The sequence below is a fragment of the Mustela putorius genome, unplaced genomic scaffold (genome assembly GCF_011764305.1).
Source record: "Mustela putorius furo isolate JIRA1106 unplaced genomic scaffold, ASM1176430v1.1 tig00003870_pilon_pilon_pilon, whole genome shotgun sequence".
Lineage (NCBI taxonomy): Eukaryota > Metazoa > Chordata > Mammalia > Carnivora > Mustelidae > Mustela > Mustela putorius.
In genome coordinates this window covers 2,038,615-2,526,201 of record NW_025422022.1, presented here as the reverse complement: position 1 = coordinate 2,526,201, position 487,587 = coordinate 2,038,615, and the positions used below count along the sequence as shown (strand labels likewise).

Genomic DNA, 487,587 nt, shown 5'->3' with positions numbered 1-487,587 from the left:
AAACATCACCTAATAACGTGAACAGCAGTCCCTTCCACTCAGGGGCATCCGGCCCAGTGAACTAGAGGTGACGGTATGGAAAGGCCCACTGAACCCGAGGTCCGTAAGTGGAAATATTGGGGATCAAGGCGAATGCCTGTCTGTCTGAGGGCATCAGTTTCCAAATATTCGGGCAATGCCCCCTTTGGGAATCTGCACTGTGGTTCCTGAGATAGAAGCAAGGAGTGTTCCGCTAACTAGTGTGTTTTATAAAAGCCAGTTCTGTAAACATGCTTGTAAAAATCAAAGCATGACCCATTTATTTGAAAAGGAAATAGGCACTAGAGGTAATCAGTGACAGCCAAATCAGAGTGGGATGTATTTTCTGTGCATGCAAAACTGTCTCTCACCACCCAAATCTATTTGTTTCCTGATTTGGATAATGAAAGTCAGACCCCGAGCTTGAGTCAGAAGGGACAGCACGTATTCCAAATGAATTTGGTTCCTTCATTTAAGACAGTGAAGAACAAGAGTTTTTGTAACAAAGATCTTATCTATCATCTGACTTTAGTTGGGGCGCCTGACTGGCTCGGTCAGTAAAGCATCTGACTCTTAATCTTAGGGTCATGTGTTCAAGGCCCAAGTTGGGTGTAGAACTTACTTAAAAAAAACAAAACAAAAAAAACAACTGAACCATTAAATTCAAGTGTAAAAAAAATAGTCATCTGACCTTATTTGACTCAATCTTAAACTCGATAGTGAAAGTTTGGATAGCAAGGATACCTGCAATGGTATATGTTAACATGTATACAAATCGCTTCTCAAACTCAAGGGGCCATAAATGTCACGTTCACTTATATTTCCAGATAAAATCAAGTCTGGTTCTTAGTTGCTCATGAGAGATGAGAGAATGAGCAAGTTCTAGGGCTCATGGCTCCTTCCCCTTTCCTTGGGTTACGTACAGCAGGACCTTAGGGTCTGCAGAGCCCAAGGGGACAACGAGGGAGAGAACTGTTTTTTTTTTTTTTTTAAATGATTCTATTTTTTTTTACTTAATCTCTACACCTAGTATAGGGCTTGAACCCCAAAACAAGAGTCTCATGCTATGGGGCGCCTGGGTGGCTCAGTCAGTTAAGCATATGCCTCTGGCTCAAGTCATGATCCCAGCCAGGGTCCTGGGATTGAGTCCCACATTGGGCTCGCCGCTCAGTTGGGAGCATGCTTCTCCCTCTGCCTGCCACTCCCTCTGCTTGTACGCTCTCTCTCTCTGTGTGTGCCAAATAAGTCTTTAAAAAAAAAAAAAAAGTTGTATGCTCCACCAACAGAGCCAGCCAGGCACCCTGAGAAAGCTGTTCTTGAGTGTGATTTGGTTGCTATCAAACACCTGCCCCAACACTTATTATGGGCTGCCCTTTGGGAAGCTATATACAACCTTCTTAAAACTCAGTATTTGCATTTGAAAAATGGAATGGATTATAATTCTAACACAATTAGAGGTCATTCGCTAATAATTACTACTCTAAGAGATTATAAATATCATATGAATATTTTCTACTACTAGTACATCCTCCTCCTCATAAAAATAATACTCATTCGAAGAGTTGCATCAAATTCCATTGTATGAGCATAAAACATTTATGTATCCCATTCCTCATAAAGGATATTCAAGTGAGAAGAATAAACAGGATGTTAAAATGACATTTTTGTCCAAGACCCTACCTATCCTATCGCTCTATTTCTATGTAGATATATATTTCTTATCTATATATTTATCAAATGCCAAAGTAAACTGTGAGGCTGATCATCCTGAGTGTTATCTTTCATTGCATAACAAATTACTCCAAAACTTAGTGGCTTAAAATCCCAGCATTTATTATGTCATGGTTTCTGGAACACAAACCCAGGTCTGGCTTGGCTGGGTCCTCTGGCTAGGGGTCTCTAATTGGCTACAGTTAAAATGTTGGCCAGGCTTCCGTCTTCCCACAGCTGGACAGGGACAGAATTTCCTCCAAGCTCAATCATGTGGGCGCGGGCGGGATTTACTCCTCTTGGATCGGTAGCCTGAGGGCCTCGGCTCCTCACGGGCTGTTGGTGGAAATCGCCCTCAGTTTCTCTGCTCATGGGCTACTCCTCACAGCACCTCCCAATCTGGCAGCTGGCTTCTCCAGAGGGAAGAAGATGAGGGAGTAAGAGGACAAGTGTGTGCAAGACAGAAGTCACAATCTTTCATAGCTAGATTTCAGAAGTGACACCCCAGCACATTGGCCATAATCTGTTTGTTAAAAATAAGGCACTTGGTCCATCCCACACAGAAGAAGAGGGGATTACACAAGAGTCTGAGTATTGGGAGCTGGGGTCATTGGGAGTCGATTTAGAAACTGCCTTCCATACTCACACTTAGGGCTTGCAGAGATGAATAACTCAGAGTCAGGTACCTGCTTGTTAAATTCCACGTCCTCATCGAGAATGTAAGAGGGTCAGATTCTATCATTTACTGAGCAGTGTCAAAATCTCCTACAATGGTTTTGTACTTGTCCTTTTTTTTTTCTTTTTGTAGTAGAGCTGTCGATTTTTGCTTTATGTGTTTTGAGGATAGGTTAAGTAGGGCACAAAAATTTGGTGTTTTAACTTCCGGTAGAACTCAGTCTGCTGTTATTATAAAGTAATACTTTTTTCTAACATGCTTTTTGCTTTAATAGTATTTTGATAATATGGTTATGGCAGGGTTTTGTTGAAGTTGTTGTTTGGTGTTTGCTCATTATGTATTTTCTACCTCTTTATTTTGAGCTTTTCTGTTTTTGACGTGTTTTTGTAAACATATATGTGTTTCCAGATATTTTTACATATTCAGTCCATTTTCATTTAATCTATTAGTATTTTGAGCAAAATTCATGTCAACTATGTTTATTATTCATCCATTTTCATTCCTTTCTTATTTTGGATCATTTAAGTATTTTTCCAATTTCTCCCTATGTTAGTTTAGAGGATGTATACTCTTTTAAAAAAAAAATGAGATAGAATTAAAATACCATAAAATTAACCATTTAAAAGTATGGTAGTCCATGATTTTTAGTATATTCACAAGGTTATGCAAACATCACCACTAATTCCAGATTGTTTCCATCAACCCAAAAGAAAACCAGGTACTTGTTAGCAGTCACTTTCTGTTCTTTTTCCCCTCCTCCACTTCCAGTTCCCTGGCAACCACTAATTTACTTTCTGTTTCTATGGATTTGTCTATTCTGGACATTTCATATAAATGGAATCATACAGTATGTGGCCTTTTGTTTCTGGCTCCTTTCCTCTATTTAGCATAATGTTTTCTAGGTTCAATACCATTGTAGAATGTATCAATACTTCCTTTATTTTTGTTGCCAATTAACAGTTCATAATTTGGATGTATCATATTTTGTTTATTCATTCACTAGTTGATGAACATTTGGGCTTTTTCCACTCTTTGGTTATTATGAATAACGGCACTATGAAGATTTGTATACACTGTTTGGTTGAAAACTTGTTTTCAATTCTTTTGGGTATATAACTAGGAGTACATTTAACTGCAGAGTTACATAGTAACTCTATGTTTAACTTTTTGTGGAGCTGCCAAGCTGTTTTGCGTTGTGGTTGCACCAATTTGCATTTCTACTAGCAACGTAGGAAGAGTCCAATTTTTCCATAGTTTCCTTGATATTTGTTATTTTCCATTATAGCCATCCTGGTGTTTTAAAGTGGCATCTCATTGTAGTTTTGATTTTTATTTCTGTAATGATTAATGATATTAGTATCATCTTTTCATGTACTTATTGGCCATTTGTATATCTTTGGTGAAATGTCTATTCAGATCTTTTTTTTTTTTTTTTTTAAGTCTTCCTATTGTTAAGTTGCAAGATTTTTTGTTTATTTTCTGGGCACTAGACCCTTATCACACACATAATTTGAAAATGCTTTCTCTCCATTTTATGAGTTGTTTTTTCACTTTCTTGATAGTGTCCTTTGAAGTACAAAGGTTTAACAAAATTTTAAAAATGTAATCTAATTTATTGTTTTCTTTGGTTGTCTGTACTTTTAATGTCATATCTGAAAAATCATTGCCTAATTCAAGATCATGAAATTACACCTATGTTTTCTTCTAAGTTTTATACTTGCAGGTCCTACACTTAAATTTTGGTCCATTTTGAGTTAATTTTTGTATATGATGAGTCCAACTTGATTCTTTGACATGTGGATATCCAATTGTCTCAGAACAATTTGTTGAAAAGACTTATTTTCCATTGGATGATCTTGGCACCCTCATTGAAAATCAATTGCTTATAGATGTATGGGTTTATTTCTGGGCTTTCAATTCTATTTCATTGATCTGTGTGTGTATCCGTAGGCCAGTATCACCCTGTCTTCATTACTGTAGCTTTGTAGTAAGTTTTGAAATTGGGAAGTGTGAGCCCTCCCGATTTGTCTTCACTTTCAAGATTGAATTGGCTATTCTGTGTCCTTTGCATTTCTATATGAATTTTAGGACTAGCTTGTCCATTTTTCATGCAAAAAAGGAGGTTGTAATTTTTTATAGGGATCTCAATAAATCTGTAGATAAATTTAATTTATCCATTTTAACAAGGTATCTTCCAGTACATGAATGCTTTTTATTTAGGTCTTCTTTAATTTTTTTTAAAGGTTTTATTTATTTGAGGGGGAGAGTGAGAGAGAGCACAAGAACAGGGTGAAGGGCAGAGGGAGAGGCAGGCTTCCCATTGAGCAGGGAGCCCAAGGCAGGACTCAATCCCAGGACCCTGAGATCATGATCTGAGCCAAAGGCAGACGATTGACCAGCTGAGCCTCCCAGGCACCCTAGGTCTTCTTTAATTTCTTTCATTAGTGTTTCATAGTTTCCAGTGTACAGGTTTGCACTTCTTTGATTAATTTATTCCTAAGTATTTTATTATTTTTATTCTATTATGAATGAAATTAATTTTATTTTCAGATTTAGTGATAGTGTATGGAAATACAACTGATTTTTGTGTATGTATCTCATATCCTGCAACCTTACTGAGCTTATTAGTTCTAAGAGGTTTTTTGGTGAATTTCTTATTGTTTTCTATATATAAGATCATGTTATATGCAAATAAACAGATTTACTTCTTCTGCTACCACCTGGATGTCTTTTATTTCTTTTTCTTGTCTAATTGTTCTGGCTAGAACTTTTGAGTACAGTGTTGAATATAAGTGGCAAAGGCAAACATCTTTGTCTTGTTCCTGATTTTAGGGTGAAAGTTTTCAATTGCATCATTAAGTATGATGTTAACTGTGGGTTTCTATAGATGTCCTTTATCAAGCTGAGGAAATTCCCTTCTGTTTTTTTTTATTGTGATGGCTGTTGGATTTTAAAAATGCTTTCCTGCATTTATTGAGATGATCATATAATTTTATTCTTTATCTGTCTATCTATCTATCATCTATCTATTTTGAACCAAAGTTGCTGTCATGAACCCACTTGGTGATGGTGTATCATTTTTATACAGTGCCAGATTATTTTGTTGAGAATATTTGCATCTATATTGTAAGGGACAGTGATCTATAGTTTTCTTTTTTTAAGATTTTATTTATTTATTTGACAGAGAGAGATCACAAGTAGATGGAGAGAGAGGCAGGCAGAGAGAGAGAGAGGGAAGCAGGCTCCGTGCTGAGCAGAGAGCCCGATATGGGACTTGATCCCAGGACCCTGAGATTGTGACCTGAGCCGAAGGCAGCGGCTTAACCCACTGAGCCATCCAGGCGCCCTAGTTTTCTTGAGATATCTTTGTATGGTTTTGGTATTAGAACTGACCACATGGAATATGTTAGAAAGTGTTCCCTCTTATTCTATTTTTTGCAAGCATTTGTGAAGGATTGATATTGATGACTTTTTAAGCATTTGATAGAATGAATGAATGAAGCCTGGTCCTGTTTTTTTCTTGGTGGGAAGCTTTTTGATTACTGAACCCATCTCTTTGCTTGTTATAGGTGTGTATGCAGGTTTTCTATTTCTTCTTAAGTCAGTTTCAGTAGTTTCCATCTTCTAGGAATTAATTCACCTCATATAGTTTACCTGGTATTTTGGCATACCATTGTTCACAGTATTCCCTTATAATTCTTTTTATTTCTATAAGGTTGATTGTACTGTCTCTTTTTTACTCCTGGTTTTAGTAATTTGGATATTCTCTCTTTTTCCCTTGGTCAGTCTCATTAAGCTTTTCAAATAAATTTCCTTGATTTTTTTCTATTGTTTTTACATTCCCCATTTCATTTATATCTGCTCTAATCATTTATATTTCCTTCATTCTGTTTGCTGTGAGTTTAGTTCGCTCTTCTTTTTCTAGTTTCTTAAGGTAGAATGTTAGGTTATTGATTTGGTATCTATTTTTCTATTTTTAAAATATAGGTGTTTTGTTATTATGTTTTGTTACATTGGGTTTTCAATTTCATTCATCTCTGAATCTTTTCTAATTTCTCTTGCAAAAGTTTGTTTTAAGAATGTGAGGTTTAGGGTGCCTGAGTGGCTCAGTGGGTTAAGCCACTTCCTTCGGCTCAGGTCATGATCTCGGGGTCCTGGGATTGAGTCCCGTATTGGGCTCTCTGCTCAGCAGGGGGCCTGCTTCCCTTCCTCTCTCTGCCTGTCTCTCTGCCTACTTGTGATCTCTCTGTCAAATAAATAAATAAATTCTTAAAAAAAAAAAAGAATGTGAGGTTTACAAAGAGGTAAAGGATCTGTACTCGAGGAACAAGAGAACACTCATGAAAGAAATTGAAGAAGACACAAAAAGATGGAAGACCATTCCATGCTCTTGGATCAGAAGAATAAACATTGTTAAAATGTCTATACTGCCTAGAGCAATCTACACTTTTAATGCCATTCTGATCAAAATTCCACCGGTATTTTTCAAAGAGGTGGAGCACATAATCCTAAAATTTGTATGGAATCAGAAGAGACCTCAAATCGCTAAGGAAATGTTGAAAAACAAAAATAAAACTGGGGGCATCACGTTACCTGATTTCAAGCTTTACTACAAAGCTGTGATCACCAAGACAGCATGGTACTGGCATAAAAACAGACACATAGACAGACCAGTGGAACAGAGTAGAGAGCCCAGATATGGACCCGCAACTCTATGGGCAAATAATCTTCAACAAAACAGGAAAAAATATGCAGTGGAAAAAAGACAGTCTCTTCAATAAATGGTGCTGGGAAAACTGGACAGCTATATGTAGAAGAATGAAACTCGACCATTCTCTTAAACCTTACACAAAGATAAACTCAAAATGGATAAAAGACCTCAACGTGAGACAGGAATCCATCAGAATCCTAGAGGAGAACATAGGCAGTAACCTCTTCGATATCAGCCATAGCAACATCTTTCAAGATATGTCTCCAAAGGCAAAGGAAACAAAAGCGAAGATGAACTTTTGGGACTTCATCAAGATCAAAAGCTTCTGCACAGCAAAGGAAACAGTCAACAAAACAAAGAGGCGACCCACAGAATGGGAGAAGATATTTGCAAATGACAGTACAGACAAAAGGTTGATATCCAGGATCTAGAAAGAACTTCTCAAACTCAACACACACAAAACTGATAATCATATCAAAAAATGGGCAGAAGACACGAATAGACACTTCTCCAATCAAGACATACAAATGGCTATCAGACACATGAAAAAATGTTCATCATCACTAGCCATTAGGGAGATTCAAATTAAAACCACATTGAGACACCACCTTACACCAGTTAGAATGGCCAAAATTAGCAAGACAGGAAACAATGGGTTTTGGAGAGCATGTGGAGAAAGGGGAACTCTTTTAACACTATTGGTGGGAATGCAAGTTGGTGCAGCTACTTTGGAGAACAGTGTGGAGATTCCTCAAGAAATTAAAAATAGAGCTTCCCTATGACCCTGCCATTGCATTACTGGGTATTTACCCCAAAGGTACAGATGTAGTGAAAAGAAGGGCCATCTGTACCCCAATGTTTATAGCAGCAATGGCCACAGTTGCCAAACTGTGGAAAGAACCAAGATGCCCTTCAACGGACGAATGGATAAGGAAGATGTGATCCATATACACTATGGAGTATTACGCCTCCATCAGAAAGGATGAATACCCAACTTTTGTATCAACATGGACGGGACTGGAAGAGATTATGCTGAGTGAAATAAGTCAAGCAGAGGGAGTCAGTTATCATATGGTTTCACTTATTTGTGGAGCATAACAAATAGCATGGAGGACATGGGGAGTTAGAGAGGAGAAGGGATTTGAGGGACATTGGAAGGGGAGATGAATCATGAGAGACTATGGACTCTGAAAAACAACCTGAGGGTTTTGAAGGTGCGGGGGGGTGGGTGGGAGGTTGGGGGAACCAGGTGGTGGGTATTGGGGAGGGCACGTATTGCATGGAGCACTGGGTGTGATGCAAAAACAATGGATACTGTTATGCTGAAAAGAAGTTAAAAAAAAAAAAAGAATGTGAGGTTTAATTTCCACATTTTTCTATTTTCTAAATTTGTCACTGATCTCTAACTCCACTGTGGTTGAAGGATTCACTTTCTATGATTTGAATCCTCTTAAATTCACTGAGACTTGTTTTATTGTCTAGCCTATGTTCTGTTCTGGAAAATATTCCTTGTGCCTTTGAGAAGAATATGTATTCTGCTGCTGGGTGGAGGGTTCTATAGATGTGTGTGTTAGGTGTACATTTTTAAACTGAAGTGCAATTGACATGCAGTATCTTATTAATTTCAGTTATATATCATAGTGATTCAGTATTTTTATATATTATGAAATGATCCCCACAATAATTCTAGTTACCTATATAGTCTATATTGTTGTTCAGGTGTTCTATTCCCTTGTAATCTTATGTCTAGTTGTTTTATCCAGGATATTTCACATGGGTGATTATATATATAGTAGTATGTAGTCTATATGCATATTGGTATAGATACACATTGCCTAGTTTTAGAATACAATGTAAAATTAGGAAAATAGGAATTAATGTCAAAACTCATTATACCTTAGCTTTTATTTTTAAAAATGCTTGTATTAAAGAACTTACTAGTCATCTAAGGACATGAAATGGCTCTAAGATCATAATGTTGGCTTTTAACTCAAGTTTTCTACCTCACCAAAAAAGTAACTTTTCAACCAAGGCTCAAATCCATTTTCAGCGTCTTCAGAGATACTGTCAGGAATGTTCTGGGGAACAGGGAGGAGTTTCCTGGGATATAGTCAGGCCTGCCTCTGTTGCCAAATACGGAGGATGTTTATTTCTAGATGCCAGCATTGAAGGCTTTGTGGACTGGTCTAGCTCCTCCAGATGCAGAAATAGTTTGTAAACCACCAAAACTCTCTAGGTTGGGCAAGCCTCGACTGGAAAAAGCCCTCAATCCCAAGCTGCCAACAGCCTAACCCACCCACTGTGGCCCACTGCCACCCCCAGAATCACGTCCATGAGATGCCAGAATGCATTGAGTTCTCCAGGCCACGCTCCTACCCATCACCACTCACAGGCACAGACAAAATTAAGTGACCTGGGTCAAATACCCCAGATGCATGGATGCAGGGATGGTGATTTTTTTCATGTACATCCAAGCACTAAGAATTTTTAAGCTTTCTGAGTGATTCTAATGTGCAACAAAGTTTGATAAGTACCGCCCTACACTACCTGTAGCCAGTGTCCATTTCAAGTTGATTTTGGCCGGTGAAGGTGTTGAGGAAGGCAGGCTGGAAGACAGCCATGGAGTGTGAAGAGCTCTAGTGACTCCTGGATGCCATGTCACTTATGCGCTGTCCTTACAAGAAAGTCACCTGACACCTTTAGTCTCGGTCTCCTTGTGTACGAACAGACGCATGCCACGTCACAGATCCTCTCCAACTGTCCAGCCCTGGGCTTTACTCCAGGGCAAAGGCCTCCTGCAGGTTTGCATCTGGCCAGAGTCTCTATTCCTGAGGGCTAGCACCTGGCGTCTTTGGGAGGCCTCTGGAGTTCCTCTAGGGCATGAAAGGCCTGGACTGGGAAAGGTGGTTATGGGAGAACAGAACGATCAGTAACAGAGAGGCCACCACCTGGACTAGTTGGATTTAGGGAAAGCAGATGAGACTGAGCTTCCTGAGAGCAGTAACAGACTCAGCTGACAGAGTCCCACAGCCCCAAGCTGTCCTGTCCCTAAGGTATGTGTTTGTATTTGGTTAAGTGCCAATTCTCCTGCAGCGTACATAATTTCCTTCCTCTGGAGAATAACATTTGTTCCTATTAGCAGAAGTGAGTAAGTCCTGTAGGAGTGGGTTAAAACCTCCGTGGTGTGGCCAAGGGAGAGAGTTGGTCATGGAGGCTGGCCCTTGGCCCACTGGGCTCTTGTTTTGCCCAGAGACCTGGGTTACCCCTCCTTCACTCCCAACCAAGCAAAGAGGCCAAGGAGTGGTATAGGAGCAGCCTGGCCAGCAGGCCTCCAGGCTTCTCTCCTCTTACATCACGGGCACAATTTCCTTCAAACATCTTTGAAGTCCAGTGTTCCTTTGTTCCTGGTCATCAGGACACCTTTAGTCTCAGTCTTCAGGATACCTGGTCTTCAGAGTCGCCAGAAATTACATCAGCCTACCAAAAGATTTTCTTGAGAGCTCTCATTTTATAGTGACTGCATATTTATAGTACTTTAATCCTCTCTGGAAATGGGAGTTCTCTCAAAAAACCCATGAGCTGAAACCCAAAGGTGTTTGAACAGCGCCTGGCACATCCGGCAATGTACGTGCTGTTTCACTATTAGCACAGCCGAGGAATGGAGACCAGGAAGGGTCGGCCCTGGTCAGAGGCTTTCCCGCCTTTCACCTCTACCTGCCAAGGGCTGAGCAGTATCTAAACCTAGCAGCTGGGATGCACTGGGGAAGAGGACCCCAGAAGCAGAAAGGAGCCTGGTTTTTGAGCATATCCTTTTGACTTCTTAAGCACACAATGGGTGTTTTTGATGTTAAGTTGCTCTACAACATGCTTCGTTCACCAAAGGTTTATAAATACTTTATTCTTTTTATACAGCTGGGTATTCATTGTATTGTGTGACCGAATTGTTTACTCCAACCCTACTGATGAATGTGTATGCCATTTCCAGCTTTCCACTGTTAGGGAAAACCCGGGGATCAATTTAATTGTCTATGTATCTTTGTTCTCATACATCCTGCAAGAATTCAGTCCTTATGATGAATCCTTATACATGGAATTGCTAGATTCTGTACAATTCTCCTCTGAAGGTGAACCAATTTAGACTTCCACCAAACTGAAAGACAGCATTTCCTGCCACCGTCACTAACGCTGGGCATGAACATCAGGATTTAAAGTATCAGTTCTTCCTCCTGGTTGGGCTCTATTCATAAACCAGAAGTTGGAACATGAAAGTTTTGCTTCAGAGAAGAAGGCATGTGGCCAATATGGCCTGGAGAAGGCAAAATCCAGGATGGTATAGTCAGAGCCCCAATTTAAGGAGAACCCAACTGAATCAGTTCCCTGTTTGTAAATTCCAGGAAACAGACAGTATGGGTTGCTGCCAGGATGCCTGTTTGGCCACATTGTCCTGGGCTGGAAGCCAGATCCCACTGGAGGTGAAGTATTTCATACTTCAGGTTCTCTACGAAACAGAAATGAAAACACATACGTTGTAGGTTTGGACAAAGAAAGAAGTTAAAACTCCCTTAATATTAAGTTAATCACCGAAGCTTACATGTGATACAATGTAAAGTTCAGAAATAGGCAGAAGTAGGTAACGTCATTGGGAATACGCTTCTCTGACAGAGGAGTGAGAAGATGGACACAAAGTTCAGAAAATGGCAGCCTGGAGGGGAGTACGGGGGCGGCGCTTGTCAGACTCGAGTTCCTCGCCAGTTACAGTCCAGCAGGCGCTCCTTACTCTCCAAACTCTAGAGAAGCCGTGTGCCCCCGTGCGTTATACCTCATGAGAAAGACTGAACGTCCCCTGAGAAACTTCAAGAGTGAAGAATGAGGCGAACATTTCAAATGTGTTAAGAAATATTAGTTTTATTTAACCAGTTTTCACAGCTGAATATTTATTCTATAAAAACTTTACAGATTGTACAGTTTATTATATATATAGTTCAAACTACGGAACGAAAAAGTAGGTCCCACAGATGCAAAAATACTGCACCAACCAATCCAGGGTAAAGGCAGATTTACACACTGTACAGCTCTCCACATGGCCGGGAGGTGGTCGGTTCTAAGTATAAACTTCCAAACTGTACAAAAATAAGGTTTTGATTTTATTTCATTCTTCATACATTCAATATGATTGCAAGCTCAGAAGCCTAACTAATAATAGGCGTCTGTAATCGGGAGTCAGTCCCCACTCCTGAAAGGAATGTGAATGTCTATTTACACAGGGCACTCTTGGACACCACACTGTACTCCGCATCATGCGTAGACATGAGAGCAGAGACCAGGAACATGGAATATTGAATATAAGGTAGTTCTTTTTTTTTTTTTCTTTTTAAAGGAGTTTCTGCATTTAATAGTGTGCCAAAAGAATTTTAACTTATTAAATAAAATATATTCTAAGTGAACCTAAAAATTACACTTTATAAACATAAAAATACTTTTTTTTTGGTGTAATACATCAATCGTATCTGCAGATAGAAAACCAAAACTGTATATAAAGTAGTATTTCTCACCCAGCAACAAGAAGCACTTATGTAGTTATTTTTTCAAAAGGGTCAGAAAAACTCTTTAAACTCCACTAAGACTAACTTATAACTTAGATATTCATACTCAAGCTATTCAGTGATTCACTAATACTGTAAAACAAGCTTTCTTCCGGAAAGACAGTGGTTTCTTGGTGTTAACTGGGGACTTATTAAAAAGGAAGAATCAATGGATTTTCCAGCACGAATCCTAAGCGTACTTTAGTTGAGGGGTATGTTCGTCAGCGGGTTTTTCATCAAAATACTTATTCTACTAGATAAGTTTTGCTTTTGACTCGGGACATTTAATCTCTGAGGTATCTGTACCTTTCTGGAGACAAAGGCACGTCTCAGATCTTTCTGTATCTCTGAATGGGGGAGGAGAGAGGAGGCTAGCTAATACCTCTTTAGATTCTGTGTTCTAGAAGGAAAAAATCAGGAAAACAAACATTATTCCAGACCTCTCTGCCACCCAAAACCAGCAAAACACACTTCGCTTCTTTTTTATACAGTACTAGCTAAAGATAACAAAAATTAGAGCTTTGAAGAGCAGTCTAGAGCTCACCATTATACTTTTATACTTGTGTGTATATGAAGTATAAAATAATGACGTTTGGACAAAGGAGTTTTATAGTTATTTATTTTAAAGTTACAGTACTTAAAAACTCCTTGATAATAAATAGCCTGGAAGTCGCAAGTCCTGCTTCCAAGCGTGCGCTGAGAGTGAACTTGCATCAGGCCGTGAGGAGGGAGGAGGGCAACCTGGCGCCACCGAAGTCTCGCTCTGCAGTTCCCGTGACCCCAGCAGCCACCGCCCATCAGAACTCATCGATCTTCCGCTGCAGGTACTTGAGCATGGAGTCCATGCCCTGCGCCGAGCCCCAGATCTTCTTCAGCACCTCGCACTCCCGCTCGTTGGCCTGCTCCAGCTCCAGCTTCATGTTACAGCGCACGAGGGCCTTTGACTCTTCCAGCACCTGCAGCGGATGAGCAGCAGCGGGTTAGCAAGATCGCGTGTCCGCAAGCACCAGCCCACCTGTCCCCAGAGTCACGGAGGCAGTTATCCACCTTGAGGAATTCCCTGTTGAAATCAGGCTACAGACATTCCCTCACGACACTCGTCAGGCCTGAGATAGGGCTGGGCTGTGTGCCGTGTATCGGGCGGATTCTCAACCGCTCAGCCGCTGAGCTCTCCAGGGAGAGCCGTGCTGCTGGCAGCCCAGCCTCCCCGCCCCTGCCCCGCCGAGACCGACTGACCGGGCCCGGGTCCCGTGCTGGGCACGGACCCTTGGGATGCTCTGTGCAAACTCTATGAACACCCGCCGAGGGGATTTTCTAACCAGGCTTTAATCTTAATGACAGGGAGAGTCTAGATGGGAGTCATGTCAGTTAATCCTCGGTACCATTCATCTTCTAATTTGCTAAATGCAATTCTGATACCGGACAGAATGTCATCCAGCACAGTTGTCAAACGGAAGCTTAATATCCACTGTGGGGGCCTGGTGGGGGGCAAACATAACTTATAGGAAAGAGCTTTGGAAACAGGAAAGAACTATACAGATGGTTCTGGTAGAGTTTTACAGGACACTGAGGAATCCGTCAATCTCTGAAACGTATTCCTTTCACTCAGGCCTCTGCAGCCTAGAGGACGAGGTGAGCCCGTCCAGAGTGGCGGCGCCAGGGTTAGCTCCGCTGCCTTTCCCATGCAGGTGGCTGAGCCGGGAGCAGAGCAGGAGGACGCCGGAAAAACCGCCACACGGGGGAGCTCTCTGGAAGACAGGCCATGGCGGGGAGAAAGGTCATATATGTAAGAGAATGAATTCCACCTACAACTGGGTTACAGGAGGCAAGCTCCTTGATGCGGACCATGACTTCTTGGGTGAAGGTGCCAGGCCAAAACACCTGCGAGACCAGGCCTTTGCCGCACGCCTCTTGTGCTGTCAGCTTCCGTCCACTGAGCAACATTTCATTCGCCTGAAAGGAAGAAGAGTTGATACTGGTTTGAGATGCGAGGCGGAGGCAGGCAGGAAAGACCCGACCTGAAAATTCATCTAAAAAATTCAAATCGAGGACGGGTATGGGAAAGTGCAGGCCGCCCCGGGGACTCGCTGGGCTTCCTCCAGGCTTCCAGCTAATGGGCACTGTTCTGGAGCCTGTGCACGAAGAAGAAACCCAACAAGGCACAATCAGTTATGCAGATGAGAAGTAACATACTGACTGGGAATTAAAAAAAAAAAAAAAGTAATACAGAATCACAGGGGCAAAAGCAAGCAATCTCACTTAGAGAAGGTCTATTTGTTGTGAGCTTGAAGTTCCTGGCACGTCCCTCTCCAGCTGCAGCCTCCTTGCCAGCGGCAGCCATTCCCACATGCGAAGTCACTCAGTACCCAAAACAGTATCCTGGGAAACTGAGGCATCAGCAAAGCTAGACAATTTATAGTTTTAGGGATCCAAATCAGTCACAGAATTACTACTCAAGATTTTCTCTCTCAGAGGCCAATGGTGAGTTCTTCTCAATAAATACAGACAATGTTCGAAGGACAGTGACTATTTCTGCTCAAGTCGAACTCAGAAGGCCACATTTTACCACTTGGACATTAAAGTAAGAAACTATTCAACACCCGAAGGCATCCAAAATGAGCACTACTGTAGTCTCCTTAGAAGGGTCTGACTATAGTTACTTCAAATGAGTCAGTGGAGGAAATTAACACTTATTTTTATTCAAGAGAAAGTATATAATGCATGTGTGTGTATGTATATATATGGACCTGACTTTAACTTTGTCTTGGATTCCGTATCAGTTAAGGTCTCAACACTATGTGCACAGAGTTTAGCTCATTCAAATCACAGGCTCATAGATATCAAAATAGGGAGAAAACCCATATTACAAGGAAACTTTGTGCCGTTCTGAGGTGACAATTTCCTGTCTGCAGTCTATCTTGCTAACCTTCCCGAATACTCTGATGGTCATGGTGAAGACTTGATCATAATTTACTGCTACTGAGGTAAAGTACACTCTTAGAGGAGAACTCTTTTCTTAAAGGTAAACTAGAGGCAAACTAAAGCCTCCTATAAATGCATCGAGATGTTTACTGCACATGAAACGCACAGCGTGGACGACACCCAAAGAAGAAGAGCTGGCAAAGGAACTGTCTGCCTGACTTGCTGTCCTTTCAACACAGGCGAGGATGGAGAACAGCGTGAAGAGCTGCGTCCCCACAAGGACTAAAGTCCTTCACACTCATGATTTCTTTTGGCGCCAACGTGGACCTGTTACTTGTGTCAAGTCTTGGGCAAAGTCACAAATATTTGAAGAGATCAGAGATGTTCTATTTGAAATCCCCCGTACGAACATCCTCTTCTTAGTGAAAAAGAGGTCTAAAATAAACAAGCCGAAGTCAGAGGCCTGACTTCGCCTTACTAATAGCTGTTGAGATTGTTCTTAAGAGGAAGGACCTAACTGTGATGAGAGAGGGTGACAGGAGTGCTGCCAGAAGGGCCTGGTGGGAAGTGCTCTAGTTTTCCTAGTTTGTGCTTCTCTCACGCTTGACACACAGCAGGCCACACCACAAGGACATCATTTAAATGAAGATTAAGTATGTTTTCAAGACCAGCTTGAACCACAGGGTCTTAGCTCGAGTTGTGGATGCGAACATGTGCCTGTGGAGAGTGTGGTGTGGCGAAGAGCAAGTCTCCACGTGTTCCCTCTCCAGCCCCTCTGTGGGCCTGTGCCCCCATCCTGTCACTTCTCTCAATGGTTCTCTTGGCCCTCTGGAGGTAGAACAGAGCCCTGGCATGGTTCCCTTCCTCCCTTCTCCCTTTCCATGATTCCCACATAGCTGTGCTAGCCAACTGGGCCATCGAGTAGTCTCCTGCCGCGCGGTGACCCGTCATTGCCGCTACGCTGTCCTTTCAGAGCCGGGCTAACTCTGTGGCTGTAGTCCCTGGAGAGTCTTTCCCGACTTAGTCTTCTCTGCTCCTGACGGCTGGATGGGCAGAAGTGGACCTGGAAGTGGACCTGATCGTGGTCGTTAGTACTCATGTAAGTGCAGGCAGTGAGCTGGCTTAACGGACAGCAGTAATACCGTAAGTTTAGTCAAATTGAACACACTCGGTTTGAATGAGCATGTTCTCATCTGCTCCATTTCCAGTAGTTTTTTAAAAAGATTTTACTTATTTGACGGAGAGAGGAGGAACACACGCCGGGGGAGTGGGAGAGAGAGAAGCAGGCTTCCTGCCGAGCAGGGAGCCTGATGCAGAGCTCGATCCCGGGACCCTGGGATCATGACCTGAGACGAAAGCAGATGCTTAGTGATGGAGCTACCCAGGCGCCCCTATTTCCAGTAGTTTTAACATGAGAGGTTTCTAACTTGTACCCAAGGAACAGATTTGCAAAGATATGGTCATTGGAAATTTACAGGCTGCCCTTTTGTTCCAAGATGGTCAACCATTTTTAAAGTTATAGACGAGTGAGAAATGCCAGAGAAAAGAAGAGTTTTCTTTCAGCCAAAAGACCACATTAAGAGGTGTGGTGAGGAAACCTGACTGGCTTGGGTGGGAGGGTTTGGGGAGAGAGCGCACACACAAGCAGAGGGAGGGGGAAGCAGACTCCCTGCTGAGGAAGAAGCCCAATGGGGGACTCAATTCCAAGATCCTGGCATTATGACCTGAGGCCCAAGGCAGACGCTGACCCTCTGACCCACGCAGGCGCCCCGGGTTGGGGAGCTCTGAACCTCATGAAGGCAGCATCTCCGCCACTTGCTCCCTCAGGTCAGGCTCTCCACTCCCAAACCTGGGGTAGCCCTGCGTCAGGCTGCCCCAACGGAAACTCATGCACCCCAGAAGCTCCCCAAGGGGACTTGGCACCGGGGGCGTCACTTCCAATGAACGCTGTCACGGCATGCCTCCCCAGCAGCATTCACTTGCTTTCCGCAGACAGGTTTTAGTCCAGCGCTCTGCACTTTCTGAGTCAACTTTAACCTCTCTGCTCTTGTTTCAGGGCAGGGTTTCCCGGCCGGGCACCCAGCCCGCCTCCACGGTGACAGCCGGTGTCCGTGCAGCAGCGTGAGCCTGCAGGGGTGGGAGGCGGGACACGGCACCCTGGGGGAGAAGAATAAGCAGGAACTGACGTGTTTTCAAGAGCTGCCCAGGGAGGGAAAGCAGCCGTTCGCCTCGTCATGGCTTCCCACTCTTCAGTGTTCTGAGGGCGATGGGCTCAGGGGCAGCTTCTGGCCCAAGGACTCCCATTTCAGGACGTCTTTGCCCCAGATGGGCTCGAATGTCCATTTGCCCCAGTCTGCTCCTCCCGGGTATCCGTGTCAACATCCGACCTCTCCTTGGACCGGTCACTTCAGCTCCCTCTAGAGGAAGGACTCAGGCTGCACAGAGAAGGCTTTCACTGACGGCAAGGAGTCTTCACTGCCGGAGGGGGGAGTGGCTGTCAGGGAGCAATCTGTTCCACGGTGAAAACTCAGAGTGAACTTGAAGTAATTTTCCTGGTAACGACTCTACCACCAGAACCAGGTAGCAGTACCTGCTACTGTGGTGCGGCGTGGTGCACACAAGACCCAGGACCCAGACGGGGCCCCACCTCTTCATCCGTGACACACGGAGCAGCACCCCGGGGTGGACACCCGGACACCTCGGCCCAGGAACGCTTGTTGCCCCGCGGCCAGGAGTGCCAGTCGCAGGGGCCTTCTGGGACGGCTCCTCGGTGCAGCCGCATCCCACAGAGCAGGCTCTGAACGCAGCGGGGCCCACGTATGCCCCAGGGCTCCCTGTGGGCTCAGGGGGAGTCGTGCCAGGGCGTTACCACAGCTCACCCTTGCCCTCCGCCACTCCTGCCTTCTCCCTGCCCCGCCACAGAGGCGGACTCTGTGTCCTGGGTGCCCAAATCCCTCTCAGCCTCTGCTTCTAGAGAAACTAACTTTGTCAGGGGTGGGAATGGGAGAGAAAGAGGTGATGAGATGGCTTTGGGAGCAAGATTGCTCCCTGGCTGGCTGGTAGAGAGCACCCCTCACAGGCTGGGGGGTGCCCCGAGCCCATGGCCCTGGTGGTGGTTCAAGTGCAAAACCCCTCAGGGATGAGGGCTCAGGAACTGCTATTTGCGCTGACGCGGGCAGAGGGGCTCCTGGGTAGCAAGAAGGCAGAGAGCACAGACCCAGACCCAGGACTTACTAGTGTGAGGAGCCCAGCCCTAGAAAGGTGAATCGCCCGCCAAGGAGGATCTGTTCTCTCTAACATTAGCATCTTCTAGGACACCTTACAAGACCCAAACCGGAAAACTACCATCAACACAGTACTAGGAGTCAACCACAGACTGCCTGCAAAGTTTGCGGATTTTCCTAAGACAGTCCTTCCTCTGATCCTGAAGTGAGTCAGAGAGCCCTGCTTCTGCACGGCACTGTCAGCCCCCGTCCCTTCCAGTGTGGGGCAGCGCCTAGGTCTTCCAGTGAGTTCTCTGACCCATGGCACTTGGGCAGGGCCCTGCACAGTGTCTGCAGACCATGCCACAGCCCGGGCTTGTCTGGTGCTCCATCCGCACCAGACGGAGGTGATGCCCACAGGGCAGGATTCGCGTGGAGCGACGCCACGTGGCTCTCGCTGCAGCAGGTCAGGGGCCAACAACAGGGCCTGTTTCCGGGGACTCTGACCACTCAGTAAGGTGATGCCTGCCAGGCTTCTCTACTGTAAAGTTACTATTTTTCCCACCATAAATAATGCGAGGATGTAAATATCCATTTTCTCTTCATACTTTTACCTGCTAACTTTAAGATCTAGGCAGTTCTTGCCTGTAATGATTACCAGTGGCTAATCCTTCTCTTCTACATCTTTCCCTGGGAAGCATAGCTCCCCTCAATGTGTATGAAGAGGTGGGTACGAGGGGCCAAGGGGTGGACTGTGGTGGACATGGGGCTGTGCCACTGAGGTCTGTCCAAGGGAGGTCTTGCTGTCCCAGCTGCTGGGAGTGCTGTCAGCAGCCAGTCTTCAGCTCCTTTGGGGATCGCCCTCTGTTGCATAGAGGGCGCCCCATCCACGGTCACAGCACTCCTCCTGGGCAGCCCACACTTGGCGTTGAGGGACATAGAGGAAGCAGCCATTTTAGTCCACTATGGGACAACTGTGACAGGCCATACATGCTCCAGAGCTCTCCCCGTGGCCCGAGCTTTGGTGAGCCTGTCTTCCTGTCCAAGCCCCCTCGCGCTGCCATCCTGCCAACAGGTGAGGATTACTGACTATTTCTCCACCATGACAAACTCTTGTGAAGACCCTAACCCCAGACACCACCTACTTCATGGAGTAAGAAATGCAATCTGTGTAACTGCTTGAAAAAAATCAAAAGCTGCACACACACACTCTTACTATGGATGGATTAAACAGTTAAAAAAAAAAAAAAAAAAAAAAGCTCCACAGTGAGATGGGAAGAGTTCTCTTATCCTAACCAAATTAGCTCCTTCATTGCTTTCTCTTAAGAGTGCTGCTCTTAGGTTATTAGGTCAACGACCTTTTGATGGCACACTCTGTTGTTTGAGTTACAAACTGGGTATTTACTAATAATGGATATCAGTGTCAATTACACAGAGAGAGACTGCTTGCTGAGTAAGGTCCTTCTCTAGGAAATGATGCAACCCAGTGTCAATAAATGTTCTACGAACCAAAATATGAAAACCTCTTATGATTTCATGACTTGAAAATACAAGTTGATGAAGAGAACTGAACTACAAGAGCATCTGAAAGGAAGGTCCCCACAAAATGACAATGACCAAACTGCATTTCTTCAGGAAGTTTTCTAGAGTAATTAAAAAAAAAACAATAGAGGTACTCACAGACGCTCCTCCCATAATCTTGGGAAACATAACGGTGGAACAGCCATCTGGACTCTGTCCGAAGGTAGTATAGGGTGTTTGAAACCAAGCCTTTTCATTGGCCCAAACCACATCACAAAGAGGCAATATGGAGGCTCCTAGTCCAATGGCTGGGCCATTTACTGCTACAATTATAGGCTTCTTAAACTGAATGAAAGTATTCACGAAGTTTCTAAAATAAAAAAATAAATGGGAAATTACTCAAAACATTGTGTATTTGAGCAACAGAAAAATCTACTATTACAGATACACCATACCAAGAGGTAAGCTCTATAAATATCAGTGTAAGCGGAGATTCCTTGAAGGCCTTCTCCTAGAAGCGAGCCATGGTCTTATTTACTGTATGCTGTAAAGTCCCGACGATATCCTGGATGCTACGCGACAGCGGCTACAGGACCTGCGTGAAGACTACAGGTCCAGTCAGAGGATGCTCCTGGATCTGCAGCTGGTCTTGGGGTCTAGGACATTTTTTCTCCACAACTTTTCTTCCCTTTAAGACATAAGAAGCCCGAAAAGCACTGTGGGCTTCCGATGACTAATCTAGAAGCTTTCGCAAAGAAAACCTGGCACAGGGCCTACCAAGACTGCCTGGTGTTGTGCAAAGACTAGGAGGCTGGAGTTATGACCCATGGGGTCAGGGTCTGGACTTGGTATGTGATTTCAGACAACTTGGAAACACCAGAGATTTCCTGAGTTTGTCCAGAGTTAGATGGAAAGACTTGGGGGTATAGAAACAAGAAACTTCCAGGCTGGTTTAAGACTGGAGACCCAAGGAAGCACAGCAAGCAGCAGAGACAGCGCATGCTTATCCCACTGTGCGCTGTGGATGATGAATACAGCAGGACTGCAAAGGAGAGCAAGCCTGGGGTAGGGCAGCCTTCACAGAGGATGTGGATTTCCAAACCGAGCCAGCGTGATTTCTGGATATGTTTTAGGATCAGATCAGAAAAGTAGCTGCTTTTCAATTCAGGGTAGGTTAGTGCCGCACCGTCCTGGGAATGCGCATCTTCTCCTACCACTGGAGTCTAATTTTGTGTTCGGAGATGGCTGCTTGTTGGATTTAACATGGTGAGGAAAAAGACAAGCACGCACCAAAAAAACCCAGAAGATAATTCCTTGAAGGCCGTCGGAGTTCTAGCTCAGAATCCCAGAATTCTAAACTGGAACCCCATCTTTAGTTCCAGAAGGAACAATCTGGTTGCTCGCTACAACTCAGCAATTTCAAAGCCACAGCAAATCTCTTTAGATGATCTCTGGAAATCCTGGCTTAACATCTTAAGTGGTCTCCCCATCTCCCCAGACAGGGACACGAGGGATCATATATTTTTTGCAGGGGGCAGGTTAGGGAGGCCTGGGGCGTGTGTGCGTGCATGTGCAAAGAACAGAAGAGAGGATACATGGCAGAACTGGGGAGCTTGCAGGCTGAGCTCCTCGGAGGATTCTCCAAGGAGCCCTGCAGCCTGTGCAGACCTCAGCCCGGCCCCCAAGGTCCCCCAAGGTTCCTGGGATCTTTACATTGAGTAAGAACTGACTCCTTCAAATGAATGAGCTGCACAAGGACTTTCTAAATGAGAGCCTGAGGCGTTGTTAGAAACATCATACTGCGTTTTAATGATACAAAGGGAGCCAGACCACCTTTTAAATAGGTTCTTGAAATAATGTAGACAATTTACACTAAGCTGCTTCGCTTGTGCCACCTTTTGAGGATTTGGGGGGTCAATGACATGATGGAAATATATTTTCTATGCTCAGTTACTGATGACTCTTGAAAAGGTCTCCATGAGGCAGAGCAGATGTTTTCAAAATCTGTCCCCGGGTGCCCTGGAGTCACGTGCTTTCATCTGCCTCATGGGAAGAGGGGCCCGGGAGGAACCAGGCTAGTGCTAACAGCATCTGGATCCGTGACTGGGATGGCAGAACAATATGAAAGAAATGAGCAAATCTTGCAGTAAGAGAATGACTTTATAGAGAAATGGTCAAAGGAATCAGTCACTCCACAAGGGAAGTGTTCCTTCGCATGTTATAGGTTTGTATAAAAGAAAAAAAAAGTTTTTAAAGTAGATACTGCAAAATCAAAGCCCGGAGAATTGTTTGAAGCTGACTCCTCACCTGCATCACAAGTTAATTTTATTTTTGCCTAGAATAATAGCTTCACCTGAAACCAGTGGCCGCTTCTGGGAGGGGTAGGGATTCACTGGCTTGCTCACAAAGATCATCTTCCCCTTTCAGAGGACACAGCCAAACATTCAGCTACGTAAGCTCTGAGATGTCAGCTAGGAGCCTGGCCTATAGAAAAATTTCTTTTTTTTAAAAACAACAACAAACTTCATAGAAATGCTTTTTTTGTTTAGTAGAAACTTTGCAGAGCCACAAAGGCTTGGCCACGCTGTGGCCAGAGACAGGGAGGTGGGGGCTGCCTTTGGGCCCTGGGATGCTGCTCAGGAGCCTGGCCTTCAAGGAGGGCCAGTCCGTGGCTTTTAGGGGAGGAAAGCAAGTCTATTTTAGAACTTCAAATCAAAGTGCATGGGTGCAACACATTGAATTTAAATTTTAGCTCTCTGGGAACTGTGTGTGAGCGGAGCTATAATAAAGGCTGTGGTGGGTATGGCAGGGAAGGGGAGAGGTTTATTTGTCATAAAATCAGTTTAAAAAGATTTCTAATTAAACAAAAGCAAACTTCTAACCACTCTTCTGAAGAATGTTCATTACTTCATGGACATCACCAAAAAAGAAAATCACCTAAGAACAATAGTAGGAACTGTCCGGAGGAAAACGAGGCCAGAGGGTCTGCAATTTCAATGGCTAGTTCACGGCCAGTTTTCAGGGAGTTCTCCCCTCACTCTGAATGTCTGGCCAGGACTGAATGGGGAGAGGTCAGGTGCTCCTCAGCTTCACTGTCTCCCTCATCTCTGCTCCTCTCACTCGGCGGGGAAGAAGATGCCTGCCTCCTGCGGCGGGGAGGCTCCCAGGCCTTCAGACACTAAGCGGCAGCGACTGGCTCTCACAGACCTCAAAAGCTTAATGTTATAAATGGATTTACAAGTCTTTTTGTTTTTATCCCTAATGAGCTGAATGTTTTTCTTACAACAAATCTGCAAACTGGTTATGACCAGCAGTCCTGGTAATGGAATTAGCTGTAGCAGACACTTGATAATCAGACTCAAACCTCATCTTCCTATTTCCCACTTTTGATAGGGGAAACGTGCTACAGTGACGTTCTTTGCCCCCAAGTTTTAAGAAAGTCAAGAGAAGACACACAGAAACAACAAATAGACAGCTTTATGTGTAAAGCAGATCTTACACATATAAAAATTAATTTAAATGCAAATGAGCAAGAGCAAAGGTTAAGTGAATCTGGTATAACTTATTATTTTCATATCTTACATGAAGAAAAATTCACACTGATAAAAAATATATTCATTTAAAGTAGAACAAGTGGGTTTCCCGAAAGCAGGATTTGGCTTTTTTGTAGAAAAGCTATTTTGTAGGGGGCGAGGAGAGTGACAGGGGAGAGGGAGGGTCTGGACAAGTAACAGGAGTGGGTAGCTAACCGAAATAAACACCCAAAGTCACCTAAAGTTTCCACAAATGCGGTCTCTCCATCCATCTTTCCTCTGTGGTTTCTAACACCAACAATGCAAGCCTCAGCCACTGCTGAGGGTAATTCAACTTGGGAGGAGTAGGCTGGCCTAGGGTTGAGCCACAGAAATTTAGGAGTGGAGCTTAGGGGAGCATCTCCAGGGAGAAAGGAGCCAGAATGCAGAAGGCACTGGCAGACGAATCTGATTCTTATAGCAGAGCTTGCCCAAATCAACAGTGCTGTGTGTAAAGTCATATGAGCTTATGGAAAACCTACAAAGTCACCGCCTGAGGCACAACAGTTTGTATTTAAAAAGTGAAAATTAAACCTACGAATTTCATCCCGAAAGGATGGGATGGGTTAACAATCAGGAATATCTACACATTGTCTTAGAAGTACTGACTGTCAAGTGATTGTGTGTATTGATCAAGCACTTTAATTTGAAATGCAGTAATAAGATGGTCTTATCCAGTAAACTACAAGCTTGAGATTATTTAGGTGACCAGAGATGATAATTAAAACAGATTGTAAAATTTCAAGCTATTTTTGAAAAAAACAAAAAAAAAACCCAAAAAACCCAAAAAAACCCAAAAACAAACCCCAAAAAAACCCCCCCAAAAACCCCAAAAAACCAATGATCATATAACCTAAAAAGTGGTAATGTTTAAAAAGACAAAAGAACCCGATATGCGTGCATATGTCTGTAAACACTGATAAAACATATTCATTTTAAAAACTGTTAAAAAAGGCCAAGGCAATGGCCTGAAACTCCAAGGTATGGGGTTCCAGTACTCCTCTGATGGGCTGATTAGGGCAGCAACTCATCCGAATCACCATGGGAAATATATCAGAGAGAAGCCCTGCCCCACTCTGCGCCCACCAAGGCACAGCTTCCACTAGTTGGGGACCATCCACCTTTAAGGATGGTCTGGGGGACCAGGAAGCCCTGTGTCCCCAAGGTCAAGGCATAGGGTCTCAGCCATGCAGAGCCCAATAACCATCCAATGAAGTTCAACTTCAACTTCCCAGGTATGTGGGGATTTGGAGAAGATCCGATCAAGTTTACTTTGCACAGCTGTGCATCTAAGTTCCTGTCCTTCGGTACCTCATCGAGGCAAACACACACAAAGGGTTCTTAGGGGTCACTCCGGGATATGTCATTTTCGGGAGGTGGGAAGGGCAGTGCAATGGTCTTCCGGTTGGTGACTGGGTTTCATTCACTTCAAATAAAATCAATTTCTGGGGGTGCCTGGGTGGCTCAGTGGGTTAAGCCGCTGCCTTTGGCTCAGGTCATGATCTCAGGGTCCTGGGATCGAGTCCCGCATCGGGCTCTCTGCTCAGCGAGGAGCCTGCTTCCTCCTCTCTCTCTCTCTGCCTACTTGTGATCTCTCTCTGTCAAATAAATAAATAAAATCTTAAAAAAAAAATAAAATCAATTTCTGAATAATCAGATATTTTTAAATTATACTTAACAGTGATTAGCACGAGAAGGGAGGATTATGGAAAGAGAATATGTACCTGGGTATGCTTACAGCAGAGTTAGGTGATTCTAGGGAAGCTTTTTGCAATGTTATAATACAGCAGTGGAAATTCCCCTTTTTTCAGGTTCCCCTTTTCTCACAGAAAAAATGGAAATCTCTAAAGTCACATTGTTAAATGGAAAGGGCAAGTTGCAAGAGAACACACAGTATAATTCCATTTATTTAACAGAACTAAAAGTCTATATTAGCTCTAATATGTATGGAATGCATATTTGACAGTGTTTAGAAAAAGGCTGGGAAGACATAAATGAACGGTGGGTCCCTGGGGGAGGGGAGAACGTGAGAGAAAGGGAACTCTTACTTTTCACTCCACATGATCGAGTTTTATGGGCAGCTGGAACTTGGGATGAACTTGAACAAGAATGTGTATGACTTGAACTAAAACAAACTTTCATGTGCTATTATGGAATCAGCTTGTCATAAAGCCTAGCCAATTTCTTTCAGAGTGAAGCAAATGATAAGTTATTATGTGAAAAAGAATGCATCTTTATTTAAGAGCTGAAGACAGGGCGCGCTCATAGTACAAATAATGGAAACTCTGGCTATATGCTATTGTACACGCTAATGATTAGAACATTCCCTGAGTGCTCACTGGGTTTGAGCCAGCCTTGAAATCAGTTATTTGCTCAAGGCAAGTAGTAATTTATGCCAGACCCACAGAAAAGACAGATGATTTAATTAATTTTGATACTAGTGTCTCTCAGTGGAGGAGGCATGCATTTTACTCACAAGGCTTGCTGGAGCCTGTTCCACCAGGATGGGGATGCTCTGAGCAAGACACTCAAACCAACCGTTAAAAAAACACCGTTTGGGCATACCTGATAGCTTCCGCCATTTTAGTGCTTTCTCTTTTCCTGTCATCTGTTAAACGCCGGATAAAATAAATAAAGTCGAGACCGCAACAGAAGACGCTGCCCACCGCGCTGAGCAGCACGAGTTTGCTATCGTCGGCGGCAGCTGTGCTGAGGGCACTCTGGACTTCTTTCATGACCTGGAAGTCACCAGAAGATACAGTGGCAAAGAGGATTTCTGATACGGAATCCGAAAAGCATTTGTTCCTAGACCTTCTGGACCCAGAGAAAGTACAGTCTAAACCTGATACTGTTTCCCTAGATCTATCACAGTTTAAAATAATTCACAAACTTCTTTTCTGTAAGCAGAGACTGGGAATGTGGGACGGGGTAAGTTACAGGACTAATTATGAGGAGAGTATAACTAGAAAGACACTCAAATCCGAGTTACCTAGTATTCTAGTCGTTGGGACTCTCAGCAGATGAGGCACTTTACACAGGATATCCACTTGGCATTTCTACAGTTTGGACAGCAGGTGGCACATTCAACCAGTTGAAAGAAACTAGGATTCCCTACTTTTTTTTTTTTTCCCCCCTTTAACACCAGCCTACTACGCTTGGGACAGAAACCCCGGAAGTTTGGTGCATATAAGCACATTAGCACGGAGGCATTTTAGAAGGGCACAAGAGCACTGAAAATGAGCTCTAGGAGACATTTATAAATAACCAATGAAGGGACTTGCAGTTTAAAGATGTCCCAGGGACCCCTGAAACGGTCTGTCATGAGACCCTGGCCAGACATACACATTTCTTGTCTGGAAATGAAGCTGCTCACAAGTGGAAAACAACTACCAGAATGTAGAATTTTAAGAAGGCACAGCAGGAGTTCCAATAATTCCCATCTTAGACGGTTTCGTGTTTCTGAACCCATCTCCCGGGACCCCTGAAAGCCAGCTTTGCCAGGTACTCCCGGCAACGTACAGAGCCCAAGTCCCTGGAGCGGGAACCACGTTCCACGAGCATCGATGGTGACACCCTCCGAAGGGCCTGGGACCCCGGCTGTTTTAACCTTGTCTGAACAAAACCAAACAGAACAGCCCCACTCTGCAGCAAGGGGGCGAACCCCACGCGCGCGCGGCCCAGTGGCACTCGCAGGTGCAGTGGGGTCCAGAGCAAGACCGCCCCGCCTCACCCCTGCTTCCTATCGTCCAGTGGGGGGCTGTGCAATGGTCCAGAAGGCGAGTTACAAAGGGCACAACGAGCACCGAGACGGCAAAGCAGGCCCCAGATACAGGGGCGTGGAGAAACATGAAGCACAAGTCAGCCCGAGGAGCGTCTCTCACCTCTGGGTTTAGTGAGTTATTCTCTGATGACTTTGTTGACAACAAGATGTGGGTGAAGCCATCCTGCTTCCTGACGACAATATCTCTGTATCTGTAGGCACTTTCTGTTTGCCTCACACTGAAACGCAACCGCTTGTCAAAAGGCTGGTCTCTTCTGTCGTCAATAAACTTCCTTTTCCCGGCTGTCACTCCTGTAACAGATGTCTGTATGCTGGTTGTTCCGTTGGCTGTTAACGCATCCATAAACGGGGACGAACCTGCCAAGAGTTTGAAATCACAGTGGTCTGTGATGTCCAGCTACGAAGTCCCTCCCCGCTGTCGTCTCTGAATCGGGTAAAAGCGCCCATTATGAACCCATGACTTAATGTAGTAAAAGCAAAGCTGTTAAAAAGTCTACTTCTATTTTGTATTTTTAAAAGATTTTATTTATTCATTTGAGAGAGATAGAGAGATAGGACGAGAGAGAGAGAGCTTGCACAAGTTGGGGGTAGAGGCAGAGGGAGAGGGAGAAGCAGGCTTTCTGCAGAGCAGGCAGCCCAACGCAGGGCTCGATCCTAGGACTCCAGTACGACCTGAGCCGAAGGCAGACGCTTAACGACTGAGCCACCCAGGTACCCCTAAAAAGTTTGCTTTTAAAGGCATTTGCTTTCCTTCAAAGTCTGACAAGCAAATCACCCTCTTGCTTATCTTGCCTAAAAAATAAAGAAAGAAAGTACTTGCTGAAAAGAAGCTATGAAACTTGAGACCTCTCAAGAATGGGATTAAAAAAGAATGGGTCTCATGAAGAGTCCCTGTTCCAAGCTTGAGAAGTTGAAGGAAAAAAGGAAATTGGTTCAAGAAAACATTATTTGAGCCAAAGCTATCTGCCCTTCAGTTGACATTTCTTTTTCTGAATGCAGGACTGATGTGTCCAGATATGTGACCACCTGTTTCTGCTGGTCCGTGGGTGGTGAGGCTGTGGCCACCACGGCAGAGCCTCCACCTCCACTCCGTGTGGGGGCACTCAGCCTTTCAGGAGTTCTTTCTTCTGATGCCCTGGGATGTGACGGCTCTCTGCGCACCCGTCCCAGGTCCACATTTTCAAACAGGCTTCTAAGTACAATTTCAAAACAATTCTCTTTCCTGCCTCATACACTGTTCTGCTTATTTTCCCTCCTATGTCAGTTCCTCAGCATCAAAGTGGACGCTGTGTCTGAAACATATGGTCTCCTGAACTTAGTATTTCTTAAACTAAAGGCAAGAGATTCATTTAATGCTCTCCTAGAATTATCAGGTTACGTCAGAGTAAGAATTCAAGTATTAATAAATAATTACAGTCCTATTCATACGAATTGTCTGAATATTATCTCACCTGGTGATCAATATATAGAGCCTTCGGATAGGAGAAGAAAGGGAAAGAAATGGAAGAAAACTGGATCAAACTTTACTAACAACATTAGCAGAGGTTCTTGGAGGGGAGAACAGGAATGACCAGGTCAGAAATATTTCCTCTACAATGAAAGAAGATAAGCCAAGGCCACCAGAAAAGACTCAGGAATGGACATCGGGAGAAGTCAAATATCTCCTTGGTAAAACAACAGGACTTTCAATTGGTAGAAATACTTCAGAGGTTTTTAAAAAAAAAATTCAATTTTTTAAAATTTTGAAGAGGCTATATAATATGTGCATATATATGGTTCAAGAATCTACAAATGCAAGAAGATCTATGTAAGAGGCCTCCCACTAACCCTGCTCTCCATCTGCCCAAGACCCCCACGCTCCAGTTAGCTAGAAAAACCCGTGTCTGGTTTCCTAGTATCCTTCCATATTGATGTATACACAAGCAAGCAAGAATAAAAAGATTTCCAACCCCCTTCAAAAAACACAAGTGGTAGTTCACTGACATAGTATTTTGTCCTATCCTGCTTTTATTATTTGACAGTATCTTAGAACTTGTCTTAGTGGGTCAGTTTCCTTGTTCTTTTCTAAGGCTGTGTACCAGTCTGCTGAACGGATGTTCTAAAATCCACTTTACCGATCCATACTGCAGGACATGCTAACATTACCTTGGCCGCCCTCATTCCAATGCTGGCAAGTATTTCCAATTGAAAGAGCATTTGATAAGCTGCTGTTACGAGGAACACAGGGTGTCCTAAATCTTTCTGAGGAGGCTAGCAAGGATCTTTTTTAACTTTCAACCTGTCCTCCATCAGAACCTTCCCGATCTGTGTTCTCTCTGTCCACCATCCTCGACACACTCCACTGTAGCTAGAGGCAACAGGACCAGATAACTTCTTGAGTAAACAGGGAAATGGCTCACAGATGACCCTGAAACCATTAAGCCTGGGTGCCCAGGAGATGGGGCACCACAGCGGAGTCTCATGTAGCCAGAAGCTTCATTTTATCCACAGATATTATTTAGGTGTAGATGCTCCAGAGATCAGAGTGGGGGCTGGAGAAGTCGGGTGGAGATGGGTCCTTGGGGGCTGGCGCCCAGAAGTGATGGCTGAATCGAGAAGCAGGAGCTCCAAACAGGAAGCATGAGGAGCGAGCCTGCTGCTGAGCCACGTGCAGGACCAGGAGGCAGTGGGGAAGCAGGAAGGCAGTGAGAGGCTCCCCTCAAAGGAAGGGGAAGCTGCTGTGGCCATAAGGACGTGTCGTAGTAGCATATGCCCCAGTGAGGTGGAGGAGAAATGAGAAGGGGCAGTGGGAGGGGAGGTTAGAAGCCATTAATAAACTCGGGCAAGCAGTGTCACTGCAGTGCTAAGGGTAAGGGTAAAAAAGCCAGGCTGCAGGATACAATGAAAGACAGATAAAAGTTGTTAAATAAGAAAGCATACATATTCAAGTCACAAATCCGTTATCATGCTGTTTTAAGGAGCGCAGAGCTACAATGGCCAGATGAGAAGATGTGGACTGGAGGCCTGGACTGCAGACAACCATGACTTCCCTGCCTGAACAGAGCCCACAGGGGAGCAGTCCCGGGCAGAGGCGCAAGGTGGAGGCTGCCTGACTCAGAGGTGAAGGGTGATGTGACAAAAGCAAAATGAGTGGGGACGGGCTGGAGGCTGCGGTGTGCCCAGGAGGAGGGGTTCTTGGACATGACACAGGCCAGCGTGCTTGGAACAACAGGTGAGAGTGTCCAGGATCTTGAACAGTTACTAACCCCGAACTGAATTAATGGGCACACACATTAATCAGAACACAGTGAGAAGGACCCAGCAACGCAGGGGAAGGGCTGGGGGGCTGCATTCCGCCAGGACAAAGCCTGCTGATTTTGGACTGGCCCCTTGCCCCCTCAACTGCTCCTGCTTTCCTCAGTCTCTTTTCTTTCTCTGTTTAAAAGGCACACATTCCTTAACTCTAGAGGCAGATTTCTTGGTGTCTTCTTTCCACAGAAGCGGGATTTCCAAGCTATGGGATCCATGTTGCCTTCATATGCTTCACAAAAAGCGCATTCTTTTCTTTGAGGCAACAGGTTCTTCGGAGCTATCCGTGGTTCTGCAAATGTGGAAATGGACTGGTGCTGGCTCATGCTGACCAAGATTATTGGACTTGGCCTTCATCTCCCTGTTCAAACTGCCCTGACTCACTGGTGCCATTATAGTCCCTGCTGATTTCAGGCCCTGCGATCTTGCCAGGGCCTCAACTACCACACTCACCCCAGCAGGGCTCCTGCGACCCTCAGTTATCTCCCTCTGAGGTGTGTGACATCTTACTGTGCCCTTTGTGGGTAGAGAAGTGTTCACAGCAGGACTGAGTCTCCAGATCAGACTGCCAGCATTAGCTGGGTCCTGACAGCCACTCCCCTCCCCCCATTGTCATTTGTGTCCCCTAGCCCCTCACTCATGACAACCCACCCATGGCAGTCGTTCAGTCATTCCGGGTTTGTGCTCACCTCAAAGCCTTTGTACTTGCTCCTCCCTCTGCCTAGAATGTCCTTCCCTAGAGCCTCCAATGGCTGGTTCCTCCTGCTCACCTGGACAGCCGCAGATGAGCCTCTGTGGAGCGCCCCTCTGATGTGGGCTCCTCCCGGCACCAATCATGTCACCTCGTCTGTTCTCCTCACAGCCCTCCTCACCAAAGGAATGTCTTCCTCAGCTGATGTTTTATTCCTGGTGTCGATGTTGTTGCCGTACTCCACTGAGCTCCGTGACAGCAGGGTCCCTGTCTGTCTCATTTGCTAATGTACCCTCAGAGCTTGGAACACTCAATATTCACTGAAGAAATGAAGGGAAGGGCCCTTCAGGTCTCATCAGCCCAGCTCCCTCCATGCAGGGATGAGAAGCTAAGTGGCCTGCCCAGCGTCACACGGCTGATCACCTGGTGCCAATCTGGGGACACTCTAGGGCAGAATCAACTGCTAATGACCAACCTAAAAGGTAAACACTGAGATTTCGAAAAAAATATCCTCCACAAGGAAAACTGTGGGAAAATTTACTGTGACTCCCTAGACCAACTGCTCTGAAGACAAAGAGGGAGCAAATGTTCTCAGTGAGCAGCGGACGGCTCCTTCAGGACCTGGGTTCAGAGACCACTAACTGCCTTCCTAGGATTTATTTGTTCCAGCAGGGAACAAACCCATTTCAGTGCCTCTCCTAATAAATGGTATTCTTTTTTTTTTTTTTTTTTTAAGATTTTATTTATTTATTTGTCAGAGAGAAAAACACAGCAAGAGAGGGAGCACAAGCAGGGAGAGGGAGAAGCAGGCCTCCTGCTGAGCAAGAAGCCAGATGTGGGGCCGGATCCCAGGACGCTGGGATCATGACCTGAGCTAAAGGCAGACACTTAACAACTGAGCAGCCCAGGCACCCCTAAATGGTATTCTTTTAACATGTTTGCGCTCAAAAGAATCCCTGCAAACATGTGTTTGTTAATCTGTTAGAATTCACTGCTTCAAAAATCATGTCTCTAAAAACGAAATGTGCCTCCTGCTTCCAAACGTAAGAAACAGCAGCCATTTCCTTACTTGCCAGCAAGAAGTAGAAAACTGAAAAAACAAACAAAAAACACCCCCCCCAAACAAAACAACAACAACAACAAAAAACCCCACCCAATAACTGTTTCAGACACTGGACAACAGGCAGGGCAGAGGCCTGTTTCCAGCATGAAGAGGACGGAGCACGGTGAGCCCAACAATGTCCCAGGCTTTCTGCCTGGAGGCCATTTCCACACTGTAGGTGCAGGCAAGGGACACTGAGAGCAGCCTAGCAAAAGTCCTAAAATCAGGAAGAGCCCAGGAGGCTCTAATTAGTGGGGTGGGGTACTGAAAAGGAGGGAGCCACACAGAAAGCTCCAGAACTGCCTAGGAGATCCCCTCGAGTCTTTCCTGAACACCAATCTGAGTATGCACGAGGCGAAATGCCACAAGACTTGGCAGACAACAACTTTCGAGGAAAAAATTACCTATAAGCCATATAATTGCCAGAGTGCACACGGGGCTGGGAGCCGGCACCAGCCAGGGTGGGAGAGACTTTACTGAACAGCCGGGGCGCTGGGTTGAGACCCCGGAACAGGCACATACTATTAGTAGAACTCATCCAGCTCCAGAACAAAGGATACTCTGGAACTACACTAACAACCCTTAAAAATAAGCATTGAAAGGATCAAACTGATTTGCAAGTAAGAACTGGCTGTCAGAACAAAACTATTTTGTTTTATTTTAAAAGATTTTATTTATTTATTTGACAGGGAGAAAGAGTGGGCACACAAGCAGGAGGAGTGGGAGAAGGAGGAGGAGACATGCCGCTGAGCAGGAGCCCTATGTGGGGCTCAATTCCAGGACCCCAAGATTATGACCTGAGTTGAAAGCAGATGCTTAAAGACTGAGCCACCCAGGCACTCCCAAAACTAACAGTTTCAAAAGCATAAAAACCAGGACCAAAATATAAATGTCCCAACATTTAGGAGCCAAATAATTAGACATAAAAACAAGCAGAAAAATCGGATCTATGCTCGAGATCAAATGAATTTAATAGAAAGAGATCTACAACTGAGGGGTGAGTGAGTAACAGAAAAGGACATCTCCTAAACTGTTATAAATTCACCTCAGTGATAAATCAGCTCAAGTGTGCTCAAGAATTTAAAAGACAACATGAACACAGGAATTTCATTAGTATGTGAGACGCCACCTTGAGACCCACCGCCAGATTCCATCCAGAATGAAGCACAGAGAAAAAAGAAAAACCAGAGTAGAACCCAGGTGCCCTGAAGGATGACAGCAAACAATCCAGCATATGTAAAATCGGAGGCCAAGAAACAGGGTGTGCATGTGTGTAAAAAAATGTGCAGAAATAATGGCTAAAAGTTTTCCCTATCTGATGAATACCAGAAGCTTACAGACCCAAGAAGCTTAATATCCATCAGGATAAGCACAAGGAAAACAAACGTAAGGTACATCATAACGTGTAAAAGCTAATGATAAAGAGAAAATCTTCAAAGTAGCGAAAGAGAGAAAAAGACCTAACAGGCAGAGTAACATAACAACCACCGCAAGTTTATCTGTGAAAGCGGAGCCGACAGTGGAAAAGGCACAGCATCTTCAAGTGCAGGAAATAGGGGCGCCTGCGTGATCAGCGGAATAAGCATCTGCCTGGCTCAGGTCATGGTCTTGGGGTCCTGGGATGGAGTCCCACGTTAGAATCCTTGCTCAGGGGGCGCCTGGGTGGCTCAGTAGGTTAAGGCCTCTGCCTTTGGCTCAGGTCATGATCCCAGGGTGCTGGGATCAAGCCCCGCATTGGGCTCTCTGCTCCGCAGGGAGCCTGCTTCCCTCTCTCTCTGCCTGCCTCTCTGTCAAATAAATAAATAAATTAAATCTTTTAAAAAAAAAAAAAAAAAAAGAATCCTTGCTCAGTAGGGAGTCTGCTTCTCCTTCACCCCCTGCCTCTCCCCACCGCTCATGCGCTTTCTCTTTCAAATAGAACCAAGTGCAGGAAGTAAAAAATAAGCATATAGCACACATGTAGCATATTCTGTCCTTCAGAAACGAAAGAGAAATAAAAACTTTTCCAGGCAAAAGTGGAGAAAATTGGTAGCCAGGAGACCTGCACTACAAGAAATGGTAAAGGAAGTTTTCCAAAGCAAAACAGAGCGCAGGCAGAAGCTTGGACACACACGGAAGAATGTGGAGCACCAGAAGTGGTAAACACACAGGTAAAAGTAAACCCACACAGACCGCAGGTTACATTTAATAAATGAGAGTAGGAGGCGACAACTGGCCTCCTCACAAACCACACCCACCTAACCAGAATGAGTAAAAACCACTCTGTGTGCACTACGTAAATATAGTGTCCTCAAGAAATGGACAACTCTCTGGAAAAATATGAATTCTCAAGACTGATCTCGGATGCAACAGAAACAAGGAGAAAGAATAACTGAGTAAAGATAAAAGAAAGAACAACGCTGGAAAGTGCTTTGGTGCTGGGCATGGTAGGAGCCATGGAGTACAGAGGAAAGTGGCTTCAAAGCTCGGAGGAGAGGAAATCTACCAAATTCATTTCATGAAGAGAATTTAACTCTGATGTCAGGGCTGGACACTGATGACACAAAACAAAACCACATGTCAATTTTACTTTAACCACATGCCCATTTTATTAACACCAAATATTGTAAAGCAATCTATCTTTTCTTGAGTTTAATTTTAACAGACTTCCAGCTGCAACCTCGGTAGCTAAGATTTGGCTGGAAGACAAGCTAAGACATCTCTGAAGAGAACGGTGAGTGATGCGCACCTTGCTAATTGTATATATTTAGAGCTATTCAGGGCATGGCTTTAGTGCAGAAGATGACCAATTAGAATTAACCTACGTCTAGTTCCTGTGATGACAATCTTACGGCACGAAAGAGAAAGAGAAGTCGGTATGGATCATTCAGTTAAGTGGTGATGAAAAACCAGGCAATTTAAACTGTCGATTTATGTCTTTACTCAAAATAAAACACAGACACACAGAACAGATGAGCACAGAAAAATTCATTTGAGGGAATAAAAAAACACCAAAACACAAAAAACTGATCTCACAAATAAAAAATGAGACCATCTTTTCTACCTACAGATTAGGGAAATTTTTTTTTTTTAAAGATTTTATTTATTTGAGATAGAGAGCGCGTGCACAGGAGAGAGCATGAACAGGAGCGGGGTGCGGGGGCAGAGGGAGGGGAGAGAGAAGCTCCCCGTGGAGCAGGGAGTCCAATGTGGGACTCAATCCCAGGACCCTGGGATCATGAACCGAGCTGAAGACAGATGCTCAACTGAATGAGCCACCCAGGCACCCTAGGAGACCTTTTTAAATATGGCAGTTAGATCAGGACTGGTGGAGAGCACCAGTAAATGGATATACTTTTACAGAGCATTTTTATAAGGTGTGTCGATCCACCTCTGAACTTTTAATTCCACTTTTAGAATTCTAACAGAAGAAAAAGAAATTAAGATGAGGGCATGTTTTTACATATAAAAGCTATTCAAATTATTTTTAAAATAGAGAAGCTGTAAAGAGCGCTAACTTTAATAGTTAGGAAATGGTTCAATGACCAAGGAGAAACACATCCCTCCCCCAACACAGCACTGGGATGTTCGTGAAGACTGTTAAGATCCAGGTCCGTAAGGGTGTTCTGGAAGCTACCATTTACATTACAGGCTACATATGCCAAGCTTTTAACATAAATCTAATTTAATACATTGGGGGACATCTGAAAGCGGGGCTGTATCTGCAGATTTCTCAAGCTTGTGTTCTTTTACTTCGTTATTCCCAAAAGTATACAGCACAGAAATGAAAATGAATGCTACCTAAAGGTATATGTAAGTGTAATCAACAATCTTTACATGCAAATACACAAGAATGTTAGTAATGGTTCTTCCTTCGTAATAGAGATATGGGTGATTTTTAGATTCTTGGTATTTTGTAAATTTCCACAATACACTACTGACATTAGGATGGGAACTACTTAAAAACAGACTATAGCAACCAAAATCCAAACAAATATTTCTGGGATATTATTTTTAAATAGGTAAAGATTTATTAGTATTTCTCTAAGCATATTATAGTTTAGAGCTGTTTAATCAAAAGTTGGTAAATGTGATATGCTAAGGCTACAGTATGGGTCTGAGTCACAAGTAAAGTTCTAAACCAGCTGTTACTTTCTTTAGTCTACAGTTTCAGAGGAAACACTACAGTGTCTACAGAATTTAACCCTCCTTTACAGTTTAATGTTTCAAAACACTGTCCCCTACACTTACTAACCTTAACCTTATGTAACCATACAAATGCCTTATCACTTAATTCAGATTATATAATCTGCACACTGAATTCATTAACAGGAAACTTTCCCAATGAACGTGGAAGTAAAAGGGAGGCTTTAAACATCCGTATCCCCTTTTTTCCATAACACATTAAATGAATAAACACCTTATACATAATTATTAAAGTCTCTTTGCTCCAATTCCTTCAAATTCAGGTCCCTGTCTGTAGGATCTCTGACTCTAAGGCCATACAAGTCTGAGCGGTCTCGTAAAAGACAGTAACGTATGGTCAGGCTGCAATAAAGTTTTGCTCCAACACAACTGATATATTAGGAACAACAGTGAGCACACTGCAAATTTCACCTTCTGTTTATGCCTGATTTTTTGTGGAGCCTGTTGAATGCACAAGCACAACTCAGGTGACTCTAGCTCGGCAGGAACACACAGAACACACTTCCACCAGCCCCCTGGCTTTCTGTGTGCTTTCAAGATGCCCCTTCCGCTGCCTCACAGTAACCCTTCCCACACCCCCTCCCACCAGCAAACTGCATGTCTCTTACATGATAAAGTAACACCTTTATCATAGTATTTATGTTTTTCTTAACCATTTAATAGGTCAAACTGCAGTACCACTTTCATTAGGGTCCTTCCTATTTTTAAATATGCTAATGACACAGTTTGTGAGTGCTGGGCTCCTATCCATTTCCCACCTGAGCCCGGTGGTTTTTAGGGCATGATTTCACATGGTGTGGTGATTTTTGGGAAAGCACACTCGCATTATAGCAGAACTGGCTGTAAGTTTTCTCTCCACTGCTCAGTATCAAAGTCATTCTTTTTGCCTCAGTCAAGAAAGAACTTATTCACAGCCACGTTTTAGACCTGGGCTTAAAAATAAAACCAACAATTTGCTTCAAGAGGCCACACATAAACCAACAAGCAACTGCCCAGTGGGGAATTCGATGGAAATGCGCACCATCAAACTCCATATTCAGAGATCTTTGGTATTCATGAGTCCAATTCTTCCAGGAGGAACTTCCGATGCCCAGCAGGGGCTCTATCCAAATGTTCCCTCAAAGTGCTTGGACACTGTTGTCCCCACCCCAAAGGAGGGCATCTACCACAGCAAAGGGCCCCAAGACTGCCGGAGCTGAAGGAAGATTCTCCAGCTGGGGAGAGTGAGGTATTGTGTGTCTGTGTTCCAAAGCCCTTAAAACTGGGCTCTGCTTTCTCTGTGCGATCTACTCCTTTGTTCTCCACAGCACGTTGCTCCCCAATTCCACCCCCCCACAAATCTGTCTTCAGAGCTTCCTGCTCACTTTCAAGCCAATTACACCCCTTTTTGTTTCAAAGAGCAACCCCGACACCACAATCCTCCCCAGGAAACCTGTGTTTAAGGACACCCCAGCCGACCTCCACAGTGGAGGAACTCTTCCTCCCCTGCAGATCACATCTGGGTCCACGGCCACATCTTTCCTGTCCCACTGTCACTTAGCGGGAACATCTAGTCCTCACTTGTCAGCCTGCAGGAGGGTTAGGGGAGTGAAAACGGTCTTTTGAATCTGTCAACAATTGTCCTCCTGGGACTCGCAGCCTAACTAGACTCTCCCCGGCAGGTCCCTCCCCCACAGGACAGGTCCCCTACTGCTGGAGGGATGCGTCTGATGACCACCTGCAGCTCTGGATTTGGGACTCCCAGAGACGGAGTGCGAGCTCACTTTATATCACCACTGAGGCCCCTGAATACTGTGCTTGGGGGTGCTTATTTTATTTTATTTTTTAAGATTTTATTTATTTATCAGAGAGAAGGAGGGGGAGAGAGCGAGCACAGGCAGACAGAATGGCAAGCAGAGGCAGAGGGAGAAGCAGGCTCCCTGCTGAGCAAGGAGCCCGATGTGGGACTCGATCCCAGGACGCTGGGATCATGACCTGAGCCGAAGGCAGCTGCTTAACCAACTGAGCCACCCAGGTGTCCCCGGGGGTGCTTATTTTTGTACACTGTATTAGGACAAACCCTAATTTAGAAATGTAAATTAGCCACTGAAGGCATGGAGCCTCTTCATCACATACATTTAATATAATCAAATTGAAATATAAGAATCGGTATCATTAAGAGTAAGTCTGGGGGCGCCTGGGTAGTTCATCAGTTAAGCGTCTGACTCTTGGTTTCAGCTCAGGTGACATTCTCAGGGTTGTGAGACTGAGCCCCGTGATGGACTCTGCTTCTGCCTCTCCCTTTGCCCCTCCCCCAGCTTGTGCTTGCTCTGTCTCAAACACATCTGTGTGTGTGTGTCTGTGTTTAAACATTTAAAAAAATTTGTCAGTAAGAGAAAGAGGGACAGAGCATAAGTGGTGGGGGTTGGGGGTGGTTGGGGAAAGGCAGGCAGAGGGAGAAGCAGACTCCCCGCTAAGCAAGGAGTCTGATGTGGGACTCAATCCCAGGACACTGGGATCATGATCCAAGCCAAAAGCAGACACCCAACTGATTGAGCCACCCAAGCATTCCTCAATAAATAAAATGTTAAACAAAAAAGGGCAAGTCTGTTCATTTTTTTCCTTTCTTTTAAGATTTTATTTATTTATTTGACAGAGAGAGTATAAGCAGGGGGAGCAGCACAGGGAGACAAGCAGACTCCCCGCTGAGCAGGGAGCCCCATGTGGGGCTCAATCCCAGGATCCTGGGATCATGACCTGAGCCAAAGGCAGATGCTTAATGCTGCAGATCTGTCCAATTTCTGCTGCACACACATCTCCCCTGTCCCCTATTCATTCCCAGTGTTTGGCTATGCTGGGGATGCGCTGGGCATCCATACCAACCGGGCCCCGGCCATGTGTTCTAGTTATTAGGTATTGCAGCTCCAGCCTCTGGACCCCAAAAGATGGTAACAAGTAGCACAGCAAACGGGAGGAAGGCCAGACTGTTCTTGGTGACTAGTACCACACTTTCCATAAATGTGCTGAAAACCACAGCAATGTTCTGCCAGATGAGCTGCTTGCCTGGGCCAGGCGAAACTGCCAGAATCTTCCATGATCCTAATGCCTGAGGCAGACGCCTTCTTACTCCAGCTGTTGCAGGAATTATCGTCCACGCTGGGTCTAGACAAGAAGGTCCCTTTCTCCTAATCATTTCAGTATGGCTGCCCTATACCTAGACTGATCATCACTTCTGGGGTTCTTTGTTGAGGGGTAGACAGGCGGGTGGGTACTGTGTGACCTTCCCCCCCTTCTACACAATGGGGCTTTGCAAGTTCTGGGACACGAAATCCATCTTGTGCCTAACGAATCAGTATTCACGTGTTTAGAAAAGAGTAGGAGACACCAGAGACTGCGGCCTAGAAGCAACCCGGAGCCAGCTGATAAAATGTGTGCCTTACCTCGGGCTGCACTGGACAAGTCTGGGAAGGCTGCCCAGACTGCCGAGACCCTGCTAAGCAGCAGCCATCCAGACAGAAAGCATGGGCAGTGCTTCTGGCCCTCACAAGGGGTCTCCCTCACAGCCCCAACCTGGATGTGGTGTCGCCTGTTGAACCCTCCGGCACATGTCACACTGGGCTATGAGGAGCTGACTCCCCCGAGGAGGCCACCTCTGGGCCTGGACCCCAGCCTAGCACGTGACTCTTGGGTAGCCTCTGATAAGTGAAAATATCTGAGATGCAAGCGCACACCCATTTGATCTACAGGCCTTCCGCTCTCTCAATAGTGAGGCCAAGGTCTCCCCTCCCCGGCCCAGTGCCACCCTGTGTGGCAAGACACTGGGTCACAGGCCTCTGGGGGTCCCGTCTTCCCTCACTTGGCAATGGGAAGAAGGGCAGAGGCATTCTCATCCTGCACACTCACAGCCTGTTTGCGAACCCCTCATCAGCCCTTCCCCTGCATTGCTCTCTCGACTCGCCTGATTTTTATAGTGATTATTTTATATCTTGACCACTCCATCAGCCTCACTGCTCTGCTGGTTTCTAGTTTTGTGACCGTACACTAGCCACGGCCATCTCTTATGGCCACAATAGCTTTCCTCACACCCCAAGAACCTCATAACCCAAACTTAAATCAAAACTTATCAGGTGAACAATTAAGGTTTTCCTTAAGCTGAGGCTCTTCTGCACCTCTGACATCACCTCCTAAGAACTAATCAGGCACTCTGCTCCAGGTTCCATCACGACCATTTTCATCCTAGCTATTTTTTACAAAGATTTTGTTTATCTATTTGACAGAGAGAGAGAGAGAGAGAGAGAGAAGGAGAATGAGAGAGAGTGCACAAGTAGGGGGAGCATTAGGCAGAGGAAAGGGAGAAGCAGGCTTCCCGCTGAGCAAGGAGACCAAAGAGGGACTGGATACCAGGACCCTGGGATCATGACCTGAGCTGAAGGCGGATGCTTAGCCACCCAGGCGCCCCATCATCCCAGCTCTTTAATATGAGCTAGAGCCACGCTAGTGGCCGAGCGGGCTCCAGAACTTTGTACTGTGAGGCTACTGGCACAGTACTAGCACTCAGAAAAACACATTCCGAATAATAACTCATTCTCTAAAGAGCAAGAGGATACTTAAGAATGGAGGCTGCATAAGAGGCATTTTAGTCCGTGAAGCATACAAATTATCTCCCTGAAACTACTAAGTAACTCACGAATGCTAGAAATATACTCAAAGCAGATGAATGAATGGAAAACTGTGAAATGAATTAGTTAACAAAGCTGAGAGTACGCAGAATTAGGAAGCATTCTGAAAATCAACAGAAAAAAGAACATAAGCTATGGTTTCTTCAATTAAAATCATCCTGAGCAATAATTAACTTCCAGAAAGAACCAACCTAAAAATATTAGGTATGAAAAAGCAATGAGGAGACTTAAAAGGAAATACTATTTTGAGATAAAAAGTAGCAATTAATGAGACTACGTAACTTTAAATAATGTTAATGTCAATTTTCTAAAACCTATAAAGGATCAGCCTGATTAAACCAAGTAATTATGAAGCAGGATATTCACAACACTATAGTCTTCAATATGGGAATTACACTGTTTTGCCATTGGTAGCAGGGGTTCTCAACATGACTATGAAGTAGAATCATGAAGCAGGTTTTTAAAAACATGCTCCTCGGACCACATTCCCAGCTCCCAAGGGTTTCCGGGAGTGGAGCACTGGTGCGTTTCCCGTCTGACGTTGATGCACACTGAGGGCTGAGGACCTCGACTGTCCGGGTAATGGGTTTGCTGTCTTCCACTGATGTAGCATCATGATGGATACTATGGTCTGAAACAGGATATTCAGGGTAACCCAAAGGAAAGTGTATAAGTCAGAAGATGGAGACTGAATTAGCAGTGATATTTCCTCGAAATCAGAGGAAATGGGTCATTTAAAGTCTAAATAATGGAAACAAATAAGGAAATGGGAAACAAAGAAAAATAGTATGTGATACAGGAAGTAAAGAACACTGGGAAGGACACAGGGAGATGCTAAAACAGATGAAGAAGGACATTAGCAATGTAGAGAAACTCAAAATACTCAAAGATACTCCGCATGACTGGTTTTTCTCCAATAATGAATTTAGCGAGTAAGTCAGAGGAAACAGTAAAAACTCAGGATCTGGAAACCAAAGAGGAGTTTTCAGGTGCTGGTCAGTATCGACAAGATCATACTGCTTTCCTCTTTAAAGACTGCATTTCAGGAAACATGCTCACAATTTCACAGTTCGGTAACCTCAAATAGCCTAATGGTCGGTTCTTATATTACTCATACTTATAATTTTTCAGTTAGTATCATCTAGAAAAGGTAAAATATCCACATTCCAATTAATTGTCTTCTCTCAAAATGGATTTCTTACTCACTGACCACTGTTTCTAACTTTTCTCTTATTCTTCACCAAAAGTGAGAAGGTAAACCCAGCGATCAATCATAGTAGTCTCTCAGAAGAGGTAAGCAGAGGTCAGAGAAATAAATGGAGGCAGAGGGACTTTGGGGGCTGCAATATGGGGCATGTCACTAAATCCCCCCTTTACGAGATGAAAACCCAAAATCCAGAGGGCTTAACAGCCGTCCTGAGTCACTGAGTGGTGAGTAGGCAGAAAGCTCAGATCACACTGAGCTCTGTGCACTATGTGCACAGATGTGGTCTCCACCATGCCTCCCTGGCTGCTGCCAGAAAGACACACATGTGGAAAGATAAAGAGTGTGGGTAAATGATGTACATGAGTGATTAGTGACAATGACTGTCTTAAATGTCTTCCAGAAGGTGAGAAACATTTCCAGTAATGTTGTTTAAGACTTCACAGAGTTGGCTTTTAACTGGCTCGAGTACTTTTGCACTTAGTAAGTGCTCAATAAATAGGTGTTGAAGATAACTTGTAAAAAAAAAACCTAGAATACGGCATATTCGGGTACCATGCTATTAGAGAAATGGATGGCCAGATACAAATTCAAAGGTCTCTAATGAAGGGCTGCGTTAAAAAAACCAAGATGGAAAAGAACTGGCTGAAATCAGCCTTTTAAGGGTTGTACCAAGTTAAAAAGAAAATGGACTGAATGCTGGAGGCAGCGGAGGAGGCTGATAGGGGATGGGGATCAACAGCTCACCTACCTGTCTTGAACACCTAAACATCCAGCCTAGGAAAAGAGGAATAGGAAAGGCTTTCCAAGGGGCCAGAAAATGTACTCCAAACCAGTTGGAAAAGAAAAGAAAAGAAAAGAAAAAAAAGGAAAAGAAAAGAAAAGAAAGGACTGTTATTGTAACTCCCAACACATGTCTGATCAACTACTTGTTCCGTTGTAAGGCCTCATCCTAGAGTTGTCAGGTTACTCCCGGCACCCACCTGGGAGGAATTTTCTCCCTCAAAAACAGGGAGAAAATTGTGCAGTGAGTCTTGTTATATGGGCAGAAGGATGAATTAGTACGTAGTCACCACTAATGTTCCTCGTCCTGCAGAAAGTATGCTGGGGAAGTGACAGCCCTCACGGTGCTTACAACACACTCATGCCTGAGCGTATCCTGTCTACCTTCAAGCTGGAATCTAGGTTATCTGCTAACTTTGCCAACAACAGGACTGCCTGAGGTCAGCCACGGCTCTTCAGAGAACAAGTCAGGGATATAGCATGCCAGTTTGATTATCAAAAGAAAAAAATACCCACCATGTACACAAGGTAAAAGCTGACCTAGAATTTGGTGAAGAAACTGGCTTTGCCATTTCACTTGGACGACTCCTGCCGGGGGGCTGTTGGGGGGCAGCGGCTTTGCCATGATAGGCTCTGCCTGCAGTGCTCTCACCTACTCACAGGGCACCCCCACGACACCCGGAAGCAGTTCTGTCTCCACAGGTCCTCCGTGGACTTTGTGCTGCAGAAAATGACATGCCACAGACTCTCTGGAGCTCCTGCAGACACAGAGCCCCATGCGGAGCCCCCTCCAGTAGGTCAGAGGACTACCTACGACTCCCTTCCGCTTCCACCACTTGGCTGTCATGAGAGAGGAGCGCCTACTAAAACAAACCTCTCAACTGTAACTTACCACCTCAAAATTCTTACTACCCAGCCAAGCATGGGGAGGGGAATTCTAATACCTCAGAAATAGCCAAGCCCTGGGGCACCTGGGTGGCTCAGTGGGTTAAAGCCTCTGCCTTCAGCTCGGGTCATGATCCCAGGGTCCTGGGATCGAGACCCACATCAGGCTCTCTGCTCAGCGGGGAGCCTGCTTCCTCCTCTCTCTCTCTCTTTGCCTGCCTCTCTGCCTACTTGTGATCTCTGTCTGTCAAATAAATAAATAAATAATCTTTAAAAAAAAAAAAATAAAAGAAAAGAAAAGAAATAGCCAAACCCTTAATTTTGCTTTCACGTATCTCTCCGTACCTTTTGCAGAAGTCTTGAATTTTAGCAAAATAGAATTTAATATGATTTTATAAATCATGGATATATTAAAAATTTACCATTTTAACTATGTTTACGGGCATTAAAGTGTATATTCATTCACACTCTTGGTCCAACGATCACTACTATCCATCTCCAGAATGCCTTCCACCTTCCCAAACCAAAACTCTGAACTCATTAAACAAGAACTCTCCATTCACCAACAACCATCACTCTACTTTTTATGTCAATGAATGTGACTACTCTAGATACTGCCTACATATGAAATCATATGCATTTGTCCTTTGTGCCTGACTTACTTCAGTGAGTATGTCTTCAAGGTCCGCACATGTTGTAGCATGTGTTAGGACGTCATTTCTAAGGCTGAGTAAGATTCCATTGTATATATAAGCCGCATTTTGTTTATTTATTCATTCATCAATGGATATTTCTCAGTTGTTTCCAATCTTTTGGCGACTGTGAATAATACTATGAAGATGAATGTACTAATATTTGAGTCTCTACTTTCAATCCTTTGGAGAGTCCACCTAGAGATGGAATTGATAATTCTATGGATTATAGAGAAATACCTATATCTGTTGATACAGAAGTGGATCATTGATCATTTCATGTTTTTTGAAATTGTATTTAATATTTCCCCTAAATTAGTTAGAATGTGTTTAATTAGTAATTGTAATTCAACTCTTGGAGAAGATACAACTCATGGATTGGTGGTGATTACTTCCACTTTGGTGCTATTTTTTGTTTGTTTTGCTTTCCTGAGATTAGAAACCAGAGAAGATCAGGAAGTAAAATCCTTTAAATGTCGAAGAGGGTTTAATATAATCAAAGCCACATTGCATAAAGATCCACAGCCAATTCTGAGGCTTGGAGACAAACCCTCATAAAATACATCATTTGTTTCTTTTTAACAGAAACTGTTTTCTACTAGCCAACCTTGCAGCTTAAATGTACCTATAGGGGGTCATGTGGTTCCCTGAGGTTAGGATCCAGGCTTCATCAGGCTTCTGCCTCTGGTTCTGAGCACTGGGTCAACTCAGTTTGCTGAATGACAGTCTGACAGTAGGAGAATAAAAAGAATTTAGGGATTTTTGTTCTTTAGAACAGAAACACTTCAACAAGCAATATCACTGTAAACCATGCCAACATCTACAATTAATTCAGAGTATAACTAGAGACAATCAACTGTCCTTGTCCATGTTTTAAAGTTCTGAGTTATAAAGGTCAGTATTATATGTATTATTATATGTAGAAAAACCCTCTGTCAGTTTTAATCTTCATTTTGAGTTGTGTTGAGCTCCTCAGAGAGCATTGATCTCTAAAGGGAATCTAAATCTAGAAAAGAAATGAAGTCCTTAACAGACCAAAGGAAATTTAGGCATCCATCTTTATGCAGCTCTTCAACACATACAGTAATAATATACAAAGCTATCAGCAACCAACATTTTAGAATCAAAGTTAAGAACACTGAGGAAACAGAAATCCTTAAAAATGAAGTATATTATTTGAAGAGGTTAATGGAAAACTTTATTCAAGCATGAGCAATCTTTAATTACAAATGTAAATTCAAGCTATTAAGTTTAGTTTTACTATGACACACCAAAACAAAAAATAGAAAATTACTAGCAATATAAATCCTATTATTCTAACTAATCATATCAGGGTAAGTTCAAAAATAAATCCAGTAAGAAAGGTGATACTTTAAATTTAGTATATTTTATTTCCTCATTAACAGCTCTGACAATAAGTCAAATATTGGAAAGAAAAAATTTACTGAAAATCTGTACACTATAATGTCACCTTAAAGTACCAAAAAAAAGAAGAGAAAATAATGAGATTCACCTTCCTCTTTAGTGCTGAGAATAAAGGAGGACTGGAAAGAAGAACAAAATATGAGAAGGATAACAACTATCTAGAAGGTATAATTCTTCAATAGTGAAATCTTATTACTTGTTACATCTACAAGAATTTTATTTCCTGCAATATTTGACATAGGACTTATTTAGACAATATTTGACAATAGACAATATTTGACATCTGCCTTATTCGACATAGGACTGAATTCTCTCTAACAATTTTCCTCATAATGTTTACCTTGACTTTTAAAAACAACTAGTTTCTGCAACTACTGCTTTAGGAAGATAATGAATCAATTACAATCTAATTTTTCTATTTCATTTTAATAGTGCATGACTATGGACTCTGAAAAACAATCTGAGGAGTTTGAAGTGGTGGGGGGGTAGAGGTTGGGGTACCAGGTGGTGGGTATTATAGAGGGCAGGGATTGCATGGAGCACTGGGTGTGGTGAAAAAATAATGAATACTGTTATGCTGAAAATAAATAAATTAATTAAAAAATAGTGCATGGCCATTAATTTCAAATCCTATGTACTAAAGGAACATACTATCTTGCTTAGATACCTGTAGAGTATAACAAAATTTCTATTCCAAATAAAAGGAACTGTTCTACTTCTACTTCATTTTGCATCTTCCTACAACAGCCTAGGAAGAACTGAGTTAAAAAAAAAAATCAATAGATATCTTCCTCTATGAGAGGAGCAAAAGCATGGTTCCCTATGACTCAGGCATAGAGAGACAACTGAAGCTTACAGAAGGACACATTGAGAAAAACCTTCCAGCAACTATAGCCAAGGCAAAACCCAAACCCAGCTCAATTCCTCAGTAGAATGACTCAATTCCCATACTAGCTGCCTGAGAAGAACCACGCTCATTTCTAGGTGTACAAATGATTTATTTCAGTCTCTCCTTTTTACAAGATGTCCAGCGTTCAATAACACATTATAAAGTACAGAAAGATCAAGTAAAAAATTATAACTCACAGTCAAGAAACAAAGCAATCAAGAGAAATAGACTTGGAGATAACCCAGATAATGGTACTATCATACAAGGACATTAAAATAACTAAGATACATGTAAAAGAATCTACTAGAGAAGGTGGACAACTTGCATGAACAAATGGGACATTCCAGCAAAGACACAGAAACTTTAAGAAAAAGTCAAGTGCTAAAACTAGAAATAACAAACCCTGGAGAAGGGAAGAATCTGATTTCCAGAGCTGCCATGTTGTTTTGAAAGTCCTGTTTTTAACAAGTCACAAGACATGCAAAGATACAAGAAAACATGACCCATACCAAGCAGTCAAAAGACACAGACACTGAGGAAGCCGAGACATTGAATTAACGAAGATATTAATCAGCTATTTCAAATATGTTCAAGAAATAAAGAAGATAGTATCAAAGGACCTAAAGGGAGATATGACAAAAATGTCTCACCAAATAGTATCAATAGACTATTTTAGAAAATAGAAATGCTTGAGTTGAGAAGTACTATAACAGGAAAAAAAAAATCACTAGAGTAGCTCAATAGCAGATTTGGGTCAGCAGAAGAAATAATCACCAAACCTGAAGAAAGGTCAATTGAGATTATCTAGTCTAAGGAATGGTTAAAAAAAAATGATGAAAAAGAACGGAACCTCAGAGACCTCTGGGTCTCTGGGATATCATTAAGTATACGAACACACCATTATGGGAGTCTTGAAAGGGGATGACAAAGGCAGAAAAAAAATATTTGAAGAAGTAATTGCCTGAAACTTCCAAAATGTGATGGAGAACATTAATCTGTATATCCAAGAAGTTCAAGGAATTCCAAATAAATAAACTGAAAGAGATCCTCACCTGGACAAATCATAATAAAAATGCTGAAATATAAAGACAATAAAATAATCTTGAAAGCAGGAATAGAGAACCAACATGTCAGGTTCAAGGACCCTTGATAAGATTAACAGCTTGATTCTCAGTGGAAATTATGGAGGTCAGAAGGCAGTGGGATGAAATAAAGTACAAAAAGAAAAATACTGTCAATTAAGAATCTGATATCTAGCATAATTAATACTTGAAAGTGAAGGAGAAATTAAGACATTCCCAGATAAACAAAAACAGAGATTCAGTAGCTAGTTGACCTATTTTACAATAAATACATATATACATACTGACTAAAGGGAGTCCTTCAGGCTAAAATGAGCGAACACTAGACAGCAACTGAAATCCACACAAAGAAATAAGACACTGACAAAATTAACTAAAAAGGGGGGTGCCTGGGTGGCTCAGTTGGTTAAGCCACTGCCTTCAGCTCAGGTGATGATCCCAGAGTCCTGGGATTGAGTCCCGCACTGGGCTCCCAGTTTTAGTCTGATTCTCCCTCTGACCTTCTCCCCTCTCATGCTCTCTCTCACTTTCTCAAATAAATAAATAAATAAATAAAATCTTTAAAAAAAAATAAAATGAAATAAAAGGGTATATATGTTTTATTAAAAAAAAATACCATTTTATTTATTTATTTGACAGAGAGAGATCACAAGTAGGCAGAGAGGCAGGCAGAGAGAGAGGAAGGGAAGCAGTCTCCCCGCTGAGCAGAGAGCCCGATGTGGGACTCGATCCCAGGACCCTGAGATCATGACCTGAGCCGAAGGCAGCGGCTTAACCCACTGAGCCACCCAGGCGCCCCGACAGGTTATATATGTTTCAGTCACAATTCTCTTTGTCTTATCTAATTTAAAAGACAAGTACATAAAGCAATAATAATAAATCTGTGTTGATGAGTGTATTAAGTAAAATGATGGATTTTGTATGACAAGAACAGCATAAATGAGAGAAGACATAACAATGATATGCAAGATTAAAGTTTTTATATACAACTGAATTTAACATTTTCATAGATTAAAATGTAAATTATAATCTCCAGGGCAACAACTAAGAAAAAGAGCTAAAAATATATTGTAAAAAAACAATGAAGGAATTAAAACGGTACATTAGACAATACCTATTTAACGTGACTAATGGAAGGCAATAATGGAGTAACAAAGGGAGAAAAAAGGTGTAGGCTAACAGTAATTACAAACACTCAATTTGAAAGGCAGAGATTGGCAGTATGGATAAAAATACCTGATTTAACTCTATGCTGTCTATATAAGAAACACTTTATATACAGACACAAACAGGTTAAAAGATTGGGAAAGACACATGGTGTATAAACAATAATCAAGCGAGACCTGGAATTCCACTTTAAAACAAGTAGTTAGGTGTGCCTGGGTGGCTCAGTCAGTTAAGCATCTGCCTTCAGCTCAGATCACCATCCTGGAGTCCTGAGAACTGAGCCCTGAGTTGGGCTCCCTGCTCAGCAGGAAGTCTGCTTCTCCTACTCCCTCTTGCTCACTCTTTCTCACAAAAACAAACCAACCCCAATAGTTACAAGAGAAAAGGAAGGCTATTTTGTAACAATAAAGTGTGAACTCATCAAGAAGACATAACAATTATGAACTTACGTGTACCTAACAAGAAAGCCCTCAAATGAAGCAAATATAACCTAAGTGAAGGAAAAGCAGACCATTAAACAATAATCAGTGAAGTCTTTAATATCCCACTTTCAATATGGATACTGAACTAGAAAGGACAGAACATCACTATGAATCAACTAGACCTAAAAGACATCTGAAGAATAACCTACTCAACAACTGTATGACCTGTGAACACGATGGAATGAAATTAGAAATCAGTAACAGGAGGAAATTTGGTAAACCCTCCCATCAAAAAAGAAGATCTCAAACTACTAAGCCTAAACACCCAACCTAGGAAACTAAAAGTCAAAAAAGTAAAAAACATAAAGCAAGCAGAAAGAGGGAAACAATAAAATCCAGAGCACAAATTAGTGAAATATACATTTGAAAAGCAAGAGCAAAAATCAAAGAACCCAAAAGTTGGTTCTTTGAAAAAAAAAAAAATCAACAAATTCAATGAACGTTTTAGACTGACCAGGAAAAGAAAAATTGGTTTACTATAATCAGGAATGAAAGTGTGAACAACACCTATGATCTTACAAAAATAAAGAGGATTATAAGGGAATACTATGAATAATTATATGTCAACAGATTAGAAACCCTACATCAAATAGACAAATTTCTAGAACAATATAAATTACTGAAACTGACTCAAGAAGAAATAGAAAATTTGAAAAGACTTGTTAACAAGATATTAAAGGAATAGTAATAATAAAAAAAAACTTCCACAAGGAAAAGCTTCACTGGTGAAGTCTACCAAACATATAAAGAATTAAAACCAATCCTTCATAAACTTTTCCAATAAAACAGAAGAGGAGAAAACACCTCCACACTTATTTTATGAAGCCATCGTGATACCAAAACCTCACAAGGGTAATAAAAGAAAACTACAGACCAATAACCCTTATGAATATAGATTCAACATCCCCCAACAAAATATTAGCAAGCTGAATCTGGCAGCATACACAATTGATTTATGTAACATGACCAAGTTGGGGGGCACCTGGGTGGCTCAGTGAGTTAAAGCCTCTGCTTTCAGCTCAGGTCATGATGCCAGGGTCCTGGGATCGAGCCCCGCATCGGGCTCTCTACTTGGCAAGGAGCCTGCTTCCCTTCCTCTCTCTCTGCCTGCCTCTGCCTCTCTGCCTACTTGTGATCTCTGTCAAATAAATAAAAATTAAAAAAAAAAAAAAAAAAGATTCTCCTTTCAAACAAAACAAAACACGACCAAGTGGGATTTATCTAGGAAGGCAAGGTTGGATCAATACATGAAAATCAATCAATGTAATAAACCACATGAAAGGAAGAGAGGACAAAACCACATGATCATTTCAAACAATACAGAAAAGGTGTATAATAAAATTCAATACCCTTTCATGATAAACACTAAAAAACCTAGGAATAGAAGGGAACTTCCTCTATCTGATAATAGGTATCTGTGAAAAATCCATAGCAACCATCATACCTAATAATGAAAAACTGAAGGCTTTCCCTGTAAGATCAGGAACAAGAAAAAGATGTTCAGTCTAGTCACTTCTATTCAGTGTTGAATTGGAGGTCCTAGCCAGGGCACTTAGGTAAGAAAATGAGATAAAAGATCAGAAAGGAAGAGGTAAACTATTTATTTGCAGATGAGATATAACTATAAATACAGAAAAATCCAAAGGAATTTATACACACACACACACAATTATTAGAACAGATGAGTTGAACAAGATGACAGATACAAGACCAATATACAGAAATTGATTGTATTTCTCACATAGTAGCAGTAAGAAACAAAATGAAATAAAAAAATTTACATTTACAATGGCATCAAAAAGAATAAAATATGTAGGCATAAATTTAACCAAAGAAGTGCAAGATCTGTATACTGAAAATAACAAAAGCTCACTGAAGAAACTGAAGATCTAAATGAATGAAAAGACATCCCATATTCCTGCATTAGAAGATTTAACACTGTTAAGGTGACAGTTCTCCCAAAATTGATCAATGCAAACCCCAGCTGACTTTTAATAGTAATGGACAAGCTGAATCTAAAATTCATAGGGAATTGCAAAGAACCCAGAATAGCAAATGTTCCTGGAAAGGAACAAAGCAGGACTCATACTTCCTGATTCCAAACTTCACTACAAAGCTACAGTAATCAAGGCAATGTAGTACTGATATGTAACAGACATATAGATCATTGGAATAGAATTAAGAGTCCAGAAATAAACTCATGTATTTGTGTTAACTGGTATCTGACAAGGACACCAAGGCCATTCAATGTAGGGAAGAATACTCTTTTCAATTATTAGTTTTGGAACAACAGAACAGCCCTATGCAAAAGAATGAAGGTGGATCTGTGTACCGTATACCATATATAAAAACTAACACAAAATGGATCAAAGACCTAAATGAAAGGGCAACATCTATAAAACTCTTAGAAGATGGGTATAAATCTTCCTGACCTTGGATTAGGAAAGAGCTTCTTAGCTATGACACGAAAAGCACAAGCAGCAAAAGAAAAAAATAAAAACAGTAGATATAATCGAAATTAAAAATATTTTTGCTTCAAAAAAAAATTTTGCTTCAAAAGACACTATCAAGAAAGTGAAAGACAACCAACAGAATGTGAGAAATGTTTGCAAATCACATCTCATAATGTCTTGTAATATCCAGACTATATAATGAGCTTGTACAGCTCAACAATTAAAAGACAAAAAAAGAAAACAAAAACCCAACTTAAATAATGGGCAAAGGATCTAAACAGACATATCTCCAAAGATATGCAAATGGAAATAAGTACATGAAAAGATGCTCAATATCATTACTCATTATGGAAACACATACCAAAACCACAATGAGATACCACCTCACACCCACTACGATGCCTATAAAAAAAAAAAAAAAAAAAAAAAAAAAAAGAACAGCTATAAAAACAATGACAAGGGTTGATAAGAATGCAGAGAAACTGGGACCCCTCCTTCATGGATGGTGGAAATGTAAAATGGTATAGATGCTTTGGATAAGTTTGGCAGTTCCCCAATTATTAAACACAGAGTTACTATATCAGCCTGTTATTCCACTCCTATGTATAGTCCCAAGAGAAATGAAAACATATGCCCACGCAAAATCATGTATCCAAATGTTCATAGCAGCATTATTCTCAACAGTTACAATGTGGAAGTAACCCAAAAGCCCATCAACTGATGGATATAAGTAAACTGTGGTATGTCCATACAATAGGATATTATTCAGTCATAAAAAGAAATAGTGTACTGATTCATGCTATGTGGACGAGCTTTGAAAACATTATGGTAGGTAAGAACACAGACAATAAATCCACTTATCTGCTTTCATTTATATGAATTGTCTCAAATAGGAAAACTCAAAGAGGCAGTAAGTAAACGAGTAGTTACCTGCTATCTGGGAGGAAGGTGGAAAGTAAAGTGACTGCTGTGGGTTTCTTTTTTGGAGTGATGAGAATGTTCTGGAATTAAAAATGTGGATAGTGCACAACTTTCTCATTTTTCGTAAATGTCACAAAAAAGCATCTATCAAATAGCAGAACCCCAATAGACAGTTGTTGATACAAATAATACGAGCGTTTGCATTTTGCTATGTAAGGTATCAGAAGATTTAAAACAGTGAAACTTTAAAAAAGTCTAAATAGATTACTATTACATGATGGGAAACCAAATTAGAGGTCAAAGTCAACAGTGAACTAGGAGGCTGTATCTGTAACACTGTCTTAGTAAAACAAATCCAGTCACATATAAAAAGTATAAAATATCATGACTAACTTGGGTTCATTGCAGGAATGCAAGGGTGACCTGGTGTTTTGGGGGGGACAAGGAAGAGAACCTGATGTAAATTCACCTCCTTAATGGAATAAATGCGAAAAAACAAAATCTCAAAAGATTATCTATACGCCTTTGCCATGTAACTTTATGCTTTTCCTCCCATTGTGGACTGGCTGACTGTCGCCATCGGTGAATCTGGAAATAGAGATTTGAGATGGGCTTTGAACAGGAGGGTTGCTCTCTTGCATCTCTGATACTGCTGTGACAGTATGATTAGTCTGGCCTGCTGGAGGAAGAAAGACTCATTCTGAACCACCCAGTTTTTCAAGCTGAGGCCATTCAAGATCAGATGAGGATTTTAAATATTTAGCCTTATGTGAAGCAGTATAACTTGGGGTCCTGAGTTGGATTATTTCCAGTCCTTTCCTAGCTCTGTCATTAACTAGCTATGTGTCCTTGAGCAACTTGCCAACTCTGCCCATCAACATATGGGAATGGTAATGGCAGCGATGGCACAGGGCTTTTACGCAATCAAATCACCAATGTTTGTAAAGCACTTACAACAGTCCCTGACATGCATTAACCAGTCAACAGACACATGCTACAATTATTACATGCAGATATTCTAGTTTGCTCCTTTCAAATCTCCTTAAGAACTGAGGCTGTATCTCATCTTCTGACTCTTTTTCAGAACATATATGCTCATCTTTTATAACTCTAAAATTTAAAAAATATTTTTAAGGGACTACTCCTGTATTTTTATCTTTGGATTACACCTTTAGAAATGAGTCAAATTCAATACTAGCATGTCCCTATAATAAAAAAAGTAGGGCCTAAAGACAATAGGTCCAACGGAAATTCAGGTGTGTAAATAATGTTATATGCCATTGAGGTTTTGAGACAGTTTGCTACACAGCTGTATTATAGCGATGGATAATTGATATGCCTGATACACAGTACTTAAAATCTCTATAGCAAACATTCTTAATGATGAAATCTTGCAATTGTCTTTCAGACATTAGGACAAAGAGAACAAGCATAACAAGAAGACAACATTTAAAAGACATCATTTATAATAACATCAAAAATATATTAAAAAAACCTTGAAGGAATCCATCTAACATAAGACATGTAATAAGGTCTCTAACACAGAAAGTTATAACTACTCTAACTCACACAAAAACAAAAAAATTCATTTTTTTGTGAAGATGCCAATTTCCCTAAGTGATCTGACTGAATGTAATCTCAATCAAAATTCCAGTAGGATTCTTCCTGGGGAGTAGAAAAGGAAAAGCTAACTCCACACTGTACAGTGACCTGGAAAGGGACAAGAGTCACCAAGACACTGCAAGAAAACCAAGTAGTAGGGCTTTCGCTACTAGAGGTCTAAAACACTTAAAGACAACATAATTAACACAATGCAGAATTGGAGTAAGAACAGGTAACAGAATGGAACCCAGAACAAAGTGACCTGTATACAGAGAAACCCTGGGTTTATGCCGAAGGTGGCAAAAGCAGCAAGTCCTTTACATACACCAGGGCAAATTACAGATCTAAAAGTGAAAGCTTCAAGAAGACAACTTAAGAGAATGAGTTTGGTGATTAGGGAGGTTTTGTTAAACAACATGAGGAATAAAAGAAAAGACGGATAAACTGGAGTACACTAAATTAAGAACTCTGTTCATCAAAAGACCATCAGAGAATTAAACAAAATCAAGCAAAGACTGGAAATAGATCTTCGCAACACTCTGACAAAGAGATCGTATCAGAGACTGGTGCAGAGTATATGGGACTTGTCTTCAGAATACGTTTGGAACTTAGACACATCGGTAAGAAGCAACCATGGAAAGGCCATCATGCATCCCATTCATGCAGATGAGAGACTGCAGCAAAAACACGGGAGGGAGTCTCCGGTATTTGCAAGATAGTTAGGGGTGAGTGTCCTAGTTGGAGGGTATCAAATTATCCTTCTAAAGTGGCTGGTGGGGGAGGAGATGGGAAAGAACTCCAGCCAACAGGCTAGATCAGGGGACGGCAAATGTGGGTGCACGGTCCAAATCTGGGCTTCTGTCTTGGTAAACAAAGCTACACAGGAACACAGCTACACTCATTGTTTACATGCTGTCTGTGGCAACTTTCCTCAGCCACAGGGTAGTGACGAATAGTTGTAACAGAGACCGTATGGCCCCAAAGCCTAAAATACTCACCCTCTGGCCCTTTATAAAAAAAAAGTGCGCCGACACCCAGGCTACACTGTCCTCAGGTCCGGTGGCATCATCATAGAAAGGAAGTGGAGAGAGAGAGTTCCCTGGAAGACTTGAAGGACACAACAGTCTAGCTCTTAGCAGGATTTTAAAGCAAAGATTATTTTTTAAAGTCTGAATTTGTTTTGCCAATGGGTAACAAGACTTTGTTCTCTGTTAAAAGCAGAAAGTGTGGGGCAGGAGTCAAGATGGCGGAGGAGGAGGAGTCTAGGATGACATCAGGTAGCAGGAGATCAGCTAGATTATCAAACCATTCCAAATACCTACAAATCCAAAAGGGGATTGAAGAGAAGAGGAGCAGCAATTCTAGAAATAGAAAACTGACCACTTTCTGAAAGGTAGGACCTACTGGAGAAGTGAATCCAAAGTGAAGGGAAGATAGACTGTGGGGAGAGGGTCTGGCTCCTGGAAAGTGGCAGAGCAACAGAGCACAAAATCAAAACTCTTAGAAGTCTGCTCCACTAAGGGACATCGTTCCAGAGGCTAAGCTGGGGTGAAGTCCATGTGGTAACAGCATCGTCTCAGGTCCCATGGGGTCACAGAAGGAGGTGGGGTCTGAGTATCCCAGAGCTCCCAGGTATTAAGAGCAGAGAAGCCAGCTACAGAAACAGAGCTGAGGAATGAGCTCTCAACTTGGGGTTACCTTAAACTGTGATCCGTGGCACAGGCAGGCCACTGCTCTGTGAACAGAGACCCCCACAAGATCTGGGGAGACTGCCATGAAGAACGCAGGGATCTGCTGGGTTTGGAGACTCCAAGTGGGGCTGTGTGCCAGAGACAGAGATGCTTGGTCACAGGCTGGGTGAGCTCAGAGCACAGCCAGAGGCCAGGGAGACGGGAGTGATTGAGTGCTTTTCTCTGAGGGTGCACTGAGGAGTGGGGCTCCGAGCTCTCGGATCCTCCGGGTCAGAGATTGGGAGGCCACCATTTTGATTGCCGCCCTCCATAACTCTATGGAAAGCATTCAGGGAACAAAAGCTCTTGAAAGCAAACCGGAGCAGATTACTTAGCCCAGCCCCTGGTAAGGAGGTACAATTCCGCCTGGGGCAAAGACACTTGAGAATCACTACAACAGGCCCCTCCCCCAGAAAATCAGGAAGAAATCCAGCCAGGACCTACCAAGTTCACTTACCAAGGAGAACAGCAGAATTCCATAGGAGGAGAAGGCAAAGCATGGAATTCATGGCTTTCTCCCCATGATTCTTCATTCTTCAGTCTTGCAAAATTAATTAATTTTTTTAATTTTATTTTTTCTTATGTTAAAATTTTGTTAACTTTTACTCTTTTCTCTTTTAAGGTTTTTAAACTAGTTTATCTTAATAATACCTTTCATAAAAAATCTTTTGAACTTTTATGATTATAGTCATATTTTATCCTTCATTGTATCTAACTTTATTTTTTGTATACACATAGGGCTTTTCTTCTAAAAAATCTAACTTTATTTTTTGTATACACATAGGGTTTTTCTTCTAAAAAACTTCTAATAGATCAAAATATACCCTAAATCTAACACAGGGCTATGTTCTAGTCTTCAGTCTGAGCAAATTCTCTCCACTTTCTTTTTCTTTATTCTCCCAACTTATCAACTCCTTTTTTAGAAATTTTAAAAAAAAGTTTTCATCCTTATAGTCATATTCCATTCCTTCATCATGTTTACCCTTATTTTGTGTGTGTGTGTGTGTGTGTGTGTGTGTGTATACATAAAAGTATTTCATTCCTTAAAATTTTGGGAGGTAGTTTCTAATAGACCAAATACTCCCAAAATTAAGTGGGAGACTGTTCTAATAACCAGTCTGATATATATATTTTCTTTTTTATATTTTTGCTTTATTTTTTTTTCTCTGAACTTCTTTTTACCCCCTTTCTTCCCCCCATGACTTGGGGTCTCTTCTGATTTGGTTAAAGCACATTTTCCTAGGGTCTTTGCCACCCTTTCAGTACTTTTATTCTCTCCTTCATATATTCTTATCTGGATAAAATGACAAGGTGGAAAAACTCACCACAAAAAAAAGGACAAGAGGCAGTACTGAACAGTAGGGGCCTGATCAATACAGACATTGGTAATAGGACAGATCTAGAGTTCAGAATGACGATTCTCAAGGTGCTAGCTGGGCTCAAAAAAGGCATGGAAGCTCAGTTGTTAAGCTTCCGCCTGTGGCTCAGGGCATGATCCTAGGGTCCTGGGACAGAGCCCTGAATCGGGCTCCCTGCTCAGCAGGAAGCCTGCTTCTCTCTCTCCCTCTCTCCCTGCTTGTGTTCCCACTCTTTGTGCTTCTGTCAAATAAATAAAATCTTAAAAAAAATAATAATAAATGGGGGCTCTTACTGCTAGGATAAATGAGGCAGAAGAGAGAATTAGTGATATAGAAGACCAAATGACAGAGAATAAAAAAGCTGAGCAAAAGAGAGACAAACAACTATTGTACCACGAGGGAGAATTTGAGAGATAAGTGATATCATAAGATGAAACAACATTAGAATAATTGGGATTCCAGAAGAAGAGGGAAGCAGAAGGTATATGGGAGAGAACTATTGTAGAGAATTTCCCTAATATGGCAAAGAGAACAAGCATCAAAATCCAGGAGGCGCAGAAAAGCCCCCTCAAAAATCAGTAAGAATAGGTCCACACCCTGTCATCTAATAGTAAAACTTAAAAGTCTTAGTTACAAAGAGAAAATCCTGAAAGCAGCCCAGGAAAAGAAGTCTGTATCATACAATGGTAAAAATATTAGATTGGCAGTAGACTTATCCACAGAGACCTGGCAGGCCATAAAGAACTGGCATGATACATTCAGAGCACTAAATGAGAAAAACATGCAGCCAAGAATACCATAGCCAGCTAGGCTGTCACTGAAAATAGAAGGAGAGACAAAAAGCTTTCAAGACAAACAAAAACTAAGAGTTTGTAAACACCAAACTAGCTCTACAGGAAATATTGAAAGAAGTCCTCTAAGCAAAGAGAGAACCCAAAAGTAGTAGATCATAAAGGAACAGAGACAATATACAGTAACAGTCACCTTACAGGCAATACAATGCACTAAATTCATATCCCTCAATAGTTACCCTGAATGTAAATGGGCTAAATGCCCCAATCAAAAGACACAGCGTATCAGAATGGATAAAAAACCAAAACCCATCAATATGCTATCTACAAGAAACTCATTTTAGACCCAAAGACACCTCCAGATTTAAAGTAAGGGGGTGGAAAACAATTTGCCATGCTAATGGACATCAAAAGAAAGCTGGGGTGGCAATCCTTATATGAGAGCAATTAGATTTTAAGCCAAAGACTATAATAAGAGATGAGGAAGGACACTATATCATACTCAAAGGGTCTAACAAGAAGAGCTAACAATTTCAAATATCTATGCCTGTAACATGGGAGCAGCCAACTATATATAAACCAATTAATAACAGAAATCAAAGAAACACATTGACAATAATACAATAATAGTAGGGGACTTTAATGATCTGTCTGAAATGGACAGATCATTCAAGCAAAAGATCAACAAGAAAATAATGCACTAAATGACATACTGGACCAGATGGACATCACAGATATATTCGGAACATTCCATCACAAAGCAACAGAATACACATTCTTCTCTAGTGCACATGGAACATTCTACAGAGTAGATGATATCCTGGGTCATGAATCAGATCTCAACTGGTATCAAAAGATTGGGATCATTCTCTGTATATTTTTAGACCACAATGCTCTGAAGCTAGAACTCAATCACAAGAGGACATTTGGAAGATGAACAAATACATGGCAACTAAAGAGCATCCTTCTAAAGAATGAATGGGTCAAATTAAAGAAGAATTGAAAAAATTCATGATATCAAATGATAATGAAAACAAAATGATTCAAAATCTGTGGGACACAGCAAAGGCAGTGCTGAGGGGAAAATATATAATGATACAAGCCTTTCTCAAGAAACAAGAAAGGTCTCAAATACACAACCTAACCCTACACCTAAAGTAGATGGAGAAAGAACAGCAAAGAAAGCCTAAACTCAGCAGGAGAAGAGAAATAATAAAGATTAGAGCAGAAGTCAATGAAATAGAAACCAAAAAAACAAGAGAACAAATCAACAAAACCAGAAGCTGGTCCTTTGAAAGAATTAGTAAGATTGATAAACCCCAAGCCAGACTTATCAAAATGAAAAGAGAGAGGACTCAAATAAATAAAATCATGAATGAAAGAGGAGACACCAAAACTGACACCAAAGAAATACAAACAATTGTAAGAACATATTATGAGCAACCATATGCCAGCAAATTTGACAATCAGGAAGAAATGGATGTATTCCTAGAGACATATAAACTACCACAACCAAACCAGGAAGAAAGAGAAAACCTGAACAGACCCATAACCAGTAAGGAGATTGAAACAGTCATCAAAAATCTCCCAACAAACAAGAGCCCAGGACCAGATGGCTTCCCAGGGGGAATTCTACCAAACATTTAAAGAATTAATTCCTATTCTCCTGAAACGGTTCCAAAAAATAGAAATGGAAGGAAAACTTCCAAACTCGTTTTATGAGGCCAGCATTACTTTGATCCCCAAACCAGACAAAGACCCCGTCAAAAAAGAGAATTACAGACCAATATCCTTGATGAACACATGTGAAAATTCTCGCCAAAATACTAGCCAATAGTATCCAACAGTACATTAAAAGGATTATTCACCATGATCAAGTGGGATTTATTCCAGGGCTGCAAGGCTGGTTCAACATCCGCAAATCAATCAATGTGATAGAATACATTAATAAAAGAAAGAACAAGAACTATATGATACTCTCAATAGATGCTGAAAAAGCATTGGACAAAGGACAGCACCCTTTCCTGATCAAAACTCTTCAAAGTGTAGGGATAGAGGGTACATACCTCAATATCATCAAAGCCATCTATGAAAAACCCACCAAAAATATCATTCTCAATGGAGAAAAACTGAGAGCTTTTCTGTTAAGGTCAGGAACATGGTAGGGATGTCCATTATCATCACTGCTATTCAACATAGTACTAGAAGTCCTAGCCTCAGCAATCAGACAACAAAAAGGAATTAAAGGCATCCAAATAGGCAAAGAAGATGTCAAACTATCACTCTTTGCAGATGATATGATACTCTATGTGGAAAATCCAAAAGACTCCACTCCAAATCTGCTAGAACTTGTACAGGAATTCAGTAAAGTGTCAGGATAGAAAATCAATGCACAGAAGTCAGTTGCATTTCTTTACACCAACAACAGGACAGAGGAAAATAGAAATTAAGGAGTTGAGCCCATTTACAATTGCACCCAAAACCATAAGGTACCTAGGAATAAACCTAACCAAAGAGGCAAAGAATGTATACTCAGAAAACTATAAAGTACTCATGAAAGAAATGGAAAAACGTTTCATGCTCATGGATTGGAAGAACAAATACTGTGAAAATGTCTATGCTACCTAAAACAATCTACATGTTTAACGTAATCCGTATCAAAATCCCATCCATTTTTTTCAAAGAAATGGAACAAATAATCCTAAAATTTATATGGAACCAGAAAGGACCTCGAGGGCACCTGGGTGGCTCAGTGGGTTAAGCCGCTGCCTTTGGCTCAGGTCATGATCCCAGGGTCCTGGGATTGAGTCCCACATTGGGCTCTCTGCTCAGCAGGGAGCCTGCTTCTCCCCACCCCCCTCTCTGCCTACCTGTGATCTCTGTCTGTCAAATAAATAAATAAAATCTTAAAAAAAAAAAAAAAGAGATAAAAGAAAAAAAGAAAAGACCTCAAATAGCCAGAGGAATATTGAAAAAGAAAACCAAAGGTGGCGGCATCACAATTCCAGACTTCAAGCTCTATTACAAAACTGTCACGTCAAGACAGTATGGTACTGGCACAAAAGCAGACACATAGATCAATGGAACAGAATAGAAAGCCCAGAACTAGACCCTCAACTCTATGATCAACTAATCTTCGACAAAACAGGAAAGAACGTCCAATGGAAAAAAGACAGTCTCCTCAACAAATGGTGTTGGGAAAATTGGACAGCCACATGCAGAAAAATGGAACTGGACCATTTCCTTATACCACACATGAAAATAGACTCAAAATGGATGAAGGACCTCAATGTGAGAAAGAAATCCATCAAAATCCTTGAGGAGAACACAGGCAGCAACCTCTTTGACCTCAGCCTCAGCAACTTCTTCCTAGGAACATCACCAAAGGCAAGGGAAGCAAGGGCAAAAATGAGCTATTGGGACTTCATCAAGATCCAAAGCTTTTGCACAGCAAAGGAAACAGTCAACAAAACCAAAAGACAACTGACAGAATGGGAGAAGATATTTGCAAACGACATATCAGATAAAGGGGTAGTATCCAAAATCTATAAAGAACTTATCAAACTCAACACCCAACGAACAAATAATCCAATCAAGAAATGGGGAGAGGACATGAACAGACATTTCAGCAAAGAAGACATCCAGATGGCCAAGAGACACATGAAAAAGTGCTCCACATCACTCGGCATCAGGGAAATACAAATGAAAACCACAATAAGATATCACCTCACACCAGTCAGAATGGCTAAAATTAACAAGTCAGGAAATGACAGATGCTGGTGAGGATGTGGGGAAAGGGGAACCCTTCTATACTGTTGTTGGGAATCCAAGATGGTGCAACCACTGTGGACAACAGCATGGAGGTTCCTCAAAAAGTTGAAAATAGAGCTACCTTATGACCCAGAAATTGCCCCACTGGGTATTTATTCTAAAGATACAAATGTTGTGATCCGAAGGGGCACGTGCACCCAAATGTTTATAGCAGCAATGTCCACAACAGCCAAACTATGGAAAGAACCTAGATGTCCACCAACAGATAAATGGATAAAGAAGATGTGGTATATGTATACAATGGAATACTATGCAGCCATCAAAAGAAATGAAATCTTGCCATTTGCGATGATGTGGATGGAACTAGAGGATATTATGCTTGGCGAAATAAGTCAATCCAAGAAAGACAATTATCATATGATCTCCCTGATATGAGGAAGCTGAGAGGCAACATGGGGGGCTTAGCAGGTAGGAAAAGAATAAATGAATCAAGATGTGATCAGGAGGGAGACAAACCATAAGAGACTCTTAATCTCACAAAACAAACTGAGGGTTGCTGGTGGGAGGGGATAGGGAGAGGGTGTTGGGGTTATGGACACTGGGGAAGGTATTTGCTATGGTGAGTGCTGGGAAGTACGTAAACCTGGCGATTCACAGACCTGTACCCCTAGGGCTAATAATATATTATATGTTAATAGAAAAAAAAAGCAGAAACTGTGGTTATGTCATAGAATCAGTAAAGCTATCAACGTAGACCTAGAATGAGGGCTTTTATTTAAAAACTATTAACTTAAGGGGCACCTGGGTGGCTCAGTGGGTTAAAGCCTCTGCCTTCAGCTCAGGTCATGATCCTAGGGTCCTGGGATGGAGCCCCACATTGGGCTCTCTGCTCAGCAGGGAGCCTGCTTCCCTTACTCTCTCTCTCCTGCATCTCTGCCTACTTGTGATCTCTGCCAAATAAATAAATAAATAAATAAATCTATCTTAAAAAACAAAAAAACCCAAAAACCAAAAAAAACTATTAACTTAAAAAGGGATTATGGGCCTAGTTTATTGAAAGCACAGCTGCTCTAAGATTGATCTCTTTTCTTAATCAAAGCAAGCAAATACAATCAGGTACCAGTAATATTACTGAGGGATGAACCACCTTCAGTTCAACAGAGAATTCAATAATCTATATTTTGATATGATGCTGTCTGTACTTTGTCCTCATGCCTACCTGAGGGGCAGGTATAACGTTCATGTTCAGAACAACTCCCTGTCCCCTTTTCAGTCCCAGAGCAACAACGTTACTTCTTTTCACACACTCCACGAGTATTTCTCATCCCTCCCTACTTTTTTCAACAACCTGGGCTCCCCTCAGTTGTCCTCTTCATTATATTTGAAACTTTAATGTACTTGAAAACCATTAGCATGATTAAAAACAACTGAAATTAATGTTAATTTTTGGAGAAAAACTGTATCTTGAAAACCATATAATTTTGACTGATATCAGTGTGAACACTGGGTCTGCGTATTTTCCACAAACTTAAAAACGAGGGACCCCCCCCCAAAAAAAACCTGGTTCAAAATCAAATGTGTTTTTGCTGCTTCTCCCCACACCACTCCCAACAAGATTCTGATGTTTCTGGAGTGGAGTAAGTCCTATGCTCTCAGAATAACGAAGACTAACCTCACACTCTTCACGATTCCTATAAATCTTCTCAAAAGCTCCTTCCCCATATCTCAAGATGTTTTCCACATTACCATCTATCTTCAGAGATTTCACCACCTACATGTCCATTCCAACAATCTTCTAATATATCGTACCTTTCCCGAAGCCTACTTCAAAGAGGCGGGCTTCCCTTCTGTACACACAGAGAGAAGACAAATCAAATCAGTAATTGCTTCTCTCTCCATACTAACAGGCATGTCATCTTTGAAGATAAATCCACTGCCTGAAAACTGAAACTAAGAGTCTGTCTGATGTCTGAAAGAGGCTCTCCCACTCTTGATTAGAAACTAATTCTTAGTAAGGCCTTGTAAGCAATTTGGCACACACCAGCAAAACTCACAGAGCTGCCTCTAAAGTCCACCTTGATGGAGTCCTTTGATGGTAAAGTTCTGAAATCAACAAATTTGAGATATTTATATCTGTCATGTGAGATTTAAAAAACTGATTTAGGTTTTATTTTCACATGAAAAGCACACAATCTAAACAATATTTTAAAAACTATGCCGACTTTAACTGAGAAGCAAGACAGGTGGCCACCAGATTCCAAAGGCCCTCCCTTGTCTCACAGCATCTCCCCTGACTTTAAGCAGTGCCACATTTTTGGAAAGGATAATATCAGTCCTACTTGATAGTTTCCAAAAAGCCAACACTTATAGTTAAAGCAACATTTCATTCATAAACAGAGCAGTATAGTTACTTTCAATTCTCTGTGGCAACAGGAGACCTGCATAACGCTAGGAGCCTGAAAACAGGAAAATAAAGAGCCTTCTTGTTACTCACCCGTTGGTTTTATGCACACCAAGGAGAAGGATGTTGGCAGTGTTAAAATACAGGCACACCTCGTTTTATTGTGCTTTGCTTCACTGTGCTTCTCAGACATTGTGTTTTTTTGGTACAAATTGGACCAAATTGGCAACTCTGGGTTAAGCAAGTCTATCGGTGCCATTTTTCTGACAGCATTTGCTCACGTCATGTCTGTGTGTCACATTTTGGGAATTCTCATCATATTTCAAACTTTCTCATTATTATTACATTTGTTAGAGTGATCAGTGATTATGGCTCACTGAAAGCTCAGATGTTCAGATGATGGTTAACATTTCTCAGCCACGAAGTATTTTTAAAGTACACACATTGTGTTTTAGACATAACGCTACTGCATTAACAGACTAGACTATAGTGTAAACACAACTTTTGCATGCACTCAGAAATCAAAAAGTTCACGGGGCTTGCTTTACTGGGACTCTTCTCTGTGGTCAGGCACTACCTCCACAGGGTCTCTGAGGTGTGCCCATATATCATCTCCTGTGGTGCCAGTATGTTTTTACAAACTAGTCTGGTTGTTTACAGACTAGTTTACAAACTAGTCTGGTTGTTTCAATTTGCCCATTCAAGTCCGATACGCTTCTGTTTTGCTCTGTTTCTTATACACCATCTTATTTACCAACATCTCTTTAAAGGCTTGTCCCATCAGGATGACCCTGGAAGTCCCAGTTTCTGGCCTCCTGGTCCCAAATGCTAATCTGAGCTTCTTGTTCCCCGCAGCATACGGCCCTGCTAAGTTATAAGGACCAGAAAAGTGAAGGCTGTGGGGATGCTTCCTCCTCTTTTAAGATCCTGAGACTGTTCCTGCACCTTCCACCTATCACCCTGCCCTGCTCTCTTCGTTGCAGACCTCGAACGTCCGGCCTCTTAATCATCTGGAGAGAAACTTCTCTCCTTCGTTACCTGAGGATGGGCAGGCCGATGGCAGGTCATCTTTGCTCGGTTTGGAAAACCAAGGGTAGCAGGCAGCCATTCCCTTTCAAAGAGGCTTTCTCTTCCAAGGACGAAGCTAAGAACAGCGTTTTAATTAGAGATCCAAAGGACGCAGCTGACAACAGCCTTTTAATTAGAGAAAGGGCTCCAAGTAGCTCCTCCCCACGCCTCCAAAATACACTGAAAACACCTGCTTTGGACACCATCTTGGTCTGATTACCACCCAACCCCATTTCCCTGTAAGAAAGTAGCCTTTCCCTATAGACAGGTTGTCTCATACTTCTGGGCTCCCGTGTAAAGAGGAGAGGGGGCAGGTCAGCGCACTCTCCCAGGAACAGGGGCTGCTCTAAAACAGGATTTTTATTAGTGTTGCTAACCTTGAGGTGGCAGGAGGTTCCTGCAAGAAACTGTGAATCTGGACCCACCCCAGCTGGGGTCCCTCTACCTTCTTGCTCAGAGCACTTTGTCCAAGGTGTCAGAGGACCTCTTTAAGACCTAGTTCTGTCATTCACTAGCTCTGAGACCTTAAGCAGTTTGCTCTTCCTTATCAGTAAACAAGGGACAGTAATGTTTGCAATATCTACTCCCTTATCGGTAAAAAAGGGACAGTAATGTTTGCAACATCAACATCACTCAAAATACTCAAAAGTGATTCAAATCATACAAATGTCAGATACTATTACTATTATTATTGATACCTAATGCTCTTCTATAGAACAGGCAAAGGACAGAGACGTGATGCCCTTCACTGGAGAGCACTCTGGGAATGGCTGTTTAACTTGTCACACATCTGTGCTAGCACAGCTGGGCCTCTGACACTGTGCTATGTGAGTACATTTCTGATCTTCATAGGTATTTCTGGTTCATACCACTTTCCGTTCAATGCAAAGAAACTGAAGGGCTTCACCATACTCCTTAAAACCACATACTTATGCACATACAAATATGACCACGAACTGAAAGACACAATCGCTGCTTTTGAAAAACCACCATGAACAAGAACAGATAAAACAACACCGGACATCTACCCGTCTTCAGCTGAGGTCAGTGATGGAGAGGATGACTGAATTCTCAGCACAAGCTGAGATCCTTCTTCTGTTACCTTGGGAGGCGGCTATGGTTGGGATTTAGGATTTGTTTCTTTCCACCACAGTGATTTTATGACACAGTGAAATGGAACCTAGATACAGATGTTGCTTGGTTTTTCAAAATGTAATGACCAAAAACCAAAGCAAAACGCCAGGGCAGACACAGTGTCTTCTCTGGAAGCCCCTCCTCTAGATTCAGGCCAATCTGGTAGGTGCTTTTTGAACATAGAGCCAAAGGCAGGATATGGATGGTGGAAAGTCCATTTGCTCCACGGTACACTTCCCGTGCTGCTTCTGCTGGGAGAGTGTTTTTCATGTTTACATCTTACCATGAGCTCCTCAGAGGAAGGGAGACTAGCCCAGCATGCCTGCCGTTTAACTCAGGTGCCGAGGGTATGAGTCCAGAAACCCCTCTTTGTGCAGCTGGATGTCTGAATGGCATATCACCTCACAAGGTCAGTGTTGAAAGCAAAGGACTCATTTTTCCGCCATCTCTCTCTCCACACAATAACATCACTAACTCTTTAAGGTCTTTGATGATATGGACTGTTGGTGTCTTTTTAATACTATTTGCATAAGCACTATATTTTGCATATGCCACTCTGCTAAAAGGAAAGCTTTAAAAAATGACATTTAAAAGCAACTCTGAAATAATTCTTAAGTAATAAGGAATAGTGCCAAAGACTCTATCACACTGCAGAGGTAATTTCTATTATTTATAGTTAGCGATCAATGTCAAAATGTCAAATGTCAAATGTCAAATGTTCACATCATGTTTCTACCTCAACCCCTTCTCCATACTGAAAAAAGTCTAACCATCTTCCCCTGTCCTACAAAGCCCTACATGATTTGGCCCCTGATGACCAGCTCTTTCAACCAGCACTTTTGCTCTCTTCCTTTGATGAACAGGATGCTCCTTCTGTCATAAGTATGCCCTGCAGAAAACAGATAACCCTCATGGCCTCACACAGATGACGATGGGTCGGAGCCGTCCGAGTACACGAGAGGTGGCCCTGCTATCCAGTTACTCCCGGAAAGAATGGGTCAGATCAAATTCTCCAAAAACGAAGCCAGTGTTTTTCGTAATGGTCTGAGGGGAAAAAAATCTCCAAATTGGAAACAGGCTGAAGGCTAAAACAGCATGCCCACGTATTCAAGGTCATGCTGGAGCATCATGAGATGTGTCCACCAAAGATTATGGCCTCCTCTTGGGCTATGAGCTTTTGTTCGACTTAGGAATTTGGTATTGATTAGGATATTCTATAACTCTTGTGAGGGTAGAGATGTTAATTTTTGAAAATGCACAGTGATATCCAGTGAACAGCAGTGCTTAGAGACACAAAGGACAACTGCTCAGGAGAGACGAGAAGACCAGAAGTTAGCTTTATGGCCCTGAAGGATATTCACTGGTTTTGTACTTCACCCCGTGACTAGTCTGGCACTCTTTCAGGGACTCCAGTCAGTCTCCTGAATTTTCTTTGAACCAATTTCGCCATTATTTTGATTCCTGAAACAAGTATTTCATACACAGTCATTCGGTATTTATGAGTCATGTGTTTACTTTTTGAAAATCTTAGTCTGACAGATGTCCCATAACAGCTATCGGTTTAAAACTAACAATGTTATATATGGTAAGTTAATACAACTGGGACTTTACTTAAGAAGTTCTTTTTTTTTAAACCAGGCTCTACGCCCAGTGTGGAACCTAAAGTAGGGCTTGAACTCATGACCCTGAGATTAAGACTGAGCTGAGACCAAGAGTCTGCTGCTTAACTGACTGAGCCACCCAGATGTCCCAAGAAGTTACTTAAATTTAAATGGATCTTAACATTATGGATTCCTTCCTGAGAATTTTTTGTCTAAGATGGGTTTTTGGAAACACTATCCTGACACGGAACACTGAGGCTGCGAGCTATCATTTTTCTCTAGAACAGCTATCCACATTGCATGGGTTTATGCCTTCAGTCACAAAGATCATCCTTTAAGAAATAACCCCACGAACCCTACATTTACTGTGCAGAGGGGGACATTCACCAAGGCAGGCAAAACTCTCAGGTCTCACAACTGTGCCTCGTTGTACTTTGACCCACGTGTGTGCGCGCATGAGTACAAGTGTGTCTCCTTTGCCTGTTCATTCTCAGGACATGCTGCCGGGCAGCTTGAAGCCACAACTGTGGCCCACTGACCGTGTTCAGCATCTGCACGCATTCTCCCACATTCCCACACTCTTGGCTTCATCTTGTTCTCGTTTCCATTGGTCTTGATGCCTTCACTTGGAAAAAAAAAACCTGTGCTTCCAACCTGCAAACTGTCTTAGGTCTGTTTTCAAGTTGTGTATAAATCACCACCATCCTTCTACTATTGCTTCTTGCTCCTTTGCTCAGGCTTTTCCACTTAGACCACCTCTCCCAGTACTGCTGCCATTGAACAAAACCCTACTAATCCTCCCAGGCCCCCGGAGACGCCACCAAGACCTCTTCACCAAGACTGTATTCATCTCAGCCGGACACACTCCCTCAAGTGACTTACAGGCATTTGTATACGTTGCCTTATGGGACAGCTGCTGTAACTGGCTGCTCCTCATTCCAGCAAACACAGACAGCTCTGGGAGGACAGAGGCTGGCCACATGCAAGTCACCAGTCGGACCTCCCAATACTCAGCACACAGTATGCAGGGTGCTTGCTTGATCCATCAGGTTGAGGGAAGAAAGCAGAAGGTACAAAGGTAAATGGTCATTAAATGCAGAGCATTCTTTCCTTAATGAGCACCTCCTCTGGCAGGAAGACAGACAAGAAAATCCAAATGACCATTTAACAAACCTGAGCAGGAAGCCATTGTCTGATGCTGTTCTGGATGCTGAAGATATGGGGCTGAATAAGTATACAGAATGTCTGACCTCCAGCAATTCACATTAATTAACACACTAAGTACGCAAGTAGATGCGTACTGTGGATGATGCTAGAAAGTCACAGCACACAGATGGTCTACTTTGGAGGTGGGGGAAGGAGTGTGGGAGAAGATCAAAGAAGGCTTCTTGGAGGAAGGGCCGGTGGGGGCGGGGGCTGAGGCCAGGAGGATGAGAAATCAACCAGACAACAAAACAGAAACCCTGAAGAAGGAGAGAGCTTAGCAAAGTCCAGAACCTGGAGGAAGCCTAGTGCACCTAAAGTGGATGCAGTGAAGGGGCAAGCCAAGCAGGGCCCACAGATCACAGTAAGAAGTCCCAATCTGAGCTCCAGGACATGAGGAAGCCACAAACGATATTTTAGCAGGACATTAATATATGAATTAGATCTCCAAAAATCCTTCCAGTGACTAACTGAAAAATGATTGAAAAAAGACAAGAAAGATGTTGGGGTCACCTGGGTGGCTCAGCTGATTAAGTGTGTAACTCTTGGTGTCGGCTCAGGTCCCAGTCTCAGGGCCATGAGACTGTGTGCTGTATCTGGCTCTGTGCTCAGAGCAGAGTCTGCTTGAGAGTCTTTCTGTCCCTCTGCCCTTCCCCCGCTAAAATAAATAAATCTTTAAAAGGAAAAAAAAAAGATGTTGGTCACTTAGGCTAGGTGGTGGCAATGGCCAGAGGTCAGGGAAAGAGACAGACGCAGGTGCACGAAGTGGGCACAGTGGCGGTAGTGTGGTGCTAAGGATGAGGGAGGGGGCAGCCACGGCCGATCTGGGATCTGTGGCTCTCGGCTTGAGTTGTTAGAGATGGAGGTAGCTCTCACTGAGGCGGGAAGATGGGAGTTCCCTGTTGTGCCTGCCAGGATGGGGGATGCCAGTAATTAACTCAACTGTTTCCAATGCTCACTGTTTATCAGGCACATGATGAAATTTATCACTTTAAAAAAGCCTATTACAAGGACACAAGAAATGACATGATAAATGTATCTTCTTTCCCTTGTGTATACTTGGTTCTTCTCCCTTTCTTGATGGGTTCCTTTACAAGATGATAGGTTCCTCTCACTCTCACAGAACCAGAAGACAAATGTTTTCGGTTGACTGAGGGTGCCTCTCATAGCCTGGGGTCATGAGGAGTGGGGTGTGTCTGGGATGGTAAGTTTGCTCATGAATTCTCAAATCTTCACCTCTGTGCACAGGCACAGCTATCTGAGCCCACATCTATCGTTTAAAGCACAGAACCCTTTGTGGATTAATCAGGTGAGCAGGACCCAGTAAAGAATGGGGCATCTAGACAAGACACAGAATGTGACCACATGCCCTGAAAGGCGGTCCCCTAAAGAGAGGGTCATGGTATTAATTAAAGACACACAGCACATTTCTGTGTGGATGTAAAGGCTGCTGGCTGGAGGATTACAGTGGGTTAAAATGTCAAAGGGCTATGTGTGGGCTCCTGGTGGCCTTGTCAGAAGTAAAGTTTCACTTTTTTATGGATGGAGAGGAAAAAAATGAGGAAAGACTGTGGTTAGCTCACAGGTCAGGCACTGTCTTTTAAGTAATAGCTTAAAAGCAAGAAAGGGTTTTATGCTTCAGAAATCAGATCCTGCCACCTTGGGGAGCCAAGGACGAAGTGCAGCCGGCCCACAATTCCAGCGCGTCCCACGTGCAGTGGCCACCACGGGAAGGCAGCACCTGAAGTTGTGCGATGCTGGCCACGGTGCACCAGCCTCAAGAGCTGCCCCCAGGGCTCCGCCGGGTGCTGTCACGAAGCAGCTAGCTCAGTCCGCAAAGTGAAGAGGCCAAGCAAACCAGACCAGAATTAAGTATCTCCTAAAGCAAACTTCCAAGACAAACACCCAGTGTTAGTCCAGATTAGTGCCTCTCAGGCTGGGGACGGAGGACATATTACGAGTCTATGCAGTGAACAACACCTTTTAATTCCCATGCTTTTGCCCTCATGATCTTCTGTGAGGACGGACGGCCTCCCCTGTGGCTTTTAGGCTCTGTTCCCATCAGGTGCAATCAGGCTGTTGCCAAGGATCGCCTTCCTCAGCTCTGATTCTGAGCCAGCCTTCCAGACAATCCCGGGGGAGGGGTTACATCACCTCTGCCAGAGAGCCCAGGTACTCATCCCCAACACACAGCCAGGACTGAGAGCTGCGGGGACCCGTCACAACATTACTCCAACATGGCAGAAGTTGTTTTCTCAAGGGTGCTCCAAGTGTTCGGCATTTAGAGGGGTCCATATACCATGCATACTTAAGAATGGTGGCCACTGGCCCCCCTGACAACAGGCAGGGGCGTATGCGTGTCTTTTCAACTGTGGATACCTACCAGGGTGGCGGGGGACTCAGAGCTCAAGGCAGAGCCACACCACAGCATGGACTACTCACTTGACAAAGACTTTCTGGCTGCAGATTAGAATCACATGCTGAAAAGCATGGGCTCAAGAGAGAACATTTAACACATCATTTTCCAGAGGAGGACAAAAGCTACTCAAAGGTCAAGATAGAGAACTAACCTCAACACAATACACTTGAACTATAAAGCAAAAACCTGAAAGCCAGAACTTGCTAAGTTACATAAAGACAATACTAAAAAAAAAAAAAAAGACAGTAATCTTAAAATCCAGTTTTGAGCAAGGACTACTGATCCTTGCTCTACTGATCCTACTTCAAAACTGTCCTCGAGGGGCACCTGGGTGGCTCAGTGGGTTAAGCCGCTGCCTTTGGCTCAGGTCATGATCTCAGAGTCCTGGGATCGAGTCCCGCATCGGGCTCTCTGCTCGGCAGAGAGCCTGCTTCCCTCTCTCTCTCTCTGGCTGCCTCTCCGTCTACTTGTGATTTCTCTCTGTCAAATTAATAAATAAAATCTTAAAAAAAAAAAAAAAAAACCTGTCCTCGAGCCAAGTTCCAGTAGTCAGCTTTTCTTTCAATTCTTTCAGAAATCAAGGAAACAGACACCAGAACTGCCATAGCTTTTTCTGCATTTTATAGCAGCCCCTGCTCTCTGTGTAGGGTATCATGGGGACACCTCGTTCCTTTGGGAATCAGGCTCGCAGGGGCCATCATCTTACTTCCTTGAGCCCCCATTTCTGTTGTGGACTGGTTATACTCAGTAACCCGAGCGACCCTGGAAATCATGGCAGAGTGCCACGCGAGGCAGTCACAGGATTAGCCAGATGAAAGCAGCACGAAACCCCCGAAAACCCCAGGTGCAACTGCTCATTAAATGCCTATCAGAAAATCCTTTGTGAAAACGGGATTACTCTGCAAGTGGAAACATTCACTAGAGCAACCCCTCCCCTTCCCCAAACAAAACAAAAATCAGACTGAGACTCCTCTTAATGCCACTCTCCCTCGCTTGCTGTTATAAAGCTGTGGCCGTCCTGTCCCATTGAGTGAGCTTCGCCTGAAACACCAGAGCACACACCTGTGATGGGAAAAGAGGGCATATGTCTCACTTCCCCTTCCAAGTCTGTAAAACAATCCGAATTCTTGGAATCAGAGATAGTGTCTCCAAAGCCACACTCTGGATAAGATGACACCTGTACCAAAGCAGGTGCTGGCTGTGTGGCCCCGTCCTTTCCCCTACGGCCCCAACGCTTGAGCCGTTGCTGGGAAGACACGAGGTGGCGACGCTGGCAGAGCTCGCTTGGCTCTCTGGCCACAGGGCAGTCAAACAGCGGGAGCCTCCGTGATCCTGCTGCCAGTGCTCATGTTATGTTTGCAGAGAGTTCCTACAAAACCAAACTGTCCTTTAACGTTTCCAGGGAATGCCAAGGATAAGAAATGGCTACCAAGCTGTGCTGAAAGTGTCATTCAAAGAAAAAAGAGCTACAATTATGATACTAACACAGAATACATAATTTAAAACTGTATCAGTGAGATGAAAAGTCATCTGTCCAGTTTTAAGGGGTGCAAGTAACAACGTGTGTTACATTTCATAAAGGGCCCCCTGCAAATCCATGTGACAGGCAGAGTGTCATTTACTGAATAAAATGCAGAACCTCCCTCCATTAGCAACATAAAACTTAATTAAAATGAGGGTTTGCCTTCCCATATATCATGTCATCTTACTATTTGACTTTAAAATTTAATTAGAACCAATGAAGTTTTTTTTTTTTTTTTTTTTTTTTTAAGGCTCCAACCACCTTAGAGACACAGGATTCCCAGGACAGTGACTGTCTGACACTAGAAACAGTCCTGTGAGTCTGAGAACAGAGGTCTTCAGCCTCAGGTGTCTGACGTGTAGAAGCCAGCACTGGGGAAGCGGCAGCTCCTCAGCACGGAGTGTGGGTTGGGTCTCTACATCCCGCAGCTCTCACCCCACGGGGGCCAATGGCCTCACCAGTTTTAATCATCAGAAACAGATGTCGTGACCTCCCCCTCTACTACTTCAAAATGATCCAGGGACTCGTCGTTCCTTGCAGACTGCTTCTTAACCCACCCTCCCTCGGAATTCGGCATGCCACTACAGAAAAGGTACTGAGACACTGCCCCCCTTGGTGACAGAGGACGCTTTTCAGAAATCGCTAAGCCCGTAAGGGGACAGCCCAGGTCTGTCTCCAGAGGGGAGAGGTCAGCCCTCAGAGGTGCATCACCTCCCAACGCTTGACTGGTGACCAGCCCTGATGTGTGGGACACTGAGCTGGCCAAGAGTGATGAAGACAGTTCTGTAGGTCACCATGGACTCCAGAAGGCTTAATATTCTTAGTCAAGTCTCAAGGGGACTGGAGAGGATAAAAACTCAGGTTAGTATCCCAATCATTTAAACTGACTTCATGAAAAGGTTGTGATACACATCATTCTTACAACCATGATCACAAGGCTATTATTCTTATCCAGTGTTTACTTCTGAAATTCAGGTAATGCTGGGCTGGGTGGTGCGTCTCGGGCTGGCAGGGGCACAGAGGATGACCTGGGGACTGAGGAGACCTGCTTGGGATTATTGTCGCTATCTCAGTGCTCAGGCTTTGTGACCATTCCTTCCCAGCACAGAGGTGGAGGGGACTGTTTGCAGCCTCACTCCAAGGGGCTGAGGAGGTTCCAAGTACAAGCTGTGTCTTTATGATGGGAACAGATTTGCATCTTTTCCCTGACACCACACTTCCCTCCCCTAGCTGCACACATATAAATAAGGATGGAAACTGCAGAAAGAAATTAGAGATGGCCATGATGGAGGTAACTGGGTAGAAAGGAGGTTGTTTTAAGGTATTTTAAGAACCCAGTACATTCCTACTAAAAAATATTTTAAGCACAGTCAACTCTCAAGTAATGAAGTAGGAAGGGCAGACCAGAGGCTACCATAAATAAACCTGAGGATAAAGTGTCATCTTCCCAAAAGTGGGGATGGAGGGCGGTGGCATGGAGAACGGAAGAGCAAATACACGGTTCAGAAAATAACCCGGAGGAAAAAATACCTTGGAGGTTAAGATTTAAAGCGTTTTCCTAATATTTCATATTTTGAATGCCCTGGTAGAGTCTGTTTATGGTCCTAGACCTAGAGGCAATTATATCAGATCCTCAGCACTAGGGGAGATGGGTATTGACTACATGAGGGTAGTTACTTTTTTATAGTTTATCTCATTAGGTGTCATCATTTCAGCAAAAACAGATCTGCACAAGGATTAGTTTACTATAATCTCCTTATCAATAGTCTGGTGCACAGTCTGCCTTAAGACATGCTGCCCATAACATTTGGGTTGGACCTTTAGCACCGCGGCCTGACCGAGAGTATGGTACGGCTCCGTCCGTTCTGGACCTTTTCACCCATTTTGCCAGTGTAGCTACTTTTGGTCAACGGCAACGCCATTCGAATGTGTCCCCAGAGTCAGAGACAAAGGCTCTCCCCCCAACACCGGTCCTCCCAGGCTATGAGCTCCTGGAAGGCGGGGGCTGTCGTTCCTTGTGCTCTGAATGATCAACGTCCAGCACAGAACCTGGCACACTGTAAATGCTCACTGTGTGCATGATAAAGAGGCAGGGAGCTTCCAGAAACTCCCCCATGCAGAGGCAGCTGTCAGGGCATGGATGGAATGCAGTCACTCAGAGGTTCAAAGCAAGGTTCAAAACATGCCTTCAAACCAGAGGAGAAATGGTGTCAGGAACTGAGAAGTCACCCAAGGCCGCTGATCAGGAGCCCATGGCATGCCTGGAGCCATGTAAGGGGAGCAAGCACAGCTGTAGGGGCCGAAGCCGTGGATGTGGGAGAGGCGGGCTGACCCAAGAGCCCTAGGGACCCAGCTCCTGGGAGAAGGTGAATTAGAAGCCTTCCTGTCCCCTGAGTGCATAGATAATGGCAAGCAGTTATATGCATTTTACATTAGACAGTGTGTTCTGTTATCACTGCATTTGTTCATGAACCTGAATGAGTTCCTTAACTAGATTTTGCCCAGATAAAACAATATGGTATTAATCTTAATACACAGTTAAAATGCTAACTCTGAAGTTTAAGGACATCAGTAAAACAGTAATTATGCAGATACATTAGGATAAGACACAAAGGAACAGAAAGCTTTATCCACTTCCCCCATTTGGGGGCAAGGCAGGGAGGAGAAACCCTGGGGACAGGGCTGTAATGAGGAGCGGATCAGGGCACCCGGCTGGTTCAGCTGGTGGAGCGCGGGACGAGATCTTGGGGTCGTTGAGTTCAAGCCCCATGGTGGGGATAGAGATTACTTTCAGGAAAGTTAAAAATAAATAAATAAATAAATAAATAAAGAGGAGCATGTCAACTCAAAAGGACGTGTGGAAGTAGAGCAGCTCAGGGGAACGGGGAGGCCTGCTGACCTTGACTGATTGGGAAGAAGGACCCTAAGTGCTTAGGCAGCATGGGGACACCCAGGGCAGCAGGAACCCCCAGCGGATGTCGCTTGGCCCCAGCTGCTGCGGCTGCTGTTAGCGTCCTCCCGAAGGCCCAGTGCCCCCAATAAATATCCCTGTGTGTATGGTGGCATGGCAAGCAGTCTTGGGGGTTGTGCCTCTTAAAGGGAGTCAGAAGAACAGCCACAAAAGCGAACGAGAAAACCAACAGCCAGAGAGGTGTAAGGTGTACAAAGAACAGCAGTGCTCCAGAAACAAGTCTCTCAAAATCAAAGACAATGCAAGAAGTATTGGGGGGAGGATGTAAAGTGTGGTAGCAAAGTCACATGGTACAGCTGCTACAGGAAACAGGATGGGGGCTCCTCCAAATTAAAGACAGAACTGTCACAGGAGCCTGCAATTCCACCTGTGGGTATTTATCTGAAAGAAGTCCAAGCTGGATTGGGAAGAGACAGTTACACGCCCACATTCACGGCAGCATCATTCACAACAGCCAAGAGGTAGAAGCAACCCAATGGCGGCTGACAGATGAGCACAAAGAAAACGTGGTATAGACGCACCATCGACTACTACGCAGCCTTCAGAGAGGGGGAACTCCTGCACCTGGCTTCAACATGGTGAAGCTCCAGGACATTGTGAAGTGACACAAGCTGATCTAATGTAGTCAAAATTGCAGAAGCAGAAAGAAGAATGGTGTTTGCCAGGCTGTGGGGAAGATGGGAGGGAGCATTAGTATTTAAGAGGCAGAGTTTCAACTGTCAGGTGAAAACACATTAGAGCTTTGCAGCACAGCAGTGTGAATGCACTTGTAATGTTTCTCAACTATGCATTCAAAGATGTTTAAGGGATGCCTGGGTGGTTCAGTGGGTTGGCCCTCTACCTTCAGTTCAGGTCATGATCTTGGGGTCCTGGGATCGAGCCCCACATCCGGCTCTCTGCTTGGCGGGGAGCCTGCTTCCCCCTTCTCTCCGTCTGCCTCTTTGCCTACTTGTGATATCTCGGACAAATTAAAAAAAAAATCTTTAAAGATGTTTAAGACAGTGACCTTAGGGCATATGTGCTTGCTGCTACAACTAAAACGAAAGCAAGAACAACATGGTGCTCCTATTAAATGTGGCAGGGAGTGGCCTGGGGGTGACCACGGTGTGGGGACCGAGAGCCCCTGCAGAATGACAGGAGCCACACTGGGGTGGGTGGGAAAGGAAAAAAGCAAACAATCCTGGACAAAATACCGCACAGGTGTGGCCTAAAAGGAAAATCGGAATCAGGGTGGAAACAAGCAGAACCCTGAAGAAAAGGTGTTCCTGAATCCTAGTCCCTTTCTGGCTTTCAGCTTGGCATGATCAGTAAAACGGGCATTCACTACTCCCGGCTCGTGATCAGCAACACAAGGATGGAGTGAACCCAGGGACAAAGTAAACGCTAGCTGCTACCAGGATGAGCAATGGGGCTGTCATGGCTTCCATGCGGAGCCCAGTCCTCTGGGGTGACAGCGAGCACTGGGGTGAGAAGGGCCAGGACCCTGAAGTCTGTCTCTGGGGAATAGTGACATAGGACCAAGAGGTCGGTGAAGCAGACAGTACGGTGGCCGGGGGTGGGGGTGGGGGTGGAAAACATGGGCTTCAGCGGGACAGGCTGTTTATCTGGGTCTGAGAGAGGCTGCCTCCTGCCCCCCTCGCCCTGGCCTTGAAGCACAGAGACCGGATGCTCTCCACTCTAGAGACCGGGAGGGAAGGTGGAGGACCAGTGAGCAGGGCAGGTGTCTGGGTTCAGGGAGGGCAGGAAGGTGAACGGGGAATCCCCCATCAGGAACTTGAGGAAGTACACAGCTCTGAGCGCTGCAGGGGTGCTATTAAGTTGGGGGCAGATGAGAAAGGAGAAGTCAGTTCAACTGGGAAAAATCACGGGGAAAGGCTGCAGGGCTCCCTTAGAGGCTGTAGCTCGGGAATGACAATGAAGAACTGCACAGAATCACACAGCGAGGTTATTTCCATCTCAAAATGACCAAGAACCTAAGGCACGGGAAAGGTTCTACTAGTCTGAGGCCCATTCTAGTGACACGAGCTCTGGTAGTGGGTGAGGGGCCCTACTTATTATCGTAAAGTTGCCTCCTGGATATTGTCATATAGAGCAAAATTATTCACTGGTATTTTTAAGAGATGTTCTGCATCATTAACCTACAGATGTTTTCTTGAGTTCTTCCAGCTCAAAGAATTACATGTCATTCCATATCTGCAAGCAGGCTCAAAACTTGCCCTGGCTCTTACTTCCTCAGCAATTCCTCTCAATTACCCCCCACAAACTTTGTTCCTTTTCCACAAGGAGCCTTTTTAGAAGACAAACACTAATGATGAAAGTGAAGTGAAGAAAACTCCAAAAACTCACTAGCTCACACACAAATGTTAAGCACCTAGTATAGGTAAACAATGAGACCAGACAATGGAGAAGATTCTAAACAAGATTACAGTGTTTGCCACAATGCTTTCCCACTCTACCATCCTAATTTTTATTGAATTTGTTCTGGACCTTTCTCTGGATCTCCTCTGCCAGATTTTACTTTTTTGGAGATTCCCTTGAAGAATCAGTGCTCCTCTACCTAGCCTGCGAGGCCAAGCTACTTAAGACTCTGCCCAGAGCGAAAGTACCATGAGGAACAGGACTCTGAAGGGTCTTCTTTTAAGAAGGTCCCTAATGAACGGATTCGAACACAGCCTTTCCTCGTTTGTAGTGAAAAATGTGACTGCCTTGTCAAAGGCAACATACCAAATTAGGAGGAAACAGACATGGTGCCTAGCACACCCCGAACCCCCTCAAAAGGCTCACAGCTCTGAAGGAAGAAGAGCACATAATGACACACAAGTAGAAAAATGTAAAGGTGAACACAGAGTTCAGTCTCATAGTTAAGCAACATCGGGGTGTACTGGGAGAAGATTATGTAGGTTTCAGAGGCCTGCCCAAAAGCTAAAACACGAACTGAAGTTATTATTCACTTACTATTCCACATTTAACAATCACAATATTCTGTAACTTAGGAAAGCATTGCTAGGTTCCAAGTGTACTCAGTAATCTTAATCGTGTCAAGACTGTCAAGAGCTCAGTCCGCTCCTACTATTAACAGCCTTGGGTTTTGCTTGGGTAACCAGAGTCTGGAAGAAGCTCATCTCCTCTCTTGGCACTTCTGCCTAGTTTGCTGTGAGGGCTGGGATGCCAGCTAGAACTGCAGACAGCACTGCCTTCCCTGTGGGCAGATTTGCCTAAATAAAGCCAAGAGAGCCCAGAGGTGGAGAGAGGGGGCAGGCAACGGATTCGCCTGAGCCAACAGATGGCATTTGTGTTTGCTTGTTTGTTGAGGCCAATCTGAGTTCAGTTTCACTCGAGAGAGAGTCTCGACTAACAGAGTACTAGCAACACTAGGAATGAGGCTTATAAATAATCCCTTTCCCCAAAGTGACACAGACAACTGACATCAGAAGCAGGTTATCATGAGGACCCTACTGTTCTACCAACTCTGCTCTTCCCCAACCAGGCTCATCTATAAAACAAGTGTTCTCTGAAAGAGGAAGAATAATGTTAGAGGAACTGGAGTCAGAACAAAAGCCACAGAACAGCTTGGGATAAGACCGGACGGCTCATACACTGTATAGTACATAGCTGCTCTTGTTCCTAAAATACAGGATGCTAGTCTAGAAGGCTAGCACCCTGCTAAGGATAACAGCAATAAAAATGGGAATGCATAAGACAAATGGGATTTTGTTCTTTTTTTAAAGATTTTATTTATTTGAAATTCAGCAAGTTAGCGAGAGACGGCCTGAGCAGGGGGAGAGGACAGGAGGGAAGCAGCTCCCCACTAAGCAGAAAGCCCAGCACAGGGGCTGGATCCCAGGACCCTGGGGTCATGACCTGAGATGAAGGCAGATGATTAACAGACTGAGCTGCCCAGATGCCCCAAAACAAATGAGGTATTCATCCCCCACCAGTAGGTGCCAACAAGAGCAAATATTTTCAAAAAAGGAATTTCACTTGCATTGTTGACTTGTTTTTATTCTGCCCTTGTGCCAGTTAGTTGTAAAGTTCAAGAGGAGGAGGAACTGTAATCAGATTCTTCTCTGACATATGACCTAAAGAACTCAAATTTCTTTAAAATTATAAAACTCACAAGTTAATAAAATACACTTTGGTAGATTAAAACCCGAGCAGGAACCATAAAATTAATACAAATTAATCTGAGGGCTTCTCATTAAACTGTTGTAAATCCTCTGAGGCACAGACTCGACGGCACTATTCGTCCTAATCCCTGGCATGAAAGTCGTCTGTCCTGGAGCGGGTGTTGGGAAAACCAAAGTCTGGGAGCTCTTCTGAAATGCCCGGTTGGAAGGACGTGCTCCCCAGCCCCAATGCACGAGATCAGCGTGGGCCCTGGGCTAGGACTACCCGCAAATTCAGAGTCTTCACGTTTTGAAAAAGTTGGAACGACTCTGTCCCCCTCTCAAGAGGCAAGAGAATCTATAAAGGGAATTAACAGAAAAATAAATGCAAACAATTCTAACCTGTGGAACCAGAACTCTCACATTTTAAAATTAAAACGAGATACCATCTTCTACTTGAAATATCTGACAGATATTTAAAAGTTGATTAAGAGTAATAGGTAAATGGGCACTCACAATGTTTACAGCTTGTTTAGAGAGCAATTTGGCAACATCTAGCAAAATCTTTATTATAGCCTTGAACTCTTGTTGGGCAGGGGTCCAGCAAGCATTCACACAGGTGGGGAGGGGGGTGCGTGTATGAATACGTAGGCATGTAAGCAGGTGGGCACAGACACAAGCCTGGAGGAGGGGAAGGCAGTGAGGCCGAATGTAAACAAGTGGTGGGCCCGGGGGGAAGCCTATGGGCTCCTCTTGTAGCGGCTTCGCAACTTCTTCATAAATACGAACTCGCATCCAAAAAGACAAAAATCAAGTTTAAAACTTCAAAAGAAGGGAGGTAGAGATCTGTGTCTTAAAATAGAAAGCTCTCCGTGACATGTTAAAGAAAAGGGGAAGATACCAGAACCATGTACATAGTAGGATTCCGTATCAGAGTGTAAATATGCACAAGGTCTGAAAGGACACCTTCAAACTACAACGTTCCCTCTGCGGAAGGGAAAGGTATTCTTAAGGGAGGAGGTAACAGTAAACTTGCCTATTTTGCTCAATGTACTTCTAAGTTACTTGCATAAATTCACCGTTTTTATATTTATGGATTACTCAGGTACATTAACATTTCTGCTGTTGCAACACCGATAAAATGTACTCATCTGTGTCGGAAAAACTCTAATGTCTACAGCTGAGGTTCTCCCATAATGGATGCACCCAGACACAGGCCCTGTGCTGGCAGGTGGGTCTAACAGAAACGGCGATCTGTCATGCCTGAGGCCACTGCTAGCATCCTAAGGGCAGGGCTGGGGATGCTCAGCCAGTACCCGTCCAGCCCCAAATGCCAAAGTGCCCCCTGTTGAGAGGTACGTGCAATCACCGGGGAGCAGGTAGCTCTATGATACGTACTCAAACAATGAACAGCCACAGAATTTTACAGGAACGATGTAGGGCTATTAGTGTAGATATGAAACTATATCCAAGATATGTCAAAATTAAAAATAAGAGCCTAAGTTGGAGAACCATATGACAAGTATGAGCTCACTGATGTGTTTAAAAGACAGGCATGTTTATAAAATTTCTGGAAGGAAAGAACTATTAACAGCTGTTATTTCTCTCTGGAGAGGAAGAGGAGGTGGAGCTTGGGGGGTGCTTCTATTTTTCTTTTTTTTCTCTGAGATGCTTTAATTAATTTATAATGTTTTCCTGTCATTTAAAATTTCTAATTATAAATATTAAACCAAATTACAAAAGCCTGAAGACAGGTTTAAATCAAGATATCCTAAGGCTAATAAGCAACCTTACGAGACAATAGGAGCACCATAAAAATCTAAAATATACTATAAATAGTATTTAGCAGTGTTTTTATTTATTTCCCACCTTGCTCTAGAACCAAATTTAAAATAAAGCATGGCAACAGGGGGTCGTTGCGACACTTTGGCGAGCACCACAGGCCCTGGGAAGGCTTGTGAAACAGGCTGCTGAGCTCAGCAGACATTCCAATCTAGGAGGCATAGGGGGCCCGGGGACCTGCATTTCTAATAGGCCCCCCAGAGTTCCTGTGGCGGCTCCTCTGGACACCATGCTCGGAGAATCACTGGTAATGGAAAAAATACTCAAGAGAGTGGAAACGAAAAGAGAAAACTAAACAGTCAAGGTTCTGAAGTAGGTTCGCTGGGTCACCACTTCCCCAGGTCCTGATCACCCTTCAACAATGCCCTCAAACCTTGAACCCCAGGGGCTGGTGTGCCCTCCTGTTGGGATGTGCCCTGGTCAGGAGCCGGCTGGCTTTTTTCCTCTAAACTTCTTAGGCCCGCTGAACTTGTTATCATATTTAATCCATTTTTACATAAGATCGGAGATACGATTACAAAAGGTGAGCTGAGGCCTCAAGGGAAATGATGTCTAACGCTCTGGAAAGTCTCTAAGTGAAAATAATTGTCAAATCAGATACAAGTGAGAAAATGAGAAAAATGAAAAAAACATCCCAGGCCTGTGCACTTGGACTTGTAAGAATCCAAGTTTCTGCTCCACTTCAGTGAGAGGTGCAGCAGCAACGGCAGACGGTGTGGTACAGAAGCACTTCCCACACCCCGCCACTCTAACCAATGGACCCACACCCTAAGGAAAGGGCTTGACTCAGTAAGCAAACGGCAAAGCAAAGTACCTCTTTCTTAAAAGGCCTTGGCTCTACATCAGCGGCAAAGAGAAGCACATTTTTAACTTTTAAAATGAAATGACTGTGGTTGGTATGTCCTCCAAGACTCCTGGAGGTGACTAACTCCTCACGCTCATGGACTGCTGCTGCTAGACGAGCGCCTCTTCTCCAAGAGCTCTGTGCCTAAGACGCCACTAGATGCGCTAGCACAAGAGTTCTGTGGCCCAGTGAGCTCCCTCTGGAAGAAGGAACAGTTTTGTCTAGACCACCCCATCATTCTACCTGACGCATTCTAGTCAATGCTTTGTGGGGCACGGAGTTGCAATCCGCTTGCCTCAAAACTTGATGCCCCTATGGTTCAATTTTAGGTTCTGTAATCTATGTATAGGTAGATTTGTTCCCGGTGAGGTAAGACACGGAAGCCATCCAGCATGGAACCCATTTCACAGGAGGCACCAGTAAACAAACATCTGCCTGTGCCCAACGCCAAGTCCTTCGAAGAGACTGCTTGCAAGGGACAGCTTCAACTGTCCCCTCTTTCCCGGTAGACTTCTCCTGTTGGGGCCTGCTGAGCAGCCTCCGCCAGTGGTCTCCCGATCTCTTAATTTTCCCTGGAGCTAAATTCTAATCTCAGCACATAAATCACACATGGCCCCAGGGGACCACAGGCCTCTTCTGTGGGTGGAACACCAGCTTCCCTGATAATAGCAGGGAAGGGAGAGAGACCGTCAGCTTCATATTCTCACCGAGGGGAATTTACACTCCAGCTCCTCAGAAGAAACCAAATCTTCCCGAACAATTTCTCCCAGGGGCCTCCTTGGATGGAAATGCTCACAGGATCGAAGACTTGTGGTATGTTTAAGTACTTCTTCACTTTCTCCCTGTATATGATGGTTTTAGCTTAATCTCCAGCAGCAACCCCACCTGGTAACACTGATGGGGTTTAGACCTCACTTTGTGTTAACTGTTTTCTCAAGGGTCATACTGGTCAAACGCTGAGCATTTATATATTTGAATTCATAAAAGAACAAAGTAACAACAATCCAGTTGTGAAAAGCAGTTGCTTCTTTTGTAGGATTAATTTGTTAGGCTTAAATTAAAAGAGCAAGAAAATACTATCATTAACTTATTAACAAAGAACAGTAGAAAGAAGATAGTCACACCTAACTTTAAAATTTTTCCTATTTCTGAGTGAAACAATATAGTCATCTTTTAAACCTTTGTTTCATACTTAAAACAGTTATAAACCAAATATACATATGGTTATCCTGTAAAAGCAACCGTGTGTGTTAAAATTCTTCAGAAACATTTACTCTCTTGGTTAACAGATATTTAAATATCTGTTGTGTTTGGTTTCAAAAGTATCCCTCGTACACACATGATTAATGTTTTGAATAAGATGATTCATTTCCCAGTGACTCCACGGGTATCGGTTCAATTAGTTTTAAAAAAACAAATCAGTTTTCTTATGTAGCTCTAAAATTAATGTGGAAAGTAAAAACAAATAACTACTTTAAGAAATTATGAGTGTGGACCAACAGCCTGACACAGCTTCAGTACTGTTCTCTTAGGAAAGAAACACCCCAAGGGCTAGGCTAGTAATAGGTTTTCTTGAATGTTCCTGTACTTCTGGTCTCCGTACCTTGCCATTTCAATATCGTTTTCCCCCTCACACCGAGTGTGACCCAGCCACAGGGCTACAAAGAACTCCAATCCTTCTCTTCAGTGAGCACCCATTCTACTGGAACTATTCCCTCCACAAACACTGGCAGAGCACTACTATGCACAGGCACTGCCCCAGAACAGTGGATTTAGCCTTGGAGAAACAAAGTCCCTTCTTGAAGCTTACTTTCCCAAGGAGAGAACAAAGCATCTTTCTACAAAGGACAAGGGTGAGGAAAAGCCAAGGCATTAATCCACCTAAGCATTTGCCTGTAGGTGGCCATGCTGTCTAAGACACCACTGGCTTTTGCCATCATATTTCATTCAGAAAGGACACTCCAAGGGGAGGTCCAGAGGGAAGAGATGGTCCTTTTCCCTTTTAATCTGCAAGCCTGACTTAGATCATGGCCATGTCACTTACCGCTGTCCTAAAGACCTTCCTGAGGGGCTTCTGGTTTTCTCATCGAAGCAGATAAGAGTAGTCTCAACAGCAGGGCCAGGAGAGGAAGGAGGTCACGAGGGCCTTGCCAATACAGTGTTACTCTCATCCCAATCAATCAATCTAACTCTACAGAACAAGATGAAATAATTCAAGAATTTTTGCTTACATGTTCCTGGTGGTTTTAACCAAAGCCACCTTTACGGACATTAAAATTTTTTTTCAAAATGGGGAGAATAATAAAAAAGGAAATCACTAACTCCTTATTTAAATCAAAGGCATTATTCTCCTTTTATAACAAAGCTGGAAGCTCTGCTGAGGGCAACCAAGCCTGCATAGCTGTGGTGAAGACAAAATGTGGAAACTCTGGGGTCAAAAAATTTTGAAAATCATGCCCCCACACCACCCTTAACAGTGTATGTACACACAATGTTTGTGGACAAAGGGGAACCACAGATCTTCTGAAGCCTTTTGTGTTTCCTTATTTTCCTAAAATACTGCCCTGGGACTACGACTTCCTAGAGCAAGGATTAGCAAACCCTTTCTGTAAAGGGTCAGACTGCCAATTTTTTCAGCTTTGCAGGCTATACAGTTTCTTTCATAATGATTCAACTCTGTCTTGTAACTAGAAAGCAGTGACAGACCGTAAGTCAATGAATGAGAATGTGGCTGTACTTCAATGAAACTTTACTTATGGAGGGGCTCCTGGGTGGCTCAGTTGGTGAAGCCTCTGACTCCTGATTTTGGCTCAGGTCATGATCTCAGGGCTGTGGGATGGAGCCAGATTGGGCTCCACGCTGGGCTAAGATTCTCTCTCTCCATCTGCCCCTCCCCCGTCTCTCTCTCTCTCTCTCTCCAAAAACAAAAAACAGTCTCTCTCTCTCCTCTCTCTAAAAAAAGGAAAAGAAAACAAAACTCAACTCTAAAAAACTTCAGATACAGAAAGTTGATTTCTTATATATTTTCAACATGTCATTACATAGATTACATAGGATTGCTCTTGAGTTTTTTCAAACATTAGAAAGTGTCAAAACCATTCTTAGCTTGCAGGCTGCACAGAAACAGGCCGTGCGCTGGGTTTGGCCCCAGTGAGCAGCTGCCCTGCCCTTATCCGCTGCACAGAGCCCAGCAGCCCAGCAGAGCACCGGGTCCTGAGTCATCAACAGAGAAGGAGATGCTCCTCGTGTACGGAGGCAGCAAGCAAAGGCCAGAACCGGGAGGAGGATGTAAGAAACGTGTTCTGATTCACCTCTGCCTTCAGTTCTCTCTGAGCACCAGTCTTTGTGGACTCCACTTCCCTCGCTGCGGCACAGAGCACGCACTCAGATGGCTAACAGAGTCTCTTCCGCCTCCGAGCCTCTACGATCCTTCATTGACAGGGATGTGAAAGAAAACTCTATCTCTGAGCAGGCCAACCACTCAGGAAGTGAACTCAGTAAACAAGATGATACAAGCTCCAGGTGAGGGCGAAACTTTTAGAGCAAGGAAGAAAAGCGGCATTTGGGTAAAGCGTGTTATCTGAACAACACTAGCCAGACTGCAACTTACTGTCTCAAGGGAAACCCAGATTTCAGTTTAGATCCCTCCCTCATTGTTGCTACAAGATCTAAACCAAAACTCATTGATGTGCCAGAGCAAGATGGTCAGGGCAGTGTCTCAGGTGAACAGTTCTCCTTAAGGGAAGGGCTCCCCCTCCAAACTGACATCATTTCCCTTTGTTGCATTTGACTCTACTAAGAGGGAGTTGGCGGAGACACACAGATAAGGCGCAGTTACAATCCTGAAACAGAGGACGCAGGGACGGGGGTTCCTGAAGCAGAAGGCAGAGTGGGAGTTCCGGGGGACCCTGAGGGGCAGGGAAGGCTTTATGCGCTTGGCAGAGAGCGAGGGAGCAGAGATGGGGTGAGAGCCAAGCAGAGACTCAAGAGCAAGCCTGCTAACTAGAGTGGCGGTGGTCGGGTCAGACCGCTGATGGGGATACCCATCGGCATCCCACCCCCATCCAAGAACTACAGAAGATGGACAGAAGCCATCAACAGGCAGGAAGAAGGGAGACCAGTGAGAAAGCTATGGCAGGTAAGAAATGACCAGGGCCCAAGGTGAGGGGAAGCTAGTGGGGCTCACATCCGAGAAACCTGTAACAGAATTCTGTAAACATTGGTGGCTAGCCGAGGCATGAGGACAGCTGGGGAAGGGAGCGGTGTGTGCTAACCCCAGCTGTGCAATCTTAGCAGCTGGGCGGCCACGGTACAGTCAGGCAAGCTGCAGAACCCAGGAGCAGGAGCAGAAACCCAACAGAAACCACCACCTCTGCTGAGTGGACTCCTACTCTGAAAAAGGGACAGTGGGATCTCAACAGTTGATGATTACAGACAAACAAATGCAAGTCCTGTAGGTTCTGTTACATGACTGGTACCTTCCCTCGAAAGGCATTTCTGGTTATCTAAACGTGTCAGCAAAATAAGGCTTGTGACTTCTAATCAATACAGGTCACCTTTAGAAAATTCAGATGAACCCTTAACGTGAGACTCAGCGTCTTGGATGTATAAAGGTTCACAGAGAAACTTGCCATAAAGGAACATACCAAGCATAGCAGATTTCGAGTGAGGAGACACTGCTTAAGCAAGTTGGTGTGGTGGGACAGTTTGTGGATACAAGTTAAACAGAGACAGCTAGCGGTGACTGAAGAGAGAAATGCCAAAGGCTTCAAGTAAAGAGAGAGGCTGCACCAGCTCTCAGAGGTGCTGGTCCACAGACTCCCCACACTTGCATCAGCCTGCCCTCCAGAGCAAGACCAACATGTACAGAAGGGTGCCTACACAACTTGAGAACATCAACAGCATGCTGGGAAATAGCCCGTGGCCATCGACAGGGATGCTGCCCGCTGAGCAGCTCACCTGGACACTCACCTTTTCCGTTAACAGCTAATCCCGTGGCCATGGCTGCAGTCACGGGGCCAGACACCTGAGGCACTAATGGGTGTATTCGGGGCCTGCTCCCCATTCTAGCTCGCTCTGCACCAGGGCCCAATAAGGCTCCGACTGGCTTTTCGGCTGCCACTTCTGGGGCTACTGTGTCCTCCTGACCCTGTTCGACGGGGTCCAGTTTCTCAGGGCTCTCATTCTGAAAGCCGTCCACTGCGGTCCTGCTCTTAATGGGGCTCTTAGGCACAAGTATCTTTATACCTGATTTTGCTAGGTCCATATTCTTCCGGTTTGAGAGAGATGGAGCTGTGTTTTTCCTGAACTTCTGGCTGGCACCAAATAATGGACTGTTTTTGGACTCGTGGTCTTTGCCAATCACTAGTGACTTAGGAGAGGTCTTAGAAAAGTTGCTGTTGGTGGATCTGGAGATCTGTTTCCTGGCATTGTTCGGAGAGGTCCTATTTGTTCTGGTTAGTGTGCTTTCTTTCTGCTTTTCGGTGTGGCGTCTGTTAAAATCATGAATGTATTCCTCACAGTTCACAAGGTGCTGCTCTGGTTCCCAAGTGTCGTCCTCACTGTCATAGCCTTTCCACCGAACCAGGTATTCTATCTTCCCTTTTTTGTTTTTCCTTTTGTCAACGATCCTTTCAACCTGTTTAGAAACAGAAAAGAAAGAGGTGTCAACGTATTATCTGGAAAAAAGGGGGGGGCAAGTTTCATAAGGAAGCATCAGAAATAATAAAAACCACAACAGAAAAGGAAAATGACCATCTCTTTCCTAAGCCGAATCATCTGAAAAGAGCACAGGAACGGGACACTGGGGATTTTAGCAATTTCCTTGAAATTAAGTCAGACAAGATGCTAAAATTTTATGCCCAGAATACATGGACGTATACTAGGTAGCCCATTTTTCTGTGATTCAAAGGGGGCTCTGTTCTTATTTTTAACCTCAGACCCTGACCACCTGAGTTGGTTTTCAGTTACAGCTGGAACAGGACTTAATCATCTGTAGCCTTCCACCTGGTCATCCTCAGGGTACCCAGGCCAGGCCGTCCTCCAGCACAGCTTGGCTGTAAACACAGCTAGCTGCACAGGGCTCGGAGCCTCCCGACGTGCGGAACCGGCTCATGGAAGAAACGGTCAGTACTGAGAGTATCACTGAGAAGCACTCGGTTACAAGTGAGAGAGGTGCATAGAGCACGTGATGCTGGATCAGTAACAAAATGGTCTGGAATGATCAGCTACTGACCTCCGAATATTGGTTTGAACTATATTACACTAACATCTTCAAAGGGAGATGCGGCTAATCTTTCAATGTGATGATCAATACATCCCATACCTAATTTATGAATTCACACTGGTTTATGAATTTGCCACTGAAGATAGTTATTACTGTGACAAATTCTGCTCCCTTCACATTAAGTGTAAACGGGAGATCTTTGATGATTCAGGTGAACAAAATCTATTTGACATAATATCCCCATGTTATGGGGAAATACTCAGAATCTGCTGGAACCTCTCTATAGTTATTAACATAAAAACCACTGCTTCCCCGGCAGCAGCATGCATCTCTGTACCTTGTAGGGAGAGGCCTACAGCCACAGAGCAGCTCTTTAATTAAGGATGCAATGTCTACGCCCATCAATTACCAAGAACATCAATAAATATCTGGCAAAGCCACAGGTCAGGTCAGATGACATAATGGTATACCTGGTTCTCCAACATTCCAAAATAACAGAGGCTAATTTAGGGTACGACAATAGACACTTTTGGAGAACAGGAGAACAATTTACCTCATCATTTCCCCTACTCTCAAAATCTACCCTTATCAAAAACTTTCCAATATTTCTACCTGGGACATGGGGAATTAAAGCCCTTAACTATAGAAAAGTTTAAAATTAAATACACATTATTGCTTCCGTGCAAAAAGGATTAGGGGTAAAGAAAGGACTTGTTTCAGCAGGTGGCAGATTTCATGCCTAACAGATCTTTACAGAGATAAGTAATAATCTACAGAGATTATCAGTTAATAACTAATGTTGGACCTGCATATGTAAGTCCACACAGTCCAGAATATAGCACGGCAAGCTCTGAAAGTGATTTTTTTTTTCCCTGCTCCTTTGCTTTGAAAAGTTTTACATAAGGGCTTAAGTATTTCAATGTAAGTAAAAGATGTATTTCTGGAAAATTCCACCTGAATCAATTTCACAGCAGAAACAGTTTAAAAGTTTTAAAGACAAGGGGTAAAGAGATACTCTCCTAAGAGGAAACTACATTTTAATACTCATTTTCTTTCTAACTCCATTTCCGTTCCAGAAGCATGAAGTACAGCTGAACAACACGGGAGTCAGGGACCCCAACCCCCACCTCCAAGGCAGTAAAAAAATCTGCATATAGTTTTGACTCCCCCTAGGACAGCTACGGATATCCTGTTGACTGGAAGCCTTACCAATAACATCCACAATTAACACATATTTTGTATAGGTATTATATACTGTATTCTTACAATAAAGGAAGCTGGAGAAAATATTAAAATGTTACTAAGAAAGTTTTAAGTATGAGAAAATACATTCATAGTACTGTGTAGTAATTATCAGAAAAAAATCTGTGGATAGGAGAATGTGTGTAGTTCAAAACCCATGTTGTTCAAGGGTCAACTAAACCATACTACACCAGAGCACCCAATTTTCCTTTCCTCCATTTTCTTAAAGCTGGAGAGAGAGCTAGTAAGGGAGGGTGACATTCCTGCTCCTCTTGTCCTTTCACTGGTGTTTCCTCTCTAGGGCTGTAACCCTTGGGAGCCTTCCTTTGCCAGCCCCCAGCAGGCCTGCCCCTCTCTCAGCGGCTAGGGTAGGCTAGCTTCGATGTCTTATGTATACGGAGTGGTCAGACTTCGTGTAGACACCGAAGGTAGCCAGTAACAGGGAACTGGGGTTCGCAAACTTTAGGTAAAGGGGCACATAGGCCATATGGGCTCCCAACCACTGAATTTTTGTCAGTGTAGCACAAAAACAGCCACAAACAACATGTTAAGGAGGAGACATTAAAAGCAAAACAGTTCTATTTATGGACACTAAAATTATGTTTTATAATTTACTGGTCTCATGAAATATTAAGCTTTTGATTTTTCCCAACTATTTAAAAGGGTAAAAACCATTCTTTGAATTAAATAGGACGGACATTCAAGTTGCAGACTGCTGTCCTACTAATTCTCAGGGGGAATATGGTTTTGCAAACTGGCAAGACACATACAAGACACATACAGCAACCATGACTTTTAAGTGGCAGGTCTACAAGAGTCACTCCAGGCACTAGATGCAGGGTTGGGAGGTTTAGGTCAATGACTACAGTCTTCTAATACCAACTCAGACTAAACTGGGTACATGACACCCTCTCCCCACCATTCAAGGACACATGTCCTTCTTCCCCCCTTTGAAAGCTTAAAGGAAAAGTCCTATTGATTCTAAGTCTGAGTGGCTAACATAAGTTAGTCTCCCACAAAAAGGCATCATCACCCAGATTTAAAAATATTTGACCATACTATTAAGCCTAAAATTACTTCCAGAGCGCTTTTATGGGATTGAGGGAGGAAAACCTTGATCACAAGAGAAAAACATAAATAAATTTTCTTCAGGTTTTCAGTCCCTTCCTCTTAGGTTCTTTCTCTCCCTGCTAACATAGCTGTTTCTGAAAACTTGTCTCAGTGAACCTCTTTTCAAACTATATGCTCAGGTATCCACCTCTAGTTACAGAATTGCAATGCAATGAATTTTATAGGAAACAAACTTAACACAGAAGTATAGAACTGCAGACAAGTTCTACAAGACCCTTAAAAGCCCAGGACAAAATGAAGAAAAGAACAGCACGGAAATCTTACGCACATTACCTAGATTGTTTTGCTATGTTACCCACAATCACAAGTGCAGTGAAATTCTGGCAAATCTGAATCACAATAGCTTTGACTACCTGTGGTACAGTAAACTGACCAAAATTCTTTTTGTTAGGATTTCCTTCTAAAACTCAATCTAAATAGCCAAGATGTTACACAAATAAAACAAGGCTTTCCTTAACATTACAGTGTCCTCTGGTGGTTTGCAAAGCAGTGAAATTAATCAAAAGATCATTCCAAAGACCTAATTCACTTCACCTACCTCAGAGCACATCCTGGTATCTGTGGTCCCAGGCATGTGCTGAAATGTGCTATAGAGTTGCAGGAGCCAGAAAAGGATGGACAAAGGTTCCCTGACACAGGAACAAAAACCCACAGAGAAGCCCAAACTGGTTAAAGAGCTGAAGATAAGTAGGAAGAAAGAGTAAATCTGCTATTGCTACATTAAATACCAAACAGCCTAGAAATTATATCAGGGCAAGGCATGAAATGTATCAGCTTATAAGAAAAGACCAAAGTTGCAAAATACTCACAGTAGGAAAAGCTTGGCACATTGTATCATCATCGATAACCTTGTCAGCGAGATGCTGCTTGCTAATACTTGCTATGATTCCTCCCAGCCAGAACAGTGGGAGCAGGCTGCCAGGATAACTTTAAAACCACAAGAAATGCTGAAAGTTTTCTCAGGTTTGGGTCTTAGACCAATGACTGGAAAATTTGGAACAACAGAGCATCACTATGGAAAAAATGAATAAAAAACCCTGCTTTTATCAAAGAATTCTAGCAGTTCTTTGAAAAGTAACAGCTCTTCATACGAGGAAGATATGGGTTTCACCAGCTATTTGAGAGCTGTGTGTACTATAAAGAACTGGAAAAAGTTGCCTGAATTACTAAGAATGTTTGTTAACTATTAAAAGCACAGGCAGCTCCACTGCAAGGAGTAATATAAACATAAATATTTGACAACACTGTAAAGAAACCAAAAGCTGTTAGAAAATGGGGGCTGGGGGAATGGATTCTTTAAACAACGGAACCCAAAGGCTTTTGCACTCCCCAGTCTGCTGCTGGTAGGACTCATGCAGAAAGTGCAGTCTTCCAGGCTTTGGGAGTCAGAAGGCAGAGTCAGGAGACAACAGAGCACTAGAAATCTGTGGCGATCACAGACAGGAAGGCCCCACAGAAGGGGGAGTCCTCCAAAACAATATTATAAACCCTCTCAAATCACAGGTGGATTCCTGAGCTACCACAGGCTAGAGGAAAACAACTGTGTGTCGGGGACACCCAAGTCCACCTCCAGGTTTGAGAATTCACTAGAAGTCAGAGGACTCAGCATGCGGTCTCACTCATGGCTATGATTTAACACAGCGAAAGGACACTAAGCAAAATGAGCAAAGGGAAAAGCATATGGGGGAAAGTCTGAGGGAAACTGAGCACAGGCTTGCAAGGGTCCTCTCCCAGGGGAATCACACCAGCTGCGATTCATTCCTCCAGCAATAAGTTGTCACAACACATGCAAAATGCTGTCTACCAGAGAAGCTCATTAAGGACTTCCTGCCCAGAATCTTTTTATTAGGGGCTGGCCACAGGGGCATGGATCAAAATTCCAGATTCTTGGAAGGAAAGCAGGTGTTCAGCATAAACCATACCAATGGACGTCACAATCAAACCTAAAAAAAGACAAAAAAACAAAAAACCACCACCACCACCACCACCACACCAAGAAAGAGGGTAACACCAACTAGCCAGAGAGTAGAGGGTAGGAGGTGAAGGCATTACAGACAGAGCCACAAGCATGGGCACCAGGAGACAAAGGAAATATATTAAAAGCACTGAAGGAAAAATCTGTCAACTCAGATTCTTAATCTAAAAAATACGTATTTCAAAAGGAAAGGTAGAGTTCCACCCCTACCCAAATTTAATTGGATCAGACTGCTAAGCAACTGAGGCACCAGATGTTGTAAAACCAAAACAAAACAAAAACAAGGGAGTGGCTAACCAGTATCCGTTGATTCCAACAGGCTAGGTGTAACACCAAATAAAGGTAGCAGCTTAGAGAACCAGAGAAGGAGAGTCAAGGAGAGCCTTATGAAACCCCCCTTTTTTTCCAGGACTTGCTCAAGACTGTGCCCACCGAGAAGCCCCTGGAAGTCTTCAGAGAGTAGGGGTAATGGATTTCACTAAAATAGTTTAGCCAAGTCACAAAACAAACCACCAAGCAAGTAACAACAAAAGTAAATCCCAGAGACGGGGAAGACAAACCAATATATGAACCTGCTGCAATTTATAACCCACCATGTCCAGTTTTCAAAAAAATCACAAGTCATGAAAACACACAGGAACAAGTGGCCTAGACACCAGGGAAAACAGGCTAGTGGAAACTGCTTGGGAAAGAGAGATACCAGGTACAGCCAACAAAGACTTCAGATAAGAATACCATGCTTATAGAAGTAAAGTATGAAGACAGTATCACCGTAAAGAATATCATTATCGAACTAGATGCAAAAAGAACCAAATGGAAACTCTGGAGTTGAAATGTACAAAGACTGAAAGAATTAAAAAAAGAAAAAGAGGATGTGGGTCTGGGGCAGAGGGAGGAGGAGAGAGAGAATTTTAAACAGGCTCCATGCCCAGTGCAGAGCCTGACATGGAGTTGGAGCTTACTGACCCTGACGTCATGACCTAAGCCGATATCAAGAGTCACTCAGCTACACTGAACCACCCAGGGGCCCCTAAGAGGAAAAGTTTGTTAATTATCGGTACTCAACAGATTTGAATTGGTAGAAAAATCAACCAACCTGAAAAGAAAAAAAAAAAAAAAAAAGATGGAAATTATGTAATACAAAAAGAGAAAATAGAATAAAGAAAGGAAACAGAGCCAAAGAAATGTGAGATATGCATCTGTACACCGGTTGTACAATGGGGAACACAAGGAGACGAAGATGCAGAAAAATATTGTAAAAATGACTGAAAACTTCCCCCAAGTTTAGGATAAAAAATGCAGAGATCCGGGGCACCTGGGTGGCTCAGTTGGTTAAATGACTGCCTTCGGCTCAGGTCATGATCCCGGAGTCCTGGGATCGAGTCCCATATAGCGCTCCCAGCTCCATGGGGAGTCTGCTTCTCCCTTTGACCTCACCTCTCATGCTCTCTCTCTGCGTCTCTCTCTCTCTCAAATAAATAAATAAAGTTTTTAAAAAATGCAGAGATCCAAAAATACAGGTTATAGTTAAAATACCAAAAGTCAGGGTAAAGAGAAAACCTGGAAGCAGCAAGAGGAAAGTAACTCCTCAGTTGCAAGGGAATTCTAGTAAGATTAACAGCTAACTTCTTACCAGACATAATGGAAGAAAAAGGCAGTGGGACAACATTCAAGGTACCAAAAGAAAGCGATGTCAGCGAAGATTATATCCAGCAATGCTATCTTTCAAAAATGAAAACAGAAAAGGGTCCATAGTGTGTGATTCTAACTGTATGACAATTCTGGAAAAGGCGGCACCATCAAGACTGCAAGAAGATGGAGGTTTGTCTGGGTTGGTGTGGAAAGAGGGATGACTAGGTGAAGCACAGAAGAGTTTGAGGGAAGTGAAATTATTCTCTATGATACAATAACGGTGGATAAATGTCATTGAAGGTTTGTGAAAACCCACAGAATGTACAACACCAAGAGTGAACCCTAAGGTAAACTACGGACTTTGTGTGATAGGACTTGTCAGTGCAGGATCATCAACTGTAACAAATGCATCACTCCGGTCAGGGATGTCCGTGTAGTGGGGCAGGAAGTACAAGGGAACACTCTGTTCCTTCTGCTCAATTTTGCTGGGAATATTAAAACTGCTGTAAAAAAAAATAAGTCTACAAACTACCCCCCTCTCCCAAAATGAAAACAAAATAAAGACGCTCACAGATAAATAAAAGCAAAATTTGTTGCCTGAAGAACTGCTTTACAAAAAATGCCTAAGGAAGCTCTTTGGGCTGTAAACAGATAAACCAGAATTCACACACAAAAACCCAAAGAGAACTGGTAAAGATAATTACATAATTCTAAAAGTTTAAGATGCGTATTTTTCTGCATTCTTCTTACTTAAAAAGCAACTGTATAAAACAACACATACACAGTTGTGCTGCTGGGTCTGTAACATACAGAAATTTAGAACTGTTACAAGCATATCTAATCAAAGTGAACAAAACACAGGAAGCTGACAAAAGAGTAACAAGAGAAATGACAATTCAGTAGTAAGAGCTGGAGACTTCAATTTCCACACTCAGTAATGGATAGAGTAAACATTAGACCAACACGGTAAGAGAAGTCCAGAACACCACCATATATAAGCAAGACCCAGCAGACATCTCCAGGGAACACTCTATCCAATAACAGCAGAATATGATTCTTCTTAAGCACACATGGAACATTCTGCCAGCCTATAATGTGAGCCTCAATAAATTTGAAGGGACTCAAGTCATACAAAGCCTTTTTTTCTTAAGATCTTATTTATTTGACAGAGAGAGATAGCCAAGAGTGGGAATACAAACAGGAGGAATGGGAGAAGGACAAGCGGGTTTCCCGCCAAGGCAGGGAGGCTGATGCGGGGCTCGATCCCAGGAGCCCAGGATCATAACCTGAGCTGAAGGCAGATGCTTAACTGAGCCATGCAGGTGCCCTGAATTTATAGAAAGTCTCATTGCCAATAAAATGGAGTGAAAATGAAAATTAACAGAAAAGCCTGAGAATTTCACCACTGTGGGGCAAAAAAGAAATCATAACGGAAATTAGAAAATCCCTAAAGAGAAATACAAAAACGACATACAGAGATGAAAAGGAAAATTTATAGTTATAATTGCTTACATTGAAAAGCAAAATTTCAAATCAATAGCCTGACCATCCATCTTAAGACACTGAAAGGGGTGCCTGTGTGGCTTAGTCAGTTAAGGGTCAGACTCCTGATTTCGGATCAGGTCATGGTCTCAGGGTTCTGGGACTGACCTGGTGCCAGCTCCTTGCTCAGCATGTCTGTCTGTCCCTCTCCCTCGGCTCTTCCTCCTATCAAATAAATGAAATCTTAAAAAAAAAAAAAAAAAAAGAGAGAGAGAGATACTGGAAAAGAGCAAACCAAAGCATGCAAAAGGAAGAAAATAACGAGTATTAGAGTATAAGTTCATAGAACAAAGAATAGAAAAGCAATATTAAGGGGAGGAGAAAGAAAGAAGTCTAGAAGATATAGTGGAACAAGTTCTTCATGAAAATTTTCCAAATCTCGTGAATGGAACCAGCGCTCATGTACTAGAGGCCTAACGGCTTCCCCCCAAGATTACAGATTCTCGAAAGTCCTTGAGACACCTAATAGTAAGAATGAAGAACTATAATTGTAGGCAGAACCTCTTGAAAGCAGCTAGGACAAAGAAGCTCCTTACGTACAGAGGAAAGCCCATCAGAATAACGTCAGACCTGTCCACAGAGACCTGGCAAGCCAGAAAGGGCTGGCAAGATATATTCAGGGCACTGAATGAGAAGAACATGCAGCCAAGAATACTTTATCCAGCAAGATTGACATTCGAAATGGATGGAGAGATAAAGAGTTTCCAGGACCGGCAAGGCTTAAAAGACTATGCAACCACCAAGCCAACACTGCAGGAAATAGTAAGGGGGCTTCTTTAAAGGAGGAAAAAGCCCAAGACTAGCACCAAACAGAAATATAGAGACAATCTACAGAAAGAAAGACTTCAAAGGTAACACGATGTCAATAAAAACGCATCTATCAATAATCACCCTCAATGTGAATGGCCTAAATGCGCCCATAAAACGGCACAGGGTTGCAGACTGGATAAAACGACAGGACCCATCCATATGTTGTCTACAAGAGACCCATTTTGAACCTAAAGATACACCCAGACTGAAAGTGAAGGGATGGAGAAGCATCTTTCATGCCAATGGGCCTCAAAAAAAGGCTGGGGTAGTGATTCTCATATCAGACAAATTAGCTTTTAAACTAAAGACTGTAGTCAGAGATCCAGAAGGACACTACATCATTCTTAAAGGGACTATCCATCAAAATGATCTAACAATTGTAAATATCTATGCCCCCAACATGGGAGCAGCCAATTACATAAGAAAACTGTTAATCAAGATAAAGAGTCATACTGATATGAATACACTAATCGTTGGAGATCTTAACACGCCTCTCTCAGAAACAGACAGATCATCGAAGCAGAAAATCAATAAAGAAACAAGAGCGTTGAATGACACATTGGACCAGAGGGGCCTCATAGATATATACAGAACATTCCACCCTAAAACAACAGAATACTCATTCTTCTCAAGTGCACATGGAACTTTCTCCAGAACAGACCACATACTGGGTCACAAATCAGGACTCAACCGATACCAAAAGACTGAGATTATTCCCTGCACAGTCTCAGATCACAATGCTTTGAAACTGGAGCTCAATCACAAGGAAGAGTTCCGAAGGAACTCAAACACCTGGAAGCTAAAGACCACCTTGCTTAAGAATGCTTGGATCAACCAGGAGATCAAGGAAGAACTGAAACAATTCATGGAAACCAATGGCAATGAAGACACTTCGATCCAAAACCTATGGGATACAGCAAAGGCGGTTCTTAGGGGGAAATACATAGCCATCCAAGCCTCCCTCAAAAAAATTGAAAAATCCAGAACACAGCAGCTGTCTCTACACCTTAAAGAACTGGAGAATCAACAACAAATCAAACCAACTCCACACATAAGAAGGGAAATAATCAATGTTAGAGCTGAGATCGATGAGGTAGAAACCAGAGATACAGTAGAACGTATCAATGAAACTAGAAGCTGTTTTTTTTTAAAGAATCAATAAGATCGATAAACCACTGGCGACACTAATCCAAAAGAAAAGAGAGAAAGCTCAAATACATAAAATTATGAATGAAAAGGGAGAGATCACAACGAACACCAAGGAAGTATAAACAATCATCAGAAGTTATTATCAACAGTTATATGCCAATAAGCTAAGCAACCTAGATGAAATGGATGCATTCCTGGAAAACTATAAACTCCCGTAATTGAATCAGGAAGAAATCGACAACCTGAATAGACCAATATCTAGTAACGAGATTGAAGTGGTGATCAAAAACCTCCCACAAAACAAGAGCCCAGGACCTGATGGATTCCCCAGAGAATTCTACAAAACTTTCAAAGAAGAAATAACACCTATTCTCCTGAAGCTGTTTCAAAAAATTGAAGAAGGAAAACTTCCTGACTCTTTCTATGAAGCCAGCATTACCCTGATCCCCAAACCAGGCAAAGACCCTACCAAAAAGGAGAATTTCAGACCAGTATCACTGATGAATATGGATGCTAAGATTCTCAACAAGATCCTAGCAAACAGGATCCAACAGCACATTAAAAAGATTATCCACTATGACCAGGTGGGATTCATCCCTGGGCTACAAGGATGGTTCAACATTCGCAAATCAATCAATGTGATAGAACAAATCAATAAGAGAAGAGAGAAGTACCACATGGTGCTCTCAATTGATGCAGAAAAAGCATTTGACAAAATCCAGCATCCGTTCCTGATTAAAACGCTTCAAAGTATAGGGATAGAGGGAACATTCCTGAACTTCATCAAATCTATCTATGAAAGACCCACAGCAAATATCATCCTCAATGGGAAAAAGCTTGCAGCCTTCCCATTGAGATCAGGAACACGACAAGGATGCCCACTCTCACCACTCTTGTTCAACATAGTATTAGAAGTCCTAGCAAGAGCAATCAGACAACAAAGGGAAATAAAAGGTATCCCAACTGGCATTGAGGAAGGCAAACTCTCTCTCCTTGCAAAGGACATGATTCTTTATATAGAAAACCCAAGATTCCACCCCGAAACTACTAGAACTCATACAGCAATTCAGCAACGTGGCAGGATACAAAGTAAATGTACAGAAATCAGTGGCTTTCTTATACACTAACAATGAAAATACAGAAAGGGAAATTAGAGAATCGATTCCATTTACTATAGCACCAAGAACCATAAGATACCTGGGAATAAACCTAACCAAAGAGGTAAAGTATCTGTACTCGAGGAACTACAGAACACTCATGAAAGAAATTGAAGAAGACACAAAAAGATGGAAGACCATTCCATGCTCTTGGATTGGAAGAATAAACATTGTTAAAATGTCTATACTGCCTAGAGCAATCTATACTTTTAATGCTATTCTGATCAAAATTCCACCATTATTCTTCAAAGAGCTGGAGCAAATAATCCTAAAATTTGTATGGAATCAGAAGAGATCCCGAATCGCTAAGGAAATGTTGAAAAACTAAAATAAAACTGGGGGCATCACGTTACCTGATTTCAAGCTTTAGTACAAAGCTGTGTTCACCAAGACAGCATGGTACTGGCATAAAAACAGACACATAGACAGACCAGTGGAACAGAGTAGAGAGCCCAGATATGGACCCTCAACTCTATGGTCAAATAATCTTTGACAAAACAGGAAAAAATATACCATGGAAAAAAGAGAGTCTCTTCAATAAATGGTGCTGGGAAAACTGGGCAGCTATATGTAGAAGAATGAAACTCGACCATTCTCTTACACCGTACACAAAGATAAGCTCAAAATGGATAAAAGACCTCAATGTGAGACAGGAATCCATCAGAATCCTAAAGGAGAACATAGGCAGTAATCTCTTCGATATTAGCCTCAGCAACTTCTTTCAAGATATGTCTCCAAAGGCAAAGGAAACAAAAGCGAAAATGAACTTTTGGGACTTCATCAAAATCAAAAGCTTCTGCACAGCAAAGGAAACAGTCAACAAAACAAAGAGGCAACCCATGGAATGGGAGAAGATATTTGCAAATGACAGTACAGACAAAAGGTTGATATCCAGGATCTATAATGAACTCCTCAAATTCAATACACACAAAATAGACAATCATATCAAAAAATGGGCAGAAGGTATGGACAGACACTTCTCCAATAAAGACATACAAATGGCTATCAGACACATGAAAAAATGTTCATCATCTCTAGCCATCAGGGAGATTCAAATTAAAACTACATTGAGATAGCACCTTACACCAGTTAGAATGGCCAAAATTAGCAAGACAGGAAACAACATATGTTGGAGAGGATGTGGAGAAAGGGGAACCCTCTTCCACTGTTGGTGGGAATGCAAGTTGGTGCAGCCTCTTTGGAGAACAATATGGAGATTCCTCAAGTAATTAAAAATAGAACTTCCCTATGACCCTGCCATTGCACTCCTGGGTATTTGCCCCAAAGATACAGAAGTTGTGAAAAGAAGGGCCATCTGTATCCCAATGTTTCTAGCAGCAATGGCCACGGTCGCCAAACTGTGGAAAGAACCAAGATGCCCTTCAACAGACGAATGGATAAGGAAGATGTGGTCCATATACACTATAGAGTATTATGCCTCCATCAGAAAGGATGAATACCCAACTTTTGTATCAACATGGACGGGACTGGAAGAGGTTATGCTGAGTGAAATAAGTCAAGCAGAGAGAGTCCATTATCATATGGTTTCACTTATTTGTGGAGCATAACAAAAAGCATGGAGGACATGGGGAGTTAGAGAGAAGGGGGTTGGGGTAAATTGGAAGGGGAGATGAATCATGAGAGACTATGGACTCTGAAAAACAATCTGAGGGGTTTGACGTGGCGGGGGGGGGGGGGTGGGAGGTCGGGGTACCAGGTGGTGGGTATTATAGAGGGCACGGATTGCATGGAGCACTGGGTGTGGTGAAAAAATAATGATACTGTTATGCTGAAAATAAATACATGAAAAAAAAAGCAATATTAAAAATAAATTCAACAAAACCAAGTTTCCTTGAAAAGATCAACAAAACTGACCAAACTTTAGTTATATTAATCAAGAAAATAGAGAACATTCAAATTACTACAATCAGGAATGAAAGAGGGAACAACCAATAGTACAGAAATAAAAAGAATTATAATACCATGAGCAACTGTGTGCCAACAATTTAGTTAACTTCGATGAAATGAGCAATTCCAGGAAAGTCAGAAACTCCTGAAACGGACTTAAAAAAACCTGAATAGATTTATAACAAATAAGAAGACTGAATTTATAAAACAAAAAAACAAAAAACAAAACAAAACAAAAACAAAATCTTCCCACAAAGAAAAAAGCACAGGACTGGATTGCTTCTCTGCTGCATTCTACCAAATTTTTAAAGGAAAGATGAAGACCAACTTTTCCAATAATTAGAAGATAGAATACTTCACAACTCATTGTATGAGGCCAGTATTACCTTGATAACAAATCCAAGACATAATAAGAAAGTTAGAGATCAGTATCTTTTATAAATTTAGATGCAGAAATTCTCAGCAAGATACTAACAGTTTAATCCAGCAATATGTTAAAAAAAAAAAAAAGATCATGGTCAAGAAGGATTTATCCCAGAAATGTAAGGTTGACTTAACATCTGAAAATCAATTAATTAATGTAATTTACTATATATTAATAGAATAAAGAGGGAAAAAATCACATTTCTTTTTTTCTTAATCTCATTTTAATAGATGCAGAAAAAGCACTTGAGAAATTTTTATATGTCTTCATGACACTCAAGAAACTAGAAATAGCAGAAACTTTCACAACCTGATCAAGGCATCAACAAAAACCACGTAGCTAACATCACACATGATGGTGGAAGACTAAATGCTTTCCCCACTAAGATCAGAAACTAGACAGGGATGTCTGCTCTTGCCACTTCTACACGACACTGTACTAGAGTTCTACCCATGTAATCAGTAAAGAAATAAAAAAGCATCCAGACTGAAAAGGAAGAAGTTATCTCTACTTGCAAGTGACGTGCTCTATGTAGAATAACGTTAAGGAGTCCAATAAAAACTATTAGAACTAACAAGTTCAGCAAGATCACAGAATACAAAAATCAATATGCAAAAATAAATTGTACACAGTGTACTGAATGCACTGTATACAGTAGCAATGACCAAACCAAATATGAAGTTAAGAAAACAGGTCCATTTATAATAGAATCAAAAAAGAAAAAATACTTAGAAATAAATTTAACAAAAACATACAAGTCTGTTACACAGAAACATTCAATTTATAAAACATTGTTAAAACAAAAAAATAATTAAATGGAAAAGAACTGCATGTTCATGGATCAGGATAAATAACAATATCACTATTATGCTATTTCCCAAACTGACCTAAAGATTCAATGCAATCTCTACTAAAATTCCAGCTGACTTCTTTGCAGAAAGTGGCATGCTAATCCTAAACTCCTTATGGAATTGCAAGGGACTCAGAATAGCTCTTCAAAAGAACAACAATCTTGAAAAAGAACAACAAAGTTAGACTCACACTTCTGGATGTCAAAACTTAATACAAAACTACAGTAATCAAAAAGTGTGTGAAACCGGCCTACAGACAGACAAAGAGACCAATGCAACAGAAAAGAGAGCCCAGAAATAAACCCTTGTATAACGATTTTGTATAATGGTCAAATGGTTTTCTACGAGCGTGCCAAGACAATTCAATAATGGAAAAGAAGTCTTGGACAAATAATGCGGGGACAACTAGATTTCCACAGCAAAAGGATCAAGTTGGGACTCTTACCTCACACCATATAAAAATTTACCTCAAATGGATCCAAGATCTACATGTAAGAGTTAAAATTATTAAACTGTTAGAATACATATGTGCAAATCATTATGCCCCTGGATTAGTCAATGGTTTTTCAGATATGACACCAAAAGAGAAAGCAACAAAAGAATAAATTGAACGTCAATAATGAAATACTTCTGTGCTTCAGAGAGAGTGAAAAGACAATGCATAGAATGGGAGAACTTCTTTTGCAAATTATATCTAGTAAGAGACTTTTATTGAGACTATGAAAAGTTTTATAGCTCAACAGCAAAAAGATAAGCCAGTTTAACAATGACAAAGGATTAAATAGAGATTTCTCCAAAGAAGATATATAAGTGGCCAATAAGCACATGAAAAGATGCGCAACATCATGAGCCACTAGGGAAATGGGTATCATAACCACAAGGAGATACCATTTCCTACCCACTAGGATGACTATGTAAAAAAGGTAAGTGCTGGCAAGTATGTAGAGGAAATGAATCTAATATGCTGTTTGTGGGGGGTGTAAAACGGCGCAGCCATTTTGTAAAAACAATCTGTCAGCTCCCTGAAAAGTTAAATATACAGTTACCACATGACCTAGCAATTTCATTTTTAGGTATCTATCCAAGAGAAAGAAAACTTCTGTCCCCAGCAAAACTTGTATATAAAAGTTTATAGCAGCATTATTTGTAAGAGTAAAAAGGTACAAATAACCCAAAAGTCCATTAACTTATGACCGGATAAACCAAATAGTTTATATATGCCTACACAAGGGAATATTATTCAGCTGTAAAATAAATAAAGTCCTTATCATATACTGCAATATGGATGAACCTTGAAAACATTATGCTATAATAAAAGAAGCCTGTCACAAAAGACCATAAAATTATATGATTTCATTTCTAAGAAGTGTCCAGAACAGGTGATTTTATAGAGACAGAAAACAAATTAGTGGTTGCTTAGGGCTGGCGTGGGGGCAAGAGTGGGGAGAGAAGGCCACGGAGCTGGGGGATAGAAGCAGGTGATAGCCAGTGGATAGAGGTTTCTTTTTGAAGTGATGAAAATGCTCTAAAGTTGACTGTGGTAGTGGAGGGAACACTGTACAAACCAACAGCCACTCAACTGTATAATTTCAACGGGCGAACTGTTTGGTATGTGAATTAATCTCATAAAAGTTGTCTAAAGAAAGGCAGCCATAAAATAGACATTTTCAGAGAAACGAGAGCTAGAAGAAATTTTTTTGCAACAGACCTCCGACAACTAAGAAGAGTTTTTACCTGAAATTTTACCTATTTGTAACCTACCAAGCTAGCTTTTGCCATTTTCATGAATGCTGGTATAGACAAGACTCATCAGAGAAAGACTTTCTCACTAAGAGTGACAGCAATTGTCAGGGTATCAGTCTTTGCTTGTACCAGTTACCTGAGCCCAAACTCCTATACAGCAAAAGAAAGGGCCAGGTCACAACTGCTCATCAGAGGGCAGGCAGGGCAGGAGAGCAACTCTCAGCTTGGGAAACCAAAATCTTTGAGCAACCAGTTAGGATGCCTGGCCTATCTTGATCATCCAGAGCTGTGAGGAAATCTTCCCTAAGGTCTGAAGGGAGACACTATCTTTGTCTCCAAGACTGTTGGCTATACGAACATTATTGAACAGAGTCCAGGACAAATGCACAGTCTCTGTTCCCAAGACATACAGAACTGCAGAGGAAAATGCATATGGAGATCCCTTGAGGACTGTCCCCCAACAGTATCCACCCCTTGTATTCACACTGTGTTGGCCTCTGGCAAATTTTCCTGCATGTACCACTCCATCAGCTGCTGTGAGCAATCTGACCATTAAAGGCTGGGACCAAATCCATTCACTTTGTCTCATACAACATTTAATTAAAGCTACTATCTGCAGGACTCCAGGCATCAGAATGAGCTACCCTGCAATCCTGTCTTTAACCATGCCTCCAGTGTCCTGGACCCAGCTGGCTGAACAAATCCCATAAACTATCAGGATCTATCTCAGAAAGCCAGATGGCTTTCCCCTTAAGTTTCTGAATTGATTTTCTTGCTCTGGGGCATTAATACAGGTACAACAGGATGCATTAGTAATTGCACAGGCTCTGTCTTGGCCCACAAAGAGGAAACCCAGAGCAACTCCAGCGTCCAACACCCCTGAGCGGTGAGTTGAGGCTGAATATCTTTCTAGCCAAGGCATTTTTACTGCTCACTTCAGAGAAAGGCAAGAACAAATCTCTTACTGCCCGTTCTATGGCTCCCATAGTTGGGCTAACTGTTCGCAGGCTACATGCACAGGAAGGTGATGATCCCTCCAGCAACCTGCTCTGAGTACTCATGAGTACTTGAGTAGCCTCATTTTGGAGATCTCCACTGTCTTAAGAAGGCTCTACGACCTACTGGCTGTTTTTCCCTAAACACTTCAAGGTCTTCTGTGACCACCCTCGGAGTGCAGGTCACCATGTTTGTGGGAGAGAAACATGCTAGTTTCGGGATTTCATACAAACACAGTCCCCAGTGGTATGTATGCTGGTTCTGCCAAGTGTGTTACAGTGACTGGGGTTCCCCCAGATGGCTCTTCTACCATGGGGGCACAGATGGAAAGTGCCTCCAACTCAGCTTTCCAGCTGGCTAAGTTCTAGTAACTGTCTTGTCCTTGCTTTTGGAGGGTCTGCCTGAGAACAGTCCGTCCGACTTGTCCAGTTTGTCTCGTCCACCAGATGGCAGTCATCTGCCCTCCAGGAACGGTGGTGACTGCTGTAAGAACGGAGGTGAGCTGACATCTCAAGGTGTCACTAGCTGTCTCAGCAGCTTCTCATAGACTTCTCACTGTGGTGACAAGGAAGGCACCAATTCATCATCAGAATGTTCTGGCCAGGGAAGGCAGATCCAAAAGTTACATTTAAGTCCCTTGCAAAAATTTGGGAGAGCCACACCAAAGCTTTTCCATTACTGAGGATGACTCTAGGGGTGGTTCTGAGGGACAAGGGTCTTTAACATCCTTCCCTTTCCAGTGCTTCCAGAGATGTAAAGTGCTCTCTCCCCAAGTGTCAGCACTGGTGCCTTCCCTCCAATACCACATGTTCCCATTACAGCACCTGCCTGCCAATCACACCTTACCCACCCCCAGTCCTCTGTAAGGAAGGGCTGGGTGCTGGAGAAGTGAGGGCATTTTTATGCAGCTTACAAAGAGCAATCATGTCTTTCCACGTTGGCCAATGTGGGCCCTGCTGGGAACTCAGTGGGCAGATGACTAAACTAAGTGGTCATTATCCTAGTAACCTAGGCTCTCCCTATCAGTCCAGCAAGACATTTCAGGTAACTAGAGCAAAATTAAATTCAAATTCCCTAAGTCCCCACTGGCTGAGCTGTCACCCCGGGCAGTCTGCGGTTGCTGTTATGGGAAAAAAGATACCCAGGAATGATCGGGATGGAATCCAGATTTTTCAAAATGGGTGTACAGAAAATGTCTCACAATTTTTGTCCTAATCCTAACCCAGGAAGCAGCTACAAGGAAATGATCCCTTCCTGGGGAAAGCTGCATTCAGTGAGCCAACTGCTTTGCTCTGTGCAGGAGGGGGGGATGAGATGAAGGAGGCAGCGTCAGAAACCTCTTTGCAGGGGTTTCTGTGGAGGCCATGCCAGTGCTCCATGATGCCATACGCCATCGGTGGATGGCAGGGAGCACGAAAGGCCCACCGAACACCACCTATCACTAAGTGGCATCTGAGACAAAGGTGCATCATGGCCAGGCTGCATGTGGTCTGGAAGGTTTGGAAACATGGCACAGGTTAGTTTCAGAGGTCACTATGGTATGGCCAGCATGGGGTGGTCAGACTAGAACAGCAGCACTGCAGCCTGAAAGTGTGAACAATGGGGAGGTACCTGTCAGCTGTGAGTAGGGCCCAAAGGCCTCCTGTAAGTCCGTCTGCTCGGGGGCCGGTGGGACAAGGGCCCACATGATGTGGCTCCCCTCTGTCAGGGAAAGTGGGTCAGCTTTGAGCAGGAACCAGACACTGGACACGCAGTGGTCAAGTGCGCACGAGAAACAGGAAAGTCTTTACAAGGAGTTCTGCCTGTGACGGCGGACGTGCTGTCACGTCCGGTACAAGGACAGCCTGGACGGTGCGGGCTCAACAGCTGACTCCAGCTGGTCTCAGAGAGCAGGCACTTACCAGGGCCATCTACATGACTGCTCAAAATGGTCCAGAATTTTCCAAGGGGCAGACAGAAGGCCAGGCCCAAGGCCCAGGAGTCCTTGCAAATCTCGCAGGGCTCGCCGAGGGGAGCAGGGAGCCGAGCATGGAGCACCACCCTGAGGCGCCTGACGGGCAGAGCAACCCCTGCCCGCCTCAAGAGCACAGGTGAGGAGGGCGAGGTGCAGCAGCGGGTCCTGACAATGGCTTTTAGCTCAGCTGAACCACTAGGGAACCAGGTCTGGCATCTCAGGGGACTCTGCGAATCAAGGGTTCCATTGGGCCAGAGGCTCAGCTTAGAGTGCAGGAGAGGGGGATACAGATTCCTCCCACCTTTCATATAAAGCTAACATGCCACCAGGACTGGGCATCTAGTTCAAGGTGGCATTTCCACTTAACAATTGAGGCCTGCTGGGCCCCTCCCCTTGGGTTAGTCAGTGACTCCAAATTTACCACCTCCAAATGAGAGCACTGGGCCTGGGAGTCACAAGACCTCCATGGGACAGGCATTCAATTTCCACAAGAGCCTGGTAGCAAGGTAAGAATAAGCTAATAATATCTAGCTGCTTTTCAAAAGGGGTGTGCCTGCAGCCAAGACAGCTGCGGGCCTCTGGACAGCTTCCAACACAACCTGCTAGACTTGGCCTCCAAGGATGCTGATTTGCAAATTGGCCTACATAGAGGGCCAAGGAGAGTAATGCCCAAGTGAGGCACACACTGTCTCCAACAGCCAAAGCCCAACAAAGTGCTGGACTCCCTTTTTCATGTGGGAGCTAAGGAGAGAAAAATTATTGTCAAGTACATACGGGGTTCCAGACCACGAGTCTGCCCACAGAGTCCTGACGACCTCTCCATAGCAAGGAGACCTCTCAATTTTGTTGGGGGTGAATCAGCCACTCCTGCTGGTGATGAGACCGCAGACAGGGCTTTGGAGATCAAGGCTTCTAACATGCCTACCAACAGGACACAACTTAGAGAGTGAAAGCTGTGATTTCAGAGGGCAGGGGCACTGTGTCTAAACCCTAACCCACCGCCAAAGGCATACTGTGATCTACACACAGCTCTTTCTGATTGGGAGAGTTCTCCCTGAAACTGGACAGGGACGTCCAAAGCACATAATAACGCATCAACTCCTACCACACACTCAGATATAGAGCAACACTACACTGAACTGACCCAATGGGCTCAACACCCAGGAGGTCACGTTAACTTCTTTCCCCACTCCACAAAGCTTGGCCAAAGCGCATCAGCTGATGCAGATACCACCTACTCCTGCAAGACGGACAGGATGGTGACTTGGGTAGCTTTACTCGGAAGAGTCACAACAGTTTGAGCTCCTCCCCTGTCCAAAGTTCCCTAGAATGCCAGGATGGCTGTGTATGACCTGCAGTCCCCTTTGGGGACAGGGAGGGCTCAGCCAGACCCCTAAACATTTTTCCCTAAAGCAGCTGGGGTCAAAGTAGAGGTGGAGGGAGGGTCAGGTGCTGCACCAGTGAATAAGCACATTCACCTTCCACTTAAGTGGCACAGTGGCTGCTCCTGGCTCAACCACACTTCCAGTGTTTTCGGTCCACTGTAATGAAGCCCTTAGCAGGTGGCAAGGCCATTACCGACCTCACTGATTTCAGCAGTCTCATCCAGCTGGGGCCACAGAGTTTGCACATTTTGGCTGATTCAGGCCTGATGTGCGCAGCAGCAACTTCACGGCGTGTGACTAAACTATGGGTATTTGATGCTCCACTGTCCTGACATCTCACATGGTTTTAGCAGAAAGGCCAGGGGGGAATTTTCCAGGCAGTAGGGCTAACAGCAACAATTTATCTCAAACTCTGAGGGTTTCTCATTCTCTAGTGCGTCAACCTTCATCAGTGCTGGAAATCCAATCTGGGGATGCCAAAGCCCGACAAACACTAGTCACTGCTTCATCAGTGTTTTCTCACTGGTATTTGTCTCTGGGAAATCTCTCTGAGATGGCCAAACCTCCCTCCTGGCAGCCAGGACACACTGGGAAAAAAAAAACCCCAGCCTTTTATTGTCATGTCCCAGTGGACCTGAGGTTGGCATGACACAGTGTTGGAGAAAAGGGGCAGCAAGGCTGCCCGGCTCTTCCTGCTTTAACAAGTCCCAACCCCCCACCTCCCAAGGGAACCAGCCGAAGTCGTAACAATCTGCCTGCTTTCTGCCCATTGTGGTTTGACTTTCCCACCTTTAGCTGTCTGAGAAGGGCCAGAACCATCTGCCCACCAAACCAATGAGCACGTCCTCCTGCCCGGGGAGGAGGTACCATACATAACCAAAGCAGCCTTTGGCAGCCGTGTTCAAACACGACCACTCAGTCAGGAGTCAGCCTGCAAGCAGCTCACACTTCCCTTTCACTATCATGCAATAGAGAAGGCCATTTGCTTCCAGGCTGAGGATGTGGTCAACATGTCAAGCTAACGGATCTTCCTGGATCTTCCTCCAATCTCCTCAGTTGACCCACGAGGCTTTCCTTCTCCCCTTTAAGAAAACCACAGCCTTCTCCGCTTGCAACAGCTATCAACCATGACCAGTCTGTGATTTTACCCTATTTGCAAGCTAACCAGTGAGCCTGCCAGTTTCACGGATGTGGCAAAAGGCAAGGGACTCGGAGTCATAGATGACAGGACTCTGGCTACTCACAGCAACTGGAACAGAGTACTAGCATCTTCTTCCACAGTTCCTGGAGCCCCAGTTCCCTCCTGAGGACACACGAGGGCCATACAATGGATTATGGTAGAGGAGAGGACACTGAGCTTAGGAAGCTGAATTTTTTAGGACGGTCAGTGAGTGTGCTTGTCCCAGCTCCTGGCAGGAGAAACTACTGCTGTCCTCTAGACAGACATCCTTAAATGATGTTCAAAGCAGCGGGTAAGGGAGGGGCAGGGACCGGATGAAGGTGGCGGAAAGGTGTAAGATAAAGAAGTACTGGTGCATTAATGTACAACATGACTATAGCAATACTGCTGTATGGTATATTTGAGATTTTATTTATTTATTTGTCACAGAGAGAGAGCAAGCGAGCACAGGCAGAGTGGCATAGGGAGAAGCAGGCTCCCCATAGAACAAGGAGCCCGATGTGGGACTCGATCCCAGGAGGCTGGGATCATGACCTGAGCCGAAGGCAGCCGCTTAACGAACTGAGCCACCCAGGCGCCCCTGTATGGTATATTTGAAAGTTGCAAAGAGAGTAGATCCTAAAAGTTCTCACCACAAGGAAAATAATTTTTTTCTCCTTTTTTGCATCTACATGAAATGAAGGCTGTTAACTTACTGTGGTAATAATTTTGGATGTATGTAAGGGCATTATGGCTGCACTTTAAACTTATACACTGCTGTGTGTCAATTCTATCTCAATAAAACTAAAAGAAAAAAATGTTCATGAATTAAAACAAGTACTGTTAAACAATTTTCTCAAATGCATCTACAGATTCAGACAATCCCAATAATGATCCCAGCAAACTTGTGTGTGTAAACTGCCAAAAAGATTTTAACACTCACACGGAAAGGCAACAAACCTGAAAAGAAACCCTAGGAAATCTTGAATGAAAAAAAAAAAAAAGTAGCCATAAGGCATCACTTCAAGACCCATCACCATAAAGCAAAAGATTTCAAAGAGTATGGTCCCAGACCCAGGGTCTAGAGAGAGATCAATGAAACAGGGGACGGCAAGGAAGCTGGAAGGAGACTCACTGACAGGTCATGGCCACAGGATTCGTTCATTTACTTATGGTGAGAAAGGTTTGCAAAGCAACCTATTTGGTTGAGACCTTTTAGTAACCAGTGCTGGGACAGTGGCTATTCATAGGTTAAAAAAAAAAAAAAAGTGAATCACAATCATTATCACGACCTTAATACACAGAAATTGATTCAAGATGTATTATAGGCTTAATTATAAAAGCTATAGGATGTCAACTTTCCAACTTGGGGAAAGGCAAAGCTTCTGTGGGTGACAGAAAAGCACTAACATGGAAGAAAGAAAACTGATAAACCAGACTTCATCAAGACACAATATTGACAAAATGCATAAAACAATCCACATACTGGGATATACTATCCATTAAAGATACCTTCAAGGACTATGTCCTGATGTCTAAGAAAAACTTCCTAGCATTCAATAATGACAAAATAGAATTAAGAAGTGGGAAAAAGATCTGGGCACACATTCCCAAAAGAAGATACATGAATGGTCAATAAACACATTGAAAAGTGATGAATATAATTGTTCCTGAGGAAAATACAAATTTAAAAAAAGGTGAATACAAATACAAATACAAATTAAAAAAAAATACTACTACACATCCACTAAAATGGCTAACACATCAATGATGAGCAACTGAGATATTCACCCACTGTCAGGAGGATTTTCAAAAGGTACAGCCATTTTGGTAAAAGGTCTGACAGCATTTTATAAAACTAAACAAATACCTACCCTATGATCCAGTAATTCCAATCCTAATTACTTACTCAAAAGGAATGAAAACATATGTCTACAAAAAGATTTGTACAAAGCTATTTATAGCAGCCCTGTTCTAATGGCCTCAAACCAGAGACGGCCCAAAGTTCCAACAAGTAACCGGACACAGTGTGGTAAGTACAGACAACACCACCTAACAACAAAACCAATTAGCTAGTGATACACGCAAGAACATGGCTGAGCCTCAGAAACATGCCCAATGAGAAAATCTTGCTCAAGAGAATACTCGTTGCGTAATTCCATTTAAATGGAAATTCTTGAACAAGCCCCCCAAAACCCTACACCACGTTACACAAAAAAAATGAAAGCAAAATCAAAGGTTGGTAGGGAACGGACTGTGAGGGGGCATCAGTGAACTTCTTGGAATGACAGCTTTCTAGCCGGATAAACACTTCTGCAGTGCACACATATATATGTGCCTTTGTTAAGCTCAGCAACTGGTATCCTAAGATGTGCATCACCTTGTTAGAAAATTTTATACCAAAAGAAAAATCCTATGAACAATATGGATTCTAGTTAATGAGATGCATGCTAATGAAGTTTTTTATGGGGAAGTGCCCTGAAGTCAGTGTTTAAAGTATGTCAACCAAAGAGATGAGGGATGGAGATTGGGTTGAAAAATAGAATGTTTTTCCATGTTCTTCCATGAACTGGGCATATGAATGTTCACTATAAAATTCTTTCAACTTCGATGTTTAAAATTTTTCATAATTAAAAATGGTGAGGAGAAGTCAATGTTTATTTTAGATTTTAAAAACTCAGAAATAAAGAAATCTACAGTCAACTACTAGGGAAAATAAATGAATTAAATAAAGTCACAGGATTAAAATTTTTAAAAATCAAGTGAATATCAAAAAAGTTTTAAAAAATCTGATCAATTTTTATATAATAGTAGTAAATGTTTAGAAAATGAAGAAATTTGGGGGTATTTACCCCAAAGATACAGATGTAGTGAAAAGAAGGGCCATCTGTACCCCAATGTTTATAGCAGCAATGGCCACGGTCACCAAACTGTGGAAAGAACCAAGATGCCCTTCAACGGATGAATGGATAAGGAAGATGTAGTCCATATACACTATGGAGTATTATGCCTCCATCAGAAAGGATGAATACCCAACTTTTGTAGCAACATGGACGGGACTGGAAGAGATTATGCTGAGTGAAATAAGTCAAACAGAGAGAGTCAGTTATCATATGGTTTCACTTATTTGTGGAGCATAACATGTCCTCCTCTTGGAGGACAAGAGGAGATGGAGAGGAGAAGGGAGTTGAGGGAAATTGGAAGGGGAGGTGAACCATGAGAGACTATGGCCTCTGAAAAACAACCTGAGGGTTCTGAAGGGGCGGGGGGGTGGGAGGTTGGGGGTACCAGGTGGTGGTGGGTATTAAGGAGTGCACGGATTGCATGAAGCACCGGGTGTGGTGCAAAAACAATGAATACTGTTATGCTGAAGAGAAATAAAAAATTAAAAAGAAAGAAATTGAAGAAATGTTAAATCTCCATTTTTATTAGAATCAAAAAGCAAAATATTAGGACGGCCCTACTCTGCTGGAGTGTGGAACTTGTCACGACCACTCTGGAAACTGGTGGTTCCCACCTCAGCAATTCTCTTCCTGGATATTCACCCAAGAGAGCCAGAACACAGGTTCACAAAAGCCTTACACGACAATGTGCACAGCAGCTTTATCATCACAGCCGGTAAGCAGATCAGCCCCGCACCCATCAACAGGAAAGCGGATTCACAAAATCAAGTATAGTCACACCACACGGACTGCCACTTCCAATAAAATAGCCCTACTCTGATTTGTGCAACAATTTGTCTGAATCCCAAAATGATCATGCCGCAAAGGACACGAGACGCAATGGGCTCTGCCCTCCATGATTCCCAGAAGAAGCAAAACCTACCTGTGGATCTGTGGCCAGCTGGGGCGGGGGCAGGGGCCATGGTGGGGTGCTAAGCGAGGGTGGGAGGAGAGGCCTGGGGGCACAAGGACATTGATGTGGACGTGTTCTATCTCTAGCAGGACGGCAGTGGCACAGGAGTACACGTCTGTTTTTCAAATGCATCTAGCTGCACATTTACGCCTTTACTGTGTGGGAGTCACACCTCACTGAACAAACTTTAGAGGAAAAAACCTAGGCAGCTCTCAGCCTGGGATGCATCAGGGAGTAAAGAGCTGCTTGTGGCAGGTAACATCTGAAACTGCTGCTGGGCTTTCAGAGACCCACAGGGTCCTCACACGCAGAGCCGCCTGCCCTGAGCACAGCCCCAGAGTGCAGGAGGCCCTGCCCAGCCCAGTTCCAAGGTGGCCAGCAGGAGTGGGTCTGACCGAAGCTCTGAGAACACATGACTAGATGGACTGACAGATATAAAAAGAACCATCATCAAATAAAACTGACAAGCTATGAGAAGCATGGATGAAGAGGCTATTAATCTTATTGCAGAAAAAGCCCTTTCCAATCCGTAAGGTCAGCACTGTGACAGAGCAGGAGCAGAACCGTGAGCAAGCAACTCGGGGAAGGAAACACAATCGGCCATAAGCTAGGACAACGTTTAACCTCACCCAAGTAAGATGTCGCCTGTCTGTCAGGTGCACGAGGGTGTGAAGAAGCTACTTTCTGACCTGCTGAGGGGGTGCATGCATTATTTCGTGGAGGGCAACTCAACAATGAACACCAAGAAGGGTTCAAAACAGTCTTATGCGGCACACGGGGATTTAGTGAAGGAATAAACTCAAGGAAATAATTTGAAGAAATGCTCCCAGATGCTTGTGAGCACACACTGGGGAGCAGATGAAGTGAATTCTGCAGGCTGCGGGCTCTGTGATGGCACCCCTGGAGAAGGTGCCTACTCAAGGGCTTCTAGCAGGTTCTCAGAGCCCTGCTCACAGGACGATGGGGACCTGCAGGCCCATTGACTTCTTTTCAACAAGGACACTGAATTCACTCAGCTCTGAATTCTTTCAACAATGACTCGTAGAATCCTGTGTTAGGAGGTCTTCATCAATTTATTCTTGAGATAGGTTGGTAGAATTAAGGTATAGGAATTTTCAGTGGCCATGTTTCCAAAGGGTTAAATGATAAGTTAATTTTCTGAGCAAAAACAAAGAAGAAATGCATGACTTGTTACTAGCAAATGTGGATTTCCACCTGCCCCATGAAAAGTGCACGGAAGAGTATCATTACTATCCATATTTTCCTAACCCTCCCATAAGTACACCAGATTCTCAAGCACTGTAATGCCTCTGTGTGTGTGTGTGTGTGTGTGTATATCTATACATGAAGGTGGGTGGAGACCATATATACCATCCTCTTCCTCAACGTGAGATTCAGAATTCTATCTGCATACAGAGTAAAGGGATTCCTTTTACTGGAAGTAGAAACACTCCCCATATCTATCCATTTTTTCTTATGTGACTTACACAAGTAAAAATGGATGAAATTTTTTTAAAAGATTAAGCCATTTGGAAATCTTACCAATAAGTTACACTTCTGGTGTTTTGTTCTGAATAAGAGTAGGATAGTATCTGGTACAAAATAAAGCCACTTGCTTCTTGCTTCTTGCATACTTGACAAACAAATTACAAATTGAATCAAATCTATATGTGTGCATTGTATAAACAAGGGTGAATCTGAACTTCTCCTGCACAGCTGCTACAACTGAAAAACTATGAAGACATATTCATAACAACCGTATTATTCTTCAGATACCTCAAAATAGAATAAAGCATTTGTTGTTTTCACTGACAACACAAACCAAAAATGCTAAAGAGGGAGCTTGAAGAAATAATAAAGAAATTCCTGTTCTGAATCAGAATGTTTGCTGCTATGCTTTACTGTCTGGCTTTATTAAATGAATAGAGACAAAGACGAAACTGTTTAGGAACTGAAGATAGATAAACCAAGATTTCTGAGGTTGAGAGTCTGGTCCTATTTTCATAGCAAAAGAGCAAAGTTAGAAACTACAAAGACAAGCCTCCACATATTTTAAATTATAAAAACCCTGCCAAAGTGTGCACTTTTACACCTTAAATGTTCTACCCAAAAGCCAAACTTAAATGCCAAGACATGCCAAAATTAAGTTAAATACATCTGAAATATGCCAGGCACACAGTAAAAGTAACATCTGTGACAGAGTTCACCGATGCAGTTTGATGAAAACGCTTTCTCTTAAACTACAAGTGGATTCATCAAGAGGGTGCCTTCTGTTGAAAACCTCCCAAGTCCTCTGCTAACCAGAGGAATAAAACCCACTCTGGGATGAAATGCAGCAAAACTGTTCTATAGCCCACAAAAGGCTACTAAAACTACACACGAATCCTCTTGCACACACATACTCAGACCAATGAAAAATAAATAAAGCGTTTAGGAAGCAGAATATAATTGCTTTGGCCCAAACCCCAAATCTCAGCTCCTGCACAGAGATCCCAGGTGCTGTTATGGAAGTCGTGCTCCAATTCCACAGTGCAGGCTCCCAGCAGCATCTGTCATAATGCCAGTGAGGAATTCGGGGTCAGTGTGGGAAGGTAATGGGAACTTCGTTTTCTTCCATTGGCATGAAAGCTACAGACAGCATGACCCAGACCGGGGTATCGAGTACTTTTTGTGAGAAAGTACCCCTTCATATTTCCTCCAAAGCCCGTCTAGGTAATACTATTTAAGGGTAGAAGGAAGCAACACTGCCAAATGTAATTTCTACACAAGCTACAAACTATCATGGAAGTAGTAGTCACATTTGTGGATTCTACGTTGGGACAAACGAGCTTTGAGATCTGCCAAATAAGAGATTCTGATCTCGAGACCCTGATAGTCTGGCCAGAGGCCCCTGAACCAGATGGATTCTAAAATCCAGTTCCACTATCCGTCAATCCAATCCAGGCCACCAACACATATGGAGACCTTCCATCACCCTGTTTCTTTTGCTGAGGATACAGGAGGAAACAAAAACAGTATTTCTATTATCTTTCATTCAAGTGAAAAAGTCAAACTACATAAGTAGATATGGAATATACTACACATATGTAAGTGCTAAGAAGAGAAAGCCACAGGAAGAGGACAGAGTGATGGCAGAGAGGTTGCTTAGGAGGAGGAGAGCCACGGCAGTCCGAGTGACGGACAGCAAGGCTATTGGCTGAGTTAACAAGGGACGAATGAAGACAAGGTCAGAAAGGCTCGAGCTGGGGGTGGAGGGTGTCTCGTAGCAAGTCTCTGTCTGGGGTTTGCTCTCAGTAAGTTGGGAGCCATGGAAAGGTTTTGGGTGGAAGAATGCTTTCTATTTTACATTTCAGAATCATGGCTCCAGCAACTCTGTGGAATCAGAAGAACGACTGGGAGGCTACTGTGATAATCCGAGTGAGAGAAGGTGTCCCGTGGACTAGAGTGGTGAAACGGTACAGCTGGTGAGTAGCTGCTGCATCTGGAGTCTATTTTAAAGGAGTGCTAGTAAGACTTCCTGATGGGCTGAATGCAAGATGTGAAAAAACATGAAGAGGGAAGGCTAACCAAGATACCTGGGGCCTGAGTAAACGAAAAGGTGGAGCTGACATTTACTGGGATGTGAGAAGACAGAAGTGTTCACTTAAAGACATTCAGAGGAGATGAGGAACAGGCCACTTGATTTAGATTATTTGGAATGCACACTCAAGAAAGAAATTTGCAATGTTTAGGCATTGAAAGTCATTAAATCCAATTGAGAAGGGGGTAAAGATAAAGTAAAGATGGAAAACAAAGAAAAGGGAAGGAGTTTGAGGAGTGGGCCCTGAGACACTCACATTTAGAAGACAGAATAAGAGAGTCCAGCAGAGATTACCAAGAAAGAATAAAGGAGCGATGTTGGAAGAGAACCAACGAAGTGGTTCCCAGAAGCCAAGTATTTTAAGGAGGAGTCAGCTGATCACATCCACTGATCTTAATGGATCAAATTAGACCTGGAAGAATGGGACTTCCTGCTCTGGAGGAAAGAAAAGGTTGACAAATCCTTTCCACAGAAAGAACAACTATAAAACCTGAAAGTTGTCAAAATCCACCATTTTAGGCCTCTGGGAATCCAACAAAAGCAAACAACTTTGACTGAAGAGCATAGACCCATGAAGAACTGCTGAACTCTGGGTCACAAGAGAGGAAGTCAGTGGCCTTGCTGCCTGGAGCTGCTTCTGCCACAGCTCAGACAGCATGGTAGCTCTGCCACTGTGGGGCTGGCCTTGAAAGGCTGCAGTGTGGCTATCAAGGGGGCTGACGATGCAAAGAGCAGAAAACCCATGCCAGGAAAAGGTTGCAGCTCTCCTCGCCAGAGGCTAGGGTCCTGGCTATGGTGACAGAGTGGAGGAACTGCCAGAAATTTAAAGTGAGATTCTGGAAATGAGATCGCTCCACATGCTCACATCCAGTAGACACTTGAGAGAACTAACACAGACTCAAACCTAGGGCAGCCCTGAAAGTTGTCTGAACTATGAATGTAACACCCAAACCAAAACCAAACATAAATATGATGCAGAGGGTGGAAGCCTTATGGGCTCGAGTTGTCTGGCCCAAAACTTGGCTCACAGATAAACTATGCAGACAGAGGACTGACTCCTAGAAAGTCTGGCCAAAAAAATAAAGATAAGAATTGGAATGGAGATAGCTGAGCAGAGCAATCAGTGGCCACACAATGTGGGGTTGACAAGATTGCTCAGGTTACATCCAGGCAACTGGCTTCTCTCTCTCTCTCTCCTCTCTCTCTCTCTCTCTCTCACACACACACACACACACACACACACCCAAAACTGAAACAACAAAAATTCCCAGAAAAAAATTAAAACCCTGAAACAAATGTAAAACACCAGGAGAGTATGAGTCAGACTCAGGTAAAAACTGCCAAAGCAAATGGTCTCTCAGTTTACCCATAATTTGGATTTAGTAGATAAATACTTCAAGTTGATTAAAATACATTTAAAAAGTTGGAAGAAAACCGTGTTTAAAGAACTGAAAGAAAACATGATGAAAATGACTCAAATAGCAAAAAACAAATAAACAGACTATCAAATAAAACAAAAATTCTCGAGTTGAAAAACACAATTGAAATGAAAAATTCACTAACAAATTTGAGATGGGAGAAGGATGAGAGATCAAACAGACTTTATCCAAACTGAAGAAGAAAGAGGAAAAAAGATGAAAGAAAAAGAGACACAGAGAGGGATGGTGCATAAAAATATTTTTAAAATAATGGCTGAAAACATCCCAAATATGATGAAAAGCAATTACTTATGGATTCAAGCTCAACAGAGCCCAATTAGAATCAATTAAGGAACTCTTTAGAGATATATCAGTGGAAGCTAAAGACCAAAAAAAACAAGTTAACATGTGTAGGGGAGTAATAATACAATTAATGGGTAGCTTTTCATCGGTAACAATGGTATGCAGAAAACAGGGTAATGACACATTCACTATAAGGAAACCAAGAATTCTATATCCAGCTAAATTATCTTCCAAAAATGAAAGCAAAATAAAGATATTCCCAAATAAATGATACCAAGAAAATCCACTGCTGTCAGAACTGCCTGAAAAATACTACAGAAAGTCTTACCGGTTGAAAGGAAGAAGACTCCAGACAGAAATGCAAAACCAGGAAAAGAAAGGAATAGCACTGAAAATATTAAGTATGTGCGTAAATGTAAAAGACTGGTTAAAAACTGTTTCTTTTTGGGACGCCTGAGTGGCTCAGTGGGTTAAGCTGCTGCCTTTGGCTCAGGTCATGATCCCAGGGCCCTGGGATCGAGTCCCATACTGAGCTCCTTGCTCAGCAGGGAGCCTGCTTCTCTCTCTCCCTCTGCCTGCCACTCTGCCTGCCTGTGCATGCACTCTCTCTCTGACAAAGAAATAAATAAAATCTTTTAAAAAAATTGTTTCTTTCCTCTACTCAAATTTCTTTAAAGAAGAAAGAAGACTGTATAAAGCAAAAATTATAGTACTATACCCACCTAACAAATTAAATACAATACATATGACTATAATAGCACAAAGGAAGGGGGAAGAAAATGGAGATATACTGGAGTACAGGTGATACGCTGATTGGAATTCAGGTCGTATTAAACTTAAGTAGATTGTGGTAAGTTAAAATACAAATAATAATCTTTAGTACAATCATCAAGAAAATAATCCAAAGACATAGTTTTAAAGATCATAGAGATTATATGGTAGAGGCAAAAAAAAGTGTTTAACATAAGAGAAAATAGGAAAAGAGAAACAAAAACAAAACAATGAGATGAACAGAAAACTAGCAGATTGATAAACTAAATCCAGCCAAATGAATCATTACATGAAATATGAAAAAATTAGACACTCTCAACAAAGAGCAGAGGTTATCAGACCAGATTTTTTTCAAGACTTTATTTATTTATTTGACAGAGAGAGAGAGAAAGAGGTCACAAGTAGGCAGAGAGGAAGGCAGAGAGAGAGGGGGAAGCAGGCTCCCTGCTGAGCAGAGAGCCCGATTTGGGGCTTGATCCCAGGACCCTGGGATCACAACCTGAGCCAAAGGCAGAGGCTTGACCCAATGAGCCACCCAGGTGCCCAAGACCAGATTTTTTTTAAAAAAGCAACTCTATATTATCTATAAGAGATTCACTTTAGATTCAAAGAAAAAAGAGCTTACAAGTAAAAGGGTGGAGAAAAACATACCATGCCTACAGTAACAGTATGAGAGTGACCATATTCATATTAGACAAAACAGACTTTTAACTGAGAAATATTACTGGAGACTAGATGGAACACTTTATAATGATAAAAAGGTCAATATTTCAGGAAGATATAACTATGAATGTATGTGTTCCATATGAAGCAAAAATGGATATAAATGAAAGAGGAAATAGATAATTCTACATTTACAGTTAGAGATTTTAATATCCAACTACCAACAACTGACAAAATGAAACAGAAAATCAGCAATGATGTAGAAAACTTAAAAGCTATCAACCAGAGTTATCTGACATTTACAGAAATTTCCACCCAGGAACAAAAGGATACACCTTCTTTCCAAGTGCACGCAAAACACTGACCGTAACAGACCATGTTTGAGGGCACATGACAAGTTGTAATAAATCCGAAAGGAGTCAAGAGATAGAGATCTTTACCTAAGACATAAGAGTCAAACTGTTGAAAGCTAAAGACCAAAAAATCTTGTTCACAGACCACAAGGGATTAAATTAGAAATCAGCGATTTTGGAAATTTTCCAAAACTGGACATCAAACAACACACTTCTAAAAATGGGTCAAAGAAAAAAGTACAGGGAAATCAAAGTATTTGGAATTAAAAGAATATGGGAAGCATATAAAAACTTATGAGATACAACTTAGAGGAAATTTTATAGCTTTAAACACCTATTCAGAAAAGAATTTAATAAAGTTAAAAAAAATCAATAATCTAAGATTTCCACCTTCCAAAACAAGAACAGAAGAGAAAATTAGGCCCAAGGCAAGCACAAGGCAGTAAATAATAAAGATCTGAGCAGAAATCAATGCAACAGCAAAAACAAGAACAAGCAAGGAAAAAATCAATGAAACCAAAAGTTGGTTCTTCAAACAGATCAACAAAACTGATAAACCTTTAACTAGACTAACCAAAAAAGAAGAAAGAGAACACAAATAAGTAATATCAGAAATGAAAGAGGGGGCACTACTATCTGCCTGGCAGAAATATAAATAAAGGACCACAAAGGAAGTATTAGGTATTATGAACAACGCTGCCAACAAATTAGGCAACTTAGATGAAACAGAGAATTCCAGGAAAATATAAATGATCACAACTGACTCTAGAAGAAAGAAAAAATCCATATAGATTTAGAAGTAAAAAAGTAGATTTAGTAATTAAAAGTCTTCCCACAAAGAAAAGTATAGGCTCAGATGGCTTCACTTATGATCTGCATAAAATAAAACTGCATAAACAAAACAAAACAAAACAAAACAAAATCCTTTAAGAACACTGTCCTAGAATCGGAAAGACCACGTCCCAACTCCTTCTGTAAGGACAGTACTACTGAAGAGTAAAGCCAAAGACTTCATAAAAACAAAACTAAACAAAAAGCATCCCCTACAGAAGTCTTCCTTATAAGCACAGACACAAAAATCCCAAACCAAATTCACCAACATATAAATAGGACTGTATACCAAGTCCATGCAAAATTTATCCCCCAAATGCATGTAGGTCAGTTCCAACCTGAAAATCAACTACTGCAATACACAATACTAATGGAATATATAAGTAAAGCTGTGTGATTGTCTTAATGGCCATAGATAAAGCATTTGACAAGAAACAGGCTTAAGACTAAACTCTCAACAAAGCAGAAGTAGAAGGGAACTTTTTAACTTGATAAGGAAGTCTACAAAACCCAGCTAATACCACACTTAATGTGGAAGGCTGAAGATACTCCCCTCAACATGCCAGGAACTAAAACCAAGATATTCATTCTGACCACTCCTATTTTCACTGCAGGCTCTACACAGCACAAAAGAGGCAAGCACATACAGATGGAAAGAAATAAAGAAAACCATCTCTATTTGTAGACGATATTATTGTGCAGGAAAAAACTAAGAAATCTACAAAATAACTATGAGAATAAATGAGTTTAGCAAGGCTGAAGAATGTAAGATCAATATATAAAAATCGGTTATTTTTTGTAGACGATATTATTGTGCAGGAAAAAACTAAGAAATCTACAAAATAACTGAGAATAAATGAGTTTAGCAAGGCTGAAGAATATAAGATCAATATATAAAAATCGATTGTATTTCTATATGCTAGCAATGGACAATCCAAAAATGAAAATAAGCAATCCCGTTCAAAATACCAAAAAGAATAAAATACTTAGAAATCAACTTAATGAAAGGTCAAGAACTCTACAGTGAAACCTTCAAAACACTACTGAGAGAAATTAAAGAAGATCTAAATCAATGCGGACTATGGGAGCTGGACAGGTCTGTAAAGTGATGGGTCCTACCGTGCCCAGTAGAAAAGGGACAACCAGTACTCTGGGCGCATCTTCAAAGAGTGGAAGCTGGGAGAGGGAAGGGTTTAAGGTTGAGGATTGTGGTGAAATGTCAAATACTTCCTATGCACATACAACATGGGATGGGGTCATTATGTTGCTGAAATCTGTCACTAGTCACTAGCTCCATTTTCTCAATCAACACAGTTTCCTCACCCTCACCAGCAAACTACTATTTTAGACTCTGACTGGTATAGAATGCTAACTTGTTTTAATTTGCACTTCCCCAATAACTGATGAGAACAGAATTCTTATAAAACGTTATTTTCTATTCTGGTTTCCTTTTCTGTGAAGCCCTATTCACATATTTTGCCCATTTTGTGGATTATCTTTTTCAATTTGTTTTAGTGGCCTTTATGAGATGTTTTGTTGTTGTTGTTGTTGTTTTACTTTGACTAAAGTCAATTGTTTCTTTATAGTTTTTGGTTTTGATATCTTGCTTAAAAAATTCATTCCCTCCCCAAGGTCATAAAGATAGTCTTTAATACACATAAAAATGGCTTCTTTACAGTGTGAGACAGGAAATCTAATTTGGTTTCTCACAAGTTTCTACATGACTCACTTTTATGTCCTACTATTTGCTTCCAACACCAATATCATATTGTCTAAAATGGCCTTATAATAAGTGTTTGGTTCATTAAGTCATTCTACCTTGTTCTATTTGAAAACTACCTTGGCTATTCCTGGCACCATGTTCTCCCATATAAATTAGAAGATCAACTAGTATCACACAATTATAACTTTAAAAAGGGGGTAGGATGGGGAGAAGGCAGCAAAAAACAATAATAAAACACCTGACTCTGGGATTTTCATAAAAATGATCCCAAATTCATAGATTTATTTGGGAGAACTGGACATTACGGTAACAATCATTCCCATCCACAAGCATGGAACTTCTTCCTTTATTTGGTTCTTCTTAATTTCCTCCAATAAAGCTTTATAATCCTCTCCATAAAGACCCTGCATATTTTAAGTCTGTGGTTATAGTGTTGGTGTTACCGTAAATCTTTCAATATATTCAAATTCATACTCTGATATAGGTACACAGTTGACTACCTGTTTATCTTGTGTCTACCCTTACTGAACTCTTAAATTCTAAAAATCTGTCTACTGTTTCTATGCAGACAATCATATTTATGCATAAGGATAGCTTTGTTTCTTGCTTTCCAGGGCTTCTACCTTTATTTGTTCCCAATTCTAAAAATTAGGATACTTCCAACATGCTATTATTACTATGTTTAAAGTAAGGTTGGGTACATAATCTTTATTGCTAATTTCCTAAGAGTTTTTGTCAAGAAAGAGTGGTAGATTTTTTTTAAAAGATTTTATTTATTTATTTGACAGAGAGAGATCACAAATAAGCAGAGAGGCAGGCAGAGAGAGAAGGAGAAGCTGGCTCCCTGCTGAGCAGAAGACCCAATGTGAGGCTTGATCTCAGGACCCTGAAATCATGACCTGAGCCGAAGGCAGAGGCTTTACCCACTGAGCCACCCAGTGCCCCAAGAAAGGGTGGTAGATTTTTAAAGAAGTGTTTAACCTATTGAGATGCTACTGACTGAGATTACATTAAATTTTCAAGTGTTGAACCATCTTTGCATCTTGAAATACATTCAACTGGGTCTTGATCTTTCCTTAATATACTGCTGAATTTTTAAATTCATACTTTAGAAAATTTTCTGTGTTCACAGATATGATAACACGTGAATCTAAAAATCAACCTTAATATCACTATGAGTGGAACAACCTGACATCATGTGCCTCCTGATATGATACAACAGGAAGGATGCAGAATTATTTCTTACATATTCTTGCCAAAGTGATTTACGCAAGTCGAACATGCCTCTAAATATGTAGTTATCAGTTTGTAGTACATATAAGGGGGTAGAAAAGAAGTTAGATGATACAACAAGGACACAACCTGGAACACCATACTTGGGAAACTGCACAACATAAATGACCTGGTTCCTTCAATAAATGAGTATGATGAAGGAAAAAGAGACAGGGAAAATTAAAAAATACGAGCCTTCTCAACCAAACCAAATGCAAAGTACAGTCATAATCTGAATTCCAATTAAGACAAACCAACTATAAAAATGGCATTTTAAAGTCAATCTTTAGTCAATGTTGTTGGTACAGTAACAGTATGATAATTGTGTTCTTAAATCCTTATAGGTTAAGAGATATTTACTGAAGTATTTATGTGAGAAATGACAAATCTTGGATTTCCTTTAAAAGATCCCAGAAATGACAAACAAAACTAACCAAAAAGGTATAAGTGAGGAGCTACAGACAAAACATGAGCGGCAAAATATTCTAATTGTTGACCGCGGGTTTGTGTGCCTTTGGAGAAAAGAGTTTCAAAATATGCAGAGAAGACAAAGCTGATGTAATGTCAGATCTGCGATCAGGGGAAATTAAGTGACTCCCCCATAAGTAATGAGTCAATCGAGCAGAGAGAGTTTGGAAAGGTTACAAGATTTGCATATTTAGTTTTGTTTGAGCTAGTGAACCCTGCCTTTAATAAGTAGGTATATTCTTTTAAAATAGGAGACCTATTCTTGGATGATGAATGACGGATGATGGGTTCACTAATCTTAAACTGTTTGTGATACAATTTGAAACTTCTCATAATAAACAGTCTAAAATGGAAAGAAAAACCAGACCAGAGGGTCAATCCAATCTCTGTTCTCTGGAAATATCTAACCTAAATGTAGAGACTCCATTCTTTTGAAGTTTTGGTTGAACACATTAGTGAACTCCCTGGGCCTGGTATTAGGGTGGAGTGGGAGGTGTACAGATGGTTGTGACTGAATTTCTTCATGGTTTCCATACTCTTCCTGAGTCCATTTCAAGTTATACATATTGTCTAGGAAATTCTAAAGCATTACAGTTTCTCACACTTGTTGGCACACACCTGTCCTGTAGTTTTCTATATTAAAACCACCTGTAGACATAACCTCCTGATTCTTACTGCTGTTTACTCATTTTTCTCATCCTTTATATACTCAATCACATGCCATGTCTTCAAAGCACTAATTTTTGGACTGTTATTCTTGTTTTGGGGTTAGTTTCTATTCTTATTTTTATCATCCCTATGTTTTTCTTTGACTTTCATTTTGCTGTTCTTTAACTTGTTAAGTTGGGTACGTCACTCAGTTTCCACAGTTTTTGATCACTATTTATTTCTATGTGTTCCCTTATTTCCATTGTGATTTCCTCATTGACTTGTCAGTTATTTAGATAATTTTTAAATTTTTGAAAAGCACAAAATTAGAAATGTGGTTTCTAATATAATAAATGTTTCAAAGTTATATTTAATAAACTACTTAATAAATTATGAGAGCACATGGTATGATGTTCATTGGTTCCTATTTGCTGCTTTGTGGCTTACTATGTGCGCAGCTTTTGAATATGTCTCTTGTATTTTTTTTTTCAAGATTTTTATTTATTTATTTGACAGAGAGAGATCACAGGTAGGCAGAGAGGCAGGCAGAGAGAGAGAGGAGGAAGCAGGCTCCCCACTTGAGCAGATAGCCCGATGTGGGACTCAATCCCAAGACCCTGAGATCATGACCTGAGCTGAAGGCAGCCCACTGAGCCACCCAGGTGCCCCGTCTCTTGTATTTTAAAAGACTCTCTACTTATTAACGCAGAGCTCAACCGACAGTATAGAATGCAAATCTTCTAATCTTCCCAATTTCTCTCTGTTCAATCTACTAGTCACTTAGGAGTCATTTAACAATTCCCACTGACGGTAGATATAAAATTACATCAGCTTTGTCTTCCATATTTTGAAGCTCTGTTACCAAAGAAAAGCAAGTTTAAAATTACTGTAACTTCATGGAGAATTGTTCTTTTTAATCACTGCTATATAATGACTATCTTATGTCTGTCCCTTTCTTGCCTTAAAGTTGTATTTTCCAATCTGACAAGCTCTGACTTTTGACACAATCCTTTTTTACTTACTGAGATTATGAATATATTTGTATTTATAGCTATTTTGACCACGTCATTCTATTGGCCCTTGCTTTTCCTATCATTCTTTCCCCCTTCTTTCCTATATTGTGTATTTTTTAAATAGTTACATTTAAAGCTTATCTGTTTTATTAAAATCTAAAGTTAATTCCTCCCTGAGTAATAAAAGGGCAGAAGACATTAGTTCTGATCACCTATCTTCTTTCTCGCTGCTACACATTTTAGTTGTAACTAACTTATTATGACCTAATTTATCAACATGACTATTACCGTTTTATACAGTGTGTTTTCCTGTTATTCCCAATTTCTTTCCTCACTGATCACTTATATTTCATGCCTTTCTGGGTGAGTAACTTCTTTATGAAGAATATCTTTTGATGATCTTCCTAGTGAGAATCTACTGGCGTAAAACTTTCAGGACTTGCTTGTTGAAAGCGCCCATTTCATTCTGCTGCCTGAACGATGGTTTGCATGAGTAAAGCAGGGCAGGTTGGCAGCAGTGCTCTGTTCCGGCTTGTGGCTACTGACTTCGTGCTGTCAGTGTCTGTGCTCAGCGTCCCGGCTGGTCTTTCTGAGGGCATCATTCCCAGTGCTTTTTTTTCCCCTCTCTGTTTTTTCAAGATCATCTCCTTTGCCTTTCATGTTCTGCAGTTTACTCTGTCAGAGCCTAGGCTCAACAGGCTTTTAGTGCTTCAATCCAAGAACTTAAAAAAAAAAAAGTAATAATAATGAGGAACACCTGAGTGGCTCAGTCCATTAAGTGCTCAGGTCAGGATCTCAGGATCCTAGGACTGAGCCGTGCCCTGAGCTCCCCACTTGGCAGAGTCTGCTTGAGGACTCCCCCTCTGCCTCTCCCTCTCTAAAATAAATAAATAAATTAAAAAAAAATCAGTAGTGACAAACCATAAGTGACTCTTAATCTCACAAAACAAACTGAGGGTTACTGGGAAGAGGGGGTTGGGAGAAGGGGGATGGGGTTATGGACATTGGGGAGGGTATGTGCTATGGTGAGTGCTGTGAAGTGTGTAAACCTGGCGATTCACATACCTGTACCCGGGGGTTAAAAATATATGTTTATAAAAAATAAAAAAATAAAAAAAATCAGTAATGATATCTTCTGGGCCATTATCTTTTCCAGTATTATTTCTCTGGTCCCTCAGTTCACTTTTCTGAAAAACATCTTTGACTTAAGTTGGACCTTCTCTGGCTTGAGACAAGGCCTTGGGGGGCCTGCATGAGGCAAGGAATTAGGATCTGAGTTTATCCCAATACAGACATTAAAAACCAATTCAGTTTGAGATTGGCTTCTGTGTTAAAAATCTGTTTCACAGACCTATAAATACTTGCAGAAGTGTATTGTTTTCCGGACTAATTTAGGTGTTTGTGGCACGAAATGGCTTTCTGAGAACAACAAAACCTCACGCTTATGAGAAGTATCATTTGCACCAGGAAGCTGTTGCATCGAAGCTGGGGTCATTTGTAGAAGAATGCCACTACATGCAAATATCAAGCAGTACCTAGTGGCTGCTAATTCCTTTGAGAGGATCATCCTTTATGAACACAAAATTGACTTTCTAATCCCAAAAGCGTAAGGAATTACTTCACTCTTTTTTCTATTTTCGTCATGAAGTAGGGAAAGATGTTTTTATTCAAAGCAGTCTATCTGTAAAGATGTCTTGCTCAAACCAACAGATACTGACTGGCTGAGAACTGCTGCGTCTTATAGCACCAAGTCAGATCAGACAGTTGCCACAGATAATCTAAAAAATTACTGCCACGGAATTTCTCTTTCAAGCTATAATGATAAGTGATCTAGGAATTATAAACCAGGGATGAATGAATTAGGTTAACAGTCCTGATCCGAAAACTTTGTCTACTGAGCCTGACAGTACATATTCACTTGTATTAACTGGACTGCCCCCCAAAGTAGAAAACTTTGAGATCTTTATTAGATCACATTTATAAGTTGACTTAGTTACATGAGAATAGAGTATAATAGAGTATTATAGTATAGTATAATAGAGTATTACATAGTATATAGAGTATTATAATACTCATTATTATTATATTGTGCATTTTAAGTTTAAATGGCCAGAGTAAAAATAATTGGGGTAAGCTGTCACCATACAGATCTTGTTCATGTCTTAATTGTGGGCTTAAAGCCTACTTTATATGCTTAAACCAAAATCGGAATAAACTCACCCCTCGACACACACGTCCCAAACTAGAACACTTACTATTCAAAGCTAACATGTACAGACGACACCAGGAAATCAGATGTAATTTCAGGGAAGGGGAACTTTTCATTTCCCATCTTACAGTTTTTTTCTCCCCCAAATCAAAGGATAATTAACATCACTGTTATATCAGCCTATTGTGTTTTGCTTAATATGAGACATTATGAGACTGATGCACTATCTACTGCGCTAACGAGGCACCTTAACCTGAGATATGAAAAAAACAACAAGGACCAGGCACAGACACAGACCTGCTTGGTAACTCAAGGAGGGCCATCCAGCACTCTGACAGTTCTTTTTGTCTCTGGTTCCTCAGAGTTTCCTTACTTTCTTGTTTACCACCAGGATTATGGAAGGCTTGTTGTGATTTAATAGGAAATACATACCTCATGTTCACTGCTGGATTTTAAGAGATGGTCACGTCAACTTAACCAGACTCAGGCACCTGTAACCCAGGTGCTTACAGTTTGTTGAGCGGAGGGACAAAGTTGCTCACGGACAGAAACATACAAAGGAGCCACTCTGCACTGAGCAGTTAAAGAGATAGCTCTCCAACAGCACATGGCAACAAACCCAACTCAACAGAACTGTTTTCACGGGCACCAAGAAGCACAAATTTTCCTTCTACTTTTTCTAGAGCAATTTCATAAAATTAAAATACCTTCAACATAATGTAGTAATAGTAATGAAAATATATCCTTAGACACAGTACAGAGTGTGTGAACTATGTCTGAAGATGTAGGTTTCCATTTCTTATCCTACAGGCTTCCTCTTACTACTAGAGAAAAAGGGGAGTTGTGATGCACTGACCCTCGTGGTCCCTAAAGGAACTGGATGCAGGAAAGCGTAGCTTAACTATGGCCAGGGCCTGTACTACAGCCCCAGCTCGGTTACATGCGTGACCACAAACACCCCTAGGGATGGGTGACACACCAAGGCCCAGGAAGGAGTTCTGAGGTCATCTCCTCTCCAGCCTGACCAAGACGACTACAACCCCATCCGCATCATTGTGCCTTTGGGGCTTGGGTGAACGTCCTGGAGGACATTAATCAAAGCACCACTGTACAAGCCATTAACAGATGTAACTAGAAAGAACACATATACTCTTCCATAACATTTTGCTCATAGCACTGCATTTTTCCTTGACATTTATGGCTCTTAATTGTTTTGTATTTTTAGGTCCTGTGTCAGGAAAATAAATAACTGCTGTTAATGCATCAATCCCACTCTCTATAACAACCCTGATTATTGGCAACAAGCTCCTAACCACCCATATGCTAACACTTGCAGGTTACGGTATCAGGAATCATGAACAGAAGCTCCTGAGTGGTAGGTGGGGGACAGGGAGGGAGAGAGGGAGGCGGAATACGGATACTAAGGGAGGCAACAACAATCGCACGTGTTAGATTCGTGTCCTAACACTCAAAAGCTGTTATATGAGACGATGCTTTAAGGAGCTGGAAGTATAAACTTGTTTTTCAGAGTCTTGTTAATTTTGTGTCTACAAAAATCAGAGTATCAATCAATCTAGTCCCGAAACAGCCATATAGGACCTTATTTTGCTCCCTGCCGTCAGAGCATAAGGTGGTAAGAAGAGGAGGAAGCGAAGCATCAGGAGAGGTGATGCTACTGAACAGAGAGACACCCTTTTGTTCAGTGAACCCCGAACTTAAATTCTGAAAAGCCCTCCATAAATGGGGACACCTAAAAAACAAAACGATCTCCTAAATAAGGCAGAGTTCCTGAAAATACAAGTTTTCAGAACTAGTGCAAATCAAAATAATCTAAGTATCTAATAAAATCCATAATAAAAGGGTCCTTCCATGTAACAGGCCCAGAAAAGGCAGCCACCATGAGATGAAGCTTCCCTTACAGAGAGAAGAATGAGGTAAAGCGGAGGGAGAAAGCTCTGGACAGTAACACCGGTTCCGCCAGGATAACGCTGCCATACAGGGCATGTGCATGAGGACGACCAACCCGAGGTGCCCAGAAGGTTAAAGGAAGTGTATCCTACATTAAGTAGCCACCCAGGGCATGGGACCTGCAGCACACCTCAGCAAGGCGTCAGCGTGACTGCAGTCGGAAGAAAAGACTACCCGTGGAAGCCCACAGCTCACAGAACTGAGCTCCCAACTGCAAACAAATGACCCTGTCGTCGTAATCCAAGGACAGGTTTATTCCACAGAACACGCCTTCTGCTGGGTGACTTCTTTTGTGACTCACTGAAAACCTCACAAAAGAGAAATTACTAAGACAAGTAACAAGACACTGCCCAGCCATCAAACCGAACACCTTATCATAAAGAACACTAATGGAAATCGCGTCATCAGTAAAGTGGGTACAATGTACTTGAACTCTGGCACTAGTCTGAGAGCGTTCTCACACACGAATCGCTAGGAGTAAGCCCAGAAGGATGTGAGCACACGGCAGGCAACAGACATTTAACATACGATTAACATCACAGGTAACTAGCCTTCACCTACTGCTTCCTTGGCAGTTGCTATTTTAAGCATTTTACATGTATTTACTTATACAATTCTTGCAAAGCCCTGGGAGGTAAATCCTATCTACCATTCCCCTTCTACACAGAAGGAATTGAGGCAGTCCTAGTGTAAACCAAGGCCATCTGATTCCAGAGTCCACGTTTCCCACCTTCAGGCTCACAGGCTTAAATTTTAAGTCGATGTAAAAACAGTGAAAGAATCCCACCATACCCCCAAATTAAACAAACAAACAGAAAAGGTAGGTTTCACAGGAACATGTATGATATGTCGTCTATTAAACTCCAGCAGAGGTAGGGAACTCCACAGAGTTCACCCTGCTGGCCCCTGTGGAACAGTTCTGGGTTTCTGGGGGGAGCTACCCTCCAAGGGCTGCTGTGGGGAGTGAGTGGTAGGTGTGGGTGTAAAGCATTTTGGTGCCTGGCACCTGCTGAGGCCACATTTATGTTAGTCATTATTACATACGAGTAAGAAGATCATCCTGAAGAATGATCAAGAAAACGAAGAGTGGTCTGGGTCAGATTCAGAGTTTACGTGGAGTTCCCCCCTCCCTGCTGTAACTTACTTTACTGCTTGAATTTTCATTTTTTAATTAACATTTTTTTCCTTTGTAATAAAAAAAAATCAAAGCTATTTATATCTGATGAAGGATTCAAGTCTCACCTTGGATAACAAGAATATTTTGAAATAACAAGAGTCAAGAAAGACAGCGAATAAATACGGCTTCTTGTAATTTTTGCATTTAAAAAATAAGTGTAATTTTGAAGGATATGGAAAACAGTGAAGGGTATAAGGAACAGTGGGCTAGTATGATACAAAATAAGGAAATGGGACCAACCGATTTGTGAAGCAAACAAGTCTTTAGATGAACAGACACAAACCTGTATTTTTAAATTGTGCCATTTCACTGGAGAGTGGTCTTTTCTTTTTAAATCTTATTTTAAATTCCAGTGTCGTTAACATACAGTGTTAAATGCTGTATTAGTTCCAGGTGTACAGTATAGTGATTCAACACTTCCATCCGTCACCCGGTGCCCACAAGTGCCCTCCTGCATCCCCATCACCTTTCACCCACCCCCGCAGCCACCTCTCCCCTGATAACCATTCGTTTGTTCTCTAGAGTTAAGGGTCTGTTTCTTGGTTTGCTCTCTTTTTTTCCTTTTGTTGGTTTGTTTTGATTCTTAAATTCTACATATGAGTAAAATCGTATGGTATCTGGCTTTCCTGGACTTCTTTTGCTTTAGCATAATCCTCTCCAGCTTCATCCATGTTGCTGCAAATGGCAAAGTCTCTTTCTTTTTTTATGGCCAGGTATTACTCCATTTTATGGACGTATGTATGTATGTACACACACACACACACACACACACACATACACACACCAGCCATTCCTCAGTCGATGGACACCTGGCCTGTTTCCAAAATTTGGCTATGTTGATAATGCTGTTATAAACATCAAGGCACTTGTATCCCCTTGAATTAGTATTTCTGAATTTTCCAGGTAAATACCCAGTAGTGTAATTACTAGATACCAGATTACAGAGTAGTTCTACTTTTGAGGAACCCCATACTGTTTTCCACAGCGGCTACACCAGTTCTGCATTCCCACCAACACAGCATGAGGATTCCTTTCTCTCCATGTCCTCACCTACATCTATTAATTTTTCTCCAACTCGGTAAACTTCTCCAGGGTGGCTGAGAAAAGAACTGCCAAGAAGTCAGCCCCACATGAAAGCATGCAGAATGCCATGGACAAAAAAGATCATGACTACACTTGTCAGAAAAGGTTTAGAGTTTCTCTTTCAAACTATAATGAGGAAACATCGGAAAATTAAACAACTTCTTCACTTTTCCAACTGGTGTAAAAGGCATGTCACCTGTCCCAAACTGAGCTCCAGACGCTCCCCGGACCTCCAAATGACCCTAGCTGCAGGGTCACCAATTCCTCTTCTGGGTGGTGCCATCGAATTCATTTCTTTCACATCACTTCCAGTCTTTCCATGATCCCAGCACCTCTCAACATTCCTGTGGCCGTCATCCTGGTCCACGTTACCACCTGTCTTCCTACTTCAGCCTGTGAGACCTTTCAGGTTCCTGAGCTTAAGTCCTTCAGTGGCACCCCTCACTCTTCTGACACCAGGCAGCTCTCGGCTCCTCCTACACGTCAGGCACTTTCTCTCTCAGGGTTTTTGCAGTTGCTGTTGCCTCTGCCGGTAAAGTCCCGTCCTTGAGTATCTATAGTTAACTGCCTCACTTCCTCCAGGTCTTTACTCAAAAGTTACTTCCTCGGTGAGTTTAACACACCAGATATGACACCTAAAATTTCAAGCTGTATCTCCACACTTTGCATCCCTATTTGCTTTTTCTCCTTAAGCATTTATCACGACCTGACATACCTCATATTTTAGTATATAACCGAGCTGGCTGCTTATCTCCTCTACAGAAGGCAAGAACTTTTATTTGGTCCACTGCTATACCCTGATGCTCTCGTGTATCTGTCTGTGAGCAGAGGATGTGTGCTCACAGAGCGTGTGAGATTCCTCCGACCTACGTGAATGATGTGGCTGGGATCACAGTACCTTTCATCGGGCAGAAATTAAACTGTAGCTCTTTTCTTCTAACTGCCTAAGGTAAGCATGTGGCCCAGGCCCAACCTGTCCTTCTTAGAAACAAATGGACAATGGGCTTAAAAGCTGTGTCTCAACAGGAGACGATCCAAGACTGCACCTGACTATGATGAAACGAGGTTCTACGACTTGGCAACTTGGCGCACTGAGAATTCTAGTTTTCTAATTACAGGTGGAGACTCATTAGTGTGTCATACAATCAATCCCATGGATGACCTTTTATAAAACGAACCAGAATAGAATGGAGTGTGTTACACACAGTGAGGTTAATGCTCTTTGAAACCTTACATTTTATATACTTATATATGTGTATAGTGGATTGTGATATAGTAGATTTAGTTCTGTGATTTGTGGAAAACTTTTGAGAAAAAGGGCCCAGAAATAACTTTCAGAGGGATCTGTGACTTCTCTGAATCTGCCCCAAAGGGAGAAAAAAGCTATGAGGAAAAATTCTGAGTGTGATTTGCGCAATTTTTCCAGATGAGAGTCCATGGCCTGTTGGCATATTCCAGAAAGGATCCTCAGCTTAAGCAGATTAAAAACTATTGAGAAAGAGGATATTAACAGCAAAACGAGTTAGTTATTGAGCTTTTCCTGATTATTTCTTGAGAATCCATTATGGAACAGTTAATTTGTGTAAACCACCCTTCAATCTATCTAATCATTCTAAAATCCTAAGCTTATTATCCATAATTATTTTCTTTCATTTAATCCTAAACCAGCCTTGTCTGGACACAGAATAGGTCTAGAATTCCAGCCCTTGGTAAATAAATTCATATTTATCCTCTCCATGTATATTATGATTGCAGGCAGATCTGATCAAATTCTACCGTTAGCCCTGACTCTCTACAGAAGTCAAGATTGGCAGTTTTCAAAGGCCTCATTAGACTCGCCCTCTCCTTAATCTTGGCTAGCTCTTTTTAAAAAATTATTTAAATTCAGTTTAGTTAACAATTCTGTTTAAGTTCAACTTTGTTCAATTCAATTTCATTTAGTGTATTCTTAGCTTCAGGAGTTCAGTGATTCATCAGTTGCATCTAACACCCAGTGCTTGTTACTTTTAGTGCCCTTCGTAATGCCCGTCACCCAGTTATCCCATCCCTCACCCACCTCCCCTCCAGCAACTCTCAGTTTGTTTCCTAGACTTCAGAGTCTCTTATGGTTTGCCTCCCTCTCTGTGTTTGTCTTATTTTTCCTCCCTTCCCCTGTTAATGTTTTGTTTCTTAAATTCTACATATGAGCAAAATCATATATTTGTCTTTCTCTGACTGATTTCACTTAGCATAGTATCCTCTAGCTCCATCCACACTGTTGCAAATGGCAAGAGTTCATTCCTTTTTGATGGCTGAGTAATATTTCTGTGTGTGTGTGTGGGTACACACATGCATATAACACCGCTTCTTTATCCGTTCATCTGTCCATGGATATTAATCTTAACTAGCTCTTAACACAGTGGCCAGAGGAGGACTGTACAAACATAAATCAGTGTGGTGCTTCAGACACACCTGCCTGGTACATACACATATGCTGAGGGTAAACAGGTCTGGAGGGTGATGACCTCTGGGAAATGTTCTGCCACGGAGAGACCAGAACCTACCTTTTCAGCAGAAACATGCTAAAGGGAACAAGCTTTCAACTGCCAGTCTTGGAACTTCCTGCTCACAAAGGGCCATGAGAGTGCTTGGCATTTTATCCCAGGTGAATAAACTTCTCGCCACTTGAGAACACCTACCACAGTGGAAGACTTGGTGTATTAATTCCCTCTCTAGAAATGCTTCTAAAACAAGAGCACACATAACGGAGCTCCCAGCTGAGGAAGGGACATGTCACCTCTTCAGTGGAAATGATTCATTAGGGGTCTATGGGGTACACAGAGTTCTTTGCATTGGAAAGAATTTTTATGTTAAAACTGAGATCTGCTGGTAAACACATAAGGAAATATCAGATTGTATAAAAATCACATCAATAGGATGATGGGAACTGGGGATGCTGAGTTTTTAAGAAAACTGGCATAATGAAGAAAAATGTCTTGCAGAAGATGAACTCTGAGCTACACCCTACAAGATGAATGTCACTTGGAATAAATAGGAGTCCAAGTGACAATTCCAATGAGGAGGACCAGAAATAAATCTGCTCAAATATCTATCAAGGGTCTTATGTGCTGAGGGTTAAAACACCCTATCTGTTGGCCGGAAGACAGACAGAGCTCTGCTCGCCAGTGGCCTGCTGGAGGAGGCCATGTGCACAGAGTGGGCTGGCTGCAACAGGGAGACACTTCAGGGGGCATACCAAGAACAGAGACACCTTGCACTGAGAATCAGGAAAACACATTTCCAGCAGGTGCCCATCTGTGCAGAGTTTTAAAAAAATAAGAAATAAAAGTGGGAGGAGGATTCCAAGGAGAAGAAACCAGGTGTGCAAAGAAAGGCGCAGGAGTGAGCAAGAGTTCTGAGAACCGCACGCTGCTGTTTTGCACCTGTGCATGCTGTGGGGTGGGGTGGGGGACAGGACTGTGGCTGGCTCAGGGGACAAACCTTGAAGGGCCAGGCAGAAAAGGCTGGACTTTATAAGCAAAAGTGATAGTTGCCTTTAAAAAAAAAAAAATCCTTCTGGAAAGAATAAAGATATTGGAAGGAGAAGGCAGGAGGCAGAGAGTCAATGCAATAATCTAGAAGGACTTAAAGTAAAAAAGTCTTCAGGCTGATTAGACAAACGATTCATGCAATCCTCTGGTACTGCACAGGGACAGGGGGAGTGGATCTGGACCAGTCTGGGTTAGTAACAGGCAATTTGGTTGCTTTGGAGGCTTTGATGCTGGAAGCCTGGATCCAGATGCAGGTTCTGCCACTTACCAACCGGCTCTGGAGAAATCCTATCACCCTTTCTTATCCTCTCTGAGGTCTGGGGTGCTCCTTTCACAGAGGAGAATGAAAGCACCCATCCTCAGGGCTACTATGAACTTTGAATAAGGTAATGCTTTTAAAATATGAAGTGGTACCTGACATACAGTAAGTGCTCAGTAATGGTTATCTACAATTACTGTCATCAGTTACATGGCGGAAAGGCAGGGGGAGCCCTATTGTTGCCAAAATGCAAGGAAAAATGCAAAGACTAATGAGGGGGTGTGCGCAGATGTCAAAAGAACAAAGAAATCAACAAGAAACAGTTCCTGCAGACTGAAATTGGGACAGTCCAAACAAAAAAGAATGACTGTATCAGAATCATGGAGTAAAAATCCAAAGCCCACAATGAGACCCACAAAAAATTTTAAGCCTGCACCCATTATCAATGAAGCTAACTTTTACACCAAATCTAAACTTGGAAAATTGGTAAAAAAGAATTCACCCCAGCTGACTAGAAAGAGAAAGCTCTTCTTTACAAAATAATTCTACCTACTAAATATAGAAGAAATGACGGAATTAGAAAGTCATTCTACTGCAATACCCACGGAAGATGCAACAACAAGGACCATCAGTGGATGCCATTTTCAAAGGCTGAAACATTAATGGAAACGGGATTTCTGCCTGGTGCCAAGCACGTTCCTGCCAGGTTATGTACTAAGAACAGAGGGGGCGCCATTCCTCTCTCAATGGCGACACCACTAGCTAAGCCATCAAGGTCAGCATCCACCAGTGGGACAACCTGTCACTGGAGGCCTGGTAACGGGATGTGACAGCACTCAGCCTTTAACCCACACTTCCAATTTACAAAAAACACAAGAGGTAGAGAAATGAGTTACAAAACACCATCAGGAAATAATCAGATAAATCCAGGAGGCAAGACATTCAACAAGAAACTGGCCTGAGCTCCTCAAAAAGTCAGAGTAAAAGCAAATAAAAGTAAGGGGGATTGTTCTAGAAAAGGGTATTAAATAGCACACTGTGTTCATTAGTGTCCTATCACCATAGCTTAAGTCTGCATTTCAGTTGCTGGTGGGTGGTTTCAGCACGGTCTACCCTGCTATCAGACCGTTCCCTACACTTGACGGTTAGTCTCCTACAGTTAAATATGAAGAATGCTGGCGGGTGGGGCGGGGTGGGGGGAGCTCTACTGCTCTATGAAACAAGGCTGAGAAAGCCTGACTAGAAGCAGAGCCACATTCCCAGGCCTGTCAGTAATCAGTGACTGCCCAGAGGCGGGAGGGTGCCAAGCATCAGCAAAGGCAGGTAAGAATTAAAGACAGGGATTCCAGTTTCTTGCTTGGTCCTGGGGGTAGGGGGAGGATGCAAGCAAATGATCTCTGTGTTTCTACCTTCTCAAAGACCCCTTAGTCAGAGACCAGCCCCAGGCCTCTCACTTCCCGCATCCAAAGACAGAAGGAAGTGCTGTGAATCTTGCTTGTCACGGTGAAGGCAATGCAAATGCTCACTGGTGACACAGAAGAGCCTAAACCCTTCCAAGAGCGGAGCCCCTGCAACATGGTGAGATGCTCACACTTCGGGGAATAAACCTTCCACAACACCAATACTGAGGGCTACAATCATTATGCACTTCATGTGGCTGTGTGCCAGCCCTGGGTTAGGTCCTGAATCACCTCAAATGAGTCCTACAAGCCTGCCGTATCCACTTCTTAGAAGAGCAACAAGAAGCTGGGTGACTTGTCCAACATTACGTAATTAACCACTGAGCTCACAGGCGCTGGGCCCAGATTACCTCCTAAAAGACATGACGCCCTCTGGCTCTGAAAGTGAACCACAAGTCCCCTGGAAGAGCTGTGCCCACCCATCCAAACATGTGCTGTCACTGTCACTCAGGGAGTTATGTCCCCCAAACGAATGCCAACATTTTGTTGCGTCTGTGAGGGGACAGCTGCCTGAAATCTGTAAGGGCATCAAGATTAATCACAAAACCTAGTCAGTTGAGTCTTTACTTGCCACAGATCCTAGTACACAGCTGGTCTTAACAAGTCACTGGATGACACTTGATTTCCATTACTTTTTCCCCGGTTATCATAAGCTCCCCCACCCCCTGCAATTAGCAGAATTTTCTAATAGTTCAATTAAGAATTCTGCATTGCCTGATAATGCGAATTACTTTTTCGAACATTTTAACTTTTGATCATTTTTTATTAAGTATCCAAATTATTTGTATCCTTCCACTTCTTCTTCCCAAATAGAGAGCTATTTACCTCATTTACCAGTCAGCATTTCATCAACGTAGCTAAATTCCACTGTGATTTTCACAACCTGACTGCTTCAATTATCAAATGGCATTTTTCTATTTCCTGATCTATACTGTCATCACGAAATTTATTAGACTCGTTGTTCTTACTGAATATCACTGTAAATCGAGAGCTACAGCAGAATTTTTATAAGGAAAGGAATGTAAGGAACTCCATGAATACTTTTAAAATGGATACTTACAGAGCAAAAGCAATTACTATTTTAAGAGGTCCCAAGACCAATTAATGGGAAAATGAAACCACACTGAGTTTCCTATCATAGCCTTCACTAAAATATAAACTTTTCTGGTTAATTGGCAAAAGACCTCCAAAGTGAACTTTTAAATCAACTATAATATACAACAGCAATTGTGAGAGGTACTAAATGCTACATCTCTTCAACTACACCTCAACTAGAATGAGGGTAGAGATTTCTCTATTTAAAACCCAGCTTATATCACTAGTGTCCAGCACAAAGACACTCAGTAATTATCGGCTGAATTAATCAAGGAGTTTATCACAATAATGGCATGAGACTTCCGGCATTATTTTAAGGACTCAATAAGCTAATATCAAAAAAAGATTAACAGTTACCATTATATGAACTACTGATAAGGCCTTTTCACTAATAATATTCCTTCTACCCACACAATCTTATGAAGTAGGTTGAACATGTACTATTTTTACCAATTTATTCATGAGAACACGGGCTCTAGAGTTAAATGACAAACCTGTCGTCCCCCAGCTGCACTAGCCTGTTGAGTGCCTGCATCCCCAGTCCTATGTATCTCTTTTCCTTGCCTTTTTTTTTTTTTAATCTTATTTTTAAATAATCTCTATACCCAACAAAGGGCATGAACTCATAGCCCGGAGATCAAGGGCTGCACGCTCTACTGACGAAGCCAGCTGGGCACCCTCTCCACCCCCACTTTCCCTGCTTTTGTTTTCACCTGAGTTCTCCGCACCCTGCCCATCTCTCCAGCATGGCATGTTTTTCCTCCTGATCCTGTGGGGTCTACATGTGAAGGCAGGCAGTCCATCTGTTTTTGGATCTTACTGTATCCCCTGAACTTTTAAGTGTCAGGCATTCAGCAGGTGCAAAATCATAGAACTACCTGACTAAACTCGGTGGGAAGGACTTTGTTCTGGCAGGACCAATTTTATCACTTGGGGGAAATTTTGTATTAAAAATAACAACTACAACAAAAAAACCAATAAATTAAATGGACAAAGTTCTTTGAACAGTGAAGGTTATATCCAAAAGCACTGATGTGAGAAAGAAAATAAGAACACATTTAAATGACTGCCCCATATAAATTAGTAACATACCATGCAGAGAGCACTAAACATTGTTGAGATCCTTTGAAAAAATATGTACTGTGTAAAGATCACGCTGCTCAGTACTGACCTTACTTTCTGTAGCTTCCTGTTTATAGTTTTGCTACCCACAAAAGCACTTGTACTTGACAGATATATGCTTCCAATAAAGGCTCATTTTGTCATAAATCAGTATTATCTGTTTTAGTAATTGGCCTATCACTCCACATTTTTAATAAGCTTCAATACTATTACAAAGCTCCCTCACTCACAGAGTGGTGCTTTGGCCAACTGTTGATGTTAAGAAATACCAGTACTTGGCTAGGGGAACTCAAAGATTAAGAGTAAGTCAAACAGAGTTTTATCCAGATGATCCTAAGTTAATCAGGACATTCTTAAATAAGACTACTTTTTGGGATGCCTGGTGGCTCAGTTGGTTAAGCGTCTGCCTTCGGCTCGGGTCATGATCCCAGGGTCGTGGAATCAAGTCCCGCATTGGTCTCCCTGCTCTCTGGGGAGCCTGCTTCTCCCTCTGCCTGCTGCTCCCCTTGCTTGTGCTCTCTCTCCTCTGACAAAATCTTTAAAAAAAAAAAAAAAAAAAAGTGAAAGAAAAGACAACTTTTCTAAGATAAAGATAATTAAATTTAAAATTTCATCAATAAAAAGCATGGACACAATAAGTTAATGACAACTAGGGCTGAACTCATTTAAGTACTACTTTTTAATCTTTGAGATTACCCAAAGAACTGTCAAATCTTAACGAAGTAAATAAGCTTCAGACATCCTATATATGCAATAATCTTTTGCCCCTTGCCCTAAGGGGTTTCTGAGAGAAGCCCTGAAATAAGGGTCTCAAACTGTCCCCCATACAACACATAGGGCATCTTAAACATCAAACAACAGTGAAAACACAAACCACTGGGAAGATATGAACAGCCACAATTAAAGCTGTCCTGGGCTATTTATACACTCTCCAAGAAAAATTTCTCTCCTGATCAAAATATTTGTCTTTTCATTGACTTGAATGAAAAATCCAGGCCAGCCACTCAGGATGCAAATGCTTTCCTGCCAGGAAGACCTTCATTGTCATCATTCTAGGAAGACCTTCATTGTAATCATTCAACAAGAAGCTGCAAATTGTTCTTACCCGTTTGCTCATTTACGCATTTGTTAAAAAGAGAACATTCTCAAAATCGTTAACAGGAGGGATTAATCTAGCTCTAAGTATCAGTAACTGATTTCAAACTGATGGCTGAAGAAACAATACCATAGACAATTCTTACTATTTAAAAAAAAAGGCATCAAAAAATCAATTTGCTATACTCAAACTTTACCATAAACTTTGTTTATTCATTAAACAAATACTGAGTGCCTACTATATGTCAGATGTTGTTGGAGATCATGGAATATCATATACCCCTACTCTCAGACCAAAAAATCTTGCCTTATACAGATTGCTTTTCTTCTGGAGAAAGCTTACCAAATTTAGAAGAATATTAGGTAACCATGGTTGAGTTATGTGAAACTTTAATGCTGGTAAGCAACAGCATAAACAAGTAACGGAAATTTGCAGCTCCCACACCAGTCGTTAACCAGACTCTTACCAGAACTTAATTGAAAGCACGAGATGTGTCCCACTGGCACAGACCCTCAGGAAAGCTTGCGCAGATATTCCCTAGCCATCCTGACAGCCATCCTGATGTGCAGAAAAAACTCAAGAACTCCTGCTGACAGCTCCTGTGCTGTCCCCACAGAGTGGAGGCTCCCACTGGGGCTCCCAGCATTTTCCTGCCTTCATTGTTGAGCCCTACCCTGGATGTGGAAAGACATAGTTGCTATTATATTTTAAAATAAAGCAGCAGGGACACCTGGGTGGCTCAGTTGGTTAAGCAGCTGCCTTTGGCTCGGGTCATGATCCCAGCGTCCTGGGATCGAGTCCCACATCCGGCTCCTTGCTTGGTGGGGAGCCTGCTTCTCCCTCTGCCTCTACCTGCCATCCTATGAATATGAAATGTTTACTATCTGGTCCCATACAGAAGAAAAAGTTTGCTGAATTTTACCTAAACAACTGATATTGCTCAATGGACAACACTTTCTGTGATTTTAATATAAACAGATTTTTATATATACACAGTGAAATAAATTTCTAAAAGGCTGAAAAGTTGAATTTAAAAATGCTTCAGTACAGCAATGTGCATTCTCTTTTTGCTACTTGCTTACTTAAGCCTTTAAGAAACTACCTTGAAAATCAATCCAATATTACAAAAATAATTTAGACTTTTTTTGGTGAGAATACAAAATTTTGGCTACGTTATGCTCAAAATCAGCTGGGTATCTTTTGTCAAAACTTTCACCAATTTCTTTTTATGTCAACTTTTGAAGATTTTGGCAAACTGTAATTATTGAGTAAAACTTGCAAGTAATACAATGAAATTAATCCCTGTTAAAAAAATGCAAGGGATTAAAAATATCAGAAAATTCACTGAGTGCTTTGGAATATATTGATTTATACTAAGAATCGTCTTATAGAGCTCTCATTTTTAATTGGATAAATTTATATTCTGTAAAAAGAAATTAAACTGAAAGAATAAAAATTTTATATCTAAATTTCACCAATATAATAAAAATAATCAGAGGCAATTTGACAATCTTATAAATTTATTTGCTGAAAAAAAGTATTCTGAGTAGAAGTAGAAATGACTGTTTTTGTGAAAATATTTGAGCAGAAATACTTCACATTTCAGCTTTTAAAAAAAGAATGAAAATATTCTTCCTTCAGCACAAGTTGCCCTGAACTTAATAGCTACCTTAGTATCCAAAGATTATTATTTCAATTAAAAAAATGATAGCACATGAAAAATAAACTCAAAATGTTGGCAATCTCAAACTTACTACCAAAAAACCCAAAACAAAACAATCCCCCCCCCCAAAAAAAAACCCCAAACCAACAAAACTGTGAACTTTACAGGCTGTATTATGAGAATTTTGGAAATAAAATCACATTGGTGAAAAAAATTCTTTGGAGTAACATCAGTAACACAGTATGTGATAAAAGTATGTGAGACTATATGAAGAATAATTACTAAACTCTCATAATACTCAGATGATCAATTTATTTATTTAACAAACAAAAGTTTTCTTGAGATAATTTTATTTTTGAAAATAGTTTTTTAAAGAGAACTATTTCACAGGTCTACCAGTACAATAAATTTGGTCAAAAATAATTATATAACAACTTCTAGCCCCCCTTTCCCCCTCATGTGCCTCCATCTGAGCAATAAATTATACAGTCTCACTAATTATAAAACCCTGTGAGGAGTGTGTGTGCAGTCAAATTGGGAAAATAAAACCAACTGCTGATTTATCGCCCTGAATGTGTGGTGGTGCCTGCTCCGGCGCACGTCTCCCAGAATGGCTCAGCCACCTGAGCTGAATACTGAGCCATTCAACAAGGGAACTTCAAAGACACTGGGGATAGAGAGGTGAACAAGGCAGATGTGGGCAGATGTGTGAGCAAGCACGCGTGCACACCCATGCCCCCCACTCCATGCCAGGGGCACCGTAACACAAACCCAGTTTGTTCCATCGGGCTTCCTGGTTTCCAGCTCTACTGCTACATCCAGGCCAAGGTCAACGACCTCCCAGGGCCATCTGCAGCAAGGAACCGGGGCAGAGAAGGTGCTCCCCACGTGCAGAACCAGCACCTTCTCAGGTGGCGTCCCAAGCTTCTCTCTCTCAGGCACACCAATGACCAAATCCGCCCTGAGGTCACTAACGGCAGCTCTTGCTGCCTTCCACTCTCTGCATAACATAAGTACTTATTTTTCCCCTGCTGCATGGTGGTGTGCAGAGAAAAACACCCCCTATTGTTAACAGAAGAAAAAAAAATGTTCTCAGTGAGAAGCCTTTTAAAAGACTTGTAGAGAACAAAGACTCTCCCGTACTGCAGAAACGGGAGAGGAGACAGTGGGGGCCATGCTTCATAGTGGACACGCGACAACGGACGCCATGGGGAAAAAGAAGGTAAAAGGCCCAACTCCAAGGACTCTTGAAGGAGATACAAAAATGAAATATAAAAAAGGGAAACTAAATCAAACAGAATTTATTACACTGGTTTATCCTCCAACACTTCTGGGGGGGATCACGTGTATAAAATAAATTAACCAAAACCTTCTTTGGGTTCCACAATATTCATTCCACTTTCCATAGTACGGGTAGCATTTGTAGCACATTTGGAAACCTAGGCCTATGAATAACATTGATTTACAAGTTCCCAGATTCAGGGGCACTTGGGAGGCTAAGTCAGTTAAGGATCTGACTCTTGATTTTGGCTCAGGTCATGGTATCAGGGTTGTGAGATCGAGCCCCAAGTTGGGTCTACACCAGGTATGGAGCCTGCTTAAGATTCTCTCTCCTGCCCCCTTCACCCCTCCTCCTTCCCTCTTCAAAAAAAAAAAAAAAGTTCCCAGATTCAAAAGCACCAGTTTATAAAAGTTTCAGACTACAAAGCATTCATGCGTCGTTAAGTGCAAGTAAAGGCTGTCCCAATGTGTTTAACAGTGCGGCTTGATCAAGAACGCAGCAGAGGCTGAGGAAACAAAGCAAGCAGTGCCATTCAAGGCCCTTATGTATGGTAGGGAAGGACTTCCCAAAGCAGAATAATGTCCTGCAGAGGCTACACAAGGTAATTTTTAGGTGGCAAAAGATGACTGTTTCAGTGAGAAAGGCCATACCCAGCACCAACATAAATGTAAAGGGGTAATGTGGTCCCACCATCTATGGACCTATGCTCCGTAGAGACAGTGCTCGCGCAGACCTTGAACATTTAAAATCTTGAGTGACTTCCCCCTATAACCATTCAGAAGTACAGACAGGCTTGAGAAAATGGTAGGCTGGACAGCTCTGATTTCTCATCCCCCCACACAAACAAAAAACAAGCAGAAACCTATGTCAGGACAACCAACTTCCTAAGAACTCAGGGAAGAAGGCGAAGGTCTACAGCAAGCAAGTGAACACACACTAAATAACAAAGAAGGTAACCTCAAAGCAGTAAGAAAGCTCCCAGGTGTTTTTACCTGGTCTTGCACCACCCTCACTCCCCCCGTGTGTCAGCAGTCTGAACAAAGGCAGCTTGCATTTCCAGTATGGGTCCCTGGGCCCTGGCTCTAAACGGAGCAGAGCACACATTCTTTGCAAATTATCCTGCAGGTATGGTCTAATCTGACAGGGTGGGCCACCTAAAGGAGTGACACAAGATGCCTGAACCCAGGCCAGAAAAGTGGTAGTCACTGTCATCAACACAGCAAGGTAAACCAACAACCCCACAGAAACCTAGAGCAAAAGTTTCTGGTTGTGACACACAAAAAACTCCTCCATAAAGCTCGGGGGGGTGGGGAGCTGGGTTAAAGAAATCAGGACAGCCAAAGCATTGTAGATGGGGAGACAGAAAGCCATGCACAGGCCCAAGGCAAGACACATGCTCCGAAAGACCTAAGAAGACCTTCAGCTTTCACTTCAGTGCAAACCTATTTAAGTGTTGAAGGACTGTGCTGTCATAGCCAATACGCCCAGACTAGGAGTGGTGGTGCTTTGTCTGAAAAACAAATAAATCTCTTCTTGTAAAGGTGTGCATCTAAGCCCAGTATTACTGTAGTTTGGGGTTGTAAGTCCACTTTTTATTTCACACATGATTTTAAAGACAAATGTAAAAAAAAAAAAACCAACTATATATCTATTATGAGGGACAAAATGAATAAAGATAATTCATGACATCAACATAAAGGGGGCTGATGAAGCTGCACAGAGGCGAACGTTTGCATCCTACAGAAGTTGGTAACAAATTAAGCTAAGCTACACTGTTATATATTTAGAATGTTAAATGTAATCCTCATGATAAGCACAAAGGAAATATCTAAAAAGTACATACACAAAAGGAAATGAGAAGAGTATGAAAATCATTCCCTACAAGAAGAATCACCTAATCACATAAAGCAACAATCAAGGAAATGTAAGACATAGAGAACACAGCAACATGGAAGAATTAAGTCCTCCCTTAGTATATATTTTACTGAAAATGAAACTTTCCTATCAAAAGGCAAAGACTGGCAAAATGGATATAAATGATCTATATATTGTCTACAAGAGACTCACTTTAGATCCAAGGACACAAAAAGACTGAAAAAAAAAAAAGATACAAATGGTAACCAAGTGGCTATAAAATACCAGATATAAATAGACTTTAAGTCAAAACTGTTCACAAGATACTAAGGACATTGGCAAAAGAATAACTCATCAAGATGATACAACAATTATATAATACATGCATCAAACAACAGGGCACCAAACTACATTAAGCAAACATCAACAGAAGAAGAGCCAGACCGTTCTACAATAATAATTGGAGACTTCACTACACCACCTTTCAGGAAGAACATCCAGACACAAGATCAATGAGGAAACAGGACTTGAACAACACTGTAAACCAACCAAAGTTAAGAGACATTTGCAGAACACCACCTAACAGCAAAATACACCTTCCTCTAAGGTGCATATGGGACATTCTCCAACACAGATTATATACTAGGTCTCAACACAAGTTTCAAATTTTAAAAGACCAAAGTCATACAAACAGATCTCCTTGAGTGAAGCTAGAAATCAATAGTAAAACGTAAACTAGAAAATTCACAAATATGTGGAAGGAGTTAAAACAAACAATAGGTCAAAAAAAATCACAAAGGAAATTAGAAGTTACTTAGGAACAAATGAAAACAAAATCACAACATACAAAATGTATCAGATGCAGTGAATGCAGTACTTAAGATATTTAGAGCTCTAAAAGCCTACATTAAAAAAGAAGAAAAATCTCAAATCAGTAACGTGACTATACAGAACTTGGAGAAACTGAAGAAGACTGAACTAAACCCAAACGCAGCAAAAGAATGAAAATAAAAAGATATTAGAGCAGAGATAAAATAAAATGAAGAACAGAGAAACAATAGAGACAGACCAATAAAGCCAAGAGTTGGTTCTTTAAAAAGAGTCAATAAAATAAACAAACCTTTAGCTAGACTGACCAAAAAGAGATTCAAATAATTAAAATGAAGAAATGAAAGTGGGGACATTACCACCAATCCTCCATAAATCAAAAATATTTTAAGGGAAAACATGGACAATTATATGCCAACAAATTGGACAACCTGGGAGAAACAAACAAACAAAAAATCCTAGAAACACACATACACACAAATTACCTAACCTGCTCAAAAAGAAACAGAATATCTTATTCAACAGACCAATAACAAAGAGACTGAATCAACAATCAAAACCTCCCAACAAAAGAAGTCCAAGAGTAGGTGGCTTCACTACCAAACATTAAAAGAAGAATTAACAAGCAACCTTATCAAATTCTTCCCAAAAATAGAAGAGAAAGCATTTTCTAACTCATTCCATGAGGCCTGCCTTATCTGATTCCAAAGCCAGATAAAGAAGGACAAGAAAAAAAAAAAATTACAGGCCAATATCTCTTATGAATATAGATGTAAAAAATCCTTAACAAAATAAAGTAGACTATCAATATTCACGGTAGGTATGTTTTATAAAGTTGCCACAAATACTGAATTAGTGAAACCGAACCACTGTTCCGACAAAAGTATAAACACACACATGTACCCTTCACATCTATTACAATCTTAAATGCTAAAATGACTGATAGATTTTATTTTGCCAAAGATAAAGTGAGGTTGAGGAGTGTTAAGTGACTACACAACCACGTGCTGGAGTAGGATCCAAACTCCTTCAAGTGGCCCCAGAGCCAGAGCTTCTTGCATTATGTTGCACTGCCCCCTACTGTTTCCATACTCCAGTCATCTCTGTGAGAGCTGAAATTAGAAGGCCTTGCCTCCCTGGTCAGTTTCAGCTGGGAAGGTGCAAATGTAGGCATCTCCATGAATAATCAGAAGAATGCCCTATATTCATTTTGGGATTATAAATAAAGTTTATCAGCATGTAGGAGAATTCAGAAATATAGAATCCACAAAGGAGAATAGATGGTACAGGCAAACTGAATCTAACAGCATAGAAAAAGGGATTATGTAACACGAACAAAACATGATTATCCCAGAAATGCAAGGGTGGTTCAACATATGAAAATCAATGTAATATGTCACATTAACAAAACAGAGAAAAAACATATGATCATCTCAATCAATGCAGAAAAGGCACTAATAAGATCCAATATCCCTTCATCATAAAAGCATTCAACAAATTAGAAATAGAAGGTAATTTCCTCAACATGATAAAAGGTATTTATTAAGAACCCACAGCTAACTTCATACTCAATGGGAAAGACTGAAACTTTCAGGAACAAGATAAGGATGCCCCACTTTTACCACTGCTATTCAACATTGTTCTGGAAGTTCTGGCCAAAGCAATTAGACAAGAAAAAGAAAAAGGCATTCAAATTGTAAAGAAATTAATAAAGCTATCACTATTCACAACCAAAACAATCTTGAAAAAGAACAAAGTTAGAAGGCTCAAGCTTCCCAATTTCAAAAGTTATTACAATGCTATAGTAATCAAAACAATGTGGTCCTGATATAAGTGTAAGCATAGAGACCAATGGAATAGAATTGAGGCTCCAGAAATAAATCTATACATCTATAGCCCGTTGACTTTTGATATGGGTGCCAAAGTCCATTCAATGGGGGAAAGAACAGTCTTTTCAACAAATGGTTCTGGGACAACTGGATATGCAAAAGGAAAAGAATGAAGCTGGAACCATATCTCATGCCATACACAAGATGTAATTCAAAATGGATCAATGATCTTTACACCTAAGAGCTAAAGCTATAAAGCTCTTAAAGGAAAATACAGATAAATCTCCTCAACATTGGATTTTGGCAATAGATTCTTAACTATGACAACCAAAACATGGGTAGTAGGGAAAAAATGCACACACTGGACTTCTATCAATTTTAAAACCTTGGTGTTTCAAAGGACATTATCAAGGGAATGAAAAGACACCATAAAGAATAGGAAGTACTGCAAATCACATATGTGTTAAGGGTTTACTATTGAGACTATACAAAGAACTACAACAAAGACAAAGCAATTAAAAATGGGCAAAGGACTAGACATTGCTTCAAAGATACACATATGGATAATAAACTAATGAAAAGATGCTCAACATCATTAGTCTTTGGGAAAATGTAATCCAAACCACAATAAGGTACCACTTCACACTTATTAGAATGACTATAATTTCAAAAAAGGAAAATAAGTGCTGGTGAGTATTGTTGATGGAAATGTAAAATGGTATTGCTACTGTGTAAAATAGTTTGATGGTTCCTCAGAAAGTTAAACACAGAATTACCATATGACCCAACAATGATCTACCAGACAACCCTTATGATCCACTCCTAGATACACACTGAAAATAAATGGAAATGGATTCAAACATATAACAGTATGTTAATGTTAACTGAATAATCACTGACAATAGTCAAAATGTGTAAACAACCCATATGGCCACTAACAAATGAGTAGATAAACAAAATGTGGAATATAAATACACAATGAACTATTATTCAGCCAAAAAAAGGAATGTGATTTCTTACATACACTACAGCATGGATGAAATTCCAAAACAGTAGGCTAAGTGAAGGAAGTCAGACACAAAAGGACAATTAAATTATTCCATTTACATAAAATATCCAGAATAGGCAAATTCATTGAGACAAAAAGTAGAATACAGGTTTCCAGGGGTGGGGAAAAAGAGGAGAATAGGGAGTTATTACTTAGTGGTCACAGAGTGTCTGTTGGGGCGATGACAAGTTTGGGAACAGTGGTGGTGGTTGTACAACCCTGTGAATGCCACTGACTTGTACACTTAAAATGATTACAGTGGCCCTGGTGTCTGGGTGGCTCAGTCAGTTAAGTGTCTGACTCTTGATCTCAGCTCAGGCCTCAATCTCAGGGTCCTGAGTTCAAGCCCCACACTGGGCATGAAACCTACTTTAAAAAGAAAAAAATGGTTATAGTGGCAACTTTTGTATTATATTTATTGTAAGGGGGAAAAAAGTTACACACGGATGCGACACTATGCCCGAAGGCCAATGGAGACCTCCGAACGCTCTCTCACAGGTACAAACACACTCATCACTGACACTGCTGACTCCTGGGAGTAGCTTTCCATCTACTTTATCAGAGCATACGTAACTGGGAAACGGAGTTGGCACCGTTCTTTGAATATCTCTCTGTTAAACTTATGATGGATAGGATTAAGTGATTAAAAAGAATCTTAAAGGTAAAGGTCATCATGGAAACATGAACACTGAGGGAACTTATGAAATCTCCATGTTTAGACAGAGGAGCAAACTCAAAATATTACCACTTTAATTAAGGAAAAGATGCGGAATCCTCCTGTCATTACTTTCTACAGAGATGGGTAGTGACTCCCATGGCCCCTTAATCCTGAAACTCGGAAGCTTTGAACAGACAGTCATGTCAGGGCCTAGGCACAAACAAACAAAAACTTCATGAATCACCACACCCTGAAAAGATACTGGCTCATTTCAGCCATCTGGATTTATCCTCACATAAGGTAGTATTCGACATGTAAGTTGAAAGAAATTCCCTTGTGAGCACAAAAGTAGAGCTCTGGGGTCGACAGGGATAGAAGCATGTGGAATCTCTTCTTATCTGCGCCATCTAGAGACAAATTGATTCAAAAGAACTACTGAAAATATTTTACATATTAAGAGAACTTGAAAGACTTAAGAAGGGTTTCATTTTGCATACCAGAACAGGAACAATGAGCAACCACGGGACCCCCTTCTACTGTCTGCTACCGGGAAAACTCAACACATTCACACTATTTTGTGGAGGATGGCTTCTTGTGGCTCCTTGAAACCAAAGTCACTTTCATCGCCTGTATTAGAAATTCTTGGTATTCTAACTCAATCAAAAAAAAAAAAGGTTAAATATCTTACATACTTCCAACTGCATTGAACTGGCTCTCAGTCTGGCTGACAAAATTACAAAACTATTAATCATCCAATCAGTTGTATTACTGACAGGACATCTCACTTTTAACTTCACTAGTAAGTATTAAGCTTTCTTTCCCCTTTATTATTAACTGATTATGAAACAACTATATTCCCATGGACAAAAAACATCTTCAGCTATACATTTCTGTAAATCAATCTGCTATGGTTATTGCATTTTTTCATAAACTAATACTGTTGCTTTGTTTTTGTTTTTTTTTAATGTGTCTACTTAAGCTAAATGACCCTGGCAGGTATGGCAGTGAGAAAGTTTACCTTTAAAAGGGAGAGGAAGCTGATTTAAAGAAACAGTTAACCGTGTTGGTGGTACCCATGTACTGCAAAAACCAGTCAACAAGTAGAGTTTGGGAAGTTATGATATGGCTGTGATCACTTAATGGATGACCCAGATGCATAGTTTAATCTATATAATCCCAAAGGAGTGTGTTTTATTAAGTTTTATAAATCACACATTTTAAGAACACATGAAAACCCAAGGAGGACTTTTATATAAAGAATACTCTAAGAAGTAATCATCCCCTTCCCTCTGTGATTCACATTTTGCATTTCTGAACCTTCACTTGGCCCACAAATGCACTACGACTCACTAAGATGAAAAGGTGAGCAAGAGATGAATAGTGATAAGGGAAAATGAGAATCTACATTAGATCATTAATAAGATTAATACAATCAAAAGCAAGATAAGAAAATTTAAAAACTGCTTCGACAGCTATTAATACTGAGTATCTCTTCTGTGCCAAGAGCTAAATGAGATGTAAGGTAGTTCTCATTATGGACTTTACATTCTGGATGTGATGTAAGACCTTTTGGATTTTTTATTAACTTTCTTTTCTTTCCTTTCATTCTTTTTTCTTTTCTTTTCTTTCTCCGTCTCTCTCTCTCTTTTTAAACACAGATTTTAGGATGTTTCATTACTCCAGTCACTTGGCACATTCTCAGCCTGCCTCTGTATCTTACTATCTACTGTACTTCTACCTTCCCAGGTGTTTGGGGGAACAATTACCATCCATGCAAGTAAGGCAGCTTAGCCACCCTGGGAATGGTCTCTCATCACCTGCTGAGGCCCACACCAGTGAGCTAGTGGTTTAATTTGATCTTGTCTTCCTTCATCTAACTCCTCAAAATCTCCCTGTCTACACAGCCTCTTAAACAACGAGTGATGGGGGAAACAATGCAGAGCCCTTGAGGAAGGTCTGTGCTGAGTGCTGATTGCTCCATCTCCCTCACTGGGCCTCCCCAAAGGCCCAGTACCTGATCTCAGGGCCCTGAGAAGTCTGATACTACCAGAAAGAGAAAAGGAAAAGGCAGAATACAGCAGCCAGAGGAATCACTCTTTATTTCCACAATGTAGACTGGGTTTAGAACCCTCAACTGCTAAGTGAATGCTAAGTCAGCCCGATAGGTAATACACACAGATCCAGAGTGCTGTGAGCAGGGAAGAGCCATGGCCTTAGAGCCAACAATTGGTGAAACTTTGTATTTAGCATCTTTTATTTGACCCCCTCAAGAGTGGCTGGGTATTTTCAGTAATCACCTTCACGTCACAGGAGTATATTCAGGGCCCTGGAACAATAGGAGGAGTGCTATGACTTGAAAACTTCTCATCTACTTCTGGGGCTGTCTACGTACTCTGAGGAAATATCTAGATTTTACACAGGTTACTGAGGTTCTAGGAGGTTTCTGTGGATCTGTACAATTGCAGGACCAACCACCACAGAGAACTAAGAGGGAGGCAACAATCAGCCACCATCCCACCACCACTCACCTAGAACAGCCCCTTCTCCTCAGACTCCCCACCTATAGCCTTCCTTAATATTCATGCCCCCTGTCCTGCTCACCTTACCACTGGACCTCCCACTCCACCACTGACCTCTGGTACATTCCACTAATCTGGGTTCTCAACCTCAGCGTGACTGGCACACTCAGCTGGGGAATTCTTTACTGTGGGGAGTATTCTCCGCACTGTCCGATGTTCAACAGCATCCCTGAAATCTGTCCGCTGGGTGCCAGGAGCACACAACCCCAACCCAGTGAGGACCATCAAAGATGTCTCCAGACATTACCAGATGTCCTCCAGAGAACAAACACGATCTGCCTTCCTCCTTGAAAACCACTGCCAAAAACACTTGACACCAGATTACATAAGGAAGAGGAGAAATAAGAAGCAGAGATGAAGGAAGCAATGGCATCTTGACTAAACTCCGGGATACTTACCTATAAACTGTGTCCATCTCAAATCTCATGATGTTGTTATGATGACACTATTTTTTTTTTAAGATTTTATTTATTTATTTGACAGAGACAGACACAGTGAGAAAGGGAACAGAAGGAGGGGAACAGCAAGAAGAGGGAGAAGCAGACTCCCCACTGAGCAGGGAGCCTGATGTGGGGCTCAATCCCAGGACCCCGGGATCATGACCTGAGCCGAAGGCAGATGCTTAATGACTGAGCCACCCACGTGCCCCCTGATGACACCTTTAAAGGGAGGAGCTCCACTACAGGGAGGTTATCAATTAAGTAGCAAGAAAAGGGGCAGAAGCCACCACTCTGGATTGATGTCACAGCGCCTGGGCTCAGGTCTCAGCCTGACCAGTGTGACTCTGGGCAAACCCCTCGATGTCTGGTGGGACTCCAATTCTTCCCTCTGTCCAATGGTGAACTACAAGAAGATCACGCCATCATCCAGCTGGAAAACTGACATTATCTAAGCTGGGGATATCTTAGCAAACGAAGCTCTAGACCCAATAATGAAAAAATGTAAATAACTCTATATATTTCTATTAACTGACCATAAAGTATCACCAAATCTCAAAACATGACCAAGACTTACTATAAAACACTAAATCCAACATGAATAACTCCCTTATTCAGAAAAAACTCTGAAGACTTATACACACTAAAAACAGAAAACCTTAAAAAAAGTCCAGGTAGTACTATGATCACCGAAGTCTATACAGACTTAGATCTAAGGACGATACCCGAATTCCCAACACTCATTTTTATGGGGCTGCAGAAGTTGCATTCCCAATTCATAGGGAGCTACACAGAGAATGCAGCAGTTAAACAGCACTTGTATTAATCTTCAACAGACACTTGGATTTAAAGGCAGGTGGGGATCAATCCCTGGAAAACAAACAACAAACACAGCCCTGGGTCCCCTGTTCCAGCCACCCGGTAGAAGAATCACATTCAAATTAATATGATTTTTTAAATCTGTGATTTTAATGCTAAAAGCCTGTGGTAAGAGTCTGGTTTTATTATCTTCCCAATTTAGCGTTTTTACTAAAGAATACAACTGCTTTCTTGCTCTTGAAGAAGAAAAGTTATTATGGTGATAAAAGCCCCCAGATAAAGTAGGATAAGCAAAACATGAGTAGGAAAAAAAAGCACCAAAAAAAGAAAGATTTGTTTGCTTGTGGAAGACAGACAAAATTATGGCTGAAGGTCAGTAAACTCTTTTTTTTTCTTTTAAGGTTTTATTTATTTATTTGCTAGAGAGAGAGAGATTGAGAGCGACAGCATGTGTGTGCACAAGCAGGGGGAGCGGGAGAGGGAAAGGGAGAAGCAGACTCCCCAGTGAGCAGGGAGCCCAACGCGGGACTTGATCCCAGGACTCTACAAGTCTAAGGAACATATTTCTGGCCTTAGATTTACACTAGAGAAAGAAGTAGTGGCATCCCACAGAACACACAATCCACCAGGGCAAAAGACTGCAACTTAATTCACCTGTACACCTCCCATAAATTATACAACATACACAGGGAAGAAGGTCTCAAACAATCCCTCAAAAGGTTTCAACATTCCCTCCCTTTCCTAGGAACAAATGCTCTTTCTGAGAAAGGTTTATCAATATCACTTAGACTACCCACTTCCTTTCTTGGTGTTTCCTGTTTTAAATTTTCATAGTTAGTTACTACATTACTCAAAGATATAAAGGCTGAGAAAATGTAACATTAATGGTAGCCATTAAACAAGAATTACCAATGTTTAAATCAATACTTCAAATATTAAAAAGATATTTTAGTTCCTTTAGAGAAATGCTTTGTCCCAAGCGATGAGATGGACAGATAAATTCATCTACACTTAACTTAGCAAATTAGTCCAAAACAGACTGTAGTACACATGGAAGCTTTGACTTCTGGTAAATGGGCATGATGAGTCATAAATAATACTGGAAATATTGTCTAACTGACCGAGATTCAGACCATCAAAAGATAACATAAGACAAAATAAACTCCAGATAAATGATAAACTTACAGGTTTAAAGCTTGGGGTACCTGGCTGGCTCAGTCAGTGGAGCATGTGACTCTTTGATCTTGGGGTTGTGAGTTCGAGCCCCATGTTGGGGACAGAGATTACTCAAAAATAAATAAAGGCCTAAACTGATAAAAATACTAATTTTACACTTGGGAATGAACTGTTCAAGTACAAATGATAAAGAAAAAGACCATGGATCTGCCTCCATTTTAAAAAGCAAAACTCAGATAAATAAATATAGCAGTATAAAGAAAATAAACAGAAAAAATCTATTTGCCACAAAAGGTGAATGTCCTTAATATATAGTTAACAGCGAAATGATTTTTAAAAATCTAACTACAAAAGGACTGCCCCAAATTCCACTGATCTGAGAAATACAAACTAAAAGACAACTCTTCTATCAGATGAGCTAAGTTTCTTATTTGATTTGCTGAATACCCAACACTGTAAGGAAATGCTGCGATACCCTTTCACAGACTGCTGGTGGGAGTGAACACTTGACTCCAACAAGGCTTAAAATGTTCACGGCTTCTGATCCAGTAATTTCACTATTAAGACAAACAAACAAAAACCCACCCTTAAAAGGGGGAGGATGATCAGGGAACAGGTCACAGTGTTCTGTGTAACTGTAATTAAGACCTTTTGGGAAAGAGCACAGAGTTCCACGCATGACTATTAGAAAGGCTTTTGCTGAAATTAGGTAGTTTCCAGGTGTTCCCATGACTGTTACACTCCATAATTCATATGAGACACACTCTTTTGCATGTATCATAATTACACAAGGAAAATGTAATTAAAAAATAAATGAATCATTTATAAGAGTTAAGTGGATTTTGAAGCACTCTACATAGGATATAAAACATTTACTGGTTACATTTATGAAATTACCTTAATGATATGGAGAAATACTCATAATCTGCAGAAAGCAGTACACAGATAGATACATGAGGACAATCACGTTAAATGTGGCTCTATACAAACTGGGTGGGCACATGGAGTAAGACTGGAACCCTGGCTGGTGTATCTTAGTACTAAAATATATAGTTGGTGGCTTGTTAATGTTTTCTCATTATGGTCATTCCATCAGGCTAACTTTCTGCTCACTGAGAAATGAAGGTTGTAATTGCTTCTCCTGTAACAGTATTTGCAAAGCACTTAAAACAATATCCAGCACATGGAAAATAAAGAATATAAATAAATAAATAAATAGATATTGATTTCTCAAGGAGCTTCATATTTTTGCCCTTGTAAAACATAAAATGCAGCTCCTTTACTACTTAGAAAATCCAAAATAAAAAATTTTTTTTTTAAAAATATTTTATTTATCTGACAGACAGAGATCACAAGTAGCAGAGAGACAGGCAGAGAGAGAGAGAGAGGGAAGCAGCCTCCCCGTGATCAGAGAGCCCGATGCGGGGCTCGATCCCAGGACCCTGAGATCATGACCTGAGCTTCTTTAACCCACTGAGCCACTCAGGCGCCGCCCCAAAATAAAAAAATTTTTTAAAAGATTTGTTTATTTCAGATGGCAAGACAGAATGAGCAAGGGGAAGAGAAGAGGGAGAGGGAGAAGCAGACTCCCCACTGAACAGAGAGCCCCATGCCAGGATCCATTCCAGGACCCTGAGATCATGAGCTGAGCTGAAGGCTTCTAGGCACTTAACCAACTGAGCCATCCAGGCGCCCCAATCCAAACTAAAACTCTTAAAACGAACCTACATACACATACAAAAATACCCATAAAAATAGCCAAAAGATGGGGCGCCTCGGTGGCTCAGTCAGTTAAGCAATTGCCTTCAGCCCAGGTCATGATCCCAGGTCCTGGGACTGAGACCCACATGGGGCTCCCTGCTCCATGGGAAGCCTGCCATTCCCTCTGCTTGTGCTTGCTCTCTGTCTCTCTCCCTTGTTCTCCCTGTGTCAAATAAATATAAAATAAAATAAAATAAAAAATTAAAAAAAAAATAGCCAACAACCAAAAGGAACAAAGTGGAGGGCAACTTGCATACCAGGTTATCAAAACATACCATGCAAGTAACTCTGACGCTCCTGCAGAACAGATCAATTATTTAATGGAGCTGCACAGAAATTTCAGAAATTTATGGAAATTTAATACACACATTTTCAAACAGCAGAAATTGAACAAAGTAGTGGGACAACTGGTTATTTCATATGGAAAATATTTTAAGTGCAATCCCTGTGTCCCCAAACTACAAATATTATTCTCCAATACAATTAACTAAAAGAAAAACAAAACTATAAAAATATTGGGGAAAAAAAATACAGGAGGGTGTTTATCATGTTGTCGTAGGAAAAGGACTTCTTGACTAAGACACAAGTTATTAGTAATAAAGAAAAAGACAGTTAACCATCAAAATAAAAACATTCTGTAGAGCAAAAGATACATATATCTAAAAGTTGTGACAGGTAGCAGGTTAGGAAAAAACACTGTCAACACAGGACTACTATTTATAACATGAAGAATGCCTACCAACTGGTAAGAACATTAACATGACCTATGCCTTGGACAAGAAAAAAATTTAAATGACCGAAAGAAAAAAACATGCTAAATCTCATCATTAAGACAATCATAAAAATAAAAAATAATTTTTAAAGATTTGTTTATTTCAGATGGCAATCTTTGTCCATGAGATTAACAAAACTTAAAGGCTGGCAATAACCAAAACTGATCTACCAATAGGAAAACAGGCATTCAATCTGTGTGTGCACAGCTAGACTATCTGGAAGGCAGTCTAGTGAGATACGGAATTTTTAAAGGCATATCCTTTTGGACTCAATAGTTCTATCCACACACATATATAGGCAAGGATGCTGTGAAAGTTTAAGAGGGTGGAGGAGAAAACTGATGCTCCCCTTTCCACCTGCAATTATCTATTATAACTGGTATATAACTGGTATGTACTACCCAAACTGGAGTTCCCACTGACAGGCTTAAAAAGGCGATTTTGAGATTGAAGACTGAGCAGATGACCAGTGACAGAAATGGGAAACTGGGAACGTGTGTGCAGCATGGGACCAAGATCTGTTTACCACGGACCCGGCTGCTCTCTTCACTCTCTCCCCCTTCTTCAAATACATTCCTCCTCAGCTCCACAACAAGCTGACATGAATCCCACATGGCAGATCTGCAGGATCTGTTCCCAATCCTAAATCTGCCTGTCTGCCCTACTCTTCTAATAATAAATCCTCACAGTCAGCTGAAGTACAGTTTCCTTGAATTATAAATTCCTTTGCTTTCTCAGATTAGCTCCATACTCAACAGGACAGGAAGACTCCTATTCCATGACATTTTCTAACAGGTTCAAGTTAGTTACCTCAGGGTTTTTTGCTCCACCCAATTATTTCAACTCTAAAATAATGTAATAAGCATAAAAACAATTGTTTACATGAAGTTTAAGAAAGCGTGTTACTCCAACATTTTCAGGAAATGTTTTATTCCCAAAGCTTTGCTAAGAAAAATTTTAACTAAATGTGGAAAAAAGGATAATCTGAAGGCCACACACACACCTGCCAAAAGTTAATGCTCATTGTTATTAGAAATAAAAATATTTAACAAATCATAGCACCAATAATCCTGTTTATGAACCTTGGACAGAAATGTGAAGACAACTTCTACCAAAAAGTCAAAAATCAAATAACTGCATTCTATTAACAGTATTAAATCAAACCTGAATAGCACAAAGAAAAAAAAAATGTGTGGGTCAATCTCACGTATAGCAGAGATTTAACCTTTCTAAACAAATAATTTAGCAAACAGAATCTATCGCTGGCAAAAGAATGAGACCAAGTAGAGTGTGCCTCAGAAATACCAGGATAATTCTGCATTGGAAAATCTACCACTGCCATTAAGATGCAGGAGAAAACATACTATGAGTGAATGTAAAAAAAGCATATCATCAAATTAAAATCCACATAATTTTAAGAAGTAATAAAGGCCTCTGCTAGAAAATTTGGATAGAAGAATATCTACTACAGGGTATTTTTGGAAACTATCATACTTTAATGGGGAATTATCAGAAGCACTCCCAGTAAGTGAAGAAGATGACAGCAATGTTATCTTATCATGCTACTATTTATTCAACACTGTCCTGGAAGTTCTCAGCCTCCATTAGATGAGAAAAGGAAATGGATGTATAAAAACTAGAAGAAAAGTATAAAACCACAATTAATTAGAAGGCATATGATTGCCCAGCCAGAAAATCCTAGAGATCTAACAGATAATTAAAACCATTAGCATCCAGCAGAAGCAGGTACAAGACTGACATTAAAAAAAAACAAACAAAACAACAACAACAAAAAAAAAAACCCACAAACCCCATCCACAGGTAATTTCCTATATGCTGGGAATCAAGAAAAAATCAATCTTTTCATGGGGAAAAAAGGTACAGCTTAGGGAATATAATCAATGGTATTGCAAGGCGAGACGTTAGCTACACTAGTGGTAAACATACCTGAACAGACTTGTTGAATCACTATGTTATACATTGGAAACTAATGCAATATTGCCTGTCAACCACATTTCAATAAAAATATATATAATAGACATATTAAAAATAGAAAAGTAAGATAAAAGTATTTTTTAAAAATCCTGCTCATAATACCTAGGAAAAGCAAAGAATAAACCTAAAAGAAAATTAGCAAAACTATAATGTAACCCACACAAAAATAAATGTATACATATATGCAACCAGCAATAAGCTTTATTAAAGGATTTAAGGCTGCAATAAATTGAGAGAAATACCAAGTTCAGGAATAAATATCGGAAAGCTTACTTAACTTCTCCACCCAAATTAATCTAGAAATTTAATACAATGTCTTGTCATGGAAACCCTAAGAGAATTTTTCACAGAACCTGAAAAGCTATTTTAAATTTCCTATAGAAGATAAATGTAAAGTTTCTTTAAAAGCCAAGATAATTTGGGTATCTCAGTCATTAAGCGTCTGCCACCAGCTCAGGTCATGATCCCGGGGTCCTGGGACAGAGCCCAGGGGGTGCTCAGTGGGAAGCCTACTTCTCCCTCTCCCACTCCCCCTGCTTGTGTTCCCTCTCTTGCTGTCAAATAAATAAATAAAAATCTTTTTTTAAAAAAGCCAGTATAATTTAAAATTACAACAAGAGAACTGGGCAACTTGATATGAAAACATACAAAGCGGCAGTAATTAAAACAATGCTATAAACAATAAAGAATATGCAAATTGATCACTGAACAAAATAAGAGTCAAACGATACAGGCACTTGGAAGGCAGATTTTAGCAGGATCTTTAAATTAAAAATGTTCACACCCTCCCATCTAGCTATTTCACTGGCACATGTACACAAGATATACCCTGGAGAGTTCACTGGTACACTGGATGTCTCAAAATAACCCAAAAGCTGCAAACAACCTTAACGTCCCTCAATGGGGAAATGATGAGCCATTTAACAACAGTGCAGAAGGGAAGTCAGCAGACAGCCAGGAATGAGACAGGCCCACTGTAATAGCAACATGGAGAGACTGACTCTCGGACAGCTTGTTGATGGAAAAATGTTACCGCATCAGGACATTTGCAGAAATTTTCAACACACACTGGCAGCATTTTCTATACTCATAAATATACGTAATACAAAACCGCATACTTTCAAAAACCTAAGGATCTTGTTAAAAGGCAGATTCTGGCTGACAAATGTATGTAGTCCTATATATCCTCTACATTGGCATTCCATTGTTGGATATACCACATTTCAGTTGTTTCCAGTTTCTTTTGCTAATATAAAGCTGTTACAAACTTTCATGTAAAAAAAAAAAAAAGTGCAGATTCTGGTTCAATGGGTTTGCGGTGGCGCCTGAGATTGCGCATTTCTAACCAGGGCCCAGTGAACCGCGGCTGCTGCTGGTCCAGGGACCACACTGAGTAGAGGAAGGGACACAGAGGACATGGAAGGCTCCAGGGGAGCTGGAAACCAAAGATACCTGAAGTGGGATGCGGTGAGAGGGAGATGACAAACAACAGGGGGACCATGAGCAGGAGTAAAAGGGGGCACTTCAGCCTTACAGCATTTTCATTCGAGAAAATGAATAAGAATAATGTGGTTACATCCTGTGTATTAAAAGCTAGTCTTAAAAAAACCCATGCAGACCATCTGTGAGTATATGTTACTGAATTCTAGGAATTGCAAGGTGGCAAGTTCGCAGGGAGGGTCAGTTAACACCGGCCACTTCTGCTCCTGAGGTACTACTCAGTAATTGGCCAGAGGAGAGCAGCAGCTGAGGGAAGTTAACGGACAGCCCGGTTGGGACAGGCTGCCTCTACTGCACAGGTACTTTTAAAGACACCATTTCAAATCAGGTGTTGTAGTCTTCAACATTTTAAGTCTAATAAAGTTTATTAAAAATAAACAACTGCTATTTCTCCCTGATGTGAGAATCATGCAACACACTTCAGGAGTTCTCCATGTGACCTACCATGCTTCATCTCTCCTGCACATACTTGCTAATTAATCCATCCTGAGGAAATCCTTCTTAACTACTAAAGCATTAATGACCATGCAGAACTGCCCCTTCTGTAATGACAACTATGGAAAAAGTCTCCAGGCCTGGCCCTTGAAAGTGAGGGGACCTGAAGCTGAAACTTCATTAGCTCCCAGTAAATTGGCCTCTCTAGGGCTGACCTGACAGGAGATGGTGTGCACTGATGAGCCATTTCACTGTTTATTGAAGGAGCTGTCTGCAGTAATTGAATGTAGAGAAATGGCCACCCAAGTTAACTCTGGGTCTTACCAATTTTATTATGTGCTAAGGCAAAGAAAGATTTTGGTGGAAATACATTCAGGAAATCATAATAAATTGGGAAAACAAAAACTCCAGTCTAACAGTGATCATTCCATCCAAACATGGCAATGATGGAATCTGAAAGAAACTGTGACTTTTAGTTAACTAGCACTGATCACATAATCACAAAGAACCATCAAAGGGTACTGTGTGGATCAAATAACTTTTAAAAGCAGCATCCTCTGAGAAAGCAGAAAATAATGTCTTTAAACTAACTCATTCTAGTAGAGGAATCTTTTGGGAGCCAATGCCTGAGTTGAGACCTTGTTAGGAAATACACTGCAAATAGGGAACAGCAAAAGGTTAGCAACTGTGTGTTTAGAGAACGGTGTATTAATTAGGACCTCACCCCTTAGGCAAGAAGGACTCATTAGGGTAAAAATAAATGCTATAATCCAAGTCAAAAGACAAGGTGTGTGTTGGCTGGGGGACAACACATTGTCAATTTGAGGGACAATTTTGTTAATGGCAAAAAACATCACCAAGGGCTGACATCCCTACCATACAGAAAAACTCTTAAAGGACATAAAACCAAATCTGATAGAAAAATGGGAAAAATACATGAACAGGCAATTCATGCAAAAAGATACTAAAAATATTAATGTATATATTAAAAAGTCACAAAAGATACAAAACATCAAACATGAATAATTATTGAAACTCAGAAAAATTCAAGTTAAAAACACAGAGATAACATCAATAAAATAATTAGAAAAACATATGACGATACATTCTGCTGGTGAGGCTGCAGGGAAATAGGCCCTCTCACACCTTAACTCTGGGAATGCACAGTGGGGCAATCTCCTTGAAGAGAATTTGGCAACAGCTAACAAAATCACAACTGCACTTAGCTTCCAACCCAGCAATTCCTCTTCTAGGAACCTATACTAGAAGCAGGCCCCCAACCATGTAAAACTACACACACAGACGTTATTCACTGAAGCGCTGTATACAACTGCAAAATACTAGCAACATTCTAAATGTCACACATAGGAGGGTGGCTGAATTAACCATGGAATGTTCACAGGACGGAGCTCCTATACAGGTATTCTAAAAAATGGAGATTATCTCTATGAACGGATTCAGAGTGACTTCCAAGGCATACTGACTGCTAAGTGAAAAAAAAGCAAAGCAAAAAGAGTATGACACACTACTCTTCTTGTAAGAAAGATGATGATATAAGAAAATACACATGTATCTGCTTACTTCTACAAAATGATACACATGAAGGAAAGTCTGAAACTAAAGAGACTGGTCACCCACAGAGGGTGGGTGGACAAAGAGTAGACAGCATGGCAGAAGAGGACTGGGGTAGTAGGAATGAGGGTGGAGGGCCATTTCTCAATATCCTTTTTTGTATAGCTCCCACTACCAGAGCCAAAGTAATGTTTCATACACCCCAAAATAAACAGTTACAATCAACTAGGACATGGGGGAACCTAAAATGGAATACATGCAGTAACAGATGAACCTATCTATATTATACATTATTAACCTATAACTTTAATTACTACACAGGAAGAGATGGAAGGAAAAAGTTACTTTGGAAGTTATTTTTACTAGGACACTGTAGGGACAAAGACAAAAAGAACTGTATACAAAATCCTACATGAGTCAGCAAGCTTTTCCTATAAAGAGCCAGACAGTAAATATTTTCAGCTTTGCAGCCCATATGGTCTCTCTTGCCATTGTAGCAAGGAAAAACCATAGATGATATATAAATAAATGGGCTAGCTGTATTCCAATAAAACTTTATTTACAAAAACAGCAAGTGGGCTGGAGTTGGCCCAATGGGCCATAGTCTACCAACGTCTGGTCTGGTTAGTAAAATTGTTTCTCACATAGTTTGGATTAGCAATTCCAAATTACTAAAGTTGAATGAATTATAAATAATAAGGACTAGGTTTATCACTTTTGGAGCAAGATGCTACAAGTAAGGAAAGTATAGTTAATGAATGCTATGATGCTGGATTGGAAATGGAGGTATCAGTACGAATTCGTTTTCTCAATACATTCACAGACAGACCCACGTAAAGATGTGTGAGTCTGTTGCACAAATATACAAACATATTTAGTCCATCAGGAGGGTCTAGACACAATGACGCCTCAGTAGCAACAAGCATATCTTGCACCCAGATCTAGGTTTCTAAATGTCACTCTCCAATGACACTAAAAATGGACCTCTTTGTAGAAGTGGCTGATTCCAGTGAGGGAGCAAGAAAAATTCAAGATGATCCCCGAGCATCTTGTGTTGGCTGAAAGTAGGAAAGTGTTCAGAAAAGGAAGGAGGGAGGGAACGTGACAAAAGGACCAAAGAGCCAAACACAAGAACTTCCAGTGGCCACCAAAACCAGAACAATGGAACAACAGAATGAGAGTGTAAGATGATAGCCCATAAAATTTTTAAAATACATGATTGCATAAAGACACAGATAATAGAATGTATACAGGGGAAAGGCAACAGCTCTTCCTTACAGAAAAACTACCAACTAATAAGTGGGAAAGAAAGAAACAAGGGAAATAGAAATCACCGTTAGGTAAACACCACAGAAATAACCATCATAGGCAAGATTCACCAATGGAGTGTTCAAGTCAGTGGGCATTCAGGTCAGTTCCATTTGCATGGTCTCAAAGTGACCTCCCCCCAAATATGTATTAATTACAAAGTACAAAAGAGTCACCTGGCAGACACCACCTTACCAAGTGATCCATTTTAAAATCATCAGTAATAACTGATGTGATGCGTTGAGAAGGGGATATGGGCAGAATTGTGTCCCTTCCCCCCCCTCAAATTAATATGTTGAAGTCCTAACCCCTATAAACTCAAAAAGTTTAAAGACAGGGCCTTTTAAGAGGTAATTAAGTTAAAATGAGACTGTTGGGATGGGCCTAATGCAATCTAACTGGTATCCTTATAAGAGCAGAAAATTTGGACACAGAGAGAGAAGCTAGGAACACACACGTGCAGAAGAAAGACCGTGTGAGGACACACAGAGAAGGCAGCCACAAGCAAGCCAAGGAGAGAACCCTCAGAAGAAACCAAACCTGCCAGTCTTGGACTTCAGCCTTCAGAGCTGTGAGGAAAAACATTTATAGTTTAAGCCACCAGGTCAGTAGTATTTTGCTATGGTAGCTCTAGCAGACTAATACAGAAAGACATTCTTAGTATGGAATCCTTGTAAAAAAAAAAAATGCACTAACCTAATTTAATTGCGAAAAAACACATAGAAAACTAGAATTTAGAGACACTCTACAAATAAGTTACAAATAAATACTCTTCAAAGGTGACAAGGTCAAGAAAGGAAAGACTGCCACAGATTAGAGACCTGGCAACAAAACACAATGCTGAATCCTAACAGAGAAAGGACAGTAATAGGAAAACTGGCAGAATTGGAATAGTCTATAGTCTGTCCCGATGCCGGTTTTGATAACTGTGCTGTGGTTATGTGGTTATGGAGGATGTTAAAATTCAGGAAGCTGGTGGAGGGTATATGAGCACTCCTGACCATTTTCTGTAACTCTTCTATAAGTCTAAACTAATTTCAAAATAGAAAGTTAAAAATAATTTTTTTTTTAAATGTTGAACCATTAAGGTTATCTGGGTTGGGGAGTGCTAGGACGGTTTTAAATTTTAAAAGATCACTCAGGAGCAACGTGGAGGAATTACTAACTTACTGTCACTCTGTTCCAGACTCCCTGCTCTGTCCTGTTTTTGTGACGCAGAGCAAGACAGGGACACATTCCTCCTCAGCCAGCTGACACGGTCAGGCTTGGCCAACAGAGGGTGCTGGAGGGCCACTGCCAGAAGGGTACCCTTCCTCTTCCTACCTCATCCTGTGGTTGTGCTGGAGAAGAGGGGGTGTGCACTGTTCTGCAGACATGGGCCTCAGGCAAAGTTCCTTCCAAGGCTGCTTCCCTGTGCCCTGGTCGTGGTCACCCCCAGCTCTTACCACTTATTGATGGAAGTCCTGATGACACTCCCCCTCCCTCAGCTGGTCTGTGTGGCTTCTGAGTCCTGGCCAAACTAAGCCTGATACAAGCCCTGGCCCCATTTACCTGGCTGTTAACACCAAGTGCATCCCTTCAACCAAGCATACATCTTTTTCCTGAAGGAGAATGACTCTGTGCTGCTACAGCAGCTGAATGAATAGGAGTATCAGGCTTGGTTTTAGAAGTTCAAAAAGTAAAGCAAAATCTACTCATCAGTTTAAAGGAAAAAAAGCTAATTCAGCTGGCCGATTAGCACATTAATAATTTTAGTGCAATACACATTAGTTTATATACATTATTCCTAATCAAAAGCACTTTCTAGTCTACTTCTTTGTGTGCTATTTGACATTTTGATTCAAATCTTTATTCTAGCTAAAATCATTGTTAACCAAGAAGCTACTATGAACAATTTCTCTCTTTAATCATATTCAAAATAAACAGAACTGAAACTTAATGTGCAACCCAATGTCAAATGCATGCAAACTACCTTCAGAATAGTCAAGGAAAATCTCTGTATCGTCTCTTTTCTAAAAAGAAACCAAAGAAAGTAGGAAAGTAAGAATATGGAGAATAACCTGAACCACACAATAAAGCATGGAAATGGGACAACTATATATGCTAAATGGGCCAACAGTTCTACAACATTTTTCAATTTTATGTTTTCATTTAAGCGATGAACTAAAAAATAATCCAATTATTAAGTCTAATTACTCTTCTTGAGGGTTAATTTGCCACTGACAGACATTTTCTCAAAGGACTGGGAATTTCTATAATTAGTAAGGGATGGAGAATGTATCTAGAGATGAGCATAAGAAATTCTTCCTTTACCAGCCGTTTGGATGTTAGTCAAGTCTGAGAAACAATGCCAGAAAAAGATCAGATGGAGCGAGTGCAGCTTGTCGTTTACAGGGATGGGGAGAGATGATGGTTAGGTCCCACTAAGATTAATCATGGGAGATGCAATTTAATTTTACTAAAAATCTGAGCAAATCAAGCAGCATGACCCATCATCTCCTCGGTGGTGAGTACTCCTACAAGGTACTAGGGGTCAGAAGAACTCCATTCTCCCTGGCTCTTGGACCGCTGACCTGGACAAGTAGGACAGTGGTGTCAGGGGTCTCTGAGAGGTGAGCTGTAATTCCATTTCAATACTTAACTCTTTGCTTTGGCTCTAAACAGGAGTGATTAACATCTGTCTTGCAGTGATAAAAGGAACATGAGTTACCTTCCTGGAGTCATAACTCAACAATTAGCTTCTCACTTACAGTATCCTCGTGTTGTAAAAGCCAAAGGTGGATGAGGCAAGATCATTGCCAAGGAACTTTCTCACTATACTATTATACAAACTCATGAAATGTGGGGAGTGACCTGTGTTTTCCTAGCTCTAGTAACACAAGTGTTACACTTGCTCTCTCCCTTTTATCGGTACTGGCTAGTCTGTAAGTGACCAGAAACCCAAGCTTCATGAAATATACAGATCTTGCATTGGTTTCTTAAAGGCGAAGACAGCAAATTCTTAGAACCTGAACAGAAAATGGTATTTCAAAAACCAAAAAGGTTAAGAGAGCAAAAAACACATGCTAGGCAACCAGATGGACAAAACATGGAAAAAGAGACAAATTTCAAGACAAAAAATGAAATTTTCATTTTCACCAATATGGTGGCAAAATACCTTAAAAAGGCCTTCTTGGACAATAAACACACAGAGAAAACTAAGATATTTTAAAAAATACTTTTTAGGATGAATCACTCACAAGTTGGCAAGAAGATAAACCTTTAAGAACATAAAGGTAAGAACCCAAAAATCAAGAAAGGTAAGCCAAATTGGAAGCCAGAAAATAACCCCAAGGGCATCCACTGATGCCTGGTGATCTAGAGATCAGAAGTCATGTCAGAGAACCACATACACAGGCAAGATTGCAGGCTACTCTCTCAAGTGAAAGATAGACTAGGGAATGGAATAAGGAAACACATCTTCATCAAGCTCATTAGAAGCAGCTGGTCAGAGGATGGAAGAGAATTCCCACCCACATTCCAGCCTTCCCAGCAGGATAAAGCCCTGCTTCACCTCAAGACAGGGGAAACTAATGGGAGAATGAGGAGAGCAGATTTTCAATCTCCCCAGTGCCTTAATTAAAAAACCCAAAATCTTCAGCTGTTAGCCAAAAGAAAACAAGGTACCTCACAAACTACAGACTACTACTGAGAAAGAACAAAAGCTCCAAGACTGAGATGTACCAGGATCTGTGCAGGAAGGGGAGGGAAGAAGAAGGGGATCTGACTGATGGAAATGGAAGCACCCCAACACTATCAACAGGTGCTCACTGGAAAACACTGAACCATGATGAGACCAGCAGCCTGAACTGGAAGGAATTTCTGCATGCTCACTTTGCAGGTGAGCACAAGGAATCTACAGTCGCGTCTGAGGGGACTAGAGCTGTCTAGGCCGAAGACTCTACCTATCTACTAAGGAAAACTGCTAGGAATAGAATACAAATTGAGAGGGACAGGAATGCTGGGAAAAATGTAAAGTCCAGATGATAGAGGAGGAGAGCCAGACAGAGCCAGATGTCAGAAGTCCCAGGCCATATTTTCAAGTAAGACAGAAGAGGGAGCTCTGGAGCTGTGACTTTAGAAAAACCTCTCCTGACCCATCCCCCTTCCTAAAGTACAGAATGACTAATTTCAAATAAAAATGAACAACAGAAAAAGGATAGCAGTTGAACTTCACACAAACAAATCACAAGAAAAAAGAAAAAGAAAAAAAGAATGACGACTACAATGACCTACCAGCCATGAAAGCACAGCAGAAAGACATGCTCATAAATCAGATAAAATGAAGAGTGTCGATTTTCTATAATGGCAGGAAGAGTGAAGAGATCATATGAACACCCACAGACAACATTCATGAAAACTGAATAAAAAACCAACTATCTAGAGACAGTGTTTACAAAAGCTAGGGAAAGGGTAAATCTCAAATGCTATAACCCTAAGAGGCAAGAAGAGTTGAGTATGTGGTTTCTTGACTTGAGAGAACCGCAAACCCAGAGCTATGGCTGCAAAAATGGTGGCAGAAAAAAACCCCAAAGCCTTACCAGCTAAAGGTGCTGGGTATCAGAGTTTAGAGTTGGGGAAGCAACTAGAAATGTAGAGCTTTCTGACAGCACAAGAACTGTAGAAATGACACTCAAATTCAGAGCACAAAATGCTAAAATCCCCGGCTGACAGCTGAACTACATATGTTTGGAGGAAACCACAAACAGCATGCTGAAAAGGCAGTCAGGGACCAGCAAGAAATCTTCTCTTCAAAGAGTAACATGGTGCCAAATCTGTGAATCTGATACTTTTTCCCAATTGTGCTCAGCTAGGGTAGTAGAAAGCTTGAAATATCAGAATGGAGCCCCACGCTGATAGAGCAGTTAGAAACAGGGAAATCCCCCAAAGAAAGAAAAACTCAGTGACTAAGTCCATCTCTACCCACATGCTTGCTGACTTATAAATCTTACAGGCACAGGGGAGACCCCCAGGGCATCAGACTAAAGAAACATCAGCAGAAAGACATAAAATCAGAGATCCAAGCAGCTGTATAACACAAGAAAAACTAAGTTTACAGTATGACTCCAAACAAGTTAACTGTCTGTACAATAAACCCAATAATCCTCAGAACACAAGAGCTCAGAGCCACCATATCTAATTTTCAACTAGACAGGGAAAACAAAAGGAAAATGTGACCTGTGAGCAAATAAAAAGACAGTCAATAAAAACCAATTCCAAGATAGCCTGAGTTTTGTATTTAACAGGTTTTGAAGCAGCTGCCATAAATATTTCAAAGAATTTTAAAAATATGATCAAGGAATTGAAGGACAGTATGGTTATCAATGAGTAAACAGATAAGGCAATATGAACAGAGAAACAAACAAAACATTTACTAAAATGAACTCACTAAATTGGTTAAACAGATTGATGTGTTCTTCTGCCATATGTAATGAATGTGAATATAGAAGAATCTGAACAAAAGAAAGAGATGGATGAAAAATGAATAGAATTCAAAACCATGCATAATAATAGCAGCACAATAATCAGAACCCCAGGAGAGAAAGGAAAGAAAAATATCTGAAGATGTAACCTCTGAAAAACCCCCAGAGGTCAATATACCTCATACAAAATAAAAACAAATAAAACTACTAACACACATCTTAGTCATACTGCTAAAATCCAAAGATAATCTGGAAAGCAACCTAAGAAAACGGACGTTATATTAAAAAAAAAAAAAAGACAAAAATCATTAAGAATATAAGCTGACTTCTCACTGGAAACTATGAAAGTCTGAAAACACTGGGACAACATACTCAAATTGTTAAACAGGGGGTAAACCCTATCAACAAAGAATCTAATATCCAGCCCCCCCCCAAAAAAAAACTTTTAAAAATGAAGGTGAAATAAGGACATTTTCAAATAAAAAACAATTTATCGCCAGCAGATCTGTACTATAAGAAATGCTAAAGAAAGTTCTCTATTCCAAATGGAAATTACACTAGATGGCAACTTGAATCTACAAGAAAAAAGGAAGGAAGCCAAAAATGGTAATTATATGGGCATATATAATATGTAATTTCTTGGATTCTATAAAAGATAACATTTTAAAGCAAAAATTACAACACTATTGTTGGGTTAACAAGGTATATTGATATAACACATATGACAATACTGAAGATGAGAGGAGGAAATGGAAACATATTACTGGATATAACACAGTATTAGGAAAATAATACTAAGAATAAGAGAAGAAAATAAAAATATACTATTGGGAAAATCCTGTGTTTTACTCAAAATGATTCAATATTAATACTAAGTAGATTGGGGCTAGAGGCATACTGTAGTCCCTAGCGAGCAACACAGACCACCCCCTCAAAAGAGCAAAGAAAACCAACAGAAGAATTAAAATAGAATTTAAACACTAATACAAAAACCAAAAAAGGAGGGAAAATGACAAAACTCTGTCCCTAAAGAAGCACAAATCAAAGACTTAAATACAATCATACCAATAATTCTTTAAACATAAATGTATTAAACACTCTAATGAAGAGAAAGAGATGTCACATTGGATTTAAGAAAGCACAAACCCCAACTATATTCTGGTTTCCAAAAAAGCCCTTTAAATATAAAGACAGAAACAAACTAAGAAGCTGAATAAATACATACCAAGACTGGAATGAGTATAATTAATATAAGAAAAGTAGGGGTACCTGGGTGGCTCGGTCCTTTGATTGTTCAACTCTTTTGAGAATTTTTTTTTGGGGGGGGGGACCAGAGAGAGAGATCACAAATAGGCAGAGAGGCAGGCAGAGAGAGAGTGGGGAGCAGGGAGCTCCAGCCTGGGCTCGAGCCCAGAACCCTGAGCAGGCTCCCCGCTGAGCCTGGCTCAAGCCCAGGACCCTGAGATCATGACCTGAGCTGAAGGCAGAGGTTTAACCCACTGAACCACCCAGGCGCCCCTGGTTGTCTGACTCTTGATTTTGGTTCAGGTCATGATCCCTTGGTTGTGAGATCAAGCCCCACATCAGACTCCATGCTTAGCAGAGTCTACTTCTCTCCCTCACCCTCTTCTCCTCCCTGAGTACCCTCCCCACCTCCAAATAAATCTTTAAAATAAATAAATAAAAACAAAGACTTCAAGGAGTATTACTACAGACAAAAAAGAGACATTGCATGACTTGAAAGATTACAGAAAAGGCACATATGCCGACATTATAAATATTCATGCAGCTCATGACAGAGCTTCGAAACATATGAAACAAAACCAGAAGTAAAGAAAGAAACAGGCCAATCCATTTTCATAGTTGGGGATTCTCTCAATAATTGATAAAAATGGACAAAAACCAATGCAGATAGAGGAGATTTAAATAGTAACATCAACCTTAGTTAGCTGATACTTATAAAACACTCTGCTGGCAACTGCACAATCACATAACCTTTTCAAGGGCACACAGAACATTCAACCAAGATGGCTCATAATCTGGGCCCCTACAGTTGTCTAAGATTCCAAAAGACTGAAATCTTACAGAAAATGTTCTCTGACTATAATATCAAATAATCAAATATATCAATAATCAAAATATCAAAAATCAAAAATAAAACATCTAGTAAACCGCCAAATATCTAAAAATTTAATATGCAAATTCTAAACAACCCAAGGATCAGAGGGAAAAAAATCACAAGGGAAATTAAAAAATATTTTGAACTAAACTAAAATGAAAGCATATTCAATTCTGTAAGACACACCAAAGGGCTTTAAAGAAATGTACACTATTAAATGTTCATCTTAAACAATAAAGAAAGCCTTAAACTGATGGCCTAAACTTCCATCTTACAAAACTAAAAAGAAAAAAGAAAAAAATTAAAAGTGGAAGATCAATAATAAAAAGCAGAAAAAAATAAATCCAACACTTTAGATAAAGTCAATTCCTTTAAAGGTGCAACACCAAAACTCAATATAAAGAAATAAAAGTTTGAATACCTTTATATGTTATTAAAAATAGTGAACTTATAGTCTAATTTACCACAAAGAAAATTTCAGTACTACATGGTTTCACTAATAAATTCTAATTAACATTCATATAAGAATCAAACCCAACTTCAGAAATAATAACCAATTTCAGAAAACAAGGGAATGCTTCCTAACTCCTTTTATGAGGCCAGCATAATTCTGACACGAAACAAGGAGGGAAAATTACAGACCTACATACCTTATGGACATTGACAACAATTCTTCAAAGCATTAACATTAAAACTAAACATACTCAGGTCTAAAGTATATCACATCTATTCTTTTTTTAAAAATTTATTATTATTTATTTATTTTGTTCAGTCATACAACATATAGTACATCATTAGTTTTTTTTGAAGTAGAATGTTTATTTTATTTTTTTTAATTTATTTTTTATTTACTTTCAGCATAACAGTATTCATTATTTTTGCACCATACCCAGTGCTCCATGCAATCTGTGCCCTCTATAATACCCACTACCTGGTACCCCAACCTCCCATTCCCCGCCTCTTCAAAACCCTCAGGTTGTTTTTCAGAGTCCATAGTCTCTCATGGTTCACCTCCCCTTCCAATTTCCCCCAACTCCCCTCTCATCTCTAACTCCCCATGTCCTCCATGCTATTTGTTATGCTCCACAAATAAGTGAAACCATACGATAACTGACTCTCTCTGTTTGACTTATTTCACTCAGCATAATCTCTTCCAGTCTCATCCATGTTGCTACAAAAGTTGGATATTCGTCCTTTCTGATGGAGGCATAATACTCCATACTCCATACTGTATATGGACCACATCTTCCTTATCCATTCGTCCACTGAAGGGCATCTTGGTTCTTTCCACAGTTTGGCGACTGTGGCCATTGCTGCTATAAACATTGGGGTACAAATGGCCCTTCTTTTCACTACATCTGTATCTTTGGGGTAAATACCCAGTAGTGCAATTGCAAGGTCATATCAAAAAATGGGCAGAAGATATGAACAGACACTTCTCCAATGAAGACATACAAATGGCTATCAGACACATGAAAAAATGTTCATCATCTCTAGCCCTCAGGGAGATTCAAATTAAAAGCACATTGAGATATCACCTTACACCAGTTAGAATGACCAAAATTAGCAAGACAGGAAACAACATGTGTTGGAGGGGATGTGGAGAAAGGGGAACCCTTTTCCACTGTTGGTGGGAATGCAAGTTGGTGCAGCCACTTTGGAGAACAGTGTGAAGATTCCTCAAGAAATTAAAAATAGAACTTCCTTATGACCCTGCAATTGCACTATCACACCTACTCTTAAACCCACTGTAGTAAAACTACTAAACTCTCAAAGGTAAGAAATCTTAAACTACTAGAAACTCAGATGACCTATAAGGGAAAGAAGGAAAGATTTTTCATCAGTTACAAAACTAGTAAAACCTAATTGTCAACCAATAAAACTTATACCCAGCTAAAAAACCATCAAGAGTGATAATAAATTATCTTCAGACATACAAATACCAGGAATTTACTATCCCAAATCTTCATTAAAATAATTATTAAAAGACGTGATTTTATCTACTCCTGGATATGCACTCAAGATAACTGAAAGTATTATGTCCTTGTAAGAACTCCTACAGGAATGTTCACTGCAATATTATTCATAACAGAAAACAAGTAGAAACAATGTGTATTAATTGGTAAGTGGATAATCAAAATGTGCTAGGTCCACAAAACAGAGTATTATTCAACCATAAAATGAAATGATGTACTGATATATTCTACAACATGGAATTGCCATGAACACATACTAAGTTATTAGTGAAAGATGTCAGACAGAAAAGACTACACACTGTATGATGCCATTTATGTGAAATGTCCAAATTCATAAAGACATAGAGACAATAGACAAATTCATAGAGAGAGGAAGTAGATTAATTGTTGCCAGGGGTGCAGGGTGGGGATGGGGACTGACAGCTAATGAAAATGTTCTGAAATCAGACAGCGATAGTGGTCTTACAGCTCTGTGAATATACAAAAAACTACTGAACTGTACACTCAAAGGAGAAATTCTATAGTATGTGAATTGTATCTTTTTTTTTTTAAAGATTTATTTATTTATTTGACAGAGAGAGCTTACAAGTAGGCAGAGAGGCAGGCAGAGAGAGAGAGAGGAGGAAGCAGGCTCCCCGCTGAGCAGAGAGCCCGACGCAGGACTCGATCCCAGGACCCTGAGATCACGACCTGAGCCGAAGGCAGCGGCTTAACCCACTGAGCCACCCAGGCGCCCTGTGAATTGTATCTTTAAAAAAAAGAAAGAACAACATAAAATTCGGGGGAGGGGAGCCCACAAAGAATGGAAGGGATAAACAAAACAAGTATTCAAATGTAATGTTAGAAAATTTAAATAACCTGGGATTTACCAAAAAAATTGTTTAAAGGATAGAATAAATACAAGACAATCTTAATCTAGGGAGGGTGAAATTGGAGATTTCAGTAGTTAGTAGTGTGTTGTGTCCTTGTTATATTCTCAAAGAAGATAGACTAAATTAACTATTAAATATAGAACTCATTTTTGGTACCCTGAAAAAAAACCTTAAAATTATGGATGAACATAACATGAAGAGTAGATATATTCAAAAGTTAATGCTGACATCCTTGTCACATTTCAGAAAGATGAGAAATTACTGAATCATCTGATTACTTGGGAAAACAGTTAAGCAGAATTTAAAGAAATTAATGGCAACCACAAGGTCAGAGACAAAGAATCTGTATCTTCCAAACCAGCAAAGGAATAAACAGCAAATCCATACAGAATATCCTCTCAAACTAGCAGCTGAAAAGAAAAAAATACACAAAGGATAAACAGCAAACATCAACAAGTCCAAATATTTCATAAATTATAATATATTAAACTCATAAAAGACACCACATTGAAGTTTTTAAACTTGCTATGTGTTGCTTACAAAAGACTTCTAAACAAAACCAGAGACTTTTTAAATTAAAAGGGAAAAGATATAACTAGTAAATACTATCCAACATTAATATGGTAATATAATTAAAGCAAGAATATATAACATATAAAAACAAATTTTAAAAGAAATATTAATAGAGTACTACATATTGAATAGTATAGTCAATATTTAATGAACACTGAATTTTGATATAAATGAATATATTTGAACCCTGAACCAATTATTGAACTCTAACCACCAAATAAAGTTGTAGTTTTACAAGATCACAAAAGGAAACGTCCACGATTCCCAAGGGTTCATTAAATCATTCTCTGACTATGATGCACTTCAATTAGAAACCATAAAGAAAAAGGTTTTTACCTTTAAAGTATTTACTACATTTAAGTACTCAAATACTTAAGAGTTGCCTACACAAAATCCTCTTGGCTTTTAAAACATATGAACAAGGATGCCCGCATGGCTCAGTATTTTAAGCGTCTGCTTCTGGTTCAGGTTGTGATCCAGGAATACTGCCACCGAGGTTCTGTGACAGGCTCCCGGCCCATTAGGGAATCTGTTTCTCCTCCCTTTGCCACCCTCTCGCCAGGCCCTGACTAGTGCTCTCTCTAAAATAAATAAAATATTTAAAAAACATATGAATAAATATACTAGTCAAAAATGTGTTTTAATAAACACAAAGGAAAATCTAAAGAGACTTCACATTAAAAAAATAATAAATTAAACTTGTATGATGTGGCCAAAGCTGTACTATAGGTCATTTTATAGCCTTCATTAAAGAACAAATGAGCTAAGTGTTCAACTCAATAACCTAGGAAGAGAATCTGATAACCCAGAGGCAAAAGGAAATAAAGATCAAGAAATAAAGTAGATGACAGGGATATATGAAAAAAACAATAAAACTAAAAAATGGTTCTGAAGGTATATAATCGCAGATACAGTAAGATTTTTAAAGGTCCTAAAAATATTCTAATATAAAAAAGTTCAGACCACAATTGACCTAACAAATAGAAAGCACTACTAATCAATGAGAGCTGATTTTTAATGAATAATCAAAATGGTTCCTTTCCTGTCTCAAATTCAAGAGAAGCCCAGATGATTTTATAGGAAAAAAAATTCCAAAGATTCTGCAACTATTTCAGAATAGGAAAAAAAAAAATGAAGTTGGTTACCTCTCCTTCAAGTGAGTATTCCAACAATGATTTTGAAAAGAATTTAACTAGGTAAATAATATGTATATATGTACACTGTGACTAAGCAGGGTTTATCCCAGAAAGGCAAAGATGGCTCAACATCACAAAATATATTAATATACCATATCAAAATAGTAAAAGGAGATAAAATGATAATTTGTAACAAATGCAGAAAGCACGTGCAATACAGTTCATTAACCACTTATGATTAAGAACTCCTCACAAATTACAAATAAAAAAACTTCAACCAAATTTCTTAAAAAGGGTATCTAGCAAAGACTTACAGCTTTTACTGAATAAAATTTTATGACTTTTAGAATTAATAAAGTAAAGATGCTTGTTGTTGTAACTTTTTATTCAACATTGCACCGGATGGCCTAGGCTAATGTAATAAAAAAAATAAGAAAGAACAGGTATGAGCGTGAAAAGAAAAAATATACCCCTATTCGTGCAAAATATGATTACATACAAGTAAGAGAATCTACAAATTTTCAAATAACAAAATAGTTAAACAAGGTTACCAGATCTAAAACACAGACATAAATAACCTTTCTGTACACAAGTACTAATTTTTAAAAATATAACGTTAAAGAGATTCCATTAATACAGCAATGAAAAAGTATGGTTTCTAGGAATAAATCCAAGAAAGTCCATGCAAAACTTTTTGAAAGTTCAGAGCATTACTGAAGAACCATAAGGAGGAGGCGAGAGGGAAGGAATGACAGACAGAAGGTGTGTCCCTGCCCCATGCTCTTTGATCTGATTTCCTCTTCCCAACTCCAGAAAGTAGAGCCCTCCCTCCTGCTTCGGATTTGTTCATTCCCCCTTCCTATTAGCTCTTTCCCAACAATAGACAACACACTCTAAGTTCGCCTATCTTAAAAGCAAACAACCTCTGGGCCCACCCCTCACCCTCCTGGTTCCCCTTCTGCGAAACTGGTTGTGAGAGTTGCCTGCAATCAATTCCTCCTTCTCTTTGCTCTCAGAAGCCCAGGCAAGGCTCTTGTCCCGGGACGCCGCCAAAACACATGCTGCCAAATCTCAGTTCGGAGCTGCAGCACAGAACACCCGGGGTCATTCCCTCCTGCTAGAAATGCTAGAAATGCTCTGCACCTGGCTTCCAGGGCGACTCGCTCCCGTTTCTCCTACTTTCCTGGCCACCTAACCTCTCGATCTCCCTCTACTGTACCTTTATCTCCCCCAAGCTCGACACGTGAATGCCCTGGAGACTGAATCTTCACATGGCTCTGTACCTAAGATCCACTCCCTTAAGACTCAAACCACGTATACATACTGGTATCTCCTCAAAGCATCGCCCGCCAAAGCATTTGCCCTCACTTCCAAGCTCCTAAACCCCTTGCCCCTCAACCCCTCCTCCACCCGCCCGACTGTAAGGCATCTCAAACTTAACATGTCTAAACTCCAACTCCCATTTATCCAGCACCAGCCCTCACCCCCAACGAAACCAAAGCTGCAGTGACACCTGCCTGGAAAAAACAAATAGCAAATCCCATTCTTATAGTTACTGAAGCCTAAAAACCCAGGTTCTTTCTATTTTTCTTCTCATTTCCTCACATTCAATGTCCATCCCAGGAGTAAATTCTGCTCAGCTCTACCTTCAAAATACACCCCCAATGCAATCCCAGCTCACTGACCCCCTTCTCCCCCAATTTCCCAGCATCCAAGCTTCAAACTACCATCACCTCTTGCCTCAACTACTCTGCCAGTGTCTTAATCAATCCCCCTGTTTTCTTCCTGGTCCCCCTGCAGTTTATTCTCCCTATGGCATCCAGCATAACCTTTTAAAAGCACTCATTTGATTACATCACTCCTCCAGTAGCATCCCACCTTAGTAAAAATAGAACTCGAAGCACTTAGCAAACCTGCAAAGAGCCTGCACGGTTCCCAGTGACACCCTGACCTCATCTACCAGTCTCTCCCTCCGTCTCCAGATCACTGGCCTCCTGAATACAGCTCAAACTCAACCACGCACAAGCTGACCCCAGGGGGGAATTCCTTCGCTTTCAAGTCCCAAGTGTCACCTTATCAATGAGGCTTTTCTCTAACAATTTACATACAAATAATACACCCCCCAAGGCACCAGCAGTACCCTAACCAGTCTGCGGCCACCACTAGAATATAAGGTCCTTGGGGCAGGGACTTTATCTCTTAGGTCCCCAACGTGGTTTCTTGTATAATTCAACGTGAGGATTGCAAAGTTTAAGTGGCAAAGCGTGCCACTAAGACGAGCTAACACATTTTTCAGAAAACCAGGACAAGATAAAGATGTCTGGGAGGGCAAGTTTCCAAGGCGTATTATAAACCATACTAATGACAGCAGCGTGATGTGACCAAGAACAGCCAAATACCAACGGAACAAAAGAAACTGACCCACACGTAGATGAAAACGTTACATTATGGCGGAGGTGGCAAACTAGTGGGGAAAGGATGGGCTGTTTAATAAATAGTGACAACAGATTAGAAATCAGATCCCAACTTCGTACCATATATAAAAGCAGGCGGATGTTCATCTTGTAAGGAGCAAACTCTTAAACAAAGAAGACAATGATCCCGGGGTAGGAAGGATGTCTTCAGTAAGAAACAAAATGGGGGAAATAAGTTTGTCTACGTTAAAATGTAAAACTTAGTTAATATGGAACTATATTATAGAGTCAAAAAAATTTTTTAAGACTTTATTTATTTAACAGAGAGAGACAGCGAGAGAGGGGACACAAGCAGGGGGAGTGGGAGGAGGATAAGCAGGCTTCCTGCAGAGCAGGGAGCACTATGTGGGCTGGACCCCAGGACCCCAGGATCATGACCTGAGCCAAAGACAGACATGTAACAACTGAGCCACCCAGGTGCCCCTAGGCTTAAAATTTTTTAAAGAATGAAGACACATCACAGATGAGATGTCCGCAACATACATAACAAAGGTAGCACCCATTACAAAGAACTGTAACAAATCAATAAAATGGACAGATTGGGGGAAAAAAGGTGTTTATATAAAATTCTACAGTTCCTTCAAGTTTCTGTCTTCTTTTGAACAGCATATATATAATTCTTTTATGAAATAACTGTTCTCTGTACACACCCATTCTTCTAACTGTACTGATGCATCAGGAGGTCCAGAACGGTGGTCCTCTATGGTTCGTGGTAGCTGATCGAGGGTGGGAGAGCAAAGATTAACTTTTCTTTCCCTCTTAGACTTCCCTCTTCCTTTCTCGGTAAGCATACATAGGACCTTCACACAGGAACCATGAGTTAAGGTGAAGAGACCACGTAAGTTCTGACACAATGACATTCAAAGGATCTGTCCTGCCAAGCGGCTGTCAGCTGGTTCAAGGACTGACTTTAAGAGGCCAAACTCTTATTTCAAAGAGGCAGTTAACACAAAACATTCCCAGAGCCTTCTGTTTAGGACTGCCCTCGGACACAGTCTTTCGAATATCCTCTGTGGCGCCAATTCTTTATTCCCTAAGGGAGAAATGAGTCTTGAAATGAACTAACATAATTCAGGACTGTAAGTCTAGTTGACTTACACCGACGGCATGCTGTAAATCAGAAAAGGCTGTTCACAGACAGTATGAAGCATCCTAATAAACCCATCGCTCAGGCCTCAGGTTTGTTCCCTTGGCATCTCGTGATCCTCATGAGAATCAGTTATACAATGAACAGTGCTACTGGTGACAAAAATCACTTTCTGATTTGACACTGTTCCTTTCTTGTTTCTTGGGAATGTTAATGCTTGCCACTGGGCATGAGTCTTTTAAAGTTTATGTTGGACCTGTCTTCTTTAATGAACTCTCCAAACCCTTCACGCTGTTCTCTTTCTTTTATAATAACTATCATAGGAAATGTCAAATCATCACTGTTTACATTCATCATCTTTGAAGAAACTTTCAAACTCTCTTCCAAAGCAAACACCTGCTTATTTTTTGTGGACAAAAACATTGGGCAAATGGAATCTCTGATCTTTCCAGTCTTCATCAACATTTTCTGCTTCATTATAAATACCCGTTGAACTTAAAATCTTGATGACACTCAAAAGTCGCTATCCAGGATGGAGCATTAAGTTCATTCTCCTCACAAATTTGTTTAATCTCATGCAAAGCTTATTCACTTTCTATCCTATAATTAGCTCCTAATTTTTTAGGCCCATACAGAAGATCTTCAAGCTGCTGAGCCCAGGAAACCTACTGGCTACCTTTGAAATTACAGGTAATTAGTTGAGTTTTCCTGTTCTGCTTCCACAAACTACATCAGAAAACACCATTGTTTTAGTCACATCTGCTTTACATTCTGCTTACTGACCTCAAATATGGTAACCATGGAAGAAAAGGCAGATTAAAATATTGATTAGGATCCTGTCTACATTTTATAATGGAACTACCATCATCTGTCAACTTATACTACAAAGAGTTTAAGAAACCCTTAACTTTAGTCCTCACAGCAAGGAAAATGAGTGGGTTACTCTTGGTTAAGGTGCAGATGTATGTCTTATAAGACAATAACATCTCTAACAACTTAAATGCTAACCCATGAGGCAATGCCTCCTGAACTCGGAGAAATTTTCATATAGCATGCTAATGCGAAAGGTCACCTATGCATACTTAAATACAGCACTGAGTCATGTTATTAAAGGCTCATTAAAATTTATTAAGTAAAAGATTTTTTTAATGTACGCAATCTTCCTATTTAAAAGGTTTCATGAGTATCATTTATAAACTCTCTTGAAGAACTCTTTCGAATGCCACTTTTAACAAACACAAGTCGTTTAAGAATGTTTACTAGTTTTTGCTAACGTAATTCCAAAATAGATGAGGAGGGTGAAGACATCTTTTTATATTTGTTGCTCTTCTGTGTCTTTGTTGATGTTTTATATATGATAGATAAGCAAAAACCTGGCTGGATGGCATGTCCTAAATTGATAATGATGTATATAGCAGGAGTGAGAAATCCATTTTCAAACATGGGGGGGAGGGGCAAGTAAAGAGTAGCTGAGTTTAGTCTGAAAGTTGATTGTTTTAGAGAGACAGAAGGAGGGGCACCTGGGTAGCTCAGTTGGTTAAGTGACTGCCTTTAATGACCCTTTGGCTCAGGTCATGATACCGGACTCCTGGGACTGAGTCCAGCGTCAGGCTCCCCACTCAGTGGGGAGTCTGCTTCTCTCTCTGAGTCAACCTCTCCCCTCTCATGCTCTTTCTCAATAAATAAAATCTTAAAAAAAAAAAAAAAAAGACTGAAGGATTCTATGTTCACTTGGCTTTTTCACTAAGAACAGGAAGCTAAACTTTTCTGAATAGTTCGATGCCATATTATATGGAGTGCAGCAGGGCAGAGCTCTCCAACAGGGGTTTGGATGAGAAGAAGGACTGAGAGTGGGCAGGTGGTAAAGACGGGAACTCTCAGTCTCACTGCCCTTGACCCAGAGTTAGTAAAGGCCAAAAATGCAAGAGAGCTAACGATAATGAAAGAAAGAAACACTAATTTGGAAACAAATCTTGAATCATTAATTGATCCTACAACCATGCTGAGGGACAGGAGCTTCTGATATACACCCTCCCCCCCGCCGCCCCAAAGCTGAGACATCACTGCACCTGGGTCTTAAGACACTCTCTGTAGGTAGTAGGTACTGTAGTTTGAACCACCTTCACAGGGATTCAGAGAGATGCCTGGCGGGGGGACAGAACCAGACAGGAGCTAGCCCGACAATAAAGTGCAAGGGTGGACGGATGGTGAGCACAGCCAGCTCTGCTCCCAGGATCACTGCCCTAACCAGGGATACTGCTAAGGAGAGAAGCGCAACTGAAAAACAAAGAACCCTGTGACAGGGTAAGGGCTCTGGCTGAGCTCACATCACCTGGGGAATTATGGGAAGCAGTTCTGCCTGATTCAGTGAAGGACACAGGGAATCCCTCCTCCCAAGGAGCAGAGGAGATAGTCAGCTGTGGCCCTAACAGGTAGGTACAGAAAGGGAGCTCCCGTTTGGTAGAAGGACTCTGGAAAAATCGTGGTCACATTTCTGAGTGGTGGAAGTGGTGAAAAAGCACATGAAGGATGGAAATTTCCACCTACTTTTAGTTCCCACCCCAGTCACTCAGGAGAGTGAGGGGCTCAGGAACATGATGGGGTATTCCAATCTTCTGCCTATTGCCTCCAAGGGAAAACCGAAGTTCTCAAAGCCATGGTCACATGAATGTCCTTACTTGCTCCAATCAATGTTTCCTTCTAAAGCTCTAAGGAAACACACTTCCTCAAGGGGAGACCTGTTCCACTCTATGTAAGGCCTTTTTAAAAACTTACCAACTTCTAAGGCATGTCCCTCTACTGCAACAGAAATCATCCAAGACAAGGACTCTGAAGTTTCAACCTTCCTTCCAGTGGGATTACTGCATATCAGAGTCTTGCATTTTAGAACAGCCCTTTCTCCACCTGATCCTCTACTTCGTGGTTTTGGTCTTTTCCTCTCCCAGGCCATCTTTTGACAAAGGTGGGGGTGCAGCATTGCTGTAGACCTGCCCACTCATGATCACAGCCTCTTTTCTGTTGGTTTTGATCAGGTTCCTGGGAAATATGACCGTGTCTGATTTTAACACATTAACTCCCTCCTGCCAAGATGGGCCCACAACATCTTGACAAGATCTCATTCCACAATCTTTCATTTATTTTATTTTTTTTTTTTTTTTTTTAAAGATTTTATTCATTTATTTGACAGAGAGAGAGATCACAAGTAGGCAGAGAGGCAGGTAGAGAGAGAGAGAGGAGGAAGCAGGCTCCCTGCTGAGCAGAGAGCCCGATGCGGGACTCGATCCCAGGATCCTGAGATCATGACCTGAGCTGAAGGCAGCGGCTTAACCCACTGAGCCACCCAGGCTCCCAATCTTTCATTTATTTTAAATACTGAATTTATTTACTTAAGTAATCTCTACACCCAACATGGGGCTTGAACTCACAACCCTGGAGATGAAGGGTTGCACACACCTCCGACTGAGCCAGCCAGGCGCCCCTCATTCCACAATCTTTTAAACTCATTCTACATAATCACTGCAGTTTCGTTTTTATGCAGTTCCAACCTATAGCCACTTAGGATCGTCTCCCCCAGAAATACATTTTTAGATAAGTATCTATCAATTTAATCAAGACGTTCTCAAAAAGCTCATTTATGAGCTGAAGCTAGTGGTGTTGAATGGTGGCATATAAAATGATTTGAGAAAATTTTCGTCACGTGGACACCCTGAGGGAAGAGTACTACAAATCATATTCTAGTTTACACCTTCTGCCACACACACCTCTCTCCCTCCCTAGAAATGGTAATAATCACGGACCCCTTGCTTTAATAAGCTCAAAAGCTTATCTGCATACAAGAGGGAAGTTAGAGGACTAAGGCAGGGGGCCTGTTTGCTTGGCAAGAGTTAGAGAGGTGGCTAACCCCCACCTCGGGTGTCCGAGGTGAGATGGGCAGAGGATTTCCCTCTGGACTGCACACGTGAAAAGCTAAATAAGAAAAAGTGAGCAGCCAGACTACTACTTGCCGGGCCAGAGCTTTACCAAGGCGATAAGCAAGTACAGAGGCTGGAGTTAAGAGTCAAAACAAATGAAGGCTCAACCCAAAGGGGACACGGCAGAGGGATGAAAACCATGTTGAAGGCACCAGAGCTGGAAATGAGGACACGAACATTCAGAAAGAAAGAGGAGATGAAAGACAGGAAGTTTACTAAGGGGGTACCAGCCTAGCCCCTGGGCAGGGAGGAGTTCTTCAGCCAGAGAGGCCCCCATTCCAACAGGGACCCCACAAATGCTCTTATGACTGATCCCAAGGAACAGCACAATCGTCATTTTAAGCAGAGAATCAGCAGATAGACTCGAGGTAAAAGCATCGAGTGCCTCTGTTCAGGACAATAAGCAATAAGACGACTTGAGGTGGGAAATGAGTATCTTTAAACCTCAGTGGTAAGAATTACTGAAATGAGATTAAAAAAAATTTTTTTTTGATAACTCAAGTATTCTCATTTACAGGTCACCAAATCAGCTAACAATTCTTTGACCTGGCGTCATCACAGAAGACAGACAGTAAGCCCCTGCTCCTCACTGATGCCCAAGCCCAGTGGGAGATGGAGAATGTCTGAAGACACTAACTCACCTTCCCAAAACACCAACCTGACCCGGGGCTTTATGGAGAAGTATGTACCAGCAAATACATTTAAAGACATTTAATTTCAAACCAAAACATCTTCTATGGCATATGCTGTTAACTTCACAAAGATTTAAGTAAAATGAGAATTCAAAACCAGGCCAGGACTGCAGCAGGCCATTCATCCCCCAACTTCCACCTCCTGCTCTTCAGGAGGCTACGTGATCTCTTGCTTCTGCTGTTAGGAATACTTGGGTGGAATCTTTGGAAAATACACCATAAAGTGAATTTTGTCAGTTATGTGCCAAAACCTGTTCAAAAAAATCATTTTTGACAGCTCTTTTCAAGATATGGCTTTCTTTTCATAAGCATGCCTTTCACATGCTCTGTGGGGCTAAGGAGCCCCTACCTTCCATGACCCAGAGGTGCCATCACTAGCTCATCTCAAGAGCAATTTTATTAATGTCAACCCACATGCCTTTGATAGCTCTCTTTCCCTTACCATGTAGCTGTTCCTAACATTAGAAGGAAGCCAGTGAAGTGCAGGCATATCATGCCCCAAATAAAGGAAAACAGTCTCGAAGAGAAACCGAGAGCTGTCCAATGTATATGGGGTGTGACCCCATTCTACAAGCCAAGAAGACTTTTTATTTGGTCCAGGTTCTCACATATTCTAAAGAGCTGAGACACCCAAATTAGTTACATGTTAAAATAGGAAATGCTTCTGTATGCAACTCTGTGATGCCCTAAAATCCTAAACATACTACTGATGAAAAATGGGTACATTTTAACCACAGATATTCATTATCTCCAATCAACATCACTGGACTCTATCAACGAACACTAGGAAAATACCAACCTCTTAAAAACTTCACATTGCAGAACCCATTATAAATGAAAATAAGACAAAAAGCAAAGGCATTCCCTAAATATATTGTGGTTAACTTCTCTGACTGGAGGGTATTTTTAGACATCCCCCCAACACTCTTCACCAACAGCTATGACAAACATACTATGACAAACATTTCAAATGCTCTTTATAGGAATACAATCTTCCTCCAAATTATTTTAGAAATAATTTTCCTCCAAAACACCATGTAGGGTTTTTTTCAAACAAGATACCTAAATGCACAATTCACACACATATGGTATAATTTCCAACAACATAACTCCAGTCACTGTAATATTCGTATTTCAACTAAAAGTTGGCCATTTTTGCCTGCTCACCACATTCAAATCCTCAGATTAAGCACTGCAACAAACCAAAAAAATACCCAACCATTCCAGGGGGAAAAAAAGATATACATGGTATTATTTAATACCTAGAGAAAGTAATACTTCAAGTGCAAATTAGTAATCAATAGTGCAAAAGAAACAGTGAAGTATTCACAGAGTTTGGAGGGGATGATTCCTACTAATTGTGAATTCTAATGAGGTCCCAAATTAGGACTGACACTGAAGCTAACAAGCTGGGTGATCCATCTATTGGGAAAATGGCAGCACAAAGGTAGAAATGGATGGACTATGCAGGTGTGGACAAAGTAAGCCAACAATTATGGCTTTAGTAGCCCAGATTACATGAACAGGCCAAACTCAGGTAAAGAAAAGCTTGAGAAAATATGCTTAAACATCAAGGCTGACAGAAAAAAATGCTGAACATTCTGGCTTAGAAGCCTTAGTTTTATAACTATTATACCATTTTCCAGATCAGTTCCATAGTATAAATCTAGTTTATACTATATTTCCATTTTCAATATCTTTAGGTAACTTCTCAGGTGTTGGCTCTAACCTTCTATCCCCATTTATGACACCACAAATTCAAAATCAGTAAGTTTTCTTCCAATACTGACAAAAAAGCAAAGAAGTTTATGAAAAGGGCATTCTTACTAGAAAATAACGAGATCTTCAATAAAGTGTATTTCTTAATGCTTTACTGAGCTTGCAAGCAGCTAGGAAAGTATCTAAATGCCCCCATAACTCTCCAAAACAACCATAAAGAATGATTCAATCATAAAAGTAAAGAAAGACAACAAGCTACAGTTTTGGGGTGGAGGGAACCCCATAAAATGTAGAAAAAAATGTAACTGTTGAGATTAAAAACTCAATGGGTGGGTTACATAGCAAATTGGGCACGTTCATCAGTGAATTAGAAGTCAGATCCAAGGAAAAACCCAGAATACAAACAAAACTAAAATGAGAAGATGGAAATGAGAGGATTCTTACCCTTCGATAGGGAGGAGAAAATGAGAATACCTTATAAATAATTACTTGGTGAAATTCTCGAAGTGTATAAAAGAATAGCAGTATTTTATGACAAAATGGACCAACTTTGAGAACAAGGCAAGACTGACAAAAGAAGCACATTTATAAACCTTATTAATAGAAAGTCTCAACAGAGATATACCATAATAAAACTAGAGAACACCAAAGTCAAAGAGAGGATCCCAAAAGCAACCAGAGACAGAAGACAGATCTCCTGTAGAATTACTACACCTAAGCTGACAACAACCTCTTCCACCATAATGGGAAAGCCAGAACACAATAGATTAAGTATCTTCAAATGCTTGAAGAAATTAACCAATTAACTGGTTTCACTTGAAAAATTCTATTTTCCTAAAATGAAGGCAGAGACATGTCCATACAATGGGAGGGAAAAAAAAAAAAAATTTCCACCAATAGCCCTTCACTAAAGAACTCTCTAAAAGGTATACCCAAGAAAGGAATTCCAGAAGGAAGTTCTGAAGATCAAAGAAACTGGTCAAGATATGGGTAAATCTAAACAAATATTTTCTGTATACAATAATAATGTCCTATTGTATAAGGTTTTTTCCCACAGACAATAAACAACACTGGAAAATAACAGCATATAAGTAAGTTTGGGGAAGCTGGATCAGAATTAAAGGATTCTGAAGTCCTTATACTGTCAGAAATGAAACTAAAATATTGCTTAACTTTCTTTGTAACTGAAATACAGTTGACATACAATGTGACATTAGTTTCAGGCATACAACATAGTGACTGGGCAAGTGTATTTATTATACTATGCTCACCCCAAGTGCAGCTACCATCTGTCACCATATAATCCCATTACAATACCACTGACTATATTCTCTATGCTGTATCTTTCAGCCCTGTGACTCATTCATTCCATAACTTGAAGCCTGTTAACCTCCCATTCCCCTTTGGATTGACCTTGGACTTCATGCATGTATAATTTCGAGAAGAGCCACTTAAAGAAATAGTGTACAACTTTCAAATCCAATCAGTGTAGTTTTAATACGATTCTTCTGTGGACTCTGGCTGAAGTCAAGCTGAGTTTGGCAAAAATAACGTCATAGTAATCAACGAAGGGCAGTGAAAGTCAAGTCTTAGCTCAAAGATCTCAAGAACAATTTTAATACTTGTTTTGGGTCACAGATCCCTTTGAGGAACAGATGAAAGCTACTGATCCTCTCCCTCAGAAAAACTCTTATACAGACTTGTACAAATTTTCATACAAATGGGAAAGACTTTTCCCAGACTCCCCACAGAACACAGATCCCCCAAAGCCTTGCACAGCTTAAAAGGCTAAAGAGAATTAAGTTTGTGTGGGAAACAGTAAACTTAGAAGTTCTCCTATCCAAGAGTTGAAACCACATATGCAAAGGAGGAACTAAGTGTAAAAGGAACAGCACAGGGCATAATTTCTGGGGGAGAGGGGGTTTCTGGAGGGAAAGGGTCACGAATGGAGAGTCATTCCTATAATTCATGCTTTCATTAAGGTGTAATTCAACAACTGTGCAACAATTGCAATATTTGAACTTTGGGAAATAATGATCAGCAAAAAAATTCCCAGTTTTTTTTTTTAAGATTTTATTTGTTTGATAGAGATCAGTAGGCAGAGAGGCAGGCAGAAAGAGATGGAGAAGCAGTCTCCTTGCTTGCGGAGCAGAGAGCCCGATGCGGGGCTTGATCCCAGGACCCTGAGATCATGACCTGAGCTGAAGGCAGAGGCTTTAACCCAAGGAGCCACCCAGGTGCCCCCCAAATTCCTAGTTTTTGTTTTTCTTAAGATTTTATTTATTTATTTGACAGAGAGAAATCACAAGCAGATGGAGAGGCAGGCAGAGAGAGAGGAAGGGAAGCAGGCTCTCTGCTCAGTCCCGACGCGGGACTCAATCCCAGGACCCTGAGATCATGACCCGAGCCGAAGGCAGTGGCTTAACCCACTGAGCCACCCAGGCGCCCACCAAATTCCTAGTTTTAAAGAGTGTAAGCGTCAATCTTACAACCTGATGGACAAGTATGTCATACAATGAAGACACAAAATAGACATGAAAGCATCCTTAGCTAGCTACCTTGAGTTTTTAATACTCCCTTCCTGGAATGACTCCGTTAACAGCCAGCAACAAAGAGCCTGCAAAAAGGACTAGTCTGGGGGCGCCTGGGTGGCTCAGTGGATTAAGCCGCTGCCTTCGGCTCAGGTCATGATCTCAGGGTCCTGGGATCGAGTCCCACATTGGGCTCTCTGCTCAGCAGGGAGCCTGCTTCCCTCTCCCTCTCTCTCTCTGGCTGCCTCTCTGTCTACTTGTGATTTCTCTCCGTCAAATAAATAAATCTTTAAAAAAAAAAAAAAAAAAAAAGGACTAGTCTGGTCCACCTGGAGTTCTTCTGCAAAGGCAGATCCTAACCCCTCCCCACCTCAACATGGAGTGTAGCCTCAGTGTCAGAAAACAAAGACCACTGCAATCCAAAGGCTCCTACATCCACTTGCATTCCATAAAGAAGCTTTTTGGAAACATAGATTCTGGTCTTCCATTCAAACATTGAAAACTACACTCTCACAGTTTGGGCCCAAGAATCTGTATTTTAAAAGGACCCCAGATGATGCCGTTGCACCCAGAAACACAGCGCTTACTCACAAAAATTGGACTCATATTGGCTTTGTGCATCACAGATATTCAAAACTGTGAATCAGAATACTGCAAATAAAGTATTTCCTATACATCATGAAAATATCTTTGATGATTAAAAATCATTAGCATGGAGAAAAATTTAATGATTTTTAGATATTATAGAAAGACAAACATTCTAGTATGCAGGAATAGGATGTCTCCATGCTATTGTTTAGGCAAATAAATAATATTCTCAGCAATTCACATTCAAGATATTAATTTTCAAAATACAAATTTGACTTTACTGCCAGAAGTCAAACAACTCTCTTTTCTTTTTTTTATGTTGGTCAATATTTCCAGAGCCATGACACATACAACAGATGCGGGTTTATCTTGACCAACATCCATGGAAAGTCTCTTGATCTCTGTGAATTTCATTGCAATTACACAAGAAGATTTAATTTATAACTGTGCTTTTGGTCAATATACACAAGTTTTGTGTGGTACATAGAAGACAGAGCAATGATATCCCAAAGCAATAAGACAAATTCAAAAGACTTACCTTTCCCCCAAATCCTGATTATCCTTCCAAACTAACCAATATTAAGACTTTTTTTTATAAGCCAGATACAATTTCATGCTTTAAAACTTACTTCCATTTTTGGTAGACAGGAATATGCATGTGTTAGATAATTTCCCAGAAGGCCGCGACTAGATCACTGAGATTTTACTAAAATTTAAATTAGCTATTATAATAGTTCTCAAGGGAAAAACCCCACATCCATCGAGAAAAAAAGAATTATTAAGATATACATATGAGGAGAATGTATCTCCATTCTACTAAAGTGTGCATTCCTTATTCAGTCCCACATGAATGAAGTCTTATGGTGGTAACCTGACCAGAAGATAACGTCCTCCTGATCTACCATGTTCTTTGGTGATATAATCAATTTACTTGATACTTTGAAACCCCAAATATCAAACGAAAACAGGTTTGGTTTGAGGGTTTGAGAGTTGGGTAGGTTTTTTTCTTTCTTTAATTAATAATGGAAAAAGATGTGATGATGGGTGGCTCAGTCAGTTAAGCATCTGCCTTTAGATCAGGTCATGATTTCAAGGTCCTGGGATAGAGTCCCACATCGGGCTCTCTGCTCAGTGGACAGTTGCCTCTCCCTCTGCTTCTCCTCCCTGCTTGTGCGCACACAATCTCTCTCAAATAAATAAATAAAATCTTAAAAAAAAAAAACCAGAATGGAAGAATATAAAGATGTTTCCCAAAATAATATAATCATTTAACACTTGGGTATAGTACTTTATCAACTGGAAACTCCTTTTACATGCTAAGGTCATATAAGCTTCATATCTTACTGAAGAGGAAGTTCAGGAAAGAGAATCTCTGAAGACACATAGCTATTTCCTTCATTATACAGCAGAAAAGAGTGGAACCCAGTCCAGAGCTGGGATTGGAGCTGGAAGGACTTTAATTATTTCACACTCCACTTCCATATGCCTCAACCTTAGTTCCTGAGTAGCTGGTCATCTAAAGCAGAGGTAAGGAAACAAAATCCAGCCCGTGGATTTTGTGGAACCCACGGGCTAAGAATGATTTTTACATTTTTTAAGTGATTGGAGGGGACAAGGAACAACAGGATTTTATGACGTGAAAATTACATAAAATTCATATTTTACTGTCCATAACAGTCTTATTGGAAAATGGCACTCATTCGTTTAGGCACTATCTATGGTTACTTTTGCCTCACAACAGCAGAGCTGAGTAGTCACAACAAAGACTGCATGGTCTGCAGGGTCTAAAATATGAACTGCCTGGTCCTTCCCATAAAGTCTGGACCCCCGATCTACAGGACACTTATCTTTTTTTGAAAGTTATGAAGTACTCAGCAGAAGTAAAAAATCTGTCTTTCCTAACCCTAGCAGCTAGAGATACAGGGAGTAAATCCATTCTGTCTTCAACAGATGCTCTTCCAATTTTATAAGGCGGATGCTCCACCCTATCTTGTTCCCTTATTTTTTATTCACAAAGTTACAATAACCACTTTAAATATTTGGAGTGCCTGGGTGGCTCAGTGGGTTAAAGCCTTTGCCTTCAGCTCAGGTCATGATCCCAGCATCCTGGGATCAAGCCCCTCATTGGGCTCTCTGCTCGGCCGGGAGCCTGCTTCCCTTCCTCTCTCTCTGCCTGCCTCTCTGCCTATCTGTCAAGTAAATTAAAAAAAAATTACTGAGGACCTATTACCACATAGTAGGCACCATGCTAAGTGCTGGAGATATCATTTCTTTTAAATTTTTTTTAAAATTTTTATTGACATGTAATTATTATTAGCCCTAGGGGTACAGGTCTGTGAATCGCCAGATTTACACACTTCACAGCACTCACCATAGCACATACCCTCTCCAATGTCCATAACCCAACCACCCTCTCCCTCCCCCCACGCCCAGCAACCCTCAGTTTGTTTTGTGAGATTTGGAAATCTCATTTCTTTTAGGTGACAAAATAGAGGCTTAGCAATCAGATAATTCACCCAGGTTCACACAGCTACAGCAAACCTGTGCTCTTACCATACCAGGTTATATCAAGAAGCAAGACTTTGAACTTCCTCCTTTGTCAATACATCCCTACAGAATTATAGAGTTTGAGGCCAAAAATGAAACTTCTGTTCTGATTTACGTAGAACCAAACAAAACAAAGCAACTAATGTCCATAACCTTATTACTTAGGTACCTTAATGTCCTCCCAAATCTTGTCAAATAGCCTGTTAGGCTATAGTGTTTATTTACGATTGCATATCATTTCAGCCTCACAAGTAATATTGTCTCAATTAAAACAATATAATTTTCTCTATTCTTAGAAACACAACCAGGCCTCAGGGAGACATGTTAGATCAGTTAAAATATGACAATAACCACCACTTACGATGGGAATTGTGGGGTATGAGTTACATTTTTTTTTTCATCTAAACTTCACTATTCTGTGAGGTAAGCATTGATCCCAATTTTGCAGATGAGGAAACTGAACTTTCAAGGTAATTTTCCCAAAGTCACAGGGTTGGAATTCAACAACTAGGTTTTCTGACTCCAAATGCAGGCTCTCAACCACTACGCAGAACTTTCAATCATAATATAGTCATAGAGTCAGCGTTGCCTACATGTAAAGACTAAATTAGAGAACTTATCCTGAAGGATACTATCACATTATTTACTATCATTTCAACTATACTTCTCTAATTTATTTCAAAACTAACACAAAACCCAAAATTAGTAGAAGGTCAATCGTGACAGAATAGCATTTCTTTGTGATGTACTTAGTTCTTCCCCAATAAATGTCGAGGACATGAACCATCCTCATACTTTTTGCCTCCCTAGGGAATCACCCTAGAGTAGACATTTGATGAACATGCTGAATGACCACTAATTTTGAACATGTGACTTATACATGAAATTCTGCCAGGAAGTAGTGACTGGAAAACCTAAACCTAAATCTAAACCAAATCTAAAAGAAGAAAAAAGAAAGAACTAAATTTAGTTCATAAAGCACTGGCAGTAAACCTACTGTCTTCAGGAACACTTTTAGACACATAAGATACAACTTATGTATAAGGTGCTACCCTCACCCAAACACTAATGGAATGACCTAAGTGAGCATGTATTTATAACCACAAAAATTAACAGAGTGAAGAGTCAAACCTAAACTAGCAAAGAATAATCTAATGCAGAAACCAAAATCCCTCATCTGTATTTTCCCAACTGTTTATCAGCCTAAAAGACCTGCATTTATCTTAGGCTTTGCTTCTGGACCTTTCTCAGGCACATCACCTTCCCTCCTAGAAGGGAAACTTCTTGAAGACAAAATCTGTTTCCCATTTACATATCCAAAATACCCAAGATAGTGTCTTAAATAAACTTGGGTGCAGCTAATGGGTGAAATGGCTGAAAAGAATAGAACGTTTTCAGTGCCAGCCAAGGTACACTGACCACATACAATGCAAGGGTAGGCAACAATTTTACCATTATTCTTACAAAAGCCAGCCTCCTCCCTAGAATCTCTGCAAACACTTGCTTTTAAAAAGCAACAAAAAGTTGCTAGAAGGCTATCACTGTCGAAAAGAGAGTGCCATTCTATGCCAATTGCAATAATGACACCTCAGAGGGTTCACCTGGTACTTACCAGGGGCTGACAAGGGCCATGGGGCTCTACTGGTTACAGACGCTTACTTAAGCCCCTAAACACCCAGGTCCCTAAACGCATCAAAAAGGTGAATCCAGAGAGTATCCCGAAGTTTAAGTTTCTTCCGAAGATTGTATTTATAAATATACATATATATAAACATATATAAACAGAAAATCATGTATCCAAAAGAACCGAAAGCCTTCCAAGCTTCTGTACTCCCAAGGAAGTCTACTTTGAAATACGTCAAGAAGTTACACCGAGGCATACAAAAATATGTCTAAAGATCCAAACAGAGAACTCCAAAACTCGAAGTTGAAGCTGGCAAACCCATCGTTCGTAACTTATAGCTCTGATTGTGCCCTTTCTTACTTGCAACGCTGCGGCGCAAATGAATGACGGTGTATCAGCGTTAAATTTAAATTTCCTGGCTCTGGCCACAATGCTAACCTAATTAAAGCATGTGGTCAACGTTTAGCATTTTCGGTGCGTTATTTTGCATCGCTTTGACTAGGGACAGAGTCCAGACAGTTGCACTCTTCCTCTCAGCCCCGGACTCCCCAAACCGGAGGTAAAACCCTCTCCAAAATGCTTTATTAAATGGACAGGAAAAACACCCCCGCACCGCCTACAGACCCCGCCAAGCGGTAACAGGGGCTTCACACCCATTGCCCTCGCCAAGAACACTTTGAGCTCAGTCTGAGCAAGTCACTGGTGTCAGCGCTACTTCCCCACGACCGGAGCCCCCCCAGGCGCCCGACAACTCCGGGGAGCACCCCCCCCCCACCGCCCGCCGGGCCCCTCGGAGCAGCGTGGCTCCGGCTCCCCTCGCACACATTTCCCGTCCAGCAAACTGCGGCCGCGGAGGGGGAGGGGGCGAGGCGGGCGCCCGCGGAGGAGCCGGGCCGTCGGGCTGGACGCCGCCGGGCCGGGGCCGGGGCCGGGGAAGGGCGGCGCGGGGCGGCGGGCGGGGGCGGCCCGAGGGTCCGGGAGGGGGAGGGGAGGTACCTCGTACAGCTCCTCGGAAGCCATGGTGGGCGGCGGAGTTGCGGGCGGGCGGGAGGGGCAGGGTCGGGGCGAGGCGCCGCCGCCGCCGGGCGGCCGACACTTTGTTTCAGTTGGGTCCCTGCGTGGCCTGCGCTTCCTGCTCCCGCTCCCGCTCCCGGCGCCAGGAGCTCAGCACGGACGAGCCTCTCACACTCACTGCCAGTGCGGGCCGGCGGCGGCGGCGGCGGGGTTGTGCGCAGGAGCAGCTGCGCAACGCGCCCTCCGCGCCCCGCGCTCACTCCCCGGCGGGCCGGCTCGGGCTCGGGCTCATCGCGCCCCGCCGCGGGGCCGGGCCGGGCTGGGGCGGGCGCGGCGGCGGTGCACGGCAGCGCGGCTGGCTCCGTGGCTCCCCCTCTCCGGTGTAGTGCAAAAAGCTTCCTACTTGCGACCAAAAAACCTGCCCCGGCTACTGAGCATGCCCAGTGCGGCCGCCCGGGCCCGGCGGAGCCGCGCTCCCGCGCTCCGGGTTTTCGGACCGCCCGCGCGGGAGGGGCGGGGAGGCAGGCGGGGCGGGGCGGCCGAGGGGAGCAGTGGGCTCCGCTCCGGGCCGAGGCGGGCGGGCGGCCGCCGAGAGCTAGCCGGCAGGAAGGGGAGGAGCCAGGGGAGGTGGGCGGGGCAGAGGCGAGGCATGGGCGGGGCCACGGGAGCGGTGGGCGGAGCCCCGACTTAAGCAAGTCCCCTCCCGGGGGTCGGACCCGGCGGCCGCGCTGCCAGTCTGCCCGCGTGGACGTGGGTGCCGGGATCCGGGACGGGCGGGACTGGGGGTCGCCTCGAAGGTCGAGGCGGACGGCGGCGGTGCCCACTGGGGCAGGGACTGGCGGGCTCGAAGTTGGGCAGGGGGCCGTGGGAGCGAGCTGCCCGCGTCGAAGCCCACCGCCCCGACGGCAGCGGCCGAGCTGCCAAATGCGCGGCCTCCCTCAGGGGGATCGATGAACTCCCGCCTCCGTGCGTGCCCGCCGAGGACGCCCGTCCCGGGCCAGGCCAGCCCGCAGAGGGCGGGCAGCGTGGCCAGGTGGAACCCCCCCTCCCCGCCCTAACACGTGCCCGCCTCCCCCGCGGCAGCCGCCAAGACCCGGAGCCCGAACGACCCGCCCCGCCGGGTGGCCCGGAGCGCTCGGGGCAGGCTCGCTGGGCTGCAGGCCGGGGGTGGGAGCCGGGGGCGGGAGCCCGCCGCAGTCGAGGGCGGCGCGAGGGCGCGGCTGCCTCCACTCTGCCCGCAGCTTCCCCCACGCCAGGCCTCCCTGTTCCTCTTGGAGCGTCCGAGGAGCTGGGAGGAGGGGCCAGAATCTGGGCTCCGGGAGATCTGGGTTCTAATGGAACGAAGCTGTCAGTGGTGGTTCTCCTTGGGGCGGGGGGCGGGAGGGAGAACGATGTGGACAACTAAAAAGACAGGCCCTCGGGTCAGAACAGCGAAGGGCTGGCCCTTCCTCCACTTAGTAGGGGAGATGGGCAAGTGGGGACTGTCCGCATGGCTAGCTCCCGGGGCACACCTGCCACGCGACCGGTCGTTTCCCTGTCGTGCGGAATGAGGAAGGGGCTTCCTGGCCTGACTCCCTCAAAGAGCCGGCAACACCAAACCGTCCTCCCGAACTTCTCCACGGGACACTACAGGGACACCGTTTCACATTCTTTCCTCCCTACACCTGGAAGCCACCTCCAGAGCCTACATTTTCACCAAAGGGTCCTCTGCGGACACTGCGTTCCTGGTGCTCTATCTAGCGCTGGTTCCTAACCGACCTTCCACTCACCGCGCTCCTCCCACCACTTTTCTAAATTAAAGCCCAATTCGATTGGGCCCGAAACATACAGTTTAACAACCACCGGGCTTTTCACAGACTCCGCTGAGTTTCCTGCCTTCCCCACTCCCGGGAACTAGCACAGCGCTTGCCCTTAAGTCACTTGAAGTCGAGTCACCCTTCTCTTCTCGCCAGAGCCTCTACCAGCAATTCCGTGGGCCCCGAACGCTCCCTTCAACCTAAAACTCCAGCTCCGACGTCACCTCAAAACATAGCCTTCTGACCTCCAGGGCAAAAAATCAGTTACTCCCTCTCCAGGGGCTCCTGAAGCCCTCAGGCGTGCCCCCCCCCCCCGCGCACTAGTGTTCTAACTGTTTTGTCCTCTCTTCTCTCCCACCCCAATATCTAGACTATGACCTTCTCCCAAATCTCATCTGAAAATTTTACTCTCCAACCCTGGCACCATTCTCTACATACAAAATAAGTTTTTACTCAATGAGTTGGAATTCCAGTGTTCACAATAAAGTCTGACACCCACACATCCAATTTCCATTATCAAATGCTTTGATAACAGAATCACAAAATTAATGGCCCACCTCCTCTACTTAGTAAGGAGCTCTCAAACTCTGACCCTTTCCCTGACGGCCCAAATTCTCTCTCTCTCTCTCTTCCAAATATTTGCTCCTCTTCCTCTCCTTAACATTTCCATTATTTGCTGCATTCAAGTATTGTCTCTCTGGCCACACAAATTCATTAATGAAAGTCGTAAGCTCCCTGAAGGCAAGGACTAGGACTTCATGTGTAATCTGTGATGTCTCAAAGCAATTAGCTCACCTACCTACCGCCAAGTGTCCAGATACTTGGAGGAGATGGTTAAAAATCACACAAGTGTAAGAAAATATAAATAAAAAAGGGATCCTCGATACAAAAGGAACAGATGCATCTCACATATAAGCCCATATGCAATGGTATGATACAAATATAAACATCCGAATTTCTCAGGGCCACCACCCTAATTACTGCCACCACCAGAACCAAGTTTGTTAAGCATTCACAAGTTGCTCCGGCTAAAGTCTCCGATACTACAACTGTTACCCAGGCAAAGGGAAGAAGTCCACACAACCATACACAGATATGGAGCTAGTACATTTAGCATATACATACAACCCTAGTGCTAAGGGGACCCGTCAAAGTGGAGAAATAGAGGGGGAGGGGAATTACAGATTTTAAAAAGGTAACTCCAAAAAGCCACTTTACAGGGACCTTTAATCCCGGTGACCTGGATTATTTATGCTGTTACGATTAGTCATCAATATTAAAAGAATAACCACTGGGTAGAGATCGTCTCCATAACTAAGCGAGAGTAAGCCATTCTCCAAAACTCAGCTCCAGCCACCTCTCTCCGCCAACGATTATAGTTGCTTTCCATCGTAATTAATAACATTGGCAAAGGGAACCAGTAGTAAGATATCCAAACCAGTGACTGAGAACTTGAGCAAGTTTTCAACTGTCCACTTTGCTCCTTCTCATCTGCCCTCCACACAAAACACCCACCACTTTACTGAATACTATTTCCTTATGTATATATTTTGCCTCAATTAGTTTAAATTGTCTTACTTTTAGGCAAATTTTGCTTTCTTCTATCGCTTTTTTCAAATAATCAACATTTATCAGTGCTCATAACAGAAGTAAATACGTCCAAGATCATATAATGGCTTTGCATTTATACCACCCTTTATGAAATAGTGAAATCTTACAGTAGTTACCATGACCACGTGTGTGGGTGCTGTGAAAGTACTTTCTCAGTGAATTGAGAATAAAAGTGAAATCACATCCCTAAAACACATCAAAGAAGATATCTGCATTGTACCAAAAATACATGCAGCACAATAGTATGTACTAGTACAATATATAAATCTTAAGGATGATAGATGTGGTCAACAACTGAGATGACGTACACAATGTGATTAAAAATACACATCTACCAGCAATAAGCTTCAGCTCTTACCTGACTCGAGCCAGTGGTGGAGACCAACACAAGCCAGTTTACTCCTTTTCCAAATTTATCTGAACAATTTGTAATAGACTATCAGAGCCATTCAACCGAAGACTCTTCACCTCCAGAGTCGAAGCCATTTTCCATCTCAGCTCAACAATGACTAATCTCAAATTAGAGGGTCTCCTCCTTTCCCATTCAACCAGCCAACCAGTCACTTCTTCCATTCTCCTAAGGATCTGCATTTCATCTACATTTGAATTCCAAGGTTCCCAAGATGGGGTGGGGGAAGGGGCTGGAAAGACAAAAGAAGCCCATATCTAGCAGTTACTACTCTCAGCCAAAGGTTAGGTTGGTGGACGTGAAAAGCTGCTGAGCTGCTTTGCACCCCAAAAGCATAATCTATCTTGGCTACCTCTTCTCAAACCCCAAATTTAACTGCGGTTTTTATGAAGAAGTGACCTATGTTTTTTGTGCACCCTGAAGACAAAGAGAAATTAAATACCCTTCTTATTATAGAACATTCAGTCGACAAAACATGGAGAAATTCCAATCTCAATCATCTACTCAAAAGAAAGAAATTTCAAGCCTAAGAAGCAAAAGAGAGAAACATGGAGAACGGTCATAAAATGAATTCAGATGCTAGGATCTTTACTGATCTTGGAGCCAACCAGTTCTTCCTTCCCCTGAAACTTAGATTGGATAGCAGCGCCCTTTTTCTTTTCTGGACAATCAATAATCTCTGATTCCTGGTTTTAGCTCCTGCTTCCTCCCTTGGCCAAAGAGCCCAAAGTCCCCATTTCAAATGGTAGCTGCTCCCTCCCGCATCAGTCTGGGTCCCAGGTATTACTCTCTTTGGTATGTAATCCAGCTGCCATACTGCTGTTTCCTGGCCCAATGCCACCATTTCTTTAAAATCTGCCCTAGCGATATCAATCTCAAGACTTCTTCACATTTGATTCTATCAATTTCCTTTTAGGCTGAGGTTCCACCATTGCCCAAACCTCATCAATTCACAGTTAAGTGTTATTTTCTTTCTCAACTAGATTTAGGGTTTAATTGCTGTGCCTTTTTTTTTTTTTTAAGATTTTATTTATTTGAGATTTTATTTATTTATTTGGGGAGGAGAGAGAAAGAGCACAAGCGAGGTGGAGGGGCAGAGGGAGAAGGAGAAGCAGGCTCCCGCTGAGCCAGGGAGCCTAAGGAGGGGCTTGATCCCAGTATTATGGGATCATGACCAGAGCCAAATGCAGATGCTTACCCAACAGAGCCACCCAGGCACCCCATTGCTGTTTCTTTTTCTATTTAGCTAATGATGATTCTGCCAAAAGAATCTTGTAGTATGTATTTGTTGCACCTTTTTTTGATTGAAGCAATCAAGATTGAGAAAGTTTTCATTTATTACATTATACATTACCCCACCCTCTGGAAAAAGAAAATAACCAAAAGTCATAGAGACGAAACAACCTTGAGGTACTAGCATGACATTCTGGTTGACTTTTTACCACAGCAGTGACTAATTCATTTTGGGTTCTTCAAAAAAGCATCAAGTATAAATGTCCCTTGAATGATTTTGATGGATAATTATGTTTGTCACTCAAGTGAGACCATCCCAGTAAACTCATTACCTTCTGGCCTTTTCTAGAGAGAGACATTATCAGTAAGAGAGAGCTGGAGGAGCTGAGTGTAGACATTCTAGCTCAAGGAAAATAGAAACAACCAGGCCCATCAAAATCAGTAAAACCCAGAATTAGACCAGGACCAGAACAGGTGGAGGTTGAATCTAAAACAGAGATAAGAGATTCAAAATGAACTAGAAAGTAAAGCTGGGACCACACAAGCATATGGAACCATATATTGGTGCTTGTTTTTTTTTTTTTTTAATCACTAGTATTGTGTAGTACAAAGGTTTTCAAATAGTGGTCCCCAGACCAGCAGCAACAGACTCACTCTCCATTTGTTAGAAGTACAAATTCTCTACCCACCTACTGGCACCTGGAAATCCGTGTAGGTGACTTTGATGCACGCTAAAGTTTGAGAAGCTGTGGTTTAGAACAGTTTTGTTTGTTTCTTTGTTGTTACTGTTTTTGTCAAGCTACAGATTTCAAACCATTAGTGGATCTTTAAATTGTTTTAGGAGATCTTGAATAGCATTTTTTTAAATGAGACAAAATGGAATGGATAGAATGGGATGGACTTGGAAAAAGAATCAGAATGGATTCATTACCCTACTAGGGTGACTATTGTTTCCATTATATATACACACATATTTATATATATACATATACATATAATGTATATATAACAACACATGCATACACATACACACATATCCATGCATATTATTACATACTAGTTCATAATGTAAAATGTTTCTTACATTTTCATCCAGATCGAAAACTTTGAAAACCAATGTTTGGGAGATGAGTGAAAAATCCCTGCATGGTTGGATTGCTAATTATGTATGAATGGTATTGCCAAAGTGCTCTAAAACCATTTTCTTATGTGGTTTAATGATCCTTTTTTTGTAGTACAAATTATTTCTCCATAAATACAACAAAGGTGTTTGGACCGGTTTCTTTCTGAATTATCACATATTCTCGAGTAAAGTATTTTGAACTAATGAGGATTTATAGTATGTATTTTAAGTGTCTTCTTTCCAAAAACTATGAACGGATTTCCAAAGACTATTGCTAACAGACTGGGCAAAATGAATGCAGTTTAATTTGGTCAACAGCTACATTTAAAAAAAATAAACACAAACAAGAAAGCTGGGAACTGTTATAAATACTTTACAAATGTTAAACTTTTTAATTTAACAAGCACCTAATGAAAATTATAGCTAATTTGCAAAGAACCCTAAGCAAGCACATCCGTTCATGATACACTTCTGGGAATAGGCACTAATATTGACCTAATTCCTAGTAAGTGGACAAACTGAAATTTATACTCAGGCCCAGGTGACTCTTGGGCCTGAGCTTTAAACCATTAAGTTGATGTCATTCATTCACCCAATAACTATTTATCAACCACTTATTGCGTGCCAGGCCCCTTGCTAACCAAACTAAAATACAATCATTCCTTCTCTTAGGCAGCTAATAATCTACTGGGATGGACAGACATTAAATTGTCAGGTAAAAAGTCTCAATTATAAATCAAGAAAAATTTCAGGAGCTGTGAACACATATGAACTGGCAATGAGTTTGTTCTGCTGCTTCCCCAAAGACAGTGTCCATCACCCCTTCAGTACTCTAGACATAATTGCATACCAGCAAGTAGGATCACTGAAAAATTTTTGTCAAATAATTTGATACCTTAAAAAAAAGCATCTAAGTAGCCATCATAGGAGAATCAACATCTCAACTTCCATTTAATTGCTTTACAATTTAGCATTTAAAAAAATGAAGTGTTTATAAACTTTCTAAATGATGTAAGAGAATACAGCAAAAGCCTGTGTATCTATCTACTCCCCAGCTTAAGAATAATATTTCTATATTCTAGCCAATACTTGGTAGACTTTTGAATAATTTATGGAAGGTACAGAGTATACTATATTCCATTCAGTATTTTGAGTTTATTTCATTGTTATTTTTGTAAACTTTTTTAAATAAGTGATTTAGATTTATAGAAAAATTGCAAAGGTAGCATAGAAATTTCCCATACATTCCACACTGTTTCCACTGCTATTAATATCTTACATTAGTATGATACCTTTATCACAATTCATGAGGACAATACTGATATGTTACTATCAGCTAAAGTCCTTACTTTATTCAGATTTCCATATTTTTTACCTGATGTCTGTTTTCTGTTCCAGGATCTCATTCAGGACACACTTTTACATTTAGTGATTATATCTCCTTAGGTTTCTCAGATTTTCCTTGTTTTTGATGACTTTGACATGTACTGATTGAATATTTTCTAGAGGGACCATCAACTGGGTTTGTCTGATTTTTTCCTTGACTGGGATTAGATGTTTTGAGAGGAAGACCATGGAAGTAAAATGCCTTCCTCATCACATCAGATCAAAGGTATGTACTATCAACATGACTTATCACTGTTGACGTTGACCTTCTTTGCCTGGCTAAAGTAGTGGTTGGCAGGTTTCTCCACTATAGAGTTGCTTTCTCCCCACCCCCTTTCTACTCTTTACTGTTTGGGAGGGAGTTATAATGGAAAACCCACATTAAGTAATGAGGAGCTATCCTTTTCCACGTCTTTGAGGGCAGAGTATCTACAAAAATTACTTGGAATTCTGTCGAGGAGACTTGTCAATTTGTTAATATTTAATCACTTCTATTAATATGGACTCATGGAAATTTATTTTATAATTAGGATTACAAATCATACTTCTCTATTTCTTGTGTTACTTTAATTGGTCTAACTTTGGCCAGTAGGAGCGCTTTCAGTTGGCTCCTGAACCCTAATCATGGCTGGAGTGTGTAAATATGTGTACGTGACCAATTCCTTACTTTCTGACATTATTAGATGCTCCACACTCATTGTGTATATTTTCTGCCTCAGTTCTAAAATAGCCATTTCTCCAAGTAGTTCTGGTTCCTTTTACTAAAGAATCATCTTAGAAAGCAAGATGTGGTACTAATGTGCTGATTGCTACTGTGGTATCTTTGGGTTTTGATTAGGTTATACCTAAACTAGTGAGGTAAATTCTGAACAAAGAACCAGTTAAGAGAATGGTAGAGATGGTCCCAGCCTGGGATAAGAGCCTTTGGAAGGGCCCAGATGTATAAGGAGCCTGTCTTTGAGAATCTGAAGAAAGCTGGTGGGACTGGAATGCAGAGAAGAGGAGGAAGGACATAAAATATTATTAAGAGGCAGGTGACTTTTGTTGGTCATGACAATGTTCTTGGTGTCTTAAGCAATAATCTAATTAGTATTTTTAAAAAGCACAGCACTATGAAGAACAAGTGGTTGGGCTAGAGTCGTGAGGGAGCTTTTACATAATTGCATTAATTTTGATATTCTTTTTAATGATATAAAATTATTTCAAGATAAATTTCTCATGAGTGCTTTGCTGATGCCAAACACATATTCAGCATGCCCACCTTTATCACCAATGCAACATTAAATAGAAATGGTGATCGTGGATGTTTTTTCCTAATTTTTATTACAAATGGGAAGTTTTTATCATTAGAAATGATGACTGCTAAGGTGATTTTGTATTCATATTTAATCAAATTAAAGAAGTTCCTTTCTAATACTAATTTTCAAAAAGTTTCATTAAATCATGAATGGAGGGCGCCTGGGTGGCTCAGTGGGTTAAGCCGCTGCCTTCGGCTCAGGTCATGATCTCGGGGTCCTGGGATCGAGTCCCGCATCGGGCTGTCTGCTCAGCAGGAGCCTGCTTCCTCCTCTCTCTCTCTGCCTGCCTCTCTGCCTACTCGTGATCTCTGTCAAATAAATAAATAAAATCTTAAAAAAAAAAATCATGAATGGATATTGAATTTTGTCATCTATTGAATTGATCATAAGATTTTATTCCTTAATTTTGTAAAGATGTTGACATATTATTTTTAATTTTAAATCAGTTTTCCTTTTCTGGAATAAGCTACATTTGGTTTTGACACATTATCCTTTTTATAATTTGCTCAATTTGTTATGCTAATAATGTGTTTAGGATTTTGAATCTACATTTATGAGAAAGGTTTGGCCTAAAATTTTCCTTTCTTATGTTCTTGTGGGTTTTGATATCAAGTTGTACATGTCTCATAGGAGGAATTGGTATATATTTCCTCTTTCAATTTTTAGTTTATGTGTGAAGGCAATTATTTCTTCCTTTACTATCTGTATGTATTTGCTTGTAAAACCATCTGGTCCTGGGGCATTCTTGTTGGAAAGCTATAAGTTATAGATTCAATTTTTTTCTTTTTTTAATTGAACCATAATTAACATACATTGTTATATTAGTTTCAGGTGTACAATATAATAATTCAACAATTCTATACATCACCCAGTGCTTATCACAATAAATCTACTCTTTTTTAAAATTTTATGTTGGTCACCGTACAGTACATCATTAAATAATAAACCTAGTCTTTAATTCTGAGAATTAAATCTATAGATTCAAGTTTTTAATGAACAAATACTCAGGTTTCATTCTATGCCAATTTATCCACTTTATCTAAATTTCCAAACCAAGTGGCATAAAATTGCTCAGAAATTCTAATATGGGTAGGGTCTGTAGTAATGTCTTGTTTCCATTTTTCAAATTATGTGTGACTTCCCTCCTTTTATTTTATCAGTCTTGCCAGAGCTATATTAGTCTATCAGTCTTGAAAATACCAATTTTGGACATTTTGATTCTCTGTTTTGGAAGTGTCTATTCTATTTGATTATGCTCCTACCTACCATTATTATTTATTTTTTACTTTGGGTTTTATATATTGTTATTTTTTTTATTTCTTTAAATGACTTTATTGACTTTGTCTTTCTTTTCAAATTCATGTGTATAAATCTATAAATTACTAATTATTAATTATAATTATAATTAATTATAAATTTTCTAAGTCCCACAAGTCTTGATATTTTACATTTTCATTATCATTTCTTCAAAATATATTTCCATTTCCATTGTGATTTCTTCTACCACCTGTGGATTGTTAGAAGTGTGTTTCTTAAAAAAAAAAAAGAAGTGTGTTTCTTTTATCTCAAAATTTTGGGATTTTTCTCATTATTCTTTGTCATTTGATTTCTGACTTAATTGCAATGTAATCAAAGAACATGATCTGTAGAACTTCAGTCCTTTGAAATTTGTTGAGACTTACTTTATGGCCCAAATATCCTAATTTTCTATATGGTACTTCAAAAGACTATATTTTGCAGTTGTTAAATGCAGTGTTATTTATACGTATAACTTATGTAATTTATTATATGTTATACAATGATCTATAAATTATGTTATATTATTTATATAATATTATAAATATATTATATATGACAGTAATATAGTATTATATAGTATATATAATAGTAATATAGTAATAATAATATCTTTATATATAGATATATGTTACAATATACTTTTGTATATGGAGATATACCTATATATATTTCAGTTTACTATTTATCCTGTTCTGCTATTTATGTTGTTCAAATCCTCTACCAGTTACTGGAACAGATGTGTTCAAAACTTCCAATATAATTGTGAATTTGTCTATGTCTCTTTAGTTCCATTAGTTTTTGCTTGACACATTTTGAAGCTATTTATTGGGTATATATAAGTTTAAATTTCCTAATTTAAATGCTAAATGAAGCATCTTGTCATTATAAAGATACAAATAATACTTTAGTATCATTAATACCAGTGTATTAATAGGCAATATACTGTATATTATCAATATATTAGTATTATATTCTTAAAATTTATATACTATTTTAGTGTATTAAATGAAGCATCTTGTCATTATAAAGATACAAATAATACTTTAGTATCATTAATACCAGTGTATTAATAAATAATATACGAGAATATTATCAATATATTAGTATTATAGTCATGAAATTGATATGCTAGTATTAGTACATTAAAAGTAGTATGTATTAGTTGTGCATATATGCAATAATGTATTAATATATTAATACCAATATATCAATTTTATTACTATAATACTAATAATATCAATAATATACTAGCATATCAATTAATGCTAGTATTATTAACACTAGTAGACTTTGTCTACTTTGTCTGATATTAAGATATTTGTAAACAAATTTCCTTTGATTTGTGTTAAATGATAAATCTTTTTGCATCTTTGTGTTTTTAAAGTTTCTGGATCATTAGATTTTTCATATGTCTCATATAAGCAGCAATTTTTTTAAGTATCATGATCTTTGTCTTTTAATTGAAGTACAGTCAACTTACATTTAAGGTAATTACTGATATGTGTAGTAATGTTATTATACTATTATATTACTCAGTATTTTCTATTCATTTTGCTCATTCTATATTTCTTTTTTCATTGTCATCAATTTGTTTCAGATTGACTGAGAACTTTGAAAAAAATATTTTGTCATTTTTTTCATTATCTTGGAAGTCATGTGTTCTTTTACAATATATATAATCATAACCCTAGAAATTATACTATTCATCTTTCATCTATTTAACTAAGCGTAATATCAATACCTTTATTTTTTTCTGAATAACACAATAACCTAAAAATACTTTACACCCTTTATTCAATATCCTACTGACCCATCTCTTATCTTAATTGTAGTTTTGTGTTTTAATTCTCTATTTCAAATGCCTAAAGTCACTATAATTATTGGTTTATATAGCCAATATTTATTTAAATTCACACACATATTTAACCATTTTTATTGCTGCTCTTTGTCTTTTTTTTAACTCTAGTTCCAATCTTCTATATGGAATCAATTTCCTTCTGCTTAGAGAACTAATGTTTTCCTCCTTGCAGATTGTTGGTGACGAATTCTCTCATTTTTGTTGTCTGAAAATGTCTATTTTACCTTTTTATGGAAGGCTATGTCACTTGGTATAGAATTCCAGGTTGGAAATTTATTTTTTATATAAAATCATCAAGATTTTTTTCTTCCAGTTTAAGATATAATCGACATTGCGTGAGTTTATGGTGTGTAACATGATGACCTGATACGTTTATGTTGCAAAATGATTACTACCGTAAAGTTAGTTAACCACCTCAAATAAATACAATGTTTTCATGATGAGAATATTTAAAATCTACTTTTAGCTACCTTAAGACATATAATACAGTGTTGTTAACTAAATCATCATGCTGTATATTAAATACGCAAACTTACTCATAACTGGAAGTCTAAATCATTGAGATGATTGGTTTTGATCATGTTACAGTTTAGTTTGAAAAGGAAAAATTACAAACACTTGACCATTAATAGATATATAATGTTCATAAGTCATATATATTGGGCATTTATAAGTCTAATAACTTACACATGTGTGTTCAGTATTAAGAAATACAAAGCAGAAATTGGTCTAACTATTGTCATATAAGAGGGCCTTAAGAGGGCACCTGGGTGGCTCAGTTGTTAAGCATCTGCCTTCAGCTCCAGTTGTGATCCCGGGGTTCTGGGATCAAGCCCAGCGTTGGGCTCCCTGCTCAGCGGGAAACCTGCTTCTCCCTCTCCCACTCCCCCTGCTTGTGTTCCCTTTCTGGCTGGCTGTCTCTGTCAAATAAATTTAAAAAGTCTTAAAAAAAAGAAAGGCTCCTTGAGAGACCTGACTTATTGGAATGATTAGTAATTAGTATATCAATGATCTTAAATGGTTCTTTTTAACTTACTAAAGGATGTGTTAAAGTATAGCAAGATCTTGATTAATTGGAGCCCAATTAACAAAAACTCTCAGACTGTTTTGGGGCTTTACTTTTAGAAGTATGGGAATAAATCAAAAGACCACTCAAATGAGAACAGTTCAGAGCTGTTATAAGCAAGGAAATCAGCCACAATCACCTGGATGGGAAAGAAACTGAAAGGCAGTCAGATGAACCTGAAAACTTACCCTGAGAAAAAGGGAAGTAGTCAGGTGTTCTCTGATTAGAGGTTGTTGGCATGGGGAAGCTGGAAATGGGCTAACTAGAAGCAGGGCATCTTCTGTGATTGGTTTGGAAACATACTTGGCTTTTTCTGGTTGTTCTGAATTGGAAGTGGGGGACAAAATGCAGGGACCAGCAGTCCAAATTCTGACTATTCTGGGGCAAATGTTGCAGAAACCATTATTTGGCTTTGGACTGGTTTGAGAGAGTGTTTCTTACTTCTTATTTTCTCTCAGTATTTTACATATTTTTTGTCTTCTGATTTCCATTGTTTCCACTGAGAAATCTGCTGTATTTTTCTTCTTTTGAAGGTAATCTGTGTTCTCTATCTTAAAAATTTTCTCTTTGTCTTTGGTTTGCCGCAAACCAAACAAATCTAAGGATTTGTGTATTTATTTTTCTTAGGATTCACAGGATTCGTTTAATCTATGGATTCACATCTTCCAACAGTTTGGGAAATTTTCTCAACCATTATCTTTTAACATTGCTACTGCCTCAGTCTTTTTCCTTCTTGAAATTCAGTGAAAATATGTTAGAATTTTTCACTGTAGTCCTATATATTTTGCTATTTTTTCTGATTTTTCTATTCTTTTGTTTTTCTACATCATTGTAGATACTTTCTTCTGACTTATCTTTCAGATTACTAATTCTCTCTTCACTCGTGCCTGACCTGCTCTTAATTTTTTTGTTGTTGTATTCTTTAATCCAGACTAATTTAACCCATTTGATTTAATAGTTTCTTTGTTTGGGTTAAAATCCTCAGTCTTGTTTGATTTGTAAAGAATCTCTTTGACCTTAATAATATGGTTACTTTGAAGTTAATGTCTCAAACGCATATTTGTAGCCTCTGTGACTCTGTCTTTATTGTCTGATCTTTCTATTGATTTTAGTTTATGCTATTTTATACTCCTTATGTGTCTATTTTTTATTATGGGCCGGATATGGTATTTGCAAAAAGAAATGCTTGAAGTCCAGGATAATGCTATCTTTCTCCAAAGAGGATTTATGTTTGTTTCTGCCACCTCCCTAAGTGCTCAAATACACAAAAGTCACCCAAAAGCAATATCGTGGTTTGAGATAATTCAAACCTGAGCTGCAGTCTTCTGGAGTGCTTTTTTTGCATTATGCTTTTTTCCCGCTAATGTCACTTTGAATATCTCTATAAAAGAGAGAACTAGCTTGCTATTATAACACGTATTTGGAAGTATAGTGAGAAGGGTGAGTTAGATCCTGCAATTGCATAACACTTTACACCAAATTGAGATCATGTTAAATTTCCACATCAAGGAATGGCACAAGGCCAATGGACTTTATTTATGAAAGGTCAGATGGGGCTGGAATTTGGGTTGGTTGGGAGAGTATTACAGCAAAAAGCATAAAGCAAAGTCTCACTGATTTATTTGCTTTTCTGAAAGTTAGGCTTGTATTTGATATTTCCATCTATATTAAAGCCATGTTTTTCCTTCTTTACTATAAATCTTTTAACCAGATATTTTCCCTTCTTACCAGGTTCCATTCTGGTCCCTTTGTGCTAATTATGTCATAGCTTAGATTCAGATTTCTCACCCTGAATAACTCAATTTCACATATACCTTCCTCTATTCTAGAAATGGATGGCCTGCCTCCTATTTTGCTGAGACTTCTCCTTTCTTTATACATTGCCTTGAATATTCCTCCAAATGAAGCAAACTTTTTTCCTGACCAATCCATGAGGAGCCGATGCTATCAGTATTTAGCACTAAGCCCATCAACACTCCACAGTCCTCAGAAAGCAGGATAAACATTTATTCTTGGTATGTTTACCACTTGGGTAATTTTTTTTTAAATTGCCCTGCTTTTTTTCATATCTTTGGCCTTGTTGATGTTTGAATGTATCAGCTCTCTCTCCAAAGGAAGAGGAACTCCAAACGACGTTTTAGCCAACTATACTGTGAACCCATTGAGTTCCCAGGATAGAGGGTGTGGTGATGATAGTGAGGTCAAAATACCATTAGCTCTACTGGTGCATTCTTTCCTTTTTAATTTGTTTTACTGACATACAAAATGGTAGCATATTTAAGGCATACACAGTTGTGATTTGATATACATATTTTGTATTCATTCACACATATTGTGAAAGAACTCCCCCACTTTACTTAATTAACAAATCCATTACCTCAAAAATTTATCTTTTTAAAATTTTTGTGGGAATATTTGAGTTCTGTACTCTTAGCAAATTTCAATTATACAATACAGTGTTATCAACTATATTGCCCATGTTTTTTACATTAGATCTCAGTCTTTGTTCATCTTAAACTGAAAAGTTTTTTCTACTGGCATATTCTTACAGTAAGTTTTTATGGTGCACCTGGGGGGGATGGGTATTCTTGAGAGAATATGCCTGTACCTAGCTGAAATCAGCTCATGTAAACAAAAGATTGCTTCAACCCCAGGTTGAATGACTAGCTTCAGTTGAAGAAACAATAGATATGCTTTTGCGAATAGAGGTAAAGTAAAACTAAACAGTTCAAGGAAAATTATTGTTAAAGTCTTATAATGTCTAAAGTAAAAAGAGCAATGGATTCATTTAGTTTAAGCTATAGGATCTACAAACTTACTATAAATAAAAAAATGAAAACAATTTTAATGTGTAATATGTAAGCATGACTAAATAAATTATGGCATATCTACAGAATAAAATACTATAGAGTCTTTAATAATATTTTTTAAAAAGATGAGGAAATGCTTATGTCTTTATATGGAATGAAAGAATCCGAGGATAAGCATAAGATATCTCTAGAAGGATACACATACCAAAAATTTTAAAAACTGGAAATATTCATTTTTGTTAAGGAGGAGAAGTAGGAAACTGTGGGTTAGGTCAGAGGACAATCTTTGCTCTGTATCCATTTGTACCTTCTGAGTTTGAAACTGTATGAATGTATTACTTATTTTTTAAATTTTAAAATAATTAAAATGAAGAAATCAGAAACATAAATATTGCATATGGAGTATAATTTCTTTTCTTTTTAAAAAGATTTTATTTATTCATTTTGAAAGGAGAGAGACAGAGCACAAGCAGGGGGAGAGGCAGAAGCAGAGGGAGAAGCAGACTCTCTGCTGAGCTGGGAGCCCAAAGTGGGGCTTGATCCCAGGACCTGGAGATCACGACCTGAGCCAAAGGCAGATCAGAGCAACCCAGGCCACGTGGAATATAATTTCAACTATGCAAAGATGTACGTAGAAAAATATATAGCAGAGGGCTCATGAGTAGTTCAGTTGGCTGAGTGTTTGACTCTTGATCTCAGGGTTGTGAGATCAAGCCCCACATCATGCTCCCTGCCTAGAGGGGAGTCCGCTTCTTTCCTTCCCCTTCTTCTTCCTCTTCCCCCAATTGCATGTTTTTTCTCTCTCTCTCAAACAAATAAATAAATCTTTTTTAAAAAAGGAAAAATATATAGCAGGAATTATGCTCAAATATCAACCTGATTCTCCCTGGAATAATGGGCTTTTTCCCCCTTCTTCTTGTATTTTCCATAGTTTTTAATGTAAGAATATTTATTTTGAGTGAAAATAAATTTTATTTGAAAATAAATGGAAAATACAAAATCTTAAAAGCTTAAAAAAATATTTTAAATATACTTTAAAGGTTTATAGCTTATCATCAAGTTTTTTTCCACTTAGGGATAAAGTCATCCCTTGGGAGGATTTTAATAAATTTATATTAAGTAAATAAAATATATGCAATGAATATTCTTCAAAAGTCAAATGGCAAATAGTTTCCTGTTTCCATCAGTAGGAGAGATCAATTTTCACTTAAAGGATGAGGTACATTCTGAGAGTTCAGTGAGTTGAATTCTCACAGTGGGTCTGGAGTAGTTATGTGACCTTGACCAAGTAGCATAACTTCTGAAGGTCAAATAATTTTTAACTCTGAAACAAAGAGTTGGGTTAGATTAGGGTTTCTAAGCATTTGGGGGTAACATGGACCTGTAACCTTTTTAAAACTACTATGGAAATTATCATCTGCTTGCCAACTTTCTGTTTCATCAAGGAAAGTCATATCAGTCACCACGAAACTCACAACTTCTACCCTCCCCTATGTATCATCAACATTGTTTCATAAAACAAAGGAATTTTAACACATACATGAAGTAGGAATGCCATAATCACAAAATGTAGGGTAATCCTTTAAATCATATTATTTTGTTTTACCAAAAAAAAATCATTATAAAAATGTTTTTCTCGGGGTCCTGGGATTGAGCCCCGAGTTAGGCTCCCTTCTTAGCAGGGTCTGCTTCTCCCTCTCCTTCTGCCCCTCCCACTGCTCATGCTCTCTTTCTGTCTTCCTTTCAAACGAATAAATAAAATCTTTTTTTTTAAAGATTTTTATTTATTTTATTTATTTGACAGAGATCACAAGTAGGCAGAGAGAGAGGAGGAAGCAGGCTCCCTGCTGAGCAGAGAGCCCGATGCGGGACTGGATCCCAGGACCCTGAGATCGTGACCTGAGCCGAAGGCAGCGGCTTAACCCACTGAGCCACCCAGGCGCCCCAAACGAATAAATAAAATCTTAAAAAAAAATGTTTTTCTCATATTTCTCAGACCTGTGTGGGGGAACCATGTTTTAGATGAGGACCATTTCCACTCTAAAATAAGATGATTCTAAGTCTGATTGACCAAGAAGGTCATTAGATACATAACTTTATGCATCTAATTCCATACCCTCAAATACAAAAATCAAGAATGGAAAGGGTGGCAGGGGGAAATTGACTAGTCCTTCATCAAGGTGGACATATTTCTATGTAAGTTCCTATTAATAGGTGAAGCAAACAAAGCAATAAATGTATTTTAAATAGTCTGAATTTTTATTCTATATATTTATTCATGTCAATCAATTATGAATACAGTGGTGGTCCAAATTAATCATTTATGCTTAAAAAGAGTGACTCTCTTCAGTTATCAAATAACCATAATAATTTCATTTTTCAGTACACATTGATGACAGGTACTGGCATACATGCTCTGTACTCCACTGAGTATCACAATAAGCTCTGAGGTAGACAGAAGTAACTTCATGTGATTAAAGAATTCGAAGTAACTGAATTTGCACAGTTGACTGGACTGGAATTCAGGTGTTATAAATTCTAAAACCCATGTTCTTTTCATTTTCTCTATCAAAGTAATTTGCTTTCATTGAATATTATATTGTTTGTAGATGTTTTACATGATAACTTATTCAAACCTCCAAAAGATATAGAAGGTGTTTGAAATCCATCTTGGCCCTCTAGGAATTTAAAATCTCGCCTCCTGAGGTGAGACACACACATACATACACATGCACACACACGAGAACTTTTTTTACATCATAAGGCAACATGATTGCGCTGAATAAGTAATAATAAATACAGTAGGCAAATTTTTTTTTTAAAGATTTTATTTATTTATTTATTGGACAGGCAGAGATCACAAGGAGGCAGAGAGGCAGGCAGAGAGAGAGGGAGGGAAGCAGGCTCCCTGCTGAGTAGAGAACCCGAGGCGGGACTCAATCCCAGGACCCTGAGATCATGACCTGAGCCGAAGGCAGCGGCCCAACCCACTGAGCCACCCAGGTGCCCCACAGTAGGCAAATTTTTGAGGAAGATAAAAACCACAGAACCAAGTCTAAGGCTTGAGTTGGGCAGTTCAAGGGCAAGGGGTAGGAGAAGAATATTTATTTCAAAAGAGGAAAGACTGTGTAAGCAAAAGTTTGGAAGGAAAATAAAATGCTTATTTCAGGGAGAATGAAGAGAGCAGAAGATTGAAAGTAAAGCAAAGGCTGATAAAAGTGTAAAAATTGGTTGAATTGTGGAATTCCTACACAATTAGGACAATGTGGTCATTTGAAGTCTTCTTTGGACCATGTAACAAGGCAAAGGTTGCCCTCTGGAAGGTTCAGGGAAGGAATGCATGCATGAGAGTACTTTATTGGAGACACTAATGAATAAGTCTGTGAAGTAGAGAAAGGGAGAATGGAAGAAAGAAAAGTTAGAAAGAAGCAACAGGACAGGCCTTGGTGATGGATCTGATATGAAGAGTGATAAAGAAGGGAAGACCAAATAAGTATCCAAAGCTTTAAGCTTCCATATTTAGTAGGAGAATTACAGTACCAGAGGCAAAAATAGGGACATCACGAAAGTTTATTTTAGGACCAAAAAAAAAAAAAAAAAGAGAGAATTTAATTTTAGATATAAATTTGGGAGGTGGCTTAATGTGACAGACTGGAGTTCAGATTTTATTTTTGTCATGTTGAGAAAAACTTGGTGAAAGATCAGGGCAAGTTTCTGTACCTCTCTAATTCCCCTGAGTTATCTATTATCCTAATAGATAAAGTAAAGGTCATAAACCTACCCATTGGACGGTTCAGAGGATGGAATGAAATTTTTTTTTTAAGAATTTTATTTATTTATTTGACAGAGAGAGAGAGAGATTACAGGTAGTGAGAGAAGCAGGCAGTGGGGGAGGGGGAAGCAGGTTCCCCACTGAGCAGAGAGCCTGACGAGGGTCTTGATCCCAGGACCTTGAGATCATGACCTGAGCTGAAGGCAGCGGCTTAACCATTGAGCCACCCAGGCACCCATGAAATTTGTTTTTAAGGCAACTATGGTACCATGTAATATATACAATCACTACAAAATATTTTTTTTTTGTTATTGTTAAGTGTTGTGATAGCATTAACAAAGTTGACAGTAATTCTTAATGGCTGATTCAGTGAATTTGAAGTGTCAGTGAACTTATCCAGTAAATAATCTGAGCTACGAATTTGGAACTCATGTGAATATTCAAACCGAGAGTCAGCTGTTAGGAGTGATGGTCGATGCTTTCAGAAGGATTAGTTACCCTAGCAAGCATGAAGAAAGAAGCAGTCAGACTGAGTGCTGAACTTGGAAAATGCTTCCAGTCCACAGGTGTGAGGAGGAAGACAGGACACCTGATAAGACAAAGACTTAATCAGAGAGAACAGAGAAGAAATAGGATGCAATAGTACAGAATTCGAGGGGAGGTGGTGGGTTTCAACAAAAAAATAGTGAGTATCTCCAAATGTTGCAGAAAAGACACCTACCATGTATTACTTAAATTTTAGAGCAATTACAAGAACTGGCATGATTGTCAAGACCATACGTACTAGAAATGTTCTGGATATTTTTCAAGAGTACATATTTATCACCATCAATATTAGACTTTCTAATTAGAGTAATCAATTATTAACTTAGTAAATTAATTTAGGTTTCTAATCATCATATCAAAGTACTAGCCAGACCAATGCTGGGTTATGAAGGTAATCTAAGGGCATTTTAATATGCACATAAGAATAAAAGTAGTTGGGAAATGACTCTTTAATATTCAAATATTCCTTCTTACAAATTATACTCTTCATTTGTTTAATGTATCCAGAGAACAAAGAGTAAACTTCAACCAGTCTTGGTCCAAATCGTCACAAAATCCAAATGATACAGAGATTTTACTATTTTGCATGTTGACAAGGCCAAGAGCTAAATGTCAGAGACCACCTGCCTTATTTAACCTTGACTCTCTGATTATAAGTTCAAGAGATCTTATGGAGCTAAATACATCTTCTGATATAAACATCTGTCAACTTCATGGTCTTAGAAATGTGATCTATTTACATTCATGACTTACATATATCTCTGAAAAATCATAGCTGAGCCTCGTCCCCACTGCCCAGCTGCTACAAGTACCCTGCCTAAAGATTTTAGCTGAGGCTTCTTTGGCAAATGATGCCAAGGACTCAGTTCAATCCAAATGAAATTTACAAAGTTACCACAATAGAATTATTAAAGTGAGTTGGTTTAGGGGTGCCTGGGCTGCTCTGTCCATCAAGTGTCCGATTTTTGGTTTGGGTTCAGGTCATGATCTCAGGATCATGAGATTGAGCCCCAGTGTGGGTTTCACACTTAGTGGGGAGCCTGCTTGAGATTCTCTTCCTCATCCTCTAAAATGAATACATAAAACTTAAGAAAAGGAGTTGTTTACAAAACACAGGTAATACAAAGAGATTAAAGAAATTGGCGAAGGGAAAGGGGGGCAAGGAAATCAAAGCCAGCGTAAAACTGATCACAGAGCAATGTATTCCCCTTGCTAAACAAATTTGGCTCTAAGTTTCCTAGTGGCCAGAGCAAAGAAGAAAGCACTCCCAGCTATAAAATTAATGTTGCTGCTCGTAAGATAAAAGGATATTTAGTGAAAGCCATGGTGCTTCCGAAGCTGGAACCCAGGGAATTTCTCCTCTGGGTCTTTGTAAGGAGGAGTCTGGCAACAAGGCAGACTGGGTTATCAATAAAAACTTTGTGTTAAATACAGTGAAAGATGTCTTGGGTCGGATCTGATAGCACCCCTCTATGTATGCACAGTTCATTCAAGTCCATTCTTCAAGGGGGCAAATACCTGTGATCTGAACACATAGTACTCTGACAATCAGGTCTGGTCCCAAGATAAATTTTAGGGTAACCAGCAGAATGAATAATTTGCATACCCTTCGAGGTATTCCCACGAGCACTATTTTTTCAAAAATCGGTATTTGCTAACGGACTGGACAGTAGGGAGTTCACTGAAGTTGTATTCTCCAGTGACAGTCCAGAGAACAAGTATTCTGTATGACTTAGGGCAGGCACATGTGCCTGGCCACTGGCAGATAGAGGGCACGGACAAGGATCTTCTGTGAAAATGGTCTAGTCCAGTTGAGCACCTCTCAGGGCAACTCAGAGTCTAGTCACTATGGAGCCTGTTTTCTCAGGTTAAAATAATAATGAAGGGGTCCTTGGATGGCACAGTCGGTTAAGCATCCGACTCTTGGTTCTGGCTCAGGTCATGATCTAGGTCATGAGATCAAGCCCCTTGTGGGGCTCTAGCTCAGCAAGGGGTCTGCTTAAGTATCTCTCTCCCTCTGCCCCTGCCCCTCCCCCACACTTGAGTGTGCTCTTTCTCTCTCAAACAAATCTTTTAAAAATATTAAAATAATGACAAAGATCACTAAAAATATGTATTATTTGGATTTGTGGAATTCCAAATGTAATCTCCTGTCCTGCCTGATTTGGTCCTTACTGTGAGATGATGTGGCAGCAGGTACTGTTCTTGTTTTATAGATAATTCCCCTCAAAAGGAAGAGGGAAGGGGCGCCTGGGTGGCTCAGTGGTTAAGCCGCTGCCTTCGGCTCAGGTCATGATCCCAGGGTTCTGGGATCGAGTCCCGAATAGGGCTCTCTGCTCAGCAGGGAGCCTGCTTCCCTCTCTCTCTCTGCCTGCCTCTCGGTCTACTTGTGATCTTTCTCTGTCAAATAAATAAATAAAATCTTAAAAAAAAAAAAAAAGGAAGAGGGAAGAGGAAAGAGGGGAGTTCTAAGGATCTTCTTTGAGGGCTAAGAGTCCATAATTTTCACTACGATATATCCTGTCTACCTGAACTTTCAGGATGACAGCCTCAACTGTTTAAGATTCTGAGATATAAAGTTCCCTTGGGCAGGTGATGGCTTATGTTAGCAGAGCACCATTTAGGTGCTTAGTCAGTTTCATCCTGATTTCAGCCCACACCCTACACTGACATCTTCCCTGTTCTAATTCTTCTTCGCTGAAGTTAGGATAAAAGCCTGCTTACCTGCAAGTTCAGAAATGTCCATTTTTAAAGTTGTCCTGCCAGCAGGCAAGAGAGACTATGACCGAGTGACTTAGAGCTTTAAAGAGCCATAAAAGACCTTTATCTGGAGGTACTCCCAACCCCCTCATCACCCTTCACAGCATTCCTCTTGGGCAGGAAGGAAATGGAGCTCTCACCCCACGGTTCCCAGCCTCGGGGAGGGTAATGGGGCATTAGTGGAATTCTCAGAAGCACCCCGCCCAGGATGCACAGCAAATATGAATATGGCCAAGAGGCTGCTAGGAAGGCCTGGCATCCCTGAGCTAATTGCCCTGCCCATTATTGGTGCTTCATTCTACAGGGGATTCATTGGGTCACATGTACCACAACACATGCTGGAGATCGGAGAAGCTATTTAATGGCTGCACGGATGGAGAACACGGCTCAGGCTGGCATACAGCTGTGGCTTTGCCCAGTATTACCAACGTCACACTGGGCCCAGAGCCAACAGAGCAGTCGCAGGAACAGGAGCAAGCCACCACCCTCGTAGAGACTCTTCCTTCAGTTCACGAAAAGAAAAAGCTTCTGTGAAGCCTTTACGATGAATGAAAGTGAGGATTTCCTGGATTAGTTTGCATTTCCAAGAACGCTTTCCTCTTCTATCATTTTCCTCTCTTCCTGAGAGAAGTTTTAAAACCAAAATCGGTTGAGTTGGCCTTAAAGCCGGTCTGTCCCCAAAGGGAGCCGCTTATCTTGTGAATGTGAGTGTTCTCCCTCCTCAGCCCTGAGCGGAGAGCGTCTTTGCGGGGATGGAGGGTGTTTCATCCACAGTTTTTCCTGTTCTTTTTTGTAAACAACAGTCCTTCTCCTCATTATCATCATTAAAGCTCCAGACGCTGAAATGGCTGAAAAGCTAAAGGAAGTTGAACACATTTTGTAGAGGGGAACAGGAGCAAAGAAGGGAAAGTGTATTGAAATGTTTAAGTATTATTCTTTAGGATGGATGAATGTGCTAGAGACCAACGCTTCTCAAATTTTCATGTGCCTATAGATCATCCAAGGACCTCATGAATGGGCAGAGTCAGACTGCAGGTCTGGAGTGGGGCCAGAGAGTCTGCATTTCTAGCACATTCCCACGGGATGCCTGTGCTGTTGGCCCACACACCACACATTACACAGGAAGGGTAGGGACCTACCCATGTCAGCAACACTACTGTCACTAAAAACAGATTTCTGGACTATCCTCATTAGACCATTAAAAAGGGCATTTTTCTCATTTTGCTTCAGTAATTAAAAATGCTAGAAAGACAGTTTTGATTTTTTTTTTCTTTTGGTGAGATGGCAAACTCATCTCTACAGACGTACGGCACATACAAAATCTGTTTCATTCTTTCTCTAGCCTCTATCACTTACATGCATTTTCCACAGCCATCTAGTGTATCATACTTATTCATGTTAAGAGAACAAAGTGGTAGTCACGCTTCACTCTCAGAAGGGTCCCGGTTTAGAAAATAAATCATAGAATCACCCTACTTACGGCCCATACTGTAGTGTTACATGGCATCTAGCATGCTGTTGTTGTGTATGGCTGATTACTTCTATTTGTGTCTACATCTGAGGTCTTTGGTGAGGTTATAACTTATCTGAAAGCATCCCATTCATTCACTTTATCAGTATTTACTGACTGTTCTTTTAAACAACCTGGGGTCATTGTCCATATACAGTTGCAAGTTGGATTCAGATAGCTTATGAGATTAGAAAATGAAAGTCTAGATGCTCTTCAACGGACGAATGGATAAGGAAGATGTGGTCCATATACACTATGGAGTATTATGCCTCCATCAGAAAGGATGAATACCCAACTTTTGTAGCAACATGGACAGGACTGGAAGAGATTATGCTGAGTGAAATAAGTCAAGCAGAGAGAGTCAATGATCATATGGTTTCACTTATTTGTAAAGCATAACAAATAGCATGGAGGATAAGGGGAGTTAGAGAGGAGAAGGGAGTTGGGGGAAATTGGAAGGGGAGGTGAACCATGAGAGACTATGGACTCTGAAAAACAATCTGAGGGGTTTGAAGTGGTGGGAAGGTGGGAGGTCGGGGTACCAGGTGGTGGGTATTATAGAGGGCACGGATTGCATGGAGCCTGGGTGTGGTGAAAAATAATGAATATTGTTATGCTGAAAATAAAAAAAGAAGAGTAATCTGTAAAAGAAAAAAAAAGAAAGAATATGTAAGTCTAGTCAATAAATAATGGGTAGCAGTGGCAGTCCTGGTAGAACGTATTCATCCACCCCTCTGTCCATTCACTCATCTGTTTGTCCATCTGTCTATGCATCTAGCCATCCATTCGAACCTTATCGAAAATGACTCTGTCAGATGCTGGGCAAGGTCCTGGAGGTACAGTAGCAATCAAAGCACAGCTTCTCTTTCCTAGACCTCCTGTTTATTTCTTCACGAAATGTTCATTGATTCATTTTTAAAAAATAAACTTTCTTTCAGTTTATTCAGATGGCAGAGATGTCCTCTGTTGGGAGAAATAGGAACAGGAAATGAGCATCTATTGCAATGAGCATCGATTTGGAAATATATAGATGGTGCTCCAAAATGGCCCAACCTTGGGGAAAGTAACTTCCATCTCCAGGGCCTCAATTTTCTCATCTGCAAACTGAAGGTGCTCAATGATTGCTAAGATCATTTCTAGTCTTCAAATTCTATTAGAGAAGTCAGATATGTTTTTTCCTTTCCTGTTAAAGACTTCTAGGAAGAGAATTTTAGAAAGCTCTGAAGAGCAGAGGGAGTAAGATTGTAGAAACCTTCAGGGATGGTTCATTAGAGGACTTCAGGCACATTTTCTTTTTTGTCTTTCTCAGCTCCGTCATCAGTTCACAGTTTACCAAGTTCACGTCCTCACCATCATTCTTCCCCAGCCAACCACATACTTTTCCTTTCCGGGCTCTCCCTCCTATTCTCATTCATCCTCTTGACTTTCTTCCCTCACATGGCTCAATGCTATCATACCTCAGTTTTGCTTCTAAATTCTTTTTAAAAAATCAGTTGAGGTCTAACTGACTTACAATATTATATTCATTTCAGGTATCTGGCATAGAATTATGTGAATTGCGTGATTTGATGTTTGTATATATTGTGAAATGGTCATCACTATGACTAGTTACCATCTCTATTTCAACTCTTGTGACCAACTTCCATTTTTGTTCACTCAATCTCTCTTTCTCACCAGAAGCTATTTGATATTTGCCACATAACCTGTGTTATTAGTACACTTCCTTCATACTTTTTTTCCCAGTGGAAGATGCAATGGTAGAAATATTCTGTCTTCTGGAAAATCTGCCCATGTGATGTAGTGTATCAAGAAGTTACCTGACATGCTTTGAATGGCTTATTTTTCTGCAGATTCATTCATTCATTCATTTGTTAAACAGATAGTTTTTTTTTTTTTTTAAGATATATTGATTTTAGAGAAAGAGAGAGAGCATGGGGCAGCGGGGCAGATGGAGAGGGAGAGAGAGAGACTCTCAAGCAGACTCCCCATTGAGCCTGGAGCCTAATGCAGGGGCTCTATCTCATGCCCCTGAGATCAGAACCTGAGTGGAAGTCAGGAGTCAGACACCCAACTGACTGAGCCACACAGGTGTCCCTCAACAGATACTTATTAAGCACCGGCTATAAGCAGCATTGGGTCAAAGCACAGGGACAGGGAGTGAAAAGAAGGACAAGATATAGTTTTTCTCTTTTTGAAACATAACACATAAAGAGAATGACTTGTAAACAAAAGAATTAAAAAGCAGTATGACAAATAAGATGAGAAAATGGTGTAGGAACCCCTAATGGTCGCTGTGCCAAAGCTTTTCTGGGCTGTGGCATTTGACTTCCAAAACATTGTGGTTTCTCCTCTGCTACCTCCTGCTGTGTCTCTAACTTAGGGGCCCTGCATTGACAGGAAATCGCTGCATGTTCTGATTGTGTTTTGGTGATGTCAAGCAGTAAAACAGTCACAATCTGAGTTGCCGTTTTGCAAATAAATGCACTAAGTGCTTATATAAGTTCATTTTGACAAAAAGGATCAGGATTTGGAAAAGCAAGTTACACTACACTTTCAAAGCAAAAAACCCCCAAATACTCAATTTTTGGCAAATCTATGGTTGAGGAAATGGGAGTTACAGTGGCAATGGTGGGGTCCTAAGGGGCAGTATACCTCATTAATAACCACCAATTCAGAAAGAAAAAGAAAAAGAAATAAAGAGAAAGAAAGAAGAAACTAGCTTCTGAGATTTCTGTGGACTCAAATCCTATTGATTCTCTAATTAAAATTCAGAAATGTTTCAGGTAATAATTCATTAACATCTATGAGTTTTTACCATTAAATCACTTACTAGAGTATCCAAGAGAGAGGCCCTGAGACAAAGAATCTAATTTGTGGTACCAACTATTCTAGAACAGGTAAGACCCCAAAGAGTAGACTGGGCGGGGGGCCACTGCAGTGGGAAGATCTGGCCAGTGCGAGTGCAGAACAAGATGAGGAAGGCCTGTGACATCTGTAGGGAAGAAGGTCAACCTTTCTCTCTACATAAGCTCATCCTTTCCCTGCTCTAATTACTGGCATGCACACAACTGCACACATTTTTTTCCCAGGCCAGATCTCTCTGGTGAACCCTGGGTTCCTATGACTTCTATTTGATATTAACCTGTCCCCAGACTTGTTCCTCTTCTTCCTGGGCCTAGTCTCACTGACCCACCTCATTTTCCAAGCAGAGCCAGCTGTGGAGCTGGACTCCTTGTGGCTCAGCTGCCATCTGTAAGCAGTCATCCAGTCCAAAGTCCTCCCCTCTGTAGCAGCACTTTGGTCTGTCTGCTGCTGCCCGGTCCTGTTGTTACAACTGAGACCCGGCCGTTCCCATTTCTACAGTACATCAGTTTCATAGATTACTCAGTGATTTCTCCACTTAACATCATGTTTCAAACTGTCCTCTACCCTGAAACCAGAGTGAACTCTCTAAAGCACCAATTGGACGTATCCCTCTTATGTTCAACATTCCATTGTCCTCAGGGTACAATCTAAACTGGTTAGGGCAGCACACCAAGACCTTCAGGATTTGAACTCAGCCTCAGGCTGACTTTTCTCCCATGGCCTCCAAATTTGAGTTATACACACCAGTGCCCTGAATGTATATTTTCTCTGGCTTCTGGGTTTTACACGTGTTATCTCCTTGGCTGAGGTGGCCTTCCTGTCTGCCAGCACTTGGCTAACATCTGTTGATCCTTCTAGGTCTCTGCTCAGGCAGCCTCTCCTAAAGGAAGGCTCTTCTCCCATTGCCCTCCAAGACTGGGCATGAATGACTCGTATGTGCTTATACAGCACCTGACCTCATCCCTCCCAGCACTCAACATCCTGTTCTGGGAGTAGAGTAGGGCTTTGGGCCTGGTGACATTTCCAGTCACAAGTGCATTAACCAGCACAGAGGGGACACTCAATATTTGATGAGAAAGGAGCAAAGGAAGAAAGGAGGTTTCTGAGAGCAGGATGAAATGTGTTCAAATCATAGTTGGCCTATTTATTCCTCTTCTTAACCTTTCCCCTCTCCCCTTCTGCTCATTAAGCAGAATTAACCATTAATACATGGTTTTAAAATAATAATTTAGAGCTGGAGTGACTTTCTTTCTGATGAAATCAGATGGATTACATAGGTGATGGAGGACTGTCTAGTACTGAAAAGTTAACGTGGTTAAAGATTACCTTTGGTCTCTGAGAGACCTGAGTTCAAGTCTTGACTCTGGCATGTACTATGACCTTCAGTAAATCATTTAATCTAAGTCTCAGTTTCCTTATCTGTAAAGTAGTCATCATAGGAGTCTCATTCACTTTTGAAGATTATGTAAGACATATGAAGAACTTAATATATTGTCATTTACTGCATAGTGTCCAAAAATGTTGGCCATTATAATAACAAGTGGCAGCAGGACTCTGCCTGATTTATCTCAACATCTCTCTCTTTTTCTCTCACAATTAAGCAATTTATAGTCAGACTCTGAACTGATGGGCCCCAGTTACCTCTCTCCTACCCTTCCTCAACGTCTGCCTTCCAATGCCCATCTGACCTTTGTCCTGGACATCAATGATGACATCTCCCACTCTTCCATGGCCCACCTCTGCTATTCTGAGTCAGGGGTTAGTCTACATAATCATGAAATCTTTAGAATTCTCCTTCTGAAAAACGTCATCTCAAATCCTATTCCAACTTGAGAAAAGACTTACAAGTTATATATAGGAAAAGGAGTTTTATCTAAGTTTTCTTTAAGTTATCTAACTCTCAGGTTTATGTTATTTTTAGAAACTGTTATAACTAATTAGCAAATATGTATTTCTTATGATATTCTATATATGGCTAGTTACATCTTTGGGTGTAGTATCTTGTTCTATATTTAACCACTTATTTTGCATCTTAATATTTGATAGAGCTAAACCTCATCCTTGTCAATATGGGATGTGGCACAGGGAATTGGGTGATCCCAGCAATAAAATCCAACAGCATCATTGGCTTAGTGGAGAAGTTCACGTGTTGAGCAGTGATGAAATAGATATTGTTGGCTGGAAAGTTAGTGACTCTTGTTATGCTGTAGCAGATCATTTGATCCAACTATCACCTGCTGAATCATGTAAAGAAAGCATGCAAACTAAAGGTGTAGCTAGGGAGAAAGGTAGGAAACACAAAACTTCGGTTTGTATTGTTTGGTTCTTGTGGCTTTTAGCCAACTACTACAAGATAGGAACGTGGACTGGAGCTATCCTGCCTGCCAGCAGAAATGGAAGGGAATACAGCTTTGTTAGGGGACAGTCTCCGCCTGTGATCTAAATGGATTATGTGTCCTATGACTGGGAGTCTTGCCGGGGTGAAAAATCCAATTACTTTTTTGCCCAGACTGAAGCAGTAGTAAGAAGCAACTGCAAGCTCATCCAGCCTTGGCAAGAGATAAGAATGTGGCCCCAAGCCCTTTTAAAGCATCTTCCCTATGTATTCAGTGCCAAGTCTGGCCATGAAGATAGATGAAGGGTATTGTCATCCCACCCAACTTTTTCATTCTTTACTTCAAAAGGTCTCAAGAAGAGTCAACTTCAATTTGAGAAGGAAGGGATTGGCAGAGCATAGAGACCTATAAATAAAAGATCAGAGTTTTCAGGCATAGAGTTTCCAGACACAGTTTTAGGTTGTAGTAACTCACACTTGGAACTGACTGGAAGCAAATAGGTTGGAAGCTTACAACATTTGGACAGAAATCTCTCGCTTGGCTTGTAAAAACTTCTAATTATTCAATTCCTAAAAGGATCCCTGGGCCCCTGCACCTGCACAAGAGAGAAATGGCTGTGGAAACCATGCAGCTCCAAAGAAGATCGTATCTTCCAATGACCATGGTTCAAATGCAGCCACAGAGGAAAATGGACAGGGAAGAATCTCCCAGAGGACAAAGTCAGAGATCATGGTGGACAATGGACAAGGGAGCTCCTCCAAGGCAGCAGCTACCTAAGGGGCCAATGAAGACATGTACCCCACTGCCAGGAAGGGAATGCTTGCCATTCCTATCCAGCAGGATCCAGTAATTGCTATAAATAGGAAATACCCATGGTATAATTGCTATAGATAAGGAAATACCCAAGGTATTTCCTTTTCCTACTTTTTCTGATGGGAGTTTTATCGTGGTTATTCTGCTGCTATTTAGGCAATAATATTGCATGTAAATGCAGATCACTTATTTTCTGGTTTGTGAATTACCAGACCATGAGGAGCCACATCTGGTTGTGATGGGAATGACATTACTCAGAGATTCTGGATTTTGAGTGAAATACAGTAACTAGATGAGACTTTGGGGTCATCTCTTTTGCAGACAGAGATGCACGTGTCTATGTAGGGCAAAAGGAGTATGCATGATTATTTGGGAAGCCAAATTGCTAGCTGCCTTCCACAGTCCACTCTTCTCTTTTCTAACAAAAGAATCCTGATTTATAGCTTGACACATTCTTGCTCAGCTAGAATCTTTTTATCCCTGCCTCCCCTAAGATTTAGGTACAGCCAAGTGTTTAAGTTCTGACCAATGAAATAGATAGTTGAGCTGCAAGGAACCCTCTGGATGTCTCCTTACAAGGAAAGGGCCATGCCCCTCCCCCTTCTTCCTTATGCTGATTCTGATGTGGATGTTCTAGTTGGATCTTCAGCAGTCATCTTGGACTATGAGAAGGAGGGCCACAGAGAGCTCAGAGGAGCATAATGATGTCATGGAACCAGCAAATTAGCTCTGAATTGCTGTGCTTCTAGAGCTTTTAAATGAAAAATAAAGTTCTATCTTATTTAAGTCACTGTATTTTGGGGTTTTGAGCTATGAAGCTGAAGCTAATCATGACAAATAAACTTTGTGTGATTTGGCCAGCTGAACTTTAATAGAAAGTAGTTGGTTTAATGTTGTGGATTTGAGGTCTGGTCCACTGACCATCTAAACTATTCCTGGGAAGTTGAAAAGAAATGCCCATGTTGTTTTAGCTTGGAAGCAGCCAGTGTTGGACCGCATTAGAATGAAAGACTGATAAATTTTTAGAGCTGGAAAAAAAGTCCATAATGCTTTTCCCAATTAAAATGATTATAGAAAGTACACTCCCTCTGGCAGATGGCATCTTTCCTACTGTGGAAACAGAGGAAAAAACTAAGAGTTGTGGTCTGGAGAGGAACAGTGAGGATATCCGTGCTCTCTGATCTGGCCCTAGTATCCAGTATCAGAAAAAAGAAGTGGTTTCATAAGTCTGATGATTTAGAAAAAATAAAACAAAAGCAAACTCATCAGAAAAGTAGTCAATTTTATATATTCAGTTCGACGGATATTTATTTTACTTTCTACAGGCTTACATAGAGTTTCTCAACTATTGACATTTTGTACCAGGCAATTCTTTGCCGTAGGGGGCTCTCCTATGCCTTGTGGTTGTTCTACAGCATCCCTGGTCTCAATCCTCTACATTTTAGTTGCAATGCCTTCCCCCCTTCATTTCAGTTGTGACAACCAAAATGTCTCCAGACATTGCCAGCATCCCTTGGGGGTGAAAATTGCCCTTGGTTGAGAGCCATTGGATTGACATGAGGCATAACACTAACTTCATGTTGTTTTACAAAACATGGAGCCTGCTATTAGCTGGTGTACTGGGTGGGGGAAAGCTACCAGCTTCCTATGGCTGGGACAGAGGACCGAAGTACATTTTAGTTACCTGTACTTGATAGAAAATTTCAAAACTAATAATATAATAATTTCAAAATATAATTTAAATAATGACCTTTTAATAAAGGTCATGCCCTCTTAGTATTTTCAATTTATTACTTCTTTGTGGGGGAGTGGTAAGTGTCTTTAAAAATATAAGAAAGTACAACAAAACAAAACCTGTAGCACAGAGATACAGGAAAGAGGTTGGTGGTTGCTGGAGGTGGGGGATGGGCATGGGAAAAATGAGTCAAGGAGCCAAAAGGTACAAACTTTCAGTTATAAAATAAATAAGTCATGGGGATGTGACATACAGCACAGTGGCTGTAGTTAATGGTACTGTCTTACATAGTTGAATGTTGCTAAGAAAGTGGATTTCAAAAGTCCTCATCACAAGAAAGATTTTTTAACCACATGTTGTGATGGATACTAACTAGACTTATTGTGGTGATCATTTTACAATATACACAAATATCAAATTATTATGTTGTACGTCTGAAACTGCTGTAATGTTATATATCAATTATTCCTCAATTTTAAAAAACTACAGGAATGTAGAATAATAATTTTTCTTTATTTCCTGCCCAATTTCCTTTCCATCAGAAATTTGGTATGTATCTAGTCCATATATATTTTAAAGATTTTATTTATGTTAGAGAGAGAGTGAGAGAGGTAAGAGCGTGCACAAGCAGGGGGAGGGGCAGAGAGGGAGAGAAAGATCTCAATCAGACTCTGCTGAGCGTGGGCCCCAACACAGAGTTGATCTCACAACCCTGAGATCATGCATGACCTGAGCTGAAATCAAGAGTTAGACTCTTGGAATACTATGCAGCCATCAAAAGAAATGAAATCTTGCCATTTGTGACAACATGGATGGAACTAGAGTGTATCATGCTTAGTGAAATAAGTCAAGCGGAGAAAGACAACTATCATATGATCTCCCTGATATGAGGAAGTGGTGATGCAACATGGGGGCTTAAGTGGGTAGGAGAAGAATCAATGAAACAAGATGGGATTGGGAGGGAGCCAAACCATAAGTGACTTAATCTCACAAAACAAACTGAGGGTTGCTGGGGGGAGGGGGTTTGGGAGAAGAGGGTGGGATTATGGACATTGGGGAGGGTATGTGCTTTGGTGAGTGCTGTGAAGTGTGTAAACCTGGTGATTCACAGACCTGTACCCCTGGGGATAATAATATATGTTTATAAAAAATAAAAAATTTATAAAGAAAAAAAAAGAGTTAGACTCTTAATTAACCTAGCTACCCAGATGCTTTGTATTTTATACTTTTATACTTTTACTATGGAGATATGCATCTCTAGACAATATTCAGTGTTGCTTTGGGTATTTAAGAATATTTACATGAATTATATCACAGTAAATGTAGCATTTTTGTACTCAAAGTTATATTTTTTGTGATTCCTTGTGCTATACATAAATCTGGTTAATTTATTTTAACTTGCATAGAGGTTCCATTGATTGCATATACCGCCATTTATTCATGCATCCTTCAGCTGGATACTTGAGTTGGTTCCATGAAATCTCTATTATAAAACAAGTCTAGAGTAAACATCTTTATATATCTTTCTGTGCACACGGACAACATGTACAGGGGTTTCTTCAGAAGGAGAATTGTTGGATCGGAGGCTATGATTATTTTTAACTTCACTAAATAACGAATGCCACGTTGTTCTCCAAAGTGATTGAACCAATTTACATTCCCGATAGCAGTGCATGAAAATCCCCAATTCCTCACAATCCTCTCCAGTGCCTGGTTTTATCAGAATCTAAAGATTTTTCTAGTCTTATGGGAGTGAAATGTCACACTCTGGATTTATGTGCATTATTATGTTTTTGGTGCAATTGCCCATCTTTTCCTCTATTTATTGGCTATGGTGGTTCCTTCTGGGGGTTACTGTTCATGCCCTTTGCTCATTTTTTTTCTATTGGATTTTCATTAAAATGTTTGTTTAGAAAAATTTTAGTATGTTCCATAGTAATGCTGAGCTTATTTTTTATATTACAGATACCTTCTTCCAGGTTTTTGTTTGTCTTCACTTTTTATTTTTTATTTATTTTTATTTTTTTAAGATTTTATTTACTTATTTGACAGACAGAGATCACAAGTAGGCAGAGAGGCAGGCAGAGAGAGGGGGAAGCAGGCTCCCTGCTGAGCAGAGAGCCCGATGTGGGGCTCCATCCCAACCTGAGATCATGACCTGAGCTGAAGGCAGAGGCTTAACCCACTGAGCCACCCAGGCACTCCTGTGTTCACTTTGTAAAAGATATCTCTTTTTGAGTTGAAGTTTTAAACCTCAGTACAGTCTAACTCATATATATTTTCTTTAATCATTTGTCTTTTCTTGGGCCTTATTTAAGGAATCCTTTCCTACATAAAGACATTAGCCTATATTTTAAAAAGTTTTCATGTTTTATTTAAACACTTATCTCTTTGAGCCTTCTGGAGTCTTTTTGTGAATATGCTAAGAGCTAAGGATCTCACATATTATCTCGCAACCTTACAACAACCCTATGAGGTAGGCATTATTCCCATTTCACAGATGGAGAAACCAAGAATTAGATAAGCAACTTGCCCAAGCTTTATAGATAGTAGAAGGCAGAAAAGCCAGGACTTGAATCCATTTATTTGGTTTCCAAAGGTATTTTGTTGAATACGTGGCATGATGTCATTCCAGAAGGCCAGATGTTAATATTAACACTATATTAATAAACATAGTGTTTTATTTTTCAAGAAATTTTCTTGTATCCTTTTGGAAGGATGTCACCTATCTCTAGGTATATCCTAGACAGGAGATTATGAGATTCACTTATTTTCCTTCCCGTGTAGAAGTTCAGGTCCAGTTTGGTCCAAGGTCCTCCAAGCCTTATCTAGTTTGAAGCACCAGTGGTCAGTAACCAAAACTTGGAATGAACTGGGGATATATGAGAAGTGGAAGTGGCTTTAGCCACCCCACAGTCTTGGGGTTTCATCTATCTATTTAGGATTCTCTGTAGGTGGATACGGTGGAATCAGGGCAGAAGGAAGAAAATGTACTGAAAAGTCCAGAACAGCAGTTTTTAGCAGGTGACTGTTCTTCCCACTGATTTCTAAGGTTGTTTCATAACATAGGACTATTAGCTCCTTTTCTGTAATTTTTGTTGCAAATATTTCTTCAAGTTGGTGGTTTTTCCTTCTACCTTGTGATATCATTATGCTTTGCCTTATCTCTGTGTGTGGTCAAATCTGTCAATCTTCCCTATCCGTTTCCTATCACTTTTATGCTTAGAAAATCCTTACCAGCCTTAGGTCAGTTAAAATCACAAATAGTTTCCTTTAGAGAAACATTTAGGGGTGCCTGGGTGGCTCAGTGGGTTAAGCCTCTGACTTCAGCTCAGGTCATGATCTTAGGGTCCTGGGATCGAGCCCCACGTCCGGCTCTCTGCTCAGCGGGGAGCCTGCTTCCCCCCCTCTCTCTGCCTGCCTCTCTGCCTACTTGTGATCTCTCTCTCTATCAAATAAATAAATAAAATCTTAAAAAAAAGAAAAACTTTTAAAATTTGCTTTAAATTTATTTTGCATCATAGAAACAAAATATCTTTAATTTTTTTCAGACGCTACCAAACGGCTTAATATGAAAAGCAATTCCCTTCCTTTTATCCCAACCTCCGCCTCCATTCCCTGGAGGTTTTCCCTCTTAACAGCTCCTTGGGTACCAATCCCAAAACACCTGCATGAATGTAGAACATAAACTACATTTGTAGGAAGAGGTCATGCGGATTTGGAGTTACGTGTCCCAGAGCTGACAACTGTTGGATTTCATTTTTTCCAATCTTAAGGGAGCTACAAGACTCACCAAAAGGCCATCAAACTGGCCATGAGGCCACCTCCCTTTACCCTTTCTGACCTATATTAGCAGAGGCAGGAAGGCTGTGGAGGAGGTCTCTCCAGAGCTGGAGTCCTCATTTAGGGCAAGAATTCTTGATCTGGAATCCTTGGGGTTTTGAGGATAGAATTCAGAGGCTTTATGAACATGTATGGGAAAAGTGGCCAGTCCTTATTTTTACTATCTTTCAGCTGAAATATAGCATTTCCTTCCATTATGAATGTAGGCAAGAGACCACAGTAGTGTTGGCAACAAATGTAATTTTGTCACTAGTAGAAACCATAGATGTTTTCATTTTACATAGTTGTTGGAGATACCTCAAAATATTATTTATATGCATCGTCACTTACAAATCACTGCTAGAACTTGTTACACAATGTGTTAACAAAGCAACATATATACTACAGCACAAATTTTTAAAAATGTTTTTGCCAGTTGCATTGAAAAAAATTCCTTTGTAATACTGCATATTTTATTTTATAAATTTAAAAACATTATTTTAAGAAGGGGGCTGTAAGTCTTTTGACATAGACTATCAGAAGAATCCATGTCTAGAAAGATCTAGAAAGAGAGTGTGCTTTCTAGAAAGAGGGCTGCTTCTCTTACTGGTCCCTCACAGCCAAATGAGAAGCTTCAAAGTTGTCACTAGTAGAAATTGAATTTTGCCCTCTTGCTGGTACCCCTATCCCCTACCCTCAGGCTGTGATGGGCATAGCTGGATGGAAGCCTGGGAGTAAGACCATGAAAAGAGATTACCGTGGGTACATCTCCAGGTTCAGACAACAGTGCCATGGTGAGACTCTTAGGTCTCCAGAAGAATTCATACGGCTGGGCCCTCTAGGCACATGAACACAACTACCAAGATAGTAGGAGATTGCAAGGGTCAAGTGAAAGTGCTTTTGCCCTATTCTTCTTGCCCTCCACCCCCCAACTCCAGAGGGGTTAGAAGGTTAGAAGCAGCAGGGAGAGGAGAGAAGGGCAGAATCATGCAAAAGGAGAACCGCACTCCTCTCTTCCAGAAGGAGCCTGGGGCTATAAGTCCAGTCCAGGATGAATGGAAGGGAATAGTCTTTGATGTGAAATTAATCTTTGACTTAGCCTGGACTTTAATATACACAATAGAATCTCAATGACCAGAATGAGGCTGCTCTTGAAGTGGAGTGACTAAAGAACTGTGTGTTCAGCCCAAGAAGTCAAGAGGAGACAAGAAAGAAATATTTGAAGGCAGAGACTGAAGAAAAAAAAAAAAACCCATTTCATGGTGTTCACCACATGGTTGAGACTGTGCATTACACCAATCTCATGCACCTGTTTATCCATCTGTTCTTTTTTTTTTTTTTTTAACACAACTTGCGTTTTTACTTTAACTTACTTGAGTCACATACATCTTTATGATCTCACTTTTTTAAAGCACGTAACTCTTTAACTCAAGAGGAATTTTGCCATGCTGTGGATTGGAGGGGAGAGGGTGGGGGAGGGGGACAGCATGACTTTTGCCCTGAAGTTAGGAGTCCCATTGTGACCAAGAAAGTCCTGGAGAGTTTGCACACCCACCTGGCCGGTTTCTCTGGAAAGATGTTGCCATGCCTGAGACTTGTAGGGCTCTTGTAGATTATGGTTCGGCAGGCTGCTGGTCAGGCCCTGGGGGAGGGAAGGAAGGACAGCAGGCTGAGTCATGGGGGAGATACCTAATGTGTACCCAGAATCTGCACTAGAGCTGGGAGAGAATGCCTGGTGGAACACATGGGCAGGACCTTGTCTCAGTGCCTTCTGCCCTAGTACCGTGGTCTGGACAACAGGGGGAGGTTGACTACCTCAGATGGCTGCCGTTAGCCAATGGGTGGAATGAATCTGCTGAGAGCTTTTCGAGGATCTGAGGGCATCTTCCCACTGCTCCCAACCCCCATCTCCTTTCAGTGTTGTGGATACTGGGTCATGTTCATCTGCCCATCTCCTGCCTCCCTCTGTGCCCACCAGCCAAACAAATCCTCCGCCCAACCCCACCGTTTCTGCTTGTCTTCCCAGCTTATATCTTTTTTCTCACACTCTTTCTTTCATTTACCTTCTCCATCTTAAATCTTTTCATCTTCCTCTCATTTTGCTTACTTAATGCCATCTCTCTTATTATTCTCCATTACCCTTTTTAAAAAAGTAACTTAAAACTGAAGGAATATTGAGCAAATTTCTTCTGACTTTAAACCAACCCCACATATCCCTTTTAAATGATTATAAAATAATCATGAAAATTTAATCATCAAAATAAAATTTTATCATGGAGTACTCAATACATACAAGAGGATGTATGTATACATGTATGTATCCCCTTGCTTTTGACACCCAAAATAAATATTACCAGCATCCCTCCTTTCCCTCCACACATTACCACTACCCTGATTTTTTTTAACCTATTAATTTTTTCAGAAGGTAATAGTCCAAGGAATATTTTGTGGATAAATGATGGAAGAACGGGAGATATTGGGAACCACGGTCAAAAAGTCCCCTTCTGCTCACAAAGCATATGCCTTAGACTGAGGTCTGGCACAGACCCTAGTTCCTTGTCACTTGAATTAGATCATGACAGCCCCCTTTTAAGAGGCAAGCTGGCTATTTAAGTAATCTAATACACTAGTACCCCTTACCACCGCAGGAAGGATCTACATCTCGACTGCTCCTAAAAATCAAGTGGGGATGGGAGATTGATGATTTAGCAGCACTTCATGGGATAACCTAGGAGCCTTCCTTCACTACAAGATTGTATCAGCCAAAAGTGTTCAGTGGCTTTGAAAGAGACGAGCACGTCCCAGAAGGTATTACCAGAAAGTACAATGTTCCGAACATAGGAGACACCCGCCAATGCTGCCTTCACAGGAGGGACTGCGAAGCTCGAAGAGCGCCCGCATTGCGAAACCTCAAGATGAAATGATCAAGACAAGCTTGGTCAATGCCCAAACTTGGAAAACACCCGATGATGAAGAAAATACCCATCTCCGGTGATCTCACCACCCACTGCACATGTAACATTCTGCGGAAATAGTCTTCCAGTACGTTTGCTAAATCAGAATGAATGAATGCAGAGCAGGCGGGGGGTGGGGGCACGCAGAGCGCGCACGCGCACGGAGGAGGGCGGTCAGGTTGGGGTGCGAGGTGGGGTGCTCCCCGGGCCTGCCTCACTGGGCTCCAGAGCCGCGCACTTGGAATTTGCCCGAGGCTCGTTTCCTTTCGTGGGCTCCTCGTCTTTAGCTTCCCTCCGTTCCCAACGCTTCTACAACGTGGTCATCAGGTTTCTTCGTGGAGCACAGACGGAATCATGGCACGTTCCTCCTGGAAAACAGGTGCAGGCTCCTCCGACTTCAGGATAACCACGACACTTCTCAGCGCGGCAGTAAACGTCCTGCAGGGCCTGGCGTCAGATTCCCATCTCCCCTGGACTCCAGGGACATCACGGACATCTCATGCGCGCGGGGCCTGATCGCAGAGCCTGCTTCTCCTCCACCCCGAACCACGTGCCTTCGTTCCGCAGTCCTTTGCTCTCACGGTGCCCTGTGACCAGACTGACTTTCCTTACTTTCTGTCTTCATTGAATTTTTTTTTCTTTCATTTTTCAGTGTCAGATTCACATGCTACCGCCTCTGCGGGGCCTGCCTTCCCGGTGTGCTGAGTCCTCTGGCTTTCCTCTGCTCTCTCTCAGTTATTTGCCTTTGATAGAGGCATTGGATTCGCACATCTGTCTGGATGTTAAGCTCCTTAAGGTCAGGGAGTCTGCGTGGTGTATATTTGTATAAACATGTAAATATAATACATATTTCAATAGAAATATAGATACACTATGCTGTGCATAGTATATGTTTTTATATTTTAATGTATATATTTTGTATATTATATATTTTTATATTCTTTTTTAATATATATGCTAATATATATTTTATATAAATATTTTTTTTGGTAGCCCCTTTCCTCCATCTTGAGGACAGAAGCACAGTGAATGCATATTGGCTTCTTTGACTGCCTAGTGGAGGAGAATGCCTGCAGGGAGCACCATAGATGTTTCATTGACTTTACTTCTGGCCCCTGTAGTAGCTCATGAACAAGACTTAAAATTGACTTGCTGGGCAAGAAGACATTTGGTGCCAGTGCTGAAGCCACTCAGTTTTGTCTCCCAAAGAATTTCCTTCCCTCACTTGGGAGCATGTAAGTTCTATTGTCTGGACACAGTTTTGGAAAAACACAGAATTAAGTCTCTTTTCTCAGTTCTAGAGTTTACCTTCAGCAGAGGCTTTTTATCTCATGCTGGTTTCACTGCGCCGCCCAGAATTTGCCTTGATCATTTTGCAGACTACCCGTGGTTGTAGACACTTACTCTAATAACATCTCAATCCAAACATCATCAGGAAAATATGTTTGCTGGCAGAAAATTGGCTGATGCTTTCAGGCCAGAAAAGCTTTTGGATTTTTGGAAGTTTCAGGTTATCTGTACCACTATCTCTACCTTTTAATCCTGATGGTCAAAAGGTGATTGGGTCCTATTCACCTTTTTCAGTGATGGATCTTTAATTCCTGAATGATGGAGCCTTCTGCATGTCGATATAACCAGGACTCATTGTATTTACGTCTTCGTGTGACAAATATTCCCTTCTCCAAAACAGTGAGCAGACTGAGTAACCCTGTCTGTCTGGACTATGGATATACGAGAGGTCAGAGAACAGTCTAGAAATACGGACACAGGTTTTATATTCTCAGCACGACTTGCTGGTTGTGGTGTGTGTGGTTGCATGTGAGTGTGTAGGGGTGTGTGTGTGTGTGTGAGCATGCATGAGTACACCCACGCAAAGTGAGGTTTCAGAGAAAGTAGATTACACAAAGCCTGAAGGAGGACTGAGCAAGAAAAGGCAGCATGGCCTCTTTCAGATCTTTGATCTAGGCTGTGTGCCAGCAGAAGAGAGAGTGTGGTTTGGGGACATTCCAGGGGGTGGAAAGAAGGATGCTACAGAGATGGGGTTCATGTGTTTGGAGAAGAGGGAGTTTTGTTCCACTTCAATCATTCTGATCACTCTGTAATTTATGACTTTACATGGCCGGCTACCATACTGGACTGAACAGCTATTAAATAAGCTGATTTTCAATGTAAGTGATACTTACAGGGAGATTGGGACTTAGGAAGAAAGAAGGGCTCTGGGAAGGTTCACAGCTGGGACTGGGCTTGGGAAACTGAACTGAGCCCAGGTCCAGGCCTGCAGACATACGGGTCTGTACTAAATTAATGGGACAGCACGGAACTATGCGAATTGTTTAAGTCACCTCTAGATTGTGCCCAAGCCTGCTTTGGATTGGAGAAAAATCTTTTTTCCACTTCAAATGGCCACCTGACCTGGTTGTTTTGGATGAACAAGATGTGAAATGCGCAGAAGGGGTTCTGAACCCATGACATCTCTTTGAAGGTGAATAGCTCTGGGATCTCTTTACAGTTGGAAGCACAAAGCTCTCCCAGCGGCCAAAATCTTCTGTCCGAGGGCTTGCTGGAATTCTCGACAAGTCCTCAGTGAAATGTACTTCCCTTCCCTTTATAATCAGGAGTCTGGGACTCCTCATCAGGAGTAGAGTGGACACTGTCCTTTCTCGGACCTTTGGGTGCAGACGTTTTTTTAGTTTAGCCAATAGTCAGCTCAGGACCTTGAAGCAGAAATAATTCGAAGTGTCCTGAATCTCCAGGATCAGGAGGAAGCTGGTGTAAGGAGAGGGGAGGGAGCAGGAGGAAGCTGAGGTGAGAGGCATTTGCACAGATGTCCGTCTTTGAGAGCTGCCACCCAGACTAGTGAGGAAGATTCCAGAGATGGGAAAGGTGACAGATGAGGGGCTGAGCTTGAGACAGAGTCCATCTTACCAGTGAAGCCACTGGGATGTTTAGAGAGCAAATGTGACTCAGATGAGGACAAGTTTCTGGCTAATCATGTGGGCACAAACCTCATTTTCCTGGGTGTGACTAGAGATAAAAGAAGGAGCAGTCAAGGGCCATTTCATGTGAGGTGGAGTGATAACAACTTAATGAAGAAACATCTTTTAGCTAGTTGAAAAAGAAAACCCTTAAAAAAATAAACATAAATTCAGAGCCGTGGACTAACTGTAAAATCAGTCCTTGCCAGTGTCTAAAATATGAACCTTCTACTCCTCAAATGGCTTCTGTCAACAGCACAAAGCTTGCTGCCAGGACCCTGAAGGGGAGGCAGTAACACTTTAAATGTGGAAAAGGTTGGTCACACGGAAGCAAGAGCCAGCAAGACTGAAACCAACTAGTCTTAAACCACAAACACCAGAAAAAACGTCAACATACCATTTGTCACCATTTCACCACTAGCTTTGCTTAAATAGCCTTCATTGAGTGCCCTGAGCCCCCAGGTGGCAGTTGAAATCCTCAGAAAACACTGCATTTTATTGTGGTGGTGTCGCACCAGAGAGGGCAGCTGGAAGCACTTTGTCAGTGGAAATTCAAGAAAGAGAATCCATGACTTTTCAAGGCTTACGTTGAACACAATGTCAAATAGAGGTACATGAAAATTTTAATTTCCTTTTGTGGGTCTGGGGGATTGGATGGATGAAAAGAGAGAAGGAGGGAAAAAAAAAAAACAACAGCAGACTTTGAAAAAAAAAAAAGATATTTGTCCCAGGGATGACTTGGATGATTTGACCATTTTCCTCATTGTTCTCTATTGATTCATGTTCTCCACAGCAGGTGAGCTTGAGTCTCTGAAGGGATGCATATTGCCAGTCTACCTTACAGATGGGCAAGAAGTTCTTTTTGTGTTTGAGAGGACCCCTTAAATTTTCTTTTCAAAATCTATAAGATTTCTACCGTTCCCCCTCACATGAATGCATGTTGCTGGGCTAAACTTCATTACTTACTGATTTGGATGACCTCAAGGGTCTACGGCCATACCACCCTGAACGCGCCCGATCTCGTCTGGATGACCTCAAGGGGGTTAAAACAAAGAAAACTCATACTTCTCTAAAAACCTTTTGTTCAATGGAATGTCATACTTGCCTCAACTCATCCCACATATTTGCCGATGGCTACTCAGTGTCAAAGAGCAGAGATGAGCAGATAACGGTCAGAGATTCTATGGCATACATTTCTTAAGTTACTAAAATATAAAGTTACTAAACCTATGTATCTAAATATATCAAATATATAGGGCAAGGCCGAGAGTGTGACTGTGGACATGAGTTTTGGGCTTACTTCCTGACAGTTATTTTTTGAAATTATATTATTCCTTAACCCTTATGACAATCATTGAGTTATCCTTAATTCCCTCAATTTGTGAAGGAAGGAATGGAGTCTCAGAGTAACCCATTCACAATCACTTTAAGGATAATAAGCACCTTGTATAAGAAAATTTGAGGTCTTTTCAAGAGACATTGGCTGCCATAATGCTGTATTTGTGTAAGGAATTTCAGCGGTTTGAATGTTATTACGATGAAAGCTAACTTTATAACATATTCATTGGCATTTTTTTCAAGACTTTATTTATTTATTTATTTGAGAGAGAGCATGCGAGTCAGGAAGAAGGGCAGAGGGAGAGGGAGAAGCAGACTCCCCATTGAGCAGGAAGCCCAAAGTGGGGCTCAATTCCGGGACTGTGGGACTATGACCTGAGCCAAAAGCAGATGCTTAACTGAGTGAGTCACGCAGGCATGGCATTCCCATTCACTGATATTTTAACCTCTAGAAATTGGACTAATGGTGGCAGGGGGGACAATACTAGGGAAGCATTTTGGGGATCACATTGGTAATGATTTCCTGTAACGTTTCTTCTGTAAACCTAAGTTGCTACTTAGCAAACCTCTGCTGCAGACAGTGTGTATAATATAGTTACTTGCATTACTGGGTGTCCTGTTCATTTTTTTTCCAGCTTTGACAAGAATGCTTTCGAAAAGCATGAAGACTCTTACTTTCTATAAGAACAGGTTGCTTCGGAGTAAAAAGGTTGGCGGAATGCTGTAGAGTAGATCCAACAAATAACTCCATGCCACCCAATAGATATCCTCACATTATTTTGCTGGAATTATTAAGGGAACGAACAGATGCATGGCTTAAACACAGGACCACTCATGAAAGTAGCAGAGCTAAATACTCTAAGATTTAGACAAATAGCTCTTTAACTCTTAGGCTTCATTAATTTTAAGTTAACTAAAGACAGACCAGGCCCAGAGGCATAAAGAACTAAATTTTATTTCTATTTACTTCAGCAAGGACTAGTTATAGCTCAACACTCAGTTTTTTGGTACTAGAAAGTTATCTCAGGAAAATGGCACGTGTGCATCTAAAATAATGCTTTAAGGGGTGCCTGGCTGGCTCAGTCAGTAGAGCATGTGATCCTTAATCTCAGGGTCGGGAGTTTAAGCTCCACATTAGGTGTGAAGCCTACTTAAAATGAAATTCAACAAAAACCAATGCACTAAGATTTCTCCCGTATTTTAAAGTCTAATTTTTTAAAAAAAAGATTTTATTTATCTGCTTGAGAGAAAGAGAGAGAGGAGAGAGAGAGAAACAGACCCCCTGCTGAGCAGAGGGCCAGACATGGGGCTCCATCCCAAGACCTGAGATCATGACCTGAGCCAAAGGCAGATGCCCAACTGACTGAGCCACCGAGGCGCCCCTCTCCCATATTTTAAATTGCTAAACGCAGAGACCAAGTTTATATCTCTTTGGGCCCCTGCAGATCCCCCTCTCTGTTCTGCTCTGTTCTGCTGGCCTGGGGTGTTGACGGATGAGAACTCCATCCAAGGCTTCCTTCCTCTGCCTTCTAGTTGGATTTAGACAAGGGGAGGCATTGATGCAAATCTGGAGGGTCGGGGGAGAGAAAGGTTTAAGTTCCCTCCCTCCTGGGTTGTTGTGAATTCAGGAGGACTGCCCTCACTCAACAGTTGCCTTGAGTTTTGATAATTATTCCCTCCCCTACCTCTTCAGGTCTGACCTCTCGCCACTGTTGCTAGCCCAGGATCCTGCCCGATATCTTGCTGGGTTCCCTGACTCTGCCCATATCTCTGTACATAACGTCCTCATGAAACTCTCCACGGATGACCCTGTTTGGCTGCGCCATCTGTCTCTTGCCTGACACCTGACCGACTCCTGTCCAGCATGGTGCTTAATACACAGCAAGACACTCAATAAAGGCTTTTAAAAATCAGTGAGAAAAGAGTGGGTCCGACTCTTCTGATATTTGCATTCAAAGACTATTTATACTACAGTGACCAATTGTCCCTGTTTGTTTGGGTCTGAGGGGAGCTCCCAGGATGTAAGACTTTTCATTTTAGATTTGGGACACTTCCGGGCAAACCAGATGAGTTGGTCGCTGGAGCATATACTCTTTTAAAATTTCCTGTTCATTCTGAAAAAGATTACTTTATCTTTGAAAAAGATTTCTAGGATCATATTTAAGCTGAAGTTACTTTACTAAATAGAGTATTTCCCACAAATGAGAAAATGTGTGTCTGAAATGCTTCTCTTAAGGCACATTGGTGTAATGTGGACAGAGGATGCAATATTTTGTTTTGTCTGTTCAATTCTGCTTACTTTCCGGAGGAAGTCACCCAAGGAACTAGTGAGACATCAGGAGTGATGTATAAATGCTCACTAAGAAGTTTTGAGTGAATAGAGTGGCAAAGTACATTGCAGTGAAAAACAGGGCTGCTTGAATGGTTTCTGCTTTAAAAAACACTTTGTGGGGGTGCCTGGGTGGCTCAGTGGGTTAAGCCTCTGCCTTCGGCTCAGGTCATGATCCCAGCATCCTGGGATCGAGCCCTGCATCTGGCTCTCTGCTCAGCAGGGAGCCTGCTTCCCCTTTTCTCTCTTCCTCTCTGGCTACTTGTGACCTCTATCTGTCAAATAAACAAATAAATCTTTAAAAAAAAAAACACACTTTGGGGCATTTTAAATGATAGTTTTCTGTATTTCTATCCCTCCAGTATGCTGTTATCAGGAGAACATGGGAAAATATTTGCATATTACGAAAAGCATATTTTATTGCTTGGTATAACTAATTCCATTTGTTGGTATATTTTAATTCCTACCAGAATTAAGGAAGAGAATTCCAAAGAAAAGAAAAGAAAAGAAAAGCTAACATTTTAAGAAGAGATCTTTATTTACATGTTAGAATATAGTTATATTTTATTTTTTTTCCAACAGAAACGTGTTTATTCAATGACAATATTAACAGCTATCACACTGCTTTTGTAAATAGACTACCTGGGAGGATGAGATTTAATAGGGTTAGAAATCCACCGTGGTCTGAATACTTTCCAACGCAAGATATTATTTTCTTTTTTTTTTTTTTTTTTTTTTTTTTTTTTTTTTTTTTTTTTTATTTTTGATAAACATATATTTTTATCCCCAGGGGTACAGGTCTGTGAATCAACAGGTTTACACACTTCACAGCACTCACCAAATCACATACCCTCCCCAATGTCCATAATCCCACCCCCTTCTCCCAAACCCCCTGCCCCCGGCAACCCTCAGTTTGTTTTGTGAGATTAAGAGTCACTTATGGTTTGTCTCCCTCCCAATCCCATCTTGTTTCATTTATTCTTCTTCTACCCACTTAAGCCTCCATGTTGTATCACCACTTCCTCATATCAGGGAGATCATATGATAGTTGTCTTTCTCTGCTTGACTTATTTCGCTAAGCATGATACGCTCTAGTTCCATCCATGTTGTCGCAAATGGCAAGATTTCATTTCTTTTGATGGCTGCATAGTATTCCATTGTGTATATATACCACATCTTCTTGATCCATTCATCTGTTGATGGACATCTAGGTTCTTTCCATAGTTTGGCTATTGTGGACATTGCTGCTATAAACATTCGGGTGCATGTGCCCCTTTGGATCACTACATTTGTATCTTTAGGGTAAATACCCAATAGTGCAATTGCTGGGTCATAGGGCAGTTCTATTTTCAACATTTTGAGGAACCGCCATGCTGTTTTCCAGAGTGGCTGCACCAGCTTGCATTCCCACCAACAGTGTAGGAGGGTTCCCCTTTCTCCGCATCCTCGCCAGCATCTGTCATTTCCTGACTTGTTGATTTTAGCCATTCTGACTGGTGTGAGGTGATATCGCATTGTGGTTTTGATTTGTATTTCCCTGATGCCGAGTGATATGGAGCACTTTTTCATGTGTCTGTTCGCCATCTGGATGTCTTCTTTGCAGAAATGTCTGTTCATGTCCTCTGCCCATTTCTTGATTGGATTATTTGTTCTTTGGGTGTTGAGTTTGCTAAGTTCTTTATAGATTCTGGACACTAGTCCTTTATCTGATATGTCGTTTGCAAATATCTTCTCCCATTCTGTCAGTTGTCTTTTGATTTTGTTAACTGTTTCCTTTGCTGTGCAAAAGCTTTTGATCTTGATGAAATCCCAGTAGTTCATTTTTTCCCTTGCTTCCCTTGCCTTTGGCGTTGTTCCTAGGAAGATGTTGCTGCGGCAGAGGTCGAAGAGGTTGCTGCCCGTGTTCTCAAGGATTTTGATGGATTCCTTTCGTACATTGAGGTCCTTCATCCATTTTGAGTCTATTTTTGTGTGTGGTGTAAGGAAATGGTCCAATTTCATTTTTCTGCATGTGGCTGTCCAATTTTCCCAGCACCATTTATTGAAAAGGCTGTCTTTTTTCCATTGGACATTCTTTCCTGCTTTGTCGAAGATTAGTTGACCATAGATTTGAGGGTCTATTTCTGGGCTCTCTATTCTGTTCCATTGATCTATGTGTCTGTTTTTGTGCCAGTACCATGCTGTCTTGATGATGACAGCTTTGTAATAGAGCTTGAAGTCCGGAATTGTGATGCCACCAACGTTGGCTTTCTTTTTCAATATCCCTTTGGCTATTCGAGGTCTTTTCTGGTTCCATATAAATTTTAGAATTATTTGTTCCATTTCTTTGAAAAAGATGGATGGTACTTTGATAGGAATTGCATTAAATGTGTAGATTGCTTTAGGTAGCATAGACATTTTCACAATATTTATTCTTCCAATCCAGGAGCATGGAACGTTTTTTCCATTTCTTTGTGTCTTCCTCAATTTCTTCATGAGTACTTTATAGTTTTCTGAGTATAGATTCTGTGTCTCTTTGGTTAGGTTTATTCCTAGGTATCTTATGGTTTTGGATGCAATTGTAAATGGGATTGACTCCTTAATATCTCTTTCTTCTGTCTTGCTGTTGGTGTAGAGAAATGCAACTGATTTCTGTGCATTGATTTTATATCCTGACACTTTACTGAATTCCTGTATAAGTTCTAGCAGTTTTGGAGTGGAGTCTTTTGGGTTTTCCACATATAGTATCATATCATCTGCGAAGAGTGATAATTTGACTTCTTCTTTGCCGATTTGGATGCCTTTAATTTCCTTTTGTTGTCTGATTGCTGAGGCTAGGACCTCTAGTACGATGTTGAATAGCAGTGGTGATAATGGACATCCCTGCCGTGTTCCTGACCTTAGCGGAAAAGCTTTCAGTTTTTCTCCATTGAGAATGATATTTGCGGTGGGTTTTTCATAGATGGCTTTGATGATATTGAGGTATGTGCCCTCTATCCCTACACTTTGAAGAGTTTTGATCAGGAAGGGATGTTGTACTTTGTCAAATGCTTTTTCAGCATCTATTGAGAGTATCATATGGTTCTTGTTCTTACTTTTATTGATGTGTTGTATCACATTGACTGATTTGCGGATGTTGAACCAACCTTGCAGCCCTGGAATAAATCCCACTTGGTCGTGGTGAATAATCTTTTTAATGTACTGTTGAATCCTATTGGCTAGTATTTTGTTGAGTATTTTCGCATCTGTGTTCATCAAGGATATCGGTCTATAGCTCTCTTTTTTGGTGGGATCCTTGTCTGGTTTTGGGATCAAGGTGATGCTGGCCTCATAAAATGAGTTTGGAAGTTTTCCTTCCATTTCTATTTTTTGGAACAGTTTCAGGAGAATAGGAATTAGTTCTTCTTTAAATGTTTGGTAGAATTCCCCCGGGAAGCCGTCTGGCCCTGGGCTTTTGTTTGTTTGGAGATTTTTAATGACTGTTTCAATCTCCTTACTGGTTATGGGTCTGTTCAGGCTTTCTATTTCTTCCTGGTTCAGTTGTGGTAGTTTATATGTTTCTAGGAATGCATCCATTTCTTCCAGATTGTCAAATTTATTGCCGTAGAGTTGCTCATAGTATGTTCTTATAATAGTTTGTATTTCTTTGGTGTTAGTTGTGATCTCTCCTCTTTCATTCATGATTTTATTTATTTGGGTCCTTTCTCTTTTCTTTTTGATAAGTCGGGCCAGGGGTTTATCAATTTTATTAATTCTTTCAAAGAACCAGCTCCTAGTTTCGTTGATTTGTTCTATTGTTTTTTTGCTTTCTATTTCATTGATTTCTGCTCTGATCTTTATGATTTCTCTTCTCCTGCTGGGCTTAGGGTTTCTTTCTTGTTCTTTCTCCAGCTCCTTTAGGTGTAGGGTTAGGTTGTGTACCTGAGACCTTTCTTGTTTCTTGAGAAAGGCTTGTACCGCTATATATTTTCCTCTCAGGACTGCCTTTGTTGTGTCCCACAGATTTTGAACCGTTGTGTTTTCATTATCATTTGTTTCCATGATTTTTTTCAATTCTTCTTTAATTTCCCGGTTGACCCATTCATTCTTTAGAAGGATACTGTTTAGTCTCCATGTATTTGGGTTCTTTCCAAACTTCCTTTTGTGGTTGAGTTCTAGCTTTAGAGCATTGTGGTCTGAAAATATGCAGGGAATGATCCCAATCTTTTGATACCGGTTGAGTCCTGATTTAGGACCGAGGATGTGATCTATTCTGGAGAATGTTCCATGTGCACTAGAGAAGAATGTGTATTCTGTTGCTTTGGGATGAAATATTCTGAATATATCTGTGATGTCCATCTGGTCCAATGTGTCATTTAAGGCCTTTATATCCTTGCTGATCTTTTGCTTGGATGACCTGTCCATTTTAGTGAGGGGAGTGTTAAAGTCCCCTACTATCATTGTATTATTGTTGATGTGTTTCTTTGATTTTGTTATTAACTGGTTTATATAGTTGGCTGCTCCCACATTGGGGGCATAGATATTTAAAATTGTTAAATCTTCTTGTTGGACAGACCCTTTGAGTATGATATAGTGTCCTTCCTCATCTCTTATTATAGTCTTTGGCTTAAAATCTAATTGATCTGATATAAGGATTGCCACTCCTGCTTTCTTCTGATGTCCATTAGCATGGTAAATTCTTTTCCACCCCCTCACTTTAAATCTGGAGGTGTCTTCGGGCTTAAAATGTGTTTCTTGGAGGCAACATATAGATGGGTTTTGTTTTTTTTATCCATTCTGATACCCTGTGTCTTTTGACAGGGGCATTTAGCCCATTCACATTCAGGGTAACTATTGAGAGATATGAATTTAGTGCCATTGTATTGCCTGTAAGGTGACTGTTACTGTATATGGTCTCTGTTCCTTTCTGATCTACCACTTGTAGGCTCTCTCTTTGCTTAGAGGACCCCTTTCAAGATTTCCTGTAGAGCTGGTTTGGTATTTGCAAATTCTTTCAGTTGTTGTTTGTCCTGGAAGCTTTTAATCTCTCCTTCTATTTTCAATGATAGCCTAGCTGGATATAGTATTCTTGGCTGCATGTTTTTCTCGTTTAGTGCTCTGAAAATATCATGCCAGCTCTTTCTGGCCTGCCAGGTCTCTGTGGATAAGTCAGCTGCCAATCTAATATTTTTACCATTGTATGTTACAGACTTCTTTTCCCGGGCTGCTTTCAGGATTTTCTCTTTGTCATTGAGACTTGTAAATTTTACTATTAGGTGACGGGGTGTGGGCCTATTCTTATTGATTTTGAGGGGCATTCTCTGAACCTCCTGAATTTTGATGCTCTTTCCCTTTGCCATATTGGGGAAATTCTCCCCAATAATTCTCTCCAGTATACCTTCTGCTCCCCTCTCTCACTTTCTTCTTCTTCTGGAATCCCAATTATTCTAATGTTGTTTCGTCTTATGGTGTCACTTATCTCTCGAATTCTCCCCTCGTGGTCCAGTAGCTGTTTGTCCCTCTTTTGCTCAGCTTCTTTTATTCTCTGTCATTTGGTCTTCTATATCACTAATTCTTTCTTCTGCCTCATTTATCCTAGCAGTGAGAGCCTCCATTTTTGATTGCACCTCATTAATAGCTTTTTTGATTTCACCTTGGTTAGATTTTAGTTCTTTTATTTCTCCAGAAAGGGCTTTTATATCTCTCGAGAGGGTTTCTCTAATATCTTCCATGCCTTTTTCGAGCCCGGCTAGAACCTTGAGAATTGTCATTCTGAACTCTAGATCTGACATATTACCGATGTCTGTATTGATTAGGTCCCTAGCCTTCGGTACTGCCTCTTTTTCTTTTTTTTGTGTTGAATTTTTTACGTCTTGTCATTTTGTCCAGATAAGAGTAAATGAAGGGGCAAGTAAAATACTAAAAGGGTGGCAACAACCCCAGGAAAATATGCTTTAACCAAATTAGAAGAGATCCAAAATCGTGAGTGGGGAGAAAGGGGATAAAAAGAGGTTCAAAAAGGAAGAGAGAAAAAAGGAAAAAAAAAAAAAAAAAAAAGAAAAGAAAAGAAAAGAATTTTAAAAAAAGAAAACACCTAAGAAAAATGTAAAAAAAATATATATATATATATATATATTAGATAAACTAGTAAAAAATCGTTAAAAAAGAAAAAGGTAACAGTTAAAAAAAAAAAAAAATTTACCCGAAGGCGAGAAAAAAAAAAAAATGAAAAAGAAAAAATTAAATTAACTGCAAGACTAAAAAAAATCACAGGAAAAAAGCCATGAGTTCCGTGCTTGGCTTTCTCCTCCTCTGGAATTCTGCTGCTCTCCTTGGTATTGAAACCGCACTCCTTGGTAGGTGAACTTGGTCTCGGCTGGATTTCTTGTTGATCTTCTGGGGGAGGGGCCTGTTGTAGTGATTCTCAAGTGTCTTTGCCCCAGGCGGAATTACACCGCCCTTACCCGGGGCCGGGGTGAGTAATCCGCTCGGGTTTGCTTTCAGGAGCTTTTGTTCCCTGAGCGCTTTCCGTAGAGTTCCGGAGGACGGGAATACAAATGGCGGCCTCCTGGTCTCCGGCCCGGAGGAGCCGAGAGCCCAGGGCCCCACTCCTCAGTGCGCCCTCAGAGCACAGCGCCCAGTTACTCCCGTCTGCCTGACCTCCGGCCGCGCTCCGAGCTCACCGAGCCTGCGACCGGTTCAAGGTAACACGGAGCTGCGAGCTTACTGTCGGCTCTGTCTCTGCAGCCGGCTTTCCCGTTCCAATACCCGCAAGCTCTGCGACACTCAGACACCCCCGATCCTTCTGTGACCCTGCGGGACCTGAGGCCACGCTGACCCCGCGTGGGCTTCGCCCCGGTTTAGCCTCTGGAGCGATGTCCCTCAGCGGAACAGACTTTTAAAAGTCCTGATTTTGTGCGCGGTTGCTCCGCCGCTTGCCGGGAGCCGGCCCCTCCCCCCGGGGTCTATCTTCCCGTCGCTTTGGATTCACTTCTCCGCCGGTCCTACCTTTCAGAAAGTGGCTGATTTTCTGTTTCCAGAATTGCTGTTCTTCTTCTCTTCGATCTGCCGATGGATTTTCAGGTGTTTGCAATCTTTAGATAAGCTATCTAGCTGATCTCCGGCTAGCTGAAGCAGTCTCAGCTTGCTACTTCTCCGCCATCTTGACTCCTCCCAAGATATTATTTTCTGATAGGAGAGCTTTTGACTCTTCACTGTGGGAAGCCAGAATTGCAAATCTGTAGCCATTTACTCTCCGTTTTTTTTGTTCTACTTGTTCCCCAAATCGCTGTTCCCTTCTAGGAGTTGGGCAAGTTATTTGAAACAAATTGGTAATATTGGCTGCGGTTAAATTAGAATTTAATAATTTATCTCCAGTGTCTTAGGAGAGCTCCCTTTGGTATTATCTGCACACTGAGATGGCTGTTGTCACCATGGTTTTCCAACCATAAACCACTATCAGGCATGTGTGAAAGATACCAACCTAAGTGTCAACTTCAGCTCATTGTAATAAACATCTACTGAATGACTACTATGTGTGAGATGATAATAGAAAATCAAATTTCACAACAGGAAGTTACAAATTCAAACATCGAACTAAGGGAAAGAAGACAATCAGTAGTCACTCATTTTGGTTGCACTTTTTAAAATGTATAGGTATTTTCAGACTGAATTTTCAGGAATGGATTCCCTTTTTTCTTTCATAACCTTGTGAAATTTGTAAGAGTTGAACTCAGTGTTATAAGTAGCATTTTTTAAAATTCAGAGAGATGTGAGAATGCAAAATAAGATCTTAGAGTCCCACAGTAAATTTTCCATAGCTTCCATGGCTTGCCCACAGATGTCCTTGGTAAGATTACTATGCGATACATGTGGCTGAAAATGTGGTGGAGTTTAACTTTGCTGGACTTAGTAATTATTGGGTCATAATCCTGAGTTGTTATTGCCATTGACATGGACGGCAGAAAGGAACACAGGGGCCAGAGACTCTGTGCCTCTGTGGGACAGAGTGGAGGATTTGATCCAAATCCAAATTTTCTTCGGTGGCAGAGACTGTTTTCTTTCTCCGTAATGGCAGTCAAAGGTGTGCTGGGGAAAATGACAGAAGATCTTGAAGATGGAAATTTTGGTGACCACTGCAGTGAAGAAATTGTGCTGACGAAAGATCAAGAAAGTCTCACGTTGCAGATGGACAGATTATCTGATCTTAACTCAAAATGACTCGTCCTGACTAATAATGCTGTGCTTTGAGGTTTATCAGTCAAGGGTCAGCCCATCAGAGTTCTCCTGTTTTTGTTGTCTTTGGCTCCAGATGTCATTCTCATGTTCACGAAAATAGGTCATTAAAAGCCATAAAAAGTGAATATCTTATTGATTAAAGCAATTAGGTAATAGCTCAGGTCTTTTAAGAATGGAGGTCAAGATCAGTGTATGGGTGGCGGGGGGAGTACCACCTGATGCGTGAGGGGTTCTTAAAAGAGAGGCAAGATGAGGTCAAAGCGTAAAGGTTTGACGTTAAATTTTGTCCAAGGGCAATACGTATTAATCCAGTGAAACATATCTTTCGACCCTGGAATTCCACTTTTTAAGAACAAATATTAAGGGAGAATGCCAAAATATGTGCACAAAATTGTACGCACAAGGTTGTTTATCACAGTATTGTTTAAAAGCAGTTTAAAAGTGAAAATGACCTGAGTATCTATCAATAAGGGCTTGGAATTCTCTGCCCCAACCCAAAATGATGGTACAGATCTATATATCAAGGAAGGTCAGGTTGTATTATTTACAGAGTTAAAGAGAAAATAATTCCAAAAGTTATGTCTAATATCATCTAACTGTTGTTTAAAAAAAATATTCAAGTAGGGTATCTGGGTAGCTCAGTGGGTTAAGGTTCTTCCTTCAGCTCAGGTCACGATCCCAGGGTCCTGGAATCAAGTCTTGCATCTGGCTCTGGGCTCAGTGGGGGGCCTGCTTCTCCCCCTGCCCCTCCCTCTGCTGCTGCACTCTCTTTCTCTCTCGTTCTCACTCTCTCAAATAAATAAATAAAATCTTTCAAAAATATTCAAGTAAAAAAATTAGATATTAATTTGCCTTTTTTTTAAAAAAAAGATTTTATTTATTTGACACAGAGAGAGAGAGAGATCACAAGTAGGCAGAAGAGCCAGGCAGAGAGAGAAGGGGAAGTAGGCTCCCCGCTGAGCAGACAGGCCAACGACGCAGGGCTCAATCCCAGGACCCTGAGACCGTGACCTGAGCCAAAGGCAGAGGTTTTAACCCACGGAGCCACCCGGGCGCCCCTAATTTGCTTTAATTATGTAGCAAAGCGTGGTACGATAAGTTATATTATTTCTGGGTAGTAGGAATACAAATGGCTTTTCTAAAAACTTGTTTTATACTTCTAAATTGCACAGGTATTACCTTAAAAATAAGAAAAACAACAAAACCAAAAAATTTTGCATTTTAAAAACTGAAAGATAACTGTGCCTAAGCAGAAGTCCTTGACCATGGGTCATGGGTGCCCCAGTCGCAGCAGGAAGTCTTTCTGCTAGGAAATGAAAAGCCCCAGCTGCACATGGCCTCTGGAAACTGTAGCAGTCCAAGCATCCCCAGAGCCCAGCGGGAGACACGTGCTTTCCAACAGGACTTTGGACTCTGCTTCTCACCCACCCCTTTCTTCCTGGATTCTGACTCCAGTCCTCACTGCACCCCACTGCTTCTGAATGCCCCACTGATTTCCAATGCAACATTCCCCAAACTGACTCGGATCTCCACTCTTCTGAGGATGGAGCTCTCCCTCATTTGACCTCCCGTGGTTCTTCGTGGCCTCTACTGGGACACCTGTCTCAGGCGACCTATATCGTATTGACTTGCACACCTGTCTTATTGCCCTTTCAGAATGAAAGCTCCTTGAGGCAGTGTTTTTTTGTCTTGCTCCAGGCTGTCTCCCCTGAAGCCCCAGGGTCTGTGCTCTTCTGGTGGGAGGTACCCAAAACCATATACAGTAAATCAATGAAAGAACGGACAGATGATTTCTGCAGGTTGCTAGCTCTCATGACATGGGGGCTTGCTTATTATTTCTTAGCCCAGCAGAAAACCACTTTCTCATTCTATTTTGCCCTGTCAAAAAATCCAGGCATGCCTTAGTGGAGATAAGGCAGAAAGAATTAGTGCTGCCTTCTCTGATACTTGTAAACACTGGCTGTAGGATGTGCTATCATTTGACTTGGAGGAAGTGGAAAAATGGAACCTAGCCAACTATTGCTTAGGTCATTAAAAGTTATTAAAGAAAGCAATAAGAGACTTGAAAGTAACCATTGCAATAAACTGGAAGCACAATCTACCAAAAAAAAAATTAATTTAGAGGAGCCAGATGGAAGAAGATTTGGAGAATGGCAGAACTGTAGGAGAGCGGGAGCCGTCGGAAAAGCTCTAGAATGATGGCTACGGAATAGCCAGAATGCTTCCGTTGAGCCATTTCTGCACAGATACTGGTGCAGTGGCTATTTTTAAATACAAGGGGTCCTTCTAAGAATTCTGCCCTGCTGCAGCAGAACCGATTCAGGGGCTGGACGGTCTTACCATCGTTTCTCTTCAGAAATCGCTTCCTAGTAGTACTCCCTGTATTGCCTCTTCTTCTTCCCGTTTCCCCCAGGCCGGTCTGTGTCCTGCCTCGAATGCCATACACTTCTTCCGGGGGCTCTGCGTTCTCTGATCACCACCTGCAATTACAATCCCCGCAAGGGGAAGTTACCAAAGGAATTGGGAAACGATGTCTCGCAGCATTTAACTACTTTCCACAAGGTCCGTATTGAATTTGAGAGGGAGCCAGCATTCTCTGCTTGGGCCGGCGGAAGCAATAAATACCAGTAAGCACTGTGTGATGCATTGCATTTAAAATGATAAAGGATAAAACACAATTTTCAAAATTGTCAAACCTGCTCTTCCTCACCACAGTAGATGTCAATATCTTGCTTACCTGTCACATGTAATGAAGTATTGTAATATATACTGAAGAGTTAGGAAGCCAAGGGCCCTGGTATTCACCAGGAGGGTCAGAAGGTTATGAATATTTGTAGGCATGACATCTTAAGGACCAGCTCAGTGCCTCTCTTTACCTCATCTAATAGACTAGTGGATATAACGATGACGAGAGACGGCCCCTGTCCTCAAATGTAGTAGGGTGACAAAGACATAGCCGAACATCTCACACAAAAGGTCTGAGAACGAGGAAGTAAAGTGGTGTCCAAGCAGAGAGTAGGAAGTGATTCATTCTGAGGTAGGGTGAGCAGGAGGAAAGGTCCAGAGGCATGGACAGGTAGGTTGTGTTTTCAGAGCAGGGAGCGGGTTGGCTTGCCTGTGGCAGAGGATGTGTGGAAACATGTAGTCAGAGATGGTACTGTACCTTTTGGAATCAGTTTTGGATAAACAGAAAAACCTGAAGTCATTCCCCTTGCTCATCTTGAAAACTATTTTAACTCAGGTCATGTACAGCTGAGCAGAACCCTAACTCAGATGGGACATCAAAATCACTGCTGCCAACACAGGGAATGCGGAGCAATGAGTTTTCCCTGAACCAGTAAGAAAGCTTAAGGAATTCAGTGATAGTCAGGGCTGCCTGACACTCCTGGCTGGTCCTGAGGTTTGGTGGTGAATGTGTGACATGACCCTATGGACTGATGTCATCTCCCAACTTGTCCAGCTGTCCTCCCTGGGATCCATATGAATAGCAGCCAATCTTTTACGTCACCGTTTAATTTGAGACCAAATTGTGCTCTTCCTGGAAGCTGCCTTTCTGCTTTAAGTCAGGGAATGCTCAGTTTTCAGCTGAAGAAGTTGGTGGCTGTGGAACATGACCTCTCCCGCCAGGTTCGCCAGCAGCAAAGCTGTGAACGGCCCCGGTTGGTCTTTGGCCACTTGAACCATAATGACCACCCATTTACTGAGGGCTTATTATCTACCAGGCATGGCATGGAACACTGCGTATGTGCTCTCGAATTTAATCTTCATAACAGCTCTCTGAGCAAGATTCTATGATTCTTTTTTCTTATACTTTTTATTATTATGTCAATCACCATGCAGTGCATCATTAGTTTCTGATGCAGTGTTCCATGATTCATTGTTTGTGTATAACACCCAGTGCTCCGTGCAGTACATGCCCTCCTTAATACCTGTCAGGGGCTCACCCATCCCCCTACCCCCATCCCCTCTGAAACCCTCAGTTTTTTTCCCAGAGTCCATAGTCTCTCAAGGCTCGTCTCTCCTTCTGATTTTTCCCCTTCGTTTTTCTATAATTCTTATTTGACAGATGAGGAATTGTAGTTTACAGAAGTGAACTTCCTTGAAGTAGTACTGTTAGCGGTCAAGTTGGGGCTTGACACTCTGATGTTCTGACTCTTTCTCCCCTTCCACTGTCAAAACCTGATTTCAGGAAAAGCGTTAGAGACGTACTGACGCCAGATGTAAGTATCCATGGAGAGGCAGTGTGAGGTAGGGGTTAGGGACATGGATGCTGTGGTTAACCTGATGTGAATTTTCACACTGGCTCCCCACTTTCCCCGGGTGACGGGACAAACGACCCCTCCCTGCAGCCTTCAGTCCCCACATTTGTAAGATGCTGCTAACAGCTGCACGTCCCTCACAGATTGTCCGAAGCATGGAATGAAATGCTGTACACAACAGTCCTGCACGTGCTGTGCTCTCAGTACACGTGAGCTCTTACTGGCATCCACAAGGAGTTATGTATGCACCGTTCGCTACTGGGATTCGTGTTTTACCAATCAAACATGACTTAAGCTGAAAGAATTGGATCTAATGGTAGAACTTGTAAGAATCTGTGCTCAATTATTCTTTTAATTAAGCAATATGCAAATATCTACTCAATTGTGAGAAGCTCAAATAATATAGGCAACCAAGCTGAATCTGACTCTTCCTCAAGGGGGGGGAGCCCAGTGATAAGGGCAGAGGGGGTCCTTCCTTGGCATCTAGAAGTGATGCCAGGCAGTCCCACCTTTTGGGGGTTGGCTTTCCTTCTGTCACTGCTCCTATTGAAAGCACAGCTGGGAATCCTGTATGTAAGGAATGGAGGGGTCCAGTGGGCAGAGAAGCACCAGATTTGAGAAGGCAGTTTCAGCCCTGATCTGTCCCTAACCAGCTGTGTGATCTCCGTCCTCACTTCCCGGCCATAGTCTGAAGCTAGAGAATCGTCAGTCCCACCTTTAGGGGCCATTTCACTCGATGTCTTCACGTGATAAATGCAGGAATGATGAACTTCCACGCTAATGGAGTTCCCCAGGGTCACATACTTCTTGACAGAGCTAAGACTAGAAAGAACCCCTGCCTCCTCGTTCTCAGGGCCTGGATAACTGTAGTAAATGAGTGGTGAATGCTGTTCTTTGTTCTCTCATCCCATTTCTCATAAACAGGAGTCCTTTTAAGTTCTACAATCCTCTGGTTCTACCCTCCAAAACTTTTCTCGCTCTCTGACACAAGCAGAGTTGTCCCAGACATGAGTGGGTATATAAATAAAGCCTCTTTCTGCCCTGGCTTGGAAGATCCCAGTGTGACAGGACACAGGGCATGAGAGAACCCACCTTCAGCAGCTGTCCTGGTCACGAGTGCCCTTCAGCTGTGCCTGGGAGGGTGGCCCTACCCACCCACGACTGTCCTGTCTCTAATCAAAGCCATCAGCTGCTGAGAATAGAGATAGCCTCTTGTGTCAACACAACCTCTTCTGTCTTCTTCACTCCCCTTCTTTATTTCTACCTTCACCTGAGACCCTGCCAAGAGCCTTGCCCAGGAAGAAATTCAGAGGAAGTTCTGGCATCTCTGCCACCCCTCCACCCCTTCCCAGGAATGGAAATTTACTTCAATGTCTGCCAGTGCATTAGGATAATAGAGATTTCATTGCTCGAGTGCAGAATTCTGGTTCTTTTGCTGCCACATGCCACTAGCCTGAAATCCTATAGCTTGATAGAGGCAAGAGTCTTTTTCTACTAAACTGTTGTTTTTAAATTTTCTACTGCAGTGGTGACTTGCCCTCTCCTGTAGCCTCTGTTGAAGCCTCACACCAGGCCAGCTCAGATATGCACTTCCTACATCCACCGGGAAGACAAACCCACACCCACCCCCAAAAGATGATCATCAGGGAAGATTTTCAGAAATTAGCCCCAGTGTCTGAATTACCCCGAGCTGTTCTCTGGGCTCTCTCACCAAATCTGCCAGGTGAATGACCCACCCCTGAAAAAGACATAGCTCGTAAGGCAAAGTCAGAGAAGTGAGAACAGGGCTTTCTGCTCTCCTCAAGGAGAAATCTGAGGGGGTCCCAGTGTGACAAGATGGAGCAAGAGGGGAGCCCAGGAGGAGAGAACAAGGAAGCAGTCATGATTAAGCAACCAGACACCAGGAGCTACAGGGTTCAGTGGGCTTGAGTGATTTTTATCTTAGCTCTGCCATTCACTAGGTGTGGGACCTCTAATAAATAACTTTTGTCATTTCCTCATCTGCAACAGGAGAGGGTTGGGTTAAAGTGGCCCTTCTGGGGAAAGCATTCAGTTAGCACACCGTCTCTTCACCACACAGGCTAAGGGCTGGGGTGGAAGCAGGAGGGGGGAGAATCTTCCGTTGTGGTTCCCAGCCTTGGGGAGTTTGTGATCTTGTCAAGGAGACCAGGACATCGACGAGTGGTGGTGATAAATTCGTTGGGAGGGATTATGTGCTGAATTGCAAGGCTTATTTCCACCACAGGAATTAAGGAAGGGGTGAGAGCAGAGGTCTGGGAAATCTTGGAGGAGGTAAAATGTGGGAAGGGCCTTGAAGGGTGGTTAGAATGTAAGGAGGAAAGAGGAGAAAGGAAACTTCCAGGTGACAGGAACATAGAACAGAGACAGCAACAGAATGTGTCGGTGGAATCAAGAAAGGACTGTGTGGACTGAAGAAGAGGTGCCCACCCGAAGAAGCTGCTGAATAGTTTATGCCGATGGGCCTATTATGCAAGGCTTGAAATCCATTTGATTTCTTCCTTCTTTCTTTCATTCATTCCTGTATCTTGACTGGATATCTATCATGTAAGTCATCTAGAAGTCTTTGGGTGGGAAGGTTTTGGAGTAAAGTGCGCACTCAGAGTTCTGTTTTTAGAAGATTTGTTTCTGGTATCTAGGTTTAGAGGTAAATATGATTAAATTAAGAGGACCAAACAGGCAGTGATTCTCAACCCTGGTGGCACCTTGAAAAATTATGGCTACCTTGGCCCCTTCTCTAGAAATTCTGATTTATTTTGTCTAGGGGACACGTTCCCTGTATCCCTCCCTCCTTCCTTTCTTTCTGTCTCTTTCTGTAGCTATTGGGGTGTGAGGGGGTAAGGGTCTGAAATAAAACAGTAGCAATTGAAATGGAGAAGAAATTAAGATAAAGAGTTATTTTAAAGATAAAAGTGCCAGGTACCTTGTTAATGAAACATAGGGAATTAAAGAGAGATTCCATTCATTTCTTCAAAATACTTGTTGGGCCCATACCCTACACCTCATACTGAATCGGAAGCGATAGGAAATTCAGATGGCAAGACCCTGGTCCTGTCTTCAAGGAGCCAATGCCTAGTAGATGACAAAGAAAATAACTATAATACAAGGAGAATATGGAAACTGGATGAAGGGAAATTTTTTTAAGGTGTAGAGATATACAGGGAAGAGAGGGGTAGAGCGTCCCTCCAGCAGACACAGTGAAGAAACTTCTCCACAAAGGTCCTGTTTAGTGGGATCTTGATGCATGAGAAGGTGGGGTTGGGGACAGGATCCCCTAGTGGGAGTCACAGTGAAGTGAAAGGTGTGAAGACAGCTGGGTGTAATGAAGGGCAGAATTAATGCATGGCCGTGAGCAGTCTGATCTCTAAGAAGCATGTGGTATGTGGAAGGTTTGACAAGAAAGGTAGATTAATGCCAGAAAAGGCTTGATTTTTTGTGTGTTCCCTCTTGAAAATGTTGGCTATGTTTTATTTCTTGTCCTTAATCATGGTTAAATGAGTGCTCATTTTATAAGTATTACGTTAAACGTACATAAAAAGTTTATCAGTTTTCTGCTTATACATTATTTTACAGCTTTAAAATGTTTAATTAAAGAATAGTAGATATATCAATGTGATATAATTATTATAAACACACATACACCTAACAGTATAATCTTAGGGATTGTATCAAATAAATGAACAGAAAAATATACATAAATTAACTACAGTAGTTGGAAATGCTTTAACATGCATCTCTAGGAACTGTGGATCAAATAGAAACAAAAATAGCATGGGGGGGCCTGGGTGGCTCAGTAAGTTAAAGCCTCTGCCTTCAGCTCAGGTCATGATCCCAGGGTCCTGGGATTGAGCCCCACATAGGGCTCTCTGCTCAGGAGGGAGCCTGCTTCGCCCTTCTCTCTCTGTCTGCCTCTCTGCCTATTTGTGATGTCTGTCTGTCAAATAAATAAATAAAATCTTTAAAAAAAGCATGATATGAATGAGCTGAAAATACATATATACATATATATCTAAAAAACAGAAGACACATTCTTTTTAAATATACATGGCACATTTATAACAGGAGACATTAGTATTAAGCTATAAGTTCCAGAGAATCAATCCCATTCAGACAATGCAATTGTGGAATTAATGTTTTTTAAAAGATAGCTAAAATAAAATCCCACATATTTAGAAAGTAGGTTACATAAGATTAAGTGACACTTGGTTTAAAAAAATATTTGGAACTAAATGAAACAATAACGATAGAATTTGTGTAACACAGTTAAAGCAGTACTTAAAGGCAAACTTATAGCTTTAAATAAACCCAGTAATGAACAGAAAAGATTGAAAACAAATGGTTCACTACTTTACACCCATTAAGATGACTACTGTCAAAAAAGCAAAATAACAAGTGTTGTGAGGATAATATTAACTTTTTAATTAAGGTATTATTTGTATGCAATAAAATTCACCCATTTTAGAAGTCAGATTTTTTAAGGATTTGGATGGCCAGAGCACATATAGCACAGTAAAAAGTCTAACAGACTTGGCATTGAATTGTTTTGCCAAGTATGTGACTGTGGACAAATTACTCAAGCCTCACGGTCTCATTTTCTCATCTTCAACCATGATAGGACTACATCTCCAGGGGAATGTGAAAAGGATAAAATAGTGTTTATGTAATGCTTGGTGTATAATAAGGACGTACGAGGTATTTGTTCACTTTCTATTTTGCTCATCAGAATCCTCAAGGGCAGGACCATAGTCCCTGCGTGTTCACATGTACAGTTAGTAAAGTTTCAAGTCATTGATGTAGGCAGCGGGGACATGATTAGGGTTCTACATGGGGACTGTGAGTCTACGGTGGCACTCATTGGGCCTAGAAGCCGGGGAAAATGTGGGAAGGCAGAGTTTGGAGAGCAGATGGGAGACTTGATTTGGAGGGGATAGTGACGAGCTTGGTTTTAGTTAATGTTTGGGTATTCATCAACAAGCAAACACTGACTTAAGCCTATTTTAAGAGAGCCCCTGTATTTCATACAGAGATAGATGCATCTTCACTTCCCTGACTCATAATTTAAGGAAAAATTCTTGGAAGGTTTCCTGTGGCCTCTCTCTTCCTCATCTTCTGGCTGACTTGGTGGTAATACTGGTAGGAAAGGTTAGGTGTTTCCAGTTGACTGTGGGATACAGAGCTCTCAACCATAGCTATATCACTGCAGTAGGGCCTGGTTGGATAATTAAAGGCTTTCATTTTTCTTTTAGGATCTTCTAGCCTGGGACCCACAACCACTTCCTAGCCTAGATCTCATTCTTAATACAAATCCCTAGACTCAGGTGCTGGTTCTTCTTTTTTATAACACTAGGAACTGCCAGGCAGGGTAGAATAAACACGACACCATGATATCATTCATTTAGCATGATTAAGTAGCTGTAACAATGGTCATCCGAATGGCCTGCACAGAGTTCCTGCTCATGTTTCCTGGACAGGCAACTTCTTGGGGCAAATACGTGCCACACAGACTTATGCTATCACATTATCACAAGAAGAGAACTGTCACCAGACCTTGAAAGAAGAAAATATCCCTTTGTTTCTTGTTTATATCCCCATTTTGTCTTGACTTTAGGTACATGGTCCCATGAATTAAACTAGGCAAGGTGGTCAGAGAGTGAGTGTCCCAAGTAAGAGCTTATTGATGCCATATTGGGAAGGAGAATGGAAGGTAACCGTGGTAGGGTTAACGGTTGTAGACTGCAGGATGGGTGGGGAGTGTTCAGGTTTATGAGCATGGAAATACTCAAAACATAGCTGGCACTGTCTAAGGGGAGGTTGGAGAGATAGGTAAGGAATTGAATAAGGCATCTAGCTAGCTAGATTTATCTTTGCCCTAAGATCAACAGGATGGCATTGAAAACTTTTTTAAAAAAGCTTTTTAAAGCCAGGGGGTAAAATAATCAAGATTCTCATGTTGAAAAGATCATATGGCTGCTGTGCAATGACAGGATTAGAGCAGGGTTAGACTACTATTGGGGTTAGTTCAGGAAAGAAATAACAGTAGCGTGGGCTGTGTGATGTACTAGAGATAGAAGTAAACCAAAGATTTGGGAAGCAGATTTGATAGTTCTTGGTGTCGACATAGAAGTGATGATGTGAATCAATGGAAGGGAAAACTGACTGCCTGTTAAGTGGTGACCCTTGTGTCCTGTTGTTGATTCAACTCCATAGACCCAAAATAGGCTGCTTCATCTTTTCTCCATGAATCTCCATCTGGTTTGCTGTCCATGGAATATTTGTTTAAACCTAACCCCTAATATGATGGTCTTAGGAGGCGGGGCCTTTGCGAGGTGATTAGGTCAAGGGTGGAGCCTTGTGAAAAGGATCAGTGCCTTTGTAAGAGACACCCCAGGGAGCTTCCTTGCCCCTTCCACGATGTGAGGGTACATCGAGCAGCTAGGAGACCGCTCGCTGTCTGTGATTCAGTAAGTGAGCTCTCTCCAGACACTGAATCTACTGGTGCCTTGACCTTAGACTTGCTAGCCTTTAGAACTGTGTGAAATAAATGTCTGTTGTGTAAGCTGTCCAGTCTACGGTATTCTGTTATAGTAGTCTAAGTGGTCTGAGACCTGATCTATATCTGTTAATGACACAGTCATTTATTTGCAGTCATTTGATCTGAAATCTGGACTTAGTTTTGGACGTGTACCTTTATCTCCAAATCTATGATGAATTGGAGTCCAGAATTTTCTCCTTTTGAAATGTCTCTTTCATTTTTTTTTTTTTTAATTCCAGTTCAGGCTCTTATAAAATTCCTGGCCTTTGTTTCCTACATTTTATCTCCCAGTTCTGGTCTCTATCCTGAACACTGTAGCCCAGTTAAGTCTCTTTTAAATATTTCTTTCCCCATTCTGTTCCTTCCACAGAACCTTGCAGGGATTCTCCATTGGCCTGAAGTGAAAATCAATGCCTTGGTTTAGAATTCAAAGCTTTCTGCAATCTGTTCCCAATCTACTTTGCCACTCTCTCCTTCCCTACAATAGTCATTTTACAACTCTTTTAAAGTTACTGAACCCTTTGTTCAGATGGACTCTTTTGTTCAAAAACATGGCAGCTCCATATGTACAGCATGTGAGTGGAGCTTTTGGTTGAAGGAGGGATGGGGGCTGATTTCCTCTCTCCTCCTCCCATTGCCTCCTTTCCTCCCTTACCTGCTTTGTTCCCTGAGATGAGTCTGTTCAGAACGTTGTTTAAAGTCCATAGCCTTCCAGGAATGCTCCTTGGTAGAAATAGGTGTTCTCCTCAAGGAACAAGTGGGTCACTGAATCCAACATGTGTTTGCCTCTGCTGTGCCTCTAGTGTGCCTCTCCTGTTGTTTCCTCATCAGGTGGGGACTCTGCCTCATAAAAGGCCCCCTCTGTGATGTAATATGAGCATCTTTACCACACTGCTGTACTGCGTGCCAGCGCAGCTTTGACTAGACTGCTTCTTGTAGCCTCCTTTGAGAAGCTAAGACCATCACAACAAACATAGCCCTGTAAAAGCAGTTTTATAGGGAATATCCAATGTGTTACCAACACTCCCTGTGCCTGATTTGATTTAGAAAATCTTCTTTCCAGAGCAGTGGTTTCCAAACCTGGGGATGGGGCCCCAGAACTTAGGTTTATAAAAGCCCCCTGAGTTGAGAACCAATAAAATGAGCACTAGGAACAGTGAAGGGGGGTGAAGACGTTAAACTGAGTCAGTGGTGATACCCAGTGGTAATACTATGATGGTGCTCTATATGGATATCATAATTCACAATATATTTTGCTCAAGAAGAAACAAGAGTTAGAAGAGCAGAAGAACAGGTTTGTAGGGGATCATCTTTCAATTTTGAGCAGATGGAATTTAAAACACCTGTGAGCCAACTAGGTGCAGATGTCTCGCAGGTAGTTGAAAATTTGAGTCCATGACTCAAGAATGAGGTTATGGCTAGACTGATGGGAGTTTGAGAGTCATCTTTATGGGGGAGATAGTTAGAGCTGTGAAGGGGGATAAAATTTTCATTTTTTAAAAGAAGACTAATTAAAAAAATAATAGTTCATTCCTATTTTGAATTCTTTCCTCCTATTAAGAAAGAACAAAATACTTCTATGTGGCAATATCAAAAAATAAAATCCAGGATCATATGTTCATATGAAAAGAGCAAGGAGTAGGGCTGTAAAATATTATGTTTTGTTTAAAGAGGTTGGGAGAGAGGTTAAAAAAAAAAATATATATATATATACATATATATATCTCCATGTATAACGGAACTACAAAAATACTAAGAAATCAATAACATAGGTAGGTGGGGTGCCAGGGAGACCATTCAGTTTTCCTTTCTTTATTTTTTAATTGTTTAACAATGTGAATTATTTTCCATATAAAATTAACTTACAAAATAATAAAAATGGAGGGGAGATTGTAATAGTCCTGCCATGTTTACATTTTCCTGAGTGGTAAAAAACAAAACAAAACAAAACAAAACACCAAAAAAACCCCCTACCATTTATTATAACTGTTACATCATAAAAGAAAAGAAAGAGCATCTCAAAACAAGAAAAAGCAATGAAGGAGTACCATTTTTAAAGAAAGTCTTTTTAAAATTTTTTAAATTTATATTTTATTTTTCCAAGATTTATTGTTTATGCACCACACCCAGTGCTCCATGCCAAAGTGCTCTCCTTACTATCCACCACCAGGCTCACCTACTCCCCCAACCCCTTCCCTCCAAGACCCTCAGTTGGTTTCTCAGAGTCCACAGTCCCTCATGGTTCATTTCCCCCTCTGATTTCCCCCAATTCACTTCTCTTCTCCTTCTCCCAATGTCCTCCATGTTATTCCTTATACTCCACAAGTAGGTGAAACCATATGATAATTGACTTTTTCTGCTTGACTTATTTCACTCAGCATAATCTCCAATATTATTTATTTATTTATTTATTTGAGAGACAGAGATAGTGAGATGGGAGCAGGAGCAGGGAGGAGAGGGAGATGCAGACTCCCCACCGAGCAGGGAGCCTGATACAGGGCTTGATCCCAGGCCCCTGGGACCATGACCTGAACAGACACTTAACCAACTGAACCATCCAGGCTCCCCAAGAAAGTCTTTTAAATTGATGCAATATCGTTGTCTTTTTTGTATTTTGCTATAGACCAGTGAACACTTCATCACTACGTGGCTGTGGCCACGAAGAAGTTGTGGGAGCTACTAGTTAATAAACTAGTAACTAGGGGCGCCTGGGTGGCTCAGTGGGTTAAGCCGCTGCCTTTGGCTCGGGTCATGATCTCAGGGTCCTGGGATCGAGTCCCGCATCGGGCTCTCTGCTCAGCGGGGAGCCTGCTTCCTTCTCTCTCTCTCTGCATGCCTCTCTGCCTACTTGTGATCTCTCTCTGTCAAATAAATAAATAAAATCTAAAAAAAAAAATAAACTAGTAACTACAATTTTCTTTTTCTTTTTTTTTTCTTTTTAAAACAAGTACACTTAACATATGGTGTTGTATTAGTTTTAGGTACTGTAATGATTCAACAAGTCTATACGTTACTCCCCATCCCCTATTTCACCCATCCTCCTGCCCCTCATCAGTTTGTCCTCTACAGTTGAGAGTCTGTTTTTTGGTTTATCCCTCTGTCTTTTTTCCCTTTGCTTGTTTGTTTTGTTTCTTCAATTTCACATGTGAGTGAGTCCTACGGTATTTGTCTGTCTCTGACGGACTTATTTCATTCACCCAGCATTTTATTCTCTAGCTCCATTATGTATGTGTCAAATGGCAAGATTTCATTTTTTTTTATGGCTGAATTATATTCCACTGTGTATATATACCTTTGAAGGAAGAAGAGATTGAGTCTTTGTGAAATGCCTGCATTAGGTCTCTGGAGGAAGGAAGGAGGGTGAGTCAAGAAGGTGGAAGTTGTGGCCAGAGAGCTAGCATATGTTCAAGTGGGAGGGAAGAGCTTCAAGAAGGGGGAGTGGATGGTTGAGGGGGTTGATACTGTGAACTGCAGTTACTGAGAAGGAATAAGGGTGAGCAGAGGCCAGGGACTATGGAATTCAGGATTATCTCACAATTTTTTTTAGGGGTATGTGTCCTGGGGAGAACTGTTTTTGCTGTTTTGGGCACTGATGGGGAGTGAGAGGTCCCCTTTGACCTCCAGGGACTCTAAAGAGAGAATTTCAATCTGAAAGCCTCCTGTACATCTTCCTCCTGCTTTATAAAGAAAATATTAGTTTTGAAGGAATTCAGTTACCTAACAAAGATGAGTGAAACCCAGAAACACCAATTATTGTGGATGATTCTGAGAGTTAAGGTCTTTCAAAGGGGAGATTCAACTCCTTTTTGGGGAAAAAAATTTACCTTGACAAAGAATTCTTTCAACTTTTCAACCTTACATGTAATCAAGGTTCAGATGAAGAATTTACTTCTGAGCTTTTTAGTAGTTTAGTAGTACTAAAGTAGTACTTTCAAATTACCATCTCTTTTGATGTATGCTTACTGGCAAGAGAAGGAGTGTCTTCAGGAGGCTCAGATTCTGGTGGGCTGATCCCAAACCACCTAGAAAGATTTGAATCAATGGATTCAGAGTGAGATGTGTTTGTGAAAGGAAAGTGAAATAAGTTTGTTCAGAAACTGATGTCATTTTCTAACTATTGGTAACTTGACCTTTTTTCTTTTTTTCTGTACTTAGTACGTATATCTATACTGAGAACTTCCTTACCAGGACAAATTTTATCTTCATATTAAAAATATTGTGTGTATGTATGTGTCAAAGATTTGTTTAATTTAATAATTGATTGTATTATTTGGCACGTTCATTATTTTTTGCACTCTTATCCTTCCTTAAAAATTTTTTTTATTATAATATCTTTCAAATAATAAAGAAAAGTAGAAAGAAGTGTATAGTGAGCCCACTTGTAATATATACCTGGTATTTTGGCCATATCTACTTTATATGTAAACATTTTATATGGACATGCATATATATAATATTTCTCAAAACCATTTAAAAGTTAAGTTATATCCACCCAGAAGCTTCACCTCTAGAGACTTCAGCACACATCTCTAAAAATGACATTTTCCCACATATTCACAATACCAGTATCACATCTAACTAAACTAACAATTCTCCAGTCTTTATTTAAATTTTCTCAGTTGTTCCCCAAATGTCCTGTTATATCTGGTTTATTCAAAACAGGATCCAACCAAGAACACCCTACTTTCTCTGGAACTGCCATTCTTTCCCCTGCTCCTAAGGATATTGACCTGCTGAAGTGAGTGGATCACTTCTCTTAAGAATGTCCCACATTGCAGATTTGTCTGACGGCTTCCTTGTAGTACTGTTTAGCTTGTTCCTCTGTTCTCTGTATTTCCTATATCTGGAAGTTATAAGGAACAAAAGCTTGATTAGATTAAAATTAAACGGTTTGTTAAGAACAGTTTGTGTGTGATGCGTATTGTTTCAAAACAACACACTTCCAATACCTCTGAAGACCCTGTTTCCCTTTCCAAAACCACCCCTGCCTTTTCCCACCAGAGGCAGCGATTAAATTGAATTCTTCCTTGACCACTTCCTGGATTTTCTTTACAGTTTTATCACACCTATGTATCTCCAAACAATACATTGTTTAGTTTTAAACTTGTGTAAGTGAAATCATACTGGATAAATTTTTGTGTGTGAGTTATTTTCATTTAATGCTAATTTTGCAATTTATCCATGTTGATAAGCAAAGCTAGAGGTCATTCATTTGTATATCTGTGTAGTATTCTCTTGTATTTCACTATTTCACTGTACCACAACTTGTTTATTCATTTTAGTCTTGATGGACATTAGATTGCTTCCAGTTTTTTGTTATCAGAAAAAATGCTGCAGTAAGTATCCTCCTGCAGATTTGTGGTCTACATATCTATGATTTTCTCCAGGGTATATACATAGGAGTATAATTGCAGGGATGTATGTTTTATACAAATGCAACTTTGCTAGGTACAGTTCAAAGTACAGTTTCAAAGAACACAATACACTCTACTCATTAAAACAGAAAGTGATTTACTATAGGTTATTGATCATTTACAGAATTGTTAGGAGGGTAGAAGAAACAGATTCTAGGCTGAGCTTTTAGAAATGATTTCCTAAGCTACACCAAAAGACTGGGCCACCGAGAAAGCTACAGCTTATCCCATCAACAGGAAGTTAAGTTTTGAATTGAAAGCTCCCAATACAGTTCTGGCCCCAAAGCCACACTGCCTTAGGTTCAATTAGGAAGCCACTTCAGCTTAATCAGGAAGCCGCTGTTAAAACTGCTCCAAAACCAAGCTGCCTCTGCTCTGAAACCACCTTTTAAAAATTGAGAAACCACTGTTATAATTCCTGTCAGCCAGACGAATGCTCTGAGCCCCATCTTTCCCCCACTGAATTCTGTTCAGGTCTCACTGAGCACATTGAACACGTCCAACCTCAATCGTATCTGGGATCCCAGCTCTACAGGTGTCTTGGAAATGTAGATTTTGTTTGCTGCCCTTTGCTGTGTATGATGGCCCCAAGGAGGAGGTTGGGACAAGAGTTGAGCAAAGTAGTTCATAGTAATGTCAAATTGCTCTCTGCTCGGAGGGAGGCCATGTATGATCCTGCCAGTGGCACATGAGAACACTTTGCTTCTATGTCCTTGCCAGTGCTGGCTTTTGTAGGCTTTTTGTGTTTGAAAAGCTATTTTATTGTCATCTTAATTTGCAGTTCTATGGTTAATTATGAGGTTGAGCATGTTTTCATGTTTATATTCATTTTTATTGGCCGTTCATGTTTCCTTTTCATAAATTTGCCTGTTTATGTCTTCTGTATATTTCCTGTTTGTTTCTTATTTATTAGGATTCTTTACATACTCCAGATGGAAATTCTTTGTTGGTCGTATCATATGACTGAAGCTTGTCTTCTCACTTTTCAAATGGTGATTGTGTTGAACAGAAGTCTTGCTATTTGTCAATTTTATTAATTTTTATTCTTTAAGGTGTATGTTTTCTTGCTTGTTTAAAAATCTTTCCCTATCCAAAGATCATTAGGATAGTCTTTTGTATTGTTTTAAAAAGTTTCCAAGTTTTACTTCTCCTGTTTTAGTTCCATATCCACGTGGGCTTGATTTTTATGTATGGCGTGAGGCAGGAGTCTATTTTTATTCATAGGATAACCATTCTGATCTGCAATGACAAATGTATCATAGATCATGTTTTGATTTGTGTAGATTAGTTTCTGGGCTCTCTTTGTTCTATTGGTCTGTCTTCAACCTTGTATTATTAAACACACAGTCCTAATTACTGAAACTTTATAATACATCTCGATTCTGGTGGAACATATTTATCTGTCTCAGGTGTACTTGGCTTCTGGTTCTTCTTTATGTATTTTAGAATTAGATTATAAAATTCTACAAACATCGCAGTGGGATTTTAATTGGGATTTCATTGAATCTATAGAACAGTTTGGAGAAAAATGAGATCTTCGATACTCAATCTTCCTATCCATGGAAAAATTATGTTATTCTGCTTATTTAGGTCTTATGTCTTTCACTCAAGTTTTATACCTTTCTCCAAAAGGTCTTGCACATCTTTTGTTAGACTTACTTCCTAGGACCTTATTTCATTGTTGCTATTGTAAGTATTTTTAAAAACTGCATTTCATAACTCCTTTTTTTGCTGGTATGTAGAAATGCAGTTGACTCTTTGATCTTATATCCAGCAAGCTTATTAAACTCTGTAGCTAATGCTAATAATCTATAGATATTTGAAGTTCTCTATGTAGAACATAATGCATGCAAATAATGACAGTCTGATTCCTTATTTTTTTAATCTGTATTCTTTTCCTTATTCTTGCCTTAGTGCACAGGTTATGATTCTAATACATTGTTGAGTAGAAGTAGGGATAATGTGGAAACTTATATTAATCCCAATTTTAAAGAATATGTGTTAATATCTCACAAATGAGAAAAAAGTTTGCTTTTGTTAGTTTGAAGGTACCCCTTTTCATGTTAAGGACATTTCTTTCTCTTTCTAGTTTGTAAAGGCCTATTATTATTATTATTATTATTTGTTTTTGTCTTATGAATGCTCTTTTGAATTTTATCAAATGCTTATGCTACATCAATTTAGATCACAACATGGTTTTTCTCCTACTAATTACATAAATTACATTAATATATGTTCTAGTATTGATCTAACCTTTTACTTCTGGAATAAACTCAATCTGGTCATGACTTTTTTTCATTTTTTGAAATTGCTAGATTCAGTATGCTAATATTTTGTTCAGGATTTTTTTTGTACACAATCACGAATAAGATCAGTCTTCAATTTTCCTTTCCAATACTGTCCTTCCCGAGTTTTTATACCAGGCTTGCACTAGCACATAAGATCAGTCTGGGAAGTGTTTCTTTTTTTTCTTTCTCTAACGAGTTTGTAAAAGATTGAATCACTGGGGTTTTAAAGATGCTAGAGGCAGCCAATTTGGAGGAGAGACCAGTCCTTGGGGTCAGAGACATGTTTGAGCTCTCATTTTGCCCTTCAGTAGCTAAGCGCTCTTGGGTTGGTAACTTACATTGCTGGGACTCAGTTTCCTCATCATTCAAGTGAAAGTAGTAATATACACTCTCCCTGCCTTAAAGGGTTGTTGCAATATCATGAGAATTACATGGGATACTTTATGTAAAAATGCAATATAAATTCTATAAGTAAGATAACCGCTGCCAAAACTGGCCTTAGGGAAAACACTGTCCTGTGGATTGTTTCCAAAATAGAGTCTTTCTCTGATACTGCAAATCAGATGAAGGGAGCAGAAATGTTCTCAGAGACTTCCTCTCCTTATAAGGTTGGGGTCAGAAACATGACAATGTACTTCCAGAGGAGATTGTGTTGGAAGTTTCCAGAGTCAAATTTGTAGCCTTTCTTTCAGAGCCTTGGAGAGGGCCCAGGTCACTGAATCATTGAATGTCACAGCTGCTCTCATAGATCATCCAATCAATGGGGAATGGCAGTCTAGAAGGTATTTAACTCATATCTCAGGATTTATGATCTCAATTTTAAGAGCATGTTAATTTTTGCATGTGTATTTGGATTTACAAAAACAATACCTTCTCGTGGTAATGGTACGAGAGAGATTTTAAATGGTATGGAAGAGATAAATGAAAAGTCAAAATTTTTCTTCTTCTCTGGTTACTTCATCCCGTTCTCCTTCAAGACAACTTTTTAAACTATCTCCTTTTACCCTTTGGGGAGTTACTGCCATAATTCTAAATGATATGAATTTACCTCTATTTCTTGATTTGTAAGTTTTTAGGTAGTATCTATTGTCTACCCACCATAACAGTGATGAATTTATCTTTCTTTCCTTTATTCTTCTTTACTATCCATTAGTCACATTTTATTTTTAGTTTCTTGGTTACTACTATAATTACATTAATAATGTTAATAATGTTTAATATATAAAAATCTTTAAATAATATTGTGAGCTTTATATGCTGACCTATCAATTTTAGCATTTCCCCTGAATTCTCACGATCGGAGACAAGAAAACGGGTTCCTCTTAATTCCCTTCCACCTCTTTGTATCTTCTGACCCCTGCCCTCTGTGCAGTTACATTTCAAAGTCTTGGTTTATAACATACATTCTTTTCTATAACCATATATGCCCTCTATGCTTTGCCTATCAGTTGATCCTAAAAACTAAAAGCCAATATCGAGTTTATAATTTCAAGATAATATAAATATGTTTTTAGCGAAGACCATATATGTGATTGCAAAACTAGAGAAGGAAACGAGATCCTAGGATTAAATTCAAGCTCTTGAAGGCAAAGAAAGCTCAAATACCAGCAAGAAAAGTAATTTCTAGGAGAGGGGAAGAAAGACAACCATTGCAACTACTTACTTTTAATATTATTTTATGAATCCATCTTGTAAATATAATTATCCAACTTAAAAATTACACCATTTCTTTGGGGGAATCAATTTCTTTATGAATACACTTCTTAGAGCTTGCTGAAATTTTCTCATTATTCTAGGTTCTAATTTCAACCTCTTGCTTTCTAGACCTGCTGCACAGCTGCCATCCTGGGGTTTCTTTCTGTTCTCCACAAGGTTGAGACTACTCTTCCTTGCACACCGTGTCACCGTCTTGGACTCCTTTCTTTTACTATGGTGCATACTTGAATAACACACTCAGAGATGATCACTGTGTGATAAATATCTGAGTCCTTCCATATATGTTAATGTCTGGATTTTATTCTTCTTTGTGATTGACAACTCAGTAAGATATAAAATTTTATGTTTATAATAAATTTTCTCAAAACTTACAGATGATACTCCATACTTTTACAGTATTGAAATTTGATGATAAGAGATCTGATGCCAGTATGATTCTGGTTTATTTGTAGGAGACTTTTTTTTTTTTTCTGGAGATTTTATATTTGGCATTTCAAGATGATGGCTTTAGGGGTGTGTATGTGCATGTGGGTGCGGTGTTTTAATTCATCTTTTTCATGACTTGGTGATGTCTGTAGACTGGCATCTTTCTTTTGTTCTGGAAAAATTTAAAAAATTTTCTGTCTTGCATGCTTTCTGTTCTCTTTTTCTAGAACATCTTTTAAGTGAATGATAAACTTTTTAAGTTAATCTCCTAAGACTCTTTATCTTTTAAATGTGTTTTCCCCTAAATCTCTCCATTAAAAAAAAAAAAAAGATTTACTTATTTATTTGAGAGAGAGAGAGAGAGAGAAATTAAGTGCGGGAGGGGCAGACAGAGAGGGAGAGGGAATTTTAGGCAGACTCTGCGCTGAGCATGGAGCCCAATGTGGGGCTTGATTTCAAGACCCTGAGATCATGGCCTGAGCTGAAATCAAGAATTGGATGCTTAACTGACTGTATCACCCAGGCACCCCAGTCTCTGCATTTTAATTTATACTCTGAGAGATCAATGTTTTTCTTCTAGCCCTTCTATTGAATCTGTCATTTTGTCAATTAAATTTTTTAAAATTCAAAAATATTTTCATGTTATCTGATATTTTTGGTGAGAATCCTGTGTTTTTTTCCTCCTCCTCTTCCTTTTTCTTCTGTGTAAACTATATACACGTAAAATCTATTGCTTTTTTCTTAGATACTGATTGGGAAGTTTGAAGGTCTCTTCTGTTGCCTATATTGTCTGCTTCCTCTAGGATATTTTGTTTTTGTTTGTCTTATTCTTTCCTTCTTGGGCTGTTATTTTTTCTCCTAATTATCAGTTAATTGATGCAAACAATTTTTATTTATTTCTCAGTTTGAGCCAGATGCTGAGCAAGACAAACCAGGTCTCCATCCTCATGGAGCTTGCACTATATGGGGGAAGTTGCAATTATCAGGTAAATAAATGGATAAACAGGAATTTCAGTTTGTAGTAAGTGTCACGAAGGAAATAAAGTGGGGTGATCTGAGAGTGAGTGATGAGGTGGGGGTCCTTTAGAGTGAGTGGTCAGGAAGGCCTCTTTTAGAATGGGACAGCTGGCCTGACGCTAGCAGTGTGACAGCAGTGGGGGTGATGAATGGGGAAGGGTCAGATTATGCAGCACATTTGGGTAGACCCTGGTCTAAGGCTTTGGTTTAACTGCAGCAGGAAATTATTGGAGCATTTTAAGAGGAAGATGATGATCTGATTTATGTTTTTAATGATGAGGGGAGAGTAAGGGGGGAGGATAGGCAAGAATGCCAGCAGGAAGCCATGAGGAAACTTGCAGGGTCTAGGCAAGAAGGAGGAGCAGCAGGCTGGTGGTCAAGAAGGAGAAAGAGTCGTGAGGGCAGGACAGAAAGTGTTCTAAGGAGAGAGTGGTCCGTCATGATATCTGCTGCTGAAACATCTCAGAAAGTTAGGACAGGGCAGTGAGCATTGCTCTTGACAGTGAAGTGTTGGTGACTTAATACTAGGTGAATGGCAAAGGGGAAATCAGAAAGAGTGTTTGCCAGGGTCTGGACCTCATAACTGCAAAAGTTATTGTATTAGTAGACATCACTTTCTACTGGTACCTTAGAATTAAAAATTCCTTTAATATTAGTTCCTAACTCAAAACACTTTATGGAATTGTCCCTATTTCTTGCAAAGCCCTTCCCTTTTCTGAAATTTCCCTTTTATTCTTATGATTAGATCAGAAATCACCTTCCGTGAGGAACAAATGGGTTTTTAAAAAAAATGTTATTAACATATAATGAATTACTTGTTTCAGGGTACAGGTCTGTGATTCATAAGTCTTACACAATTCACAGGGCTCACCGTAGCACACACCCCTGTCTGTCACCGAACCACCCTCTCCTTCCCACCCCCTTCCCCTTCAGCAGCCCTCAGTTTGTTTCCTGAGATTAGGAGTCTCTTATGGTTTGTCTCCCTCTCTGGTTTCATTTTGTTTCATTTTTCCCTTCCTTCCCCTATGATCCTCTGTCTCATGGTTTTAAAATCTTTATCTCCATGTAGTTCCTGATTATTTATAGCCACAAAGGGCTCTTAAATTTCACTTTGTTAAAGGGGGTATGTGTGGGGACTGCTGCTGCTGAAACGAGGGAAAAGGGAGGCTAGCGTAGGTGGTAGGGAATTATCAGGAAATGGATGAAGTTATCAAAGCTATGATATGCTGTTTGGGTGCACTCAATACTTAAAATCCAGAAATTAAACCATGAATCCATAAACTTTCCTTTAAAACCTAAAAACAAAAAGCATGGACTTATTTCCAAAGTATCTAACATACCCATTTTCTTTTCTCAAATTCCAAACTCTTTGAAGGTAGTGATCAGATTCAACTTGTAGAGGGGTGTGTAAGAACTTTCAAAGCGACCAATATGTGTCTCTAATTCTAAAGGTATGATTTCATTTAATTCCAGCAACAGCTCTAGGTGATAGATTATTTTAATTTCTGTTTTACAAATGAGGCAATTGAGCTTTGGACAGTGACTAGACATAGTCACATAGCTAATGACAAACATGTGGTAGTCTAACCTACTTCTATTTCCAAAACCCATGTTTATCCATCCCTTTATCCTTTTCCTTTTTTTTTTTTCTAATTTAGCTCTTATTTTCATTGAAGAATAGAAGCATAGAGTACAAACATAGAAATAATTCTATGGGTAATTACATGGGTAATTATAAAATATAGCAGTTCCCTGTCCCACTCTCCAAAAGTTTCCACTTTCAATGACCACCTGATTCTTTTGACATTTATTTCTAAACTTGTAAGTAATCTGTTTCTTTGTTATTTAAAATTATTTCTTGGAAATTAAGTATTTACCTTACACGTGGAATACAAGGACTTTGTCCTCTATTACCTACCTGTTGCCTAGCACACAATTCATCTTCTCCATTCTTCTAATATAATTAATTCATAATTTGGTGAGTGCACTATTCAGAGTTTATTATGACAGTGGATGTTGAATCATGCAATATACAATCATTTCTTTCTGTAATATCTTTTTGTTTTCCTGAGAGTTAATAATTGCCTTCTTGTTTCATTTGCTTAGTTTTCTTTTTCCTTTCTTTTCTTTTCTCATTTTTTAAAAAGTACTTTTTATTTAAAAAGATTTTATTTATTTACTCTAAAGAGAGAGAGAGCGAGTACAAAGGGAGAGGGAGAAGCAGACCTCCACTGAGCAGGGAGCTTGATGGAGGGCTTGATCCCAGGACCCTGGGATCATGACTTGAGCCCAAGGCAGATGCTTAACGAACGGAGCCACCCCTGTGTCCCAATTTGCTTAGTTTTCTATATACTTCTCACTAATTCAATGCCAATTCTTTTGATATATTCAATTTCATCTTCTCAAAGGAATCTCTTCCAAACTGGACTGGTTGCTGTGTACACAGTGATATGTCTGAGTTCACCTATTACCTTGATGAAATTCTTCACCTCTTTCCTTGCAAGTCTGAAAAAGTCTTTTTTTTAATCATCTCATTTAGTTGATAGTTGAGTATAAATTTCTAGGTTTCAAAACATTTATTTTAGAAATTTGGAGGCTTTGTTTCATTCTTTTTTGGCCTGTAAGTTACACATTACCTGTGGGTTTTTTTTTTTTCTTCTCCTTTAATGTTTGCAGGGCTTTCTCACTGTTCCTAGTGTTCTGAAATATCATAATGATGTATTTTGTTGTGGATCTATTTTGCTTCCTTGGTGGAGACTTGGTGGGTCTCTTTTAATGTAGAAACTCTGTCTTTCAATTCTGAGAGGGGTTTTATTTTTTTTTTTTTTTGAATTATTTTGCTGGTGACTTTTCTTTCCTTTTTTTTTTTAAATCCCAGACCAATTTTCAAATTTTTTCCCTTTCTATTTCTTTCTCTTTTGCACTTCTTTCCAGGGATTTTTCTTATATAATATTCTACTTCAAGCTATCTTACTTTAATTTCCAAGTATTATTTGAATGTTCTTCTTTCATAGGTTTTTTTTTTTTTAACCAACAAGATTACTTGTTTTCAACTATCTCTCTAAGGATATCAGTGATGATCTGGGGAGATATTTTCTCTTTTTACTTGCTTTTCTTAGTTTGTTTTGGTCTCTGGCTTTTCAAATCAATATATTTATTGTCTCTAAAACCCTTCATGCCGGTGCTTTCTTGACGTTATGAGAAGGTGTTCCTGAAATTATTTGGTGCAGCTGTATTATGATTGCTTCCTGGCTGACAGTTTTACAATACCATCAATTTGTAATTTCTATCCGGACTTCAGAAATGTTCATTCAGAGATGTCAATCATTTGTGTCATAGAATCAATGAAACGGGGTAAATATTTTTCTCAAATACTTGGGGATCCTTGCCACACTTCCCATAGCTTAAGAGTGTGCACCAAAAATCTGTTTGAAGTGCTCTCTCTGTGATGGTGATGATGGTGGAGCTGGTGGGTGGAAAGCTTTACTGAGAGTAGCCCTTATTGTTGGGTGGTTTTGCTTGGCTATTTCATTAGGAAACCTTCCAATGATTATTTTCTCTTGGGCTGACTGGATTCTCAAGAGAAGAATTTTGGATCTTCTGCATGGAGATTGTAAGCCTGGCTTCCAGTCTTCCCACAGTCAAAAAGAGAAGGAAGGGGACACCTGGGTGGCCCAGTCTGTTGGATGTCAGATTCCTGGTTTTGGTTCAGGTCACAATCATAGGGTTGTGAGATCGAGCCATTGGACTCTGGATTCAATGTGGAATCTGCTTGGGTTTCTCTCTCTCTCTCTCTCTGCCTCTCCCTTCACTCAACACGTACATGCACATGCTCTCTCTCTCTCTAAAACAAATAAATAAAATCTAAAGAGAGAGAGAAAGAGAGAGAGAGAGAGAGAGAGAGAGAGAGAAGGAAGGCTAAGTTCCCAGGTATTAAATGTGTACACTTTTGCTTAGTTGTTTTCTTCCATATAGTTTCCCTGCCCTCACTTCTGCCTAATGTTTTTTAATTCAGAGATGTTCAATTATATCTCTCTAGTGGAGGTCTTTTCCTTTTGTGGAGTTGGGAAGAAAAGCTGGTGGGGTCTAAGAACTTTTCAAACAAACTCTCAACCAAATCTTCTGTTGTTAGTCCTGTCTTTTTCTCTGCTTTTAAAGAAAACTGGTTCTTCCAACTCCTGAGCCTTTTGAAGGTACATGATGAATCAGTCTGCCCCTTTGCTTTCCTTACTGTTGGCTCAGATTAGCTAAGCATTCCTCCTACATACCCCCCTCAATTTTTTTCTATCCTTTTGGATTTATGCCTTAAAAATCACCTTACTGTTACTTTATTTTGGTTTAGGGAAGAAATGGAGGTGAACATTAATGTTCAATCTGCCATCTTTTTTTTAAAATACTTTATTTATTCATTTGTCAGAGAGAGAGAGAGAGAGAAAGCGTACAAGCAAGGGGAATGGCAGGCAGAGGCAGAAGCAGAAGCAGACTCCCCATTGAGCAAGGAGCCTGATGTGGAACTTGATCCCAGGACTGTGGGATCATGACCTGAGCCAAAGGGAGACACTCAGCTGACTGAGTCACCCAGGCATCCTTCAATCTGCCATCTTTAACTGAAAGTCGTCATTTATTTTTTAACTGTACTTACAAGATGTAAGTTCAATTCAGAACACTTGGAAAACAATGAAAAGAATGAAGGGGAAGACATAACCCATAATCTCATCAGCAGAGATTACTACAGTTAACATCTTTGCACATAAGTCTAAATATTTGACTGATGGTTGCTAGAGGGGAAAGGGGTGGAGAGACAGGGTAACTGGGTGATGGACATTGAGGAGGTTATGTGTTGTAATGAGCACTGGGTATTATATAAGACTGGTAAACCACAGACCTAACCTCTGAAACAAATAATACATTATATGTTAACTAATTGAACTTAAAAAAATAAAAATTTGCAGTAAATTCTTAATTTTGGAAATGATGAGTAAACTAGCATTCAGACATTAAGGACTTTTAACACATACCCTCCAGTTTGACCCATAGAAGAGTTATTCCTATGCACAATTCAACCATCAGCATAGAGCTATGTTTAAAAATATTGTCATTAAAATGATTAGTATTCTTTGTAAGTTTTTGCCAATCGTGTAGACAAAAAAAAAAATTTGCCTTTCTTAAATTCTAGTGACTTTAGGTCTTTTAATATATATAGTCCCATAAAATCTGATATGAATTATCAATTTGTATTTCTTCTTTTATTAGTTAAATTTTTCATTTCCTTCTATGAATTACATATCATTTCATTTCATCACCTATTACCAATTTGTGCTTTTATCTTATTGATTTATAGGAACTATGAAGGCTATTGATCCAGTACTTAAATAATTTTCCATTTGTCTTTCAATTTTCTAAAAGTCTTTTTCATTTTGTGTTGTCAGGCAATTGATGCTATGTTTTTGTTATTTTGTGCTTACCTACACAGTCTTCTAGTTCTTATATAGTTCTATAAGTCATGAAATAAGGCTCTAACTTTAGTTTCTCCTTATATTATTTACCAATTATCTCAGCAATATTTATTTAAAATATACTGTCACATTGATTTGCAAAGCTGGAAGTATCACAATTCCAGACTTCAAGTTGCATTACAAAACTATAGTGATCAAAACAGTATGGTACTGGCATAAAAATAGACACATAGATCCGTGGAACAGAATAGAAAACCCAGATATGAACCCACAACTATATGGTCACTTAATATTTGACAAAGTAGGAAAGAATATCCAATGGGAAAAAGACAGTCTCTTCAACAAAAGGTGTTGGGAAAACTGGACAGCAACATGCAAAAGAATAAAAATGGACCACTTTTTTACATTGTACACAAAAAACGAATTAAAAGTGGATTAAAGACCTAAATGTGAATACTGAAACCATCAAAATCCTAGAGGAGAACACAAACACATGGACAGTAACCTCTTTGATATCGCCATAGCAACTTCTATCTTAAGATATGTCTCCTGAGGCAAGGGAAACAAAAGCAAAAATAAACTATTGGGACTTCATCAAAATAAAAACTGTACAGTGAAGGAAATGACAAAGCTAAAAGGCAACCTATGGAGTGGGAGAAGATAATTGCAAATGAAATACCTGATAAAGGGTTAGTGTCAAAATATACAAAGAACTTATAAAACTCGACATCCGAAGAATGAATGATTTAATTAAAAACTGGGCAATTCCAAAGAAGACATACGGATGGCCAACAGACACTTGAAAAGATGTGCAACATCAATGATGAACCAGGAAATACAAGTCAAGACTATAATGAGATATCACCTCACACCTGTCAGAATGGCTAAAGCCAACAACATAAGAAACAACAGGTGATGGTAAGGATGTGGAGAAGGGAGGGTATGCAAACTGATGCAGCCACTGTGAAAAACAGTATGTAGGTTCTTCAAAAAGTTAGAAATAGAACTACCCTGTGACCAAGAAATTGGACTACTAGGTATTTACTTGAAGTATACAAAAATACTGATTCAAAAGGATACATACACCCCAATGTTTATAGCAGCATTTTCTATAATAGCCAAATCATGAAAACAGCCGAAGTGTCTTTTGACTTATGAGTGGATAAAGAAGATGTGAGAATATATATATATTAGAATATTACTCAGCCATAAAAAGAATAAAATCTTGCCATTTGCAATGACATGAATGGAGCTAGAGAGTATTATGGTAAGTGAAGTAAGTCAGTCAGAAAGAGACAAATACCAAATGATTTCACTTACATATGGAATTTAAGAAACAAAACAAATGAACAAAGAAAAATAAAGAGGGGCGCCTGGGTGGCTCAGTGGGTTAAAGCCTCTGCCTTCGGCTCAGGTCATGATCTCAGCGTTCTGGGATCGAGTCCCTCATCGGGCTCTCTGCTCAGCAGGGAGCCTGCTTCCCCCTCTCTCTCTGCCTGCCTCTCCGTCTACTTGTGATCTCTGTCAAATAAATAAATAAAATCTTTAAAAAAAAGAAAAAGAAAGAGAGGAGAGGCAAACCAAGAAGCAGTTTCTTCACTCTAGAGGCTACCAGAGGGGAGGTGATGGAGGGAATGGGGGAAGCAGGTGATGGGGATGAGGGAGGGCACTGGTCCTGATGAGCACCAGGTGATGTGTGGAAGTGCTGAATCCCTATATTGTACACCTGAAACTAATATTGCACTGTATACTAACTCACTGGAATTTCTTTATTTTAATTTTTTTCCCAAAGATTTTATTTATTTATTTGACAGAGAGATAAAGAGCATAAATAGGCAGTGGGACAGGGAAAAGCAGGCTCTCTGATGAGCAGGGAGCCTGACCAGGGCTTGACCCCAGGACCCTGAGATCATGACCTGAGCTGAAGGCAGATGCTTAACTGACGGAGCCACCCAGGTGCCCCCTAACTCACTGGAATTTAAATAAAAACTGAAATATATATATATTGTTACAGTGATTTGAAATGTCACTTTGGATCTGTTTTAGAACAAAGACCATAAACCTTCTGGGACTCCATCCTCCCCCTTCAGAACTGGTGAGTTCCTTTTTCTTTCTGTGTCTCTATGTCTTCATCTGCTAGTGATGTCAGGGAACGGCATTATTCTTGATGTTGCTGTTTTGTGGCCGGATACGCCCTTATTCATTCACTTCACAAACGTATATGGGCCTGCTATAGGGCTGCTGTTTGTGCTCGGCTCTGGGAATACAAGAGAAAATTAAGCAAGCCCTTTGTGGTAGTTATTGCAGCAAGCCAAAGACAGAGTTATCTATGAGTAATTCTGCTGTCTTAGGGCAGCTCTTCACTATGCAGGAAAATGCAGGATTACAGAGAGTCTGGAAGACATTGAGCAAAATGGTAATGGTAGTTGTTTCTGGGGGTGTGATCACAGTTGAATGTGGATTTCTTCTTTCTTGTTTTCTGTTTGCTTGTAGCTTCTACAAGCATACACATTATTATTGTGAAATCGTTATTGTTTTTGTTAAACGAACCTCAGTTTCAGAGTTGGCTTCCTCGTAATCCTTGGTTCATAATGCTCTCTTGGGTCCCACATTCCCTTTGTGGAAAGAAAACAAGGAGAAGGGATCTAGAGAGGTTAGTGCAGACCCAAGGGAGGGAGGCTTTCAGAGAATGTGACAGGGGGGTGTTCCTGGGGTAGACACATCGGGGGTGGTGTGAGGGTCCCAGGTGCAGCAGTCTGGAACACCGTGGCCTTTGGGGAATTCTGAGTAATTCAGCTTGTCAGGAGCTGAGGTCGTAAATGGGAGTGACCATGTGCTCTATCTGGTGTACGTACAGAATAGTGGAAATGAATAATTTTAAGGCTGTGAGCATTTGCATGTCTAAGGATGTCATATATCCAATTAAGCCAGTCCTTTGGGGCGTTTTCTCACAAATGGAGATTAGAGAGTCATCCTATTAAAAAGTGTAACTTTTAAATATATCTCTGGTATTACACTAGTACCAGAGAAATAGACTCTAAGCTGAAGAATCCTTAGGTGAAATAAACAGTATAAACAAATGCATATTTACACGAATTACTAACAAGGTGATAACTTTTACAAAGACCATCCTCCTATCCAGCATGATCAATTTGTCCCTTTCCGCTGCATTTGTCCCAAGGGACTGCCAAAATGTCCTTTATTCTTTTTCATCTCCGTGCCTCTCTTCTCTACCTACTGATTCATTTCTCTGCTCTCCTTCCCAGAACAATGACACCATATTGTCTGTTCCACTTTTCCTGCTCTCCTGAGTCCTCTCAGGCAGGCTTTCCACCCTACTGTCCCACTGAAACTGTTGTTACCAAAGGTAACAAAGACCCGTGTCTTGCCAAATCCTATGGTCCACGGCCATCTCTTTGTTGCTGTGTCTTTTCAGCAATATTTGGCAAGGCTGACGACTCCTTCCTTCCGGAAACATTTCTCTGAGCTTTCCTTCCTTTCCATTCTTCTAGATTTCCTGCCACCTCACCAGCTCCTCCTTCCCAGTGTATTTCACTCTAGACGTTGGAATAGTCTAAGACCCAGCTCTGATTCCCCTCCCAACCTCACTGTTGACTCTTGCTCCTATTTTCTACCCAGTGATCTCATTTGCAACCTTGTTTTTCAATCCCATCTATATACTGATGACCCCCAACAGCTTGATTTCCCCCCTGGATCTCTAGATGCCTACCCCCACCTGCTAGCTCCACATGCCCACTTAGCTCTTCATTAAGCATTGCAGACTTTCACGGCCATAACAGAAGTCTTGCTTTTCTAATTCCTCATGACAGTTTCTCCCCAGTCTTTTTCATCTCAGTAAATGGCACGACCATCTTTTTGCACTCTCCGGGACTCACATACAGAAATCGTTCCTGATGCATCTCTTCCTACTGCTCCTTACATTTATCCACGTGTCTTGGCTGATTTATTTTGAAAGTGTATTCCGAATCCGACCACTTCTCCCTGATGGCACCGCTCAGAGCCTTGTCTAAGCCACTGTCTTGTCTCTGCTGGGTTACTCTAACAGTTTCTGCCTGGCCCCACTGCTGCTCTTCCTACCACTTTCCAGTCATTTCTCTGCACAGGGGACAGAGAGATCCCTGCAAGAAGCATACACTTACGAATGACTTTGGCTATCAGTGACACTGAATCCAAACCTCTTCTGAAGCCTCCAAGACTGATGCTCAGTGCCCACCTGCCGGACTGTGCATGTTTTGTAGATTTCCCGCCTTCATTTTCTGCCTCTCAAACACACTGACCTTGCGCCTGCCCTTGAACATTGGAGCTTGCTCTTCCCTCTGCCTGAAATGTTTTTTTTCCCCCAAGATCTTCACATGGAAGGTCTCTGCTTAATTGCTAGCTCCTTGAAAAAGCCTCCTTGGAGTCACCTAGATCCTCTCTAATGCAATGTGTTTTACAAAATTCTCAGAGTAGAACTTATTCCTATCTGATATTTCCTTTTTCTTTTATTTTTGGCTTTCCTAAACAGAAAGCAAGCTCTGAGAGAGCAAGAACCTTGTAGGATGTGTTTGCAGCTCTATCTTTGACACCTAGAACAGTGCCTGACACTTGATAAGGGTTTGATGAAGGGCAATGTGATATCTTGTTACCCCTTCATAATAGCGCTGCGAGAGATATTATTGTCCTCCACTTGCAGGTGGAGAAATGACATCAAAGAGGCCAGTGAGTTTGTCTGAGGTCTGACAGCCATTAAGAATCTAAGTGTGGGAGCAGATTCTAGAACCTTGGATTTTAAAAACAATAATACTGTCTGCAAAATCTATCCTTTTGGAATCCAAAACTTATTTTTATAAAAAGGCAGAGGGATTCTACAATGTCTCTAAAGAGATAAATTTTTATACCTGGGAAAGCAAACACAAGGGAAACTCGTTTAATAAAAGTGTTAAAAACTATTTTTATCTGCAGAGCTAATAGGATTGAAACAAAATTACTTCTTTTTTTTAAACCTGTAATTAACACATAATGTTATTTTTGTTAGAACCTGTAGCTTGGACACAGATCCTAGTATTGAGTGCACAGAACTCTAGGAAGGGAGACAGACAGGTTGTGTCACATTCAGCCTTGGCTTGTCCCCTGAAGGTCCCTATCTCTCTGGGTGTCTCTCCATAAGTTTTGCTCAAACATATGTACATGAATGATTTTGCACACACAGAGCCCTCAGAGGATTTCAGAGAAAGTAGTTACATATTTGCACATGTAAATAATCAAGTGTGCCCCTTTTCTTCACCCGCCAGGACCCAAGTTCTTGAGGAAGCCCATTCTAAGCATGTCCTAAGACCCTTGAACTTTCATGGTCCACACAGAGTCACTGAGGTTCCGCAGTGGGTGTGGCTGGCAGTCATGGTGTGCCCTCTGATCTCTTGCCCTCACAGAATGGGGACAAAGAAAGGGCTTTTTGTCCAAGGAGGTAGGATCTCTTGGAGGAGAAATCTGCACTACACTCCAAGTCCTACCTGCATGGCTCTGGGACATTTTCCTCAGTATACTCTGAAAGTATCCCCTTGACCTTTGGCTCTGCTGAGAGAATGGTGGGTAGGGTGGAGGTAGGGAGGAAGGGGTATTCTAGCGGAGAAGCCCAAAGGCAAAAACTCTTTTGTTTCTCTACCTTGATTCTCCAGAAGATCAATTCTTTTCCAAGTATCCCACCACCAAGTGGAAAAAAATATTTTTTTTGACAACTGGGGAAAACCTAACATGAAATCTGTATTAAATGTATTAGATAAAAAAATCTAATTAGATGTATTAGATGCTGTTGATTTTGTTGGGTGGAACAATAGTGTCATGGCTATATTTTGAAAGTCTTATTATGTGTTAGAGATACATCCTGAAGTATTTACAGGGAAAACAACATGATGGCTGAGATTAGCTTTAAGCTGCAGAAGGAAGAATCTTATGTATGTTTATGGAAAGGGGCATATAACACAGGTAAGGCAGAATGTTGATAATGGTTGAAATTGGCTACTGGAGGATTCTTCATAGTCATCTCTCTAGTTCTGCATAAGATTGAAATTTCCTCAATAAAATGGCTTTTAAAAAACTATTATTATTATCCATGATTATCCTGTCAGGTTTATAAACTACCCTTTTTAATTAATCTAAAGAGATTAGTGATGCATAGGGTCATTTAAGGAGTTTATATAGAAGGAGTTCTATAGAAGATCATAGAGAATGTAAGCTCTTCTGCTCAGTACTCACAACTAAGTGCTTTAAAACAATCGATTTTAATGACAATGAATTTTCTGTATAAGTAGCTGTGACGGTTAATTTTATGTGTCAGTTTAGCCAGACTATTTCATTGTTTGGTGTACACCAGTCTAGATGTTGTGAAGGTATTTTTTAAAATATTTTATTTATTTATATGACAGACAGAGATCACAAGGCAGAGAGAGAGAGGGGAGGAAGCAGGCTCCCTGCTGAGCAGAGACCCCGATGCAGGGCTTGATCCCAGGTTCCTGGGATCGTGACCTGAGCTGAAGGCAGAGGCTTTAACCCACTGAGTCACCCAGGCACCCTGTGAAGGTATTTTTTAGGTGGGATTAACATTTTAGTCACAAGACTTTAGATAAGGCAAATTATCCTCTGTGCGGTGGGCCTTACCCAACCAGTTGAAGAGAAAAGATTGAGGTTCCCTAAGGAAGAGGGAATTCTGCCTCCAGATGGCTGGCAGCATCAGCTCCTCCCCGGTCTCCAGCCTGCCCACCTTGCCCTGCAGATTTCGGATTTGTCAGCCTCCACAATCATGTGAGCCAATTCCTGAAAGAAAAACAACCTTTCTCCCTCTCTCTGTACACATATCCTGTTGGTTCTTTTTCTCTGGAGAACCCTGACTAATTAATACACTATGTTTCTTGAGTTATCCGGTCAAGTTTCAACTCTTTGTTGCAAATCTTCCTAAAGGATAACCCCCTTTTTGGTCATAATAAATAGATCCCGCTGACCCTAACTGAAACATTCTTGGATGAGTCAGGGCTACAGCGGGGTCTGGACTGTGGTTTAGACCTGTAGAGGATAGGGGAAGCATACACTTAGGGGGTGTTAAGTGCTTTGCATATAGCCGCGCTCCGTGAACGTGTCATGGTGCTCTGCTCAGGCCCTCCCGTCCCTGGAGAGCCCGTGAGTCCTGACCGCTGTGGATGCCCCTCTCTGTGTCTGTCACCCCGGGGTGGTCACCCACCCTCCGAGCTTTAGACCCCACCTGCCAAGGTGCACCTCAGGCAGGGCATTGAGACAGCGTAGCTGGGTTGGAGTCTTACTATCCTACTCACGACATTTTTGCACCAGACCGCTGCTGGCTGCACAGTGCAGAAGGTGTTAGAGGGAGGGTCTGAGCTCGAGACATTACCTGTCTTTTTCCTTCCCACACGCTTGCTCACCTGAGGTGATTTTCCCGCCCAACATTGCCCCCCCCCACCCCGGCCCGTGTGTCTGATTATGACAGGGCCAGTGGGTGCCCAACAGTCACACAGCCTCAGGGTGCTGGGCCAGGCTGTGGAGGGCTGATGAAGCACTGTAGATAAGGCACCGTAAATGCAAGGATTTGGATCTCATTACCCCATGAAGCCGGGAAATGAGATCAGAAGAAACTGGCCCACCCTGTGGGGGTCAGGTAATGTGGCGGTTTTGGAGCATTTCCACACATTCTTTGGCACTTCTCCATTGAAAGGCAGGTTCTAAGTCCCAGCTCTTTGAAAATGGGCCGGCTCCGGTGACTCACTGCAGAGAGAGAGAGAGAATGTGGCAGAAATGGCACTGGATGACTTCGGAAAGCTGATTTCAAAGGCAATACCGCTTCTGCTTCGCTCCCTGGCTCGCTCTCTCTGTCTCTGGCTCTCTCTTTCTGGGAAGGCTTGCTCCCATTTCTAGGCAGCGTGGAAAGCACCATGTGGGTGCTCCAGAGGTGGCCCTGGCCAAGGCCCCAGTGGACAGCCAGCAACACCTGACAGGTGAGGGCCCCGGCTTCCAGGTGTTTCCAGCCAGCAGCCTTCCAGCCCCGCCATCTGATGTCTAATGGACTGGAGATGAGCTGTCCTTGCCGAGGTCTGTCCAGGTGCCAGATATGGGAGCAACAATAAATGCCCTTATCGTTTTAAGTCACTATATGTTGGGTAATTGGTTATGCAGCTGTAGGTAAGTGGGAGAGATGAAAACACTAGCAGGAAAGCTACTGTTCACAAAGGCTCAAAGCCGGAGCCCGTGATGCACACGATAGGTCACGAGGAGCTGCCAGCGTTGATGGACAGGCTCGGGCTGCTGACCTAGGGCTGGCGGGGGGTCCTGGTGTCACCGCTTCAAGCTGCCTGGCAGTGTCCGCTGCATCTTACACTTCGGCAGCTTGGATTCTCTTGTTGGTCCCTGCCCTGGCTGGATGCTCTGGCTACTCTCCGCTCAGCCCCCTCATCCTTCTGTCTGCCCAGCTGTGCTTCTCAATGTCCTCAGTGCACCGGTGGCATCAAGCCTCCAGCTCAGACTCGCTGCAAGAACATCTCTGCAGGTGGGACCCGCGGACCTGCCTTTCTCACAAGCTCCTGATGGGATTCTCATGCAGAAGACATCTCGAGACCCATGCCTTAGGGACATATGCAAACCAAGGAACATGCATGTACGCAGTACATACACTGACATACAATCCAGACTGGAAAAGGAAGGGTATCCTGACACAGGCAGCAGCACGGGTGAACCTTGAGGACATTGTGCTCAGTGAACTCAGCCAGCCACAAAAGGATAAATATTGGATGATTCCACTTAGATGAGGCTCCTAGGGTAGTCCGATTCGCAGAGACAGAAAGCAGAAGGGAGGGAGGGTTGGACGAGGGGGAATAGGGACTTGTTTAATGGGTACAGAGTTTCAGTTTGGGAAGCTGGATCCTGGCCAAGGTTACGTAACACTGAGAATGTGTTTTATGCCACTGAGCTGTATACACATTAAAGTGGTAAATATTGGGGCACCTCGGTGGCTCAGTCGGTTAAGCGGCTGCCTTTGGCTCAGGTCATGATCCCAGGGTTCTGGGATCAGCCGCATGTTGGGCTCCCTGCTCAGCGCCCTCAAGGAGACCTGCTTCTCCCTCTCTGTCTGCCTGCCGCTCTGCCTATTTGTGCTCTCTTTATCTCTCTGTCAAATAAATAAATAAAATCTTTTTAAAGAAATGTTAAGTTTTATGTGTTTTGCCACAATTAAAAAAAAAAAAAAAAAAAGACCTGCAAGGAAACCCAGAGCGGAGCCTGCATGCCTCTTTGAGAGGTGATCACAGAGCCCCAGTGACTTGCCGTCACTTCTCTGCACACCAAAAGCCACCGACTCTGCTCCCCCTCTTGCAGCTGATGGAACCGACAGAATTTGCCCGAGTTCTATTTCCTGATGTGCTGGAGAATATGCAAAGTCCCAGTGGAATTTTGTGGGACAAATGCTTCCAAAGTACGCGGGGCACTGTTTGCCCCCTTGATTTGGACACCACTTGTCAACTCATGCTTGACCTTACATGGCCTCCACGGCCAGGGAGAGTTGACCTTGATGCTACCTTGTCCCATGGAATTTGTGCAGAGCAGTTGCTGCAGGTGTGAGTCAAGATGACAGCTCTGCTGAAATACAGCATTTTTAAGTGAAAGGCTTTGATGCCACAGACCCTACACGGAGACGAGGCCTGATTTCCCAGAGGGATACTCATGGGACAAACGCCACCACATAGGATGCAGGCCCCCACGGGCTTCACTGCTACTCTATGATGTGCTTCCTTGTGATGAATCCACAGCATCCTCCTCTTTGTAAAGCAAGTAGGATTGGGCCTCGGGCGTACAGCAACCATGCTGGCAACTTGCCAGAGATGCAGAGACCGAGGCACCCAGCGCCTCTTCCATTACTTGGCAGCCAGAGCTGCGGAGGGTCTGAAGGGGGCGAAGAGCTGGAAAGACAGGCTCTGTCTGTAAGGTGTTTGGAGACTGGTGGTGGGAGATAGGGGGTGTCCACATGCAAAGGGGCAATGCAAAGTTGCCGTGGAAAGAGTTCTTTATCCACCGTGAACAGATGGTGGGTGGAATCTCCAGGAGTGGGCACGGGAGTTGGTGGGTGCTGGGGGAAGGGCCAGTGGGCGAGGGTGTCTTGGATAGCTCTTGAAGGGTAGGGGGGCTTCAGTCCAGTGGGGTGGATCAGAAGGAGCGGCTCCAGGGGCTGCTGAGTACACCAGCGTGACTGCTGTGTCCGGGGAGGCAAGAGAGGGCCCCTGGGGCAGAACGTTTGAGGGGCCCTCATGCTCGGTGGCCGCCCTGCAGTCACAGCACTCTGACAGCAATGCCTCCTTAAATTTTGCACCCTCACTGCCTCCCTTGGTGCCGCCCAGCCGGGCTGCTGGAGCCACAGGTCCACGGGGAGATGGAGTTGGCCAGCAGGCACATGGTTGTGGGGAAGTGAGGGCCAAAGCTGGCTTCACACACGCCCCACGGGAGGAGGCTGGCTCAGGGCTCCGCTGGAAGCCACATCTCAGAGTCTTTTGTCAAAGGTCATTGATTCCCAAGCTACAACAGTTAGTGACCCAAAAGAAGTCAGCTTTTGATTTTTGCCCTTTGGTGGCTGGGGACCTTGCTCTGCATGTCTCTCCTTTGGTACCATCCATTGAGGCCAGGTATGGGATACATAGGTATATCCTCTCTCTGAGGATACTGTGGTAACCGAGGTGCAATCTGTTGTGGTTGTGGGTATGTGGGTTGTGGGTATGTGGAGGTGGGCCCTGGGCTCCAGAGAACCAGTGAGCATTTGTTTCACACTGTTTGGGCATCTACCCTGGGTTCTTGCTCTAGATGTTGATGTCGAGGGCATTTCCGACACTGAGCCCTCTCTACACTTTCTTTCTGAAAAACATGGTCACTAGCTGCCTTTCTGAACCGATAGGACAGGGGCAAGAGGACATTCTCTATACTGGAAACTGTCACCCGCCTCATGGTGGCTTCTAGAATGAGCTCAGCTGACCCTCTGCTTTGGGCAGTGGGGGAGTGTTTGTGATCAAGGCCCCAGCTGTGGCACCAAGCCCTGTGCTGGGTTTGTGCTGAGGCTACCCCACCCCCCACCCCGGGCTGCTCCCTTCAATGACGGTGGGTGCTGGGAGCATGAAGGCAGACTCCATGCCTTCCTCGACCCCTTCTTCTTTCTCTTGACCCAGGCATTTCCCCTCATGAAACCCTTGCATATTTAGTTCTATCTTGGCCACTGCTTTTTGGAGGGTCCAGACCAATGCAACTTACTTTTTACCCGCAGAAACTGAGAAGAACTTTAAAGGGACCACCCAGGGAGCTTTAGTGACAGAGGGCCTCTGACAACCGTTTGAAGGCAACTGAAGGATACGCCTGGGTAGCCACAGGCCTCCTGCTGTCCACTGCAAGATGGCCCTTATGCTGGATGTGGGGACCACTTCTAGCTTGTGCGATGCTTGGGGAACAGTTGAGCCGTTGAGCTCTCAGGCTGAGAAGAAGCCGAAGGTTCTCAATTCCACCAGGATGGGTGCCAAGGGCCAGGCTCAGTCTTTTTTTGGTCATTACCCCCTTGTCCCTGCAGTGCACCACAGGAGACAGGCACTGAAGCCGGGATTGAACCCATGGACACGAGTCTGGCCAAGTAGGAGGGTGCTTCACCTGGCTGGGTCATCACTGACATGGGGTCTATCATCCTTCTGACCTCAGAAGGCTGCTATGACAAAGCGCAGGAAAGCCCCTGGGAGGTGGAGCAATGTTATTTAAAAAAAAAAAAAAAAAAAAAAAAAGCAGCAAGCTGAGTCACAACTGTTCTTCATGGTTTCTCTTCCTCTGCTCTGTTTGCTTTCTCCTTTCTTGGGAGTTTTCCATTTGAGAAATCTCAAGGTAAGACAAGCTGAAAAACCTGCCCCAGGTTTTCCTTATCAAAATGCGCGAATGAGCTGATGGTCAAAGTTTGAACCTGCACCTGGTCTACACCTGCTGACCCCTGAGAGGCTCTCGGAGGGGTTTCTGCAGGATGTTTCTGCACTGCAGAGGTGAAGGGAGAACTTGGCAGATCTGGGAACTCCCACTGCAAAGGGCACATTGTATCAACGTTGAGTTTGCAGAAGCCCAGTGAAGAGACTGGGTGAATTACTAGATGAAATAGTCCGATGATTTTGCGTTGCCCTGAATGAACACAAATGGGTTCTGTAGTCTAAAAAAATGTACCTGGGAGAATTGGGTCAATTACTTACCACAGACAGGGGGGAAATGTCCTTTATGCTAATCTAATACTATTAAAATTCAATCTGGGCGCTGAGGTTTGAATTCGCTGCTAAAGATGCAGAGGTCCTATACCCTGGATACTAGTTTCTCATCTCCTAACTTTGTTTTAGTAATGGAAAGCACAACTGCTTAGGCTACAGCGCTCCTAGGATTTATACGCTGCCCTCCGCACTGGCACATTTATACGCAGCTTCTCTGCCCGGGCACATATGCTGAGCAAAAAGGGGAGGCTGGGAGGGTGTTTTATATCCTCTGGCACAGGTTGGAGGAAATGCTCTGTAAAAGAGAAAACCACTTTTTGGAGTCAGAAAAGGCAAGAGAACAGGAGACTGAAGGTGGAATTCTCCGCGGAGGGGATGCTCCTGAACCTGCCACCCCCTTCCCTGTTCATCGGTCAGATACTCTTCCCATCAGTCACAGAATTTCTTCTGCTCTTTTCCACTCCTCTCATTTTTTTCCACCTTCAGAAACCTTTGCCTCCTCCCACTGTGGTGTTCCAGCAAACCTACTGCCCTTAAACCAAGTCCCTGTCCTTAAGCTTTGCCATTAGTCATTTACTTAGAAATATTTGGGAGAAGGGGGGCAGGGAAACCAGAATGCTCAGATGGTGCCTGTCTGTGTTGCTTTTCTGCCCCTGAGCCCATGGTTGTACAACCCCCTCCCAACTCACTCAGCATGTGGTGGTGGCATCTCAAATGTTTTCGTTGTGAGAGAAAAAACCGAAGCAGGGGCTGTGGAGTGGGGTGCACTGTGGCCTTGGTGCAGTTACCTGCACGGCTCCCCAGGACAGGTAGTTCGACTTGAATGCGACCTACTCCTTGTCCTTTCGTCAGGGAAATGAGCCTGCCATGCTTTTGCTGACTGCTTCAGGCAGAAAGCCCAGAAGCTCCCCAGGGATGCTGTGGGGCACCTTTCCTGCCACGTGGGTTCTTATAAAGAATCACCACATCCTGGCTGTGCGACACTGGGCAAGTTTCTCGGACTCTCTGGGCTCCAGTTCTCACATCTGTAAAATGGGAATGGTAAAAGATAGTGTAGAGCTTTAGCAGGGATTTAATGAGAGAATACGTGTAAAACCCCCTCACACTTAGTAGTGTTGGCTGCTATGATTTTCATTATTGTTTCTGAAGGAAGAGGAGTGGCCTCCCTGGCTGGGAAGTCACAGGGGAGGTGGGCAGGGGAGTGGGTCAAATGGGAGAGCCAGAATCACCGGCTCAGGCTCTTGAACAGAAAACACCTTTTACAGATCTAGGCTTCATGATGTGCTTTTTTGGGTGCCATCTCTGTAGACAGGGCAGACACAATTATCTCCATTTCATAGATAAAGAAACTGAGGCTCAGGTGGCCTAGAGCCCGGTCCAAGGTTATCCTCCTGTCAGTGGAAGAGTAGCAACTGATCTGAAAGGTCCCGCACTTTCCCCTGCATCCCATTATCTCTTTTTCTGACCCTGATGTCAGGAGCAGCTGTCCCCAGTCACTCCACGGTCAGATGCCTAGCTCTGGGCCCGCACAATCTTGCACAGGCAAAAATAACTTCAGAGCATGCAATGCCTTTGCTTGGAAAGAGGCTTACATTTGTTACACGGAGCACACGGATGAATTAATTCACCAGCAAACGAAATGCGTCCTCTGGACCCCACGGCTGTTCTTGGCTTAACATCCTGTAAACACGGCACACATTAAGGTGGGGTGTGAAGGGTGGGTGGATTACGGTAGAGAAGATGCAATTTTCCAGAAATTGAAATAAACATCTCAGTTAGACTAGAAATAGACTTGCCAGGGGCTCTGGAGGGACCCAAAGTCTCTGGGAGTTTAGCATCTCTTCTTTCTGGTGTCTCCAGTGGACAAGGTGACCAGACCCCCGAGCAGCCCTTGGACTCTCCCTGCCACCCTTAATGGTCTCTCCTGGTCTTTTCTCCCTACCCCCCCCCCTTTTTTTTTTTACCCCAGGCCACTCTTCCCAACTTGAGGGCCTTGTGATTCCCTACACACGGTGGGAGGACTTCTGGGCATCTGCGTGTGCCTCTCTGCAAAAGTTCATGTGTGATGGGGCAGGCCTCTGACAGCCCTTCCAATAGGACTGGACACAGAAAGCACATAGGTTAACAAAAACACGCGAGTGCCAGAGGGTGCATGTCCTCTGCATGTGATCGAAACAGCAGGGGCCACATCCACTAACTTGGACTATCTCATATTCTTGCTCTGAATTGAGCCCTTTGGGTGTAAACTTAGGCAGGAACCAAGCCTCTGTCTGGTAACTTTAACACAGAGCTGGACCTGCCTCTTTCTGCAACCCTCCCACCTCCTTCCATTGTAGGCAAGATTTTTACAAAGCCTAACCCCATAGCTACCTCTGGACTTTGCCATGGCGTGAGTCTCCAGGTGTCCTTTTATCGTACATGCTTGGGATAAGTTTCTTTGCCACCAAAAGAGACCCGTCCCTTATGATATGCTGGAGAGCAATGGATATTTTAATATTATATAAGTAACTCTTGCATTTACAAACTTTATCGTTTGTAAATGGGGACACCAAACTTTTCTAAGGTGTTTCCTGTATGCCAGACATTGCTTTAAGTTCATGTATGGAATAATCATCCGGTAGATTCTATCATTGTCACCCCTGTTGTACAGAAAGGCAACTGGGCAAGATGGTTCAGGAGCCTGACTTGAAGTTATAGAGGTAATAAGAGACAGAGTCGGAACAGGAATCTAAGGGATTGATTCCAAGTAGGTTATACATTAACAGTAAGGATAATTATGATGTCCTTTATGTAATATTGGAGGTTTCACAATGTAAAGAGGTTGCCCAAGACCCTACAGCCAGAGATTGATGGAGCCAGGACCTGAACCAGATCTTTTAATCCCAAAGTCCTGCCTCGTGATACCGTGCTCCATTGCCTCACCTGTAAAGGGTAACATGCTAGCTGCGGAGGTGCAGTAGCAGAGAGAATGTTCTGGAAGGCATCCACGCATAAGGTAGAGCCAGTGCAGCCCAGAACACAGGGAGCTAGGAAGCTGTGACAGTGTCCACGGACAGAGTGCGACTGAGAGGGAGCAAAGCTGAGAGAGAGTGATTCAGACAGGGGAGGTTAGGGAAGGGAGGAAAATTCCAGCAGGAGGTGGGTGTGGGCAGGCAAGCCCCTGAGGTTGCTGGGGCGCAGGCAGAGGCAGTCAGAGGGCACCCACGGGACACATGTTTGGGCAAAGGGTGCTCAGGGGGATTCCAGAAGACAAGAGTAAGCAGAGAACTGAAAGTGTGAGGCAGCGAAAATATGCTCAAGTCTGGGTTTGAATAAGTCTTTCTCTTTGTAGCCGTGTGAGCTAACCCAAGTCACTCCACTTCCCAGGACTTGTCCCCCTCTGCAATGCGGGAGGGCTCTGGAAGGCCCCCCTCGGCATCCAGCCTCACCACCTGACTTCCCAAGCTTGTCCCCAGGCCTGTCGGGTGAGGGTTTTGTTTCGGCCAGACCCTTGGTGTCCTTTCCGTTGTTTATCAGTGTTTTCTTTAGAAAGAAAAAAGAAGCAACCCTTGTGTTAAATGGACAGCTGGTTCTGTCCACGGAGAGTCTGGCTGCCCGGCCCCGTCCTCGCCTGGCTGGCAGTGGCCGACGTCGCTCTTCCTCCGGCCGACTCAGGCTGCCTTGTCACTGGACGAGTTTAAAGATTCCATATCCGTGCCTTCAACATGCAGGAAACATCTGCGCTGATGGCTCCCAGGGACCGTCTGGGGAAAATCTCACCAAAATGATTACGAGTGTTACAAACTTTAAGCTGGAAACGTCTATTTCCCTATAGACAGAGAGGAGTGCCTTTGGTCTGGCAGTTAAATGCAGCCTACTTGGTATTCTGGTCAGAGCAAACCTCGGCTAGTGCTCTCCATGTGGTTTCTATGCAGACGTCCACCCGGGGTGTGCGCACCCTGGTTCTGGGGCGCACGTCCTGTCCCAGGCCATCCCAAAGCCCCCGCAAGCCACGTCGTACTCGTACTTGTACAAGCCAAGTCCTTGATTCCTGGATTGTGTATTTTTAGTACAACTTTATTCATCGTTTTAGGAAAGGATCATCTCAGTTCTACCTTACAAAGGTTCCGCCGAGAGAGAAGGAGGTGAAATATTTCTGGTATGTACATCCTGTTTTTCCGTGTGTGTTTGAAAGTATGAGTGGGGTCCCCTGATCCATTTCAGGAATGATTTGCCGGAAGGGGAAATTGCAGCCTTTCTGAAGAGAGGAGGCAGCTTGCCATTTCTTGAGGCCTGTGGGAAGAGAAAAGGCATTAGTCTGTGAGGGCGACCAGAACAAGGTACCACAGATGGAGCAGGGAGGGGCAAGAAAGTGGGGGCTGTTGAAACAACAGACATTTAGCCCTCCTCGTTCTTGAGGCTGGAAGTCCAAGGTCAAGATGTCAGCAGAGCCTCTCTGGTCTTTCTCCTCAGCTTTTCCCTGTGTCCTCGCATGGTCTGCCTTCTCTGTGTGTGTGTGAATGTGTGTGTGTGTGTGTGTCCTGATCCCTTCTTTTTCACAAGGACACGAGTCATGTCGGATTCGGGCCCCACTTCATTTTAACTTAATTACCTCTTTAAAGACCCTGTCTCCACATATGGTCACATATGTTCTGAGGCATATTCTGAGAGGGTTAGGACTTCAGCCCAAGGATTTTTGGTGGGAAGCAATGCAGGCCATAGAGATCTTCTACCCATTAGAAATTCAGTAGGGTCGATGATGCTGTCAGAGGGCACTTGTCCTTCATGCTTGGAGGTGAATTCCTTGTCAGTTTGCTTTCCTCCCGAGCATCTAGCTGATATTAATTCCATAAGGTTTTAGTCTTCTGGACAGTTGACTTTGGGGAAGGGTGTTGCTTGGTAAGGTGTCGTCACTGGGAATTTAGGGGACTGGGTAAGGGACACTTTGGGCTTCACTGTGGCAGCCTAGACGTTGGTAGTTAGAGCAAGGGTCAGCGGGGAGCCATGCAGAAGAGGAGGTGAGGTGGTGCCAAAGGGCAGTGTGCCTTGAATTAAGATCATGGAAATGCAGACAATTACAGCCAGAAGTGATCACTGGAGAACACTGTCCCCTACAGAGTTCCTGGACTAGAACTCTGTAATATTTTCCTCTTCATAGTGCCTGGAGAAGATTCATTTCTCTGCTCTGCACTCATGACAGACCACCCGGTAACTGGCAACTGTTTACCATATTGGATCTAGAGGTCAGGAAAGGCCCATGCATTGAAGGAAATATATTTATAGGGAAGCTAACAGAGCATACATCTATTAATTTTGTCTGCCCAGCACCCTGTCTCCCTCTCATCAGGTAGCAGACTCTATTTCCTTGACCCTAGAAATGGGTACGTACGTGACCCAGGGTGGGTAAATTATTTCAGCAATTTGTTCACAGTTACTGTTCCAAGAAGTATAATCAGGTTGAGTCAGGCTGAGCTAACCAGAATTTTCCCTGGGCTTTTTCACACCAGAACCCAGAGAAAGGCCCTTACTTTCTGGTTAAAGAGCTGTCACGGATGAGTCAGAGCTGCTGTTGACAAGAATCTACTCCACAGAGAAGCTGGCTTTTCTTGAAGAAGTCTGCACACCAGAGAAACTGACCAGAGCAGAAAGGGTGAGCCCAGCGGGCTCTGAGGCCCTGACGTGGCCCTGACGTGGCCCTGACGTGGCCCTGACGTGGCCTGGGGGCCGTCCTCACACCCTCTCCATCCCTGCTTGCCTTCTGCCTGTGGCTTGGTCCCCTGAACCGCTAAATCCCTCCTTTGCTTGGATTTCTGCCACTTGTCACCCAAAGAGTCCAGACTAATTCAGGTAGAGCATGGATTGAACTAAAATTTGTGAAAATAGGAAGAGAATTAAAAGGCTTGAAAGCTTTCTTCTGAGTGGGAAGTTCAAGGAAGGGATAGGCTTACAACCTGGCGGAAATACCATGATGCCCTTTGATGACCGAGAATGAGCAGGATTGGTCAAATGGTCTTTGGCTTCTACTCTCTGAAAAGGAAATGTATTTAGATTGGAAAAGTGAAAAGCAACTTGACTAAGAAGGAATCGAAACCCAAAGGTAAGTGGGGAGACCATAAGAAAGGGCCAGCTGCTTTGAAACGTGAGCAGAGTGGACATCTTGCCATGTGATTTGGAGAGAGGTGCTTTTGTGGAAATCAAGACATTGGGATGACAGGCTGTGAAACTGGAATTAGTGTTAGATCAGTTCTCCAAAGAGATTGGGATTCAAGGTGGAGCTCTTGGAACTTGAATGTCACTTCTTGATTTTGGCAAGATCGTCAAACTCTTTGTGTCACTCCTGCCCCTGAACCGCTCACCGCTGGTCCCCGACAACCAGAGACGGAGAAGGCACAGATTCGCTTGGAGGATGGAGGGTCGTGAGAGGTGGTGACAAGAGGATGAATTCTGTTTTGAAGAGGTCACACTTGAGGTGTCTGGAGGACATCTGTGTGGGGCTATTCACACAGCAAACTGAACACTTTGATCTGGAGTTCAGAAGAGAAGTTGGGGCGAGTGAGGTAGCTCCAGGGGTCGTGAGCAGGAAGGTAGAGGCCAGATGGTGAATGAGATCCCATCTAGAAGAGAGAAGTATAGGCTCTATGCCAGAAGCTTCAGGATGACTTACCCTGTGGGTCTGATGGAGGCGGGACAGTTGACAGAGAGAGACGGAGTGTTCAGACGTGGGAAGAGCCAGGGAGGCAGAGAGGTAAGACAGGCCAAGAAAGGGGGCAGTGGTTCAAAGTGTCACACACCACAAGCTGATGCGGCTAATGTGGAATCCTGGATTAAGGATGAGGAGGTCAGCGGTGACATTTGAGAAATAATTAGGGGCATAAAAGTGGAGTAGGAAGAAGTGAGTGGATGATGGGAAACAGCCCCTGGGTTCCCTCCTCCCACATGGCTGCCTAAGCTCACATCTGGTCTCTCATCAGCCCTCTGGCGGTCTCTGAGCAAGGCCCCCATGAGGGTCCATGCTGGCTTCCGCCCTGCAACCGGGCTCACCATCCGAAAGCCTAGCTCTTGGGGGCCTTAGGAGAAGCGTGGAATTTTTGTGGAGAATTGTTGACTTCAGGGCTCAGAAATGGGCCCTGAAATCTCAGGGGCCCCAAACCATATGAGTTTCCCTCTCACTCAGGAAAAGGCCCCTTGGAAACAGGCTTGGCGTGGGAGGTAGTACTGCGCTCTGTATCACACAACCAATCAAGGGTGAGGCCGTCTCCACTCGTGGCTCCAAGCTTGCCATGGGTGCTGACGTCCAAACCGGCAGACAGAGCAGAAGCCCCTGGATGGAGGCCCAGCTGCGGCCTCAGGAGGTGGGATTGTGGCCAGGCCTGGAAGCAGAGTCCATTACATCACTTCTGTTACATCCTGTTGGCCAGAATTGAGTCACATGGAGGGACTTAACTTTGAGAGAGGCTGGGGAATGCAGGCCAGCTGAGTCACAGGAGGAAAGGAAAAAGTTAACCAGCCTCTGTGGTCATGGCATTCTAAAGCTTGCAAAATCAGACCAGCCCACTTTTCCAGTCCGGTCTTCTTGGAGTCTGACCCTTCTCCAAGGCAGAGGGAAGCGTGACTTACTGTCCCATACATCACACACATTCCATTTTCCCTTGTAAGCAAGAACACTCTTTCTCCTAACTCCTTCCTACCTCTTGATATCCTACTTCTTCTCTGAGCTGTAGGGATATGCTGTTTTTTCCACAGAGCCTTTCTCTGAGCTACAATTATCTCCTCCTTTGGTAATTTGTTTGTCCCAGACCTTGTCACTCTTTATCTGCTGTTTGTGCTATGGTTGCTAACAGTTCTAGAAATTCCTTGCTCCTTCTGCAGATGTGAACTCATGTAGGGGAGGGTGAACTCATAGTGCTCTTTTCTCACACCTTAGTACTTAGAGTAACTCTAGGTTCTGACATCCCAAATCAGGATGTGTGGTCTGAGAAATTGCAGTATATGCACCAGGATCAATTGGGTAGAATATTAGATAGTGGCATTCTTCAGGAATGTCCTGGAGTGGAATCCTGGAGACATGATGGAAACTCAATGAACCCGGTCGGTCTGCAGTGGGACTGAATCTGTGTCATCACTTGCCAACATACAAAGCAAGGGAGGGGAACTTAGAGGGACTTTTCAAATCGTAGCACAGTTGGCTTGAGATGTTTCCTGGGGCACTGGTTGACCCAACATAATTACTGGCTTCCCAAGACTCTCTCAACCAAACTGAAATGTCCAGACACCTCATCGGAAAAGTACAAAAATCAAATAAAGCAGAAACGTGGTGTTTTATGGTCAGCATATTGTGATAGCACATGACCATTTGAATCTGACTCTTTACTTATTTTTTTTTAAAGATTTTATTATGTTTTGTCAGAGAGAGAGAGAGAGAACAAGTAGGTAGAGTGGCAGGCAGAGGCAGGCTCCCTGCTGAGCAAGGAGCCTGATGCACGACTTGATCCCAGAACCCTGGTATCATGGCCTGAGCCAAAGGCAGCCGCTTAACCGACTGAGCCACCCAGGCACCCCTGAATCTGAGCTCTTTAGAAGGCACTCCTGGGTTCTGAGATGATATTAAAAGATGAATGGTTTTATTTGGTGTCTGTTATGGTTCATTCAGAGACTGGAAGCTTGTTTACAGCCTTGTGGCTGAAGGCCTGAGGACGGTCTGTGAATTATTTTGTCGAAAAGTCAACCAGGGATGGCTGGTTCAAGTCTGTTTGTTGGTTGTATTTGACCCTCAATTAGAAATGTTCATACAAGGAGGACATTCCTTTATATAGTGAACATGCTTGTGTGTATCTGTTCTGGTCATGGCTAAGATTTTATTGGCATTAATCTGAGCTGAGGTGAGAGGGAATGAATGAAAAGCCTGAGCGGGTGCCTAGGGCGGTGGGCTGGGCTGACGCTGGGTGTGGTTGTCGAAGGGAGTGGGCTCTCCGGGGAGCGGGAGATCCCTTCCAGGCTGCCAGAGCCTCATCCTCCCCCATGAACTGTGCTGCAAGTGAATGGTGAGGAAGGATGGATGAGCCAACGTGGAAACAGCTCCCCCCGCCCCCGCCTGCAAGAGCTCTAGAACCCATGACTGGCCGGGGAGCCCCAGGCCAGCAGGACTGCCATGGGGATCTCCCCATCCACCCTAATCTCCTAGTTTTTCCTTTTCCTGCCTTTTTTTTTTTTACCTCCCCCCCCCCAATAGCTGGTGTTCCCTGAGACACACCCTGTGTGCCTTTGCTCGTTCTGTTTTTTCTTTCTCAAGTGCCTCTCCTTCCCCAACCTGTCTGACCCAGTTGGAATCCAAAACATTCCTTCATCCATCGTAAATGGCACTCCCTTTATTTTTCTTTTTGATGGCCTCAACCAATTATGAACTTAGAGTGCGGGTTCATCCTTGGCATCTGCTGAGGCTGCTACTTCGGGCTCTTGCCAGCCCCGGCCCCAGCTTTTCATGGGCTCAGTGCTTTCCGGGTGCCACACACTCAGCCGTCCAGGTGCAGGACACGTGGGCTCTGCGGTCAGACGGCCTGGTATTATTTGGAGCTTCCGCGCCCTCAGCTGTCAGATGGGAAGATGAGTAGCTCCCACCTCATGGGGCCGACGGGAGGCCCCTGCAGGTAAACCAAGGATGAGCACGAGCTCTGTGCCAGGCAGGAGACATCCACCGGCCGCCAGCTCGTGTTATACCTAATTGGAAGGGGAGCTCAGTCTGTACAAACGGACAATGAGAGAGGAGAGAGAAACTGGTGCAAAGCTCCAAACTCAGACACAGGGGAGTGGGTAACAGAAACCAGGTGGCTTAGTCTGGGGGGACCCAGGGATGCCCCGGGTCCTGCTATGATGTCTGGAGGCTGCCGTGGCGGGGCTGGGGAGCTTCTAAGTCTCAGTGAGAGTCCAGCCAGAAGCCCCTGGTGGGGGTCCAGTTGAGGTCAGTGGAAATGGGATTTAGCTTTGTATAAGGAACTTTTGGGCAGGAAAGCCCCCTGCGGACGGGTTGGGCTCCTTGAGCAAGTGGGGGACTGCCCATCACAAGACCTGGTAGAGGCCTGGCCAGAGCTTGGGAGGAAGACTTATTAGCACCTGGCTTGTCCCACGAGGCTGCTGGAAGGCTCCGTGTGTAAGTCGTACAGGGGTATACAAATGTGAATATTAGTATATTGTGGGCATTATTCTTACTGTGGAAAGCATGTCCTCTCCCCTTTTTAAGAGCAGGTTTGGGGTATGGGGTAGGGAGGAGATCAGATTCTACCTGTTGGAGACTCAGCTGCTGGAAGAAGGAGGGACATGCCAAACCGAGGGGGGCTGGGGGCACCCCCCCCCCAGCCCTGCAAGGGTCTCTTAGTGAAGTTTTTTTGCTTCAGCATCACACCTGTGCCTTCCCAGAAGGATCCTGAGGCCTTTCAACTGGCTCTCAACTGAGTAACTATGGGGCATGCCCAGGAGGGCAGGCGGGTGGGGAACAGGGCTGTGAGCCCCACACAGTTTTTTTTTCTTTTTTCTTTTCTTTTTTCTTTCTTTCTTTCTTTCTTTTTTTTTTTTTTTTTTGTAGATGGGGTCAGTACAAGGTGGCTGTTGCATGTTAAAAAATAAAATAAGGCTACCAGAAGGCAGTTGGCAGGAGCTTAATCTGAGAGCCCGTTCTTCCGAAGGGCTATTTATAAAGTCGGCACAGTGTGTTTGGCTTGGTGAGGGCTCCTTCCTCCCAGGACACGGCAGGCCCCAGAGCTCTAGGGAGGCATGGGCAGGACAGCAGGACGCCTGGGCCGGGCTCCCAGCAACGAGAGACACCGGTTCTCACAGACTGACTCAAATCCCACGGTTATCGGTGGCTGCAGCTCCTTTTGTGTATTTTGAACAGAACTATGTTCAGAGAGTTGCATAGGGGAAAGCTGTTTTTGTTGTCAATGAAATTATAGCTTCAAGGTGAACTCAGGCTGCTCACAGAAGCAACCTGAAGACAAGGGGCGTATGAACACAAATTACAAGAAGAAAAAAAAAATAAGAGAATAAGGACGTATGGGTAGAAATAAGGTGTATCATGAGGGGTGTATCCCACAGACTCTGAGCCGGAGGCATGGCAGAGTGGGCACAGCCCTGGGCCACGGGTCCGAAGGTCTGGACTTTACCCCAGCCCTGTCACTTACCAGCTCTGTGACTCGGGCCAGGCACTTTACTCCTGTAAGCTTCAGTTTTTCCTTTTTTTTTTTTTTTTTAAGATTCTATTTATTTTTTTTGTCAGAGAGAGAGAGAGAGAGCGAGCATAAGTAGGGGGAGTGACAGGCAGAGGGACAGACTCCCTGCTGAGCAAGGAGCCCGATGTGGGGCTGGATCCTAGGACCCTGGGATCATGACCCGAGCCGAAGGCAGAGGCTTAACCCCCTGAACCACCCAGAATTTTTTCCCCACATATTGCAAATCAAAGACCAGCTGTACTCTACCATGAGCTTCAGTTTTTTCCATCTATAGGTTAGCCTACGTCCCTATGCTGCCAGTCTCACTGAGGGCAATAAGTCTACTTTCTTAGGCAACATTAAAACAGCAGCTATCACAACGTACTCCCATTGTGGCCACATGCAGTGTCTGCTGTACTGTCTGAAAGTTGGCTTCTTGCTTCTTTCGCATTGTGCCCATCTGAGAAGTGCTGTTTCCGTGTCCCCTCAAACTGCCACAGGGGGCTTGTGTCACAGCAGATGGTGGGGCAGCGGAGGGGAGGCCCATGCTCCTAAGAGGGCTGTAGCTCAAGTTCTCTTTTTCTTCCCCTGCCTCTCTCTCTCACTGTGCACCAAGTCAAAGTCTAGGCCTGGCCCCTCATTTTATGCTGTGCTCCCTGCTGGCCACTCAATCCAAGCCGCACTGTGTTCCATTCGTTCCTTGAAGGCAACAGTCACGGCTGTGCCCTCAGAGTGCCCTGCCCAAGTGCACTTTCTCCACCTCCTTCAGCTCTTCCTCATGGGGGAAGCCTCTGTGTAAAATGGTGCTACCTCTTCCCCATTTGTTTGTCTCTCTTGCTTTCTTTATATCTAATATGCTCTTTGTCTAATACACTACATATCGAACTTAGTTACTGCGCACCCCTCCCACAGCTACCCTAGAATGTCAGTTCTATGAGGACAGGGGTTTCTCTTCCTTTTGTTCACTGCTCATTTTCCTCCAACATTAGCCCTTGTAAGAGGGCTTTGGAAGCGCTCTCTCTTTTTCTATGGTCTGGGGTAACTTGTATAGACTTGACATCATTTGTTCCTTGAAAGTTCTTCACCTATAAATCCCTCAGGGCCAGGTACTGTGTGTGCGTGTGTGCATGTGTGTGGAATAATTTTAGCCAGTGTGCCAATTTCTTTAATAATTATACCATATTCAAAACTTTTTTCTTGAATCAGTTTTAGTAAGTTATATTTTTTTGGAACTTGTCTAAGTTTTTGAAATTGTTGGCATGTCATTTTCATCAAAATGTCCTATTATTTATTATGTATACTTTGTGTGTAGTTGTTCTCTCTTTCATTCATAATATTGCTTATTGCAACTTTTATCTTGATAAATCTCAAGAAATTTATCTATATTGTTTGTTTTAGTGAAGAGCCAATTCTTAGCTCCTCTCTATTGTATTTTTGCTTTTATTCTGTCGATTTTTGCTTTCATTTTTATATTCTGATTATTTTTTCTAATTTGAGTTGGATGTTGTTGTGTTTTTCCCCACCCCAAACTTCATAAGAATAACAGTTAGCTCACTAATTTTGGGATTTTTCTTCCATTTGACAAGAGTATTTAGCTATGATTTGGCTTCAAAGTACATATTGGCTGCATTCCAGAAGTCTTGATATATGGTGTTTTTATTGTCATTCAGTTTTATATACTTAAAAAGTTTTTACTTTGATATTTCAAACCCTTTTGTCCATGAATTATATAACAATACTGATTTTAATTTATAATTTAATTTCATTGTGGTCAGAGTTCCCAGTGTATTTTATACCTACGTTTGAAATTTATTGAAACTTTTTTAAAGGCCAAGTACATGATTACATTTCTACATATATTCCATGTGTGCTTGAAAAAGATGTAGACTCCCTATTACCTGGAAGAACTTTAAATGAGATATTATTTGAATGAATAATAACTTGTAATTGAGTATTTCATATTTCCTGTATCCTTTTTGATTTTTTTGTCAATTTGATCTACCAGTAACTGAAAAAGCCATGATAAATTTATTGTAATTTATATATTTTTACCAAATATATATGAGGTTGTTTTATGTGTACTTACTTAAAGTGGCTCTTTTCTTGGTGAATTAAAACCTTTATTATTTTGTGGCAGCCCTGTGAATCCTCTAATGCTTGTGGTCTTAGTGTTTAGTTGAAATGATAATAACATGATACATGTCTTTTTGTTTATTTGCCTAACATGCCATTTTCCATTTTTTTTTTTGCCTTCAACTCTTGCATGTCCTTATTCTTAATGAGTGTGTATTATAAATAGTTTATACCTGTATATAAAAATTCAATTTATTAGTCATTTGAGTGGTGAGTTTTGTCCAAATATGTTTATTTTTATTATTGATATAATTGGATCTGTTTATATTTTCTTTGTCTCAAGTTTTCAAAATATATTAAGAGATGTTCTTGCATTTGAAAAATATTTATGTCAATATCCCTGTCAATAAGACAAAAACTTTCATCCTTTTTCTCTCCTCAACTTCTGCTGACCTCTATCATATATAGTCATTATCCATACTTTTAGTCTGGGCTATTACAGATATTTTTATCTTTTTCTTTAGCCTTAAGTATTTTTTTTTAGATAATACATCTCTTCCAAGTTATTTGTTTCCCCTCTGCTTTATATATCTCTTGAATCATCTCCTATATTTGTCTTACTTCTTTTTAAAGTATTTTATATAAAGCTATTTTTAAAGCAGTCTTTGTGGTAAAGCAACTGAGGGCTTGTGTGACTGAAAATATTTTTTAAAAGACTTTATTTGTTTAATTGAGAGAGAGAGAGAGAGAGAGTGCATGTGTGCATGAGCTGGGGTGGGGGAGGGTAGAGAGAGTGGGGAAGAAGTCTCCTTGCTGATCAGGGAGCCTGATTCAGGGCTTGATACCAGGACTTTGGGATCATGACCTGAGCCTAGGGCAGATGCTTGAGCAACTGGGCCATCCAGGGGCCCCAAGTGCCTGAGAAGTTTTTTTTAAAAACCAGGCCTATATATTTGGATGGCAGTTTAGTTGGTTACAAAATTTTAGGTTTTAAAGTTCTTTTCTGCAATACTTAAAAAATTTTATTCTATTGAGTTATTGCCTCCACTGTTGCTGTTGGAAAATATGATTTCAGACTGATTCTGCTTTTTTCCTCTGGAAACATTTAAAAATAATCTTTTTAGAATTCTTAATTGTCTTAACATATCTGAGTGTGAGGTTTTTTTTTTTTTTTAATCTGAGGTTCTTGTTTTTTTTTTTTTTAATTCAGGGAAATTTAGTCTGCTATTTTTTGAAATTATTTCTCCTCTCCATTTTATTATTTTTTCTTTCTGGGACTTTTTTATATGTTACTAGTTATTTATATGTTACTAGTTATATCTGACTAGTTATTTTTACTTCAGCTCATTTTTCTTTACATTTTCTGTTTCTTTGGTTTTTCTTCTTCCTTCTGGGAGAATTGATCAGTCTGATATTTCAAACTGTTAATTTTTTTCCTTGGCTATTTCTATTTTGTTCCTTATGCTACCAAAATGGTTCTTAATTTCAAATATTGTATTTCTGTACATATTATTTATACATTGATGTTTTCTCTCTTTCCACATCGCTAATATTTTCTATTTTTAATAAAGTATGCATAGTAGGTTGGTTTTAAATTCTTGCCTTTGTGTGTTAATGTGCTGGTGGACTCTTAAGTCCTGTATGTTGTTTTTCTTTTGAAGAGGTAGTGTTTTTCAACTGTCTTGTCGATTTGGCCTCTGAGCTTGTCTCCTCAGAGGGTTTCAGTGTTTCTTCAAAGGAGTGTACCAGAGTCTAGCTTGTTTCAGTTCCAGTAAGCTCAGGAGGAAGAAGTGAATGAACCCTGAGGTGCAGAGAACCTTACCCTGAAAAATAATTCCTAAAGGTAGGACTTTAGTTTTGCTTTTCATCAGGAAGCACCATTAGAAGAGGATCTCTTTAAAATGTAATTCCTCAGAAGAGGGATGAGGGCAAACAACTGAGGGTTTAATATCAACTTCAATTTTTAAGCTCATCATCCACATTAATCTCCACAAAGTCTGATTTTACTCCTGACGACAAAGGAACCAGAGTTTGGGGCACGAGCAGAACCCCAGTAGTTCTCTATCCATTTTATCCATTTGCTCCTAAGAAAGTCACCTTCTCCCACAGACATGTTCATGAAAGCACCCCCTTTCATCCCAGAGGCTCATAAAGTACCTGTAAGTACATGTCTTCTCCAGTTCATGGGACTACTTTAGTGGAAAGATCCTGCCTGTAGTTGAGACTGATAGACTCTTGACACAAATTTCATTAAGCCACTTTCTGTATGTCAAATATTTCCTTTTTTCTGATTCACACACTTTATTTCAGGCAAGCTGGCCTTCTAAGGATCTCTGCTCTACATCTTTGGGGTATATAGCTTTGGCCTTTTCTTACTTGGCTCCACTTGATTTTTATTAATTCTTAGCTTTTCCTTTATTTCACAAAATTTTACATTTCATTCAACTCATGACTTGTCTTAGAGAGCTTTTCCCAAATTGCAGCAACTCTTGATCTGATTTATTCCACTTTGACACCAATTTCTTCTCCATAGAAAACAGAGATAAAGGTGGGGGGCAGATAGAATGATCATCTGTAATTGGAGTTTGACGACACTTCCCATGATGCCTATCCCCATCCTTCTCAACCAGGTGACAATCTTATTCCTACAATTCTGTTTCAGAGGAAGAATATTTTTCTTTAAAATCTGGATTCAGACTCAGGGACACAGACACAGTGCAAGCCAAGGATGAGATTCAAGCTTAAAACAGGAACATTAAGTGGATATCTGAAAAAGTGATGATCAGAACTCCCACCAGCCTGCTTCCCTTGGTCTTTGTCTAGATTACTGGAAACCAGAGATGTTCCTTTTACCTAAGGATGGAAAATTTATTCTTGGAGGAACTTCAAGTTCCCAGGGAAAACACATTCAGACATTGATATCTTCCCCAAAGAAAAGTTAGCTTTCTACTGCTTGATCATTTCCTGAAGCCTACAGTCAGCAAGTTCTGCACATGACTACAGAGTGGACATTCAATCTTATGACTTTCATATTTCCAGTTAAATATGGGCCAACACCTAAGGATCGCCACACATTTGAGGACAATTTCTACTCTGAGAGACTGAAGCTGGCATTGTCTCTGAAGGAGACACACCTGCACGAGTCAGAAGAAAAAAAGTAGAATTTTAGTAATGTCCTTGGAGAAAAGGAGCAATCTTAGAACAAGAGAGAACTCTGAAATTAAAAATATGGAAGCTGAAATAAAATTTCAAGTCCAGTAAGACTTGAAAGATAAAGAGAATCTCTTAGTAATAAAAGGAGAAGAAGATGGATAGGTGAGAGAAGATGAGAAAATCAAAGACTGTGGTTGAGAAGTCCAACATCCTTCTGGAGTTCTGGAGGAAAAACTCCTAGGACAGAAGGAAAATTTAAAATAATTACTAAAATAAAATAAAATAAAATAAATACTATATAAAAATTTTCTAGAACTGAAGGATACAATTGTCCAATTTGAAAAGGCCCACAAAACATAGCACAGAGAGATGAAAAAGTTCATAAAGAATCAGGGATTAAGACTGCATATGATTTTTCAGTAACAATGCTGAATATTAGATAATAATAGAACAATATTTTTAAAAATATGCAGAAAAATTACTTCAGTAAATATAGAGCTTCTCAAATGATTATCTTGAAGGATATATAAAACATTTAAAATTGAAATTGCATATCCTGGGTGTGAGGCATGTAGTCCCAACCTGTCTCCAACATATTTTTAACCAGCTTTATTGAGGTATAACTTATATACAACAAAAATTGGTAATTTTAAATCTACTATTTTATACATTTTAATTAGCGGTTTCCAGAGGAAATGTTACTTCCCAGGATATTCTCTGCAATGTCTGAAGATGTTGTTTGTTGTCTCAGCTTGGGAGTGGGGAGAGGCTACTGACATCTAGCAAGATAAGAACCCAGGGTTGCTGCTAAACATGCAAAAATGCACAGAACAGCCCTTGACAACAAAAAACTACATTGCCCAAAATATCAGTAGCACCAAGGTTGACAAAACTTGGTTTTGAAGATAGTCATGTAATCACTACTACAATTATGAGACAGCATATTGCCATCACCTGAGAAAGCTCCTGGAACCCCTCTACAGTCAATTCTAGAGCTCCATATCCTGGACCCTGGTGACCATTGACCACTATAGTTTTATCTTTTCTAGAATTTCATATAAGTAAAATCATATAATATATTATCTTTTGGATCTGGCCTCTTTTGTTCAGTATAATGTTTGTGAGATTTATCCATGTTGGTGTATATATGAGTAATTCATCCTTTTTTATTACTACAGTATGAGTGTACCAGAGTTTGTTTTCTATTCACTGACTGAAGGAAAATTGGGGTTGTTTCCAGTTTGGGACAATTCTGGATAAGGCTGCTATGAATACAGGTGAATATGACTTTATGTGGACATATGTTTTCATTTCCTTTGGGTAAGTGTATAGGAGTGAAATTGATGTGTTATATGCGAAGTATATGTCTAACTCCATGAGAAATTGCCAAATTGTTCTCCAAAATGGCCATACCATTTTATATGCCCATGAAAAATATGTGCATTCCAGTTGTTCCATGTGCTTTTCTATGTTTGGTATTGTCAGTCTTTAATTTTAACCAATTTAATGGGTGTGTTGTGATGTCTCATGTAAGTTTAATCTACCTTTCTGTGATGAATAATGTGTGGAGAATCCTTTCATATGATTACAAACTTTTGTGTACCTTCTTTTTCTAAAGTGTTCAATTATTTCCCCCATTTAAAAAAATAGGTTGTTTATAATTATATTATTGAATTACAGGAGTTCTTTATATATTCTGGATACAGATTTTTTTTTTCTCAGACATACATATTGCAAATATTTTCTCCCAGTCTGTGGCTTGCTTTATTTTCTTAACAATGTCTTTGGAAAAAAAGGATAGGTTTAATTTTGATAAAGTTCCACTTACTAATTTTTTCTTTTATGGTTTGTGCTTATCGTGTCTTGTGTATGAGATCTTTACTTATCCCAGGGTATCATATATTTTCTCTTAGAAGTTTTATAGTTTTAGTGTTTACCTCTAGGTATATGAATTAACATTTGTCTATGGTTTGAGATAGGACTATATGAATATCTAGTTGTTCCAGCACCCTTTGTTTGAAAACACTGTCCTCTTAGCATCAGATTACCTAGTTGATTTTGTTCATTTTTATTCATTAGTTTATTTCTAGGATCCCTAATCTGTTCCATTAAACTATGTCAAATTATCTAATTAATGTAGCTATTTAGTAAGATTTAAACTTAGGTAGTGTAAATTCTCTTTTATTTTTTTTCCAAATTGTACTGTTTTAGGTTCTTTGAGTTTCCTTATAAATTTTAGAATTTTAGAATCACCATAACAATTTCTACCAAAAAATGCCTGTCTTGAGTTTACAGATCACTTTAGAACAACTGACATTTTGTCACTCTTCAGTCTTCTTATTCACAAATAGGTGTATCTCTCCACTTATTTACTTAAGTCCTTTTTTTATTTCTTTCTGCTATGTCTTGTAGCTTCCAGTTCCATGTCTTTATCCATAGGTATTTAATGCTTTTCTATTGTAAATTGTGATGTTTAAAAAATCATTTTCCTTGGGGGGCTGGGTGAGCCTGGTGGTGGGTATTAAGGAGGAAACATATTGCATGGAGCACTGGGTGTGGTGCATAAACAATGAGACCTGGAACACTGAAAAAATAAAATAAAATTAAAAAAATCATTTCCCTTTTGTTTATTGCTGGTATATAGAATCCCCTAGTTTTATTGAGCTATAATTGACATATAACATTGTGTACAATGTAATGATTTGATATAATTGTGAAATGTTTTTCATAATAAGATTAGTTAACATGTCCTTTACCTCACATAATTACCATTTTTGCGGTTGTTATGGTGAGAACATTAAAGCTCTACGCTCACAGCAACTTACACTGTATACCATATAGTATTGTCAACTATAGTCACCATGTTGCATATTAGACACCTGGAACCAATTCATCTTATAACTAAAAGCTGGTACTATTTGACCAACAACTTCCCATCCCCCGACCCCTGCCCCTCCAGCCCCTGGCAACCACCTTTCTATTCTGTTTCTATGAGTTCGTTGTTTTTAGATTCCACATATAAGTGAGATCATACAGGATTTGTCTTTCTCTGTCTGACTTTTTTCACTTGTCGTAATGCCCTCAGGTCCATAAACATTGTGGTAAATGGCAGGATTTCCTTCTTTTTGATGGCTGAATACTGTTCCATTGTGTGTATGTATAAACACAAATATGCCATGTATGTACATACCATATATATCCATTCATCTTTCAATGAGCACTTAGGTTGCTTGGCTGTTATAAATAATGTTCTATAAACATGAAAGTGTAGATATTACTTTGATATAGCAATTTCATATCCTTTAGATATATACCCTGAAGTGGAATTACTGGATCATATGGTGGTTCTTTTTTTAATTTTTGGAGGAACTTGCATACTGTTTACCATAATGCCTGTACTAACATATATTCTAATCAACAGTGCACCTGGGTTTCCTTTTCTTCACATCCACACCAGCTTTTGTTATCTCTTGTCTTTTTAAAACAGCTATCCTAAAAGATATGAGGTAATATCTCATTGTGATTTTGATTAAAATTTCCCTGAGGATTAGCGATGTTGAGCCCCTTTTCATGTATCTGGGGGTCATTTGTATGTCTTTGTAAAATGTCTATTCAAGTCCTCTGACCATTTTTTAAATGGGTTTTTAATATTTTTGCTATTGAATTTTATGAATTCCTTATATATTTTGGATATTAATACCTTATCAGACACATGGTTTGCAAATATTTTCCCCATTCTGTAGGTTGACTTTTCATTTTGTTGTTTGCTTCTTTTGTTGTATAGAGCTTTTTAGCTTGATATAGTCCCACTTGTTATTTGTTTTTGTTGCTTTTGCTTTTGGTGTCATATTCAAAAAATCATTGCCAAGACCAATGTCAAGGAGACTTCCTCTATGTTTTCTTCTAGGAGTTATATATGGTTTCAGGTCTTATGTTTAAGTCCTTAATCCACTTTGAGGTAATTTCTGTGAATGGTGTTAAGCAGGGATTCAATTTCATTATTTTGCACACACATATCTAGTTTTCCCAGCACCGTTTATTGAATCAACTATACTTTCCCATTTGAATATTCATGGCTTGTCAAATATTAGACCTTGTCAAACATTAGGATAAGTCATATGTGATTATTTCTGATTTATTTCCAGGTTCTCTGCTCTGTTCCATTGATCTAGGTGTCTGTTTTTATGCTGGGACCATACTGCTTTGATTATTATAGCTTTGCAATGTAGTTTGAAATCAGGAAGTATGGTGTTTCCAGCTTTAAGATTGCTTTGGCTATTCTGGGTCTGTTGTGGTTCCATAGGAATTTTAGGATCTTTTTTCTCTACCTGTGAAAATGGCGTTGGAATTTTGAGAGAGATTGCATTAAATTTATAGACAGACTTGGATAATATGGACATTTTAACATTAACTCTTCCAATTCATAAGCATGACATATTTTTTCACTTATTTGTGTCTTCATCAATATCTTTCACGAATGTCTTATGGTTTTTGGTGTATAGATTTTTCACTTTCTCGGCTAAATTTAGTTCTAAGTATTTTAGTGTTTTTGATACTGTTGTAAATGGGGTTTTTAAAAAAAAACTTTTTTATATCATTCTTAGTAATAGTATTGCTTTTTAAATATTAACCCTACATCTTGAAACTTTACTAAATATATTTATTAGTTCTAGGAATTCTAGTAGTTTTTTCATATTTTCCTTAGAATACTCTATGTAGACAATCATATCTGCAAGTTAATAGTTTTTCTTCTTTATTTCTAATTTGTATGACTCATTTTTTTTTCTTGCCTATTACACTGGGTATGGCTTCCAGTTTAATGTTGAACAGGAGTTATGGGAGCTACTATCTTTGCTCTGTTCTTTTTTTTTTTTTTCCCCTTGCTCTGTTCTTGATCTCAGTAAGAAAACAGTCTTTCACCAGTCAAAATGATGTTAACTCTATATTTTCATAGATGCCCTTTGTCAGATTGAAGAATTTACCTCTTAGCTGTGAATTTTCATCATGAATGAGTGTTAAATTTTGTCAAATATTTTTTCTGCATCAATGGAGATGATCATGTGGTTTATTTCTCTTATTCTGTTGACATGGCGAATTAATGTTGATGGACTTTCAAATGTCAAACTAATCTTGAATTCTTGAGAAAATTCCCACTTGAATGTGATGGATATGATGTGATATTCTTTCAAAATATTGTTTGGTTTGTTTTCTCAATATATTGTTAACAAATTTTGCCTTTATGTTTATGAAGAGTATTAGCCATTGTTTTATTTTTTTTTTTTAAGTTTTTTACACTAGGGTAATGTTGGCCTCATGAAAAGAGATAGAAATGTTCCTCCTCTTGTATTTTCTGAAAGTATTTGGGTAGAGTTAGTATTATTTCTTCCTTAAATATTTGATAGCATTTGTCAGAGAAGTCATCTAAACCTGAATATTTATATAAAGGTTTTAATTGTAATTCCATTTCTTTAATACATAGAAGTCTATCCATACCTTTTATTACTTCTTGTAACAGTTTTGGCAATCTGTATTTTTTAAGGAATGTGACAATTTATCTAATTTTTCAAATTTATTGGCATGTAGTTGTTCATGCTGTTCCCTTATTATGTGTTTAATATTTGTAGAATTTATGGTAATGTTCCTTCTTTCATTCCTGACATTGACAATTTGTGTTTTCTTGTTCAATCTAGTTAGAGTCTTATCAATTTCACTTATCTCAAAGAACCAGGTTTTGGTTTCATTATTATTCTCTGTTGTTTGCCATTTTCTGTTTTTTTTTTTTTCTGTTTTGTTTTGTTTTGTTTTTTAATATGGAACGCTTCACGAATTTGTGTGTCATCCTTGCGCAGGGGCCATGTTAATCTTCTCTGTATCGTTCCAATTTTAGTATATGTGCTGCTGAAGCAAGCAAGCAAGAAAATAGTAGTCATAATTTGTTCTTTGTCTTGACAATAATAGTCATATTAGTTTAATATTGACTCAAAAACACACAATTAAAAATTATTACGGATCCCTATTTGAAAGGTAAGCAAAGTGTAGAGATAGTTTGTGAGAACTATATCTTAATTTTCAAAATAGGAATTCAATAATAGACTAATGTGGATTAATTAGTAAATTGCAGAATAAGCATACCACTTTGAAATGTGAGAATAAATACTAGAAGAAGGAGCTAAAGGGACTGAAAATGGTAGTATTTAGGAAGTGAAAGTGGAGAGTTATGTAGGAGACTATAATTTCTCACAAAAGGTTTTTTTGGGGGGATTGAGTTTGACTTTTACAATATGTGCATGCTTTATATTGATAAAAGAAAAATAAATTTAATACTTTATTATCAGAGTAGGAAAAAACATGGCTGGGAAATACCAAGGTTGGGAAGACCACTTTTTTTTTTTTTTTTTTTTTTTTAACCACTGTTGTTGATGCTGATGTCTTGGGTCCAGGGGAAAAACAGAGTAAATTAAGTTGACGGAAGCAGCTGAGAGTCCTAGGAGGGAGTGCAGAACCCGTCTCAAGGTATATGCCTCTGACTTAGAATATTGTTAAAAGATGCTTTTGATTTCCATTAAGTCAAAAAACAATTGTTCATTTGCTTGTATTCTGATAGAATTATAAAGGTGATGTTAGAAAGCCTGCTGTGATCAAGGTTCTGGTTGCCACATAAATATACCCAAATGTATTATTAGATAGCTCTTTACAGTTTACAAAAAGAAATTTCATATCCTCGTGTTAGCGCCGCAGTGCTGTGATTAGATAGTATCTTCATTTTGTAGCTGGGTTTAGGTTAAAAGATTTGCTCAAGGTCACACTGGTGATAAGTGCTAGAGGGTGGACTCTAAACTTATTACTTCCACTAATAATTCCATAATATACATAGTCACATCACAAAACAATTTTAAGTATGCTGATTTATTTAACTGAGTATTTTCATAACTATAACCTGATTACTTGAAAGGTAGATATCAGGCTGTAACATAGTGATTTTGGTTTGAATGAGTTTGGATATAGACTATACTACAGTTACTTGCTGCATGACCTTGAGAACATTTTTTAATTTATCCGAGCCTTTTTTTCCCTATCCGAAACAGGATATTACTGCTTTCCTCATAGGGCTGTTCTTTAGAGTTAACGTATGTAAGATGTTTATTACAGTTCATGGAGGTTAGTATGGACTCAATAATTGCTTAATTGTATGATCATTTTTGTTAACTATACAAATAACTGTGAGATTATTTAATGATTCATGCTTTCTATTTTTTGTATATGAGAACAGCAATATTAGCTCCCTATCAAAAATAATGATGTTAAGTTTTCCTAGTGGAATGCTCAGTTAAAAAAAAAATATACTAAAGCATGCATATATATATGAACATCAAAGTTAAACTGAGATTACTTAAATTACTTATTTTAGAGATCATCTTTTCAGTGTCATGAATCATTAAGAATCAGGCTATCATGGTATGATCTATATATGTTTGTAAAATAGTATAAATGCAGAGAAAAATGTGGAGAGGTATCTATCAGATAGTTAATGGTGGTCATCATTAAGGGTTGGGATCATGGTGTGAGACATTGACCGATTTATTGGTATTTTTAGTGCTTTTTAAAAAATAATGAAGAGATTTTTTTTTTAAAGATTTTATTTATTTATTTCACAGACAGAGATCACAAGTAGGCAGAGAGGCAGGCAGAGAGAGAGGGAGCAGGCTCCTTGATCCCAGGACCCTGAGATGATGACCTGAGCCGAAGGCAGAGGCTTTAACCCACTGAGCCACCCAGGCGCCCCAATGAAGAGGTTTTTATAGCCTTTTATAACCTAAAAAAGAATATAATTTTAACATAATTAAATGAAAAATAAACCTTCCTTTATTAAAAGGGTTTGGTGTGACTTGCTCCATTCTGGTTTCTAGTGACCACTTCTTCCTAAATGCTCTGAAATCTCCCTCATGGTTGACAGCAGCTGATAGGTCTTTAGTTCTAGAATTTCTGTAAGCATCAATGATGCACTGCTGTCCTAGAATTTGCATCTGGTTTCCATACAGAAGGTGTGTTCCTTGGTTTTCTCTGGACCTGGTAGTCAAAGTATTTTAGGGATTAGAGAAAATTTGCTCATTTTAAATGACAGACTTCGCTGCTGGTCTTTCCAGCCATGAATATGACCTGCTGAGGACATTACTGCTGTCAAAACCATTTTAATCAAACATATTTATAAATATAGTTTAAAAAGAAAGTTTGGCTTTATCTCACACCCCAAGATGACATTCAAGCTTTTCTTTTTAATTATTCCTAGAGTTATTTCTAAAACCAATGCTGCACTCAGTTGTAACCTTTCTTGCCCATCAGGGGCTGTCCGTAGCTCCCTTCCTAAATTCCACCTCTCCATGTTTTCCCTTTGCCCCTTTCTTTCTGGAGTTCGTGCTTCTTCCTGGAGCTGGGAGGGGGTGGGGAGTGGCTGGCTTTGGCTCCAGCAGCTGCTAGAGCAGCTTGGCTTCCTGCAACCCCAGGCAGCCTCCCTTCTACTAAGGGCTCTTCTAGTTTGGTGCCCAGCAGCTGCCAGGAGAATCCCAGAATTTCAAATGCTTTCAGATCTCACCTTAGTATGGTCTTAAAAATGTCATCATTCTCCCTAAGTTGACAACATCCGTGCGGAGGAGGATGTCTAGGGAATATTAGTTCTATCTGGATGCTCCTCCTGTTAGTGACTTGTCCTTTTGAATGTAAACAAATGCAATTCAGGTACCAGCTCTTTTCAAGGTGGGGTGCATTAACATCAGCAAAACTTGCCCATAGTGCTACCGGTTGAGTTTTATTTCAGGAATGGCCAGGAGCTAGCTGGCTGCCGCTGCTCTGGTGGCTAAATGTGGAACCACCCAGGAGATCTTTGTCACCTCCAGGGTGAGTTTGTGAATACTTATTGTCTAGACTCAAGTTTTGACGTCTAGTCATATTTCATTCCCAATCTTTACACTCACTTGAGTGTGAAACTTGAAAAGAAATGACTTCTGGGATGACGTCCCTTTCGAAAGAGTTGAGAACATTTCCAAAAAAGGATGTCGCAGCTTCTGTTCTGAGCAAAGGGGAAAGTTGATGAGATTATTTGATGATTAAGATTCTAGGGGATTAGCTGGGATTTCTGATAGGTTTTCCAACAAATACGTAGATAAGTGACAAATCCTCTTCCCAAAGGCTGACATCAGAGCAGAGTTTGTGTGTGTGTGTGTGTGTGTGCGCGTGTTTGGCCTCATTCAAAGCTGCTTTTTGAGAAGCGTGTCATAGGGACAATTATGATAAGATAGGATGTGGCTCAGGCTTTAGTTTCCAGAACAAAACCATAACTTGGAACCCCTCTCTGAATACATGGAGCATGTGTTTCCTGTCTCAAAGAGCAACCTGTGTTGGTACCTTCTAACAGAGATGTAAAACCTGCTTGTCAGAGAGCCTGAAGTTGGACATTCAATTCTGCCAGATACCGTTGACATTTAATGTGTTCATTCCTCGGTCTTTCCATCTATAAAATGGATACAGTCGTATTATCTACACACAGGGTGGTTATGAAGATGAGTGACACGAAGCATGCTGAGCACTGGAAACCTTGCTCTGTGCTAGTGAGGGGTACTAGGAGGGAGGTGTACTAGGTGCAGTGGTGGTTTTGTTGTTTTTCTTGTTACTTATCTTAAATATTCAGCTTCAGCCAAAGTCCAATAACAGCACTGATCTTTGAGAATAATGATAATAACAGTTGCTAGCATTTATCAGGCACTTACTGTGTGCATGGTTTTATATATTTATTCCTCACTACAAGCCTGGGAGGAGAAGCCCAAGGTATATTCTTTTTTTTTTTTTTAACCTTTTTAACTTAAATCAAATTAAGTAACATATAATGTATTATTGGTTTCAGTGGTACAGGTCTGTGATACATCTGTCTTACACAATTCACAGCATTGACCATAGCACATACACTTCCCAGTGTCCATCACCCAGGCACCCTGTCCCTCCCCGCAACCTCCCCTCCAGCAACTCTCAGTTTGTTTCTCTTACGATTTGTCTCCTTCTCTGGTTTCATCTTGTTTTATTTTTTGCCCAAGTTGTGTTCTATATCTTCCTCCCTCTATTGCATCCTGATGCTCGGTCGGATGAGATGAGCACGAGGCTGCCTCCAGAGTAGAAAGTTCCTTCACAGGCTGTGATGTAGTCTTATGTCCTTAACCGTTACTGAAGGTCAATGTGTGGAATAGCCACATGATAAACACTTTTGTTGAATATGGTGCATTTCATTTGTCCAGTGACCTTTAAGGAACTGTATGTCATAGGTTTGTCTGAGAGCCAAGAAAAAGTTTGTCTCTCTTGATGTTTACTCTTAGTAGACAGATGTTTGGGCTTAACACCTAGAGACTCTGATTTAGTAAGTTTGGGTCTGGTTGGATAACTGATTTTTTAAAATTCTCCCTTCTGTGCATCTGAGGCACAGCCAGGGTTAGGAACCTCTAATGGGGCTCATCAGCTTTCCTGGCTTGGTATGTTTCCCTGATTGGTATGATGGAGCTAGGATTTGTGCTCCCTGAAACAGGAAGTCTGTGTCCCCAGAATTCATATATTCAATACTAAGAGCAATGTGATGGTTTGGAGGTGGGGCTTTGGGAAGTAATTAGGTCACGAGGGCCTGGGTAAGTGGGATTAGAGTTCTCATAAAAGAGAACCCAGAGAGTGCCCTCACCCCTTCCACCATGTGACAATGTAGCAAGAAGATGGACTTCTATGAACCAGGAAGTGAGTCTGACAGTGGTTTAGTCAACACTGAATCTGTAGGTGCCATGATCTTGAACTTCCCAACCTTCAAAACTGTGCTAAAGGAACTCCCGCTGTTTATAAGCCACCTGGTCTATGACGGTGTTTTATTATAGCAACCTGACTGGACCAACATATTTCCTTGTACCTAGGTTTTCTGATAGGATTTTTGCATGCTTTTCATGCCTCATCTCTTGTTCTTTAACTTAATGCTTTTATAGTTCACATGTCGTTTATTGTAAAATGCCTCAAATCTGTTTTTGGCATTAAAAAATTAGTGGGAGAATGAATGTAATTGTCCACCTAAAGTTTTCAACAGGTTTTCCTTAAAACTCTTTATTTTTTCTTTCTATCACTCTTTCCCCTACCTTCATCATTTTTAATTAATTGTTTGACAAAGTAAACAATTACATTTATTTACTTTAAAAAAGCACTAATGTATTCTAAAGGGAGACTGGCTCACTCTCAAATGTCTTGAGGCGCCATAATTGTGAGGAGGGACTGTTCTAGGTGAAGGAGTTCAACCCAAGATAATGAGATCGGAGAGGGCCATAATGAGTTCAAAGGAAGGCACTGGAATAAAGGCAGACCCAGAGGTTGTTAATGTAGGGTGGAGTTAGTCTCATCTCAGGGGCCTCCCACTCCATTCCGCTGGTGTAGATTTAGATGCACTCTTTGCTGACAGAATGTCAGTGTGCAGCAATTATTTCCTGTTTGTTTATGATATGATAGGACATGTGTGAAGATGAACTTGGCCTAGGTCTCTGAACATAGCCTTTACAATCATCTCCCTTGCTTTACGGTGGCCTTCCTCAAGTAAAAAGAGGTGATTCCCGGGGCACCTGGGTGGCTCAGTGGGTTAAGCCGCTGCCTTCGGCTCAGGTCATGATCCCAGGGTCCTGGGATTGAGCCCCGCATCGGGCTCTCTGCTCAGCAGGGAGCCTGTTTCCTCCTCTCTCTCTGCCTGCCTCTCTGCCTGCTTGTGCTCTCTGTCTGTCAAATAAATAAATAGAATCTTTGAAAAAAAAAAAAAAGAGGTGATTCCAAAGGTCACTGCAAGATTACAAAATAACAGGTCCAGACTTATGTGCTGTTATGTGCGGGAGGATGATCGCGGCCTGGATGAATTGACACCAGCTTAAGTCTGGAGCTGGGTCTAGATGAGTACGTTCGTTTGCTCCTGTCTTCTGCACAAGAAAAATATATTTTTTTCTTATTTAGTGTGAAAAGTACTTCAATACCACCAGACTGTGTTCAAATAATCAATCTGATGGAATGGTTTTCATATTAAATTTTGAGGAATGCTGTACAGCTCTTCATTATTTCCTCTGCTGTTGATCACCATTTTTGACTCACAACTAAATTCAACCAGTCTTTTTAACTCCAGAGGTGACCATAACCCAACTGTGTAATTTGGGTATTTCCTCCCGGTTTTCTAAAGCATCAGTTGTTCAATCTATACTTTTTAAGTACCTGCTAAGTGTACATTTTCATGCTAGATACTGTCACTGCCCTTTAGAAATTCACCATTAAATTGGGACAATACATTATGAATACAATAAAAAAATGAAAATGACTGGCAATATAAAGCAGTGTAAATTAACTGTAATAAAGCGGGGCGGAAACACACATTGCAGGAATTCAGAGGCAGGCATAATCACGTGGGTTGGCGAGTTCAGGGAAGGCTTCCCCAGAATGGTGTGACCTGGTCTACAGCAGAGCCGTATCTCTGGGTACTCCTGTCTAGAAACTCTCTGCGTCAGCCACAGTCTGTGTACCTGCAAACGTTCTTTCCCCTGTGCCCCAGCATCTCTTTGCCAATGCCATTCCTCTCATTTAGAATGTCTAAGCTCTTTCTCTGCTCAGTATATTTCTCCCCAAGTTTCCAAACACAGATTACAAGGGTCCTCAAATATGTAGATTAAAGATGGGAACTCCCCACTTTTGAGTAAACTTACAAAATGATAAGTGTGAACCAAGGCTGCATTTATGAAAAGAGAATAATTTTTAAACATTCAATATCACAGGCATATGCCTCCTATTTATTATTATTTCCTAGGACGTCTGAGAAGGACCTAAAATTATTTACTTATTTATTGCCTCCTACTCGAGAAGGGGATTAAAGACAAGGCAACCTTAGCCAGTGTCAGGAAATCAAAATATCTCTAGACTCTAGATCCCAGAGACAATGTCTAGAGATAGTTTTGGTTGTCACAGCTTAGATGGGGGATGGGTGCTCCTAGCATCTAGGGGATCAAGGAAGCTGTTAAACATCCTACAATGCCCAGGACATTCTCTCCACAACAAAGAATGGTCTGGACTAAAATGTCAATGGTGCTGAGGTTGAGAAACCCTGTACTGGAGAAACTAAGAAGTTACTGATTGATACCAGTTAAGAGAAGGTTGCTTGGAAAGATTTACCTCCAAGGAAAGGAAAACAAAATAGCAACTTACAACAGTTCGGCTTTCAACATTCGGACCAGAAAATGAAATTAAAAAAAAGTTTGGCTCGTTCATTAGAATGTGCCATTGACAATCTTTTAATGCCCTGCAGCTGCATTTCTGCAGCTGACATTTCTGACTTTGACCATACATGTAGTAGCAATGCCAAACAAATGACTTCAGGGAAACCATACCACTGAATCATTGCCAAGTGGTATCGTCATCCTTTAATTTGTTTAGTTTCTCCTTGGGTGTGTCAAGAGCTTCCACCTTCCCAGGTGTGACCAGCATAGACAATTCTTCCCAGTTCCCATTTCTCTCTGAAGGAAATGCAGTGTGTATGGTCAAGGTTGGGGAGGGACAAAAGTTCATGATGAAATAATCCTGGGGGGGATCCCAGAAAATTCTCTCTGGATTTTCCCTTCGTAGGGTTGTGGCCTTGGCTGAACAGAGGCTGTTGATGAACCTTAACTATTGTTTTGTATATTTAGAATACATTTACTTTGGGGGACTAGGGCTCAGAGATTCTTTCAACTTTATTTGGATGATGAATACGTACAACTTATGGTCATGTTTTAAAATAGAAATGATTTGCACATTATGTGTCAGGTGAGCATAATTTTTAACCCCGGGAAATCGATTAATTAATGCACCGAGTACTGATTGCATGTCCAGTATGTACAGACATGGTACTGGGCTCAATGTTAGGAGGATTTATAGTCTGGTCTGGGAGACAGCCAGGAAAAAGACAATCACAATCCAGTGTGCTGAGCATGATGGTGGGGACAATTAGGCAGCACTGTGGGAGCACAGTGGGAAGTCCCTTACCTGAGACCTGAGAATTGAGACTTGGGGTTTGGTAGGAGTTAGTGATACGAAGTGTATGGGGAAGTAGAGGCAAGGAGTGGACAATGATATTTCACTAAGAGTGGTTAGCGTGTGCAAAAGTTCACAAGGCAAAAAAAAAATCATGGAGAATTCAGTGAACTTAAAAGGTGTTCAGCAGAACTATTTTAAAGGTACAGATTAAGGATTCAGGAGCATATGTAGGTGAAATGTTTTTTCATGGGTTTGATCAATTAAGGATGCTATGTGGAATGAGGGGAGAACTAGACCTAGAGAAGTACAGTCAAGAGATGGGTAAAAGAATAAGAACCAAGACTGTGAAATGTGGCAAGAGAAAGTAAGACAAGCCACAGCTGGTAGGAAATATTTGCAATACCATTATGTAAAGAACTTTGACAAATCAATAAGGAAAAAGTGAACAACTCCACTGAAAAATCGGCAAAAAGAAATGAAAAAGAGTTTCATTAAGAATGAAGAGATTGGGGGTGCCTGGGTGGTTCAGTTCCTTAAGGATCCGATTCTTGGTTCCAGCTCAGGTGGTGATCTCAGTGCTGTGGGATGGAGTCCTGCTCTGGGCTCTGCGCTCAGCATGGAGTCTACTGGTCCCTCTCCTTCCTTCTCTACCCTCTTATCTCAAAAATAAGCAATAAATCAACAGAATAATAATAAAAAAAGGAAATGAAGAGATCCTCAACCTTGTTGATAATCTGGGAAATGCTAATTTGAACCACAGAAGATAACCATTTCTCATGCATGTGATTAGCCAATTTAGAAAAAAATATTTGACAATATCCAATACTGGCAGAATGTGGAGCAATGTATGCTGCTGGTGGGGGAGCCAATGAGCACAACCACTTTGAAAAAAATTGGCAATAACTTAGTAAATATGAAAATACATGTATTTTACCTGTTTAAGGCTGTTAGGAGGCATGTGGCAGTATTGCTTATGATGACAAAAAACTGGAAATAAGAAAAATATCTGCTAATGGTAGAATAGAAGAATATGTTTTTGTCTATTCACACAACAGGATAGTATAAAGCTATGAAAATTAACAAACTACAACTCTATATATGTTATGGATTGAATTATGTCCTTGCGAAATTCTTTGATCTTGAACTTCTAACCTCTACCACGGTGAGAAAATAAGTTTCTGTTGTCTAAGCCACTCAGTCTGTGGTCCTTTGTAATGGCAGCCCTTGCAAACAATGTGTCCATATGAATGGATCTCAAAAATATAAGGTTGAATCAAATTGAATCAAATTGCAAGTCATAGAAGAACACTTAGAGTGTGATTCCATTTAGGTGGAGATTTTAAAAAGGACATATAGAGTTTAGGGATATATACACATATAATAATTCTTACATTCTGACACTCCCTTCAAAAGATGGAGCTTAATTCCCTTTCCTTTGAATATGGATTGAACTATATGGATCGACTCACTTCTAATGAATAGAATAAAGCGTAAGTTATAGTGTGTGACTTTTGATATTAAGTCATAAAAGACAGTGAAGTTTCCTCCTTTCTCTCTCTTTGATCACTTGCTCTAGGAGAAGCCACATGTCACGTGCTAAGGGCACTCAGATAACCCAATAAAGAGGACCTGATGTCTCTTGCCAACAGCCATTTGAGCGCACCATCTTGAAATTTTATCTGCAGCCCCAGTCAAACCTTCAGATAACCCCAGCACTGGTAAAAGTCTTTTTTTTTTTTTTAAAGATTTTATTTATTTATTTAACAGACAGAGATCACAAGTAGGCAGAGAGACAGGCAGAGAGAGAGGGAGGAAGCAGGCTCCTCTCTGAGCAGAGAGCCTGATGTGGGGCTTGATCCAAGGACCCTGAGATCATGACCCGAACCGAAGGCAGAAGCTTTAACCCACTGAGTCACCCAGGTGCCCCAGCACTGGTAAAAGTCTTGAATGCCACTTCATGGATTCAGAATCACCCAGTGAAGATTCTCCCAAATTTCTGAACACCGACTGGTGAAGTAATACATGTTTATTGTATTAAGCCGTGAAGTTTTGGGGTAATTTGTTACATAACAATAGATAACTAATCTACAATATATATTAGAAGAAAAACAAGGGAGTGATAAATATAAATTTCAGGACAGTGGTAACTTTTTGGGTGGAAGAAAGGAGATACAATTAAGCAGGGGGACAGAGATACCTCAAAGATACTGGTGACGTTTTATTTATTTTTAATTTGAGTAGCAAGTGCACACGTGTTCATCTCATTATCTTTAAAAAAGTGCATAGATCTGTGCTATGTACACATACACATTATATGTCTATTATATATGGGAGATATCTTTTTAAAAAATAACAACTGTGGTCAGAGAAGTAGAAAAAAATCCAAAAGTCAAGTTTCATGGCAGCTAAGAAATGAATGAGGGCATCTAGAGCAGATAATGGTGCTTAAGAAGTAGGGCTGACTAGAGAAATACAGGATGGTTACCAGACTGCACTGAGCATCTAGTTTGAGTTTTCAGACCACTCATGTGGAGTGGCAGCCACCTGTCGGGCTGGGTGGCTTCTCTCCAGCCAGTCTCAGTGTCCCAGATTAAGCATGAAGAACACATATCATAAATAGCTCTGAGAAACAAAGTTTTGCCCTTGCCATCACACCCCAGCTCAAGTGTCAGATCTTCTGTCCCATGGCCTGTCCCTCCCTCGCTTAGGTGGGTAATTCCTCTTCTTGCGCCGTCACTAAAATAATGACGACAATTGTTAACACTTACAACACTTGCTCATGTGCCTGAAGTACTATGTTAATGGTTCTCAGGCATAACTTCATTTCATCTTCACCACCACTCTATAGAGTAAACACTCTTTTTATCCCTATTTTACTAAAGGGGTTACACTATAGACTGAGTGGGGGCCAAGAACTGTTCAAATCTAAAGCACCAGGGCACAACCATCACTTCACACTGCTGCGTAAGGGACAGGCACATGCAGAGATCTCAGCCCATGTTGCAGTTGAGGTCAAGGATAGCTCTATGATTTTTTTGTTTTTGTTTTTGTTCTTCTAAGATTTTATTTTTTTATTTGAGAGAGAGAGTAAGTGAGAGAGCATGAGGGGGGAGGGGTGGGGGAAGGAGGAGGGGTAGAGAGAGATTGAGAAGCAGGGGTTTGATCCCAGGAGCCTGGGATCATGACCTGAGCAGGAGGCAGATATTTAACTGACTGGGTCACCCAGGCACCCCATGGATAGCTTTACATTTTTTATGGCTCTGCCAGATTGTGAGTTACTAGGTGGTTCAGGTCTGTCTTATTTTTTTTAAGATCTTTTATTTATTTGATACACACACAGTGAGAGAGAGAGAGAGAGAGAGAGAGAACAAGCACACACAAGCACTGAAGTGGCAGGCAGAGGGAGAGGGAGAAGCAGGCTCCCAGCTGAGCAGGGAATCTGATAAAGGGCTCAATCCCAGGACCCTGGTGTCATGACAGAGCTGAAGGCAGATGCCCAACCGACTGAGCAACCCAGGTGCCCCAGGTTCAGGTCTGTCTTAACCCAGCTTTGTGCCCTAGAACCTGCTCAACCAAATGAGTAAATGAATGAGTGCTGGATGATAATGTGAAATACTTTCTTACAGATTTCTATTCCTTCTGTAGCATACTTTGTCAGTGCTCTTTGCCCAGGTTGTGGACTAGATATTTGTGTCTGTCCCCTACGACCCTCCACTGCCCAGCCCCAGATTCCTGTGTTGAAACTACTTTCCAGTGTGTTGGCATTTGAAGGTGGGGCCTTTGTGAGATGACTAGAAATACGTGAAGTCATGTGGGCAGAGCTCTCAGAATGGGATTAGTGCCCTTAAAGTCAGAGAGATTGCTTTTCATCTCTACTCTTTGCAATGTGAAGATAAAACCAGAAGAGGACCATATACCACCTGGAAAAGGATTTTCACCAGAAATTCACCATGCTGGCACTTGATCTTACACTCTTAGCCTCCAGAACTTTAAGAAATAAATTTGTTATTTATAAACCCCCCAATCTATGGTACTTTGTTATAGCAGCTGAAAAGGACAAAGGCAGTCCTTATCACCTGGGATCCCTTTCCAGTTTTATATACATTTGTTCCCACATTGCTCTGCCACACACATTATCACAGGCCTGCCCCGACACTGCTTTTCTGCATTCACAGAGAGATAGCAGTGTTTGGATATTTATGTTCTCCCAAGGGCAGCCTGTGGCCAATGACAAATGAATGTGTGGGTATAAAGGGTCCAGCTCCTTTGCTTCTGACTAGGACAGTTCTCCTCATGTGGGACTGAGTCAAAGTCTTCCTTCATGGGCAGGTGATATTTTCAAAGATGACCACAGAGGGGCACCTGGGTGGCTTGGTGGGCTAAAGCCTCTGCCTTCGGCTCAGGTCATGATCCCAGGGTCCTGGGATGGAGCACTGCCTTGGGCTCTCTGCTCGGCGGGGAGCCTACTTCCCTTCATCTCTCTCTCTCTGCCTGCCTCTCTGCCTACTTGTGATCTCTGTCAAATAAATAAAATCTTAAAAAAAAAAAAAAGATGACCACAGAGTACATTGCATCCCATATGCTCTCCTGTGTTCAAGGTTTGAGGCCCAATTCTCCTCCTCTTGCATCTGGGCTCATCCGAGTGACTGCTTATAACCAACAAATATAGTTGAATCAATAGATTTTTGTCACTGACTTCTGAGCTCGTTCAGAAAAAAGTCTTATACCTTTTGACTTGGTCTCTTGGAATGCTTCTCCAAGATGAAATTCCTCTTGGAATATCTCACTCTTTAAACCTAACACATAGATAGCTCCAGTGGTTGACAGGCCCAGCTTGGTCTCTTGGAATGCTTCTCCAAGACGAAATTCCTCTTGGAATATCTTGCTCTTTAAACCCAACACATAGATAGCTCCAGTGGTTGACAGGCCCAGCTTGGAGTCATTCCAGCCCGAGAGTCATACCCATGTGAGTGAAGAAGCTTTCAGAGGGTTCCAGCCTATACCTGCTGAGTCATCCAGACTTTGAGTGATCGCAGCTGGGGCCATAGACATCATGAAACAGAAGCAAGCTGTGCCTTTTGCCCTGTCCAAATTCCTGACTCACATAATCTGTGGGCATTACAAAAATGACAATTGATTTATACCACCAATTTGGGGTGATTTGTCATGCAGCAATAGATAGCTGGAACTCTAAATCTCACATTCTTGCTTGGCTTGCTTCATTTCCCTGTCCTCCTTTCCCTGTCTTCCTATCAGTATCTCTTGGGAACAAATCCCAATAAATCACTTTCATACTAATTTGTATCTCAGGGTCTGCTTCTGGGGAACCTTACCTAGGACACCCTCTACCCGCATCTAGCCTGGAAGCGGGGGCTGTCAGAAACCTGAAAGAAGAGCGTAGACACTCCTGTTGCTGTCCGCCATCACTGAATCTTACCTAGAAAACAAACACCTGGGTGTGTCCTTAGCTATTAGAAACTGGATGTGAGTCAATAGTCTGTAGTCTGTAGTCTGTGACAAGGGTGTGAGCCTATCTGGTTATGGATTCAAGGGGAAGAAAGATTCTAGGCCTGGGAAGTTTGGAGGACAGACCAGGGGACTGGCGAAAGCCAAGGTGGGCAACTGGATGAGAAAGGGCCATCTGGACTGGATGTATGGCAGATGTGCTCTCATCACAGGGCCAGTGTCCAGGTCAGGACTATGCTGGGAAATGGGAGGCAGGTCATACATTAGGATCGGGTGAGGGCAGAAAGAGGTTCAAAAGCCTGAAGAACAGAAAAGAACCAAGGACAAGCAGCAGGGAACAGCCCAAGGTAGATAGCCAGAAATTGGTTGTAACTGGTTCGAGTAAACAAAACAGCAGCCACGCACATGGGTGTTCTGTGACATTTGGAGGTCTTGTTGGATGAGGTCACATTTTATTTTCTTGGCTAAAGTCTTTTAGTTAATTTCTGTGGAAGCAGCCCCTATCATAGCCAGGCTGGTCTACACAGAGCAGATGCTTGGGGTCACCAGCCTGGAGGAGCATGTGTGGACTTGGGAAGGCAGTCACTTCAGTAGCTGATCTGTGAGTACAGATGCAGCCTGGGGCATCGGAGCACAGAGGTAAATATAGTCAGGAAGACTTGGCAAGTTGGAAGTAGTTGGCAGACAGGCTGCCGTGGCACTCATCTGGCATTTGCCCTTCAAAATGCCAGAGAAATTGGTTAAAGGGAAAAGCTTACTTAACTTTTCCAGGAAAGATTAACAAACAGAGAAGGAGGAAGAAGAGAAGTCAAAGCAATGCAATGGAGCCAAATCTCTTGCGGCAGCTTCCAGGCTCGTGTTTCCCTCTAGGAGAAATACTGGTTCACCAGGACTGTCCTTGAGCCTTGGGGGCTCCTTGTCTTGATGAACTGTGGCCTCAGGAGATTACTCCTCTGGACCCAGTGAGAGGTGGGGTGGTACCAGAGAATTCTACTGGGGCAGACTCTCCAGGGCAAAAGGGAAACTGAGGAAAAATGATTTAGTAATCTACTTAAGAAAAACAGTAAGTTTTAAAGGGTAACACAGGCATATGATAAAAAAAAATTCAAGCCCTTTACAAAATAATATAGAATGAAATATAAATCTCAACCCTACCCAACTCCTAGACCCCTCGTTGCTACCTTAGAGGCACAACTGTTCTCACCTTCTTATGCATCTTCCAGAGATGCTCTGTGTACTGAGAAGCTGATATGGATATGCAGCTATGTCCTTGCTTGCACATTTTCCCTACATTTGACAGCATACCGTATCCAGTGATATGCTGGACCTGGCCCTGTGAGCACATAAGGGGCAACTACTAAATTTCTAGAAATTTTCTGAGCTGGTTGTTAAACATGACCATTCTTAAAAATTGTATTATATGACTTTTTAATTAAATTACTTTAGGAACAAGTATTCAAAAGTCATGGCGTCTTAATTATTTTACAGTTTTTCTGTTTTTGAGGTTATTTATGACTACTGTATATGAAGTGTGGAAATACTATGTAATATAATAATGTGGTATTTGAATCTCTTTCCAACTGTGCATTCAGTGAGTACATGTTGGTGGCTTGGAATTGGTTATGGAAATACTTGCATCTTGGAAATCAGCAAACACTACAAATCAGAGGTTGGTTTGTTGTGTTGTTGATGGTCTAGACCAGGGGCCCACAAACTCTTTCTGTAAAGACTCAGATAATAAATATCTTAGGGTTTGTGGGCCCCATGACCTCTGCTGCAACTACTCAGCTCTCCTCTCATCATGCAGAAGCAGCCACAGGTGAGAGGTAAATGAATAATGTGGCTGCATTCTAAACCATATTTCCAAAAACAGAAGATGGGCTAGGTTTGGCTTGAGGGCTGTCCTGCTCTGACTCCTGCTCTACAGTTAAGAGAGTGGTGGGGAAATAGTAATAATGCAGGTTAATGTAAAAGTGCTATGCCTGCCTCCATGATGTTGTGAAGAGCACACAATGTTGAGGGAACATTCTTCCAGGACTCCAAAATTAGATCTGATTCAGCAAAGTTGCTCATGTCATTGATACACAGTGAACTTCTAACATACCTATATTGTTGTTTCACTTCCATTTTGCTCATGAATAAAAATGAAATATCAACTGACCTTAATGTTTGAACCATACTCCTTTGTCAGAGACATGAGTGACTTTTTTGCTGATCAAACAGTAATCAAGCTTTATTCATGGTCCGATTTTGCAACATGACTGTTGGTGATAGAACTGTCAAATGGACAATGGATTTCATAAGAAATATCAGGTCACATTAATGTTAGAGGGTGGCATTTGCAAAGAAGTGTATTGCATATTTTATTATTTCTAAGTTGGACACTATATATCTTTTATACTAGTAAAACTTTTTTGAGAGAGAGAGTACCTGTGAGTGGGGAGGGGGGCTGGGAGGAGCAGAGGGACAGAGAGAGAGAGAGAGAGAGAATCTCAAGCAGGCTCCATGCCCAGCTTAATCTCATGATCCTGAGATCATGACCTGAGTCAAAACCAAGAGTCGGTTGCTCAACTGATTGAGCCATCCAGGCTTCCCATATTTGTGAAATTTTTCTTCGTTTTATGTACACATATACATTCTACAACTTTGTTTACATTATTAAACATTTAGCAGCTCAATATTGCATGTAATTGTCCAGAACCTTACTTTTGTTCACAATATATTTTGAAGAGTCTTTCGTACATATACGTCAGCCTCATTCTCTACAGCAACTATATCCTTTTTAACAATTTGTACCATTTTAGATTTTGTCCATATTTGTTTAACTACTTGCCTACTGATGGGTACCTGTGTGGGTTATAAGTCCTTCATTACTAGAAACAATGCTACAGTGAACATTCATACACACATGCTGTTGCACATATATACAAATATGCCTGTATAAATTCTTTGGGCAGAATTACTGATGTAAAGAGTGCATGCATCTGTAATTGTGATAGATATTGACAAATTGCTTTTCAAAGAAGTTGAATCAAGCTACACTCCCACCTCAAATGCAAGCGAATGCTTGTTTCTTTATACCTTTGTCAAATGATATATTATCATACTTTTTGATATTGGAAAGTGTGATGGATGACAATGGTATCCTATTGAAATTTAACTTGTCCTTTATTTATTATGAGGGAGAGTACACACATTTTCATGTTTAAACCCCATTGGTGTTAACAGTTATGTGAATTATTAATGTTCTTTGCTCATTTAAAAATTTTCTACTAATATCCAAGATCACTTTATGTCCCTCCCAACAGACTCTGAGGGTTTTAATTACGTTTGAATCCCCCAAAGCTTAGAATAGTGCCTGGCACATAAAAGTTGCTCATTAAATATTTGTTAATTAATTAATTAATTCCTAGGGGAGTTAACCCCTTATCTGTCATATATGTTGCCATATTCTCTCCCAATTTGTCATTTGCCTTTTGACTTTGTTTGATTAAAAAAAATTTTTTTTTTGCCCTTGAAGGAATTTAAATGTTCATATAGTCAAATCTAGAAATCTTTTCTTTTATAGCTCTGTACCTCTGTGTCTTATTTGGAAAGATACTCATTTCCAAAAATAAGTAAGTCAGTTCTCCTGTGCTGTCTCTTAAGAGTTTGAAATTTGATTACTTTTATGTTTAAAATTGTAAAACATCTGGAAATTACCTTAGCTTAAGTGATAAAGTGATAAACCATTGAAATTGTGGTTTGTCCATGTGGCTGCCCTGTTGGTCTGATATTTTCATTGATCTCTCTCATTTTCCCAGTGTCTGGAATTCACTTTCTCATACACCAGATTCCCATGTGTGGCTGATCTATTTCTAGCTCCTCTATTTCTCCATCTGTGTATTCATATGCCAGCACCAAGCTGTTTTAATGATTAATGCCTACTCTTTTACATAGTGTTTATAGCATCTGAGTGATCAAACTCATGTAAATATCACAGTGTGAGGAAACCATTTTTGGCCTTAGACCTAAACATATAGTTTTTATATATATATATATATATATATATATATATACACATTATGTATATACATATATGTGTATATATATATATATATATATATAGCTAGCTTTGGCAGACATCATCTCACTTCATTCTTACAATATCTACATGAGGAAGACAGTCAAAGTGATTTGTTGTTGTTGTCCCATTTTACAAATGAGGAAGTTGGGGCTCAGAGAGGTCAGGGACCTTTTGCCCTTAACTGTTCATCTGCTGTCTAATAGTATGTGGGATGGGTAGTAAACAAACCTTTACTCTTTCCTGGGACAAAACACTGCTCAATGGAAAAGTGCATTATTAAAATGACTGAAATAAAAGTTACCTCATTCAACATATTTTTCTTATTCTTATGTACTCACTCTTTTATGCTATCTTTTTCAGATTTCATCAAGAAGCTCAGGTGAGTTAATGTCAGAAAACTTGGAAAAAGATAATGATTTGTATATTAAGAGATTCTTACCATGGTTCTTGGCATGTCGTATGCACTCAGTAAGTGATAGCAATTTATTTATTTATTTTTTTAAATATTTTATTCATTTATTTGTGAGAGGGAGAGAGTGAGAGCGAGCACAGGCAGACAGAGTGGAAGGCAGAGTCAGAGGGAGAAGCAGGCTCCCTGCGGAGCAAGGAGCCCGATGTGGGACTCGATCCCAGGACGCTGGGATCATGACCTGAGCCGAAGGCAGCTGCTTAACCAACTGAGCCACCCAGGCGTCCCTAGTGATAGCAATTTATATTCTTATTCTTATTTATTTGATTAAGAGCATGAGCTTTGGGGGCACCTTGGGTGACTCAGTCAGTTAAGCATCTGTCTTCAGGTCAGGTAATTGTCCTGGGGTCCTGGGATGGAGCCCTGTGTTGGGCTTAGCTTGGAGTCTGCTTCTGCTTCTCCCTCTGCCCCTCCCCCTATTCATGTGCATGCGTGCTCTCTCTCTCTAATACATACATATAAAAAATCTTAAAAAAAAAAAAAAGAAGAGCATGAGCTTTACAGTAAGAGAGACCCGAGTATTAGTCTCCACTTTTCATTTATTACATGGGCATGTTCCTTAACCTTTCCGAGCTTTGTGCTCTCATATGTAAAGTGGGCACTGTAATAAAGCCCCCAGCAGTTTCGTGATGATTAAATGAGATAATACATGAAGGCTGTCTTAACACAGTGTCCAACACATAGTAAGCCCTCCATGAGTGTTAATGATTTCCTCATGGATTATTATCTTTTGAGGGTCCTATATGTATTTCCCCACAAATGAGGACATTCCCTAGATCTCCAGTTGTTCTGTAGTCACAGATACACTCTCACATACTTAATGGCTTTTCTGTTGCCTTATCTGAAAAAATGGAAATGAAAATCAATGCATGAAGCTTACTTTAATTTAGACTCCACTTATTCTTGTTAAGTCCCACTGGATCTGTTTGCATTATTTGCTAAGAAAGGATTTGTGAAATAAATTAACGGTGTAAATAAGACTTGGGAAGAGTGCTGAAAATAATTAAGGGAACTATTTCCAAGCATGCTTAAATACTTGAGAAGTACCATTTAAATGCAGACAATTTATCTGAGATTTCCAAACCACCCATATCCATTTATCAACAAGTATTACAGTGGGCTGTGTATTGTTATGGACTGAATGGTTCTGTCATTCCCATCCACCCCATATGTTGAACCTGTGACTTCCAATGTGATGGTATTTGGAGTTGCAATTAGGGTTACATAAGTTCTTGCCAGCAGTGCCCTCATAAGAAGAGGAAGAAACATCAGAGCTGCTCTCCCCCCGCCACTAACCTCTCTCCCCTCCCTGACCATGTGAGGACACAATGAGAAGGGGGCAATCTGCAGGCTAGGAAGTGTGCCCTAAGCAAGAACTGGTACTGGTTGACATCTTGATCTTGGACTTTCCATCCTCTGGAACTGTGAGAAGGGTTTGTTTTCCAACCTACCTGTTCAACATAATATTTGGAGTCATCCATATTATTACCTGTATCAGTAATTCACTCCTTTTTATTTCTGGGTATGATCTATTATAGGAACATACCACAAGCACGTCTTGATAGATGTTTGTGTTCTTTCCAGTTTTACCTATTATATAAGCTATTATGAACAACTGTATGTAAATCTTTGTGCAAAAATGTCTTCATTTTTCTTGGGTAACTATTTATGAGAGAAATTCCTGAGGTACATGGTTTCTGTTTGACATTGTAGAGAGATGCCAAACAATTCTTCTACCACCAAAGCTATCAGGGTTCCAGTTGCCCCATGCTCTTGTCAACACTTGGTATTCTCGGTCTTTTTTCATTTTATCCATTTAATTGGATGCATAATACTAACTCATTATGGCTTTAATTCGTATTTCCATGACAGCCAATAACGAGCATCTATTCACATGTTTATTGGCCATCTGCATATATTTTTAATATCTTTTGCAAACTGTTTTTTCAAGTCTTTTCCCTTTTTGTTAGTTGGGTTGTCTTCAAATTGTTGAATTACTGATACAGACAATAATATGAATGACTCCAAATATTATGTCGAGCAAGAGACCAGACATGAAAGAGGACACGCTATATGATCCCCTTTATTAGATCTTAAAAAGACAAAATTAATCTATAGGGGCAGAAGGCAGGGCAGTGGCTGGCTGGGGCTGAAAAGGGGGCACACAAGAACATTTTTGGATGATTGAGTTTTGAACATTTTGATTGGGGTGGTGGTGAAGGGATGTGTACATTAAATTCCATCAAAATTAAATGTATACATTAAAATCCATCGAAAGGTCTACTTAGAGTATATTTTATTGTTAAGTCCACTAAAGCTCACTAAGTGTGAACGTGTATGTGTGTGTGATGACAAAAGTGTGCTATATATGTTATTCTGCTCTTTTTGCTTACGAATGGATTATGGGCATTGCTCCATTTCAACACACAGAGATCTAGCTCATTCTTTTAAATAACTGCATAATATTTCATATTATGGCTGAGTTCCTTTTTGGTGGACATTTAAAATGCTTCTTTTCCTCTTTTTGACAAAAATGGCTTCCCTAAACATGTTTTTATGTCTTTAAAAATATATATACCAAGGCTTTTATTTTTGAAAAGGTGGATTTTCAAAGTTTGCAATGTTGGTTCAAGGGGGGTATGGGCATTTTAATTTTTAATAAATATTGTCAAATACTCTAATGAATACTCATAAAGGAAAGAAACAGTATATAAAATTTGTTTCCTACATCATCAACAGCACTTATGTTACCACTCTAATCTGCTATGTGTTTGATGAAAGATAGTATCTCATTTCAATTTACATTTTTCTCCCTACTACAGGGGTTGATCATTCTTTCTTTTCCTTTTTCAGGGTACTTGGGATTTTATCTTTTTGCAAATTGACTGTTCATATCTTTCCCAAATTTCCTGTGGGGTAATTTCTTTTCAAAAATTCAGTTTGCTTAACAATGTATTAGCAGAGCTAATTGTCTATGATTAGACAATTATTTTTCTCACCTTTCTCACCTATTTCTATTTCAGAAACACATTGTAGTCATTGAATGAACCTTTCTGAAATAACTGCTAGCACCCTTTAAAAGTTTATCCCGTGGGGAATATATAACCTGTTAACAGTTATCAGAAAAGAAGTTCTCACTTTTTAACTTGCCTTTGATTTCTAATGACTCAGCTATGCATTCACCAAAAAATGAAAATATACAAGGAAGTCTATAAATATCAAATCAAATGCTATATCCCGTAGTATGGATGTTTAAATATAGTATATGGGGGATTTTTTTTTTTAAGAAATAATAAACCAAGAGGACATTGCCATGCGGCATGGATGCTAGATCAATGTCACTCCTAAAGGACTAGGAAAAAATTCTATTCATTAATAATAGAATAAAGTCTCAATTATTTATACTGGATGTTTCTTATGCTTCTGCAACTCTGAACCCCAGTTAATCCTCCTGTGTATTTGAACTGGAGAATTGGAGGGCCCCTGAAACTTCATTAATGGGGTAATTTCTTCACAAAAAATATCCAACTCATTAGAGAACCTGGCAGTTTCTTTATCAAGACTTATCCATACATAAAAATCCCAATGGGATGCAGATGCATGTCAAGACTGGAAGAAAGTGCTAGAGTTTGGAGTGTTCTGTGCACTGAATTAGCCCATGGTAATGAAACATAACCCTTTGCTGTGAGAAGGAGGGCAGGTCTTTCCCTGTTGACTGCATGCCCAGAAAACCTCAGGTTCTGGTGCCCTGGCTCAGCTGTCCTAAGTTCAGCACTAGGCAGCTGGACAGTTGCAGCAGAAATGATCCCTTCCTCCACCCCAAGCCTGTGTGGAAGACAACATCCCCACCCCTCCTCAGCCAGCAGTGTGGGTCCCTATTGTGGCTTCTTTAGTTTCCCTGCATACATGACCTTATAAACGAAGCTAGCCTGGCACAATGGCTCCATGTTGGGCTGACAGTTCATAGTTGAGAAACCCCAGGTGACCACCTCCAGTCCATTTTGCACACTATTCCCAACCAATCTTTCTAAAACCCTTTCTCTTATGCTGCTTCCTCTTAAGCTATTAGCAGTTGCCCACTATCTTCTGGATAAAGAGCACTATCTTCAAGGGACATTATAATATTTTCCCTCACCTAGCTCTCCCTGTGCCCTGGTAGACAGGGCATACCTTCTCCCATGGGAAGGCCATTCTCCCCCACACAGTTGTGCCTGCTGTCCTCCCTGCTGAGGGCCCTTCTGCTTCTTTATACCCAACCTTTGTCTCCCTGTCCTTCATTGTCTAGTTCAGGTATGACCTGGTTCATAGGCTTCTCCAGTTCTTCTGCTGTGCTGATATGTTTTCATCTGGACTTTACCGGATTCCATGTTAACATTTATCTGGATTTGAGTCATGTACTGTCTTTTGGAAGTTATAGTTTTATGAGTTTTCTTTTCCTTTTTGTGTGTTCTAGCACATGGCACATGCTTGATGAACTGTCATTGAATGCTGGCAGGGAACAGAGACCATGTCTTCTGTTCTTTCTGTTCCTCTCCTAGTCTTTAGTGTTGTAATAAAGCTGAGTATATAGAAGAAGCTTCATAAGACCCCCTTCATCAAGTTAGATGCTTGTACTTGTTAGCAATAATATTGAATTTCTTCATAAAATATTAAATGCAAGAGTAAGTAATTCAGACTTACTTTCTTCCAGTTGTTCTGAATTATTGCATTCATTCATCCAATACTTTTGAGAATTTACTATTTGCAAGGTACTATGCGTGAGAGGATATAATGGAAAGAAGGAAGGAGGGAGGGAAGAAAGAGAGAGAAAGAAAGAAGAAAAGAAAAGAAAGAAAGAAAAGGAAGGAAAGAAGAAAGGAAGGGAGGAAGGGTGGGAGGGAGGGAGGAAGACAATGCTTATCCTCATGTGGTTAAAAAGTCTTATGGGAAAGTCAGGCATCAAAGAACCACAACTGAAGTATGAACCTGTTACAGTGGAAAGCCATGTGGCCTTGTGAGAACCTTGAAGAGGAAACTGACCCAATTGGGAAGGTGACAGAAGGCTTCCTTTAGTAGGTGATCATTGCACTGTGGACTGAAGGAAGCTAGGAGGTAGTCATCACAGGTGGGGATGGGACAGGGAGGGAAGGACTCTAGCCAGAGTATAGTACTGGAAGAAACAACAGGCAGAGTGGAAAGAAGTTGAATGCGACTCAGTGCAGAGGGAGGTGAGGCATGGAGATGGATGGGGCTGCATAGCAGAGTGAGGTCCAACATGCAGGGTTTCGTAAGTTGTGTTAAGACACTGAGTATCAATGGGTAGTTTTAATGGGGAGACTGAATGAAATACCTTATTGGCACTGGGGAAAGATTACCATGACTGCAGTATCAACAGTGGGGGAGAGTGCACAAGGGGAAAGGTCAGGAGCCCATTTAGGTACCTCTTCAGTGGTCCAGTTGAGAGATAGTGGATATTGTTTTAGAATAGCAGGAGAGACGGAGAGAACAAGTCTTCATTAGTATGAATTGGCAGGGCTTAGTGATGAATTGGATCTAGAGGTGAGGAAGAGGGGAGTGCATACAGGGGCTGAGGTTTTAGGAGCAGGATGGATGGTAGTGGTCATTCATTCAGATCAAACATGTACAGAGGTTCTGATCATGGTGATCATGACTTTGGTTTTGGATTTATCAAGGATGAAATACTTCTGAGGTATCTAAAGCAGAGACTGCTAACACTCAACCAAGAGCCATTCTCTCCGGATTCTTTTAATAAGTCCTCCTGAATATAATTTGGGATAGAGCTGTCCACTCAAAGACAATATTTTCCAACCTTTCTTACATGCATCCATGGAAATAACTACTGGCCAACTGAATGTGAGTGGACGTGATGTATACAACTTCTGGGTGATGTTCTTAAGAAGAAACCGCTCATGCTTCCCTCAGCCTCTGCTCCATTCTGCTCGCCAGGATGTAAATGAAATGATGGGATTGGAATAACCATCTTGGATCCAGAGCTGGGAACTTCATATGGAGGACAGCAGAACCTCTCTATCAGTCCAGGTTTGTTTATTGCTGGACTGTGGTTTGAGAGGGAACCACACTTCTCCTTCTCTGAAGGCATTTATTTTGGGGTCTCTCTGTATCTTAATCATACAATATCCAAGGGGAGATATCAAACAGACATTTGTAGGTGGGAGCCTGGAACTCAGAGGGAAAGTCTGGAAAGGAGATATATATTTGAGAATTCTTGAAGTGTAGAAATCATGGCAGCCATGAGTGTGGGTGAGATTGTTTAGAGGGAGAGTCAGAGAATGAGAAGAGGAGTAGTCTGGGATAGAGCCTCAAGGAGCTCATACATTTAACGTCTGGGTTTGAGAAAGATGAGCAAGCAAAGGAAACTGAGAAAGTGCAGCTAAAGCAGTGGGTGGAAACTTAGAAACCCAGGAAGGAGCAGTGCCATGGAGTCCAGGCAGGTGAGAGCTTTAAGAAGGAGGGAGGGAGTGAGCAGTGTTGACCTTATACAGTCTCCTTTGGTGCGATTTTACTGTACATTGGCCAGGCTGGTCAGTGATAACTCAAGTGTGCTTGTAAAACCAAGGGATTATTTGCTAATAATGATTATTATCATTAATGTGACTTTTAAGAGCTGTGCAAGAATACAGAGAGATCTAATTACTATCTCCCAATCCAATTTTCATGATAAATTATCCAGAAAATTTAGAAATTATCAAACTTAGCTTGATGCTTCAGATGAAACCCTAAACAACCCTAAATGTGTTGGCATCATAGCTCCAGATTCCATAAATTCATTTTTTTAATTAAAGGAATTTTAAATGTGATGAAAAACATATAACATAAAAATTACCACCTTAATCATTTTTAGGTTCAATAGTGTTAGATATCTTTGCACTGCTGTGCAACAGATCTCCTGAGGGGCTTTCTTCTTGCAAAAATGAAACTATTTCTATTAAAAGACAACTTCCAATATCCCCGCCTCTAGCCTCTGGTAACCACTTTACTTTCTGTCTCTATGAATGTGGCTACTTCAGGTACCTCTTATTATAGGTAGAATCAGGTTACTCTTTTTTTTTTTTTTGGTAATTGGCTTATTTCTTTCACTCAGCTTAATGACCTCAAAGTTCATCCATGTTATAGCATGTGACAAGATTTCCATCCCTCTTAAGGCTGAATTATATTCCATTGAATGTACAGACCACATTTTGCTTTCACACGTTCCTTTTAAAGAGTTGACTCTCCAGAGTGCTATTCCTCTGGTGACGTTTCTTCTGGCCCTATCTACCCAGAAAGGAGGTAGAACAGAGATGGCAAATTAGCTAGCAACTTTTTTCGAGAAAACTGACCTTCTACATTAGTGGTGGACACACTTCCATAAAGGGCCAGATAGTAAATATCTTTGGCTCTGAGGTCCATTAGTCCCTGCCACCACTCCTCAATGACTCACCTCACAGTATGTCTGCTTATCTATTGTACTTTCGTAGGCAGTGCTTGTATTCACTGTCTGTCTGCCTGCTAGACTGCAAGCCTTGAGGGCAGGGGCTGCCCCTGCCCAGGCTCAATGACTCCTAGCGCTAGGACTGTTGTAAGGACTACAGTTGCAGTATATTTCCTTGTGCATAGTTTCAATGATGGTTCCTTCTAAGGAGGGAAATACCATCTTTGTTGACTAGCTGACTTCTCTTAAGCTAAGGGAATGTACCTGTAGTGTCAAGTATCTTGGAAGGGAGTTAGTTCATACATGCTTACCTAGAGGATGATGTCTAGCCATTTAAACTATTATTATGCTACTGTAATCTGTGGTATTTTCTACAATAATAAGTTCAGATGTCAGCCAGACATCTTCTAATATACTGTCAGGAGTTTGCAGGCCAAGCAAGGTGCTTCAACCAAAGAAGAATTTAAGACTTTGATAACACCATGAGAGAAAAGGGCAGAAACATTCTCAGGGTAATGTATGAATTAATGGCTTATGTATTAGCCTGAAAATGTTTCATCCTTCTTCTTTCTGTTCCTACTGACCTCAAAGCTATTGCAGATGGTCATGTGTGTTGATCACCGCACTCAGGCCCCTACCAGGGGGGCAGGTGGGGCTGGTCTCTTATTGTTCTACACTCCAGGCCCTGTGCGCAGTATGGAGGGAAGGGGGCACCTTTTTCTATATGTGGGTGTCTGGTGTGGTAGCTCTGTCTGGACTGATTCCTGCTTCATTTATCGTTATATTATCTTTGTTTGGCTTATAGGATAGTCTCCTAACCTAGTCTTTCTGTCTCTGAGTTTGCTCACATATAATTTTTCCCTAACTTCTCCTAGATTAACTTCATCATTCTTATGGAAAAGAATGAAACTTCAGAAAACTTCTGTGGATACTTAATATGCTCACAATGAACTACAGATTTCCTTGCCTGGGGCTGAAGGCCCAAGCTGTCCTGCCTTTACCTTTCTGCCTCTACCTTTCACCACACGCTCTATGCTGGCCCTGCCTGAGCTGCACACTTGCTGGTTTCCCCTTGTTACCGTGCTGGTGGGCAGGGGGCCGGGTGGTAAGGGCCAACATTTATTGACTCGTAAGTACATGTTTTGCATTGTGCTATGGGCTTTGCATCCCCCGTCTCATCCACTTCTCAGAATAGCCCGTTGAGATAAGTTCAACAAACTACATCTTTCCAACGCTAAAGTAATTTGTAAGTCTCATCTCCTTTGCTGAAAGCAACCCTATGAAATAGACTTTATAAAACCACATCGGATGAATCCCAAATGCTCTTAACATCTATTTTTTTTTTATCTTTCACATACATTGTCTCATTTAACTGTCTCAAGCATTCTGTGTGGAATATTATTATTCCTGTTTTTCATAAAAAAAAAAAACACAAAACACTGAAGCTCAGAAAGTTCAATAGTTTTCTCAAGGGCATATAATTAATTATGGGCAGAGCTGATTCTCAGGCCTTAGTTGGTTGGATACCAGAGCTGGGCTTTTTTTTTTTTTTTTTTTAAATAAAAGCTCTTTCTTTTTTTTTTTTTTTAAAGATTTTATTTATTTGAGAGTGAGAGAGCTCACACACAAGTGGGGAAGAGGGCAGAGGGGGAGGTGGAAGCAGATTCCCATGGGGCTCGATCCCAGACCCCTGAGATCATAACTTGAGTGGAAGGCAGACGCTTAACCAACTGAGCTGCCCAGGTGCCTCCAGAACCTGGGTTCTTAAAAAATCAAAAGTTCTCAAACTTAATCACCCATAAGAATCATCAGTCACCAGAAGGTAGTTTAAAATGGACACTGACTACAGAGAATCTTTTGCAGGAGATCTAGAAGAGGTCCCAGGAATATGCATTTTTCACATAAACTGTGGTGATTCTTCTGCAGGTGCTACATGGGACATGTTTTGAGAAGACCTGTACTAGACTGTCTTGCTCAAGTGATGGATATTTACTTCTTTCTGACAGTGTAGGGTTAGTACATTCAGTTGCTTTTGGATCATGGTTATTGGGCTAACTCATAGTGTGGAGAAGGATGCTTCCTTTTCTTTTGTTGTGATGAGAGCACATGCATCCATTTCATCCTAAAAAGAGTCTCTGAAATCTTTGGATTTAAGAAGCAGAGCACAGATCTACTTCACACCATTTAAAATAGCAATCTGCTTCTTCAGAAGGACAGTGTTTCCCACTCTGATTCTGGTGGTGAAAGCAAGAATTCTCTGAAAGGGCACTGAAAGCATTGTTGATACATTGAGACCCTGCAGGTTGGCCAGTTATAGACCTATCAATGCTTGGGAAATCTTGATTTCCCTGATAGCTTTAACAGAGTGTGGTGATAGGCAGGGATTTACTAGTTGAATCTAAACCCTGAGTGCTGCTTCTGCCAAGTATTCGAGTTGCAGACTCAGGCTATGGGTTGTTGGAAGCATGAGAATTGTGTTGAGTGTAAAGTCAATGGACAATGGATCCTATGTGAGAGGCCTGGTAAGGGGCCCTTTCAGACGCAACTAAGGCATTCATTGAAATGGTCTTGACACTACTGGGATCAACCTCAGAGCATTAAGATGAAGGGGATTATTCTCAAGCCTTACAACCTGATGGAATTTAGCGTGCTGGGTTTTAGTCTTTCTTGGGACCCATGATCTTTTTTTTCCCTTCTAATTTCTCTCTTTTGGAGTGGGAATGACTATCCTATGCTTGTCTCACCATTGTATTTTGGAAGCAGTCAACTTGTCTCATTTCATAGGTTCACAGATGGAGAGGAATTTTACTCCAGGATGAATCATACCCTAAGTCTCACCTATATCTAATTTAGATGATATTTAGTTGGGATTTTGGATGGTAGAGTTGCTACTGGAATGGCTTAAGACTTTGGGGATGTTGGGATGAAGTGAACATATTTTACAAGTGAAAACGACATGCATTTTAAGGAGCCAGAGGGTGGGCTGTTAATAGTGTCCCCTCCAAATTCATATGTTGAAGCCCTAACTTCCAGTAGCTCAGAATGTGACCTTATTTGGAAGTAGGGTCATTGAAGTTATAATTAGTAAGATGAGTTCATACTGTAGTAGGATGGGCCCCAATCCAACATGAATGGTGTCCTTCTGAAAAGGGGAAATGTGGACACAGACACACACACAGGGAGAACATCTACAAACCAAGAGATGCCAAAGACTGCCAGCAAACCATCAAGAGAATCATGGAACAGTATCTTTCTTGCAGCCCTCAGGAGAAACCAACCCTGATGACACCTCGATCTTGGACTTCTAGCCTCTATAGCTGTAAGACAATACATTTTCTCTTCTGTAAGCCATGCAGTTTGTGGTACTTTGCTATGGTAGCCCTAGCAAACTAATAGAGATTTTGGCAGGATTTAATGCTTTTTGAACACAGAACTTATCCCCAAAGACTGTCTTTATCCCAAAATTAATAGTTAAGGACTCCATTTTGAGAAAATTCTAAGGTATCATAGGAGGGATCACAGAATTAGGGTTTAATTCTCAAAATGTCAGTGACGTTTGTTGTTTCTACAGCACCACTCCCTGAAGCCATGGAATGAACAACTACAGCCCAGAACCCAGACTCATGACGGGTCTTAGGGTTAAACATTACCAGGCGTCTCTTGTGACCTGTAGCAGATTCTCTTGAAAACAAGCACTTGAATGTAGTGAATTCCTGAGTGTTCTCCACTGAGCGCCACTTATGATGCTCTCTTGTTAACCGTGCCAAGATATTTTTGGCTTGCCCTCCATCTCAGTAAAGCTAGGAGTCAGGAAAGCAAGCCCCCAGATTTCCGGTCCCCAGTGGCCAGGGCAGGTTTCAATCTGCTCACCATCTGTCTGTGTCTGACCAGTGAGGAGCCTCTATGAAGACAGCTGGGGCAGAGAATTGGAAACTTGTTACGCTAAAGATGTCTGGGAAGCTTTCTTTAGGCTTGCAACACAGGCTGCCACTGAACTGGTGTTTGTCATGGTTAGAGCTGGGTTTAAAACACTGTTTCTTTCTTTGATGAAAAGGGATATTTCTAAAGCATAGCTGCTTGGAAAAGTAATGTGCCTAGACCAGTTAGGGAACCATTCCAAATCCTTGTGAATAGTATGGAGGATGTATTAAATACAGTTTCAAACAGCTATCAGGTTGTTACCAGGCTCCTTGACAAGGGATGTATGGGCATGGAGATACATTAGACTCCTCCAAGCAGGTTTCTGAACTGATTAGGGAGCAATATGTCCTTGTTGTGCAATGCACTGGGACTTTGCTGAGAACACTGCCATCAGCTTGCCTTTGTCTCAGTGAAGAGTGTGTATTGTCAGGTGGATTAAAGGCTTAGGGGTGTGAGAATTTACTGTGTAAAATCCAAGGTTCTCTAGGACAGATGATGTCAAAGCTCCAAGGAAGGAGTACCAGCTCTGGTCTTGGTGTTCAGTTCTCTATCTTGATCTCTTTTCAGCCAGAGTTCTTAGCTCCCATGATGCACAACTCAGTGAGTCCCTGAAGACAGAGGGACTGAAGTCATTTACTTTTGCTATTTAGCATGATGGCAGCTCCTGTTTGCCTATATCACTAGGGTTGTTGGATTAATTTGTCTGGCCAGAATGGGATATTTTCCCCTGTGGGAAAATATTTAAGGCTTCCCTTGCCAGGGAAGGCAGATTGGGGCTTGGTAGGGAGTTAGCCACCTGTGCAGGGGGTGGTCTCTAAAATGGAGAGAGGGAATTTGACATGCATGAGGGACTTTAAGGTCAAGAATAGCAGAGAGAAGATATGGTGGGAATCATGCTCAGGTGCAGTGTTCTCAGGAATTGAGGATAATTAATGAACTGGATTCATAGATGGGGGGGAGGTAGGAGATGGCTACTCCATCACTCATGGTCTAGCTAGAAAATAGAAGTCATCCAAAATGTTTTCAACAGAGAGAATTTAATACAAGGAATTTATTACATGGTGAGAACTGAGAGGCCACACATAGGATGGCGAAGCAAATTAAAGTTGAATAAAGCAAGAAGCCTCCATCAGTTGTAGCATCAGAAGGGTATTAACTAGAGCCCAGAAGCTGGGGTACTAGGTGGAAATGGGTGGGTGATCAGCATGGGCGTGATGGACGAGACACTGTGGTAGGTGCCTTCAGGAGGTGTCCATTAGTGTTGTCATGGTATTTCTGGGGACCAGAGAGGGGTCAGATAAGTGTATTAAGTTGCCCAAAGTCATACAGGGCAGAGTCAGAATTTGAATGTAGGGCTCTCTGGCTCTGGTTTTCCTAGTCCCATAGAAAGGAATTGGATTTAGTATTCTGAGGAAGAAGCTCTATGTGGTTTCTTAGTCAGAAGAGGACAGGTTGAGAGGCATGCAGGTGAGGAGGCCATTAGGTGATGGAGTTATGAGGTGATTCAGTGCCCCAGCTTGAGGTTCACAGGCTCTCCAACCTAGCTGAGGTCACCTCGGGGGCAAGTTTTCCATGATGAAAGCAGAGCCTGCCCCGACAGTGACTTTCTTCTTCCTTGGTGAAGATTTGGGTCTGGATCAAAGACAAAAGGGTACCTCTTCATTGGAGGAGGCCCCACAGATGGGCCAGAGCTGGGAGAACAATGGAAAGGCTGAGGCTGATCTGTCCAGCAGGTACTTTACCCTGCTTGGATTTGAACATTGGAATTTTAGGAGCAGCCGCATGAAAAATGAGAAAGCCGGTTTGGCTGTGGTTTGGGTGATGGGAGAAGAGAGTGAGGGAAACTTGTGGGTCATGCCAAGATTTCAAAGCAGGAACAACAGCTCTTTGGACCAGCTACAGGCAGAGCTCTTGCTGCAATGTTATCCGCTAGGCAGCCAGCTACATTCTGGGAAGACAAAGACAATGTCGACCCCTAAATCCTTTGAGCTCATCTCTTTTTGACTCACAGTTGGATCTTCCCATGAACAACACTTTGTGGAGGTTTGGAATGGATTTTTGTGTTGCAACAGTATTTCTAGTTGGTTGCTTAACTTAAATGATGAGTCTGTGGAATGTGCCAGGAGGACTTGAACTCAGATGACGAGGCCACATTTATTACAATGCTGACTGCTTTAGGCACAGCATCACAACATGGTCTCCAGGTCTGGAAAATGTTTTTAAAGGTCACAAATGGGTTAATCCAAGTATCCACTGCATGGGATGTAATCTATGAAAGGTCTGTGTTCTCTGGAGTGATGTTTCCACAACAGCGTCACCAGGAGCTCAAAGCTCCTTCTCCTGCCCTCCTCATTCCCCACTCATTCTGTTAACTCCTTCTGAAAGGAAGCAGCAGCATTTTATCCCCATGGCAAAATCTAAGGCATATGCCTCCTGCTCCCCATCATGGCACCCCCAGACGGCATAAGCACTCAGGCCTATGTAAGTGATTGCTAACATGGGTGACAAGAAATGCTGCTTTGAAAATGCTAATTTGGATAAATAGAAAACTTTCAAATGTAGCGTTAAGAATTAAAAGAAGAGGGAAAAGAAAGCTTTGACTCAAAGCTTACTATCCCGACCTGTACTCTGGTAGTGTCTTCCGTGGAGAGCACTGAGCTCCATGGTTCTTTGTTTGGGACTGCATAAAGACCATCCATTTTGGGTGTGAATGGCCTGGTCTGGCAGGTGATGATCTCATTTCACTGGACAGTTCGGCTGGAAGAACAGTTCATTTATTACACCCACCACAATAACATGCCCAGGAATCTGCTTCTGTGCTTGGGAGACTAAGCCCGCTTCATAAACGACCCACATTATGCGGCACAGTGTATATACAACGTGACTGATGGCTCTCCTGGGAGCCGGGGGTGGGGTGAGTGGGTGACATTGGAGAGGAGGAGGAGGGGAAGCAAATATTCGGTTCGTTTACTGGAAAATGGCAGCCATGCAGATCTGCTAGGCCCTTGAACCTCATGGTCTGGGAAAACAGGACTCAGCAGCTTTGCCCTGACAGTAACATCTTGGCACTTATGGCCAAGATGTTACTAGGGCATGGTCCTTCCAGGGAAAACCCAAGTCTGCCTGCTATAGGCACATGGATGACTGACAGAACCAGCCCACAGGTTCTGCTTCTGCAGCTCTGCCCCCCTCGCCCTGGCCCCTCAGACCCTGATGCCTCACTCATTCGACCAAGTATCGCCTGGATGGCTCCTCCAAGTCTTCTTTGGTAGGTGCCAGGGATACCAGGAGAGTGTTGCTCTTAAGGGGTATAGAGTCCTGCAAGAAACCAAAAATTTTGGGTTATGTGGTAGACTGAGGAAAGCACCCACCCTGTTCTTTGAGAACACAAAGGCATCGTTTACCGGCCCAGGGAATAGTGGCTGTGGACAGTTGTTGGTGTTCATTCTTCAAAACTTTTTGCTGACCATTACTTCTATACTTGCACCCAGAAAGTTCTCATGTGAATTTGGGTGAAAAGATCGTAGCATCTCTCTTTAATCACTTTCTCTTTTCTTGTCATTTTTTTTTTCTTGTCTCTTTGCAACAAGAAACTCTGAACCATGGTCACATTTGAAGTAGTTCATAGAACTGGCACCAAGTCTATCACAGCAAGGCCAGGGTTTCAGAGCAGGCATGGAGAGGACAGTGTCCAGAGAAATACCCAAGTCTGAGTGGTAAATCAGAGGCAGCCATCCTCAGGCTGGGCATGACTGGAAGTCAGGGCACAAAGAGGGTCCGGGACCAGAGGCTGGCTGAAAGTCCAGGAGGGTGGCTAAGGGGGCCATAAGCAGGAACAGGGCGGAGAAATGCCCAGCCTCAGCAGGATGCAAGCACAAAGCCAGCCTCTGGCATTCCTGCAGCTGGCACAGCCCCCCTGAGAGCCTAGAGGGGGCAGGTGGGAAAGGTGTGCAGGCCAGTTTGGGAGGAGTTTAGGGCGAAAGCAAGGGCAGTCTGGCACCTGTCTGGCTTTAGTCGGAGACACTTTTTGCAATTCTTGATTTCTTGAAGTGTGGTCCAGAGTCCTCCTACTAACTTCTGGAGGAATTCAGTCCTGGAGAGCACTCAGAATGTCAAGATACGACATCTCCTTGGGCTGCTGTGTTGTGGACTGGCTTTTATCTCAATTTCCTTCAGCTGATTTCCTTCCACGTTAAAGAGAGAGAGAGAGAGAGAGAGAGATGCTGTTTGTTCTTTCACATGGAACTGTGATTACTCACCCGTGGGGGGATCCCCCTCCCCCTGGGACTCTGGCAAGAGCACGGGAAATTCCTTTCCCCACTAGCCCCGAGGAATCCTCACGATGCTGCTTTCCATTTTGGTTAAAACTGAGATGAAAGAGTTCGATCCAACATTGAGAAGAACTATAATTTTGATCCTGAAGGAGGCAGGGCAAGATGGAAAACTAGGCTACCCTTTCATCTGTCCTGTGAATGAAGAGGCGTATCCTGTCCCAAATTGAATGACTCTGTGCCTTCAACTTCTGGGGCAGGTCCCATCCCTAAATCAAAGCCTCTGTAGGTGAGGAGAAATCACAGTGAGAAGGGGCTGTTTTTTCTTTTTCCCATCGAAGTGTTGTTAGATATTATTGTACATCAGCTGGCTCAGTCTGTTCGAGCTGCTGCAGCAGGCTAGGTGGCTGATAGGCAACAAATTTATTTCTCACAGGTCTGGAGGTTGGAAGTCTGAGATCAGGAGGCCAGCATGGTCACGTGAGGATTCTCGCCCAGCTCGCACACTTCTTGCTGTGTCCCCACCTGGCAGAAGAGGTGAGGCAGCTCTGTGGGATCTCTTTTATAAGAGCACTAATCCCATTCAGGAGGGCTCCACCCTTGGGACCCAATCACCTTCCACGGGCCCCACCTTTAATACCACCACCATCAAGGGTTAGGATTTCAATATGGATTTTGGGGAGGGAAACAAACACTCAGATCAAGCATCTACCTTCTTTTTGGCTTTGTTGCTTTTGTAATAATTTTATAAATTCAATCAGGAATAGCAGGATTCCTAGGGAAAATTTCCAGTTGGTAAAAATGGGATAACTTTTTACAGACAATCTTGGACATTTCTATTTGAGGGATTCTTTTTTTTTTTTAAAGATTTCATTTTATTTATTTGACAGAGAGAGATCACAAGCAGGCAGAGAGGCAGAGAGAGAGAGGAGGAAGCAGGCTCCCTGCTGAGCAGAGAGCCCGATGCGGGACTCGATCCCAGGACCCTGAGATCATGACCTGAGCGGTAGGCAGCGGCTTAACCCACTGAGCCACCTAGGCGCCCCTGAGGGATTCTTTTTTATATGTCCTTATTTCCAGTCCCTCTGATATTTGTAACTGTGTGGACATTACCATTCCTAGATTTGGTATTCTTCAAAAAAGTTTTACTGAGGGGTGCCTAGGTGACTCAGTTGGTTAACCGTCTGCCCTGGGTTCAGGATATGAACCCAGGGGCCCGGTCTCAGCCCCGCATCAGGCTCCCTGCTCAGTTGGGAGTCTGCTTCTCCCTCTTCCCACTTGTGCTCTCTCTCTCTCAAATAAATTAAAAAAAATATTTTTTAAAATAAAAATTTATTTCAATTTTATTTGTGGAAAATATACATAACATACATACATAACATGAAATTTAAGTGTATTCCCATTGTCGTGTAACTGATTTCCAGAACTCGCTATATGTGTAAAACAGAAACTCCCTACTTCTCCCTCCCGCTAGCCCTTGGCAACTGCAACCACCCTTCTACTTTCTAAAGTCTCCATGAATTTGAACGTCCTAGGAGGAATCATACTATAACTGGCTTATTTCACTTAGCATAATGTCCTCAAAGATTTGGTGATCTTTTATTTCATCTTTAAAATAATATTTTCTCTTAACATCTGCAGTCAAACGCTCTACCACTGAGCTATACCCCCTATTTTCTCTTAACATCTGACGGTTAACCCATTCCAATGTTGGAAAAGTCATCAAGAGAACTTGAGGAATATTTTTTAAGCCTGGAAATTATAAAGAGCGGTATGTATTCAGGAAACGATATACTGCTCCTAGCAGAGTGGAACGTCTCAGAGGTGAAAGATCCAATGGACCGAAGCCTCCCAGTGAAGGGAGAGGGGTCGTGGTGAGTGGAGCCAGCTGGGAACCTCCTGTCCAGCAGGGAGCTGAACCCGCAGGCGCGAAGCCAGGGACACGGGACGCTCTGCAGATGTGCCGTGCTCATGGGTGGGTGCCTGTGGTCATGCTAGTCTCCTGGGGCTGCTGTGACAGCTGCCATGAAGTGGGGTTGGCTGTGGCTCCAGAGGGAGATATCTGCCCGGGCTGTCACTGGAGCAGAAGAATAGGAGGCAGCTGCATGGAAGCAAAGAGAAGGACAGAGCACAGGGTGCCCAGGGAACACCCTAGACATCTTTACACTCCAATCCCAAAGCATGGTGCCCCCAGGATAGTCAGGGAATACCAAGGAAGCTATTTGAAGCTCTTCTTGGACAAGAGGCTCATGCCTGAGCAGATGCCCAGCCATGTCACACAAATGCTGGAACAAGGGGGCCACTGGCTGGGGACACCAGGCCATTCATCCCACAGACGTGGCCTCTAAAAAGCTTCTTAGGGTTTTCTTATGTCTCAGCAGCCATGCAAATAATCTCTAAGAACCGTGACACCATCTTTTTCATGGAACTGTAATTTCCTACTGTCAATAATACAGATTTCCCACCCCAAAGAGCCAATGTGTTTTCTTGCTATTTATCAAATCTTTTACACTCTGATGACTAATGGAAAATACAATGGCAATTTGTTACTGTTTTGGCATTGTTTGCTATCAGAAATGACACTGGAACAAAAGGGTAATCAGTTACCATTGCATTCAAAATTTATTCTCTCCTGAGGGAGTACACACACTCACATATCAGTAGGGGTTGCTAACCACACTGTGTGTAGGCTTTATAAATTATCTACGTAGGAATTTTCACTTTAAAAAGCTGTGTTCCCATATATCAGCTCATTTTGGCATTACGAGAATGTTTATGATATTGCTTTACTTGAAAAGAGGGAGCCTTAAAGGAGAAATGGCTTGTCTAAGGCCACAGGGGAAGTCAGTTGGTGCTAAAATATAGGTCTCGCGAGTCCTAAGCTAGAGCTCTTTTCACTAAACTGTACTTGAAAAGAACGTGTCTGAATCAGGGCATGGGATAGATGAGATTATCTATTTCTTTGTCCTACTGACTGGCAGCGCTCGGCCCCACTCCCAGCCTAAGCAACCCAGAGGTGTTAGATTAGCCATGACTTAAAAATCAAGGGGATGTAACCATTCGGTTGAACTATTTAAAACTACCATTTTTTTTTTTAAAGATTAAAATAGTCAAATATCAACAATTGTATGTTTCAGACTAATCCATCTCCCCAAATTTATAGAGGTTACATTTCCCGTGCAGCGTCGGATGGGTCTTTTTGTTGGTTAATTCGGCTAGTTGCTTTCCTTTTAATTTTGCTGCCCCTTGATCTGAATGGGCCGGTGGCCTCAGATCATTAATTTAGTGGCCTCCATAAGCAAATGGAGCCAATTGCAGAGGCAGTAGGCCAAACTGTGCAATTAACTCAAACCCGGCAATTCAGGGTCATGTAAATATGACTCACAAATGGCCAGCCTGCAAGAATTTGCAACAGGTCTAACCGGCTCCTTGTTGCTGCACATTTTGCCTGAAAAGGGAATCAAATCAGTATTCTTTCCCATTCATCTGGCGTAAATTCATGTGTGCTGGTGAGTGGAAGACAGCTGATTTCTAAGGCTCTTGCAGGGGGATGATTAGAAAATCAGGAGGGTATCTTGGCTGAACGTCAACACTGAAGGAAGGGGGCAGTGAGTCAAGTGGCTGAAGAGGCACACATTAGAGTCATTCATTCTTACGGCTGCGGAAGCTGGAAACTTGCGCCACTGGCCAGGCTTCACCATCTGGAGCGAAGTCAGGACACTCCCACTAGGCATGGCTGAGCTCCAGGTGGGGGCAGGGCTGGAGGAAGGGCTGTGTTCACACTGCAGGGGTAAATAGAGCCTCCTGCTTCCCGCAGGCAGCAGAGAAGGCAGGCTGATGCTGCGTGCACTTTCTTTTCTGGTTCCACGGTGATTTTGTGAGCCACCGGGTATCAAGCGCCAAACACTGAAGCTGGAGAGCTCTCCTGCAGTTGCTGCTTTGGATGAACTGTGTTTTAAGGCGCTGCACAGGGAGTTTCTCTGGGCTCCTGTTTCTAGCAATAAGAGCTTCATTTCCCCTTCACACTTCATGTGAAACGAGTTCGCAAAAGGCTTACATCAGGCAGAAGAACTCTTAATTTCAACAGTGGGATTATATACCCAGCAAGCTGACGTTAGAAAGGTGGATGGGGCAGTGGTCCTTAGTCTCAGGAGGAATGTTGCAGAGCCTGTTGGAGGGAAGCAAGGATTTCCATGGAGTCAGGGGTAGGGGTGTACTGGGAAGCCAGTTCTTTGGCAAAAATACAAAACCACCCTGATTTGCAAAGTCTGCCGATTTCCATGGTGTAAAGATATTCCCACTGTGACCAATGTCAAACCACCAAGAGTTTAACCACCAGCTCAGATGGTCGTTGTCATCTTGGATGTCTGACAGTTTTTCCTGAGCCTGTACAGACTGGCTCAAATGCAGCATGGCTTGGTGGCTTACAAATTGGAATTGGGGAAATGTGTGAACAGAGGTTGAAATGTAAGGATCCTGTGGAGGACGTGAGTGTCTCGGGGCAGACCCATCTCCTTCCTATCCTGCCACCAATCCTAGGCTCTGTGTCTCGGCAACCTGAACTGAAACACTGTCTCCACTTGGTCACACCCAGAGCCCAAGATCTTCCTTGAGATGCCCTACCACACCCGCTGTGCCATCAACCATGCTCACTGCTCATGCAGGTGAAGGGGTTACGTGCTCCTGCTGGGGGTGGGGCGGGGGTGGGTGGGCAGGTGGAATGGCAGGCTCATCTCTAGGGGGTGGTGGTGGGGAAGCTGTCAAGGGATTGTCGCGTTGCCCCATGCATAATTTAAAATAACTTTTCTCTGTGAGTAGAAATTCCCTTAAATTGTTTGGAAGGTAGAACCAGTTTTTAGGCGGGATGGGTTTGTAGAGTGATAGGAGGGTTTATTCAGAAGGAGATTCTTATGATCCCAACCAGAAGAATTCAGCGTTTAATGATCCATTTGTCTTCCAATTATGCAAATGTTAGGGCTGTGTTATCTGCATTTTGGCAAACACTTTTTTAGTTGAGCCTCAGGTTCCTAATGTGTAGCAATGAGTGGCAGAAATGAGGATCTTCAAGGTATCTCTTCTATCCATTTTCCTATATGGTTTTCAGTCCCTTTGTCAGTTTGACTTTGTACAATTTATCAGTTGTACTGCTGTGACATCTAGTATTCCATGAAATAGCATTCTTTAGCTGTGCCACAAAAAAAGTGTGTTTTGGCTAAATATACTTTGGGGGGGCACCCTATGTTAACTGTGCATCATCTACAGAATCTTTGATATTCTAGGGAATGTTCTCTATCTGCAAAAGGGAAATTTAATGCTCATGAGTTTCTAAATTTTATGACCTCAAATAATTTTTCCTCCCTAAATATACTGTATTTGTTTCCTAGGGCTGCCATAATGAAGTACAGGAATTGGTAGCTTACAACAGATACTTAGTTTTTCACCATTTTAGAGGCTGGATGTTAAAAATCAAGGTGTTAACAGGGCCACAGGCTCTCTGAAGGTTTTAGGGGAAGAGTCTGTTCCATGTCCTTTCCTTAGCTTCTGGTGTTGCCAGCAGCCCTGGGTGCTCTATGGCCTGTGGGTGCATCAGTCATTTCCATGTCTGGCTCTAACAGACATCATATGCATTCCTCCTGTGTGTCTCTGCTTCTCTCCTCCTCTTATGACAGCTGCATAGACACCTACTCCTACTGGATTAGGAGGACCATCCTCATTGAATACAAACTCCTCTTAATTTGATTACATCTGCAAAGACCCTATTTCCAAATAAGGTCCTATTCCCAGGTACCAGGGATAAAAGCTTCCACATCTTTTTGGGGGACACAGTTCAATCCTGAACAGATAATTGTTAATACTTTCTAAAACTAGTACTCCAATGAACACATTTTAGAGAATGCTGTCCCAGGAACTTGAACTGTACTTAGGATTCACTAACCAGGTACATGGTAAAACCCTTAGGTTAGGAGTTCTTAATGTGTTAGCAAGGGGTTTGTGCCTTTGGCTGAGAAAAGAAGTTCTATCTTTGTGTTAAACTTCTCTTTCCTTCCTTTATGAGTGTAGGCAATCAACCACAGTACTATCAATAGTAGTCGGTCAATAGAAGTCAGATATTTTTATCTGACACTACAGTTACTGCAGATATCTTGGGATATCATTTATACTCATCACCATGTTTTCATTTGTACATTTAAAAATACTACTCAGAGAAAGAGACTGTAGGCTTCACCAGAAAGCCGAAGACATCCATGGCCCTAAAGAGTTGAGAACCTCTGTCCCTGTCATGGCTCCCATGACCTGAACAAGCAGTGTCCATACACGGGTTTAACTGAGAGATGACCAACCAGCAGAGTCTTTCCATTTTTACAAATAAAGAATTAATAAATAAGCCAAACACAAACATTATAACACATTTTAATTGTAAATGGAATACCCAATTAGGGCAAAATGTAAGAATGAAATATACATTGGTACAATAAGGTATCTTGTACAATAATCTTCGATAATTGTCACTTTTATTGATTATCAATAGGCCACATTACCAAGGAAAGCTTTGCCTAGATTATCAAGGTATATTTTGGAAGCTATATATGCATAAGAGTAACTGAATAATTTCTAGGAAACATGCATTCCTTTTTGTGTGTGTTGAAATGTATCCTATATTCCCTGAGAACACTGGAAATTCCCAGACAGACCAGGATAAAGCTCTGAGCTGTATGAATGAACATGGTCACGTCACTGCTCAGAGTCTTCACAGACATCACGGTATGAAGGTTTCCCCCTCCCACCCCCCCGAGCACTTTGGCCTCATGAAAGCACAAGAGTGTCGAAGACCAAATTCCAGCCTGGCTCTGCCTCTGAATCATCCTGGAACTAGGCATGTCACCCAATCTTCTGAGCCTCTGTTTCCTTATCTGTGATAAATGGAGATAGTGGTGTGTGTCCTGTCTCTCTCTCAGGCTACTGGGAGATTCAACTGAGATAATCATACACTGAAAAAGGGCTGTATGAATATAACATATAGAAGTTCTTTAATTTCTCATGACAACAGTAAATGGGTATAAATTGATAGCATTCTCTTGGATTATAAGAATATTGGCCTGCTAATCTTTTATCCTTTCCCTCATGGCTTCTGTAGCCAGAGAAGGCAAATGGGGCTTGGTGGGGAGTCAGCCAGCTGTGTAGGAGGTGGTCTTTATTATGGGGAGAGGGAAATTCGATATGCATGAGGAATTTTGGTGTCTGGAATAGGAGAGACTGTGGTAAGGTTCTGACTTCTTGAGTCTTAGGCAGCTGCCATCGTGGTGGGACTTGAAAGGCCGTATAAAAGGACCTTTCTATTGGGTCCCACAGGTCTTCCCAAGTCCCCAGTATTATCAGCTTAAAAAGCACTCCCTTGCCAAACCATTACACCTCCAAGAACCTTGTGTTGAAATGTTTATTATTTAATCTGATTTCAACTTTATTAAATTAACCTTATAAGGATTTACCCATTTAATTATTGTCAGACATTACCCACTCCAGGGCTCCATAATAAAGCACGAAAGTACTCTGAGGTCTGGACTCTTAGTGGTGTGCTCTTGGGCAAATCACTTATTCTCTTGAAATGAAGATTTTACCTTTACCTCACATACTTCCTATAGGACTATGGTTGGGTCATTGGAGGTAATAAAGAAGAAATTGATTTTTGTACAGCGAAGCCCATTTGACAGCATGGAAGAGAGTTTCTTTATCATGGTTTTTGAAGAAACAAATGTATTGGTCTGCTTTCTAGTATGGAAGCTCCCTGACAGTGAGAGAGTCAAGGAGCAAGTCAGTAAGGGGTAAGTTTGGAGAAAAAGGTGCTACCTGTGGAGGTCCTATTGAGGTCAGGTGCTGCAGTGAGAAGCTCCTGATATCCTGGTATGACCTCAGAGTTTTAGGGATCTGGAGACAGCTTAAGTGAGGAAGAGAGAAAGTTAAATGGAAAATTCAAGATAACTTCACTGACTTCACAGTTAGTTAGGTGCCATCTCAGCCCACCACTGAGACAGTTGATAGAGTAACTGCAAACCCATGTGCCTATTTCATACTCAGTAGGAGAAGAGACCACTGACAAAGAATAATACAGACCATCAGGCAGGGCAGGACACTCCCTAAAGCAAAATAAAGAACAAGCTATATACAGGGCCTGGCCTCTTTAGGAGTGTACTGGTTGACTGGCATTGGACAACGTAGGGTGGGCCCTAGGTGTGGTGGCTGGTGGGGCCAGTGGAGCATTGTCAGATCCAGCACTCAGGTCTTGGGAAAGTTGACTTGCCCTGGGGGACAGGACTGAAACCTTGCAACCAGGTTGGGTGAGGGCAAGCTCAGTTTAAAGCACTTCCTTCTTTGTGGGCCATGTGTCTCTTGTGATTGGAAGGATTTGAGTACCAGCTTTCGTAGGTGAACTTTCTGTGATCCGGTGAGCACAGTACAGGCTCTGGCCTAGCCTCTGCCCTGATTCTCTTTCCAGTAGACTGTATGGCTGTGGGCAAGTTGCATCACCTCTCTGGCTGCCTATTCATTTTTATAAAATTAGAAGATTGACCGATATGAACTCTAAGGGTACCTACTAGCTTGACAACATGTTGTTCTATGATCCAAGACTGGCTTCTAAGGAACTCAAGAAAAAGTATGGCATATAGGACTGAAGCCTGGGAGAAGGGAGCTCATTTTCTGAAATTATAGAATCTTCCCATTAAAAGAAAATACTGGCTGGTATGGCATGACTCAAAAAATTAAACATAGAATTACCATATGATCCAGAAATTCCACTTCTGGGTATTTACCCCAAATAATTGAAAGCAGAGACAGATTTGTATTCTAATACTCATGGCAGCATTATTCACAATAGCTAAAAGGTGGGAACAACCCAAGTGTCGATTGAGGGATGAATGGAAACAAAGTGTGATGTATACATACAGTGCGGATATTATCAGTCTGAAAAAGGAAAGGAATTCTGACCTATTCTTCAACCTTGAAGACTCAGTGAAAAAAGCCAGACACAGAAGGACAAATACTGTATGATTATACTTATATGAGGTACTTAGAATAGGCAAGTTCATAGAGACAGATAGCAGAAGGATGGTTACCAGGAGCTGAGAGAAGAAATAGGACATATTGTTTAGTGAGTATAGAATTTAAGTTTGGGATTACAAAAAGTTCTGGAGTTAGATGGTGATGATGGTTACACAGCCATGTGAATGTACTTGATGTCACTGACCTGTACACTTAAAATAGTTAATTGTATGTTATGTACATTTTATCATAATAAAAAAAAGGAAGATGAGTGTGAGACATAAACTGGAAAAGGGCTAAGATGTTAAATACATAAAAACTCAACCAAATCAGTAAGAAAGATAAACCAATGGTAAAACAGGCTTAACAGCTGGACAGCATAAAACCAAAGAGGAAATCCTAATGGCCAAGAAAAATGAAAGAAGCTCAACTTTATTAATAATCAGGGAAATGCAAAAGAAAAGCACAATAAGATTTCATTACACTTGAGATAGGCAAAAATGAAAAGTTTGAAAATATTGATTGCCAGCAAAAATTTGGAGCAGCAGGAACTCTGGTGAAAGTTGCATATTGCTAATAACTCTTTGGAAAGCAGCTTGCATTATCTGGTGAGATTGAGTTAGTCCAGCAATTTCACTCTTAGGTGCCCAGAGGAACTTAGGCCAATAGGCAGCAGGATATAACGTACAAGAATGTTCATGGCAGCGCTGTTCACCTCAGCTGCATTAGGAAAAAAATCCGAATACTCACCACTTGTAGAATAGATACATAAATTCTAACATGCTCAAATAATGAAATCCCATATAACAATGAAAACGGGCAAGTTTACAGACACAGAACAAGAGGAGTAAATTTTCAGAACATAACATTGAGCAACAGAAGCAAGACAAAGCATACAATGTGATCACATTTTTTTTTTTTTTCTTTCATGTAGAAAAGCAAGTAAGATGGAACTCTGGTCTGTCATTTGGGGATGGATACCTAAGTGGCTACATCTGGGGCTGTCACAGGTGGAAGGTCTGTATTTCTTCCCCTGCTCCCAAATTCATGTTGAAGCTCTGACTTCCATTGTCATGGTATTAGGAGGTGGGGCCTTTGGGAAATGATTAGGTTAGGTGAGGTTGTGAGGGCAGAGCCCTCATGATGGGTTTGTCAGGGAGTTTGCTTCCTCTTCATCTCTGTGCTATAAGAGGACACAGTAAGGAGATGGCCATCTGCAAGCCAGGAAAGGGCTCTTAGGAGAACCCACACGTGCTGGTGCCCTAAACTCAGACTTCCGGTTTCTAGAGCTGTGGAAAATAAATGTCTGTTGGTCGAGCCGCTGTCTATAGTGTTTTGTTACAGCAGCCAAGACAGACTACTAATATTGGGGGTGGGATGTGTATGCATTGGGGAGGGGCCTAAGGGGGGCTTCCTAGTCCTGGCAGTGAGCCCTTAAGGAGGGTTACACAGGAGTTTACTTTCTTGTTATTCATTAAGCTCTATGTGTATGTTTTATTCATATAAATGTATATAAATCTCAATGCAATAATGCTTACTAAAAATAAAAAAGAAGACATATATGGGGGTGTGCCAGTGAGTAGCTTCCTTGTCTCCCACTTTCATGGGCATTGTGATGTGTCTTATGCAGGAGCAGAGAGCAGTGGTTGATCTGGCAACTCAGTCAGGTAAAGCTGGGTTGAGGAGATGAGAGAAGCATCTGAGAAAAGATGATAAAATGAAATATTGATATATTCAGGTTGAGAATAGAGGTTCTGAGGAGGTATAATACATTTCGTTATTCATTTTACATTTTTTTTTAACCTAAGCCACAATATGACAAATCTGATGCGTTTTTCGCTGATTGGTGGTAATTTCATTGAGTTTCTTCTTTAGCCCAGTCTTTGTATTTGGGAGAAAATGAGCATTTTCCGAGTATTTTTAGGTGTAATTTGGATAAAGGCAGAAAAAGCAATTGTATTCAGAAATGATCTTATCACAATATATAAAGCATAATAAGGGAGGTAATCTCATAAAATCTCACAAAATATCAACAAGACAAAAATATCCAAAGCCTATCTCTTCTTCCAAAATAAACCATAGAACCTGGCACACTCCCACAGAAACCTGGGCTTCTTGCAATGGAGTTTTATAACCTTGTTATAAAATGGAGGGAACCAGCACTGAGAGTGTGGGGGAGAAAGGGATGCTGAGTAATTCCTTACTCTAATAACACATTCTTCACACCTCCATAATAGCTTTGTTATATCTTGGAATTGTTGACTCATAGGTCTGATGACTGAGATACTGAGAGAAGAGGAACTGCTCTTTTCCTCCACTCCCTTTCCTAGCTCCCAAGGACAATTCTCTTTTCATTTGTGTTCAATATGTTTTTGTTGAATTGAATTCTTGAAAGCATCCAAAGGAGGTCAAAGAGCTCTGGAGATTCAGAGGAATGAGATTTCTAAGGAAGCATTTCTGACTGGAAGATGGAAGACTACTTCATGAAAGAGAAAAGCTGAGCTAGACCTTGAAGAATAAATAGAGATTGGGGACGAAGTTGGATTTGAGAGGCAAGGTTGCAAAGGCATGAAGCAACAAGGACAAAACATGTTTGGAGATTGAGGTGATGTTTGTTTGGCTAAATCTGTGGAAAATCAGAGGCAGAGAGTTAAGTTGAAGTGCAGTTGAGGCGGTTCATGCTAGAACCAGAGATAGCGTACTTTGTTTGCTTCATAAGCATCATGAGGAAGATGAATGATTTGATACAGGAGTGTGCCTGGGTCAAAGGTCATTCTGGTGGCCATATATAGGCTCAATTGGACAGATGATTGGCTATGGCCCAGGGAATTAGTTAGGGGGCTGGGACAAGCAATCTAGGCTGGACCTGAGAAGGGCCAGACAGACAAATCTGGTAGACCATAGAAAGCAAGGGTCAGCTGATGTTCAACAAAAGAAAAAAAATAGGTATTAACTACAGAATAGATTGAGAGGTGCAGGTGGAAACAGATGGCTGAGGTTTTTAAGACCCAGTGACAAGAAACATGAGGGTGCCACAAGTGGAAAAAGAAGCTGGTGTGTGTGGGCAGATAATGAACTATTTTCTACTTGCTAGGTCTGAGGTGCTGTTGGTGGGACTTTGAGGTGGAAGTATCTCACAGATGGAAATTTGGAACTGGAAGTCTGGGAAGAGGTTGGAGCTGAAGCAACAGTTTCAGGAGACAAAGTCCTGGCAGTGAGCCCTGGATGTAGATTGGCCCCAGAGGGAAGAGTGTGGAGCAAAAGAAGACAAAGTTTGGCAAAGGAGCAAGTTTAAGAAGAAGAAAAAGACATCATGAGCCAGAATCAAAGGATAATATTAATTTTGTCACTTTATAGATGAAGAAATTATTTGACTTTTAGCTGTGTTCACTTAGCTCTGAGATTCCTATAGCCGGAGCTATTTATGCTCCAATAAGTTTTGGGCCTGTCCTGGGTTCTGTAAGGAAACCCATCATTTCTAGTTTGAAGTGGCTCCAAGAAGTTAACTTGTTTGTTGAATAGACTTCTGCTATACTATTTGTCTTTGTTGCAGGTTATAGCAAAAACCTGTAACAGATGGGTGGGGGCTGGGGGGGTTAGGGCGGAGGATGGTAACCATTGTGAACAATGAATGCCTATAACTCTGCAGGAAAAAGAACAATAATAACAAATAAAAAGCTCTTACTATGTGTCAGTCAGTCTGTTAAGCATTTTGAAAGCATTATCCCATTTAATCTTTAATCCACTTGAGTAGATACTAATATCTTCCCATCTAACAGAAAGGAAACAGATTCTCAGGGCAAGTAAGCTCACAAAGCTGGTTAGCTGGGGTTGGAGTCCAAGCAACTCTATCCCAAAGCCCTTGGTTTTAACTCCTACATTATCCTGAGAGGAAAACAAAAGAAGCAGGAACAAAAGTATAAATGTAAGAAAGAGGGGCACCTGGGTGACTCAGTTGGTTAAATGGCTGCCTTTGGCTCACATCATGATCTCAGAGTCCTGGGATGGAGTCCTGTATTGGGTTCCTTGCTCAGAGGGTATCTGCTTCTCCCTCTGCCTGCCTCTTCCCCCTACCCCAGCTTGTGCTCTTTCTCAAATAAATAAAGTCTTTTAAAAAAATAAATGCAAGAAAGATGAGAGGGAGGGAACTCATAAGAAAATTAGTTGAAAATATTAATTATCAAAGGTACCCTGAACTAACAGGAAAATCTATTAGAAGGTTTTTACATTCTAAAGAGTAGAGGAGAAGACTTTAAGGTTCCCTAGAATTAATGATGCTTTGATCCAATCTCGGCAAAAGATATGTAGAAGTCATCTCTGAGAAGAAGGCTTATAAGGTACTTAAGAATAATGAAATCTTAAACAAATGTTGAGGAGAATGATGCCAGCAAGATGGTAGAATAAGAGCTTTCTACTTTCATTCCCTTACAGAACACTGGTCTGACAATCACACATGGATGAAAATACTTTTGTGGGAGTCTAGGAGTCCAGTGAGGAAGATCCAGCCTATTATTGGATTAAAAAAAAGGTCAGGGGTTGGATGCATTGAAGAAGTTAAGAAAAACAGTGTCACTTTTCTGCATCACCCTTCTCCCAAGTTGGCACTGATCAGTGCAAAAAGGGACTCCTTTGGCTGCATTTCTCCCATGGCGGAAGCCAATAGTGGATGAGTAGGCACCAAATTCCCTAGCTGTGCAGGACACTTCCTAAAAGGCACTGCTCTCTTTTGCCCCACCCAGAATACTGAGGTGATTTGCATAACTGGGGATTTGGGAGAGGCTGGGAGCACAACAACTGGGGCTCAGCACCGATTATAAGGATGCTACATGTTTGCCATTCATCCTACTAAATGCTTCACAGACTCCAACAGGAAGTCTGCCTACAAGCCACAGGGAATGCCTTACTGTGGTTCACCTAACTGGCCCATGGGCACCTCCAACATTCTGTGCACTTCAACAAAAAGTGTGAAGGGGGTACAAGCATAGCAGAGTTCCATGAAAGCCAGATTCTCTAACTGAACAGACTGGTGAAGGTTATTTCTTTATCAATCCAGTCAGTAAAGACTGGGGGAAGTGACAGCTTCTTCAATGCGAAGACAACTCTGCAAGACTTCAAGGAACACACAAGTTCAAAGAAAATGTATTCCAGCAAAGGAACACAGTAGTTTTCTAGTGAACCACCCCCAAGAAATGGAGATCAATGAATTGTCTGAAAAAGAACTCAGACTAATTGTTTAAAGAAGCTCAATGAGTACAAGAGAACAGATAGACAAGTTAATGAAATCAGGAAAACAATATATGAACACATGTGAGGTTCAAAAAAGAGATAAAAATCTTTAAAAAAAGAACAAAATAGAAAATTTAGAACTTAAGGATACATTGAAGAATGAAAATGCAAAAGAGAGCATCAAGATCACATTTGATGAAGCAGAGGAAAGAATCTGTGAATTCAAACACAGATCTTTTGAAGTTATCCAGTCAGAAAACTAAAGAAAAACAGAATGAAAAAGTGAGGAATGCCTATATGAATTATAGGATACCAGTAGGTGAAACAATATATGTATTATGAGCATCTCAGAAGATGGACAGGGAAGGGGATAGATAGATAGATAGATAGGGAGACTATTTGAAGGAATAATGGCTAAAAACTTCCAAGTAGAGAGATGGTAGAGAGAGATGGATGTCCAGATACATGAAACTCATAGGTTCCCCCCAAAAATTCAACCCAAAGAGGATTTCACTGAGATATATGATAATAAAACTAAAAAATAAAAAGGAAACTTTTGAAAACAACAAGAGTAAAGGAAAGTCATTGTATACAAGAGCACCCCCACAAAGCTATCAGTGGATTTCTCAGATGAAACCTTGCAGGTCAAAAGAGAGTGAGGTGATATATTCAAAGTGCTAAAGGAAAAAAAATTCCTGCCAACCAAGAATACTTTAACTGGCAAAGCAATCCTTCAGAAATGAGGAAGAGATAAAGATTCCCAAATAAAATGAAAGCTAAAAGAGTTCATCACCTCTAGACTTGCCTTGCAAAAAATGCTAAAGGAAGTTCTTCAAGCAGAAATAAGAGGACACTAAATTGTAATATGAAAACATATGAATGGGGTAAATTGGAAGGGGGAGGTGAATCATGAGAGACTATGGACTCTGAAAAACAATCTGAGGGGTTTGAAGTGGCGGGGGGTGGGAGGTTGGGGTACCAGGTGGTGGGTATTATAGGGCACGGATTGCATGGAGCACTGGGTGTGGTGAAAAAATACTGAAAAAATACTGAATACTGTTATGCTGAAAATAAATAAATAAATTTAAAAAAACATATGAGTGTATAAAACTCACTGGTAAAAGTAAGTAGTCAAATTCAAATTCAGAATATTCTAATACGGTAATAGTGGTATGTAAATCACTTAATCCTGGTATAAAGGTTAATGACAAAAATACTAAAAAGTTATAATAATTTGTTAATGGATATACAATATAAAAAGATATAAATTGGGACATCAAAAACATAAAATGTGGGAGGGTAGGTAAAAGGGTACAGTTTTTGTATGTGATGGAAATTAAGTTGTTATCAGCTTAAAATAGACTGTTATAACTGTAAGATTTTTTACATAGTTATCATGGTAATGACAAAAGTAAAAACATATGGTAGATGCACAAAAGATAAGCAGAAAGCAATCTGAGCAATACCTTTATGGAAGATTTTCAAATCACAAAGTTAGACAGCAAGAGGGGGAAAAAAGAAACAAAGGAACTACAGAACAGCCAGAAAACTATGTATAAGGCAGCAATGATAATTCCTTACTTATCAATAATTAGTATAAATATAAATAGATCAAATTCTCCAATCACTTAGCAGAGTGCCCAAATAGATGAAAACAAGACCCAACTATATGTTACCTATAATAGACTCACTTCAGCTTTAAGTACACACTGGAAGGCTGGAATTGAGGGGATAAAAAAAGGTATTTCATGCAAATGGAAAACAAAAAAGGGCAGGAGAGTCTATATTTTCATCAGACAAAATAGGCTTTGAGTAAAGAAACTGTGAGAAGAGACAAAGAAGGTCATTATAAAAATGATAAAAGTGTCAATTAATCAAGATTATATAATAACAGTAAATATATATGCACTTAAGATTGAAACACCTAAATATAATGAAGCAAATATTAACAAATCTAGAGAGAAAGAGACAGCAAAGAAATAATAGCAGAGGACTTCAAAATCCCACTTTCAACAATGGATAGATCATCCAGACAGAGAATCAATGAGGCAGCATTGGATTTGAGCTATACTCTAGACTAAATGGATCCAACAGAACATTCATCCAATGTCTGTGTGATACACATTCTTCTCAAGTGCACACAAAACACTTTCCAGGATAGACAATATGTTAGGTCACAAAACAAATCTTAACAAGTTTAAGAAGATTGAAATCATATAAAGATTGAAATCATTCTGGCCACAATGGTATGGGACCAAAAAATCAGTAAGAGAAAGAAAGTTGGAAAATTCACAAATATGAGAATTAATATAATCCAGGACAACCAATGGCTCAAAGATGAAATCAAAAGGGAAATTAAAACATATATTGAAACAAACAAACATGGAAAAACAGCATATGAAAACTTAACAGAGGCAGCAAAAGCATTTTTAAGAGGGGTTGTAGAGATAAATGCCTACATCGAGAAAAAACAAATATCTTGAATAGTCTAACTTTATAGTTCAAATAACTAAGGAAATAAGAACAAACTAAGCTCACAGTAGAAGTTAGAAATAACAAAGATCAGAGCAGAAATAAATAAAATAGATATTAAAAAATAGTCAAGATCAACGAAATTAAAAGCAGTTTCTTGGAAAAGATAAAATTGACAAACCTTTAGCTAGGCTAAGGAAAAAAGAGAAGACTTAAATAAAATCAGAATTGAAAGAGAAGGTATTACAGTTGATATCACAGAAGCACAAAGCTTAATAAGAGACCACTATGAATTATTATATGCCCACTAATTGGACAACCTAGAAGAAGGGGAAACATTCTTAGAAACATACGAACTGCCAAATGAATCAAAGTCAGAGAAGCACATTACAAGAAAAGAAAATTACAGGCTAATTAATCCATGATTCCTATGGATGCAAAAATTCACAACAAAATATTAGCACACTGAATTCAGCAGCACATTAAAAGGCTTGTATACTATCATCAAGTGGAATGCAAGGATACTTTGACATAAACAAATTAATTAAATCATATGAATAGAATGTAGGATAAAAATCATCTGATCATCCCAATAGATGCAGGAAAACATCTGATGAAATTCAACTTTCTTTCATGGTGAAAACACTCAACAAATTAGGTGTAAAAGTAATGTACCTCAAGATAGTAATGACCACATATAAAAAGCCCTCAGGAAACATACCCAGTTATGAAAAGCTGAAAGCCTTTTCTTCTAAGATCAGGAACAAGACAAAGATGCTCATTTTTGCCACTTTTATTCAGCATAGTACTGGAAGACCTAGCAAGAGCAAGCAGGTGAGAAGAAAACTAAAAGCCATCCACAATAGGAAGCATGAAGTAAAAATCTCTCCTTGCAGATGATATAATCTTATTTATAGAAAACCCTGAAGATTCCACCAAAAAACAAACAAACAAACAAACAAGACCTGTTAGAAAATGAATTTAATAAAGTTGCTATATATAATCAACATAGAAAACTCAGCTGCATTTCTATACACTATAACAAAATATCTTAAAAAGAAACTAAGAAAACAATTCCATTTACAATACCTAGGAATATATTTAACCAAGGAGGTAAAAGGCCTGCACTGAAATTTTAAGACTTTGATAATACAAATTGGAGAAGACACAAATAAAGGGAAAGATATTCCATGTTCACAAATTGGGAATTAATATTGTTAAAATGTCCATTCTACCCAAAGCAATCTACATATTGAATGCAATCCCTATGAAAAAATTCAATGGCATCTTTTACAGGAATAGAAAAAGCAAACCTAACTTCATAAGGACCCACAAAATACCCTGAATGACCAGAAAAATCTTGAGAAAGAACAGAGCTGGAGATATCAGCCTTCCTGATTTCAAGCACAGTACATAGCTAGGGTAATCAAAGCAAGATGGTAGGGGAAATTAAAAATAGGCACATCAACCAATGGAACAGAATAGAGAGCACAGAAATAAAGCCATACCTATACTGTCAACAGATCTTTGAAGAGGGTACCAAGAATACACAATGGGGAAAAGATAATCAGTAAGTGGTGTTGGAAAACTAAATGTCTTCCTGCAGAAGAGCAAAGCTGGGCCCCTATCTTATACCACTCAAAAAATTGACTCAAAATTCAGTGAGGACTGAAATATAAGACCTGAAACCATAAAACTCTTAAGGGAAAACAGAAAAAAATCTCCTCGGCCTTGGCCTTGGCAGTGATTTTTTTTTTGGATCTGACACTGAAAACACAAGAAAGGGAGCAAAAATAAAGAAGAGAGACTACGTGAAACTAAAATCTTTTTCAGAGCAAGGGAAACCCTCAACAGAATGAAAAAGCAAACTATGGAATGGGAGAAAACATTTGCAAATCATAGATCTGATATATCTAAAAGATATCAGGAACTCCTATAACTCAATTGCAAAAAGGGCAGAAGACCAGTTAAAAAATGGACGAAGGAACTCAACAGACATTTTTCCGAAGAAGACATACAAATAGCCAACAGAGACATAAAAAGGTGCTCAAAATCATTAATCCTTAGGGAAATGCAAATCAAAACCATAATGAGGTAGCACCTCACACCTGTTATTCAGAAGACAAGAGTTTTCAAAAAGATAAACTATAACAAGTGTTGGCAAGGATGTGGGGTAAAAGGAATGCTTGCACACTGCTGGGGGGAATTTAACCTGGGGCAGCCACTGTGGGAAACAGAATGGAGGTTTCTCAAAAGACTAAAAATAGAACTGCCCTATGACCCAATTTCACTTCTGAATACATATCTGAAGGATGTGAAATTAGTTTCTCAAGAGTTATCTGTGTTTTCCTGTTCGTTACAGCATTATTCACAATAACCAAGATATGGAAACAACCCAAGGGTCCATCAACAATGAATAGATAAAGAAAATGTCACACACACACACACACACACACACACACACACACACACACAAAGAGGAATATTTTTCAGCCATAAAATAGGAACTTCTGCCATTTGTGACACAATACAAATGAAACTTGAGGCATTAAAGTAAGTGAAATAAAGCAGATACAGAAAGACAAATACTGTATGATCTCATCTATATGTGGAATCTTGAAAAAAATCGAACTCTTAGAAACATAGTAGAATGGGGGTTTCTTGGGGTGTAAGGGTGGAAATCGGGAGAGGTTGGTCAAAGGGCACAAACCTTTAGTTATAAGATAAATGAGTGCTGGGTATATAATGTACAGTATGGTAACTACAATTAACACAATTGTATGCTTGAAAGTTGCTGAGAGAGTAGATATTAAGGGTTCTCACCACACACACACAATGGTAACTACGTAAGGTGATGGGTGCATTCATTAACTAAATTATGGTCATCATTTCCACAGTGTATACATAGTCAGTCATGATGTTGTATACTTTAAATATATACAATTTTATTTGTGAATAAAGCTGGGAAAAAAATGCTGTCTTGAACCCAAAGGTAATGGACGGCAAAATGACCTCCTTCTACCCTACCTGCAACTTGTGAGTTGGCCGCCTGGGGTGGGCTGGCACTCTGTTAGACTGTTCAAGGTGAAAAGTAAATTGTGAAGCAAAGACAAGAACTATGTCATTGTCCTGCCTTCAGGGAATCCTGAGGAGTCAGGGTTCAGAAGGGTAGGGAGAGACACAACCTTATAGTCCAGCCCAAACTCCCAGTTTCATTTTTATGGATGGATTAGTGTGGAGAAACCCTTATTGATATAGAACGTTTTGCTTGCTATTGCCCCATTAGAGAACCTCTGGAGATCCTTCCAGCACTCCCATTCTGCAGTTTTTAGAGTCAGAATGTGTGTGCGTGCTCCTGTGTGCATCCCACGTGTATGTGTAGATATGGGGTGAAATCAGCACCTTCTCTGCAACCCAGTAGAATAATAGAGACATGGTGGAAACAGCTAAGAAGCTGTAAGAGTTAACAGAGAATAAAAGGGGTGGCCGTGGTGGTGGTATGTGTGTATATTTTTAGGAAGTGGAGAAATAATGTCTTTGTCCTGGCTTGGAATCCCTCATCTGGACAGGTCTCCACCTTCAGTGGCAGGTCTTTTTTTCATGGCTTATTTGGGGCCCAGGGGAGCCTGACAGCTTCAAACACACAGCCTCTCCCAAGGGCTCTGCAGAGAAGCTGAGAAAACTTGTACCCAGCATCCAGTGAAATAAGATATCACTGGAAGAGCTACCTCGGTTATTTCCACGCTAGTCTTTAGTGACTAGAGTATTAAATGAGACAGAGCATGTGAAGAGTAGCTCAGTGCATGAGGTAAATGACAGGCAGCTCTTAATATTGCAAGAGAGGCAGGGCTGGAATCTGAATCTCTGACTAGCACAGTTTCATTGTTGGCCTCTCCCACCCAGCACACGCCCACGGCTGCTACTCCTTTTCATCCTTCTGGGCTTCTCTGCATCTGTGAGCCATGCTGCCATCACGCCGCCCTGCCTGCTTCTGAATGAAGATGAGTAAGAACACAAGTCAGATCACAGGCTTGGGAGGCAGGGCTGGGGGAGCCTGAGTAAGGGTCCTGAGGCCCTGTGTGCTCAGGCACAGAAACTTTGCCTGTATTTTGCAACCCAGAAGCTGGAAGGATAATTGGCTCTAATTAGAAACTCAGCAAGTCTGGGGCTCTGAAATTCCCACCATGCTTCTTCCCCTTGAGAGGAAGCAGCTTCTGACCCTCCAGGGTGCTGACCAGGAAGGCGGTAGTGGCAGAGAAAACAGGGGAGTGCTGCAGGAGACAGACCTGGGGTAACATCTTGCAGCCAACCAGACTATCTGGCTGAATTTGGGAAAGTTACTTTACCTTCTATAGACTTAGTTTTATCCCCCTCTGCAAAACAGAGGTAACAAATATTTGCAGAGTGGTTACAGAAACAATGCCTAGAGCATTAAGTAGTGCCTAGAGCATTAAGGGCTGGAAAAGGGGTAGGTAAGGATATATTTCTTGCTGCCCCCCCACACGAGCTACCCTGGCTAAGAGGACTGGGGATGACTACTCCCTCTTGACAAATTGGAATGCAGAGTGCAGAATGCAGGTTACAGGGCATCAGAGATGATGCTCAGAACCAAGCTTTGGGCTCATTATGACTGTTTGTGGCTATGCAGAAATGAAGGTTCCTTATGGGCTTCATGGACCAGGAAAAACTCAACAGAGCAGGCAGGATATGATTTGGGCCTTCAAGGTCACATAGACCTTGGGGTGGGAGGACAGCATACAGGAGGGAAATGCTTGAGCAAATTCTCAGAGGAAGGAATATGTTGCCTTTTTGGTGGTCAATGAAGAAACCAACCAAGTGGGAACAGGTCTGCCTACCCAAATATGGGAGAGGATCCTGGTGTCTTGTCTTTCCTCCTTATCATACTTCATTGAAATGACTTATCAGAGTTTCCATTTTTTCAACCAAGCTGTAAGGCCACATGGAGCAGAGACTTGTATCACTAGGGCCTGACACATAATAGGTGTGCTCTCTCTCTCTCTCTCTCTATATATATATATATACAGTTACTGAATGATTGAATGGATGAGTCAATGAATCAATGGTGGGTGGACATATTGGAAATTATCAGGTTGTGGAAGGTCTGGGGTAGGAACTGGGGACCCACTGGAAGTTTTGAATGGGGATGTATTTCTCTGAAGGGGATTTTTTGGAAAGAGTAGCCTGAACACCATATGGAAGATGGATTGAAGGGCAGAGGATTTGTAGAGAGGGCAGTGAGATGGAGGTCAGTGAGGAGGTAGTTGGGGTCATGGATGCATCAAATGGTGAGACCATGGTCTCATCTGTTATCAGTGGAGATGAGATGGAAAAGAAGGCACAGTCAAAAAGTGGATAAAACAAGGAAGGGCTCCTCAAACATTTTGACACTTTGGCCTCTTTGGAAGGTTTCTGCCATTCTTAAGACTACCTATTTTTCCCCCTCTCCTGAATAACTGTAAAAGATTCCAAACAGTTAAGAAGAGGAGAGAAAAAGCTGCAGCTTCCTACTGTCTTGCCCATCTGGCTTAGCTTCGGAAAGGGGAGTGGACCAGATAATGGCAAGCTATGGGAACTGGGTCTGGGCTGGTGACAGGGCTGGGCCAGAGGGCAGTGCCTCACACAGTGAGGCCTCATACCGTTGCCACAGCATTCTTTTCTTCGGAAAAGGGGGAAATTTCAGACTTTACTGGTATTCAGTGAGAGGCAGAAGAGAAGAGAAGGATTGTTCTTATTTTCTGCCCAGATGGAAACCATGACGATTTAAGCTTTTTGAAATGGTTATATCCAGTGTTCTAAGGATTTTATAAACTCCTCTCTAGGGACAAGACTCCAGGGAGAATATACCCCAGGGGAGTATTCTTGCTTGAAGAACAGGGCTTGAAGATCAGGGAGTTGAAAATTTCTTTAGAAATGCAAATAATCCTCTTCAGATTAGAGGCTCTTGCATTGGGCTATGTTTTACCTTGTTGGAGCTTCAGTTGTCAGAGACCAGTGGTTGGAGAAGATCTGTCTTCAAGGATATATGTAGACAACAGAAGCCTGGCATTTTCCATTACCTCCTCAGAAAGGGGATCAAGAACTGGGTCAAGGATGGGGAAGAACATAGCCTGCAATCTCCACATTTGTATTTTTTATTTTATCTTATTTGTTCCTGGCCATGATGTGTAGAAAAAACTTTGCAAACAAAATAGGCCTATATGCCTGTCTTAGTATAGTTTGGGAGGCTGGCCCCTCTTCAGCCAGGCTTGGGGCCAGAAGAACCAGAGGGGATCACAAAGTGGAGAAGAATAAAGAGCAAAGGAAAACCAGCTGGTCCTGAGGCCTTTATCAATAAAGGAAAAGGAAACTTCCCTGGTGGTCTAGTGGTTAGGATTCGGCGCTCTCAATAAAGGAAAAGGAGAACATCCTGAATTATTAGAGGTTGTAATGGTTAATTTGGTGTGCCATCTTGGCTGGGGTATGGTGCCCAAATATGTGGTCAAAGATTATTCTGGGTGTTTTTGTGAGAGTCTTTTTGGATGACATTAACATATAAATTGGTGGACTTTGAGTAAAGCAGATTGCCCTCCATAATGTAAGTGAACCTTATTCAATCAGATGAAGGCCTGAACAGAACAAAAGACTGACATTCCCCAAGCAAGAGGGAATTCTGTCAACAGATGGCCTTTGCAACATAGACTCTGAAGTTTCCACAACTTGAAACTGGAAATGCAACATGGGATTTTTTCTGGGTCTCCAGATTGCCAGCCTACCCTGCAAATTTTGGACTTGCCATTCTCCATGATAATGTAAGACAATTCCTCAAAATAAATCTATCCATATATAAATACATGTATATATGTATAAATAAACATATATATACATTTAAATATAAATATATGCATAAAAATAAATATGGGTATAAATAAATATATATAATAACTACATCCAGTTGGTTTTGTTTCCCTGAAGAACCCTAAGTTATGGCCTTAGTTATGGCAGTTCTATAGATTCCCAGTACTTCCATTCCCATGATTGCACCAAAATGGAGGATAGAAAAACTAGCATACTCCTCAGAGTTACTATCCCTAACTAACTCTCTTCTTCAGTCTTGCTTAGTTTGGTCATCTGTGCTATGAGCAAACTTGGATAAGCTCAAGCCATATATAATTCTAAGTACACTGAAACTTCAAAGAAGTCTTTGCTACCTTTATTAGGGGATCTTTGAACATTGTTTTGATAAAGGAAGGAATGCTGATTACTTGCCAAATAGGATTTCTTTTTCACTCAATATTAGAAGACACATATAGAACAGAGGGTACAGCATTAGAACAAACTTTCTCTTCATTAACTAACTTTACTCTGAAGTAGATAGCTAAACCCCAAGGATTCTAGCTTACCTTGGTATTCTGGTTCAACAAAGTTTCAGCCAATAAGCCTCTCTGACTTGGTGTAATGCAATGCATAACTGTATGCTTAGGACCATGTTTGTTGAATGGTTGTACTGACAGTTCAAGTTGAGCAGAGACCATAGCTGGACAAATTGTGGGGAGGGATGTAGACTGCTGAAACATATATAGTAGAAAGAATAAAGCATATGTCTCTCTGGCTAGAAGTCATTTCTGAGAAACAGAAGGCTGTCCAGATGGTCTAAGAATCATTTCTAAATAGGTGACATGAGCCCAAGAACAGTACCAGTCATGACTGCACCTTGAGCCACAGGAAGCTAAGAGAGGTGTAAACCTCAGCAAATAGGAGAAAGGTCTGAAGAACCAGTCATGGCTCTAACTCTTTTAATGCTGAAAGAAAATGTCAGGTTAATAGGTTTAGTCTTGAATTCTGACATTGTTCCATGGTGGAGAGAGGGGGCAGAGAGAAATTTCTAGCCAAAATAGAGAAGACAATTTTAGACCTTTTCATTAAAATAACACATCCTTAAAATACTCTTCAAAGGCCATAATCTCTCCCCATTCTGACTCTTTCCCCAGATTTGGAGGCATCTGGAGACTACCTGACTCCTCTTTGACCATTAGGTCTCAACATGGAACCAATACTTCTAGAATCCTCTCTTGTTACTTTTATATGCCACCATAGCCTTGCTGTTTACTTCTCTTGGCTCTTCTCATGTAATTGAATAATCGCCTCCTAGACCATATGATCCTTGACCAAAGAAATGTGACATGTGTAGTTATATCTCCAGTGCCTGGAACAGGGCCTGGTACAGTGTAACTGGCTCCCTTTTTTTTCTCCCTAGTTTTGACCTTGCTCCAGACTCCCATGGATCAGATTTAGTTTCAAAGCACAGGTACTATAGAGCTTATCTGTTCTTAGCCCACTGATTCTGGATGCTGATTACTTGCCAAATAGACAAGTAATCGGCATCTATTTGATCCTAGAAACCCACATCCTGCTTGTGTTCCTTATTATATAGTCCTTGCCTATTACCCGTGTTCTTCCCGAGAATGGATTTTCTTTCTTTGGACCTCAATTTCCCTTGATTGTATGAGATACCCACAGCTATATCTCCCCATTTTTGATGCTAATGAAGGTTGGTTGCCTCCATTAGAACTTGTGTCTATCACCTGCTTATAGCACTTGGTTAGATATGAAACTTGATCCTAGGTTTCCTTCATCTATTACCAAATGAGAATTTTTCCTTATATCCCCTCCTTGTCCTATTTTAGACCTAACTCTATACTCATGTCTTGTAATAACTGATCCCTAGTCTTGCTGTGTGTTCTCACTTGGTTTCTCATGGTCCTCAGGCACCCTTTGGACTCCAGGTCCTGGATTTCCTGGATTTACCTGTGCTTCTCAGCAGCTCCTAGATGTCGAGGATGGACTGTGGGTGCAATACCATAAGCCTAAAGAAGAATAAAAATGTGTCTCATACACATGCTCAAAGGCCTAGATTTTCTCTATTTGGAGATTTATTTATTTATTTTTAAAGATTTTATTTATTTGTCAGAGAGAGAGAGCACACATGCAGGGGGAGCAGCAGATAGAAGGAGAAGAGGCTTCCTGCTGAGCAAGGAGCCTGATGTGGGACTCAATCCCAGGCCCTGGGATTATGACCCGGGCTGAATGCAGACACTTAACTGACAGAGCCACCAGAGTTTGTTTGTTTGTTTGTTTTCCTACATATTGCAAATCAAAGACCAGGGGTCCTCGACCATGAAAAAGCCCAGTGATATTTACGCCGGGTGGGGTCTACTCTGTGATGTAAATGTAGGGCTCTGTCAGAGGTTAGATCCAATATTGTGCCATTATACTTCAACTTACTGACCTTAAGATAAGGAGGTTACCCAGGTGGGCCCAATCTAATCATCTGGGACCTTAAAAAGCAGACATCTCTCTCTCTGGATAGAGGCAGAGAGATGCAGTAGAAGGGGGAAGTCAGGGAGATTCCAGTTGTGAGAGGCATTCAGTGTGTCTTTATTGGTCTTGAGGTATAAGAGCCACGTACAAGGATGCAAGAGAGGCCTCAAGAGCAAGCAGTGGTCCCTAGCAATCCTAAGGGAATGAATTCAACGATCTGAGTGAGCTTGGAAGCTGATTCTCCTCTAGAGCCTTCCCTAAGGGATGGTGTTCTGATAATAGCTTGATTTCACCCCTGTGAGACTCCAAAAAGAGGACCCAGTCGAGCTACACTCTACCCAGACTTCTGAGTTACAGAATTGTGAGATAATAAATGTGAGCTACCAAATTCATTTGATTTGTTCTGGCAACAATAGAAAACTAATAGAGAACTTGGTCAAGGTCAGAGTCTAAGGGAAGATACACCATTTCCTTCTGCTGTCCAAGATTCTTGGGCTGCAAAGCACTTTTTTGAATCTGGTCCTTGTCTGCCTGGTGAGTGAAGAAAACTTCAGGAGCTGGTTAGGAGCTTTACTCAGAACAATATGTTTGGAGCCCCACAGCCTTCCTGGGGAGCCAGAATTTGGTCATCACCCTGGGGATCTTGCCCAGCTCAGCCAGACTCTAAGGAACCTGTCATAAAAAAGGTGGACATTAACTTCGTGCCTTCACCAGCTCCAACTGTAAAGTAGAGTATAGCTTATTTTGTACAAAAACAGAGAATCCAATCAAATGTTTCTGAGAAAGACCTGTTGAGCAGGTTAGTCACCTCCGTGAAGATTGCCTCCTATTCAGCAAAGCAAAATAGCCTTCTACAGAAATAGGGCTGGAACAAAGAGCTCTGGTGGCTTTGTCCCTGAGAGTGGTTTCCTTAGGTAGAGCCCAGTGCTAATTAGGCTGGCTCCAGGGACTAGCTCTGTAGGCAGGCCAATTAACTTCAGTCTGTTCCATCTCATTCAAAATGCCTTCACTGAGCATCTAATATTTGCCAGGCCCTGTGCGAGGGCTTCAGGGGGACAAAGAAAAACAGAGTCAGTTCCCACTTACATAAATTCACAATACAGTGGGGAGATGGGCCTGTAAACAACTATCACAGTTACAAAGAAGGGTGAACTGATGTTACAGGAAGGTATAGGGCATCTTCCATGTGCAAAAGTAGTAAATGTAAATTCTGCCTGCATATTCCAGAAGAGGCTTCACAAGAGAGATGACATTTACGCCAGACTTTGATGGAGAGGCAGGGATAAATAATAGTTGATGGCATATATTTGGTGCTTTATATTTTATAATTTCATTTCAGTGGAATTTTGGTCGGCTGACAAAGGTGTTTTAATGCAGGAAATGGTAGGGTTGGGCATAAGTGAACATAAAGAAGTAAAAGTTCATGAAGATTCCTATGAGCAGGTGCTCTCATTGATTACTAGAGTACTATTGCTTCTAGGTCCTCTCAGTATACAGGGAATAGACCCTGATATATACTTGCACTCATGCCTGTAGTTATTTCTATATCCATCGATACATACTGAAATCTTTGAGTTCGCATCAATGTCTTCAATTCCGAACAACATCTCAGGGTTTGGTCTAGTTTTTTCCCCTTCCCATACTTGTAAATTTCTTCTTCACAAGTGGAATTTAGTCTGTCTTAGTCTGTTCAGTCTATAACAAAAATATAATAGACTGCGTGGCTTATAAAGGACCAAAATTTGTTTCTTATATACAGAGACCGGGAAGTCCAAGGTCAAGGTGACAGCACATTCAGTTTCTGATGAAAGCTTGCTTCTTGGTTCATAGGCAGCTATTTTTCTTGCTGTGTCCTCACATGACAGAATGGGAAAAAAGTTCTCTATAAGGGCACTAATTCTATTCATGAGGGTTCCAGCCTTATGACCTAACCATCTCCTAAAGGCCCCACCTCCTAATACTATCACACTGGGGACCAGGATTTCAACATGTGAATTTTGGAGGGTGGGGGACAAAAGCATCCAGTATATAGCATAGTCCCATGTGAACAGCATGGCTGGAGAATAAAGTATATTGAGAAAGAGAAGACAGATGTGAAGGGGTATGCTTAGAAAGGGTCTCAAGTGTCACGACTTTATCTTTTAGGTATTGGTGAGTTATTCAAGGTTTCTGGAGAAAGAATAATAAGATATAACCAGAAGAGTAAAGCTAGTAGAAGTTTTAATAGAATTAAATAAGGTGATTAGATAGAAAAGGAAAGACTGGGGGAAATCCTTGCAAATTTGTAAAAATTGTCTTGGATTGTTTTCAACTTAGTTACATGACTAGTCAGTATTCATTCATTTTTTAAAAAAATTTTTTTCAATTTATTTATTTTCAGAAAAACAATACTCATTATTTTTTCACCACACCCCGTGCTCCATGCAATCTGTGCCCTCTATAATACCCACCACCTGGTACCCCAATCTCCCACACCCCCACCACTTCAATCCCCTCAGATTGTTTTTCAGAGTCCATAGTCTCTCATGCTTCACCTCACCTTCCAATTTACCCCAACTCCCTTCTCCTCAGTCAGTATTCATTCTTGTCCTACTGAGGTGCCCCACTGTGATAAACTAAGCATATTCCTTTACTCTTTAGTCTGCATTTTACTTGGAATCTGAAAGTCACAGGCTCTAGAAGATACTCAATGCACACATTTCCTGTTAGTAAACAGGATCCACTTTATTTACCCATGAGCAAGATTTCCACTTAAGTATCTAATAAATGGAAACTATTTCTTAGAATGGGAGTGGGATTTATTGCTGGAGGACATTGGAATGCTTTTTCAATGGACTATGAATGAGTCAGGGAGATTTTGGTGGCGAATCATTGAAAACCCAACACAACTAGCTTAAATGATAAGGAATTTTAATGATGCCTGTAACGGGAAGGGTCCAGAGGAAGAATGGGTCCTGGGCTGATTTAATCCAGTGGCTCTGGATCCACATACCTGGTTCCTCTTGGCTTTGCTTTCCTTTCAGGCACCACTCCAGATTTCGCCTCAATGCCCAACATTATCCAGAAGAGAAATAATCTATTCAGGAGGAGGAACAACTTTTCTAGAAGTCACCCACAAGCATCTTTCTGCATCTTAAGACAAAAATTTTCCCTTTATTTATATATTTTTTTGTTTTTGAAATACTCTTAAATTTACAGTAAAGCTGCAGAACAGTACGAAGCTTTTTTTCTCTGAACTATTTGAGAGTAATTGGTCAACCTGAAGTCCCATCCACCAGAATAATTTAGTGCATATTTCTTATGAACAAAGAATTCTCACCCACAGACTTCATTCAAGTTTTGCTACTCATCCCAGTGATGCCCTTTATAGAACCCTTGACTTTTGTGACTCAGACATTTTAAAAGTGGATAGCCCAGTGATTTTGTAGAATGTCCCTCAGCTTGAGTTTATCTGATGTTTCCCCATGACTGGATTCACGCTTTGCATCTTTGGCAGAAATAGCACAAAAATGATACCATATTTGTCTCCTTATATCCTATCATCTGGCACAGGATTTCAATTTGTTTAATCATTGGAAAAGTTTAATTTGATCACTTGATTAAAGTAATTATCTGCCCGACTTTTCTACTGCAGAGTCACTCCATTTTCTACTGGAACTAATAAGCACTTTGAAGGGATATACTTTGAGACAATGTGACTATATCCTTCCACATCAAAATTTCAACATATTAATGTATATAAGTCAGTATGGATTCATGAGATTCTATTTTATCTAATGGTCTGTGATCTGTAATTATCACTATTTATTTTAGTGATCAGATTATCCCTGATTTGATCAGTAGTTGCCTCGTTAAGCTGGCTTCTGTGTCCTTTTGAAATGTTCTCTCATTTGGGGAACACTTGTTTTCCTTCTGATAGAAACAGATATTCCAGGCTCATCTTGTCCTTTCTCTTCTTGAGTCATTAAATCAGTCATTTCTTCAAGAAACCCTTGCTCCATTCAGCGCAGAATGATATTTAGAAGCCAAAATTTAGATAGTAAGTGTTTTTATTACTACTGGGTGTTGTAGCTTCTAGATTCCCTTAGAAAATCAGAAAAGGGAATATACCTGGTACCTGGCATTTACAACTGTATTTGCTTCAACCTTGAGATGTATATTTCTGCATATAGATATGTATCTCTTCATATAGGTATGTATCCCTATATATCTCCCTATCTCTATTTCTATGTATATTTCCAGCTCACACTAATGTCTTCACTTCCAAAACAAGACTACAGGGTTCAAACTAGTTTCCCCCTTACTCCATCAGTAAGAAATTTACATCCCATAATTCTTGTTATCTTAGTTTGACTAACCACCCAATATGTAATCAATTTTCCATTACTATAGTCACCTGCTGCAGTCAGATTGTCCATCTGTCTGCAATTCCCCTTGTGATTCTACTTCCTTTACCTGGTGGAAACCTATTCTGTGTTCAAGACTCAAACCAAATGGTACCTCCTTTATAAAATTTATTGAGCTGGTTTTGTTAGGTTTTATTTTGGCCCTGCGCTACCCTGTGTGGACTTTTATCATGTACTTTATACAATGTATTTGTTCACATGACTCAAGGAGCTCCTGGAGGGCAGGATCTTCTTTACCTCTGAATCTTATCTTCAGAGCCAAAACAGTGCCTGGCATACAATGAACTCTTGAGTTTATGACAAAGTGATGATCATGAAAGTCTTCAACTGAATGTCAGCCCAGTTGAAGGAGGGGGCTCAGCTCATGGGGAGAGAAACCAGACTGCTTGGATGGGCTGAGGAAGAGGAGAGATAGCAATTTCCAGTAACACTCTTCATACAGACTTTAATCCTTTAAGTTATCAAAGCTCTAAACAATCAAAACACAAAATCAACACATCATAAAGAAAAATATTAATATATTTTATAACATAGAAACTAAAAAGTATTGTCTTGAAAAATCTACCACAAAAAATGGGAGGGGGGGAAGACAAAAAGGGAAAAGTGTTTGCAATTCATATCACAAAGAGTTAATTGTCTTAATATAGAAAGAACTCTTACAAATCAGTGAGAAAAAGAATCATCCATTCAATAACCAAAAATGGACAGAGGGCATAAGTGGGCATGCAAAGAAAAATGAAAATGATTTTTTTACCATATGAAAAGATGTTCAACTTTATTCATAATTGAAGAAATACAAATCAAAACAAGATGGTGTGCAGATTTTACCCGTCAGATTGGCAAAAATTTAAGTCCAATAATAGCCAGCATTGGCCCAGGGGGCCCAGGTTTGGAGAAACTTGTATCTATCACCATTTTGGTGGGAGTGAAAATTTATCCAACACTTTGTCTACATCTTTAACATTTTAAATTCACATACTCTTTAATTCAAATAATTATACTGAGAAAAGGAAAGGGAGGGGGACTGAGATAGGCTGTGATTTCAGAATATATTTATTCTGCCCTGACTGGGCTCTACTCCAAAATCCTTGTTCACATAGTTTCTTGTTCACGGTGGCTGTTTACATCATTGATCTTTTCTCAGCAGTCAGACTACATTGTCCCTTGGCTCTAGCACCAAAGAACTATGCTTCCCAGCATTGGAAAGATGATGTGAGAGACCAACCTTCAGTGTGACATGGTTGCTGGGATGAGAATTTTTTGATATCAGTAATGGGAATGTGTTTGTTCTGCTCTTTAGTGGGCACTACTATTATGAAGTCAGCATCCATTCTCCTTCCATCTTTCCTAAGAAACTTGAAGAGGGCTGGGACCAAGGCAGTAAGTAGTAGAGGGGATGGAAATGGAGTCTGGGTGTGGAAGGGGAACAGTGGTCAAAGTTTGATTTTATTGGAAGTGGGAGTGGTGTGTGTCAGGACAGCAAGGAAGCTGGGGGAATGCGGAAGAGAAGTGAAGAGTGCCATCTGGGAGGACCTCCAGGTTACTTTTAGTGTGAATGATGATACCAATGATGAAGAAGGGAACATGAGAAGAGAGGCAGGTAGTCAGGGAAAGGTAATTTAGTTTTGGTTATTGTATTTGCTGTATTGGTGTGACAACCAAGTACAGACAGCCAATAGGCAGTTGGAAGTAAACGGTTGGGGTTCTGGAGAAGGTTTAAATTAGAGGTACAGATTTCTGCCAGTCAATGGTTATGGATGACAGTGGATGAGATAAACAGCTAATTAAGGAAGTCCTGAATCATATTCATATATATATATATATATATATATATATATATATATATATATATATGTGTTTTACTTGGCAAGTACTTACATAGCCCTTGCTATGGGCTAGGCACTGGCACTTTGCAAATATTTACTCATTTAATGCAAATAAAACTTTGAGGAAGATGCTATTATTATCCTTATTTTGCAGATGAGAGAGTGGAGGGTCAGAGAAGTTTCCCAAACTGCCCAAGATCTCACAGGTCATGGTGGCACAGACTATCCGTCCCCAAAGTCAATCTCTCACTCATCCACCACGCTATTCTGGCACTTTACACTGGACATTGGTCATTAGTATGTTTATCAGGAAGCTTATGGGATCAAGAATAATTACAACATTCTATTCTGGGGCCCTGGGGTTGTTTGTATATAGACAATGCCATGTTATTAGTTTCAGGGGTACAATGTAGTGATTCAACAATTCCATACGTTACTCAGTGCTGATCATGCTAAGCATGTTCTTTAATCCCCATCACCTATTTCACCCATCTCCCTACCCTCCTCCCCTCTGAGAACCATCAGTTTGTTCCCTATAGTTAGTCTGCTTTTTGGTTTGTCTATTTTTAATTTTTTCATTTGTTTTGTTTCTTAAATTCCACATGAGTGAAATTATATGGTGTTTCTCTTTCTCTGACAGACTTATTTTACTGAGCATTATACTCTCTAGATCCATCCATGTTGTTTCATATGGCAGGCTTTTATTTTTTTAATTAAGATTTTATTTATTTATTTTGACAGACAGTGATTACAAATAGGCAGAGAGGCAGGCAGAGTGAGAGGAGGGAAGCAGGCTCCCTGCTGAGCAGAGTCTTGATCCTGCGACCCTGGCATCATGACCTGAGCTGATGGCAGAGACCTAACCCACTGAGCCACCCAGGCATCCAAGATTTCATTTTTTTAATGGATGAGTAATATTCCCATGTGCATGTGTGTGTATGCATGTGCAGCTTACATACCTGTGTGTGTGTGTGCATACACACATACCCCCTTTTCTTTATTCACTCATCTATCAATGGACACTTGGGTTGCTTCCATAATTTGGCTATTGTAAATAATGCTGCAATAAACATAGGAGCACATATATCTTTTTGAATTAGTGGTTTCATATTCTCTAGTATTCTATTCTAGTATTGCAATTACTAGATCATATGGTAATTCTATTTTTAATATTTTGTGGCACCTCCTCTCCTCCATACTGTTTATCAGGGGCTACACTAGTTTTCATTTCCATCAAGAGTGTAAAAGCGTTATTTTTTTCTTGCCAAATCTTGTTTCTTGTTTTTTTGATTTTAGCCATTCTGACAGGTATGAGGTGTTACCTCGTTGTGATTTACACTTCCCTGATGATGAGGGATTGAACATCTTTTCATATATCTGTTGGCCATCTGGATATCTTTGGAGAAATATCTGTTTGTGTCTTCTGTCCATTTTTTAGTGGGTTACTTGTTTGTTTTGGTGCTAACGTGTATAAGCTCTTTTTTAAAAAAGATTTATTTATTTATTTTAGAGAGAGCGAGAAAGCAGTGGGTGGAGAGGAGCAGAGAGAAAGAGTCTCAGGTAGATTCCCCTGACACAGGGCTCAATCTCATGACCCTGTGTTGATGACCTGGACTGAAATCAAGTGTAGGGTGCTCAACGGACTGAGCTACCCAGAGGCCTCATGTTGTGTAAGTTCTTCATATATTTTGGGTATGAACCTTTTTTTTTTTTTTTTTTTTTTTTTTTTTTTTCCTTCATTTTTTTTTTTTTTTTTTTTTATAAACATATATTTTTATCCCCAGGGGTACAGGTCTGTGAATCACCAGGTTTACACACTTCACAGCACTCACCAAATCACATACCCTCCCCAATGTCCATAATCCCACCCCCTTCTCCCAAACCCCCTCCCCCCAGCAACCCTCAGTTTGTTTTGTGAGATTAAGAGTCACTTATGGTTTGTCTCCCTCCCAATCCCATCTTGTTTCATTTATTCTCCTACCCACTTAAGCCTCCATGTTGCATCACCACTTCCTCATATCAGGGAGATCATATGATAGTTGTCTTTCTCTGCTTGACTTATTTCGCTAAGCATGATACGCTCTAGTTCCATCCATGTTGTTGCAAATGGCAAGATTTCATTTCTTTTGATGGCTGCATAGTATTCCATTGTGTATATATACCACATCTTCTTGATCCATTCATCTGTTGATGGACATCTAGGTTCTTTCCATAGTTTGGCTATTGTGGACATTGCTGCTATAAACATTCGGGTGCATGTGGGGTATGAACCTTTTATCAGTTATGTCATTTGCAAATATCTTCTTTCGTTTGGTATATTGTCTCTCCTAGTTTTATTGTTTCTTTTGTTATGCAGAAAATTTAATTTTGATGTAGTCCCAATGGTTTGTTTGTTTGTTTTGCTTTCATTTCCTTGGCCTCAGGAGACATATCTAGAAAGATGTTATGTCAATTGTCAGAGAAATTACTGCCTGTGCTCTCTTCAAGGATTTTTTACGGTTCCAGGTCTCACATTTAGGTCCTTAAGCCATTTCGAGTTTGTTTTGGTGTATGGTGTAAGAAAGAAAGTGGTCCAGTTTCATTCTTTTGCATGTAAATGTCCAGTTTTCCCAACAACATTTGTTGAAGAGACTGTCTTTTCATCATTGCATATTCTTTCCTCCTTTACCAAAGACTAATGACTATATAATTGTGTGTTTATTCTGGGCTCTCTATTATGTTCCATAGATCTGTGTCTATTTTTGTGTAGTACCATACTATTTTGATTACAACAGCTCTGTAGTATATCTTGAAATCTGTAACTGTGATATCTTCAGTTTTGTTCTTTTTAAAGATTGTTTTTGTTATTTCAGGGTTTTGTGGTTCCATACAAAGTTTAGAATTACTTGTTTTAGTTCTACAAAATATCTTGTTTGTATTTTGATATGGATTGCATTAAAACTGTAGGTCGCTTTGGGTAATATGTACATTTTAACAATACTCATTTTCCCAATCCATGAGTTGGACTATTTTTCCATTTGTTTGTGTCATCTTCAATTTCTTTCATCAATGTTTTATAGTTTTCAGAGTACAGGTACTTCACCTCCTTGGGTAAGTTTGTTCCTAGGTTTTTATTATTTTTGGTGCAATTGTTAATGGGATTGTTTATTTAAATTTTAATTTTGCTACTTAATTTTTGTGTATAGAGATCCAACAGATTTCTATATATTGATTTTGTGTACTGTGACCTTATAGAGTTCACTTATCAGTTCTAGTAGTTTTTGGTGGAGTCTTTATGGTTTTGTCTATACAGTATCATACCAACTGTAAATAGTCAAAGTTTTACTTCTTTACCAGTCTGGATGCTTTAATTTTATTTTGTCTGATTCCTGTGGTAAGGCATTCCAGTAATATGCAGAATAAAAGTGGTATGAGTGGACATCCTCATCTTGTTCCTGATCTTAGGAGAAAAGCTTTCAGTTTTTCCCCATTGAGTATGATTTTAGCTGTGGAGTTTTCATATTATGACCTTTGTTGTATTGAGGCATGTTACTCTAAACCTACTTTTTTGAGAGCTTTTATCAGGAATTGATGAGGAATGGATGTGCTTTGTCAAATGCTTTTCTGTGTCTATTGAGATGATCATATGGTTTTTATTCTTTCTGTTACTGATGTGATTTATCTGATCGATTTGTAAATATTGAACCACCCTTGCATCCCAGGAATAATCCCACCTGATTGTGGTGGGTGATTTTTAAAATGCATTGTTGGATTTGCTTTGCTAATATTTTGTGGAGGATTTTTACATCTATGTTCATCAGAGATATTGGCCTGTAGTTCTCTTTCTTTGTAATATCCTTATCTGGTTTTTAGTGTCAGAGTAATGCTGGCCTTGTAGAATGGATATGGGTTTTTCTTCCTCCTCTTCTTCTTCTTCTTCTTCTTCTTTTTTTTTTTTTTGGATAGTTTGAGAAGAATAGGTATTAATTCTTCTTTAAATGTTTAGTAGAATTCACCTGTGAATTCTGGTCTTGAAATTTCATTTTCTGGGAGTTTTAAAATTAGTGATTCAATTTCATTGCTGATAGTCTGTCTTCAAATTTTCTATTTCTTCTGAGTTCCACTTCTTGTTCTTATTAAGCAGATAACTAGACTGCATTTCTTAGCCTTCCTTGCAGTTAATTATGACCATATCATCCAAAGAAATGTGAGCAGACATGAGGTGTACTGTTTGCATATTTGGCCCACAAAAACTTCCCAGAAGCCCTCTCCTAAAATTTTTTCCACCTACAAATTGACTGGGTTAGAGACATCCATTTTAACCTCAGAACATGTAGAAAAGGCAGACCTGTGTCCTTCACTGACTCTTTGTAGGAAAGTCAGCTTGCCAACCCATATACCCACACAGGACTGCTATCTGACTAAAAATAGCTGCTATTGGGCTGAGCTATTATATCTTTGGATACTCAAAGAGAATCAAGAAAAAAAACATATAAAAGATGAATAAACAATGAAAATCAGACAGAAATAGAAAAGAAACCAACTAGAAATCCTAGATTACAATGATAAAAGATGAGATTTAAAAACAAATTAAACGAAATAAACTCTATACCACTCAGTCGAAGAGAAAATTGCTTAACTGGAAATATCACTAGAATGCAGAATAAAGGGAAAAAGAAACATAAAGTATGAAAAAGATGTTAAGAGTCATAGAAGGAAAATCAAGGGGCTTCAGTAATTATATAATAGGAGTTTTAGAAGAAGGCAAGAATTGGCTCAATGGTGAACATCAAAATTTGAAGATACATTGATGATAATTTTTCAAAATTGAAGAAAGCCATTGGTTTTCAGAGTAAAGGTATATACTGAATCAAACATAATTGTACACCTAAATGCACTGTAGTAAAACACTGAATATCAAAAATAAGGATAAAATACTAAAGGTTATTAGAAAGAATAAACATTAAGCCTATAAAAACAGTGACTAGAATGACATAAGACATCTACTTAACCACAGTGGATGGTAGGAGACACTGGAGTAATATTTTTAAAGCATGAATGGAAAATAGACAACCTAGAATTCTATACGTAGCTAAACTATTATTTGTGCATGAAGGCAAAGTAAATAAATTTTTAGAGAAAGATTATCTACAGATTATCACTGTAATAGCCAATAAAGATATATTTTAACAGAGGAAATGTGAAGCAAAAGGGAAGGACAAGATCTAAGAAGCAATGGGGAATATAAATTATTAATAAATATATTTCACCAAAGCAAACTAATGAGAGGAAAATCTAATTTTTGTGTGTATGTTTAAAAAAGCAGTGCAACTCAAATTATGGACAATAATCACATGAAAGAATATTTTCAGTGGGTAGTTGAAGCATTTCTTATCATGCTTGAAAGAAGACTAAAGACACTGAATATTTAAATTTCTCATTTATGGTTGATTATGACTGATAAAAATTGAAAAATGCAACTAAAAGAACAGAACACAACATATCTGAAGTATCAAAGAAATAAGAGGGAATAAGGTAAACATTAACAAAATTTAAGGGAAGTTAGAAAAGGAGAAAAGAGGAAGCAAAGGAAAAAACATGGAATAAGATGGTAGAAAAATATTCAACGGGATCAGTAATTACAATAAATGTAAAAAGTTGTAAGTCTTTTAAAAGACATGGACTTTCAAATTTGATTTTTAAAAATTAAATTCAACTGTGTCCTATTAATTGTGTCAGATATGACACAATACTAAAAAATTAAACTGAAAAATTAATTGGAAAAATTAAACTGACAGACTAATTTTAGAACAGAGATTCATTATAAATGAATATATAAAAAAGATAAAAGGGAACATTCATAAAAAGAAAAGAACAATTCTGCAAGAGATAATGATCATAAATTTGTATGTTCTTAACAATACATGTCAATATATAAAGCAAAAATTAATGGAATTGCAAGGAAAATGTATAAGGAAAAAGAAAGATTAACTTGATAAAAAATAAAGACATAAAGGATTTCAGCCACACAATTAAAAATGGTTTATTTAAACTATACATTATTTTGAGCACATTTTGAACATTTATAAAAATTGACTGTTAATAACACAATCATATTCTCTGACTATAATGCAATTCATTTAGAAATACACAATATAAATGAATATATGACAAGAGATAAACTCATGTATTTGTATACTATAAAAGAGGAAATCACCATAGAAATGACCAAGGGAACACTTGAAGATTTCTACTTATTCCAGTTAGCTTGTAACCTTGCTAAGTAGCAGCTTGTTTTATTATCTCGATTTATGCTTAACTTTTCCTTCTCCCCCTTTTACCATCTCTAATTTTCAAGCCTTTTCTTTTATCGTCTTGTAAAAACATTTTCCAGAAATCTTTTTTACTTTTATAGCTTTTATATTTTTATTATTGTTCTTTATCCTCAATACTATCTACTTTCACATTACAAACATACTGTCTCAATGATTTTTCATTTTCAGTGTTTACTTTTGTGTTTCTAACAATTAAAACTCACTGACTTCTAGTTTTCCCTCTATTTTACCTCATTATTCCAAACTCAATGTTTCTTTAAAATTTTTTTTTCTTTTTTCAGTGTTCCACAATTCATTGTTTATGCATCACACCTAGTGCTCCATGCAATATGTGCCCTCCTTAATACTACCACCAGGCTCACCCAACCCCCCACCCCTTCCCCTCCAAAACCCACAGTTTGTTTCTCAGAGTCCACAGTCTCTCACAGTTCATCTCCCCATCCGATTTTCCCCAACTCACTTCTTTCCTTCTCCCAATGTCCTCTATGTTATTCCTTATGCTACACAAGTAAGTGAAACTATATGGTAATTGACTTTCTCTGCTTGACTTATTTCACTCAGCAAACTCAATTTTTCAAAAATAATAATTCTATTAAAAATTTTTAGTCTTGGGGCACCTGGGTGGCTGAGTGGGTTAAGCCTCTGCCTTCAGCTGAGGTCATGATCCCAGGGTCCTGGGATCGAGCCCCACATGGGCCTCTCTGCTCAGCAGGGAGCCTGCTTCCCCCTCTCTGTCTCTGCCTGCCTCTCTGCCTATTGTGATCTATCTGTCAAATAAATAAAATCTTTAAATAAATTTTTTTGAATCTTTCATAGCTTTTTTCTGTAACCTTTGAGAAATCTTCTCTAAACTTCCTACCTAGTATTTATTATTTCACCTAAGTATTTTTATTCTGTTAGTCTTTTTTTTTTCTTAATTTGTAGAATAAGAATCAACCTTAGAAGCTTGGCATTAAAGTGGCAGTGTGAAGGAAACTACTTACAGGTAGAGCTTGTGTGTGCTGTACCTCCCTTCCCTCCAACCACCAGGCTGCCCCCTCCCTCCAACCACCAGGCTGCTGCACACTGTGCCCCCTGCCTCAATCCCTGCCACCTTGGTTCCTGCCAATGGGGTTTCTCAGAGACCAATAGGGTTGGGCTTCCACTCTGGAGGACTCTGGAAACTCCTGGGTTAACTACTCTCAGGGCTCTGGTTTTCTCTGTGCAGATGAAGTACTTGATTTACTGAAACAATTTTTTTTCTCAGTAAAGGTCTCCAGTGTACTATATACATAAATGAATTACTTATTATAATATGGGGATAATCAAAGTTAAGCTACTATTACCTCAACATTTTAAATTCTATTTATATTTATATGCTTGTTTTACAAAAAGGGGCCATACTGCCCTGCTACTTGCTAACACATAGCACATGGTGACATTAAGCCTCAATGTCAAACATAAAGGTCACATCACATTTCATCATGTGGATTTTTAACAATTTTTAAGCCGAACCCTGATTGATGGCTGTTTTGGTTATTTGAATATTTCATATCTTTCTAGTTCTAGCTCTGTGCATTCCCTTGACTCTTTTTGGGACTAAATCCCTGCCCACAATAGCATTTTCTCCTGGTCCTACCCTGCCACTTTCCTTCCTCCATTCTGGTAGGGTAAAGTGTGAAATGACAAAAGAAGATCTTGGCTGGGGATTTTGGGGTGTGGAGGTGGGTTGGGGATTTTGCTGGCCCAGGTATAGCCATGAAACCAGATAAGAAGGATGATTATGCTTGCTGATGAATGCCCAGGCAATCTCACAGTTTACAAAGCCCTCCTTGCAGATAGTTTTGAAGATCCCTTCTTCTGTATTTTAATGTGTCCCAACTCCGCCCACCATTTCATTCCAGTTGGAAGGCTGCATAGAGCAGGAGATCCAGCCACCCCTATCTTTCTTCTTACTTTCTTTCCTTGTCTGTTTTCAGCCCACCAGAATGGTCTTGTTCTTAAGCTTTTTTTTTTTTTTGGAAATGAAATACTTATACACTTCGTACTTTGAACCATCTATAGTGCTGTGTTCCATGAGGCTGGAGAGAACGGAGGGAAAGCAGGAGGATGTTGGCCTGACTCAGTAAGGAGCTGGGTGGTTTTCTTTTTCTGTGAGATTCACCATGCTCTTTCCCAGGCTGGGGTCCTACATTACTTGCTCTTATACTTTCTTTTCCTTTTTTTTTTTTTTCTTAAGATTTTATTTATTTATTTATTTGGGAGAGAGATAGAGAGACAGAGACAGTGAGTGAGTGTGAGAGAGAATCTGAGGCTAACTCTGAGCCGAGTGTAGAGATAGTGGGAAGTGGTTGGAGAGGCTGGATCCCATGACCGAGAGATTATGACCCAAGCAGAAACCAGGAGTTGGCTTCTCAACCAACTGAGCCACCCAGGAGCCCCTCTTTATACTTTATTTTCAAATTGACCAGTCTTCCTTCTCAGTGGGACAGTAGAACATTTTCCCTTAATGTATGGTTCTCCTTTGTTTTCCCTCCTGAGCTCAAGAACTAGGCTAGGGCAAAGGTCTTTTGGGAGTAAGCTTTAAACACCAGAATTGCTATGGTCCTGTAGGGTAGAACAGATTTCTCCATTTGGCAAGACCCAAGTGGGGCAAGATCCACTTGGATGTGAGAACATGCAGGACTGTGAGGTCAGGGTCACCTCTCTGCTAGGCCCCGTGGCAGAATTCCCAAAGCACAAAGGTTCTTTATTTCTTGTCTTTCTCCCCAGAAGAGAAGAGGACACTCTTCTGAAGAAGTTAGAGTCCTTGAAGGAAAACGAGGCTACCTTTTGGCATCTTGTTCGTAAGGACAACATCATCTTCTTCATTCAGCTTTCCCCTACTAGGACTTCCCTTTGATTTTCTATAGCCTACCACTCATTCAATTATTAAAGAGTTCATTCTTGGATATTTGAGGTTCTAAAAATAAGGACCCTGATGTTTAGGTTTATGTGAAAGATTTTAATATGTAATTGTGGGAGACCTTAATTGAAAACTTGCATCATGGGGTGCCTGGGTGGCTCAGTGGGTTAAACCTCTGCCGTTGGCTTGGGTCATGATCTCAGGGTCCTGGGATTGAGCCCTGCATCAGGCTTTCTGCTCAGCGGGGAGCCTGCTTCCTCCTCTTTCTCTGCCTACTTGTGATCTCTCTCTGTCAAATAAATAAATAAAAATCTTTAAAGAAAAAAAAAAGAAAACTTGCATCTTCCCACTTTCAAGGAGGTTTAGGTCATTTTTTCCTTGCTCTTAACAAGGAAACATTATTGGAGATAGGGTAAACCCACTCCTACCTTGTCACCTTTCAGTGGACCACCTGAACTGAGAGGAACATCTTCTTTCCATTTTTGACTTGATTTCCTGGCAAGCTGCCTGTTTTTCTTAACATATACATATACACATCTCTCAGCCAATGTGCATGCTCTCTGCTCATACATATAGTCTCCCTTTGGCTATTGAGTCTTTACTTATTTTACATATCCTAAGGTAGAATTAATCATCTCTGGTTTATCTGGAAGTCAAGATTGGTTTATTTATTCATTTAACAAGTGTCTATGATTTTCCATTATGAGCAATACCTGAACACCATCAGAAAATGGGTGAATCACTTCCCTATGAATAATTCTCTTAGAGGTGAATGTACTAGCTTGATGGAAAATTTCTCTCTGCACCTAAAGGACAGCAAATATATTCAGCCCCTTTGCCAGTGCCCAGAGTTTCATTGTTCTCCATGTACGTAGACCCAAGCAGTCAGACCCCTTCAGAGGGTAACTTTCATTACACTCATTGAATATGACAGCAAAATGCCTTGCATTGGGCACTGGATGTGTATTTGTCAAATAAATGTGTATTCCTAACTAGAAAGAGTTCACTTTCCTTCTACTGAAATTGTGTTCAGTGCATTCCATAGCACTTATCCTGGATTATAGGTCAGCAATATTTCAAAAATGAGATGCCAAGTTGGAGACACACTGGGGGTGTGGAGGTATGTGCGCAATGACTCTCTAAATTGCTAGAGATTAGAAGGGGAGGAAAGGAAATAACATGTTCACCTTACCCGTGGGATATGGAGGGCAGATAGTGACTTGCCAAGACAGCAGAAGGGATCTTTAGTATGGTGGTGGCTACCTTGCCCACTGCTAAGGAAATAATCCCACACACTGCCTTTGAGGCATGTGCTAAAGTCTTCAAACCCTGAATTAGAGAGATGATCTCGCCTAGCGGCACCCATGATGCCAATGACCTGAACAAACTTTTTTCTAGGTGATAGAAAGTGCCATGTTTGGGATCTCTATATACTGCTTCTGCCAGCTCAGCTTCATGCCCCATAAGAGCAGGGAACACAAGAACCCTCTTCAGAATGTCTGCTCTTAAAATAATTCCTATGCAACTTGACTCTGCATTTTCTCTAACTTTCCTTTCTCTTCCTTAACTTCTGCTCTCTGCAAGATATGCCATTGAGCAAAGTAGGTCTCTATGAATAGTCTGGTACTATTATTATCCAAAAGTAGTGGTGTGCTGGTAAATGTTTAACAATCACCTCTCCAGGAAAAAAAAAAAAAGTCCTGGTTGGCAGTGTTTGCTGATTTCCATAGTGTAAATATTCCCACCATGGCCAGTTTCAAGCTACCATCACTGAGTTGGGAAGGGACGTGAATGGGCTGAAGCACACCTCTGCCTAGGACCGTCATTAGAGGAGGCCCCAGGAGATACAGCTGGAAAGCTGGAGACCATGGGTCATCTTAGAACTCTTCAGGGTTGCAGAGTGTGTTCTGTGGAAGCAGGCTCAGGATGGGGTTGGGGAGGAAGTTTGGGGCAGAGGGAGAAGCCAAAGTATGACACAGGCCCTCCCAAGTTGTCCTGTGTGGGACTGAGACAGCTAGGCCTTAAACCCCGCCTAGTTCAGTCTCAGAATAGACCCCAAAGAGCTGACATGTGAGCTGACACACTGCCCACAGCTCAGTAGCAAGTCGTCCTTCAGAGGGGGACCTGGAAAGCGCATCTCAGTGACAACCACACCCAGGTACACCTAAGTTGGAGTTTGGAGCCCCTGCCACAAGGGTGGGTTTAGAACTTTCAGCAGGGGCCCCGGACATCCCCTTCCTGTCTTCAGAGAACAAGCTGAAGCATTCCTGTCCCTACCTGGTCCTGGAACTCAGCTTTGCCTATAGTTTCCATCTGTGGGCTCATCCCATTCCCCATGGAAGGTCCCTGCAGGCTCCTTCCTGAATGCCAGGCAAGTTCAACTCTGCTTCGCCTTTGTGGCCCAGGCCTAGATGGTTCCTTGGGAGCCAGGCCTGCTTTGGGTTTCTGGCCTTGCTCCTTGGTGCTGGCTGCTGGTGGGGAACCTGCCCTCCTGGGCAGACAGGACAGGCCCTGGGCTCCCAGCTCTGGGTGGGACTCTGGCCCACAGGCAGGAAGCAGAGCCTCCCTTGTGCTCTGGTGGGGCAGGCAAAAGTAGCCAACCCGGTGAGAGGAAAATGAGCAGATCTGGCCCAGCGCGGTAGCAGCTGAGAGCGACCATGGAGCTCCTGCAGTTTATTCTACTCCCATTTACTTCTGAGGACCCTGTGACACATAGTCAGTAACGGACTTGCCCAGAGTCCCACCGCTGGTTAGGGATGAGCTGGGACTAGAATCCTGCCTAGTGCCATTTTTACATATCCTTCTTCCTGAAGTCTGATTTGTTCATTGAATTACAGTCCTTTCCCTCTCTCCAAGATAGTTTGTGTGTTTAGAAATGGCCTCATTAGCAGATTTTATATTCTCCTTGGTTAGCTCCTCTGAGCACTCACCCTGTTCTGGCAGGTGGCATGTCTGTTTGAGGAGGAATTATCCTGCCTGCCAACTGGGGGTTGGATTTACATGCTAGCTGGGCCGCAGGGAAATCATCTGGAATAGTTAAGGGTGTCCTCAGACTTCTCAGTGTACGAGGCAGAGGCACAGTTGGTGGCTTCTTTTTATCCCAAGCAAGTAGTCCTGGGCCTCAAGCTTTGTCCCCGAGGGACACAGGCCTGCAGCTTCCCCTCTCCCCTCCCAGCTGCTCTTCTGGACCCAGGCCCCATTGTTCCCAGGGCTCCCTCTTATATCTGCCACTTCACCCTCTTTCAGGGGATGCTGCTAGCAACCTCAAATCTAAAAGAACTAAATAATCCTGTATCACTCCTTTAGTGAGAATCTTTAGCCTATAACATTTATTATTTACTTTTAAAACTTTTTAGCTTTCTTTAAAGATTTATTTATTTGTTTTAGGGAGAGAGGGAGAGAGAACGTGGGGTGGGAGCAGAGAGAGAGAGAATCGGAAGGAGACTCCGCGTTGGGCGCCAATCCCCAGGTGGGGTCCCACCCCAGATTGTTAGATCATGACCTGAGTGGAAACCAAGAGTGGGCCAATTAATTGCACCACCCAGGCACCCTAAAACTTTCTTTTATCTGTAATTGTTCATTTCATCCCGCTTTCCATTATTTCATAATGTATTTGCTCTCTTTCTAATGTATTCTTTTTATTGACATTAATCTTTTTATTTAACCAACGTCTCCCCCTAAAAGACAAACAAGAGGTCTAAGCTTTGTGGTGGATGGGGGTGGGGGGGGTGGATCCCAGCTGCTGGTGGATATCCTGAGCAGGGGGGCTGTGGGGCCCTGGGGATCCCGGAACTGTGCCATGCCTGTCTGGCCTGCTTTCATAGAATTCTCCTCTGCTTTGATTCAAAAACCACCAGAGAGGAAGAGTTGGCAAAACTCCCAGAGCTACACATCATGGGTATAAAATAGTTAAAGACCCAAGTTGAGAAGTGGACAGGAGGTGGGGTGTGATATTGTCAAATAAGAAGTATCACTTGAGTCAAGGGAGTCTGAGGAATGATGGGAAGTTGTTTTATTGGTAACAGTATCTAAATAGGAAGTTTCTCTCTTTCCAGCAAAATCTCAGGGTCCTGTATCCATTACCCTCTTGGCCCCCCATCACAGGACAAAGCAAAGAGCATGAATAGAGAAGCCCTTTCCCAGCTCACATTCAGCTGCTGCCAGAACACCAAGGAGCCTGTGCCTGGAAGGAAGGGAAAGCATTGTGCATTTTAGCATCGTATAGGTCTTGCTTTCACCAGAGTCTAGAAATAGAGTTGATGGAAACTGCACTTAAAAACGGAGCTTTGAAGAATAGCAGACGATGAGATAAAAGGCTCTCTGCGACTGGTATTAAAAATCCAGAATCAAAGAAAGACCAGGCAGAAGGAGAGGATCGATGTAGTCTAGCCAAACTAAGGCAGAGGCATTTACCCCAGGCAGGTCCAATTTCCCAGGGAGAGGGATTAAAAGTTAGTAACGACTCCACGGTGTGTAAATTGTAGCTTGATATGTGAACATTATGCTTAAGTTAACTCTTCAGTCAATGGCATGGTTTTCTCATTCTTTCATGTTAAGTTCAATCCTTCTTAGTGATTTCTTTTGTGAGAGAACTCTTATTAGTTTCCTATGGCTGCAGTAAAGAATACCACAGACCAAGCAGATAGAACAGCCAACAACTATTTCCTCTCAGTCCTGGAGGCTGGAAGTCTGTGACCAGGGTGTTGGCAGGGCTGGTTTCTTCCGTGGCCTCTCTCCTTAGCTTGGGGATGGCTGACCTCCCCCTGTTCCTCACACAGTCTTCCCTCTGCACGTGTCTGTGACCTCATTTCTTCCTCTTATAAGGATACTAGTCATGTTGGATTAAGACACACCCTAATGACTTCATTTTAACTCAATTACCTCTTTTAAAGGACCTGTCATCAAACACAGTCCCACAGTCCCCACAGTACTGAGGGTCAGGATTTCAACATCTGAATTTGGGGATATGATTCAACCAATAACAGGATATTTCCAGATATTGTTAAGGATGGATATCTGGTTGGCCTGTACCCAAGGAACAATTTCTGCCAGGATTCTGGAGTCCAGGCTACACAGAGCAGATAAACAATGCCCCCTTGAAGAATACAGACTTATCAAGGCTTATTCCTTTTAGAACCTAATCCAGTAACCTGGACACATCTGTGGACATGAGGGCCCAAATTCCGCAAAGTTGAGTCATGGTCCTGACCTAGTGATAGGACATGACTGTGGTCCTAACCCTTCCCTCTACTCAGTCCCTTCATCAGGACATGCATGGTTTAAAGCCCATTGTCTTCATTCTCCAATGAAATCCATATTCTCTACAAATATTTCTTGGATTTAGTATGAAATTCTCTGGTCAGAGGCTGGGTTTTTTGTGCCTGGGGCTGATGGCACTTGGGTTGGCACTTGGCCGTTCAGTTTCCAGGCACAGTTGGGTCACTGAGATAAGGTGACAGAGCTTTTTCTGTAGGATAGCACTTGAGAAAGTGCCATGCCTCACCATACCACACCTCCTGCTCACTACTACAGAACCCCAATTTAGTTTGGGATTAGTAATATGCCCTTCCTGTCCTCTGATCTTAGATAAGAATGAGGATGGAATATGGTTATGACCAATGAGGTATAAATGGAGGAGACCAGGTGTGTTTCCAAGGTTTCAGAAAAACAGTGTAAAGGGAGCTGATTCAGACAGTCTGTTCCTTTTGCTTTTTGCCATTCCTCTTTCTTCCTATCTGAAACATGGATGTGATGGCTGGAGTCCCAGCACCTGTTATGCAAATATGAGAATGAAGATGATAGAATGAAAACTAGACAGAACCTGGGTTCTTCATGATTTGGGGAACTGCCATACCAGCCCTGGCCTGTCCTTCTCTGATTTCTCATCACAAGGGATAAAAAGCTCCAAGTGCTATTGGTGTCTATAATGGCTTCTCCTGGAGCACAGTGTGAAGTGTACTCCCAGGCATAGGCCACCCATGGTTTTATAAATCCCTACCTTATTTAATACACCATTTTGGAGTTTCTGTCACTTACTGCCACATATTATTGGTAATTGGTACAGGTGTTTTGCAGTCATTGGAATTATTTTTCCAAAAATTTTCCAATTTTTCCTTTATTTTGCCCTGGATGCATGTATCGCATCTTCTGGAAACCTCTGCCAGGAATCCCCCTGGAATACACTGAGGGAACTCAGGGAAAACTGGGTTCATATATGCCTCCATCGTTTATTACTTGTGTGACCTTGGGGAAATTACTTTATCTCTCTGAGTCTCACTTTCTCAAGTGCTATCCTACAGGGTCATTGTGAGGATTGGCGAGATAATGTATGTAAAGCACATGGCTGCATCCTTGCCCCCTGGTGCTCAGCAGATGGCCCCCCCTGTTACTATTGCATTACTTGTCCCCTCTAGAGGAAGATGCATATCATGTGTCCAGGTCTTTTCCCTTGGGTTCTCTTCCTGCATCTCTCTCTAGCTGCCTGCAGGACATTTTAGCAGCCCATCCTATATCTGGGCCTCCTGCATATTGATTCAACTTGTCATTCCATGCCATGCCATGAGCCACGCCACACCATATCTTGCCACACCATGGCGTGCCACCCAGAGCACACCACACCATACCATGACACACCAGATTGTCCCACACACTGCCATGCCATTCTTGACTACACTGTGCCATGCCTCACCATACCACACCACACTATATCCCATTACACAAAGCTAGGCTATACCACATTATACAATGTCCTGCCATCCCAAACTATGCCATACCACACAATACCATACTACACCATACTACAACATGCCGTGTCATGTATCATGTATCAGCTAGCTCCAGAGCTTGCCCCAAACTTATCCCTACTCATTTTAGGGGCCCATTCTGTGTTCCCCAGCATCCATTCCAGCTTTGTATCCTTTGGTTGGGTGAACCTGGGTGAATTCCTTTTCTGATTTCCAAGGTCAGCTCCCAGCTCTGCCTTCTCCTTGCTCTTTAGAATCCACTCCAACCTCAGGGAGACAACCTCTTCCCCCTCCCTTGCAGTGCATCTCTCCTCCATCCCCACCACCCCAAGTGTTGGGACAACTGCTACTTTTTATAGGAAAAGATTTCCTTCTGTGTTAATGTAAAGCTATGTTAACATAAGTCTTCAATATTTAAAGTGATTTGTTATAGTTCAATGTTTAATTTTAAAAATCCAATGAGTTATCTTAAGATTTATTAATGAGAGTTCATTTTTATCTATAAACTTATATGTACTTATACATACATATACGTATGTATATAAACATTTTTGAGACTTAGGGTTATATATATTCATATATGTTGAACAGTTAATTTCTTTATATAAATCATGTTTGTTTCCTGTACGTATTTGTTTTCTCATTAAATAAATAGAAAAATAAAGTCTATAAGAAAATTCACTCCATTCACTGTGTTCTTGTAACATTTTATACTTCTAGTTCTCTTCTCACTCTTCATATCTATAATGTTATGACCTGGACAATGTCCATGAGTGAATATACTCCATGAGAGTGACATTGTAATTGTTTTTTAAATTTAATTTAATTTTTTTCAGTGTTCAAGATTCATTGTTTATGCACCACACCCAGTGCTCCATGCAATACGTGCCCTCCTTAATACCCATCACCAAGTTCACCCATCCCCCCACACTGTGCCCCTCCAAAACCCTCAGTTTGTTTCTCAGAGTCCACAGTCTCTCATGATTTGTCTCCCCTTCCAATTTCCGCCAACTCACTTCACCTCTCCTTCTCCCAATGTCCTCTGTACTTTCCTTATGCCCCACAAATAAGCAAAACCATATACTTGACTCTCTCTGCTTGACTTACTTCACTCAGCATAATCTCTTCCAGTTCCATCAATATTGTTACAAAAGTTGGTATTCATACTTTCTGATGGAGACATAATATTCCATTGCTTATATGGACCATATCTTCTTTATCCATTTGTCTGTTGAAGGGCATCTTGGCTCCTTACACAGTTTGGTGATTGTGGACATTGTTGCTATGAACACTGGGGTACTGGGATACAGATGGCCCTTCTTTTCACTACATCTGTATCTTTGGGGTAAATACCCAGTAGTGCAATTTCAGGGTCATAGGGAAGCTCTATTTTTAATTTCTTAAGGAATCTCCACACTGTTTTCCGAAGAGGCTGCACCAACTTGCATTCCCACCAATAGTGTAAGAGGGTTCCCCATTCTCCACATCCTCTCCAACAGTTGTTGTTTACTGTCTTGTTAATTTTGGCCTTTCTAACTGGTATAAGGTGGTATCGCAATGTGGTTTTGATTTGAATCTCCCTGATGGATAATAAAAATGAACATTTTTTCATGTGTCTGTTAGCTATTTGTATGTTTTTATTAGAGAAGTATCCATTCATGTCTTCTGCCCATTTTTTGAGAAGACACAAGAAGATGGAAAATCATTCCATGCTCATGGATTGGAAGAACAAACATTGTTAAAATGTCTATACTGGGAGCACCTGGGTGGCTCAGTGGGTTAAGCCTCTGCCTTTGGCTCAGGTCATGATCTCAGGGTTCTGGGATCGAGCCCCGCATCGGGCTCTCTGCTCAGCAGGGAGCCTGCTTCCTCCTCTCTCTCTGCCTGCCTGTATGCCTACTTGTGATCTCTATCTGTCAAATAAATAAATAAAATCTTAAAAAAATAAAATGTTTATACTGCCCAGAGCAATCTTTCAATGTTATCCTGATCAAAATTCCACGGGCATTTTTCAAAGTGCTGGAACAAACAATCCTAAAATTTGTATGGAACCAGAAAAGGCCCCAAATTGCTAAGGAAATGTTGAAAAAGAAAAGGAAATGTTGAAAAAGAAAAACAAAGCTGGGGGCATCACATTGCCTGGTTTCAAGCTTTACTACTTACACAAAGATACACTCAAAATGGATAAAAGACCTCAAGGTGAGGCATGACTCATCAAAATCCTGGAGAAGAACATAAGCAGTAACTTCTTGACATTGGCCACAACACTTTATTTCAAGACATGTCTCCAGGGGTTCCTGGGTAGCTCAGTGGGTTAAGCCTCTGCCTTTCACTCAGGCTGTGAATTCAGGGTGCTTGGACCCAGCCCCGCATCAGGCTCTCTGCTCAGTGGGGAGTCTGCTTCTCCCTCTCTCTCTGCCTGCTGCTCAGCCTACTTGTGATCTCTCTCTCTCTCTCTCTGTCCAGTGAATAAATAAATAAATAATAAAATCTTAAAAAAAAAAAAAAAGACATGTCTCCAAAGGCAAAGGAAACAAAAGTGAAAATGAACTTTTGGGACTTCATCAAGATAAAAGTCTTCTGCATAGCAAAGGAAATAGTCAACAAAACAAAGAGGCAACCCATGGAATGGGAGAAGATATTCACAAGTGACACTACAACAAAGGGTGATATCCAAGATCTATAAAGAACTTCTCAAACCCAACACTCAAAAAACAGATAATCACGTGATGTTGTAATTTGATGATACCCCACCACTCACCTTCAGAGGACCATAATAGAGGAACTATTTAGCAACTGAACTAGCAAAGATTTTTCCCCTAATATTTCTCCACTGATGAAATGCATTAGTGTAAGAATAAATGGGGTACATTATAATGATTTTTACATAGATGAGGTCAAGTGTACATATATGTTTTATTATTTGATATGAACTTAACATTTATTGTTTTGGCAACATGGGTCCAAGATGCCATTCTGTCAGCAAAATTGCTAGGGGGTGGGTTCTGATAGGAATCTTGCCCAGAAATGTTACCATTTGCCAAATTACCTTTCCTCAAAACCTTCAGAGCCCCCCTGAATCCTCTTTCCATTTTTCATTCATTCACTTTGTTAGTGAGAAGTTTGAACTTGGGAAGAGGTGTGCTGTGAATACAGAGGAGAAAGTAAAGAACCTTCTTGGGGAAGGCTTTTCAGAGGGAGTGATATTTGAACTGAGTCTTGAAGAATGATGGAATATTGCCAGATGGGGGCAGGAGATGGGGAGGAAGGTACTCCACATTTATAATTGCAAGTAGTAGTTAAAAACATACCTTCCGGGGCACCTGAGTGACTCAGTGGGTTAAAACCTCTGCCTTCGGCTCAGGTCATGATCCCCAGGGTCCTGGGATGGAGTCCCAAATCAGGTCTCTGCTCAGCAGGGAGTCTGCTTCCCCCACTCTCTCTCTGCCTGCTTCTCTGCCTGCTTGTCATCTCTGTCTGTCAAATAAATAAATAAAATTGGAACCTAACCCTAACCCTAACCCTAACCCTTTCGACAGACAGAGATGACAAGTAGGCAGAGAGGCAGGCAGAGAGAGAGATAGGAGGAAGCAGGCTCCCTGCCCGGCAGGGAGCCCAATGTGGGGCTCCATCCCAGTACCCTGGGACCATGACCTGAGCCGAAGGCAGAGGCTTTAACTCACTGAGCCACCCAGGTGTCCCATAAATAAAATATTAAAAAAATATAAAGACACTCCTTCCTTTTTTTCCCCTTGGAATTACATTTTGGATTTATCCTATTTCTCCCTTATTCATGACTGCCCTAGTTCACGCTCTAGAGTCATGTCTTGACCTTGGGCTGCAGCCTCAGAGCTCATCTGCCTGTCCCCAGCGTGTCCTGCATATCACTCAGCATCTCGTCCAGTCCCTTATACCTACAGTGTTTATTGAATAATTTATGAACCAAACGAGTCATCATAAAATGCTGGTTTCTGGTTCTGTTGTCTAAAAATGTACAGGAGAAAGCTTAAGCTCTCTATTTCTGGTATTTAGTGTCTTCTACATTCAAACCCTACCTGTCCTTTGTGCTTGCTTTTCCATTACATTTCTGCACCAACTCCCCTTTCCCACCCACCAGATCTGGTTACTGTTCCTTAAACTCACATAGAAAGTTCTGACCTCCACGCCTTTGTTCAAATGCTTCTGGACTTCTCTACAACTATCCTGATCTTAAACATCCCTCAAAACCCCCTTATGATTTTTCCTCTTCATAAACCTCTCTTCTCTTTTATCCCACAAGCTAGTTTTCTTTCATTCTTTCCTAATCTTGTTTCCCTAAATTTTTCTCTTTTAAAAACTCATAATTTATATTATTTATTAGTCCATTTTGGATTTAGTCATCTTTGTACTGTAAGCAAATTTTATGATTGCCTTGTCTTATAATGAACATGAACATGTGTATTAGTTTAATGGAAAGTTTGTAAGGCTTTGTTTTTTATTATTTATTTATTTATTTATTTATTTATTACAAAAAGCAGGCATTTGGGGCACCTGGGTGGCCCAGTCAGTTGAGCACCTGACTTTTCTTTTCCACTCATGTCATGATCTCAGGGTCATGGGATCAAGCCCCATGTCAGCTTTTGCCACGGAGTCTGCTTGTCCCTCTTGCTACCCCTGCTTTCTCTCTCTATATATAAAATAACTCAATAAATAAGATCTTTTTTTAAAAAGCAGGAATTTTGTTTTATTTGTATGAAAGCAGGAAATTCGTATTTCTGTATATGTCTTAGGGTTGTAGTATTCAGACTGGAATGCAGACCAGTATCCATCAGCAAACTTGTATGGAACTAGATGAGGTAAGTACAGAAAATGGAGAGTAAGATTTAGAAATTTTCATGAAATGTGCCATTACCATGACATCCACATTCAAGCACATGTTCTGGGCTCGTTTGGTTGAATGGGAACTAGGCTAGATTGGGTGTTGTATTCTTGTATCGAGTCCCATGTTGTGCAGATTGTACACAAGTCATGAATATAGGGCCATGCATCAGTCTGCAAGGATTGGGAAGAGCAGAGGCTGGGCCATCATCATAGAGGGAACCTTGCACACCTCAGGTACCTATGCTGTGCAGCCATGTTTTTCTCTTCTATCCCGGTATAAAGATCAGAAGCATCAACATAAATGCAATGCAAATTCAATTCACATCACATATGTAACCCAGATGTTAGTTGGGCAACCCTGACCCTTAAGAATTAAGTGCGACTGCCGTATTATGCTACCAGTTATGGGAAGTCTAATGCCATCTTCAAGAAATATTTAGGTTTTGGAGGGCTCACCAACCCACAGTCATCTCTGGCTCCTAATCTCACCACCCCATAACTTAACCTCTCACCACCCCACTCCCGGAACCTTGACCTAGATGGAAAATTCAGGCTTTTTGTTAATTTTCCCAAACTCTCTGCTCTCAGGTAGGGAAAAAACCTCATTAACTCTTTCACTTGAGTAGCAGATTTTACAAAAGATTTGGAGATGCAGAACAATTTTGGTTCCACGGAGGTTATCATATTAAAAAGTTTATTGCTCAAGGATTTCACTACTTGTAATGCCTCTGGAAGCCTCTCAAGAGTCTGACTTTCTGGCCCTCCCATCCTCACCTTGGTTTTCTGTAGATGATATGATTAGTTCCTGTAATCTTTCCTGAGTCAGTGTTTTTGTGGGCCCTTGATGAATGCATTGACCTCCTCCTTGAGATATTGGTGAAGCTGTCACCACTTACTTCCTACGAAGTAAAATTTATAGCTTTATCAGTCAAACCAAAACTCTTACAGTCATTCAGACTTTCTTTCCACAGTTTCACCAGCATGCACTGTCACGGAAACTGAGGTCCACTAAGAAAGAGGTGATTCTCATCCCCCTCCTGCTCACTCAGGGGGTTAAGTGTAGACAGGGGTTTCCTGGAAGTTATGTGCAGGTGTGATTGGCCCCATGTACCACCCCAGAGCTCTCTTCTTCCCCCTCCCACTAAATTCTTGTATAAAAATGAGAGAGAGTGATTTTTTCCCCCCATTGTACCTATGAAAATCACTTGTCTTAAGTCACTGGCAAATTCAACTGCTACTTCCTAGGGTGGGAAGTTCTCTTTGTCATCTAGTCATGTATAGTTAAATATCCATGGATTGGCAGTAGAAGAGAGAAGACATTTGCAGAACAGTGGGGAGCTTTTTGTGTGTGTGAGATCACTGTCCCTTAATCTATGTGCTGCGCTTTGAGCAATGAAACTGGGTCAGTAAAAATTAAACCAACTAGGGCTTTCCCTAATTGTGTGAGGCTACTTTTCCTATTTTCCCTTATACTGATTTCTCACTATAAGACATTTCTCTGTTATATTTTCAAGACCTCAAGGACGCTGCCCAACTGTGGCATTATGAGAGTTGGGACAGAGCTCACTGACAGTCTAACAATAGGAGAAAAGCCCTCAGAACATGGGGAGGTGATGTCATTGGAAGGCAGATAAAGGCGATGCTTGTGTCTGGAACGGGCCCAGAAGTGGAAGGGAGAGGAATCCACGCTCACAGAGTGAGTCTAAATGGGAGAACATCCACTTGGAGCCAGAAGTCTCCAAATCCAGGGCGGGCCAAATAAATCTCTCTGCAGACAGGCCAGATAAATCACTCCTGCCAACCCTGAGAGAGGAGGGGGTGGGAGGGAAGGTGGAGCTGTGGTGGCAGCTGTCTCCCAGGAGTGGGAAGGGCGAGGGGGTGGCCGGAGCAGTTGGCCTCACCCAGGTGAGCAGGTGATGGGGAGCCTGAGCCCAGAAGAAAGACGGGAGAGAGGGAGGCAGGAAAAGAGTTTTGTGTGTCTCACACTGCCAGTTCCTAGGGACTAGGCCATGACAACCTCTCTGCCTTCTCCTTGGAGTGTCCCTTGGGGCCTGCCTCCTCTTCCGCATTTAAAGAATCCTTATCAGTTTCTTGGGAGTAGGTGGCTGGCATGTTGTGCCAAAGTCTGACAAAAGAGGAATGTGTGAGCCAAATTCTGTGGTTTTCCTTCTGGGTGTGGCTGGGGGAGTTAACTGATGACCACCAACCCACCCCCACTTTCCCTAGAGCCCAAGTACAAGTGTGTGAGAACATTCTTTGCTAGATTTCTGCAGGAGGCAGCAATCTGAGGGCTGAGGTAAACAGAGCCAGGGCTGAACCTGGAGGTGGTGCATTTGGAGGCCTCTGCTGCTACCTTCCTGCTTGAGAGCGCTAGGCTGATCTCTCAAGACCCCAAAGGTCCCTGAACTCAAAGGGGCTGAGTAGACCAGTCTGCCAAGCGTGGTCTGTTCATGCAAATATAATGGTCAGTAGGGGATTACCTGGAGAATGTCCTGGCTCCTCTGTCAACTGACTGCATGGGAATACGCTCCTACAGTTGCTAACATCCAGAACTGGCAGCATACATCTGTCCATTGTATTGACACATATGGCCTTCAGTCCTTTTATTGGGGTGGGTCCTGTGTCACCCCAGCTACTTTTCTTGCTCTCCAAAGCTCCTTCAATCCTCCTCCCACTTTCTGTGGACTCGTGTCCCTAGAAGGTGGGATGGTTCATATCTGTGTCTCTGAACCAGCCCTGACGTACCTTGCAATCCCAATCCCTTGGGTCAAGGAATATGCTATCAACAAGGTCTTTTCCTCCTCTATGCTTCTCCCTCAGAAGCAGAGTCTCTGCTTGGGAGGTGGTGGAGAGGAGGAGAAAAGGCAACAGGATTTTTTTTTTTTTTTTTTTAAAAACCTCCCTAAGGCATCATCATATTGAGAATCCCCAATCTAAACCCACAGACAGGTGTGACAGACTTCTGGCCCACCACTACTCCAGTAGTGAAGGGAATATATGTGAATGGGATGTCTCTGAGGGTCTCATGGTTTGTGGGAAGCCTGAAGGTAGCAGCCCAACTATTTTCCCAAGAAGCTCTGAGGAGTAGATTTTAGGACTCCTATTTGAGTCAGTAGAGACACAAGTCTTTACAAGGTAATGTGCCCAAGACCACACAGCCAGTAGGTAATACAGCCAGAACCTGAACTTGGATCTTTTTGGTTTGTAGGTTCATACTGTATTTACCTCTTGGTTGGAGGTGAATTTTGAGCTGGTTTTCAGTCTGGCATCAATGTTCCTCAGGCAGACAAAGGAGAAAGATGTGTCCCAGGCAATGAGAACAAGAGGGACTTGAATGCAGGGGTGGGTAGAATTGAATTTTGAAGATCCTCTCCACTCCTCAACCAGGACCCATGGGAAGTCCTGGGGATGCTTGAGGAGCAAAGCTGCCCAGGCAGGTGCAGCCAGTCTGAACCCACTGTGGCTCCCCCTGCACCTGCTGAGGATGGGTGAACTGAACACACTCTCTTGTGAGAAGCTCCCAGTCAGCCTTTCCAGCTTGGTCAACAGGGTTCACCTTTTTCTCTTTCCCCTACACTGAAGGTTTCACACATTGCTAACCTTGCATACAATCCCATGAGGTTCTGAAGTGAATGTAACTGAGATTTCACAGGGCTCGAGCATCTTTGGGCCCCAGCAGCCCCTTGGCTGGCCAAGTCATCTTCACAGATAAGCTCTTTCTGGACTGTGCATCCTCTGGCAAGGATATTTCAGTTGTTGTCTGTAAGGGGTTCCGGAATGTGGCTCCCAAACTTACTCTCCACTAATGTTGGGACAGATACAAAATAAGAAGCTCCACTGAAAGTCCAAGCAGGGAACTAGCTCACTTTGATGAATTTCGGGGATCAAAGTTGCCTTGTGGACATCCCAGGATGATTAAATAAGGGAAATGAGCATCTGAATTGAAATACAGAATGGATATTAAAGGAAATGTAACTCTAACTCCAGGCTCTGGAGGCCCTTCCCATCTTCCTCCCCCTCTCCCTTCCCCACCCCTACCTTTAATTATTGATTGGAGAGAACCTTGGGTGACTGGTTTTAATGAGTAAGATGGGAATGATTGGAAATTAGCATCCCAATGGCTTGCATGTAAATACATGCTTTTGAAGTGACTGCAAAATTTATTCTCTTAAACATTTTAAATCCTCTCTTACAATCTGGTTTTTGATGGTAAAACCTGACTTAAGACAATAAATAAACGGCATTTTTTGGTACCCCTTTTTGAATCCGACAAGGGAAAATTTCAACCTAGCCTGGGCCCAATATTCTCCAATTAGGAACTGAGAGCACTCACATTTAACTTAAAATTATTTATGTAGTATTTTTAGGTCTAATCACCTAAACACTGCATGTATGGTATGGGAAATTGGGGAAATAAAGAGATGAAGACAAAATCACTGGTATTGTAACTCTCTTCCTCTCTTTATTTAGATGCGTGAAAATTTTTTGGAAAAATATATGTATAGTGGACTTACCATTCTGTAATTTTAAAAAACATTTAGTGATTGATTGAGAACATTTCTCATGCCATTGCATATTCTTTGATAGTTCTGCTTTTATTAATTGAAATACCTTCATCTGTTTTACCATTCCTCACTGCTCTATACTTATGGTGTTTCCAAGTGTTTGATACAGAGCGAATGTTCATCCTTGTAGGTATGTCTTGTGAACATCTATGATTATTTCTTAAGAGAAAATGCCTAGAAGTGGAATTGCTGATCAGAGGGCATGCTAATATACAAGGTCTTTCATATATATTTCCACAATGGCTTCCAGGAATCAATCCAGACCAATCAACGTTCTTGCTGGCCTTGAGCTTCTTTGCATCTGATGACACTGTAGACCAGATTTTGCAAAGATCTGCTCCTCTTTGAAACTTGGGTCCAAAATGAGGTACGCTCACTTATATTTTCTCCCAGGCCACAGCCGCCTTCCCTTTTAAGTTCACGGGGTCATTCCTACTGCCCCTTCCCCATATTTGGACTGTAGTAAAATACACATAACATAAATTTTGCCATCTTAACCAATTTTAAGTATACAGCTCAGTAGAGCTGTGTAATCCATGATATGGTGCAACCACACACCACTATTCACCATCAGAGCATCTTTGCCTTTCCAAACTGAGACTCCATTTCCATTAAATACTAAGTCACTATTCTGACCCCCTACCGTCAACCCCTGGCAACCACTATTCTTTCTATTTCCACAAATTTGACTACTCCAGGTATCTAAGTGGGGTCATATAGCATTTATCTTTAGTAATGGCTTATTTCACTAAGCATAATGTCCTCAAGGTTCATCCATGTTTTAGCGTGTGTCTAAAGTTCCTTCCTTTTTGTGACTGAACAATATTCCATTGTACGGATATACCACATTTCGTTGATCCATTCATTCATCCGTGATATGTGTGTTGGTTCCATCTTTTGGCTATGGTGAATATGCTGTTATGAATAGAGGTGTCTTCGAGTTCCTGATTTCAATTCTTTCGGGTTTATATACAGAAGTAGAATTGCTGGATCATATGATAATTATATTTATAATTTTCTAAGGATAGTTTTCCATTAGAGGTTGCATTATCTTATGTCTCCACCAGCAGGGCACAAGGGTTCCCATTTCTCCACATCCTTGCCAACTCTTATAATTTTTTTAATAGTAGCCATCTTAATGGATAAAAGGCATTATCTCATTGTGGTTTTACTTTACATTTCCCTAATGATGAGCAATGTTGAGCATCTTTTCATATGCTTGTTGTTCATTTGTATATCTCCTTTTGAGAAATGTCTATTCAAGTCCTTTGCCCTTTTTTAAGTAGGGTTGTTTGTTTTTAATTGTTGAGTCAGAAGATATTTTTAGAGGCTTCTGCAACTCCCATTCTCTGCTCACCACACCCACCTCCTCCTCAGGGTCTGGCAAACTACCCATCTTGCATCTGCCCAATGTCCTGATGCCAAATGTAAGCAGACAAGTAAAAATATGATTCATCATGCGTCACCTGTATCATTTACATTTTGGGTCCCATGTAAGCATAGGTGTGCTCCCTCAAACATATCAAGATGGAGACTTCCAGAACAGACAAACTAGGGAGTGAATCCTTAGATTATGAGTAAATTCTGGCTCTGCTATATAATTACTTTCAGAAAGAATTGTTGCACATCAGTCATTTTCTGTGATAGGTTTGCCTTAACTTTAATCTGGTTTATAATACTAGAATAACTTACCAAATGTGCATGTCTTTTAATCTTGAAGGGCTCACTAAGTAGTTCTATCATTAAAAGCCAGACATTCTACAGGTGCTCTATTAAAGTGCTTTTAACTGGACTATGACTGGGACTTGAAGTTTTTTCCAAGTTAAAATGACAGTGTCCATCTTGAAGGCATAGAAGATCCACATTCTAATGTGGTTTAAACATAAAACTTTTTTCCTAGGCAAAAGTCATGCTTGAAAGCAATAAATACTGTGAGTAAAGATGCATTTGTTAAAGCAGGACTGAAAGGCCTTGTGTCGTAGACCCAGGTCTTTCTTTTGCCAATGTCCAATTCCATACAGCACAGAGCAACAGCTCTGAGGTTTCTGGAACACAGCTTGAGGACTACGCGGTCGAGGGCTAGGGGATGGGACTTATTGACCAGGAAGGATTTAATACTGACTTTAGACTGGCTTGGGGAAGATAATTTTAGGCTGGGAGAGGAATGGTGGGCCATTACAGTGAGTTTGAGCAAATGAAGTCCCAGGCAAGGATTTAGAAAGCAAAATAGTGAGCAGTGAGAAAGAATTAAATCTGGGGCAAAGGATGTGCCATGGTGCCCAGGAAGTTCTGAGTGGGAAGGCTCAGAAGAGCATGAGGGCAAGCTCACAGGAGCCACTCATCAGGGAGTGGCAAGTTTTTACAGGATGACCTAAGCATAGCTGTGGTGAGGAGGCTGTGTGTATCCTGGGGCATGGGGTAGAGTGAGCAGAGAGCTAGTGGCACCTGTCGATTCTTCAAGTCTGTGTGGATACAGACTCATCTACAATTGGGCAGAACTGTACTACACAATGTCACCTGGCTGAGGGTATGAGTAAAACAAAATCCAGGCCACACTTCAATTACCAAGCCATCACCCTGGTGCAGGGCTGCATTTCACAGGAGGAAGGGACATCCTTTCTAACTCACACAAAGACACTTCATGAATTAGCAGTGGCCCTGAGTGAATACAGTTATTTTGTAGCTATAAATCTAGGGTCCTAGTCCTCTGCTCAAAGGATCTCAACCATCTTACATGAATGTCAACGTAAATAAGACCAGAAATGGAATATAACTGCACCATTCATTCATTCCAACAAATATTTATTTGGTGCCTTACCAAGTGCCAAGCACTGTTCTAGATGTTTGGGACACAGATGTTAACAAAGTAGAGTAAGAGGCCTGCCCTTGTGGATCTTACATTCTCATGAGGGGAGTTAAAATAATAAATAATAATGGTAAATTGAAATACATACAATGAGTAAATTATCTAGAATGTTGGAAGGTGGTTAAGGTGGTTAGTGTTAAGGAACAGAGAGGAGGGCAGCCTATGTAGATCCGGAGTTCTGGGATGGAGGAAGCAGGTTACAATATTAAAGATGTCAAGATAAGGCCTCGTTGAGAAGACGGAGTTTGAGCAAAGACCTGAAAAAGCAGAAAGGCCAGGAAGAGGCTTTCAGGTGGGGAAAGAGCTAGAGCAAAGGTCTCAGTGTGGGATTGTGCATGGTTGAGCAAGAGCAAGGAGGCCAGAGCCAGTGATGCTGCAGGAGTAATGGGGGATTTGGAAGAGAGGAGAGAAGATAGAGGGCTGTCTGAGGACTTCGGCTTTTCCCTGAGTGAAATGGGAAACAATGGAGAATTCTGAGGGTAATAAGACAATCAGATCTAGGTGTTGGCTCTGCTGAAAGTAGCTGATAGGGGGGTAAGTGTGGAAGCAGAATATCCATCAGGAGGTGATTGTGGACATTCACATGGAAGATAATGGGCACTTGGACCAGGGAGGTGGAAGTGGAGGAGGCAAGAAATGGTAGAATATAGAAGATATGGAAGCTCTATTTTTAATTTCTTGAGGAATCTCCACACTGTTCTCCAAAATGGCTGCACCAACTTGCATTCCCACCAACAGTGGAAGAGGGTTCCCCTTTCTCCACATCCTCTCCAACACATGTTGTTTCCTGTCTTGCTAATTTTGGCCATTCTAACTGGTGTAAGGTGGTATCTTAATGTGGTTTTAATTTGAATCTCCCTGATGGCTAATGATGATGAGCATTTTTTCGTGTGTCTGATAGCCATTTGTATGTCTTCATTGGAGGAGTGTCTCTTCATATCTTCTGCCCATTTTTTGATATGATTGTCTGTTTTGTGTGTGTTGAGTTTCAGGAGTTCTTTATAGATCCTGGATATCAACCTTTTGTCTGTACTGTCATTTGCAAATATCTTCTCCCATTTGGTGGGTTGCCTCCTTGTTTGTTTTTTTTTTTTTTTTTTTTTTTTTACTGTTTCCTTTGCTGTGCAGAAGCTTTTGATCTTGATGAATTTCCAAAAGTTCATCTTCGTTTTTGTTTCCTTTGCTTTTGGAGACATATCTTGAAAGAAGCTGCTGTGGCTGATATCGAAGAGGTTACTGCCTATGTTCTCCTCTAGGATTCTGATGGATTCTTGCCTTATGAGAGCCAGGTCTCTCACTGTTGGAGGGAGATGTTACAAATATGATGAGAGGAAGACTAAGATAAACTCTGGGGTGTTAAATAAGAGTCAGAATTTAAATTTTAAAAAGTGTAAACAATAAAAAAGAGAGAGAGAATATAGAAGATATGTCAAAGGTAGAGCCAGTGTGATTCCCTGCAACCATTCCTCTGCTTTCTGTCTCTATAGATTGGCTTTTTGCAGACATTTTATATAAGTTACATAATGTGCGCTCTTGTGTGTGGTTTGTTGAAGTTCATCTGTGTCGTAGCATGTATCAGCAGTTTCTTTCTTTTAATTGCTGCATACTGTTCTCCATTGTATGGATACACCACAATTTGTTTCCAATTAACAGACATTTGGATTCTTTCCAGAATGATGTGGCATTCGTGTGTAAGATATTGTGTAGACATATTTTTATTTTTCTTCAGTAAATACCTAGGAGTGGAATTGCTGAGTTATACATTAAGTATATGCTTAACTTTTCAGGAAACTGTCACACTGTTTCCAAGAGTGGCTGTATCATTTTACATTCTCACCAACAAGGTGTAAGGATTCCATTCTCTCTGCTTTCTTGCCAATACTTGAATGTAGAAGATGTATTGAAGGTAGAGCCAGTGTGATTCCTTGGCAACCACCCATCAGCTTTCTTTCTCTGTCAGTATTTTGGATTTTAGTTGTCCTAGTGGATTTATAATGGTATTTCATTATAATTTTAAATTACATTCTGACTGTGACTAATGATATTGTTTCAAATAATGATATTATTTCAGATGCTTATCAGAATTCATGTATTTTTTCATTTTAAAATTATATCAACATTTTCTTTTAAAAAACTTTCTGTTTTGAAATAATTTTGGATTTACAAAAAATTACAAAATGGTACAGAGAATTCACATATCACTTATACACAGCTTTTCCAAATGCTATTATCTTATATGCAATAGTATAGTTGCCAAAAGTATAATATTAATACTAATACAAGACTACTTACTGAATTACAGACTTCATTTGTTTTTCCCCACTAATGTCCTTTTTTAAGGTCAGAGGGAAAAGCAAATTCCCCATGGAGCTGGGAGCCTGATGCAGGACTCAATACCGGGACTCCAGGATCATGACTTGAGGGGAGGGCAGTTGCTTAACCCAATTGAGCCACCCAGGTGCCCCTTTTTTTCTGTTCTAAGATCCATTCCAGGGATCCCACCCTAGAGTGAGTGATCATATCTCCTTAGTGTCTTCTAAGTTCTAAATATTCTTAGTCTTTACTTCTCTTTCCTGAGCTTGACACTTCTGAAGAGCACTGGTCAATTATTTTATGAAATATCGCTTAATTTGGGTTTTCTAGTATTTCACTGAACTGATGTGTCTTTCTCAGTGGATCATATAAGGGATTACATGATGTCAATATGTCTTCTTATTGAGGATCATTATTGGTCTTATTATTATTGATCATTTGGTTGAGATTGTGCATGATGGATTTCTCCACTATAACTATTTTCCCCACTATAATTAATAGATATCTTAGAGAAGATACCTTGAGACTAGTCAAATCTCCTGTTTCTCCTAAAACTTTTCACCACGAATTTAGCTTCCTTTGGAGTCTTGCCTGCAATAATGTTTATGGTGGCCTTCAGGTGGCAATTTTGTACTCCCTCTGTTTCCTATATATTTATTATTCATAATTCTTCCATTATAAAAATCTCCCTCATTTATTTGTTATCATAACAGTGTGGGCTCATGGATATTTATTTTAATCTATGGCTTATAATTCAGTAGTATCATTATTTATTTTCTTCTTCATTTTTCCAGGTTTGAACACTGGGAAGTCTTTCAGGTTGGGTCCTGTGTCCTTTCAACTGGCCACCATCCTTTTTGAGCACTTTCTTGCTTTTGGGCATCACAAAATGCTCCGTGCCCATCTTGTGTTTTCCCCACTCCAACTCTTGAATCAATCCCTTTTCACAGATGCTCTGGTTTCTTTTTCATTGGAGATTGGTATTTAGAAAGCAAAATGAGGCACTAGGTGTGCTTCTTGTCTCTGGGTGTCATTACTTGCATGTCCTCTCGGGATCAGATTTTGGAAATACATGTATATATATTTACCCTTACCCTTGCAAATACATACACATGTATATTTGTTTAAAAACCCTAAGTTCATACTGATACTTCTGACTCTTATTTAACACCCCAGAGTTTATCGTAGTCTTCCTCTTATCATATTTGTAACATCTCCCTCCAACAGTGAGAGACCTGGCTCTCATAAGGCAGGAATCCATCAGAATCCTAGAGGAGAACATAGGCAGTAACCTCTTTGACATCGGCCAAGCAACTTCTTTCAGGATATGTCTACAAAGGCAAAGGAAACAAAAGTGAAAATGAATTTTTAGGACTTCATCAAGATCAAAAGCTTCTGCACAGCAAAGGAAACAGTCAACAAAACAAAACGGCAACCCATGGAATGGGAGAAGGTATTTGCAAATGACAGTATAGACAAAGGGCTGATATCCAAGATCTACAAAGAATTCCTCAAACTCAACACACACAAAAGATAATCATATCAAAAATGGGCAGAAGACATGAACAGACACTTCTCCAGTGAAGACATACAAATGGCTAACAGACACATGAAAAAATGTTCAACATCACTAGCCATCAGGGAGATTCAAATGAAAACCACACTGAGATACCAACTTAAACCAGTTAGATTGGCCAAAATTAACAAGACAGTAAACAACAATTGTTGGAGAGGATGTGGAGAAAGGGGAGCCCTCTTACGCTGTTGGGAATGCAAGTTGTTGCGGCCACTTTGGAAAACAGTGTGGAGATTCCTTAAGAAATTTAAAATAGAGCTTCCTTATGACCCTGCAATTGCACTACTGGGTATTTACCCCAAAGATACAGATGTAGTGAAAAGAAGGGCCATCTGTACCCCAGTGTTCATAGCAGCAATGGCCACAGTCACTAAACTGTGGAAAGAACCAAGATGGCCTTCAACGGTCGAATGGATAAAGAAGATGTGGTCCATATATACTATGGTTATGCCTCATTAAGAAAGGATAAATTCCAACTTTTATATCAACATGGATGGGACTAGAGGAGATTATGCTTAGTGTAATAAGTCAAGCAGAGAGAGTCAATTATCATATGGTTTTGCTTACTTGTGGAGCATAGGGAATAACATGGAGGATATGGGGAGATGGAGAGGAGAAGGGAGTTGAGGGAAATTGGAGGGGGGGAGATGAATCATGAGAAACTGTGGACTTTAAGAAACAAACGGAGGCTTTTGGAGGGGCAAGGAGTGGGCGGTTGGGTGAGCCTGGTGGTGGGTATTATGGAGGGCACATATTGCATGGAACACTGGGTGTGGTGCATACACAATGAATTCTGGAACATTGAAAAGAAATTTTAAAAAGAAATAAAAATTTTTAAAAAGATTAAACAAATTAAAAAAATGTACTTATTTGTTCACCCCTAATACGCACATAAAGTAGTTCAGAATTGCTAACCCATGACCTTCTGAGAAACAAATTTATTAACTAAAATATAGCATTGTATTTTAACAGTATAATAAAAGTTCTTTTTGTCTTTAGTCTTAAAATATGCACACAAAATGCTGTTTTCTAAAATAGCTAAGTTTCTTTTCTTCTTAGATTCTTTTATTTCCTGTTCCCTTGAGCATGTTTTTTTTTCAGATAATTATGTTCATTTATTTTTTTTTAATTTATTTTTTATTTTCAGCATAACAGTATTCATTATTTTTGCACCACGGGGTACCAGGTGGTGGGTATTATAGAGAGCATGGTTATTTTATTCGTTTGTAATATAGTTAACTATTTTTATTACAGTTTTTATTTCACTTTGGGTTTCTCTTAGATTATGATTGATTTCTTTTAATTTTTCTTTTTCTTTTAATTTTATAACATTTTCTTTTAATTTTACATACAGTAAAATTCAATCTTGGTAGTGTAGTTTTACAGGTTTTCACACATGGTAGAGTCATGATTCCATTCTTATAGCATGGTTCCCTTCTGCTGTCCCCACTATAACTAACCTTACTCTATCTCAAGCCCAGCCCCCAGAACCCTTTGATTTGTTCTTCATCCATATAATTTTGCCTTTCAGACAGTCATATTATGGATTAAGGTAACATGTAGCCTATTGGTTCTGGTTTCATTCACTTAACAAAATGCATTTGCAATTTATTCCATTGTGTTGTTGTTCCTTCCTTTTCATTTCTGAGTAGTATTCTACTCAATCCATTCATTGGTAGAAACATGTAGGTTTTTACAGTTTTTGACTGTTACAAATAAAATTGCTATAAAATGCATATAGGTTTTTATGTAATACATCTTTTGATATCTCTTAAGTAAATATGTAAGAATGGGATTGCAGGATCGTGTGTTAAATGTGTATTTATCTTTATAAAATACTGCCAGACTATTTTCTGAGTGGCTTTACCATTTTGCATTTCTAGTCACATGTGTGAAATATTTAGTTTTTTGTACTCATCAGCACTTGAGATTATCAAGTGTTTTAGTCATACTAATAGGAGCGTAATGGGATTTTATTGAATTTTTAATCTGCATTTTCCTAATGATGTTGAACATTATTTGGTATGCTCATTAACCATTTTGCTTGAGGAAGTGCTGTTTAGATTTCCTGCCCATTTTTAAATTGGGTTGTTTTATCTTTATATTTTTGAAGTGAAAGACTTAGTTATATATTCTGGATCTTCTGTATTCAACTTCTTTTATAGCTTTTCTGACAAATATATAAATAATATCTCCCAATCTGTAGCTTATCTTTTCATTTTCTTGATGGTGGTTTTTGAAAAGCAAAGTTTTTAATTTTCATGAGGCCCAATTTCCCAAATTTTTATTTATAGATTGTGATTTTGTCATCATATCTAAAAATTCTTTGCCTAATCCAAATTAACAAAGATTTTTTTCTGTGTTTCCTTTTAAAGTTTTACTTTTAGCTTTCATGTATGTGTATAATCTGTTTTGAGTTAATTTCTGTATGTGGTATGAGATAAAGGTCTAAGATCATACACACATGCGTGCATGTGTGTGAGATATGGAATTTTCCTGCAAGCATTTGTTAAAAAGCAAAAACAAACCCCCAAATCTATGCTTTTCCTATTGAACTGCCTTAACACCCTTATAAAAATAAATAAACCATAAAAATAAGAGTTGATTTCTGCTCTTACACCAATACCACACTGTCTCAAGTATTGTAGTTACACAATTAGTTTGAAAATCAATCAGGTATAAGTATTCCAACTTTTTCTTGTATTTTCTTTTCAAAAATTTTTGGCTATTCTGGGTCTTCAAACTTCTATATGAGTTTTAGGATCAACTCATCCATTTCTACAAAAATGCCAGTTGTAGTTCAAATTTAGGAAGTTTTGCCACCTTAAATATTAAATCTTTCAATCCATGAACATAGAATGTGTTTCCATTTGTTTATTTTTCTTTAGTTTTGTAGTTTTCTGTGTACAATGTCCATCACCCAGCCACCCTACCACACCCCCCCAGAAATCCTGTTTGTTTCCTAAAATGAAGAGCCTCTTAAGGTTTGTCTGTCTCTCTGTGGTTTCACTTTTATGTTAAGTTTATTTTTAATTGTTTTATTATTTTTGATACTATTATAAAGGGAATTATTTTAATTTTATTTCAGATTGTTCATTGCCAGTATAGAAATACACTTGATTTTTGTATATTGATCTATTATTCTGCAACATTTGTGTTTTATGTATGTATGCATGCCTGTATTTGGATTTCTTTAGATTTTCTATTAAAATGATCATGTCATCTGTGAATAGAGATAGTTTCACTTCTTTCTTTCCAATGTTAATGCCTTTAATTTCATTATCTTTTCTAATTGTGCTAAACCAACCTTATATTCCTGGAATGAAGCCAACATTATTATGGTGTATAATCCTTTTTATGTTATGTGATTTGGTTTGCTAGTATTTTGTTGAGAAATTTTGCATCCTTGATTGCAAGGAATATTGGAGTGTGTGTGTGTGTGTGTGTGTGTGTTCCCTTAATCTAATTTTAGTATCAGGCTATTTGACTTCATAGTACAATATGGGAACTATTCCCCTCTCTTTCATATCCTGAAAGAGTTTGTGAAGGATTGGTACTGATTATTTTTGAAAATTTTAACAGAATTTAGTGGTGAAATCTCAAGCTTTGGTTGTAAGAAATTTTTTAATTTACTAATTCAATCTCTGTACTAATTATAGGTTTATTCAGATTTTCTATTTTTTCCCTCAGTCAGTTTTGGAAGTTTGTATCTTCTTGGAATTTTCCCACTTTACTGGTATACTATTGTTCATATTAATATCTTACAATTATTTTTATTTTTTTAAAGATCCATAGTAATATTTCCTCTTTCATTCTTGATTTTAGAAATTGAATGTTCTTTATTTCTGGGTGAATATAACTAAAGATTTGTTAATTTTATTGATCGTTTTAAAGAACCAACTTTGGTTTTATTAATTTTCTGTATTATTTCTCTTCTTATTTACTTACTTATTGCTCTGTTAATTAATGTTCCTTTTTAAAAAAAAAGATTTTATTTATTTATTCGGAGAGAGAGTGACAGAACACAAGCAGGGGGAGCAGCAGAAGAAGAGGGAGAAGCACAGGGAGAGGGAGAAGCAGGCTCCCCATTGAGCAGGAAACCTGATGTGGGGCTGTATCCCAGGGATCATGACCTGAAGTGAAGGCAGCTGCTTAACAACGGAGCCACCCAGGCGCTCCTGTAATTAATGTTCTAATCCTTATTATTATCTTCTTTATGCTTGCTTTGAATTTAGCTTGCTTTTTTCCTAGTTCATTAAGGTGGAAGCTTAGGTTATTGGTTTGAGATCTTTTTTTTTTCCCAGTGTTAAGATTTTAATATCTAAAATTTCCCCCTGAGTACTGATTTCACTGCACCCCAAAAACTTTGGTTTGTTGTGTTTTTGGTTTATTTATTGCAAAGTGTTCTCTAATTTCTCTTGTGATTTCTTCTTTGACTTATTGGTGACATAGTGTATGTTTTAATTTTATGTATTTATGATTTTTCCAAATTTCCTTCTGTCATTGATTTCTAATTCCATTCCATTGTGTTCAGGGAACATCCTCTAAATGATTTCAGTCTTTTAACATTTAGTGAGACTTGCTTTTTGGCCTAATGTATTATCTAGCCAGGGGAATGTTACATGTGCACTTGAGGATATGATAAATTCTGATGTTGTTGTGGAGTTTTATATGTGGGTGAAATCTCCATATTATTGATTCTCTACTTCTTTCAATTCTATTAGTTTTTGCCTCATCTATTTTGGGTCTTTGTGGTCACCTGTATCAATATTTTTTAATTGTTTCATCATCTTGATGGATCAACCCACTTATCATTACAAAATGTCCTTCTTTCTCTTTCTAGTGAACTTTTGTCTAAAAGTATTTTGTGCAATACTGGCATAGACTCTCCAACTCTCTTTTGATTACTGTTTGCATGGTATATCTTTTCCACTCTTTTACTTTCAACCTATCTCTGCCTTTTTACCTAAAATGTGTCTCTTATACACAACATACAGCTGAACCATGTTTTGTTTTTTTTTTTAACTATTTTGAAAGAAAAAGTCAATTAGAGGAAATTGGAGGGGGAGATGAACCATGACAGACTGTGGACCCTGGGAAAGAAACTGAGGGTCTTGGAGGGAAGAAGAGTGGAGGGTTAGGTGAGCCTGGTGTTGGGTATTAAGGAGGGCATGTATTGCATGGAGAACTGGGTATGGTGGATAAACAATGAATCTTGGAACACTGAAAAAACAAAATAAAATTTAAAAAGTACAATTGTAAAAGTAAAAGAAAACTATATTGCTGATATTTGCCTTTCACTAAAGTATGTAATCCATTTACAGTTTATAAGGTTACTGACAGAATGTATACATGCCAATTTTCTTCTCTTTCTATATGTCTTATGTCTTATTTGTTCCTCTGTTCCTCCATTACCATGTGTTAAATAGTTGTTTTCCAATGTACTATTGTAATTCTTGTACCATTTTAAAAATATACATTTTTCATTTTCTTATTTTCTTAGTAGTTGTCCTGGGAACATAGTTAACATCTTAATTTATAATAGTCTATTTTGGATTAATATGAACTTAAGTTCAATAGTGCAAAACACTTTGTTTCTAGACACATCCATTCTCTCCCCCTTCCTATGTGCCTTATTGTCCTACAAATTAGTTCTTTTCAAAAAAATTTATTTATTTATTTGAGAGAGAGAGAGAGTGAGAGAGAGCATAAGTTGGGGGAAGAGGAGAAGGGGAGGGACAAGTAGACTCCAGTCTGAGTGTGGAGTCCAACATGGTGCCAGATTCCATGACCCTCAGGTCATGACCTGAGACAAAACCAAGAGTCGGACACTTAACAGACTGAGTTACACAGGTGCCCCCAGATTACCTCTTTATACATTGTATACCCATCAACACAGATTTTAATTATTGCATTATGTTATTATCTTTTAAATAAGATGAAAGAAAACATTTTCAATAAAAAACCTTTCATACACTCTTGTATTTAACTATGTAGCTTCCTTTATCAATATCCTTTATTTTTTGATATCCTTTATTTTTAAATTAATTTTTTATTAACATATAATGTACTACTGGCCCCAGGGGTACAGGTCTGTGAATCATCAGGTTTACACACTTCACAGCGCTCACCATAGTGCATACCCTCCCCAATGTCCATAACCCAATGCCCTTTATTTTTTAATGTGAATGCAAGTTATTGAATAGAATCCTTTCATTTCAGCCCCAAGGACAGATTCTCATTGGGAGATCAGAGATGAATTTGCTCAGGTTTTGTTTATCTGGCAATGTCTTAATTTCTCCTCATTTTTGAAGGATGGTCTTGCTGGATTAGAAATTTTAACTGACAGTTTTCTTTTTTTTTTTTTTTTTCTCTTAAGCACTTTGAATATGTCAGCCCAGTGATTTAGGGCCACCATGGATTCTGATGAGAAATCAGGTGTTAATCTTTCAGAGGCTCCCTTGAACATGATTAGTTACTTCTCTATTGCTGCTTCCGAGTCTTTCCTTGCTTTCTGTCCTTCAGAATTTTGATTTTAATGTGGCTAGGTATGGATCTTTTTGTGTTTCTGTGCAGCGGGCATATGTTGAGCTTTTTAGATGTGTATGTTTATGTTTTTCATCAAATTTCATCAAATTGGGAAATTTTCAGCTGTTATTTCTTCAAATATTCTTTCTGACCTTTTCTTTTCTCTCTTACAGAAAGATAGTTATCCAGAAATCCCCCAATACCCTCACCTGTGATGCATGCCAGCACATACCCCCTGAACATAGGAAGGACTTGGGGTCTAGCCCCTCGTGCCCCCTTCCCACCCACTCCGGGGCCAAAGGGACACAGGAAGGGGGCTGTCCTCGCTGGCTCTGAGCATGACCTCTGCCTTGCTGTCCTTGCCCACTTTAATAAAGAACCGTTCAGCAGCCCCGCTTGAGGCCTGGACTGGAGCTGGGGTGGGATTCAGGTTGGCCGCCCAGGGCCCTGCTCTCTGATGCTGTGCCCCATTGGCCCTGGCTCAGGATGGAGGCTGGGCTGCCATCGCACTGTGAGGGACAGGCTGACCCATCCCCTGAATATGCTAAGCGCTTGGCATGTGAGGATCCGTCCTTGGAACGTTCCTGGTGTTTTAGCAGGTGCCAATCTGAGCTTACCAAATGCCAAGGTCTCATCTGTTGACCTTCCTTTGCCATGTGTATGGGCTTGGCATGCCCACACTGGCTTGGGTTAGGGCTAAGTGTAAATTCCCTTCACAGCCATCAGCTTATGCTTGATGTACCCCGAGGTGTTTGGACCTGCAAGGCCACCCTTGGGAGCCGGTGATGGTTCAGCACGTCACCATCTGGGAATGTGCCAAGTGTGTAGTGTTTGCTACCCTGTGCTGGCTATGCGAGGCTCAGCTCACGCCAGGCTGTGTGGTCACATGCTACACGCTCAGCACATACTGGCTCGTGGGCATCACACACTAGGCACTCAGCACACGCCAGTCCCATGTTGTGTGCTCAGTACATGCCAAATCCATGCTAAGGATCCAGCACGTGTTGTGGGCTCAAGACAAAAGAAAAACAAAAAGTCTCTCCAGGACTATTACCGAGCATATATTGGTATGTTTAATAGTGTCTCACAGATAGCTGGAGCTCTGCTTATTTTTCTCTATTCTTCATTTTGTTGATTTCTCAGAGTCATCTCAATGATTTATCTTCAAGTTCTCTGGTTCTTTCTTCTGCTTACTCAAATCTGAATTTAGCTTCGGTAGTGAATTTTTCACTTCAGCATTGTACTTTTCAACTCCAGAATTTTTATTTGGTTCTTCTTTTTTTTTTTTTTTTAAAGTTTAACTTTTCATTGTTTTTCTCTATTTGGTGAGATATTATTCCTATACTTTCCTTTAGCTCTTTAAACGTTTCTTTCTTTAGGTCTTCAAACATATTTTAAAAAGTTAAAGTGTCTAGTAAGTCTAACATGTGAGCTTCTTCCAAGAGAGTTTCTATCACTTGTTTTTTTCTATGTATAAACCATACTTTCTTGTCTCATTGTATGTCTTGTACTTTTTTTTTTTTTAATAGATGGAGAGTTAAGATAATATAATGTGGTACCTCTGGAAATTAGATTCTCTTCCTTTCTGGCAGACACTGTGTTGTTGTTTTGTTATTGGTGCAGAAGCTGTTGTCATTGTTGTTTGTTTAGTGATTCTTCCAAATTAATTCTGTAAATTCTGTCTTCTTTGTCATGTGTGGCCACCAAAGTCTCTGCATGGTTAGCTTATTGATCAGCCAATAACTGGAAAGAGAGTAAGTCTTCTATCTTTTGCTGAAGGGTGCAGGACTCATGCAGATAGTTTATAACACTGCTTTAGTCTTCATTTCCTGCTGGGCAGAGCCTCAGGGTAAACCAGAAATAAAAGCATAGGGCCTCCTCAGTCTTTTCTGAGCATGCACACAATTCTGAGCAGGACAGCTTTGTATATGCATACAGACTTCCAAATTTATAGGAGTTTATACTAGTTTATAGGAGTTTTTCAAAGCCCTCTGTGGACAACTCATTCTCCAGCTTTTCTTTTAATTTTTTAAAAATTATTTATTTGCCCCAAACTCTTGTTCCTACCTCAGGCAACTGCAATGTTAAATGATTGCCACTGATTTTTTTTTTTCAACAGATGGCCCTGAGGAATGGTTGTTTTGACTGGGCAAGCTCTGAATAAGGTCAAATAAAACAAGCCTTGTGAGTGGGATCTTCCAGGGAACCACTGGGCAAGTCAATAATGATAATTTTCTGGGAATAGGATTTTGAAAGGGCTCCAACCTTTCCAGTGACTGCTGGAATGATAGATTTTACTGCAGTCGTAGGCTGCTGGTTTTTACATCTTCCATAGAGCCAAGGAGAGGGGAATGACAATAGGGTAAATTAAAAATGCCAGAGAACTCACTGTTCTTACAAAGATTCGCTGTTTTTCTTGAATAAATGTTCCTGAACTCCTCCAAGCTTTTGGTTAATCTCCAGAGTTTTGAGAAAGTTGATTTTGAGACTTTTTGCCAGTGTTTTCATGTTTTTTACGGAGAAGAGGATTTTGAGATGTCCTTACTCCTTCATTCCCATTTGTACCACCTGAGTTGACTTATTAACTATATTTCATGAATTATTTTCTTAATTATTGTTCTAGTGGTTACAATATGCATCTTAACTTGTTACTGTCTACTTCAGGTTAGTGCCTACTTAATTCCAGTAAAATATAGTGACTTTGCTTTACTATAAATCCATCTCCTTTTCTCTCCTTTGTGCTTTTAGTATTTTACATCTATATTATATATAATAATACATAACAGATAAAACACTGACATAGATATTACATAAAATATCTATAGGTTGTGTCTTAAACCTATCAATAGTCAGCAGCAAGGGTGCTGTTTTTCATTACCTGATAAAATTAACTGGCTGGCCAAGTGGCAGGGGATTGGAACTGCCTCCAGCAGTGTGTTTGTAGGTGCCTACCATTCTTTCCTCAAAGTTTTAGCAGCTTTTCATGAATAAATATCTCCCCATTTGTTGTTTACCTTTGGTAAACTTCCAGAGCCATGAAATTGTTGTTTTAAATTATTTTGCCCAGTTTTATACCTGTTTTTGAGGAAAAGATTTACTGACCTCTTTATTCTTTTTTTTTTTTTTTTAAGATTTTATTTATTTATTTGAGAGAGAGAGAGGGGGAAGCAGGCTCCCTGCTGAACAGAGAGCATGATGCAGGGCTCGATCCCAGAACGCTGGGATCATGTCCTGAGCTGAAAGCAGAGGCTTTAACCCACTGAGCCACCCAGGTTCCCCTGACCTCTTTATTCTGCTATAACCAGAACTCCATATCAGCATAGGATATATTATTTTCATCTTTATTAGAGAATGCCAGGTGGTGTTTCAAAGAACTTTTGTCAGTTTACCCTCCTACCAAAGTGTTTGAGAATCCCATCCTTGTCAACACTTTATTTTATCACTTTTTAGAGTTTTAAGCTCACTCTTTCCACTCATAATGATATTTTTTGGAAGAACAGATCATCAGATGAGAAGTCAAATGAATCAGTCTTTTCTTTTGAACTATCTGATTTCTAACCCAAGATAATGAACACATGCTCCTACATAATCTTTCAAAATCTGTATTGTTTTATTTATTTATTTATTTATTTATTTATGTTCTCATTACAGCTGAAATGGACTTTTATGTACATTATTATTAAAAGTACATTATGTACTTTTATGTACAAAGGAGGAATAATTTTTTCCCTTTTCTTTCCTTTATGAGTATTCAATTAACTTAACATAATTTGTTGAAAAAATTACCTTTTCCCCACTGCTTTTGTTTTCAATCCTTACTTCCTCAAGTTTGCCAATGACTATAAAAATTAATGTTGGTGTATTCTTGTTCAAAAAAGCATAACCAGGGCACCTGGGTGGCTCAGTGGGTTAAGCTGCTGCCTTCAGCTCAGGTCATGATCTCAGGGTCCTGGGATCAAGTCCCGCATCGGGCTCTCTGCTCAGCAGGGAGCCTGCTTCCCTCTCTCTCTCTGCCTGCCTCTCCATCTGCTTGTGATTTCTCTCTGTCAAATAAATACATAAAATCTTAAAAAAAAAAAAAAGCATAGCCAGAGGTTTTTTTAAATTTACTTTCTCTAATAATTAATGGAAGAATATTTTTACTTTTAATTTAAGATTTTCCCTTCACATGAAGCAACAGGTATAGAAAGAGTTACAGAAATTCTCTAAAAGTGGCTGTAACTAATAAATAAATTTTAATAAACCTAAACAGTACACAAAATGTATAATTTAGGCAGCTACCTAACTGTATCACTGATGTAATACTGTTTTTATTATTTTATTCTTTATTTCTAAATAATTCATAATTAAAAAGAATAAATTTCAAATTTTAAAGGTATTAATCAAATTTTGTAAAATATTTGATATATAGACTAAAATTTGCATTCATCAAACACAAACCTCATGCTTCTTACCCTTTTTTATTGTTTTAAAATTCACTTATTGGAGCATCTTAGTGGTGAAGTCAGTTAAGTATCCAACCCTTGATCTCAGATCAGGTCTTGGTCTCAGGGGTTGTGAATTCAAGCCCCATATTGGCCTCCACCCTGGATGTGGAGCCTACTTGAAAAAATACTAATAAATGAAATAAAATTAACTTACCAAAATTCCAAACCATCTCATAGAATGGTAAAATTTGAATAATAGAGGTTCTATTTCTTTGTCTTACAGTGATAACACATATCATTGCTTTTTTAAAAAATTTATTCCTTTTCAGTGTAACAGAATTCATCGTTTATGCACCACACCCAGTGCTCCATGCAATATGTGTCCTCCATAATACCCACCACCTGGCTCCCCTGACCTCCCACCCCCCGCCCTTTCAAACCCTCAGATTGTTGCTTATGCTTTTAAAGATTTTATTTATTTATTTGACATACAGAGATCACAAATAGATGGAGAGGCAGGCAGAGAGGAGGAAGCAGGCTCCTTGCTGAGCAGAGAGCCCAATTTGGGGCTCAATCCCAGGACCCTGGGATCACAACCGAAGCTAAAGGCAGAGGCTTAACCCACTGAACCACCCAGGCACCCCATCATTGCTTATTTTAAATCTGTTATTTAAACACAAGAATATGTATTACTATAGGACATACAAATGCAATTTTGAATTGTTACAAATTTACCCTTGAAACAATTCTACTACTGAGATTTCAAAAAATTAAATCAATGTTTCTTTTTTCTTTAAAAAACACCCAAAACAAATAATCCAGTGAAGAAATGGGCAGAAAACATGAACAGACATTTCTCCATAGAAGATATACAAATGGCTAACAGACACATGACAAAATGCTCCACATCACTTGGCATTGGGGAAATGCAAATCAAAATCACATTGAGATACCACCTTACACCAGTCAGAATGGCTAAAATTAACAAGACAGAAACACCAAATTTTGGTGAGGACGTGGAGAAAAGGGAACCCTCTTACACTGTTGGTAGGAATGCAAGTTGGCACAGTCACCCTGGAAAACGGGATGGAGGTTCCTCAAGAAGTTAAAAATAGAACTACTCTATGACCCAGCAATTGTACTACTGGTAAATACCCCAAAGAAACAAATGTAGTGATTCAGAGGGGCACCTGCACCCCAATGTTCATAGCAATGTTCACAATAGCCAAACTGTGGAAAGAGCCAAGATGTCCATTGACAGATGAATGGATAAAAACGATGTGGAATATATATACAATGGAATATTATTCAGTCATCAGAAAGGATGAACATTTACCATTCACATCAATGTGGATGGAACTGGAGGGTATTATGTTGAGCAAAATAAGTCAATCAGAGAAAGACAAGATCATATGGTTTCACTCTTATGTAGAATATAAGAAACAGCACAGAGTATCATAGGATGAGGGAGGGAGGACTGAAGGGGAAATAATTAGGGAGGGAGACAAACCATGAGAGATTCCTACTACGGGAAACAAACTGAGGGTTTCTGGAGTTAAAGTGGGTGCGACGATGGGGTAATTCAGTGATGGACACTAAGTAGGGCATGTGATGTGATGAGCACTGGGTGTTAGAAGCAAATGATAAATTATTTAACACTATACCTGAAGCTAATGATGTACTATATGCTGGCTAATTGAATTTAAATAAAAAATTAACAAAACAAAACAAAACAAAAAACCCAACTTTACATTAAGGAATCCAGCAAAATTAGCTCCTTATTATACAGGTCTGCAAATTTTAACAAATACATTTTGTTGTATGACCACCATTACAACTAAGATACAGGACAATAGGAAATGAAATTTCTACCTGCAAATAGATACCTGCACCTCATGTTTACTGAAGCTTTATATAAAATAGCCAAGACATGGAAACAACCTAATTGTCTATGGATAAATGGATAAAGGAATTGTGAGATACACACACAAACACACACTCAATGGAATATTATTCAACCATAATAAAGAAAGAAATTTTGCCATTTGCCTAACGTAAATAAACCTTGAGGGTATTATGCTAAGTGAAATAAGTCAGAGAGAGAAGGACAAATACTATAAGGTTTCAGTCATATGTGGAATCTAAGAAAACATCAAACTCAGAAACAGAATAGATTGGCGGTTGCCAGGGGATGGGGGAAAAGAGTAAAGGTGGTCAAGAGTACAACCTTTCCATTACAAGATGAGTACCTTCCGGGATGTACTGTACAGCATGATGAGTAGAGTTACCATGTTATGGTGCATCCTTGAAAGTTGCTAAGCCAGTAAATCTTAAAATTTCTTACTGCATGCATGCCAAAGGTAACTATGTGAGGTGATGGAGGTGTTAACATTATTGTGATAATTATTTTGTCATATGTATGTATATCAAATCATCACATTGTATAAATTAAACTCACACAGTATTATATGTCAATTATGTCTCAATAAAGCTAAAAAAAACGTATGGAAGAGTCCCATGTAAGGTAGTGTAAGTCCACCGGTCTTACACGTTAGTAAACCTTCCCTCCTACCACTGCGCTTGGTGATCCCAGATCTGTTTTCTGTCCCTATAGTTGTGCTTTTTCCAGAATGTCGTGTAACTGCACTCATATAGAGTATAGCCTTTGAATCTGTCTCCTATGATCACAGTGCATTTGAGACTTTTCCAGGCTTTTGTGTGTAGCCAGAGTTAATTTCTCTATATTGCTGACCAACTTTCCATTGAAGACTTAAACCCAAGTTTATCCACTTTCCAGTTAAGAGATGTTTGGATTATTTCCAGGTTTTGGCAATTATGAATGAAGTCACTATAAACTTTCATGTATAAATTTTTGTGTGTGTGTTTTTTTAAATTTCAGTTGGGCAATTGTATACAATGTCAAATATTCCTAAGTACTTGATATTTTTTGAGGGAAATGGTATCTTAAAAGTTTTTTCAGGGGTTCCTTGGTGGCTCAGTGGGTTAAAGCCTTTGCCTTCGGCTCAGGTCATGATTCCAGTGACCTAGGATGGAACCCTGAATCCGGCTCTCTGCTCAGCAGGGAGCCTGCTTCCTCCTCCCTCTGCCTGCCTCTCTGCCTACTTGTGATCTCTCTGTCAAATACATAAATAAAATCTTAAAAAAAAAGTTTTTTCATTTTTCAAATTCAAACTCTTTGCTGTTGGAATAGAGAAATACAACTGAGTTTTATATATTGATAATCTGTCTAGAAAGTGTACTAAATTTGTTATTTAATTCTAAATACTTAACACTGATTCACTTGGGACATTTATGTACAATGGTTTGTTGCAAATTGCATTTTTAATAAGATCTTATTTATTTATTTATTCAAGAGAGATGAGCAGCAGGGAGAGAAAGAATCTTAAGCAGGCTCCATGCTCACAGCAGAGCCCCACATGGGGCTTGATCTCATGACCCTGAGATCATGATCTGAGCTGAAATCAAGAGTCAGACGCTTAACCGACTGAGTCACCCAGGCACCCATTCCATTTTTTTTTCTAAATTAAGGAATTTGTTTCCTGCTTTTAATTAGTTAGATTTATTCTTTTTAATTTTTAATGTACATGAAGAATATTGATTCTTTTTTTCCCAAGCATTTCCCAGAAGTCTTGGTGTAGGCTCTGAGAAGGGAAAGGTTGGGTCCATTTAGCATGGAAATACAAAGGAGCAACAGAGGTAAAGACACTGGCAAAAGGGTGGTTGAAGTGATGAGACATGGAATTCAAATTACATAGGGAGACAAAAGGCATGAGAAAGGAAGAGAAGGGGCATGGGTGGACATGAATCAGGAAACCCAATAAATTTGAAGGCAGGGTCATAGTTGGAATAAATGAATGAAGGAGAAAGAACAGTGACTATAGTCGGTGCCTACTGGAACAGTATTCTAACTCTGATTGCATATTGGAAACACCTGGAGAGCTATAAAAATGGTTAGGTTTCTGTGGCCCACTCTGAGTCAGTTAAATTAGGATTTCAGAGGGTGGGGTCTAGGTGCTGGATTTGGTGAGCCTGTGGTTCTAGTGTATGACCAGGGTGGAAAATGCTGCACTGAAGGTCTGGTGTGGTAATTCCACAAGTGCAATGTGAGGAGTGCAGGGTGGAGGAAGAGAGAGTGCATGGCTGGAGAAAATTGCAACAGGATGCCAAAAATCATGACAGGCTCCAAGCGGCTCATTGTTCGATGGGTGTCCACTTTGGTCCAGAGTTGTTCAGCATGTGCACAGGTGTGCAGTGGCAGCATGAGTGGTAGGTGCCAAAATCTCTGTGGGATGAGAGGAAGTGCCTGGCAGCTGGAAGATGACAGTGGACTGGTGGCTTTTAGAAAAATGTAGATAAATATTAGTCTGGAAGCATCAGTGACTCTGGGGGATGGCACTGACTCTTGAGCATCCTGAGGTAAGTGGGAGAGGGTGTAAGGGCAGCCTCCTTTGGAGGTCGCTGTAGGGAACATGATCACAGAGCAGATGGAGGATCTCCTCAAGGTCAAGAAATGTGGGAATCATTCTGAAAATATCAATCCACTGTCCAAAATCATACTATACACAACTACACTATATAACCAATCATGTTTTGTGTTAGACCTTGGCTGCTGGACAGCTGAGTGCTCACTATGGGTCCCACCTCTGTGAAATGCAAAGACCTTCACAGATTTGGGACACTCATTTCACTGGTGGCTACCATTATGTTCTCTTTGCCTTGAATCTATTGCTGTTTTCAAACTTTATTTTTCCTAGGATTATATGCATCTTTGTAAGCTGCCTGAAACATGTGTTTGGCATGGGGTAGATTATAAGTAAATGCATACAAAAGGGTTCTTTGCAGTACAAAATGAATCAGTACAGGCTTCTTTCCAATGCATAGCTTCCCCAGTGTATTTAACTTACTCTTCTGTTTGTACATCACTTTCTTAAAACAGATTTATTATATGCAACAAACATTTTTTGATTTGAGGTAATTTTCATTGTATAAGTAACAGAACATTTTAAAGCAAAGAAGAGAAATAAAATTGAATATGACCTCCTAATATTAAGAGAATAAGCTACAGGTTGCATAGCAGAACAACTTGCTCCCCCTTCATTTCTTGCCAAGAAGATGCTGAGTATTATGTTAAAACTGGCAAAGGATTATTTATAAAGGTAACCACAATGACTTACATTATGTTTTTACCACCTGATTTTGACACAGTTGAATGTAGAGCTCTCTGACAGATTATGGAAAAACCTAGCATATTTAGGGAGTTTTTAAAAAAAATATTTTATTTATTTCTAAATTTCTGTTCAGTGTTCCAGAATTCATTGTGTATGCACCACACCCAGTGCTCCATGCAATACGTGCCTGCCTTAATACCCATCACCAGGCTCACCCAATCCCCTGCCCCCCTCCCCTCCAAAACCCTCAGTTAGTTCCTCAGAGTCCACAGTCTTTCATGGCTTGTCTCCCCCTCCAATTTCCCTCAATTTCCTTCTACTCTCCATCTCCTCATGTCCTCTGTGTTATGCTCCACAAATAAGTGAAACCATAAGATAATTGACTCTCTCTGCTTGACTTCTTTCACTCAGCATAATCTCCTCCAGTCCCATCCATGTTGATATAAAAGTTGGAATTCATCCTTTCTTAATGAGGCATAATACTCCATAGTATATATGGACCACATCTTCTTTATCCATTCGACCGTTGAAGGGCATCTTGGTTTCTTCCACAGTTTGGTGACTGTGGCCATTGCTGCTATGAACACTGGGGTACAGATGGCCCTTCTTTTCACTACATCTGTATCTTTGGGGTAAATACCCAGCAGTGCAACTGCAGGGTCATCGGGAAGCTCTATTTTAAATTTCTTAAGGAATCTCCACACTGTTTTCCAAAGTGGCCGCAACAACTTGCATTCCCACCAACAGTGTAAGAGGTTCCGCTTTCTCCACATCCTCTCCAACAATTGTTGTTTACTGTCTTGTTAATTTGGCCATTTTAACTGGTGTAAGGTGGTATCTCAGTGTGGTTTTGATTTGAATCTCCCTGATGGCTAGTGATGATGAACATTTTTTCATGTGTCTGATAGCCATTTGTATGTCTTCATTGGAGAAGTGTCTGTTCATGTCTTCTGCCCATTTTTTGACATGATTATCTGTTTCGTGTGTGTTGAGTTTGAGAAGTTTTTTATAGATCTGGATAGGGAGGTTTTGTTTTGTTTCTGTTTGGTTTTTGATGTTAATTGAGGACTGGACACAGATCCAATGCCTGCAAAATGTGTGGCTTGGGTATCCAATGGTTCTGATTGTTACTTGTAAGAGATAAATGCTCAGAAAAAACAGAATGCACAATTTATTGAGGACCTGAATTCTGCACGTGGTAATTACTGATCTTTCCAAGCCTCTGTTTTATCATCTGTGAGATGGAGGTGGTAGTAGCATCTACCTTGTGGAGATGAGGTGAGAAGAAAAGAAGATGACACAGTTGAGTCATTAAGCATAGGGCCTGACCTATATTGTAATACTGTTCATAGATGTCAATTTGAAAAAAAGTGAAGTCTTTCCCTTTGCTCTAACTCACTATACTGTGTTGTTCTGATTATTTCAGTGCATTTATATGTGTCTCTTTCAAAAGATTAATTCCTTAAGGATGGAGTATCTCTCTGTTATTATGTCCCATGGTGCCGAATGCAGTAGACTCTGACAGATTAATCTGGTTCTCTGCATCTGTATCTTAATACCTGTCACTGGCATGTTTGAGCCAACATGCTTAAAGAAATTCACGAGGCAACTGCCTATAATGTGAGATCTACAGTCCAATTTATAGATCCATCTGCCTTAACATGTACATCAATTACTTTTTTTTAGTTCCTCAGTTGCCTTTTTTGTTCATAAATTTATTTACTACATTCCTGATGTGAAGGGAATGTGAATATTTTGGATGTTAATAGGGTGTTTACAAAGCCAACTTAAAAAAAAAAAGGTTTTTGTTTGTTTGTTTGTTTTTTGTTTTTGTTTTTGGGTTGTGTAATATTTGGTGAAGCAGAATATCTCCGAGTAATTTCTCCAGGAGTACTTTCTCTTGCTGTTCTCAACACCTTTGGGAAATGATGGTGGTGTCTGGCTGGTGGAGACGTGAGTTTTTTTTCCCTCCTCCTAGATAGAGTGTTCCACTGGGAAATTTTCTAATTTTCAGGACTTGTGGGGCTTTTTTTTTTTCCTCCCATCAACAAATGTAATGATTAAACCCCAAAAGCAGAAACATGAGAAACTGAGTAAAAATTCTCAGAGCGGTCCCTGGAATCATGAGTACAATGAGGAGGCCTGTGAATGTACACATACCTCCATGTTCTGTGGCTTTTGATTCTGATCTGCCTTCATACTTATCACTCCAAGCTAGTGGGGAAAATTCTATTTATAAGGAACAAGGCAGCTGGTGTGTGTAGTGCTGGTTCCCAGGCTCACAAGTGAAGGCAGGCTTGGCAAGGTGGCTAATTTGGCTAATGAGGAATAAAACTTCCTGAAACCTCTTCTTTGTTCAAAAACGGGTGTGGAAATGTAGTGGCTGGTCTTTCTAAGATAAATACCTACATTGCTAAGAAAGCCAGCTCAAGCTTTGAGATTTTTCTTCTTAATTTTCCTGGTACTTCAGTTGCCTTTAATGACACATTGTATCACAGACTTTAACCTGAATTCTGAATCCTAGTGAAATATTTTGGCTAGGAGTTTCATTCATGGATTCATGGCATCGTGTTTTGTTGTTAACTGTGGTCTCTCATTAGTCTTTTAAAAATAATATTTCATGCTGTTGGTTTTAGTGAAAGGTTTCATAGCTCTATGAATTTACTCATTCTGTCTTTTTTTAAAAGATTTTATTTATTTATTTGACAGAGAGAGATGCGGGGCTCGATCCCAGGACCCTGAGATCATGACCTGAGCTGAAGGGAGAGGCTTAACCCACTGAGCCACCCAGGTGCCCCACTAACTTATTATTTTATTTTTTTTTTTGAAATAAAACATGTGATACATACATACGGTAAAACAAAACAAAACAAAAAACCAAAACTCAGCAGTATAAAATAATGTAAGCAAACAAGCAGGAATGAGTCTTTCTTCCACCCCAGTCTTTAATCTGCCAAGGCTCACTCCCCAGAGATAGCTATTATTACCAGTTTGCCTTGTATCATTCTGGAATTTTCCACATATATGCAAGCATATATATGTTTATTCATTCTAGGCATACTGATCTATATCTTGTTTCTCCCACTTAATGTCTTTTTCCATATCAGCTCTTATATATCCTTTATTCTTTTTCAATGCTATTTATCTTGTCTTTTACATTTTAGTTTAATTTTTCAAATGATGAGTTTTCATGTCCATTTTCCCCTCCTGTCCTGACCAGCCACAGACTGCCACACCTGGGACAGGCCTGTGCACTCTCATTCCAGTGGCCCTGGGAACATCTCCTGGTAGCACAACATTTTTTTTTCCTTGCTGACACTTCCGAAGCTCGTAATTCCCTAATTAGACATTCATCTCTTTGATTTTAGTTTTGCTCAACGACTCAAATACAAATATCCCTGGGAATCTTGTGTTCTTTTTCATCCTGGTCTCAGTACCAAGGTATTTCTCAGATTCTTTTCTGGAAATAAGTTTAGCAGGGATAGAAAGCTGACCATATGTGGGTCCCTGAGAACTGGGGATGAGGGTGTGAGGAAAGAAGAATGGGAGGGGCTGAATTAGCTCACTTTCCAATTTTTTTTTTTCTGTATGACATTCATCTTCCCCAAATCTCCTCAGGGTGGGTGACACCATAAATGGAAGACAAAGTCTGTGGAGGCTTCTCTCATATGTTTTACTCATTACAGAGCTGATAAGCTTAGGAGAGAGTCCTACCATGGTAGTAAAGGATATGCATTCCAGTCTGAGCACAGGTTCTTTCTATCTGTGAAAATAATAAGCAGGAGTAAGGGTCTATCTGATAATTTGATAAAAGTTATGACTCCCTTCAGAAAAATGAACAAATATATAATGATTTGTATACTGCTACAAGGTTATTATTTTTTATATGTTAATGCTACTAATTGTTAGGAAGTTATTATGTGCTGGGTACTGGGTCAAACAGTTCTGCATACTTAGTTATTTTTATGCAAGCCTTATAATGATCACCCCATGGAGTAGAGGTTGTTGCCCTCATTTCATAGATTAAAAAACTAAGGTTCAGTGAGTTTGATGTGCAAAAGATATCCAAGGGTAGGGCTATCTTTGAATCCATCTTGAGATCAAGAGTTCCTAGTTAGGGCGCCTCTTGGACCCACTGAGGTGGACCATGGACCTGGCTAGGAAAGTGTCTGATATAGGGAAGACACTGTCAGCAGAGGATGAGCATAAGAACACATATATAAGCATGGTGCAGTGCTGGACAGATTGGTGTCCTGGACATGCCAAACCAAAATACACACGCATGGAACCTCAGAACACAAAGAATAAAGTGTCCTCAAAATTACCAAAATCAGAAGGAAGGAAGGAAGGAGAGTTAGATGTCATCATATCAGCACGTGGTATGAAAATGGTGTTAGCAATAGCTAACATTATTAAGTGCCCATCAAGGGTGAGACAGTGATCCAAGAGCATTACTCATGCTACCTCACTTACTCCTCATAGTAATTTGATGAGTAGGTACTATTATTACCCCCATTTTACAACCGGGAAACCTGAGGGATAGTGAGACTAGATAACTTACTCCAGATCACACAGCTGTTAAGTGGTAGGTAGGGTCTAGATTTGAAAATAAGCATTTAGGCAGAAGTCTGTGTTCTTGGGTGGATGTTCCTCAAAAAGTTAAAAATAGAGCTACTCTATGACCCAGCAATTGCACTACTGAGTATTTATCCCAAAGATACAGATATAGTGAAAAGAAAGGCCATATGTACCCCAATGTTCATAGAAGCAATGTCCATAATGGCCAAACTGTGAAAAGAGCTAAGATGCCCTTTAACAGGTGAATAGATAAAGAAGATATGGTCCATATACATAATGGAATATTACTCAGCCATCAGAAAGGATGAATGCCCAACTTTTGCGTCAACTTGGATGGGACTGGGAGGAGATTATGCCGATTGAAATAAGTCAAACAGAGAAAGTCAATTATCATATTGTTTCACTTATTTGTGGAACATACAGAATAGCATGGAGGACATTAGGAGAAGGGAAAAATGAAGGGGGGAGAAATCTGACTGAGAGATGAACCAAGAGAGACTATGAACTCTGGGAAACAAACAGAGAGTTTTAGAAGGGAGGGGGATAGGAGGATGGGTGAGCCTGGTGATGGGTACTAAGGAGGGGATGGTTTGCATGGAGCATTGGGTGTTAAATGCAAACAACTAATCATGGAACTCTACATCAAAAACTAATGATGTACTGTATGGTGACTAACATAACACAATTAAAAAAAAAAAAAGGAGTTACCAAAAAAAAAAAAAAAGTAATCTGTGTTCTTACCCTCTAGGCTATGCTGTCCCCTCTGCCCCCCTTCCATACCATTTGTTTGCAAACTCCTTCACCTTTTCTGCCTCTTTGTAAGATCCTTTATGGTGATTTTTAAAAAAATGATCTAATTGGCTTTATTCAACAGTTCATGAGTAGGGCAGCATCCCATCTCACAAACAGAAAGGATTTCCACTGCCCTATCTTGCCACCACCCCACTCCTTCCACCAGAAAGGTCTTTTTTTTTTTTTAGTGTGCTCCTAAGACTTGGATTATGTTTATTTATTTATTTAAATTTTTTTAAAAAATTTTTAAAATTTCTTTTCAGTGTACCAGAATGTACCCTCCATAACACCCACAACCAGGCTCACCCACCCTCCCGCCCCCACCCCTTCAAAACCCTCAGATTGTTTTTCAGAGTCCATAGTCTCCCATGGTTTATCTCCCCCTCCAATTTCCCCCAACCCTCTTCTCTTCCCCATCTCCCCATGTCCTCCGTGTTATTCCTTGTGTTCCACAAATAAATGAAACCATACGATAATTGACTCTCTCTGCTTGACTTATTTCACTCAGCATAATCTCTTCCAGTCCTGTCCATGTTGGTACAAAAGTTGGGTATTCATCCTTTCTGATGGAGACATAATACTCCATAGTGTATATGGACCATATCCTCCTTATCCATTCATCCATTGAAGGGAATCTTGGTTTTTTCCACAGTTTGGTGAATGTAGCCATTGCTGTTATGACCACTGGGATATAGAGGGCCCTTCTTTTCACTACATCTGTACCTTTGGGGTAAATACCCAGTAGTGCAAATTGCAGGGTCATAGAGAAGCTCTATTTTTAATGTCTTAAGGAATCTCCACACTGTTTTCCAAAGTGGCCGCAACAACTTCTGTTCCCACCAATGGTTAAGAGGGTTCCGCTTTCTCCACATCCTCTCCAACAGTTGTTGTTTACTGTCTTGTTAATTTTGGTCATTCTAACTGGTGTGAGATGGTATCTCAGTGTGGTTTTGATTTGAATCTCCCTGATGGCTAGTGATGATGAACATTTTTTCATGTGTCTGATAGCCATTTGTATGTCTTCATTGAAGAAGTGTCTGTTCATGTCTTCTGCCCATTTTTTGACATGATTATCTGTTTTATGGGTGTTGAGTTTGAGAAGTTCTTTATAGAACTTGGATATCAGACTTTTGTCTGTATTGTCATTTGCAAATATCTTCTCCCATTCCATGGGTTGCCTCCTTGTTTTGTTGACTGTTTCCTTTGCTGTGCAGAAGCTTTTCATCTCAATGAAGTGCCAAAAATTCATTTTCACTTTTGTTTCCTTTGCCTTTGGAGACATATCCTGAAAAATAGGCAGTAACCTCTTCGATATCAGCCACAGCAACTTCTTTCAAGATATGGTGATTTTCAAGGCCACCATAAGTGGCCCGTTCTCTGTGGGCTCTTTCCCAAACCTCATTTCTTCCTATTTCTGGCCTCTAAGGCATTCATTTTTCCCTTCCACATGACCTCAGAGCACTTGGTTCATATGTACTGTTGATGCATTTAGGATGTTATGGTTATTTATTTATTAATTTGTTTGAGAGAGAGAGAAGATGAACAGGGAGAGGGGCAGAGGCAGAGGGAGAAGCAGGCTCCTCGCTCAGCAGGGAGCCCAACATGGAGCTCAATCCCAGGACCTTGAGATCATGACCTGAGCTGAAGTCAGACACTTAACCATCTGAGCCACCTAGGCACCCCAGGACGTTATATTCTCAGTGCCAGATTACAAGTGTCTTGATTGAAGAAACCGTGTTTTACTTACCCTCAGTGCTTGAAATAGCACTGGTAACAGTGGTAGATGTCCCTCCCTGTTTCCTGCCTGGCTTTAGACTACAGTCTACTTTACTTTGGTGCTGTTCAGGACCCCTATGGCATTGCAGACTGTGGAAAGAAGGGGAAGGTACAGGAAATTATGGCAGTGGTTCATGGGGTCCTGGACTGCTGCTTGTTGATGTTCAAGATCCAGCAGAGGTTGGAGGGACCTGATAGCACCTCTGGTGACCACACCCTTTGCTTCTTCCCTCGAAATAGGTGTTGTCTTTACCTCAGTGACTTCACTCACCTTGGAAACAAGTGTCTCTGTTCTCTTCTGTTTCTGTCTGTGTTTTACACATGGATGGTTGACTCTCTTTAGCCTAGAGTCAGACTGTTGAAGAGGAGATCTGACTGCCTTGGTTAGTCAGTATGCAGTGCAGAGTGTCTCTCTCAATGTACTTCTCATGCCTGGCTCCCTCCCAGACCACTATGGCCCAGGTATCTATTCCTGGATTTGGTGAATCTTGGCAGAAGATAGAATTTTCCTGTTGTGTGTGTGTGTGTGTGTGTGTGTGTGTGTATGCACATGGAGAGAAATATTTGATACAATTTCTACTTAGTTGAATGTTCAATTTACTAATCTTCAAACCCATCAACTTTCATCTAAATATTCAGACACTAGCTACACAATGATTAAATGAAAAAGAACTTACAAATTTAGCAAATTAGATCTTCCCCACATTTAAATATTGATTACAAATTTCATTTAGGTGCTCACAAATCTAATATTATTAAGTGCTCTGGTCATTTTAAATGACTGAAGAAGGTGACAAAACTTGCAAGCAATATTTCAAAGATTACAAAGCTAAGTGGTACTTGCCTATCCCCTCCAAAAAATGCCTACCAGTGTGCTAATAATATGAATTCACATTTGCTACTCCACTTTATTCCTTTGTTTTATTCTTATTACCACCCTTACCTATTACTGTTTCATTACTCACCAGGACTGATAATGAGCTTTTGTGTGAATGAGAGAGCAGTGGTCATCCCTTGAGAAAGAAAAAAAAAGTAAGTATATTTCTCATTAATAATAATTACAAGTAATACTTGCAACAAAGTAATTTTAAGCAAATTCTACAAATCAGATTATTGAACATAAAAGATGGCTCAAACTTTAAATTATAATAATTAGACATTTTTGAGTTAAATTCTTTGTTTATAAAATAGTTACATGTCTCGCTATCACAAAAACCATTTCTGTGGGACATTTTCAATGTTTACTACTTTCAATATTTTGCTTTCTGTAGAAATGGTTGCCATCTTTTATAGTCTTTCTTAGGACATTGTAGACCTTAAGTCATTTTAAAATGCATTTTAATGTTGAGATGCTTTTGTTCTTCACTGATGACATATGTTGGCAAAATTAAATAAAGTCTGAGAGCTACAAAGTTTTGTAAATATATCCCGCTGATTATTGCTGGAAATGAATTGCAGGACTTGAGTAGGAGACACTCTACGTTTCAGAAAACAAGTTAAGAAGTCCTATCAACATCCTGTCCCTCCCTATATTCCTCAGTCAATTTTAGGGCTGTATTTTTGTGTAGTTGTCCCACACGCTTTCGTTGTTATTCTTTATACTATGTAAGTTACTTAAAACATTGAAAGGGTAATGTTATCCTATGGATTTAAAAAAAAAATTTTTTTTGTTTCCAATATAGAAGAAACTGCTTTTAAAATTTTTTATTTTGAAATTTCAAACATATAGAAAAGTTGAAAGAATAATACCATGAATACCAAAAAACCTTTTACCCAGATCCATCAGTTGTTAACATCTTACCTCATTCACTTCTGTCACCCTATTATTTGTTGAAACATTTGAAAACTGCAGATGTCATGATGTACCCTCTTATTTGCTTTGACTCCTACATGCTAAGAACACCGACATTCACCCACATGTCCTCAATGTCATGATCACGCCTAAGAAATCCAGTAATTTGATATAGCCTCATGTACACTTCATATTCAGATTTTCTTAATTGTCTCCCAATGATCCCTTATAGATTTCTCTTCTAGAATTCAATGGAGTTTCATTCCTTGTATTTGATTATTATATTTCCTTGCTTTTCTTTGATCTACAATATTCTCCTCCTCTTTTTTGTTGTTCGTGATACTGACATTTTTGAGGAGTTCATGCCAGTTGTTTTGCAAAATGCACCACAATGTGGATTTATCTGACAGTATCCTCACAATTAGATTCAAGTACAACAGTTTTGGCAAGAATACCTCTGAGGTGAAGTTTGAATTTCCCAATGAGTCACACCAGGAAACTTATTATGTCAGCTTCTCTCTTGGTGATGTAACATGTGACCAAGAAATCAATTGTGGAAATCAGCTTGTATTGTAATTGGACAGAACATGAAATTTTCAATTGAGATGAGTCTTCTTTCTAGAATTTTCTACATTGGAGAAGTTGGCATCAACATCAAGAGACTCTGAGGTTTGGGACGCCTGGGTGGCTCAGTCGGTGAAACCACTGCCTTTGGCTCAGGTCATGATCCCAGAGTTCTGGGATTGAGTCCTGCATTGGGCTCCTTGCTCAGCGGGGAGCTTGCTCCTCTCTCTGCCTCTGCCTGCCACTCGGCCTTTTCTGCTCTTTCTCTCTCTCTGACAAATAAATGAATAAATAAAATTTTAAGAATAAAACTCTGAGGTTCATTGAGTGTCTTCATAGATGGAAGTGAGAGAGAACATAATGGGATATCTTACAGACGGGCATGGCAGACAGGAAAATAGGAAGTGCAAAGGCCCTGCAGCAAGACTGTGGTTGACATGCTTGGGGAACAACACGGAGGCCAGAGCTGAAGAGCCATTTCCAGGGAAGAGGGTTATGGATGAGACCCAAGAGTAAGGAATCAGATTCTGAACGCCTGGAAGCCCCTGTAAGAACTTTAATTTGTGGCTCGATAGGATGGGAAACAACTGAGAAGTACTCAAGAGAGAGAAAAGTGGTCAAACTTACCTGTTTTTCTTGTCATTTAGAATTTTTTGTACTTATTAAAAAAGAGATCCTTCAGACCAGAACAGATTTTTGTGATATATTCCTCTTGTGAATACATAAAATAGGAAGCCGTTAGTGACAGAAATTGGATAAGGTATTTCCAAGACAACACAAGTACATTACAACTGCCACCTGGCTGACAGCAAATTAAAGACCATCCTGACCTCAGGGATATTAAAATGTAAAAAGATATGAGAGGAAACACCTGTGTACCAGCACTTTGCCTTAGAAATACAGTCCCCAGCTCTGCTGACGCACTTGTGTGTGCCTCTCTGGTCACGTCTCCCTCCTCCCAGTCCTGCAGACGTCTCCACTCTGGGCTCCTATGTTTCCTGTGCCCTCATTTCCTCTGTAATTCCAAACATGGGCCCTTGACATACATTTTCTGTCTGAACTGTTCTGTGTGTTTTTGTATTTTCTTCTGTGACTTGCTTTTTCACTCAACGTTTGGTGAGGTGCAGCCTGGCTTCTGTGTGGGGCTGTGCTCAGTGTCATGGTGGTCTGTGTCCCACTGCATGTGTTTCCTTACTTCCTCTGTCCTTCTGTTCAGGGACGTTGGTGCTCCCAGGGTTTGTCACCACAAACTACTTTTCAGCGAGAATTTCCCACTGGTCTCCCAGAGCATGCAGAGCGTTCCTCCAGATTAGGACTTCTGGAATCGCTGGGGCTGCATGAGAGATGATTTGGTTCTGTCTGCTGACAGTTCAGATGCACCCCCTCCCTCCATGACCATCTCGAGGGGACAGGAGTCCTGTCCTTGCTTGTGGCCTGAATGTCTGCGGTCAGGGGCCCCGGGACAACGAGGAGGAGGAGCGGCAGTGTGGACGGGTCTTCCCACTAGCAGCCCAGGGAGGCAAAGTGGGGACAGGGAGGCCAAGTGGGGCCCTGGCGCTGGCTCTCAGACTAGCTGGAGACTGGGGACTTGGGCAGCAGTGTGGCCACATCATGGAATCCACAGTGTGGTCACCGCCGGGCTGTGGGACACGGACTCCCACCGAGGACGAGTTCCATTCAAAGGTTCTTTGACCTCGGATCCTTCACGGACCCACAGTAAGGAAAGTGGAGTGGCTATGGGGACAGTCTGACCCCAGTCGCCACTGTGTCCGACTCTGGCTCCTGTTGCGGGGTCCAAGGTCACTGCCTCTGATCCCAGATGTCAGCCCTGGCCACCCTCTGCTGTTGCTTTGCTGGCCCGTGTGTTGTCACCCAGCCCCCAAGCTCACAGTGGGCCCATGAACGCTTTGCCCTGGACTGGCTTTGCCTTTCCTCGAAGAGGAGCTGGTGTTGCTGGCCTGTCACTGGCAGAGCCTTGATGGGTGGTGTCAGCAGCACCCCTCCCCCTGGGGCTGGGGAATGGCCAGACTCAGGGGGCAGGGGGAGCTGTGGACAGGTGAGTCATTTCAGCTTTCCCTGGGCTGCTCCAGCCTTTCCCTTTATCATCGTTGGGAGGGCAGCCAGAGGAGGACTTCAGGGGTAGTGTGCACTCCTACCCTGTGGCTGAGGGGAGCTCCCCATCCGGGGATCCCCATTTCCCCCTGCTTCCCTCCTGGGCCTTGGCTCTGGGCTGAGACTCCTGGCTTCTACCTCGCTGCTCTGGTCGCCTCCCTCTGCTAGGGGTCATGTGGCTTCCGCTTCTGACCTTCAGCTGTTTCCGCCCAATGTTTTGCCCCATCTTGCTGCCCCTGTGGAGGGCCTGGTGTGCAGCCCATGGCCACCATGTGAGGACCCCTGGCAGTGCTGCCTCGGCCCCTTCCTAGGCCTGGGTGGCTGCTCTTGTCCCTGTTGCCCTTTTCCATCCTCTGTGGGCCGAAGTGGGGGCCAGGGGCCCATGGCCGCTCCTGCTGTGGCTCACGTGTGGACCCATGGCCATGTACTCGGTGATAGCAGGTGGGGTGGATTCGCTGGGCATCCTGTGCGCAGAGTCTGTGTGGGAGCATGTGGATTATCTCACTACAGTGCTCCCAGAAAAGGTGGCCCCACACACCTTGGGAACATGATGATTCCTCAAGCTGACCTGATCTTGACCCTTCTCAGGGATGCTGGTTTCTTTGCAGCCTCTGACGCAATCCACCTACGTCCATCGAGTCCCTGACTGGGGTGGACTGGGTTCTGCTGCACTTACCTCGAGGTCTCAGGAGCTCACAAGGTCTTTTTTGGTGACTGAAGGGGACACAGCTGAGGATAAAAGGCACAGCCAGCGGTTAAGTGTCAGGCATTGCTCCTGTTTACCCAAACCATGGGCAGACCTGGACCAAGTCCTAGGGAAGGGGTGTCTTGTCCTGTCGCTGGTCACTTGCACTGTGCTGCTCAGGGCGGGGGCTGGTCGGGCTAGCAGCATGAACCTGTGTGGGCGACGGGGCTTGCCATGCCTTGTCCGTGGAATTCACATCAGTCTCTTCTCCTCTGCTGATCTGGAGAAAGTCAAACACCAGTAAGTACATGAATACATCAGTCTCCCTGGCAGGGCTGTCATTGCAGGTCCCCGGGGAGGTGCATGGTCATGGGGCCTGAGTGATGCAGCAACATCCATCCATTTCTGGTGCTACTTGTGCTGTTCTTTTTGTTTGTTTGTTTGTTTTGTTTTGTTTTGTTTTGTTTTGTTTTCCTTTTATTGTAAGGATAGCTCTGTCTCTTGTGCTTGATTCATGTGGAGGTTTCTCAGAATGCAGCCCACGAGAGAGGAGTGACTGCAACCACTTGTGTCCCTTGGGGCTGCTGCCTCGGCTCAACATCCCCTTTTACTCAGCCACTTTTCTCCCTTTACTGTCCCCTGTGATCTCCCACCAATACTAGCCCCTTTGTCCCTGTGTCCTTGTCCTATAGCTAGCTGACCCCTCTGAACAGGATCACTGTCCTCTCCTCCAAAATGCACCAACACCTTCACCGGGGGCAGACCCATCCTCTCAGGGGAACAGATGAAAGACCCACTTATATTTTAATAGCCTTGTTGTGGCCACTTTATGGGGAACAGACGTGGGGGAGTGAAGTGAAAGGGCGGTTATCTGGGAGGCTTTGCAATAGTCCAGGAAGGAGATGAGGGCAGCTCACATTCAGAGCTGGTTGCGGTGCTCATGGAGGTGCTGTTGGTTGGGTTGAAAATCTATTTTGGAAAGAGCTCAAACTGAAATTGCTGGTGGACTGGATGGGGGTGAGTGTCCAAAGTCAAGGATGACTCCAGTATTCTGGCCTCAGTAAATGGATGAATGGTGGTGGTGTCTTCTGGGACATGACAATTGGAGTAGACACAAGTCAGAGATGATGTGGGATCCGGAACTCAACATTGGACAACTGAAGCTTGAGCTGCCCATTAGACAGCCAAGGGAAGCTTCACTCAGCCTTGGCAGCCTGAGATGCAGGGACGGGTACAGAGTGGAAATACAAATTTGGGGCTCTTCAGTGTATAAATGGCATTTGAATGCATGAAGGATTAAGACCATTTAAGTGAGTGTAGATAGAGAAGAGGTCTGAGGATGATCCCAGGGGCACCTCTGATCTTCAGAGGTCAGGAGATGGGAAGACCCAGCAATAGGAGTCTGATAAGGGGCAGCCATCAAAGTAGGAGAGAGTCAAGAAAGGGTGGTGGCCTGGAAGCCAAGCCAAGCCAAGCCAAGCCAAGCCAAGCCAAGCCAAGCCAAGCCATTTCAACTCGGAAATGCTGTGGATAGCAATGCAAGTTGCCCACCACATTTGGCCATTTGGAGGTGCTGGAGTTTATGTAAGAGCAGGGCTAGGAGAAGCCCTGGCTGGCTTGGGCTGGGAGGATGGAACTGAGAGTGTGGGGTGGTGGGTTGCGTAGCACTCTGGAGGGGTTTGGAGCTGAGGAGCAGGTGGCAAGTTGTAGAGGAAAGGGGATTAGAGGAGATTTTAAATACTTTAAAAATCATCTTTTCAACACAATATAATTGTACTTATTTTATTTTAAACACCTCTGTTGAGGTATTCTTTGCATACCATAATATTCAACCCTTTTAAATGTGCAACTCAATGACATTTAGTAAATTTGTCCTTTTTTCAACCATTGTTGAATCAAAAAATTGAAAAATTGAAAAAAATAAAATCTAAGCTCATCTTAGAATATTTCTGATCCTCAAATAAAACCCTTGTACCCATTTGCAGTTAATCCAGTTCCTTCTTTCAGCCTCAGGCAAAACACTACTATGCTTTTTGTCTCTATAGATTTGCCTTTTCTGGGAATTTCCTAGAAATGAAATCACACAATATTGTCTTTCACATTGAACTTCTTTCACTTAGCATAGCACTCATTCATGTTGTAGCATGTATCATTATTTGTTTCTTTTTATTGCCAAATGGTATTCTATTGGAAGGATATACCGCATTTTGTTTTTCCATTCACCATTTGCTGTGCATTTGGATCATGGAAGATGGTTACCAAAGACAGGGGGTTGTATCGATGTGCTCAGGCTGCTGTAACAAGATACCACAGCCAGGGTGGTTAAACAACAGAAATTTATTTTCTCACAGTTCTGGAGGCTGGAAGTCTAAGATCAAGGTGCTGGCGAGGTTGGTATATGGTGAGACCTTTCTTCCTGACTTGTAGATGCCGCTTTCTCATTATGTCCTCATGTGACCTTTTCTCTGTGCAGAGAGAGAGAGAGAGAGAGAGAGAGATCTGGTGTCTCTTTCCCCTCTTATAATATAGCTGTCCTATCAGATTATGGCTCTACCCTTAGGACCTCATTTAATCCTAATTACCTCCCTAAAGACCCTATTTCCAAATGCAGTCATATTGCAGGGGTTAGGGCTTCAGCATGTGAATTTGGGGGTGGGGAGCATGATTCAGTCCATAATAGGGAAGTTACATCATATTTCTGTGCTGAATGAGAATGATCTAAGACAGGGTTTCTCAACGTTGGCACTCTTAATCCCCCTATATCCGAGTAGCACTCCCCACTGGTCATGACAACCAAACATGTTCCCGGGCATCTTCAAATGTTTCTTGGGGGGTGAACAATCACTTTTGGCTGAGAAACACTGATAGAGGAGTAAGAAAATTGATCATTCAGGAGAGAGAAGAGGTAACTCAAGAGCAAAGTACTTGAGTAGGCAAGAGGAAATGGGATTCAGCAGTGAGTGGCCCTGGATGGCAGCAGAAAGAATTCATCCACTGGGGCAGGAGGGAGGACACAGAGGCAAGTTGGGTGGTAGATTTGCTGATGGAAAGAAGTGCTAGTTTTCTCCTTACACTTGTCTTTCTCAGTGAAATCAACCATCTGTGTGGGGGCAGGATTGTGTAGGACATACATGGGTTCTGGAGAACCAACCATGTTCTATTGAGAACATTCCAAGAGAAAAATTTATTCTCTTAGGAGCTAACGCTTCCTGCATTCTTCTTTCTTTGAATGCACAGCACATTGTTTTACCCACCTACCATAGTTCAACACATGTTAGAGTTCTTGATGTATGCTCACTACGTGATTGTAAATTACTCAAAGATGGAAAGTGTCTCGTGTATATTTGTATGTCCTACAACAAGCAGCTCAGTCCACGGTACTCAATAAATGTTGAATTAAATGAATTTTCATCAGAACTATATAATCTTTACTTTCTAATGAATTTGCCTCATAAAAATAATAACATTCCAAGAACTGACTGGTAGAACTAGAATGTGGACAAAAACATAGATGCACTATTAGCTATGATTCAGTAAACATTTCCAATTTCTTCCAAAATAGATTATATCAATAAAACTGTACTATAAACCAGTACCTTTCAAACTTCAATCTCTGTATGAACCAGCTGATAGCATTGTTAAAATGAAGATTCTGACTCAGTAGCTCTGGGGTGGGGCCTGAGATTCTGCATTTTTCACAAGTTTCCAAGTAAAGAGGATACTTTTTATCCATGGACAACAATATGACTAGCAAAGTTCTAGGTCACAAAAGATTGTGTCACATAAGGAATTGAAGAGCTTAGACAAAGAGCTAACAAGGTCATTGCTGAAGGTGGGAGTGCATTCTCAGGGAGGCAGTGGTAAAAGAGAAAGCATACCTCACAAGTACCATGTGACTTCTTCAAGTGGGGATAGGGGACTTTAAGAATCAGCATCATGTTATGGGTTCAGAATCCAAAGTGGCCTTGTAGCTTGGAGACGTGGAAAGAAACCAATAAAAGCAAAGCTCAGAAGTGACAAAGGACATTGTGTTTGTAGAGGAAAAAACCCAACCTGTTGAATCTATGGTGAACAATGATAGGGTAGATGCATGTAGAGCTGAAAAATATCTAAAAATCATGTGGCTCTTGGGTTGGTCATGAACTGGCAAGAGAAGTGCTCTGGTTTTGAAACCAAATAGAAGAGTAGACCACAGAATCAGAAACCACAGAGCAGGCCCCATTACATTTAGCACTGTTCAGAACCTGGTAGAATACTGCATCTAGAGTTGAGTTGTATGAATCGAGAAAGATGGAGAGAACACAGAGAAGTTCAGGTGAGAGCTTCAAGAATGATTAAAGGATTGAGAAATAGGATTAGTGGTTAGAGGAGAAGGCTGCATGGTGATTTAATAATAGTGTTTTTTTTTTTTTTTTTTTTCCAAAAAAGGGATGTGTTTTGCAGGGACTGGTGAGTAGTACTTCCCTATTTCTCTTGATTGACTAGGACAAAATGCCTTTGATCTGCTCCAAGGGTGATTTTGGATATGAAAATAGTCCCTCATAAAGCAGGAGGATTGTCAAGCATTGGAATTTGCTATCAAGGGAAGTTCTTGAATATTTTCCTCTTAGAAGATTTTTCCTGTTGGTTTGGAATTTTTAGTGGAGCCCAACTTGAAGACAGAGAGATGGCAAAGCTGAAATTGTGAGTGCTATCCACCATTGGCGCTCTGGGCCCCTGAGGACCAAAATGGCTCATAAAGTTAAAAAATGGTTACATTCCTTCTCAGGAGGTCCTGGGGATTCCTGAAGGTCCCAAGGATAAGGGATTACTCACTGGTGTCATTGCTGAGAGCTGCTAAGCTTGTTGAGCACAGTCAATGGGACAAGGACTATGGGGTATGTGTGATAGTGTTCAGGTAGGGTTCCAGGTGCTTCAGACTTGTGATCTATGGTCTGGTGTCTGAGAGTCAGCCAACAACATCATGCCAGTGAAGTGGAGTCCTCCCTGGTAGACAGCTTGCCTGAAACACGGAAACCAAATCATTGTTCCATGGCAGGATTTACATACAGTATATTGATATGGGTACACAGAAAGTAATGCACATGTATGAAATGGTCAGATGGGTGAAAAACAGGGTGTGGTGTGAGATGGAGAGCTCATTCTAAAGGAGATAACTTATCAGACCCAAATGGTTGCTGCTGTTCAGGAGTGATGGCCCCCACATCATCAGATCTCCTGAGCCTTTGAGAGAAGTCACATGCCTTGGATATTTAATACAGATACCTTAATTTAAAAACGTATCTTCAAATAATATGGGGTGCCTGGGTGGCTCAGTTGGTTGAACATGAAGCCCTTGATTTCTGCTCAGGTCTTGGGATTGAGCCCTGCGTCTTGCTCCAAGCTCAGTCAGGAGTATGCTTGAGGATTCTCTCTCCTTCTTCCTCTGCCCCTCCCCCTCTAAAATAAATGAATAAATCTTTTAAAAAACACATTGGTAAATAATAATATTCTGGAAATCCCCACATGGACTAATATCGGGCAGACCAAGCAAATGCAGCTGTATCTGGATTTGATCTATAGGCTCTGGGTCGGATGCCTCCAGAGTAAACTGAGAACTGATCTGTGACTCATAAGAGACAACCAAGGGTAGCTCAAACCCAGAGGGACAGTGCCAGCCACAGTATCGTGGTTTTGTGCATGTGGCTCGCCCAGAGCCAATATTACAGAGGTTCTCTGGTATGATGACTTTTATTAGTTGGATGAGGTACTTAAACCACATCTTTCACTCTGAATTAACTGGATAGGGACAGCTGTGTAGATGTGTCTTAGAGTTCACCCCTAAGATGTCACCCAACTACCCATTCCCACATAAAAGACACAAAACAATGTCCAATGATCAGAGAAATCCAAGCTTCTGTCTGCTAACATCATCTTCCCTTTAGGTTTGGTCATTGTCATGGCAACATGCATCAGGCTGCTTCTTGAAGGCCTGTAGACATGTTTGGGATGAGAAAGCCCCACCTTGTCAAGAGAAGGCTTTCTGAGCAAAAACAGGTAGAAGCTGAGGGCTGCTCATCATCATAAACTGAGTGCCTTATGGAAGAAATGCTGCCAAGTTCTTGCTCATAGGACATGTTGAGGTGGTGGTTGTTGGCTGCCTCTCTGGGTATAGAGTGCATTGGGGAGGAGGTGTAAAAGGGGGAGGAAGCTAAGCTTGCTTGCTCAGGGCTCTTGCATACAATGGTGATGCACTGGTTTTTGTTTGTTGTTGTTTTATTTTATGAATGGCCTTTAAATACTGAGATTTTACCGAGGATCGCTTCTTGAGGTCTCTGGTGGATTGATAGTTTGCTGGATGCTGGGAGTCTGACGTCACAGGAACTCCATGATTCCTGCTTCCAAATTATTTGCCTTGGGAGGAACTGGACAAGTGAGACAACAATTTCTATTCTGCTCGGTTCTTTAACACAGTTGGAGTTCATGGCAATGGAACATTTGAAGTGTTTTATTTTCGCTTGTTTTCTTTTCCACGTATTTTATGAGGTCAAAACGAGGCAAAGAACCTGGTAGGATGTCTCTGAGTCTTCTTTTTTCTATTAGAAAAGAAATTCATTTTATTTCTGAGTTCAGTAGAAATAATTGTAAATTCGGATCTGAACGGAATGCTCTCACAAATGACAGGTTCAAGAATAATTCTATCATGGTTACATAGTTTTCTTTGGCCTGAAAAATATCTAATTAGTTAAATGCTAGCCTGTTGCTAAAATGGACATACCAGTGGATGATTTTTTCGGGAGAAACTGTTCCGCACAATTACATAATTATAGAATTATTTCTTTATTCACGAAATATCTGAGTGTCTAGACATTGACCTGTATATTCTAAGGACATAAAGTCTTTGTTCTCAAAAGTATATAGTACTAATAACTGTTATTATTATTATTATTATTATTGAAGGTTTATCTTATGCCAGATCCTATACACACAATTTTGTTTAATTGTCCCAACAACCCTTTTTGAAATAATCAAGGTTATTATTTCCATTTTATGTATGAAATCTGAGACTACAAGAAGATGCCTAAGGCCACATAACTAGCCAAGTGGCTGGACATGGATACTTTGCCATCAAGGCTTATAATTTAACCATTGCTCTATTCTGTTCCCTTTAGGTATAAGATGAGAGATGAAATATGCACACAAGTAGAAACAAAGCATGTCTGTCTGACGGCTCCAATCAGATGTAACCTCTTGTTCTCAGAGTCAGATTTTTCAGCTATCTTTGAAACTGGCAGTGTTTATCCTCTGATGGGGATCTTGACTTCTGAAAACAACCCAACGTCCTTGGCACCAAGCCTAGTGAATATGATGTTTAATACCACTTCTAGTTTAAAATGTGGTGAGACTGAAGTATTATCACTGGCTTGAAAATGTTGCCAAATGAGGTGTTTAGAAATATTTTATTTGATGATAGAAGGAAGTCTCAACTCTCTGGAGGCAGCTATTGTGAAGGGAATTTGAAGAGGTATGCATGGTCCATGCTAGTGAGGGTTTTCCCCTTTTTGCTCCAGCTTCTTCACATTCCTGGCCCTAAAGGACTGAATGACCTCTCCACGTGCTGGGCACAGCATTGTGGTTCCATAAGCAGTGTATTGATGGATGGATTGCGTGTTGGCATGACATCATGTGAGTCAGAGAGTACTGACTCACTTCTTTTTTTTATTCTTTGGAGCAAGGACTGGCCTCTGGCCCAGGGTTCAAAACTTCCAGATGAGCCTGTGGTTCTCATAAGTATCTTCTGCAGCTCCTTCTTACTCGCATTGCCTGGTAGTCAGGGCTCTTTCTGGACTTCTGAAGCTGCTCTAGGGTCATGGCAAAAGGACAGTGCTAACTGTAGTATTCCTTCCCTCTGCATCCCACCAGAGAGAAACAAATACTTCAAGTGGCAAGCCAGATGTGAAGTCTTTTGCTTCAAAAACTTCCCTACACGTATGCCTTACTTGGTATGTCAAAGTATCTACCTTCTGTCCTGGCTTTTTGTCAAAAGTTCTTAATCTGTGATTCACATGGCTTATGGAAAGTTTCTTAAACTTCCAAAATTATACCTCTAGGACTTCATCTGTAAGATGGTCGTGGTGATGGAGGTGGGGTCATAATGATATCTATCTCCTCTAGTTGTTTATATGAAATGTACATATTTGGCTGCTTGACTTGGCTGGAATCCACCTTCTAATTTGGGCAAGCAACTTTTTCTGAATCTGTTTCCTTATCTATATAATTGAAACAATACTTTATATATTATTGTTTTGTTGTAAAGATCAAAGGAAAGAACATATGGACCGAATTAATTCAGATTCTGAAATACAGAAAATGCTCAATATTAATTGTGTTCTCTTACATATCCATTGATAGCTTCAGAAGGAAACAATCCATGAATCTTCTGAAATTATATACAAATATTTATGTGTGTATTACATGTACATTTTCTGGGACAGGTTTCCATAACACTCATCTGATTCTCAAAGAGTTCAAACCTTTTCCCTCTAGACTACTGAAGTTGAGAACCATTGCTCTAAATGCTTAAAAATGAAAAGCTCCCAAATAGCCTAGTCACAACCTCCAGAATGGGGTTGAAAATCGACCCTGTCCATGTTCCCTCTCTTGTGATTGAACTGAAAACCTTGATATTCATTCCATTCTCAGCCTATGTCCAGCTCCCAAGTCCATGAATTTTCTTTGTGGCCATTTATTATTTGGGTGTCTATTGTGTATTGTGACCATCTGCCTTTATGATGAGACTATAAGCTCCTTGAAGGCAGGCACTCGGTCATTCTTGTGTTCCCAACAAAGGGAGGCTAAGCAGAGCTCTAAACCAGGTGGGTACTTTGAAAACCCATCTAAGATGACTGAAGGTGATGTAACCAGAGGTCTGGGTTCATCAGAGCATGGAGAAACCTCCAGGAGCCATCACTCTATAGCCCGAGTTGAGAGAAGGATTGAGAGAAGACTTGAAACATTCAGATCCAGATTCCAGTTTTAGGCTGAACTAATTTCCATTCCCTGGTGGGATAACAAGTTTCTCTCCAGTGTTATTGCTGGTACAGGTTGGGACAGGTTGGTAAAATGATGAAATAACAACTTGACTTGCAGATGCATTGGCTAGCTTTGCTTAGGCAATTTTCGTGGAAAGAGAAGAAGGTGGAACAAGTAATGCCTGTTCTGCATTGAAAGAATACAATAGCTTGTTGGGCTAAAAGGTTATCTTTTTCTTGGGTTGCCTAATGATTCAGGGGAAAGTGGTGGCTTTTTTGACCAGTAAATCTGGATGTTGCCATAATATTCTTCTCAACTTAGGAAAATGGATTTTGGAACTTAAGAATTTAAGTAGAGGGAAAAGAGCTTTTTAAGGGAAAAGAGCTGTTTAAGTAAAATAGTTTAAATAAAAAGTGAATGCTACTAACTTGTGTAAAATTCAGAGCAAGCATTACCTTTTCTGTTTTTATCTCTTCCTACCCTTTCTTCTGAGCCATAGCAGTGAAAGGACTTATTTCTTGTTATTTTTTCCCCCCAGAATTTATATCTCACAGCAGAAAAGGTAAATTACCTCATGAAACCCTTGATTTCCCTACATTTTTTGAATTATAAATTAATTTTCCCATTAAGAAGCCATATAAACATTCTAAGAATCTGAAGACTAAGAAAAAAATTCACTTAAAGTCTGACCACCTATAGTCATATAATTTCTTACTCACTATTAACATTTTTAAAGTATTTCATCCTTGTGCATATAACTTAAATATTGTAATGATAGTTTATGTATAACTTTGTATCTTGCAATTTCCACTTAACCATTCACCAACACCTATTTCTTGATGAGAAATGGTCTTTATAACCATCATGGTTAGTGGTTGTATAACATTTTATTGAGTATATATACCATATTCTCCTACTGATGAATATTTAGACTGTTTCCCTGGTGTGCTCTTATATCAAATGCCACAGTGAACATCTCAGTGCATGAACGTTTTCTGCATTTTGAATGATTTTCCTAGTATGGTTCCCAGAAGTAAAATCGGAGTCTTGGATCAGTGAGTGTAAAGGTTTCAATGCTCTTGATGTGACTTCCCCACTTCTTCCCAAAAGATTTGTTCCAGCTTATCCTGGCAGCAGCAGCAGATGAAGGTTCCAGGATTTTCAGCAGAGTTTTTATTTAAATGGTGATATAAGCTACCTGAACTGGTCTCCCAATGAGCTATGACCCGTAGGGAACAGGTAGGAAGAGATAGGAATACCTCATGGGTCGCCAAAAAATCTGGAATTGTGACCTCACCTTCTTTCCTCCAAGAGGATCCTCTTTGCTTGTGGATCAAAGTTACAGCATTCTAAAGCACTAAACCAGAGAAGGAAGGGGGAGACTATAATTCGGGCTGCAATTGGGCTCTTGAGACAAGCTGTTACCCATTGTTGCTTCTTGTGTGGTCTCCTGAATGAGGAAGGGAAGCCTCTGTTTTGTATCTGCTCTCAGTTTTTCTAGGACCACTTTATGGGGCTAGTGGTCCAAGGCAATCAATATTTATTGTTCTGCCAATTATATCCAGAAGACTGTCTGGAGAGAGAAGGCATTCAACATGTATTTGTTGAGTGCAAGAATGAATGAATAGTAGAATTGGAACTAGCAGGGTCCTTATTTCTCTTGAGGCATGTGGCTGACATTGCTGTTTACCAACCAAACATATATTTCCCTCTTCTTTATCAGTTGAACTTCCATTTTATTTGTGGCTACAGGGTACCAGTGAAATGGCTCATTTCCCCAGGATCCTTGCATCTCGGGAATGTGAGTCTGAGGGCCATGTGACACAGTTTGGATCAATGCGTTGTGCAGATGTAATTTCAGAGTTTCTGAGGAAGCTGTTTTTCTTCTTTCTTGTTTTTCTCCTCTTTCTTTTTTTGTGAGCTTGGAGGTGGAAGGGCTGGCTATCTTACCACCAAAAGATGACAAAGGTGAGGATGAAGTCATGAGCTAAAGAAGACAGAGAATAGAAAGATGGCAAGCTGGGATGTCATTGTATGGTAGCTGCAGCTGCCCCAAGTATAAAATTTTTGAGAAAGTTAAACCCTTTCTCAATAAGCCAAGGTGGTTGGGTTTTAGTGACGTATAGCTAAATGCCATCCTTCCTTTTCAAGGAACGTGAGACCCAGGGAGTTTCATCTTGCCCAAGGTCACAATGACAGTGTAGGACAGAAATAGGACCTGAATCCAGGTCTGCTTAGTTAAACCAACCCTCTGATTTCCCCCAGCACTTCTTTCTGGTGGTACCAGTTTTAGATTGGAAGTGCTCTCAAGTACATTGAGATTAAATGATTAAATGCATTTTCAAGTATTTTTAGAAGAGATTTGATAACTATCCTGATAAATATTGATTTCGGATGGATTTGGTGGAGAAAGCGTATGTGAAGACACTTCTGAACACAAGAGTTTTATTTTTCTAATATATGCTCTAGTCTAACTGTAAGCTCTTCATCAAGGGCTATTTGCTCAGTAGAAGAGAAAATAAAATACCAAGAGTGTTTTCTTTTTTTCTTAATGGTTTATTTATTTATTCATTTATTTATTTGACAGAGGTAGAGTGAGCACAAGCAGAGGGAGCAGCAGGCAGAGGAAAAGTGGACTCCCTGCTCAGAACCCTGGTATCATGACCTGAGCCAAAGGCAGACTCTTAACCTACTGAATCACACAGGCACCCCAAAGGATTTCCTTCAGATTCCCATTACCTATGTTAACTCTGCCCTCATATTTCATAGAAAATTGGAAATAAATTCTGATAAATTTGATTTGGGATTTTGATATTTCAAAACTTTGACAAGGCCTTCCCCATGTTTTATTATTATTATTATTATTATTATTATTATTAGAGAAGTCAGAAAAGGCTGGGGCTACAAGTGCCAGTGTGTATTTTCTTGATCTCTCACTGTGTTAAAGTATGGACCCTTTGGCAATGTTTCTTGAAGAGTTGCTTTTAAATGACATTTGAAAAGCACCTACACTGTTCACAGAGTTTAGTGCCTGGGTAAATAGTCCTTTACTTTATGGAAGTGACTTATGGAAGAGAACAGATAAAAGAGAGAATGAGGGTCAAGTTCATGTGTGTCTTATATGCTGAGATGACCCAGCAGGGAAGCATTTCCATAAATCAATGTTTATAAACCACAGAGAAAACTGCTCCTGAGTCTTGCATTTGGTGCATTTGTCAGCAACAGGTAATTTCCCAAAGGTAGGATAAAGCAAACCAAATGTTTTAGTCCATTCTTTGGGAGTCATACTAAATTTTGGAAAACAGTGTAAGAATGTGGTGCAGACAGTCCCATTAACACCTTACTCTTTACTGTAGTCATTAATCATTTCAATTTTTAAAATGTACTTGCAATCATTTGCACTGTGTTTGTATATTAATACATATGTCAGATAACTTCTTCCAACTGCATGTTTAGTCAATCTGTTCTTTTCTTCATCGTCACTGGCCACAAGTCCAAAGTCATGGGACACTGAATAACTCTTTATCTTTGTCCTGTTCTTCCACTCTACCTGAGATATTGTGCCAATAATGAGACCATGTTCAGGAGTGACACTGGTGTTGCTGCTGCCATCTTGCTCTCAGCCATGGATATAGTTAACATGGAAAATGGCAAAGTGGACAAGCAGAAAACCTTGAGGACATACACTACTGATCACACTGCGTCTGGAACATGGCTTGTCTCTGGATTCCCAGTTATGGGGGACAATAAATGTTCTTCTAGTTAAACCAATTGAATCAGTTGTCTATATGTGGCAGCCAAGAGCACTGATACATTTAGGAAGGGATGAACAAACCCTTGAATCAGCCCAGCCAACCATCTGTGATGTCACATTATCTGGCAGCCCACAGGAACAGCCTGTCCAAACCATATCCATTCCTTACAACTTAAAAAATGACAACTGCTGGTAGCCCTGCAGGCTAGGGCCCCCATATTTAACAGGTAAATACAGAGAATGCCCAGTTAAACTTGGATTTTAGATACACAAGGAATAATTTTTATAGCATAAGCATGTCCCAAATATTGTATTGGACATGCTGATACTAAAAAAATTATTCCTTGTGTACCTGAAATCCAAATTTATCTTTGCATTCTGTACTTTGTCTTTCAACCCAACTGCAGACTCCTCGGAGAACTTCTGAGGTGCTTGAAGGGTGCATGAGTCCTGGCCATCCTGGGGTCCTAAAACCATATTTGTCTGGGACTCATTTTTAAAGACCATTCTCTAGGTGAGCCATTTCCCAAGTTAACAAAGAATGACAGTGTTTCTCATTGGACATTGGGCCCTTCCTTGGTGGGGACAAGTGAGTCTTCTGCTTCCTGTCCCTCCTTCTCTGCTCCATTCTTCATTTTTTGTCACATGCCCTTCCCCAGTTTTCAGGAACCTAGAGATTTTCCTGATCTTCTTCAGCCACAGAAACTCTCTTGGGGTCCAGCATTACTTCTTTCTTCCTTCCTTGCACAACCTACCTTCACCTCAGGTAATCACCCAGGGACATGAGGCTGTGAATGGCTGACAGATGGATGGGTCCCCTCTGGGAGTATCTGCTCTTTGGCTTCTTTGTGGGAATGCTTCACCGACTGGTCTCATGGAAAGCAGCATGGAAAAGTGAAGCCTTCTGGGCAGTAAGTGGGCATTTCATTGCCCCAAAAACTCTCAGCCTCTGGCATCTGCTTCTGCATTCTAGCATCTTACTCTGCTGATGATCTTGGCTTGCAAGGTGATCGGGACCCAAGTCCAACTCTGGAGTCATTAAAGGGGGAATGGTGCCCTCTCCATAGCAACCTCAGCCAGCCCTTCACAGAAATGAAGGAAGTTTCCTTATCTCTTTAGTTGAGATGAAAGCACACTCAAGAACTTTCCTTGTTAGAAAATGGAGGAAAAGTAAAGCCAAGCCAAGAATCCAAAGCATAGAAATGGCTGTTTGCAGAGATCACTTTCTAGTCCCCAACCCCCACCATCACAGAGCAGCCTTCTTGGCACATCACGAGGATGTCAGCCTTGGATTTTATGCATGTCTTCAAGTCTCCTGGACCCAATGAACACCCTGAGATAAAATCAGGTGGTGCATTCTGAGGTGTGACTCTCACTTGCTCCCTGTACCTGTTCCCACCTCTTACAGTGGGTCCCACTGCACCACCCCAGCCCTCAGGGACTCTTTGAGTTGAGGATCCACCCTCCTGCGTAGAGGAAGGACTTCTCTTTCTTGCCCCAAAGGACCCCTCTTTCAGTCCTGTCCTTGGGAGTCCCCATGGCTCCATCTCCCTTTTGATTTGTCTGGCTTGGTCCTTCCAGTGAGGGTTTGCCTCCTCCCCAGAAAACTCCAGGGCTGCCTGGAAGTCAGGCAGCCCTGAAAGCAACCTCCATCTCTCCTGGGTTGAGTCTCATCCTCCCAGTTTCCTGCCTCAGCCAGGAATATACTCCCCACCTTCCCATGTCTCTCATCAGTCATGCTCTCCTGTGGCCCACCCACTAGGTTCCCCTACTTTTGGTTGGTGAGAAGTTCTGGCCCTCAGTTCGTTTGTTGCAAAGATAAAGATCTCAATTACAGATGTCACAATCTTCAAAGGGCAGCACTGAAGTATTATGTTATTTGGTTACTAAACATGTCTGGCTCCCTTCCCTGGGGTGATAATGGTAGTAAGACAGTGGCAAGAAAAACCAGTTTGTCAACAAGAGAAGTTGGGAGTTTCTCCAGAGTTTTAATTCCCATTTGACTACCATATATTGAACATCTACATAGTGATCTAATTTACTCCTTTTGAGATTTTTTTTTTAAAGATGAGGAAACTGAAACATTCATGTATCCCTTACCCCTGACCCATGGAGCTATCACAATCATGTGGGTCTTCGTTACGGGTGAATTATGTCTCTCCCCAAATTCATATGTGGAAGCCCCAATGCTCAGCTCAACACCTCAGTGTGTGACTGTAATTGGAGATACTGGTCTTTAAAGAGTAATTAAAGCAAAGTGAGGTCATAGGTGGGAACAAATCCAATGTGAGTGGTATCTTTATAAGAAGAGAAGATCAGCACACAGACACTCACAGAGGGAAAATCATGTGAGGACACAAGGAGAAGGTGGCATCTACAAGCCAAGGAGAGAGTCCCCAGAGGAAACAACCCTGCCGACAGGTTGAGCTCAGATTTCCAGCCTCTAGAACGGTGTGTGAGTAAATAGATTTCTCTTGTGTAAACCACTCAGGCCATAGTACAAACTAATATGGCCTGTTATCATGTGTCAGGGTCATCATGCAGTCTTGTATGAGGCTTCTGGCGGTAGACTGTGAGGGAAATGGACAGGGGCTCGGGATAACCCAAGGCAGCATTCTATATGGTGTTGCTCTACCCTTGCCCAAGACCACTTGCCCTTCTTTCAAAGCCCTATGTCCCCATAGTTGCTGCCGAGTCCCAATCATAGAAAGGTCAGGTGGGAAGAAAGATGAGGTCGGTTTGAACAGACATGCTAAAGATATTCTCTGAGCAGTATCCCAGTGGTGTGGGATCTTGCTTCCCAAATTTTATAGAGGCTACACTCAGGACTTAAAAAAAATAAAACCCATAGAGAGAATAGAAGAAACAAGGTAAAACAGAGGGAAAGAGGGAAAAACTTTAATTCGTAGTTGTAATATCACCTCCTATTTGCAAAATACACTACATATTACCAAGAACTTAACAGCAATGGCCATTTTCAGTGCTATTTGGTGAACAGAACAGCCATTCTTCTCCCCACTCTACAGGTGAGGCAAGTGAAGGTGAATGTCTTGCCCAAAGGCATTCAAAGGGTAAGACATAGGGATGGAGCCCATGTTCTACCCTTGGAGCTGCATAGTGTTCAGTGCGTATGTTCCCGCTGTCCATTTCTCCTGCAGCCCCTCCCTTGGCAAAAATCTTGAGTTTCCTCACCCCTGGCCTGATGGGGGTGAGCTGAGTGCTGGGCTCCCAATGGTTGTGCCTGCCTCTGGGAGCATACCCACTGTTCCCTGAGCTCTTTAACTTTCCCCCCTTCTTCACAGAGAGAAGAATGTGATTTTGCCAGGTCGACAGCAATAACACCCACTTCTGACAGCCCTCAAGTCCTCCCAGCCAGAAGCCAAACAGAAAGTCAAAGCCGGCTGTGTTTCCACCACCCCCAGGGTGACTCCGTTTAAAATTAAAGCTCAGTATGTTTTCTTTTTTTAATTCACAATTTATTGTAAGGGGAGAAGGAAAGCTTTTGCCCTAGCGATTAAGCTTTCAGAAGGATCACCTTTTAGCAGGGCTCTAGCAGGGCTGCTGCTGGAGGGCAAGGGTATTTAAAGAATGTGAGCTGGAGTTCTTTCTTCTAAGCCCTTTTTATTTCATTTGCAGGGTGCGAAGGCATTTGTCGTGAGAGGGACATCTCAGAGCTATCAGGTCAAGTGTAATAAACTGGTAAGCAACAGCCTGCCATTGAGGTGAACTAATTTCTGACACTTAATGGTTATTAATATGGAAGGCTGTCCATCACCATCCATGCTTCTTGCTGCTCAGGGCTTTCTGCTCTTCAGCTATAGCAGAGAAAATAGCTGGGTTGGGGTTGGAAGCTGCCTCTGCGAGCCGCAGTTAGGTATTACCTGGTTGCTAAAGTTGCTTCTTGGTTAACTGCTAGTTCCAGTCTTCGTGGGGCCATGTTTCCTTTAGGGAAACACAGGAAATCCTTGTCCTCCTCACAGCCATGTGCCCCCTCCCTGCCCTGCCCCGGGCAACTATGTCCTTGCAAATCAGGACTTTTTGTGATTGGGGTGGAAATCTGGGAAGGCTCAAGCTCTGGCTCAAATAAATCACATAGGGTAAATCCTCCGTGCTAAGAGCCATCTCCCTCTCAATTAAGTTGAAGTTCATGATTGCCTAGGCTAGAATGAGTTAGATGCAAAATAAGATGTGGTGGACAGACTCGAAGGTGGTCCCAGTGATTCCTTCCCTTGGTGTTTGTGTCTTTGCATAACCCATTCCCCTTGAGCGTAGGTGGGTTCTGTGATGTGGCACTGACAGAGAGACTATGCCTAAAGGGATGATTGTAAGACTATGTTATGACTCTGTCTTCCAAGCCAACTCATCTCACTCTCCTGCTGGACTTGAAGAAGCCAGCTACGTGTTGTGACTGCCTATGGAGGGCTCGTGGCAAGGAACTGCTGTGGCCTTTAGCAATGGACAGAAGCCTCCAGCTGGTTGCCAGAGAGCAATGTGAAACTCTCAGCCCACAACCACAAGCAAACAAATTCTTCTAACAACCTGAGGGATCTTAGAAGCAGATTGTTCCCCTGTCAAGCCTCTAGATGAGAACACAGACTGCCTGTCACCTTGACTACAGCCTATGACCCTGAGCAGGGATCCTGTTAGATCCTAATGCCCAGACCCCTAATGCCCAGAAACTGGGAGATAATAAATGTATGTTGTTTAAAGCTGCTAAGTGGATAGTCATTTGTTATGCAGCAGTGGGTGACCAGTATAAGGGATTTGTGGAGTAAATGAGTAAAGAACGCAATGTGCCAGGGGTGGCGTGTAGCTACTATAGAAGACAAGCCCTTTTGGAAGCACCATTTGCATTAAGGAAGAGGCAAGTGTTCGGACTTTGAGAAGTCCGAGCTTCTTTAAGCTTGTCCATCCTTTAAAGAAGATGTGACAGAAATGCTTCAAGGAGAATCTGGGGAAAACCATGGGTTTGTCACTTCCTGGAATGGGCAGTCCTATGCAAAGTCCTATCCCAGCAAAGACCGCAGTAAGTGCTGTGGCTGTGCTGGGGAGTGTGCCAGCCTATTGGATTCCTGGGAGGGGGCCACTGTGGCTGGAGTGGAGTGGGCCTAGGGGCCAGTGGTAGGAAGGGGGGTCAGGGAAGTTAGGGAGGGAAATGGGGAGGTCACAGAGACCCAGGAAGCCACCATAAGGACTGGTTTTGAAGGAGTGGTGTGGAAAGCTGTTCAAAGTGTTTGAGGAGTGATGAGGGGAATGACATGACCTGACACATTCTAAGCCCACCTGTACTCTCAGTCCCAATTTGTGAGTGTGGGGGAGAAGACAGAGGCCTGGTGGCAGAGATTTTGATTCACTTCTGTGCCCCTCACATGATTTAGCATGACATCTGTCATATTAGCTGTCCAGTGTTTGTTGGATTGAATTGAATGGATAAATCATTCATTATTGGTGTAAGATTTTTAAAAAGATTTTATTTGCATTTCTTTACCTTTTTATCTGAGAAAGAAAGAGAGAGAAAAACAGAGAAAGAAATGAGTTTGAGGGGGGAGGGGCAGAGGAAGAGACAGAGAGAAATCCCCAAGCAGACTACACACTCAGTGTAGAACCCAACACAGAGCTTGATTCATGACCTTGAGACCATGAGCTGAGCCAAAATCAAGAGTCAGACACTTAACCAACTGAGTCACCCAGGTACCTCACTGTAAGATTTTTTTTATATTCTGAGGACTTTAAGTCCAAACATTTGCATAGTGTTTAACTGATTTTCCAGAACCGTTGTGGTGAAATTAAAGGCAAAGCTATGTTGATAAGTATGACATTTTTGGTTTTTTAATCCTCCCCAAATTTCATGGTTGAGAAAAAACAAGCAGATATTATCTCAGGTTGGTGAAGAGCACCCCATCCCTTGCCAGGTGTTGTTAAAGAGGATGGGATGAGACCTTTTCACCTTGCATGTTTTGGGAGGTATGGGGTGTCCTCTCTTATAGGGCACTTGTGAAGCTTTGCCCATAGCATCTGCTACTGAAACCATTCATCAATTTACCTTGTAACTTCCACTCTGTTGTTATTTTGATTGCTACATTTGTTTTTTCCCCAAGAAGGGTCAGGATACTAGAGGGTCCCCTAGGACCAGTAACATATTGAAATGTATGAACAGTTGAGTAGCTAAGGCATGTGCAATGATGAATTCTACCTGTTGACTAGGCTAAGCCATAATACCCGAGCATTTGGTCAAATACCAGAATAGATGTTGCTACATGGTATTTACTGGATGTGATTAAATCAACACACATGGAGTAAAGCCAATTACCCTCTGTATTATGGGTGGGTCTTGCCCAATCAGTTGAAGGCCTTAAGAGAAAAGACCTAGGTCCCTAAGGAGGGAATTCTTCTTCTGCTCTGCTCTCAGATACAAGACCACAGTATTACCTCTTGCCAGATTTTTCCAGCCTACAAGCCTGGTTTGCAAATTTTGGACTTGCCAGCCCCCAGTCTTATGAGCCATTTCCTCAAAACAACTCTCTGTATATAGATACAGTTATAGACATATAGATACCCTATTGGCTCCATTTTTCTGGGAATCCTGACTCATACGGTGTGAAAATTCCTAGACTGGAGGTCTGTCTACTTCTCCCCCTCTCCCTGAAGATTGGTCTAGGTGTCTCGTGTCAATCTGGAGTGAAGCACAGGCTGTCTCCTATGCAAGGAAACATTGTCTGAGTGAGGGTAGGTTGAGGTGTACCATCCCCAAAGATGTCTTGGTGTTGCCAACTTTGTGAGCATAACCCTCTAAGGCAAGCTTCTCAGGGCAACATCCTGGCCAGTGCTGGAGCCCTCAGTAGTTTGGTCCCCTCACCTCCCCTGGTCCTGACTCTTGGAAAACCAAGGGCCTACTCTTTCCTCAGGTGTGAGCTTCCCTAAGGACCCATTATCTTTGCCCTCTGCCCCCTCATTAGTGGTGCCTCAATTCAGAGAACATCTCGTCAAGCCAAGGACACAAAGGTATCAGAACTTTGCATTCTCAGCATCTGTTCAGGGGAAGAATGTATAGGTGAAAAGGGTATCGCACTGATTAGTTTACATGGAGGCATTTTGTGAGCACGTTTAGATCTCCTGGCTCCCTTTATTCCCCAGTATCCAACCAGGATGAAAAGGCATGGAAAAATGCTGGTTATATTCAGGACTACCTGCATCTAGTCATGCCCTCCCTGGGGTCTTCCCTTTCTTTAAGCTCCAACTTAAATGGGTGACAACAAGGAGATGTGGCCAGCCCAGACAATGCTAGAAGCTGGGGTGTCAGGGTTCTAGTCTGGAAATGGGTGATTTCTTGTGGGTCCTCAGAACTGAGCTATACCAACAGCTGCAAGCTACACTTATACTTCCTAGGGAAACTGTCCCATACCAGCAGGGATCCTGTCCTCAAGTTCTTTCTGCCTAGTGATCATCCCTGGTGGCAAGAAGCATGCTAGTTGGAGGAGAAATCTTGTTTTCTCTTTTTAGAAAAATGTTTTATAAATGATGAGACCAGTAGAATCTAACCAGGTGAAGGATCCTGGAGTTGGCCCACACTCTTACCCAGAAGCATTTCCTCCCTGTTGGGAAAGGGACTGGCCAGCTGGCAGTATCCATGTAGTTCCTGAAGAGCAAAGAGTCCTGCCATTTCCCTAGGATGGACTCATCCCAACAAAGCCCTCCCTCATTGTCACATCATCATCACTGGAAAAGAGTCAGAGACCTGGGGTATAGACCTTTTGATTCTTCTCCTTCTCCTCTGGGGCCATCTTGTCTGTGTTCCTGTGACTTAAGGATCAGTGTGCCTGAACCTGGAAAATGGGATATGGCTGTGTCTGTCCCTAGCATTGTGGCTGATGTGACTTACATGAATCACTGAGTCACACTCATGTCCAAGCTGCCAGTGGGGCATCTTGCCAGTGAAATGTAACCACGTTTTCCATCTGAAAGGACAAAAGTGACTGTTCTCTTCATGGATTGACATAGATCAACCTATTCGAAATGCTAAAGGATGATGCATCTTTGCAAATTTTGTTGCATTATAAAGCCAACTCAGCTCTTCAGTGGCTTCATTAGTACTCGGCACAGCACAGAGGACAGAGCAGAACATCCAAATAGGCAGCCAGCTAACCAGCAGTCTGGGAGAGTCTTCTGCTTCTTGAGTTATGGTAGCACCATTTATAGGAAAAGGGGAGAGAGACAGAGACAAAAAGAGAGAAACCAAAAAAGAGAAAAACAGAGAGGTAAGGAGAGACAGAAAGAGGAAGAGACAGAGATGGAGAGAGAGGGAAGTGGAAAAGGAGGGAGAGTCTCACTGTCCGGGATGGATGCAGAAGGGTGAGGACGGGAAGCTTCTCTACTCCAGTAGCTGTGGTCCAGGTAGGAGTCCCTCCATTTCTTCTTTCACTCAAACCAACCAGGGAAGAACCCTTGCTTTTTTCCTACCATATCACGACTCTTTCAAGTGAGCTTTCCAGCATAGCCGTGGGACCCACCGGGCGGCTACTTCTTTGCCTCAGGGACAGGATTGTCTCCATCTTCACTACAGCCAAGGGCCAAATGTGCTGGCCCTTGTCACTGTGGGATAAACAGGCAGCAGAAGCCAGGGAGCCTTAGTACCAGGCCCTGGGCACTGTGGCCTCAGAACCCACAGATCACAGCTCCCCTTTCACTCCTGCAGCACCTGGGACAGCTCGCAAGGGCAGCACCCAGGGCTCTCCACTTCCATCAGAGACCCGCCATTTTCCAGAAGTCTCTGACTTCTTCCAGCTGATGTCTCCAGCTACCTGGGTGCCTCAGTACATGTTCTCCTGACTTTCTTGCTCTCTCTCCTTGCCTTCCCCCTTTTACCTCCTTCCCATTCCACCTCTTCTTCCTTCTTCTTTATCTTCTGAAGCTCAAATTTTCACTTCTGAGGGTAATTATTTCAGAGTCCTTAATTTGGAAACCATTGTTTTGTCTCCAACAAGAATCCTATAATCAGGGTTTGGGGGGGGGGGCATGTAAAATGAACTTCCACCATTCATGTGTTAAGAATAAAATGTTCCCTGAGTACCTGGGTGGCTCAGTGGGTTAAGCTACTGCCTTTGGCTCAGGTCATGATCTCAGGGTCCTGGGATTGAGTCCTACATTGGGCTCTGTGTTCAGCAAGGGTCCTGCTTCCCTTCCTCTCTCTCTGCCTGCTTCTCTGCCTACTTGTGATCTCTGTCTGTCAAATAAATAAATAAAATCTTTAAAAAAAATGAATAAAATATTCCCTAACCCTTCCTCCATTTTACATTTAATAAACTGACATGCTTATTACACAAAGGAACCAGAGGTATGTGTGAATGGTGGGAAACAGTACTCTGTGTCTGTATGCAGCGTGATAGAAGGGCATACTTCCTTTGCATCTGGAAATACACAGTACAATTGCAGTCCATTAAGTAGTGAACTGTGCCTTCCTCCCTAGTTTATCCATGAAGAGACAGGCAGGGTGGGGCAGGGAGTGTGCAACCCCCAACCATTGCAGAGATAAAGAACACAACTTGATTTGCTTATAATACTGTGAGCACAGGAGTGAGCACATGGGTGTGAACTGCGTATCTCCAGGACCTTCTTGTTTCCTCCCAACCTGTTCACTGCATCTCCACGAAGTAGGCCAGGGTCTCTGGTTATCAACTGTAGCTGCCTGGGGAGTACCAGCACAAATGCCAGGCACATTTCAGTCATTTCTCAGCCTCCTCTGGATCCATGGATTCCCAGGGCAGTGAATCAAGTGGGGCAGTCAGGTGCTAAGCTACCAAACTCAGTGAAAGGAAAGTGGGCCTGGGAGAGAGCACAGGCAGTTAGAGGCTGCATTGCGAGAGAGAGACCGGGCATGCACAAAGGGGGCCCCTGCCCTTACACTGTGCATGTTCATGGCTCCCTCCTTGCTGGGCTCTAGGAATTAGAGGCCTGAGTCCCAAGAGGAAAAGTGCCCCCACTTTGCCCCACCCCATGTGCTCATCTGTAAAAGGGCAATATGCATTGCTTGCCTATAGGAGGGGCCTGGACCCAAGTGTCTGATCATGCCTGAACTCAGTCTGGAGGAGAGAAATTGTAAAAATATTGCATTATTTAATATCTTCTTATTTTTACTATCATATTTCCTTATGTCTACCTTTATGCAATCTCTATTTCTCTATATTACAGACTTAAAACTAAGCCCACATCTTTTCCTAGCTCTTTTCCTAACCAGCTGTTACAGAGCCCATCCCATGTCCCTACTCCCAGCTCTCTGGCTGTCAGAGTCCCCCAACCAAGCCAGAGATGGATCTACCATGGAGCTCAGGAGTTATCCAGGCTGCAGAGCACAGAGCAAAAGGGTCCACTTAAGAGGCAGTATCTCAGAAGAAGGTAGATCAAGCGACAAGCTGAGCACATTTTTCTTGGAGAGGGGCCAAGCAGAGGGACATGTGTTAGGAACAGGACAGGAACCATGCAAACCAGAAAGAGAGACATTTCAAAGCAGAGGCTTGGAGATGGAGCCTAAGAAAGTCCTCCCATAAAGAGAATGCGTCTAGCAATTGATTACCACGAATGTGCTAATCACAGAAGATCATTCCTGCTGCACATATAAGATGTTATCCCTCTGGGGAATGTAAACCCTAATGGGAAATACAGCGAACCTTCTATGGACCGCACGCTTGGGTCCCTCTGTCCCCAAACTCACATCTCGAAGCCCCAACCCTCAGTAAAGGTATTTGGAGGTGACACATCTTTGGGAAGCAGGTTTAAATGAGGTCATGAGGGTGGGGCCCTAGTTTGTCAGAGCTGGTGCCCGTACAAGCAGAGGAAAAGACCAGAGCCCTTTCTCTCTGCACCACAGGAACACACAGGGAGAAGGTGGCTGTCTGCAATCCAGAAAGAGTCATCACCGGGAATTAAATTGGGTGGAACTCTGATCTTGGTCTTTCCAGCCTTCAGAATTGTAAGCAATAGCTTGCTGTTGCTTAAACCACCCAGTCTGTGGTATTTGACAAAGGCAATGAAGGCCATGACACCTGATACCATTTACTGTGTCCTAAGATTCCAAGTGCTTTACATAATCAGCTCATTTAACCTCACAAACCAATGAGGTAAGTAGTTTTTTATCACAGTGCACAGACAATGGCAGCAGGTATAAAGCAGTCAGGAGATACGTGCCAGTTCATGTGGCTGGGTGGTGCAGCGCCTCGATCTCACACTCCCAAGGTCTGGTACAGCAGCCCGGACAGTGAGCCGCTGGGGCTCAGTGCCTGGTGGGATTTTAATCTTAGTCAAGGACAGGACACTTCCAGGTTCCCCTGACTTGTGGCCTGAAGCTGCGGTCACCTGCCCCTCTGTGGGGTCATCCCTTTCAGGGCAGGTCAGCGGGCAGAGGAAAGAGAGAGTCTGAGGAGCTGCTGACCTGGGCAGCCAGTGAAGGTAGAGAAAGGTTGGGCCTCCCGGTGATGCATTCTTTTCTCTCTCTGTGCCCTTTTTGGCCTTTTTTGGCCCCACTTCCCCAGAAAGGCTCTGCCGCCATTTCTAGGACGGACAAGGGTGGAGCCTATGACTGAGCTGAGCTACAGAAGCAGGGATTCCCGACCCACGGTTGTTCTGAGAGCGTCTCTCTGAGCACAGCCAGCAGACGGTAAACATTCTCCACCTGCTTCTCAGGAGTGGGGTATTGCACTGCTGCCCTTGGGTGACCAAGGTGAGTGCAAGCATGCGCCATTGGCCGAGGCCACACGGGGTGGCCGACTGCTCCGTGCATGGGACAGTGTCAGCTTCTGTCACAAGGGCTGTGATGCTGCCGATCCTTCTCACACTGGAAGTAGTCATTTTGAAGGGAGAAATCACAAGTCCAGAAGGAGCACATCAACAACGTGAGAATATCATCTGTGCCACTGGGGTTCCCCCAGAGGCTTAAGATGGCTTTTGCTGAAGCAAACAAGTATTTGAAGGTACCGCCTTTCCTCTGCCGACAAGTGGAGAAGGAAAGCTCCAGAGTGGCTTATTACTTCAGCTCTGATAGGGGAGTATGTGCACGAGGAAAGGACCACCGGTGGAAGGAAGCAGCTTTCAACAGTGGTTTTCTTCTTTGCTCTTTTCCTCGTAGTTGACTTTTAATGTGGATTTACAACTTTTTCTAGCCACAGTTGTGTGGTGAACATTTCTAAATCATAGCTAGTTCATAACATTTCATTTTACCAAACACTGAAAATGGCATCTCAGAAATGCAGCTAGATGATGCATTGTAGTACATGTGTCTACATACTTGATCTGCATAGTGAACCGCAAGCGGTAGGGGCCACGATGACATCAGGGTCTCTGCTGCTGCAAGTGGATGGTGAAGTATCAGGCATGTCATCAGGCCATTCATATGCATGATCTCTGTTGGGCCTCCAGACAATGCACAGGATGGATACTCTTCTGATCCCTGTTTTACAAATGAGGAAATGGAGGGACAGAGTAACTTGCCCAAGACAGCTGATGGGCATTTAAGAGACCAGAAAGAGAGATCATATGTGGTATGGTATCTGCCCTGGCTGAAGACTAGTAGGAAACCCCCACTTCCTTCCTGGTAACTTCCAAGATTGGGGTCACTGAACTGTCAATTGGACATTGACTTAATCAAGATCTGTGGCTCTTCTCCTTCTGTTTTCCTCCATCCCTATAGATGTAAACACTTGTTTACATCTACTAATCAATCACTTCTTGTTGTGGACTGAATTACGACTCCCCCCCCCACCCCAATTCATATGAAGTCCTAACCACCCATATTTCAGAATGTGGCTGTATTTGGAGACAGGGTCTTTTAAAAAGGTAATTAAGTTAAGGTCACCTGAATAGCTCAGTCTGTTAAGCATTCAACTCTTGGTTTCTGCTCAGGTCATGGTCTTAGGGGAAGAGGATCAAACCCTGTGTTGGGCTCCATGCTCAATGTGGAGTCGGCTTGAGATTCTTTCCCTCTCTCCCCCCAACCCCTCTTCCTTTTGTGTGCATGTTCTCGCTCTCTAAAATAAATAAATCTTTTTTTTAAGTTAATTAAGTTAAGATGAGATCATTAGGTGAGCCCTAACCCAATATGACTGGGTCCTCATAAGAAGAGGAAATGTGGACACTCAGTGACACCAGGGGTGTGTGTTCAAGAGGAAAGACTGTGTAAGAACTCAGGAAGAATGTGCCATCTACAAGCAAGGAGAGCAGCCTTGGGAGATGCCAACCCTGCTGACACCTTGATCTTGGACTTCCGGCCTCCAGAACTGAGCAAACAAATTTCTGTTGTGTATGCCCCTGATCTGTGGTATTTTGTTATGACAGTCAGAGCAGACTAATACGCTCCCAAAGTGTCAACAGTTGAACTTGATTTGGTCCTAGTCATCCTCCACGACTCCCAGTCCAGTGAGGGAGACAGACCATTTAGCAACTAATGGCAGGACAGTTTGATGAACACTCTGAGAGAGGGTACACCAAGACCTATGGGAAGCCATGGGGGCACTGCAGGTGGGCCCAGTGGGGAAGAGGTGAAGAAGGGCTGGTTTGAGAGAAGACCTTTGAGCAGAATCAGAAAGAATTCGGGTTAACTGGGCTAATAAGTGAGAAAGGCACTCCACATAGAACTGCAAGAACAAAGGAAACTGGAGTTTCTGGCAACAGGTATGGTGGATTCTTGGCAATCTCAGATTTAATGTTCGCAGTTTTGGCAATACTTGAGTGAATAGGCAGGTCCTTGGCATGTACTAATCTGTAATTTTGGAAAGGCACAAGGGTGAATATGAGCGATTGTGTTGCTGTTGTGGGAACAAGTCCCCTTAGCTGTTAAGTGAGCTTCTGCATTGAAATGACTCATTCAACACAAAACATGATTTCAGTCTCATAAAGACCCCATAAGAAGTTATGTTGTAGATTAGGAAATGGAGAAAATTACATGTTACAGTCATAGTCAAGGCTCTCAGCATTTAAGAAAGTCTCCAGTTGACTCTCTTGTGGATGTTAAGGGTTCTTGTAAGTCTGAGATTAATATCACCCTGTGTTGGAAAAGTATGTTTTCATTTCTTGCTATTGTTCCCTCCTTAATTCAGCCATTCACCTATCATTTATTTTTTTAGTGAGCATTTCTACTTTGTGCCAGCCACCATGATGGCCCAACCACCATGCTAGGTATACAGTGGTGACAAAACACACATGCCTGTCTTCCTGGAGCTCACAGACTTTTGGGGAGGGATAATGAACAAAGAAACAGACATATATGAATGCCATTGGTGAGAAATGTTACTTAGAAGAAGTGCCAGTGCTTTGGGAGAGAACAGATGGTGAGGGGTCAACAAAGGGCTCTTTGGGGGAGGCAAAGGATACACATGCCTGCTGTCCCTGCAGACAGAGGGAGGAGGAGCATGCCTGAGGGCTCTGAGGTGGAAGCAAGGTGTGCTAGAGGAATGGCAGGCAGAGGGTATGGGGTGTTGAGACAGAAGGAAGGAAGAGCAGCATAAGGTGAGTGGGAGGAGTGGGTGGGGCAAGATTGAGGCCTGTGGCCATGGTAGGAATTCGAGTTTATTCCACATGAAATCAGGAGTCTCCGAGGGCTCTTAAACAGGGATCACCAGGCTCGTCCCTGTGGCTCTAATGGGGAAAATGGACAGGAGGGGGCACACGTGGATGCCCAATCAGAACACGGGTTCCCAGATCTGGCTGTGGATTGGAATCCCTTGGGAGTGCAAAATCATACTGATACCTGGGTCTCCTGCATCCCAGACATTCTGACTGGGGTACAGCCTGGAATTTTATAAAGCTCCCCAGGTTATTCAAATGGGTAGCTAAATTTGAGACTTGTCTGAATCTAGAAGGTTCAAGGAAGGATTCCATAGAGATTTTGAGAGTGAGGTGGACTGGGGTTATGACCAGGAGAAGCAAAGTCATGAACAGATAAATGAGATGCATTTCAGAGACAGAAATAGCAGCTTAGCAGGTACCTTGGCTATGAGTGGTAGAGGAATAGGAGATTTAAAGAGTACACAGAAGTGAGTTCTGAGCCACTGACAGACATTTGGGAGCCATTGATACTTGGATTGGTATTTAAAGCCATAAATAGAAGCATTGGAGAAAACATGGGAGAAAATATGAATAGAGAAGAAGGGCGCAGCTTTAATAAGGTGGGGAGAAAGACGTTAGATTGGGGTGGGGCAGGGTGTAAATGAAAGCTACGGTGCCACGGAGCTGTGTGTGAGGAAGGACTAGCCATTGACAAAAGGAGCAATGCACCCTCCATTTTAGCAGGAGGAATGAACAAGAAGAGGGCGGTTTGAGTGGCTTTGTAAATTAGTTATGGGAAAGTGAGGGCACTTTTAGCTGATAGATTTCATTTTCTCAACTGAGTTTAAGCAGGTAGGAGCTGAAGGTGAGTGGCAAGGGTTGAGGTAAGGAAGAGGGGTCACACTTTTGAGGAGATTTCAGAAGATCTGAGATAGTCACGGAGTTGGTTAGAGAACACACTTATTGGAGAGTGTTGTGAGTTTAGGGCAGCTCTGTGTGTCCATCTGAGGATGATGGTCATGTCTTTCTTGTGACTGTATGCCTTTGTCTCCACAAACAAGGCTTGGAGGCACAGGTGTAGGCATGGAGAGATGGTGGGCTTCATTCCAGGTTGGAATTTGTGCATCTTTGGTTATTTTAAAAGTTTTAATAAAAAGTTGGGGGCTGACTGGATTATGGGGTCAAGTATATAAATGAGAGGTGTGGGGGACTTCAAGGAAACCTGGTGACAGCACCCTTTGGTTCCTCCTGCACCCTTGATAAGACGCTGCTCCCCTGGCTTCTCCCAGCCATGACTGCAGGTGCCAATGTAATGGCGGGGCTACTGGATTTACTTTGTATTTTCAAAGCAATGTTTGTTAATAGTTTCCTATTGTGAATTTCTTCTGTGAAAAATTACTACAAACATGGTAATTTTTTAAAAGATTTTATTTATTTATTTGACAGACAGAGATCTCAAGTAGGCAGTGAGGCAGGCAGAGAGAGAGGAGGAAGCAGGCTCCCCGCTGAGCAGAGAGCCTGATGTGGGACTCGATCCTAGAACCCTGAGATCATGACCTGAGCCAAAGGCAGAAGCTTAACCCACTGAGCCACCCAGGCACCCCAAACAGCAATTTTATATAACATAATGTATCATCTCAGTTTCCATGGGTCAGGAGTCCAGACATACTTAGGGTCTCACCAGGCTGTCATCAAGGGGACAGCTGGGGCTGGAGTCCTGTGCCAAGTGCAGGTGTTTGTTGGCAGAATTCAGTCCTTTGTAGCTGCATCACTGATGGCAGCTTGCTTCCTCAGAGCCAGTGATGGGACAGAAATGCTGGGCTTCTCTCTGATTCCTTCTTCTCTCTATATGCTCTTCTTGGCCTTTGTCTTCTCTTCTAGAGCCCAGGACAGCTCTCTAGTCATTTCCAGGGCCACAGGGGGTAGAATCTGTGTGGTTTTTTTTTTTTTTAACATTTTATTTATTTATTTGACAAACAGAGATCACAAGGAGGCAGAGAAGCAGGCTTCCTGCTGAGCAGAGAGCCCGACGCGGGGCTCGATCCCCGCATCCTGGGATCACGACCTGAGCCGAAGGCAGAGGCTTTAACCCACTGAGCCACTCAGGTGCCCCTAGAATCTGTGTCTTGACTGAGTGTCAGAACCAGAGATTAGGGAGGGAGGAGAACCTCTCTGCTGCTGCTCTTCTCTTAGTTCCAAAATAAGGTCCACCTCCTTAAGTCAGGCCCACCCAGGATAATCTCTCTTCCAATTAACTTAAAGCCAACTGATTAGAGACTTACTTCATTTCATCTGCAAAATACTTTCCCTTTTACCAGATACCATATATTGGTCTTGGTGATATTCACAAGTCTGACTGACGCTCCAGGGGAAGGGATTGCACAGGGCAGGTGCGCCAGGAAGTGGAAATATTGGGGTCATCATGGAATTCTGCCTACCCCAGCATTAACGTCAGGTAAAAATTAAAAAAAAAATAGTGTTTCCTTTTCTGAACGTAAAAATAGTATAAGTTCATGGGGTAGAATCTGGAAGCTGTAGATATGTACAAAAAGGGGGATTTAAACCCACTCATTACGATATCATTTCTGCCCTAAAATATAAACCTTATTATCATCTTTATTTTTCTTTGAATAATGGGACCACATTATAGAATTTTTTAGCTTTTCTATTAGATTAAGAATTCTTTGAGAATATGAATATGACTCATAGTATGGCCTGTGTGAATATGGATTCAATTTATTTATTGTTTTCCCTTGTACACTCGGGTTGCTTCCAATTTTTTTGCTATTATAAATAATCTTGATAAATTTACTCCAGTATCTCTAAGTGCTTATTCAGAGCTCACTATTCACTTGAAATTTTGAGGCAGAGCTTGTTAAAGTGGTAGGACCAGATGCCAATAAAGAAATCATTCAAAAATGGGAAACATCTCAACCTGAATGGGTTACTTGGAAAATAAAATCAATTTTTATTTGGGCACAGCTTTCCCCCCACAAACGTTTATTGGGGAAAGATACTGCTAAAGTGCTCTGGTATGGGGCTTCATGAACATGAGGATGACATTTATCCCAGGTTACCCAGCCTTGCACAATAACTGCTCAACACAAGGATTTGGTTACGCCATTAGCATAGTTGCATAACAGTCCCTGAAGGAAAGGATGTGACTGTGGGGAAGGGGGAGGGGAAGGAGGGGAGATGAGCTGGGATTAAGTAGGAAGGTGAAGTGGGAGGATGACAGTCAGAGGGTCCATGACTGCAGAGTTAAAGAATGAGAGAGAGAATTTCCTTTGTCTAGGAGATCTGGTAGCCGAACAGGCTGCCCTGGGCTGGCATGAAAGCTGCCTATAGCAATGAGTTCAATAAAGTGATTTAAAACATATTGATCTTTGTGTGTTTGTGGGTTTGGGCTTAACCTTGGTAGGTGGCTTCCTTCAGGGCAAACACTTGGTCTTTTGTGTGCAGTTGGGAAGTCAGAACTCACCAGAGGCTTTGTCATTTGGGGCTGAGTTTGGTGCATTGTGAGGAGGTCTTGGATCCAGTCTGAGGATGTTTAGTTCTGGAGGTGCTGGTAGGGCCTTGGGCCTGTGCTCCAGGGGTGGGAGACTGCAGGAAGGCAGTTATGTTGCTTTTACTTCCCAAATTTTCTGGGAGTGTATGTGTGTGTTGGGGGAGGGCAGTGGAAGGGGAAAGAGAAGGAATGATGAGCTGGTGGGTCCCTGTAGTGGGTTACTGAGAAACGCTAAGGAAGCTGGTCTTTGGCTTAGTTATGCTTGACAAATGAGATGTGTTTCTTTCCACCCTGGGCAGCACACCTGTGTTCTCTTTCCAGGTGCCATGGGAGCCATGTCCCCCATGACAACTGTGCCCAAGCCTTTTGCTGTGCTGTGTCTTCTGGGAGTAAATTGTGATTTTCCTCGAAGAGACTATGTCTCCTTTGCCAAGCAGCCCAGTGGGCTCCCTCTCTCCTCTGCCAAGAAGCTCTCCTATGGAGTAGTTGTGAGTTTGGTAGAACGGATTTTCATGTGAATTAAAGGCCAGGGAATCAAACTCTAGCCACTTCCTCAAAGGAAGTGCTGCTTTCTCTTTCCCTTTCTGTAGTCTCAGTGAGGACCCTAAGCCAGGCGTGGGAAGTGTACATGTTTTGGAAAAAGCAACTCGTTTGTGGTCTGTCCATCCTGGAAGTGGCTTTGCTCCTAGGACTTTTAAAATCCTGTGCTTCTCAACTTTACAATTATGATACTCAAAGGACCAAAGATACATATAGATCAGTGTTTCTCAACTAGGGGTGACTTTGCCCCTTGGGGGACACGTAGCCATGTCTGGAGACATTTTGACTGTTAATGCCAGGGGCGGAGGAGTGGGAGTTGGGTGGAGGACACTACCCATCCAGTGGATAGAGGTCAGGGGTCTTGCTAAGCATTCTACAATGCACAGGAAATATCCTGCCCAAAATGTCAACAGTGTCAAGGTTGAGAAATCCCGGCATAGACCAAAGTATTACCCCTACTAACAGGAAGCCTGGCTTCCGAGTTTATAAGATAGACACCAAAGTTTGCATGGGAGCTGTCTGCCTGAACTCTATTTAGGGAAAGAACCATGACCTACTTTTCAGCACTTTCCCTAAAGCAAGATTAGCCAAAACATTTCAAATATCCCTAATGTGGGAGAAAACAAACAAATGTCCAAGCCTATGAGTTAAAAGACTCATTTACATAACAATGAGACACTTGAAGCAAAGGCAGATCTGGGCTAGAATTGCCTCCCTGTGAGTGTTGATTGAGAAAGAGAGCTAAGCTGGTGAAAAAGGAGCATGTTCCATCCTTCACATGCCTCTATCATGCCAGCATTCAGCAATGCTTTCAGTCAGAGGCAGTGCTTACTGGGCAGGAGACCTAGAGATGGCCTCCCTTTGGGCAATTTATGCTAAATTAGTTTTGTGGATGCTTCGGGTACCGATTTCTCCAGACTTTCTTCATTACAGACAGTGCCTCTGGGACCAGTAGTGGGAAACAGTGTCTTGAATTACCGGGTCATAAATTTAATATTGGAAACCATCTTCCCTTCTTAGATCAGGTACCTATAGCAAATAGCTTTTAGTGTTTTCAAAAATGCTCACACTGTAATGTGATGTCTGGGGTTTGAAGAGCCCTTAGGTCAGACGATGGGCGCTATGAGCCCTGAAACTGTCATGCAAAATTGTGAGTTCGGTTACCTGGGGAGAGAATCCACTGATTTCATCATATTCCCTAAGGAGTCTTTATTCCAAATATTAAGAACCACTAATATGGATTCATTTGTTCATCAAATATTTATCGAATGCCTATGCTATGTCAGTACAGTGTTATATACTGGAAACGAGAACTAGATGGTGGTGAATCACTGACAGAAATTTAAAGAAAACAGGAAGGAGCCCGAGGAGGAAAGTCCAGAATTAGTCAAGACACACTGAAGAAAGTAATTGAAAATTTTAAAGAGCCTAAAGATATCTTTTATTTGATATTGACAGACATTTCTATTTGTACATACACAATGTCATAACAATACTATGGCAATGGAAACAAAACACAGGGAAAGTTATGGTGGTGAAAACTGAGATGAAATGGATTTATATTAATAGGTAATTCACATCTCTAAGCTGCTGATTCTGAAAATAGAACGCAATTTGTTCCCCAAAAACATTTTTAAAATTTAATTATCAGGTGGATTGATCGTCTGTGTTTCCTACTTCTTGTAATTGCAGTGTTTTTGGAATGATAGTTTGCGGGTCACCTGGGTGGCTCAGTTGGTTAAACGTCTACCTTCAGCAGGGTCCTGGGATTGAGCAGGCTCCCCGCTCATGGGGAGATTGCCTTCTCCCTCTCCCTCTCCCTGCCACTCCCCTTACTTTTGCTCTCTCTCTGTCCAATAAATGCAATCTTAAAAGAAAGAAAGAAAGAGAGAGAAAGAAAGAAAGAAAGAAAGAAAGAAAAGAAAGAAAGAAAGAAAGACTGACTTGCTTTCACAAATGCAGAGATAAACTCTTGGTCTGTTACACACATGATTTATCATGAGGGCTTCCACTTAAATTTTTTTCACCATAAACACATAATTTTCCTCTTCCTCATGCTAATTACAATTTGCTTCTTAACATTGCCCTGACCCTGAGATTTGGCACTGAGGGGATGGAGGTGGGTGGGGGGTGAGGGAAGGTCACTCGCAGCCATCAGTGGGACTGTCAAGGACACCTGGACTCCACTCCACTTCATAGGGTAATTCCAGACTCCACCACTTGTCCATTGGATTCATGCCTCCAAGCTAAATGGTAATCCATGTTTCTTCATATGGAAGTTACCTTACTCCTTGTCGTCCTGTGAATAAAAACTTGCTGTCTAAACTGTGGACACTGTAAGTTTACCCTTGTTTCTTTTTCAATTTAAATAAGTCAAGTCATATCAGCCCACTGTTTCCTGAGCCTGAGGGGAATTCAGTTCATGCTCCTTGGCTGGGTATGCATAGAATCTCTGTTTCATAGCATATAGAAACACCTAATGGTTTGTACAGTAAATCTCAGTGTCTCATTTTATTTATTTTTATTTTTTAAAAGATTTTATTTATTTATTTGACAGAGAGAGATCACAAGTAGATGGAGAGGCAGACAGAGAGAGAGAGAGAGGGAAGCAGGCTCCCTGCTGAGCAGAGAGCCGATGTGGGACTCGATCCCAGAACCCTGAGATCATGACCTGAGCCGAAGACAGCGGCTTAACCCACTGAGCCACCCAGGCGCCCCAGTGTCTCATTTTATAGGTGAGGATGCCATGGTTCCTAGAACTCAAGCTTGAAACCAGCAAAACTAAAACTAGAATCTTCCATTCTGCGTTCCTTCCTGGAGCTCCTTTTACAATGTTAAATTTCTAGAAGACACAAAACATCAAGATTACTTTCCTTCAGTCCTTTCTGGGCAGAGTTTGGTGGCTCTAACACTGCCCAGGTCACTGTACATTTAGTAGTTGTCTTACATGGATGATGGGACCCAATAGCTCAGAAGAGCCACTGACCCCCTCAGTCTTCTGAAAGGAAGTAAATGCACCCACAGGCCAGTTTCTTGGCTGACAGGGACCTTGAGGGTGGATCCCAGTAGAGACAAATGCTCATTAGATGTAAACACAGGAGCAAGAGGAAAGTAGGTATAATGGTTCATTCTGCCCAAGGGGCTCCATTTCCTACAGTGCAAACAGGATTCCATCTCTCTCCAGTTAATACATTGTTCAGTGATTTCCCTAGTGCCAGGGAAACTATGTACTTCTTAGGTGTTCCCACCTGAGCAAAAAGGTCATGTCACAAAAATCTTTTTGGTTGCTGAGGGAAAGAGCAGGTTACTCCCCAAAAGTTGTCTTCCTTTTTCTCACAGAAATAAAATTTTTCAAAAAACCCCCAAATAATCCCATTAAAAATGGACAGAGGACTCAAATAGATATTATTCTAAAGAAGACATACAGATGGCCAACAGACACATGAAAAGATGCTGATCACTTATTATCAGGGAAGTGCAAACCCAAAATACAATGAGCTATCACCTCACCTCTGTCAGAATGGCTAGAATCAAAAAGATAAGAAACAAGGGACGGTGAGAATGTGGAGAAAAGGGAATTCTCCTGCGCTGTTGGTGGGAGGGCAAACTGGTGCAGCCACTGTGGGCAACAGTATTGAGATTCCTCAAAAAGTTAAAAATAGAAAACCATATGATCCAGTAATTCTGGGTATTTACTCAAAGAAAGTGAAAGCACTACTTTGAAAAGATACATCCACCCCTATATTTATCATAGCATTATTTACAATGGCCAAGATATGGGAGCAACCTAAGTGTCCGTCTATGAATAAATGGATAAAGAAGAGGATGTGTATGTATCTACAGTGGAATATTGCTCAGACATAAAAAGAATAAGATCTTACCATATGCAACAACATGGATGGACCTAGTAGGTATTACGTAAAGTGAAATAATACAGAGAAAAACAATACTGTATGATTTCACTTATACGTGGAATCTAAAAAACAAAACAAACAAAAGGCAGAAACAGACCCATAAATACAGAGAATACAGTGATGATTGTCAGAGGGGAAATTGGTGGGGGATGGGCAGAATGGGTGAAGGGGAGTGGGAGACAGAGTCTTCTATTTATGGAATACATAAGCCAGAATAAAAGAGCCAGCCTAGAGGATATTGTCAATGGTATTGCAGTGGTGTTGTATTGTGACAGATGGTAGCTACACTTGTGGTGAACATTGCACAACACATAGAGATGTTGGATGATGATGTACACCTAAAATTATATAACATAGGGTGTCAAGTACACTTCAAAAAAATACTCAGAAAAAGGAAAAAAAAAGGTTTTTTAGCCTCGTCCCTGTCTGCCCAGGAAAAAAGATTATATTCTCTCACTCCCTTTGCTTTGAGAATGGTCACGGGATCAACTCCTGGCTGGTGGGACACAGGGGGCAGTGTTGGGTGCAGTTTGCCTCACTGGGACAGACTGGGCTTTCCCTGTCCCTTTCTTCTTCCCTGTTGAGAGGAATGTCAATGTGACAGGGAATCCTTTTGGAAATGAGGGTGTGATACAGTGGTAAGGGAAATGCTGACAGAGCAAGAAGATTGTCGTAGTTACTCAAGCTGCCACAACCAAATACCATGGAATGGACAGCTTAAACAACAGACCTTTCTTCAGTTTCAGAGGCTGGGAAGTTTAAGATGAAGGTCCCACTAGATGGTCACCTTATTACTCATGTGACAGAGAGATAGCGCTCCAGTTTTTCTTTCTGTTCTTCTAAGGACACTAATCTCATCATGGGACCCCACACTAATGACTACATCTAAACCTAATTCCTTCCCAGAGACCCCCCTCCCAATACCATTACACTGGGGTAGGACTTCAACAGCAATTTGAAGGGGATGCAAAGTTCCGTCCATAACATAAAGAAACCTCACCAGCCTAGGCCCCATGGCACCTTGGGCTTCTACAGGAGAGAGATGTGTTTTTCTAACTTGTTAAGCCACTTCTACTGCCTCTTTCACATTCAAACAAATGTATGACACGTTAAATACAGTACTTTAAATTTGTTCTTACTAATATCAAATAACGTTTTCTCTCATCATCATTATGGTATACGGGATAAAGACCCACTCTGTGAGGACGTATACAGATTCTTACCATACACAGCCTCGCAGGACGCAGGTGGCAGAGTTTACTTATGACTCGCCACATGTGACTGACCAGAAAGCCGCTGTGGTTGGACCATGACTGGTTCACTGAGCAACTTCACTGAGTCACAGACTGTGCAGAGCCCTGGGGGAGGGCACTGGGCACCATTAGATTGTGTCAGGCACTCATTTGATTCCAAAGTCTTTAATTTTTGCCACTGGAAGGGAGGGAAGGAGGAAGAGGTGTTGTGGGCTGAAGGAAAGGGCGCCATCTTCATTCGCTGGGGCTGCCCTCACAAAGTACCACAAAATGAAGGGGAGGGGGAGTTTGAACAACAGAAATTTTCTGCCTCACAGTTGCAGAGGCCAGAAGTCTGAAACCCAGGTGTCAGCAAGGCCATGCTCCCTTGGAAGGTGCTGTGAAGGATCTGCTCTGGGCCTCTCTCCAAGCTTCCGCTGGTTCCTTGGCTCATGACAATGTAACTCCAGCCTTCGGGGGGTGTCCTCCCTGCCTGGAGAATGTGCCCACACTCTGCCTGTCTCTGTGTCCACATCTCCTTTAATAAGGACACCAGTTGTACAGGGTTAGAGCTCACCCAGATGATCTCATCTAAACCCAATACTTTGGCAACAACCCTATTTCCAAATAAGGTCACATCCTGCAGTGGGGGCGGTGGTGGGGGAGGGCCGTGGTTAGGAATTCCACATGTAAATTTTAGGGGGACACAATTCCGCCCATCACAGGGATATGAGCTGAAAGAATATCTTGGCCAAATTATTCCATCCCACCAGCATCAGGAGAAGGGAACCAAACTGTATCAGAGAGCTCCACAGGAAACCCAGTGTGGGAGTAGGGAGGCATTTCCCCACCAGCTCTGCAGTGAAGCAGATCTCCCTGGATGCTCTCCCCGTAGCAGCACAGCCCACGGCAGCCAGGACTGCAGGGTAAGTGGAAATCCAGGACCCCAAAGCCGGGCTGCCAGCTCCTCATCTAGACCTCTGTTCCTGCCTCTCAGCTACCCTTCCCTCTTGCCTGGGAGCCATGGATAAAAACAACTACCTGCTCTGTCTGGAAACCAACACCAGAGGCTGGTGATGTATTTTAAGAAATATATTTTATCCTTTCTTGATGATAAAAATAATGCATGCTCATTATAGCTCACTTGGAAATGACACAGAAGTTGAAAGCCCATAGGAAAATCGCCCCTAATTCTAAGACACAGTCAACCCATTAAATTTTGATTTCTCTTTCATCCATTTTTTTTCTTTTTCTATGCATATTTTACAGAATCTGGACCATGATCTCTATTTCGTTCTATGCTCTCATTTTTCACATAACATAATGTGAAATTTCCTGTTATTACAAATTATGCTTAAATATTCTTCCAACAGCTGAAGAATATTGAGATGGCCAAATAATAATAATACGGAGAAGCTGATATTTCTGCATTCCAGACACAGTTTTAAGCAATTTATATACATTTTCCCATTTAATCCTGACAAGAGCCCAACAAAGTGGGAATTATTTTCAATGATACAAATTGTTAAAAAATATTGAGGCTCAGAGTTTTAGTAATGTGTCTAACATCACACAATTATTAAACAGCCAAAGAGAGATTTATAGACAAGTTTGTTTAAGGCTACTTTCCTTGCTTCTGATTACTGTTTAATTTCTCTATTCTTGGATATGGGGCTTGTTTCCACATTTTTACTGTTATAAATACTGCAATGTACATCTTTGGACAGAACAGTTTTCCCCCAGATAAATTCACAGAACTGGAATTACTAGAAGATTTGAACATTCAAAAACCCACATTTTTTGTTACATTATCACTAATTTGCTTTCCAAGAAGGTTATGCCAACTTGCATTCCCTCGAGCACCATTCTTGTTTCTTTATGCCGAGCATTGGACAGTCAGTCTTACTAAGCATTCCTGCTATTTATGATAGCTGAAAACAGATTGGTTTTGCTTTTTATTTGCATTTTTTTTTGGTTATTAAGTTACATGGTTTTTCATGTGTTTGAAGCCATTTATATTTTCTACTAATAGTCTGGGCCCATTTATCTGTTAAAGCTTTAGTATTCTGATGAGCCATAGGCAACTGAACATTTTTTTTGTGGGTCAAAAACTTGTTGACTTTCAGCTCCAAGTTTTTTTCAAATGCATTAAGAATATTAATCTTTAGATATATTGGCCATAAATATTTTTGTTGATGTTTTGATATAGATGTTTTTATTTCCAAAATGAGCACCCAGTAATCTGGAAAGTATTTGAGTAATGAAAATAGCATGCTAATGAGTCCATAGACTGACTTTTTTTTTTTTTTTTTTTTTTTTTTTTGCTTTAGCATCTTATTTGCATTTCCTTCTCTTCCTCCGCCCTCTCAGATCTGAGTCCAGAATGACATACCTGTATGAGGAAGATCACGGCTTGGCATCAACTTTAGAGACAGAATAGGAAATGTCCTTGAAAGAATTACAGGTGCCAGTTAAAATGAGAAAAAATAAATAAAAATTAAAAAATAAAAATAAAATGAGAAAAAAATAATGCATCTTCCCTATGGGCAATGACCTCTTAAAGGAAAAAATAAAAATGTAAACTGTAGCCTGAAAGCATGTGGAGGGATTACTTTTACTGTGGTAGCTTAGAGGCTCTTTAAGGGAAGAGTGATGGTGGTGTACGTGCAGAGATGCACCTTGCACGCCTGACAACTCCGAATGGGCTGTGTCTCATTCGTAGCCAAATGCAGAGAAAGCCAGACCATCTGGCTCTGCAACGATTTCATGTCTTCTCTTTCCTGTAGGTAGACGGAGAATCATTTGAAAGAAAACCTTCTTGGCTGCAGATTGCACACATATTTTTGAACATCTCAGAGTAAAAAGGAATGGTTCAAGTCGCTTGTCAAATCTAAGCGGATGGTAAGAGAGACAGAAACACTGTTTCAACAGCCAGGAATCTTTGAAATCAAAGGTTACTGATAAGCATTTGCCTTTTAACATCTCCTGCTCAAGACCCTTTGTAGAAACAGTTTCTGTTTGCTTGTGTTCCTCTGGGGAAAGGGATAGCGTTGTATCGCAATCTGCTGCCTTGAGCCTCTGGTTTAAATGATTTACATCAACTCTCCCTTGGCCTTCAGTACTTTTTCATGTCAAGTACCGATGCCCTGACCCAAAGATGGGAAGCAAATCTTGGCTCCTTCTGTGTCCAAGCCTTTGATCAACCCGATGTATCGTGCTGCCTGTGTAAAGTGTAAATGAGATTATATTTTGTATTTACAGCGTGGCTCCTGGGAAGGTAGCTGAAGATATTACACACTGAGTGCCTGCAAAAACAATAAACCATTCTCCATGGGTGAGGATGACATTCCTGACCCGCCCTCGGAGAGGAGGAGCTTACAGTTGCTTTCCCTGGGGAGACCACCACTCCTGTCACCTGGTTGCCATTTGTCGCCAGCCCGCCGGGTTGGGGGCGCAGCTAGGTGAAGAGAACAAAGTTTGCCTCTGTGCAAAGCTAACTGACCCATTCACCAATCCCACCAATCACACTCCTGACGTCAGTCTTCCTGGCAGGAGCCACAGACCCACATGTCTAACTGCTCCATAGGAACCAATGCGTCTGCAAACAGACTTCTGCCCCCCAGAGCAGGCTTGCTCTGGGGGGCTGGAGTCTGTGCACAGAGCTCTGCCCCCTGTCACCGCCCCCTGCACCCTGGGCCTCTCCTTGTGAAGATGGCTTACACACGCGTCCCAGATGTTCCCTGAAGCCGAGAGCCCTGGAAACGGCTGCGTAAAAACACATGCGCTTGCTAAGGGCCGGACTGGAACGTCACCAAATGGTCCCGGGCTGTGGTCTGATTACTGGGCAGTTTAAGACCCAACCCTGTTTTCTCCTCTCTGAGCTGTGATGGGGCATGATTCTAACAGCTGCGGTTGTAGTGAGGGTTTCTTGGAAATACCGTGGGTATAATGGTCATAGTACCACAGGAACGTTAATGTTTTTTTGTTGTTGTTGTTTTGTTTTTTGTTTTGTTTTTAAAGAGAGCAAGAAGAACACAGAGAGGAGGAAGCCGATTTGATAGCTGGTAATGAATATGTAGGAAATCTGATCATAGTTTTGGAATGATAATATGGTCTCCTCTTTGCTTTCCAGCAAAATTTATATATGTGTGCCCACCTGCCTCCCCCACCACCGGAGTGTAAAGCTCTCCCTTGGAAGAATGTCAGTAGTGACAACAGGTCAATCTATGCAGCTGTGGTGTAAATCTTCCCTGAAATCAACTGCACGCATGTGTTCGTCCTCCCTGGGGGCCTGCGGCCGAATAAGGCAGGCTGTGTGACTGTGTCCCTGACTGGCTCCCTGCCCCCCACCCCCTCTCGGTGCAAACCCGTCCGGCAAGCTGCCGTCGCTGGCATCCTCCAGGGGCTTAACCAGCAATAAGCCATCTCCACAGAGAAGGACATGTGAGGGCTTCGAGCTCCATCCTGTGACACGCGCTGGGCGTGAAGAGCAGTTGCTTCTCCTTGGCTTTGGAGACCCTCCCTATTCGGTCACAATCCTGCCTTCCAAAGACCCCTTCCCTCCACCAGTGTACCTGAGCCACCCCGCCCCCTTCCAGCTTCCCAGACCCGCTGCGACCTCCTGCTGTAAACTTCCCTGTGATCTGAACCTCTTCTTCCCAGCGCTCTTCCCCATCCTTCAGTGCGTCTTCCTCATTGGTTAACTGAAGTGTCTGGCAGATAGGGGCTTCGAAAATGTTCGCTCACTGCAGGAGAGAGGGCTTTAGCAGCCCAGTCTGAGTGTTTCATTTAGCTGTTTGCTCAACACGGCAGGACGGTTCCAGGCCAGGCTAACCCTAACCGTTGTTTTCTCTACCTGGGATGCCCTTACCTCTGCCCCACAATCCACATCCTATTTACCCATCCTACTGGGCTCATTCTCCTCTCCAAAGCCACCCCTCTTGCCTAACCCATTAGATCCAGTGGGAGTTTTCCCTTTTTTTTTTTTTTTTAAAGATTTTATTTATTTATTTGACAGACAGAGATCACAAGCAGGCAGAGGCAGACAGAGAGAGAGGGAAGGGGAAGCAGGCTCCCCGCTGAATAGAGAGCCCAGTGCGGGGCTCGATCCCAGGACCCCAAGATCATGACCTGAGCAGAAGGCAGAAGCTTTAACCCACTGAGCCACCCAGGCGCCCCAAGTTTTGCCTCTTCTAAATTCCTGGCGTTCTCATTGCTCAGGGACCTAGGCCTTAATCACATACTTCCCTGCAGGGAGACCTGAATTTTCCTGGGTTCCCTTATCAGATCTGTATCCACCTCCCCCAGTTCCTCAGGGTCCTGACAGTTGCTGAGCACAGACCAGCTGCTCAAACATGTCTGATGGCAATTGGGCACTTTCTACCTCTCCAATTCCCCATATCCTGTCTGTCATTCAAAGTCCCGCTCAAGCCCAGCTTCCTCCATGGTGGCTCTGTGGATGATGCCCCACACTGATCCACAGCTGGCCCTGAGGCCACACTTTCTGTATCTCACACACCTGTGGGATGACATGTCCGGGCACCAATCCCAGCGTGTATGCATATTCCATAACTTGTGACCTTTGTGTGTGCCCAGCTGTGTCCTGGCTCTCTGGGTCCCTGGTGTACTCCCAGGTAACATGCACCCCCACTGAGGCCCTCTTGAGCTGACACTTCTTTCGTTCATCCAGACACACATCCAGAATACTCAAGGCCCAGAATGTGTGACTGGGTGCCTACTGCCCTCTCAGGATGACCTTCTGTGTGAGTCACAACTTCTGCTCCTGGAGTTTGATCCACACACTTCTCAGTATGGAAGGCTGACAGCAGAGCTCTTTGAGACCAAGTCACCCACCACCAGGAGACTGAGCATTTCTGGAGCACAGAGAGATGCTCTTAGTCCAAAGAAGGCTCACTGTGCCCGGCACATAGTAGAAAGTCAGTATGCCTTGAAATAGAATAAAAACAACCATGATCCTTGATGGTAAGTGTCCTACTCCAGCATCTCCAAACGTTGGCTTATCCACCTTGTAAAACAATTTTGAAAATCTATGTACTCATCCACACATTTTTACATTGACATCTAAAATTTTTCACACGTTTTAAAAATAGGTTTTACTAATAGGAGACAGGAAATGTTAACTATTATGTATGTTGAAATGAGATGAGGATTGACTATCGTTTGAATCAATATTTTATATTATTGGATAAAATAAATTTTCATTACTTTACTGAATAAAGCCTGTATAGCTCGAGGATAGCAGGTGAAATTTTTTTTTGTGTGTTTGATTGATTGTATTTCGGAAAATCCAACTGCCCTGCAAAAACTACATTTTAAAGGATCAACACCGTGAGCTTATGCTACTTTGATATTCTGAATGATGAGCCCCCATGGGCCAACATGGCCTTCTTGCAGAAATATGTATAAGACAGGGAAGGACACAAAGCCTTATGAGTGGAAGGGATTTGGTTCATCATTAATTTTAATTTATCCCATTGCTTCAGGGGCCCTCCTGCAGCAAAGAACTAAAACGAGATTTGGGATGGGCAAGGGATGTATCCTTCTTTTGTAAATTGAGGAAGATACTTTCTTCCAAGCAGATTACCATTAGCAAAGAATACCTGTGGGCATGGATGCCATTATGGCTATCCTTGCCTGAGTATCTTTTGGAAAGTGTTCAGATTTTCCAGAAAGTGTGTACCCCCATTGGAGGAACACAGGCCCACTGTTGCAGTTTAACAGTAAGAAAGCTGGAGTGGAGGGGTGAGCAAGTCCTGGTCCAGGCCCCTGAGCTCATGCTCCCCCTTTGGCTCCATGGAGAGGACAGCCTTCATCTTCCCTGTGAGGCAGGTTAATATGGAAACTGGGGAAAACTGTTAGGTGTTACACTGTCAAGCATTAGAAACAAAAACCGCCCCTGAGAGGTAGCTAAGCCAGAGAGGCACAGTAGAACACACCCGCTCTCAGAGGAGTCAAGGGCAGACAGTGGTAGGCAGGCACAGCTGAGGAAGGGGGGCAGGAGGGAAAAAAGGCAGACAGAGGAGCTGGAACAGATGTGTGGTTGGTCTAGACCAATTCAAGGGCCCTGTGCTTCTTTTTGCCAGCCCTGCACCAGGAAGCCCAGAGCTTAGGTTCCTGGCTCCCCTGCTTGCAGCTTTGTCTTACAGAAGGAAAGCTGTTTAAACTTTATTGTATGAAGTGCTATAAATATAGTCTGGCTTCAAAGTCTTTGTGGCTCTGACAGCTCCTGAGGCTCTCCAGGCTCATGTTCTGGTCCCTGTGTCTTATTTTTCTTGGACAAACCAAACCCCGCTGGTCTTATGCACCTGAGTCACCTCTTCCCCCTAGAGCACCTTGCCTAAAGCACAAACGATTGCTTCTTTCTCCAGCATACGCACCCCACCTCACCCCGTAGAGCAGAATTTCTCCAAGTGGGATCCACTACTGTATCACCATTATCTGGGATTTTTGTGGGGAAAAAAAGAGGAGAATACATTGCGAGGCAAATCTGGAGATCAAGATTTCAAATCTCTAATATTTGGAACCCCTAGGACAATACATAGGAACTTGCCCTCTCATAAGCTGCCCAGGTACTCCTCTGTGTTCTAAGGCTTGGAATCCATCACTGCTATGATCTGAATGTTGGTGTCTTCCAAATTCATATCTTGAAATGTTAATCCCCAAGGTGATAATATTTGGAAGTGAGGCCTCCGGGAGGTTTGGGTCATGAGGATAGAGTCCTTATAAAAGAGACACCCAGAGATCCACTGCCCTTTCTACCAGGGAAAGACACAGGAAGAAGACAGCCATCTGGGAAACAAGAAGCAGGTTCTCACCAGACACCAAATCTGCCGGCACCTTGATCTTGGTCTCCCAGCCTTCAAAGCTGAGAAAACAGTTTCTGCCGCTTAGAAGCCATCCAGTCTGTTGTTTTCTTTAATACAGCCCCAGTGGACTAAGAGAAGGGGTGTGCCATCAGGGACTTTCTCAGAGTCCCTGGGCTTCCTTCCCATGTCTACTGTAACACTCGCCATCACACAGCAATTTCTTTGTGTACGAGGTTGTTCCCACTAGTCTCTGAATTCTCAAGAAGAGAGACACTCTTCACCTGTGTTCACTCCACACCAAGCACAGTACCTGGTACATAGTGCGACTTAATCATTGCTTTTCTTCCCTTCTCTTCCCTTCCTTTTCTTCCTCCCTCCTCCTCTCTCTCTTCCTTCCTTGTCCTTCTTTCTTTCTTCTTTTTTCTTTCTCTCTCTCTCTCCTTCCCTCCCCCTTCTTTCTTCCTCTCCCTCCCTCCCTCTTTCTTTCCTTCCTCTTTTCCTTACCTCCTTCCTTCCTTTCTCCAAAATAGCTTTTTATTAAAGAGTAAAGCACAGTTGCAACACAATGTTAAGTGTTTGTAAGTTAGGTCACAAAAGGGGTGCAGAATGTTTGCAGTATAACTATTAGATTCATGCAGCTAAAGTCATCCAGCATATCTTATACCAATCCAAAAGTAAGTATTCCATCATTAAAAGTAACTCAAATCTAACTACCAAAATGATGTTAGTGGATCTCTTATCCTATTTAACATTTTAACCTTATTTTTAATACTAAATTTCTTACCAAATGGAATCTACAAACTAAATTTTTAGAAACTGTCAAAGTGATTAAACATTACAAACCAAGTAGTTAGGTTAACAGAAAATACTGGGAGAAATAGTGACAGAAAATACTGAGAAAGTATCGCCAGTTACAGGCGTTTTATTAATGATTTTGATACTAATATACTCTAAAGGGATTTTGCAAAAGTTGATCTGCTGGCTTCTGCAGATAAACCTTGACACTAAACTCTTTGTAACTATTCTTTTTTTTTATGAAGAATTATGTGATTTTATTAACTTTTCTATGTATGTTGTTTTGCCTGGGAGCTAACACAAATCAGAAAAATCACAAATGCCAGGTTCTATCCACTTGAGGAAAGCAAATAAGCCTGACTATTAACATTGCAATTTTTACTTCATAATATTTTTACAAAGGTTTGTCTTTGAAATGGAATGACTTAGCTGAAGTATTACATTTCTTTTTTTTTTTTTATTTTTTTTAATATAATTTTTTATTTTTTATAAACATATATTTTTATCCCCAGGGGTACAGGTCTGTGAATCACCAGGTTTACACACTTCACAGCACTCACCAAAGCACATACCCTCCCCAATGTCCATAATACCACCCCCTTCTCCCAAACCCCCTCCCCCTAGCAACCCTCAGTTTGTTTTGTGAGATTAAGAGTCACTTATGGTTTGTTTCCCTCCCAATCCCATCTTCTTTCATTTATTCTTCTCGTACCCACTTAAGCCCCCATGTTGCAACACCACTTCCTCATATCAGGGAGATCATATGATAGTTGTCTTTCTCCACCTGACTTATTTCACTAAGCATGATACGCTCTAGTTCCATCCATGTTGTCGCAAATGGCAAGATTTCATTTCTTTTGATGGCTGCATAGTATTCCATTGTGTATATATACCACATCTTCTTGATCCATTCATCTGTTGATGGACATCTAGGTTCTTTCCATAGTTTGGCTATTGTGGACATTGCTGCTATAAACATTCGAGTACACGTGCCCCTTTGGATCACTACGTTTGTATCTTTAGGGTAAATACCCAATAGTGCAATTGCTGGGTCATAGGGCAGTTCTATTTTCAACATTTTGAGGAACCTCCATGCTGTTTTCCAGAGAGGTTGCACCAGCTTGCATTCCCACCAACAGTGTAGACTATTCTTTTCTAGATGTGGTTGACACAAGATTAGTCACATTTAATCTATTCTCAGATATACATTCCCCAAAAGATCTAGTCTGTGCTAGAGATCATGCAAATCTGGAGTAAAAACATTTGGAGTTGGTTATTACTGTATGCCAAGTACTTTTCCTATCTTATTTCCATTTTTCTCAAAATTTCCTATTACAAATATATAACCAGAGCTCATCTTTTTAGATACCAAGTGGGTTATTTTGTGCAAAAGGGAGTTTTTATCAACAAACCTTCCCAATTTGGCAATTCAGTGGCAAAGAGAAGTCTTCATATGTGTAGTCTCTGTTTTCAATTGAGTAAAGAGAAACCAACAATCCTGTCTTAATACTAAGGCAAGCCCTAACTGTAAAAGTATCTTATTTTGGTTAAGTTTCAACAGTTCAAGCTCAGGTTACTCTCACAGATGACTAATCACTAAAATTACTTCTACAAGTGTAAAACCAACATTTCCTTACGGGAGGGGAAATGGGAAGGAAGAAGCAAATGGAGTAGAGGCACCACGTGGCGGACGGGGTACATACAGCTATATGTTCGGTGCATAATTTTGGTCACTTTTCACAACATGATAGCTATTTTCTTGTGTCTCTTCCTGCACCTACAATAAAAGAAAGTGCTAAAATTTATGTTGACTGACATAACATAATAGAAATAATAATAATAATAAATAAAGTTAAAAAGAAGAAAGTGCTAAACCTATAAATCAAAGCAAATTGATAAAACATTCACTTTCAAGTTTCATAAATAAATGCTTTTCTTTCTTTTTTTTTTTAAGATTTTTTCATCAGAGACAGAGAGAGTGAGCACAAGCAGGGGGAGCAGCAGCAGAGGGAAAAGCAGGTCCCCACTGAACAAGGAGCCTGACGTGGGGCTTGATCCCAGGACCCTGGGATCATGACCTGAGCCAAAGGCAGATGCTTAGCCTACTGAGCCACCCAGGTGTCCTAATATACGCATTTCTAATTATAAAGTTTCTACAAGACATTTGCATGTTTACATAGACTAACATATATCACACAAACTCATGGATGTCTTCTATTATGCTCTTAATTTTGCCTAGATCTGACATTATCTTCATAAATATTCAATTAAGCCACAAACAAAAAAACTAACTTTTTGAATCTATCCAAGTTTTAAACAACAAAAAAAGATCAGCAGCAATCCTATAAACCAGAAAACAGAAGGGATGTCAATCCCTTACTTTCTTTGGCTTTTTGTGTCAGTTGTTTGAAAAACACTAGAAGCTGACATGAGGTTTTCTAAATATTATCCAAGAACTCGGTTTTCTGATTTTAGCTTCAGATTTTCTTTCTTAACTGCATCTACTCTTGCTCACAGATCTTCAAGTGCATGTTGGCGTTCCAGCAGTTGATTAATAAGTTGCGTTTTTTTCTCCAGTTCCACCTGATTTTCAGCATCAACTGTATCCATGATGGCATTCATCATCTCCAGTAACAGACTTTTGGGCATTGAGTACAGAATCCTTGATAAATGGTCTGCCATTGGAGGTGCTGGGAGTGGGAGGGAGCTATTCATTGTTCTTCAGTGGTCAGGCATCCCTAATAAAAGGCAACAGACAGAAGAGAAACATCCCCATTGTTCCCCTTGAGTATCAGTGAGCATAATGCTCTCAGATTCAAAGACAACAACTTTCTGGTTCTAGGATTAAGCTAACTGGGTCAGAAAACAAGATGCAAAGAGTGGACCCAAAGCAGAAAGTGGTGGTGAAATATCCTGCAGCATACGTCCAGCCTCAGTCTGTGGACTTCTGCCAGCTGGTCAGAATTGTTGGGGACAGTGATGAGATGTGCTATGGAAGCAGTGTGTGGTGAGGCGGCGTGGTTCTGGACCACCTCCCGGAGCACAACTCTTACAGTGAAAGTAAGCATTCACACAGTCTAGACAGCCTCCAAGACTTGCCTGTAATGTGTGCAGTATATTGGACTCCTTGTGGGACAGTGACAATAATGAAGGACCCATTTCCCCTTTCTTCCTCAGTATCTGAATTTTTGGAAGGCAACAAGGTATGCAGCTGAAAAACTGCATTTTCCAGTCTCCCCTTGTGGATGGGATTGGTGGTGAGATTTAGGCAGAAGTC

At 41.3% G+C, this 487,587-nt stretch overlaps 1 protein-coding gene, 1 long non-coding RNA gene, 1 other non-coding gene and 1 pseudogene across 7 annotated transcripts; 1 reads left to right on the top strand and 3 right to left on the bottom strand.

The window, feature by feature from the left end:
* Nucleotides 1-12,000: 12,000 nt before the first annotated feature.
* CDYL (chromodomain Y like) lies at nt 12,001-262,499 on the bottom strand. 4 transcript variants are annotated; one of them, XM_004753643.3, is made up of 9 exons: nt 262,354-262,499; nt 253,230-253,369; nt 234,653-234,739; nt 88,938-89,604; nt 27,797-28,053; nt 26,481-26,653; nt 20,503-20,713; nt 14,507-14,650; nt 12,001-13,653 (listed from the first exon to the last, which is right to left on the bottom strand). In XM_004753643.3, the coding sequence occupies exons 2-9, from the start codon at nt 253,230-253,232 to the stop codon at nt 13,495-13,497; spliced, it is 1,701 nt and encodes a 566-aa protein (XP_004753700.1). In that variant the 5' UTR covers nt 253,233-253,369; nt 262,354-262,499; the 3' UTR covers nt 12,001-13,494. The 4 variants fall into 4 exon arrangements, with proteins under 4 accessions (XP_004753700.1, XP_004753702.1, XP_044922964.1 ...); XM_004753645.3 differs by having other exon boundaries at nt 89,214-89,604; nt 262,354-262,498; XM_045067029.1 differs by lacking the exons at nt 234,653-234,739; nt 253,230-253,369; nt 262,354-262,499 and adding an exon at nt 197,032-197,468.
* Nucleotides 262,500-312,488: 49,989 nt separating this feature from the next.
* LOC123388066 lies at nt 312,489-312,591 on the bottom strand. The gene has a single exon (XR_006602610.1). It is a non-coding gene; the product is annotated as a U6 spliceosomal RNA (small nuclear RNA).
* A 163,758-nt stretch (nt 312,592-476,349) lies between these two features.
* On the top strand, nt 476,350-480,720 carry LOC106005918. Of its 2 annotated transcripts, none has more exons than XR_001179638.2 (3): nt 476,350-476,615; nt 478,476-478,590; nt 479,822-480,720. It is a non-coding gene; the product is annotated as an uncharacterized LOC106005918 (long non-coding RNA). The 2 variants fall into 2 exon arrangements; XR_006602599.1 differs by having other exon boundaries at nt 476,350-478,153.
* A 5,966-nt stretch (nt 480,721-486,686) lies between these two features.
* Nucleotides 486,687-487,025, bottom strand: LOC123388058 (annotated as a pseudogene).
* Nucleotides 487,026-487,587: the final 562 nt, after the last annotated feature.

Coding starts and splice junctions, on each gene's coding strand:
- CDYL (XM_004753643.3), bottom strand. Junction 89,605..234,652: donor TTTCCAGAGAAACCGGCCAG/GTGGGTGTGCAA, acceptor GTTTCTAAACAG/GTTGAAAGGATCGTTGACAA. Junction 28,054..88,937: donor ATTAGCTGTTAACGGAAAAG/GTGAGTGTCCAG, acceptor AACTCTTGGCAG/GTTCGTCCCCGTTTATGGAT.